This window comes from Besnoitia besnoiti (assembly GCF_002563875.1).
Source record: "Besnoitia besnoiti strain Bb-Ger1 chromosome Unknown contig00007, whole genome shotgun sequence".
Classification (NCBI taxonomy): Eukaryota; Apicomplexa; class Conoidasida; order Eucoccidiorida; family Sarcocystidae; genus Besnoitia; species Besnoitia besnoiti.
In genome coordinates, this window is record NW_021703915.1 from 3,383,195 (window position 1) to 3,906,723 (window position 523,529).

Below are 523,529 nucleotides of genomic sequence, written 5' to 3' on the forward strand. Positions count from 1 at the left end.
ATTCATCCCTGGATCGCGGAGATGTCGCGTGTATCGATCACTCGCAAGTGGCAGCCAAAGCTGTTTCCATTCAGTCCGCCCTAACCTCACAGCATCACTTAGGTCATACCTCATCGACCATCGCAAAGACCTGGCTTACTGTCAGAGGCCATCCTCCCCAGTTTTCAAAGGGGCACCGCCACGTGATCAAAAGAACCAGCAGCCGGGTTGGATTCGATTCTACCCCATTTCAATGCCCCCCACTACACTCCCCAACTCATTGCGGCCCCGCGCAAGATGCAGATCTGTGCACCTCCGAAACTACGGACAGATGCTTGCGGATAAGTCCTGCCATTAGGGTGCGCCTCGCCGAGCACCAGCACGCGGATGCAGGGGTGCACAATTGCAACGGTGACAGCACGACAACCACCGGCGAGATTCGGGGACTCTCTCACCCAACAGACTGTGCCTTCACTCCATCGGTGCTGTCTTTTTTTCCTGATCAAGAGTGCTGCTCGTCTGCCCAGCCAGTCGTGGTCATGCCAGCCTTCACGAGAAGGCACAGCAGCCTGCAGCGTAGTCCACCAAAACATCCACCACTTCATACGGAACAGACCGATGCTGGGTCCAGCTTTTGTAGCAGCGATGAGCCGCCAAATGGGTCGTACGAGCTGAGCACGTCATCAGACGGCAAGGATGAGGCGTCTACCTCTGACGGGCGCTCAACCGCATATTCCTCTGTTCCTCTATATCGACAGGAGTTTGATACTTCCGAAGCCCCAGCCACTAACAAGAACGGTCACAGTTCAGAAGGTGAGCGTCAGTGGAGTGCCGATGCACAGAACGACACTAACGGGGAGCAACAGGTCTGTCATGTAACTGATGCTTGCTCCATGTCCGCGGGATTCTTACCATTGCCCGAGACAATCCTCACGCCAGCCGAGCAAAGTCACGAGCCCGGTGGCTGCGATGTCGGGGGGTCGCTGCCGTGGTCTATGAATACGATCCAAGGAAGGGTGCCCTACGAAAGTGGCCCCTTTGGACCATGGGCGGTTGATGAGGCGAGTGGCGCAGACCCACTTTCCCTCTGTGAAAATAGCTCTCAGGTTTCCGCAGCAGCTCAGACGGTGGAACGCACCAGTTTCCACGCTATGCTAAGCAGTCTCTGCACACATTTGGGTCGGGGGGTCGTAACGATGTTGCTTGAGGCTGCCTCGGCTCGGGTTCAGTATACTGAGTGACACTGAGGGCAAACTGTGCAGTGAGACAGAAGCACTCCTTCTGCATACGTGAATCTTACGCGGCCGTAGACAGAGTTACAGCCTTGCCTTGCTCAGACCAGTGGCATCCATCATTATAGTGGGCCTGGTTGGAAAAAGTTGTAAATGCAGAATCGTTGGAGTTGCTCTTTCCTTTGAGCGGAGGGACTCTACTGCATGTCTAGTGGTGCGAAGTGGTGTCGTCATCACGGAGATAGCTGAACCAGCGGCTGAAGATAAATAACATGACTGAAGGCGGTACCAACTACTGTCAGGACGTCGAAGGTAATCAGTGCGGTGGCAAACTGAAGCGGGAGAATGCTGGACGGACGGATTTTGATATTTGCTGGTTACGGGGCCCGCAGCCTCTTAACTGAGCGCAGGCGAGATGTTATGGAAGCACTGGGACGTCTATTTCGTGTTCTCAACGCCGGAAGCGCTGCCACCTGGGTTGCTCACCGTATCGCCTGCTGAAATAGAACTCTCCGCTCAAAAAGCGGCGGTTATCCATCCGAGAAGCATCCCAAACTATCGATAGAGGAAATCACGGCATCAGACCACATAGGGAACGTTGAGTCGCTCTTGTATAAGTTCCGCGGCAGCAACCTGCTGACTGCGCAGTTGTTCTGCATAGATACACGTGCGCGCTGCCCAAGTCCTCCGGTCGTCTGTAATGATGTTCCAGAGCCTCATAGCGTTCCTGTATACCACCTGCCTCTGCATCCTGGCACAGCTGGGGCTCTCAGTAGTGCCTCATCGCAGAGCATATTTTGGGCTGCAGCGTATCTCACTGAAGGCGTCCCGCGTATCGCTTATTCACGCTGTAGATGCTCGCCTACGAGGGAAGGAGATTCACATCGTGCCTCTTTACAAGGAAACAACAACACGCCACGAGCGGCGCTAAACGATTTCTCCTGCACAACAGATAAGTCGCCACGCCGCCAGTTGACGGGAAACCACGCCACGCACGGTGGAATCTATTGTGAGGCAGAATGCGAGTTTCCGGTTCTGGTGGAGGCACCAATGTAGTACGGCCAATGCCCCTCACGCGCTGGGCTGCACTCGGACGGCTAGTCAACCATCTCGCGTGTTCTAGTCTGTTCTCCATGATGGCAGACGCCTAAAAGGCTGTCGCAGAGCCTCCAGCAGACGCCCGAAATCGCGTTTCGTTTTGCCGGTCTCCGGTACGTATCCCATAGTGTCCGTATCAGAAGGACAGTCGGAGGGGGGCGTCTCCACGTGTGATGCCCTCGGGCAACCAAACAAACTGCAAACAATACTTCGTCGGGGAAAGTAGGTGCGGCGCCGGAGCGCCTGCTCACCACGACGTGACTGCGGGTCATCTACTGTTTGACAAAAGACCTGATCACCTTCCAGCGCGGCCTCTCTCTCCGCTAAAAACGCCTACGTCACATAGACCCCTTAGCATCGCTCGCCAGCCCCCAGCACTTCTACCTTTTCACACTCCCTCCAGAAATACGGATAAAAGTGCCCTCTCGGTGACTCTTTCGAGCTTGAACACATATTTGCGAGGAGTCACCTTAACAAGTATGCTACGTGGAAACAGAACCTGATGCCCCGGAATCGCCTCACGACCGTCTCTTTTTGTTTTCGGAAGGCTGAGCGCCGCCGCCCCCCGTGGCAGAGAGGGCTGCAGAAATCACGTTGTTGATCTGCGGCTGATGACGGTTAGGCACTGACGCCCGTAAAACTCCTTCGTGGACAAAGTAGACAGCGCCCTCAAGCGCTGGGGCCGTTGGAGAGGCGACGGCGCTCACGGAGCTCGGGGGCGCCGCAACCAGCGATTCGGAGGCGCAGGCAGACCGTGGCACGCTCGGCTGGGGCGCCGCGCCAGGCTTCGCCTGTGTCGGTTCGCTAGCCTCGCCAGAGGCAGAGTCCTCCGTCTCTGGAGCCTGACCGGCTGCTCAAAGAAAGACCACCACAGCACCCGCAGGTAACAAATCCCAGGCAGATATGACCATGACTCATCTGCACAGGGCGAAGGGAGGCTCGCACACGCTTCCTAATTAGAGCTCTTTGCAAATATATATTTCTACAGAGGGGCTTGGCGCGACCGCTTCGAGAATGAATCACATGCAACTTTCAAAGTTCAAAAAACACCCTGTAAAAGAAGAGGCCAGCCGTGTTGCAGATCCCCCGCGCATGCTCGCAGTGCTGACAGGCATTTCCCCGCTTGCCAACAAGTATGATGTCTCGTCAGCCACATGCATAACCACACCGCCGCCGGCATACCGGCGCTCGTCGTCTGCTCTGAAGTTACGCTGCGACAGACGCCCGCACCCGCTCCGAATTTACGCTTAGAGCGCAAATTCGAAACGCCCAAAGACTCCCTCAGCCTATGCCGCCCCTGTGACCCCCTCCGTCCCTCGCCTCACCTCTTTCGTCGCTGGCTGTCTCTGGCGCCACACGTCTGCGCGCGGCCGTCCCTTCGAAGCCCGGCAAGTTATACTTGACGACGGCACTCTGAACAACGCGCTTTCCTTCTTTCCTGTCGCGCGGGAGAAAGCGACGCAGATAGGCCATCACGACCTCCGCTCGCTGTCTGGCGGTTGCGGGGGCGTCGCCGGCGGTCGACGGCGGGGCTCCGCTAGACATGGAGGTCAGCGTCATCGGCGGAAGGCAGGCAGCATGCACAGACTTCAGGATCAGCAGCCAGTGCTGCTGTCGGTAGCGATAGAGCAACAGACGCCCCGTCAAGCAGATCGACGGCAGCGAAGGCGCCGAGCGAACGAGGGCAGCAATCAGCTCCTGCAGCAAGACAGGGCACCCAAAGCCCGTCGCGCACAGAAACCCGAGATGGAGGAAAGATAACTTTCCTAAAAGGATGCGATCGCCTCACTGACTCCAGATCGAAGTCTGCCGCGCAGATTCGAGGGAAAATAGCATGAACCACTCGGGCACGTTCAAACGCCCTTCTTGGTGTAGTCTACACGGTATACACGGACCGGCGTCTTGCTGCAGACGCCTGTTTAGGAGGCGGATGACCTCTTTTTGCGTCTCCGCTTCTGTCCTGGGCGGCACGCGAGGAGCCCACCGCACAGACACCACGGCAGCGAAAACAACTTCTCACAGAGAAAGCGCATCACCGAGAACGCCCACGCAGCCTATGTGACGAACGCGCACCTTCGACTGTCTTACCTGCTGAGCGACTGCGGCTATGGTCTGTGCCACATCCTGTCGGATAAACGCTTGAGCCGACAGCCGACTCAGAGCGTCCTGCGAAAAGAACAGATTTCCAATGCATGCACTCTCCCCGCATCCGGAGTTGTATGTGTATAGGTATATGTACGTGCATGTATGCACGTGTGAATATATATATATATTATATACGTACATATAGTGTATATGGGCATATATGAACGTGAAAGTCAGCCTCCATGAGTATCTGAAGGCATGGGTGCCTATTGCTCTGTACCGCACTTAGCATGCAGGTTGCCAGTGCCACACAAACGCCGAGCCCGCAAGCAGAACTGAGTAAGAAGAAAGGCCGGTCGCTAACAGGAAGCGCCCCATCACGAGACTCCTGTCTCTGTACAACGGAGGAGGTGTGCTTACTGCCAAAAGACACCGCCAGGAAGGTAATAGTGGAGACACAAGCGTAGGAGGTGGGGGGGCCTACTCTCAAGGCAAGAAGAAGAAGACAGTCGCCGTAGGCAAGGAGACCCGCCGCGCTTTGCTGCGCCTGCAGCTGAGCCGCGACCGACGCGTGCGCCGAGAACATCGTGTCCGTGGCTCGTGCACACGCTGAGGCAAGAGAGAAGCGTATCAAGGAGGCGTGTGAGCCTGCAAGCGACCCGTCTCACGGGTCAAGAAATGGGAACCCAAAAAGACCCTGCTGGGAGAAGACGAAACAGCAGAGAAAAAAAGCACGTAGACTAAGGGGCGAGGAGTAAAAGGGCAGTGTAAGAGGGCGGAAGACGAGGACTAGCCGCCTCAGTAGAAAGCCTGAAGCGCGAAACGACGGGGGAAGAGAAAGGGGAGGGTCGTGCTCAGAGAGTGGCTCAGCCGCCCAGGAGGACGCGATGCGCCGAGACTCGGAGAGAGCGTGGAGAACGATAAAAATTGAGAGGAACGCAGAGCGCAGCGACGACGACGCGCAGGGGAGGAGTGGAATCCACTGGCGAACTTCTAAGGGAAAGGCGGAGGAAAGAATACTGGCATAACGAAGAGAAAGCCCTGAAGACTCCCATCAGCGGCGCGAAGCGGCACGCAAAGAAGGTCGACTGTGCACTCATCGACACGATTACAATGAAACCTCCTGCAGACGGAACCCCCCGACTGCTGGTGCCACTCAGACCCGAGAGAGGAGAAGAAGTGAAGCAAATAAACATTCAATGAACACCCGCGTAACGTCTCCGGAAAATGCGTCAAATCTCGCGGCGCCGGCCGCAGCTTACATGCACCACAGAAAATACGGGCCTCTACGCGTGGCGAAGGGAGAGGTAAAGGGAAGAAAGAAGAGTGTACTTGGCGACACAGTGAAGTCAGTGAAATAAAAAGCGTGCAGAAAGAAGAGTAAGCTGGAAAGCAAGCAGTCAAAAGGGGCATTAAACTGCACATGCAATCACGTCACGCGTAGCGAGCGGTATGCAAAGGTAAAGGAGACGAGCCGAGCGCACGAGACGAGACGCGAAACCCCTTCGAACGCTCGAGCGAGCGGACGTAAGCGCCCTACGTCGGCGTTTTAACTTCTTCCTGCGTCTTTTTCTGCCTTCTGTATTCGTCTGTTCTACAGTCGAGCTAGAGCTGAACATGGAGGGCATCACGAGAAGAGGGAAGGAGCTGCCGCGTTGCACAGCGCAACGGCGGGGGCAGGTTTCGGTTCTTTTGTGGCGAACTGGCCTTTCCTTTATCCTGCTTGCCTTCACAATTGGCTGTTTTTCCGCCCTATGAGCTTTGGATGGGTGAAGGGCGGGCATTCGTCTATCTGCTGCTGCTGCGCAGCGCGGGCGCTGTAGGCGATCCACAGACGCCTGCGGTCTTCGCTCGTATGCAGAACTCGTTCGCAGCCAAAAGGCCAGCTCGCCCTACACGAAGTCCATCCTTTGCTCTGCGAGGATGTCCGAGATGAACGGCTGTCATTCGTTTCATCTTCGTCGTCATTCTACCCGGTCCCATGGCTTCCTCCAGTCGCTTTTCTTCCAGCACTGGGTGTGAGACGATTCGCTCCTGACGGAGCGAGCGGCTCGTCGCCCCTCCAGACTCAGTCGCCCCAACAGAGAATTTCGTCTGTGCTTCTTTATTTCCTCCTTATGAATTCAAGATGAACGATGGCTTTCTGCAGTCTTCTTTCCACCCCTGTTTGTTCTCTCCTTTCTTGGCAGTCTGCGCTTCTTCTTCTCGCTAGCGCAGCCGCAGCTGTGCGGCTGTATCACGCATCTTCCTCGTCGGCTCACGCAGCGGAGAAGGACGCCCCAGTCGGTGCATCTGCAACTCTGTCGTCTCCACCTCTTTCTCGCCCGCCCTCTTCTCTCCGCTTGTCATCTGCGCCTCGATGCCGTTCGCCGCCACGCGCGTCTTCCCCCTGCGCAGAGCCGGAGTTCGCAGCTCCCGTTTTCTGCTTTTTCTCTCTGTCTCCGAGTTTTCTTCTCCTCGCGCCGCGTTTCTTCCAGGCACACGCTCCAGCGGATCGCGCAGCGGCACACAGAGGGCAACTAGGTGCGCAGCAACTAACACGCGCACCACTGGCTCAGGACTCTGCCAGCGAGCAGGAGACCGTGGGGGAGGCCGCTTCCTTTGAATCTGTGTCTTGTCGGCTGTGTTTCGTGGCGGAGCCCGAGCGAGCCCTAGCTACACACACATCTGAGAACGATGCGGTGCAAGGAGATGGGAGAGAAGCGTCTGTCGCGCAGTTTGGTTTGGTAGTCTCGCCTCCAGTCACGCCCTTTCCGCCGTCTTATTTTCGGTCTTATGCATCTTCTCACTTCCGCGCGTCTCCGGTGACGGCGCCGGCTTCCGCGCAGGCGCCGCATCCCGCGGTGGCGCTCATACGGCAGCAGTTCCTCCTCGTCGTTTGCCATGGTGTCGGCGAGTTCCGGAGTGTCTCGGTGGAGGCGATTGGAGCGGAGCGAGGCAAAACGCACCAGTCGCCGCTGACGAGGCAGACAAGCCAGCCGGCCATACGAGCGCTACTCTGCGCAGTGGGTGCCGGCGGGACCTCTGCAGACCTGCCCGAAACTGCTGCAGCCCAGGAGCGATGTTGCGGGAGTGATTCGGGCGACGACACGCATCTGGAGAGGGAGAAAGAAGAGGATTTGCGGTCGGTGCTGCAGGAAGCAGTGGAAAGTGCCTTGCTACCGTCTCTGCGTGCGTGGACCTTTCGGTTAATGCACGGCGTCAATTCCGCGTGTTCGCCGTCGTGTGCTTCGCCTGGTTCCTCACTACTCCGCGACGTCTCGCCTCGGGCTGAAAAAGGCGCCTTCAGGCTCTCATCGGCGTTCACTCCCCCCGCCTCTTCCCCTCCGCCTTCGCACTCCGTCCCGCCACACGGGGCCAGTTCGCTCTCAGGCGCCCGCCCGTGCTGTCTCGCGCTGCTTTCCTCTTGCGCAGCCGAACTTGGCGCAGAGCGCGGCACGACGGAAAGCCTCGGGAGCCGCGAAACGACCGCAGAAGACAGCTCCATCGGGGCAGACGGCGTTTCCTCACCTGTTCCGTTCGCCTCTCCGCTCTCGTCCGCCCCCCCGTCCCCTTCGGCTTCTGTGGCGTCTGCCGCGGCCGCCTGGCCACGCCATCCACCGTCTCCGCCGGCGTCACTTGTCAAGGTCGCCCGTCCGCCTCTGGCGCACCTAGTTTCTCCGTGCTGTAGTTCGTTTTCTTCTGCGCCCGTCGCGTCTCGCGCACCTATCCTCGCAGGCTCCCAGGGCTCCGCGACGCTGTCGCCTCTCGTGTCTCTTCCAGAGACACGTTTCCGCAGCTCTGCGTCCTCTGCTTCTGAGAGCGCGTCGCACGTTTTTCAGCGTGCGAGAGACGCCTGCGACCGCGCCTCACGCACTCTAGAGCCGCCGCCTGCGCGGGCCTGCGGCGACGCTTTCTCGCCTCGGTGGAGTGGAAGCTCCTCTCTGGCTGCGAGCGGTAGCCGCTTGGGAGATACAGCGAGCTCGGCGTCCGGACGAGCGGGGGGACGAGCCTGCAGCCGGTGCGTGGAGAGGACCGAAACCAAGAAAGCAGACGTGTCGTGGCTGTTCAGGACGTCGGGCTGTCACGTGGGCAATCCTGCGGTGCCTCTCGTTCCAGGCGCGGGCGCAGCGATCCAGCTCGTCCCTCTTACTCTCCACTTCCCACTTCGCCTCACTTCATGTCTTCCCGTCGCGTTTCCAAGTGCGTCTCCGCAGCCTCTGGAGCAACCAACGCACGGGGCAGGTCTTCTGGCAGCTGCCGCGGAGCGCTGTCTGCCTTTCCTGAGTATGGAGCCGAACGACGCAGCCGCAGCCGCGGTCGCCGCGAGCCTCAGGGCCTTGATAGAGAGTGCGCAGCGTCCTGTGACTCTACACAGTTCGATCTCCGTCGACACTTGCACGGCTTCTCCCACGAGTGTGACGCAGAACCTTGCGGGGATCGTAGCCCGAAGCCGTGAGGCCGCCGGCACTGTCACGCCGCCTCTGGCGTGGTCTAGGCTCAAGCGGCAAGGCTGTCAGCAGCAGGACGGCCCCGGAGCCTTTGCGCATGCATTGGGAGAAGGAGTCTGTATGTCTACGTGCTGCCTCAGGGAGAGTATTCCGATCATCGCAGAGAGCTCGAATTGCTTTCTGCCGCGCTCGGTGCGTGTCCTCGACGCAGTGCTTCTTTCTCAGGACGTCTCTGTGGCTCTCGCGTGTCCCGCCTGTTCTTCTGCTGCGGAACGGGTGGGCGCTGGAGCACCAGAAGAGCGAAGGCAATCGTCCAACGCAGAGGCCACGACACCAGACAAGGAAGAAGGAGGCGCTTGCATGGTCACCCGTGACGAAGCAAAAGGTGCGCTGGAAACGGAGGCAGCGGGCGGAGCTGTAGTGCAGCGCACTGTGACCGGCGAAGAGAACAGGCAGGGGCAGGAAGAAGAGAAGATGCTAGAGGAAGAAGCGAGCACCAGCACCGTGTCTGTAGGCGCGAGAGAGGCTTTTCTCGCTGGCTGTTTCTCTGCGCCGAACTGTGCCGAAAGCGGCGTCGGCGCGCGCCCGGGAGATCCAGAAGTGAGGGATGATCTGTGGGAAGGGCGTATTTTTTCGGTCACGTTCGACTACTTCCTTCCTCTCGTTGGGCCCCACTCGAGCGGCGCGTCGTCTGCGAGTCCGTTTTCTTCGCTTTCGCCTCCAAGTGGCTTCACAGCGAAGGCCCGCAACTGCGGGACTCGCTTCTCGCCAACGGCTCGCGCAGTCCACGGAGGACGGGATGACGCAGGCCCCAAGCGCGGCCGGCGAGGCTACAGCGACAACGAAGAGGGCGAAGGCCAAAGGAGAACTGTTGGAAGCAGGTACCCGGCGCTTGACGCACGCAGGCACGAAGGCAAGAGCGAGAGCTGGAGCCATTTGGAGGGAAGCGACGGAGAATCGCAGCGCTCCTGCCTGGCAAATGGCCAGGCAGAGAGGTGCGCTCCGGAGAGGGAACCCAGAGCTGAGAGCGACCCGCAGCTGCACCCAGAGATGCTCGCACGTCTTCGTTACGTCTGCATGAGGCTTCTTTCCTGCGCGGCTGCCCAGCAGCAAAAACGAGAAAGGGCAGAGCGTCGGCCGTTCCCTTCTGCGCCTGGGCGTTCTGCGCCGCCTGTAGATTCGTCTGCGAATGTGTCGCTGCCACGTTCGCCCTCGCCGTCCCCGTGTGCGTCTTCGTCTCCTTCTTCGGAGATCTCTCCGACGCGTCCGTCCCCCTCTTCGTCTGTGTCTTCTTCTCGCGAATTTTTCTCCCTGTGTGACTTACGTGTCCGCCTGACGCGCGTCGGCCATGCTCTTGGTTTTTGTTTCTCGCTGTGTTTCTTGCGCTCGCCTCCCTCTGCCGCCGCTCGTTCCTCGTCTAGCGGAATGGCAGGTCTGAGGCGTCCAGACTCGCGCGTCTTCCCCAGCGGCGACGCAGGCGGCAACGGCAGCCGCTGCGTGCGTCTCCATCCGGGAGCAGAGAATGCGCAGGCGCCGGAAGGGGATGCGGAACGCATCCCGGTGACGCCAGCAGAGCCGCACGCCTTCCTCGGGGGACGGGCGCCTGAGAGGAGGATAAAGCGCATGCTCAGAAAGGTTCGCAGATGCCACCGCCACGAGCTCTCCTCGGCGGCGCTCGCTTTAGTCGCCGACGTTATGCTTTGTGCGGAATTCGAGCGGAACGGTGAGGGGGCAGGAACGGCAAGGAAGCATGACTGCTCAGAGCAACTTTGGGCGGGCGAAGAGTGGTGTTCGTTGCCAAACTGTGGCTCAGACGGAGACTGTTCGTCTCCCGCCTCCTGCTCTTCTCCATATTCGCCGGCGGCGCCAGTCATGACGCGCTCGCTCTTCCCTCCCTGGGGTCTCGTTCTTTCCGAAGTCCAGTGCAGCTTCGCGTCTCCGTCGGTTTCTTCCACTGCGTCTCGTGCTTCTGGAGACTGTGGCTGGGGTGCGCGTCCTCACTCTGACGCAGTGTCTTGTTCGGATGATTATCCCCCGCCTTCATCAACCTCCCCGCTTCCCGCTTTCACTGCCGGGAAAGGGGACTCCGCCTCGATCGCGGTTTCGCGTTCTTCGCTCTCCTCTGATGACATCGTCGCTGCAACTCCATCCTGGCCTCGCTGCCGACGGGCGTCGCTTCAGGTTCAAGATATAGTCAGCTCGATATTCAAGCGCTCTCGAGAGGCGTGCGCGGCCGCGGGCTCTCCATTGTGCGTGGCTACCGACTTATGCAAGCGCCGAAGAAGGCAGTCGTTCGTGAGGGAGCTGCATTGCACTGACAACGGAGAGGGAGAAGCAAATGGCGGAGAGGGAGAAGATAACGCCGGAGCGACACCACGAGCCGAGGTGGAGCGCTCTCCCCGCAGGCTACCTGAACGAACACCGCAGATGCCAGTCACGCGAGACCAGCTGTCAGGGTCGGGTTCGAGTCGTGTCCAGCCTCCCTTGGATGTTTCCTCTGCCGTTGGCGACGTGAGCGCACGGCCGCAGGGGAGCGAAGGGGATCAACTGGTTTCTCTTCTGGATGACGCACCAAACCCGAGACGAACGAGCACGCAGAGACAGCTCCCTGCCAAAGGCTCTGGTAGTCTCCAGGCTCTTGCCGCGCGACAGACCCAACGACTCCCTCCTGGCGCAGCGAGCGAAGAAACCGTTGAGTGGTTAACGGGCGGACAGCAGAAGAGAGAGAGGCAAGCGCAGATAGAGAAGAGCTCGGCGGCAGAAGGCGACACGGACACGCCTTTGGTGGGAGAGAGTGCGCGTACCTCCGGCTCGGCAGGCGCTCAAGAGGGAGATGGTACGACAAGCAGGAGGCGAGGATGTGGTGTACAGCAGCGAGAAGCAGTGGGAGTCGTGGGCTCAGGACAATCTGCGGCACATGCAGCGAGAAATAGGGAGGATATGGAGTGTATTTTTCGCGACCGCGGAGCCGAAGACGAGGACAGCCGCGTCCTTGTGCCGCTGTGTGCCCCTTGCGCAAGGGCAGACGAGCGCATCTCTCTTCCCCCGCACCCCACTGTTGAATGCTTCTCACTCTCGCCTCGAAGCGTACCTCTTTACTTCTTTATCGGAGACAGAGACGACGACGGCGAGGCCTCCGGTGAGGATGGGGAGCCCACACACCATTCGGACGCGCAGAGCGAGACGGAGAGTCAGGCATCGGGAGGAACGACGACCCGCAGCAGGAGGCGAGAGCCGGGCTCTGCGAGGCGAGCGTAGAAAAGAGAGCCTCCCCAGTTGTGCAGGAGGAAAGGCGAAGAGAACCGCGAGACGTGTGCGGCCTGCGCGCTGGTGTTTACTCTGTGCGAGGTTAACTGACGCGCCAGCGAGCCTTTCTCCTAACGTGCCATGTGTATGCATGTGAGTGGACACATAGCAAGGTTCGTAGGATGCGCTGGATTGGAGACCAGAGAGTCAGTCTCTGAGGCAGCCGTTTCTCGCGTGCAGCTTTCTGGCAGCCGACAGCGGCTCAATCGTGCGTAGCCGCGTGCGGGGAGAGATGCAGAGGCGGGCGATTTCTGGCACGCTGTCGTGGGCGCAAGGCAGGTACTAGGAACAGAGTGAGGGCTCCCTCAGCCCCTCCAGACCTGCCTGCTGTCTGTTGCATTTCGCGCCCGACCGCGAGGTCTCCGCGGGTCGCGGTTCCTGCGTCACACAACTAACTTTTCATAGCTGCAATCAGTTGTGTTGCTTCGCCGAAACACCTTTTCGATCGACGCGGATGGGCGGAGGGGTCCCCGGCGCTAGTGCTCTCCTGGAGAAGGTAGCGAGCGATTCGGCTCCGCTCTGAAGCGCGGCCAGAAAGTGTGAATTGATACGCTTCTGTGCAAGCAACAGGCGTTTTCTGTATCGATGCATGCATGCGACGCGTTGCACATGCGCGCCGAAATCGTATCTGGGAACGAAGAAGGCTGCATGCCGCGCTTGGATCGCTCTTTCAGGGCGTTCTCTGCAGCATGGAGTGAGTTCAGTGTCCAGCAGCGCGTGAACTGCCATTTTCATCTTATTAGTTTCGGTTCCGAGCAACGAAGGATTTCCCACTGCATGCGGGACGGTCTGGCGCAGACGCTAGAGGGCAGAAGTCGGCTGACCGTGTAAAACTCTCTAGCTTCAGGGACAGATGGCAGAAGTCGAAGGACTGAAACAAAGGAGTCAGAGCGACTCAGAGAACGCGGTTGCCGAAAGCGACCGGATGCCGCATTGCCTTCCTAAAGCGAGAGATAGAGCAGTTGTAAGAAAGTCAAGATCCGCATTTCAGAGACAGGTGTCAGGTGTTGCCTCAAGTATCCTGCACTCTGGTCGGACCAGTTTCACACCTCATGGTCTCATGGCAAAGCACACGCGAGCTTACGCGGGTCGATCAGCATTCGTCTGGATGACGCTGCCTTGATCGACTAAATCAGATGCTACACCCACAAGCTCCAGACAAACACGTAAATCAGCAGGATGAGGGAGTAGCTTTGACGCTTTGACATATGGAGTCCGAGCACGGATTGTCTTGGTTTCAACTTTCAAGTGCCCTTTTTCGTAGCGCTTGCTGCGTCTATTTCACGCGGCGTGTACAGTGCCAATTTTGAACTTTTCACTAAGGTGGCGCTGAGATCCCACTGGTTGTTGAACTGCGGTTGATCAGCAGCTTCCCCTGGTTTGCCACCTGAGTCGTTGCTGCTGCGTGGTACGATCGACTCCCTACTCCGGAGTGAGTGGATTTCTCTCTTGCAGACATATTCGCACGCGTCTGAAGTGGAGCAACAATGCATCCCCCAAGCAGGTCAGTGTTAGTGTAGCCGGAACAACACCCCGCAACGCTGCTGGTGATCAATCGGGTGCTGATCTTGGTGCGCTTTTCCGTTACAGGCTGTCAGATGTTGGCAGCAGCATCTGGTGTTCAACTGGGGACCCTGCTATCCGCCTCCTGGTGGATCTGAAGTCTACGTTTGTCTAGACATACATAACTAGCAGAGGATGTGTACCGGCTGTAGAGGCCTGGCGCGAACACGTGCTGTGTCTGTCTTGTAGGCGCCGCAGCATAAGTCGGCAAGTGCATCCAGGAGGCGACTGCGTGTCCCTTTTCAGTGAAAAGCACAGCGCTCTCCTTTGCGCAGGAAAACGGTTGCTCATCCTTTCATCCCAACTGCCAACGTCAATTCATAATATTCGCATGGGCACAAGAGACTTGTGCCAGAGCGTGAGAAACGGGTACCGGGGTCACACGAGTGTAACTGTATTTCCTGTGTCAGTTTTACAGACTAGGACTGGCTAGGCAGAAGAAACACCGGCAGCAGTCCCTGAATCGTTCTACAAGATCCGGGCTGATCAGGAGCCGTGCCTCGCTGCAATGCTAACTGGCTAGCGTTTGAGCAGGTTATGGATATCGCGCCTCTTCGGCAATGGCGTATGCACCCCTGCACGGAGCCGATTTTTGGACACTATCGCCAATTTCCTTTAAAGAGATAACCTGAATCATCTATGTACAACATATTATAAGAATGCAAATAACCCCACGCACGCACATAGAGAGGGATCACACAAAAGTATTTGACTGCCAAATTTGTGAGGCGGATGCACGCTGACGCGGTGTTGACGAATAGCCTGATTTAACACATTCGGCGCTGCTTTTCCTGTTTAGTCCCTCCGCGACCGCCTGAATTGACACGATATTCTGCATGCATCCCAGCAGGATGCGGCAAGCGACCACGTTCTACTGTGGCGTTTTCTGTGCTCTTTGTAGTCCGGATGCCCCGGCATACCATCTGCAGCCTCGTTTCTACTCCGCCCTTCCGCTCTGTTCGCTACTTCGCTCTCCTGTGGTGTTGGCATGCGCACGACCTTCCAAGTTTTCTGTCCACCTCTTGGTGTTCGTTTTCCAGCTCGCACATACGTGTCTGCGGCGTCTTCCCACCCCTCGCCTCTCTCCTGACCTTCTCTCCCTCTGCAATCTCTCCGCATACTAGAATTCCATATGGATCCCCAGTGCTCGCTTATCTTGCATTTTCCCCTCCTACTCCTTCTCTGCGTGCGTCCGGCATGTTCAGCCCAGCAACCTCATCCACCCCTGTCTTCTCTCGTTCGATCTGACGACGACGAGAGCCACTGTGTGCGCTGCGACACATCCGTCTTGTCCGCGGCACACGCCGTCAATCTTCACAATCCGCTCGACGCCTTGTCTGCAGAAAGGGCATTTAGGGAGCTGCATGAGCGCCTGGGCGCTCGCCGCGTCTGCTGCGGCTCTCCGGCTGCCCTCTCGTGCGTCTCTGGGCTCGTCGTCCGAAGCCGAGAGAGCATCCTGAGAGGCCTGCGCAGTGCTGACTGCCTCTGGAAGAGGAGACAGAGGCGCAAGAACAGAAGGGAACGGAACCACGTACGGCGCGGAGGACGGATTGCTGAGCCATTCTCGCAGCCAGGCAACGCTGCGGGATCGCGCGCGCTGGTGTTCCTTCTCCACAACTAACCGGGCGCAGGCTTCGCAGCAGCCCCCGTGACCGCAGGGCAACAGAATGGCGTTGGCGGCGAACTCGACGCAGATTTCGCAGGGCGAAAACTCAAACGGCGGAGGCGACGCGGAAGAGGGGGCACAAGAAGGACCCGAGAGGGGCGAGACGGATGAAGACGGAGAGCAGGACGCTCCAGGACAGCCAGCACAAGGCACTCGCGAGGGTGCAGTGTTCTGGAAAGACAAGGGCTCAGGGAAAGCAGAGCTCGCTTTGGATGAGGGAGGCGACGCGACCGAGTGCGAAGGCGAACACGACTCGTATGTGCGCTGTGGGGAAGACGGTGAATAGTCATCCGTAAACGAACAGCAGCGGGAAGCACTTGACGCGTCGGGAGGCTGGAGCGAGAGAGAAGGGGGGAGACGCAACGTTGTCATTTCTCCGGGTGCGCATACAGACGTGCTGCGCGTATCCTGTGAAAGTTCATTCCGCGGCTGTGCATGGCTAGTGGCATCTATGGCGCCGTCTTGGCTGCTCTCCTCTCCGCTCCCTGGCTGCCCCGGGCCGCTTCCACAGCGTTCTCGGTCTCGTCTTTCATCGCTCGTTGCTGTCACACTTTCGGTGTCCTGTCCATTGTTGATAGCGCCCTCTCTGCCCTGCCTCCTTTCCTCAGGCACGTCCTCACGCGCAGTTCCTTCTCGGCTCCTCTCGCTCTCGGAGGAAGTCCGACTCCTCTCCCTATCTGTTCGCCTCATTCCTCCATCCTGATCCCCCAATGTCGCCGTGGCTGCCTCCTCTTCTCCTCCATCTCGCTGCTCCGGCATGCGTTCAGACCTCTCCCGTGCACCTCCGCCTCGCAAGCTGGACGGGTGCTGCCGCTCATCGCAGGAACGTGGTTCGCGTCCGCGGTCTCCGCCGGGGTTCAGTTGCTCTCGCGCCTGGTCTCCACGCAGAAAGGCGGTCGCCGCTCCATCTAGGCCAGCGGTCGTCAGGGCGTTCGCCGAACGTGCGCCACCTGATGTGGAGGTAGACCGGGCACGCGGCGGGTCGCCCTCGGCAGCGCTCCTGCAGCCCGAAGGGGAACTTGAAGAGGACGAAGAACGAACGTGTCCAGCGTGAACCGTGGAAGAAGACGAACGCGGAGGAGCTGGTGCGACCGTGGATGATGTAGATGCTGCAGAGGCTGGCGGCAGTGCCCCGCCTCTGGAGTGCAAAAACGTCCGAAGTTCCGTGGCGCGCTCGTCCTCAGCTGACGAAGGCGACGGCGAAGGGAAACAGCACGACGCTACGGCGACAGAAGCAGTGACCTGGTTGACGATGTGCTCGGCGAGGCTGCAGTAAGCAAAGCAGAAAACAGCAAGAATCAAACTTCACGGGGACTGGCAGGCACCCCCCTCTAGCAAAAAGTGAACCTGAACGAAACCAGCCGATCCGCTGCGACTCGGGGTGTCCCTGCTCCACCCTCGCGTTTCCAGGTTTACACCCCGATACTTTAGAAGTGACCTTGAGAAATACGTGAGGACAGCTCCGGACTGGCACCTTTGGATCGTCTCCTGTGCTATCGAAAGACAAGAGAATGCTGTCACACATATCACCGAGCGTATCGCAGCCAACACGATCCGCTTGTTCGCGAGAACCTTCCTACCTAGGAGACTGGCATGTGCTACAGTAACACAGTCGCTACGAAGAAGAAACCACCTCACCTGAAGTACGTGGAGCTGAGTTGCTTGAGGAGAAGGCGGTCTTGTGGCTCCGCCACAAGTGTGTAGCCCCAGAGAGTCCCTCCGGCGACGGGGCTCGCCCGCGCTCCGACGCCCACAGTAAACAGCGGGTGTCTCAATCCTAACAAAAGCAGAGGCGCAGAGAAACAAACACGCAGCGTGAGGGGCGAGTGCTTCGAGTCAAGAGCAAAAAACATCTGAATGCGAAGAGAAGTGGGTGCGCGAATGATCTAGAAACTGTCAGGAGGAGGAGCGACGTTTTGGAGTCACAGTATGGAGCAAACGGATTTGCAAGCGACACATAGACAACGGCCGAGTTTTGACGCGACGGCGCCAAAGAACCAGTGAAAGACTGCAATTGAAGAAGCCAAACCGATGGTCCCTGCGGACACAGGGGCACCTATTCGCGTGGAGACAGTGGCTACGTAGGACATGCAAGTCCCAACACGTGGCAGGTCTGTTGAGGGTACGTTTTGGGCAAACTAACACGAAAGTATACATGAAACAGACACGAAAACGAGGGAACAACACGAAGCGTCTCACCTGCTCGTCGCACGTCTGCCCCTGGGCCCGGCCGTCCGCCGCCTTGCGCTCTTTCCTCCTGAGGAAGCAAATTCGACGGGTCAAGAAAGAACATGTTCAGCGTCGAACGGCGATAAACCCGATGCGTCGCCTCTGGTGAACGCGAACCCCTGCTACACCGGGTGGAGGATGCGTTACCATGTCCTACACACCGCCAGCCAGCTTAACGTCGTACGCTCTTTGGGGCCCTTGCGGATACAGGGAAATAAAAACGCTTCCCCCCGCTAAGGGGGAGCGCGCGCAAGCAATGAGACACAGGTGTCCTAGACGTCTCGCAGACCCATAGGATGTATAGTTTCTGCAGTGACTGTGTACACATGCAGGGACGCCAGATACCCATTTTTTATACTAGCACGGTGTGCCCAGCTTGCTATCTGGAGGTACACGAATATATATATTCACATACGTCGCATGAAAAAGGGTTAATTAATGCCTCCGACCTCTCCCCGTCCCTCCTTCCGGAGACCACCTAGTAGCGCCAACGGGGCGCTTCACGAATGTAAGCAGCGACGAAGTCCAAATTGCAGACCCAGAGCTCGCGAAGCGACAATGTTGTCGAGGCCCTCTCACCGCTTTAGCAATGCAGTGACGCGCGAAAGCTTCGAAGAACATGCAGAAAACTTGGAGCCAGACGGCCTTCATCCAGGGTTGCGTGGGGCCTGCCAACGAACAGACGCGAAAAGGAACGCATCGACGCATGCTTGTCAAGTTCCTTGTATCTAGTTAGCTCACTGCGTACTTAGGATCAGACCAAAAGAGTTCACTAATGGTACTAGAAAATAAGGGAACAAGTATCTCCCCAACGCCCGTGCCTCGTGTACCTAGCCTGAATTTAGGGCTTGGGGTTCTGGGGGTCACTGTGCTCGCGACGGATTGCGCATGCGTTTGCAGCCCTCCTCGCCTCTCTCAGGGCAGCGCCTGCGACAGTCTAGCGCCACGGGTCAGAAGGAGGGCGCTACAGTAGATGAAATATCCTCAAATCGAAAAACGCATGTATGTGGAACGACCTTCTGGCTAGCTGCTCGGTGTGCTTCAAGGGACCTCTTGGCTACTCCAGAATTCGCGCTCTTCATGTACCTAGGTTTGCTTGCGACGAGAGAGATCTCGGCGGAATGAGCACATAGAGTAGAGCACGCGCGCTTACCGAGAAGGACAACGAGGGCGCCGGATACCGTGTGACCGAAGAGGAGGAAGGCTGCGATGACACATGAAGGCGCAGAGACATGTGAATCACAAAAGGTCGCCACGGTTCACGGGAGCATCCACCCGTGGTCAGTCGGGGGCGAACGTAGGTATGCGTGCGCACCTACGAGACGAAAAAGAACACACCACCAGCATCAGTCAGGTAGACCTACACGTTGACAGGGGCCTGCAAGGAGACCCTACGACCCGAAAGAACCCCACATGAGGCGAGTATCGCGTCCGAGTGTCGAATATGTGTTCAGACAATGAAGCAGGAAACTGCAGATGCAGCAAAGTCTCCTGCGAGGCGCACGCGCCTACGCGTCGTGCAGACGTGAGTGTAGACAGAGGGAAAGCGCGCTCACACTCGGCCTCTATAATTTCGCGGGTGCATGGCTTTCTCTAGCGGGCTTGAGAAGCGATAAAAAACTATCCGTCGTGGTGCTTCGTTCGAGGATCCACAGCGCTTTGATCGCGTACCTGCAGAAGAGCATATTTCGCAGTAGACGTGGTACCTTGACGCCACCACGTGCACGCGTCGCCACCGGAGGCCGTTCCACAGGTTGTGCGTTCGCTGACAGAATCGCTGGACAAGCAGTCTGTACCCCATGAGCAGAAGCGTCGCGTTGGTGAACGCCCTCGGCCGGCGCCTCCTCTCCGGTCTCTGCACCGAGACTGTGGAATCGCCCGTCGCCGCAGCGGATGGCGGGGAAGCGAGGAGGCGCTCAGATGCCAATGAGGCGAAAGGCGACATGGTGCGGGTTACAGTGTCGCCGTCTTCCACGAAGCTCTGTTCGACTGAGGAAGACACAGAGGAAGGAAGCGATGAGGCCAGAAAGTCCGCTCCCACATCCTCTCCCCGCGATCCATCTCTTCCTGATGAATTTCCTCCACCGTCTGCTGAAGACACAGAGACGACGGGGACAGCCGGATGCGAAACGGGGGAACGCGGCAAAGGATGAGGAGTCCGCGCTGCTGCAGAATCTGGGGGCGACCGAGACGAAGAGTCGTTGCGATGCGCGGGAGGTTGAATCAGTGCCGATGGGCGCGATGTCGGCAAAAAGGGCTGCCGATCCAATCTGCGCTGGCTGGCAGACAGAGGAGGCGACGGGGGGGACGAAGGCGGCACTCGGTAGGGGTCCTGACGCCGTCGGCGCGCCTCTGCCTCCACAGCGCTGGCCTGTCGTTTGAAAACCTTTGAAAGTTGCAAAGCGACGAGTACGAGAATTGCCGCCGCCCAGATCGAGTACTGGAAATACGCATCTGAAACCAGAAAGGAAGGCATATACGAATGCACATGGGCGTATGCACCCGCAGTCGCCATGATCTGCGAGCACGAGCCGGCGAGCAAACCCGAGCGAACATCAGCTGCCCGATTGAGTTACCATGAGCCCGAGTGCTGTATCCGGCCTATGCTTTGCAGAAGAAGTGAAATTCGCCAGCAGGCAGACACAACGCGCAAGAAGCGCGTACAGACACACACACCGCCGCGCAGAAAAACTGATCTCTGCAAACGAATCATTGCTGGCGAGTTCACCAGTACTCTCTTCGCTAGGATGCCGTCCAAGACGCACGCGTACATCTATCCGCCGCCGAGGCACAGTGGTATCTCTTCAAATCTCTGCGCTGTTCAGCAGCGCAAATGAACGCGGATGCGAATACATGCGTAAAGTGTTGACGTCTGCAGATGTATCTGCAGTCATCCGTCGCACTATGGTAGAATTGTCACAACGCACCATTTAAAGCAGGAATGTCTCGCACATCATCGAGGGGCGATTTCACTTCACAGAAACGGAAGGCGAGCGAGGAGAATTTAGTGATTCGGCTTACAGAAAATGGGGACTGGGATATCTGTGCCTTGCATATCGCCCTCCATGCAGCCCTGCCTCGCCGACAGACCGTAGGGGAAGATGCAGAAAGCCAACGCCCTGAAACCACAGCAGGACACAGCACGCAAGTGTAGTCCGTGATGCGGGTGTGCGAGTCCGCTGGGTGCGTTTGATCGAAGCCGGCGCCATATGCGTCGAGGCTTCCGTTCAACCCAAAAATAAAAATACACAAAAACGGGTGTGAGTGTAGGTTCAAAAGGGAGCGCACTCGTCTCTGCTGAATGCACACGTGTGCACATAAACCGGTTTTCAGCAGCACCACGTGCATGCGACGGGAGCCGACAAGACGCGCACATGCTTCGGACAGGATATCCGCCTCGGCACTCGGTAAGCACGCGTAGACGGCGCCCTTCTACCTTATCGAAGCGCGTGTCTGCACTAGGCAAGTGGATACGTAAGCGGAGACGCTCTGAGCTGCGCCTGCCCTCGTGCAACCCGATTTGGCAGCTTCGAAATTATAGGAAGGTCTGGTGATAGATCCGCGAATCTCTGCAAACGACGCCGAGAGGCATGCGTGCACGGGGTAGAGGTGTGCTGGATCACGATGGGAGCGTCGCTCTCTACGCTCTGACGTACCACAGCGAGAGGCAGCCGACAACTCGAAGCGGCTTTGAAAATCCCGCGGGCGAAAGCACGGCGCCCGTGTGATCTAGGTCATCTTGAAGGAGGAGGGCTTCACCTAAGGCCCGGACGGCGAGTGAGAACCAGCGGATCATCATGACCACCAGCGACGCATACACCAGCAGCAGCGGGGGAGAGACATCGTACTTCTCTGGATCGATCCAGAAGAACAACGTCGCCCCGTGCCGCGGCGAAGGCGCAAGAGGCAACGGACGAGAGGAAGAGGAGTCACCCGCAAGCAAAGGGTCTGAGCTAGGGGACGTGGCAGCGGCAGGAAAGGCAGCGGGAGCGTCAGACGGGAGCACCGACTGCTGAGGAGTCATGACGCCAAGTCGCAAACGGCGTCTGCTGTCTCGAGTTCCCCGTTGGCCTTCCTCCTCTGGCTTCGCCGCCTTCGCCGCAAGTGGATTGGCTGCCTCATCCAGCGTGTCCTCGACCCCTGCCGACGTTGTTCGTGGATTCTCCCGCGCCACCACCGAGGAGGTCAACACAGATTCCGAGGAGCTCTCGAACGGCGCAACAGCCTCCCCCACGACCGCCACCTCAAACGCCTCCCTGCGGCCCAACCCCAGCGCCGCGGGCGCAGAAGCCCCCGGAGCTGTCGGACCGAACGAAGAGGAGGAAGAGGCTGAAGAAGCAGACGTCGAGGGTAGGACGCCTGGAACGAAATGTGCGCGGCACGCGGCGCACCTGGAGAGTTCTACTGCCAGCGGGAAAAATGCAGACGAGGACTGACCGAGGGCGTAGGAGTTACGCGACGCCGGGGAAGCGACAGGCGGCGGCGCCGGCGGGAGGAGAGGGGAGCCTGTCGCCGCGCGTCTTTTGGCTCGTTGTTCGTCGCCCGCAGAGTCGCCGTTACGGCTCGCTTGCTCGCGCTCTGCGTTTTTCTTCCGGAAAAGGTGCCACATTCTCAACTGCTCATACAGAGATGTTCCACGGGGATCGTGTGCAAACAGGAAAACGGGAGGAGGATGTTCAGCGCCTATCAAAGAAGGGAATCTAGTTTCCCTTGGGCGCGAGTAGTGGCTACTCTTTTCGTTGTGGCGAACTCCTTCAACTCCATCTGCGGAACTGCTCTTCGGCGCGTCGCTAAAGAGCGTTTGATCCTCCTCTCCCGCCTCTTCTGCCTCCTGGCCTCCCTCCTGGGCTCTGCGTCTCGCCTGCTGCACAGCGAAAGTAACTTGAGCGGTTGAGAGCGGAACAATAATGCTTTCTCGCAGATCTTCGCTGTTCAGTTTCTGGTGAACGTATACCCACGTTCGCGAATCCAGAAGGCCGATCAGACTCGGAAGAAGAAGCTGGATCTCCAGGAGCAGGGGAAGGAGGCCGAACACCAGGATTGTCAAGCTCCTGAGCCCCGTAAACTTCGAGGCACCTCCTATTGTCGCGTCCATCGCCTGCTCGTCTAACGACTGCACAGGTGAGCGGCCTCGCTCCGGCTCCTCTCTTCCCTCCCGTCGGCCTGCTGGAAGTCCCGGCGGAGAGGCGGCAGAACTCTGTGATGCAGAGCCTCCAGCAGACCCCAGATGACGGGCTAGGAACGGTCTCGCCGGCAGAACGAGGGAACCGTTCGGCCCTGTCCGGGGGCCATCTGAAGCGTCTGTGGAGTCGGTAGGAGGCTCGTCAGACATGGAGGTTATCTCAGCAGGTGCTCGCTCTGTCCCGCGGGACCGAGAAGCGTGGAAGGATGAAGAACGTTCCATTTCCACAGCCTGTCCCGGCAGCGGAATCCCGGTGTTGCACCTCTCTCGGAGGGTTTCCGCCAACGCAGGAGAGCTCTCTGGCGGCGCCATTCTTCCTTGTAGCGAAGGCGAGGGGTAGCGGCACACGCTTGCTGCCGCGACTGGTACACAAGTGGGAAATGATGGACGCAGCCGACGTTAGTCAAATGAAATCATGACGCGAGACTCAAGCGTCTCGGGTAGCCGGTGAGAGGCCTGTAAAGTGGGGACGGGTTAACTCAAACGAAGGGAGAGCACCTTAGGCACACTTTCCACTCCGGGTCACGGCCGGAAAAGGCATGCGAGAAAGACAAGTCTAGACAGCCACCAGAACCTCTTGGGGGAAAGGGGAAATGAAGGAAGGCTGGCATTCGTACACGGGCAAAGACGCTGTACGCCTCCAGCGACTCAAGTGTACGGGCTCCGCCGCAGCCCTGCACACCTGGCACTGTCCGCGGGCGGGGAACTGGAGGAAACACAGCAGACAGGCAGGTCGATTTGCAAAGCTGGGAGGGCGGAGATGCCCAGCAAAAGCTCATTTTCTGCACCGAGGACGCGGCGTATTTCAGGCACAGCGCGTGGCGGCCCCAGCTGCTCGCGTAAGGGCCTCCTCCCTCTTCTTGCGCGCGGCTCTCAAACCGGCAGGCACAAGCGTCACATGAGGGGTCGAATTCGGGAGTTTTCGGCGATGGCTTCCGAAGTCCACCCACAGGCGAGCTGGGAGCTTATAAAAATGACCCCCTTTTGTCGAAGATGGATGAATCTTCCAGTTCAGGAGTTCATTCAGCACGAGCACACGCATCGACTCAAGGCGCGTGGCGTCGCTCTCAAAGCACACCAGTTGGGCTTCTACTAAAAAAGTCCAGGGAAGTGACTGTATTGAAAACGAATCGCGCTGAAAAAAATCCTCGGACTGTGTAGTCAAGAATCTTGTACGACGCGCTGATCTCATATAACGAAGGAGCAGATTTCTCGTACTATTTACAGGCCGCCATCCAGCAGCTCGCTGGTCCGTGTCCTGCGGCTGGGCGGCATTCCCCGTATGGAGGGAGGAGCAAGAATGGGGGGGGAAAGCTTGCCAACACCGCCGAAAGAACGGCGGTGCTGCGCACAAGGGAAATGAGCCGCTGAATAAACCTCGAATCACGAGCGCGAGAGACCTACGAGCAAAAGGCTAACTGGTGATGATACACCTTCAAAGTGACACCCGGGCGGATTGGTGGCGCCCGCCGCTTGACTGTTGCTCGTCGCAAATCTCTCTGCGGAAACGAACGGAAATCACGGGTCGGACCGACGCATCGCCGGCGCCGGCGGCAAGGTTAAGACATCCCCGATGACGCGGGAGGAAAAAAAAGACGGACGAAGGAAACTCGCTCAGAATTCGAGGGAATGCGGGTAGGTCTCCTCCGCGGGCAACTGTCGAGTCAACCTCCCGTCGCCAAGTGATGGCGCGCCAGCCGCCCGGCTGGCTGGAAAGCACTCACGCCATCGCATGTTACACGTGACGCGGTGTGCGACGTCTCCTGAGCAGACATGACGAAGCATCGGGGCGATGCTCTCTCACCTTCATATTATTTTCAGCGAAAACCCTTCCTGCAACAAGCTTCTTTGGGACTCTGTTGCGAACGCGAACCCCACAGTGAGATGATCGTGACGAGGGTCCTCTGCCGCCAACCGGAAAAAAACAGAGGGAGCGCCACTCGGTATTCACTGGGAAAGGCTAATGAGGTGCTCGGAAGACGGCAGCGGCTCCCGCTTCATCCACATCCAATGCAGCCATAGTTCCACGCTTCGCTTTCAGTCTATAATTTGAACTCCCGATTGTGCCGGTGGATGCCAGCAACGTGTGTATGGCTCGACGGCTATGGGTTCTAGCCGATCTCCTCCTCAGTGCCCGGACTGCTAAAGCTCTGAAAGGCACTCAAGGCAAGAGGATCGCCGCAGGACCGCGGTGCACTAGCGTGGAGGGATAGGCCAGCGCCACAGAATGGGTCCGTTTGCGCATGCAGACACGGTTCGACTACTCAGCGGCAGCAATGTGTGCTTATTGTGGCAGCATGGGGTGGCTGATGCTGTTGTACGTTAGAGGGAACATCTAGGCAATCACAGCCAGCATGACGGTTGCTGACAGGACACGAGCCGTTAGCAGACGGAAAAGTCAACATCTTCACCGTACTATTCAACTTTACACATGTATCAATTGTTCTGGGTTTAGGGCATGTTTCGCGAGGGGAGCAAGCGTAGTTAGTGCTATTCAGATGTCAGAAAACGGGTCCTTCTGTGCTGTCTGAAGCAGCTTGTATACCCTCCTGGCCACGCCCATCCACTGGAACGATGATCAGGTTCCCCATTTGTTCGCTGGAACTTGGTTATCATCCACGTAGAGGACATCGTCACGTAGTGACGCCGACCGTCTGCTAGGAAGCACCTTAAAAGTGTTGCAACCAGCACTTGCGGAGGCGGTCGGAGGCACGGCAGCTTTGTGAATGCACAGGGTCACTCCCTGCATAGCTGATATACGGGTCCCAAGGCTGCCTTTGACATGTACGCCGGTGGCCTGATATGCACGCACAACAGCCTTTGTTGTGTATGCTACTCGCGTTGCGAGGGAGCCGCGACTCGCGTGGACGCGGGGAAAACGCAATAGTTGAGCTTCAGATGCCCCGACGAGACTTCGTGATGTGCAGCCTCTGTGGACATGAACCTAGCGACAACCCCGGAGAAGTGCGAACAGAGCCATTCATGGCCCCTGGAACGGGTTGTGTTGCGGATATAAATATCACTGTTCCTGGCGTAGCTACAAGAGTTTTATTTTGCGGGTTACGACGTGTCGCGAAAATCATTCTGACACCGGTACCGAAGAGACCATGAGGCAGTCGCGCAACGACCACATGCAGCGGAAACGTTTGGCCCCACGGCGCATATAAAGGCATTCTGGTTGACCGGATCCTCACTTCGACGTGTATCTGCCGCCATAGCCGGTCGCCCGAGCATACTCGGCATTGGTGGTCTTATTTCAAACGCGCTGCCGACAAGAATAGGGGGCCAAAGGTGACGCCTTAACGCAGGCTGCCATACGATTCACCAAGAAACAATGTGAAAACGGCCCGTCAAAGAAAACGTGCGCCCCTTCCCCCACGTTGCGCCTCTACCACGTCCTCTCCCACTGTTGATCCTTCACCGAGTTGGCTGTCCAGCACTGCCAGTAGGTAGACCTTTCCACAAGACGCACAGCCGGTCGCGAAACATGCACTGTGGCAAACGATTGATGTAGACGGAACCCTGGGAGAAAGGCATCCTCCAGACGTGTACGCTTGATGGACGCCAGGGCAACCCCGAGTTTTTGACGCATCTGCCTCGACTTACAGTGCGTCCTGTTTCGGCCGCCGTTGCTCGCTCGGGGAAGAGTTGCGCCTGCATCAGCGCCCAAACACGCGCGAGAAAAAGCCTCGTGGCTTGACAGGTGAGGCGTCCCTGGCTGAGTCAGAGTTGATATCTGAGGAGATCCTGAAGAAACCACGCGCGGTCACAAAGCATCCATATAGAATTGAAACTCTGGTCTCCTGCTTCTGAAGGTAGTCGAACCGCATGCAACCCCCGCTGAACGGGAAGCAATCTTTCGGACGTGAAACTCTCCATCTCTCGGCTGGGCACTGCTTTGTGGTCCTCTGTACCTAGCTCTAGCTACCGCGTCCAGCTGCTTCGCACGTAAGCCCTAAACCCTATTCTTCTCTGCAGTTTGCCCCCTGCTTATCCTCCATGGCTCATGATAGCCTTCTGACACACCTCGACGTGCCGTTTGCAGCCTGTCTATCGGGAGTCCCGGAGAACTCAAAGAACGCCTTCATGCGTTCCCGCCGCTGCTGCAAAGCCGCGCCAGAGCTAAGAAAACCGGTGCTGGCTGCTGTGGAGCCGCGGCTCTCGCCTGCCCCCGCGCGCTGTCCAAGTGGCAGTCCCATGGACTCAAGAAGCGCCGCTGAACGAGACGCACAGAAAAGGACGATCTGCGCGAGCTCCCCCGAAATACAACGCGCGAAATCAGTACACGAAATGCAGGCGCGGGGAGCTCAGCCCTCACGAGCTCACGCACAGAGGCTGGCGGTGTTCTTGCAGCGGTGAGTCTTGCGCCTGGGGCGGACGTGGTCGTGGAGTTATACAGAGAGAGCAGGCAGGAACGAACGAACGCACCAAAGCCACAATGGCAGTGCGTTGGCAAGCGAGGAAAGCCGGATAAACGAAATTTTGTCAACGTGCAGGATACAAGGTAGAACCAACGCTAGACCAAAGGAAAACTGCAGATCGCAACAAGCGCATCCAGTAAAAAGGGCTAAAGATCCGTCGTAGAGCACGTCAACTGAAGCCAAGACACCGTTGAACGGGAGAGCTATCGAACAAAGGAGCAGAACATCTCGCAATTGCTGTCTATGCCAGTGCGTACCTAGCCATCAAGAAGAACAATATGGCCATACTATCTACGCCCCCCTTATTCGTCACGCGGCAATGGAACGTCGTGAAAGGGGCGCGCGCCGGGCACTTTACCTGCTGCGGGCGAGAGATCAGAGATTAGCTTGATAACGTGAAGCGTCTCTGCAATGTCTGTCAAAGAAGAATCCGCTCACACACACAGCCAGGAAAGGTGCTTCACGCGAACTCTTGACTACCTAGATGAACCCAGCAGACTGGCAGACTAGCTCGACGGACGTCCTTTGTTTTCCATGTAATGCTTCCCTTGTCCGACATCTGCCCGCGTCTCACCTTCGTCTGACGGTGCGTTCACGCTGCGAGCCTGGCTCCCCAGCGAGGCAACAACTTGCCGCAAACTCTTCCCAAAGGTCTCCTGTGCGTCCAGCCAGAGGTCCTCTGCGTGCGGATCTTGCGCCCAAATTGGGGCGCACAGCCGCGCCTCTGGAGGAGGGGTGCCCGCCGGTCCAGAGGAGCCCGTTTGAGCAGACATAAGTTGCTTCCGAAGCTCGAGCAGACCGAGATACGACAGCAGGAACAAACGGGTCTGCAGGAAAGCACCGTCACACGTTTGGCCGATCATACAACGCGCTAGATACATCTCATGGCCTATTCGTGAGTCAGAATACCGGCGCCGTCAGTTTCCTACTTCGCCTCATGTTGAGGACAGAGATGAGTGTGAACCGCAAGAGTGTCTGCTCGGAGGGCCATCACGCAAGAGCAGAAGCATTTTCAAGTTCGCCACTCCACGCGGCGCCTCCCCTTCCCTCCAAACAAGAGTTTCCACCGTCGACGCCCAGCATGTGTGATGATTTGGCAGCCGGCGCGGTTGGTCTGCCCCTCCGTTTTCTAGCCGGCAACTGCGGAGTCGAGACCCACCACGGATGGCGAAACACGACATTCCATCTGCCGCCCACACCCGGGTGAAGAGTGCAGCGCGGCTCACCTGGCCAGCTTCTGGCACGTGATCGGGCTGCCGCTCAATGATGAGCGACGTCGCCACGGCGTTGTGAAGCTGTGCATGTGCTTTCCACATTCTCAAAGCGTCCTCCGCATGGTCCTGCAGTGGCGCCAGACAGAGATAGCGCAATCGGTGCATTGTCAGCTTTCGGTGGAGCTGACGCCGCTCCCCGGCTGCGTACTGTGTGTGGCGACCCTGCACGCGATGGTGGTTCCTCTGGCCGGCACGGGATCCACGTCGGGCTGCGTTTATTCAGCAGCAGACAAGACACAGGGCCACAACTGAGACAAGGCGCCAGGCGCTTCCGCGCAAGGACGAGTATTCAGCTGCTGTGGGTATTGGCTTGAATCTCACCGCGGTTTCACCCCAAGCATCCTCCTTTTCAGGAGTCGCTCCGAGCTCTGGACGTCGCAGCAGCTGCGTGTGGCTGAACGCCGCCCGAGACGAGGCCGCGAGGAGGAGGTTAAGGGACAACGGTGATAGGCCGCGAAGAGACGAGACGGTGAAGGTCTTTGCTGCGGCTTCAAAGAGGAGAGACATCTCTAACGACGCTAGCCCCTGAGTCGATGGGCAAGGCACAGAAGGGGAGGCGCTCTCTGCTGGCTCCGTATCGGTGGCAAACGAGGCGGCTGAGTGCTGCGCGCAAGGACTATGTCGGTGAACCTGGAGACAGCAAAAACAAAGAGTGAACGTGGGCGGATATCTCTAAAAAACGGGGAAACGACGAAGCGCTCCTTGGTGCGTGTCAAGTAGCGGAGGCCTGCCGAGCCCTGAAGCCGACGGAAATAACAAACCGTGTACTTGGGGCGAAGAAACGGACGAGACCAAGTGAGAACTCGTTTCGGTGTAACGCCTACCGCCTCCACAGCTTGTGTGACTCGAGAGATCAACAGTGCGGCGCGGTCGTGAGGAGCTTTGCTTTCTGTCGCTCGGCCGCTTCCCTCTTCGTTTTTAGGCGGTGCCTGCTCAAGCGCTTGCAGCCTCTCTGCAGCTAGATGCGGCAAACTATCAGAGAAGAAACGGAGAGACGAAGGTTGGTGCACCTGCTTCGCAACCTCCTCCGTTCCGAAGCACGTAGAGAGAAGAATGACGTCTTCAACATCCAGACCCTCCTGCTCTGCTGTCTGGCCCCCCGTACGTAACCCCCTGCCGCTTGCTGCGCTGCTGCTTCGCCGCTGTCTCTCGAGTTCATTAACTATTGCGTCAAAAACGGCAACAGGTGACGGCTCAGACCACACGTCTGACGGCGTGTCCACGGTGCCCTCGTCAGATTCGTGTTCGTCGTATGTCGTCGCGCCCTCGTGAGCGAGGGCACCACCGAGCCTATCCCTTTGAGCTACACTTTCTGCCTTTATCTTCGCGTCCGCCGCCGCCGCGTCTAAGCCAGCGGGTTCCTCACAGTGGCCTGATCCCGGTCTCGCCTGGATGTCTTGCGGCCGTGTGTCAGTCTCGCCATCTCCCGCCAGCCGCGCTGCCAACTGCCCTGCGAGGAAAGAGCCTGCGGAGTTCTCCGGCGGCGAATGATCCGGGGGTCCGCTAAAGGGAGATGCAGCTGGAGCGCCGGAAGAGGCAGCGGGCACCGCCTCCGCAAGTACAGGCAACAGGCCAACCTGTGACAGAATCTTCAGTAGCTGAAGCAATTGCGGCTTCGGCAGCTGCGGCAGGAGCGGGCGAACTAACTCGTCGAGCTTCGTGCGTCCTTTTTTCGACTGGAGTAGCAAGATGGACGCCAATTGAAGCACGCCTCCCTCTCCCAACAGTTCGTCAAGCAGACGCAGACGTGCCCGCTCTTGCCGATCGTCGGCAGACGAGGGCGTCTCAGACTGTCGTGGCTCCCTGTCTACTTCCGATAGGGGGGTGCACGCAGAGACAGGAGAGGACTGGCGAGCTGTGGTCGCCAGAATTGTGAAGGGAGAGTTGGGTGGAGCTCGCGGGTAAGGCACGCACCCCTTGGCCGCCGCAGCGAAAAGATCTTTGTCGGTTTTGGATGTCGTTTCTGAGCGCCAGGACGAGGGATTCGCGACGTGTCTAGTTACGGGAGAGAACAGACACTCGAGGAAGTCCACTGCCGGGAAAACCAAAGCGTCGAGGCTCTCAAGAGTGTGCTTCGCACCGGAATGGAGATTCACCGTAGCTGTTTGGTCACGCGTGCTCTGTTGTAGATACACCACGGCCCGAAGCGAACACTGAAGGGCGCGGACAAGATTCTCAGAAAAGCCCTCGCGCAGCAGCTGCGCGTCTGCTGTAACCGCTTGCCGTGCCGACTTCAGCAGCTGTGTGTGAAGAACCGCAAATGCGTGCACAAGATACTCGTGCATCTCCGAGAGGCTTCGAATTTCTGCTCCATCCTCTGCATGGGGTCCCTGCACGGCCGTTTGCCTCTGCGTCGTCGCCGCATCCGCATTCAAGTCGGCTGAAAGACTACAAGAGGCACGTTTTGACGCCATGACGCAGCGGGCGAGGCTAGCCATGAGAGCCGCGTCACTTTGCAGCCGGGACGTCAAAGGTTCGCCACCGCGGTGGGGGTCCTCCGAGAGACGAAGCTGCAGACGCGCTTGCTCGGCTGCCACGTCCCTAGTTAAGACCGCGACGCTCTGCGCTAGCGCAGCCAGAAGAGAGCGGTCCACAGGGTCGCATGAGTTCACTGCGTGCAAGGTCTCGCAGAGGAAGTCCACCCGGGAAGCAAGATTTTCTGCGTCTGGGGCGGCAGTCTCCTCAGCCCCCTGCGAAAGACAGAACTCCTGTTCCAAGCGCCAACCGAGAGCTCGCTGGAGAGCACCGGCAAGCTGCTTGCCGGTGCCGCCATCCTGCGCAGCTGTCGATGTCGCCGAAATGCCTTGCAGGACCTGAGCAAGCGACATCGAGGACACTTCACTCCCTCCGTCTTTCACGATTGCCAGCAACCCCAAGGTGACCATCTCTCGCAAGCTCGCGGCGCCCTCGATTTCCCGAGCAACACCACGTCGCTCCAGAGCGCAGAGCGTCAGGAAGAGGTTCATCAAACGCGGAAGACCCCAGACAGCGCCTACATGTCGCCCTGCGAGGGTGAGTTCCTCGCCCGCTGAAAGAGCGGGAGGCAAGCCGAGAGAAGAGGCAGGGCCCCGCCCTGCGGCTGACCCATCGTCTGGGGCAGGAGCGAGTTTTTCACAGGCGGCGAAGAGCGGCTGGAGGGCGGCGCAGTCGCGAGAGACCTGGACGAGCGTGTGGACAAACTGGGACAGGAGAGACGGCGGCAGGTGGAGTCGAAGGACAACCAGTGCTGCAATGTCGACGAACCTTTTCGTGCTGCAGAGACGAAGGCCTTCTTCGCTAGCCACAACGAACTCAATCATATTTCGTTTGTTCAGTTCGTCTCTCCATGCGCTGCAGCGCATCCCTGCAGGATCCAACCCTGCATCTGCGCCGCCTTCTTCCGCGTCGATGTGGTGGCGCAGACGGCCGGTCCCTTGCGCCTTCTCGCTCACGGGTGTGAGCGAGTACAGAAGCGCCCGATAGCGTTCCAAAATGCCAGCGTATACCTCCCTCGTCTCCACGGATGCGGCGTCCTCCTCCTGTGTGTTGGCGAGCGTGGACACCTGCTGTGGAGCACGGGAAAAGGCAGCGCAGTTCTCCTGGAGTCCACCACGCCCTCCCGTCAAAGACCCGAGAGGCTCTGCCGAGCCACGCTCCGAGACGCCAGGCCCATGGCTGGAGGAAGAGCCCTGATTGCTTGTGCTACAGAAAAGGCGTGAAAACGTCGTGAGCTCTCCAGCAGCGCAACTGCTGAGCGAAGGGACCGACTGAGGGTGTTGCCTCCGATGCTGCTTCGGGTGCCGCGAGAAAGATAAATATGCAGGAAGGCCGCGACGGGAGACTGGAAGGTGGCAGGCGGAGCCGACCGTGGACGGCGAGGAGGAAAAAAAAGAGAAGCACAGGGGACCGCGAGACGCAGCGGGAAGAGAGAGGAAGGGGGGGGGACTACAAGGCCGTAGCGCACCTGGTAGGATCGTGTGGCCCTCGAGGCGAGGCGCTGTGGAAGAGGGCTGACACGGACAGGGGAGCCGCATGCTTGTCCCCCTCGAGTGTCGGCAGCCAGGAAGGCCGCGAGTAGCCCTCCCTTGCGAGCTGGCTGTGGCAGATACCCGTACAGACGCATGAGGTAACTTACACGCAGGGGCCCCTGGCGGGCAGCCCCCTGCTGCCGGAGCGACCAGACGAAGAGGCCTTGAGGTTCGCATCGAAGCAAGCCTCGTTCATGTGGTCTTGGTCCCGATTCTAGAAGTTCTGCCGAGTTCTGTGGAGAACGAAGACGAACGCAGCTACAGAGCCGCGTAGGGAAGACTGGCGTACCTCGTTCGCACGAATGTTTAGACTTCCGTGTTGTTAAGGCGAGGACACGAGGCCATTTACAGCAGGATTCTAAGTCACGGCAACTCAGAAAGGGGACCGCGAAAAACAAAATTCAAGAAGAAAGCGGTGGATGCGACGCCACTCCGGCTCGCCGCATGCGCAGCCTCGGCGGTGTGCGGCTGTTGGGCGGCGGTGGAGTGGAGTGGCTGGAAGATAGGTCGTGCGCACACAAAGAGCGGCGAAGGGCAGTCAGAACGTCCAAAATCTCAAGTCGTGGTCAATTACTAGCGGCAGTTTTCTGGCTAGTTAGCCTGAGTCGCAGGCTTTGGCGTTTGCGCTTCTGCCACGACTCTCTGTAACGGGAAAAAGCGGGGCGTGCATGCGCGAGCGGAGACAGGAGACAGCATGACGCCTTGCGTGTCTTGCGCCCCCGGGAAGGAGTTCCGGCACAAAATCCCAAAACCGTCCGGCATTTGCTTTGGTCCTGTGTCGGTCCTGCTCCCTCTGAAGAAGCGGAGGCAGAGTACTGAATGTAGGGGCGCTGCCGCACAACCAACGGCCGCGGACACGTATCGTGAACGTGCGGTTCGCGTGAATCCACATGCGACGGGCCGCTTGTTTGCATTCTTCCTCAGAAGCGCTGGTCCTGACTGCTGCACGGAAACAGCCGAGAAGCTGCGGAGTGCGGCATAGTTGTAGAGTAGTGCTGGGGAGCGCGGCACCACGAGTCGCTGAGGCGGTGCACTGTGATGAGCACTGCAACCGCGCAGTTGCGGCGGAGATGTGCATATGTGTGTATATCGGAAAAAACAGTGCAGTCAAGGCGCACTGTGATCCAGCGCCTCCACAGAGCGGACTAGGCACGCCAGGAGAAAGAACTAGTTCTTTCTGTCCAGCTCGAGAATCGTTCCTGCAAGTCTGTGTCGCGACCAAGTCAAAGCCTATTTATTCGATGCTCAGAAGCCACGAGCATACGGGGGCAACGCGTACACCAAGCCGCAAGAAAAGAAAATGTTGTCCCTAGCATAGTATATATCTGAAGTTGAAGAAGCATGGGAACGCCGTCTGCACTACGCCAGAAGTCTTGTGAGAATTATGCGGCCTACCTCAAACACACCGGTTTCGCATCAGCATTCACTACGCCACTTCGCATTCCGCTGAGTGCAAGGAGCAAAGTTATCCGTCACTAGCATATCGCGAGGATAGAAGGCTTTTCTTCTGTTTTTCAACAAACGGTTAGCAAATCCCCTGCTTAGTCGGCGTACGAGGGTGAGTGCGGACACAAAGAAAAAAGCAGTTAACAAGTTACATCCACAAAAAGGACCACGGCGTCGTCAATCGCGCGTCAAAAAGTGTCACCCGCTGAACAGCACAGAGCTGTGCACACCGAGCGATACAAGCCGGGAGGCATCCCTAGTGAAATCCGGTGCGTTTGCATGCCCACATGCCAGAATGCTTTATGGCGTTCTTAACTCGAACGCCGTCTAGCATATGCGACCTCTTCCGGGCTTCTTCTCATGTCCATTGTAGAATATGCCCAAAGGTGCGTCGTCCGCATTTAAACGGCGAAGGCGCGCTACAGGGAACCGGAGATTTGCATCAAATGAGGTCACCCACTGAGACCTCTGAATTTCATACTTCAGAGGCACAGAAACACGCGCAGAGATAGCATCACATCTCCAGAGCACGGGAAGAAGCAGCAAGTTGTAAGAGCAGGAGCTCCCAGCAGCGGCGCGCGAGTGTTGCAAGTCGATAGCCTGCAGTTTGCGTCCTTCGCTGCAGTGAGCTAACGGTCACTCTCGCAGACTAGGCGCACGGAGGCATCCCTGTTCGTTCATCAGATGTCTGAAAAGGAACGCGAGCCGACCAGTCCCCTCAAGTTGCCCGATCCCTGAGATTTCGTTCCACCGCCACGTAGCTTTCCGAGCCACAGAATCCCCAGAAAAGGGTGCTAATCGATTCCGGGGGCCACTGCGTCAGTCAAAGCAGTTTCGCAATCTCGTCAGTGTCCTGGTTTGGCAGCGAGTTGTCGACTGTTCTCTAGTCCTTCCACACCTTTTCTTTCTCAGTCCGCCTCAGCGGGTTCTGCTCGCAACCGTTGGTTGCTGTTCATCTATCACGACTCAGACGCTCCACACCAAGGAAAGCTTATCTTTCTCTGCTCTTTGCTGTCCTCGCCCCCCGCTCCCTTCCTGCCTGGTCGACTGAAGACATGTCCAGCGTGCAGGGCGGCAAGCGATGACGGCATGACATGCAGCGTCGCAGGCAGTCCCGCTGGGGTTGTGGCCCCAGCGTACACCATCAGTGGCTGGCATACGACGCCTCCGGCTGTCACGACAGGTCCCTGGCCTGCAGCAGTAAGAACAGCTCCTTGAGGTAGCACAGTAGGCATCGCAACGCCTTCGGCTGCCGGCACCAGCATTCCTCCGGCAGAGGGGATCATCATCCCTGGTGCGCCTGTTTGCACAGACGTTGTGGGGGGCCCTACCACGTTGACAGTGGCTGTAGCCGTCCGACCAACAGGGTAGCAGTTCGACACGGACTGTCCAGGCACCGCAGTTGAAACACACTGCGGCAGGTGGGGTGGCTGCTGGATCAGCATCGCGCCTAGCGGAGAATAGGCGGCTGTGCCTTCAGGGTTAGCAGTGGCGCTGTAGAGCGTGCCTGACGCGCTGACCGAACTTGCCCCCGCAGCGGGGCCCTGCAGGATATAAACCTGCGAGTCGTTTCCGGCGGGCTGATAATACGACCCCACTGGCGGAGAAACCACTTGTGTGGCGACCCCGCACTGAGGGCACAAGGCGCAAGCTTGCGCAGGGGTCGGGATGCACTGGCCAGGTTGCGAAAGTGCCAGAGTCTGGGAGTGAACCTGAGCAGGGGCTTGTGGAATGTGCGGCTGAAGGATGAGTTGAGGCTGAGAGTTGCTTGATGGTTGTGCAGTCACCTGGGAAGAGTCTCCTGGGACCAATCGCGTCCCTGTCTGCTGCGCTTCGGCCTGCGGCTGAGAGGCGCCTGCGGCTTGAAGGCCTACTTGCTGGGATCCGCACAGCTGGACAGAGATTTGTTGGGGACCCGCTGGCTCCACCGTGACTTGGGACTGCCCAGGAGCCTGTACTAGCATGTGCTGAGGGGGAGGCGGCTGCTGAATAAGCATCTGCGAATGCCCAAGGCCGGCAAAGAAAATAGGTGGAGACGGAGAACACTGCTGCTGAACAGTCATATTGACTCCCGCAGGCGACATCTGCGGGACGACCGCGACGTTTTGCGGCTGGGGAAAGCCATGCAAGCTCCCGCCCACAGAGAAGAAGGGAGCAGCCACGCCACCCGGAACTATCTGCTGCAGCTGCCCTCCATCAGGTGCCGCGACCAAGAAAGATGTAGAAGGACGAGAAAATCCATCGCAGGCAGTAGGCGCGGAAAGCCCCCGGTAATCTAACAAGGATGGGCGACCCTGAGAACTGGATCCGCTGACCTTGCTTTTGTCATCCGACTCCCCGTCGGACTTGCGCTCGCGGTGCCGTCGATGATGACGACTCGGCGGCGGGCAGTGCGCTTCGTCCGAACTCATGTTTTCAAGCAACAAAGTTGACAGCGAAGACCAAGAATTCGGAGACGCCGTTTGCTTCAGCATGCAGCGACAAGCGCCTGAAACGCCACGACGCCGGGGCTATTTGCCCGGGTGACACGATCCTAGAGGACGACGAGTGCCGAAGAAGGAAGGACCTTGATGGTTGGGATGGCTTTACTGTCCATGAAAAAGCGCAGTAAGGGGCACCTGCACTGAAAAACATCTCACTTGCAACCTCCAAGTCGAGCGATAAGACGCGCTCGTGCCTCAGTGTAGGCTTGAAGCGACGACAGGCACGAAGAATACGACACCTGGCACTGCAGTAAGTTAGTCACCACAGATAGTAGCAGTATCCTGCATCAAATGGAAGTGTGGTGGTAGAGGCTCCACGAGTTCTTCGCCTCCTTCTTGGCAGCACTAGCCATGGAGCAGAAGGAACCCGAGCAAGACACATGGCAGACGCGGCGCGCGAGCCAGAGGCAGCCGTGTCTTCATGGAGGCAACACCGCGCTGTATAGTGTTCCGGCAGAGTGCAAAAAGCAAAAACCTCAATCTACGCAAAGTACTTCGAGTACTTCAGATGTAGACAAGTAAATTCTTCTCCCATGTAGCAGCTGGCTACGGCTGCGAGACAAGCGAATTGCTAGTGGGACGGGCAGTGCGCTACAGCTAACCATGCGGTTGCCGTGTGACATGCTTGACCTGGGTTCGCACTGGGCGAGAGCCTTGTCGTGCCGCGTCTCGTTTCTGCTCATTACAGTGTCTTGGATGTTAGCAAAGCGTCTTGTGCTTCTCACGTCAGGGATGCAGTGCAACTGAACAAGGCCTACGCTGACAGGCACTCCACTCGGACAAGCAGGTACAGGTCTCAGCATTTCTCCCGACTCTGTTAAGGCAGATCTGCTTATCGACGTGGTCACATGGAGCGCCCCCCTTTGGTTCCGTCTTGCTCATTCGCGAGAGCCCACACGTTGAAGGGAAGCGGATGGGACGTGCCTTGTCGCGGAGTCTCTGTGGCTGAGACTTTGGTGTGCGGCAGGATTGAGCCTCGAGGATTGGTGTCCTAGTCAAGCGATCTCCGCAATTTCAAAAGGAAAGAGAGCGTGCTACGTCTTCGCCAAATGTTGAGCTGTGGCAGACTCGATCGATGTCCTGGTAGAAAGCAGCATTAGTGAAAGCACCTCCTGTCGCCGTATCTGCAGAAGATCAGCTTTTTGGTGAATTGGAACAAGTTCCAGATTGGTGGTGTCGAGCCTCTACTATACAGTCGTGGCAGGCAATCGCGAAAACGTCTCAGTATGCACTATAGAAATGCACAGAACTGCACAGCCGGCCCTAGTTTATTATGCCGACACGCCACACAACGCGCGCTGCAGAAACTGCAGTGGAGGAGGCCACCATCAGAACGCGTTCACAGTATTGTAATCCTTCCCCCTGTACCATGTACTATGCTCTGTAGTTCTTCAAGGTTCGTCCGACAGATACTGTCCCCAGGTCCTTCTCGTGAGGTTTCAGTGTGTATTCTGGAAGGATAGCATCTGGTAGTACGGTACTCTCAAAACCGGCTTCCGGCAAGTCCCCTATCCCCGTGGACGAAGCCAGGACTCCCTCTTCACCCGCTCTGACGGCGCTGCATTTCTGGACGATGGTGGCATGAAGCGTTTTTGCATTGTTGGTTTAGAGGTGGTTGCTCGTAGTCTTTCCGCCCGCTGAGTGGATCAATCCTGCGGTGGATAGCGTCAGGGTGATGCTCTGGACACCGCGGAGCGTTCTCGGAACCCCTCTCCCAAATGAAAACGCGTCCTCAGGTTCCTTCGAATGTACGCTAACATTTGCCCTAGATGTGAGCTGCGAAGCCCCTATCTTTACAGGTGCAGCTGCTCCAGTGCGCCACACGGCACGGCTGGCACTCACACTTGGCCTGCTCTTCCGGTTGGTTGTTTTCAATGTTATCAAAAAATCAGGTGCATGCAGCAAGCGCGGACTCTGACAGTCGCTTCTTCATGGCCAGCTCACGTTGGATGAAATTTCGAGCATACGGCACCCACAATTTACACCTGTGTACGGGCAAGAGGTATTTCGAAACTGTAAATCCCGGCAAGCCATTGCTATCAAGTGCAGGTTGACAGTTTCACGAAGCCAAGACTGTGGCACGTCTGCCTTTTGTCTGTCAGGCCTCATTATCGACTACTCCACACACGAGAGTGACGTACTGCCAGCGCTCTGCACCCGCTAATCATATCCGAAACCCTGCAGTAATATTTTTTCTTTTTGCAAGTTCGAGATTACCGGAGATATTATGTAGAGGAAAGGCTTGCCAATGTACAACACGGATAGCCGGGGAGTTGTTGCCCCTTTGAGCTTCCCTGTCGATCTTTCCAAATAATCACTCAACATCATGGCCAAGTGTAGTCTTCAGCCATCCAAAATTATGACGTACAGTTATGCATGGACAAGGCAGGACGGAATATACTCAAAACATGAAATGGTCGGTCTTTTCCAGCGTGTCCCAACTACCGGTGTACTGAGGGATCATTACTGAGTCTCACGTCTTGCTTCGCGGAAGAAGTCTGATCTGCAGTGTGAACCATTCAGCTTTCTACTGCTCTGGCACTACGAATTGCTGGTGGGCTGCCGGTTCTGTGATGTAGAGTACTTCCCAGGCCCCTGGCGGAACATCATTGAATTCTCGCATTAAGCAACACCGAACAAGCTTGATAGCACAGTTATTCATATCGTGGGGCTGTAAATTCGCGGCAGATCCAATAGCCAAAGTATGGCTGAGGAGCTACGTCCCTACAACAACTAGTGGGAGTCCGGATTGCCGGTGGACGGCAAAACGCAAGGCAATCTTCGTGAAATTGGTCTCGACGATAGGCGTGCAAACGCACACACTGATTCAATGAGCGCGGCATTTCAAGAATGAAACAGGTTTCTGCAGGGTGAGCGCCTTACGCGGCAGTCCGCAGAGCAGTAATCCGAATCCCGTGGTGATAAGGAGCAGATATCCACATATCCTCGGTGCCTCTCAGTAGCTTACAGCAAGCGTAATGCCGCTGCCATCACATCCGCTATAAGTTCCTCAGATCAGGACAAAGTCGGTGGCTGTGTCCGACGTACGACTGCCCGAATGACGCCATTTCCAAGAGTGCCTGAGCAGACTCCAGGACATGGGATGGAGGATAACGCTTGTTAGGGAGCGCATCTACAGCGGTAAGAGGGTCGGTGGGAGCAACACCCTTCTCTTGCTTTGTCTTAAGGTTGCTTTTCCACGCTGCACACACGAAATCTAATTACAATACAGTTGTATCTGTGCATGCTAGTGCCGATTTCATGCTAGTAGTTAGATGATCCAACTTTTCCGAATATTCTGCCATCGGTGCATACTGAGTCGGTCAGTTTCTTGCTTCTTGCTGCTGCACACTGAGACGACGCAGCACAAATGGGCGGGTCCACCTTTTGAAGGGACGACTTTTTCCGAATTTTCTTCTTAAGAATCATCGTACGTTGGTGCATACAGCATTCTAAGTATCCTCGGGAGGAGCGATCTGCCTCAGGGAGAGAGCATCTCATCAAGTCAGCCGTCAGCGCGTCCGCTGTCTACCCACGTTGCCGTGCATGCAGATACGGTGGAATGGCCTCTGCATTTCTTCTTGACAACTTCCGCATGGCTCGCTTCCGGATACGTCCACGAAGCAAACGTCAACACTTTGTCGACAAGACGAGACCACTATCTATGAACAGCAGCGGAAAGAGGGTCCGTAGCCGTCAGTGCTGTGTGCAAGAGCGCCGTTCGCCTTCCCTGTTTCGATGGAGGTGAGAACGAGGATATCTTCACTTGCCCCTGCGCGCGCAGCTTCAATTTTCTGTCCGCAGAGCTTCCCTCTTCTTTTTTGGGACAACGACTACTGAAAGTCTTTGCATAATCCTCCGAGAGGTTTGTTTTCAGCCGTGCACAGCATTCCGCCTCGTCATCGCATAGGGGCCTGCAGGCTCGGCAGCCGAGACTCCTCTCTTGCTAGAGTCTCGTCCGTCCCCATTTGACCGGATTCCCATTTGCTAGGCAGCCATCCGAATCAAACGCCGACTATGAGATGCGGCCTGCTTCAGGTGTGTGTTCGCCTTCCTCCGCCTCAGCGCTGCCTTCTCCCTCAGCCTCTTCAGTGGCTGTGACTTCGTCGGCGGGACTTTCTCTCTCTCCTCCTCCGCCGTCGTCTCCGGGAGATCTCCCAGGCACCATCAAGAAGCTCCGCTCGGCTTTGAGGCGTCTGAGGTATCCTCCAGCTCTTCAGCATCCCCTCCTTCAGAGGACATCTGGCACATACTCTCCAGGGCTGAGTGACGAATGCTTGAGCCGGGGGGATGTCACGGAATTTCTCGCAATTTTTCACTTCCTTTGCCTCCAATTGAGCGAAGGCGTTTGGCGAGCGTTTCAGGACCGAGGCTACGATCTTCTTTACAAGACTGATCAACGCTTCGTTCAAACTCTCTGGAAGTTCCTGGTAAGCGTTTTCTTCGGAGCGTGCCCTGTACGTACACGGCCAGTCGTTTCCAGAAAGGAGTGAATAATCGGATGTGCCGGAGAGCCCGCATCACCTTCCAGCCATGTGAGAATACTGTAGATTCCGCCGGGCTTAGCTCATAGGAACGCAGCTCTAGCGATCTAGGCCGCTGGCTCAGTGATGCGTAGGGCCGGCCACGGGAGGCCCTCGCTCCTTTGAAGCACCGTGACATCGTCTTTGAGTTTCCGACGCGTCTGCGCCGATGGTAGCACTTTTCCAAGCCCGCAGCAATATCCACGACTGTTGTTTAGCTGTCCCTTCTGTGCATCGTGTGTCTGCAATTGCAGCGGGACGAGTGCAACTACAGGCCAGCGTTGACTGTGTCCCAGTTTTTGTCACCAACGGGATTCGCGGAACGGAAGATCCACCTGTGTCTGGATCTCATCCACATTTGCCGACAAATTCACAACAACCACGCGGCCCAGCATCATCCGCGCCGGCCCCGGAGTAGCCAGAGCCCCCCGCTCTCTGCGGGGGCTTTGGTCAGTAGGGGCGACTCGGAGGATGAGAACAAATGTCCCGGGGCGCGAGGGACCAGAGGCTCGCTCCAAGCGTCAGTTGCAAGCAGCCACTCGGCGCACAGCCTGACGCCAAAGGGACGCAATGACATCCATGAGCCAGTGCTCGCCCCAAGGCCGGGGAAGTCCGCGGACTACTTTCTCCGTTCCCCCTCAAGAGGGCGAACCGGGCCTGTGGCGGCCTCCGGCAAGCACAAGGAAAGCAGGCAATTCAAAGATGCAGACAACGTGAGCATGTCAGCTCCGCTGACGAACGGATGGCAGCCTTCACCATGGAGCGCGAGTGGGCATCCGGGAGGCCCGCGGAGAGACGATAAGGTAGATAGCGCCCCCCAAAACAGCGACACCTCTGCCGTTTCCTCGCGCGTAGGAGGAGCGAACGGTCTGGCGGCGACAAAAGGATGCGCAGAGACATTTCCCGGATGCGTCGGCCTCGCTGGCGAAGCCACTTTTAGAGGGTGGGGCGGCCTGCAAGGGCAAGCGGGCGGCGAAATTGCCATGAGTGCCCAGGTGCTTCATGTTCTGATGGAGGTAAGAGACGTTGAGAAGCTCGGACAACGCCGCTGCACGTCAATTTTCCCAAGTGAAAGATCGTCTACGCTTTCCTACTGACCTGAAGCTCAGGCCCTTCTGCCGGGGATCTGGAGACACCTATCGAGTCTCGCTGTTCGTTCAAAGAGGCATCCACGGAATTTCAAGTTTAGGGCTCGCCATTCTGCTGCGGGTGCGATTGTCGTTCTACACTCATATGCACACATAACTCAACCCTGTGCGGCAGTTGCGGACTGCGCTTCCAGGTGTCTTTCGGCCGGGCTTATCGATGCGCCGGTATCGGAGCTGCGTTGTTTGCGCTACACTTTGTTTTCAGCAAGTCTCTAACTTGAGTAGCAAGGTGGGCGCCTTCAGCGAGCATGTGGCCTCGTCGATCGACGAGTTGCACCTTCAGCTTCAGCTTCTGCAGACGCGCGTGTCCATCGTGGAAAGCCGCCTCGCTTTTTCTATCACGGACTCAGCGCCCAAAGCACCGGCAACAGCGTCTCCGGCGAGTCCCCAGACTTCTGAGGACTTCTTGCATGCGACCGCAAGTTCCAGCCGTTCCAGAACGGCGACTTTCGCCGACGGCGGCAAGCCAACTGCGCCGTCAGGGGCCTCGCCTCCTGTCTCTTCCCCGGTGGCATCCTTCCAGCCGCAGGCTGCTGCAGCGCCTTCATGGCAGCCTGGACGTGGAGGCGTCCCAGTGAACGAGCCTACTGCGCCCGCGCGGCCGCTTGTCGAGGCTCGTGGGCAGGCCTGCGCCTCTGTCTCTCAAGAACAGCCAGCGGCGAGGCCAGAGGCCGCACGAGTGCTTTCTGTACAGATGCCGTCGAGGAGGCTTGCGAGTCCGTGCGACACGAGACTGGAGTGCCTCGCGGACCAGCCAGCAGGGTCGCCTTCTGAAGGGCGCAGGCAGGGGGAGCACGCCTGTGACGAAGGCAGCGCGGACTCACGGCCAGCAGCAGCGTCGCATTGGCAAGCGCAGGAGGATGGCACCAGCCCCCAGACAGAAGCGCGCTTTTTTGCGTCTGAGGAAACTGAGTTCCTCGCGACCACTTCCGCCCCCGAAAAGTGGGGACTAGAGAAGGGGGAGGGGTCCGCCCCAACTCAGGGCCTTCTGGACCCTCTTGACGTCGAGATGCAACAGAATGTCCTTCGGATCACGGAAAAACTCAACAGTCTCCAAGCAGTACTCCGGCGTTCCACCAGGAAAGCCGACTGTGCCCCTGTGTCCTACTCCTCTGCTGCCGTGGGAGCGCCTTCTGTGCGAACGCCTCTGGGAGCGCGGTCGCCTAGTCACGTAGGCGCGTATGGCCCTGTTTCAGGCGATACAGGTAGCTCGTCCGTTTGCTGTGGAAGTGCCATTTTCGCGTCTGACCTCGACTCTTCAGGGCCGATCCTACCGGGGTATGGAGCGGCTGCGCCACGTCGCAGCGCGGATGCATTCAGAATACTTCAGCGGTCATCCCCCCTGACGCCTGCGGCGCAGGACCGCGGCCCCGATTCTGGGTCGCCCGCAGGCGGCGCCGAGGCGTCCTCTCCTGTGGACACTCCATATCACGCAGAGGAGTGGACGTGTAGTTTTTCGAAAACCTCCGGGAGCACAGAAGAGAACCGAGGTATGGTGACCGACGCACCAGGGCTTCCGTCTTTTGCGGCCCAAGCGATGGGGTCGGATCGAGGGACAGGTCAGGGCGTTCGCGTGTCGAAAAAAGCGTCAGCGGCCCCTCGAGGCACAGTGGGAGATAGCTGCAGTCCTGCGTCAGACGGAGGGAAGGCGCGGGGAGCGGAGCGCGCCGAAGGGATGGAACGCATTCTCACGAGTCACTGTTCGGAGCCGGCAGAGAGAGGCCATCAGAGCCAACAGACTCCCTTTTTTGGTCTCAGCTGCAGCAGCGACGGCGCAGGCAGTGAACTGCTCGACTCCTCCACGGCGTCGGCCTCGAAAGCCACGCCCCCCTATCGCTTGCCACAGGATCTGGGGAGCAGCAGTGATTTGCGTGGAGTTTTTTCTCCTGGGAAGTAGCCAGACTCCATGGGCGGCATGCGAGACTTCGTTGCTGCTGCGATGCCCACGACGCCTGGCGGCAACAGGTGACGCACGCGTGCGGGGGTGATCGGGAGTGTGAGCGGGAGGTGGAGTGGGTGATTTGTTTTTTCTGTTTTTGTCAACGATCTGCTTGTTCCTCGTTGGAAGTGGACAGGGTCAATTCGCCTGAAAGAGTAGGGATTGGGAGCTCAAATTTTCTTGTGATGTGCTTCGAGTTTTGCAGGCTTCTTTTTGAAAATGCATTTTCCGGTCGTGCATGGAAACCAACACTGTGGTTGATGATGCGGTTTATCCGCGCCTGTGCGCTTAAAAATGATACGAGACAGAGGCGGCGATGCGTTCGCCTGGTGAAAGTACTCATTTGTTGCTACGCACTCGTATAGAGGCAGGTGCTGTTGTTCCCTAGAGTGGGAAACCAGCTCCCTTGATGACAGATGACCGCCGCTGGAGACACTGAAGCGCGAGTTTCATAGCGAGGCCGACAGAAATTGTAGGCGGAAATATGGATGTTGCGCGTGGGAAGGGGCTGTCGGTCGGGGAACCGGCAGACAGTAGTGATCTCACCATAACCACCGGGGAACTAGTGCGTAACCTGCCCATGGTCCATCGTCTGCACACAACTTCCCAGCAGCTCTGGAGCAAACGCATTTGCTCCAACGCAGCTAAGGAATACTACCAAATGGCACGAAGTCTTCTCAGTATCGAGTTCAGGCCTCTTTTTCCAGGAGACTCGATGCCACAGCAAGTTTGCAGACCGGCCCAGCACTGCCGTCTTGGAATGATTATCATTTCGTGACTTCCTGGGGAGGTCTGGCACATCATGGACCAGCCAAGGTGAGCCCTCTGTTCCCCTATGCAGAAGACTCTACAGAGAAAGGCAGCGACACGCTAGCTGACATGCTAGATCGTGCAGGCCGGGACCCTGGGCAAGCTCGCAAAGACGTCTAGGTCCATGCACACGTAGATGTGTGTAGTGCAACCTCGGAATCAAAAAAAATACGGTACCGGCTGGGATCGAACCAGCGACCTTGTGGTTAACAGCCACACGCTCTAACCGGCTGAGCTACGGAACCTGTCCCGCCGTATCGGTTCTACTCAGCAAGCTTCGTGAGGGAACACACACACAACCTCACAACTGACACCTCCCCTGTACGCAGAAGCCGCGTGCCTCTGGCTCGGGAATCGCCCTCTCAGTCAAAACGGGCTACGTGAAAACGGTGGATAACCTGTTCTCAGCACTGAGCCGACGCCGAGCGCATACTTTGGGGTAAGCCTTCAGCATCGTTGGTCGCGATGGTATAGCGGAGTAGGCGAAACTAGGAGGACGGATGCGTAAAGATAAGTTTCGACTACGTGATCTCAGAGACTAGCCAAGATTTCGGCAGTGTCTGGAAACCGCTCGCACGCGCCCGGCAGTGCCCGATTTCACTTGACGGCATCGCATGCGGTCCCCTTTCTCTCGTTGCTCATCGAGATACTGTTCCGCGCGGGAATCGCCGTTCCACAACCGTTCTGTCGCGTCTTTTTCGATACGTTTTCCTTCATGACGACACCCACTAAGTGTTACACTATTTTGTACCGCGGTCGATCCACTCGATGTTTTTCTGGCCACGTTCGTCTACAGTGGGCTTGTTGTACTGGCGTGGCTCTCTTGCATTGCTCGGCCCTCGAAAGTTGCCTTGACCTCGCCGTCTGTTTGAAGAACAGTACGTAGTCCCGTCTATCTCTTCCATTCATTCCAGTATACTCAATCTGTTGTACTGCTGTGCTTCGCGCGCCTGTGTCCACGTTGCTTTTCGTATGAACCTTCACTCTTTTCGCCTTAACATGGCGGAGCTGGTTCGGGGTACGGCGCGCTGCTTTTTTCCAAGGACGGGACTCGAGAGGCGGTCATAGTAAACATGAGCCCCTGCTGATTTTCTCCGGGTCCACCCTACTGCCCATGGAGAGTTTCCCGCACTCCTTTACTGTATCAGCTCTATTAAACCCGTGGGACTGAGACGCAACCTGAACCGGACGTACGCAGTTCCGCAGCGCCACACGCTCGTTCGTCAAGCCGATGAGACGGTACACATGCTGAGTGTCTCCCCCGCGCCGTGTGAGTTTCGTTAGTTCTGCCGGCGAGCGAAGGTGCGTTGGAAACACCCATCTGTTGATGTAGGCTGTTCCTGAGCAAGTTCCCGAGAGACTCGACCGGCCGAGGGGTGCCTCATAATGGAAGCGTCCCTAGTCTGAGACAAGCAGGGCGCATGCGGCAGTAGGTGAACCTATTGACGTGAATCAAAGCCCGTCTGTCTCTGGACGCCAGCCACAGCTCGTTCAAAGAGAAGTTGAGTCCGAGGACTTCCCCTCGCCTCCCGGCCTGGTTTTGTTGCCGGGGTGGTCGCCTCCCTCGTTTTGGGGGATCCGGGCGGCTTGAGACGTCAAGTGCTCGAAGTCACAGGAGGTCTCTCTCCCTGCGCATGGACCGATGTTGCTTGAGCCCCGCTCTGTGTCTCGACTGCCGGCCCGTATTCTCTGCTTCCCAATGCATCATTCTTCATCAGCCGCTCCCCCGTCTGGGAGTGCTCGCCCGCCTCGAGATGGCGCTGCCTCTGCAACAGGTCGGGCTATCTGCGACCCAGCTTCTTCACGAGGTCATTCGCCCTCGAGTGCCTCTCATCCCTCCGCCGCTTTGGCTGCTGGTGCCGTCCCGCCTTCTGCCTCTTCCCTCGAGGCGTCTTCAGCGTCAAGCGAGATGCCCGCGCAGGCCGCTCTTTCTGGGCAGTCCTCGGGCGCAGAGGCGTCTTCGGCTTCCGAGGCTCGAGCCCTCGATCCCCCCCGCCGACATGGGACTTCCCTCTGCGCGGATCTCGCCCCGAGTTTCATCGTGGCGGGGCCCCTTCCAGGGCTGCCGCGACCAGGCACTGAGACGGTGCTGCCAGACCCCTCGTCCGTCGAGTCGGCTCCGCTGGCGGTCGACGGCGAGTCCTCCAGTGCGTTTTCGGCCTCAGCGCCGGCCTCGCTGACGGTGGGGCGCCCCGGCTTCTCTTCTTCCGGCGCAGGCTCTGGAGGGGGCCCGCCGCACGGCCGCACCGTCGTGACGGTGCCGAGTGTCTGTGGCAGCCGACGACGCTACATGCATGCGCTGCTTCAGCGCAGCGCGGCGTGGATGATGTTCAGCAAAGGCGTCCAGAGCGTCGAGCCCCAGTGCCTGGAGTACGTCTCCTCCTGGCTCGCTCTGCGCATCGGCACCATCGGCCGCCAGGCGAAGATGTACGCCAACATCCGCGGGACGAGCGCCGCCAACTACTTCGACGTCAAACAGGCTCTTTTTGACGTCTGCCCCTCCTCGTATGCGGCTCTGTTCCGCACCACGGGCATCGAGCCGGTCGCAGGCACTCAGCCGAAGGAAGTCCTTCTGGGGGCAGGTGGAAGAGGCCGGCGGGCGCGTGAGGCCCCCCTGGCTGGCTCCGACGCAAGGAACGGGCTGCAAGGCGTCGCCTGTCCTCTCGAGGAGGACGAACCCGTGGTCACTACGGAGGACTCGTGGCTCTATCGTCGTCTGCTGGGGGAGCCGGCAGATTTCATCGCAGGAGAGGACGCAGGAGCTGTTGGCGGGGTCTCCCCCGCGCTCGCCCCGGGCCCGGCGGCCCTCGACGGAGCCCACGACGCGCACGCGGCGGGCAGCCGCCCAGACGAGGCTGCGTTCCGCGGCCTGGACAACGCCGCTGGACAAAGAGGGGGGGCGAATTCATCCCCCTCCGCCGATCTCCTGTCGGCAGGGTCGGCTGCTTCGCCTCCGGACGCTGCGTCTGCCGCCACCGCGGGAGGCGCCGCTGTCACCGCAGGGGGAGGCCCTCACACCAGTGGAGGCGCAGACCTGCCGGGGCCTTCGCCTGCAGTTGGGCCCGAGCCCGGGGCCGGCGGAGGGACTCTCCCTGGCGGCCCTGGGTTCCCTCACCTGGGGCTGCAGGGGGGGGGTGTGGGCGGGGCAGGCGGTCCTGGGGGGAAGTCGGGGACAGGCAGGGGCTTAGCGACCCCTCTGCACGTGCCACCTTGGCTCCCACAGTTCCCCCCAGTGCACCTCTGGGAGTGCACGCCGACGCCATGCCCGCCCGCCACGGACGCCTTCACTTTGGATTTCAAAAGGCAGTGTGCGAAAATGGAGCTTCAGCTTCACTTGCCGCAGCTTCAACTCCCGCAGATGCCTCCTCCGTCGGTGAGGCGCGGCGACGGAGCTCAGTGGCGCGGGCGCAGCGACGGCGAAGGGGACGGTCTTGGAGCCGCGGGGCGGGATGGAGACGAACCCGACGGCACAAGCAGGCCAGGAGGCGGGAAAAGGAGGCGCGCGGAACAGGGCGACGGCGAAGGAGAGAATGGGAGACTCTGGGGAGTATCCAGAGACCCTGCACAGACGGCGTCTGCGCAGCCTGCGAGAGAAGTCGACGGAGTGCGGCGCGGCGACGCAGAGGCAGAGCCCGGCGGCGTCGACCGGACAGACGAAGAAATCAAGAGGAAAGATAAGAGAAAAGAAGACGCAGGAGGGAAAGGGAAGAGGAAGAGAATGAAACAAGAGGATGAAGTCGTTGAGAGGGAGGCAACAGATGATGGAAGCCGGAAAAACCTGTTCCTTAGTTGGTGAGAGCGTTGAAGCCTTTTTAATCTTCTGTGTGGAATGTGGTACCACAGCAGATCATTCCTCTTCCAGCTTTACGCGATGATCATTCCAGCACCTAGTATTTCACGCCTGCATTTACAAGGAAGTAGAACTCCAAAAATATGTTGATAAAACGTATGCAGGATCTACGGATGCGACATGCTCCCACGTGTGTGTGTATCGCAGCATCTTGTTCACATGCTCCTGAGTCAAGGGGTAGGATACGTATCGATCTGTCGTGGTTCGCGGAGGAAATGACGCGCGTCCTCCACTTCAGCGGTCTGTCATGTGTCTTCGTGAGCCCCATTTATTCTCGTTTTTTCAACTTGGAAACTGCAGTCAGTTTTTTCACGTTGGCGACATCGTCGGAACTCTCTTGCAGCGCGGAGGGTCGGAATACGCATCCCTGGCAACGAACTCAGGGACTCGCGACCCAACGTGTTGGAGTCTTTGGTTGGTTTAGAACAAGCACAGAGAAAAAACAGAGTGGCGCAGGGACGGGGGCCGCTAACTTGAGGCTGCGTTGTTTTGTAAATGCGGGCGAATGCTTCTCTTCAAGGCGGAAAAGGTAAGGCCACGTTTGCCGCCTCACGCACTCTGTGTGAACACGGGGCAAAGGTTGTCCAGATGTGTGCGCCTCCAACCAAAAGCATTTGGTCTAGAGGCGTGGAACCCATGCACGCTACTATAGCGGACAAAACAGAGGCCCTAAAGCGAGAGCGTAGTCTCTCTCTCGCGTTGAGCGAACCGTTTAAGACGGCACTCGTCGTCTCAAGCGTGCTAGATAGTTTGGCTGTTCCCCGCACTTTTGGCGAGCTCGTTATCTAGTATCTTTTTTTGATTCGTAAAAATCTTCCGATCGCACACGGGAGGATGCCATGAGATTCACGATCATAATTTCTATGCGCCGAGGCCCCTGATTGGGAACATATATTTCGCGCTCTCCCTTCTTTTGTGGGGGAGACTTAGCCCTTTGCCGCGAATATATCGTCACCTCAATAGTCCCTGCCTGCTGCCTGCGAGTGCATTCTCGAAATCGTCTGGTGCACTATCCCAGTAGAGAGACCTTCACCGTAGATGCGAAAACGAGCCGCGCAACAAACTAGCCCTCAGGGCCAAGTGAGACCCCGCAGCACCTGCCGGGAGTCTTTCAGAGGCACAGTGGAAAGCCCGGTGAGGCAGTAGCTGAAGTAATCTCGGGGTAGGCAAAGATGCGTGTGAGAGTCGAATGTCGTGCGAGCCCCTCGTGCGACAGTGCAAAGTGGCATGCGGGGCAGAGCGTCTTCTTTGAAGAACCGAAGTCTGACTGCGGCGCGAGACCGCTGACTACAGTGCAAGCAGTGAGTGGGAACGTAGTAGAAAGATCCTTTTCCAGAAATACGTAGCCGCCTTCGCTTCAGGACGCGTGACCGCGCACTGCTGGCACCGTTTAGACGAGCGCACACAGTGAACAAAAACTAGATTTTGCCTCAAGCAGCGTGCTGAACGGCGAGAAAGCGCCTAGTCTTGAGAGCAAAGGACACACACAGTGTCAAACAGTTCTACTTTTAGGGGAGAAGATGCTTTCAAAAGCGTTTCTCGTGTATGGTCGAGCAACCACGTACCTCGCAGCCGTGTCCGCACGCGGCCCTCCACCCCCACACAACAATCGAAACGTCTGTACGCCACATGGCGCGCTGGTAGAAGAGACCTCGCACCCACGCACGAAAAATGGAGACGCGAGACTCCGTTGGAAAGGCAGCCCCCCCCAACTCACTCAACGCTTCACGCAAAGACGGGTATCGCAGCTACGACCCGCCTCCCTCTGAACGCAAACGCCTAGAGTCGGCACTGTGTACTACGAACCCCCCTTCTGCTACGGAAGGAGATGGACGCCTTCACGTTCGGATCCGCTGGGCCTTGAAAGGCCTGTTGTTTGATTCCGGTCCCTGCAGATATGCTCAGTCAGAGCGACACTTGCTCGTTAGGCGGCCAGGTACAAGCGCCGTCGTCCAGGCTGCGTTACTCCTGGCACTCGGTCTCTTCCCATGAATGGACCCGCTTGCCGCGTTCCTCTAAATCGTACAATGGTGCAGCTGCAAGTAGGTGGTAGTAAAAAGAATACTTATCACATCGCTCGCATCTCGGACGCGGCCCTTTACCTAGCACGTCGTCCTTGTCCTTCTCGCCCGACTTTCGTTGCAGCGCGTGGCTGTGCTTGAAAAGAAGTAGAATACAGAGTACCCTACAGCCCATGGGAGTTCCACATTCTCCACATGCGCCTCTCAAGACGCTGCCACAATTCTTTCTTTCTGTCTCCCCTCTTTCTCTTGTCTCCGGCCTTTCTCCTTCGCTTCTGGGGCTTCTTCCAGAGGCAACGGCGACGTGAAGAAGAGAGATCCTCTTACGGTCTCCTTGGATCAACGACCGTTCTCTCTTCGCCACCCTCGCCGCCCCTTGCTGTATTCCAGAAGGGGCCACGCTCGTCTTCCGCCTATGCCACCGACTATTCCCTTTTTTCTTCTCTGTCGTGCCTCCTTCGGTTCCCCGGGCAACCGTGGAAACCCTCCCGTGTGCCTCGCTGGTGGGTCTAGGCCTTCGCCGCGGCTCCCTCCTTCGCCGGAAGGAAGAGGTTGTACTTTCGTACGGCTTCCAGTCTGATGAGCATCGTCTCGCCCTCGGGCAGCTCCGCGACGACTCTCCCCGGCGCGCCGCCGAAGACCGTGAACGAGGGAACGACAGTGTCGGGGGCGAGGACGGTTCCAGGCAGAATCTTGCAGAAGTCTTTGAGGATGCAGCGGTTGCCGATCACGCAGTTGGCGCCGATCTGAACGCACGAACCGATCGCGACGGCGCGGACAACTGTGTCCCTCCCCACCGTCACGTAGTCGCCGACCGTCAGTGGCACGTGGAGCGTCTGTCCCTTGGAGCGGTACGAGCTGGGGTGAACCAGGACGTTGTCGTCTAGGTACACGTACCTGCCGAAGCGCAGCGAGACCAAGTCGCCGCGCAGCAGCACGCCCTGAGACACGACTGAACGCCCCGCCAAGGTGATGTTCTGTGAGCCAAAGAGCAACGTCCCACGACCCACGCGGTTACCCGACGCCGTGGTGATGTAATCCGCGCGCGGGTAGTTCACCGGCGGCTCCAGGGCCGGCGTCACGAAGCACGAGAAGGGCGTATACGGCTGCGAAGGCGGCGGGATGACCTCCACATCGGGGGGCAGCCCCGAAAAATCTTCGCTCGGCGAAGACGCGAGGACGAACGGGCGAGGCCTAGGGATCACCAGCTTCTGGGTCATGCGCCGCCCCGGAGCCGCGCCCTCCACAGCCCCCCCATCCCGCGCCGTCTCCGCTTCGTCGGACTCATCCTCGTCCTCTGCGGCTGACAGATGGAAGCGCGGGAAGGCAGCCACAGTGCTCTTGGATCGGTCCGTAAGCAGAGCGCCGCCTGGCAAGCTCTTATGCTGTAGCGCCCCTGTTTGCGGCGGACTCGTCGCCATCACATGCGCCGGAGGAGACATTCGCTCGCTATCCCCGGCCGGAACTCCAACGGTGAGCCCGTCGGAGATCACCTCCAAGGCCACGCCTCCAGTGGAGGCGTAAGACCGAAAGGGGACATGAGACGCAAAGGTGAGGTCTCGAGTCTTCTCGGCCCCCCCGCCGGAATCCTTCGCAGAGTCCATCCTCCGCGGCGACACTGGGATCGTAGCCAAAGGATTACTCAGATCGAGTTTCCCTTCGCGAAAAGCCCCGGGAGATTTCGTTCCGGATGCAGAAGACGGAGGCGACGTCTTTCCAGGTTCAGTGCGGGCCGGAGATTCTGCAGGGTGAGCCTGCCCGTCGCTCGAGGCGTCCTCTGCGCTCTTCCGCGCTTCCTCCCCTCTGACCTCCCCGTTAAAGGCCTCTGCGGCTGGATCGCCGCCTTCTTCCTTCGCAGCCGGAGTCGCTGTGGCGTCTTGTTGGGACTGCGGCTCCTGGGCTGTGTCAGGCTGACTTCCTTTACCCTCCTCCGCAAGCGGACCTGCTGGCTGGCCCTCGGTTGGATTGCTCGCAGCCTCGGGATTTGCTGTCAGTGGGCCTCCAGGCTTCGCGTCCTCTTCCTCAGCAGGAGCCGCAACCTCTCCTACTTCATTTCCCTGCGCAGCTTCTTCTGCTGACCGGCGCTCCTCTTGCCTTTTGTCTCCTTGCGCCTCTGCTGCGTCGAGACCGGTAGGCGTCGCCGCCGCCTCAGCGGGACCGTCGGAAGGCAAAGGATCTGACATGCTGGACGTCTCGACAGCGTGGCGGGCCCGAAGCGAAAACAAATCGTGCACTTACATACAGCGCACTTGCTTCTCTGTGTAACTGCGGATGGGGGGCCGTGCGCGGAGGCACGCCAGAGTCGCCTCAGCAGAAAAAAGGGAACCGAAGGTGCCGATGCGAAAAGAAGAAATAACTAGAACCATCGGGAGAGAAAGGCTAACTAGTATGTAGACGTGAAAATTGGACACAATGCGATTCACGGGTTTAGAGTTTCACAAGCGACAGGGACTCAGCGGAGGCACACTGCATACGGCGCACTAGACGAGGGAGCGCGATAAGTTGGGCAAAACGAGAAACTGAGTTGCGCAAAAGGCACGAGTGAAGCAAACGGATAACAAAGGCAAACAAAGGAAGCAAGACATGGTACGTAAGCCTTCTCCATGGCGTCTCAAAACGTCGCGGAGAGTTACGCCCTAGCTGAAATGCGGTAGGCTACGCCTGAGTCTCCGCGTTGTCGTGACAGCTCACATACAGCGTCTGTCATGCTTGAGAAGTACCCCAGCCGCTTCCAGCCGCATAACTTAAAGAGAGACGGAACTTCACCTCAATTTTGACCGTGGAAAACGGACAGAAGACGTGCATGTGCCGACATGCCGGCTTGTGCTGGGCGGCGCCGTGCAACTGCAGAGGGAGAACTAGCATAGAAGCTAGTTCTCGTCGCCAGGTGCGTCCGACGGCGTCGAAAAGGTTAGGACGACAGAAAACGTAAGGAAAAACATACCCGAATCTGAAGTGGAGAGAGAAAAAAAGAGTTCTCAGTCCGGAAAGAGCCGCCTGTCGAGCTGCATGTACTGCGGCAGCGAGAGGAAATGCAGTGTCGGTACAGCCGCCGGGCGCAGCACTCCACACACCAAAAGGAACGGTTTGTCGAAACAAAAGCTACTTACTTTACGTTGCAGGTGCCGGAAATGCACAGTAATACGCGACAAACGCAAGGTTCTTGCAAGGAGCGCTTGTGGAAACGCCTGGTGCCCGCCTCGCCCTCCGGCCCGCTGGTATGCAAAACCGAGAAAGCGTCCCGGGCAGGACAGCGAAGCCCGCCGCCAGGTCCGTCAAATTCAGGTCGAGCGGATGACTTCCCCGAGGATGAGGGGGTGTGATTCAAGAGAACGCAAGCGGCGGTTCGGTAGTTTTTATCTAAGGAAGGAAGCGAAACATTTGAAGGGTCACACGGTCGTCGCATCATCGCGTGTGTTGGCAGAGAGACCGCATGAACCTTGCGCTGGACTCAACTCCACAGCAAGCACGCCGGCAGCTCGTCATGTGTCTGTTTCCTGGATGATCCCAGTCCATGTCGATGCCTCCTCAGTCTCATGTCGCAAGGTTGTTTGAGAGAGATCTCAAGCTTCTCTCAATGTTTCTTGAATGCGTTGTGCAGGTCCCTTCTCAGTCACTAAGATGCGGTCACGCCCGGCCTGCGATCCGGCTGCAGCCCGCCAATAAGACGAGAGAAAAGCCCGACGAGCAATTGGACTGTGTCGCGCTGCGCGCTGAACCTCGCATGCATGCGCCGTGTTGACTGCGAGTTTTCTCAAAAAAGAACAGAAATGGAGCGATTTGTTGAAGAGATCGGCATCCGTTTTTACACAGAAGGTTTGTGAGGGAGGGGAACGTCGAAAAGGCGTACTTGATCACGCGAGTTCCTCTTCTTTCTTTGAAGGTCCTCGGTAGTTCCCCTCTTGTCTCTCTCGCTGCGAGCTTGACCGATCCGCATCTAGGCTCCTTGTTTTTCTCTCCTTTGTCTCCTGAAGGCCTGTTCGTCCCCATTCCTTGGAAAGAAAGTATTTCCTCTCTTCCGTACGCGCTCTCCTTCCCTCTGTAGGTTGGCTTTCTTGCCTCTGGAGAAGACCGTACTAGCCGAGGCTCGCCCAGGCCCCACACTCGAGCGCAGGATGGCCGTAGCATCGAGGCAGAGAGGGAAGAAGGAGACTACACCGACCAAAGAAGTGTTATCAAACCTGTCTTCCTCACTCTACATGTATTTGCTTCAGGACGAATGTACGCGGCGTATCGCCTTTGTTGAGTTTTCCTCTCCTCCTCGGCGGTTGAGCCTCTCGTGTTACTCCTCCGTACTCGAGGCCGAAGGAAGAGCCAAGTCGGCGGCAGAACAAGCATGAACATGGGGACGTAGCTCCTTGCTTTGACTATAGCGGAAAGGATACGAAAAGGTTGACAATGGGGTGAAGGACGAGATCGGGATTCGAACGACAGTTTGACGTAGTGCTCCGTATCGCCATTGCCTCCTTCCTCTCTCTCTCTCCTCTGTAACGGGGAGCACTTCCGGCCTTTCAGAGAGAGACTAAGGGGCGATGAGGTCAGGCGAGGGGAGGAAGGAGCTCTGTCTCACCCGTGACCAGCTTCTTATCTTCTGAGCGCGTTGCCTCACGGCCTCACGTCTGGTAGTAGTAGTAGTCCTTCTACTTTGCTTCGTTTGTCTATGCCCGGAGCTTCATCTTCGTCCCTTTGCTCCAGAGCTTGTCCGTAACACTCTCCTGTCTCTTCGCCTTGATCCAAGTCTTTTCTTCCATCTTTATCGCCAGTTTTTTTCACTGGCCTTGTTGTATCTTTCGTTTTTCCGGCTCGCGTTTTTGCTTGCTCACTTTGTCCTGGTCTCCGTCAGTATACCTCTTCGTATGCCCTGGGCTTTGTAAAACGCCCCCGACTTTTTTCTTCCGTCTTGGTTGAACCGTTGCCGTTTCTCGGCGCGTCTCTGTCGCCCCGCTTAGGTTGTCTTTTGCTCCTTTTGGGAAGATGGAGACGAGCACTGGCGACCAGCTGCACAAGCGGCACCAGCAGAGGCACGGAAAATCTGAGAAAAAGAAGAAGAACAAGCTAAAAAAGAAAGATGGGACGGCGGAGAAGCAGCACAACCCGCGAGCGTTCACCTTCAGTGGAGGTGTCGTCTCAGTGCAGCGGAAGGTTCAGCGGTCACTGGATAAACTGGCGCTGAAGGAGAGGGAGGAGAAAACAGACAAAACGCCAGATATCCCTCCCCCGTACGTCGTTGTGGTTCAAGGTCCCCCCGGGGTAAGCTCAACCTCCAACACATCCTCACTGCTTCGCCCGCCCTGTCCGCTTCGCTTCCTCACCTTGTTGCTTCCTCTCGGTGTACGTAAAGCGTATCTGCCTCTCTCTCTTGTCTCTCTCTCTGAGAGCCCTGCTTCTCTACCCTTGTTGTTGTCTTTCCCGTTTGTGTCTCCTCCTCGATGCCCCCTGTCTCGTTGCTTTTAATCTCGCTTTTGCATGCTCGCTGCGCCTGAGGCTCCTGCTTGTCGAGACGGCTGTCGTTCCGCGCAGTTGTGTCTCTTTTTCGTTTTTCGCGCGTGGCATCTTCACTTTGTTTCGTCTGCGGGATTTTTGGCGTTCCGCGTGTGTTGTGCAGGTCGGGAAGACGACTCTGATTCGGTCGCTGGTGAAGCACTACACGCGCCACTCCCTGCAAGTGGTCCAAGGCCCCGTCACACTCGTCGCTTCCAAGCAGCGACGTCTCACCTTCGTGGAGTGCAGCGGGACGGACATGCAGCAAATGCTTGATCTGGCCAAGATCGCCGACCTCGTTCTTCTCCTCGTAGACGCCGACTTCGGGTGAGATCTCTCGTAGCGGACTTCACTTGGCCTCGCGCGCTTCGATCTTCAGCGGAACCGACGGCCTGCGAAGGCGTCAGTCAGCCTATTCACGTGTGTGTGTGTGTGTCGCAGCGTGAGCCTCTCGATGTGTAGAGAAGCATTCCAGTATACATCTGTGTGTCTGTTCGCGTTCCGGGGGGTAGATGCTCGGCGTCGCATGCGTGCGCCGAGGTGATGCGAGGCGTTGCTAGTTTTGTCTGTGCTGTGAGGGAGATGGCTGCGGGTATCGGTACGTTCACAAGGTCGGGGGTGAGACGGAAGGTGCGGCGCGGAGGAGACAAACGATTGTGTGCTAGTGATGACCGATTCTCTCCCCTGCTGTCGGGTGGCGTCCCTTCCTGCTGCGTGAACCGCGTCTTCGGCTGTCTTGTATGCGCATACCGCAGCTCCTTCCTGACGTCGGGATGTGTTTCTGTGGCGTCTCTGCGTGTACAGCTTCGAGATGGAGACGTTTGAGTTCATCAACATTCTTCAGGTTCATGGTTTCCCGCGCGTGATTGGGGTGCTCACGCATTTGGATAAGGTGGAAGATCGCCAGAACCAGAAGGCGCTGCGGCGCTGCAAGAAGCAGCTCAAGTCGCGTTTTTGGACCGAGATTTACGAGGGCGCCAAGTTGTTCTACCTCACGGGGCTGCAGTATGGCCGCTACAAAAAGCGGGAGGTCCTCAATCTTTCGAGATACATCGCTGTGCAAAAATACGCGCCGCTCTCCTGGCGCTCGGCGCACCCGTACCTCCTCGCACTCCGCTGCGAACCGAATTCAATACTTTCCGCCTCGAAAAACCACGACGAGGAGGAGGAGCGAGAAGGCAGAGCATCAAGCGCCTCAAGCTCCTGCATCTTCTACGGATACGTCCGCGGCTCTGTCATGCGCCAAGGACAGTGGGTCCACATCCCGGGGGCGGGCGACTTCCAGATCTCTTCCCTCTCCTGCTGCGCCGACCCCTGCCCGCCTCCCCAGGGTGCCCTGCCTTCCTCAGCGCCAGCGTAAGTCGAGCGCTTCGCCCACAGGCGCACACCCTATTCGCCGAGTTTCGCCTTCACGAGAGACTCCCTAGATGCTAACTGCGCAAACGGGCGTCTGGAAACGCCTCTGTACGAGGCGGCGGGGGGGGGAGGGAACTTTGCTCGGCTGATCGCGGCTGCGGGGTGCTAGGCCAAGAATCGTTTTGGGCACTGCGGGCGTCTTCCTTCCTGCGAGTCTCCGTTGAAGCTCTGCCTGGGCGTGCAATGTCGGCTGCTTCAGATGGCAAGCGCCCATGCTCTGTCTGCGGTCTGCATGCAATTGACTCTGTAGACGCCGGGGAGGGCTTCATCCAGGCGCATGTGCAACCTCGCTGCTAGACGTGTATGTTTATATAAGTAACTGTAGATGAGTGCTTGTTCGGGGGGGCCGTCGTCTACCTGTATGGAAGGTGCGGAGTAGATCCGTCATCTGATTGGGCATCCGGAGCGAACGGCGTATTGCGTTTTCTGCAGCAGCGTGCCTTCGCAGGGAGCGGAGTGATGCGGGCAGTAGAGCGGCGCCGCTATCAGTGCAATCGTGCCGCGTTCCCTCCGCGCCCGTGTTTCTCCTCAGGGACGAAGAAGGCGATGAGGGCGACGCCGAGGCCACGGGGCTTGAGGCGGACGCCAAACGGCGGGGGCGGCCGCGGACTCTCAAGGAGCATCAGAGAGCGATCTATGCGCCGGGGTGCGACGTGGGCAACATTCGCGTGGATGCGGACGCGATGTATATACACCTACCAGATACCAAGGTAAGGCAGGGCGGGACTCCAAGGGCGAGAGCGCAGAGGAACGAGAGGGAAGAGCAGTCAAACTGGAGGGGGAAAATGGGGGAGAGGGCGCAGATCCTTGCGAAAGAGGGTCGTCTCTCCTTTCCTTTTCGGATGGAAATGACGTGTTTGTCTCCAGCTGCACGTCCGCCGATGCTGACAGCCAGTGAGGGAGTGCGGCATCGCGGGTCTCATCGGAGGTGCTTCAGCGATGCCGACGAGCGACCTGTAGAGGGGTGATAGGAAGAGAGGCCGCGGAAAAACAGCAGGTGTCGCGCTTCCTGGCGAGCGCTGGGGAGGAGGTACGCTGAGGCGGAGGACGGTAAGATGACAGGAACAGCCCATGCTCGCTTCTTGGCGGCGGTCTGTTTCTGCCTCGCGCAGGTGTCTTTTACGCGGCCGGAGCTTCTGATCAAAGAGCGCGCCGAGAAGAAAGAAAACTCCCGAGGGCAGGCGACCTCTGAGAAGGCGTCCGATGACGATGAGGACGACGAAGAGGACGAGGAGGATGAAGATGAATCGAGGGACGGGGAGGAAGAGGACGAGGACGGGATCGACTTGGGAGCAGGCAAGCGCCCAATTTTTGCGAAGAAAGAGAAGGAAGAGGACATGGGCGAAGCGATTCGCATGGTGCGGAAGCTTCAGGAGGCAAACAAATTCATTGACAAGCAACTGGAGACGCAAGAGCTGCGTCTGCTACCCCACTCGACGCAGACGCTGACGACGCCGGCGCGCAGCGTCCGACAGCTCGAGCCGGCCGCTGAAGAAGAGGGCGACAGTGAAGGCGAAGACGAGGAAGGAGGAGACGAAGTCGAGGAGGTAGTTGCGCAGGACGGCAGAGTGCGACGGAGAGCGCTGCCTCAGTCCAGGGCAAGTGCCACGGGCGCACAAGGGCCTGACGAAGCCGTGTGTGACGATGACGACGACGAGAGCGACAGCGAGAAAGAAGACGACGATGGAGACGAGGATGACGAAGGCGAAGAGTCGGGCGAGGAAGCGGAAGACGTCGATGCGATCGCAGCGGTGCACGCCGCCGCCCGAAAGAGATTCGCGCGGGCGCCCTCTTTGAAAGACATCATCTACCTAGGCCACACAGGCGAGGAAGACTCAGATAGTGAAGAAGCCGCCTCCTCGAGCGCGCTGGGCAACCGCGGAGCGGCGGCAAAACGCAGAGGAGAGCGAGACGCAGGCGGTGACGACGACAACACCATCCCTCTGTTTGAGGACGAAGACGACGAGGAGGATGGCGAAACAGAGGCGAAGGACAAAGGACCGAAGGGCGGGCTTCTTGGTAATCTGCCGCCTGTAGTTCCGTCGGTTCTGAAGCGAGCTGGACTCCACAGGGCTTCAGACAAACAAAAATCTGCTGCAGATGAAGACTCCGCGTACGTACCAGACGTGGTCTTGTACGCCTCCGTCAGCGGGCAGACTGGGGACGATGAAGAAAAAAAAGACTTCTGGCAGCCCGAGCGACTCGAAGATATCAAAGTGAGGAAGCAACGGGAAAATGCAAGCGACCAGCTCGTTGCGGAGGGAGGGAAGTAACGAGACGATACAAGTCGGTGAGATGGCAAGCGAGGGAAGCCACGCAAGCATATCGATGGCCGCATGCGAGAGCGAGCGAGACGCCGTGATACTGTGCGGCGGTTCATGGGTCTCATGTATGCTTTGCACATCAGTGAAAGCTGCAGTGGGCACGCGTGTCCGAGAAGGCGTCGTTCGCGTATCCAATGTCTTTTTCCACGCTGACGGACACTTTCGTTCTATGCTGTTCGGTGTCTTTTTGGTGTTTTAGCCCTTTCAAGCGTGCGGGGAAGATGTTCATCGCAGTGTGTTTCGCCTCCGCTTTTGACCGTACAGGCACGATTTTTCATTACAGGAGGATGGAGCAGCGCTGAGGAGGAAGAGAAGAAGAAAGAAGCGGAAGAAAAGCCGCCAATGACAAAAGAGGAAGAAGCAGAGGCGAAGCGGAAGCGTAAGGAGACTGCAGCGGAAGTACCCGTGCGGTCAGTTTCGTGTGCGAAGATTTCCTATACAGCACACCACTAAACACTGCATATGCACGAGCAGAGAAGTATCGACTCCAATTCCAGTACGTGGCACGAAAACGGAATGCTTCCTGTCAGTTTTTAGTTGGAGAGCTGCCTGCACGCGCCTTTGAGGTGATCCATAGGCGGCAGGAGCGCCGGCTCGTACCCTGTGAAGGCTGAGCGAGCTCGGTTGCTGATGCGGTCGCATGACTTTGGAGTGCTATGAGGGGTTCATCCCCGCTTGAACGTGTGTACGTTTCTAGAAGGCTTATACGCACGCATATCAGCAAGGCCTGGAGGCGTGTGGTCGCCGCTCTCTTCATAAAGTCCCGTTTTCCGTCGCCAACAGGCCGTCAACTCGTGTCTGTTGTGGCATCTGTCTCATCAGATGCTGCCGAGCAGAAGCAGCTTCTGGATGAGTCGCGGCGTCTTCAACTGCGAGACCAAGCGACCGACGCGTTTTCGCCGTTTCCGTCTTCCGCCGAGTCTCAGAGCGGCGCGTGCGCCAGCATCGGCATGTTCGTTCGCGTACGCGTGGAGCGCCTGCCGCAGACTTGGCTTGACGGCCTTGACGTCAATCGCCCGGTTCTCCTGGGCGGGCTGTGCGCGGGGGAGCAGGCTAAGACTTTCATTCAGGTGAGCGAGGAAACAAAATTTCAGCTTTCAGTCCGCACGGCTGCGTGTATAGTCGCCACGCGGGTCGCTATGCAGCGTGAACAGGACAGCAGATCGCAAGGGTGCGTATGAAGTTGCAGACGGCTCTATGCATGCCGCTCTTCGCTTTGGGTCAGCGGGACCAGGGACTGCGACCCTGCGGCACCTCAGTTTCTATTCATGAACTGGCCGCCCGGTGTGTGGGCGCAGCGGTTTTTACTCGCACGGGTTTCAACCTCCGCTGCAAACATACAGGGAAATGACCGGTGGTGGCACGCGTGACCCACAACATGTTCCTGCGTGTGGTGTCCTTCATCTCTCGGACTCTCGCAGGTGCGAGTGAAGAAGCACAGATGGTTCCCCAGGGTTCTGAAAAGCGACGACGTCCTTCTCTTCAGCGCAGGGTGGCGGCGATTCCAGTCGCTTCCGATGTATGCGCTTGAAGATCGCAGCAATGCGCGGTAAGGCAAGAAGATGCATGCCCCCTTCATCTATAATAGCCGCATTTGTCTACCGCATTCCTCTCGCGTGTGAGTTCGCGTGCGCAGGGGAACGGTGAGGAGTCACGCGGAAGCGCCCGCGCCCGGCTCGTCAGGCTGGTGAAGCATCTTAGCGTGGCTGTCGTGCTGCTACGGTGTAGGCGTATAGTCATTTCCAGCGGCGCAGATGCTACCTCCTGTCTGTGTTACTCGCTCGGATTCCCCGACGCCGGCGTGTTTCCGCTCTCGCGGGCTCTCCCCTTTCGGATGGAGCGCATGCGTTGTATAGCTACTGCGTGTCTCGACGGTCGGTGCCTCTCAAGGCGTGGCAGGGCGGTAGTCTTTGCTTCGTTCACGTGTGTGTTGCTGTCGTGCGCTCTCGCTGTGCTGCCTGCAGCATCCGGTACTTGAAGTATACGCCGGAACATCTCCACTGCTTGGCTTACTTCTGGGCTCCTGGGCTGCCTCCGGCGACGCCCGTTTTGGCGATCCGCGACACGCGTGCGACGGCGAACTTCCGCGTCAGTGCCACGGGCTTGGTGCTCCAGACGAGTCCGTCGGTGGAGTTGAGCAAGAAGCTGAAGCTGCTCGGCGAGCCGAAGAAAATCTTCAAGAACACCGCCTTCATCAAAAACATGTTCAACTCCGACTTGGAAGTCAACATGTGCATGGGTAAGTCTGTCTTCGCACCGTTTGGCCGGTTCGCTTCAATATGGAGGCCCCCCCCCCCCCCCATTAAAAAAATCATTTTTTAAAAAATATCATTTTATTGCGTAAAACTTCAATTTTGGTCACTACATGTATAGCAGTAATATAAATATGGTTCAAGAATATTAACCGGGGGACTGACGACAGGCAAACGCCAGCGCGCGAGCGAGCGCGGCGCGTGGTAGGCAACGACTGCGAGAGACTGGAAAAAATTATAAAACAAAGTGGACAAATCGTAGACATGTGTTGATGGGTTCCACGCCATCACGAGGCTGGACAGCCGACTTGTTTGACTTTCTGTTCGGTGCCGGACGTATGCAGGCTCGAAGATTCAGACAGTCTCCGGCATTCGAGGTCAAGTCAAGAAGGCGTTGGGCACGGATGGGACATTCCGCGCAACGTTCGAAGACAAAATTCTAATGTCTGATCTTGTAGTCTGCAAAACTTGGATTAAGGTACGTCCACTGTCTCTGAATTCACAGCTCTTCACAGCTGCAAGAACTTCTTTCGCCGTTCCACGGGTTCAACAACGTAGCAGTGGCAGGGAGGCACGCCGTGGGGTCCTGTTGTAGACGTCGGGTTATTCCGGGAGACATCAAATCGCATTTTCGAATCTAGGTCTACATACAGTGTGTGTGTGAGCTGTGTTTGATAGCCGCTCGCCATATGCTTTGCGCTTCGCACTGAGTGAACTGTGTGCTCAACTCACGAGATAACCTTCTCGCGTGACGTCTTGGTCAGAGAGGCATTCGCAGAGTGTAGCGTTCGGTGGCGGTGACTCGCGAAGCCTCTGGCGCGTGTTTTCATTCGAACTGCGTCATTGGAGAAACTGGAGACGGGGACTGTGTTTTCCTGTGTTAATCCGCAGCTACAACCGCGGCAATTCTGCAATCCAGTGCTGGACGTCGAGGGATGGCAGAGGCTGCGGACGCAGGCGGAAATTCGCCAGGCGTACCAGATGCCGACGCCAACGAAGCCGGGTAGCCACCCAGATGGAAGCTTGGCTGCGCTTCAAGCTGCACGGAGGTCGAAGGAATTCAACCCGATTAGAGTTCCGAAGCAGCTCATGCTCAAGCTGCCCTTCCACGCTCGGACGAAAGTAAGCGCAGGAAACAGACCGTTCGCGCCTCAGCAACGGTTATTTCGGGTTTCCTCTTACACCGTAGGAAAACTGGATGAACAGGGTAGGTGCCGTTAGCGATCCCCCCCCCCCCTCGCCCCCCACCCGTATGACATGTGAAACTCGGCATTTTCCGGCAGCTGAGTGGGTTCTCCACCTGGCATCACTAACTATCTGCTCCTTGCTGTCTGGAGAGGCTGCGGTGACGCCTACATTGTGTCGCTAAGCAGGGAATACTATTCTGCGTGCGTGCGCTATGTGTCGCTTTTGTTCGCAGCTGCAACATCGGACTTCCAAGCTCCACCGACTGAAGGGCAAGGCGCTTGAGGAGGAAATGGATCTGCGAAAGCCTCTTGTGAGCGCATATGACAGGCGTGTGGCGGCGCTCCTACAGCGGCTACAGACAATAAAGAACGCCCGTGTCGAGAAAAGAAAGGAGCACCAAAAAGAGAAGCGTGAAAAGGTGGCAAAAGTTGCGGCAAAGAAGGAGGAGGAACGCGTACGCAAGCAGACTGAAATACGAAAGAGGCGTTATGTGAAACAGGGGAAAATTGAACTCGGCATGAGGAAGAAAATGCGGCTTGGCTCCGGCAAGGGAGGCAACAGAAACGAAGATGACTGATTTGCTGCAGTAGGTCTGCACCGTGACTACAGTTAAACGACACTACCTGTTTTTTTATCTCCAAACATACAATCTAAAAAGTGGACAATCACAGGCCATCGGAGTGGTCACACTGCCAGACAAGCGGAGACAGCTTCGCTGGGGTCTTTTTGCTACGTGAACGCCTCAAACTATATATATCCAGATATACATATACGTATATATGTACATACATATGTATATATACCTGGAGATATATAGTTTGAAGAACAACAAACAAAAGCTGCTGATTTTGCGCGCGTAGCATGCCAGCCGTCTAACAGCTTATCTACACTGAGCAGTTCGCAGACGCGTTGAGCCCTGTTCTGAAGATGAGGAAGGTTGGTAGACACTTTTGCAAAGCCGCAGCAGTAATCCTGCTATGTAGAGTTCGAGACCCACATGGGAAACGTTTGTCCTGCGGACAGGAGTAAGCTACCCTATGCTACACAAATGACGGCGACATTTCGATCCCTCTTACGGCGGCGCCTCGTCGGTGGTGAATAACCACCTGGGAGTAATTACAAAGTGAGACCTTATATACTGAACCCCATAAATGGACTGATCGGGAATTGAACCCGAGACCTTTCGCATGCGAAGCGAACGTGATACCCCTACACCATCAGCCCATGCTCACCTGTGGCAACGCCTATACGTCATAGTCATTGGAATATATTGCTTTTTTGTGTAGTTTACTTGCGCCGTACCATCGCCTTGATACATCGCCAGCCGCTCTGACTATCTGCGAAGTTTCGCACAGAACAGACGTGGCTGGTTGCTGATTGCTGAGTCGTAAATCTGGCGTTGCATTCTCGGGAATAACGCGATCGGCTCTAGCCCAGCAAATTTCTTCCATCAACTCTGGAACACAGAATGCCACTTACACACGTTGAATTGCTGAATGCTCGTATCTAGAGTGGCGCACGGGTGGTGAGGCGTAGCTTAACTTCCAGCAGTGTGTCCTCATGAAGCAGTTGTGCCCACGAGTGCCAATGAAGAAAAGCGTTGGTCTCTTGGCCCGGCCCACTTAAGCCAGAAGATGCGTAAGAGAGCTGGGAAGTCCGGTTCACTCGTGGCCTCGGGCTTTGTCCATTGTTGAAAAAAGCCCCGTCAAAGTAAGCGTTTCACCGCGATGCTGCAGCCACTGTATGATGCGCCGGAAGAACAGTTCTTGGTCTTCAGACCAGCTAGTGGCCACCTAGCGCCGTGTTCGCTTTCTTTTACGCCCCATGGCGCTCTGCAGATCCGCGTGGCACGTACATGTTCCGTTGTTGGCTGCTTCCGGGAGGGCAAAGACATTTGCTGGCAAACTGAATAGTATATGCTAGCGGTGTAAAATAGCACGCCCGTCTGAGGGGGCACCAACGTAATCTCTGGGGAGAAGATCGCTCGTCAGGATAGTGAAACGATGAACTGGCGACGAACGAAGTTGTTGTGCGTGAGGGATTTAGTCACGACGGCGGGCACTGCAGTCAAGCAGATCAGCGCGCGCGTCTCACACACACAGATGAAGGCCTAGTTCCCCTCACATAGTCGTTGTCTGGTCCCCGAGAAAGACCCGGGATACACGCTTCTGCAGCTATTCCAGCTCCAGTTGCGGCCGATGACCAAAATCGGCATGCCCTAGCTGCACTCTGCCTGCAGCGCGGGCATGCTGCCGTATTGGTTAGAACATTTCTTCTTCAGATGAGCCCTCCCCCACCCTCTTATCTTGTCAGCTCGCAGTTCCTTTGTGAGAGCTGCAAAGGAAATGAGTGGAATCGGGAACGGAGTGTGTTCACTGGCTCCCGAATAAAGCTGAAAGCAAGCCACCCGCGTCGAAGGTCGTTTATTAGGGGGTGCCGTCTACTGTGCCGTCCGCCTTGACGAGTGTCTGATAAGGCACCAGGCAGGGGGACTTACGAAATGGAGTTATTGTGTCTTCGTGACGCCAGATGGGAGTGATGTTACGAAGCAAATCAAAGCAGTCGGTTTCCGAGGCATGTGTGCAGCGGTCGCTGTGGCCTGGTCCGGTTGCGGACGCGGCACGGTTTTCACTACACTTCGCACAGGGTTCAGGCCCTCCATGTTTCATTGGTTGCCCGTGAAATTCTCCCTATTGTAGAAAAATCGTGTGAGGAGGGCAGTCGGAAACATCGCTTGAAGGAAGATTGGCAATTGCTCCCCTGCGCGTGGAAGGCCTGAGGTGAGCTGGCGCAAATCCGGGGCCCGAGATAGTCGCCCGCCACACCTATGCGCCATGCGCCCAGCACACACGTGGTGGCGAGTACAGGAGGAAAGAATTAAACTTACCTGGCAGGCGTTCGGGGCGGCTCAGGCATCGCCCTGTCGTAGTTCGGAGCAGGGCACTGCACTCCGCTGCTGTGATGGACTATGGGCTCCCAACGGGAGTGCCAACTGCAGAATTTCTGGTAGCGGCAAAATGCGTTCGCGCGTTTGCCAACAAGTTCGGCTTGTGTCGATGTCGGGAAGCAAACTTGCCGTTATGTCACCTCGGCGTTCTTTGTCAACTCCAAGTCAACCTAGTGTGTGCAATGCACCGCCTTGGCATGTCGTTCCAAGGAAAAGGGAGAGATATACGTCTGCCTTCTGTTACGGCACAGCGGCAATCAGCTCAACGAAAGCTACGAGGCCCAAAGCATTTATTTGGCTCCACGAGTGCGTGTAAAGGAAAAGTTCATGGCAAACTCCACACCGAGGCACGTTCAACCTCGTCACCGCCTAAACGCTAGAGCCACATGAGGTCTCACGCTTGATTTAACATGGAAGGAGGAACTGCGTGTGGGGGAAGTTGCCTTCAGGACTTCCAAACAGCAGCAGGGAGGGCGCTAAAGTTTTCCCTGCGGTCCGTCCGTCATGCAGCAATACAACGCGCGTCGGGCAAGGGTGGTAGGACGGCGATTCGTCCACCCACCCTAAATTGAATGCCATCGCGATTAGTTCCGGAATTCCTTTTTTCTTGGCGTCTTATTTGTTGATCACTGTGAGTTCTGCACTGCCGGAAGCACTTGCTGGCGCCTGAGCGATCAAGAAATTGCGAGATAGCAACTGCTGCGGAGACGACCCGGCTGGTAGAAAGCAAAGAATCGACGTGTTCCGCGAGGATCGCTGTTCGCAGACGGACTCTACGGCCAGCAGCAACAAGCCGTAGGATGTCGATTTCCGAAGCGTGATACAACTGAATGAATGCAGCAGTTTTAAACGGTCCAGCGACGCCGGTACTTAACAGTTCGGCTGACTCTACCTGGAGTGTCAGGCCACTACAAGGACCAGGCGTTAAAATACTATCCACTTATCTGGTAAAAGGCATGCAACATACAGGAAAACGGTAGGAGTATAGGGTAAGGAAGCAAACGTGTAATTTGTTTGTGTCGCTGGCAGCGAACCGCCGTAGACGAACCCCCCACTCTTATCTCCTTAAATTTTTTGCACCTAGTCGTTCAGAATCATCCTCGCCATTGGGACAAGATGCCTGCGCATCCTGCCCCGGTATCATCAAAGCTGCCCTGCGAAAGTCTGAAAAATCGGACCACGTAGGGAGCCTCCCTTCAAGGGATGGCGGGATGTACGACTCATCGTCACGACTTAAGGTGTTGTCTGTCGCTGTGACAGTGAACAAGCGGATTTACTATAGAAGTGATCCTGTTCGAGTACAGTCGACGAAAGAAAGACGCTGTGGGGCCCGCCCACCCGCGAGGCAGCAGGGCTTGCGTATGGAGACAAAACGGAACCAGGAGAAGGGTCTGCCTGCGCAATTTCGCTAGAAATGCTCCAACGCGGTAGTTGCCTTGAGGATGAAAAAGCATCGTTGCAGTATCATTTATTCATTGTCGTCATAGGTACTGCGGCTGAGTAATTCGTTCATTTGTGGATTCTAACATTGAAGATGGTGATGAACCGAAAGATGTTGACGCTGTGGGTGGGGTAGGAGAGGGGCGTAGCGACTGCGCAGTTTGTTTTTCCCTTTTACTGACTGACGGTGACTCCACGGCGCCCAATGCTGGGATCAGCGGCTGTTAAATTCAAATGCCTTTACAGGGAAAAATCAAGAGGGTACACTATTACTGTACTTCTACCACTTTTTTGCTTCCGAGATATCTCATTGTTGACCCCGAAGGGTCGAAAGGGTGCACCGCGCTTCCCGGGTGTGCAAGGGCAAGGCGACGCTCGAGGAGGGTCTAAGCAAGCTTAGGGTCCCAACCTCCCCAAACAAAAATTGATGTGACATTGTTGGGTCCAGTTGGACCCATATCAGTTGTCACACTGATAAGAACAGATACTACACTTGATCATAGCCAAAAGGCCGAGAAGGTATGACCTAGCTTTTGAGGGCACGCGACCCACCCATATCTTAGCTGCGCCGACAGATAAGAGCCGGCCGAGACAAAACGGCCCCGTTGGAGTACTCCCAAGTTCACCCACGGTCAGAAGAAGAGGGCTCTTCTTGTGTTGAAGGGCTTGTAGACAGGGTCGCTTCTGGGAATTTAATCCAGTTGTAACACCGTATGCATGCTCGAAGGGCTGCTGAGGAATGGCGTTTTTCCTTATTCAGCTTCCTTCTTGCTGCGTGTCTCCTCTGGCGGCTGTACCGCCGGTAGTCGTGTACGCCGCTGGCAGCCCAGACGCGAATGTCTCGTAGTATCTGCCTGCCCATAGAAATTTTTATTTGGGCTGGAGGACGCGTGCCTTCGTTGTCTATCTTGCGTTTGACTGTCGAGATGTCCGCAGGAGCCGGGATGCCCTTTGACAGAGGCGCAATTAAGCAGGCTCGAGCTCTGCCGCCCTGACGCCCAGCGACAGCAGGTAGCGCCGGAAGGGATTTTAGCCAGTTTCCTCTCCCAGCAGTTCGCATTTTTGTCAACCCAGAACGCTGAAATGGATGATGCTCATGACTTGGTTGCTATCATCCACTCAACTTTTGAGGGGGGTAACGCTCATTGCTTACCCGCCAGCTCTGTGGCGCTCGATGGCCGCCACGGCTCGGCCCCTCTCTCTTTCTCCTGGCATGTCCAACTCGCCATTTCAACTCTCAGCCTCCTTCCGTTACGTGGCATCAGAGGATAGCGGCCTGAGGGCTCTTTCTGTTTCTGCTTGGTACTCCAAGGCGGCGCGTCGTCCGTTTGCTGGGCACTTCTGGTTCGCCTGTTCTGTACCAACTCTGATGTTTCGGCTTACTGAGACAGGGACAGCTGTCCGTATCTTGGCCGCACATCGCTCTGTGTCACATCTGAACGGAAAAACACGACAGACCTGTTACAACCGCCGGGGTGTATGTGCTCAGGCAGCGGAAGGATGGCAAACACCGTCTGGACTCAATGCCCGCTTCTGCGCCTACCTTGTCGTACACATGCATTGGCCTGCCTTATGCATTCACGTGAGGGCCTGCATTGCTGCCAGTAGGCACCTACGGAAGGATCAGAAGTGCGCTCCTTCAGGCGCGTCCGGTCTTAGCCAGAAAGGGCTGTAGCGGCGAAGACAGAGCTCTTGGTCGGCTGCTGCAGAGTGTGGTTCTGTGGCTACGCGTTGCTGAATTGCCTAGTCCTGGAAGTCGAGCCGAATGCTGAGCTGCCGACAAACCCGCCACGCCGCCCTGACGCGGGCGCGCTACCCGCGCAGGAGGTAAAAGCGACGGCGGGGACCGCTCGGGGTGGTCTGCTGAGCTCGTGCCGCTAGCAGCAGCGACCGCGTAGTTTTCGTGTTTGCAGACACGCGTCCAGCCATGGTGCTGAATCCGGGTCCCCCCCTGCCACAACGAGCAGGGCGTCCGCGTTCCATTTAAGGCTGGAAGCGAGAGACCGGAAGTGTCGGGGAGGAATGAATTCTCGTTTGTTTCTACAGGCGGTAGACACTGCCACGGGATTTCTTCCTCAAGCTGGGGCTGTTGAGAGGCTTCGCAAGAAGCCAGCACAAAAGGAGGAGCTGCTCACACACACAACCAGAAAGCCGACAGCCTTACGCATGACGCCCCAAGCGTGCAGTTACTAGAATACCTCAAGGCTTGGTGCTAACGAAATGAAAGTCTCCTCTGTGTTTGTTCGTGGCCTCTCAGGCGGTTGATTCGACTGAAAGACTGAGACTGTTGTTGTTGTCTGAGTAGACTCGATCTGTGACGAGGCTTTCCTGGCTGCCAACCCTTCTTCACAGCCAGTTATCTTTAGGCAGAACTAGCCATGCACGAATAGACGCATTCATAGATTTTTAAGGTTGACCGGCAGCACGATGATCAGTGAGAGGTCGGAGGACAGCAGTCTTTCCCAAGCTGATAGCGCTCGACATTGCTCAACGTGTGACTGACTTTGGAAGAAGTCTCGTGCTGAAGAGCTGTCGGAGGCCGGCGGGGGGTCGCTGTATCCTCCTTCTTTGGTATGACTGTGATGAGACACGCGTTTGGTAGAAGGCCGCGGACACAACGTCGCTTGCCGGCGTGGAGCATGCGCTTGCCGCGCGCGCGAATCCGGCGTGCCCTGAGTCGCTGTCGTGAGACGCTCGTTTCCCACAGAACACCTCGGGTTCGGGCAGGCCCCTAGTAGACAAACGTCCTTCGGCGCGAGCGCGTCTTCGAATAGCTGAGTGCAGACCGCACAAGGGGCAGGAAAGGAATCCCCCTACGCCGAATGAAGGAAGTAGTGATAAAGCTCCACCGTCTCAGGTAGGGGCCCGTTGAGGGGTAACTACATACACGCCACAAGCAGAGCTGAAAAGCGCCTCATCGGCTTCGCCTCGTGTCCTGTCGAAGCACGTCTTGTCGGGAATGATGCGGGTTAGATGCGAATAGGGGGGGAATTCAGCGCCAGCCACATGACAGTTTTCACTCCTATGCGTTAGGCAGTTGACGGAATCTAATCGCTCGTCACACTTCTCCTTTCTGGGTGTCTAGTAGGAGTTTACCACGTGATGTTGAAATAACGCATTCGTGCGCTGGAACGGCATGTCCACTTTATTTTCGCGACGCTGAAGCACCCCGAAACCACACCAACCTGCTAAGGCACAGTGCCTGTGAAAAGCCTGTTGAGGCATACAGAGCCGCTGCACCCGCAGCTCCCGCTCCAGCCTCCAGCTGTACAGACTTTCATTTCTCACCCCCCACGTACGTTGGTGTCGCGGTTTCTTGTCTCGAGACTCTCCGCTCCTGCGGCACTGACTCCCCATATCGTCCCGGGGACCGCGCGCCTTGTCTCGCTCTGTTCATGTCCCTCCTGCGCTCGCTCGAGAGCGAGTCTGGTGTTCCCTTCGTGCTCGCCGCAGCGCCTCCAACAGCGTCCCACGTTCTCCTGCAGAGAAAGCTTCGCAGGCCACTCCTTCTGCCTGGTGCAAGCCTGTTGGAAAGTCGGTGAGGAGACACATGCCGTCAGCAGCACAGGGCGCGTGCACTCACCGCCGGAGACATGCCCACAGAAGTATAACAAGTCACCCCCCTGAGTTTGTGTTATGTCCCCTCCATCGATAAGAATGCAGTGCGCACCTCCACAAAAATAACGCGCAGGTTCCGCCCGTCCGTTTGCGGCGCTGCTAAGCAGGCCCAGGACGCTCCTTTGCGGCAATGGCCTTTGTCGCGCCTGTGTAAGACTCGAGGGATGCCTTGGTTGTCGGGTGCTTCTCTTCTGTTATCTGCCTCTCCCAATCGTTGGATTCCTCTACTGTGTGGCGTCTTTCACAGGTATCCACGCCTGGCTATGGGCTGCAGACTTGAGTGGCGAACGCGCGTCGTGCGCACTCTCCCAGCACTCACCAGAGGTGGAAAGCGATGGATTTGGAGATGCGCCGCTCCTGTTTGAGGTGGCTGCAGCCTGATGTCCTGCATCTCTTTGAGACTTGACTGAAGAGCCTGGGAGCGTCGTCGCACCGCCTCCAACTCACCCTGGAGCGCCTGAACAGCTCGCTCATGATCGTGCCTCAGGTGGGTAACCTCGGTGTGAATCGCCGACACTGCGTCGTGCGCAGCCTCCACGTTGCTAGACTCCGCCTGTTCACCGCACGCAGAGGCCTCTCCAACTCTCGGCGAGAAGTGAACAGACAAAACGCAATGCGCAGGAAAAGGCGCGTAGTTGAAAGCACACGTGCATGCATGTGTGCTCATCTTTAAGCGACGGGGGTATGGGCTTGTTTCGAGGGGTGACCCCCACCCCCCTTCCTCCCACACCCGACGCAGTAGAAACAGATATGCATTTCCGAATATCCAATCGCGCGAAAGCCACACAACGGTCTCCGCAGGGACAAGACGATCGCATGCCGAGGTTGCAGCGACCTGATGCTGAGGGCTCGTTTCTGCGTGGTAAATGCTGTGGACGTCTCCCGTCTGTCCAGCCTTATAAAAGAGGAAATGAGACTGGCGTAAAGCGTACCCTGGCGCGCTGTTGCCAGTCAACGACAGTCTGCTGAGTTGCGTTCAGCGCCGCCGACAGTTCGAGGAGCTTACGATGACCGGCCTCGAGTTCGAGACTGAACGCTTGTCTCCGCCGGTTTTCCACCTGAAGATATATGTAATTATACATGCATATACATATATGTATATAGGTGTATGAGTATGTAATTTATATGTATATAGACGTATGCATATATATGTATATATATGTATACATGTGTGTGTATATATACATATATATATAGGTGCAATAGGGGAGATGCCGGAGTGGGGAGAGAAAACAAAGATCCACATCACCCGGCAGAGACAGAGACTCGGGAATGAGAGACTTCTTTCGTTGTTCTCTTGTCGGGCTGCCTTTGGACGCCATTAGAGAGCGGGGAACTAAGCTAGAGGTTTATCCGCCTGTGCGACGGCGTGTCTTTTAGATTACGTGGCCTTCGCGCGTCTCCTTTCTTCCCCCTTTCCTCAATACTCGTGAGTCGTGCGCTGCTGGAATGACGGCACTGCGACCGAAGGGATTTTTCTTCTCAAATCGCTCCAGAGGAGTCTCCACGACTTGGGGCCGCCCAACCGACCCTACCGCGGAGTATGGTGTGTGCGAACAGGATTACACACTTGGCTTAGCCAGGAGGCCGCGAGGCAGCCGCAAGGCCTCCGCCAGTCTGAGCGCATTGTCTATCATCCGCCCTTGATATCTCTCTCACTGGCGATTCGTCTTCCCCCATCTCCTGTTTCCTCTCTCTCTCCACCCTCCAGGTGTTTGAACGAACCTCGTTCCTGATCCTCAGCCAGGCGGCAGTCACCAGCCGAGTCTTCGCACGTTGTGCAGCGGCTTCCAGTCTCCAGATGAACTCCCCAGTGTCGTGCCTCGCCTTCGCCGTCTCCTCCCGAGTCCGCGACCGGAGGCGGGAGCGCGTCGGCCTCGCCTTTGCGTTGTTTCTGAGAGCCTGAAAGCCCCGCCAGAGAGAAGACCTTTCCACGAAAACGCTGCGGCGCAGCAGGGCGAGGTCCAGCCGAAGGCGCGCCCGATAGGCCGCGAATCGACGCCACGTGGCGAAGCTCAGCTGCTTGCGGCGCACCCGCAGTCGCCACGTGAAGCTGTCCAGCCAAGCCGTGCGGCAGGGGAGGCGTCTGAAGAGACGAGAAGCGAAGAAACACACGAGTTGGGATGCAGCCCACGCCCGCAAGAACGGCGCTGGAGGAAGCACAGGTAAGACGAAGTCGTCTGCAGCCGCAGAAGGACTACCGGGGCTGCGAGGCCGGCAGGCAGAGCCGAGAAGAAGGAGAGACGCCCCACAAAGGGAGAGCAGAGGAAGGCGCGAAAGAAAGGCAGGCGGGAAGGAGGATCAAAGAGACGCGAAAACGGCGCGACGAGAAGAGAAGAGAGAGAGTGAGAACCAGCCGAGAAGAGGGAACGGTACAGGCCCTCGGAACGTGGACACAGACAGAAATACCAGAATAGAATTTGGAGTGGCGGGGTGTAACGACACGTTCACAATCAGCTCGAGCCCCGCAAAGCAAGAGGCAGAAGGGGAAAACAGATGGAGGAGACGGGGGTCGACTCGCGAAGACGCAACCTAGTAAACAGTCCGGAGGACGGTACATGGCAAGAAAGCACTGCACAGCTACGCACTTCACCCGCCGACACCAGACATCCTCATGCGCATCTGAGACACTCTCCCCACGAAGTTGTCGCGTGAAAGTGCTGTGCCTTCCTCCGTGACAAATCGGCATGTCCCACGCGAGCGGAGCGCGCCGCCAGCCTCACTTGACTTTCAACTTCCAGAGCGCGAGCACATTCCGCATTTGGCAGAGTTGGAGACGTTTCACAGCTCCGACGAATCGCGAGAATCTCGCTGCGGTACGTGGGAGCTGGATGCCCGGCGCGAGTGGCTGTGGCGTTCGAGGACAGAAGTCGACCCTCTCTGCATACTGGTGACATTCCCCACGACAGTCTCCTCGTCTGTTCCGCTCTGCCCGTTGCTCAGCGGCTCTCGCCAGACTGCGCGTGCGACTCTCTTTTGCTTCGTTGGTGCACACTTCGGCCTCCCCCCGTGCGCCCTCTTGTGACGGCCGCCAGTCTTGCTCCTGCGTCGGCTTACGCCTGGAGCGGCTGAGGAGGCAGCTGTGATGAGCAAGCGAACGGAGGGCACCTTGCCGGAGACCTGCGGCACACCTAGAGAGAGACGAACACAGAAATCTCGCGGCTGCCAGCTTGGCTCTTTGCGCACCGGCCAGTGAACGCGACGCGGTCTCCACTCCTCCTCGGGACCTTTTTGCGCTTTCGTCTTCTCCCGCCTGCCGCGGCTGCCTCGCCTGTGAGGCGTTTCGTCCCTCCTGCCCTGTCCCCTCGGCGAAGGCCGCGCTTCTGCCACGCGTTTCTCGCTTGTGTTGTTGATAGTCTTCGTTTCGGGTGTCGTCGCCGCCGCCTGCCCGCGCCGCCTTAACAGAGACCTCTCCACGCGCACCCCTGCTCGCCTCCACGCCGCCAGCTCTCTGGAAGCGCTCCAAGTGCCTCCTGCCCATTTCTTCTTGCAGTTCTTCGCAGAGTTCCTGCATCCCTCGCTCTTCTTCGATGCGCCCTCCCTCTCCTTGCCCCATCTCGCCTCTCCCGGCCTGATGAAGGCCTCCGCCGCCGCTCTGGTTTCCCTCTCTTTTCCTCTCCGCCCAGAGGTGAGACTCCAGGGCGTGCATGCGCCGAAAGGAGAGGAAAAGGAGGCGGCAACGGACCGAACCCAGCAACGCACAGAGAACAAACACAAACAGGAGCGTCTGCTGCGAGCGGGGTCGGACAGCCGAGGGCGAGAAGCGCGAGGAGCAAGAGGCACAAGAGGCGCAGGAGGAAGATGGAAGCGGCGACGGCGACGAAGTAGAGGGCGCCGTGGAGGGCGATGGAGAAGACAAAGACGCGGGAGAAGAACTCGGGTGGACCTGTTCAGGAGCCTGAAGAGCGTGGATCCGAGAAAAACGCGAGCCTCCAGGCCTCGCAGGTGTGGGCGCAGATGTCCACGAGCCGCCAGGAGGTGAAGAGCCGGCTGTCGAGAGATCTGAACGCTCAGCTTAGAAAACACGGTACGAATGAAACAACGTAGTCATCGAGTGAAAAACGAGTTCGAGTATACTAATGCAGTCTTAACCTTGCCCTGATGGAACTCCGACTGTGCCTCGCTCCGAATACAGCGGAGACGCTTAACCAAGCATGCCTAGCACTGCTTTTCCATGCATCGCAATCTTTGCAGTTTGCCGGCCTGCTGATCTCTTCTCGTGTGTAGCCGCCTGTGCGTTTGCGTCTTCTATCCCAGTGCCTGGGTACTCTGCTACCCCTCTTCGTTTTCTTGTATTCAATCCACTTGCGTCTTTCTTCTTGCTGACAGGCTCTCCGAGCGGCTACAAGAGTTGGAGGGGGTCCACCTGTCATCTGGCGCTTCTGCGCGTTTAGCGCCCCTCATTCACTCCTGCTTGGAGCTCTTTTCGCGCGACCGCTGGCCTGTCTATGATTTCGCATGCGCCCGCCGTCGTTACTCTCCTCTCAATCTTTTCCCCTACGCTGCGGCTCGATTTTCATTTCCCTTCTCATCCCTTCTCACCTGCACAGCAGGGAGGAGCTGGATCCACTTCGGTGGCAACGCCGAGCACGCCTTCCTTGGCGCCTGCAGGCCGGAGGCGCCTTTCGCCCTTTTCCGGCTCGGTGAGCACACACCGGAAAACCTCTACGGCCGCGATAAAGACATCCCGAATCACCGCACGCCGCTGCCGCTGGACAGTCCCTTCGGCTAGAGCGCGAAGTTTCTGAAGCCCGCCAGAGGCCGTCCGCCACGCCTGAAGCGAGGCACGCACAAGAAGCGACGAAACCGCTCGCGAAGTGGGGACCCGGGTGCCGCCTTCTTCCAGGCTAACTGAAGAGCGAGTCGGTGCCGCCAAAACGTATGGAGACTATATATGCATATACGTATATATATATATATACACATAAACATACATAATCACACGCACACACAGATATATATGGACACGCACATGAATGCATACTGAAGCACAGCGGGAGGCACAAAGAACGAAGGGAATCCTCTGCGTTTAGTTATAACCAGTGTTGGACATGCGCCGCTGCAAATCTCTGCTTTTCTCAAAAAAGAATTATCCAGATGCATAAGCAGCCATGCTCGCTCGAGAGAGGAACATGAGCCTTTGCTGTGAACTGCGGAGTGACAGTAGTCATTCACCGCCTTCGCTGCCTGGTTTACCCTGAAAACGAGGGCACAACGCTTCAGGTCTCTCTCCTTTGCCCGCAGCTCCGCTATGAAGGCGAACGCTTGTTTCCGCCGTCGTTTCGCCTCCTCCGTCTCCCTCGTTAGCGCCTCCTTCGCCTCTTCTGCCTCTGCTGCCTTCCTTGTCGCCTCTGCGACGCGCTGAGAGGCAAACGCCACAGAGGAGAGGCGAGGCAACACTACACTCTCGAACGTGATGGCTCACGCGAAAGCCATGCACAGTGCGCTAAGCACTGTGCCCGCGAAACGCTGGCAAGGCCCGCGGAGGCCGCTGGTCTGAGTAGGGGCCAATGAGTTAGAGGCACGAGAGCGGCAGAAGCGAGCGACAAGATTCTTGCGCAGAGAGTTTGGTAAAACCGTCCAGTCCGCGTGCGGCTCATTCCTTGGGGTCCGCTTAGCAATCACCACGTCCATCTTTCCACCGAGGTGGCGACTTCCGCATTCACACTCACACCACGCTGTCGGCCCCACAGCAGGAAGCTGCCCGGATCAGGCTGGAGCCAGAGAGCCCGCAGATACATCCCATCTCGAAACCCCGCTGCACGTAGGAAGAGAGTCTCTCTCAACACAACTGAGCAGGACCAAGAAGCCTCTGCGGCTTTCGTCGCTGCGCGCCAGGCTTCTTCCAGTTGAGCGGCCAAAGAACGGTGCACATTTCTTCCAGCAATACCTCAACACACAGCCTGCATCGAAGACCGCGTGGACGCCAAGGCCCCACCTGACCTCATCGCACGGTGCTCGAGCCAATGACTGCAGAGGCCCAACTCTCACACGGTGGGAAGGGGGGAGAAGTACGGGGGGGGGGGGGGGGGGGGGGGGGGAAGCAGGGAGAGGGGGCTCTGCCTTACCAGGAGGCCCGCGTGTCCCTCCTCCTTTCGCTTTCGCTGCGTCGCCTGCAGCAGCGACTCTGCCCTGAAGCAGCGCACTCGCACACGCGGTGCGAATCTCTCTCAAGGCCCGTGAGAGCTATCACGCGGCACCAGCCCCGAGGCACGCCTTTGTCGCCTTTGTCCCTTCCTCTCGCGGCGTGGCCATCGACGGCGCTGTTCCTGAACCTAGCCACACGCCTCAAATCTGCCTCCATCTTCTCTCTCTGTCTCCGCCTCAGCGGTCCGGTTGGGGGAATGACGACAGAGACACGACAGGCGGGCACTCGCGACCGACATCAGCGAGGCCCTCACACTCGACAGGGGAAGGCGGCCTTGCCGCTAAACAGAACTGAGGAGACTACCCGGAACTTCATCCCGGCTGGAGCTTCACAGTGCTGAGGTGGCGGTCGAATCTTCACTGAATCCCAATCGACGTTAACGTCCTAGCTACCATACGCACAGGGCACGCCTGACGAAGCCGAGAATACCGCTGCATCTTTACAGAAAAAGACGCCCCTACGTTTGCAGCGCCTCCGTCAGCTTGGCGACTTCCCGGCGCGCGGCCTCCGTCTCTCTTGCCTGGCCATCTGCGGCAACCTGCGAGACCGAGAAGAAGATCGATAAAAAGCAAGAGCGCAGACAGGGTGACGTGGAGATTCACAAGAGATCGCGGAGGAATGGGAAACCAAGCGTGTGAGAAGGACGCATGGAAAAAGAAGACAAACCCCAGGTGGCGCCCACTCCTCTCCTCTGCCCGCCTTTTCTTCTTCACGATTAGCAATTCTTCTCCGGCTGTGACTATAGAACTCCAATTATGAGTATACCACAGAAACATGGCGTGCTTTTGTACCTTCGTTCCTCCTTCGCGAGCAACGTGCGTTTCCCAGTTCCTGGATTCCCGCAGACGCCATGGGGTGATGTGAATCTAAAACTCCATCTCCTCGTTTCAATGTGCTGGCAACAAATGTCTATCATCAGGCTGCCTGTTGGTTTTCATAAACGTCGAATCGAACGATGAGTTGGGCACAAGGAGGGAGAGAGAGACGAACCATGGAAAACGTATCTTACGTTCGCTTCACGAAGTGCGCTCGCAAGAGCGTCCTCGGCGTGCTTGTGCCTGGCGCAAAAAACAAAGAACGGAAGAAGAAAGGAAACTCAGTATCCGACGAAGAAGCGAGCCAACACACGGAGGAATGGAATGATGCAGAGTGACAAAGCGAAAAGTTTAACAGAGGGGGAGGACGCGAGAATAATGCCAGAGAACCTTGAGCTGCTGCAACAGACAGGAGTGAGAAGCAGAAGGGGTAGTTTTACAGAAAGCAGGATACGGGCGCAGAAGACAGAGAGAGAGGAGTTGACAGCTGCGGTGAGGCACCAGATATATACGAGAGAAAGAGAAGCACCTGTACATCCCCATCAGCGAACAGCAGGCATCCCGAAACTCTAACGCGAGGAAGAAAGCATATACGTAGATACGTGAAACACAAACTCACAACCGAAAGGCGACATCGGGCGTTCGAAACCTGCCTGTGTGCGTGGCGCTCTCTTCTCTAGTGTCCTGCGTCCTCAGTATCCTTAATGTTCAGTTGAGCACCTTTCGAGGTCTTTAGTTAGGCTCTTTTCTCGTTTTCTCCTAACTTCTATCTCCGTTTCCATCTCCTTGACACACAGCATCATTCTCTTCTGCCTCTCCACCAACGTCTCCTGTCGCCTTCCCAGTTCGGCGATGAGCGCCGCTCTGCGCGTTCGCTCTCCTTCCGCCCGCCTCCCTTCGCCCGTCTTTTCCTCGCCTGCCGCGCCGCCGTTTTCTCCTTGCCCTGCGTCTGGCGCTCTTCGAATCACGAAAGTCAGTCGTGCTGGCAGCTCCTCGCCTCCAAAAGCTGCTCGCGAGTGCGAGCTGAAAAAGCCCGCCGTGACGCCTCTCTCCCCGCTCCTCTCCGCCACTGGGGGGGTCGCCTGAGGGAACGCGCAACTCGATCTTCTCCGCCCTCGTGCGCCTTCGTGGTCTCTGTCACAGACGCGTCCTCCGCTCTCGATCGAGGAGCTCCGCGCCTCCGCTTCCGCCGGCATCTGCAGAGAAGCCTCTCGGCTCCGCGGACATACACTCCACGCACTCCGTCCCCCTTCCGCCTCGCGCTGCCGGGCCCGCGTCTGACCAGGAGGGACTCGCGGCGCTCCTTCCTCCCTTCCTCTGACTTCTCTTCGCGTCACGGTCAGAACCGCCCCCCTGCGGGCGACGACGTCGGCACAAAGCGCATCGTTTCGGCTTCTTGTCTCAGCGGAAACGGCCTGCCGGCGGCAGAGCTTTTCTCGCTCCTCTTCCTCTTCCTCTTCCTCATCCCGCACGCCGCGTCCCGTGGGGCCTCCCGGTCTCTCGCCTCTTTCTTGGCGTCCGATGACTCGCCTCGTACCTTGCAGCTTTGCAAGGTCCCCGTGTGGCGCTCGCGGCCTGGCGTTGTCAGCTTCTCGCAGTCTGGGATAGCCCGAAGGAAAGGGGGCACACGAGAGAGAAAGGGACGCGGGTGAAGCCTCCGGGCGACGGAATGAAGCATGCATGCATGTGTGTATTGCAGGGTGTGGTGTCGAGGCCAATCCAAACAAACCGCGCGCAGGGCTCGCGGGTGCTGCGCAGCTTCAACACGAGCGACACTCACAGACATCTGTTTGTGGCAAACGGGGTTTCCTCGAGGGACTCCAAAAGGCCTTTCGGGGTCGCTACGCCGACACGTGCCTCACGCACACTAGGATAAGACACGACGCGCGGACTCCACCACGAAGGTGTCCTCATAGGGACAGACGCGAACAATATACTATCTCACTGCGCGAGCAAACATCCGCCGAAAGAAGCAGACGCGGTGCTGGCTGAGAGCTAAGTAGTTGAAGTTTATAGAGGAGAAGAAAGGCACCCAACACTGAGTGCTAAAGCTAGGGAGAGGAGCCTTTACCTCGCGAACGCCGCACGCTGATACTGTTTCAAAAGGTTGCCAATCAGCAACGCCATGCCGATTAGGTGACCCGTTCTTCGTCTGGTTTGCTTGTCCTCTCGCATTATTTGTTTTTCTTTCCTCATTCCCTTTGCAATCCAGACGCCCTCCTCTCCCCCGCTGCGCCGGTCTCTCGCTGCTTCTCCTCTTCGTCCCCTCTCCGCGCCCTCCTTGCCGTTGCCTCTCACTCCGGCGGCGCCCGCTTTCGCTTCTGCGACTTTCTGTTCTGTGCCTGCCGCCCTTCCTTCTTCTCGTCCGACCCTTTTTCCTTCGGCTGACATCTTTGCTTGCGAGTCACTCTCCACGCAACCTCGGTGTGCGCCTTCCAAGGAGAGCCTTCTTCCGCCTTGATTCGCATGTTTGGCACGTTTCTCTTTCGTCACTCTCTCGTCCGTCTGCAAGGCGAGCGAGCGCTGCCTGCGGCCTGCGTCCATCATCTGCAGCGCTCTCAGCTCAGGCTGCAGTGTGTGAAGAGCCTGGACGCTCCGCTGCCAGTCTTGCGTGATTTGCATCAGACGCAGGTCACTGCAGCTGTCCGCCCCACCTTCTTTGCCGGGGTGGCTGTTCACGTCTAGCTCCGCGTTTTCATCTGTGCTGCAGCTCGAGAATGCAGTTTCTGTCTCTCCGCCCCCGGTCGCCCGCTCCTTCCACACGCCCTCGCCGGCCTTTGGTCCTCGAGAATCCGCTTGAGCCCCTCGGAGCGTCTCTGTCGCCTTCTCCCGACGCGAGCTGAGGCGAGCCCTGAAGCATGCAGGGAGCGAAGACTGATCGGAGTTTAGGCGGCCTTCCACGAGGCCCGAAAGGGCGGCCGCACTCGCCCCAGAAAGACAAACAGGCAAACCGTCCAGGTGGCAGGATGGAAAGCTCTCTCGAGCGCCAACAGAGACACCCTTCGCCGGCTCGCAGCGACGGCAGGAGGCCGCCGACAAAAACCACGCGAGAGAGACGGAGGAAAGGTGGGAAGCAGACGATCTAGAGGGAGAGAATGAGAAAGAGAAACTTGCAGGAGCAGAGGATGAACGCGAGGCAGAGGGCGCAGGCAGTCCAGAAGGGTAAGAGGGAGGAGACGCTGCCGGCGCAAGCGAAGCGTCGGGAAGCAGAGAGAGGCAGGATTCGCGGGAGAGGCGTGGACTGAGTCGTGATTTGACGCGGGAAGGCAGCTCGAGAGACAGGGAGCTGCGCTGCGACATATCGTCGATATCGACTTCTCTCTCGCATCCCAGACTTTCCAGGTAAGTCTCGAGAGCCGATATCGGACTACGCGCAAGCAAACCAGATGCTGACTGAGCTGGGGCTGCCTCTGGGCGTTTCAATCTCCTGAGCATCTTCCGCTCTGGCAGTGTCAGCTGTACGCGGTTCGAGGCCCACTGCGGATTCGCGCTGCCTGCAGGCTGCCTCGCAGCACGCCCGAATTCCACCGCGGACGCGAGGCACCGCCGCCGTGCTGAGATCAGAGGAGCTGCAGTTTGCTCGCGGCACAGTCGCGACTCGGGTGGAGGAACGGCGCAGGACGGTTCCAGAGGCGACTCCCTGGAACGCGTCACGAGCCTCCTTCTCGCTTGCGTCCCATCGACGGAGTTCGCCTCATTTTTCTTAACAGCCGAGCGCCTCGCTGACTCTTCGCCCGACAGAAACGGGACCCAGATCGCGCGGCCAAGGAGCCCTGCGCCTTCGTCCGCGTGCGCGTTCGCAGATGCCTCTCTCGCTGCCCCCTCCGCCCATCCCGCGAGCGATCCTGGAGAACGTCCTGTCTGTCTCGCTCCTCTTTGGCTGAGCCCTCCTTTGCATTTCCCGTGACTCGCGCTCTCGGCAGGAGCCCGGCGTGGAAGAACTCGCCGACGACGCGAAGGAGGCGCGGCATTCGCAGCCCCCCCTGTGTCGACCGCCGCGCTTCGCAGACTGCCCAAGCTCGCTTCGGAAGGGACGAGCGAGAAGGGCTGCCAGGCGGTCGATGCCGAGGAAGCCCCGCAGACGTGCAGTGCTGAAGAGTGAAATGCCAGCGAAGAAGACGCGCCGGAGAGGGCGGACGACCACCCGCCACAAGGCGGGATACACGTCGTCGACGGGGCGCCAGCCGAGAGGGGGACTGAGAAAGGAAGCCGCTTCAGACTCGCAGGAGGGGGAGGAGACGCCAGCCCGGTCAGGTCTTTCTTCTCTCTCCTTTGTCCCTGAGCGTCCTCGCCGTCCGCAGCCGCTGGCGGCTCCACGCCCTGCTGCCTCTCTCCCGGCGACGCGAGGGGACTCTGAACCCTGGAGCGAGGGCGGCTCTCGCTCGCCAGGCCGCGGGCAGAAGCCAAGCAGCAGGAACCGGGGGAGGCGCGCCAGCGCAGCTGTTGCTCGGCGACACACGCGTCCTCGTCGCCTAGCCGCTCGGCGCTCCCCCGGGTCCCTGCCGGCCCTTGAGAAGTCACTAAGGAAGCCGGAGACAAACTCACGAGGGAAGGGGGGGCGGACGCGGACGAAGGGGCCTTTGGTGACGACGCAGGAAGGCAGCTGGACGGCGAACGCAGCGTCAATGAAGATGGCGTTCTTTCCATCGGCAGGTCCGCACCGCGAAGGCGGAGAGCGCTTCCTCTGCTCGTTGCGCGCGCGTCGGAAACGTCTGCGATTCGCGGCGATGAAGAGGCGCTGCGGCGTCTCATGCTGCCTGAAGCACCGGCAGAACCTGAACACGCGCCCGTACTTTCGCTGCCCTCTGCATCCGCGCGACTTGCGTCCAGAAAAGACGCCGATGAAGCGGGGGAGGAAGGAGCATACGGACCTACGGGGTGCGCGGAGACTGCACGGCCCGAAGCAACTGACAGGGAGGAAAACGACGAAGCGGCAAGCAGAACAGGTGCCGTGCGGACAGACGGCCGAGACGCAGAGGAGAGAGAAGTCTCTGATGCGACAAGCCCGCCCTGCGGAGAGGACGACAGGGCGCCCCACGAACGGGAAGGAACACCATGAAAGGCGGACGACGACAAACAGCAAGAAGCACTACTCAGCAGTGCAGACCCCTCAGGAGGCACAGCTGAAGCGAGCGAAGATGGAGACACGGCCGGGCAAGACGGCGCTTGAGGAAGGGACGGCGGAGGCTTTGCCGAACGGTCAGACGACGCTTCTGCGACGAAGGTGACGTGAGAGGCATTACTCTGCTCTTGATCCGCCTGCCCGTTCTCCTGCGCTGTCGATTTCTCTGTCTTTTGACCTTCACTAGGGAGCGAGCAAGAATTATCACCCGCCGTGGGGCTTCCCCAGTTCTCCCTGCTGCTGGCGTTCTGGTGTGATTCTTCGATTTCACTCTGCGTGTGGAACTCTCTCTCCGTATTGACATGTCCATCTTCTGCCTCCGCTTCGCTCCAGGCTACAGTGCTCCCCTGCGTTCCTCTGTCTGCTGTTTCCCCCCTCTCCGTCGTTTCTGTCGCCCGACCGGGGCGTTCGCCGCGGTCCCCGTGTCCTTCGCATCTGCGCGCCGGCATCCTCTCGGCCTCGCCAGGCCCCTGTCCCCAATACTCCATCCGACTTTCTCCCTCGAGAGCCCGGAGTGTCTGCAGGAGTCGAACGAGCCTCGGGGGGAGATGGGTTGCCGGCTGGGCGCTGGCGCCGCGGCCTCCGCACTGCGAGGGATGTGTCGTTTTCCCTCCGCCTCCTCCAGCGGGCACGTGTCTCCTCTGGGCCTCCCAAGGGGCGGAATAGGCGACTCCACGCCCTGAGGGGCGGGTGGAAGGCCCTGAATTGCCCTCGAAGATAATCGGGCGACGCAGTGGCTCGAGGACCCGCTGCGGGCTCTCACAGGGCAGATGGCGGAGCCCAGAGGTAAGGGGCCGCCGATTCATCTTTTCTGTGAGCGACGAGCCAACCAGATTGCTTGACGCTCTGTCTCTCGTTCACCCGCAGTTGATTTTGAGAACTAGAGAAAAACAGCTGTAGTGAAGCCCACTCTAGTACCCTTTTCTCAGTTGCGCACTCACTCGCGCAGAGAACAGACAAACGCGTATATGCTGGCCTTTCTCTCGATAAGTCGGCTTTCGAATCTAGGTATTTATACGCATCTGCGCAGATATGAAGGGCCACACACACAATACTGGGAACGTGGCTTTTTGCTCCGTTCTTGAGGCATTCGGACGAAACCGAAAAAGTGCCTGGCTTCCTCTGATGGAGTACTCAGGCTGTCCGCCTATTAGGCTCGCGTCAAAACTCGCCTCAAGTTCGTCGATTCAAACGCAGGACAGGTGTGTCTTGGGTTGTTCTACTCGCTTCAGGGTCGTTTAGACGCCTTCGCGCCCTCGCCTCTAAGAGACTGCGCCCTCGGCAGGGCACGAACCGCGTTCGCTCGCTGGGACGAAGGCTGACAACCTCTGGGTTTTTCTGCGTAGCTGGGGATGGCATTGCCACAGATAAGAAGACAGGAAAACTGACATCGCTCCATCAAACTAGAGTAGTTCGTGTGACTCATTTGCTTGGGGAGGGCCCTTGGACATGAACATGGGCACGCCCCTTTGAGCACAGTGAGCTTCAGCGAATCGTTCTACGGTTAACGATTCTGCTTTTCGGCGTTCTTCTGCGGCGAGTCGCGAAGCGATCAGGCTGTGCGATCGTTGGATGGAAACCGGAAATTGAATGTGTCGAGAAACTTCGGGAGATCTGGGCCGTTCCACACCGCACCCTAAACGCTAAGCCGACAAAATAGGCGAAGGTGCGACATGCGAAGTGGAACCGCGCACAGCAGCGCAGATATCTGTAAGACTCCAACGCGAATCTCCCGTGCTAGAAAGAAGCACCGAGCGTTATGTCTACTGGAGGTTGTTTCCACGCGCTACGGAGCCATGAACCCGAGGATAAAGAAAATTGAAATCTCGCCACCAGCTACCCGCGAGGTCGGTTCACGTTCTTCATGGAAAACATAGCTGCTAACAAGCGTGCTAGGAGAACGGATTCCGCGACTCTAGCTTCCTCTCGAACCCCCCCAGCGTCGAAATCAAAACCTAAGGCCACGAAAATTCTCAAAAATCGATTCTCCACTCTCCCGTTTTTTTCTGAACAAACATCGTTGCGAGTCCACAGCCCCACAGCCGCAATACCGCATCTCACTCCTCACCAACGGGTACAGGCTCCAGTGACACGAGCTTCTTGCGAAATGCATGAAACTCTGTTTCTCTGACAAAACCAAAGTATGAGGAGGTGGTATATTGAATAAAGTCGCGGAGATACGCAGCTACTACGACGTCGCTATCGATTTTTAAGCGATGACAGGTTCACCAAGGAGCACACTCTGGCAGCAAGACGGGTAACACACGGTCACTTTCTGGTTTTTAAAAGCTCGTGAGTCAGGGAACCTATGGCATCGTCGCTTGCGAATAACAGAGAGAACAAACAACAGGGGGAAACTGGCAACAGGTGCGTGGGACAAGATAAATACTTACATTGTCCGGTGTTCGGTGGGTGTAAACGAGCAGCCGGACCAACTTCGCGCGTTCTTCGTGTGGGCGTCCAACGGCAGTATGCCAAGTGCAACACCGCCCAGCTCAGCAATACCATCTAAGGAGCTATAATGATACATATCCGAAACAGAGAAGGGAGGGGAGCTTCTTCAGTTTATCACTCAAGGCGACCCTTCGAAGGGTGCAGATGGAACGGCCGAACCGACACGGCTGACGGAGATGCTGAATTCGCTGCTCTGCAGGTATATACTTGACAGTGGTTTCTCAACCACGTGACGAAGCGTTGTCTCAACTCCAGACCTTTCACACTCAAATTGGGCAGTAAGACAACAAGACCGCAGTTTGACACCACAGTATCGCTAAGGCTTGCAGAACTTCTTCCCTTACTTAGAGGGACAGTAACACCCGTTCAGAATACATGCACTTACCAGCCCTCAGTTTTTCTCTTCCAAATGTAGTGTTCCTTGTCAGATGCGCTACATGAACGAAATGGCGAACCATCAAGCTTTTAGTCAGAAGGGCGAAGAAGTAGGTAGCTTAAAGATTCGCGCTTTTCCCTGTAACTTGCTGTGCTTCAGAGCCTGCGCTTTTGATGACAAGCTGAGGCCGCGATTCGCACGCACAGATGGGCGCTTAGGATCAGACCGGCAGAGTCCACGATACGCTCGAGGACAGGAGAATTCATGTTCTTCTGAACACCCCTGTAGGGTGGTGGTTCACTGCGAGCACGAGTAACGTGGCCATTTGAATCTTTTAACTCAATCACGTGTCATGGCTAGTGAAGCCTGTGTTGCCTTCCACGGGTGCTTCAGGACAAGCTTGGAGGGGAACCCTCGAATGAAACATTGCGCGCATACAGTAGTGGAATCCAGCGTGTATGATAGAAACTATCAGGATGCGCAGCCGCTCGTACTGAAGAGCCAGCGACACGCTTGCAGTTTTATGGACTGAACCCTTCGTGTGCGGTCGGCGCCACATATACGCGCAACCTTCACTAGAGAGGCTTCCCTTTCGCGAGCCAGTACTCACACATGATGTCTCAATACAACGCCGATATCTGGTGGCGTCCGCTGCTACTGGGAGCCACATAGCGGCTTTCCAGCTTGAGCACGAGGTGGCTTTCCGGTCGCAAATCATTGTAGGACATTTGCGAATCGCTAGGCCTTCGCATGACTCAGCATCAGCATCGCGAGGGATGTGCTCAAACAGTCCGTCGGCTGGTGGGTTTGTCGTGGAGCTGGCAGCGCCCCTCGAGAATCTATTTCTCTTTTTGGCGAAAGCAACATGATCTGAAATCCACCGTCCTAGATTCCACGGAAAATAGGTATCGCGACTCCGCATAGCGCAGAACGTCTTTCTCACGAACAACCTGTTTTTGCGAGCGGGATGCCCCTATTCGACAGGGGACGCATGACCTCAAACAGAACGATGCGGCCTCTACAGAGCAGAAACAAGAGGCTGCACCGCGAAACGGAAGGGAGAGCCAGCTGCACAGACGCACTACAAGCGAATTCCTCGCGTCCCCTTCTCTTTTTCAAGAGACATCTGCGCGCTAAAAGCACACCACTTCTCTGCTTTCGCTTGACAAACGCCTCCACAGCGAGACATTCGCGACCACGAAAAACCGAGATCGAGACTTCCTGAAAAATGATATGTGCCCTGTCTTCGGAGCGCGGAGCCGCCCGCTTCCGCTCTCCGCAGCCTCTTTCGCTGGCAGCTACCACAAAAACTCAGCACACAAGGCAGCCACTAGAGAAAATCGACAAAAATCCGCCGGAAAAGCACACAGCAGATCTTCTTTTGGACACGCAGAGCACTTCAGGCCTCCTTTCCTGCCTTCTCTCAAACTTTATTCACATGCAGCCTTGCCTGCATGACAGCTCGAGTGTTTCCTAAGCCAAACCGGAAACACACAACACGCGCTCGCCGCCACGCTTCCACGCAAGAGACGCGGTGCTCGCCAGTGCGTGTCCTCGAGCTGCTGCTGAATTTTCTCTGCGTCTCCTCCGCCCATCGCGGCCCCACCCGCCTTCTCGCTAGTTTGCCTCGCGTTTCGCGGTTGGAGTCCTCGGATACTGACTTCCGACTGAAGATCCTTTCGGCGATCGACCCGCGTGGCTCCTTCGCGTCTTGTGCCCCTCGAGGTATTCGACTTCCACGACAAGGAGAGAGTGTTCCTGCCCCGCCGCGATGCTTTTCACTTTAACTGAACAAATCGCTCTCCAGACGTCGCCGCGCGCAAGCTGCACTTTCCTGCGTCGAGGCAGTGGATTCACCCCCGCGACCGCGCCGGCCCCCACGCGTCGACTCGCTGCGTGCCTCCCACCAGGCATCGGGGGAATCGCCCACAGCGACCCAAGCGCCGCGTCTCCCCAAAAGCTGCTTCCAGAGACAGGCAGTTTGTGCGCGAGCGCCGCCCGCGCGGCGGCCTGCATCTTCAGCGCCCTTTCGCGCTGCTCCACGCATGAGGCGCTGTCGAGCACCCCGCCGTCCCTCGGGAGGTCGTGGCTCCAGGCTCTGGTATCTCGCTGTTGGATAGACAGTGGAGAGAGGTAGTTGCTGAAACTTGTCACGTTCGTACCGTCGCTGTTCGTAGGGCTCGAATCGCGCACACTCGCCTCCCGCAGCTGAAGCCGGTTGAGGATGTTTTGCAGCGCCGCCTGCGTCGCGGGGTTGTGCGGAGGGAGAGGAGATTTCGAGTCAGCTTCTCCCTGCGCGCCCCCGCCCGCAGATTCGCGCGAGGAGAGCGGAAGCTGGAGCCCAAGAGCTCCCGCGGACTTTACCGTCTCTCCTTTTCGAGAGGACGTGGCAGATGAAGTCGCCCTATCTGAAGAAGAATGCGCGTCTTCGCCTGAGCTCGAAGAACGCGTCGCGCGGCATCCAGGATTCCTTCCGCGAGGCTGGGGACCCACAGTTGACGAACTGCTGTCCGAAGACGTCGCCTCCGCTCTCGAGTTCGCGTCGGCGCGCCCTTCCAGCTCGTCGCGCGTTCGCAGACCCTCTGACCGGCTACCACTCAAGTCGCTCCCTCTCAGCCTTTTCCCGGCGCACTCGCAGCCAGCACTCGTGCTGCCGCCTGTGCCTTCTTCCTGCGATTCCCCAAAATCCATTCCCTTTTTGTCTCGCTCCGTTGTCGCCTGAGCAGCCGGCGTCTCTCGCGCCTCGGTTGCGTCGCCTGTGGGCTCCTCGCCCTCTTCGGAATCTCCTTTCTGTCTCCGTCGATGGTCTCCCTCGACTCTCCGGCTCGCGCGCGGCTCTCCGTCCCCTGGTGTTCCCTCTGCACCCAGTGTCCTCGACGGATGCGAGGTGGGTTTCGCCTCGTGGAAGTCCCGCCCCTCCCTCCCCCGCTCGGCGCTCCCCCTGTCGCGGCTTCCGGCGGTGCCGTCCGCAGCCGCATCTCGCCCTCTTCGGCCGCGGTCGCGGAGCCCACGCCGGCGCCGTGTGTCCCGGGCCCGCGGTAGGCGCGGGGCGGCCCCGCCAGCCGAGGGTGGAGCCGCGGGGCCTCAGGCGGCGCGCGGTCGCCGGCGGCGTGACACAAGGACGGCGTGCGTCTCGCGAGCACGGTCGCTTCGACGAGAGAGAGCAGATTGACTCTGTGGGGTACGATGAAGGTTGGTTGCGGCTCTTCGGGCTCGAGAGGCAGCTGGTGCCCCCGATTCGAGCCCCAGACGTAGAGCTGGAGAGGCAAGTGCGGGTCCGCTGCTCGCGCCAAAGCCGCCAGCGCTTCTTTTCTTCCTGCGCTTTCGGCCAAGGAGACAGCGGAGCCGCAGGACCAGATAGCCGACCGCGGAGACGCATCGGAGGCGTGCGAGGCCGCCGACGAAGAGCCCGCAAAAGGACGAGACGCGTGCAACATGACCGGCTGGGACTGAGGATACGAAAACGAGGAGGCACAAAGGAACGGGATCGAGGGCCTGGAGAAGAACGAACCTCGCTTGGAAGCGGCGCACGACGAAGCGACCGGGCTCGAAGACGAAACGGACTTCGGAGACACCGATACCCACGAAGTCGACGCGTGCGATGAGAGGTTCTCCTCGCCCGCCCCCAGGTTCCGCGGCACGGTAACGGCAGGGCGCAGCAGCGAGGACGCGCGCGAATAGCCGTCCTTGCTGGGCGGCGGTGCGACAGACAAAACAGGAAGAGACAGAGGCGGCGGCAGCGGGCCGCGGGCCGCCAGCTGGACGGAGGAGGACGTGCGGCGGAGACGCCAATCGTCCCTCGAGGGGACACGAGCCTCCTCGGGCTCCTCTGCGCAGCTTCTTTCTCCCATGATAGGGAGAACCGGAAGCGAATACGAAGACCGCCGCGGCCCCTGTCGTCGGAGGACCCGCGCAAGGAACGCGTCGTCGTCACCGTCCTCTTCCTGCGAGGCGCCCTCCCCTTCACTCGCTGCGCCTAGATTGCCTGTCGCGCTGGCCTCCATCACCTCTCTAGCGTGCGCGCCACTCGCTGAGGCGTGGTCACCCGCAAACACCTCTGCCTCGCCCCGCTCTCGGGAGTCTCCGCCAGTTCGGGCTCCTTGGGCTCCAGCGCCCGCTCCTGACGAAGCCTGGCCTCCTTCTTCTTCTTCACTGCCGAAGGATCCCCGGCCCCCAAGAGGCCCGTCGCGTCCGCCGCCATCCGACAACTCCAAGTTCTCCGTTCCTTCGCCCTCGCCCTTCCTCCTTCCTCCGCCTCCCCCTCCTCCCACCCGAGTGACGCGAGGTTCATCCGCCCTGTCGCGTCTCCCAGCGGACGGGACGCCGTCTTCCGCGTGCCCAGCCCCTCCACTCAGGTGCGAGCCTCCGACTGAAGAGGAGGCGATAGAGACACGCGAAGAGCGCGCGGACGGATTCACCAGAGACTCTCTCAAGACAGGGTACCCCTTGGGCGACGACGCCAGCGAAAGGTGCCCTTGAGTGCTCGCGAAAAACGTCTGTCGCCGCGCCAGAAGGTCCCCAACGACCGGCGCCGAAAGCGGAGAGAATGAGACAGACGGCTTTCCACGGTACACATCCAACACCGTCCCAGCCGCCGCAGCGCCTTCTCGCGGGCTCGGCGCAGGAACGGGGTCGTGGATCGGGAAGGAAGTCGAGTACGAGGCCGCCAGAGTGAGGGTGAAATCGCCTCCCAACGCCACCTCGTGGACTTGAATGTAACAGGGGCGCCCCGAGGACAAGACGAACGGCAGCTGCGGACACAAACATCCGACGCATCGAAGAGATATAACGCTACATGTTGTGCAAGTAGATTTACACCATTCGACTTCGCGACTAGACGGGGAGACGACGGATTCGCCACGCCTCGGGACGCGCAAATCTGCCAGCCAAGCGACCCCGAGATTTTGAGGGAAGCACCGGCGCGCAAGTACAAGCCGCCCCCCGGGCAGGCTCCTGCGTGGAGCCGTGCGCGACTTCTTGCTCGCCCTTGGCGCAGGTTTCCGAAGAGCGAACCCGATCTCCTTTTCTAGCACCATTATTCGTGAACTCTTTTGGTCTGATCCTAACTACACAGTGCGCTAACTCACCCCTCCTCTGCTGACTCCACCAGCGGAGCTCCGCGGCCTCTACCGAGACCTGAGGCGGCCTCTCAACGTGCAGAGACTGTCGCTTCTGCGCGCTTACCTCCATCGGGCTGTACTGGTTGCGAAGCACGTTGCAGCCCAGCTCGCCCTCGGTGCCTCGGCCCCAGAGGAAAAGCTGGTCGCCGCCCCGATGCGCCGCGCTGCCGCGCTCCACGCCGTAAGGCTCGCTCACGCCCTTGGGGAACCCCCACAACCGGCGCCTCTCCAGGTCAGACAACAAAAGCTCGTCTGCAGGGCAGAACACAGAAAATACACACATTATACACATGCACGCACGTATATACATATATATGTTTATGTGTCTGGATTTGCGCACTCATCCACAGACCTACAGAGACGCCTCAGGCGAGAGGATGCGCATGCGTAGACAGACACACGCGGGAGTGTGCCGCCGAGACGCTGCCGCTGAGATTCCATGCGACACTCCATCAAGGAGTCAAGGAAACCGACTCACACACATATGTATACATACGCGCACATATATGTCTATATAAATACTCGAAAGTGGAGGACTCCTGTATCAGAGTCGTATATACAGGAAGGAACCCTGGAAAAGAGCACGAACCTACACACAAGAAGCCGTAGCGCATTCAGTTTCGCGCCCTCGCTTTCTCCTCATCCCCCCAGTTGCTTTCTGCGTTGAGTTCTGTGCTCATGTTTGCTACTTGCAGAGTTCTCGCTCGATCCCCTGACGACGAGAAAACCAGAGGTCGTAACTACGCACACGAAACACTAACTGTCTCCTCGTGCGCGTCTCCTCCTCCCCCCCTCAACACATCCGCCTTTTTCCACGTCCCTACCATCAGTTTCGGCGCCGCCCCTCGCCCAGCTGTCGCGTTTGGTTTCAAAGAGCCGCGCGCGGTATCTCTGAGCTGGACTCATGAGCAAGAGGAGGGAGCGTCGGCGCGCGCGCGTCTGGCTGACTCGACTTCTGCTCGCTTCTGCGAAGTTCGGAGACCGATAGCGCGAGAGAGGCGCGGCCCTTGTAGGCACGGCTCTAAAAATCGACACGCCTCGGGCGGTCTGCCTCGCATCACCGCGCGAGGCCTGCGATGAAGCTGCGGCGAGCGGCCAAGGTGGTGGAAGGGGATCCTGCCGCGGCTCTTCTCTGCCGCCTGGTGCTGCGAGCGCATGCGTGAAGGGCGGCCTTCGCGAGAGGGAGGAGAAGAGGAACCCGTCAACCGGGCGCGAGAGCGAGTAGGAGGCCGCGCTGATGCGCGGGCCGTAGAAGTACGGCACAGCCCCCGAGAGAACGGCGTCCGCCCTCGATGCGCGCGGCTTCTGCAGCTGCGGCGGCGAGAAGACCGAATTGTGCGGCTGGGCAGATCGTTTCTTCATCTCCGCCAGCAGGTAGTCGCGAAACGCGGCGTCGCCCTCCTCCTGCAGCTGACGCAGGCAGATTTCTTCGTACGCCGTGTGCGACAGCCGAGGCACGCCCACCGCCGCGCAGTGTGAGTCACCCGAGGCGATGCGCGTTACGTGGACGCTGCACAGCGCGCGCACCGGCTGCGGAGTCGAGACGCAGAGCGGTTCAGCCGTCTGCCGCCGAGAGAAAAACCAGTTGCGCTGACCCAGGACAAAGAGAAAAACAACTTTCGCATGCGGGCACCGGCACGAGGCGGCACGCATCGTGGGTAAACACGCACAAAAGCCAAAGTCGAAATCGCCGTGGCGATCAACAAGCATGACCACGAGCAAAAGGAAGCGGGGGACATGCGTTGTCGTCCGTCCTGCCAGGCCAAAGACCGAAGAAAACGTGCCTTGCCCTCTGCCTGTATATGTCCATATTTATACGCCCTAGTTATCTGTGCACAGACTTCCACGTCGCAGCTGCTTGCCATTGAAGCACTGATGCATAACCGAGAGACTCATGGCGCGTGCGTGCCCGCGCATCTACCCGCGATTTCCCGCCATGAGCAGCCTCACGAACCTCGAGAGAGAAAAAATTGGCAGGCTGGCGACCGCAACCTCCTTACCGTGCTCACGTCTTTAGGTCGTCCCGCCCCCATGACGCCGAAGCGGGCGCGACCCCAAACGAAGACTTGCCCTTCATCCGTCAAGCAGAGACTGTGGTGCTTGCCTAGCGCAATCTAAAACACAGAAACCGCGCACCACACGCCCACGCATTTGCCGACCGTGTGCAGGCGCCTCTCCACTCACACGAAGACATCTACACCCCGCCCAGTACACAGACTCGCACATATATACACATGTATATATATATATGTATATGTACATACGTATGCATACGCGGTGTCCTGGCATGCAAGGCAACGCTCAGAGCATATGCATGTACACATATATATTCATACATTGGTTCATACGTATGGATACGGTGTGTCTGTTGACGGGCGGCCTCCACGCCCGCCCGTCAACAGACACACCCAGAACCCGCGTCACGGAGCTGCAACCACGTATTCGCTGAATCGCATCCACACACGACGCGTCGGACTTGCTACGACCTTTCTGCGTGATCTCTGTAGGGTGGAAACGCATACACTCAGAACGAGTTTTTCAGACGTTCTGGAATGTCTCTCATGTGGAAAACATGCATGCAATCCGTGGCTCATTCGAAACACCACAGAAGGGCCGACCTGCACGACTGTGACGTTTTTCTGTTGGAAGCGCACGCGCGAGGGCAGCATGAGGAATCCTGTGTCCGGCCCCGGGTCCACTCCGCACTGACCGCGCTGCAGACCCACGCACATCAAGAGACGCCTTCCTTCACGTCCTCGTCGCGCGACTTGTGCGGCACAACGACAGGCCCGAGAGCGAGAGGAGAGAGAATCACGCGGTGCAGCGACCGCGACGAAGAGAACGAGACACACAGGGCGAGCAGCGAAAAGACAAGAACGAAAAGCAGGGGAATCCAGGCGGATGGAGCCCACAGGGGAAGACGGGGCGAGGAGAAAACACTCCAGAGGCATCTGCTGCGACCGCGGTGGGCGACGCCGAGGAGCTGAAAACCGACGTGAAGAGAGGCGGCGGAGAAGGAAGTGATGGCAGCGAGGATATCAGACATACGCGCCGCCACAACGCTCCGTGGCCGCAAGTAGACGGAGAAAAGACAAGATTCAGGAGAAAGTTTTCCACGCGTATCATGCACTCCATCCCCTACGCGGCGTAATCGATCCTAGACGCGCTGACATACAGTTTTCTTTTCCAGCTTTGCGAGCGGTTCTCTCTTCCGCAATCTGCTTTCCACGAGAGCTCAACAAAGAGTTCCCCTGCTTCTCACCTGGTTGCTCCCCCACATCCACAGGCGATCTTTCGCATCGATGAACGCTGAATGCCTGCAACGAGCAAAAGAGTCGACGTGCGCGTGAAAAAAGGCACATGCATCTGCCAGAAGCCTGTCGCCCGAGCATCCATCGACGCCCCATGCCCCCCCCCCCCCTGCTACGTCTTTTTTATCATCCTAAGGTCTCCGTCAGCAGAGCCTGCGCACGCCGTGTGAGTGCGTTTTGATGCCTAAGCCTGCGCTTCTTCTGAGTTCTGCCGCCGCCTCTCTTGACGGCATCGCTGCTGCTGCGGACTTACTTGTAGCCCGCCGCAATGCAGGCGATGGGGGCCGCGATTTTCCGGTACTCAGGCCAATCGTACGGGTCTGCGAGAGGCATGCGCCGCGGTCGCCCCGCGAAGAGCGCAGGGCGCCGAGTCTCCTTCACAATCAAGCCGAGCTGCCCCTCCACGTTGCTCCCACAGAGCCACACGGAGCCGTCTTGGCAGAGGAAGATGCTGTGCTCGCCTGTCGATGTGAAACGCAGGCGCACGCACACAAGGAAAGCCATGAAACACAGATCGAGGAGGCAAGGACCCCCAGAAACGTCCGCAGCTCGCCGGAGGAAAAAGCGACACTGCAAAAACCCATACAGACGCACAAGACAGAACGCCTCCTCGAGCCGCCTGCGAGAAAACGGAGATCGAGAATGCGCACCAACTCGACTTCCAAGCGCACACATGCAGCGTCGCGCAGAACACAAAGCCGCAAGTCGTTCCTCTAGCTGGCTCATGGACCCCCCCCGCCCAATCCCTCCAAAACGCACGTTAGAGCTGCTCTCGACTTCCCGCTTCGCACGTCCCTGTTGGACCGCCTAACGAGTGAGTTTGCCTCATTGGCTCCACTCCCCATCTCCCTGACCTTGGAAGTCGCACTGAGCTCTCTCCCCCCCTCTCGCGCGAGGTTGGTGCGCTGCTTACCGCCGAGAGCGACTTCAATGACCCGGTACGGGGTGTGCCCAAACTCCCTCAAGAGGACAGGCCTCCACTCGAAAGCGCTGCCAGTGGCACTCTCGGCCTTCGCTCGCCTCAGGCGCTGTCGCCGCCTGCGGTCTTCTCGCTCTCTGAGCGCGAGCTCTCGCGCCGTCACGGGGCCGCCCTCCCACCGGGGGGACCTGTCCGCCCCAGGAGACCCAGAGGCCGACGACGGCGCAGCTTGCTCACCATCTGTCGCGCGCTCCTTGCGCTTGAAGAACTCAAAGAGGCGATGCATGCCTCCTTGGTGCGACGCCTCCCCCCCGCGGCGGAAGACGAGACGTGCTGGGGAGAGAGCGGCGTCGGCGCAAGCGTCTCCCGCTGCGAGGGCGCCGCCGCCGCCTTTCCAGCGCTCGGGCTCCCTGGGTCTTGGCTCGCAGCTGCTGCCCGTCGCGGGTCTCTCGCCCCCGGGGGGTCGGCCCGCGGCCCCGGGGGAGAGGAGGCGGTGCGCTTCGCAAAGAGACGCTTATACCACGGCGCGTGTCGCGAGGCTGCACCGGGTGCGGGGGTCGAAGGCGGGACAAGATAAGACGAGGAGGAAGAAGAGGCAGAAGATGCCGACGCAGAGGACGAGGACGCAGATGCAGAAGAGGAAGACGCAGAGGGAAAAGAGACAGAAGACGACGAGGCAGAGAAGGAATGAGAAAGAGTATCCTCCTCTTGATCGGTTTCCAAATTCTGCGTCGAAGCAGCGAGCACGGGGGGAGAACACGAGAGGGAACGGCGCGGCCCCTGGCGGGAATTCCGCTGGAATGGAAGCTCGGTCCATCGCTCTCCTTCCTCGCAAACGTCCTTCGCCAGGCGCACCGCCTGCCCTACGGCGCCATGGCTGCCTCCTTCGCACTCGTGCTCGCCTCCGTCCGCATGCGAAGAGACCCGCGGGGGCTCGCGGGCCAGTCGCCCCCGCGCGCCCCCCTCCTCATCCGCGGCAGCCTCTCCATTCAGCGCTCGCCCTCGCTCGCCTCCAGGACGCCTGCGCTCCCCGTCGACAACCGTCGGGCTCTCGCTCCGCCCCCGCGACGGCGAGCGTGAGGACGACCCGGGCGAGGACGCAGGGAGCTTGCCAATTTCGGCGCCGTTCTCCGTCCTTCTGAATTCGCTTTCAAAGTCTCCTGGCCTGAAGCCAGCCGATGTCTTGCCCCCGCCTGTCAGCGCGCGCCTGAGGCCGCGCGCAGACGCCTCGGTGCCTGTCTCCCCTCGACTGCCCAGGGCCCCATCGTCGGCTTCCGCCGCCCGACCAGCCACTTTGTCCGGCGCTGGGCCGCCCCGCGTCGCCCCGCCTTCTCGCGCGCCCGCTGCTGCCGCGCTTCCCCCCTGCTCTGCTTCTTCTTGCTTCTGCTGCGCGAGGGCAGGCTTCCGCGGGAGCCGCTGGGAGGGCGCGAGGTCAAACCTCGCCCGGAGTCTCTCCCCCCTGGGGCCTGCGGCGGCAAGCGCCGGGGTCGCCTCGCTGCCCTCGAGACCCTCGCCGCCGCGGCCGGTGTCCTCTTCCTCGAGCTCGAAGCCGCCGCGGCCCAGCTGCCCAGCCGAGTTCCTCCCCCACAGGACGACGAAACCGCCCTCTGCGAGTGCGGCGGAGTGGTGACTGCCGCAGAAGACACGCGTGACGGCCGGCGCGCGCCCGAGAGAAGGCGAGGACGGCGAGGAGAGACGAAGCGCAGCCCCGAGCGGACGCGGCGGCGCCGAAACGCGCGACGGCGACGCCGAGGCGGGAGGCGACGAGGGAGGCGTGGCGAAGACCTGCTGATGGCGGAGCGAGCCCAACTCAACGACCACCGGCGCGGAGGGCTGGCGGAGAGGAAAACCGAGTTGCCCGTAGCTGTTCCTGCCTGCGTTGGCCGCGAGAACGCCAAGAGAAGCTCGGACCAAACGACGCAGATCCACAACACGCTGGCGCAGCGAGAGGAATCGCAGTGAATCACAGACACCTCCCCTGGGGCTGCGAGGCGAGAACCGGTAAGCACACGAACTGACGACGGCATGCACACAGTTCTGAGTCGTCGATCATTTGTAGAGGCGGTAGCTGCTTATAATGTGACAATAACGATACACGACCTAGCAATGATTTTTCTGTCCCTAATGCCGGCTTTGTCCGGGGCATATGGCAGCTTCGGCGGCGGGGAGCAAAGCACACTGCGTCAAGAAGGACGAGGCAAAAACTCGCAAAACAATTTGACATGAGGGTTTTTTGCACTCACCGAAGGCCAAGACCAAAGTCTTCTTCTTCACCACGAAAAGCTCATCCTGAATGTCCCCTGCGGCCGCTCGGCTAAGGAGCTCGTCGATTCCATCTGCGTCGTCTCCACAGGAAGATGACGGAGGCCACGCCGAAGAAGTGGATTTTCGATGGTCGTCGTCTCCCTCTTCCGTCGAGTTTTCTTCCATCTCTTCATCGCCCGAAAGCTCCTCGCCGTCCCCGCGCTGCCGCTCGTGTCTCTTCTTCCTGCGACTGCGCTTCGCGCCGCCCAGGCCCTGCCCCATCAGCAGCTCGAGGAGATGAAGATCTTCTTCTGAGGGCCCCTCGCCACCCCACAAGTCCCAGATCGTCTCGCCTTCTTCCTCCCCCTCTTCTTCGTTCTCCTCCTCTTCTCTGTATTCGTCCCCTGAAAAAAGCGGCTCAGCAACCTTCTCTCGCTCCTCTCCATTTTCGTCATATGCCTCTCTCTCCACTGCCTGTCCGCGGTGCTCTCCCGCCTCTCCCTCTCGGCGCAATCGCCCCTGCTTTTGCGTCCTACCGTCCTCGTCGTCGCCCTCTTCGGCCTCTTCTTCGCTTCTCTTTTCCCCCCGCGGAGCCACGCTGTGCCAGGCTTCCTCGTCGCTGGAAGAGTCTTCTTCCTCTGTGCTGCTGTCGAGCAACAGACGACCCTGTCTGCCCTCGAGAGCGGCGGGGCATGACGAAGCTCGCCGGAGGCTCCCGTTCAAGACTGCCTCCTCTGCATCGTCTCCTCGCGGCAGCACCCCTGCGAGAAGCGCGCCTTCCTCTGGCGTGTGCGGGAGATGGGGGATATCCACACTTCCATAACACCTGTCTCTCGCCCGCTGGCGCCTCGTCGTGAGTTGCTGTGTGTCATGAGCTCCTCTGCGACGGGGATCGCCTTCACCCCTGTTCGCCCGGTCGTCTCCATCGGCGCCCTCGCTGGCACCCGTGCAGCCTCTGCCCTCTCCTCTCTCCTCTGCTTCATAACGACGCGCGTCAGCCGGAAACCCTTCGCCCTTATCTGCCTCAGGTTCCCCTCCCGTGCGTTCCTCTCGCGCCTCCTCTTTGATTTCTTCTCCTTCGAGCTCTTCAGCAAGCTCCTTCCCTTCTCCCTCCCCTGCCTCCCGCTGCTCTTCCCCCGTTTGATTGTCCCCCCTTCGCTTCGTGTAAGGGTCGCTTTTTTCATTCGCCGCATTCGCACCCTCACGGTTCCTATCGGACTGTCCTCTCCCTTCGCCTTCCGCGAACTCGGGCACATCCTCCTGTGTCTGCCTTTCGCATTCTAAGTCGCGATCCTTGTTTGCCTCGTCGCCGCTGCTCCCTTCTTGCCGCCCTCCCGCGTCTTCTTCATCTCCTCCTCGTGGCGCTGCCGTCGCGTCTTCTTCTCTGGCTTCTTGCAGCGCTTCCTCTCTCGATCGCTCTTCCTCGCTGTTCCCCTCCTTGGCGAGACCCGCCGAGGCCCCGTTCGGGGCAGAAGACCCCGAGGAAGCAGAGGACCGTCTCTCCATCTCCCCGCTATTATCACCGTCGACTTCCTCTTCTCTCCTCCGCCTCTCACGCACATACCGCCCTCGCGGGGCCCCTTCGCGAGGCTCTTTCGACCTTGCTGAGTTGCCTTCCGCGCCTCGTTGGCTCCCTCTCTTCCTCTTTTCCCCAATTGGGAAGCATGAGACGGCCCTCGCTAACACGTGCCTTCGTGTAGTTTGGCAGCGTAGGAAAACAGACAGACGTAGCTGCAAATGGAGCGACTAGAACTGAGGCTGAAGGGAAAGGCCGCGCTTGCCATGAGGCCGCGGAGAAAGAAAGGTTCCTACACGCCTAACATGATCGCGCAGCATCTGCGGATACACAGGACGGGATGGTCTGAGACTCTGCCTTCCTGCAGTGCGCGGCGGAAGAAGACGACAACGTGTTGCTGCAGAGAGGAGGGCTAGAGCGGCGTGGGCGGTCAACTCCCAGGACTCCCAGGAAGGACGGCGAGCAGACAACGAACAGCAAAAATCACTTAACCACCAGGCACGAGACGACAGGAGGTAGGCAAGAAAATGAGGCGCAGAACAGCCGGTTGCCGAGAACGACAAAGGGGACTCAAAGCAACCAAGAGTTACGGAAAAACAAGAATGCCGAGCTCGTGGGAACAACTGAGAGAAGAGAGGAGCCAACTGCGCTGAGCTTCTCCGTCTTGCAGCGGCCGGCCGTTCCTGACCGTTCGTTCCCATTCCTCTGGTCCTGCGTAGAAAGAGACGACCGCCAACAAAAACATACACCATGTCAGCGGTTCATTCCGCTGCTCGTGGCTCGAGGGATGAGCGTGGAAAGGGAACGGCTGAGGATGCACGCCTTTGCTGCCGAAACCTGGGACGACTTAGCGAAATACCAGACGGTAAAGGCAAGGAAACGAAAAGCCGTTCTTGTTCTCGGGGTGTATATACACGTCGAACAGGCAGAGTATGCGCGAGCCACTCGTGCTTCACTGCGTGGAGAGCGGAGCTGTGGTGACTTTGTCGCGCCAGCCGTGGCGCGTTTTCAGGCCAGTGACGTGGGATCACTCTGAACAGGGAGGATGTCCTCTTGACGAGGGACGGGTGAGACAAGCCTGGACTCCACCTTTCACTCAATGGATACCCTTGCGAAGTGCTCGTTGCCTCGCGAACTCTCAGGAGACGGCGCGAGTCGAGAGCATGACCAGCCCCGGAAAACGTTTCTCCTTGGCGTTTAGCAATGCCCCGGTCCGCGAGCCAGTGATGGAAGCAACTGCAGACTGGCAAAGAAGAGAAACAACGACGTCGAGGTTCCTCGGTTTCTTTGTTTCGCCCACGGCAGACAGACACGCTGCAGCAAAGGTTGCGCTATTAGCTCTTCTTTTCTCCCTATGATAAAAAGTGATGAAAGGGGGAGGGGAGACTCAAAGCTGCGCGATGTCAGCAGGTTACTGGAGCGCGGCGCAGCGTGACTCTCCGTTCTATGTCGGCGGATTTCTCCTCGACGTCTCTCTGGAAGCCCTTCTTCTGCCGCGCCCACTTTTCTTCCAGCCTCTCGAGCACGTGGCAACCGATGCGTTTCTCTGCGTTGGCTTTGAAAACTATCTGCGCCGAGCGAGAAGAGGGCTGGCCTCCGGTTGCCAGCATGGTTCCCTGGCGTTTAGACTCAGTCGTCCGCCGCGCGAAGAAGCCGCGACGTGGAGAAGGTACCCAGGCCATGACGGCGAGAAGGCGAGTGGCGGAGTCCGCGGCCAAGTCGCCTTCTCTGCATGCCCGCGATTTTTGACTTTCCACCGCTTTCCTCACGTTTGGTAGCGCGCCAGTTTCTTTTTTTCTCTCCAAACACATCGCGGCGTCGGCGCCGTGCCTCTGCGTGTCTCGACTTGGGTGCTCGTGACATCCGGAGACTTCCACTCAGGCGGGCAAAGTCCCGTTCTGCGGCGGTGGCTTTCTGTTCCTTTTTCCTTTTCTGCAGGCTCTGCCTTTTTTTGCCGCCGTCTCTTGCCTATATACCGTCTACTTTCTCTCCTTCCGCATCTCGCTTGGCCCTCTGCAGCCCTCCCAGCGTCGCCAGCCGGCGACCCTGTCTCGCGGTCGCTGCTTTCCTCGCCTTCTCTCTCTTTTCTGCCTCTCTGTTAGCCAGTTCAGGCGCGCCTGTCTGGCTTTTCCCCGGTCCTGCCTTGTTATGTTTCAGTGATGGGTTGAGCACGCAGTTCGCAGAGCGCCAGAAGATGAAATTCGGCAAGAGTATACAGCGAGAGGCAGGGAAAAACTGCCGCGTCAGATATATCGACTACAAAGGCTTAAAAAAAAACATCAAACGCGCTTCTTCCCATCTCGAGAAACAGTGAGCGTCCTCGATGCAGTGCCGTCCTTCCTCCTGTCGTGTGAATTGACTACTACGAGGGCTCTCTGCCCCGTAGCCGCTCGCTTCTCCGTTTCATCTGGTATTCTTCTGTTCTATCCACTACCCCTCCCTCCCTGTCCTATCTCTGCTCTCCCAATCCAGAAACAAATTGCCCGTGCCTCTTGAGCCTCTTTTTCGATTTCCCGACACGAGATCCCGTATGCGTTGGTCGACTTCCCGCGCCGTTCGCTGGTGGGCGCAGTCTCGCCTCCCGCTGGCTGCGCCCGCGGTCCTTTCTTCCTCCCTCTCGCCCTCCTTTGTACTCCAGACTCTCGCCTGCTTGGTTGTTTGTCACTAGATCGGCGAGTGCTGCATATGCGGTCACTCTGGGCTCCATCTTCTGCTTGTTTTTTGCTTCCTCTCTTCTTCGTCGTCCTCTCTGTCTCCCCTGGTTGCTTGACAGACTTCTTCGGCTGTCTTACTCTCCACGCATCCCGCGGGCGCTGTGAGGCCGCGTGAAGCAGGGACTTTCTGGTGTTTTCCGCGTTGCGTTTGCGGGGGGCTTGAGCCCAGCGGCGGCCGCATGCGTCTCGCATTTTCGTTCTTGTCACGCGTTTCTTTTGTGTATGCAGGGACTACCGTCTGTGCGTCGAGGCTTTGCAGAACTTCCACGTGGGCCTGGAGCGCGAACTGGGGGAGGTGCGGCGTACGTACACCAGCCAGCTGCAGGAGGTCCGGAAGTCGAAGGACGTAGTCTGCTCACTTTTGTCAGATCTGCGCGCCTCGCTTCCGCATCGGCCCCTCGGGGAAGCCGCTTCGCTGCCTCGGGACGCCCTCCGCGGACTTGCGGGAGAGGAGACTTCGGCCGATGGAGGCAGCGCGAGTGGCGATGACGGCGAAGAGCCTTTCCTCCGTCGCCTGCTCTCCCCCGAGCTGGCGAGAAAACTGGAGCAAGTGGAGACGATCGAAGCGGCGATAGAGATCTTCCGCGCGCACTCACCGGCGTTCGCGGCTGGCGCACAAGAGTGGGGATGTGCGCAAACAGCGCCGAAGGAATCGAGAAACGCAGGCGACATCCCAGAGGGGGAACAACCGGCTGGGGCCCCAGAGAGGGTGCGGCGGGTGCGGGGCGACGCCCATCAGTCGGGCGGCGACGCGGCCGCGGCTGCAGAGTCGGATGACGAGGAGGGCGAGCGAGCTGGTGAGCAGAGGGAGAAGGAGAAAACCAAGCGAAAGAAACACGAGCAGAGAGAGGAAGAGCTGCGCTGGAAGCTGCAGGGGAGAAGAAAGCGAGAGGAACAGGGTGGCGGCTCGCGGTCGGCGAAGAGTGAACCGAGAGGGCGCACAGAGACGGACCGAGAGGCGGGGACTCCCCGGAGGCCCGCTGGTCGACCCCTTCTCCGCGCCCAGCACTCTCGAGAGTCTCCTGAGAATGAAGAAGGTGAGGCACGGCCGCAGGTGGGGAGAGAAGAAGACGGCGAGAGCCGTGTGGAGCGAGCAGCGGAAGCTGGAGAAGATGGCGAACATGACTGCGGGCGGAAGTCGAGCGACGGCGACGACACGGAAGAGGAGAGCAACGATGAAAAGGTTTTTCGTCTCTGCATTGCCCTCCAGGAGGGCAGCACGCAGGCCAGACAGCTGCGCAGATTTGTCATCTGGAACTCTGTCGCCGTTGTGAAAATCATCAAGAAAAAGTAGGCCGCAAACGCCTTGGTCTGATCCTCTCTCGCTGTGCTTCCTGGACGCCAAACACTTCCGCCGCCTATCCGCTGTTCACCCCCTCTATTTCCTTGCTTTACCGGATCCTACTCTGCTTTTTTTCCTTCTTCATCGTAGACCGTTGCCGGTTCACTGCCGGGTCTTGGGTGCGACATGATAATTCGCTCCCGCTCCGTTGCCCTTTGACACGGTATCGCTGGTTTCTGTGCGCGCGCGAGTCTCTCCTAGTCTGCGCTTCGTCAGGCGGGGTGACTCAGTCGGGGCTTACCGCTTCGCTGTGCGTCTCGCGCTCTCTCCTCTGACGCACTCCTCTGCCTCCTCGTTGTTTTTGCGTCTCGCCATTGCACATATATATACATATATATCTGTATATATATATATATATATATGTACATATATATACACATATATGTCTGTAGTGCCGGCTTCGCCTTCTGCCTTTTGAGGATTACGTGATTGTTTTGTGGTCACGGTTGCTCTCTTGCTGTCTCACTCATTGCCTTCGGTTTGTTTTTGCTTTCGACGGCCTGATTTTGTCCTTTCCTGCCCGCCTCTTTTCCTTTCTAGAACCAAACTCCTCTGTCGGTGCCCGCCGCCTCGAATGAAGCGGGGGCGGCCCGCCCCTTCGTCGCTCTCGCCGACGTCGACTGAATTGCATCGAGCCTGCACGTCTCCGCAGTCTCCGCCGCGCGCGGACGCGCATCCCTGCATCGGCTGCTGCTTGCATCGCCTTGCACAGCAGAACGTGGCCTTCCAAGCGTCCTCCGCGAGCGCAGAGTCTGCGACAGAGCGCTTGAAGGAGCGTGATGGCGACCGCGAGAAGAAGCAGGTGCGCAGAAGGCAGAAGAAGGCCCCGGATGCGGAGGCTCCCGCCCCAGACGGCACGGACTCGGCGTTGGGTCCCCTAGAGCCCAGAGAGGACCGTCCGTCGGTGTGCGTGGCGAGCGGCGAGGAGGCCGAGGCGGCGGAGACGGACGACGAGGAGAGTGGCAACATGTCTTACAACGCCTCGGGGGGACGGGCGTCGAGCTTGGAGGGGCGGCCGCCGAAGGAGACCCAGGCCTCGTCGCATCCGTCTCTCTCGGCGAAGAGGAGCTCGTTTGCGCCGGGGAGCGAGGCGCGCGCGGCCGGCGGAGAGGACGAGGAGTCGGCGAACCTGACGATCATGGAAGCCTGCTTCTCGTCTGCGTCCTCCGTTCTGCGGCGCGAGTGTTGGTACTCCTCCATGGCGCTGCCTTCGCTGCTCTCCACACTTGACACACTGGTAGACCACGTCCTTCTCGGCCTCGCGGGCCGCGCGCAGAATGAGGATCGCCACATATGCCCCATCTGCCTCGACGTCATCGTCGACCCCGTCATTCTGAGGGCCTGCTGCCACAGGTGAGACGCGTTGGCGACCAGACGTGCAGTCGGCACGAACCAGCCCTCGCGCGCCTCGTAGAGTCCACGCAGCACCGCCTGGGCTTGGCGAAGGGAAAGCAGGCCGCGTCTCGCGTTGCAGCTCAGCCTGTCGCCCTCTGAAGCACACGTTCCTTCTCTCCCTGCCCGTAACCTACAAAACGCCTGCATGCGCGCGATCGATTTTGGTATTCAAAAAAGAGGTGCCGCGACGGGCGGCGCGCAACTGTCGAAATAGAGAAAAGAGAAACCGTGGAACAGGCAATGAAAGAAAGTCGAATGCGCGCGAGAGATCCGGTGTGCGCACGTGTTTGCTGGGGGTCGCTATTTGCCTTTTAGATCTTTTTGTGCAGGCTGCATTCGCAGTTTCGCACTACACAAGCTTATACTTAGACCTGCATGGCTCAATCTCTAGACCTGCATGGCTTAATCTCTGAGGCAAGCGTATGACTACTGGCAGGATCAACCCGTTTAATGTCGTCTTGAGGTGAACCATCTCTTCTCATTCGTTGCGTCGCGCTTTTATCCTTGCCGGCCGCAGTGTCACTTGCCTCTGTTTGCGTCTTTTCCTCGGTGGGTCTTCTTGCAGGTTCTGTTTCACCTGTCTCGCTGCGGCGGCCATCAGCAGTCCTGCGAAGGGTGAGCTGCCCAAGTGCCCTTCGTGCCGCACCTGCATCGTCCCCGTCGACGCCGAGGCGGCTGTGGGGTGCGCACGGGGCGTGGGGCCGCTGGGGACCGGGCCCCAGGGCCCACATCCCGTGGAGCGGGGCCTCCTTCTCCGGCCCCCCGGGCCCGGAGGAGGGGGGTCGCCGGCAGGCCTGCTCGCTGCAGGCGCGAGCCCTTCAGGCGCGGTCCCCCCGGTAGCCGCCGGGGACCCTCCAGGGTCGCCGGGCTCGCGGGCCTCCCCCGCGGGCTCGCGGCCTCCGGGACCCGGGGGAAGCGATGGACTGCGGCCTGAGGAGGGAGGACTTGACGCCCCCCTTGCGCGTGCTTCACGTGGACCAGACGATGGAGCCGCTGGTCCTGGAAGGGCGCGAGAACGTGTGCATCTTCAGGGCTCCGGGACGGGCTCGGATGGAGACAGAGACCCTGGCGAAGGCGGAGGAGACTGCTCTGTCTCTGGGTCGTCGGGGGACCTCGACTCGTGCTTGGCGTCGTCGTCGCCGCCTTCCTCCACGGGCTCGCCCTCTCTCTCGGCGACCGCGCGAGGGACGGTGGGGCCCCAGATGGGCGTGGGCTCCTCGGGCTCGGAACGCCGATGCAGGCCGCGACTGCCGGCGCGGCCGGAGGTGGGGCGAGGCGGAAAGGCTCCCAAAGGCGAGGAGGAGAGTCCTTTACACAGCAGCGTAAAGGCCTCGTGTGCAAAGGCGAGTCTAGTCGCCTTTAGGTCGTCCGCGGCTCGCCCGTCCCTGTCTTCGTCCTCCCTCGAAACAAACGGCGGCGAGCGAGCGAGCGGCTTGCAACGGAGTTCTTCGTCGGGCTCGTCCGGCGGAGGTAGCTGCGAGGTGCAATTATCCTCGCCCATGGAGCATTCTCGCGAGAGAGGGGCGGGTATGGAGGTCGCGGGAGAGGAGGGAGAGAAGGGAGAGGAACGTGAAGACGCGACGGGACTCGAGAACGAACCGGCAAACCAAGGCGGGAGAGAGTGGCCGCAGAGAGTCGGCGCCGCAGGGGCTGGCGAACGCGGCGGACAGGGCCAGCGCCGCCACACATGGGGAGATTTGAGGAAGGACGGAAGTGCGTTTCGAGAGGACGCGTGTGTAGCTTCGCATCCTTTGGGAGGCCCCCCTTGCTCTTATTCGTTTGCCAGACCTTTTTGTTTGTCGCATGCCTCGTCGTCTGCGTGCTTTTCCGCCCCAGGGGCCGAGTCGTCGTCAGTCGCTCCTTCCGGCCTCAGCGCAGGCCTCGAGGCATCTCCAGCCGGGTCACCGGGCGCTGGCGTGAGGGAAGACGGTGGAGGCGGGCGCGGATTCTTCTCCCTTTCTTCGCCAGAGAAGTCCGTGGCTGATGCCGCCTCGGCTTTCAGTTCGTTCTCGTTCTCTGCCACTCCTGCCAGTTCTGCGAACTTCGGGGGCCCAGCTCCTCCCGGTTTCCCCGAGCGTCTTCGCACCCCGCCCGGCCTCTGTCGTCCGCTGCAGGTCGCGGGAGACGAGCGAGGGGAGAATCTCGATGCCGCCGAGACCGGTAATCCGTGCTCCGCGGCTTCGCTGTTACCTTCTCTCTCAACGTGCTCGGAGTCCTCGTTGCTGGCGGCGCCAGCGCTCGCTCCCTCTGCGCTGCCTCGCCCGGCGCCGTCTCATTCTTCGCGGGCCCCGGTCTCGTCCTACGCACCTCAGGACGTGCCATTCTCTGCCTCGTCTCCCCAGTCCTGTTCGTCCGTCTCTGCTTCGCATTCATCGTCTTGCCCGTCATTCACGGCATCGCTGCGAGGGGGCGTGCCTCCTCCCCCACGGCAGAGGGCGCGCCCCGACTGTGCGGCGCAGGAGCCTTCGCCCCCCTCTCCGCTGCCGTCTCTCCGCTTCCCTCAGGCCTCGCTGCCTTCAGCTGCGGTTGACAGTCCGCCGAGAGAGAGGAGCGACGGAGGAGACCTGTTTAGGCCGCCTGCGGCTGCGTCGTCTTCAGGCGTGGCGTCCTGGCTGCTGCGTCACGGGACGCGAGAGGACGCCGGCGAGGGGATGGCAAGTCGAGAGGGGAACAGAGAGGTCAGCGGAGGGCGCCGGCGCGCCGGCGCGCTCGGGGGCTCCGCAGAGGAGCCGGGAGACTGGAAAGGAGGCGGCGAGGGCGACGACGAGCTCGCGGATAACATTCTTCACTTTCGAGACGTGCGCCAGGCCCTCTTGCAGTACCGCGTGAAGGAGGCGCTCCAAGAGCTCCACGAACGAAAGCAGCGCGAAGATCAGTTCCGGCTGCTCACGGAGCTTCTGCTCTCGGCGGACTCCACCTGCCCGCCTTCGTCGTCGCTCGAAGAGGTTCTGTGTCAGAAGGTGTCGCCGGCCGACGGAGCCGCGGCTTTCTCGTCCTTCGCGCCCGAAGCGCCGCAGCCGGCGCCGACCGCCCTCTCGTTTCCTTCCTTTCCTTCCTCCGCCGCGTTCGCTGCTGGGACGCGGGGGGGCAAGACGCCCGGCAGGGCGGCGGCGCAGGGGGGCTGCCGAGAGGCGACGGGAGCTTGCAGCCGCGGAGTTTCCTTTTCGAGGGAAGTCTGCAGGAGGGCGAGCGGGAGGCCCGGGAGAACGGCGGGTTCCGCCGAGGGCGAGTCGAGGAACCGCGAGCGCATTTGGACGAAACTGCGAGGCGAAAACTCGCGCAGGGGGACGGCGAGGCGGACGGCGGTGCCACGAGCTTGGAACTGCAGCAGGAGGAACACGTCTACAATCAGCTTTTGGTTCTGCAGTTGTACCTGCAGCAGCAGCGCTTTCTCACTGAGCAGAGGCAAGCGAGCGGCCTGCCGTCGCCGTCTGTTTCGCAGCCGCGGGAGTTTTTGCCCTCCGCGTCTTCGCTCAACGGCTCGTCGATCGCGTCCTCCTTCGCCGCGCCCTGCCCCCCGGGCTTCGCGGCCCCTGGGCCGCAGCCCCCCAGCGGGGTCTTCGCGCTCATTGAGGAGCTCCGCGCGGCGGTTGCCGCCGCCACGGGCATCGGGAGCGCCCCCTCTCCGCCGTTCGCGTCTTCCGCGTCTGTGCCGGTGCAGTCGGTCGCTGCCTTGCCTCCGCCGCCACGTGCCTTCTCGCCTCACGGAGGCAGTGGCGAGAAGCGCGCATGCGAAGGCCAGCTGCACGAGGAGAAAGGACCCGTTCTGCTGCCTTCTCAGCGACCCTCTCCCTCGTTCAGTTCCGCAGAGAGCAGCGGGGCCGAGCGCAGCGAGGAGCTGCGCTCCTGCGGCGCCTCTGCCCCGTTCTACGGCGGCCAAGAGGCAAGAGGAGGGAGCGGCGGCAAGGGAGAAGGCGCCTGCGAGGGAAGGGCGGCGGGTCAGGCAACGGGCGTCCTTGCCGCCGGTTTCGCTAACCACGACCTCTCCGGCCTGAACCTCGACGACTCCACGCTGGCGCTCGCGCTGCTCCTGCAGGAACTGCAGAGAGAGCGCGACGGAAGGAGCGTGGAGGAGGACGGCGATGTGGGCGAGCAGCCCTCTGAGGGAGGCGTCAGCGGCCGCACAGAGGAAGCGCGGGCGGTAGACAACGGAGCAACCCAGCGCGCCTGCCGCCCGCCCCGCGCAGTGGAGCTCCGAGCCAGCCCTCGCGACGCGTCCGCGCGCGCGCCGCCCTTAGACGCGCGCCCCGGCGTTCAGCACCACGGTGGGCTCGGGCCGTTCCCGGAGGAGCCCAGCGAGCCCCAGCAGACCGCCTTGGACGGAAAAACGCTTCAGCGAGCTGCCTGCGCGCCGGCAGATCGCTCTCCGTGCTCCACGTCGGCGGCCTCTGGGGCGGCGGGCTCGCGGTCGCTCCCCACCGCTGCCGGCTCTTGGAGCGGAGACCCTCGACACAGCGGCGGGAGGGACGAAGGACGGAAAGGCGCTGCCGACACGCATGGGGGGCCGGCGTCCCTGGGCGGAGTCGAGGCAAAGAGAGGCCCCGGCGGCCCGCTGCCAGCTGCGGCGGGCGAGGAGCGCGACGTGCGAACTCCGAAGGAGAAAGGTGACAAGGCGCGGGTCCGTTTGTCGCCTGCAGAACGGAAGTTCAAGCACTGCCCTCCCCCGCCTTCGCGGCCGCCTCCGCCTCCGCCTCTGCCTCCGCCGCCCCCGGCGCCGTCTTCATTTCCGTTCTCCTCCTCGTGTCTCTCGCCTCCTTTCTCGTGTGCCTCGTTCGTTTCGTCGAGTTCGCCGTCTCCCGGCGCGCCGCCGCCTCCTGGGGCGGTCGGCAGCGAAGCAGGCGAGAAGGTGGGCTGCCGGCCGCAGACCGGCGCGAGCCCCGCGGCAAGGCCGGGGCAGGGCTTGGAGGCGCAGAGACAGGTGGGGCCGCCGCAGCAGCGCAGGGAGAAGAGGAGCAGGAAGGGGGGGGAGAAAGCCGCCTGTGCGCGGTCGACGTCGTCGAGTGTCTCGAAGGTCTCGGGGTCTGTTCGCCAGAACAGCGTTGACGCGGGCGCGGAGAAGCTTTGCAGCGGAGACGGGTCAGCTCGGCGCGAGAAGGAGGGAGACGATGGAAGAAACGAACAGCTCGCGCTCGGCTTCCAGCCTCCGCCTCCTGTGCCTCCTCCGCCCCCTCCCCCGGTCCCCCCCCCCCGCCGCCGCGAGAGGGATCTTTTGACATGAAAACCCCCCCTCCTCCGGCATTTTCGAAGCCTGCCTTTGCGCCTGCTGCTTCCTTTCCCGCCACTTCTTCCTCCCTCGCGCCTGCGTTCTCGGCGCCGAGCGCGATATCGCAGCCGCCGCCGCCGCCCCCTCCTCTGCCTCCTCCTCCCTCGCCGCCGCCGCCTCCGCCCTACGCCTCCACACCTGGCTGCCCGTCTCCCACGGCGCCCTCTTCGGCCTCCTCGTCGACTCGCGCGTCCTTTTCTTCGTATTCGCCAGTGACTGAAGAGGAGAGCGGCGGAGGCCATCGCTTCCTCGCCTCCTCCTCAGTCCCCAAACAGGCGCTCATGGCGGGGCTCCTGCCCCCGCCGGCACACGGGCCCTCTCCGCTCGCCGTTCTCTCGACGCTGTCGAAGCAACGCGCCGCCGTCCTCGCGGCGGCGTCAGGTTCTAGTCGGGCAAGACACAACGGCGGAGGAACGCCGCCTTCGTCTTCCGTGGCGGAGGTCTCCGCGTCCTGCCCACCTTCGCCGGCGTTGTTGCTTTGTGCGGGCGACTTCGTGGGGAGAGAGGACTGCGGAGCGAGAGGGGAGCAGTAGCAGAGCGCCTCAGTGCGAGAAGGCCTTCGCTGAGCGCTTCACCGTCTCGGTTGAGGAGACGAGCAAGACGATTTTTATCTGCGTCTTTGCGGTTTAGGTCCGCAGGCTCTTCTCTCAGAGGATGCTCGCCGGCGCCGCTGCGCAAAACACGAGGCAAGAGGCAAGGATGCGCGAGCCGGCGTTTTTTGATTCGTGTTGGAAGCCCTTGAAGTGGATACGGACGGAGGGACACGGGAAGAAGCGAAAGACAGGCAGAAAGACGTGGTGAAGCATCTTTGAATTGAAGAGACATGGTTCCCTCGATGGTCTGCGCTTCATGTGTGTTTCGTGGCATCCGCGGACAACATGGAGATACAGCCCACGAGATATCTTCGGTGAACTCGCCAGAGCAATCCCTTGTTTGTTCTGCGCCTTGGAAGAAGGGAACAGACGAGCGGACAAGCTAGCTCGCTTGTCGGAAAAGGCCTCTTTGTGTCTGGGGTCAGCATGCGCACGTGCACCTCGCACACACGGCCTTCCTTATACACGTGAGCGGGCATGCGCTGACAGAGAGATGTTTGCGGGGCTATCTTAGCAGAAGGGAATCGTTGTTGACGTGGTGTGTGACAGTTAGAAGTCGTCGTTTGTGTGTGATGATGTCGATATCGTATCGTGCACTGTGGCGTGGCGTCTAAGTAAGTGTCGCGGGTTCCGCGAGGCCGGGTGCAGAACTCAGTTTGCCGCACCCAACGTGAAGAGATTCTTTGTCCTCAATGAGTGGAGCGTCGTGGAGAGGACGACGCGAGAGATTCTCACGGCTTCGCCTCTCTGTGCGGGCAGGTTCATCGTGGCTTTTCTTCGTTTTTGAATCTCGTCGCTGGGGTGTCGGGTCTGACTCGCTGCGACCCGGAGGACGGGGGGTGCGGGAGGGGGGGGGGGGCGTTTTAGTTATTTTTTCTCGCGTGAAGTGTCACGAGTCAGCGTGAAGCCGTTTGTTTATTTGTCATAGTTCAGAGCTTGTCAAGGCAAAAGAGGGGGGGGAGGAGGGGGAAGAGAGGGCGAGCAGAGGAGCGCGTTTGTTCTTCCCATTTGCATCTGTTCAGGGTCGTGGATGTATTTATACCTTTCAGCTTCGCTCACCTAGAGATTTGGTTAGCCTTTGCGTCTCTGTTGTTTATACACATAGAGTATACGCATGCGTGTGGATGTGATGCAAGTCGCATCTACGTGGAACGGTGCTTGAGTTTGGATCTCTGGCGTGTCGATGAACTCTTTTTCCGTAGGGTGTGTCTTCTGTTTCATAGAGACTCGCTCGCCTGGGTGAGGATGGCTCCGTCTGCACAAAAAGATTTTGTGGGGTGGCCTCGCGCGTGTCTCTGCTGATGACAGCCCCGTCGTGCAGCCGCTCACGTCTGCATTCTGCTTCCCTTTGCACGAAAAAAGTCTTTACACAACACGCAAGACCAGCCCTGAGCGCGGCGAGGTGCTTCGGCTCAGTCGCAGTCATGCTAGATAGAAAAAGCGAAGACGCGGAAGGTGGAGGCTGAAAGGTCCCCGCGGCGCGGGCGAGGGCTGTTCCCGAAGGCAAAAACAGCCACGAAACCGAGAAAAAAGAAGGGAAGGAAAAGGATGCACGCGGTCGCTTGCCACAAATCATGAGATGCAGCACCGCGTATCCAGTCGATCGCGCCGAGGCTCGGCCGGGATGCTTCAGGCTGGCTGCGCAAGTTCGTAGGCTGGAGGACTGGGTAGGCATAGTCAATTCTGGCGCCTCTCTTCGCACGTGCAGGGCGGAGAAACTTCTTTTTTTTGGCAGAGGTGAAGAAACGTAGGCAGGAACAGGTGCTAGAATCGGACCTGGTGCAAGTGATGTATGGAGTTGACTACTCGATCTCTCCTTATTCCACTTCCTGCTGCGTAACTCATCACATCATCGTCACCGTGTCGTCTGCTTGCATGTAAGAATTCGTAGCCCTTGGGTAGAGCCGCTCCCTTTGAGACCCGCGAGCGGCCGGGGCCTTCTGTTCGTCCGAAAAGAAGGGCTGGTATCAGAATACCACAGAGAATAGGACCCTTATGGGGGACTCTCGTCGGGGATCGAGCAGGTTCAGCACCGTGTGTGATTATGTAGATCCATATATATATATATATATATATCCATAAATATCTATCTATATTTATGGATATATGTGGATCTACGTAGTCATACATGGTACCCAACGTGCTCAATTCCTGACGAGAGTTTCGTTACCATATATGACTATGAAGGTCCATAGGTACGAATATATGTCTATCAACAGTGAGCCTTTCTGGGACCCAGGACGCAGTTTGGGTTTTAGGGTTCACTGTAGGTAACAACTCGGCGAGAGTGGTAGTGCGAGTAGTGCAAGAGCATAGCAATGAAAAAGAAAGTAAAAAATATGCTGAGCACGCTCGCCAAGAAACTAGTTCGGGTGCGTGGCGCTTCCGCACGAGTCCTGCGGCTTTTCTGCGTGAATTTTCTCTGCGATTTTCGAGTCGAGCGATTCGCTCGATAAGGGGAGATCGCCTGCTGTGACGTGCGTCAACGGATTGGACAGCTTCACTGTTCAATTCTCGCCCGTTTTTGTCAGGAAACTCGCAGTTATGCTCCAGCGATAGCTGCAAGGAGGCCGATGATGAGAAATCGACGCTCTACCGCTCTGCCTTGTTTCACTAGGCATGCATGCTGCGACCCCCTTACCCAACTCGCACGGACCGCTTTCACTGCGCAAGAAAGCGATTGTTTTTTATTCTCCTTTCCGTCAAGTCTTTTGTCTGAATTTTCCCGGGTTTCTGCTTGGCGTAGAAAAGAAGGAGACACACCTCTGAAGGGAGAGACGAAAGGTGAGAGTCCTTTCATGGCGTGGCGTATCCTTCACGTGCAGCCGCTCGCTCGGGAGGTGAGGCACGGAGATTTTCAGTCACCTCTCCCCTTCCTTTCATCTCTGGACCGCAGCCTCTCTCTCTCTGAATTTGTCTGTCGTCGCCGGCTGGCCTTGTCCTTTTGTTTATTTCTCCTTTTTTCGTTCTTTCCGAGGGCGTTTGCACGACTGCGGTCACGGTCACTCTCCCTCTTTCTTCGCTTTTGGCTGGGTCGCCGTTCTGCTCGCTTGTCTCTCCTCTTCCCCTAGGTATTCACCGCTTTCCACCATCTCCTCGCCCTCCTCCTCGTCGACTTGTTCGTTCGGCCTCTTTCTTCCGCTTCTTCGGTTCTGTTGTCTCCGTTTTTCCGCAGTCAGGATGTCGTCGCTGGAGGCCGTCCGCGCGGACGGCTACTACTACGGGCCGGACTACGACCCGAGGCAGCACGGCAGCTTGAATCAGTACCGAGGTTCTCACCCCCTGGGGGACCGAGCGAAGAAGCTCGACGTGGGGATCCTGGTGATTCGCTTCGAAATGCCCTTCAAGGTGTGGTGCACAGCCTGCAGCCACGTCATCGACAAAGGCGTGCGCTTCAACGCGGAGAAAAAGTGCGTGGGCACGTATTTCTCGACAAAGATTCTCGAGTTCGCCTTCGCCTGCCCCAGGTGCAAGGAGGAGATCACCATCACCACGGATCCGAAGAACGCCGAGTACAGATGCACCAAGGGCGTCCGCCGAAAGGTCGAGACGTTCAGCTGCGAAGACGCCGAGACGATCGAGCTCCCGGGGATCGACGAACGCGAAAAAATGAACTTAGATCCCATGTTCAGACTCGACGTCAAAAAGGCACACACGCGCACCGATCAGGCGGAGATGGAGACCGTGATTGAGGACTTGATCGACTTCTCAGACTCACGCTCGGCCGACGACTACGCGGCGAACTTGGCTCTGAGGGAGAGACTGCGATTTCGGCGACTCGCAGACGAGAATCAGGCGGCCGCCGAACGCGCGCTGGGCCCCGCGAGAGCCGCGGCGGCATGCGCCGTCGGCGGCGAGGCCGAGGATGCCCTCGCGGCGAAAAGCGTCCGGTTCCGACAGCGGAAAACGCAGATGGACCGACTCGTCAAGAAGACAGCCATGAAAATGACCTCGATATTCGACAGAAAAAACGTCGTCCCCAACAAATTTTCCTCCGCCTCACTCCAGGGAAAAGCCGTAGAGGCCGGCTTCACGCTGGGACCCACCATCACGCGAATCAGCTCCAAAAAAGACGACAAGGTTCACGCACACGGCGCGGGCGCGCGGAAACGCATCCCGGGCACGGAGCTCGGGGGCGTCGTCGTGAAGAAAAATAAAACTTGACCTGCGAGCGTGGCGCCGGAAACGCAAGAGGTTTTCTCTTCACAGAGTCGACATGCGCCGAAGCAGCGCCCGACCGTACTTTTTACTGGCGTATTACGCAGCATATATGTATTTCGAGAGAGACTGGGGGTCGCGAGTGCCCCCTAGGCCCCCTCGTCGAGCCGCGGGAGTGTTTGCTGCGGCACGCCCCTAGCATGCCCCTCTGCGCTTGGAGAAGTGGCTTTTTGAGAGAAGCATACAACGGCGCGAGCTAACTAGATCGGTTTGTTCACGGCTTTGAAGACTACGCTTTTTGATGCCAACTGCGGGGTAGGGTCCGCGGAAAAGCAATGTAGTCGCTTTCGCACTCTGAGGTACACAGGGAATCCACGCGCTGTTACGAGGGGCCGCTGCCCTAGTCTGCGATTTTGCTACTCAAAGAGTATACGCGCTCATGCGTTCGTTTTCTGTTGAGCGCGTCTTCCCGCAAAAACAACCGTATTTGGTGCCTTCGGCATCCAGTTTCAGGTAAGCATACACGCTCGCTTGCATGCATCCGTGGTTCACTCCGAGCGATGTGTCTAACTTGTTAATCGGGTCGGTAGACTTGTGCATTTCGCTGTGAAGCCCGCATATGTTTCGTCTTTATCGTCTGATGGACGATGTACGTCCGTTCTCCCGTCATCGCACCTCCTGCGAGCAACTTCGCGAATTGGCAAAACATAACCGCCGTGTCACTCAAGTCTTTTTGGTTAAATACACCTTCAGATACGATAAATCGGTGGGAAGCAAAACGCGTTGCTGGATCGAGTCTACGGTGACGGCTAACAGCTCGGCCGAAAAATACAGAAGCGCGGCAGAGATTGGGCCCAGTGAACATTCGTGCAGTTATGGTGGCAGGAGGGATGGGAGGAGTCGAAAACTGGGTTTCTGAGTCCACGGCCGTCTGGTCAGCAATTCTATGGAAAACATACGTTATATCCATGAAGACACGATGATAATTGCAGCACTCCATGCTTGCATTTCTGCGCACTTTGGTGCGCACGTGTAGCCGGGAAGTCAGTGTGTAAAATATGTAACCTCGACGTCGATGCGCGCATGAGCATTCTTATTTCCTGTAGAGTTTGTACCTTCTTGACTTCTCATTTTATGCAGAAAGAGTGAACGTCGATCACGCGAATTTTGGGTGTCTGTATAGGTATTCGAAAAGAGGAGGAAACAATCGAGTGCAGTCCGCCACGTTGTCGTTACTTTCCTAAGGATCCGTCGCACCCATAGACTTCAAGACTGTAGAGCCTCGTGCAAGGAGCTCCATCTTGAGCCTCAACAACAAATTTCACTTTGTCAGTAAGGACGCAGTCATTTTTGCCGACACCACATGCGACGCATTGCGTGGCGAGGTGCGACTCCGCTGTCGCCCCTCTAGTGCCTCCTCCAAACTCCCTCTCCGCTTCCGCCTCCTCGACACATATGCGGCGGCGCGCCGTTGATTTCGTTTGCACTCGCGTGTGCGTAGGGATACCACACAGATCGTCGCTTGCCTGTTCATTCGATCTACCGGACTGGGCTGAGCTGAGGCGCGCGCGTTCTCCGCCCCGTTCCTCCTGAGTGTCTCCCATCCAGCCTAGGAGGGCGCGATGCAACTCCGAGTCGCCCTGCCGAGGCTGAAAGACCTGTTTCCGCACTGGAAAGACGTGAACAGAGGCTTCGGGACTTACCACGCACGGAATATCGAACGCCGCCACAGTAGCCCACTCCCAGGGGTTGCTGCTACACCCCATGGAGCCCGTTGAGTCTCCACGGCAGTCTCCTTCGTCGCGTGCGTGCATTTCGTCTCCTTCTCTCCCCTCTCCCTCCCCACCGTCGTCTGTCCCGAGCTCCGCGCCCTCTTCCCCGCTGCGCTTCGCCATCGGTGTTCCTAGAGTCGCTCGACTCGCGCGCGCCGGACGGGGGTTCGCCACTGCGGCGAAGAGCGTGACCCGCTTGGGGACTGTGGGGTCACACAATCCCGCCCACGACGTGTTTGCGTGAGTTTCATGACGGTGTTTCGTCCTGATGCCGATGGCGGTGACGGCAATGCGCTCGCCCAGCTGGATGGCGACTTGCCCCTGCGCCTCCTCGAAGTGGAAAAATCGATCCTTCTCTGCGGCTGTTTTCGCTGGCTCCAGCAGCACACGAGCGTCCTTTTCATAGTCGTACAGTGGGAAGTAATGAGCCCAGTTGACCGCAGAGAGATCCAGGTGAGACCGCGAGAGGGAATCCCCTTCTTCCTCCTCGCCGCCTGTCGGCGATACCCATCGCGCGTCCGAAAGAGCTCCATTCGGACCTCTCCTGCTCTCTCTCCCTCCAGCCCTTTCTGTGATGTACGTTGGCATAAAGAAAGAAGCGAGAGCGCCGAGGTAGCGTGAGAGGTTCGCGACCCACAGAGGCGCAAGCCCCGTCGTCTCTTCAACGAGAATCCGAGCCCCCTTGCTGGCGAGCGCCCAGTTCACCGCTCCCGAGTTATGAAGGGCCTCGAGATTCTGCTCAGGAGGAAGAAACGTAGGCGAGGGCAAAATGCCAGAGAATAGGAAGCACACGAGAGAGAAGGGCACAGACGCCAGCGACCGGAGACTTGAAGAGGGAGGAGGCAAGAGAGAAGACGAGACGGCCGACGAAAGGGAAGGCATCCCGTGGTCCTGAAACAGAAATCAAACACGCAGAGACAAAAGAGGGAATGGTGTGAGGCTCCGCAGTTGCGACGACGTGGCGCAGAAAGTTCAGTTGTTACCGGCGAGCGGTGCGGATCGCGCTACTGGGCACACCGGTGTCTCTGCGGAAGCTGAGTTTGAGTACTATCTTGCACTTCCACTACACAGCTGCTTCAACCTTTTCGCGACAAATGAAACCCATTCGGCAACAGCCATGGCGGACTTCTCAGATTTAACGCACACCAGTCGAAGGCAGCCATCCTGTATGGCAGAATCAACGTAGATGACCCTGAGATAGTTCACCGTAGATGCAGCATCTATCGATACCCTTTCCTGCGTCTACATGACTTGATCTCTCCAGTTCGGAAGAATCAAAACAGCCCGTGCTGCAGCAAAAAGTCGTGGATTATGTCGCTACGGTGTGTAGGATCGACCTTGGGGGGCTTGACGTCTTGAGATCTCTGTCTGTTTTCGCTATGGGGTATGCGGAATGCACTTAACAGTTCGGTACGTTTTTTCAGTACGCCTATAACGGACGACGAGGCTCTATTGCCATCAGCAGCGCGCTTAGCTCTTTTCTCAGCTGTCGAGATTTTCAGCTGAGTGAGCTGCCTGTGTCGCGGTAAAAATGCCTTGAGGTTCAGACCTCGGCGCCCAGAATCTCGGATTGTTCCCATACCGGCATGCGAAGAGCGACGAGAGTCCTCAGGATGAGAAGGAGAAGAAAGAGGACGAGAATCGCACGGAGCCCGCGCTGGAGTCCAGCGAGCTCCGTCCGGAAGGAACCACTTCGTGAAACAGGGAAGATCCCCAAAAGCCTGAGGGGATTCGCCAGTAGGCTCCGCTGTGTTCTAGGCCTTACTAAGCCTTCGGCCGGTGCCTGCGGCGGGTTTTCTTTCGTCAGCGGCTGCTCGTATGTCTCAACCGCCCTCGCGCTACGCGCCCCTCCTACGGCGCCCGCTCTTGTCTCTCCCCCCTCGCCTGCCTCTCGCTTCCTTGTCGCACTGAGTCTCGCCGGCTGTCGCTCCACGAACTTCCGATTCTTCACTTCTGCGGGGATCGCACGCCCGCCCTCGCTTTCTGAGAATCGCGGATCCGCCTCGTCCGCGCAGCGGTTTCTTTGGAAGAAACTGAGGGAAACGCGCTTGAAACCACCCACTACTCTGTCGTAAAGAGTGACGCGAGAAGAGTCACAGCCCTCCTCGGCTCGGCTGGAGCTTCCACTGTGCCCCGTCCCGCGTCTTCTGGAGACGTACGCGCTGCCCTCACTGGCTAGCGGAGGTTCACCGGTTCTCGACTCGTCGGGCGACCCCGCTCCTGACCTTGCGTCTGAATGAACGCCAACTGGATCTCGCGCGCCTCGCAAAGTTTCCTCCACTTGCGCGGAGTCTTCTGTAACCGGCGCGTCCTGCTGCAATGCATACAAACGGCATGTTGGGAGGGCTCGCCTGAGTCGACCAGCGGAACGTGGCTGCGGGGGCGGACGGCCGTCGTGGGTGAAGGCCGTCGGTTCGAAGCCTGGCGCAGCCAGAGGAAAGGACGGAGCATCCCCACGACCCTGACTCCTGTTTCGCGGCGCTCGTCGCGGTGTTCCTGCACGGTAACTGCTTCGTCTGCGTTCGCTGCTCCCCCATGGAGACCGGGGATCTTCTCGAGAGGCGCGTGTAAACGCATCCTCCGCTGGAAGAAGCGAGCCGCTCCCCACCTGAGCAGGCGAGGTAGTTGGCGTTCCACCCCGAAGCGATTCTCCCGGGAAGTTGCTGTCCGCCTGCGCTGCTCTCGCAGCCCTTCTGGGCTCCTTAGGCTCGTCTCCCCTGCCTTGAGACTCCCGTTTGCCACTCCTCTCCTCAGAAACAGAGGCAGCATTTGCCGCTCTTGCGGCTGTGTGGGAAACCAAGAGCCGACCTGTTGACCTCCTCTCTTGCCTCGGCGAAGAGGGCAGGCCGGGCGGGGGCGACGGCAACGACAGATCCCGCTGCGATACTCGGGTTTTCGGTGCGGAGGACCTAGGCGAATAGACCACTTGCCCCCAGCCGAGCGCTGCATTTGAAGACTGTGTAGAAGACGAATAAGTTGGGGAAGAGATGGGAGACGAAAGTGGAGAAGGCTTAGACGCTGTGCCTCGCGGGTTGGGTCGTTTCGCGCGCGGCCTCAGTTGCGTTTGAAAACCTTCGGAGATGAGCCCGAGCCGTTCTGCGTCGCTTATGGGAGCATCGCCGAAAGTCGCACCCGCAAGGGGAGAAGTCGCGGAAGACGGCTGAAAAGGAATGAGCACGGAGACCTGAATTCCACTGGGATCGACGTAGGATGAAGCATTTACGGGAAAGAGACTGTGCGCGGAAGGCGAGAGAGCGGCTGCCCGGTCAGGAGGAGGGGACAAAAGCCGGTGTGAACCGTAGCTGGAGGCTGTATTGCTAAAACTCCCGAGCGTGTGGGAAACACCAGCATTTGCCCCCGACACTGGCGCAAGAACCGGCATGCGCGGAGCAAAGACGCGGGGGGAAGACGGAGAAGGAGGAATCAAAGACTTATGAAGAAGGTACGGCGAAGCGTGCGGGTGTACGTAGGCTGGGGGGTCTGTGGAGTCATTCGATTCTGGGCCGGAGCTTTGCTTGGATTCTCCACGAGGGCGTCTCGCTCGACTCCTTGCCCTGCCCCCGCGCTTCCCGCCTCGTCGGCTGCGCGCCAACGGCGAGGAAGACGTCCCCGAACGCGGCATTGTCCTCGAGTTTGTAAATTCCTTAAGTTTCACAGAGCCAGCGGGGTCGGAGGAACGGTGTACGCAACGGTCGACAAAACATGTATAGCAGGGTATTTGGCATTCGCTTCTGGTCGCCTCTCGAGTCTTCTGCGGACGCAAGAGCTTCGCCAGATATCTGGAGGACCTAGAAGCGCGAGTTTGAAGAGGAGCGTAGCCCAAGAACCTGAAAGAGTTTCGGATCGAAAGCACAAACGGAATCTAGGCAGACTCGAATCGCTGCGAACCCTGCGAGACACCGCTCGCTATTAGGCTAAAGTAAGCTCAGGCTGCTCCTGTATGGTAACGTGCGCCTCTACGAGCTCCAGTCACAAGAGGACAAATGAGATCCTGTGTAGCATCCCCATTCAAGAGAACAGAAGTTGGGGTAATTCGTTTTTGAAGAGGGTTTGCTGGTCTGGGTAAAGGTCCATCGCCCGGGGTCTTCGAACACCAGATGCCTATCCAAATCGCATCGCAGACGGGAGCGATCGGCTACGACCAAGCTCTGTGTTTTTCCACACAAGAAATCACCTTCCGTATGAAGGCGCGAGAGGTATATTGAAATATCCGCACAAGACGTTTTTCCGCGTCTGCTGCCTGAGAGGTATTGAGAGGGCAATTGACGGACCGATTTCCTCATGCCTGTCCCGCCCAATCAACGCACGCCTACTGCGTCTCGCATGTGTTTTCGTCCACAGGCGTTTGTAAGCTGTGTTTGGTAAGTTGACACGCTAGTCAATTCGAAAGCCAACACCTTTGGGGCGTCGGCCCCACACACTGAGGGCTCGTGGCCTCGGCAGAAACTACCATTTTGTCAGGGAAAACTGAGAGTAGCCAATGCTCGCAGAGCCTCCCTTCTCTAACAGCGCAGACAAGAGTCAGAGTCTGCACCATTTGCGGAGACATACTAATAAGACCACCTCACAAGTAATGGAACCTCTCTCGGAAATAGAGCGCACTGATGTATACACGCCAGCGCGCCGTGTTCATTAGAGCTGATTCCACACTAGCGGCTTCAAGAAAGTGGAGATGCAAATGCAGGTTTACAAAGCTATTGGATAGATTCAATGAAACGCAAGGTAACACATACTGTAACGGTTTTGGTTTCTCATCTTTTCTGCATTCATGAGGCGCTCCAGTTGATTCAGAAAGTGAAAGTTTCTCATTAATTCACTTTCCTTCCTTCTTAGCGAGACCGAGAGAACTGAGGCGGAAGCCTCAGTTTCGTTCTTTATGGATCGGATGAGAAACACAGCCGTCGCTCACGCCCCATATCTTGGCATCCACACGCCTGAAGGTCCCTCACAAGTTTTCCGTCACGCGGCAGACGTTATTCACACGACCGATCTTCGACATGTCTGTGTTGCCTTGACGTCATTTTGATACGAACTTCCTCAACCGATCTTGCTTAACGCTTAGCGAACACTTATACACTAAAACGCCATCAAATGTAAACGAGTGCCTCCGTGGTGCCTGCGAAAGGGGGATCTGCATGCACAGCAAGTCCAGAGCACGGACCAATGAGTTTCGAGTGTTCGCTGGTTCCTGCAAAACACCTGAATGTCGACTAATAAAAACATTAGCAGGTAACACAAGATCATACACTTAAGATGCTAACGGAAGGCAGTGCTTCGAGTGTCGAGGAATAAGGTGGTGGCTGCTGCCTGCGGCTGCGCGTGTCGTTGTTGAGTCTGTTTCGTGCTGATGATTCGTTGGCTCGCAAAAACCTTTTTTCGGATAGCACTTGCTGAACCCTGCTATGATGCACACCAATCCGCCGATGACCGGTGCTGTGCGTATTTCGATCTGAGTTCCCTACTGCCTCGAGGACACTTTTTCGCGCCAAGGCAGACGAGCTACTCATTGAACGCCAACACTCTTCTGAAGAATCTAGTTTCATATTGGACACAGAGGCAACGAACTTCCCGTCAAGCACACCCAACACAAAAAAACGCAACGACCTCGTATGCTACGATGGCCGTTAGACCATCTTCCTGATTTCCGTTCAGCGAACATAGGCATGCGTGACTCTGGAAATAGAGACCGGTGAGGTTACTCCGCATCATGTATACCCCAGGGACTTCCCGATTGCGGGCATACAGGCCATGCAAAATCTGCGCTTGCTCTCGTAGGGTACGGAGGCGCCAGACTGCTGTCGCGGTTATACTACAGCAAGCTGCGTTTAGCTGAAGATGTTGTATGTGTGTTGTTCTTGTGTCTTGCTGTAAGTCGAGCGCGCCACGCGACATCCAGCATGACTGTCGTCCGCGGCGCGCCTGTACAGAGTATGCGCAAATCCCTCTTGATAGACGCTCATTCCTTCGGTCAGTCTTCCTTCACTAAGATTCTGTTTTCAGCCGGACACTGAGGGTAGAGTCGACCCACTACGTGCGCGGTCCGAATGTCTTCAGAGACGCCGACGCAGTCGCGTATGCCTGTGCGTACTTACCTGTTTACCCTCTAAAGTGCGCGTTCCCCCACGCTTCATGTTCGCTTCCAGTAGGAGGTTCCTTCACAGCCATGACTAGCGGTTGAGGTGCAAGTCGCCTTCGCAGTGTGTTCAAGCATGCTGATTTACTACACTGCCCCGTATCAGAGGAGCACTGCGAAAATGCTTCGCGGGACCTCCTCTGTGTCCACCTACATTTTTCACTCCTGCCAACGGGCTTCGCCCCAGTTCATCCACGAGTTCGCAACTTAGAGGCATCCAATTCCGCCATTAGGAAGTAACACTTCTCGAAGGCCACACTTGCACCGGCTCTTTTGCTCTCTTGGTATGTGCACGCCTTCTCCAGCGTGCGCAGCCTTAACGGGGCTACTCGAGTGCTGCAACCAGCTGAATCCACTCGTCGAATCGAGCGATCTATGCCAAAGAAACGGCCGTAACGCACGAGAACCTCTCCGACACCGACAGCAAACCGAGACGCCGTGGAAAAGAGAAGACCAGATGAATTTTACTTCTGTTTCATGAATAAAAGGAAATCGCTGCCAATAGCGGTCCGCACGCACAAACCATTTGCGCGTCTAAAGCATTGTTGTGTTGCATTGAATAGTTCGTAGAGATGGGTACCCCGTGCCACGTGCAAGCTAAGCGCTGTAGAAAGCGTCTCCCAGCACACCTCGCAAAAGAATCTTTCGTTCCATCGACACACACATTTATCCCCCTTGAATGCCATGACAAGGCACCTGCCTGCCTACCCCCCCATGCAACGGGTCGCTTGACTCTGCATGTGCCTTTGGTGGTGTTCGCGTCTGGTCTCTCACGAACTTCTTCTTTTTTCTTTCCTGGGCGCATGTTCTGCCCTTTGTCTCTCACCACAGGTCCTCTCTGGGACCTCCCGCATCCTTTACTTATGTCCCTCTCTTGCAGGAGGCAGGAAAGCAAACTCTGTGCCTGTCCTTACACCCGCGCAGGTTCATTTGCATCGATCTCTGCTCCCCCATTGCCAACGCGCGCATCAGTTCCCTTCCCTCCTGTAGAGCGCCTTCGTGCCGTCCTCCACGCAACAATGACGGGAACCCTGGGCGATGCACGCCTCCAAGCCCACATGTACACTGTTTTACGTCTCTCGCCTGTCTCCTTAGTCCGACGAATTCGATGCACCAGCGCATCCTAGGCGTCCTGGGCCTAGCTGCCTTCAAGGTGCGTCCTCTCTTTTCTGCTATCGCTTACGCCGCGAGCGGCCTCATCCCTACCCGGTTTACCGGCGATGTAACCCTTGGGCACTGAGCCCTTCCGCTGCATTCCCGGCCTCCTGATTTCGTTCCGCGACGCATGCGCCATGAGCCAGCAACAGGCGGAGACAAACAGAGAGCTCCCCCACCTCGTTTCTCCTCCTCAGATGGAGGAGGGAAACCAGGAGAGGAACGAGATGCCTGCCTGCTAGGGTGTGGGGACTTGGCGCTTCGAGCGAGCGAGCAGCCCTCGGCTGCGGCCTCGACGGAGAGTGTCGATGACGCCGACGAAGCGTCCTCACGCGGAAGGCGACTCGAAAAACAAAGTGGAGAGGCGTAATCCGTCGTATGCGCGTTTCGTCCCCGTCGACGCGAAGACAAAGATCTTGGACTGCGTTCCCAAGCTGTTCCGGTTTTTTCACTTGAGACGCGTTTCTGATGCTTTTTTCTTTCTCTCGGCTCTCGCGTGCCGGGCCCCGTGTCGCCGCTCTGACGCCCGCTGTGCGGATCGCGCATCTGCAGCTGGTTGTCGCGCTCGTCTGCATCTCGTGTCTCATGCCACGGAGCCTGTGCTCCACAAACTGCTCCCGTCCTCTCTTTACGCGCGCAACGCGCGTCTGGGTTGCCTCTGCGCAAACGGGTATCTGTCTCCGTCATCGGGGCCGAAGCCGGATCTTCCGTCGCACGCAGGAGGCGTACGGTCCGTTCGCCTGATTTCGATTTACCAACGCGCGCGCTCGCCGCGGGCACGTCGCCATCTGCTGCTTTCCTCCTCCTCCCTCTCCTCAGCCTCTCGCCCGTCCTGCCCGGTCTCCCATGCAAGGCGCCACCTTTCTCCATCCTCTCGTTCTCGTCCCCTTCCGGGGGCGGCAGGCCTTCGGCTGGGTAGGACGCACTGACCGCCGCCTCGTCTGCTTCTAGCTCTCTCGCGTCTTCTCCCTTCTGGTTTCTCGGCGAAAACTCGAGGGCATGAAGGACGTCTTCCACGGTGTCAAAAGCCCTTTTTCTCACAACTGCCGACTGCAAACCGTTCGATTCTTCCCTCCTCAGCTTCTCACTCTGCCTGCAGTCTCTCTGTTTTCGACTGAGACATGGTCGCAGCGCATGTTGCTTGCCGCCCGAGAGCGGATTTCTTTCCTCACCAACCCGGTGCTCACCGCTGCCGCCCCGTTTGCGCCGCTGCGCTGACCGCCGCTCTTCCGCCGACTCGCTCTTCGTCACCGGCAGCTCCCTGCCATGCTTCTTCACCCTCTCACAGAGATCCTCCACAGACCCGTGAGGCCTGCCTGGCGCCCTTCTCGGTTTCATCTGCAAGTTGTCTAGCGCGCAGAAAGGCAAACGAAAGGAAGCGGCTCGACACCGCTCTGCGCCTGCCGCGCCCAGCTGTGGCTCACCTGCCACCTTGTCTGGGGGATGGTGAAGTTGAGGCTCTGCGCTGGAACAGAGCTCACGCACACGCGTATCTGAGGAAACAGGCTCGACTCCTTGCGCTCTCTTGGGAGGCCGCCCGCGCCTCTTGGGCGTTGGCTTCTCTCTCCCTGTCTCACTCCCTTTGTCACCGCTGTTTTCGGCTTTCTGTGCATCCGCCGCCTCCAGCCGTACCTCAGCAGCCTGATTTGCCGCGTCGGTCCCTCTCGCGGGTCTCATCGTCCTTCTCCTCTTCGCCTGCGTCTCCCCGAAGTTTGTCTCTTCAGCCGCACGCCCGCCGCTGGGGTGCCTGCCTCCCCACGCTCCCCGCTCGACTTCCTTCTCAACCTTGACGCTCTTTCGTTTCCATGACAGGTCTCCGAATACGAGTCCGGCGCCTCCCACGCCGTTTGCTGCATGCTGCGGGGCGGATCCCTTTCTCAGTCGTCCTGCGACGCAGCGCTCGCGGCAGGTGCCCACGCGAGCTCTGGTACCTTCCCCACTCCCTGCCGGACAACAGACGTCTGTCCCCTCGCCCGGGGCCGCAGGCCCCCGCGCGGCGCACGAGCCCCCTGCAGAGCTCGCCGTCTCTCCCAGCCGCGCAGCTGCAGCCTGCGCAGGAAGGCAGGAGGCGGCCCGCATCGGGCCTCTGAGTTTCTTCTCAAGAGTCAGAAAGCCGATCTGGGCAGGGAGGGCGGGCCTGCCGAAAATCTGCTTGGGGGCACTGAGAGAGAAGGGGGACCCGCGACGCACTCCTGCATGCCGCAGCGTTGAAGAAGCGAAGATGAAAGACGACCGGCCGAGCAGCTTTGTCGAACTATCGTCCGCAGATGAGGCATCCAAGGAGGGACGCTTGAGATAATAAGAAACTGGAGCCGGCGCGGCAGGCAGAGCTTGTTCACACAGCGCCGCAGGGAAGACGAGAGAAGGGCATTCGACACGCGCGGCCAGCGTCGATGCGGAAGAAGATGACGAAAGCGATGGAGACGCAGCCAGGGCGTGGTACGGGTCTGGGAACGAGACCGACGAGGCGCCTGAAGCGACAAGCGGCGAAGGAAGCGAGGAAGACGGGGAGGAAGGCGAGGCGAGAGAAGTCAACGATATCCACGAGGATGACGTGGTACATGTAAGCACAACGGACTCCGCGACTGGGCCTGCTTCCTTGTTTATTCCGCCCGCGAAGCGGCCAACGCTTTCAGAGGGAACTACGTGCGGATTCGCGACCTCATCAGCAAGCTCAGACTCAAAATTACATCGCGGGCTCTCTATCTCTTCTGCCGTCGAGCTGGCTGCCGTCTCCGCCGTGTCCATGCGCGTCATGCTCTCAGCTAGCCCTTCGCGTTCTCCCCTCGCTGCCGCCTCTCGGCTCACTTCGCCGCCTGAGCAGTCCCCGAACCGCTTCCCCGTATCCCTGTCTCGACTACACGACCCTCCTGGGTCCTTCGCAGCCACGGCGCGGACGGCTGGGCTTCCTCCTGGACCCCCACCCTGTAGGTCAGTCGCCTCACTGTCGCAGAATTCCCTCTGAAGCGCCGTTTCGTCGTCCTTGTGTTGGCGACCTGCTGCTCCCTCGCACCTCCGCTCCGCTCCAGAATATGGACCCCCCTGCTGTGTCGCGGTTGCTTGCGCGTCGGCTGTCTGCTGCGCCTTCGTTTCCTCTCCTCCATGGAGCGCCAGCTTCCTACACAGCACAGCCGCGGTCCGGTCGCCAGTGGAGAGCGGGAGACTCCGGGCGAAGGAGCGCTGGAAGACGCTAAACGGAGACGCGCTGCAGACCGACGAGACCACGGCTTGAGCCGTCAGCGCGTAGACGCCCCGCCGGACTCGTTTGATGAACGTGCCGTCTATGCATTCTTGCAGAAATCTCGAGAGATTCGTTCGGAACGCTGGCGAGTCTGTCTGGTGGAGGTGCTCACAAAGGTAGTCGCCGATCTCTTTGATCGTCGCCCCGCAGCCCACGATTTCAGAACCCACGCTTCGGCTCGTCTTGCACACGCCCGCGCACGCAGGCCGCCGCCCGCCCTGCCTCGGGCCTCTCAACGGCGCGTCGCCCTGCGTTGTGGGCGGAGAGTTTTCAGAAGGCGCCGGCACGGCTACTTCTGGAGGCTCGCTGTCGGTTGCCTGCGAACCGCGTACCGACGTGGCGACCTTTCCTTCCCGACCCCCTTCACCCCACTCGCTGGTTTCCGCGGCATCCTCAGCACCGCAGTCGGCGCGCCCGGCCTTCGCCCTCGCCGCTCCCCCGCGCCTGGATTTTCTTCGAGGCGCTTCACCGGCTTCTCCAGTTTCGGCGGTCCGCGCTCGCTTCTTGTCCAGCGCCTCGTCAGCCGTGCTCCGCGCTTCGGAACGAGACAAAGTGTCTCGGCCTGCAGTAGGCAGCGGCGCGGCAGAGACGCCCACTGGGCTCCAAGAGAGGTCGGTGCAGGCGCGGGTCGCAGGCGGCGCGCCGGCCTGCGGGCGACTCCGGCTGCGCAACCGCCGTCCCCGTTTCTGCGGGTCGAACGCGAGCAAGGCTACGCGGGCGAGGTGAAGAAGAAGAAGGCCGCCGGCTACCGCCCCCGGAGCCGAGGACGACGGCGGACCCGCCGACGGGGAGGCGCGGTTGACGCATTCGCCCGATGCACTGGTGCGCACGCGACGACGGAGGGCGACGAGAAAGGCGGCGCGCGACGGCCGCGCGCTCAGCGCACGCTTGACTCCCCGCTTCGTCCTTCGACGCGGAAGCCTCGCTGAAACAACCTCCGGGCTGGCGCTAATGGACGAAGAGGAGTGAGGCTCCTGCTTGGAAGACTCTGACTCGTCCTCGCGCATCTCGCCGGAACACGAGACGCTCGGTGCGCAAGGGGCCCCAGTGGAGCAGCCAGAGGAGACTGAAAACGGAACCCCCCACGGAAGCGGCTCTCCTGAGGAGAGGATCGGCGAATCCGCGGAGCCTCCAGTCAAGAACGAAGAAGAGGACGCGAGAGCAACCGCCTGGCGCGCTTCGTCGGCGGGCGGCAGACACGCGACGGACGACGAAGCGAAGGGGACCGAAGCCGAGGCGGATGAGGAGATCGAGGACGAAAGGACTGACGAATACGGCGGACTACGAGGCGACGAGCAGCGGAACGCAGCTGACGCCGATCGCTCTTTCAGTTCGCAGCTACCGAGAGGTTTGGGCTGGGATACCATAGTGAAGGCATCGTCGTTCGTGGCGGGCGCAGGCGAACACGACGGCGCAAGAAACGTATCCCTGCGGCCGAAGGAATGGGAATGTGAGCAGCGCCCCGAAGAGGCAGCATCTGACTGCCTGCGCGCCATCGCTTCCCGCACACACCACGAGTAAGGAGAAGGAAGAGCTGTACCAGAGCGAGACAGACCGTGGATGGATGGAGCACGGAGACAGGGGGAAATCGCGCGTGGCGCTCGAGACTCTATTGCCGAAACGGCGGCACACGCCTCCCTCCGTCGTCTCCTTTTGACAGGGCTTGTCAAAGACTCCGACTCTTTCGAACTGTGTCGCAGCGACAACCGGACAGGACGTCCACCGGAGACCGTGCGTGACCCGGGAGACAGGCAAGCTGGCGAGGTCGCTGACGGAAGTGGACGCAGGGGAGACAGATGCAAGCTAGAACGAAGCAGAGTGGAGGAATGTCCGCACTTCGCTCCTCGTTTCCCTGGAGGCGCCGACGAGGAGCATCCTGCGGCGAGGTCCAATCTTTCCTTCAGAGGACCGAGTTTCACGCGCGCGGACGCTGCGGGTTTCGGTGAGCAACCAGCAGACCGCGAGGAGGAAGGGGAGCATAACGCCGAAGAAGAAAAAAATGAAAGTGCCCACAGGGACTCTGAATGCGGTAACACGTTTTCAGAGTTCTCCGACTCGAGCGCAAGCTCATTTTCACAGGCGAAGCTGCAACTTCTCACGTTCTGGTCAACTTCACAGTTTTCCTCCTCCGTGACGCCCTTTCGCTCTCCTTCCTGTCCGCGGCCCTCTCGCTGACTTCCTTCGTCTCCTGTCCCCGACGTGGGTAGCATACCGCAGGTCACGGGTAGCAGACTCTGTAAACGGCCTTCTGCCGGGAGCTGCGGCAGGATCGAGAGCGAGGAAAAAGATGCATTAGAAGCCATAGCTATCCTTGGAAACCAAGGATGACGAGTGACGTCCACTCATCTCCGTCGTATGTTGTCTAAGCGGAAGCCCGGAACTGGCGAGAAGGTACGAGGTCCTCCACGTGTGCCTAGTGCGAGGCTCAGCGCAGTAAGAGATCCTTCGTATCCAAAGCGGAGTGCCCTTTCCAAAAATACTGCCCATAATCACCGCGACTGGGTTGCTGCGTCATTTGTCCCTTCCATGCCCACGTGTGCGCTTCCCGCAAGCCCTCCGTCGAACTGTCCACACAAACGGAGCCGAGGCGACTTGGGTAGCGCTCACTGTCGCTGCATGCGTGGCAAACCAGTCTTGAGACTGCTAGACACTCATAAGAGACACGAACTCTACAGGGTCACGCGGAACTCTAAGGCCTTGCCGCGCCGTGTGCTCGCTGCGCCTCGCACAGAAACCGCCCCCCTGCACTAGCGAGCAGCGAGCCTGAGCCAACCAAAGCAACTAAAGTATATGCCACGGAGCTCTCCGTACATGGTCATTCCCCCGGAGGACGGAAGACATGCAGGGAGCAACTCCAGGCTCTCTGAAACTCGTCCGCGCCACTGACCGCGCCGGACTGGCCGGGTCAGTCTAAAGTTGCGAGGACTCGACTTCCTGGCACGGTAAAACTCCCCCAAAGTGACACATGCTAGGCTAGCAAGTGCACATAGAGAGACAATCTCCACGAAAACGTCCTTCAAAAACGCAAAAAACCGCAGGCGAGGACGCGTGAGAATGCCCGAGCGGCTAGAGATACACTCGCGGGACAGGGCGGCCTCCGGCGTTGCCCAGTGTGCGCGGAAATGCACATGCTCGCCGACGTTAGACGACAGAAGGCAAAATGTTTGGAGACACGACGACTGACTGGCTGAACACCAGAGGTGAGAGCGCGGAAAAGCGACGAAAACGCCCGGAAAACCAATGAGCCAACGGGGTGTGCGGTGACCTTGGCACGGCTGCTGCGCATTGTTCGCCACCCGTGTGGGCGATCGCCGGGGAAGAACGCGAGGAACTGAAAAAAAGCGTGGAGAGACTGTGTGGGAGAAATAGGAGCAGGAAAGTCTTTCAACTGAAGAGAGGAACAAGAAACGCTGGTGTGTACACCCGGCACGGAGTTGCCGGAGGGTCACCTCTGTGGCATGAGCAGTCGGCCTATGCGGAAGGAGAGACGGACAAAAAGAGAGGAGACCGGAGCTTTCGGAGTTTTCTCCGGGCGTGACTGGAAAACACCGTGAGAATTCTATTATCCTGGATGTAAGACAAGACCGTGTCAAAACTGCACCTTGTGGGAACTAACTGCCGGCGAGCAGCCTGCAAGGTGACTCTGGCTCCCGGTCCGCGCCGTATCGCAGCCACGTGAATTCCGGGAAACCAGTAAAGGCGAGCCGCGACGCGCGCGCGGAAATCGACGTCGATCCGTTCACAACGCGCAGCACAGGTTGATGTCTCCCTACCGTCTGCCATGCGCGTCGTGGGCTCACGGGCATCAAGCCAACCGGCATATTCGCCATCCGTAGCGTGGTGTCTGTCTCGCGGAGCTTCCATATTCAGCGCTCAGGCGCCACTGCATATATAGGAGCGCAAGAATCGCCTGGGGGAGGGGGGTGTGGAGATTCGCAGCCGACCGCGCGTCACCGCGCAGGAAGAGTTTATAATCGCGCCGCCCGTCTCGTGGACTACCTGAGTATGCACGCCCGGATTTACCTCACCCTTCTAGCTGAATAGGCAGGAACGGGACTGCGCTTTCATCTGACACCGAGAGCGGAGAAGCTCTAACACACTTCAAGAAATCTGCATGCACTTCCAATTGTCGGCGTCCCACAGCGGGTGGACAGTACCTTCTCAAAAATATCATCAGCAATCCTATCATTCTTGCTGTTTCAAGGGGGTCGGAGGAGCTTCCCAATCGCGCAGCACGGCACTCGGCCTTCCACGCGCAACTTGCTGAACGGCATCCATCATTCAGCTCCATGCTACCGCCTGCGAGGAGGGAACCGCTGCGTACCTACGCATCCCACTTTGCAAGAGGAAGTTAATGCGTAGGCACGAAGAAAAAGTTGACGTGTTGGAATGCGATCGCGCCGCACGCTGCCCGCATGTTGTCCGCTGCTTGTGCTGCGTACTGCAAGCAATCACGCTTGATAGCGCAACATGATTGGAAATTCAAGGATCGAAGCAATTGGGAATGCAACCTGAGGTGGCGCGTGCATTTTCGCGACAGACCCGAGTTTGTCACTGTCGTTGCGAAGCTCTCCTACAATGAAAGCCCGATGTTTCCGATGGAGTAACAAGGAATCCACTAGCGCACGCGGCCAGAACGCGAGCCAATTCCACATGTGTGTTCGCAGGTCGCAGGTCAACGAACTGCTCAGCATGTGTTGGCGGTTCCTCAACAGCAACCTGTTTTCCCCCAGGGGCTCTTGCACCTAATCCTAAAGACGTACACCTGCCTGCAGTGATGTCGTGGAAACTTAGAGTCCCTCTTACAAAGAATGATGAAGAGTTACCGATGTAGACGACACTAGTGGCACGTACCAGCTCATGCCTTATAACAACGATAGCCGACTACATGACGCAGCCCGCTAGGTGCTGTCCGTCAGCAAGGAGCGCAGATCAGCCGTTTTCGCTTCCAAAGTGCTTGATACTGAGGTGCGTCGTGAAATGTCTGCTGGGTGCAGGACTTTGTTGCCAGAAGACTCAGCCCATTTCAGTTGAGGAATGACAACTTGTGCGCTCCGTGAGAGCTCATCCTCTCGCACTCCCCCCCACCTATTCACTTCGTTCCATCAGATGCTAACGAATCAAACACTTCCACGTATGATCAAATAGCTACAGACACCGTAGCACCCGGAAAGGTCTTCCGCTGCATAACCCGCGTTCCTGGCCGTATCTCATACCGGATCTGACGCTTTACCGAAATGGGGATGCACGTGCTTGACAACATGCCCAGTGCTCGGTGACATGCGTCAGCCTACCCCGAAAAGTGAGGAATCCAAGGCGACAGAGATGGGCGGGGAATGTCCGTAGCTGCGATGCGCGCGTCCTCGCGGGTACCATAAACTGACCGCCGACGCGTACACAAGCGCCTGTACCTATCGACTAGAACCCTAGTTGCGGCAAACCTCTGCTGTGATGCATTACGTCTTCTAAATGGCCACGTTTATGGCGAGTTAGATGACATTAGAGGAACTGGAGAGCCGCTGGCTTGGGTTGTGTCTTTTTGCAGCAGCACCTGCTTACAAGACAAGCGGCACGATTCTGCGCGAGTGACACAACAACTTAGGCTCAGCTCCTTGCCGTCACGCCGCGGCACCATTGCATGCCGTACTCCTTCCTTTTCACTCAATTGTGTGTCTTGACGCTTTCAAAGAGAGCACTGAAAAATCGACTCAACGGGAATGGGCGATCCACTTCCATTTTTGACGTTCCTCAACGCAGACATACGGAGGGTGCCTCGCCACAGCACGAGCAGACGCAAGTCGACCCTTTGCTCGCGCGCCGGCGCCTTGCATGCAGCTGGCGAGCCATGGAGAATTCGTCGATTGCTTCGCTTTCTCCAAGGACAGCGCACGGCTCTAGTCTGCATGCTTCCTGAATCTGCTGGGTCTCACTCAAATGCGATTTTTGATCTGAATTCTGCGGGGGACGGGAAGCAGCGCAGACCTCCTGCGAGGTGGCTTCCGTTGCACTGCGCGAGGTCACCAGAGCGAATTGAGTCGAATCGATTCGAAGTTTCCGCGCCCCTTTCTGACGACAGCCTGTATGCCTTTCTCTCCGACCTGTCTTCTTCTCGTCTCGCTAGTTCCCTGCCTGATGCTCTTTGGGATTTCCTCCACATGTGTCCAAGACAAAGTCTTGCTGTACCGTCATTGCCCGGACTATTGCTCGGCGGCCGCCGCTGCTTTCCCACCGAGAAGACTCCACATTGTAACGACCCGCATCCGGGGCACTTCGATCCGTTGTTTGTCTATTCTCTGTTGAAAAATGACATGCTCGTTCCGTTTTTGTTCGTAACCCCGCGCGACGGCCTACGCGTGACCTCGTTGTCGACGAGGGCACGGGCACTGCCGATTTCCGCGTCTGAGCCTCAGCCCCTGTTGTTTGACTGACTTCTGTCCTTCTTCTTTCTGCTCGCCTTTTCTTCACTTCGCAGAGTCGACACTTTGTTTTTACTATTGGCCTCTTCGTGAACAGTGCAAGGATCGCCTCCGCGAGCGGGGACTAGATTTGCGGCACTGTGTGGCGGATTTCTTGTGTTCGTATCGCCGTGGAAACTGGAGCGTCATTCCTGACAGAGAAAATCTGTCCCTAGCCCCTCAGCACTTCCGACGCCATGCGCGTACTCCGGCCGAGCGGCTCTGTTGATTTGAATTGCCCATGAACTGCCGCGGTGTCGCACGCTTCTGTCCCTTGGCTGAATCCCGACCTTCGTAAGAGCGCTCTGAGCACGCAGGCTTATCCTCCTCTTCGGCTTGTCAAAGCTGCGCTGTGGCTTAGCTAAACTGGGCAAATAAGATCCGAACCTCCGCTTACGTTATCTGCTCAGGTGGAAGCGCCGTTTCGCCTCCCGCATGGACGGGCTCTTTTTGTTTCGCATTCGGGTTTGCAAGTACCCTGAATGAATGCCTGTGTGTCCGCGGGCGCTATGAGTGGGCACGCCTTCGCGCCTTCGTCTGTCCTTCGTCAATAACTACATGGGCGCGGCCTATAGCCAGGCCCAAACTTGCTGATCTGTTACACCGGTACTCGCGTGCTTCTTCGTCCTGCGCACCCTCTGGGAAGGGTCTCCACGGAGGCGCAGCTTCCACTTTCTCTGCCCGCGACCTTTTGCTCTACACGTCGCCTCGCAGCTCGCCAGGGGTGCCCACTTCCCTGACTGAAGATGGAAATAGCCTCTGCGGCGCTGGAGAGCCGACGCTGATTCGCAGACGCCCAGTCGTAGGTGTCTCTGTGAAGCCTCTGTTTCTTTTTGCCGGCCGTGTCGCTGAAGATGGAGGCTCCCCCTGACACTCACTTTCCCCCGTTCTCGCCTCCGGACGAGACGCTGTGGGCGCCGCCGCACGCGGAGTACCATTACTTTCCGTTGCCCGCTTCGGCGTTCCCTGCGAGGTCGGCAGGAGAGGAACCCTGTTTTTTTGCATCGCCCTTTGTCGAGCCGTCTACGCGCCTTCGTGAATCGACTTCCCTTCTCTCTCACCCGCTTCAGTCTCTACCGGTTGACGACAGAAGCGTTCGCTCACCCTGCGCGTATCCACCCCTCAGTCGTGGCGCCTCGCCTTCCCGGCCTTCCGCTGCTGGGTCGCCGCCTCCGTCTCAACAGACGTCTCCGCTGTCTGCGGGCTCTTCGGCGGCGAACAGCGCTTTCCCTGCTACCTCCGCGTCTCCTTTGTATGGTCAGTCCCATCCATCCGGCGGCGTCCGCACCTGCCGGCTCCCCCACAATGTCACGTGGATTCAGAGACTGCCTGACCCCGCGCCTGCGCCGTTTCCTTTTCCTCAGACTGACCGCGGCGCTGTGAGCCAGTCTCCAGGCTGGCGAGGAGGAGGAAACGAAGACGGGGGCGACGACAGCGGAGACCAGGCTGTGGCTGAGCTTCAGCTCGGGCTCCAAACTGAGGCGTCGAGTCTGCTTTTCGTAGGTCACGGCTCTCCTGAACATTTGGAAAGCGTCGCTCATCGATGCGTAGCCGCATGTCTCTAGGCGAGTGTTGCTACCGGGTCACTGACTATGAGACAGGCGTATGTTTCCGCTTTTTCGGGGGAATATATACTACGAGTTGGACTCCTGGTCTAAGCTCGAAGGCCTTTGATTACCGGATCCACGTGCTCTTGTGTTTTCCATGACAGTCACGTTACGTGCACCAAATATAGCGGTAATCAACGTATATTTGAACTCCTGTCTGGCCATTGACGCTCACTGCCACGCAGAGCTCCGGTACTCAGTTTCCATCCTGAGCAAGCCCAGCGATATCGCATGGCTGTGCCGTTATCCCGCAGTTCTGCACTCAGGACTATCTGTTGACGTATCTGCTGGACACTGTTCTAGCGTCAGCACTCCAGTGACGTAGCCCCGTGGGAATCCTGTCTCCCGGCCTATCCGCCAGTGGCCTAGGCGATCGTAGGGCATCGCACGCTCAAGCGTCATCGGCCGAAGAGAGCGACCGTCGAATGACAGCAGTCTTATTCATTTTTGAGGGAAGACGTGCAGTCTGCTCCTCTGATGCGGCTAGCTGTCTGGAGGCTTTCTCGGTTCACCGGAGACGCGTGACTGGTCGTCTTGCGTGCCGTGTGTCTGCAGCGCCATCACCTGGTGCATTCCATGTGCCGCAACCTCGACAGCTCGGTAAAGTGTGACAGCTCCGTGCCCGCGCCTCCACTCGACCGTGACCCTCTCTACTGCGGACCCGCGCAGTCTCATGCAGCTGCCCCTGGCTGCGGAAGACTTCAGCCTAAGTGGCGCACTGAGTCGCTGTTCGTCCATCCGTCTTTTTCTTCTTTTCCCTCCTCTTCGCCGTGCTCTGCCGCGGCAGCTGGGCACCCACGAATCGGCTACCCTTCACTTGAACCTGAGAATCGGCGTAGCGAGGGAACTCTATCAACGACCGTTCGCAACGGCAGCACCTCGGCTGCGGCCCTGCGTGCGCGGCCTCAGGAAGGCCGTGCTGACCTTTCCTCTGCTGCTGCTGCAGCTCAGACTCTGCCATCAAGTATTCGCCCCTCATGCGTGTCCGCGTCCCCGTTACCCGCGCTCGCTCGGGATGGCCTTCCTAGGCCGTCTGCGGCGCCGCGGGCTCTCCCTCACGGCCCCTACGCAGAGGCTGTAAGGCTGGAGACCCTCCACACGGCTTTGTCGGTCTTGGCGCCCTCGGCTCCGCCAGGCCTCGCGTGTGACCTGCTGGGGCGGGAGGCTGCGAGGCGTGGAACCATGCTGCGAGGACAACGCGAGAGAGAAGCTCTTTCGGCAGCGGCCGGGGCTGCTTCAACAGCCGAGCCTGTCGCGTGCTGTCCTGCGGATAAGAAGGGAAACGGATGCGATGGCGAGGGGGACGAGGGAACTTCTTTCCACACAACGCGCGCGCCGACGACGCCGGAGGGCGGCAAGTATAGGTCCGAGCCGACGAGCCAAAGCAGCGGCGCTTCCGCCGCGGGCTACCGCGAGCGAGACCGAAAAGCCGCAAAAAAGGTAACGAGGCGACGCGAAGGACATGCAGGATCTGCGAGGCAGCAGCGCGAGCTGCGGTGGCTGGACGGAGACAGTGTGCACTGGTTCAACGAAGAGCTGATCCGGAGGCTGGGTGAGTACCGCATGCAGCAGTCTGAGACAGCTGCAAAGACCATCCAGCGAGCTTGGAGACAAACAGCTCAAGCGAGGGAGGCCCGTGAGCACGTGAAGGCGCGCCTCCTCGCAGAACTGCGCAGGCTAGAGAGCGAAGGCAAATCAAGAGAGGATAGCACCGGGAGCAGAGAACAGAGAAAGGGGCGAGAGAGAAAGGAGCGAGAAAGACACAAGGAACGCCGCAGAGAGGAAGCCACCTCGGGATCCGAAAGGGAAGAAATGGTGAAGACAACGTCGAGAGACAACAGGAATCGAAGAGCCGGGACAAGAGCAGGAGATCGCGCAAAAAACCAGGGCCGGCTTAGTTTGCTGGTAAGTCTGAGGGACTCTATGTTTCAGAGCTTACCAGTCAAGCATCGGATGCATCTGGCATTTACGCGACACTGCGGTTTCTACGTGCCTCAGCGCGCATGCGTTTCTCACAAAGACAGTTACAAGTTTGCACGCATACGCGACTATGGAGGAGCCTCTGAGAGCATTCTCTATGATCAGCCTCCGTGTACGCTTGCTGTGGGATGCGGTGTTTCCTGCTTTTTGCCCCGCCGCGTTTCCAGCGCAGCATCGCCTCCGCAGGCTGCTCCCCACAGTCGCTGACGCGTTAGCTGATGGTGATATGCCGGCTGCAACCCGAGTGAGACGCCCTGTGTGCCTTCTTGTCTACGCAGGAGCGAGCCGTTCTGCGCGTTCAGGCGGCCTTCCGCGGGCGTCGAGTTCGGCGTGCGGTGATGCACGTCGTGGTAAGTGAAGGTCGCGGAGTCTGCTGGTGCACTGCGTGTCCATGTAGGCGTGACATCCACCTACGCAGCGACCGCATAATCGATAGATACATGGGCATCCATCTGAGTCTAGTTTCGCGTAGCGCATGCGTAGGGCGGCACGGGTGTTTCGTATCCGTCTGTGGATCGGCTTGCATGCTAGCACCCAGAGGCGAAACAGGTATACCGGCGAATCTCAGGATTTCCCCTCGCAGGCCTGCGCCCAGAGACGCTTCGGCGCACGCGGACACGCATCCGCTCGGTGGCATTCGTGCTTATTTCTCGCGCTGCTTTGGTGAGGATTCGGCGATGCGAGCCGGGGCGTTCTCTCGGGCTTTTGTGCGTGGCTGATGCGTTCGGATCTTTGTCTTTCGCTTCGCTCTCACAGGAAAGTGGGAGGCGACGCAGGGCGGGTCGCGGCAGCTGCGAGGCTGCAGGGCCCTTTCGCTTTTCTTTTTCGAGTCTCGACGACGTAGACGAACTGACCCGCGTCCTGCTTCCCCTCGAGGTACGGGAGAGATTGAAGCCGGGCGAAGCGCGAGTCAGAAACCGCGATTTACTCGTGTAAAAAAGGAGACACGCAGGGCGTGCAGTGCAGACGAATGGTACGGACTCAAGATGGACTACAGCTACGAGCAGACAGTTTTTAAATCGCCGATAAGCAACACAAGTGGGAGGGCACCAAGAAGGCAATTGCGACCCAGGAGAAGCTGAGAGGGAAACTCTACCTCGCCGCGCACCATAAACGAAGTCGGCACCCGAGGCTATCTGGGTGCTTTGCGAAGAGCTCGATATATGTGTATATATGCATAAATGTATTTATGGCCGCATATCGGCAGATGCATGTGCATGGCCTTCTACAAGTCTTCACACAGACTCTGCTGTGCTTTTGCAGTGCGCTGCGCCACACTGGCTGATGTTGGTAAAGGAAACTCGGAAAGGGAACTCCGATGTGTACCTCCTCTAAGCGCCCATAGACACAAATATGTAGGCACCGCATTTTTCATCTACATATCCGCGAGCCATTAGCACTAAGTTTGCATTACGTGTCTGTCCGTTGTCGCCGCCGCGATGTGCGCAGCTGAAAGTGTTGTCGGAATCCTCCCCCGGAAACCTGGCCTCTAAAACAGGCGCCGACACAGAATCGAGGCAGAACCAGACGCCACAGGATGAAGGCAGGCAACAGGATCGCCGTCTGCAGCGCGAGGCAGCCAGAGAGCGAAGAAGAGAACTCCGCGCGCAGGCCATTCTCGCAGCAGAGATCTCCCGACTGAGCACTCGGGCGCTTGAGCTGAGAGTAAGCGTTGCACTGTGGCGTGCGCAGGCGCATCCGTTCCATTGAGAGGGGTGTCGCTGAATCACGAGATAAGAAATGTAAGGATCTCGTCTTTTTTCTTGCTCCAGGGGCGAAACGCAGCACGTGTGCGTGTCCAGTGTCCATATATACTCCGCAGTAATTACAGCGGGCGCGTGCGGCGTATGCATGTATGCACATGCGCATGACTCGTTACGGCGCGGCCTTCGGCCTGCGTGGTGCGTGTTCGAGCCGAAGAAAAAGACTGTTGGAGAGCAGGTAATGCAATTCAAAATACAGCGCCAACCACCTATTCTCATGCCTCAGTGTTGCTGCTCTGCTGCGCATTGGCCTTTTAGAAAGCCTTGGCAAACGAGGATGATTCAGGGCCTCCAGCGAGGGGCGCAACTGGCACGCCTGGGCGGATCGTTGCAAAGAAAGGCAGCAGAGACCCCCTTCCGTGCGGATCGTCCCTGTCGCACCCCTCGAGCTCGCATCCTTCGTCTTCGGCACTGTCTTCGTCACCTCCGCTTTCATCGCATCGTACGTCATCTCCTCCTAGTTTATCGCCATCGCCTCTCTTCTCGCGCCGCGACTCTTTGCCTGAGGCCGCGCGGGCGACGGAGACGAAGGAATGGCGGAAGGGGAGAGAGGATAAGCATGCATCACTTGAAGAGGACGCAAGAAGAAGGAGCGGGAGGCGCGCCATCAAGAGCAAAGACGCGGAAAAGGAAAGGGAGGGCGCACCAGCGGAGCAGAGAGAGAGAGAACGAAGGAGGTCAGAGCGACGCCGAGCGGACCACGAGAGGAGGGAAGGAGACAGAGGTGCAGGGCAGGGACGAGAGCGGAGAGATGCGAGGCAATCGACGACGGGGGAACGGGAGAAACGATTTCAAGATAGAGAGCGAAGCGTGCGCGCGGACGCAGAGAAGAAGCCAGAACTCGACAGCAAAGACTCTTTTCTGTATACCCATGGAGAGAGGGAGACTTCGAGTCAGGGCAGAAAGACGCGGATAGACGAAGGCGCTTGGCGCGCCGCTGAAGGAAGCGACAGCGGCGCGGGGGGGGAGGGCTCCGAATTCGTGGAACCCCCAGAGAAGGGAAGGAAGTCAGAACGGCGCCGCCTCGATAGGTCGGCGACGTGTGGCACCGAGCCCTCTGACGACTCACTGGCTGCGCACTGGCGAAGGCGAATGCGGGAGCTCGAGGCTCGGCGGGGGCGGGACAAGCTCGCGGAACGCAGGAGACCCTCGCGCAGCACCTTGCCACACGAAACCGAGAACGGAGGCCACACGGAGAGACTCGCAAGTAGGGCGCCCGCCAGTAGCCACAGCCATCAGCTACACGCCGACGCGCGCGAGAGAGTCGAGCTGAGCTCTCCTTTGTGGGAAGCAGATGCACAAGAAGGTGCTGCCCGGTGCGCCTCTGCTCCTCGCCCTTCGTCTCTTTGTCGCGCACTGGGCTGGGCGGCTGTGTCCTCCTCGCCAGTCGACATCTGCGGGCGCGGAGGCCTCCGCGCAGGCGCTCTGCAGGGCGATGCTTCGCCGCGGGCGTCCTTGCCCCTCGGGTCTCCACGGGTCGCCGCGGCCGCCGCCTCCTGGTCAGAGGCCTCCGGCAGCACGCAGGTCGGCACGGGGGGGTGGGGGGGAGGCGACCTCGATATTGCGGACTTGGATGAGTCCGGAGGGTACGAGAGCGCGGACGGCGGGCCTGCAGATGCCGTTTCGATCCTCGCAGCTGCAGCAGCGGTGCGACGTCTTGGACCCTTTGCCCACCTCGTTTTCTCTGCGACGCCGGCCGCCGCCGCCGCACCGAGCCGCGCGCCCTCCGCCTCGCTCCGCGATGTCGCGGCGCCGCTTCCAGCGCCGTCGCCGCCGCCGCAGCTCGACGACGCGAAGACTCTGCCGTCTGCCGCAGGCGCGGAGGCCTCTGCGCAGATGCAGGCGGGCGAGGCAGAGGCACAGCGTGAAGCGCAGCGCAGGGAAGCGGAGGACAGGGTGAAGGCGCTTCGGAAGCATCTAGGCGAGGAACTCGCGCAGAGGGAAGAAGATTACCGCCGAAGAAACCTCCAGCGGCTTTCCGCTTCGTCGTCGCGGCTCTCGAGAATGAGCTCGCTCGCTTGCCTCTCGCCAGGCAGACGCGCGTCGATCGGCGCAGACGACTCAGTTCGGCCTCCACGCGGCCTCGAAGCTCCAGTGGCGGCCGAAGAAAAACATCCGCTGCTGCAGGCGGAAGGCGCCGTCGAAACAGCGGCGAACGCTGTCCGCCCCCCTCAGCCGCCGTCTCCGCTTTATGCCTCGCCGCTGGAAGAGGCGACCGCGCGTGGTGACGGCGACGAGGATAGGAGCAGACAGCTAGCGCGAAGAATAGTCGCAGCAGGAAGAGTCAGGATTGTGACGGAGATGTCGCAGGTGACCTTGGTAGAGCGAGAAGAAGCAAGACGAAGACGGGCGCTCGCCGAACGCAGAAGACAAGTTCTGTCGGCCTCTGTTTCACCTCGCAGCGAAAGTGAGCCGTTCCAGATTCGCGTCACCGAGCCCTCTGCTACCCCGACGATGAACGACTTTTCGTCGCCTCCTCTCTCCTCTGTGTCGCCGACTGCGACGAGGAAGCAAACAGAGGCGAATTGGCTCTCAGCGCAGGAGGCAGAGAGAAGGGTAAGGGAAGGCGCAGCCCACACTCCGGGCGCAGGCGCGACGGAGGGAGGAGCGAGTGAAAACGACAGCGAGCCGGCAGTCACCGCGCAGCGGGCTGTCCCTCTGCTGAGACTCGCCTCAGGACCGCAAGGTGCAGGCACGCGGGAGGAGCGAGAAGGAGACGGTTCTGCTCCCATGTCCTCCTCGCTTGCGTCGAGGCCTCCGTTCCTGCCGAGCTCCTTGGAGCTCCGACAAGCAGGGGGCGTCGAGCAGCCGGCGGCCGAAGAGGGCGACACACCCCTCTCCGGCAGAGGGCACCTGCGGCAGCCGATGCATGCGGCGACCATGAAACTCCCCGCCCGCCCTCATTTCGGTCTCCGGCCTCGCGCCAGCAGCCGCCGCAGCTCAACAGAGAGGCTCTCCGCGCTCGCCTCGGATCGCACGGCTCGCTGGGGAAGCGTGGCTGACGAAGAAGACGTGCCCTTTGAGCGACGCGAGAGAGCGACAGACGTGGGAGCTGAGGAAGCAAGCAACGCAGCTACATCCGGGAAGCAGCCGAGCGGGTCTGACACCGAGCGATTCTTCTCACCGGCGCCACGTCCTGAATGCTCCACGCATCCTTCACCGCCCACGATTCGAGGCCTGCCGCCTGCGCCTCGCGGTCTTCCCTGCGCAAGGGTCGCATCGCCCTCCGTGCCTCCGTCTGGTCCGTCTCCCATGTCGCCGTCTGGAAACTGCACTCCGCCGTCGCTGCCGCTGACGGGGGCCTCGGCAGCGCCAGGCCCTCGCCCTCTGGCGAGTCTGATCCTGAGGAGGGAGGCGAACGGGCTCGTCGCAGTCGGCGCTCAGAGCGCACGTGGAAGTCCGCGGGAGGAGGCACAGGACGAGCGAGGAAGAGCGGACGCGACAACGAGGGAAGAAGGCCAGAAGAGTGAAGACGCTGAGGCGGAGGTGCCTCTGGGCTCGTCTCTCAGCAGGCCCGTCGTCCCCCGTCTGGCTCTCCCGCCCTCTCTCCCTGCTGGGCAGCCGCGCGCGAAACGGCTTCCTGCCTTGCCCCTGGCGGGTCGCAGAATCCGGTCGCCGTCTCCCTCGCGTACCTGCGCCTCTCCAGGGGCGTCTCTCGCTTCTCTGCGGCCGCTGTCGCCTCTGGAGGTTAGAGGCCTCCGCGCGAAAACGAGCAGCGCGCCGCCGAGGCCCTCTTCCTCCTCCTCTGTGGAGGCGGAGGAAGACGCGTCGCCGGCGAAGAGCGGGCCTGATGCAGCGGCGGATCTCGAAAGTAGCGAAAGCGGGAAGGCATGCGGGAAAGGAAACGAGAAAGCTCTCCGAGAGAACGGGTCTTCTGAGAGGCGAACTCCGGCTGCCGGCTCGCCAGCCTCACTAGACTCGCCGCCATCTTCGTCTCTTTTGTTCACTGCTCTCCGCGCGCCCGCCGTCACGTCCTCATCATCGCCTCTGTCTGCTGGCGCGTCTCCTTCTTCTGACTCTCCCTCTCCGCCTCGGGCTTCCGCGCTGGCTGCGTCGCTGCTCGCTGCCTCGCTGGAGCAGAAGCGGGACGGAGTTCTGCGCCAGAGAGAGACAGCTAGAAAAGGCGAACGCCCTGCAAGGGCTGTTTCGCCGCTCGCGTCTCCCCGGCCGCTCTCCGCGCTGGCTCTGCGCGGACTGCGCGCGAGGGAATCGAGTCGCGGTTCGCCGCCAGAGACGAAAGCGACTGAAGCGCGAATGGATGCGCAACCAAGGAGAGAAGAAGAACGCGCGAGAGTGGGCGACGAAAGTCTGCGACCCGGAGAAGAGAACGCAGCTGAGGGGACGAAGCAGGCGGCAGGCACAGAGCGGAAGGGAGTGGGAGATAAAGCACCAACCGCCACAGTTGCAGCGGTGCAGAGGGAGTCAAGAGAGCAGCAAACGCTCGACAGAGGTGAAGTGCGAGACGCGGGCGCAGTCAAAGACGAGTTGAAGACCGAAAGCGAGCCGTGGCGAAGGAACGAGGGAAACCCTCACAGGAGGAAGCAAGAGGAGGACGCGCTGAGGGAACTGTTCAAGCGTTACGAACTGAGGCGGAGAGAGGAAGGCGAAAAGGAGCGACGGAGGACAGAGCATTTCGAGGCGGAAACTGCGGAAGAAACCCGCAAACTGGCAGATACACTGAAAGAGGACGGGGAGACAGACGAGGCACACAGTCTGGAAGAGGCTGGCAGAAAAACGACGGACAAAGGATTCCCAGCAGAACCGAGGACGCCAGCAGAAGCGCCGAAGAAGACGAAAGAAGCCATTACCGCGAAAGTTGTAGCAGGCAATGAAACAGTGCAGAAGGAGCAAGAGCGGCAAACGACGGAGAGGTCCAACAGGGGCAAGAAGGAGGACGAGAAGGGAGCGGAAGTGAAACAGAAGACAGACGTGGAGGAGCGGCAGAAACCAGAGGAGGAAGAGAGGCGCGCAAAGGAAGACGAGGCATCCCGAACGAAAGGAGAGGAAGAAAGGAGGCAGAAGGAAGCGGACGAAAGGGAAAAGAAGGAGGAGGAAGAGGGGCGAAAAAAGACGGCGCAGGAAGAGAGACAATACCGCGAAGCGGAGGAGAGGCAAAAGGAGGAGGCGGAGGAGAGACAGAGGCAAGAGGCTGTGGAGAAAAGGAAGAAGGAGGCGGAGGAGAGGCGCAAGAAGGAAGAGGAAGAGAAACGAACGGAGGAGGAAGAGAGTCGAAACCAAGAAACAGAAAAGCGGCGACTTAAGGAGGGGGAAGAGAGACAAAAACGGGAAGCGGAAGAGAAGCGAAGGAAGGAGGCGGAAGAAAGGCGCAGGGAGGAGGAGGAAGAGAGGCGAAACCAGGAAGCAGAAAAACGGCGACTTAAGGAGGAGGAAGAGAGAGTAACGAGGGAGGCCGAAGAAAGGCGCAAGAAGGAGGAGGAAGAGTCACGAAGAAAGGAGCTGGAGGCCGCCCAGAAGGCGGAAGAAGCGCGACGAAAGCAGCAAGCGGAGGAGGAGCGTAAGCGAAGAGAGGAAGAAGAGTTGAAGAAGAAGGCAGAAGATGAGCGGCGTGCCAAAGAAGAGCGGAGACGGCTAATCCAGGAGCACTTGGAGCGCCGCAGAGAACAGGAGAAGCTTCGCAGCATGCAAACTCGGCAGCAACAGATCGATATGATCACGCAACAGCAAGGTAAAAACGCGGATTTGCTGCGTCGCCGCGTGGCAACCGTGCAGATTCAGAGAGCATGGCGGAGGCACCGGAAGCGCCTCTTTCTCAAGCGCAACAGAGAGAAGCGGACGTTGAGCACGGGTGCCCTGAAAGAACAAGAGGAACGACGTGAAGAAGCGGCGAGGAAGGAGAGAGAAAAACGGCATGAAGATCTGCGGCGCCGGGCCTGGCAGGCTGCTGAGACACGTCGGAGGGAGGAGGAAGAATGCGAGCGGAAAGCAGCGCTGGAGCGGCGCATGCGCGAGGAAGAAAGACGAAAGAAAGAGGACGAAGATACGAAGAAACGCGAGGAGGAGGAAAAGGAACGACGAGCAAAGGAACAGCGGCGCCAGGAACTTTGGGAAGAACAAGAGCGTGCGAGGCGAGAAATGGAGGCCAGACGAAGAAGAGAAAGTGATGCGGCAGAGGAAGCATTCGAAATCGAAACGCAGCGCCGTCGGCTGTCGTCGCCCTTTCCTTTGCCTGCGGCTCTGCTGATCGCGTCAGCGGACACCTCGCAGAGACCTTGTCCCCCCGAGTCCGATGGAGACGACCTCTCTTTTGTCTCTCCGCCAGAATCCCTTTTTTCTCAGTCTTCGGATGAGGAGGGCGACGAGATCCTCGCGCTGCGAAGGCTGCAGCAGACGCTGGATGAAGAGGCGAGGAAAGCGGGAGTGAGGACGTTTGCGCCGATCGTGCAGGAGGCCGAGGACGGCCCAATAGCTCGCTCTCTGACCCTCTATGACCGGTCTAAAGGGAAGACTGAAGTTGTCAAACAGAAGACGGCAAAAACCCGCGAAGCGACAGGGCTCGAGAGCGGAGACTCGCGTGCATCCGGCTCTCTGTCGAACTCTGACAGAGAGAGAGGATCGGTCGCCGGACAGAGGATTTTGTTGGTAGATTCGCGTGAGGAGGAGGCGCGCAACAGCGAACAGCAGCCGAGACAAGCACGCGACGCAGCCGCCTCGGGGGCGGGGGACGAAGAGGGACGTAATCGTGAGGGCAAGCGACTCTCCGCCAGCAGAGAAAGTTCATTCGGAGAAGAGTCGCGCCTGACGAAGCAGTCCAGCGACGAATTGCCGCGAATCGTGCTGCACATGTCGAGTTGGCACCCGGATGATTCGTCTGCTCCAAGCCAGTCTAGCGATGAGGAAGAGAGCGACAGCGCGCGGTGGGGCGCGCAGAGCGACGCGGAGGATCGGCGCAGATCTTCATGTGCGAGGAGGAGGCTGGAGGAAGAGGAAGCCCGTCGTCGCGTGCGGAAGATGCTGCGGGAAGCGATCGATGAGAAAATGCGAAGGAGTGCTGAGGCAGACACACCAACGGACAGAGGGAGCGCTTCCAGCCTGCGCCAGCCCCATCAGTTCTCTGAACTTGAGAAGGAAACCGGGGTCAGGCGGACTCCTTCACCTCGTGCGCCCGTCACTTTGACAGAGACGGCAGAAGGCATACCCTGCGCCGACGCGCGCCCGACGCATGCGCGGAAGCCACGCGGTGCCTCTGAAAATCCACCTCGAGTGACTGACTCGCCAGGGCCAGCAGGCTGCGTAAGCAGAGACACGGAGAGGAGCTCCAGCCTCTCTGCGCCGCCGCTGAGTCCGCGAAGGGCAAGCGCAGCCGACATTTTGGGGCGACACGGCTACTTCTTTCGACGGCGGACGTCAGCCGCAGGCGGCAGTCCCGAGAGCGGCGACGCGACGCCGATCCCGGGGAATGGAACGGAAAAGGCAAGCCCCTTCGCCAACCAGCGCGGCGGAACGCTCAGTCAGTCTGGCTCACCGAGATCGCCGTCTCGTTTAGGGGGGAGCGCATCTCCTTCGCCTCCTTCGTCGTCCGTCATCTCGCCCGAGAGCGGCCGTGGCAGCCCAATCTCTTTGGACGACAGCCAGGCCTCAAGCGGAGCCCGACGGAAGGCGGGTGGAAACAAGCGGACTCTGCTTTCGCCACCAGCTCATACTTTCTTTGCAGGCCCCGAAGAAGTCGCAGACCGTCAATCCAGCTCAGCTGCGCGAGAGCTGCGAAGGGCGGAGACGCCGGCAAACTCTTCCTCAGAGGACATCTCTAGGCAGGCCTTCACGCGGGCAGGACAGGATCTATCATTCGGTCGCGACGAGCGGGGAGTGAGGGAAACAGGCACGGGAGCGACCCTCGTCAACGGCAGGGCTGGCGTTGAGGAGGAATTGCGTGTCAGGCGAGGAAAGCCAGGGTCCCAGGAAGGGGGGAATTCGCGCACGAATGCCGATCAGGAGCGCAGTGAAGGTGTTTCCGGTGTGCCGCAGGCTCCTCCATCTCAGGGAGTGGGAGAGGGTCGTGAGGCGTCTACTCCCGCCACACGAAGGCCTGCAGCCAAAAGCCCTGCGGATCTTTCCGACGCGAGAGCTGTCAAGCAGAACGCGCCCGCTACGGTCATGGAGGGGCGTGGCACGCAAGAGAGTCTCGCGATGAAGCACGTGCCGAGCGATCGACCCATAAAGCCTCAAGCAGGGGGGGCCCCCGATGATGCGCGGGCGTCATCTGCCGGGGGGCAGGCAGGCGGGGCAGAGGCAAAGACTGCATTGAGTGAATTCCAAAGGAGAGAAGAGATCGGACGTGCACCGGAACGCGTAAGCCAGCAAACGTGCCCTTCGACTCACGGCTCTCAGAGACCTCACCCAAGCGCGCATGACCACAGGGGACACGATGACGACGGGCGCCGCCTGTGTCGAGAGCCGGGATGCCCCTGCCAGATGAGCGAGATGCTGGCTCAGATTGAGAGGCCAGGTGCAGTCGCTCCTGCCGACAGGCCCCCGCGGTCGCGGTCGTCAGCTGGAATACCCTTAGGCCCGAGCCCCGTACCGGATTTGTCTCCGCGGAGCGAGGAGGGACCTGGGAGGTCGCGCAGTCGACGCTCAGAAGCTCGCGTGCCCGCTATGCTTCTTGGAGATGACTTCATGATTGGCTTGACAGGCGATCGCCGTCGAGCCACGGCCAATAAAACACGGGACGACGATGACGAAGAGGACGAGCACGAGTGAGCCAGAGCTGCTTCTCTGGCGGAGGTATTTTCTGCTCGAGACAAACGAAGAGCCGGTCGCGGAGATGGAAAGTGGACAAAAGCCTAAAGAGTTGTGACAGAAAGAAAACGCCGAAGCAGGCAGCTACCGTCTGGCGAGCGAGTTGACCGTTGCCACAGCAATCGCATGCGACACCGGAAAAGTACCAGCGGAGTCGCGTCGAGGCTAGAGAGATCAGCATCGGATTGCGCCATGAGAAGTGGTTTTGCTTGTAACGGACCTAACTCTACCAGTGTTTTTCTGCAGACAGAACGTAGCTGCGCGGTGTGTGTCTCGGTTATGTTGACGAACCCCGTTCGAGCGCCGCACTCTCTTTAGTTGAGTCTTTCGATTCCTCGAGCGAGATGCAGCTGCCAACACATACCCCGGTTCTGAGCGTTTCATTTGGTAGTCCATTAGGAAACAATCAGGACAACTGCTTGGTTAGAAGCTCTCTCGGTCCGATTGACTGAGGGACGACAGTACAGGATCACCCTTACCAGCCTAACCTACGATCGTATGCTCATGCCCTATGACTTAGAACGGGTGGATGATACGAGATCCGCAGGTTTCTGCAGCCGGCGGACATAGCAGCGAACCCTCTGAAGCAGACGGCTTGCATGCTTCGGAAGGAAAAGTGCAAACGAAGTTCAGCCTCGATGTCTTGCCCTTGTCGTCGTGACTGCCATTTTCGGTTCTTGAAAGCTGTAACAAAAATATAGCTGTATCGATCAACTTCCTAGAGGTGCCGCCCCAACCAACACGCGTTTCGCCCTCTGCTTGGAGCCCGTGAGCTAATAAGTTCCTTCCGAATGTGTCTACCCTGAGTTCTGGGCGTCTTCCGGTTTTGGGATTTCTGAAAAGGCCGTTTTGAGTTTTGAACAGCCGATGCCACAGTCTTGGTGGCATTTCTAGGTTCCGTGTTGAGTGGTCGTTGCGGTGCAGTTCAGAGGGCTACTCACCCCACGGCCGTTCTTCGTCTGTGTCGTCACTCTTCTCCGTCGTTCTTTGTTCCTAACCCTCTCTGGTTGTGCCTACGCCGCAAACGGACTGACGGTCACCGGTCGTACCACTGTGCTACGCGCATCAACACATGCACTACCGACGGTATGCGCTTCGGCACGCAAGTATCCGGTGACAATCATGATAGATCCGCGGCAGACGCACAGGGTACTCACTCAGCCCACGAGGCTTCCTCGGTGCGTTCAAGAGCCAGGATGCAAGCTTGCCCGCGGACAGGCACTCTGCCACAGTGCAGTTGATCCAGGCAGAAAGAACTTGAATTCCCGTTCTCTTGCAAGGTGAGGGAGCTCATCAAAGTAATCGACTCTGCTTTGGCTTACAGGAATCGTTAAGTTCACGTGTGCGGATCGGCAAGCTGCGAATTATCTTGATCAAGCTGAATCGCCAAACGAGCTGAGAGCTCTGTGTTTCTCAGATAGCTAGTCTTGTCAAACATTAGTAGCGGCTCTCTACTGCAGCGGAACTGCCACGAACATTTGGTTTGATGCCTCTACTCACTGATTTCTTCATCTAACTTAACTGCCGGCTCCACCGCAGCCGACTCTTGTTGTACTATCCTTTCGCGTGACCCTGGTGAGAAATATCGGGGGATGGCACATATCGTGGTTTGGTTTCAATTGTTAACTGGGTCGGTGAGTTGCCAATGACAAGCACACGATCTGTGAGCTTTCAGCTTCAACGCGCAGTTGTTTTACGCCGCCCCGTTCTTCGTGGATAGCAGCATATGCAAGCGTCATCAGACGCAGAACTCTAGCAGCCACCCTCATGAGTTTAGGGTTAAACCCCAAACGTTTGTCGTGCTTTTCGAAACTGAAAGTACATCGATAACGTCGAATGGAACTGCATAACGCGTCTCCATACGGGGCGTACCACTAGTTTTCTAATGGCTGCCGCCGCCAGCGATTCCACAACAGAGCGAAGCCTGCGTAGGGTGAATGAGACAGACACACACAGGACCCCGAAGACGGTTCAGAGACGCGTGGGACTACGATCTCCCCCATTGGAGACGTGATCAAATTTGTAGCCTCGAAGCCTACCGGAAGGAGCTTGCTGGAGTTGCTTCATGATAGTCACACTCGAAGGACGTATTAATCGTCGATATACGGCCACTACTAACAAACAGTCAGTGTGGTCGTTTCTAAGGGTTAAGGTGGCTTGCGCCGATTGGGTCACGGACGTATCCGCCGACCCTTGCGTCTCTGTTTGTTGACCCTTCGGTTACGTTTTTTAGTTTCACGTTGAAACAGGTGATGGCTTTCGTTCCCGATTTGTTTTGAATTCCGCGCCGTCCACTTCCTACACACCCTTTCTCTGAGGCCGGCAAGTGTTTGCCTGGCAGCACGCCTCGTGCGCAGTGTGCTCGGTATTTCTTCGCCGAGAAAAGCATCTTCCACGTCTGTGCCTCGCCAGCATGGTATTATCTTTCCTTTTCCGTCGTCGCACAAGTCACAGTGGACATGTCAGACTCTTGCTGTGATTCAAGAAGAACGGATTCGCCATCCAAGCGTGGGTCTTGCATGTGGCTCTTGTTCATTTGAGGCGTGCTAATCGTAGCGCATCCCTTTCTGAGCCGGAAGTGCCGATATACGTTCCAGTCGCATGTACTGAAGAGTGGTCTTCGGGCTCGCAAGATGGAACATATGAAGCGCCTGTGTGTACGTTGGTGCCACGACTATGAGGCTGCATGAGACCGAGCTCGTCGCCCCCCCCCTCTGCGGTGCGAATCAGTAGATCTTTGTGTGATGTCCTCGAGGCGGTGGTGGTCCTGGTCCTCCCATGCAGCTTGGTGTGTCATCTGTCCGTCCCGCGGGAAAGTGCTGTCGGAGTAGGTCCTTCGGGGTTCATGTTCTTTGTTTCGAGGGCCTGCTCCCTGTTAGAGCTCGTGTGCTAGCAGCGACGTGGTTGCCTTGGCCAATATGATTTGGCAGACAAGAAGTTGCGCAGCCGTGGTGCCTTCCCAAGCTCAACCGTAGGCGGCTTGGCTTTCATGTGTTTTTCAAGATTTCTTGTTACCGCGTGTGTAAACAGTGGGTGCAAGTGGGAACACCCACTACTGGTTCCCTCAAAGTGATACTGAACAAGGCAGTCTTTGCTGATATTCACTGGCACTGAATTGCGTTCCTGAAGGAGGAACGTCGGTATTTGCACGATTTGAGAGATCCGTGTACATTGTAGGGAGCGCGTCTACCGCTGCTTTTGCTATCCAGGCCGCTGGAGGGCTTCATCAGTCCCACGTGCATCGCTGGTTTCTTGAGAGTCCCGGCGGGAAGACACAGGAAGTCCGGTTCGCTGCTTTGAGAGAATCAGTTATGCTCCCACAGGAAAAAAACTCACTCTTTTCACTTACATGGGAAACTCTGTGCAGGTTGCCCGCGCGAACGTGGACCATTCTGCATGTATGGGAGGGTTTTCATATTCAGCAGCAAGGAGGCGTTCGTAGACTAGGTTGGAAGGAATCCACAGCTCGGAGGGCTTTGATGCATTCGATTGTCGGATGGTGCTCTGTGTAATGGCAAAGAGGTGAGACGTGGTATGGATATGTGGCGAAGGCCTGACTACTGTTTTCATGGGTGTGCATCAGACTGTGCAGTGTGAGAGAGGAGTTTTTATGATACTGTGGTGGCGCAGAGCATTTGTGTGGGTCCGCGGCTTTAGAGGCAGACTTGCACCTGGAGAAACTGGGTCGCAAACACTGAACAATCCTGCGTCGGGCAGAGCATCGGCGACACCGGCGGAAGGAGGGAAACATAATATACAAGGTCCCCGGAACTACAGGCATGGGGGGATCCATTGAAAGTGATCCGCGGCAGCACGACGAACTGCGCAGGCATCTGATGGCACAGCTGGAGTATCTGCGAAGCGAACAGGGGCGCATAACGCAGCGGAACGTCGAGCTTCTCCAGGGGACGGAGTGCCTGCGAGAACAGTTAAGACACATGCAAAGGCAGCGGGAAATTATGGATCGGCAGCGGCTTCACATGGAGCAGCAGCTCTTGTTTATGGAAGAGCAGCATACGACAATACAGCAGCAGCGGGCTCACCTTGGCGTGCTCCAAGACCGTATATGGCAAAAACAACGCGAGCTGGAGGACCTGGAACGAGGACCTGTTCAGATAGGAGGCGCGACTGCAGATCTTGCGGAGAAATTCGTACCTGTTCCCAACGGGGACTTTCTTGAACAGGCGTTCGCATCCTTTGAAACGTGTGCCTCATTGAGCACCGCGAAGCAAGCATCTCATGAAGAGCTCAGCCGTCGCTTCTGTGGTTTGTACAACCGTCTGTCAGAACTCTCGTTGGAGGACATCAGCAAGCGCGAGTGCGACACATTCGATGAGAGAGGAGATTGCACCGTGGCTGTCGTAGATAAACCAAACCCTAGTTGCCCTGATTCAACGGTAAGTGCAACGACGATGGCGGGTGGAGGCGCGGGAGTAGAGACAGCTTCGCATGTCTAATGCAGCGTGTAGTCGCGTTTTCAGCCACGCACAGGCGGACTGATTGCAAGGTGTGAAAAGAAGCCATGTAGTGTCCACTAGACTAAAACCATTGATTGATTAGAACGCTGGCGTGAGAACCGCCAAGTAGAGTAACGTGACTGGTGGACATGGTGAGGGTTAATCTTTTATCCATAAGCATATATGAGCCTCATTGACCGGGTGCTCGTCTTCGATGCCACGGCACCGTCGCGCTGTTGTTTTGTTTTTAGAGAGCAGAAAAAACGGAAGTCACTGACCGACTTGACGAGCAATGCCTCACGGCTTCATCTTGCAGCTCAGAATCCTCCGAGCTTTCTCAGTCATGCAACACACAAGTGGAGCCGGTGGAGCTGGACTTGGCACGGTCGGCCTGGCCAGAACCGTTGGAAACAGGACTCGGGAGGTCGCCGTCTACAGCAAGTCCCCGGACAAGTAGTATTTTCTGTCCGAGTCCCACTGGAAACAGTGGGGATGCTTTATTGCGTCCCACCAACATTGTTGTGTCTGTTCTAAAAGCGTCTGGAGTCCAGGTATTCGGGGAAGCTGATGATGTTGGAGGCGTGGAGGTGGAAGAAGCGAATGGCGCGACGGTTGGCCTAGAGAACAGGGCAGTTACTGTAAGCTCCACGACATCGATCGCTGTTCCACTGCTGGTTAGATCGGTTTCCCCAGGACAGCCAATCGACGTACAGGGAAGAGGGGACAACGATGCCTTTCACTGCAAAACCATTGGCTTAGTAGCCGACGCTTCTGTGGAGGGATTCCGGACTCCTGGAACACCTGTTCGACAGGATAATCTTCTAGGCCTGGCGGCAGCCCGTTTTATGTTCAGGCCAGATGCGCCAGGTGAGGCCACCCAGGACTGCGAAGTTTCGTCGACTCTTTTCCGATGCTGCGCCTCGGCCGACTCTGTGGTAGGCCTTGCGCAACTGTCTGCAGAAGAGCCAGATTCCGTATTCGCTTTGGAAGTCCTGCGGTCACACAACACAGATAGAGCCTGCACCGGAGTTAGCCCCTGGCCTTCGTGCACCCAAGCGGCAACTCAAGCTGAAGAGCCGTACGCCGGGCGTCTGACATTGTCACGTTGCGATTCTATCCAAAGCGTCCCGCCCATCCACTTGTCGGTCCCTAGCCTGCGCTACCCATGCGTTTCCGACGATCCGTCGTGGACTATCGTGAGAACAGAGACCGCCGGAGATGGAATGAAAGGATGGCATCGCTCTGCAAGCACTCCCGGGGGTCACGACGTGAGTCGGGACCATGCAGGGGACTGCGGCCCCCGTGTGGCACATTCCTTTCAGGATGCCGGATCAATTGCTATAGAATTTGCAAGGCACTCAGGGGTTAGCCTCGCCAGTATCGCGGATATGACAAAGAATGACGCGCATCAGTTCCCGTCGCCCACCGGAGAGACCGATTGTAATCCGTCTGTTTCTATTGCGAGAGAGAAGGAAGAAGGCGACGCAAGGGGACAGAAGAAGAAAAGCCACGGCTGCCGAAGCTCCTGGCGTCCAGAATCGGCAAACCATGGGACGCAGAGTGGAGCAGGTGCAAAACGAAAAGATTCCCTTAAAGCAAACACCGCTTGTGGTTCCCGGGCAATCAATTCCAGGGGAGCAGCAGACGAGTGGAGTGGCAGTGGGGCGGAAGGCCTGACAACAGTCATGCTGAGAAACATTCCGAACAAGTATAACCGCAAACAGGTGATGGATGAAGTCGATATCAAGTTCAAGGGGAAATACAACTTTTTTTACTTGCCAATCGACTTCGTCCACGGTTGTAACGTCGGCTATTGCTTCATCAACTTTGTCGACACTGGAACATGCCAAGCGTTCAAACAAGAATTTGAGGGGAAGCGGCTGAATCTGTTCCGGTCGAAGAAGATATGCACAGTAAGTTTGGCATACTGCCTGATTTTTTTCGGATGAGTAGTGCTACGGCATCAACATGCAGAGCGCAACAGTCGTGTGCACATCATGGAAAGGGTGCTGCCCAGTTTTTTCCGTAAAGCCGCTCACGTGCTGCTGTGGGTGAGACACAGACAAGAACAAAGCTGTCAGAGCAGGAGGCACGCATGCAATACCAGTGAGAGCCTCCAGGTTGTACCTGCGTGCGTGTGTCCTCGAATATTGTACAGGTCACGTATGGTAGAGTGCAGGGCCTTAGGGCGATCCTGGATCACTATTTCAACTCTGCAGTAGTGCAAGCTCAGGATGCGTCTTGGCGACCTGTCGTTCTCAAAGAGGGTGTTGAACAGCCTTGGTCAGCACTGCATACAGCATTTCCGGAAATCTTTGATAGCGACGGGCGTCTGCGTTCGCCTAGCGGTGACACCGCAGCATCAGATTCCCAGGGGAGTTCGGCGTGCAGCCCTGGCAGAGCCATTGGTCGTACGCTTCCCTCTGGGAGACGTAGGGGAAGTAAACTTGGTGTAACAATCGAGGCTCAGCGGAAGGAGATGCGCAACCTGATAAGGGGAGGGCATCACAGTGTTCACAGAAGAGTAGCAAAAGGAGGCAGGTCTCCCGACCGAGCAGCGTGGGGGTACAAACATGCGTGATCACCCTGAGCCTTCCGTGCAGTATTTCGAAACTAATGTGGATGGATGAGACTTCACCCATCAATGTGCAGGTTTCTTTGAGAATGCTCTGCAGCCTTCAGGTCACAGCTCGCCAGACAGGAGGCCGAGAGATATATTTTTGTATGTTCAAGCTTCTCAGCTAGATGAAAGCGAGCCTGCTTATAGTGACGGAATGTTCCGTATTGGAACGAACCTCGGTTGTGTGTGTGACCATGCGCGTATATATACACCCGTGGTGCGGGCAAAGATCGATGCCATTATCATTTTGACTACACGTTCAAGCCCCAACTGCATTCTTATTGTAGGTGTCATATGATCTGTCACACTGCTGTTTTGCACACCGGTGTTATGGGAATAGCTGACCTCTTGAGTTGGTCGGACGCCAAGAATACAGGCGCGTACCCGCGAGTGCTCTGTCAGAAATTTTTATGCTTTTTGGACGCTGTGACAGGATATTTTTCAGAGACAGACGGGCGGGGCGGGTCCCATGGAGACGTTGACCGCAATCTGAGTGCGTTGGCACACCCTCGGTGAGCGGCGCTGCCCGTAAACGGAACTCTGAAAACGCGTTGAAGTAGTGGGAAGGAATTTAGGGGCGGTGTTTATAATACGTCCAAGTCGCGCGTGGGACACCGAATACAAACAGAACCATTGCCTCAAAGTGTCCAGTTGACCCGTGAGGAGAATCCCGCGGGCAAGAAGTCAGCGGTGATGCTTCGCGTGTTGTGCAGCAAGAAGCAAAGTGCACAGTGAGCAGCCGTTATTCCAGGAGTGTTTGCCCCTTGTACCAGTTTCACCACCACGCGTCTTTCCCTTCCGGCCGAGCACAAAGCCGGGACTATTTTGCCTCCTCGCCTTTTCGGATTTTTCAGGGTGATGTGAGACTTCCTGCAAAGATGTAAAGATATGAATTCCGTATAGGGCATTTTGTTTGGAGGTATGCGGTGGAAAGCGTGGGTACCGACCGATGTTCAGGCACCTCCCGTGCAAGTGGAGGTCCTGCAGCTTGTGGCTCATGTATGGGACGCTATTCGTGTTAGCATCCACTTATCATGAGCTTTATTTCCAAGGTGTTACCAGGGCAAATGAACTCGCACGATTCGGCGGTGTTCATGTGATTGGTGAATGGGAATAAGGCTTCACGTTGTACGTAGCAGGAAACAACCCGTCTGGTGGTACACGCAGCCAGCGGGGGGTGTAGTCGTGACAGGAAATCTGCACACGGTATCATTTGCCGCTTTTACATGCCGCTCTACGAAGCGTCGGATAGCACCTCCCAACTTGGGGGGAAACCCGCGCTCTTACATTGTTGCAAGCAAGAACCTGCCTGTTTTTTGCTCGCTGAATGACAGGCGGCTGGACGTTCCGTGCTTCCGTGTAAAGGCTCAAATGAGGTTCAACCGCTTGACAACGCTCCTTCGCAGCAAACGTGCGCGTGCTAGTGGGCATGAGCAGTCTCGGCGGACCCAATCTGGAGCGACTTGGCTGAAAACAGCAGTGAACAAGCTTGCGAGTGAGGATACTGAGTGGTTTGAAGGCGCGGAGCGTTTGCACTAGCAGTCGGTTTCTGCGTTTTTCTGAACGCGTTGTCCAAAAGCACGGAACTCGGGAAGGGTAGCGCCACGCCTCACGTTCAAATAGGTTGCTTTCTAAACCGTAGACAGGCAGCAGCTCACTTTCAGGAGCAAATACGACCATAGTGCAAATCTCGTCACCGCACCCGCTGAGAAGCGCTCACGAAGTCACACAGCCGCGGGCACGCATTGAATAGCAGACACTTGCTGGATTACCCACTGTGTCGCAACACGCACTCCCGAAATATGAACATCGATCCTCGGTGCAGATCTCAGGATGTCACGCCAGACAGGAGTGTTGTATTACACAGCAGTGCCGTCTGATGCACTCCTCGCCGCGCATTACTTCCGCGCAATGAGGGGATGATATCGGAGAGCGTACAGGAGCCTTGCATAACACCATCAAATACACCAACGTTTTGGCACTGCAGCCGTAGCAACTTTCGGTACCAGATACTTTCCTGCGAACAGCGACACCTCCTCGTTTCGCGGGCTTGTGAAGAGCGGACTGCTGGTGTGCCTGTGGCCCTGGAGCTACGTCGCCCTCGGCACACACCGCTAGAAGACTCGTTCGCTAGGGCGATATTTCCTTCCGCCAGCGTAGAAATGCACTGGTTGCTACAGACTCCGCGATTATCTCCGTAGCCATGCATCCGGTTCAACTTCATTGCGTCCCGTTTCATCTTTCAACCTGTATGTGGGTGAGCCCCAGAGACACCGGATGACCAACCCGAACCTTCCGCGACCCTTCGCCTCTAGAAAGTTGAGAAGGCACACAATAACAAATGTGTGTGCCTTCGCGCAGAAATAGCCTGCCTGTCTACTAAAGGCTTTGGATCTTTAAAGGAAAAACGCCGAAACCTGGGTGCGACCCGCGAAAAGGGAGACACCGCAGCACACGCTGCCTGCTAACCCGCCACGATGACTCACGCAGCGAGACAGAGACCACGAGGGCTTAGCAGCACAGGAAATGATCCCCAGAGTCTGTAAAGCGTCGAGACTTCTGGCATAGAACAGCGAAGCACATCGGGATCGCGTTCTACTTCATTTTTAGCACTGCTTTGCTCTAGGGCTGCCTCCGTCGACAAATTCATTGAGCTTGCATGACCGTGTTCTCACGCACGTCGCGGTAGGTCTGCTGTTTTCCCTGGGTCTCCACGTGCTCGGCGACGGCTCACCTCTGGCTCGTGTTTAGTTTTGTCCTTTTTCTTGAGCGTTCTTCCCCTGTCGTTGAACTCTCCTCCCTGAAAGCATAAGCACAGGCACAAGCTTCTTTGGTTCGCCGTAGTTCATTCGACCTCAAGCGCTTCGGACTGAACTTTTTCTTCTCTCGCGGCTTTCCGCTTCTTTCCAAGCGCGCTATCTGACTCAGTTTCCCTTTTTCTCCCTTCTACCGCATGCTCCCCGTGCGGCTTCCTTTCCATTTATTTCGGCTAACTGTTTGGCTTCCGTCTTCCTCACCAGCTTTCGCTTGACGCAGGGCTCCTTTCTGCCGGCCGTGACATACTTCCGCGCCATGAGATCCGCGCTCTCTTCCTTTTTTGCCCCTCCGTTCAACAACCGTTGACTTGTCCATCCGGTACGAGGTGGCGTTTCACCACCAAATCGTCATTCAGTGTGACTGTCGCTTACTTTGTCACAACACTCTGTTTCGCGACTAGCCCGGTCGCCGCAGGTGTGTATCATTTTTCGCTCCTGCTCAAGATGGAGCGACGCCTTCCTTTCACCAGCCACCCGACCTTCGTGTGCGCATGACCGCCACCGCTCTCGCGTCATTTTCACTGGCTTCGTCTGTTCATGCGAGTCTGCTGTTGACCTCTCTTCCTCGTACTGTGTTTGCACAGACGCGTTCCGCGTCGGTCGTTTTCTCCGCCCCTCCACGGCCCTGCCCCCCGCAGTCGCCTCCCCCCGCTTCGCGCGTTCCCCCCGAACTCCCCTCACATGCAGGTCAGGCCTAAACTCTTCACGAACTTGGCCTCTTTTCTGCGAAATGACGCCTCACTGCTCCTCTCCGGTGGGGGGAGGCTCTTCCGTCGAGCGCCGAAGGCGGCGACCGCGGCGGGGTCACAGATCGCGGCCTGACCTGCATCCTCATCTTGGTGGCACGGAGTCTCATGGCGATGGAGTCGGCTCGTCTCCGCTGCGCGGTGCCACTTCTCAGCCTCCAGACGAGGCGAACGTTTTCTTGGTCTCCGACGCGAGGGCAACTCCCGGAGACGAAAATGGGAAACAGAGAGCGGTCGCAGTCGACGTAACAGGCACCGGAGATGCTGAAGATCTCCAGGAAGAGAGGCGACGCGAGACGGTCGCGCATCCACACCATGCATATCCTTCTTCTGAGCTTGCGGCGCTGTCGGCAGCTGTCTGGAGTGCGACCCGTGGAAGCCCGCCCGCTTCTCGCGACGCGCGTGAAGTGACATCGACTCTGGGTGAAACCTCGCTCACGGCAGACGTGTTCTCTTCCTCCGCGTTGTCGTCTCCGCCTCCTTCCGACTCTGCGGTCTTTGTCTCGTCGTCGTCGCTCTCCTCGCCGACGCCTCGAACGCCGCCTTCGCTCCTCCCCTCTTCGCTGCCGCCCGCGGCGCCTCCGTCAGGCGCAGTCAGGGCGCCTCCGCCGGCTCCTGTCTCCTTGCTGCCGGTCTTATCGGCCTCCTCATGCGCTGCAGAACCGCGCGCGGAGCTCGGCGAGGATTCCGCGCTGCCGCCGCAGGTCTGCGTGCGCGTGGAGGCAGACAACCGGCAGGACAACCCCTCGACAGACAGCAGCGATGGGAGCTACATTCTGTTGCATGATGGTGAGCAGAAACGGAGTCTGATGACGGCGGGAGCCTTGGCGGCGAGTCCGCATCTGAGACACCGAAGTGCACATTCTGGACTGCAGGGCTTCGCTGCCGAAGAGCCGTCGACACGCGCCCCTCCGCAGCTCGCCTTCCAGGAGGAGGCCTCTGCAGTTCCGCCGCCGCGTCCTTCCTGCTTCTTCGCCTCCCTCCTCAGCGCCGCGTCTCCCCACCGCAGACATTGGCGGGCGCGACACCGGGATGAGCTCCCCGCGGGCTTTGAGGCCTCTGGGCGCAGCGAAGGAGCCCACGGCGCGCAGGCGGGGGACGTCGAGAGAGGAGGCCGGGGAGGCCGTTTTGACGGTCTGCCTTTCGTCGCCGCAAGCGGAGGGAGGAGACGAAGAAGCAGCTGGCGACGCGAGCTGAGGGCCCTCTGTGCAGTGGTGATGGCGTTTCTCAAGGCCTGCTGGGTGTGTCTGAAGATCCTGTGGGAACGCTCGGCTCGGTGGATCGCGCGAAATGACGCCCTCGTCCGGATTGTCGGCTACACGCTTCTCCTTCTCATCACATCGACCGGCAATATCATCTGCTTCAAGTAAGATCAAATGCAACCCACGTATCTGTGTGGAAGGTGGACGCGCGGGTCAGGAGCCTCTGCCTTGCCCCCTGGCGTCTGTCCTTACGTCTCCTGCTTCTCCTCGCCACCGATGCATGTAACTATTCGTGGGGGAGCATTTGGACACGTATGGGCGCAGCTCACCTGTGCGTGTTTCTGTGCGTTTGTTGCCTTGGCTTCGTCTCTGCGGTTCTGTGTTGCCGTTTGCCTCTGCATTTGCGAGTCGCGTGGTCTCACGCAAGTGTCTATCCGCCGCCTGACGCAGATGCCTCTCTCGTGCGGACTGCATTCAGCGTAGCGCCTGATACGACTTCAGTTCTTCTCAGTTGCCGCTCTCTAGTTCCAGCCGCAAGCCGCCCTCCCCCTCCCCCCCCCTCCCGCGCCCTACCTCTGTGGCCTGTTTCGTCTTCGTGTGTCTCGCTTCGTGTCTCACGACGTGGATGGCGGCCCCCATCTGAGTTCCGTATTTCCGTCCCTCCGCTCTCCCGGTGGGTCGGGTGAGGCACTTCCTCCTGAGCCGCGTCTGCGTGCGTGAGAATTCGGTGGAGCGCTTCACGGTTGTGTCCTGCCGACAGAGGATAGATGGACTGGGCCGTCGGCAGCTCGCAAGGACTGGGTGCCGCTCCGATGCTTGGGAGGGGCGTAGGAGGCTGTGCAAGGTTTCTTGTGTCTGGAATGGTTATCGCATTCTGTGGGCCGCCTGCGCTTTCTGGCCTCAGAAAGATGATTGACAAGATGCCAAACTACAGCCCGTTCATCACGCAGGTCACCACAGTCGTCTTCGTCCCAGTTTTCTTCTCTCTCACCGTGTACACCGACTTCTCGGGAGGCATATCTCAGGTACTCTAGCTCTTCCTTGGGGTGTCGGCGTTCGCGTGTGTGTCTCACCAAACTTTTCTGCGCGACGATGACCGCGGCGCCGCATATCCTCTTTCGGCAGGGCCCGAGGTCAACCGCTGTTCGCACCTCGCGCTCGACGCGTATCCCCCCCCCCTCCTTCCCCCGGGATCGCTCCTTTAGCTGTTGAGTAGGCCATCGTTGAGCCTCGACGCATCTGTGAGCTGTTCCGGAACTCAAGCGTGTGTGTTTCTCCCTATGAATTGTTGAATCTGTTGATACTTACGCTGAGGCCTGCATGTAGTCGAGTGTACAGGCAAACACAAATGCCCGCCGCTCAGGCGTTCCGCGTTGTTTCTCAATCTTTTCTGATGCGTGTCAGGAGATGAAGGATTTCCCGAAGCGGAATTTCGCAATTATGGGATTTCTGGACTCCTTCTCAGGCGTCATGGCAATCATCGGCGCTGTGCATACTACGGGTGAGGCGCAGGCTTGGTTCTTCGTACGCGCTTTTATTTGTCGCGCTCCTTCTCTAAGCCCCAGATGATTTGCAAGGAAGTTTCGCGCTAAGTTCCGGTCTTCCTCCGCTCCGCCTTCCACCTCCGTCGCCCTCTCTCAGCACACCATGCGTAATGTGAGAGCGTAAAAGAGGAAACTTGTAGAGCGAGGCAAGCTTCTGGAAAACGCGCGCCTGTCGCATGCAGATGAGCGAATTGACGTGACAGGACAGCGTTTCATCGGGCAGAAAAAGGAAGCCTGTGCTCCAGCCGACTCATTTGGTTGGGATGATGCACCCCTGTGCAACAGGAAAACTATGGTGTTGGAGCCTCGCCCGCAGCTGTTTTTCTTGGCGTCGTAAGGTAGCGGTACCCGGGGCCTGGAGGAGTCTCTCTGCAGCCGCAGAGGGTGACTGCCCCTGTTCCGGTTTAGTGAAATCTGTTTCGCGACAGCCGCAAAGCCGAGTCCGAGCGCCCACGGTGTGCGCGTCTCTCTCTCTAATCCCGCATTGCTTGTGGTGACGCTGTGACTGTTTGGCAGGGACGACTCAAGTTGTGCTCCAGCAGAGCTGCATCGTTTTCAGCCTCTTTGCCTCAATCTCGATGCTGCGGAAGAGGTACGCGAAGATGCCTTCGTCGCTTCTGCCGTTTGAAGCCTACCGTCCCCCCCCTCCCCTTCCCCTCCATCCTCCCCCTAGGGGAACCTCCGGCGGGGGCGCGTGGAGAGTCGCTTCTCGAGGATTCGCCCCACCTACGTCATAAAACAAGGTTCTTTGCAGTCTTCGTCGGATGCGGTATTTGACGATACTTCCAAGACGAGTTGCAGCTGTGTGTGTCTCTGCGTTCAGGTTCCATCTGGCGCACTACCTGGGCGCCTGCGTGATTATTCTCGGCGTCCTCTTCGTCAAGCTGCCGGAGCTGCTGCATCCCTTGCCCGACGGCGGCAACGACCTCTTCTTCTTCAATCTCCTGTACCTTCTCAGCAACATGGTGAGGCGCGAGCGGCGCTCGCAGCGGGGAGGGAGGGGTTGTGAGTGAGCGTTTTTCACTGTGTGCGGAGAGTTTTGCAGTCTATCCGTGCAGACTGCGGGTGCCACATGCGTTCGTCCGGGTCGTATCGCGCCCGTAGTGGGCTCGTGGAGGTCACGCACGCGGGCATGAGAAACGGGAAGGTCTCAGGAGACTGAGACAGCCCTAAACTGATCTGGTGCTTGGCGGACAAACCCTGTCAAGCGGTGGGCAGCGTCTATGGATTTCAGCGCGGTCGATTTCAGTCAACATGTACACACACAAACAGCGCTAGGCTTCAGCAGGTGCCTTCCGCACCCCTCCATTGTTTTGTGGCTCTTCGCCTTCGGATTTTTTGCGTTCTCTGCGCCGCAGCCGGCAGCCGTGTCGTGCGTGTTCAAGGAGGTTGCGTTTCGGGGCGTAGAAATGGACGTCAATTTTCTTCAGGCCTGGGTGGCGCTTTTTCAATTCGTCATCGGCTTCCTCGTGCTCCCACTGAGTGCCCTGCCGATGCTCGGGCCCCGTAAGCATTTCAAAGAACGAAAAACAAGAAAACATGAGAATACACGCGGAAGCATGGAGAGAGAGACTGTCACGAGTGAGAAGGCAGCCGGCCTACTCATATCTAAATTTTAGAGTGTCTTCTTTCCTGTCTATGCGTGTCTCCGCGGAGGCCTAACTTGCTTGTGTTGACTGCCGTGTGCGCGTTGCGTGAATGCGCTTTGAGACTCAGGATTCTATTTTCTTTCGCTTTGCCAGTGACTTCTTTGCGTTGTTTTTGAGTGCCTGACTGCAGCCAATTGGATCTAGTTTACCTTAATCATTGGTCACCGATCGCGCACATGTGAATATATTCAGCTCTCGTCTTCCTTCGCACATAGAGGGGACAAGTGAATGCTTACTCTTCGCCTTTCTTTACACGAGGCTGCGAGTAGACTGTGGGATGCTTCGCTCGCAGAGCGCGTGCCATTGACTGAACTGCCAGCGAGTCTATGGAATGGACTGCGGTGCCTCTTTGGCTACGACACTATTGTCACGGTGAGAGCCGAGCGTTTGCCCGATTTATTTCGGATTTTTTCGGAGTCGCACATGTCCGCCTTCCTGTCGTCTAGCAGCCGATCACACCCATTCAAATTTGCGCTCCTCCCATAAACGTTTGTATCCAAATAAATTTATATATGTATATATCTGCATTTGCGGATGCGCATACGTGACAGCGACTACGTTGTCAGGCGGTCATTCACTTGGTACGGCTTCTGCTTCTGGATGAGAAGGAGATGCGTACGGAAATCGAGACGAAGAATCCGTGAGAGACTCTGAAGGATGTTTTGTGCGGCGAATGCTGTTCAGAATTGCGGCGCCGGCGGCCAACCTCCCTGCGACAGCTGCGCGGGCGCGGGGGTGAGTGCAGGGATCACGAGAGGAGAACGCATGCGAGAAAAAAGTGGGATAGAGATTCGAGCGAGGCTCTCACAGACGCAACTCTAGATGCACGCGGAGGTGGAGCCAGTCCGAAACATGGAGATGGTGACGCTTCAACAGCATAGAGGCAGTTTGTAGCGCCGCGAGCAGTTGAGGAATACACACGGCGTTGCCGGTCTTCCCACAGGAGTAGGGCGAGCCTGCCGCCCTGTGCCTCAGCTGCAGGTAGATGCCGTCTGTGGTTAATAGGATTAAACCCGCGCGTTGTGCAGAGTTGCCTGTATCTTTCGCAGAGCTTCGTCGGCATGTATCTGGCCTTTAACATTCTCTACAACATGTTCATCACGCTGGTAAGACCGAGGGAAGTCTGTCATTCTCGCACAACGGGGGTCTCGGTATTGCATTATTGTCGGTTTCTTGTTCTGTGCCACACCTCAGCCACAGGCGAATATATATATATATATATTTATGTTTTTATGTACTAATTTCCAACCAACACACATACGTGGAAACCATTACGTAAAAGCATCTCTCTATCTATCTATATATGTATATTTATATATATATATATATATTCAGGGTCGATTTAAGCAGCACTTTCGTTCAGTCTTCTGTGGCATTGTTCTCGATGTCTGTGTCTGGCGCCTGCGTTTTTTGAAACACCTGTTCACGAGATTACACGACAGAGTCATAGTTTTGCGTATCCATGAACTGCGTTGTACGCGTCGACGCGGCACACGGCAGTATCAGATTTGTGCGCGGAGAGGGAGACTCACTTCTCTGCGTGTAGCGTTTTCTCGCTCTGCGCGTGCTTGTTTTTTTTTTCAGGTGGTGAAAAATGGAGGCGCAGCGCTGACGTTCCTGGTGTCCACGCTGCGTCTCCCCGTGACGGCCATCGCCTTCTGCTCACATGCAATCATGGTAAGTGGGCTCCGCGGCTGCATGTTTCTCGAGGTCTGCTTCCTCGTCCTCTCTCCGCTTCCCTGTTTCGCCGAATGGTGTCGCCGGGGGATTTCTGCGTTCGCTTCTCCGCCAAGGCCTGCTGCATCCTGTCTCGAGGTTGTTTCTGCTGGCGTGTCCGCTTGGATGTTCGGAGGTGTTTTCTGTGCTGTTGGCTCCGCGCCATCCTTGGGACTGACTCTCGGGGACGCGCGGAGCCGCACAGTTGCAGCCTCGACCGCGAGGCTGCATGCTGAGCTGTGTGGCGCACCCTGGATGATAGGAGATAACACGAGTCATATCGAACCGAGAACACTGTGCGAAAGGGTTTGTGACTTTGCAGAGCGTAGCTTACCTGCCGTTCTGTTTTCTGCATGCAGGGTGACAGCGCAGTTCCTGCGAAGGCGAGAGATTTCTACGGGCTGGTAAGCAGCCTAACACGCGCGGCGAGCAGCCCAGGTAGCCCCCTTCCGGAGAGCTTGCGATCTTTCCAGTCTCCCACTGCGAGTCGAGGTTGCGGGGTTAGGGTTTGTGATTCGTTGTCTTGCCTTCTCGATCTCTTCGCGCTCCTGTGTGTGTGCTTCAGCTGATCTTGATCCTCGGACTGGCGATCTACCGCGCGGGAAGCGTTATGAAAAAGTAAGCATCCGTTCCGTCCCGTGTCGCTTTATCGTGGCTTCCAAGTCGGGCGTGTCGCCTCAAAGGGAGAGGGGGGTGGGGGGGGGGGGGGGGTGGCTGTGCGTTTGCGTAGGGTTTCTTGAGTGTCCTCGACGCCGCCCTCGGCTTCGCGGACTCTCCCGCGATCCCAGTCGAGTGAAGAGTGAGATGTGTGCAACTCCATTTGAAGCGGAAGGGTTATTCACGGCCGCCGGGGACTGCGGGTGAGGCGAGCTGTGACGCTCTCGGCTTTTTCGAGTTTCTGTCTCTTCAGGCGGGCGCGGCACCGAGCGGCGCTGGCGGCTCGCGGCTTGGCGGTCCCGGGCTTCGACAGCCGACGGGCGTCTGCGCGCGAAGAGCAGGACGTTGGTTCCGTTTTCGTGGAGGCCGTTTTTGCAGCGGGCGAAGTCGATGCATGTGACGGCGAAGAAGACTCGGAGTCAGACGAAGACGGCTCAGAAGTCGAGGTTCATCCTGTCTTCACGTCGGTCATTACTCCCGAGGTAGGCGCGAAGGCGCGAGCGCATCATGAAACGTGGGGGAAAGCGTGGACAGATCAAACGAGAGAAGGAAACGAATACTCTGGAGGACACTCTAAACCACTGGACAAGCTCCGTGCCGTGAAGCCGCTTCCTTTCCTTCTGCATTCTTCTCGCGCCGCCGGCTCGCGGCCCTTGTCGCGCGTCCCTCTATGGTTCTGTTGCCGCTCTTGCAGCGCATAGGCGTTGCGATGTCTGGGTCCTCTACAAAGTAGTGTTCGCATTCGTGGACGCGTGACTGCTTCATTTCTATGTTATTTGTGATCGTATCTGTTCCTTCTCTTCCTGCAGCATCAATGTATCGCGAGGTCTGCCATGTCCCTTATATATGTATATGACCATATATTTGCATATCTGTTGATAGGGACACTCGTAAACCCAAATGCTTTCTATGTGCCTGTGAGAAGGGCCCTCGTTGTTCCCGGGCTTTTTCGACGCTCGTCGCTTTGCCAAACTTTAGAGAGCCGGCTCGGCGCATAGCGATGTGTCTGTTTGAATTTGCTTTTTCCAGCCTCCTCAGGTCCGCGTACACGCGCCGCATCATGCGCATGGCGACAGCGGCTACCACAAGTACGTTGTATTCTATGGAACCCTTTTTTCGAATCGCACAGCGAACAGAAAGAACTGTGGGCGACTATTTGAGCCTGCCGTCGGCTACTCACCCGGCTGTATGCCATTTCAATGCCTCGCAAAACGCTATCTCCGTCTGCGGCGCGGCCGTTTATCGCAGAGATGTTGTGGAGTGTTCGAATTTCTGGTCTTTGTGCGCGGCTTTCGCAGACTCCTCCCTGGAGCACCGCCGCCCGCGGTTTTCACGCCGTGCTCTAGGTAAAGCAAAAGAAGACACTGGAAAGAAGAGACACCAAACACTCGAACACCAGACAAAAGAAACTCAGGAACGGTCAGCGTCGAAGGCGGGGAAAACAATGCACGGACCTGACAGTGGGGCAGACTGTAGCGAACGAGGGCTCTTTGATGGAGGAAGAAAAGTGTGTTGCCAAGCACAGGAACGCGCCGTTTTCTCTGATTCGTCCTTTTGTCGGATTGGCTCCGTTCAGGCCAGCAGCGGCTTTCTCAGGCGACACTTCATGGCGCTGTCAAGACCGCAGAGGAGGTGAGTTCGACTGTAGTTTCCGTTCTTCTTTTCTCTGCTTCGTGCGGGTGTCGTCTGGGTAAACCTTCGGCAGCATATTTTGCCTGCCCCACGTCACAAGTAGGTTCGCAGAGTTTGCCGGCGGTCGCCTGGCCCCCTCTGGCCTTGTCTGGCTGCTTCTAATGCCGCACTGGAGACCTTCGTCGCTCTGTCGTCGTCCTTCGTTGTGCGCAGTAGCCTCGCGCGAGCGGTCAGGTAGCCCAGGCGCCTTTCCGGTGGACGAAGAGACAGGCTTTGCAAACGGCGCTGGCGTCCTGGGTTCGCCGGATGCATCGTCGTCGCTGCTGTACGACGCGCGAAGCAGCAGTGTCGGCTACATGCCTCCGTCATTGCCACCGGTCGCGCATTCACCCGCGCAAAGTAGAGGCTGCTCCAACGGCAAAAAGAGATGAAAGCATTTCATCCGGGGGCGCGACTACGTAAGTCGGAATCGCTGAACATGCGCCTGCCCACGAGATTCGCCACGACTGCATATCCCTTTGCACAGGGGTGTACACACACGCGTTTCCCGCCAAGGGACACACACTCGGTTGTGCTTTCGGGCTAACAGGTCCGAGAGGATGCACGGGGAAGCGGGGGCGCGTCTGTCTGGTTTTCGTGTTTCTTTGAATTTTTGTTTCCGTTAAACGGTGTGTACGTACACGTGCAACCGGGTAACCTGGTTGCTAGTAGAGAAATCCACGCAAATAGGACGCGTGTGCGTCGTTTCGGCTATTAGAAAAAGGTAAAAACTACATGTGAATTATTCGTTTGTGAGCAAGCGCCGCTGGCGCTTCTCCGTGGGATGTGTTCTTCTGTGAACGCGCGTCTGAGTTCGGGGTTTGTCGCAGCGCGCACTCTGGTTCACGGGCACAACTCTTTACGTGGGCAATTGGAGGGTTTCGTCGGCTGGTGCGGGCGGCACTTTTGGACGTTTTCCCCAGCAGGCGCGTTCGCGAAATGCAAACGGCGCGCAGCTGAAACAGAGCTGAGACCCTTTTGCGATGACGCGGATATCTGATGACGCTGCGACCGCATACACAGCCTCTGCTGCAACCGTGAGGGCAATCGAGGGCCATACAATATTTTTGCTGGGTTTTGCGGGAAATTTCATTATGGTCGAAGAGTGGCTGTCAGCCAGTTAGCCGTCTGAGCGTTTTCGTTATGGGCTCGTTATCGCCTGCTTCATAGATGTGGTGTAGTTGTTGCATGCATATTTCCATGAAGCACGTCGGCGTATGCATATCCACATATATAAAGTCCCGATTGAGGTGTTTGCGAGGCTACCTTGTAGCATCGCAACAGCGTCTGTACGTCTGAAGGAGAATCCTTTTCATTTGCGAAAGAAGCTAGCAGCGGAGAGTTCATATTAAGCCTCTGTGTTTCGTTAAGCACTACAAATGGAAACATCGCCTCGCGCAAATGAGTTTAGATGCGAAGGGAGCCGCTGAAAAAGGGTCAGACTCCCTTTCTGTCGTAGTTCTTGCATGTGCATGGTTTGAGCATTTCATTTGCACTTTTGACTCCAAAGGGAAGTGAAGGAATTGGCTACTCAACTCGCAAGTTCGCGCTTCCGTTTCTTGCTCGAAGACCACCATGTGCACGACTCTAATGTCGGTAGAGGTTTCGGCGCGCATTCGTTTCCGAATTACCGACTGCGGGGGAAAAACAAACAGGCGATCTGATTAGTTTAGTTACTCGTCGGCTGTGACTGCCTGCCCTTCTCTTATTTGCATACGGCGCGGCTACTTATGTCGAGGTTTCAGCATCAGAACATGAAGGGTCAGTGGATGCATTCTTCAGCGCAGACCGGTGGTCGGCAGTACTCACTTGAGAAAAGACAGCCGTAGACACTGATAACTCTGCGGGGACGTCTACGCATATAGCCACACATTAGTGTAGGCCGCTGGAACACGCTATCCCGCAGACCGGCATCGGATAGTACGGATCAGCTCACGTCAGGAAGCCGGAAGTTTGGTCAGAAACCATCTTGTATGAAGCCGTATCCGCATGTCCGACAATAGGCAGAAAGAAATTCGATGCTTGAAGACACAGCGAGCGGCGCCAGCTCCTTTCGTTCCAGTTTGCTTCTTTGCCGTGGTGTGTCTCGTTCATGAAGTGTTCAGGTCCTCCTAATCTCCTGTTTTCTTGAGTTTCTCGCTTCATCGCTTGGTCCCCTGTCTACCGTTCACATCCATCCAGAGTATTTGCTGGGCACCCCCAGGTGGCCGCACAGAACGTCAAGGCCCGCGGAGAACTAAACGCTCCCCTGTCGCACACCAGACGTCGGGGGTACAAGCTCAGAAAACAGAGCGGGCGAACGAAAAAACGCCCGCGCTTGCAGACTCCACAGGCTGGGTATTTCAGGAGCACATGTGAGAGGAAACGGTGGAAAGGATTCAAAAGGGGAGGATACCGCATTTCCCCGTTTCGATCATGCGTTCCAAGAACCAACTCCAACCAGAAGTCGTGGGCAGCTTCCCTCAGAGTGCGTCTGTGAGGCGCATGACGCTTCGGCAGCTTCCCAGATAAGATATCAGCCTCTAAGGCAACCAACAAAGATTTCCCTGTTGCCCCCCTGTCTACTGGAGCTGCGCGGCGGCCTCGCAAGCGCTTTCTCGGGAGACAGTGTCGTTTTTGGGGTGGATGGGCCCCTGTGTTTTTCCAGAGGACAGAGGGGTTTTCGGCAGCGTTTTCCCATTCTGTGAACGAGAGCATGTGCGCGTCCTTTCGCGTTCGAATACATTTGAAAGCTTGCCGTTGCACGTAGAACAATTCCGCTTCGCATGTGGGTATCGTAGGCGCTGAAAACAACATGACCTCGTGTACATGTCTCCGAACTTCCTTTCTTCTCGCGGGCGCGTTGCTCCTCGTTCTCTCAACAGCTCACCCTTGTCTCTCTCCCAGGCATGCAACGGCCCAAGGTAACACGTGAAGGATGAAATTTCTATGATGAATCTTGTACAAATCTCTAGCATGTGCAATGGATACCTACTCCCTTGACAGTCGGGGGACACGTCCCAATCGACCACATTTGGGGGTGAAAGCATTTAAGGAAATCTTCCACCCGGTAGATCGCGTTGCTCTGTCGGCTTTACCAAGCAGCACAACGCCGCGCTTTCAGCCGTGCCGTGAAGGTATTTGCAGGTCGCATACTCCATGGCGTCTTACTTTAAGGGCGCCACGCTCCTGTATGCCTACAGATTCGTCTGTAGCCAATGTGAAATCGAATGGTCGAGTTGGATTTATCCTCTCCGAGGCAGCAGACTCGGAATATTCCGAAGAGACGGATGGACGAGTTTCTCTAGGACGAGTTCCTCCACCCCTGCGTGTCGCGCGTATTGCCTCTTTGAGAACGGGGAAGGTTCTCTCCTCTGTGCGAACGCCCTGTTATCTGCTACAAGCTGGATAGGGCTACTTGTGTTTCCTTCCACATGCCACTATTCGTATGTCTGCTTCGTTCTGTGCACCCATGATTGTTTATATGTGTGTGGTTGTACACGTGGACTTGCTTGTCACGTGGCTCCTTGAGCAGCATGCTTCGTTCATGGGCGATTCAACTGGTGCGACGCTGCCGCGGTTTATCGCGGAACTCGACCGGCGCGATGATTCGAGTGGCGGGGATTTCAAGTCACTCAGGCAGGACTCTGCCCGTTTTTCTTTTTGATTTCTGCAGAAACCGTGGTGGATGAGCAAACTACAGGCCCCTTCGTGACCGTCCCGACAACTCTGCGGCCGCGCAAACCTCGAAGTGAGGGGTGAAACATCAGTCTTAAAGAAAGTGGAGGAGGCGGTCAAGTTGAAACCTCAGCAGATCTCACATCTCTTTGGCGTTCCCTCTCTGTCTCTCGCTCTTTCCCCTTGCGATCACACGGTCGAACCCTGCTACGCCTGCATTCGGAAGCGCTCAACCATTCCCGCGTCAACATGCAACTGCTTTTTTCTGCTTACATACGTATCCTGCGCGTATCCAGATACAGGGGCGTCTGCTTGTGTATCAGCTTGTATACTTCTTCGGCAACACACTTGCAGCCTGATGGCCCGTTCGCTGCTGTCTTCGAGCCGCGAGAGGGGCGCACGCTGACAATTCAGCATCACTGCACCCGGGGGTTGGCGCATGGGTTTATTGTAGGCGCCCTCTGACAGCGGTACGCGTGTCCACGAACGAAGCCCTTGTTCCCAACTGCGTGAGGCCTGCAGCGACATCGCTTGCGCGGCTCCCTGAGCCGCTTGCCCCCCTGGAGCGGCGCTAGCACACAGCGCCCACGGGATCTCTGTCGTGTTCTGTCGTCCGTTTGGCTCTTCTTTCCTCCAGGTCCGCGCCCGCCACCGCCGCCAGTTCCAGAAGAGGATCAGGTCGTTTTAAATCCAGCACACTTTGGTCACTTCCTCCACCCTGCAGGCGTGCCTGTGCTTCTGCAAGAAGAGTTTCCAGAGACGCCTCCGGCGCCTCCGCCGTCTTCCTCCCCTTCACCCGCACCGCCTCCGGCTTCGCTGTCCCTCCCGGCTGCGTCGCCTGCGGTGCTGTCGCCTCTCTCCGCCACGCCACCTCTGGATCCTCTGGCGCTGAGAGTTCCGGTCGGCGGAAGCTCCGCAGAGCCCCCTTTACCTCCGCCGCCCACGACCCTCGAGGCGGCGACTCCAGAAGCGGCCGCCGCCGCCGCGGCGCCAAGTCTCGCGCCCGCAGCTGAGCTTGCAGGCCACGCGGGCTTCGCGTCTGAGGCTCATGCGAATGGAAAGAAACATCTGCCGCGCCCGCCAGTATCGGGGCAAGTGCGCTTTGGAGGAGAACCTGCACGTGAAGGCGCGGGCGGCCCAACAGGCGAAGCATCCCAAGATTCGTCTGGGAAGGTGGCAGACAAAAATGATAGCCCAGAGAGGAACGGGGAACAAAGAGCTGAAGCCGAACCGGAACGCAGCGAGGACGACATCTTCATCGACGACCCCTTTTTTGGAGACGAAAAGCTCTTCAACTTCGCCGGAGAGCTCATCGCGATCGGGGAGGAGCCCGTGGCGCCTGTGGCGCAAGAGCGCGACAAAGCGATTGGAGAAAAGGAGCAGGCGAGCGCGTATGAAAACGCCCAGGACAGTCCCCCCGCGGACCGAACGGAAGAGGCAAAGGGGCACAACGACACGTACGGACAGTCTGAGACACATGCAGGCATAGAAACGCACACCACAGCGCGCGGCGAGGAGGCCACGCCCTCGTCGCCTTTCCCGAATTTCGGCTCGATGCTCCACGCGCTAAACGACATCATCGATACTGGCCATGTCCACGTAGCGGGTAGAGCGTCAGCTGCCCGCAGAGACATTAGGCTTAACTTTGAGGCCGGAGTTCAATGATTCAGAGGAAAGGTCAACAGACTGAGACTACACAGCTGGGCTAGGGCCGCACGTGAAGCCCTGCGAGAGGCTAACAAACATAAGAGAGCTGGCGCAGCAAGGAGGACAAGCCACGAACCGAAACTCAGGTATCTGCCCCGGCGCGCCTCTGACGCTGACAAATCGTGAGATGAAAATAACTAAATCTTGCTCTGTCGAGCGTGATATGCTGGAAAGCGAACTAGTGTTTGGGCTAAAGTGCGAATATGCGTCTCTTATATGCCGAGCAAGAATCGGATGTTTTGGAGAGCCCCACAAGAACGTACCCGCATCTGTGTCTGTTCGGCCTAAGAAAATCATGGACTGCGGCTTTGTTACTGGATAAACGCCTGCTGCTTATGTCCTAGGAACGATAAGTCTGCATTTTCATTAACGGAGAAAGCTTCCCTTCCTGGCTTAACAAGGTTTAACTGGGGAGTAGTTATGGTATGCCTGTATTTCTGTCTGTCCCACTTGACTGTGTGCTTCTGCGTATCTATGTGTATATTGACGGCGAAAGTATTTGAATACACATGGGGGTCCTCGGTGGCCTTGGTATATTTCCGTCCCGCGTTTCGTAGACATTTGACTTGTTTGACGTGATGCATCATCTTGAGTATCCCCATGAGCGTCCTTCCCGTCTACCCGCATCTTCTACGAGTTTTTTATTCAAACTGGACACTCTTGTCTTACTCGCTTCGTGCCCGATAAATAGCAGCGATAACTGGTAGATGCAGGGCCGTCCCTACATCCCTGCGGCATCACAACCTCGCAGCCCCAGCTCCACGGCAGTCCATACATGCAACTGGTTAGATGAACAAATATCGCAGATATTGATACTCTTAAGTGTATTCATATGTATATGTACATATATATATGCCATTGTTTGCAATCGTCATTTCGGAAAACTGGTGAAGAAGAGAGTGGCGGGCGCGGGCGCGAGGTAGACGCTCGGATGCACGAGTAGAGAGAAAGGGAGAATCCGTTTAAATCAGTGCCTGTGTGATTCAATACCGTAGTGCCGGAAACATGCCTACTGGCTCTTTTCTAAAAGAGAGTAACGACGTGAGACGCGTGTGAGTAAGATGTGCGTCAAGCAGACTGTAGGCTAGAGAACCGAGGGGCACTTCCGGATTGCGTTTGGTCATGATCCAGACTTCTTTCGCCATCCGAGGCTCCGCAGAACTTCACGCGCGTTAGCAAATTTGACACGAGATCGTGTCCCATGTCAATCAATGAAGAGGGTACTGTTCTTCGGAAAAGGAGGTATTAGCCCGGCTCCCTAAACTTTTTTTCCTTGCGTGGAACGGATCTCGCGCCATGCCAGCTAGAGTGCCGCCGAGACCGTTGCCTTTTTTCAAATTCCCGTGGGTAATACTTGCCTCGACAGTACACCCAGGAAGCTCAGGATCCTCTGGAATCCTTCATCTGTTGGTCTTCTGAGGTCCTCCCGCGTTTTCGCCCCCCCTATAGTGCCCCTCCCCCTGTTTCACCATGTGGAAAGAGATGGGTTTGCAGGAAACTCTGCATGCTCTACAGTTCGCCTTTGCATCCCGTGTGCCCACGCGATATCGAGTTGCGGCGGGAAAAGGATGACCTTTCAAACTCTGGTTTCTCACGAATAGCATCAACGGCGCGCGCGACGCTCATCTTCTTGCAGAAAGGTGCGGCGCTTTCATCTCGGGTGCGGGGGGTTTTTGGCCCTGCTTGGGTCGGTAATGCTGTCGTTTTAGGAGTTCTATGACGGGGTTCGCGCGCTTCTCACGCGAGCACACACACAAGTCCTCAGTGCTTATTTGCTTTTCTTCCCAGTGCTTCACCGTTCCTCACGCTGCGGTGACACCATATCATCCGCCTCGAGCTGGTGTCAAAAACCGATTTTGTCACAACATATTTGCATTCATAACATGACGAAACTTTCGCGCTGTTCGCACAAAGTCGCGTGCATATATATCGCGCTCGGGATTCGTGCGAAAAAGGGAAGGGAAACATGGCAGTGGACGCCGCGAAAAGGATGGCGTGACACAGCGAACACATCGACGGGTGCAATACAGGTCGGGTTCGTTCACAATGCGTCTTCGACTGAGTGTGTAGAGACCCGATGTTCCAGACTCTCTCAATCGGGATTTTCTGGTAGAGCGTCCGTTGTGCCCGCTCCGAGACTTCCTCAGAAGCGGCTAACTGCTTCGGTGTTCCTGTGTGGCTGTGACGGCTGGTGTTGTTAGATCCATTGCTTCTTGGATACGTGCGTTTCTGCTTTTCCGAGTGACTTCGCGCTACGACGCGAGACGAAGCAGAACGCCGAAGAGCAAACGCCGACAGCCGACGGCGCACACTCGCCGAAACACAGCGACGACAGACGCAGCTCTGAGAAGCGCGGCTGCCGCAGCGCCAGCGCTGACAGACAGGAGAGACTCGAGCAAGAGCGAGAAATGCGGCAACAACGGACAGACGGAAATGGCGGGATGGGGCAAGACAAGGGGGAGAACCACACTGGAAATGATGCACACATCGAGATGGACGCAACATGCAAAGATTTCACTCGGTCAACTTCCCATGCGGCAGAGTCAGACCAGTCTGCGCCTCTTCCCGCTCTCCCTCAGAACAGCACGACAAACCGCGAAACATCAACTGGTTGCGCGTGCTCGCCTTGCTACACTGCGGCACCGTTGGCTCCGAGTTGCTCTTTGGATTTCTCTGCGCGCGTTGCATCTTCATCGTCTCTGGCGGTTTCTGTTGGCCATCTCAAGCACGAGAATCACCCGCCAGAGTCAGGGCAGCGTAGAGAATCTTCTGAGAGCCACAGTGGCTCTCCTACGGCTACGGACGGAAACCCGGCCGTGGCATCGCTCTATCCAAAATCGAGCGAGGATATCTCTGATTGGACAGCGATCGCTACGCATCTATTCTTGCTGTTTTTCTTATTTGTAGTTGTCGGGTTGTTCTTTTTCTCCTCTCCTTGGAGTCTGCCTCCGTTTCTCCCATTGCCGTCAATCCATGCCTTGGGGGGTCGCTTTGCGGACTTCTTGCAAGTGGCTGTCTCACTGCCGCAGAGGATTCACAGCTTCTACGTCACCCGCGTCGACCCGACTCCTCTGCGATCGTTCAGCATCGCCTGTTTGGATCCGCGCCAGGTGCCGGCCCCGCTGCGCGTGGACTCACCCCCTTTTCTTGCAGCCGTCCTGTCGCGGCTTTTTCACGTTTATTCCTACTTGCGACAGGCGTTGTCGTGGCCTGGTGCAGTTCCGCTTCCCCTGTGTGAGACGGCGCTTCGCCCGAGCTACGACTTCGTAATTATTGGAAGTGGGACTGCGGGATCTGTCGTCGCGGGAAGACTCGCCTCCGCGCTGGCGGCTGCGTCGACTCCCTCGAGTTCCTACGCGGCCTCGGGTGTTTCGTCGGGTGGGTCGGTGCTTCTGATCGAAGCTGGCAGTCTCCCAGATTTGCGTGTCTTCTCCCCGCATGTGATTCCCCTGATGACGCTAGAGAACCAGCGGTCGGATATTGACTGGAAGTTCGTTACCGAGAAACAAGCGAAAGCATGCAAGGTGAGACCTGTGCGATACGCATACACAAGCAACCTGGACGCTGCGCACGTACAAGCCAAGACGTGGAAACTTTGGCATTCCCTCAAGGCGACGTCTCGTTTTCCGAATTCCGCGTCGGCTCGCAGCGTTAGTCACCGCGTTGCCGCGGTCACACACGACTGGCACATCGACGTAACTGCTTTTTCGTCTCCGCCGCGGGAATCGCGGTTGTCTGTTGCATCTGTGGCTTGCTGTCAGGTAGTGAGAGGCGAGCATGGTCGTGTAGCTGCGGCGTGTTTTGTGTTGCATCCGAAGATACGTGTGCATGCCCCCGACTCTCGAGCCCTCTTGAGTTTGCCTGTGCAGCAGAGCGCGCCTTCTGCAGCGAGAACGGGTTCTTGCAAATGTGGCTTCTGCGCCTTCAGGGCCTCAACAAAAGAGTGTCGTTCTGGCCCCGGGGGAAAATTGGAGGAGGCTCGAGCGTGTTGAATTACATGCTCTACGTGCGCGGACACCGCGACGATTACAACTCCTGGGCGGCGTGCGTTGGCGACCCCACGTGGCGCTACGCAAACGTGCTCCCCTACTTCAAGAGGCTGGAGCGCGTCACCTTTCCTCTCGGAGAAGAAAACAAAAGCTACAGGTAAACGGCTCGCAAGCGTTCTGGGACACCGAGGACTTTGCGAACGACACGTGCATGCACATTATACAAGTATACGCATATACGTACTACACCGGCGCATGTGCATATACACGCCAACGTGGTATGGATGAATGCACCTGATTGATGGACACGCGTGTGCATTTGATACACGCATTAACTGTGCATAGAACGGGGAGCGATGTTGGCAGCCAGCTGAATTGTAGAAACAACGACAAGCGGCGGCTGTCGTCTCTGTCCGTTGCGCTCTTCTGCTCCATTTCTGCTCGGCGTGCCATGTGTTTGTTTGCAGGGGGACGTCAGGCCCGATTCCGATTTCCTATAAAGCGCCTCCGCAGGATCCCGCCGTCGCTGCCTTTCTCGAAGCCTCGGCGTCGCTGGGTTTTCCGCTGAATCGCGACTACAACGGCGGAGATATCGAGGGCTGCTCCCCGTTTCAGATCAACACCGAGTTCGGGCGGCGAGTCACGTCCTTCCAAGGCTACCTCTACACGGGCGAGTTCGAGAAGAAGGAGACGCTGCATGCGCTCTTCAACACGCGGGCGACGAAGATCGTCTTCGATGAAAAAAACAACGTCGTCGGCGTGAACGTGGTGAACGAAAAAGCGTGCACGGAGGAATCGTGGGGGGCCTGCGACGTGAAGACTGTAAGTGACCTTGCAGCTTTTAAAGTCCCTTAATTAAAAACTTTCGAAAGGCATAATGGATTCATATTTTACGTTTCAAACTTTTCAAAGAGCCACAGGAACGGGCAGCAAGCTTGGGGCTAAAGATATGTACTATACATTTTGCATATCCTTTCCAATTTCAGGTGAGCTTTTCTGTAGTTCTTCTGAGCTAGGTGCCTCACATTGGATTCGGACTGTTAAATTCCATCAACAGCTTTGCCACGAAAACAAAACATGTAAGGAATGAAGAGGCTATAGGGGAACCGAGCACTGAGAAAGCATCACAGATCCGACAGAACAAACCGCAACGCTCTTCCGCCGTCAGTGAGACAGCTCCGTGCAGCCGTCGAGTTTTTTTCTGAGGCAGGGAGAATCAGACACGGCCATAACTTTGTGCAGAAGAGAAAGCTGCCGATACACGAAATGCGAATGATGGACGAAAGACCGCAGGCCGGGGACGCATGTAAAGGTTCGCATCTTTGCCAGCCCATAAACACGAGCGTCTTTTTCAGATGCGATAACTCCAGCGTGCGCTGCTTGCGAGAGTCTTCGATCTGAGCGACGCAGTCCGAAATCGACTGTGAGGGAACGCGCCTGCTCCAGCACACTTTGAGAGAGCGACGAAACACACATACAGCATGCGTGAGGATCTCCGAAGGTGCTGTGCTGTGTGTCTCCCGTCGCCTGTGTGAATCCAGATTCGAGTCAACAAAGAAGTGATTCTTGCGGCTGGAGCGATTCAGACGCCGCAGCTGCTCGAGCTCTCAGGTTCGTCTCTTGATGCTTTCTGCATGGCGTCGCGCGGTAGCGAACGTGTTTCGAGTGCCTCGGAGTGTGTCGCCTATGCATATGAGCGTCTCCGCAGACGCGCTTCCTGTTTTGAGCGTCATTACGCGTTCCAGTAAACCCTATCTCTTTGCATTGGACGTGGCGGTTTTCTCTGCATTGAGGCCGCATATATGTTCAATTGTAGATGCGTATTTCCTTCTTTATCTTCGCAAAGGTTGGTTTCGAAGCGAGTCAACAGGCAGCGACTGTAAGCAGCGACAGCAAACAGCATCTGGCAATGTGCGTCTCGATGCATTTCGCTTCCTTGGTGCTCGCCTGGGGAGGTAGGGTCCACTGAATATATATATATATATATATATATCGATACTATAGCTTCTAGGCGTGCCAGACTATCTACGTCTCTCTTCGATTTTGCCTGCCTTCGGATGCATGACAGGCAAAAGTCCCCCTCTGCGCGACACAGGCGACACGGAGACATCTTTGGCTTCACTCGTACATATATATACATATATGCAGATATGAGTGTATATGTATATGTAAGTATATATATATATATATATGTATATATGGGTATGGCTCAGTGTGTAGGGCCTGCGGAGCATCAGCATGCTCCTTGCGACTTGAGATCCGCCTGCGAGAGTGGGAATGTTTTCAGGCATCGGCGGCGCCGCGCGGCTCCGGTCGCTGGGGCTGGACGTTGTCGCGGATCTCCCTGCCGTAGGAGAAAACCTCCAGGACCATTTTTACACGCCGCGCCTGTTCACTCTGAAGAAGCGCGTGCCCCGGGAAGTTCTCACGCGGTTGCATGCGGACGCGCCCTGGGTGACAGACGCCGGCGCGGCGTCGGGCGAAGAAACAACGGCCGCGAGAGAGCCCTCGACAGAAAATCAGCAAAACGCTGAGAGTCACAGAGGCGAAGAAACTGCGACGCCTCCGAAGCCCAACGACTGGCTCGAGGGGGGTGAAGGTGAGGCGAGACGCGCCTCTGAACCAGAAGAGGCCGCGCACTCGCCTTCGCGCTTCTCGGAGCTGCTTTCGAGACTTTTTCGGCTAGCGCCGAGCGACGGCGAGGAGACCGAACCCGCCGAGGAGATACCCCTCGAGAGCGCCAATCGCGCGCGCGGCACCCGCTTGACTGTACTCGCCGAATTCTTCCTCCACGCAAAGGGCATCCTCACAACCTCAGGTTCGTGCGCGTTGTCTGGAGAGACTCATTCGTGCTGCCGCTTCTGTCCCTCCCCCTCTCTTTTCGAAAGGTCTCGCGAAAGACAGCGCAGCACGAGAGTCAAGGATGACTCTGGTGCTACGCTGTGTATGCTGATTGCGTATGACCGACTGCGAGGGGGGGAAGGGGCATTCTGAGATCTGAGGACGAATCGACGCGTGTGCCTGGTATGCGGCTCTTGCAAGAAGCGAGTAAAAAATGCTTTGCCTCGTCCACATGCGGGTTTGCGACACAGGCACCAGACTCAGTGTAATCGTGCGATGCCGCACAACGACGCAAAGCGTCTCCGTTTCTGCCTTCTCCACCTGCATGCGTGTGCGCGCACTAGCTCCACCCTTCAGCGACTAGTAAAAACACATGTAGACAGAAGCATATGTATCCATATATTAATGGAAGTATGCTTTCTGTTTTGTTTTCGGGGCTCTGAGTTCAGGCTGCGACGCGCACTTAGTCACAGGGCAGCTGATGCCGGCGCTCGACAGCGACAGAGAGACCTCGGATGCTTCGGCAGTCGAGGCGTCTTTCCCGTCCTCGTGCCCGGGCAATCTGAGACTTCCCGACATGCAAATTCACTTTTTCAACGGTAAGAAATGCTACAACTCTGCAGGCCGGTTTCGGAGGCGCAAGCCTCAGTCTGTTCACCCCTAGTTGTGGATAGCTGCGGATATAGAACCAATTGGACCTCACGTAGTAAGGTAACAAAGAGTACGCATAACAGAGTATTGTATCGGGAACGTGTCTCCAGTCTCTCTGCCTGCTGAGGCACGTCTGCCTGGCAAAGAGCCTCTCATCTGTGCCGCAGATCCGCCCTTTCCGCTGCGTCGCGAGCGTATTCTCTCCCTCTCTCTCTCCAAGCGGTTTGTTTCCGCGTGCAGCGGTCTCAGCCAGAGGGTGGTCTGTCTGTTTCTTCAGCGCTGCCCGAGAGCGCGGCTTTGACGCAGTTCATGAACCTCCCGTCGGTGCTGGAGCAGATGGTGGGCAGCCCGCTCGGCTGGGGAGCAGAAGAAGAAGATGCGGCGGAAGCCGCACCCACAGGCGGGGACCGCCCGCAGACCGGCACGGTGGAGAGAGGCGACCGGCGCCTCAGCGCACGGCAGCGTGCAGAAAAGACTCACGGAGCGGAGGAAGTCCCGGCACGCGGTGACGCCGGAGACCGACTTCCCCCTGAAGGCGACGAAGAGGAGGAGCGGCAGGAGCGCATGCAAAACGAAGAGACATTCGCGACTCCGGTGCTCCCGAGCGGGTCCTCACACAAACGAAAGAAAAGTTTCAAACACACTCCTCACGGCATCATCATGCTCCCCGTCCTTCTTCACCCGCGCAGCCGCGGATTCGTGCACGTGCGATCAGCAAATCCTTTTCAACCTCCCCTCATCGACCCTGTGTACTTTGGTGCTGAGCGAGACACGAAAGTCCTCATAGAAGGTAGGCTACTCACCTGCATCCATGCGCACACTGCAAAAACATATATACATATATATATACATACATTCATATATATATGTATATGGTAGACCACACCTGGAGTCTTCAGGAAGAGACTGCCGGATGTGCGTGTATGTCCGCTGCGCGCTCCACCGAATTGTCTGATCTAGAATACGGTGCCGTGAGAAAACACATCTTCTCTTGTCACACAGCAGAGCGTATGCGTTATCACTGAGTTCTCGCGGTCTTGCTACATGCGTCTCTCGTACACACGGCGAATGCAGCCGCGGCTGTGGGACGGCCGCCAGCGGCTGAAGTCGACGGTGAGCGTCTTTTCGTCGCGACCGTCTTCCACTTTGTTGATTTGAGTCTACCCGGCGCACTCGCTGTGTTGCAGGACTAAAACTCATCGACCGGCTCGCCGCAGCCCGCCCCCTGCGCGACCTCATCCAGCGAGAGTTGTTACCGACTTGCGACGCGCATGCTGAAGAAGGGAGATCTGGCCTGCGCGCTCCGACAGGAGGGGGACCCCAGCCAGACTGGCGGGCGCCTGCCTCGGCTTCTGCCTCACCCGGCAACTGCCCTTTGCAGCCCCCTGCGCTTCCCTCCTTTTCATCGACTCCATTCGCTTCGTCGTGTTTAGTCGCTCCCCCCCCCTCGTCGTCTCCGGCGCACTCTCCTTCTGGAGTGCCGCGCGCGCCTCGGGAAACAGGCGGAGTCGCGGCGGGCGCGTTTCGCTTTTCTGCCGATCACACAGAGCTCTGCGAGGCACTTTCCGCATATAAGGCGGGCCGCGGAAGCTACGAGGCGGCGATGGAGAAGCTAGTCAGGTACTTCACGCTGACGCTGTATCACCCTGTTGGCACTGCGCGCATGGGCAGGGAAGGACACGCGGGGGGGACTGAGACGCACGAATCTCGAGAGGCGTCGGCGCCGCGCGCAGCGAGCGGCGCTGGCGAGCCCGTTGAAGCGGAAAGCGGTGGAGGCGCGGGCGAGGGGACTCAGAGGGCCGACGAAGTCGCCGCGGGGCGAAGAGACCCCGACCGCCGCGAGACGGACGGGCGAGCGGGAGGCAACCCCGGGAGGCCCCCAGACGCCGCCGCCTGGGCGATTGACGCCGTAGTGGACTCGCGGCTGCGCGTGTGCGGAGGGACGTGTGTGAAGGGTCTGCGCGTCACAGACGCTTCAGTGATGCCGCATCTGCCCTCGGGCAACACGCAGGCTGCGGTGATGATGATCGCCGAGAAGGCGGCAGACTTCCTCCTCGCAGACTGGGGCCTTGCCGACGAAAGCAAACACGATGAAAAAGGAATTGACAACTCAGGCAGTCCGCAGCCGCACCCAACGACCCCCGAAGGCGCCTAAAGCAGTGGAGTGAGCAGCCGACGGCGCGGCGAGATGCGCTCTCGACGCCAGACCAAGCGAAGGCACACGATTCGCCGCACAGGCGGACGGCCTGTGATGCCCAGAAACCTGTCCTCACCTGCAGCGGAATCTGCAACATGCGAAGGACAACCGTAAAGCACCGAACGAATACCCCCATAGGCCGGCTGGGAGAGAAAACGTCTGCGTCCGTCTTTAAGCCGGATCGCTCGCTGCGGCGCCGTCTCTAGAGCCCTCAAGTCTCTGCGGCCTAACGCCATCCAGACTAAACGAATACACGCAAGAAAAGGAAGGCAGCCTTGAGATAACGCATGCGTCGACGACGAGGAGAGAAGAAAGTCGCCTTTGCGGTGTGCGACAGAAGACGTGAGCGCGGCAGGGCGCGACGCCGCGAACGCAGGTAGTCAAGAAAACACGTTTTGCTCTGATGAGAAGCAACACCTCCGAGGAGGGCAACGATTTGACCGCCGGTCTCCTCTAAGACTCCACTCGCCTCGCTTTGCGTGCTTCCTCGCTGATCATTTGGCGGCCGCCAGACGAGGGCGCTACGTGCCACGTCGGCGATTTCTTCGCTGAGGCTGCACAGCAGCCCTGACCATCGATAGAGAGAAGAGTGGGAGCGAAGTCGGCTCTCCGCTTCAGTGTTAACTTGCGGCAACACGCGCGAATGTTGGCTCGCTGTGGGTTACCTCGAGGCTGCGAGGCGTCCTGTGTGGAGCATGAAGCTGCCGAAAGAGAGAGATGCCTCTATGGTTTGTTAAACGCGATAAAAACTACGAAAGCGTGCAATGCACGCTTGTGCCTGGCTCCGAAGGACGCGCGAGTGCATGCCTGGGAACGGCCAGAAGGGGAAACCGAATCACGCGTGGCAAGCAACGCAGCAGACTCGTCTCGAATCGCGAGCGACACCCACAGGCTCCGGGTCGCTTTGACAGGAAAGTGTGTGAGGAAGTCGAGAGTCTTCACACGCAAGCGAGAAACGCAGACAGCTTCACTCGCCCCTAGCAGACTGCCTCTACGCTCCCACATGCCTCACATGCGACGCAGCCTCACTCACACGACGGCGCGCGCCGGCGACTGGAAATGAAGAAAAATTGGAGGCACCGAGTCTGGAAACATGTGCACATACGCGAATCTACACATGCGCTTGCGGTAGTTCGCGAAGCATGAGATGGGAGAGTCAGCAAGCGCCCGTCGCGTCAGTTGCGACGCTGAAGGACAGAAAAGGGATTTGAACAGAAGAGACACGACCTTTTACAAGAACAAAAGTTGCTTCACTTCGGAAGATTGCCAGGGTAAAGAGGGTGATACGTCGGGAGGGCGGTGAGAGCAGGGGGAATGGTCGGCTGCCGAAGCTGAAAAAAAAAGAAAAATTCACAAAAATGGCATGCAGTTGAACGCTCGAGGAACGCACCGCGGAGAGGCATGCGACACAGTCACTCCGCCAGACTCGTTTTCTTCTCGAAATATTTGATGACTGGAGGACGCAGCGGAAGTCACACTCCTCCGCACGCATCTTCGGATCTCGCGTGCGCCTGGCACCGCTTCCCTAGGCCTCCTCAGCGCATGACATCGCAGCGACGTTATCTGCTTATATGACTTGCACTTAAATGAAATGTGGGTGAGCCCTCTCGCCGAGGAGAAAGTGAAACGCGACGCAGGTGGGAGTGCCTCTAGGTCGTTCCGAGTATTCAGTATGGTACAAAACTCGATGGAGGGCAAGGACCAACGGAGGAAGCTGTATGAGAAAGATTGGATTTCAAACTTACTCAAAAACACTTGTCGACGACAGGACACGACACAGAAAGGTCGAAGAGTCTTCCTATGCACGAATCTAGCGCGATCCTCGGGATGCCCATGCGTAATCCGTCCAGTCACTGAGTCGCATCACTAGATTTTTTTTCAGTAAGCGCTTCAATAACAGCAGGTGCTGCGGTTTTGAGCCCCGACTCGGTTGGTATTTTCTCTCACCTTGAAGACGCCCCACTTCACAGCTTCACGTCGCATGCGCAGCTTCTCCGCTCGCCGGCGCCTCTCGTCCTGAGGCAGAAAACACGAACTCCAAGAGCGAGTGAAAGAAACGCACACAGCCCAGGCAAGACGCGCCAACAAGAAGATTGAATTTATTTATGTATAAATTCATGTATGTGTGTATGTGTTTGTTTGACTATCTGTCTATCAGTCTATGCATCTACAATTGCATATATGCATGTGCGAGTGGACATGATAATTCACGCACCATCGAGAGACTGACATGCGCGGCAAGCCTGCGATAGCTTCAATTCCGTCGACGCGTGAAGATCCAAAAACGGCACAAGAGCGACATGAACTGAAACAGTTACGAAAGCCGTCTCAGCAGCATCCGCGGAAACGCGAAGACGCCGCACACAGGACTTCCGGCATGTATTTTACCCTTTTCAGGGAAGCGTGTGGCTGTATGGAGGGTTAAAGGTGCAGTCATTCGCAGAAAGAGGACGAGAGCGAGGCGTCCATCGGGCGAACTTACGAAGGAGTAGATGAGCATGCGCCGATACATCTCTCCGCGAATGAAAAGCGAGCGCTTTCGTCCGTACTGAGGATAGGGGCCTCCCCAGACGTACGGCGGCAAACCAGCCTCGATGCGCAGCCCCATGTAGCGCTTGCGAATCCGAACGATTCTCTGTCTGATCTTCTTCTCGACAGACCGAATACCTGAACGCCACGCGTGACGCCAAACGCAGGGCGAGTGCACACCGGGGCGATGGGAACCGGCGAGACGACGGGAACGCGGGGAGAAGCAAACATGCGAAAGACGAGAGGAGAGTCGCAGACGCGGACTCCGCACCTCCCCCCCGAAGCGACGGCGCTCACCCGAGCAGACAAGAAGGAAACCGAAAGATTCCTCTCGCTCGATGTGTCTATCTGCCTGCTGAATTTCGAAACTGCGTTCTTCACCAGCTCTGTCTTTGCACGTCGTGAAGGAATATGATGTTGAAAAAAAATAAGTCAAACACACAAGTCACGAGTTACATGTATGCGATTCTACCCCTCCACACACACAGACTATGCAGGACGCTCACAACACGCTCACCGAACTAATGCAACTACATATATATATATATACACCTGTAAACTATATCTATCTATCAATACATATATATACAGGAATGCAAGGCTGTAGACACAAGCCTGGGCTCACACAATCTACGCATGCAAGTATATACTCAATCCGAGCCACGAAACGCTGGCGCGCAGCTGTCGCAGAGATACTCAGGCATTCAAACTCCGACGCACACATCCTCGAGATGCAAAGTAGCAGATCTGCATGCAGTATACATGCATGCCCTACCGGGTTTATGTTTGCCGATGCGTCTACTCCATCTTCCGCGGAAGTTGTATTTCCATTTGTAGCGGTAGTCGCGAGTGAGCGGCTTATGCCTCTGAGAAAGGAAGTCTTGTGTCGGCGACGCGCAGCTGCTGACAACCTGAAAAAAAGAATTTGTGCAACAGAAACCGCTAAGATGCCGCACGGAGAGCTAACAACAGCCCCCCCGCACACCGACAAAAGAAAGGGGAAACAATTGCAGGAGGGAGACAGAATGATCGCTGGGTCTAGTCTCCTCTCTGCCGACGTGAGGGCGCACGATGTGAAACCGCTCCTACCTCATGTCCCTCTGCTTTCGCCGCGTTCTAATACATACAGGTGACAATATATATATATATATATATATATATATATAATGGTACCAAGATATGTGTGGATATACACATGGGGAGATACATATTCTCTGCCTGTTCAGATTCGGATCCCAACGGAAAAGTACCCAAGCTCTGCTTCAAATCCAAGACAAGCTGACGCCTGACCATCGCCGAGGATCCTACCTTGAGCGATATTATTCGCGGTGAGTAGAGCGGAATTCGCTGTTCAACGCCCGTGCCCTCGTAGGAGTTTCGCAGCACGAACGACGAGTTGAGCCGCTTCTTCCGCACTTCCACGCAGTACCCTGGAGAAGGACAGAAGACAGACCGACGGCGTGGCGTGAAGGCGAATCAGACTGTGACAGACCCGTTCTCTAAATCTCTGCATGCATCTGGCTAAGAGCGCGGCGCGCGCGACCCCCACAAGAGTTTGCTCCACTCTTCGAGGCCCTTTCTCTTCCCCTCTCGGCAGAAGGTTCGAGTTTACCTTGGAAGGTCGCGAACGTCTGTTGAGAGCGCGAGAGTTCGTACTTCACTTCCATCAGATCACCCACGCCAAAGAGCGGCACCTGCAAAAGAAAAGAAAAGCAACTATATGCGACTCAAAAAGCAACTCAGGAATAATTCCCCTTCTCTCTCCCGCCGCTCCATTCGCATAAGGCACATAAAGACATTTATGCACGCTCGTTGCCAGCCACGAAGTGGATATAAAGGCCTTCGGCAGACCTCCCTCGCGCGGTACCTGTATGAAGTTGTTTGCTCCATGCAGAATGAGTTGAAATATTCATTTATTTATCTTCGTGGAAAATTTGTCAATACTTGATCCCCGAGGGACATGAAACAGACGATCCGGCGAGGCGCAGATCGCATGCATACGCACACGCATAGGCATTCACACGGGAACAACAACAAGCATATATAGCTGCAGAGTATATTGTAGACTACGAACGTAGAGCATATAAACACAACTGTAGGTAACAGCATGGTTGATAAGATTTTGTCCTCTATTAGACGCTGTGGCGACCCCTGAAGGCACAGACTTTTGGCTCACTTGGAAGTTTCGTTGTTTCTCGAGTCGCTCAATTTCCGCTTCCTGCAGATGGCGGAGGGTTTCTCGGCATTTCCTCCCGACGAGAGGCTGCATTTTCGCGGCGGGCGTGTCGGCGAGCGGCGCGCCAGCCCAGCTGCCCTGTTTGGTGAGCGCCGCGGCCTCTTGCTCCTCCTTCTTGAGGTGCCTGTACAACCGAAGGCGCGCCTCCTCCTCCATCAACTTCTCTATGTAGACGCGAGAGTGCGGCAGACACTGCGGCGGACACAGTAGCATATTCTCGCCGGTCGGTTGAGCGAGCGCCTGGAGGAACGCCTCCCGGCGCTCCTGTTCCTCCTTCTCGAGCTGCGGCGGCCACGAGCGCGCAGTCTCTGGGTTCTCGACCGAAAAACGGCGCGAGGGTAAAGACGAAGGCAGCACGCGCTGCCGCAGAAAACGAATCGAGGTCCATAGACAGGGCAGGGGAGGCGGGCAGGGCCACGCGCGGATACCGAGCGCGGGCTGGAGAGAGGCGGAGGCAGAGTGCGAGGAGGGAGACGAAGGACGAGGCGCGGAAGACAACGAACTCTGCAGGGCCCCGATTTCCGAGTCAAAGGTTCCTGCAGACCGCGCTGCAACTCCTCTGCGAAAGCCAGAGACACACGACGCCGCCTCCCGACGCAGCGGCGCATGCCCGACGACAGCGGACAGTGCATGCACTGCGGCCGGGACACGCATCTCGCCGGCTGCAGCTGCTTGCGATAAGTAGGAACAGGCAGCGGAGCAAGACGAGGGAGGGGAGAAGAACGGGGCAGCGTGCACTGCAGCAAACGTAGAAAGCGAACTGGGAGACAAGAAACGCGACCATCAGTCAAAGGCGAAGGCGAGGCGAGACCTCGAGAGGGAGACGCCTGGCTGAGACGAACAGAGAGGCGAGGCAGAGATAGAGGGAGAAGAGAGGCGACACAGCGATAGAGAAGAACGCAGACGGAGACAGAAAACCTGATAGGCGAGACCGGCGGGAAAAGGGTGCGACAGAGCAGCGACAGGACCTGAGGAAAACAAGCGACGCTTCCTTATCCTCGTCACCGTGATGCCGTCATCACGAAACGAGGAGGAAAGCGAATGGCTCATCACAGACGGGGAACGGCTGACACTGTACAGCGATCACCGCAACACTGGCAAGCCTCTCTGCGGGCAGAAATGGGGCGGGCGAACGTGGCTGGAAGCACCAAGACAACAAAAGAGGGAAATGGGCGAGAAGAGAAGCCGATGAGAAGCCAAATAAAAGAGGAAAGGACTGCGGAAAACACTAGAGAAGGGTGAGACTTGATGAGCGACCACCGCAGAAACAGTCGATCGACTCAGACATGAGTACCGTGTGTGACGCTGGAGTGTATGTACACTGTGTTCCACAGCCGCCACGCGGAACCCGCGGGAGAAAAAGAGGAACTTCGAAGTTTGGGGATATGACGGAAACGCCACGGCGAAGGGACGGGGAAACACGAACCAAGGCACGGGACAAAACTGGAATCAGGAGGCTTTACACAGCCGCACAAGCATGCAATTTTTTCTGCCCGAAGGGAGTCTGCGGGGAGAGAGACTTTCTTTCTTGCTTTTTCTGGTCGTCGCCTCGCATCTTCACGAGGCACACATTTACACAATTTCCTCTTGATTCTCTGTTCTTGCTTTCCTCTGGCTCCTCCCTTGCACCGTAGTCTCTTTTGGCGCTCACTGTCGTATCACCGGCGTGAGGCGCCGAGATCGATTTTAACCTACCTCGTAAGCAGGCACCGCTTGCTGCGCCTCGAACGCTGGAGCGTATCTGGTGATAGTTTAGTTGATCTTTCCGTTTCGCGTTCTATGCACGGTGTCGGCTGTCATCCTCTGCCGGCTTAGTCGTGGCTCCGCCTTGTCGCGTTTTCTGTTCCACTGTCTCGTTCAAGTCTCTCGCGGCTCGCTCTTGGGGCGCGTTGTTTTTTCACTAACTGTTTTACTCTTCCACAGGCAGCCGGCGCAGCACACTACCTCCTCTGTGGAAAGGGGACTCACTCGAGCTCTGCCGCCAAGACGAAACGTGGAAAGCGGAGCTTTTCAGACTTCTCCGGCGCAAAGGAAGCCGAGAGAACAAACAGAGGCTGGCTCTGTGTGTCGGTGTTTTTCTCGTTGAGGCGAGCCAGGAAGTTGCATCACTCCGGCTTTTTTCGCCTTGTTTTCTCTTCTTCTTCTGGCAAGATGTCGTTCTCGACTAGGCGCCTCGCTCTCCGGGAGACGTCGCACGCCTTCTTCTCTGTCTCTTCTTTGTCCTCCTCGATGCTACGCCAGCCTTCATCTCTCTCTTCTTGCCTCGCGCCTCAGGCCTCAGCTTCTTCTGTCGCCTGCTCGCCGTGTTTTACGCTTGTTTCTTCTTCTCGCTTCTGTATGCGGTTTGCCTCCACGACGCCTCCGTTCTCTTCTTCGCCCCGCGCGCGCCAAGCCGCCACGGCCGCGGCCGCGGGAAAGGCTGCGGCGGCCGCAGCCAAGCGACGCGAAGAAAAAAAAATCCTCGAACGATGGGCGAAACTCCGGAACGGCATGAAAGTCGGTGGCGCCATACTCGCGTCCCTCGCCGTCGGCGCAGGTAAGACAACACAAGCCTGCAGCTTGTATCTCTATTCTTCATCCAACGACTTCTTCTATGTGTACATATTATTTATTTATTTATTTATTTATTTATTTATTTATATATATATATATATATATGTACCTCTGCACGCACACGTGTATGTATGGACTCATGTATGCATTGATATCTGCGAGATGTAGATTTGTGTGTACAAGTTTCTCTCTTTTATACTGTAAACGCGTGGCTTTTCAGACATGACTGGGTGTATCACCCATGCTTTCTCTTTCTCTTCCACGGAGGAAGATGTCACGCCGCCGTGACAGCCCGCCAGCACCTGTTTCGTCTCCACGGCTTCGGCTGTGGATAAGACACTTTTTCTGCGAGATTTTTCAGGTTGCTGAGGCACAGGACGGGGGTGTCAGATCTCATGTTAGATCGGGTGCCCGAAACGCACGTTTGTGTCGTCTCTCTATCAGCAAGAAGGATGAATCGAGAGAAAACACATAGGACGGTCTTCTTCCCTGCCGCGTGGGATGTGCCATGGAGCAAAGAAGAGAGACGCCTCCTGTCCGCCTTCGACTCTCGCGCATGCGTGAATGTCTTTTTGGAAGGCCTCTCTTGCTGTTCCTTCCTTTTTCAGGCGGCTTGGTCTGGTTTCTCTCCTCCGTGAAGCGCCGGCATCCCCCGCCTCCTGTCGACCCGGTGACGGCGCTTCCGCGGCCGCTCCATGAGAAGCTGTCGCTGTCGCCCGTCCCACGTTCAGCGCGTAGCACCGACCCGTCCGCGCCGTTTCCCAACATCTTTTTGTCTGCGCGCGCGCTGCACGAGATCGTCGAGCGGTATCCGTCCTTTCCTGCTACCAAGTCTCTCCTTTTTGAAGCAGCCTCGCACGTGCTCCCGATCGAGTTCCAGCTCCACATGCGCGACGCGTTCTGCGAGCTGCTCACGCGCCGTCTCTCGGCGCTTGTGAAGAAACGCCCGACGGCCGCTTCTTCTGCTGCTGCTAGGCCGGGCGCAGCAGAGGCTGCGGAGCCGCTCTCCGCCGAGGCGGTGCGGGCGGCGGTACAGGAGGCGTGGAGGCAGCTCGACATCGCGCGGGGGCCAGAGAGTTGGTATGCGGAGAGCGACCGCGGCTTCTTCGCGCGAGTCAACTTTGAATGCGAAATTTCGGCGCTCCTGCAGGGGCTCGCGCGCCTGGAGGAGGACGCGTCGTGCGGCTCGCGGAAGGCCGTCGTGCGGGCGTTCGTCGATAGCGTAAAAGGCAAGCTGTCGGACGTACTCGTGACTAACTGGCAGCGCCAGCGATACTTTGATCCGCTCACGTTCCAGAAGAGCGTCTTCGCCCGGCGCATCTCTTATGAGGCTGCTGGTCGCGACGTCGGCACTCCAAGCGCCCTCTACTCCTACGCCGACAAAGACGTGCCTGTGCAACTCGAGAGGTGAGCGGCCTCACTTTACACGAACGGGAACATATATATATATATATCATATACATATATATATATATATATATATATGCCAGACGAATATATGTTATATTGTATACGTGTATATATATATATATATATATATGTAGCGGATACATCTGTCAGATGCATAGACATCAATATAGATCCTGCACAGCTGTGCACGTCTTGAATGACTGGCACTACCTGAAGGGCGTGTGAACTGGCGCCTTGCTCCTGTGCTTTTCGTCGTTGACGTGGCCTTTGGAAAGCGAAATGCGTGAGACTGCGAGGTGAATCTTCCCCATTCAAGAAGAGTAGATCTTTGCAATTGTCGCGAATTTCGCTCGCCGTTTCCTCCGCAGATGTACCTCCCCTGCGCCTGTGTCCGCGCCGCCGGCCGCGTCCTCGTCGCCGTCCTCCTCCTTTTCTCGGATGTCCGTTGTTGTTGACTTCTTCCTCCGCCCGTTCCGTTCTTCTCCCGCACCCGTTTGCTCCTCCCCTTCCTCTTCTCCTTCCTCATCTTCTTGTCCGTCTTCTGCTCCCTCTCCCTCTACTTCCTCTTCTTCTTCGCTTTCAGAGGAGCCGTTGTTCTTGGGAACTCACGAGATTCAGAAGGCGAAGGAAAACTTGCGAGAGTTCGGCGTGTGCATCCTCCGCGGCGCCTTGACGCGACAGCAGCTGGAGGTGCTCAGGCAGACGCTGCATTCTGACGAGGCGATGGTGAGCTGAGATCTCAGGCCGTAAATTTCACGTCCGCGGAGGACGCCCGTGCGCAGACATCTTTGTCGATCGAGAAACAGGCGAGGCGATGCAATGCCAGCGCCTGGAGACGCTGACGACTGCGGTTCTGTTTGTTGCTCTGTCGCGGTGTCTGGCTGTGGCATTCAGGGGCCGTCGCCTCGGTATGAAAAGTCGCTTTCTCTCTGTATAGTTGGCACAGTTCTCTCTTCTGGTTTGCACGCGAATACCAGCAGGATGTTTTTCGCCTTTCTATTAAACATAATTATAACGCGACGTTCGTCAATTTCGATTTTTTTATCAGGCACTGACTTCGGCGATGGCCATGCAAGAGGATGATCCGAATGTCTGGTGCACGCGCCCGACCACAGGTAATTTGAGTCTGAGATATTTTCGAGATTTCTCAGGCGAAAGACTTCCCATCTGGCACACAGCTTGCCACGCACAGCGGCCTCTTCGCGTGAATCGGCTTTTTCTGTATGTATGTGCATCCATATCTATGTGCCCCTGTGGCTATCTTATCTGTCTTTCTGCCTGTCTATTCCTACCTCTCTGTATATATGTATAGTTGCTGAATCAAATTCACGCTTGTTTGTGGCGGGGCGGTGCATTTTGTCCAACGTTTTGCGTTTGCGCGTTTTCATTTTGCTTCAGGTCGTTTGCACTGTCTGTTGCGAGGGACGCTGCTGGAGACTCCGCTGGCGGAAGTGCAGCGCGTGTGGATGCCGCTGGTCTTCGCGTACATGCCAAGCGAAGGCAGCGGCGTATACACTTCTGAGCCGAATGCGCGGCTCGTTGAGGCCTGGAAGAAGCAGCCGGGAGAGAAACAGAGCTCCGAGCAACAGGCGAGCGGCGGGAAGGCGAGCGCCGCACACGCAGCGGCGAACGCGACCTCCGGTCAAGAAGATCTCGATGACAGCGGAGCAGACCCCGAGAAGGGTCTCCTCGCAGTCAGCCGGCTTGGAAAACGGTCAGCGTCGAAACGAGAAATCAGAAGAGAGATAGGTTCTGGAGCCAGCATAGGTCGTCGCTCTTTGCCTTGTAAAAAAATGAGATGTTTTTATATTTTTTTTTCATATATTTTCTATGTTTATATGTCTTTGTATGTGTAGGTCTGTCTCTGCGGCGATCGAGAGGGGGGAGCAGCAGTCAGCTGATATAAACTGATAATCTTTAATAAACTGAAACAGCGTTTCGCCGGGCTTTGTGGATTTCTCTCATCTGTCAACATGTTCTTTCGCTTGCTTCTGTCCGCAGCATCTACGTTTCCGACATGCAAACGGTCGACGCAGGTGAGTTCTTCCCATTGGATTTCTCCGCCGTTTCAAATGAGTTCTTTAGAACGCACGTGTCCACATAGCGGCTCCCTGTCTCTCAATATCCATATATAGACATATCTATCTCTTTACATCTACGTATATCTATGCATATATATCCGAGTATCTATCGAGATACATATATAAATATGTAAATATATATATGTATGGCTGCATCTCTTAGAATTTAGCAATATCGAATTCCTCGGTTGGCTCTCACGAAAGTCGACGGCGTGCGGTTTTCTTCTTCAGATCCTTTGGCGATCACACAGCCCTGGCACCGCGACACAAGCGCGCCCGGTTTAACGATTCTTGTTCCGTTGCGCGACGTCACCGAGGCGAACGGCCCCACCGAGCTCCTCCCGCGCTCGCATCATCTCTATCCATCGCAGGTAAGGGCCGAAATTTGAAAATTCAACGATCGCCGACTGGGTGTGCTGTCGTCAGGAAAATGCCGGTGTTCGCTCTTGTCATTTCTCTACAGTGTCCCTGTGCATGTGTGTGTGTGTGTCTCGTTGAAGACAGTTTCTCGACGTCGTCGCATAGGACTGCGACAAACAAGCTTACCACTCTGTTTCAAAGCTGTCTTTTTCTGCACACTTCAGGCGCCTCCTTCTTCTCAGTCGCTGTCCATGCACACCACCATACAGCACCGGATATATATATATATATATATATCCATCTCTCCATTTTCTGCCCATTTTTCTGCCTATTTAATGTCTGTACACCTATTTCTTTCTTGTAAATTTCCAGTATATCCTGAATTTATATATGTGCTCGACGGCGGATTCCCCTTCCACATGAAAGTGGTGAGCGACTGTGTGTCCGCGTTTTTTTCCAGCCGCAGGGGATGTCTGAGCGCTTGGCGCACTGGAAGTCCTTTTTCACAAGTTTGTTTTGCGAGACCGGCGGATCTCTGCGCCCGGCTCTGAAGGCTGGCGACGTCCTTATCTACGATTCGCGAACGATTCACAGAGGCTTAGGTGCGTTGAATTCTCTTCTCTCTTCTGCAGATTGCGTGGGCGCCAGTAGAAACGTCGAGTGACGCCTGACTTCTGCTCACGTTTCAACTACCTCTGTTGTCCATATGTGTGTGTCTGGTTCGCACGTGTGCCGCCCTCGATTTTGCTGCAATGGTTTCCCTCGTCTCGTTCGGTTTGCGGGTGCGTTGTTGCTGCGACAACTCCAAGGCCGCCGCGTCAGACGCGTTTCTGCCCCGTCCGTTTCCGTGTGGTTTTCTTGCGCCATCAGCCGCCGTTTTGTCTGACGCCTGTTGCACGTTTTTCTTTTTTTTTCTGTTTATTATCTCTTTTTTCCAGGCAACAGCACCTGGCACTCGCGGCCCGTCCTCGCCTTCCGCTACGACTACGAAGATCATCCGCCACCGGGAGAATACGCAAGTAGGCAGATCCGCGCCGTCCTTCTCAACCTCTAGAAGGCCAGAGACGCCGCCGGAAGACACTCTCCCAAATCGAATGCATCGTATTCTCTCCATATATCCATATATTCATTTATATTGTTGTGATCAATGCTATATAAGAGTATGTGCCAGGAGCTCCATCGCTATCTACGTATATACATATGTACATATGTTTACGGTCTCCAGCAGAGATCGAGAGAGTTTTTCCTTGGTTGACGCGTTTGGGCAGATTGCTGCTGCGAAGCGACAAGGCGATGCGTTAAAAAACGCGAGGCACATCTGCTGCATGGTCACCTCGCCCGACAGAGACATGAAGGCAGCGTACATTCCTGGCGCGCTTAGGCGCCGAGAGCGGCCGGTGAAGCAACGAGCTGGCGCGAGCAGAAATGCGCCGAGTTTTACTCCTGTATCGGAGTGAGGATGCGTAGTGACCCCTAGACTTGCGTTGTGCATGCGTGTTTACAGAGCGCTGGAAGTCGCGGCGCACGTTGCTTTTCGGTCGAGCGTTGGAGCGGGTACTCGACGTCTACAAGGATCTCTGAGGGCGGCAGGACACTCATGCCGCAGGGAGAGGATTCCTCCATCTGTTTAACTTGTCTGCTTCTTCGTCTGTCACGTTTCTTCTCCCGACTCTACTCTGTCTCCTGCGCCGTTCGTTTCCTGGTTCACATCTTCTTTTCGGCTTCTTCACCATCCGCATATTCGTATCCGAATACTAATACCAATATATATATATATATATATATATATATATATATATATATATATATGTATACAAAAACATACATTTATACGGACATATATATTTATAGAAGTGAAAACGATTCGACTGGGTTCTATGCCATTTCACAGTGCGATGACATATGGCTGAAAAAGGCGTCCTGCTTCCGCGTCTGCATGTCCTTTTGGCGTCTGCGATACCATCACCAAGAAAGTCTCTCTGCGGCGGCGGCCGCCGCCTGCAGCATGCTTGGCGTGTTCTCGATAGAGGTTTTCTCGATTTCGTCGTGCGCATTTCTACCTCAAAATCTCTTTTCTGTAGTCTTTCGTATTGCTTCTCACTTGTGCGTCCGCCTTGTCCTGCTCGCCCACGCGAAAGCGTTTGTTTCGGCTGTTTCGTGGCGCATGATTCTTTCTCTCCGGTTTACAGGACGTCGCCAGACGCATCGGCGTCCCGATGTGACGCAGCTTTCTCTGCAACCTTTTTGTCGCTTTTCTGCTTGCCGCATATGTGAATGGCGTCGATGTCTAATACCCCAGTGACGCGCAGCATCAACTGCCGCCCTCTCGGGGTACATGCGGAATCATGCGAACAAAATGCATTCATAAGTAACAATATTTTTGTATAGACACAGTGGTGTCTGATGGAGTACGGGAAGTGCCTCCAGTTGCTTATCCCCCCTTATCTTGCAGTCACTATATATATATATATATATATATATATATATATATATATATATATATATATAAATATGGCACGGGCGTCGGTATATGTATTCTATAAAGCATTACCCGCTTGAGCGACAAAAGGCAAGGAGGGCTGCTGGGCGTCAATTCTCATAAATAAACAACCTAAACCCCGATAAAGGAAACGAAAGAAGTCTAGGGGTCTCATAGAAGACACACGCCAGGCCGCGGAGCGTGTCGATCTCGGTTTCGCAAATAGCTTTGACTATGGAAAATCAGGGAACAGGAAGAACGTCGAGTCGCACAGACCGCGAGCGTACACAAAGGCGAGAGCGGCGGAACAAAGAGGAACCGTGGAAACAATCCAGAAGGATGAAAGTAGGGCTTGCAGGTATTTGGAGAAAACACGGTTTGTTACATTGGTAGCAGACTTCACAATCACGCGAGCGGAAGTTGAAAGAAGATGACAAAGCTCTAGAAGGTAAACGGACTTCAGTTACAAAAACAAAGCGGTGACGAGAGAAGGAGTTTCAGGCGAGAGACCAAACAACACGACTGGGCACAGAGATAACCCCGAATTTAAAGAGAGCATTTTCCAAAATCGAACTGAGCGAATGTCGTTGGTAGAGACTCGAATCCCGAAGCAAAGACATAGCTGTTGAACATTTCAGGAAAGAGTAAGTATATAAAAAACGACTGAGGAGAGTGCTTTCAGCAGACTCCCCACAGGCATTCAAACTCCGCGCACAAACTGCTGCAGCAGACCTGAGAAAAAAAAAGGAGGAAGAGCGCTCCACGATTGCAGTGCCGCAATGTGTAGCCAACAGCCATTGGATGTTCTCCGTGGCAAAGCACTCTGCAGGTGGAACGCGCGGATGTGAAACAAACCCCAAACGACACCCGTCACTTCAACATGAGCAATGGCGATGGGACAGAAGTAGGACTGCCTGGAACTCGATGCGAATTCGGTGTCCAACAGCGACTGCATGCCTAGATATGCGCCGCTCTGCATCCTTGAAGGACGTCATTATGCATGTGATAAAGATGTATAGAGAGCTCGAACCGCTGAAGACTGGAGAGGCAGCTAGAAGACTGGCGCCCCAAGACCGGCGTTTAAACAGAGATCCACATACACGCATATATCTGCGTACAAAGAGAAATATATATATATGTATTTATTAAAACAGGCAGATCAGAGGCAACGCTAGCACATGCAATCAAATGACGCACACTCCTTCGCACGAGCATGCATCTATGTAAGTATTCTGAACCGGAGACACCGAAAGCATCGAAAGCAACTTACTGCAGCAGTCAGACCGAAAGGCGCGATGGAGATTTTGTCATCTACGAAGGAACACTCGTCCGCTGAAAAAAAACAGGACAAAAGGCACGTGTGAGGGAATTTAGGGTCCGTCATTCAGCTCAAGTTCGGTCCTTGACAGAGATTTAGGGTTTAAGTCGACAGAGATCGGTTTGACTCCTGTCGAACTACAAACAAGTATACATATATATATATATATATATATTGCATTCCGGTTTGCGGGGAGACTCGAAAATAGCAAAACGCTCCGGTATCGTCTTCGAGTTGCATTGCTTACTCGGATCAGAGTGCGCGACGGCGCCGATGACGAAGACAACCGGCTGCGTTGCGTCTTTGAACTGCTGGGCGTACTCCCGCAGCGCCACGCTCTTTCCCGACACGGTCAGCGCTGCAAAACGCACCGACGCACAGGCACACATGCGAGAAAAAGACAGACTGTGACGCGGCGGCAGCGGTTGGGTTCAGCAATTCTCAGTTCTCCCAAAGGCTTATGCATCCGGTTCCCAGACAGGCATGCATCTATAAGACAGACTTGCATAGTTGTGCAGCCCTCAAGCGACAACGGGATACGCGACGCGAGATTCGACGAGCAACTTGCGGGTCTGGCAGCCTAGATCCGCAAATCACTCGCGGTGAGAGCCGCGCCACGCTTACCAACTTTGAAGCTGTTTGGCGGGAGGAAGTTTGCGTGCTCATTCCTCACAATCTGAGAGGCAACAGAGGCAAACACTATCGTAGCGTCGAGCCGCCAGCTACGCCTGACGTGATGAGGAGGCGAGGAAAAGCCGTCAACGCAAATCTCAGTGCGCCCGCCACGCGCCGCCTCGCAGTTGCAATGAGAAAAGGAATCACGCGCAGAAACAAACGAAGGCGTGTTATCCCCCAGGACCAACATGCGAATTCGCACGAGTTCCCTGAGACGCGGAGAGACTCACCTGCGCGAGCGAGACGTTTTTCTCCACAGCCTTCAGGCGCCGCGTGTAGAGCAGATTACCTGCAGACAAAAAAGAGAGGAAACGAAACAGGGTCGCCATACCTCCATATGTGTGAAGCCACAGGATAATAAGACACTACTGACGCCAAAGTGCGCAAGGCATCCGGACTCCACGCTCAGAGTAGCGACTAGTCATTCAGCGATTCCCAGACGCGCGGCCTCCGCGCGTCCACCCCCTGGATCGATGCGTCTCTTCAAATCGGATTGGGAGACAACTGTGGCGCTACCAGAGAGAGATATGGACAGATATGGATAGGCACAGAGATACGCAAACACGTGACACACTGACACATCGATATAAGCATTGCATCGCGGGCTTGGGAGTTGGCGGCTCAGCAAGAAAGCGGAGATGGATGGTGAGAGAGACACATGATGATTTAGAGTCACACGAGCAGGCACTGGGAGGGACAGAGCCCTGGAAGACGTCAGCGCATGCAACAAATGCAGATGTGTGAGGAAACATGCGAGACACGAGAAAGTGCACCGCCGAGTCGGGTGTCTCGCCTCACTCATCATTTTCGCGAACTCGCCGTAGGTGGCGGGCACCGCCAAGAGCGGCGAGATCTCAATCAGCTGCCGGTCGGCCGTGCGGACAAACACACCAAGGCGCCCTGCCTGTAGAAAAAAGAGTAAGCAGAGACAAAAGCATCGATTTAGTCTCGTAATACCATCGCTAGACATGCCGTCACGGAATACCACACAGAATAAAGGTTAATGATCGTAAGCGCGACGGTTTGTAGAACTAGCATCTGCGGAATGTCAGAAGAAACTGGGATCGCACGTTTCGAGAAAAAGTGCAAATAACCTTGCCTAGAATAGCCTCCAACCCCATAAGCGGGTGTACATACACCTGGCGAGTGGATGCACGTGCAGACAGAAATACTCCAATCCCGCCAGCAAGCGAACAGATGCATTTCGAAGCAACATGCAGAGCGGCAAACGGACTCACTCGGTTCAGCGGACTCTCCTGGAGTGCTAACAAGCAATGGTGAACGATGTCTGGGCGCACTTCCTGCAGAGACAGACAGACGCCGAGAGGGGGAAGCGCGTCGCGGTTAGCTAGTGGTGATTTCAAAACCCATGTCTCTATCAAACGATATAACAAGGAGGTGCTGACGGCCGAGCGAATCAGTGCGAAGCTTCACGTAGAGCCCGCGATCATCAGTGTCGTGCGTATTTGCCTTTCGACAGAATACCTGACAGTCACACGCTCGGCGGAAGCTCTCACCTCGGATTCGCGGCCGCACTTGCGCAGCAGCTGGCGATGCTCTAGGCTGTTCAGGAGCTGCAGGCCTCTGTCGCGGCCCTGGGCAAGCTCCAGGGACCTGCGAAGAAGAAAATCAATGAATCCAGCCACATGGGTATGGAGTGAAAGCCAATCTGCGCGCGTTGTGGAAGTGAATGCAGGCACACGGACAGACACCCGCAGGGCGAGAGAGGCACAGCAGGTTCAGAGGGGAAAGCAGGAAGGGAATTCGGTGTCTAGAAAACCAGCACGCGCGCACACAGCAAGCCGACTAGACGAGGCCGCGACAACGCTTCCATCACCCAGAAATACAGCAAAGACCTCGTCCCTTCTTCATCTCAGCATGGAAGAAGAGCTTAAGTCCCAACAACGGAGAGTCTTGAAATACTTACGCGCCTTCGAGAACCACGATGACCTTCTGGCCAGTCAGCCTGCGCTCGCGCGTGGCGGCGACAGCCTCCACCGGGCGCATGTAGCCGCGTCCTGCGGCATCCATAGTGCGGGTAGAAAAGAGACTGGCGAGCGGCGTGCAGGGAGAAGATGAGGCCGACACCGAGAGAGGAAGAGCAGAGGAACGGCTCACGGAGACCAACGAAGCAGTGGGAAACTAAGCGATGAAGAAATCGAGATCCGAGAGCGACTTTAGACGAGAGAGTCACAACTATCTCTGCGCGAGGGGTCACCAGGGCGACACAAAGGTAGGAGAAGCGGAGAGGCCTCGAGCACCGTTTGTGTGCCGCGAGCGAACAGCGAATCCGCCTCTGTCGCAGGCCTCTGTGCGCTTGACTTCAGGTCTAACGAGAGCCCCGTTGGAGCCTCTGTGGCGAGGGATATCTGCAAACGAAGGGCTCTGGCAAGCGGTAAACCTGCGCGGTTCTGTCGGGTGGCGCCAGAGGGGGGAGCCCAAAAGAGTCGAGAAAACATACAGGAAAGATGGAGGAGCGTGAGCAAACAAGCCTCGCGAAGAAGACGCGACAGACACGAGTTCAGGCCTAGGAATCATTGGTAAAGTCTCTTCAGAGGCTCTGAGGGAGCGCGATTCGGGCTTTATTCATCACCGCGAAATTCGGCGCACTGCGAATGCGTCGAGTGTATATACACTCGGGCATGCCCTGCGAGAGAGACTCTAAAAGAAACTTGAAAACTGCAGGTGCAATAGTCGCAAAACTGGTCTCGAAAAGCCCGCAAAGTGAATCTGGAACTTCTTTTCAGCTAAAAGCTGAAGATGAGCTCCGAACATCCGAAATTTCTTTAACATTTCGTTCACTTTTTCACGCGCTCTGCCTGCATGTGCCAGCATTTTCGCGCATGCATGCGCGGAAAAAAGATGGCCCGGTATGTCTCTGTCATGTGGGGCCCTCTAATTCTGCAAGATCTTTCTTTTCCTCTCCTCTCGATTTCCTCACATGTGTCGGAGTAGGAGGCTGCAGGTGCCTCTCTGCCCGCCTAGTCTAGAACCGTATACGGCTCACCTTCGTTTCCAGTTCCCGTGCCGTCCTGCCTGCGGCCAAGTCGAGGCTCCCGCGCAAACTCTAGTCGATTCAACTTTTCCTCTCTCTCTCGCCTGGGCTTGTTCATCGTTTTTTTGCCTCTGTTATGCGTTTTTCCGGCAGTTCTTCCTGCGCAGCAAATCCTTAGCTCAACGATTCACGTCCTCCCTCTCACTGCGTTCAGAGTCACCTCCTGAACCCTTCGCCTCCCTGCTGCGCCCTCTTCTTTTTTCCTTCGACGGTGTTCCAGAAAAACGCAAAAGAGCGGTGAGAAGGTGCGAGCTGATCTCTCTGAGAGTCAGACTGCCGCCAGGGAAAGAAGGGGACGACGCCCAGGCGCAGAGAGGCGAAACGGCGACCGCGAAGATGGCTGAGGCTCCCCCCCGGCGGGGGGCGGCTGCGGCCTCGGGGTCAAAGCCTCGCGGGGCGTCTCGCCTCGCTGCCGGCAGAGGCGGCGGCGCGTCTTCCTCGCCGGCCGCTAGAGCAACGCGACAGGGCATCGGGGACGCCCTGGCGATGAGAGGCGGCTTCTGGGGGCGAGGCCACGGCGGCGGACAGACACTGAGCGCAGACCGGTCTCCATCCCCTCGCGCGCGTGGACGCGGGCAGGCTGACGCACCCGCAGGCGCGTCAGCCGCGGCTTCTGAATTCCTCGCGGTGCCTGAGGCCGTTGAGGGCTCTGATGCGGTTTGCGCGGCGCCGGTCGCACCTGCATCGTCGTTTTCTTTTCCGCAGGCCGACGCACTTGCGCGGGAGTGCGTGCCACTCGACTGGCTGTCGGTGTGGGATCGGCTGCCGTGGTACGTGGCGCTGAAGAAAGTCGAGAGCGCGGTCGTCGCGCTGCCTGCGGCGGGCTCGCCGTCGCCTGAGTCCGGGGACGACGCGGCGCGGAAGGCGGCCTTCTTCGCGCATTTCTACCGCCTCGGCGAGCGTCTGCTGCAGCGCCTTTCGCATGACTACGAGACGCTGCTCTCCGGCGACTCTGAGCAACGCTGGTTCCTGCACCTCGCACGGCAAAGCACGCTCGCGGCCTCGCCTGCTGCGCACCCCAAGACCAACAGCAAAGACCGGAAGCGCGCGAAGCGCGGAGGGGAAGAAGACGAGGAGGATGAAGCCGCGGGCGACGGAGGAGGCTTCGAAGGCGCCGAAGGATTTAACGGCAACGCGCCGAAAAAGGGCACGAAGGGCGACACGCTGTCGGCGCTTAGTCTGCTCATTCAGCAGCAGCCGCTGTGCGCATGCACCTGGCTCTACAAGCTGCTGTATATGATCTCCGCGCGGCGAAGGGCCAGCGAGGGAGGGCGCCGCACCTGGGGCGGGCACTGCCAGCAGGCGATCGAGGCCGCCTTCACGCTCTTCGACGGGCCGCTGCTCCTCCCCGCCTACCGCAAACTCCGCACCTGCGCCCAGCAACCTGACTGGCTCCGCGACCGCGTCTACGGCCTCCTCGGGCGCGCGGGCGCCGCGGCGGCCCCCAAGGAGAACGGCGGAGAGGCCCTCCTCCAGCTCGCGATGCTGTGGCGCATTGAGGCCGAATTCAAAACGATCTACGCAACGTTCGTTCAGGTGAGATACATCTAGACCGACTGTCATCATATGATGTGCCCATACTATTCTAGGAACTATAATGTCTTTGTTTATTCGATTTGAGTTATACAGGCAGGGAGACTGGGGGGACATGTCTGTCGACTTCTCAGATATGCGAAGAGGCGGAGCAGTCTCTGTGTGTGGGCCGGGGGGGGGGGGGGGGGGGGGGGGGACTCAGCGGCCACCCGAGTGCCAGAGGACTCCTTCATCCCACCACCGCATTCTTACATGATTAATGACTTCAGTTCAATATGGCGTTGGCGATCTGGAGTTCGGTATCTCCTTCGTGTTCTTGTGCTGCCCCTCTGGAGGCCTAGGCGTTCCTTTTTCTTCTCTGGATGCCGCTTTGCATTGCCGCTTCTGTGTGCGCGTCTGCAGCTTCTTTCTGACAGCACCGCGGACTCGGTAGTCCATTTCGCGCGGCGGTCGCTGCGTCTCGCGTGGAGCCTGCTGATGCGGAAGAAAGAGGAGGAACAGCGGCTGCTCGCACTCATCGTGAACGCTCTAGGAAGTCGCGAAAACCAGGTAAGGCGTGGCGAGCCATGATTTTTGTCTTCGCTCTTTGTCTCCTTCTTGCCTGTTTTATCTTGTATTACAGCCAAACTTCTGCTTGGTTTGATTCTCCATCGAGTGAGCAGCTTGAGCGCAGCATTTTTATGTTTGACGCTTCTCCGTCGGCTCGTTTGCGGCTTTCTCAGGTCGCGTCCTCGGCGTCGCATCTGCTTGCCCAGCTGCTGGTGCGGCATGCGCCGATGAAGCCAGTCGTCGCGGTCTACGTGGGGAGTTTTCTGTTGTCCCAGCTTCGCGAGGCACTGCATCGCGCGCGCTCGGCCGCCAGTCAAACCTGGGAGGAGCTCCGGCTGACGTCCTCCGTCGCCTTCCGCAAGAAGGAGAAACGCCGCCGCCGCCGACTCGCCGAGCGCCGCGGCGCGGGCGTTGCCGATCTTGAAGCCGTCGAGGAGGAAGCCCCTAGCAAGTCGGGAAGGGACATAGAGAAGAACAAACGCGTGGAAACGCTCTACAGACTAATCAGACGACTGGGCGGCGCGAGGAACGAGAAGGCGGATGTGGCTCAGGGGGATGGCGAGGAGAAAGTAAAGAAGGCGCGTGGGTTTTTTCCGCAGCATCACCGCGTCCGCCCGCTTCCTCCCGCGGAGGTCAAGGCGCTGCAGCAGCAGGTGCTCACGTTGTTGATGCCCTCGAAGCTCGTGGACTCTCTGCAGAGCGTCTACCGCGCCGTTCTCTTCTTCTCAGAGCTCCAGTTTCACAAGTGAGAGGCGGGCGCGCGGTGGGGAGAGAAGAGGCTGGAGGGCGCCGGGTCCCGACGTCTGGAAGTGCCCCTCCAGAGATAGACCGAAGGACCCATTTCATCCCGAAGAGACCTTGATCTGCGTGCATCTGTCTATGTATATGTGTATCTGCATGAGCAGATCGATAGACAGATAGATGTGTGTATCGGTGTGTAGCGTTTGCTCTTGCTTGTGTCCTTGCTGCAGAGACACGGACGCGGAGGTCGCTGCTCAGGTGACGCGCATCTACCTGCAGGTCTTCACGCAGTTGCACCGCTTCCCCTCGTCGCTGCGCACGCGCCTCGCGCGGCCGGCGGGCGCGTCGCAGAGTATGCGCGATGGCGATGGTCCGCCGCCTCCTTTTCTGCCGCCTCTGTACCAGCTCGCGTCTCTTAACCGATTAGTGCGAGCGCTGCTGAACGGGCTCCACCGCGCCCTGCCGTACGTGCCCGCGGACTTTGCCTCCTCGGCCTTTTCCTCGGTTCTCGGCGCGCCGGTCGCCGCCCGCCCCGACGCGAAGGAGACGCACGACGGCGAGGACGAGATGCTTGAAACGCTCTACACACTCGTTCACACGCTGCCCTCCATGGCCTCGCGAATCGTCGTCCTGCGGCTGCTCCATCGGATCGTCGTCGGCAGCAAGTGAGTGGACTGCGAGGCGGAAGCCGGGGCGCTTCAGCGCAAACAGCGAGGTGCATGGCCATTCGTGCAGCCGGCGTAACCACGCAGCGCGCCTGGGGAATGGAGGGATGCTGAGGCGTGGAGCCGAGCTCCGCCGAAGGGAAGGAGCTTGCGCAGGTGCGTTTGAGCGAAGGGGAGATCGGACAGACGAGCCGACCTTCTGGGCGCGGGCAGTTTGTGACTCTCACCCTAACTGAGTAGTGCCCGCTTCCTGGGTTGCGTGTTTGTTTCTTTCTCTTGATTGTTTTTGTCTGGTTTTGGTGCCTAAAGAGCTATCGCTGGAAGCCCGAGAGGCAGCTTGCCCGCGCTCTCAGTGCGGCCTGGACCACCTCGCTGGAGATTTTCCGCTCTCTCACCTCGTCGGCTCGTTGTCGCATTCTTCTGCGCACATTGACTTTTGCGCTGTCTCCTGCTTTACATGCTGGAAGCTCTCCCTGGTTGTATTTCCTGCGCCTCATCAGCCTCCCCCTGGACCGCCTGAGCCGCGTGGTGTACGAACACCTGAACGACCCGGAGGCCTTCGCGGCCTCGAATCGCGCTGCGCTGCTTTCGCTGGTCAGCTCGCTCACGCTTTCTGCTTCGTCGGCGGAGGCGCTGCCCGCCGCGCCGCTTTCCGCTTCCGAGGAGCTCCTCTCTGTGCAGCGGCGCGCCGCCTTCTGCAAGCGCCTGCTTCAAGCTGGCCTTGCGCACGCCGATCCCCCGGGCGTCGCGGCGGCGGCCGCCCTCGTGTCCGCGCTTCTAGTTGTTCACGAAAAAGACGCGGCGATGCAAAGCAGAAAGTTCAAGAGAAACGATGAATGCCGCGTCGAACAGATGCTCTCTGAGAAGGAGAGAGATCTCCAGGCGGAGTCTGAGGACAAGGTGAGACGAGGAAAACAAGTCACTGTGCCGACGCGTAGGCGAGCTGCAGCTCGCAGCGGCACACGGCTTCTCTCCGCGCGGCTCGATGCGGTTTGGAGTGGAGAAGGACAGAAAGATAATACGTAGCTGGAACATATATATATATATATATATATATATATATATCCTTATTTATAAACATATATCTATATATAAATATATATGTACCGTAGTAGGTGCCTGTCCGGTGGCGTATCCATATACGTGTTGATATGTATATGGCTAGGTGACAACTCCGCAGTAGAGCGAATCGAGTGCGATTCCAGAAGGGCGGGGAGACTCTGGGGGGGCACAAATGTTGAGCACAGATCGCGCAACCGTTGGTCAACGCGTGTGCTGCATTCATGTTGGTCTGCGAATGCCGCTCTCGCACCTTGTTTGTTGCGCGGTGTCCTGTCCTGCGTTGGTTTCGCTCGTCTCGCGGCATAAAGGCCTCTGGCGTAGAAGGCGAGAGGCAAAAGAAGAAGAGCAAAAACAGCAAAAACCGCGGAGCTGAGTCCGAGACGGAAGGCGAAGAGGCCTCTCGGCCTGCATGCGTATATGATCCCACGAAGCGCGATCCGCGATACAGTCGGGTGAGCAAGCTAACAAAAAAAACGCGAGCTGGAGTCGGAATGAGATGAAAGGGCTATGCTCTGATTATGCGGACGTCGAGCGCTGTGGAAATATCCTCGTGTCTGTCACGTAGAAGAGCGACTGTGAAGCATACCTCAAATCGTGAGGCTGCATACTGAGACGAGCTACACGCATTCTGGGTGGAGGTTAACAGTGCGCCCCGTACGGCCTCTCGCCCGACGCGATACAAGCTCAGTATACGAAGTATGATACCTGCTTGCACATATATATGCATATATATTCGTGCATATATAGATATTTATATATGGTCATATATGTATACACGTATATATATAGGTATATAATAAATATACATGTATGATGCCACAGATTGGCAGAAGGCTGGACCTTTATATATCCCGACTGAGTGTAGGGTTTGAGGCCAGTTATGTAGCAGTGTTCACACGTACAGCCATTTGTTTCGGATAGCGGGTGTGTCCGCTGAGCGACGAGTGTTTATCTGAAGAGCTAGCGTTCTGCGTGATGTGCTTGCAGGCGAGCGAGACCCGGCTGTGGGAACTTGCGGCGGCGAGCGCCTTCTATCACCCTGCGGTATCTTCGGTGGCTGGCTCGACGATCGCGGGCGTCTGCGGCGGCGAAAAGTCCAAGAGCAAGAAGAACGCCTTTCTCGCACGAAAGGACAAGCGCCGATACCACGTGGAGCAGCTTATGGGCTACGACGAAGACAGTGTGGGTCAGCTGGTCACCTCGCTCACACACAGCCGCGTGCTGGATCTCCTCGCATATAAGCCGAGAGCGGAGGTTGGGGCCGAAGCGGAGAAAGGCCGCGAGAAGAAGCGGAAAGACGAAGAAGGAAATAAGACGAAAGGCCCCTTTTACCTGGGAAGAGCCGCGGCCTTCCCACTGGACAGCGCGAGGCACTGGCGGGCGAGGGGCGACAGGGTTCCTCCTCAGGAAAAGTTCATGGCGAGCTACTTCCAGGTACGGTGGGATTCCGTGGGATCCCGCTAGTCTTGATGTCAGTCGGAGTTTTTCTTTGGCATTTCGCGGCAACGTCGTTTTTAAGTTGAGAGATCTCCTTCAAGCCTCGACGGCGGGAGCTATCTAGGGCTCTAGCGGCTCAATACTCTGCGCGTGTGACCTATGCGGAGTGAAACTCGGGTGTGTTCCCCAACAGGAGCCTCGCGTATACTGCAACGCGTCGCAGGAGGGCAATGCTGTTTCAAAATTGATGTTTCAGGGATTAGGGGTGGATGCCGGCGAGGAAGCGTGCAAGGAGGTTGAAGAGCTACAGCGTTTACTTCGGGGCCTGAAGGCGCAGGTCTCCTGCCATGTGTGGAGCTCGGTGAGACTGTTTCTGCTCTTTGTCGTTTGATGTAGGACCCATTTGTGGCGGAGACGGAGGCGCTGCGACGCAGAAAGAGGAAGTTAGGCGAGCGAGACGAAGAAGGCAGCGGAGACGAAGACAAGATGCATGAGAGCGATGAAGAGGAGAAGGACGAACAGATGCTTAGCGACGAGGAGGTACACGCGCAGGGCGAAGCGGCAGTCCGCCTCGCTGACATCCGGGATAGACGCGACCCGCATGCAGTGTTGCGACCCTGCGTTGAGAGCATCTCGCGCGGAAAGGCGAAAACGCAGGAGTCCTGCGACGAAAGACACCGAGAAAGACCTGGTGGTTTCAACGGGTTATATGGTAGATGTGCGTGTGGGGGAAGTATCTTCTGCGAGAGGTGTGTATCTTTAGCGATCGTGTTTTCATGAAATCAAACTCGCCTACAGAGCGGCGAGGTGTGCCTGGGGTGAGGACGGATAATCATGTATATATATATATATATATATTTTCAATTAATTATAGTGAGTTGAACGTTTTCGATCAGAGAAGGCCTCGCGACCAACCTGCGTCTCAACACCCAGGGGCGGTACTCTGCAGGGAGATTTCTTGCGGCATTCCTAGGAGAGGTGTTCCGGGTTTTCTTCTAATTTTGTAACAGATTAATCGCTTTCGTCTGGTGTATGTTTTCCTTAGGTCGATGCCTTCTTGTCCGAGCAGCTCGCCGCGCAGTTCGGCGCCGGCGAGGAGGACGACGAAGACGAAGACGAGGACGACATGGGAGACGATGACGGAGAAGAGGAGCAAGACAGAGAAGGAGAGGAAGAAGAAGATGATGACGCAGATGATGGAGAGGGCGGAGGGGAAGATATGTCTGAAGCGGGTGAGAAGGAGGACGACGAAGACGAAGGCGACATGGGCACGCTGTCCTCAGGCGATGAAGAAATCGACGACGGTATTTTCGGTGGAGACGGAGATGACGATGAGGACGAAGAGCCTGCGCCGCCCGCCAAAGGTATGTGTGGATTCCAGGCTCTGCGTGTTGAGGCCTGCTCTAGGACTGGCAATAAGTGTTTGTGCTTCCATTTCAAACTAGATACACATGTGTCCATCTGCGTGGCATGCATATATGTATGTATATATATATATATATACAAATGTATGTAGGGGAGCGTAGACTGGTCGACGTCGTTTATTTGTTCATGTATCTAGATGCGCCAGGGGAAAAAGAGGTTTTTTGATACGCCGCGGCCTACCTAGAGTTCTGCGGGCACTTAGGTTTAGCAGCGATATTTCAGCGTGCGTGAGTGTCGGTTCACTAGTATGGGCGTCCCAGCCTTCTTGTTCACTTTTGACCATCCCGATGCGGCTCTTGCTGCCGTTCTATCAAGAGAAGGAGAAACTTCGTGTGGCATGGGCCTGCGCAAGCGGAGATTAAGGTTCGGTGGACGCATTTCCACCAGCGCGTCGATGGTGGGTCATCCTTTTCCTTTCCTTTTTTGTCGATGTCCGCCGGTTTTCTTATCCCGGTTTTACGCACTGCCCGCGTCCGTTGTTGTTATCCGAGTGTGGCCTCTCACTGTGGAGCTTTTCCGCTGTGCGGTGCTGTCTCAGGAAAGCAACGCAAGAGCCCCGGAAAGGAGCTCCGCGACGCGCGTCTGAAGCGCCTCCGCGAGCATGTGAAGCGTCACTCGAGTGTCGGCGAGGGCGGCAGCTCCAGTTTCGTCTCAGCGGAAGGTCTCGAGGATCTTCTCAGAGGGTAAACGATTGTGGCAGGCCCAGATCGGTCAGAGCTGAGGTTCATTGTTTCGCTGTCTATTCCGGTCTCTGCTGTGTCGCTAGCCTCACAGCTTATTCCTTTCCTCCCTTTGGTTTATTGTTGCCACTTGTGCTTAGTATTTCTGGTTTTTGTCTTGTCGCGATTTGCAATATTGTATGCGTGCCGGCAGGGCGACGGAAACGGCCCGTGGAACGTTTCCGTGCGATCGGCTTCGTAAATCAGTTGTTTTCTGACCCCACCAGCTTCAAAAGAAAGCGTGACGCTTCTGCCATATATATATATATATATATATATATATATATATATATATATATAACCCTAAACCCTAAATACATATATATAAACCCTAAATATATATATATATATATATATATATATATATATATATATGGCACAAGCGTCATGCTTTATATATATATATATATATATATATATATGTAGATGGAGAAAGACCGTATATATATATATATATGTCGATGTAGATATGAAAACAGCTAAAAACGGATTCAGAAGTCCTTCCGGAGAAGGCGTACAGGGCGTGACGGGCACGCGATCGGCGCCTCGTAAGGCCCTTTCAGCTTTCCAGTGCCGGTGGACGCGCATTTGCGTAGACAAACAAGAGACTACTCACGAGCTTAGATATCGGGTATCCCTCATCGAAAGCCGCGTAGTTTATCACGCCACGAACAGCCACGGTCGGCTGGCTCAGGCGATCCAGACGGTTCTTCTGTTTTCGCGACGTGAGCTTCACATTCCCCTGAAGACAAACCGGGCTCGCCTTAAAAAACGAAACACTCTCAAGAAGCGTCTGCCTCCGCCTTTCCATCAGTACACTTCGACACACCATATCTATATATATAGTTATGTTAGTTACGTTATGCGCGTGAACACATGCGAATGTGTGACGGCATTCGTGTGGTGGTGTGGAGGACGGGCAGCCCTTCGCCTGAGGCGGGGAAGGCATTATTTTTCCTCTTTTGAGACTCCTCAATGAGACAGTATCCATTATCTGCGCTAGCTGCGCACCGCCAGAAAATGCATTGCACAGCCTCCTGCGTCCCGCTGTGTCTCGCATTCATATTGTGACGGGCGTGAGCCCCTGCATTCGCGTCGTCGCGTCCTTTTTTCCTTCTCTCTAATGCGCATTATCGCTCTCTCCCCGATGAAGGGCGCGAAAGCGAATTCGAGACAGCAGGCGCCATAGCAGCTGTACACGCATCCACTCGACTCTCTCCTGGCGCGCTCCTCTCATTTTGATTCGTTATAGAAAAACGCGAAATGTCAAAGAATACTTCGACTACACTGCAGAGCAGCTGCTGGTATCCGGCGCGCCGTCTCACGGAGGCGACGACGAACTGCAAACGCCATTTCGAGCTTGGAGACTTAGCGCTTGCCTGACTCCTCAATTTCTCGGGAGCGCATTCGCTCGTTCTGACTCAAAGGTGACGATATGCGTGGGCGAAACCGGTCTGTCCTCCTCGACGTACTTGACCGAAACGGAATTCACGCAGTGCCTCTCGTTGCTCTCTGTGAACCTGAACAAAAAAAAACACACGCTGCGGAGTTGCCGTGAAAGGGCGGCCTTTCTCCAGTCCGTCGCTCGGTGCCCAAAAGAGGGACGTGCCCAAGAGGCACTATCGCGGAAGGAAACTCAAACCTCGACGCGCCAGACTTGGCAGCACGAGTCGCGTTAAGGCACACCGAAAGGAAAACGATAGGAGCGTCACGGGGGATTGTGCACAGAGAGCGAAGTTCGCGTCCAATCCGTCAGTGCCTCCTGCTCCTCATTTTTGAATGCGTTTTTACATCTATTTCGCTGTCTCACCCCTCTCCTTCAAATACGTGCCCGAGGTGGCTGCCGCAGTTCGCGCAGAGGATCTCTGTGCGCTTCATGCCGAATGTGAAATCGTTTTTTGATATGACAGAGCCTGAAGTCACGCACATCCGTCTCAAAGATTGAGGCAAATTCTCTACCAGCAGAGAGACGAACTTCGAAGCACACAAACGCAAGTCGCAGGGTGAACCTCTCGACGACACAACGACGCGACGCGGCAGAGACCGTGGAAAGAAGAACTAAAAAGAAGACGCGGACGCAGGACTCGAAGCGAGGGTGTGGACTCCACCTAAAGAGCAGGCCTGGGGGCGCGGATGAGAAGCTGGCAAGCGACGAAGCGGAATCGAGAGCAGAAAATGGAGCGCAGTCGAGAGGACAGACGCACCCTTAAAGAAACGATCGAACGCAGGCCAGCCGCAGCCCGAACCAAACTTCGCCTTCGCAGGGTAGAGCGGGTGGCTGCACGCGGCGCATGCAAAGAACCCAGTCTTCGGAAAAAAAACGGTTGTAGTAGCCTGAAGAAACAAACATGCCGTACGCACAGACCGCGGTGTCCGTTTCCTGCGGATTTTACTGTAAATACAGCCAATGAGACACGCCCGAAGCTATAAAATGCACCCGTATACACCTGCCCAGAACTCGTACACATATGTATATGCCTATGTGTATATATATATATATATATATACATATATGTATGTACACGCGTGTAGAAGTAACTCGCTGCGAGGCGTGTGCCTGCCGCCGTGCCGGGGCATTTCGACCCCACAGCCAGCATGGTTATGGGCAAGTGAATGTCGTTTCTGCGAAACGCGCAATGATCTAAGGGTGATCACCCGGCAGTTATAGACCTGCGTAGATGTCTTTGTTTACCGGATCCAAGTTCTCTTGTGCTTTTCATGACCATCATGTCAGTGCATTAGCAGAGCATAGTTACTACCGCCTCGAATCGAAACCCTGTGCCACGGAGGACGACATTTAACAACACCGGGGACTGACAGTGCACAGGCAGAGCGCGCGTCGCTGAAGACGCGTCAGCAGATGCAGTTGGAGGCAAGGAAGAATGGGACCACGCAGGAGTCGCGAAGTGCGCACGGGTTGATGCAGACGTGCCTCTGCACGCATCGATAGGATACATAACTCTGAATGCCAAGGCCTGGATGACTTCGTGACCGCCGCAGACTCGTGGAGGTCAGCGTACCTGTATGGGGCGCCTCAGTTCCTTTCATGCGCAACACGCGAAATTGCTCAGCTGCAGAGGAGCAATGCGCCAAGGAGCAAAACATTGGCTGAAACAAAAACGGAGAATCGCACAAGAGGGAACCGAAACACGTGACAACGATTGACCAGCTGATAGCGAGGTCGGGGACCTGCACGCTCATATCCGTGTGCAGATAATACCTGTGTATATCTGCACACGGATATGAGCGTGCAGGTCCCCGACCTATACATACATACATATATATATGAATAGATATATACATACACATACGTGCATGTACAGTTGAATGTGTGGGGGGCATGGAGAGGTGGGCATGGTCGCTTATGTGTATGTGGGTGTGTGTGGCTGAAATGAAATATGTTTCTGCCTGTGTGTCTCACGGGTGAGGAGGCTCTTCCATTGTTCTTCGGTCTTCGCCCCTGGAAAAGGCACGACGTCCCTCTTCACATCGACCTCGCGCGGGGCTGCCTGCGCTGCATCCGCGGACGCAGAAGGCGGCGAAGCGCCGGACTCAGGAGAAGCCATTCTGGTAGTGAGCGACGCCGTTGAGCGCGATCTGCCGGCGAAGCAGGGGAACGTCTTCGCAGGCTGCGACAGCCTGAAGAAAGCGCGGCACAGAGGAAGAAACCGAGCAACGACGCCGGGAAGCCGGCATACACAGTTGCGCGTGTTGGGAGTGGAATAAAGATCGAAGTGCGGCACGCCGGAACAAGAAGAACTAGAATACTTACGTGTGAGATAGACTGAAACTGCCTCGACGGCTCACACTGCCTCCGCTGCGCGCTGGAGCACACAAACGCAGGCAGGAACTGAGTCTTCGCGCGAAGGAAGGAACGCAGGTTGGCATCGGAGCAGAGAAAAAGAAGCCCAGCGCAGCGGCAGGTGGAGCGGATGAGGAGTACTGCAAGACCGGAAAAGTCAGCAACTGTACGAAAAACCACAGCGTCTGTGCAGCGCGTGCCGGCAGGCTTAAAGCCATCTCGTGTTCGGTAAGCGCAGATTCATTCCACGCATTTAAAAAGGACCGGTAGAAGAAATCAAAAACAAAAAGCAAAGAGACGCGAAACGTGTTAGCACACGATCTGCGCCGCCAGAATGCGCTCTTCACATGCCTCTGCGCTCGCGGCTGGCGAGCGACTCTCCACGGAAGAAAGACACCGAACGCGAGAGAGCTGAGTGATGAATCTTCCCAAGAACGCTAGCTCTGGCGCTTCGCCTTAGGTTCATCCGTGAACATGCGAGGCAAAGTGGTGGAAAGCGGGGCTGTATCATAACATTTTCCTTCTTCGTCGCGGCGTCGCGTGCCCAGCCACCTACGGAATCTCGAGTGTGTTTGCGGCTTTTGCGCAGCAGCACGTCTGTCGATAGGATGACCATCGAAAGAGGTAGCCAAACAATGTTTAGTCCATGGAACTGTCACGGAGCGCGAAGAAGGCGCGTGTGAGCTTGCTGATGCAAAAGCAGGCATTTCGCGGCGGGGTGTGTCTTATGGCGTCAAGTCTCACGAGTGTCGCGATCTCCCTGTGACTTAAAGAGCTGGATAGCGTTTATACCTACGCGCTGCAGTGGAACAGCTTGTGTGTCACGGCCTGAAGTCCATTGTGGAGTGTTGGATTGCGTCAGTTCTTCGCTGCCGCGCCGCCCTGGGAGCTTTTTCGGTTCTTCAGAAGGCCTTCACGCTGTCAGCAGCCGGACAGTGGCATCGGCAACGGCATAACTGTTCCCTCTCTGTTTCTCACGAACAAAGAGGCAGCCTCACGAATCACCTTCGCAAAGAAGACACTGGCGTTCGGTGCCTTGTGACCGCGCGGGAGGGGTTTATTACCACCTTCGGTAGGCTAGCGTGCGGCAGCTCTCAGCTTCGAGGCATTTTCAGAATCTGCACCGCCAGGATCGCCAGCTGATAAGCATTTCCCTCGTCACTTCAGTCTTCGCGTGACTGCTCGCAGGCCCGTCGTCGCAATGATGAGCGGGTACAGACGGAAGGCTTGAAGTTGGACAAGCGCTCGTCGTGGTAAAGGGGCGTTGCCGCAACCATGTTTTCATCGCGAAAACGGAATTTCGCTGGAGGGAGAGCCTCTCCCAACCGCCGGCGTACGCTTCCGCCATTCGGTGACAGTGATTACCAAGTTATTGGAACAGAAGCCCAAGCGCTTTGCCTGGGGGGTTGTTACGTTCCGTACCATGCATTAATATAACAAAGATAACCAGGGTAATCAGGTGTCCTTCTTGGCGTAACGTTGATTCCTAGGGTATGCATAGGGATGAAGGTCGCTGGCCTTCCCAACCGTTAACGGAATAGTGTGCGTAGACGACAGGTTACGGCATCCAACTCAACACCGAAGCCCCTCCTCAGCTTTCTTCAACAAGAAGCAAAAGAGCGGTGCGGGTTCTCACATCTAATCCGTTTTGGAAGCATGTAAGCTGCGGTGCTTCTTCTAGACGAATCCTTACGGTGCGTCGTCGCCTCTCGAGCTGAGTTCCGAAAAGGGCGACTCAAAGGCACATTCAATAATCACGAAAAAAACGAACACACAGTACAGATACCGGACCAGCTCTAGTCACTCTGATTCTGTCCAGAAGATCGTCTACAGGCACATCCGATCGATATTGCCTCCATGCTTTTTGTCAAACGCGGGCATCTGAGAGTGCGTACTGGTCCTGTTAGTTCGTACCCGGTAGCCGACGCGTCACAGTCTCCGCAGAGGATCGACAGGCGCACGTGCCCCTGCAGACTTCTCTCGCGTGCGCGTGAATACACGTATGCTGGAACCGCAGTGTTCGGGGAGTGGAGCGGAGGCGCGGCTCTATCAAAGTGAGTGCTAGGGGAAGCACAAACAGGAAACTGTGGGCTGTGGAGGCGCGGGAAGCCGCTCACGCTACCGTGCTGAAGTCGCTTCTGCCTTCTTTTTCAGCACGGCGGCTGCAGCAAAAATAGCTCTCCCGCACTCGCGAAAGTCGGTCTAGCAGTAGCCGAAACGACCAAAGAGAGCGCCGCGCGCAGATGCGTCGCGGGCCGACCGACGGCACGTAGGCGCACTGTTGCCGAGAGACCAAACAGGAATTACTTCATCAGGTATACGGACAGCTGAGCGTGGTATCGATCCGAGATCGAGGCCACTCACAGTGTCACGGGGGGGAGGCGCGACGGGTGGGGGGGGGGGGGGGGGGGGGGGGGGGTTACGGGGGGCAGGAAAGCTAAACACTCTCTTTTCGGCGACGGAGAGTGAGCAACGTCGGAGCGTTCGCGTTGTTCACCTGGTTAAATAAGGCACTGGCGACAGGGCAAACCCTCCGCGTTCTGTGGTGCCCGTTGTTCGATGCGCCGGACCTTCGCGTCAGCTGCACTACGTATTCCTAGCCTGGCGGTTCGAAAAAGCTGCTCAGCCACTGGCCAATTACAAACCGCTTTTTCACACTATATAAATACAAACAGGGGACATCAAGCCACCGACGTTTGCAGACCTGTCGGGCTCAGACACTCACTCATTCGTGTGTAGGGATGCCAGCGCCAACGCCTGAATACACATCTACAGGCGTGTATACACATATATGGATGTATATAATAATACAGACATAGACACTTGCAGACGCACACTGCCCTCCACGCGAGCCATCAGGCTGTGTAGCGAAAGGGGTACCTTTCTCCGATGCCCGCTCGAGCGGCGCGCGATCGCCGACAAGAGGAGGACACGCAAGTCTCGATATGGAACATGAAATCACACAGACAAGCGCCTTTGCTCTGTAGCCAAGCACCTGTTTCATTCCAGTGGCCCTCTGGCGGCAAAGGGCTGCGGCATGCTAGAAAACCCCCTGACGCCGCACCCCTGACGGCAGGCGATCGGCAGAGCAAGACGCCATGAAAGGAAAACGAAACGCCACACTGCATGCCGCCAAAATACTACTTAGGTACATATATTTGGGTGTGCAAGTAACCCCATCCATGGAGTTCTCCTGCACAGATTTAGACGCGTCCTCTGCGGTCTTCGCAGGAGATCGGTGCGGGTTCGAGTCCTCCGCATGAGACGCACCCCGCAGAGTAAGTGAATCTTGACGCCGCACCGCCGTCAAGAACCCACTGGCAGAAAAGCAACTCGATGGCAACAATTGCAATCGAGAGCAACAAGGTGCAACGCCCCTCCCTGCAGCCGCCAGCTTCGCGGCGGAGGCGAGCCGCCAGAGAACGCAGAACTCACACGGGGCATGCAGATGGAGCACGCATGCGATAGACCCGCTGGCGCACGAAACTACCTCGCGCTCGGCCGCAAAAACATGAGCATGTATACACTGGCGCCAGCGTATATACACACATACGTCTATGCATATATATACATATATATCTATATATATATATATATAGATAGATAGATGTTCATGTTCAATGAATGCATGAGGACTCAACTGTATAGGTGTGTCCAGGCAGAGTCGAACAAGAACGAATAAATCTCTTCTCATGACCCCACACGCACAGCATGGTCACTGCCAGGAAATAAGAGACAGAATAACCGGTGGAGCGATGATGTGACGCACCCCACACCGTTCAAAAACAAGAGAACAGACACTTCGAAATCGTGCGAACACGCATTTCCATATCGCATGCCTCCCGGACATCCTGCACATTCTGCCGCAGACGCGCATCGCCCTCTCCTCCGGGTCACCTCTCAACTACTCGCTTTCCCTGGCCTTCTACACAAACGCCTCAGCACGCAGCAGCTGCCGAAATCCACGCAGGGCGTCGACACTCGATCCTGTTTCGTGCGCGGCGTAGAACGCGCCGCCTGCGAGTGAAAGCGAAGACGACTCGAAGAAAGGCGAGAAAGCGTCGAGCGAGTCGGGCATGGACGCACTAGTGGCGCTTCTGAAGGCACACCACACTCAAACCTGAAAGCACTTTACCTCAATGAACGTTAGGAAACGATCTACACATATACCACGCCCTTCACATTGGTGTTGCAACCCAGGCGAGCGCCCTCGAAAAACGTCGACTGGCGCTGCATGCGCTGCGAAGCTGATGCGGGACAACGGAGGACGCATCGCACTCGCCCCTACCTGAACACCTGCCAGCGGCACGCTCACGAGGGCGACCGCGCCAGAGACTACAGCGCACAGAAGACTGCGTCGCACGTTTACAGAAGGCACAACTGAAAAGAACACCACGACTGCAGACTAGGAGGCGAATAATTCGACTCAAGCTCAACTCAAATGCTTGCGTTACGCACGAAAGCGGAAGAGACAATGCGTCACAGCCTGCCTTCTTTAGTCGTGAAGCTGAAGGGCGTACCTAGATCCACCCCCGGGAGACGCGACGCTGGCGTAGAGCGGCTGAACGAGGAAGTGCGGCGCGCAGGGGACGCCGTTCTCCGTTGAGCACGGGGTGAAGTTGCCACGCCAGCAGCATGCCGAATTCTCCCGTAGAGGCAGACCGGCGCAGTCCTAAAGAGAGAAAAGAGAAATATTGTAAGGCGCCTATCGCAGCTGGGAACCACAGGCACACAATCCCGCCACACCTCCGCACGCACGGCAGGTCCGTACCCCACAAGGAAGGCCGCGAGAGATAAACGTCTACACAGCCTGGCTAAAGTGAGACGTCTTCGCAGGCTCACGAATGAACGACCGCCGTAGGCAGCACGCGAATTCTGAAGAGTGGACGAGTCAGGGAATGGGGACACGACTCTGGCGCGCTACGCGCTCAGCAACGCAGACTCGGAGTCTCACCTTGAGCGTCGCGCAGCACTGCCTTCCGCCGTCGAACGGGAAAGGAAAAAACGTGGAACAGGTCGCCGCCGCAGGTTCGCGAGGCTCTCCCCTATGCTCGCCAGCGCCTTCCGAAGGCCCTTGCGAGTCCCCCGCGGTGTCCCCCCTCGCCTCCGCGACACCCTCGTGAGGGGACGCCCCAGGCTCCATCGGCAGAGGCCTGTCCGGACCTCCAGCAGGCGCCAAAAGGCGCTCGCCGAGCATCAGGAGCTCCGTGGGATCTGACGACGACCAAACGGAAGAAAGCGCATGCAGAAGAAGGGATCTTGTGCGCGGGGAGCGAGGACGCGACGCTCCGCTAGAGCAGGTAGCCAGAGGCGAGCAGCAAACGCATGCCAAAGTCGAGTGCGAAAGCGAAGGAAAAGGATGAGACAGATACGCGCACCTAGTGAAAGTGCGAAAGCAACTATACGCAGTCGGCGTGCACGAATCCGCTGCATGATCCCAGAAACAGGACGCAACGTCAGAGCACAAAAGGGCCTTGCTGGGAGTAGGAGACACACAGACCGAGGCGCAAAAAACCAACACACACACGAGGGAAGGGTGTTTTTAATGAGCCTCAAGCTGTCCAGGGGCAGAACCTCTCGAAACAGGCAGACTTGACTGCACACCCGAAAACACGCTGTTATCCCGTCATTCCACGTGAGATCACGCATATCCACGCACATACACATACCCGTATATCTGTCCATATCTATCTACATGTAACTATCTATACTTCTATATTTGTATATATTTTTTCGTACTCCAGGCACTGACAAGCGGAAATGGGTGCAGCGGCCGACGGCAATGCCACCATGCGTCGCGAGGCATACATGCGTTGCCGCCGCTAAAGGAGGAGATACAGGTCCGCACGGATCCCCGCGCCCACGGAAGTGTCTGAAGCTCCGCACGCGGTGGCTCGTCCATGAGACGCTAAAGCCGACAGCGTTCGCCGCTGCGCGCAGCGAACCCTTGTCCTTTCGCAAAGTCTGCTTACGGGCGCACGGCGGTGCAGCGCACCGAACTTGTGCCTCCTCGCGGCGGCAGCAGTCGTCGTCTTCGTCGCCTTCGTCGTCCCGCGCTGCGGCTTCCGGCGGGGAGACACACCGCGTAGGGCAGCACCGCTCGCCCGTCTCTTCGCCGACCTCTATCACCGGAAACGGCGTCTCGAAAGGGCACGATTGCAGCGGATACGCAAGAAACGAAGCCAACACGGGGGAGAGCGGCGCAGCGACGACTGCCGCTGGCGACGGCGAGAACGACGCATGCAGCGACCCACGCGAAGCGACAGACGGATGCGACAGCTCGCCCTCGTCCTCGCCCGCCGCGCTCTCCTCTGCGGACGGCGCCGGAGTCGCTTCCCACGCGCCAAACTCCTTCAGGGCCTACGAGAGGAGAAACCGAAGCAACGAAGGCGACCATGCAGTGAATGGCCGCGCGCGGCTCCAGTCGACGCGGCCAAAGTGAAAAACGCAGCGCAGACGGCGACTGCGAGGCTCGCCGCCAGATGCGCGACAGAGAGCGCCACGATCCCTGCAGCTCAAGGCGCGAGCCTCTGCGATCTCAAAAACAAGGACGAAGCCCAGAGAGCGTAGACCGCGCTCCGTTCGCACCCGCACAGGGGCAGAAGCCATCGGCCTGGGTAGGATGCTAGCGACCGACCTACCCTTCGTGTGCCTCTCTGTAAGCCGCCCTCCCCTCTCGCTGCCGCGCGTGTCCCTGTTCCCCCGTTTCTAGCTCTTCAGGTGCTGGGCGTCTCCCTTTGCGACTTTCTTCCCTTGGCTCGACGCGGCGTTCTCAGAGCCCTGCCGCGTCTCTTGCGGCCGCTGTCTCTCTCTGTCGCCCGTCCCCTGGCCCTGAGCGCCTCGCCTGCCGGGGACGGCGCGAGGAGGGAGCCTGCGGGGTCGAATGCGGCGTGCCTTCGCGTACCTGCAAGCTCCGCGCCTGCAGGTCTCTGCGCAGGCGGCCGTTGGACGCGTTCGCGAAGGCAAACCAGCGCACATCGAAGTAGTCGAACTCGAGGGCGTCGAACATGCTGAGGGGGTACTTTCCGGCGGAGAACGCGAACTTGCTAAAAAAATCCGACGTGTGCCAACAGTGGATGTGCAGCGCGGGCGCGGTGCGCCAGTCGACGTCCGCGGTCGAGACTGAACCAAAAACCGAGAGCAGCTCGCACCATCAAAGAGAGCAAAGGCAAGAGTCTTCACAAGTCCCTTGAAGGAATGCGAAAAGGAGAAAGAGCAAAGGCAAGAGTCTTCACAAGTCCCTTGGAGGAATGCGAAAAGGAGCTAGAGAAGTCGTGAACGCACGCGCACGCAAACGCGCGCAACGGCCATCTAACTACATATATATACATATACATATACATATACATATACATATACATATACATATACATATATATATATATATATATATTGAATATAGCATGCGTGCACATCGGCATGCGCTGACGCGAATGGCCTCGAGTCTTTGCACGTGTGACTCTGTCTCCCCGGAGTCGTCTCACCCGTCACAGCGTGGGTAAAAGACAATCCAGGAAGCTGCACACGTTTATATATATATATATATGGATACTGCGAGTGCGCTGCGAAGCAGCCACCATATATACATCCCAGCTCCTGGGGTACGTGCGTACGCGACAACAGATATATGCGTGTAACGGTCTACATGAAAATGTGCGTAATGTGAATGTGGGTTTGCATGTGCTTACGAGTGTCGAGGAGGTCGCCGCGAATGAAAAGAGCTTCGCGGTCGATGAGGTGATTCAGCGCCAGAGCCGCAGAGTAGAGCAGCAGGACGCCTCGATACCAGTCCGGCCAAATACCTACCGAGCGACGAAAGACCGGATCTACTTTGAGAAGGAACTCTCCAATCTGCAGAAGCCAGAGACCCTCGCCACAGGTTCGCTCCTCATGCGGTGCTGCATTTCGCACATGTGTTTCCTCCCCTTCTGCGCTCGCTTCTGTGGAGACGTCGTGCCTCAAACTCTGTCTCAGCGTCTGTCTCTGTGTCCGCCGCTAGCTGCATTTGCGCCTCCCCCCCCCCCCCCTCCCCCTCCCCCCGCCGAGGCGCTTCGCCTTTCTTTTCCTCACCTTGACTGTAAGACGCGCAGCCTGAACCATGTCAGCAGGCCTCGCGTACCAGGTGCTCCCGACGTTTGTGAGGCCCTGGTACCGGAGCCCCAGAATCGCGGCGTATCTGGGCAGCATCCGGCGATTCTGCGACACCGTGTAGCCGCCTTCGCCGGTGAAAAACGCGAACTTGACTTCGCCCGTCGCCACCGATGCCGCCTCGTTCGTCGGGTCGACTCGCCGCGTTCGCAGTCCCCCCACATCGGCTCCACGCGCCGCGTTCGCGTCTTCGCTTCCGCTCTCAAACTGCTCCACCCCTCCAGCGTCGGTCCCCGCGGGCGGCGTCGCGACGTACGCAAGCCACGGCGTGTTTTCGCGCCGCAGCAGCGCAGGCGTGAGGAAGGTATCGTTGTCGCTGCGCATCGCGAGGTCGTACTGAAGCAGAATCCACTCGAGCAGCGGGTGCGTGAGCGCACTCACCGAGTGCATGGCGGGGTGAATCGCCCACAACTCACTCCGCTGAGTCGCCTCGATTGTCAGCCGCACCACTATGCAACGGCTGACCGACCCCGCCTCACGCGGACCCAAAGGAGGCGCCGAAAAAGGCGCAGTGTTTGGGGGTCTCGCGTCGCTCGGCGAGCCGCGCCCTTGTCTCCTCGCGTCTCCGCGGGCTTCGGGCGTGGCGGGGCCCCGAGCACGCGGTCCGTCCGCAGACCCCTGGCGGGTCTGCGGGTCCTCGTCTTCCCAGGCGTGCTCGACTTTCGCCCAGGCTGTCTCCCTGCTCTGAGAGTCGTCGTCGCTCTCGAAGAATAAAGGCCGCCGCTTCGTTCTTTCGCGGACCTCGCGCTGGCTCGCGCGTGGCCTCCTCGCGAGCGCGAGCTGGAGGCGCGCGATGAGGTCTCGACGAAAGTTTTCGAGTGAGCCGAAGGAGGCGAGTTCGTCGCAGATCCATGGGACGTTGGCGGCCGTCGTCGTGCTCTCGGTCACAAACAGCAGATCGTTCACCACTGGACTCTCCACGACGCGATGCTCTTTCGTGTGCAGTCTCTCCAGAGGGTTTTTCATCTGTCGCAGCCTGCGTGGGCGCGGCGCGTCTCCCTCCGGGGCAGGCTCGCCTCGGGGCGTGGCTTCGCGCGCCCGCCTGCGCCGCGTCTCGGCCAGTCGCTGCCGGAAGCGAAGCAGCGAAGGCTGCCAGACCTGGTGGCGCCTTCCCGCGACTGCGATGCCGCTGTGAACAAAGTGCGTCTCGGCGAGCGCGGTGAAGCCAGGCAGCTTGCTGGTCGCGACGAGCGGCTCGCGGGCAGGGTCCTCCGGCACGCCAAACACGTAACGCCAGGACTCCACGAACCCGAATGCCTGCTCAACCTGCTCGCGCGCCTCGCCGCCCAAGTCATACGTCTGCGGCACGAAGAGCATGAACGCGCGCGAGGCTGGGAAGTCGACCCCCGGCAGAGGCTCCGCATGCAGTGCCGCCGCCTCCAAGGGCGTGGCTACTGACGCAGGCCCAGGCGGGATCGCCGGCAGGGCGAAAACAGGCGGAGGAGGCCTTGCAGGGGGCGGTGGCCGCGGCGGCGCGGCAGGCGATGCAGGGGAGACTGGCGAGCCGGACGGCAGAGGGGAGGCGAAGGCCTCGGCTTCTTTCGCAGTTTTCGCGGTTTGCTTCAAGACCAACATGATTTCCTCAAGGCGTTCAACGGGCGACACGTCTCTCCCGGGGCGGCCTAGCGCGGCGGGCGCCGAGGCGAGGTCTTCGGAGAGCAGCGTGAGGAATCGGCCGCCTCCGTAGAGAGGCCCTAGAAGCCGCTCGCGGAGCGAGGCCGCCGGCCGGCGGATGGTGGTGGCGAGCCGGTGAGACAGAGAGCCGAGGGAGAGGCCTGCGCCGTAGGGAGCGAGCTCCGTGTACTGCGCAGGCAACGCGTCGTCTCGAAGCATCCACCGACCCTCACTCTCTCTTCCAGGCCGCGCCCCTGAGAGACAGAGGGCGGAGCGGCAACCGCGGCTGCCACCGTGAGCCGCGCCGACCGTCTCGCCTGTGGAGGTGGAGGCAGCCGACTCCGCCCGAGGCGGAGTCGGCTGAAACGAGAAGGAGCGCCACGAAGGCGGGAAGTCGACACACCACAGCAGACACCCGGATACGCACAGCGCCAAGAGAAGCGCGGAGGAGACGGCGACATGACGCGCCGCACAGCCCAAGCAGGAGGGAAAAAATTGCCGACACCGAGCGCATGCGGAGTGGGTCATCGTTAGCAGCTAAATCACAAACGAACTGTCACGGGGGAGCACGCCGAGGAGGGTTTCCGACCCGCCCAACGCGCCGCACGCCGCTCCAACTCAGGGCGTCCTCCCCACGCGAAGGCGGCGGCGCCCGAGCCTAGCGGGGACGAGAAAAACGCGCGGTGCGGAACAAGGGGAGAGAGGGAAGCCAGCCGGCGCGTCGCGGTGGGCGTCTGTGCCCAGAGCAGCGGAGAAACGACGCCGAAGAAACCACAACGCAGGCGGAAATCGCCGTCCTCTTCTGCACGGCAAAACAGGCCAGCATGAAGGGGATGCACGCTCCAGCGCACATGTGGCAAATGGAAGAAACCATGGATACCCCCAGAGGCCTCATGAAGACACGAAAAAACGTCGCCGCGTGGAGCGAAGTTCATCACCAGAGTCGACGTCGCGCAGAAAAAAGGCGACGAACCAACCCAGACACAGTCCTGCAGCGTCAAACCCCCCCTCTCCCCCGTCTAGCTCCAGTGGTGCTGCTTAAAGAGTGGAAGGGCGGGCACTTGATGCAGCAGCGCGAATGAAAGGCAACCAGGTTTTCCCGCACAGCCTCGGAGAGAGCTTCGAAGGCGGCGTTGTTCAACGCGACATGGAAGCAGTTGAAGGCAGGAGCTCAGTTCTCTGACTATGCAAGAAGGTGAGACATTTAAGAGATGGAAAGCACGGAGCAGCCTGTCCTCAGCCCGTGAGAGCCCCCCGGCGCAGCTGCAGCAGCTGCTCGTCACACAATCCATTCAACAAACAACTCCCTGGGGAGAGTTTCCTGCGCGGGACTCCGTCCTCCGGCAGCCCTCAGGGCTGCGCCGTGGCGCAGGTTGCGAGAAGAAGCCTTTTCTTGCTATTCTTCCGCATCGGCGCGCGGCTGCCACCGCGCAACCTCGGCGTGTCTGAGTTTCCTCAAAGCCTCTCGCGAAGCGGGAGGCGAAGCGACGAAAAGCATCAGCGGTCAGCCTGGCCTCGCAACACAGTGGAAAACGCACGGTCAACTCAGGAGGGGGGGAGAAGAGAGATGGAGGCGTACAGAAAGTTTCGAAAAGGAGACACAGCAGACCGGAGACGGCTGCGGCGAAGGAGGCTTTGAGCGCCGACGGCCTGCGGCAGCGCCACTCCGGAGCGGACGAAACGGGGGGCGAAACCCTTATGCTGAACGTGGACGTGGAAAGAGGAACTAGTGCTCCTGCATCTTCGCGAAATCATCGGCGGCAGCTGGTCGGTAACATGCGAAAAAACGCTGGTCGGCGCGTTTCAGCTTCGCAGGACATGCGCTGTCCGGGCATGGGCAAGTCGACTCGCAGGAAAACAAAGCGCGACGGCCCTTTTTTCAGCAAGCGAAACGGCCGGGTCGTCAAACCTCCCGCGGCCGCCGTTTTCCATTTCCAGTGATGGCGATGGCTCGAGCAGAACGCGGCTGGAGCAGATCTCAACGCGCGCAATGCTGGGCGCGCGTCTACGGCAGAGACGGCCGCTGTGCGGCGCTGCCACGAGCTCGCACACGGATTTTAAGGACAGAGTCAGCGCAGGGGGAATCATCCTCTGGAGCGACGAAGCAACTCCGGTACACGCGTGGCAGCCGTGTCAGTGACTGAAAAGAACGTTCATCGTTGCTGGCGGAACAGAAGTTCGAGCACACCCGCAGCGTGCTCGCATTTCGACCGCAGAGCGCGCTTGCCCGATCTGCAATTCTCGAACTTTTGTCCGGTTCGCGTGGATTCGCTCGCCATTCTGCATGAATGCCGGCCCTACCCCACGCTCCCTCTGAGGAGTAAGAGGCAAGTCTACACTGGATGCGTCTGTTTGCCGTGAGGGGGTATCGTCTTCACAAATGGCAGAGGCTCCCAAAGCGGAGCCACGCGCTTTGCCATCCCGTGGAGGAAGACACGAAGACACGCTCTCGCGGAATAAGCAATGAGTTCATCGATTCTACGAGAGACGCACAGACGCCAGCTATGATGATGGCATCCTGGTTGGTTCCACGTGCAAGAAAGGAACCTCTGTCGCGGCAGACGGGCATGGGTTTGCGATACTTCACCGAACAGAAAGTTAGCTGCACCACAATTCTACGCATCAACTCCTTTGAATTCGTCGACTGGCTTTCCTGAGACAGCGTTCAATTTGTCCACCTCTACGCGAGGCTATTGAGCGCGTGTGAATGGACTACTGTCAATTCCGCTGGTATGCTAATACCCGCCCTCATCGGTGAAGCATTGATGTGGTAACCGTACAAGCACTCAGCTAGTACTGAGAGAGCAATGCCCCTTCGTCCTCAAAACTTCGCTTGAAATGCATCAGCCCGGCCGCTCTGCTCATGGAATAATGGTAGTACGCATGGGGGCAGTCCTGACCGTGAAACGTGCGAAAAAAAAAAAAACTGTAGTCGTCAACAAACCCCACCTCCTTTTCCACACTCTTGTTTCATTGATTAGCGTGTTTTGCTTTTCTGCTCCGTGCCGAGATGAACACCAGAAAATAGAGCGCAAACCCTTGGATAATTCAGCTTCCTGAGAATGTGGCAAGAGGGGCGCACGTAGCCTATTTAGGCTCCTGTTCATAGGTTTCGCTTTCTGCGGAAAAATACGGCAGCTGCATGGTGGCAGTCTTCACTGATGCGGTGCTCTCCTACGCTACGTATAAGCAACCAGCTTCTCTGTCTCTCACAGCCACAGTCACATTTTCACTTTATTAACTGCCCGGACCACAGAGTTCCGGAGTAAAACGAGAGGCCTCCGGCGGAACCGAAGGCTCCCGTGAGCCGAGAAGTGCAGGCTTAACGGGAAAAATTAAAAAGTGTGCTGAGCTAGCGCAGAGCGCAAAACATCCAGATCTCTGTCAGCTGTCAAAGCGACCGCCCTTTCGCCCTCCCGCGTTTCATGGCGGCGAAAGCGGTTACTATCACTCCTTTAAAAACCTCGAGATCGCAGAACACAGCAGCTCGCACCACGGTCGCGGAAAACGAGAGCGCCAGACACGCAGAAATCAACCAAAATCGATGAGCCACGCGCGCCGGCACGCCTGCGCGCGCAGTCGACGCTACCCGAAGGCAGCACCGCGAGAGACTTGAACAGATGGACGCGTCGCGGCCTTCTGGTTGAGGGAAGAGGGAACCGCCAAAACGGCAAATTCGCGAAATTCCTGCCTACCGCGGCCCCCCTGCATATAGCGTCGTCGGGTGGTGAAGATCTGCATGCTCGCGGTAGCCACTCTCCACATCGATTGACTGCAGCGAGTCGAGATACGGCGGCCTATCGCCTGAAGAAAATCGATCCAAAAACTGGAGAGCATGCGATGTGTCTTTTTCATCTTGTGCGACACACCCGCAAAAACCGCTCCCGCCTCAAGGTGGGAATATCTCCAGACCAACGAAAGGCCCCAGCTCCATGAAGTATCTGTGTAGAAGTTCGCTTGTGAAGGAAAGGGCACATGAGACCGAGAACGCAGAAGGGAGAGGCAAGCTCCCGCGAAACACCTGCATGCGCAATGAGTCGGTGTCTCGAGGTGTGCGTCTCAGCGGCCAACCGCGTTCGTCGCATCGCAGATGTCTGCCGTTTCAGAGCCCGTTCTGCGCGGAAGAGGATGCAGCTACCAGCGGCAGACATCTCAGAGTCACTGTGAAGCGTCGCGGTGAAGAAGACCTTACCGATGAGAAGGATCTTCCCGCTCGAGGAATCCTCAGACGAAAGGAACCACCCTGCAGGAACACGAGACACACATGGCAGAGTCGCCAGAGGCCATGAGGGACAGACGCAACACAACGAACCCAGCCCCTGCAAATTCACCAATTCGCGAGAAGCGAATCGTAAGCAACAACACCGACAAAATACACGAACTATGCAAGCACGCTTGCTCAGAAACCGAAAAAACACGTCCGTGTAAGTCACGCAAAACGGCGCTGAGCGCGGCTGCAGACTGCAAGCGGGAGTCTGTCTCTGTGCGACTCCTATGGCTCTTCCGCTCGCGTTCCTCGCTGGCAGCCGAGTCTCTGCGAAGGCGATAAAGACACGACGGGAGCGGCACTGACCGGCAGCCTATCACTGACACCGAAGAAACAAAGGAGTCAACGCGAAGAAGAGGAGCGAGAGCGAAGGAGCACAATGATCCGTTCACATCTCTCTGGACGCGCTGAGCGCTTCTTCTTCTGATCAAAGCAAAGAGTCCCTTCGCTGCCCCTCATGGCTTCCGCGAGTTGCGCTTCTCCTAGCAGACACTATAGCTCCTGGAATTTTGAAGATGACTCAAATTGTGAAATACAGACAACGAAGTCCACTATGACTGAATGCAGTACACACTCTCCACCCCCTTTGGCTGGACTGCTTAAGATAGCTAAACGTGAGGGAGTTCAATATGCTACTAGCCCGGCGGAAGCAGTCTCTGCCTCGGCGTCGCCTGAGATTTCCTCCTCACCCGATCGGAAGTCCCTAAGGCGGAGGCTGAACTTGAGTTGCATCGTGTCCGCGTTCATGGAGGTGAGAACGAGATCTTGTTCGCGTTGTCGGTCGAACGAGAAGAGGACGAGGGAGCTGTTTCGCACGTCGTAGTGCAGCCACACACCGCGCCACGCTTCGTGCGCGATCGTGTCTTCTCGCGCGCTCGCGCCGCTATCCAGATTCAGCGAGACTTCATTCCTCACCTCACGACACTCGGTGACGTCGCGGACGTTGTCTTCGAGAGACACCGAGGCAATGCACAAGGAAGCGTCCCGCGCGCCTGGCGAATACGACGTCGCAAATGCATGCGACGACGCGAACGGCGCCGCGCCTCCGCGAATCGACGGCGCGTGCGCATGCTCACGTCTCTCGAGAGACCCCCCGACCGCCGTGTGGGGAGTCTCCGCTCGGCGGTCGTGAGGCGCGGACGAAACAGGACTCGCAGCGCGCCCCCCGTCCGCCTCCCCTAGATGGCGAGGGGACGGAGACGGCGGCAGCGACGGCGAGCGCGGCGACGATGCCTCCCCCTCTTCGCTTTCTGAGGCGGCCCTCTCGCCTCCCTCTGCAGGCCAGCGGGCCGCCGCGCGGCCGCGAGTCGGCAGCGCATCTTGGGCAAAAACCAGCCTCGCCTCTGGGTGTGTCCCCTCCTCACCAACAGGAGTCCTGGCTCCTCCGCGCGGAGGGGAGAAGAATAAGCTGGGCGAGCTGCCGCCGTTCTCTCCCACCGCCGGACCCCGGTCATCGCGGCCTTCGCGCCGCTCAGAGGGCGAGGAAGGCGCGGCCCTGCTGGCCTCCTCCGTGGCAGCCTCTTCGGGGTCTGCCTCGCGCTCGCGACTTCCCGCCGCCCTGTACCTCTCGGCGTCGGGGGCGAGGCGTCTCCGCACGGCGCCGCCGCCCCCAGCTGCGCCCGCCGAGCGCCTGCGCAGCGGGATGGGTTGAGCAAAGAACAGCCGGCTGTTGGCGGTGTCTAGCGCGAGGAGCTGGTACATGGGACTTCCACAGAAATAGGCGACAGTCCCCACGTCCCGCAGCGCCCGCGCATGCGCTTCGTCGCCGCCCCCCTCTGCGGCCTCGCGCTCCTTCTTATCTTTGCGGCCTTTCGCCCGCCCGGGGCCGTGGGCGTCGCGGGTCGTGTCGCCGTCGTCGTCGCCAGTTCTTTCGTGTGCCCGGGTAGACGCGGAGACGCCGACGCCGGAGGCGGTCGGGTCGTCCCCGCGCCCGGCACTGCCTGGGGAGCGAGCCAGAACGCTCTCAGACACGCGGCGGACGTATTTCTGAATGCTACCCATGCTGAGTCCGCTGACGACGTGTACGCAGTACTGTTGGTGAGGGTGGGGAGAAGACGAGGCAGCTGCAGGGCTTCCTTCCGCCTCTTCATCCTCCCCCGCCGACGCGTCGACGCCGACTGCGCCGCCCGCAACCACCGCCGGCGGAGCTCCGCAGGTCCATGAAATGTCAAAAAAGGGCAGCGCGAGGTTGGGGTCTCCTCGCGGGCGCGCATCCGCGTCTCCTGTCTCCGTCGTCGCCCCGGGCGCCGTCCAGGAGGCGTCGCCGGGGCTCTGCGCAGAGGACGGCGAGAGACCCACTGCGGGATCAAAGCAAAACCGCAGAGGAAAGCGCACCAGCGCGATGAAGCAGTGATCCGCGAACATCGCCGCGCTCGTGCTGCTGCACCCGGGAAGACGTACGCGCCTAAACAGACGCGAGTCCATCACCATGCCGACAATCGAGCCGCCGGCGCTCGGATCCGCGTTCAGCGTCTCCCAAACGTCGGAGTCCCCGCCAGTGCCGTCGGGTCCCCCCGCCGACGCGGGTCCGCCCCGGGCCTGGAGCCCAGACGCGCCCCCCGACGGGGGAGAGGCGGTCGAATCTGCAGCGGCGGCGTGGCCCCCGCCGGGAGCCTCCGCCGGCCCTCGCTCGTCATCCTCCGGAACCGACTTGAAGAACGACAGGAGCCAGTTGGTGGCGAGGTCGTGCCGGGTGAGCCACTGGGAGTCGATGTCGTCCCCGGAGAAGTCGGCAGCTGCCGAGGCGCCCCCCGCGGCGGTTGTCGCATTCGCGCGTGCCGCGCTTTTTAGAGAAAAGCGTCGCCCCGGTGACGCAGCAGCCTTTCCCCCTCCTCGTCTCCCTAGCGGCTGCGTCAGAAGCGACACATCGTCCAGCGACTCGACAAACGAGGGGAGAATCTGGAACGCGGGATGCAGGTACACCAGCTGCAGCTGCGAATGCTCCTCTTTCAGAAAACTTCCCTGCTCCCACGGAAACTGCGAAACAAAAGACAACACATGCAGCACCGCATCACGACGCGCTTCAACGCGAGGACAGAAACATCTCACGCTAAAACCTCCAGAACGACAGCGGCGGCCGGCGAGAGAAGAAAGCAAAGGGAGCGGCGCATGGGTCGCAGGCCCACAACGGGGGCACACCCTGCGACAAGCAGAATGGCGAATCACTGCCCGCGCTCGCAGATTCATCCCTGTGCTGGTTCTGTTTGGTGCGTCTCCGGAGAACGCGCACTTGCGTATCTTGCACTCTAGCTCTTCTTCTCCAGCGCCCTTCTCTCGAGTGAGTTTTCTCGCCGCGTCTGCCTCCTCGGCTGCGCACCTCCGCCCCTGACTCGACCTGTGTCGTCTCCGCCCTCTGCGCACCCGTCGCTCACCTTGTACGCAACTCGGTAGTGGTGTTTCGCGCTCTGCTCATATCTTTCTTGCTGCACGCGAATGATGAAGAGCGTGGAGAGAACGAGAAACATCGTCGCGCAGAATCGAACGCACTGCGCGCGCTGCTCAGCGGCGTCAAGCATGCGCTCGTCGAGGGCCGCCGCGCCGCCTGCGCCAGCGTTGGGCCTGCGGTGAAACATTCTGAACCCAGTTGCGGAGGCGGGCGCCCCTGCAGACGAGCTGCAATGGAACCAAGCGCGGAAGGCGGGCGCGCCTCGAGGGCCTCGCGGCGCCGAGCTGGGGAGGCGACAGAGAACGGTGGTCGTTGAGAAAGACGCGAAGGCGCATGCGAGGGAGAAAACGGCGGCGCAAGAGAGAACAACGGGGAAAAAAAGGATGGCATTGGGAGCGGCGCGGAGACTAGTGGGAAGCGGGGAGGACAGGAATGTGCGCATGCCACAAAGGGGCACGACAAAATTACGGAGACGATGCAGAAGAAGGAGCGCGAGAACGAGAAGGGCGAGAGTGAGGAGCGCGGCCGGGATGCTACCTTGAGGCAGGCGCGTAGGCGGAAGAAAAACGAGGAAGACGTGCGGCCGCGGGAAGCACGTTTCGGTGCACCTCTCCACTGCGTGCGCGCTGAAACTCAATCGGTAGGGCCGCAGCCAGCCGCCTCCAGACGCGAAGACACCGAAAACGCCTTAACGCGAGGGGGTGTTTTTCGAAAACTATAAATTGGAAGAAGAGAAGATCAAACACACAGGGGAGGGAGACTAATTCGTTTTGCGGGTGCGATACGCCTCAGCTGGAACAGTTGTAGAAACGTGAGACAGCCTGAGCCCCGACAATGAGGCAAGAGATACGCGCGACGCTGAGACAGCAGAGGGCGACTGCGAGGGAAAGGAACCAAGCGGAGCGACAGAGAGGAGATTAAAAGGCCAGTATGACAGACGTATTTAGCCGAAGGACAGAAGGAGAAAAGCGCAAGAGAACAAGCAGTGGAATCGCATGCTGGTGAGAGGAGACTAGAGACGACAAAGAAAGAGACGACGATGAAGAAGTAACCCCGAACGGCAAGCGGAGGGGGAGGAACGGAGTCCACGGAAGGCCCATGGGCGACCCGCGGTGAGAACAAGAGACAGACGGATGATGCGTCGCAGCGGACGCCTGGGCGCCCTGCCCTCTCCACCACATAGAAGAATCGCTGGACTGTGCTGCAGATGATCTCGCCGCCTCACGCCGGCCTCTCTTCTGATTCGCGCCCAGGCCCGCTAGCATCGTCATCACGGTTCAGCGGGCGACATCAACGCCAGCACCCCCCCCTCGCGCGCCTTCATTGCACGTGGGTAGGATGGTAAGGATTGGAGACCAAAGTTTCGAGCAGGTGGGCACGGTGATAACCTGGAAGACGGGCGACGCAGCGAAGCCGCGCCAGACACATCTGAGCACACGCCGGAGAGAAGGCGGCACGCGAGGACAACGTTACATAAGGAAGGTCGCGTGTACGGAAGCTAGCAGAAAGGAAACTGTAGGCCTCCACACAGCGAAGCCGCGGAAGGCAGATTATTTCCCTCTGCACATCAGAAACACGTGAGAGAAATGACACCGTTGGTGTCAACGTTGTCGCTTTCCTTCTCAAGAAATCGCGGCAACATCGACCCCCCGAGCCCTCAACATGGGCGATACTCCTTCCAAGCGAAGGAGGCACAGCCTTCTCCGGCACCTAAAAAAAGAAAGAGCTTTTCGCTGAGCGAAGTGCGTGTCCTCCTTCGTTCGAGGGCAGGCGAGGACGCAACGTGGCGCTCCCTCATTGCGGGCGACACAAGAGGCCAGCGAACGCAATCTCGCATGCATCAGACACCGGCGGCAAAATCGGGTCACGGTAGTCGACATCTTATGACATATGAAGTCAGCTCCCTTCCATCTTGAGTATTTAAAAACGCACAATTTCGAGGGTTTCACTTATCATGCTTTGTCGTCCGTAGGTTTCCTCAGTAAACGTTCTATAAATCGCGTTGCGTCGGAAAGTGTGCGCAAAGATGCAAGTGTGGATCGGCACTGCGAGCCCTGTCTCCTGCCGGAAGAATCATTCTCCTTTTCCATTCATCGTCTCCATTATTCTCTTGACAGTACCCGTGTCCCGGAGTATTTGCGCGGCGTCTGTCGTGTTGTAAACAGTTCATCTCCGCACTATCTAATGTTGAACTGTCTCCCTCCTCCCCTCGTCTGAAACCCCGATTGCCACCACGTGCTCAGGGCAACCGGAGACTTCAACATCACGTCTTTACGACAGGGCTGCACATACCATCGTATCCTTCTTGCGGGCAGGAATCTGCGGCGTGGGAGATCTCTCTTGGAGGCCGGTTCACGGTTTGTGTCAGATGCAGGTTCGCACGTAGTGTCAAGCGGCGTCATCTCGTCCGGTGAAAGGTATCGCGCTGTTTCCCTCTGTGTCGACTTCTCACTCGCACACTAACGCCTTTCTAGCAACTTCCGCAGCATGGATGCGCACGGAAAGGGTGTACATACACCTGACTCCTGCTCCTCCTTCAGGAGCAGCACTCTGTTTTCACTGTTTTCCGCTTCGCGGGCCCGATGCTATATCTCTCTTGTCCGCCACTCTGTAGTTTCCCCTGCTTTTCCTGTGTCATCGAGCGTTGCTCTCTGCGCGTCCGCACCTCTTGAGCAGGTTTCCAGCGCCGCCGGCAGCAGCGAGCCGGGGTGCCCCCAGGGGAAGCTTCCAGGATGCCCCGTGTCAGGCGCCTCACCTGATTCGGCCGCGAAGCAAGGCTGTCCGTATGGCCACGGGGCCTCAGAGCCTAGTGTGCCTTCGGAAGCGTCTGCCTCTTCTTCGAAGTCATCCTGCCCTGTCCGCCACGGCTCGGCTTTTCCGGCCTCACGCGGCTCCGCAGCGCTGCCCGACGAGTCTCCCGTGAAGTACCAGCCGGCTCGGAAGTCTTTCTTCTCCTTTTTCTCGTCATCGTCCTCGTCTTCCTCGACGTCTTGTCCGTATGGCATGGATGAGACTGACGAGGCAGCGGGTTCGAGCAAAGGCGCGCAAATCGAAGTGCCCGTCGGCCTCAGTGACGCCCGAGAGAGGTCAACGATCCCGTCCGTCACCGGGGAGAACTGGAACTACCCTTCAGAGAAACAGTTTTACCGGGTGCGTGAAATCGTGTAGGCCAGGGCAGACGGCGGGCAGAATACTCGAAGTGAATCAGGCAAATTCGCAGCCGAGTACTGCGCTTCCTGGGAATTCGTGCCGTCGCGATGTGAGCCGAAACTTGCGCAGATAGGCCCTCTGATGCACGCGTCTCCCAGCTTTCGTCGTGCATGCATATCACTGTTACACCACGCAACCTGTCCACATGTCCCTGTGACGTTTATCCAAGGGCGCCTCCGCAAGACAACCCTGCGGCCTTTCCGCCGCTGGTCGAACCCGCGCAGGCGGTGCAGTGTGTCTGCCGCGTACCTTCTGGCAGTTGGTGTCTGTGAGTCGCTCAAGGAAGATTTGACCCTGTTTATGATTTAAGGGATGTAAAGGTAGCTCGGGTATCTACCTCTAGACCGACTGTCATCCTATGTGGTTCCGTCTGTTCGTCTCGGAAATCTCACCGAAATGTGTCGCTCCTCCTGTCCACTGAGGTGAAGATAAATCTGCGGTGTTCGCCAAGCGAACGGGGAACGCATGCATTGGCGTCTTTACGCGTGTTGAACGCCATGTATTCCTTGTCGTGTGTTTGCCTTCGGGCTGTTTCTGCTTGCACAGGTGACTAGACTGAAGGGCCACACCGTAAGCCCGGATGACATGCCGGCTATCGTGGCGATTCACAACGCCGTGAACGAGCAGACTTGGGTGGAAATTCTGCGGTACGAGGCTTTCCATCAGCGAGAATGTGACAAGCCCAAGCTCGCCCGCTTCGTCGGGCAGCCTGACTCCCTGACTCTGAAGGCAAGAATGAAGCATTTCCTCGGATACGAACGGCCCTTTGATCGCCACGACTGGCTCATTGACCGATGTGGAACTCAAGTCAGGTACGCTTGAAAGACATCACAAGTGACGCACCACCTCACGGCTGCCGCCCCAATCCTTCTGATCGCCCCGCCCCCGCTACTGTCCTTCTCACGTTTGGTGACCGCGCACGCTTTTTCAGGTATTTGATTGACTTCTACGACGGGCGCGCGACCCCGGAAGACGAGGCCAGCGGCAAGGTTGCGATTTACATCGACGCCCGACCCGACCTTCTCAGCAAGCATGGACTCCTGGATCGCGCGAAAATGTTCCTTGTCAAGAAAGGACTATGGCAACAGTAGACTGCCGGATGTGTTTCGTGTAATAAGCGAATGAAAACGACTGCAGGCCGGTTCCCAAAGGAGCCGAAGTGTCTGAAACGCCTCGGTGCCCGGGTCCTGAGGAGACTTCGTGCGTGGCCTGCTGTAACTTCTGTCCTGGTTTTTGTTGTAAGGGTCTATTTCTTGATTTGTTTGAGTGTTGTAGAGCGGCATAGAGGTGTTACTAGGGGTGAAGAATGGCCGCTCTGGTTCTCCCACGGTGTTGTCTTTTGGTTTCTCTGATTACGACGGCCGTTTCGAATACGGGGGATATCGAGTGTCAAAAATGTTGTTCTGTCGCTCATGCCGCATTAGCCCTGCGCATACGAGCTTCTTGCAAGCTGTGAGCAAACTGTCGCGGCTCGCGCGTTGGACGGAACTTGTCATGCAGATGTGCAAACGGCGAAGTCTGCACGTTCAGCACAACTGTCTGACAATCTCGATAAACAGACACTGATGGTATAGGAGGCGCGTTCCTCTGTGGTTTGCCAGGGGTCGATACAGTGGGAGGGCCTATGAACTTCACTTTATGCTCGCCTCCAGATGTCGAATGTAAGAGGCAACGTAGTTCAGTTGGCGAGAGACATAGACGCACGGAGGAATGCAAGCGTGAACGCTGTCTTCACCTTTGCGCCTTGAGGTGTGCCGACAACGGGTCTGAGACTGAACTGTTGTCACTGTTCCAAGAACTCTGTTGTAGGCAGTCTGCGTAGCTAACAGATACGCTCTAAAACGACTTCTTCGGGTAGACGACGCATTTGTATCCTGGTGGGGCTTCCTGCGGGTTCAGCTCAGGTCGCGTGCAGACAGCCTCTCCTTACACCCCGCCGGAATGTAAGGACACGAGTTTGTTCTCCAAAACCGTGAAACGACATCACACAAGCCAGGGTTTTACAAACGACTATGCACAGACATATTTTGGGGCGGGTACCAAGAAGAGCCGAAACGGTTTTCGGCCGACGCACATATTGGAAAAGGGCGAACGCAGACGCACATGTCCCCATCTACGAAGAGCTGTCTTCACTGTTGGCACCTTTGGCGGTACACTCAACAATTTCTTCCCTCCTCTTCAAAGACGTCCAGGCATGGAGTACTCTGCAGCTTCCAGTGTGCTCATATACGTCCACGTGGCAGTAGGATGGCACCGTAGAATTAAGAACTTCCCCCCCTCCCCCCACCGCCCCGCCCCCCGGGCTTCTAGGTGCCCGCTCGCTTGCTTCCATCATTTCTTTCGCGCGGGCCCAGGACCCCCGTATCTCGTTCCTCGGCGGAGTGTTTCGTTTTTTGACTGTACTTATGTGACCTAAAACTAAAGCACCGCTGCCTTGTTGACAGCAAGACACAACCTCCGCAGCAACACCCCGCGTACGGCTGCGGCCCGGCAGGGACCCCTCTTTTCGGAAATCAGCGGCCAGTTCACTGGGAGCATGTTGTGCTGACGCTGGAACGTGCAGCAACGCTGCCAGCGAGAGGCACCCCACAGTCCTCGTGGTCTGCTGTATCTTCGGCGCTGGGTAGCTCTTTTGGGGGGTCGCCAGTCTCTTCAGTGCGTGCCTCAGGAGAGGGCTCAGTGGCTGGCCGCGGTTGCGGGCCATACGGAACTGTAGAGATTCTAGGTGAGATGGTTTGGGGGCCGCAATTTAACAAGGCAAGCGCGGCAGAAGCACCAGCCGTGCAAGCAGCGATCTGCGCCGAGTTCCCTCCGGAGGCTTCACTGGCAACGAGTTCCACGTTTTGCATCGATGCGCCAGGTGCCGGTCGACAGCCTTCCAGCGCTTTCTCGAACACTTGACTGAGAAGCTTCTTTGCGTGCTGCTGGAACGTCTGGCGCCACGCAAGATCGTTGAACCGCTGGAGCTGGAGAGGTTTGCCATCGTACATTCGCCCGGAGAACGCTAACGCACAACCGAGTAAACAAGACACCTGGGGCTCCAATAAAGCTCGTGCACCACGAATAGAATACTATAGCGGTCTTCACATGGGAGTTTTCAACCGTTTGAAGAGGATCTTTATGCAGTACATGGGGATGTAGACATGCATGTGGCCGCATCGTGTTTCCCGTCATACACTCACCACTTGCCGTGTAGTGCAGTACGACAGCAATTTCATAATCCTGAATTGCAGTCAGTGATATGCCTGCACCATGTCTCCTCAACAGCAAGTGCTTATCCGCCTATGGCCTTGTTCCTCTGTCGGGTCCGAACTTTGTAAATAGGGAGAAAGCCAATAAAACCCCGAACTTACTCATGATAATATGGTCCGCTTGGATGCACGAAGCATACTCGAGATAAACGTCTCCAACGGTGGCGGACGGAAGATATTCTTCGAGTTTAGGCCGGATTATCAGGGCTGCAAGAGCGTGTCCGTACTTATTGCACTCGGTTAGGATGTCATTCAATACCTCATCGTACTCCTCGTCTCGCTCGATTTTCGATGGGCATGAGATGTGAACGATGCGAGAAGGTTGCTGAATACAAAATGCGAAACCGACGAAGGCGGTAGTCGATAACTGAAAATTTCCTGCTTGGCTGGGCTTAGGTCATGTAACGGAAAAGATTGTTTAACGTCTGCCATGGCGAGCAACCGGCAACACACAGGAGGCTGCGGCTTTCACAACGCGTGGTGCATGAACCGTGAATTACACTCCCGTACGGAACGTGCATGTAGACTCGTTGGCCTGGCTGTGTGGGAAAACGGGTAGGGGTGCAGAGAAATACTGTGTGGAGTCAAAGGGCAAAGGAGGACGAGAGGTTACTGTTCGCCGCTACGATACGCTAGCGTCTGTTGTGCCTCGCGAGCGTGTCGCGCAGGGGAGGGTGGATGGTGCACTCGTGCTCCTTCTCCGTTACAGGTGGGAAACCGCGCTCCCCTGTTGCTGTCACCAAGCAATTGTAGTCAGCTGCTTTGCTCCACTCACTCCACAAAGAAGGTCTGCTTGAATTTGGCTCTGAATCAAGTCAACGGGTAGGCGGTTCGCCCGTTGTGCCTCTGTGTGCTTGGCAACCAAGTCGCTGTCCACAAGATAATTGGTCAGTCGAGACACTCAGAAGAGTGAGTCGCTGTCGAATGCAAGCAAAGTTGGCTACTCCATCTACCTAGCCGCCTCATCTGCAGTGCCATGGCCAGTGGTAGAATAGACCATTCCGAGTCACGTGTTGGGCTCGCCGACGGGGTTACCACCTGCGCGAGCGAGCAACGGCGTGCCCGTGCCGCTGCTCTTCATCGGTTTCCGCGAAGACAACAGCTCTGCTTGAAAATACAGGCGTGGCGTATGGGCACAGCCATCACAGGCGCAGAAAAAGTACGAAGAGACGTCAGTACGGTAGCATCTCTCCCCACAGATATCAACAAGAGGTATGCTACAGCTACACTATAGACCGCCTTCGTCCGCGTCCCTCCTCCCCCCCTTCCACCCCTTCCCGAACTACCGTGTCGCCTCTTACAGCGCAGCTTCCCGTTGACCTTCTGGAAGAGAGGAGATGAGGCTGATGAGACCGATGTCGTTCCCCGTGGCAGCTGCTTGTTGGGCGGCAGCTGCCAGGCTCTCTGCAAGAGCAAGGCCGGAGGCCCTGGAGAGGAAACACAGCAAAGGTTGTCAAAGTTGTTTTTCTGTATCTCGGCCAGAGCTGGCATTGCGTTTTCATTCATCTATAGACGCCGTGAAATCTTGTTCCTAGGGTTGTGAACGTGGCATTGAGGGGGCGTCTAGTTTCACGGTGCCAGGCAGACCTACCAATGCTCTAGCCACCCCGGCCGCCTGGCCATGGTATGAGGCCTTGGGAATGAACGGGAAGGCTTCGGGCGGTAGCTAAAAATGCAGAAAATGTTGCCGTTCTAATGCGTGTCACGAGTCCTTAGTACGGAAGCTTTTTCACGTTCTTCATTGCTTACCCAGCAAGAGCCCCCAGGACGGTGTCTTCCGCGATAGTGTTCTTCCAGTCGGTTGGCCTGTTAATTCTGATGGGGGAGCCATGCCACAGCATGCCATCAAGACGCAAAGCTGCATGGGCTTCCTCCACCGAGGCCATTTCAACGAAGCCGTAGTTGCCTCCGCGGTCTCTGGCAAACCATACGTGTAAAATCGGGCAAGCGACCGTATCACTGCAGGCGTTATTCAACCGCATGACGTGCCACAGGTGCCGCTTGAAGTCGTCCTCCGATGCCTCCTCTAAGTGAAGAGGTAGATTGCCTGCAGGAATATGACACACTCCGGTTTCCTTCGTGGGTTTGTAGCACGGCCCGCGCACGCGACGTGGCATGGTTGCCAGATGTGTTGTCAGACGCGCGCGCCTCTCTTGGTAAGCCCCCGAACGCCTGCGGTTCGAGGACAAACTCCCCGATGAAAGCCACTACCGCAGAAGTGTTTGGCTGGGCAATAGGTGACAAACTACCATCGAAGTGATCGGGTTCATCTCTGGCACAAATCCTGCTCCAGCTAGACGCGTATCCGCACTGCGTGATAACCTTCAAGTCGACTCTCATGACACCTGTTAAGTCGGCTCTCATGGCAGGATGCTTCGTGGTCTCCTGTTCGGCTAAGTCTGCCTTTTCTTGATTCCTTATCTAGCGGTATGCCGCCGTAAAAATCCACTGCGGCCGGAGCTTCTCCCGGGCGCTCCATACTACCGTGCGGGTTTCCAAACGTCATCCTCTTCCAGGTAATGCGGGCGTACCCCAAGAATAGGGACTACCTGCGACGTACCAACATGAAGGCGCCTCGTGCGGCGTGTAGCGTTCATTTGCTGGTCGTAAAACAGTTGACCTTCTCTGTCGGTCTTCCGTACCCACTGGAAACCATCCCAGAAGACTTGCTGGTCGCCTTCGCTTGTCTTGCAGTATTTCTGGATTGTCTCGTACTGCCACAGGCCACATACATGCGCACGCACACAGGAAAGCTCAGGAGTGATTTGTCCAGAGGCCACCAACAGGTCATTCGTCCATTGTTGGGTGCGTGCTCTGTATGAGTCCAATTTCTCCGCTCTGTCGTACCTGTTTTCGCCTTCTGGCCTTTTCCCTACTTCTCGATCTCCTGTATTCCTCTTCAGAGTCGCAACTGGGGGATCGGTTCATCCAGAAGCGGTTGCCGTAGTCCCTGTATCCTCGCCTCCCCCGTTCCCCGAAGAAGGGTCCTCCACGTCTCCCTCTCCACATTCCCCGTCCGCCTCGCCCGCTGCCCCTGCCAGCGCCGCCGGCTCCCCCTCTGCCTCGCCACCACGGGCGCTCCGCGTGAGCGGCACCGCATGTGGGACCGGAGGGAACTGCGCTGCGCCAGTCCTCGCGGCGAGGAGTAGGGTAAGAGCTTCTCAAAGATGCAGAGGAAACAGACCGGGAAGACGATCTGTAGCGAGTCCGTCGCCGCGGTTGCCGGACGCTTCGCGAGCGTCTGTCGCTCTCGCACGGGCTTCGGTCACTCGAAGCGGAACGTGGACGCCTTCTGTATGGCGAAGATCTCTGAGAATCAGCGGAAGACGAACGCGACCGCGAACACCTGTCGTACTCTTCTGGCTCGCTTCGCCACCGCCTGCTCTCGCAAGTTCTCCGAGAGAAGGATCGTGAAGACAATGACCTTAAGGAGGAGTGCGAGACCACCGACCGAGGCGTGCGACGCCGTGATAAGCTCCTGCCTCGCGATAAGTGAGCACCAGCCCTGTAACTTGTCCGGTCCGAAGAATACTCGCTGTCACTTTCCTCGCGAGTAGCCCATTGATTCTTTTCGGGTGTGTCGTGACACGGGATGTCTCCCCGATGTGGCTGCTGTTCATACCACGGCCGCTGCGAGTCACCCGCGTCGGGCCTCATGGCAGCAGGCAAATGCCCTGTTTCGGGTGCATACTTAACAGGGGGCCGGGAAATATATGTCCCGCGAGGGAGGATGCGGACGATGCTACGGCTACGCCGCGAGGGTCGTGTCTTCTGGCGGAACGCCTTTACGCGACTGCCAGGTTTCGGAGAACGGGAATCTGAGGAACCGGGCTCCCGATGAGGAGGCGAGGTCGGCGAGAGGCCGCGGCAGACACCCCGCGGAGTGGGATGCCACTCTTGGTCCTTGTCGCAGTACATTTTACCTTCGAAATTGGTCGCCATCGACACGCTAAAAAAGCGACACAACACTATGTTTTGGGACGGATATATGTTACATAAACGAGGCAAGTTAGCACGAGCGTCCCACTCGGGGCAGGTTGTTCTGCGGGCCTCAGTTTGAGACAAGTAACCTCTATTGTGAGAGAACAAAGCTCAGCGACATATCACGGACGATGACACTGGCAGAACAATCGTCCAACGGGTCGGTTGACAAAATGCCACGAACATGACACTACCGCCAACAAAGCGTTCAAGCGGGGTGCTGGCACCTGCCTATTTTCCAAACACTTCTCGGCGAAATGAAGCAGAGGAGTGACTAACAGGAGGCGATGGTGAGCTAACCCAAACGTGCTACGCAATACTGTAAATCACAAAATGACAAGTACGAATATTACATATCGTTGAGAGGCGCTTTGCATTTCTCGTAATGCGCTGGACGCTGACACAGGTTTTGGCATTTGGGCCGATATTTGACTGGCGGATTTCCTCCCACGAACCTCGCTTGGTCGTCTCCCCCCGTAGACAAGGAACCGAAGTCAGTGACAAACATCAGTTGCAGAGCAGTTGTAGTTCGTGTCAGTTGGCTTGATCGATCCGCAAAATCACCTTAGTGTTCCCGGCCTCGCCGCGTGTGGCGGATTTGTGCAACTGCTTGAGCACCGGAGTCGTACACTCTCTGAAGGAAAAATAACGACTATACACGCCAGTGCCCTCTTTCCTGACCCCTGTCACTGGTAACGATGCTCTTTGGAGGCAGCTGCATACGGCACTCGGGATCTTTTGCACCATCGTCACTGTCACTCTCTAAACGATTGCGAGTTCACTACATCCGCATATGCTTGTAAGATGGGCGCTCGCGCGGCCGGCTCCTGCTCGCGCATTTGCTCGCGGCGCGGTAGTGAAGAGCACTCTGATCGACACCCCACTTCCACAAGCTTGTGGAGAAAAAGATCGCTGTCCTCTCTGGTTCTGCCAGTGGTGGTGGACCTTCCTTCTACTACTTTATTGACGCTTCCGATGTCGCAGGCCCGCCGTCAGCTTTCGTGCATCCAGTTGTAGCCCTGGGGGTTTTCTGCCAGCTCACCTGCCGCTGCTCAGTCGTGGTGGGCAATGGAGCACATGCGCAGTGTAGGCTGTAGCTAAGCAAGCGCTTAGCTACAGCCTACACTGCACTTTTCTCAGGTATGGACGCTGGGCCCTTACAAGGAAGGCGCCACTCCGAGTCATGGGCGTGAGGATGGCCGATTCGCAAAGTCGTGTATTCCATTCTGAGAACGGGACGAACGGGTCATGGGCAAGCGACGAATGTCGCAGTAGGCGGCGTGACGCAGTCAATATAAAGCTGGTGTCCAGCTTCAGTGTGCTACCGCCGACACAAAGAGGGGCTATTTCTTCATGAACAGTAGATGCGTCCAGCTACGTGCGACGAACATTTGACCGGCAGCTCGTGCGAACCTAGCTCCCTACCCAAACTAGAAGACTGCCTGGCGTAAGCATGGCCTGCTGTACAAGGCTCTTGGTCACAGCGGAGCATATTGTGGCGAGAATGACAAGCATACGTTCTCGAAATCATAGAAATAAGCGGTGTTGCACTGCTAGATGATAGCGTTTACAGTGCAACTGACGGTGCTGGTTCCTGAACTCTTCAGTCACTACGCGAAAGTTTGACGGCCCGAGCAGAAGCAGAGCACATGCGCCCCTAGCGGTGGACGGTGTGCAATGGCGATCCAGGAGGCACAGCGTCAGTGACAGACACTCCAGACTGTTGTAGAGATGATCCTCCAGTAGAGGCGTAAGTTTACAGCGATCTCAAGGCCGCATACCAGCGGTAGAGCCGGTGATAAACCCACAAATTACAAGGTTGTCCGTTGATTGCCTGATGGAAAACACGGTCCTGCCCATGCAGATGCTCCTGTTGCCCCCCTGATAGATTCACTGGCACAATACAGGAACCCTAAAAACCAAATGGCGGTGTCACAGATCAGTACGCTCGCAATCTAAATGTTTACCTGGAAACGCAAACCGAGAGACCAGCCCGTCCAAATACACTTTCTCGCTATCCATAGAAGGCGACATAGATTGATCAACCAGGCCGTGCAAGCACATCGTTCTCTATCCGCGAATTAGAACCCGACCCCTTGATCAATGTCAACACAAAAAGCGGAGCACTGTGTCGCCTTCGCGGTTCCGGTTCGATGATATGATACATGTCCATTACGTGTGCTTGCCTTGAAACGAAGTGTCAGGTAGTCTGTCCACGCTTCAGGCCCGGCGCGCGATCGAAATGCACAGGAGTAAGATACGCTGGGTGCACACCAAGAAAGAAACATGATATTTCCTGCGAGTGCCGCCCCTCAAAGCACGAAACTCACTAAGGTGCCTTCTGCCAGAACGCAGTAGCGTCAGGTTCACCCAGTCGAATAAACCTCTCGCCCTTCACATCAGTGTATATAGGATACACTTGTAGAGTCGCAGTGGAATTCTGGTTGGGGGCCCTGTAGATCAACTGGTTCTGGGGTTTTATAACCACCCCGAGCCGGTCCTGCATCGGCCAGTCGTCACAGGGGGCGGGCGCAGGGCCATAGCACGACTTCCCTGAAGAACAATACGCACCACAAGCAGCCCGGATACATACGCAGCACCAATCGTCAACGCCTGCGGGGCGGCGGAGTTAGATCAGACGATTTACCATTCTAGAAGCGAGGATGTGGAGTCGCATCCGACGCACGCTTCTCACGCAGCATAGGAAAATGAGTTGCAGCGGAAAGGAGGAAAAACCACATGGAGCGGGCTCCAGACAGCGGACGGCTGCATTTTCACAGTAGCTGACCCTCCAGCTGCTGCTGCTGCGTCGCAGAATGCGTTTGTGTTTCCTGATCCCTACCGTGGGCATGGCATGCGACCCAGAAGTCTCTCGTCCCGACGACGACTGGCGGCTCGCCTCCGTCGACGGCCTCGACTCTCAGTGGAAGCTTTTTCAACAAAACAGGTTGACAAGCTCTGTTCGTTTGATAGATGTCTGTCCAGTGGTTAAACACGCCTGCATCAAAGAGAATGGAGACAGCGGAGGACTTCCTGTGTTCCCGTTGGCGGGGACTCTTCACTCCTTGCTCTGCGTCGCCGTCTTGCTCCTCCGCCTCATCCTCTTGGGGTGTGGGGGCGAGGCCAAAGTACTGAAGGTACGACACCCTCCGCCTCTGGTTCGCGACGTCGAATTCGCTGTCCTCAACCTCGTCTCCCTCATCCCCTTGAACTGCCGCCTCGGCTTCCTCATCCTCAGGGCCAAACGCGAGACTCGGCCGTCCTTCGGGAGTCTCCAGGTCAAACGCTGCGGATCGTCTAGCGGGCTCGAGGATACGCACCGATTTTTTCGTCTGAAGAGGAGGCGACGCTGCCTGCTCAGCTGATTCCTCCAGCGCCGCCAGAATCAAGTCTTCGCATGCTGCCTCGGCGATCAACTCTTCCTGAGTTGCTTCGGGTAAAGATTCCTTCCGTGCTTGGTCTAAGGCCACATCTCCGCAAGTGCCCGCCTCCACAGGCTCTTCGCCTGCCTGCGCGCCTGCCATCATCGCACAGTACCACGGTCAAGGGGGGGAAGAAAGAAGTCTCAGCGAGTTCGGAGCGGGCCAAAACCCTGCTACTTGGTTCTTGGTCGTCTAAAAAACACTGATAAGAGGCGGGAACCAGTGGAATATTCCCTGAATGAATGACACAAAAGTCAACGCTGGCCTCGCGCGCCGCGCTGCCGCGGGAGTGGGAGCTGACTCACGAGCGACGGCTCTGAGGTAGTCCCTTGGCAGCACACGAAAACGCAGCTCAACTCATTAAAAAAGAGTTGCGCAAAACGGGTTAGTATACAAAACAAAATCGGCTAGCGGCAAACATGAAAACAAAGGGATGCGCCCGCAGAAATGCGCATCAACGCGGAACGCACCGTCTTGTCGAGCTGCGGGCCTCAAGAACCCGCTTGGTCTACCAAGTCGTACGCCGACGGGGAAACTGCGCCACGATAAAGTAACTACAGTAAGTAGCGCAACTGAATTCCGCAACATGCGTCTCTGCAACCTACAAGTTCGCGCTGAGACTACGAGGGGAGATTCGCACACAGTGGAGGGGAAATCCGCCCACGCAGCTGACTCGAAATGGCTTCGGCTATTCAGTGTGAGGCGTCCTACATCAAGGAGAGTCAGTCGAAGCAGGAGAAGCGCAGCATGAAACCCCGACGTCAATGAGTCTGGCAGTGCGTCAGCTGTCAAATTCGGGAAGTAGGAACTCAACGATCGATGAAAAAGGGTGTCTTCGAACCTCAATACACGCACCTAACCACCCACCGCAGAGCAACGACGCGAGCGAGATCATTTCAGTTTTTGCCTGTGTGCGGGTGGCTGCGTCGAGGTATACAGCGGCTGCTACAACCGCAGAAAGGCGATGCTCGGGTCGAGACCTCTTTCCCAACACTCTTTCGCGTTTTCTGTTGGGGTCAAGGCTTGCCAAACGAGTGTATCTTGAAGCAGCGAGGCCGGGTGTGGTTGTCGCCAGAGCTATCCAGGAAGGGAGCAGCCATGACGATTGAAGCACCATCCCGCCCTCGTCTGCGGTGTGCGGAAGACAGAGAACGCTGAGACTTCTCTTCCATAGACTAGATAACACTCAGGAATTCAGTTTATTCACCCCCCAACCCCCCCCCCCCCCGCCCTTCCCCCCGTCGCCATCGTCAGCTTCGGCTTTGTGGTGTTGCAAGACTCCGTCGCAATTTGAATAGGGGTCCGTACACGGCGCCGCGTGTGCTGCATTCCTACGTTCTCTGTGTTGAATTTCTGCGCCAGCGGAAGTGCGCTTAACCTTGCGTGACGTCTCGGATTGTGAAGTGGATTGCTTCCTCGTTTGCTCTCGTTGACTTTTTGAGACGCGTCGTGTGCAGCCGCAGCACGCGATGGCTAGACTAGAAGGCGCCAAGCATGCGACGACGGTTTTCTCGAGCTGAACACGTCGGTGGCGCGAGACTCTCAAAAGTAACTAAAAGTAACTCTCTAGGTGACTCTGCCCTACCTAGTCTGCTGCGCGCAGATCCTGCCGCAGCATCTGCTCTACGCGGCCTTCGAGTCCTGTGTGGCGAATATTTCGCGTCTGCTTCGTGGGACCGGCCGAACGTTGCTGTCGGGGCGCTGGTTGCCCAATGGCCATGCACTCTGAACGCCGCTGTCTGTCCCCCCTGTTCGTTATCTCTGGTTATTCTCTCTATGCTTCTGTAACCGTCATCTAAACTTTCTCGTTTTTTGCGGGTTTTTCGCATCGGCTGTCCAGGCCGCACACACGCAGGGACGCAGAGTGTGGCGCGATCGAGGCCCGGTCAAGTTGCGAAAAGGTGGCGGGGAGGCACCGCCGCTGTGGTTGACTAGAAGAATCAGCAGCAGATTTGTGAACCTGAGAGCAGCGCCTGAGGGGACGCTGCGACCGATTTGCTGTTGGTCGTGGCAGCCCTCTCGGCGGCTCGCGACTCCGCCGGGGCACTGTAGTTGACGAGATCGTCGAGTGTCGTTTTCGTTTGTCTCCTCATTGTGTCCTCCAGCCCCCGACGGCACTTTTTTGTCGTGGATCAATTCGCATTGCGGCTCTGTCCCGCAGGCCGCTGCGTGAGTGACGGCCTCCGCGCTTTGCCCCTCGTGCCACTGAGGTTGCATTTTGGGCACGCTCTCAGAGGCAGGCAGCCTTGCTTTCGCATGTGCCCGTCTGTTACCGCATTTGTCTTGATCCCTCGACTTGTCTCGTCGCGCTCCGCACATTCGCGAGTCGCGTTTGCACGACTGCGGCAGCTGACGTGGACTGCACTCACTTTCGCTCGCGAACGCATCTCCGCTGCAGCCGTGCGAGCGACTCCTCGTGCGCAGGTAGCCGGTTCGAGAAGGGGGGGTTTGTTGGGCAGCGCTGAGTGAACTCCAAAGATGTTTTCGCTCGGGGGCCAGAAGGCGGCGGCGTCTGGAGACGGGAATTCGCCGTCGACGCCGGCAAAACAAGAGTCGGACGCTGCGAGCAAGGCGAAGAAGAACACCAAACTGGAAGTCGATTCGCAGTCGTCGTGGCGGCGCTCTATGCGCGTGACGTTTCAGCTGGCGAAAGTCGTTGTGCGACTGGGAAAAAAGTTCAGCGAGCCGCAGCAGTGCTGGATTGCAGAGTCTGTCTACTCGTACAAACCCGCCGGCGCAGACACCTCGTGGACTCTGATGCGCGAGTACTTCGGGACACTGCCTTTTGACGTCGACCTCCAGCCCCCCTCGGACTTCGGCATCTACAACGACGAGGAAAAGACCATCGAATTCACGGATCTTCACAACCGCACGCGCACAGTGCGGTGCATCTACCCGCTTCGCCAATGGAAATACAAAGTTTTCATCGCCTTCGAGTAAGCCGACCCCCCCCCCCCCCCGCCCCTCCCCCCCGTGCAAGCCGCCTGGCCCGTCAGCTGGGGCCGCTCGCGGACTCGCATGCGACTTCTCGATGTGCTTGTCTCTCCTCCTTCGCATCTTGTAGCTTCGCAGAAGTTTGACCTGACGCCCGACCAAACCGCACGCGGCGTCAGCTCGCCTGTCTATCACTCCAGGCCCGCAGGAGTCCCTCTCTGTTAGTGGATCGGCGCACTTGGTGTCTCACGCCTCGCGAACAGTAGATCGGATGCAGTTGCCTGTGCATGTGTGCATTTTTTGTGCTGAGAGAAATCAAGCAGCTGTGTACCTATGGTGCCTGCGCGCCGCAGGCGTCGTTGCGTGTCTGGGCGACTTGACCGTGATGGCGACGCCGTCGCCGGTCGCCTGGCTTGCCGTTTCGCGTCTCGTTTCGCGGTGCTGTCTTCGCTGCCCCCTTCCCTGTTGCCTCCGCTTCGCAGCTCAGCCTCACTCAGCCTCCATCTGCTTCACGTCTTTCGATACGTTGCGCCGTTCGATACGTTGCATCTTTCGATACGTTGCATCTTTCGATACGTTGCGTTTCGGTGCTGCAGGAAACCGGCTAAACTCCAGTACCAGGCGTAGGGACTAGGGCCAGCGGCGGCGGATAGGCTCCGCGACGGCGACTTCCCGAGGACACGCAGACGCGAGAGAAAAGCTCTGTTTCCATCTCCCGCGCAAGCAGAGTCCTCGGTTCCCCTTCTGGGTCGCCGCACACCTCCAGTGGAAGGGCTAGCGGCCCCGCTCGCCCACGCGCCTGCACGTGCCCGCGCGGCCCTGCCCGCCCACGTGGAGGCACCATGCATTTACTTATCAATACGTGGAGCTCTGCATATTCTACGTGTTCTGACCTCACGTCGGACGCAGAGCGAGGGAGGTCAAAGCGGGGCGGGGCGGACCAAACGCTGGATGCGAGAATCAGCGATGGGGCGGTCTGTGAACGTCACCACTCTCGGCTCTCTGTGCACGTCGGACTCAGCTGCGTGTTTGTGATTCCGCGAGCGACACCCTCTGGCGCGCGGGTGCGTGGTCACTGCTTCTCCCCTTCTCCGCACGAGACATGGGCCTGCTGTCTCCCCCACAGGGAGTTTGCGAGGACGCCGCGTCCTCCGCTGTTGTGTTTTTTTGTTAAGCGCTGGCTTGCTGGCTCTGCAGAGACCTCTGCATTGTGTGCCCCTCTGCAGCGGCTCGAAGTCGTCCGGGAAGGCGATCTGCGTCAACCCCGTGTGTATGCGACTTGTCTCGGTTGGTATACGCGGGTCGCGTCGGCGAGATTTACCTGTTTTCGAGGTATTCAAGGAGCGTCTGTGACGGGAACGCTTGGCTTTCAAAACGTCTATCTGAGCTCATCTCACTATGCTCGCCGAATGAGGGTAGAGTCCGCACTCTCCGGGGTATGCGATCGCCCACGTTTGGTCTACATGCATCGCGGACTGTTTGCAGCTTGAGAGGTGCGCAACTGATGCAACTTGTCTCCGCTTCAAAGCTCACGCCCTACAGATACGGATTCCACGCGGGGAAGCGCCGCTTTGGAATCCTCGGCAGCGGCTCGCCTGTGTCTCACACTCACTCGGGTCGCTGTCGCTTCTCCTCTGGGCACGGATATATCTGGATACGAGTTGCCCTGCCGCAGAGCTCCGTTTTGTTTGTATCCGGCAGCGACACTCGACTAGCCCGAGAGACCTTCTACTTTAAGCTTCCGCTGGGAGCTCGAGAAGGATCGGTTTTTTCAACACGGATCGCCACTGCGTGTGAAATGAAAACTAGAGGTCCCAAGAGCTTGTTTAGGCGTGTTGAATGCCCGCAAAGAGCGAAGCTGCGTGCTAGCGAGCATGTCACAACCTGCGACTCCAGGAAACAGCCTCAACTTGGCACACGCGGCCCCCGATTATCTATCTATATCTGTCCATATTTATCTTCTGATATGTATCTATATCTCCCTATCCGTGTTGCTGTTTGTCGCTCTCGTGCGCTATCTGTGAGGCGCAGAGAGGGTCGAGGAGGGAAAGCGCGCTTCGCTTTCTCTGCTGCGCAGGCTGGCTGACAGAAAGGGGAGCCGCGGCACGAGAGACGCGAAGGAAAGGTTTTTACAACGGCGTCCAGTGTTGTGGGCGGCCCGGCTTCGCAGACGCCCGCAGTTCGGTTACAGAAGAGAAAACAGCAGGAGCAGTTCAGAGGACAGCAGAGACGCAGCAACCACGTGCACGACCACATGCACACAAAGCAGAGACAGGGACAGGGACAGCGGAGGACACGACGAGGAAAAACATGCAACTGCCTCTGTTCGCTCAGTCCATTCTGCACTTCAGCTGGCGCGTTGTGATTTTTGTCGGGGTCCTGAAAAAGAAAGTCACGCACGCGATCAAAAGGATCGCTGGGAAAGGCACAGTCTGCAAGGAGCGCGTAAAGACGACGCCGACGCAGCGAGGACATACTGGACGTAAAACCAGACAAACACGAACACACATTAGAGCTCTCTGTGTGCGTCATCTGTCGGCATAAATACTTAACAGTAAGAATTTAATATCTGTTAAGTGACGAGCGGGGTGTCGAAGACCAGAATACATCCCAGGCACACGGAGAGCAGGTAGCGCACAGAGAAAACAGCTGAGAGGCAGCAGAAGCCTCACGTGGAGGGAGAAAGAAGAAAGAAGACAGAGAAGCCGCACGAAAGGCGCGGAGATGGAAGAGGAGAAGAAAAGCTTACATCACGTGGACGACAGCGCCCCAGCCAGCGACGCAGTCTCGATCGACGGCCGCCAAGAGACTCTGCGACAGAGTCTCCATGAGCTCCTCTTCGTTCTGAAAACACACGCGTGCACACCAAAGTCTCTCCCCGCAGAATGCCTCGAGCGCGCGTCCTTTCCGTCCGTTCGCGAGAAAAAAAAAGCACATTCTCCTGGCAAGCAGCGGCCCTGTTACGGTACAGAGAGAAGAAAGGAGGGCGCCCTCACGCTCCGTTGTTTCGCTCACCATGTCGGGTTTCCAAAGGGCCTCGCAGACGCCGACGAGCTGCTCAGCGGACGTCCCGTTGCAAACGAAGTCCTTCGCGTAGCAGGCCGCGCCGATGTAGTCGAAGGCTGAGAGGAACGGCTCATGCGTCGCAGGATCCAAGCCCGCTACACACAGAGACAGAGACAGCTGCAGATTTATGTCTCTGAGGTGTGTGACAGTGCAGACATATATAGATAGATATATACGCATATAGATATAGATAAATACATATAGATAGACAACTATAAATATGGATTGGTATCGATAGATATATGTGTTTTGATACGTCGCATGCGGGTGACTCGTTATCTGAACGCGACGACATGTCTCTTCGAGACAAGAAGACTCTTCATTCCGTCGGCGCCGAGAAGGAGCCAGGGTGTGGAGGCAGAGGGATGCCGGTTCCGTTTGCCTAACAGCGGAGAAGAATGAAACGAAAACTTTCAATGTGCAACTTCAGCGCCCGTACCAACGACGGGTGAGACAAAGCAGGGCGCGAATCGGCGTCCGTAAAGCATGGAGGCGACAACGTTAGACATAATTGCAGGCGGCATTTCGGGAACTTCCTCGCGAAGCTGGTAAAGATTGGAGCGGAAAACGAGCTCCTTGTGTCTGCAAACAAGCACAGAGACGCGCGAAAAACGCTGAAACAAAACGGCACTGACCACCCCTCCACGGGGTCGGCCCTAAACCCTGTATCTTTCTCTCTGCCTGCTCGCCCTCCTCTCCTCTCCCCCTGTCTTTTTTCCTTCCTTACAGGCGATTTCCTTCATAATCGTCTGTGCTACCCCAATGATCACACATACATAGATATACACGAATACATAAATATAAAAGTTTCGCTGATCATTTAAGGTGCTCTCAATACATTTCGGGAAGAAGCAGCTCACTCCACACTCTCGCAGGATGCGGCGAGCCGACATCGAGACGCCAGACCTCCCCGTCAAATCCCCAGGAAAATCTCCACGTGGAAATCGCGCTCTGCGGGCCTGTGCGCCTGCAGGCCCTGGCTCGGCTGTACATACACTGTCTGGACGTCGGTGGCGAGCCCTGCGAGGCCGACGAAGGTGTGGGTGTTCATTTTGAAGATCTTCTGGAAGTTCGCGCTGACGGTTCCAAACTGGTTCACCCCCAGACGAGTGTCCGAGGCAATCCCCACGCAGCCCTTCCCAGCCATCGCGACTACGGCGCTCCCGTTGTACGCATCCTGAAGCGAGCATACAGCAAACAGTGGAAATGACCACGTAGATACTCACGGATATGGCGAATAGTAGTGCAAGCATAAAATGCCTGGTGTGCCAGCTCCTACAGATAAACACAGAAGGGGACGAAGTGAGCTGAGAAAGTGCAGGAAAGAGTGGAAGGAAAGGCCTGCGAAGCGCAGGGACGGCGAAAGCGGGAGAGAGAGACTGCCACGAAAGGCGCAGAAAGACAAGAGATGCGACGGAAAACTGTGGGCACCAAGCAGCGAAGCAAGAGGAGAGCAGACCCGCTGCACCTGCAGAGCAGAAACGCCGGCAGAGAGAGCGTGGAAGCGCACAAAACAGTGTAGCAAAAAATCGAGACGGCGACCGATAACAAACAAGACAGGCCGCGCTCCCGAGACAGAAGTTGAGGCAACGCACGGGACACTCGCAAGAGAAATCACAGACGAAGGGTAAATCGTGAGAATACACAGCGCGAGGTAAGCTTTTCGAGAGCGGAGGGACAAGCAAGCTGGCAGGAAACATAACGGAGAGCCAAGCAGCTGAAGAGTGAAAAAAAAACTCGAGCCAGACGCCTGGGCAACATCGGTGTTAAAAAGCACTCTGGCGTGCGAGGCGCGGCTGTCCCTTCGCGGAGAGACAAAGGAAACGAACGGCAGAACAGACGGCAACGGGCGGGAGCGACAGAACTACAGCAAAGCGTGAAAACCTGGGAAATTCAGAGAAAGACAAAAAAGGTAGAGCCCCGAGCACACCAGCCTCTCGTCTGAGCAGGCGTCGGGGGGGGGGGGGGGTGGCACGCGTGTCTCCAAAGGAAGTGACTTCAGGCGTCGACGCACGCGAGAAGAGATGAACAGCGAAAAAAGAAGTAAAATTCAAAACCAAAGTGCAACGGAGAGGAGGCCCGGGAGAGGAAAGAGCTAGTGGAAAAGGAGAGAGCCAAGGCATCGGAGCCTTGCGCGGGACGGCAGCAAAGAGCAGAGCCCGCACCGAGAGACGCCGAGGAGGACGGCAACCACGGAATCACAAAACATACAGGTGAAAAAAGGGACGATACGCGCACGTGCACACAAGAGAGCCGAAAGGCTCCGCGGGCGTTGATGAAACTGGAGACAACCGAGCGGGGAGAACGCAAGCGAAAGAGAGCTGCGACGAACAGAGAGAGGAACAGAAGGGAACATGTGCCGTAGGCGCGAGACGAAAAAAAAGCACGGGAAGCATGAAGGCACACGCAGCACGAATAAGGTCGCGGGAAGTGCCGACCTGAGCGTCGGAAGTGAGAGCGACAATGCAGCGCGTTAGCAGTTGGAAGCGAAAGGATGCACAACAGGACGAAGGCAAGCGGAGACAAGCTGTTTTGAAAAGTGTGCAGCATCGAGTGGAGAGAGCACCAGCGGCGATGCAAGTGACGACACTGCCAGGAAGAAAAGGCGGCGAGGCGTGGACGCTCGCATGCTGGGGCGCCGCGCGAATGCAAGGCATGCGGAAAGCTCTTCCCTGCCGAACGACTCAGAGGCGGGACAACACCGCCGTGTGGAAGCACATCTCACGCCCTAGACCCTACACTCGATCTCCCACGCATCATCGCAACACAGAGAGAGAACACGAGACAGACTAGGTCAGGTGCACACGTAGCATCCCTTCAGGAGGCTACGTGGTATCTGCTGCACAAAGCTTGTCTGCGTGGATGACGGAAAACTCGAAAACGTACGCGACAAACAGGGCGCGACAGTCCTGCAGCCGGGAAGTGGAGGCAGACTCCGCAGGATGTCTTACCATTTTGTGTATTGGAGAGGAGAGAGAAGGAAGGAGGAGAGGAGAAGAAGAGAGCGGGGACGGAAAGTCAGGAGAAGTTCCAAGGACGCCGGCCGGGAAAGACGGGGGCGTCGACCAGGGTCACGAATCTTACCTCAGAAGAGAGAAGGGAAGAGAGAAAAAAGGAAGACTAAGTTCAGAAGCGAGAAAAAACGAGGTTGAGCACTGGGAAGGAAATTAGCCGTGTTTTACATTCCGCTCCCGAGGGTTGCGGTCATGGTTTGCCTATGTACGACGGGTCGCTGGCGGTCGGCCTCGCGGCAAGGAGCCTAGAAGAGAGAGGAGAAGGGTGGAAAGTCACGACGCGGAAAACAGACTAGAAAATTTACGACACACACGCAACTGCAGTGGACTGGAGACGACCGTGCACAGACGAAGAAGGTAGCTCGAAGAAAAGGGAAGACAGGACGAAGGGTGGAGGAAGGAGACACGGGTCAGCTCAAAAAAATGGCGAGGCGTATACTTCTCCGTGCTCTCGCGATATTATCTCCTTTCCGTGTATATACACCTGAAGGAATGCGGAGTTCGGTTTCCCAGGACCGCTTTGTTCGTGTTTTGCCGGGAGTCGCTGCAAGTCTGCTCAAGCGTTCTGCTATGTGTACATCTCGTGCATTGCTTTCGGTTTCTGTTGGGCTCGCGTATTGCGCGATGCAAAGAGCGCTCGCTCTCGCTACAAATCGCGTCGTCCTCTCGACCTTGCGCGAGTCGCTCCAAGTGAAAAGCACATGCGTGACCGACCCCCCCTGACCGCAACAAGGGGGGGGGGGGGCAGACAGTGGTTAAACGACGTTCCTGCGGTATTTCTCGGCGATCACCGTAGAGGGCAGCGCACTGCAGGTCCACAGGAGTTTCTCGTTCGCGTGTGGAGCACCAGAGGCCTTCTCTCTGTACCAGTTTCCTTTCACTTGGTGTGCCGCCTACTGTTCGCGTTGTGTCGGCGAGTTTTTCCGCACCCGCTGCCTGACTCCGTCTTCCTTTCAAGGTGCGCGCGAGTGGACGCAGTGTCTATCCTTGCAGCGCCCTCGTGTCGGCGGGCGCCTTCCCTGGAACTCACCGCGCGAGATTCGCCGCACACGTGACCGCGGGCGGGCGGCGAGTCTCTGTTTCCGCCTTCCCTGCGCCCTCATGTTCTCGGTCGTCTGCGTCGTTCGCCCTTCGCGCCGAGTGTAGCTGCATAGTCTTTGGCGTTTTGAGTCTGCTTTTTCCTGGGGGGAGCTTCAGGTGAATATCTGGGTCCTTCGGTTCGCACACGAGTCATTTTTACCGCCTTCGCCTCTGCCCGCGAGTGTCTCGCCGGCGGGCGCCTTGGCCGCGAATTCGGTTGCCACGGGGGCCTGCTTTGCGCGGATTCTCTTGGGGAAAAGAAGCCTTGCAGCCCGAGGGACAAGTTCACTCACGGACGCGCGGTGAGCCGCCAGCTTTTCTTTTTTTCTCTTCGAACCGTGCATTCCCCCCGCCACCCCCCGCCCTTCGCAGGTTGACAATACACCGAAATTCACTTCTTGCTCCCCTCGTTCGCGCACAGGCCAGCCGTGGGAGGCACCGCGAGGCGAAACCGGCAGCGGACGGAGACGGCCACGAGGCGAAAAACTGAGGCACGCAGAGGAAAATTGTTCACCTCTCTTCCGGAAAAGCTTCAGGGCGACAGATTCACTCAAACGCCGTGTTTCTCGAGTCCGATTCGAGCTCTCTGCAGCGCACCAGCGCGCTCACGCAGCGGCGAAGGCTGCCCGAGGCACGAACCGCGGGCACAGGCGCCAGCTGCGCACGTGAGGAGAAGAAGAGGAGACGCAAGCTACGCCGCGGCGGACAGCGAAACTCTCGCTTTCATTTCTCTGCGCCGTCGCTCCCCCCCCCCTCCCATCCACCTACCCCTTCGTCCCCCCTCTTCCTCGGAGTTGGAGGCTGTATTTTTCTTCACCACGCGATCCCCTCTCGCTCTTCCGCTCTGCTGGCTCTCCCTCTCCCATACACGCCCCCTTCTCCACTTCTTCCTTCTTCTTCTCTTCCTCCTCCTTCCATCGAGTGGCTGCAGGCGTTTGCTCGCCGAGGTTCGAAGCGCGAGGCGAGAGCTTCTTCCTGTGCATCTCGAGTCACGCGACTTCCCTCTGCGTCGCGGAGAAAAGGCCTCAGCGTCGAGAAACGCAGCGCGCGCGTGAGTCTCTGTTTCCTGAGCGCGACGGCGAACCAAGATGGAGAGTCAGGTGTCTAGCACGAATCAGGTGGAGGCAGTCGCCGCCGCGGCAAGCAAAGCGCCTCTGCAGCCCGCGGAGCCGAGCCCGGTTGTGGATGAGCGCATGAGCGACTCCGGCTCCAGCGACGCGACGGGAAAGACAAAGGAGGAGGACGACGACGAAGTGAGTGGGAAGAGCCCCGAAGAGCGCATGACCTTCGCGCTGTCCTGCAAAGACTCTGGAAACGACCTCTTCAAAAGTGGAGACAACTCGAACGCGAAGCAGAAGTACCAGGTGAGACGCGCCGCAGCGACGGCAGCAGAGGGGACAGACAGAAGACGCTATGCTCACGGGAGCGCCGCAGAGAAGGCAGCGGGAACTGGAGAAAATGGGGAGATGCGCGGCAAACTTAAGCGCGCCTCTCAGGGCACGTGGCCTGGTCATCCCCACGACACAGAATCGCAGGTGTGGGCTTCGCCTCTCGTGGAGGAAATCGGAATTCGAATTCAAAAGGAACGTCTCTGAATGTCATAACGGTCTTCGTCCTCCAGCGTCTCCGTCCCTCTGCACGTGTGTCACCTTCTAGCCTTCTCAAATTCGCGCGGGTCCCGCGTGTTTTCTTCTGTGTGGCGACCGTCTGTCTCTGCGAAGTCACGTGTTTTTCCACAGCCGTCTCTGCATCTCTCTCCAGAGCAAGAAGTCTCCCTTGCGGCGAGAGAGTGATCACCTGTTTGCCGCATGCTCCATTGGTGCGCGAGGGCGTGTCAACGCGGTGGAAGAAGACGAATCTATCTACCTGTCCCTCTACCCACCCTCCCCTACTTCGTGTGTGTGTCAGGGTGATGCGCGGAGGGCAATGAATCGGCAGGCGCACTCTCGGAAATAGTCTCTTTTGTGAAGTCTCGATCTTTTTGGCTTCGCAGGAGGGTTTGAAGTTTCTGAAGGACTTGGATCTGCCGGATGCGAAGCGCCTCCGCATCGCCCTCAACTCGAACGTCGCGATGTGCTGCCTCAAGAGCGAAGCGTGGTCAGAGGCGATCGCCGCGGCGAACGCCGTCCTGAAGGAGGAACCTGAAAACGTGAAGGTAAGTCCTGTAGCGACATCCTCGTCTCTCTCGCGAAGGCGAACAAGCCCCAGCCCTTCTCTACGCGGACCCCACACAACGAGCAAATAAACACGTCTGTGCAGTCATACGTATTTGTAGACAACATTGTGCACACACAACTGTGTATACAACCATATATACAAATATCTATACAAATATTCGTCAAATTGTTTATAAAATTATGTAGACAAACATGTATGTGTATATGTGTATATGGGTTGTGTGGGAATGCGTGGCTTCAGCTCGTCGCGACTGTCTGCGTGTATATGCATTTCATTGTCTTTTTTGTGGACGCTGCAGGCTCTGTATCGACGCGGCGTCGCTCGCAGCGCTTTCGGGTTCTACGAGGAAGCGAAGGCAGATCTGCTTCAAGTCGCGCGACTGGATCCAAAGAACGCGGACGCGCGGAAGGAGCTTGAGAAGGTGAAGGAGCGCATCTCCAAGCACAATGAAGAGAAGAAGAAAGTGAGCAAGCGGACCCAGGCCTCCCCGCCTCGACAGCAAGGCGAGCGAAACAGGCGAGGCACTGGCGCGACGCTCGCTCTGCGCCGGCGGCGGCCGTGCAGGCGACTGAGGGGTGCAGCGGAAAGGAGGCGTTTGTTTTCTTAAAAGGCATTTTTTGAGGCATGCACAGCGGGAGACGCGCACGGACGCGAGGAGTATCCAGTGTTGGCACAAAACAGGCGCTCTCTTAGTTCACTGCCCAGCCAGCATCTGCTGGGCTTTCAGATACTAAGGAATGTAGAGCAGGAATAAGAAGAATCCTCGAGGGCTTGTGGCGGCAGCTGGGAGAGGAGGCGGCAACAGTGGAGCGCGCCTCGCGACGGACGCGTGGTCTGGCGCTGCTCGCAGGAGTGCATGCAGCTCTGTCACGCTGCGCCCTCGAGTTTTTTTGAAATTTTTTTTCCGCAGGCCTTCAGCGGTTTGTTCGATAGGGCCGCGGGCATGTACGCAGACCGCGAAGAGCAGATGCGCCAGAAGCGCCTCCAGGAGGAAGAAGAGGAGAGGAGGCAGAAGACGATCTGGGAGAAGGAAATGGAAGAGCGGAAAGGTGAGGTATTTGTGCACTCCCCTCGCTTTTTCGGAGAAATCGCGCGAGCAATTCGCAGGGGGAGGTGGAGTTCGGGCGCAGAAGAACGAGGACTGGCATGACGTGAGGCGGCACTGCCGCAGAAGGAAGCGGAGAAAACGCTGGAAACAGCGTGCGATCGTGAAGCGCCGGCCGCCTCGGTGCCGATCAGATGGGGTGTTGAACGAAGGGGCTTCAAGGCTCGGAGGAGTTGCTCACGGTTCCTCTCTCCATTGTGTGGGTGCGCCAGAGAAGGGAGAAGAGGAGATCTCGTTCGACATCTGGAAGGAGGAGAAGAAGAAGGAAGAAGAAAACAAGGAGAAGGCGAAGCGCGAGCGCGGTGAAGCGTCGTCTTCTTCCCCCACAGGTACAAAGGTTTCCCGCGGCGAGGAGTGCAGGCACATCAGGCCCCGCGAGAGGATCTTCTGGGCTAAACTACGCGTGGGGGTGCTACAGGACACGCGCCGTGAACATCTGGATGCGTTCGATTCTTGGACATAGGCGCGTGCATCGGCAGGGCCGTCGTGACTCGCTGCGTGGAGAGAGCTGCGCTTTCTAGCTTCAGTCTCTCGATCCTCGTCCTCCTCTCTGCAGGCGCTCCTTTCGCATGTGCTTCTCCCAAGTACTAGAAGATAACTAGGCACACAAAGACTTATATCTGTATGCTCGCTTCAGCAAGGCAGCCTCTGTCGTCGCGTCTCTCTCTTCGTGCCGCGCATGTGTCGTTGTCGCCTTCTCCCTCTTCGTAGGTCGGTCCCTGTATTCCCTCGAGTTTTTTCCCCATTTGCGTCCAGGTCGGTCTGGCAAATCTTCTGCCAGCGGCGCGACGGAGACGCTGGAGCTGGACGAGGAGGACCAAAAGATCATCGATGAGACGAAAAAAATGGGCTACTGCTACTTCCGCAGAAACCTGACCGAGGAGGAAAAACAGTTGAATGCGCAGCATCGCCCGACGAAAATCGACCCTCCCGCGCCCGCGAGCCCTGGCAACGGATCTGCCGGCGCGAGCTCGCCTCTGGCGGCGGGATCTGCCGACGTAAGTATTTTTCCATTTTTCGCAAGTTTTTATCTATTTTTTCACGGGCTCCTGCGGCTGTGCTGGCGCCTTGAGGGGCTGACGAGCCTCAAGCCGCTTGTGATCCTGCAAGATGTTTGTTGGCTGCTAAGAAGTTCCATCAGTCTTGTTACAGGCTACGAAAGAGAGCTAATAGGAATGCGGTTCAGTTGTTTATACTATTCAAAGAAAAGTGTGTTTCTCGCGGAGAGACCTGCCGCGGCCGCCAGTCCTCCAGCACCAATCCTCTTCGCGGTGCAAGGTGATAGATCCGCCTCGGCTTTCTGTGGGAGCTCTCTCTGTGTCTGAAGTCGCTCGAGAACGCGCAGGGCGAGATGAAGAGCCTGCTTCGGTTTTCATGTACGTAGCCGCGGCGTGACCGCCGCCACGCAGTTCAGTTGCTTTGCTTGCACGAGTGGAAGAAGCGCACAGAGGCGGAGTCCGTTTTTGCTGTGGCGCTCCGCAGGCGGCGAAGCAGAGCGGCGTCTCCTCGTGGAACTCCAAGGGAACGACGTACGAAGAAAAAGGTACGTGTTTCGTCTGTTGAAGGTCTCAGAAGATCTGCACTCTGCGTCGAGAGTCGCGGCTCTTTTGGAGCATGCGCCGCTTTCATTTCGGCATGCTGGCCGCGTCAGCTGTCTTTGTTTCGCAGACATGTCGCAGTGGGCGAAGAAACGCTTCGAAGAGCGCCTGAAGGAGGCGAAGGTCGTCCGCGGCGACGACATCGACTCGCTGCTGAGAAACCCCGAGCAGCTCATGGGTGCCCTCCAGGTAAACGGCCCTCTCGAGGCACAGGCGGCGCCGCAGTGAGCCCTGATCGGTCTTTCCGCTTGAAACCATCCGCTGCTGAAAAACAGCATGCAATTCGTACATACCCTTACATAGATCCATATAGAGGTACTGTTGTATGCCGTCGGGGGAGGGCAGGTCAAGCCGGCACAAAGCGGAATCTTCTTTTAATTGTTTGAGTCTGGGGGCAAACGCGCGTATCGGGATCCACTGAAGAACTCACTGCACATCTTGTATTCGGGGCGACTGCGCGAGCGTGATCCCTTCGCAGGCCTCCTGCTCTGTGGGTTTGACAGCGAAGGGAAAGCCGGGAGAAGGGGGAAGGGGGGGAGAAGGGGGAGGGAGGGTGAAGCCGGCCGCGTCGCTGAAGCTGCGGAGGAATAAAACGTCTTAGGTCATGTGTTTCGCGCGGGGGATAGGCTCTTGAGGTTTCTCTCGCGCTGCTGTGGACTTGGGTTTTCGCAGGCGCCGGGCGCGGGCGGTGATGCAGATCCTCTGGCGTCTCTGCAGAAGCTCATGGGACAGTTCATGCACACCGAGATCAAAGTAAGGGATTCAGAAGCCGCGCAGACGTCTCAGTGCAAAGAAGCGATGTCGATGTCGGGCTTCTCGCTGAGTCCGACGCAGAGAGGAGAGGATCTGATCAGCAGCACCTCTCTCTTCTGCCTCATGCATGCAATACATATATGTATTTATTTACGTTTATTTGTTTATTTGGGTGCGTGTGCGTCAGCGGGTGTTGTCTATGGCTGCAGTAGGCAGAGGGGCGGCTTCTGAGAGTCATTCATTGTCGGCCGTTTCTGTCCTGTTTTTCCAGTGCAAGGATGTGACTGGGCTGACCGGCGACGCGCAGGTTGTAGTGATGCGCGGCACGAAGCGCTTCCTGTTTGAGTTTTCCTGCACGGTTGTCTTCGAAGTCTCTGGCGAGCTGAAGCTTCCGGAAAACGGCGCCCTGCCCCCTCTGCCTGGCGCTCCAGACGACACCCACTTCTGCTACAAGGGTAGGAGCCGCGGGGAAGCAAGACAGAGGCGCGGAGCGATTGCACACAGCAAAGAGAACAGAAACAAATCGTGTCAACACGCAGCAAAAGACAGCACGTGAAGCGCAAAACGAGAGAAAAGTCGCCGCGGAGCAAAGTGGCCCGCGCAGCGTATCTGCAGACGGAGGCACACGGCTCTCCGGGCATTGCAGCCGCACAGAGTCTGGTTTGCTTCACGAGATTCGAACGACAGAAGCAAGAAAAGCGAGAGCCAGCGAGGTGTTTCGTTCCTCTTCGGCACTGACTGGCATACAAATATGCATATATATAAATGTATATATGTGTGTATTTGTATGTATGATATGTAAATAACGTCGAACGTCGCGTTTTCGTTTCGTATTTACATGTGAAAGTGTAGGAAATTTTTCTGTTATGAGGCGTGCGTCTGTCTGTGTGCCTGCACTCAGGCGAGCTGTCGCTTCCGGAAGTGAGCAGCGCGGAGAGCAAGGGCGAGGCGTGGCTCGCGGGCAGCCGCATCAAAATGAAGCACAAAGTCGACCCGCGCAACCAAGCAGGTACCGACTTTGAATTGCATTTCAGTGACTTTCTCGTGACGTAAGGCGGCGCTCTCTGTATACACACGCACGAGGACTGCAGCTGGACATTTACGTGGATTTATCGAGGCGCATGAGAGCTGTGTGTCTCCTTTATTGGGCCGTCGGGGAGTGCGGGGAGGGTGAAAGGGAGTGCGCAGGTTCGTTCGTTGTGTGTGTTGCGGCCTGCGTGTCTGCCTAGAGAAGAATCGTGAAGCCAACAGGAGAGACCGTCTGTTTCCTCGCTGACACAGTTTCGTGCGTGCGGCGACCTTGGCTTGGATCCAGTGTCTGTGCTCGGCCGCGCTGGCGGGCTCGGCTTTTCCCGATTTCTTCGCGGGTTTGCGTATCGGCTGTCTGCAGTCGTGGACGAGTGCATCGACGCGTTTAAGAAGAAGCTCGTCGAACAGATTCATCATTTCCTGGCGGACTTCTCCAAGACTGCGTAAACCACGCAACAGCGTCTTCCTCCTACACTCTCTGAAGTCCCCGATGGCGTTTTCCCTTGCCGCTCCGGCCACCGCGGGCCTGCACATTGGCGGGATGACGCGACGCGCGCGTCCGCTGGCAGTTGATTTCTGCTGCAATCTGATCTCGCGTGTCTCTTTTTGCATCCAGAGATCATCTGTATGTTCTAGTTCTTTCGCGGCCTCGTTATCCTCTTCCGCGGATACTAGGCCGCCGCACGCGTCACACACATGCATACGTATATATATATATATATATAATTATATGTATACGTTTATGTATATCTGTGGGAGCTCGACGCGTGTATCTGAGCTGCATGGCGCAGTCTTTCGTCGCATGCAGCCAGGATTTACACGGTCAGCGCGACTTTGTGGCGGACGTGTGCGGAAGAGGCGTCTACTCTTCTTTCTCGTGTCGTGTCCACGCCTTTTCTATGGGAATTCCAGCGAGCTCTCGATGGAAACCCATTTTTTTCCTGTTCTCTGACTGGATCGATGATGCAACATCAATGTTCGCCTCTTGTGGACTGTGCGATTCAGTTTTCGCGAGGCAAGGCCTCACGCAGGCCTCCATCTTCGCGTCCACACTCAGTCTGCAACAGAGTTGGGTTTCATCTACTATATTGAGCGTTTTCGACACAAAACACTCGCAAATCATAGTTTTCGTTCTCCAAAGTATACTGTAGACGCATACACGCTGGACACTCGTTGGGGCCTGTCGACGCGGCAGCTTGTTTAGGTATCGCCACAACTGCACGGAAAGGCAAGCTTTCACTCCTGCCTGCCCCCCCCCCCCCCCCCCCCCCCCCCCCCCCCCCCCCCCCCCCCCCCCCCGCTTCCCCCTGACTTCGCGTCACTGGAGTCGTTCACAGTGAATAATATCTTGCGCTGCTCTCGCAAGCAGACGCGCCCGTGAAGCGCATCTGGCTTCAAAGTGTCGCTCTTCGGCGGAGGGCACTCACGGGGCGAGGTTCGGAAATTCGAGTTGTTGCCAGCTGTCCTCCACGGAGAAACAGACAAATGTAGGATGAAAAAGGAGAGCGCCGCGTTGGGCGGAGTACCAGCCAGCGAAATCTCCTTAACCCGAAGTTGCCGGGACCTCGGTCCCGTGCATTTACGGCGTGTGTAGGCGACGGAAATAGTCAGTGATCCGCCGAAACCCGTCACTGTGTTTTTTCCGTCCCGAGGTGCTGAAGCTCCTCTCGTGAAGTACGCTGACGCAAGAGGTTTAGGAACAGTGGCATATCAATCGAAGTGGCTTTCTGCAGGCGCGATGTGCGGACGCTAGGGGGGTGACAGGTTTCTGCTGTACTCAACTTCCACAACTCCCTCGCGCAAGAATTCGGCATGCGCAGTCACTCTGCTTTCTCGAGCGATCCGACAATGGGACGTGTTTGTTTAAGCGGTAATCTCAACTCAGGTGCTCGACGCGCGCCGTCCAGCGTCTCAGCAGCCGGCGTCTTACCGCAGCAAATCTCTAGGAAGGACATTCCCAAAACAGGCGAGTCTTTATTCGAGTGAATCCTATGTCGAGCTGACGCAGCAGCACACGCGGCATCGCAATGCGGCAATTCGTCCTCCGCTTCTATGAGACAGACACCTCTGAAACGCCCACGCAACACATCGGTCTCAGTGATGCGCCTTACAAGCGCACCCCGATGCGACGGGTGCTTTAAAAGTTCGACAGGCGCCGGATCGCGGAGTTTCTAGACCTACAACAAACATCCCCAATCACTGCTGTGCACGTGCCGCGACGGCAGACAGGTCGCCGCAAAATGCCTTCGGTGCGCACACGCCCTCGCGGACGTTCAGCCCATGACGCTTCGAAATTCACCACGCCCTTGCATATACATATCTCTGGCTTTCGGCCGCAGCTTTTGGCCCCTGCAGTCCGCTGGTCACACTCGCCACCTGTTTTTGCTCTTGTGACAAATGATGACAAGCGACAGATACCTGTCGAGTCGTGTGGACCTCGTTGAGAGACTTTCTCGCTCAGGACACGCCCAGCCTCGTTGGATCTACGAAGGCCCTCCGTTTTTCCGCACAAAGATCATAATGATCACCGAAGAGTGGCAGCTGCTCGGTAGGAGGTCGCCGCCCGAGAAGGGGATGTGCCTCGTTTGCAAGACGCGAAACCCTTTCGCGTACAGGTTTTCTAGCGAAAAGGGGGGTGTATCCCCCGACACGCCTGTCTCCATCTGCCACGTGTATTCGAGCGAGACGCGGCGATACTCAACGACCTCGACACGCGGACAGGCGTCGAGAAGTTCGCCGAGGAACTCATTCACCGCAGCCTTTGTAGCCGACTCAACTGATTTGTACTCTAGGCGGTTCGAGTCTAGGAGGCGGAGGAACCGCGTCTGGGCTGCGTGCGCTTTCGCTAGACTGATGTGCTGCCTAGCGAGGCAGATTTTGCCCCATTTGCACAGCGCAACCTGAAGCCCTAGCAAGTTCGGGAACGGCCCCGTGAGTCGTGACTGCGGCGTGACATTGTACGGATCGAGTGCAAGCACGAAGGACGGCAGAGCGGAGATGAGGGCATCGAACGGCCGCCCGTCAAACGCCCATAGAGTGTGTTTCACTGTGACGGTGGGGAGGACGAAGGGATGCGTGAGCTTTTTTCTTGGAGGCAACCAGCTCGACGAGGGCTCCGCGGCGGGGCCCGCCTCCGTCTCGCGCTTCTCCCCGCTGGCTATACCGGCGCATGCGGCTCCTTCTGACTCCCGACTGCGTTCGCTGCCGTCCGGCTCGTGCTCGGCGGGATCTGGCGCCCGGGAGGACCGTAAGGCCTCTGCGCAGACAGCGACGACTTCCGCGTGCCACGCGCTGTACCTGAACTGCAGGCGAGGAGGACTCTCGCGAATGGGGTTCCACAAGCCGACGTCCATCCACCCCGGCTCCGATATCCAGCGGCGCAACATCTCAACTACCTCAGGCGAGACGCCGTCCGCATCGACGTGGAAGTTTTGAGACGGCTCAGGCGTCACGCGCGCCATTCCGTCGACCCGTTGCTCGGGCCTGCTCTTCCTGCGAAGGCGCTCCATGCGGCGCCTCAGACCGGAGCTCGACGGATGGAGCGACCTCTCCGGGCGCGGCGGCGGAAGGCCCATGGCGCGCCCAGTGAGCTCGAGAGGCAGTGTCGCGGTGCCTTCGTACATGACGCGCACCCCCGTGCAGAGATGGCGCACTACCGGCAAGATGAAGGCGTCGAAGATCTCCTTCATGCCGTCGTCCTGAACCACCAAACGCACCGTTCTCAGATTCGTGAGAACGCGCGCCGCCGGACGAACTCTCGCGGCTTCCACGCGACCCCTGTGCGGCCGCCCGACGACTTCGGGGAACGCTTCTTCGAGCTCCGTCTCCTCTGCATCCACGTCGTCCGCGAATCTGTCGGGGAGCGCCTGCAGCACTCTCAGCGCCTCGAGAGAATGCCCCGGGAGGCTTCCTTCCTCCTCAGGCAACGCGCCAGACGCGGACTCGACGGCTTTGTCTCGGGGAGCGCAATCCAGAACGCCCTTCAGAACGAACGGAAGGGACCGAAAGGAGCAAAGCGTAACAGTTGCTGTGCGGGCGCGCGGCGTCATCTCCCTGAAAAGGTGGACGAACGTGCGCACTTCGCGGTCTCGAATGAAAGCCACGAGGTCGTAGCCGCGAGTGAGCTCGTTTTCGCACAACTCGTGATACTCGACGTCTTCGCACGCGGGAAAGACGCAGTTGGAAAGCAGATGCCGACGTGGCTGCCGCGTCCTGTCAAACTGCTCTCTTTCGTTCGGATGGAAATACTCTCGGCGCTGGAAGGCGCCAGGCGGAAAGACCAAGTCTCCGTAAAACGTGTCGCCTGGCCCCGCGCGCCGCAGAAAACTGTGGCAGACACGCAGACGTTTGACGGAGGGGAAAGCCTTGCAAATCGTGGGCGTTGCCGGCGGCACCGACCACGCCGCTGTCCGCGACTGGTACGTAAGGGACTGTATCGACTCGGCGACCAGTAAAAGCTTGTTGAAAAGCGGAAGCAGGACGTCGCCAGGGTGGGCACTTTGGTCCCAATACAGAGACAACTCCACAAGAGAAGAAAGCGGCGGCGCGAGCGAAACGAGGAGCCGAAACACATTGAAGTCTCGCCTCCTTTCCGCGGCGACCACGAGGGGGGCAAAGAGATCACCCGTCGAGCCCTCCGGGAGGCGACCTCTTCCGGCCGCGGACTCTGACTGCGTTGAAGATTCACACCATGGCGGCGCAGAACTCGCGGACGTGTGCAGCTGCGTTTCTGGCGCACTCGAGCGCATGCGACCCGAAGACCAGACAGACTGCGGGGAGTACGTCCGTGGCGGGGGCCACTGGGCGGGAAAAACCAAGCCTCGCATTTGGCGGAGCGCTGCCTCGGCTTCCCGGGCACCCAGACATTCTCTGAAGGCCTTGCAGACGAGGCGCAAGTCCAGCAGTTCGTTGATGTAGAAAAACCCGAAAAATGCCGAGTGGAAACCTTCCTCGAGCAGATCGAGAAGCCCCGGCCTCGTCTCAGCAGGCCTCACTCTGGGCCGCGGCGACCGTGCCCCCATGGCGACAGAAACGAGCTGCTGCTGTACGCGAAGACACACATCCGACGTCTGCTAGCGGTGCACCATTCACGCAAACGAACTCAGAGAAGACTGAAAAACACACAGGAAACCCGCCTTGAAACACGCGAACCCCTTGCAGCGGAAGAAGGGAGGGAGACGGGCATCATCCCTAGACAGACATCTCCAGTTTCAGGAAGGATGCGCGCGTTGAAGCTTGTGCGTTGAGATGAACCGAGGACAGCGACCGCGCGGCGTCGGCGTGCCTGCCGGCAGTTGTGAACGTGCCACATAAGAGAGAGGGGGAACAGCGGACACTTCAAGCCGAACAGAAACTGTACAAGAAGGAACAAAATCGAGTCGAGAGTCTCAGGCTGGTGCGCCGCGGCCCGCTCGAGACACACACGCGGGTAGCACACGCTCCGAGCAGCTTTGCCAGCTGTTTGTTTTCTGCAGAGGTTACCCCATAAGATTCTATTGGATGAGCTGCAATGGACGTATGCCACACGAAGGAAGCTTTTGCCTTCATTTGAGCATTTCACTCTGCAGCAGGAACAGACGAAGCAGCTGCATTCAGTCGGACTCGTTCGCAGGCACGCAACACTGTCACCAAAGAACTTTTTATCTCGAGTGCGTCTGAGCAATGCCAAATCTGGGAATCCTGACATATTGCGCACCTGCGCTCCTCGAGTTGCTGCACGTGCTTTTTAGACTATGAGCAGCGGTGTCGGGAGAGGTAGGCGATCAAACTCGAAGCACGAGTCACCTGGTCATGTGACCTTTCGTCGCGGCTAGCGACACGCTGCATGCGGCTGTCTACCGCTCGCCCGCAGTCACCGCCTAGTTACCGCCGGCTGAGCCCTACAGGGCTTTTATCATTTCAGCCCGAAGCAGCAGCGCCTCCGGACTGGGGCTGGGGCATGCAGGTCTTCCACACTCTGAAAAGACTCCGGTCTCCCCCAGCAAGTCGACAAACGATGCAGCTGTGGTACCTTGTCGCTCCTGTACTACGGGTTCCAAGCCCCTCCATGCTGCGCCGTAGAGTGACCCATGTGGCAGGGCAATGAGGTCTTTTCAGCAAGCTCCCAATCACGTATTTACCACGCGCCATACTGACACCAGCGCAACTGGCTGTTCTTCTTGGAGTGTCGGTATTCGCGTGTCCGCGTGTGCGTAAGTAGGCGGACTCGTCAAACTCGAGTAAACGCATTCACTCCCGTTGGCCCCGGAACAGACAACGGAACTGCCACTGCTTCTGTGTAAGCCCGACAAGCGCTGGATTCATTTCTATGATTCGCTCTCCGGCTGCAAAGGAGTGAAAGCAGCCCGCGTATGTCGCACATCCCCCGCATACAGAGTACTTCGATGCCCGCAGGAAATGGAGGCATCACAGCCGTGTTCCGGTGGTGTACGGAGGTTATTTCGTTCACATGAGGGAGTTTCATTTGCAGTTCAACCTAGTGAGGAATGCGCCTCACGGAAGCGCATTCGTCGGCGCAAGACGTGGAATCCGTAGACACGAAAAAGGCAGCGCCTCCACTTACGTGTAAGGATACCCGTCCACGACTGACAACGCTGCTCAAGAGAGACTTGCCTAAAAAAATTTTGGCTGGCTTCTCGGTCTAGCTGGGCTGAAGCTACTCTGAAATATTTCCATGTGCACACTCTGCTGTGGGCTGATACGCGACCTGTGGGCCTGCTGGCGCGCCGCATCTGAACCGAAGGCGGATAGCGAATTCAATTGAAGCGGCGTTAAAATAGACCTGCGCGGATTATCCGTGTCCTCACGTCCGACAAGCGAACTGCAGAAAAGGACAAACTCTGAGACGACACGGTTTTCCCACCGAAGATCCACTCGCGGACCGCTGCCTACAAGCCTACACTGAACGTCCTCACGCCTCCCTCTTGAAACTGAAGAAAATATCCCACACTGATCGCATTTGTCTACACAGTCATCCCTGCAAGGGCGTGATTGGCGGCTAAAAAAGACCCTGCCGCCGCGCCCTACACACAAAGATCACGAATATCGCAAAAATCCCTCTTTCGACAGCTGTCCTGAAAAAATTTTCACAGAAGGCATCCCGAGCGGATCTCCAGCCGTTACGACATTCGCATCCCAGCAACACGGCGCTCGGTGATGAATTGAACCTGCGTTGACAAACTCCTAACTGTTTGTCGCCCCTCAAAACACAGCCTTGACAGCTCCTCGGGAAGGCCCGCGGTCTTAACTCGCCCCAGCCTCCTCCGAGGAACCCGTCAGGAATCCCTAGACATAACCGGTGCGTTCAACACGTGCATTTCTTAGATGGGCACCCGATATCTGCACTCGTGGACTCTCCACAAGACTTGTCCTTTCTAGTTGTCGGAGCCTGATTAGACACCAGCAGTGGGCGCGTATGTGGAGGGCCCCTGGGCGTTCCCCTGCCGTCAGATTCTGCGCCTTCTCCGTTCCTTACACCTTTCGATCCCCCCTACGATGCAGCTGCCTCCGTCGTCACGTCTCCAGGCCGTGCTGCGTCGGGATCGCCTCGCTTGACTTGCTCGCTCGGCACGACCGCGAGTCTCCCCCCAGAGCAGTGGCTGGCCTTCCCCCCGGCGCTGCCTCTGCCCTCCTCTCCGCTCCCTCGGCTACACTGCTCCATGTCTCGCTTCTGTGCGAGACACGATGTTGACCGTGAATCGGCGCCGGCGGCTCGCATCGCCTGCGGCGGCGTTTCTGGCCGGTGTGTCGCGTCGCGGTGCTCTGCTGAGTCCGTTCCCGCAGTGGCTTGCCCGTCGCCGCCGCACGCTGTGCCTTCCTTGACATTCTCCCAGTAGTCGGGCCTCGCGTCGCCGCTTTCCGCTGAGCATACCCCGTCTGAAGCTTTTCTTGCCTCCTCCTCCTCCTCCGCACTGCCTTGTCCTTGATCCTTCGTTCCCCCTGCCAAGTGAGGCTTGGAAAGCTCTGCAGGGTGCTCGACGCCTCGCCTCTCCTCTCTGCCTCCGGCGGGGGGAGACGCCGACGTCGTCGAGGGCGTGTGTCTGGAGGCTTCTGCGCTGCGAAGGGAAATCCGTTTGTCGCCTCCTTCCCCGCCGCCTCTTTCAACTGGCGTGCTGGCGCCGCCCGCACTCGCGGCTCGTGCTGCGAAGCGCCGCGAAGAACGCAAGGCGCATGACCGCGTGACGGCGGACGGGCCTCGCACGCCGGAGGGTGACGAGAAGCGCGCGGCGAGACCGTTCTCGCCGGCATGCGCGGCGGGATCTCCATCTGCTTTCTCCGCAGACTTCGACCAAGTCTCATCGTACCCAGCTGGCTTCTCTGGCGCGTTAGCAGGCCCTGGCGACGACAGGGTCAGGGTGCCACCGCTCGCATGCGTCTCGTCCCTGCTTCGCACGCCGACTCGAGCGGCGCGGGCGTCTCTCGCTTCCTCCCGCGGCAGTGCGCGCTCGACGCCAAACGCGTGCCTGACGAAGACGCGGCGGAGCTTTTTAGGCAGCGGCCCGCTCCCTGCCTGATCCGCGAAAAGGAGAGCAGACGCAAGGTCGCCCGCAGGCGAACCTTCACTGGGCGCCGGCGCGCGCTTGCCCAAGAAGTTGCCCGACCGGCGACTGGAGCCGCCGACAGCCGCCACACGACAGCGCGAGGGGACTTGTGTCCGCGGGGAGGCCGCTCTCGCCGCACTCGCTTGCGGCGGCCGCAGATCCGGAGCTGAAAACGGGAAGTGTAGTTGCTGCCTCTCCAGCAGGCCCGAGGCCCGCGAGATGTCTGTTGGCGAGATTCGCGACGCGAGGGACGGCGAACACGCATCTGCGTCCTGCGGACTGGCGCATGCAACATCGAGGAGAGAGCCAGAGACACCTGCCGCGCCCACACCGCCGTCGACCGCACAGCCTGCGCCTCGCGCAGGAGACGGGGGGAAGACGTCAACTGACAACCGGCGCACCCCCGGCGCCGGCAGATGCAGGCGAACGATCGAATCCGCCGCCGAGCTGGAGCGATACAGGGGACAGAAAAAGCTGCGACGGGACATGGCGAAGGCGTCCAGCGCGTAATGCTCCAGGGACCGGACCAGCGACCGCCCTCGGGAAGACGAGCCTGCTGCAGAATGCGCCGTCTGAAGAAAGAACAGGAAGATCGCACAGAGGGAGGATTCATGCAGACTAGGGCGCGCAACCTCCCCGTCTCGCCCAAGGACTTGATTGTTCCTACAGGCAAGGCGGACCTCTGTTTTGAGAAAGTCCGTCACGCCTGCTTTCCCCCTCCACTCCTGCCCCCCCCCCCCCCCCCCCCCAAGACACCCCCTCAGACACTCGCACCTCCATTTACTTGCTCTGCTGACCTCGACTTGGTCCCTGAGTTCATCTAGGGCGTCAAGAAGATCGTCGATCCTGTTCGCCCAAACCTCGCTGTAGTCCAAGCAAGCGATGTGGTACTTCCTTTTCGCTGGGCTCTTTTTCTCAGTCCGAAATCCGCATCCTGCCCCCCCGCGCTCGCTGTATCCATTGGCTGCGCCTTCTGCGTCGCCGCGCACTTCCCGGAGACTGCCGCCCTCGGACTCAGCCGTAGTTTCCTCTTCTTCGAGCAGCACTCGCGCGAGATCGAGGCGCGCCCGTTTCTTCTTCGGCTCGCCGCTGTCGCTTCTCCACGCGTCCTCTCGCGTGCCGCGGCCTCTTACGGCCTGGTACCAGCGCAGGAGCCCGTCCTCGCCCTCGGCGTCCCCTAAGGCAAACCTGGTGTGGCCTCCTAGGCCCTCTCCAAGGCCTTCGCCGCCCCCCGACAAGAAACTGCTGTCCAGGCTCAGGGGATGCCCGGCTGCGCCGGCAAAGTTCACCTCCTGGCGCCGGATGAACTTGAGCCTGCTGGTCTGCAGGAACGTCCGCAAGATCCCTGGGCGCAGGGACGAGAACTGCAGGTAACGCGAATCCGAGGAAAACAGAGAGACGCTCCTAGCGCCCGCAGGGGTGAGGCCACTCGCCGAGCCGCGCCAGGCGCCCTCCTTCGAACGCCTCCACCGCCCCTCCTGCGCCTCGAAAGCCCACCTCTTCTCGCCCTCGCAGTCTTCTCCCAAAAATGCGTCACCGACGCCTCCGCAGCGATCCAGCGAGCAGACGGACGCGCCGCACGCGGCGTGGCTCCCGGCGTCCTCGTAGCGCCGAAGAAACGCCACGAGGGCGCTGTGAATCTTCTGGAGGCGCACGACCGCGGGCTGCGGCCGCCGCTTCTTTGACTGAAGGCGGACGAAGCGCAGAAGCCTCGAACGAACTTCGTTCCTCTGAAAATGAGAGAGATTCCATCCCCCCCCAGGCGCTTCGTCAGTTCCGTCCTCGTCGCTCCCGTCCATGGCTCTCTCACGGAGCGACTGCTGCGCACACGCCCCCGCGCCGGCCTGCGCACCCTCGCCTTCCCCTTTCCACTCGGCCGCCGGCGCGCAGTCGCCGTCCACGCCTCCGGCCCCTCCCGTCCCCCCTGCTTCTGGCCAAAGCAGGTGTCCGTCGAAAACGGAGGGCAGTTCTGCCGCATCGAGGCGGCGTGCCAGCTCTGCGCAGAGCTCAGAGGCGTCCTGACTCGCTTTTGTCTGTCCGGCTGCGACGCGTGGGGTCGCGCCCTCTGGGCGTCCTTCGTCCGGTTGCAAGCTTCCTGGCGAGCCCTTGAGTGAGGCGTCCCCCGCTGCGGCCGGCTCGGGGGCTTTGCGAGGGTGGCGCTCGCCCTCCAGCGGACTCTGACTGGCGTCGTCTCTGGCTCGCTTCGCCGCAGTTCCCTCGCCTCTTGGAGACTGCGAAGCGCCCTCCGTCTTGTCCTGCGGGAGGCGAGGAGGCGGGGCGGCGCTTCGTGCGCCGTCCTCTGCTGTCTCCGCCTCCACCGTCTCTTCTCCTCTAGGGGGCACCTGTGCCAAGGAGGCAGTGGCGGGACTCTGGCAAGCAGGCGTACGCGCGTCCGCACTGCAGGTTTCTGCGGGTGCCTCGTCGTCTCCTTTCCGGTGCCCTGGGCTAACTGCAGCCGATTCTGCGCTGCACGAGAGCCGCTCTGTGGACATAAGGAACGCGATTTTCGCGAGCCAGCGCCCAAAGATCTCGTTATATGCTGAGAGATCCGCCGGCGGACAGCAGAAGACCCGCGCCGTGTGGTACGCGTACGGCGTCATGAGCCCGTGGTAGGCCGTCGGAACGACTTCGTCCTCAGCCCACGCCGGTGCGTGGCGCTTGAGGGCCTCGAGCATCGCAAAGCACTTGACGCGGGCCGTATGGACCCGGGAGTCCGAACTCCGCGGATGGACGCATGCGAATGACGGCGAAGAAAGAAAATACTCCTGCAAGCAACGCAGACAGCAGTTCGGGGGCACAGCCGACGCAGCCGGCGACGAAGGCGTGGCGAGGACAGGTGTCTGGGGCGGCGAGGCGCGTGGCGACGTCCGCCCAGAAGCCAGCCCACCGGCTCCATTCGTCTCCCCGGAGGTCGACCCCTCAGCGACTACGCCGGCAGGAGATCTACCAGGGGGGAGAGACGCGCACGAAGCCAAGACCGCAGCGTCGACCTGCAATGAGGAAGGAAGCGGATGCTCCAGGGGAGCCGGACGAACCGCGGAATCGTCTGACGGTTGCATCTCCGCGGGAGTCTCTGCAAAAGTCGGCCTTGTAGCAGACACAGAGAATGACAGCGCATCGCTATCAGGCGATGGAAGAGCAACAAGAGGAGAGGACACAGACATCCCGCCACCCGCAGTACCTGAAGCGGCTGTCTGCGGCGCTGAGCAATCGGGAAGAGAGGCTGTGAGCTCCGGCGGGATACATGGACAAGTGGCACCAGCAGATTTCAACCGTTCTTCGCGCTCTGCCTTGCATGACGCGTGCGCGAATGGCTGCGCAGACGGCGTGGAAGAGGCACACGGAGAGGAAACCACGGCTGGCATTTCCTCTCCCCGAACTCCGCTGACTCCGGTGTCGGCCGCCACGCAGGGATCCGCAGCGGACGGAAATGGTGAATGCGTGAACGCAGGGTGCAACTGACGCACTCTTGCAAAGCTGTTGAACGCGTCTTGACGCAGGACACGTGTGTCTGACATCGAATCGGCGGCAACGGACGAGAAGACGGCAGCGGTCGCACCGTCTGCGCGCTCCGCACCGTCGTAGAAACCGAAGGGCGCGCCGGCGTCCCTTTCGGGCGCGTTGGGCTCAAACAGCGGCGCTGCCGTGGCCCCCGCCGGGCCTGTGTCCCACCGCGGGGTGCCCCGACCCTCAACGGCGCCCAACGACGAGGCTGACGCAGCAGAACTCAGCATGTCTCTGGAGCCCCGTCACGAAAAGACACCGCGGGGCTCACTCTCGTGAAGATGGAGTTTCGCAGAGGCAACGTCAGAAGGCCGCAGACACGAGATGTGCACGGTAGAGCAAGCAGAGAAACGTAACGGCGAGGCAGCGAACCGTAGTGCAGCCTAGCAAAAGGGAATTGACATGGCGAGAAAGTCGAAACACGGATCGTGCACAGCAGAACGCAAGATGTGAAGGGTTGCGGGCAAGGTGACCTCCAGAAAAACGCACAGAACGAGGGGGGGCCTCTTGGGAGCCCAGAGTCGCTCGCGCGAAAGAAAAGGGAGTTCTCGCTGGGTGAGACCACGAGAGCCAAAACACATAGTACAGCAAGGCAGCTGAATGAGTCAACAGACAGTCTCTGGCTGTGGGGGAAGAGCCGGTTAGGAGCAACATTGGTCTGCGAGAAGATAGTGACCTAGAATCTTTTCTAGCGTCTCTTCGTCGCGCCTCACGCCTTGAGTCTGTCCGTAAAACCGCACGAAACCTGCAGTCCTTCGAAACTGAGTCACAGCGAAAAAAAACGGCGCCGGGGAAACATATCGGGAGCAGATACGCGAAAGAGAAAGGCCCCCTTACGGCAAGGTAGAAGGCCAACGGCAGATCCAGATACAAGCTGTGGAGACAGGCAGGCGAAACTCCACTCATGGTACATGCGCTAGAACGAGTCTGCGGCGAACGCGCTGGGAGGGAGGGGGGAGGTTTGTCGTGGACAAGCGAGGGGGAAAAGAAGAAAAAGCCCCGACCACCGGAAAGGTAAGATAAAGAGGAAAAGAGAGAACTCCGGTGGAGAGCCGCTTGCAGGAAATGGAGAGACGGCTAAGGCTGAGAAGGGAGAACGAAGACGACCGTGCCCTAGAGGATGTTTTCGTTCTGCTTACAGGAAAAGGGGTCGCCCAGAATTAAACAGGAAAAGACGCCAAAAAAGATGGCAAGGCCCGTTCGGCCCTCACCTGTCTCTGTTTCGCAGAGACAAAGCGCTAGAGACTCTCCCGGCGGGCTTGCGGGTCGAGTTTCGAAAAAATTCTGACTATCCAAGCCAGAGAGGAAGCGAGAGCAAGGTTCGCGAATCTGTTTAGCGCTGCGGAGCGCCCCGCACGGTGACTTTCGAGCGAGAAGAGAAAGGGGAAAAAACCAAAATCGATTCGGCATCGATTACCCTCTTTTCGCCACGCCTGAGCCTTCCTGCTGCCCGAGGACGCCAGGAGACTGCTGGTCCGGGTCACGCTGATCTGAACTGTCGCTCTCCTACGCCAAATCCAACGCGTACGCGGACGGGGGCACTGCGCGACCGCGTCCCCGCTGGTCACGACGTATCCCCAGACAAAAATGTGGAGAAAGTCGGCAGAAGGTCTCTGCATATCCTGGAAATCCAGCTGAATCTTTTAAAACTCGAGTACATGCTTCCCATGCAGCTCTCTGTGAGCGCACAGAGGGGCGAACAGGAGGGGCAGAAGAGATACGCCGGCGCATCATACGCGGAGATCTACCAAACTTGACAACCTGCCCACGTTCGAGTTCTCGCTCGAAGATGAGGTTGTGATCAGCGATGGAAAATCGGGGCCTTTCGAGGCAGCGAAGCGAAAAGTTCTAACCAGCGCTGCACCAGCCACAGACATAGAACCGAAGTTTCAGGTTCGCAGAGAAGCTCTAGATCCGCGAGGCCGCAGGACTCGAACCTTGAAATAAAAACAGGCCGGACTACACGCACGGCGCGCTGAATTGGGAATTTAAATATGTTCCTTGTCTTGCCACGCCTTAGGCCTTTGCGTGTGGCGGCAATCGCGAGGGGCGTTTCTTGGAAAAATCGGCGCGGAGGTCGGCGGACGCATCCGCCTTCTCACAGGACTCGCCTGAAGCCCGTGTGGGCGCATATGGCAAAGGACGTACAGCCACAACAAACCCGACAGAAAAGCTGGAGGGACCTGAATGCCCCAGAAAGCGTGAAGGGGCAGTTGCCTTCTGCAACACAGACAATTCGTTTCGGTGTGAGGCTGTCGCCCTAAAACCCCTCGGCGAAAAACTTGGTGAGGGAGAGGAGGCGAGGCGTATCAGCCCGTCCGTCGACTGGAACCGCTCGCGTGTATGCCGTCTCTCCCGCGAGAGGGGACGGCTTCTCAGTGCCGCCCGTGGAAATGGAAAAAATACGGCAAATGACACCAAGGTTGAAGGATTTCTACGCGCCTGCGATTACAGAGCTCTAGGGCGAATACCAGGTGCAGGCACCCCGAAATGAGAGCTGCGCGTAGGGACCCGGTAAGCCACAACGTCTCTAGGATTTAGTTCACCTCGGGCTCCCGATGGCCCTTCGTCCGCGACAGACTGCGGGTGTGGCTATAAGCCTAGATATGGACAGATACAGCTACTCGCAGACACGTGTTTTTACTTCTCCGTTCGAAAACGCCCTTACACCAGGAGAATTACAGGATCAAGTGTGTTGCAGGGTAGCCGTTGCAGAAGTTTTTGCACGTGCTGGCCTGTTCGCCGCCTGGGAGACAGACGATGGAGCCGCTCACGCGGGAAGGCAGTGCCGCCGGTGCATACGCCGCGGCACAAGGAAGAAGGCGCGCTTGCGCGGTACCTGCTGCCGTCGTTCTTTGGAATGACTCAAAAACCGGAAAACAGTGAGTATCGGCACGGCTGCACAGCGAGTTTCTTACTAGAGCTTGCCGCCTTCTGCGCGCGGTCGACGGGAGAAGACGACGCCCCCGACGACGCGGAAGGGCGGGTGCGATGGCATGGTATGGATGGAATGGCGGAAAACTGCGGCGCCTGCTCACGCGGTGAACCCTGGTTAAAAACGCACACAACTCACGAGTACGAAACTTTGGTTCCTAGGGGCAAGGTTACCAGCCAAAAAACAAGCAGGAAACCTGGAACGAGCAAGAGAGACGCCTATTCTACAAGGAAAGTCCGAAATGTTTCCTCGATCGCCTCGACAATGTTGTCACGAGAGACTGCAGCATGTGTACGTACACCGTGAGGTGTACGTACACTTGCGCGGAGCCATCTCGTTCCGTCCCGCCTGAGCTGGGCGCAGGCGTTTCCTGCGCTCGAGAGCGGACTTTGCCATTGGACTGCACTCAATACCTTCCAGAGTTCCAGGCTTTTCCGGGTTCGCGGCGCGAGAAACGCAGCTGAGGTCGCGGGGTGTCTTCTCGCCGCGAGCGCAGCCCGCCGCGAGAACTGGACGGCGCGCCACCTCGCAGCGGGTCGTCTGCGCCAGTCGACCAGATCGGGGTGTGTCTGTCTCTCTGATCCCGAAAACAGCTTCCAGATTAAAGGCCAGCTTCGCATCCTACAGCCAACTGCTCTTCCTGTATCACGTATCCAAAGCCAGAAAAGTGAGTCGTTTGCCTCCATGTGCCGCGCGGGCGCGCCGTGTGCCTGCGCTCTAGCAAGAGTACTCCGCCTTTGCCGGAGTTCTCCTTTCAGACCAGGCTGTGCGGAGTAGCGTCGCGAGCAGTCATTGAGGCGAGGCCTCAACGCCTATTTTCTCACTTGCAAAGAAAGAAATGAGTCAGCGGGAGTGTGAAGGGGTCATTCCGGGGGCGAGTTTCCTTTAGAGTGAGTGAGAGACAGAGACGGGAGGTCGGGGGCGACAAGGGCTTCGATGCTGAGCCTAGTCAAACTTCGGCAGACACACATGGAGCGGCAGCTTGGCGCGACTGGCCATGTTGGAGTGCGAAGGTCTGAAGAGAAAGGCGAATGTGGCGGGTGCTGCCCGCCTAAAAAAAGTGAACGGCAAGAGAAAAGCTGTGAGGATTCTCACACGTGAACTACCGATAGAGCGCAGCCCGCGAGCACCTGGAGCCAGAGGTAGCATCTTATCGCTCGTTGCATCTCAGTGTCTCCTCTCAGCACACGTTTCAGCGAAAACCCGATTCAGCAAAGAGTGGAGATAACAGAGCTCAGTCCTCCCTATCGTTCCTTATTTTCTCCTCCGTGTCATTCTCTGGTTTGCCTTCCGGACCCGTATTTTTGATTCTTTGAGGCTCTGTGGGTGCGAGGGGCCGACTTTTCTCACTCGTAGTGTATCGGACCCGTTTTTAGTGAAATCCTCTACTGAAAGGACTTTGATTTTCTACTTCTCAAGCGCAGGCGCGGGGCCTACATGTTGACGGAGGTCAACTTATTTCCCTTGCTGACTCTCTGAGTTTTTTTGTCTTCACCGTCTGTTTCTCCAGCCCCTCTCTTCTCTCACTCTCCGTCCTTTCTTTCCTTCGGCGATTCCATCATTGTTCTTCCCTCTCGTGTCCTCTATACTCCTCCTCAAAGGCTTTCGCCTCCTCTCGCTTTGGATTCGTGAAAGGCAGGCGCCAGGCTCCACTCAGGCCCAGCGGAGCTCCGCCTCTGACCTCGCCTCATTCTTCCCTTTTGTTGTGTGCGGCTCTCTTCGATTGTCCTCGCTGCAGCGGCTGTGTCCCTTACACGCAAAGTCCCTGTTCCTCCCTCTCTCGTTTTCTTTCGCGCTCGCTTTCCGGTTTGTTCGCTTTTTGGCTGCTGCGTTCTTCTCCTCATCTCTTCTCGTCCCGCCTAGTCTGCGTGGCCTCTCTCGTTAGCGGAAAGCGAGCGGCGGAACCTCTTCTGTGCGAGTTCTTCGAATTCCTTGTTGAGGCAAGATTTACTCCAGAGTGTGGCGAACAAGCAAGAACGCCCCTCGGATAGAGAAGGGGAAAGAGCCTCTCCTCGCGTCCTCCCTTCCGGTGTCTGCGGGGGCTGCGTCCTTTGTCGGGTTCTCTGAGCTCTTCGTGAAGTTCCTTGTGCTGTCGTGATCCCTCCCGGCCCCCTGTCTCCCGGCGTCTGCCTCGAATCCGATTCTCCTCGCTCGTTTGGCACAGCGGCGCCGCGCTGTGTTGAACGGGAGAGGAGGAGTTTGCTGTGCTGCCGCGGTGGGCGATGGGGTTCGCGTCTGCCCTGTCTGCCGCGAGGATCTGACTTCGTCACGTTGCCAGGGGTCGCATCTCGCGCGTGTGAGCGCCTTGTTCATCCGATAAGCCGCGATGGAAGTCGCCGCCTTCTCTGTGGGGCCTCGCTCGTCGTCGCCTTCCGCTCGCCTCCAGGCGCGCGCAGGGCTGCGGCCGCTCCCCGCGCGCGCGCGGAAGGGACGCAGAAGGAACGCGAGCGAAGAGGTCCGTTCGTGCGTCGCGAACTCGGGAGAAGAGGCCGAGAAGGCGGGAACGCGCGACGAGGAGTCTCTCGAAGACCTCGAAGACGACTACGAAGACGAAGGCGAGGGGGATGAAGACGACAGTGAGCACGAAGAAGATGAGGAGGAAGAAGAGGGGCAGCAGAGCAGGGGCCGAACAAAGGGGAAAAATGGCGCTCGAAGCGCGCGGAGAGTCGCCAGCGGGGGCTCGCGACGGCGCAGAGGCAAGCAGCCGACCAGAGAGGACGACCCGGAGATGAACATCGAAGACGACGATGACTTGTTCGGTGGAGCCTTCACCTCGGAACCCGAGGACTTCAACGACTCCGACTGGCTACAGGAAGAAGAGTGAGACTTTCGCGCAGCTTCCCCCCGGCTCCGCGGCCTCAAGGCTACTGCAAATTCATACCCTCTTCCATATAATGAATATATGTGTATACATGTCGGTATATATATACAGGCATATGTGTCTATATAGATATATATGTCTATATGCATGTCCGCGAGAGACAGACGGTGAATGCCCGTGTATGCGCATGAAAGCAACGTGTGTCGGGATTTCTTGTTTGAACCTTTTCTGCAGCACGGATGATATTCGGTCAGAGAGTTCGATTGCGGAGAGCGAGATGGAGGACTATTTCATGAGAGACGAAGAGGACGGAGACGATGCGCCGGCTGCATCGAGCCAAGGCGCGAGAAGGACGAAGGGGAGAAGAAAGCGAGCCCGCGCGGAGCGTAAGGGAGACAGAAACGGCGTCTTGTATGGTGTATCAGTTTCCGATGGTGGCGTGTTCAGGCGCTGTCAAACGACTGGTCCTTTGCGCCGCCCCCGTTTGTCCGGCGTCGCTTGTTTGCCTCGGGTGTTTTCTCTCCTTGTGCCTTTATTCTGTCGCTTTCTCCGCTGCCAGGGCGGTGCCCCGCGTGCGTTCTTTCAGCGAGTGTCAGATTGCCTTTCTTCTTCGCTCTCTTCTTCCCGGTGTTCCTCCGGGGGTTTTTTGCACGAGACACTTCTGCTCTACGGGGTGTAGCTGTTTGTTTCCCTGCCCTCCTTGCGAGGAAGGCGGCTCGCCTCAAATGCAACTCACGTATGACGAGAGAGACTCGCGCCGCGTCGGGCGATCGTTCGCGACGCGAACTCGCGCACCACGTGGCTCGCCTGGGATGTCCCGTTGCTTGTCAATGTCTCTGGATGGGAGTCCCCAGCGAGGTTGAGGTTTGTCAGCTGCTTTAGTAACGCCAGGCCGCACGCGTCTTTTCTAACGGCGACGGAGGGCTCAACAGACTATCGCTCGGGTTCGACGGCTTCTCCCCTGAACCCAACAAGTGATATGTGCCTTGAAGCGTCTCCTCTGCGGACGCGGCAGCCCGCGCCCTCCCTATGAGATGCACATCCGCTCGAATCCGCATAGCCTCAAAGCGTTGAGGCATCTACGCTGACTTGCTTCACCGCGCGCGGCGACCCCCCCCCCCCCCCGCCTGTGTGTCATGTAGGGCGTGTTATGTGTGACGTTCTGTGTTTCTTCTCAGCCTTCAGCGGGGCGAAGTCGCAGCGCAAGCGACGGCGCAAGCGAACAGCGGCGACGCCGAGCGAGATGCCTGCCGCGGTAAGCGACGCGCGCATTCCTTTCGCCAGAAGGTCCAACCTCCTGCTGCGTAGCTGCTCGTGTCTCTGCTCTCCGCACTGCTTTGGCTCGTCTGCGGCTCGGGCGCCGAGGCGCGCCTTCACCTCCGCTCGCGGGCCTTCTGTGTACCTTCCCTCGAACGCCTGCTTCCCAGCGTGTATCTGTGGAGGGCGCCCCTCGGCTTAAGTGGAGAAAACGACGCGATGCAGTTTGTGGGCGACTGACAAGCCTCTTGCTGGACGTTTAGGGACATTGTCGGGTGCCTATCCTAAGTCCCAGTGTGCCCATGCTCCTGCCGCGCAGGCACCTTTCTTTTTGTGGAGTTTGTTTGCCGTCAAAGCACCTTAATTGTAGTAGGTCTGTCATTCAAGCGCGGTGAGCAGGTAAACAGAAAAGCAGCGGAATGTTTCGAGTTTGCAAGAATGCATATTTATATAAATATAAATATTTGGTCTCGCAGCAGGGGGCTGTGGCTCGTTTGTCTCGCGTGGCCTGCGGGTTCGCTCGAAAGGATATCCCCCTCGTCCCTGTCTGCTGCCTGAAAGGGCGAAGTGCAGCCAGCTAGCTGGTGTGTGGATGCGGGGATGTGCGCGGGTCTGTCGTCATGTGGGCAGCTGAAGAAGCTTATGGGAGAAGCGACGGATTTGTATCTGAACGGAGAATTCGATCGCGCAGTTCAGGTCCTCGAAGACATCGTCAGACAAGCGCCAGGGCTCCACGACCCCTTCCACTTGCTGGTGAGTGTTAAACGCACGCAGAGTCGTCTTTCTTCTCCTTCGCCGTCCTCGCCGTTCCGCTGCTACACGACATAGTTCTCACGCCCACCAGCTGTCTCGGGTCGTGCTCACATGTTCTCCTCACTTCTGCGATATATGCCTTCATATCTATCTATATCCACCTATTTACATATATATATATGTAAATATGAGTATATGTATGCACATGTATCCAGCTCGTTCTCAGACCTTTCGCGCTTGCGAAGTCCCTCTGGCCTTCGCAGCTGGATACCGGCGCGGCGGCGCATGTCGCTCTCTCTGAGGTTGCAGTGCGCGGGGTTGGTGCGTGTGTCTTGCGTCCAGGGTTTGATTTACGAGGAGGCGTACGGCGACAAGCGCCGCGCAGTCGATTTTTACCTTCTGGCGGCGCATTTGGTGGTGCCGGGAGATCCTGAGCTCTGGCGCTACATCGGCTCGATGTCGCTGCAGCTGAACAATCTCCCGCAGGCGATATATTGCTTCCGCAGGTGTCTGCGAAGCGCCAACAACGCGCGGCTCTCCGCCGCATGCAGCGCAGGCTTCCATCCTGGAGTGCACCTGCTCCCTCGCCTCGGGGCGGGCGACACCGACCAGGGCGGCAGCGAGGAGGACGACGACAAGGACGACGCCGGTCCTCGAAAGAAGGAGAGAAAACGACGCAGGAAGGGAGGAAAACACGCATCGATGGAGGAGGAAGTCGCCTTCTCGCTCGCCTCCTGCTACCAACAGACGGTGAGGCCGGGCTCGAAAAAGCCGCCGCTTTCAGAGAGCTCTGAGAGTGCCATTCATCACACACTTCCGTCGCACGTCAGTCCAAGAATCCGCCCATGAGCGATCCTCGCGCGGCGCGGGGCCCAGCGCTCTGCGGTTCAGACGGAAGCGTTGCCGACCGGGGAGACACAGATCGAACTGGCGTGTGTCTGGGGAGCGTTCGTTGCGGGTCCCACTCCGTTCCCACACAGATTGCTATGGATGTGGATGCGGACAGATAGAGAGAGACAGAGGCAGAGGTGTCTGTAGGTGGAGTCTGGGCGTGTGTGGTGTGATGTCACCGCCTGAGAAAGATGCACGCTGTTGTTTTCGTATGCTGGCGGGCAAGCACTGAGTGTGCTTACTGCGCCGGTGACTACGCGAGTGGGTTTGTCGGGGTAGGTTTTCGCCGGTTTTTTTGTTTCATTTGCCGGCCGATGCGAGCAGCGGGTGTGGTGCGTCTTTGTGTGCGCTTCGCTCCTCCGGCTTCAGGGGGATCATTCGCGAGCCGTTTCGCTCTTGTACGCGCTCCTGTCGCTCCGCCCCCGGGACTTCCTCCTTTCTCGCGAGATTGCTCGGAGTCTTCACCACCTTCGCCGCGCGGTGGAGGCACGCGACATCTTGGAGGCAGCTGTCCTTCCCCTTCTGCCCGCTCAACTCCGCGACCAAATCGCGCACCAGGCTGCGGAGCCCCCGCCCGTCGCTGCAGCCTCCTCGGCGAGCTTCGCGACACCAGTGGAGCAGGTGGGATCAACGGCGGCAGACGCGAAGACGCGAGAGCCTCAGCACGCGCGCGAGGAGAGAAGCCAGGGCGACGCGCAGCCCGCGACGAGCGGCGGCGGCGCGGGCGACGGGCTGCAGCGCGCCGAAGGAGTGGCAGACACGGATGAGCTTCTTCCTCTTCACTGGGAAGGCCGGATGACGCTCGATCCGCTTCAACTCGACTGCGTCAATCTGCTCGCGGAAGTGTACAGACACCTCCACGATCACCGCCGGTGCTTTCTTCTCCTCCGCTTCGTCACCCGGGGCTGGCTTGCCTCGCAGTTGCCGGTGGATCTGCTTGTCAAGCGCGCCGCGGCTGAGCTGTTTGTCGGCGCGGTAAGAAGTCAAATGCGTCCGCGAAAACCGAAGGGGGATGCGTCTAATGCGGCACATGGGGAGGAATCACTCGGCAAAGGAGAGGACCTGCGGAGGCTGAAGCCATAGTCCTTTGCAGAACACACGGAAAACCAGAGACGGAAATCGAGGGAAAAGGGGGCGATGGTTTCCAGGGTAGTCGAGGCAGCGAACCCCGGTTCCGGTGAAACAGAATACCATAGGACGCACATACAGAGACCAAGGTCTCTGTATGTGCGTCTTATTTATCTCATCGCCGGCTACTCTAGAGCTGCTCTCCCCCGTGGGGAGCCCGCGTTTCGGCGCGATTCTGCGTTTGTCTTTTCCCGTAGTCTCCATCTGGCTTTGGAGGTTCCGTTTTTTGCCCCTCTTTCCTTACTTCCTGCCGCAGACGTGTCTCACAAACGCCCGGATTCCACACATCCATGTGTCTTGTGTTCGCGTGTTGTCTGCGCAGAAAACGCATTCGGCTGACGTTGCGGAGTCGCTCCTCCGCACGGCTGCGGCTCGTGGGAGCTCCCATGTCGGGGCGAGTCCCTCGGGTGCGCTAGCAGCCGCGTCTTTGTCCTCTCCTTCATCCCCGTCTGACTCCGCCTCTGGCGACCCTGAGAAAGACGCAGCTGGCGACGCGCGGAGCGCCGCATGCGCGGAGAAAACGCCTCAAGACGGGGCGATCAGCGCCGAGTACGTCGATCTCTTCTTGACGCTCGCGGATGCCTGGGAGCACGCGGGCGAGTTGCGGCGGTCCCTCGAGCTTTACAAGGCGGTTCAAAAGCTCCCCGAGGTCGCCACCGACACTTCGGTAAGAGCCAAGGAGGCGCACGTCGCGCAGCGGCCGCTCAGCTCTGCAGCGAACGGGGCGAGCCGGGGGGCGGCGCCCTCGTCGGTCGCCTACGGCGGAATGCGGTCGACTCCGACGCAGGGTCGCGGTAACTGCCTATGCAGCCAGCGAGTGTCGCGCGCACGCGCGGCTCGAGGACCTGTATGCGCGCGTGCGAGTGACGGCTTGCGCAGGTGACTCCAGGGGCGCGCCGGGATTCTGCGGCAGTGTGGCGCATCCTTCCGTTCGTGACTCTGCAGATTTTGTGTGCGGCTGCGAGGTTCGTGTGCAGACACATCTATGCGAATCACCTGCGCAGAGAGAGGCGGAGGAGCACGTCGAGTGAGCCTCCGCGAGCTGGAAGACCGCCCGCGTTCTGTCCCTGTGTGAGTGGGACGTGCTTTGTTCAGGTGGCGCTCCAGACGGCGAACTGTCTCGTTAAACTCGGCGAGCTGAAGGGAGCGGCCGAATTCCTTCAAGGGTAGGCACTGCAGAAAGCAGTCCGCTCGAGCTTGCGATGTGTCTCCGCCTGCACATCTCGTTTTTTCCAGCCGCCCTGCGCGGCAAGTGCCAGGCTGGGTGCTTGGCTGGGGGGGGGGGGGGGGGGGGGGGAGGCGCCAGCCGCCTTTCTCGCATCGGCATCCTGAGGTGTCGTTCTTCGTTCGTTCTTCGTCCTTCCTGGACGCGAGCTTGAGGTCGGCTGGCGCTTTCTCACGTTTTGTCTCTGCTGTCTCCGTGCCGGTCCTGCTCTCTTCTGTCTCGCTTCGTGCCGTGGACGTTCTTTCGCCGACGCCCTCGTCTCGCTCGGTCTCTACCCGCCCTCTGATGCTCCTCCGCCTACCCCCTCTCTCCCCCACCCCCCCCCCCCCCCCCCCCCCCCCCCCGCCCTCTCGCCCACACGGTGTCTCTCTGAATGTCTCTCTCGTGCTGTGGCTTCTCCGCCAGCTGGCTCGCACGGAGCGAGGCTCGAAGGCAGCAGACTGCCGGCGTGCGCGACGCCGAAGTGCGCCTCCTCCTCTGCGACGTGCTGAAGCAGCTCGGGCAGGACTTGGAAGCGGACTACACGCTCCTTACGATCTCGTACAAGCACTTGCGAGAAAAAGACAGACTGCCCAGGTACGCGTTGCGGCGTGGAGAACGGAGAGGCCGCAGATGAATCAGAAGATCTGGAGAGCGGAGCCCTCTCTCATGGCAGGGGGGGTGCGGACACGGCGGTGCGACGCTAGCGAGCCGCAGATTCACACGCGCACAGAAAGGGAAAAGGAGTTCGCCTCTGTTCAGACGCATGAGTAACTCTGCGTTGACCGATAGAGTTATGCTCGCCGGGGTCGGAGAGTATTCGCTCATGCGCGTGCGCGGATGCAGTAACGTCCGCGAAGCTGTATATACGCGTACGCCTATGAGGCAGCAGTTGAATTGGCGCGATGTGTCGAGCCTGGGGATGCGCTGGCTAGCGACCCGTCTGCCTTGTCTCGAGCCGGTTGCCCCGCCGCCTTTCTTGCCTCTTTGAAGCCATTTTCGCTTCGTGATCCCGTTCGTTCTCCCGCAGTCGGGCTTGCGTTGCGACTCTGAAAGCGTGCGTGTTTGTTCGTGTCTGCGCGTTCAGAGCGTGGAGCAACGCGGATCGCGAGCGAGATCTGTTCGACCTGCGAAGTCAACTTGAGGCGCTTCTGTCGCGTCCGTCTACGCCGGGCTGTCTTGTCTCGCTCTCGTTTCCAACCCCAGGCGGTTTGCCGCATGCTCCCTCGTCGGTTTCGTCGGCCGCAAACCCCCTTAGCAGTCTCGCCGCTGCCTCGGCGTCTGCCTCCTTGTCTCCCTCTTCTGTCTCTTCTTCCTGGGCGTCGGTGGCGCATGCGTCCTCCCTTGACCCGCCGTCGTCTAGCGCCGCGCTCCCTGGAACTGTCGCGTCGGCTGCATCGGACGACGCGAACGCACACGCAGTATCTTCGCGGTTTCTGGCGCTCGTTCAGGAGTGCGAGTTGGACGCCTGCCGCGTGCTGCGCCAGGCGTGCCGGAAGCGTGTCGAAATGGCTCAGGACCCCGACGCCGAGCGGTTTTTCTCGCCGTCGCTGCCGCTTGGCCTCGCGCAAGAAAGTTACAGGGCCCTCGCGAGCCCGAAAGCCGCGGATGCAGGCGGCTCCGCAGGCAGCGCGCTGTCGGCGGACGAGGAGAGGCTTGAGGGCGAGGGCGCCAAAGACGAGGCGGGGAACGCCCAGGGGTTCTTCTCGCTGCTCAACATGAACAAGAGAGGCGGGCTAGGCGGCGGCGGTGCCGCCAGCAACGGCAGTCGCGTGAAAGATCCACACAAAGCGCTGCAACACTACAAAATCAAACAGCACCTGGGCCTGCGCTCCATCGAGGATTTCATAGGTTAGGAAGGAATGCCAGATCAAACCGCTGCATGCGAGTGCGACCTTACGAGCTGCGCGCGCCCGGCCGTCCCTATATATGCGTATATATGTCTGTAAATATGTATATCTATGTGTAAGTATATATATCCACGTATATGCACGGGCCAACGCATTCGTGTGTTTGCTGTGCCCGTTCCGCTCCACGTTTTCGGGGGGTTTTGCAGGCCTGCGCGGCTACTTCGACTTCTTATGCAGCGGCATGGAGTTGTTGAGAAGGCAGGGACGGTACGAGGAAGCGGTGTCTCTCCTCGAATCTGTTCTCGGCAACTGGCGACAGAAACGCCCCGACGGCAACGACGCACAGAAACGGCAGATTAAGGAGGCGCTCGAAATCCTCTCTATCTGTGAGACTAACACATTTGTTTCCTGAAAGAAAAATGCAACATGCGGGGTGCTCGGGAACATTCGTGTCCTTCCTCGTTCCGGACCGTCATATAATATATATCTATAGATAGGTAGATGTAGATAAACAAAAAATACAAAGGTAGATCCACACATATGTGTCCTTGCAGAGAATGCGAAGAACCAGGAGTCCCGAGGTGCTCATGTTTAAATAGTGGATGATAGCGACGCGGGGCGGGGGTACCTCGTGCGGACCTCAGCGAGTGTTCATGTAACGGAGGCACACACTAGCATGGCGTTGGCGTACATATATATATATATATATATATATATATGCGTACAGCGGTCACATGTTTTTCTGTTTAGCAGCGGGTGTGTATCTGCTTGTAGATAAGTGGGCAGGAGTTCTGTGTGCAGCTCAAATCGCGTGGAGCCGCGGCTTTCTGTTTTTTCAGCGCTCAGTGTGGAGGGCCGATTGAGCCGGACCGCTCTGGCCTCTCTGCGTCACTTGCTGCAGCGACGCGCAGGGAGCAAGAGGTACCGCAAAACCTGGAAGGCGTTGCTGGAGGTGTATGGGCGATTGCTGTTTACGGGCTCGCTCGCCCAGCAGGCATACAACGCGCTTGCGGCAGCCAAAGAGAAAGATCTTCTTCTCGAAAACAGGTTTGTGCCCGTCTCTCCGGCACTCTCGAGTCAGTCGCGCCTCTGGATTCAACATCATCCAGCTAGTACTTAGTGTTTGTGCCCGTCTCTCCGGCACTCTCGAGTCAGTCGCGCCTCTGGATTCAACACCATCCAGCTAGTACTTGGTGATGACGTATTGTCCAACCAAGGCCACTGCCCAAATAAGAACAAACACTTCAGTCAATAATGTAGAACCTAATGGCATCAGGAAATAGGAAATCGCGTGAATTCGTGAGGAAGCGACTTCCGAGTCACCAATCTGTTTTGGCACAAAGAAGTTGCCATATCCTCCGTACAACAAAAGAGTGTGTCCTGTGTGAAGGCCGGCACTTGCCGTCGGGTGAGGGAGTGCCGCGGATGCGCGCGCGGCATGTGGGCAACGTCGCAGCCGTAGGTGTCTTCTACCGCGTTCCCATCTCCGTTTTCGCAGCCTGTGGGAGTCTGCATGCGTCGCCTCGTCGTCTGTGCGCGTCGCACTTTTTTCACAGGTCGTGGGCGATTCGGCAGTTGCTGCAGAGGCCTCACAACGACGCGCTGACTCTGGTCGTCGGGCATTTCTGCATGCTCTCTTCGCGTTGGCGCTTCGCAGTGGCTGAATACACGCGAGCTCATTGCTTGAGGCCCTGGGATGCGCTCCCCTGTCTCTGCTTGGCCGTGGCGTACCTTTGTCTCTCGACGTCCAACAAGATTCAGGTGCGGAGGCCATCCGAAACACGAAAAGTCACAGGACTTCCGACTTTGGCGTGCCCCCGGAGCGAGGTCCCCCGTGCGACGTATTGCGCGGTCGCTCGACGCATCCTGCGCAGTGTGTTTCGGTCCACTGCGCCGTCGCAGCGACGCTAGCAAGCGACGGTTCACAGCATGCGAGCGAGGTTCGCTGTACCCGGCGCTGCCTTGTTTCTGTCTAATGCCTCTCGGCGTAGTCCATGCTCGTGCACATATCCTCCTGTGGAGGCGCGTCAAGGACACCTTAGAGGTTGGGTAGCTGAGCTGCAACTTGGCGCGCACACCTACGAATGGAGCGTGGGAGTTGTGCGTAAATGCGGTGGTGCCGCTATGGGGCGTGGACCTGGTTTCTGTTTCTCGTTGAAGCATGTCGGACGCCCAGGACTGTTAAACGCTTGCGGCAGTGGCTGACGAGCCTGCTAGGGATGTTGCCGTTCCCAGGGAATCGCCAGGATCGATTGTGATTGCGCTGTCTGCAGAACAAGCACGACAGCGTTCTTCGAGGCTTCGCCATTCTGGGGCGCTACTGTCAGCTGAGGAGAGGCTCCTCCACAGAGGTGGAGGCGTGCAGTGAGGCGAGCACAACCTCAAGCGAGGCTCGTAGAGTCTTCACGGCTGAGACGGTTTTCAATCTGGCCAGGTAGGGAACGCTCAGATTCCTCCTGGGATCCTTGCAGAGAGGCCGTCGACGGCCGCGGAGGCGGGCGGATCGTTGACGAGGCCGAGGGCAGCGAGCAGGCGTTGTCGAGTTGCAATCGGAAAACGAACTGGGCGCCGAAGGCTTGTGTGGGGTGCGGAGGCGCGTGCGAGGTCTGCGACGATCGGGTGAGACGCCTCCTGGAATTTCCTGCGATCTCTGCGCTCAGGGCCTACCATCACGTCAACCTTCTACACCTCGCAGTGCCGCTATACATCAAATGCCTCCACCTGCTCGATACTCAGCCTGAAGAAGGAGAGCGCGGAACGCCCTCAAGAATGTTTTCGATGTTTTCTGGGAAAAGCCCATCGCGCACGCCGCAGAGTGAAAATGAAAGTCCGAGTGGCGGCGCTTCGGGCAGCCGCTCAGGCGACGTCCCGCCCCCCGACGCCGATGCTACGAACGAGTGTCAGGACGCGTGGCGCCTCGATAAGTCGCAAATTCAGAAGGTATGTTGCTGTGTGATGTGTGTGCTGAAGACAGGCTCGTGCCTTGCCGTCTCTTTCTCAGCCGTGCCCAGCACCAGGCTCGTGCCTCCTCATCGTGTAGAAAGCAAAACATTGACTTCCGGTGAACTAGGAGGAGGGGTAGAAAGCGATCACGCCTGCCACTAGAGCATCTCTAGTTCGTGCGGTAGGTTGGGGCGTCGTCGTCACACAAAATCCATCGTGCTTGTTTTGCATCACAAAACAAGCAGGATGGATTTTGTGTATTTTTGTGCTCTGGCGCATGTGTCTCTTGGCCTGATTTCCCAGTGTGCAGCGCTGAATCTCATCGCAATCTGGAGGAATCAACGCGGTCTCGCACAAGCCCGAGCGGTCGCCAGCCGATATCTGGTATGGGATGAGTAGACCGCTGCTGTGGAGCGGGACGGTGAACCGCATTTCCGTCCACTGCTACCAAGTGTCCTCGTCGAGCCAGTCAATCTTGTCGCCTAGCAAGGTTCAACGAATCCACCTTGAGGCAGAGAGACAGTGTAGGGAGGGGGAGAGTTCAGGGCCGCAGAATGGATGTGGCGCAAAAGAGATGTGAGAAGCAAGAAATCGCAGCGCTATCTGCCGACATCGGTGACGGCGTTGTGAGTGCCCCCAACGGACTGAGAAATAGAGCAAGCGGACTCTGGGCTGGCCGTTTGCAGAGCGCTGCCTGCCCTCGCGAACCTGGATGGCGGATGCCTGCCAGTGCCTGTATTGGACGCTGTCTTCCGTTACCGGGGCGCAGCTGCTATTTTCCATGCTTTCTTCTAGTGGAGGCCAAAATCGAATACAGAACGCAGGAGAGGGACGCCGCACGAAAGCGCTTACCGAGTCAGCGCTTTCTCTGCCAGCTAGAAACTCCTATTGGTGGGATGGTACTTGTGCCAGTTCGTCAAAAAGGTGGAGTCGTTTGTGTTTGAATGTCAATCCTAACGTCTCTGAAGCCATACTCCAGAGACTAGCTACCAACTCCGAACTTGGGACGCTAACTTTTTGCTATTGCGGGATTGCCAAACCCACTTCGCCTCGTTGACGCCAGCCGGAGTGTATAACTCCGGATATCGCCGTTTTGAAGTACAACCGGATAAACTCACATCTTTCGTCCGGATGCAAGATCGCACGGGAAACGGTGGAAACTCGTAACCAACCTGTCCCTTCATTCTCTCGTTTGGCAGCCCCCCCTCTCGGTTTGACACTCAAAGACCGTCACACACCGACCCATCCGTTTTGCGAGATAAGCACTGTAACCCACCTAATAGAAGAGCGCCTGCTTAGGGCACTGCACGATATTGCTTAAGAAAACGTTCCACCGACAGGCAGGTGGGGTTGTGCAGATTCCTCCTCTCGCTTTCTGACTACACATTCCCATGCCAATCTAGTGGGATGCCGCTCCCGTGGCACCGTACATTAGAAAACAACCTCATCCACAAAAGCCACATGAGCGTCTTCGCTAGCCAGAAGAGCAGAGAGCGAACAAAATGGTTTCCGGTTGGGATTTCCCAAGGAATGTATCTCGGTGCATACCCTATGCTAGAAGTGAGGCAGCGGAATCGTGTAGGAATCGGGCCGTAGCGTCACAGCTGAAACGTACGACGTCTAGTTCTCGAAGCTTTGATGCAATCGACGAGACAATCTCGCATCGGAAATGAAAGAACATAGCGGTGGTGCATTTGCATATATTGTAGCATGAGCTAGCACGTCGAAGGATCAGAAGGCAACTTGCAGAAACGACGTAGGAAAGGATTGAGCTTAGGGTATACTTTCTTCTGAAGACCTGACCCGGTGAAGACGACAGCGTGAACATGTTTAGTGAGCAGTCCATGTAACGTGAAAAGCCGGAACATGGTTCGGTATTTTCCAGCTGACAAATCGCGAGTAGTCAGACACAACCCGGGTAGCCCGCAGTGCTCGTTGGTAGTACGCGCAAGGCCTCATCACTCCCTGGGCTAACTGCGGCAGTTGTATCCTCCGGCTGATTCTGAGCCTCGTTGCCTGTCTTCTCGAGTTAAGCCTTCTGTACAAAGCGGGCAGACTTGGGTGTGTGCAACAGTTATTGTGACCGTAACCAGTTGCTCAGGCGTATTGATGAGTGTTGTGTCCTAGCACCAGTGTGGGCCTGCGCCTAATGCATTCGCTGACGCCAGAGAGCGGACTGTCTTCAAGCCTCCGAAGCGCTTTGCTAGGGACCGCGTGGCGGCGAACGCGAACGGAACCCAGTTACAGTATGGAGGGAAGCAGTATAGGACTGAAAAAGTCGCCGTTCTTGAAGTTTCGGTCGCAGAAGCGGCGGCCGCTGTATTGGCTGCTTGGCGTCACGGCGGCGTTGATCATTCTCACATGCGGGGTGCCGACCACGTCGCTCTCGCTGGCTGCCAGCAAATCAGATATAAAGGACCTGAAGAATGTCACCAAGCAGTTGAAAAAAGAGACAAAGAAGACTCGAAAAAAGAAGGAGAAGTTCGAGAAGAAACGGTCCAAATTCGAAAGAGCTTCATCTCGACAGAGAGATAAAGCAAGGAAAAAGATGGAGGAAGCCCAGGTGAAATTCCGGGATTGTCAAGAGCGGTTGCGGGGGCTAGTTGAGAAGACGCAAGCAATTATGGGTCGTCTGAGGAGCGGCACTTCTCAGCTCTCCATGAAAGACCAAAGGGAAGCGGAGAAGCAGTTGAGAAAATCCGATGAACAGCTCGGGAGGGCGCGCCACCTTCTGAACTTCTAGCCGTTTGCCTCTCATTTGCTGGCGAAATCAGGAAGAGCTTTAGGCGGTTGTGTTCCGAATGCACGTGCTCGGGAGCACGAACACCTGAGGTCTCACTTTGACGTGATTCGTCGTAGTGTACGTGTGACAGCCCATGAATGACTTTCTCGTTGCTGAATCCTAATACATTCTGATAAGGTATCTGGAGTGTCCACAGGCACCGCTGAACCCGTCGTTCGGGTAAAATCTCGTGCAAAGTTTGTGGACGTATCTGCGGACTGCGTTGTCATCATTCTTGTTTCGCTTCTGTGTGTGTAGACGCTGGGAAGCTTTTGTCTCAAAGGGACGTTGACTTGTGAATTCTCTCGTGCCTCCAACGCAGCTATCACTCCGATAAGCTGTATCGGATGATAATGCCTCCGGTATCGAACATGAGGAAGACTTTGCGGGGGCAGGGACTCAACAGGAGAGTGCTGAAAGGGACGAAGTACTAACGTTGTTAGCTCGTGTGTCATACTTTTCAGCTTGGTAGAGGACACGCCAGAAACACGAACGAGATTGGTTACTCATGCTAGTTATTTATGAGGAAGAGGGCTCGTGCTAGGTACCGCTGCAACTGCGCATTGAGGGAGAAAAAGGAGAACATGAAAATCAAATACTGCAAGAAAATGAAGAACATCTAACGACAACTCCTCGAGTAACGGCAAGTGAACAGGAACCAGCCTGAAGAGGAGACCGACAGTTCGGCTTAGCATATGAAGGGTAGCCGCGAGAGGCCACACCAGCGGAAACGCGAGAACAAACTTTTTTTTGGGCAAACCCAGAAATAGGGAGATGCTCTCCTTGTTCTGCGTTATCTTGTTTCACTTGCTATAAGTTGTTGTGCTGCGGCGTCGATCGGGAATTGAGCGGCGCAACTGGCGAGGGCTTCGCATATGTGTCACTAGTGGAGCTATATTGGTGGCAAGTACCCTGAGGCGTGGATAAATTCTTTGGAGAGAGTTTAAAAGTACGTGAAATAGCTGAACAGGAAGCGAGTGGGCCGCCACCGATCCTAAGAAGTGCCCCCGGTTGCCTGTTCACGTTTACAAGGTGTAGGCTGTGCCTGGCTGTAGGTGTAGGGCTGGTTGATCTTGGAGAGGCCAGCATCAGCTACGTAGAAGGGAATCTCAGCCACGAAGGCAGATTCCTCCTGGGCTGCTGTAGAGCTTTGTCTATCACCCTTCTTTGTAGCTACGGACTGTTCCTGACTGCGAAGTACATTAAGGAGTGCTTGGTCTGCTTGGTCTCTGAGATGCTGGCTCAGACGGGCCTAATCGACGTCGCTTGAAACTTGTGCCGAGGAGGCTATCGTATGTGAAAACACGGGTTGCAAACGTGTATGCGCAGTAAGACGGAGATTGCGGAGTTGGCTTTCCACTACCCATACCTTCGAGCGACAAGAGAGAAGAGAGGTTTGTGGCGGAGATTACTTGTTACGACTCGAAAGATGGTGCACTGCGCCTAGAGGTAACATGAACGCGTACGGCTTGCCGGGCTATCTCGGTTGTGAGCGGCTGAGCCTCTATTATTTTCAGTCTCACTTGGGGTTCCCCTGCTCTCTTCCTGGCTCACTGTCTTCCTGAAAAGCAGGAAAAATCGGAAGTGATGCCACAAGAGAAGGTTCCGTTGTGGCGTAGTTCCAATGAGTACATAAAGCATGCGTGAATATTCCGTGTGGGCCGTGTAACTAGAAGGGACACGTCAGAGGGCGAGGGCCCTGGTGCAGATAGTCGCGGATCACCAAGACTGGCACGTGTAAGACTTCCTGAAAGCTGCATTCTGTTGCAGTCCGCAACTCTTCCGAGAAATTGCACCCTCGCGACGAAGTCGGCGGGGTGAGCCCGCAAACATGCTGTATCTGTGCAAACTTCCGCCTCACGGTCTCCGCGTAGCACAAAGACACTGCCCCAGACACGGCCCGTCATTGCACAACCATCCTCAGCAAACGCAACACGCTCCGTATTTTTCGCAGAACGGGGGGGTTTTCTGTTTAACAGAGCTTTCCACGAAACGAAGACAAGTTGTTCTACCGCAGTTCGTCCGGGTTGTCTGTTTCGTTGAGCGCCGCTGCGAGGTCGCTGCCGCCAAGCGTCATCTGCTCGCCAAGCAAGTGAGGACGAGCGACGCACGGCCTGTCGCGGACGCGACGTTTCGGGCATACCGTCATGGGAGCTTGAACTCTTCGGCGCAGCGCAAGACGTAACACAGTTTTTCGGACGGAATTCCATGGCGTTCACGCGCTTGTTTCGCCGAAACAATTCGATGAGGCGGCTAAAGGGTTTTTGCGTGTGGACGTGCTAAGGCCGCTGAGTCTCAAGCGGATGAGCCGCTGAGTCTGCCGCAGTAGCTTCGTTTGAGCCGTCTTTCAAGTGCTCTTTGGTTGACCTGCTTTGTGTCTCAAAGCGCTCAACCCCGCCACTCTTGACCAAACTTCTCGCGTCGCCCGCTTGCCTGGTTGTTCTACCATCGAACAGGGACGGCTCGACATGGCTGCTACGCGCCGCGAAGGCCCTGTTGCGGAGATCCTGCTGACATGCTACTTTTTGCGCGGGGTGCACGCCGACTGATGTACATATAGGGAGGGAAACTTGATTCTCTGCACCCCCGCTCGTCCTCACTTCTCGTGTAAACTGCAGACTGGCGAGTCTTCTCCACTGCCTTGACTGACCCATTCCGACGGCGGGAACCCTGGCCTTGACGCCACCCTCGCGCCGCCTCGCGCAGGAAATAGTCTTCCGTGGCGCATTTCTTTCTCCGCATTCGGAGTGAGAACTGCCACTTCTCATGAAATCTTTCGGGTCCTGCAGCCGCTCTGTGTGCTGCACCGGAGCTTCGCCCACCGCGCGTGGATCGAGCCGCTGCTCTTCCTGTCATTCCACTGGCGGCATCCGAGAATGGAAACTCATCGAATCCAATCTGCGGCTCCTTTGGAGCCGCAGTGTGCCTTGGGAGCGCCGTCTCCGCAGGCCCGCCGCCCGCGACGCCGGCCGCTGCCCGCGCTGCTCGCTGTCGTGACTGCCCTCGTGATTTGCCTCGTCTGCATTGAAACGCCTGGCGTCGAGGCGGGCTTTTGGAGGGAACTAGATCGTATCGAAGATGATCTGGAGGACAAAACGAAAAGCATGAAGAAGTACTGGAAGAAAGTGAAGAGATACCACAAGAGAAGTGAGCGGAGCACCAAAGCAGCGAGCAAACTTGAGAGATACGCGGACTTATTGACCCAAAAAATGTTACGCGTCAAGGAAGTCATGTTTAATCTTAGGTCCCGACTGGATCGTGCGCGAGAAGAGGCGGATAGGTCGTCGGGTCGCAAGAGGAGAAAGAGAGAGAAAAAAATCAGGGATGCGGAGGAAGAAATCGAGGATACGAAGAAGGAGTGGCGGAGAGCAGAAGAAGTCCTGAGAGACGTCGGACGAGATGCACCAGCTCTTGACGATTCTGCCAGTGATGGCGTACACGGCAGGGATGAATACAGGGACTGACAATGGCAAATGACGTTGCCTTGCGTCCACCCGCGCCGACCGTGTCAATACATTTTTGAATCGTGACTCTACACGAGAGCCGTGCGAGCAGATGAACTCTCTTACCGTTTTCTCACGCGGCACGCAGAGTGGAGCCTGCAGTCATCTGTGCAAGAGACAGGCACCAAGGGCCTCTGGTGTTGCACATAATAGAGTCTGCGCTCCACTCTACTGCTGCTGCAGTAGGGTTCCTCTCGGGTCTGCTGCAGTGCTTCGCCTTCCGGCCTTGCATTTGCCGGCACAATAGTAGAGTTCTTTTTCCACCCAGGAGCCCACACGCGGATGCGCCAACTTGTGTGCAGTACAGTTTTGCGTTGGTGCCGTAATCCGAGCATGTGGAAGCCGACCTCGAGAAATACACGCTTTCTTTTCGCGGCCGTGCGGCAACTCGCACGCGGCTTCCCGCTCGTCGCACAAAATGGCCGGCCGAAACCCTAACCCCTGGCTGTCGCCACACACGGCGGTTCCTGCTGCTCTTCGGCTGCCCTGACACGCAGACTCCTCGCAGCTTATCAGTGTATGGTACGAGTGCGTGGCGCAACTGGCAAACGTCTCACGACATAGGGTGCGAACCACACATTCTTACGGCCTCCACAAATCAGAGCAGATATCACTGTACAGTCCGGCTTCCCTGATAGAACGTTGAAGGAGACAAACGAACCGAAGACCCCCAAGTGCAGGCGGCGAAGTGAAGTGAATTTGCGTGCGCAGGTTCAGGTGCTCTACTATTGTGCAGTGCTCAGGAGCTGCGACGAACGACCGTCAACGCCCTCCGTGGAGTAAGGGAAGCCCGCTTCAGACAGGTCGCGGCCGCCAGTCGGCAGTCTAGTGCGTTCCTGGAACGCCGCGCGGAGCTCTCACTTCTCTCTGCCGCGGCGCCGAGCGTGACATTCTCTACCCGACTACAATTCAGAAAACATATATCCTGCTAATTATATCGGCACACAATCAGTTAGAAGTCTCGGCACCAGTAGGGACTGCAATCCTACTAGTCGTAGCAGCGCAAGGTTCTTGGGTATCTTCTAACTCTAGAACGACTGCCATCACGTGGTGCTCCCACACTAAGGAACGTGGAATAGAACTTCAACCCATAACTGAGATCATAGATTGTCCACTGAAGACTGTATGGGAAGCGTACATACCTAGTGCCTGAGATGCAGCGAGAGCAGGAAAATTGGTATGTATACCTCTGGATGTCCGATAAAAAATAGTATATGTTGATAAAGCGCAGGGCACATCTCCGCTCTCAACTCAAGGCTGTGCACACACACCCTTTCACAGGCGCCGCGTGGCGTGCTTGTTCATATATCCTGTCATGCCAGATTTCAGCATACGCGCATCCGACGGACGTTGCTGAACCGGCAGTAGGGAGCTGTAAGCAACCGAGAAGCTTCTTATTTCCATCCACGCCCTGACACAACTCGCGATCGTGGTAATTTGAGACTGCGACGGAAGTTTGGAGCAGTTCAGGCTCTTAGTTGTACTCCGCAACACACGCACCGTGAACACCTCATTCCCTGTCTGTTCCATCACGCACCGCCACGCCAAAGCACCGCGTCTAGAAGGGCGGTTCGAACTCTCTGCGACACAGGCTGGCGCTAATTGTGCAGTCAGCTGCATCAGTGCAAACGAAAAACTCGCAAACCCACTGGTCTCGTTCCTGAAAAGGGGGTCCCCCTACTCCTCCCCCCCCCGACCACGCAAGCTGCGTCGCTCGTTTTTGCTTCGCAGCTGAGGCCCTACCATTTCGCAGAGATGTGCGCACCTGTGGTATATCTGCTGGCCTGTTTTGCAAAATGCCTGTCAACTTGTCGAATCGTTGTGCGCGGACTCCAAGACACGCAGGCTGCCAGCGTACGCCTTCGCGATTCAGCTGAGGACATGGGATAGCGCAGTCTTTGCAACATGACTTTCCACCCAGACGCTGAAGAGTCTCAACCTCGGCTTCCTCTGCATATTAATCGATCCTGTCCTCAGATGTGCACCCTGTCCTGCCCTCCTCCTCTGTCTGCTTTCCGCCGAACAAGGACAAGCTCGCTCGGCTGGTGAAGCCGACTTTTTCGTGATGTTGCGATCGGCGGGTCGCGCGTGAATGAGGACATCTTTTCCTCTCTCTTCGTCCCAAGCTTTGTCGACCTTTCCTGGAGGATCCGGCGCCTTCTGTGCAGATGCATTCCCAGTTTGCCACGGGTTTTCGGAGTGCGGAGCTGCATGACGGATGCGCCAGCGCCTCTCGGTGTACCCCGGAGTCACTTTCACGTCTCGTCGAGGCACCCTCCACGGGGGGTCGTTCGGTCCTTCACTCCCAGCAACGCTTCCCAGGCACCAGCCGCCATGAATTAAAATCACTGCTGACCATCTTCTCAGTTGTCTCTCTCCTCTTTGTTCAGCTAGGAATGCTCTTCGCCGGTCTTTCGTTTCCGTCCAAAAACTATAACCCTGGCACAATAGGCGCATCTACACCGCCGTTGTCCTATCTGCGTGCGCGAGGCGTCATCGTCTTGCAAGATGCCAAAAAGAATCGCGAAGAGCTTAGCAGCCCCCGTGCTCTAACTTCATTTCCATGCAACTATCCATGCATGCGCGAGGATTGTGTGTCCGTGTGAAGCCGATGTGCCTTGCTAGAGAGCAGGACCGGCTTGTGGGTTCTCGCCATGTCGCAGCTTTTTTGTCCCCCGATATGTCCACTGAAGGGCCGCATCTGCGTGAGAGAATCGTGAACGCGTGACCGGGGACCGCGTCCGCCCGGCCTTGAGACAGGAATGAGTCCTCGTCGGTTTCTTCACTCTTGCTCCTCGCCTTCATCTTCGTTGCTCGCGCTTCTCCAGCCTGTCTAGCTGCCCGCCCCGCACGCCGTTTCGCTCGCCTCTCCCTTCCGCTGCCCCTTGTGTCCCGCGCCGTCGCTTTTCTTGCTCTGCCGCGGCTCGGCTGCGGTCTTTTTTTTTTACTGAGGGCGCAGTCTCCACTTGCACACTCTGCATCTGTTCCCTCCCTCTCTGCTTACATCGCCGCTCGCCTCGCCGCCTTTTCTGTCTGTCGCCCCCGCCTTGCCTTCGTTCCCCCCTCTCGCATTGCTCCGCATTCCGTGTGCACAAGAACAATGGAGACACGGCGGAGTGCGAGCCGCTGCGGCGTTCGTCACGGAGCGTCGCGCGGGCCTTCGCCCGTGAAGGCTGCGGGGCTCTGCCCTAGCATCCTCGTCTCTGAGTGGCTGGCGCACAAGCTCATTCGAAGGTGAGGCGTCTTGCTTCCCCCAGCTTCGCTTGCCTCGCCCGTCGCCTTTTATTTCTCTGCCCTGTTCTCAGCTTTCGGCAGGAGACAGCGACTCCGTCCGCCTTGTCCTTTCTGCGCGCTTTGAGACCCGGATTGACGCCTTCGCATGACGCGTCGCATCCACAGGCACAGACCGTCTTCGATGCATGCGCGCACTGCCTTATTCTTAGACGCCGAAAGTTGCGAAATCCCCCCTCGAGGCTGCGGTGGGATCTGACGCGCGGGGCTAGACAAAACTTGCCTCCGGCTCGTTGACACTCCGCTTGTCTTCGCGGTGCGTGTTCCGCAGGTACCTAGAAGGCTTCTCCGAGCAGACGTGGCCTTCTGTCGTCAAGTGGTAAGTGGAAGAAAAGGAGGGGGAAGACGCTAAGAGCGAACGAGGCAGGCAGGACTGGAGCCGCGACCGAAGAGCCTCGCGAGGCAGCCGAAGCGAGCGATGAGGGGAGGGTGGGAGGGGGACGGGGGTGGGAAGGCCGGGGGCTTAGACGGGGGCGGAGGAAAGGCGACACGAACACGGGGAGACAAGATCAAGAACGTGCGAAAATAGCGCGGGGGACAGCGAGGAAAAGCGGCTCAACAAGGAAGATAAAGGAAGGCAGGGAGATGGAGACTCAAGGCTGGTGCCCAGGGGGCGAAGCCGTGGCTGCGGCGAGAAGGAGAGCGAGTGGATAGAGCAGCGGGCAGCGCAGCTGCTCACTGAACGATGGTGATCCACACTTAGAAGCTCAACAGAAAGAGAGAGGCACTCAGTGTGAGACGAGAGGCCGTATGATTGCCCTGCGCCCCGGACTGCGCCTCTGTGCTTGCGTCGTTGCTGAGGACGCGACGCAACCTCAGTTTCTGCTGTGATTTCCGCCTGCCTTGCATCCGCTCCCTCGCCTCTTCTTCTTTTCTCCCTCCCCAGGACGTTTATCCTCGGCGTCTTGTCGCTTCGGAACTCCGACGTTCCTCTCCACAGTCTCTCGGTTGATGACCTGATTGACATTGTGAATCGTAAGTCGCGCCTCTCGCTGCAGCGTGGGGGTGGTGCCTTGCCTCTCTCGCGCGATCCGTTCGGCGCCCTCCATTTTTCGTTTCTCTTCTCGTCTTCTCAGCAGTTATCTTCTGTTCGTCCACCCGAAGCGGGGGCGCTTCCCTCTATTTCGCGCCTGGTCCTGCACCTCGCCGCTTCGAATGGTAGCTGTGAGGCGTCGTGCCATCAGTCTTCAGGTGTTTCTCGAGCTGTAGTCGTTTTCGGTGTTCCTGCGCGCCTTCAGTTCGGCTTGGCGCCTCCGTGTACCCTGATATGCATGCTCGGCGCTGATTAGGGTGCTTCATCCGCACCCTTCCGGCCTTCTGGTGAATGCGATCGGCAAAGCAACCGGGCGAAGGGTAGGAGACAGCACATTGCTGGAGATGCGGAAGCGCTCTGCGGTTTTCTGTGGTCTTTCGCGCCTTCCATGCGCCTCAAATGCCGCGCTTTCCGCGTCGCTATGCGTTCAGAGAACGGCTACTGCAGCCTCACGCCGGCGCAGCGCCTCGCGCCACTGCAGTGGGCAGGCCCACCCGAGTGCGCCTTCCCAGGCGCGGCGCCCGTTTCCACGGCTTTGCCTCCACAGGGGCGTGGTTCGCCCGGCGAGTACTCCGCAGCTGAGCTCCCCGCGGCGGCCGTCTCGGCGCGGGCGGCCTGTGGACTCTCTACCAAGAGGAAAACAGTGACTTTCTCGCAGATCTCGCCAGCTGCACGCGGAGGCGCCTCTCGAGAGTGGCTTGCAAGAAAACCGAGCAGCGACTGGAGGAATGGAGAGTCTTCTGCCTTCGCGACTCCGCGCGAGGCGTCGCCTACGTGAGCACCCAGGAAGCAGCAGTGCACAGACAGACGCGCTTCACACAGAGGGAGAAATGAAAGAGGACGCGGCCGACTCAAAGAAGGAACACGGAGCGAGGGGTGTAGGGCTGTCCCAGGGGTCATACGTATATCTATACCTATAAATACCTATACATCTATATCTATATTTTTATCCATATATCTATCCAGATATATAAAAGGAGGGTACAAGGCACCTTGATTGTTTATCGCTGCGCGGCCGCGCCTGGATTCTCATCAGCTCTCGCCGGTGCAAGCGGTTATTCTGTCAACCCCCTACGCGGTGGTGGAGGTCAGGACGCGCAGCGTGTGGCGGGTCGCGTCGCCTGTTCTCTCGCATGACGTCGCTCCCGGTTTCCTGTGACTTTCCTTTTCAGCAGGTTTCCGCCAAAGCGCTCGACGCCTGGGGCTCCAGAGGCCTATCCGTCGTGGGGGGCGGACTGGTCCCCGCCGCTGGGCGGCGTGGCGTATTCCGCTGCGGCTTTCGGCGCCTCGCCGCTTTCTCACGCCGCCATTGCGTCCCTCGGCGACCCAGATGAGAAGGAGAACGTCTCGTCTCGCAGCGACCCGCGCGGGGCGGCGTGTGGCTTCGACGGCGAATCGCTCGACCCGCGGGTGTCTTCCTCCCGTGGAGGAGAAGACAGAGGCCTCGCGGACGCCTCGGCGCCGACGCCAGAGTTCGGTCGGTGTGCGCGTGTGGGGAGCGGCTTGAGGCCGCTGGGCGCTTGCCGCCTCCTGTCTCCTCGAGTCTCTCGCGAAGGTGTCTCCGCCGCCTACTCCTCGAAGCTGGGAGGGCGAGGCGCGCTTGCAGAAGGCGCGCGCCTGCCGCCGCGAGGCCTTTGGGTCACGCCGAAGGCCGTCATCTCGCGCGCACCTCGCGCTGCGTGTTCGCTCGGGGTCCCCACGCAGAGAGCCTCGCCTCTTCGGGCCTCGGCTTTGCGGCGCGCGACGCCCGCCGCAGGGGCGCGCGGGTCTGCTGGGAGGCTCGAGGGCGCGGCGGCGCGGGGGAGGTGGCTGGGCACGGCGGCTCTGTTGAAGCAGCGAAATCTGCACGTGTCGCTGCCAGCCGCATCCCCGCGTCCCCCCATTGACGGCTTCCAAGCCTTCCGCCCTGCCCAGGAAGCGAGCTGGGTCTGCACGCTTCGCCCCAGCTCGCACAAGCACCTGCCGCCGCCCGCCGCATCCTCCTCGCGCCCGCCGCTGGCCGCAGAGAGCCTCAGCCGAAGGCGGGAAAGACGCGCGCGAGACGCCGACACAGAGCGGCGCGCCGCGGCGGGCCTGTCGTGGTTGGGTGGCAGTTGCGCGGAAGACGGCCAGGGCGACGACGCGCTCGCTGACGGAGAGAGTGACTCTCCGTGGACGCTCGGCTGGGGCGGATACGACGAAGACGAAGCGGCCTCGCTCGCGGGAGGACCGGAGCGAGGCGAGGAAGCAGAAAACCGGCGAGGAGGAACGACCCGGGCTGCCGCGCCTGTCGGCGGCGCGATCGCTCAGGCGGTTCGGAGGGCGCGCGCTGCGGCAGTCCCGTCTGACACGAGAGCAGCGCTGCGCGACGAGGGAGGCGAGGACGCGTTGCTGGCGAAATCCGCAGTCTTGCCTTGCTCGTATTTCCAAGCGGCGTTCGCCGCGTACTCGGAGACGCCAGGTGTACGTACACCGCATCGCCGCGGAGACGCCGGGCCAAAGAAGGCGGCGTGCAGCTGGGAGATCGACGTTCACGGGAAGGCGAAGCCGCTGCAGCGCGGGGGGTTTCTGTCGGGCTCTGTAAGGCAGAAGACGGATTCCCAGGCGCCGCCCGCCAGCGAGCCGTCCGCAGCTTTCTCTGTGCTGCACCATCCGAGCTTGTTGGAAGCTTCGTCGGCGATCTCCGTCTCTCCCCCTTCGCCGCCCGCGCTGGCTGGCGAGGCTGGAGGTCTCTACGCAGAGGGATCGCTCCTCTGCGAGAGGCGGGCGAGTGTGGGTAGTGAGACGCTTTCGTCGCTATCGCTGGATAGAATCCCCTTCTCGCCCAGCGGCCGCTCGCCTCCGCGCCTCACTGCGGCAGACGTCTCCTTCGCGAACTTGCCTGTGCGTCCGCGGCGAGAAGAAAGCCCCCGCGGCGCAGAGGAGACTGTGGGCGGCGCGGCGGACGGCCAGAGAGGGAGTCTCGCGGCCTGCAAGGCCATTCCAGGCGCGCGGCAGGTGCCGCGCGACTCCGAGCTGCCGTTGAGTGCGAGCTTCGTGAGCAGCGAGAGCTCCTTCAGGAGTGAGCGGATGGCGGCGGAGAAGGGCGACGGCGAAGGCGACGACGCTGCGAGCCCGGCACTGGGAGAGGAAGACACGCTGGCGATCAAAGACCTCCTGGAGATGTACTGGGGCGATACAGAGCGGGCGTGCGCAGAGAGCGGAGCAAAAAGCGAGCAGGAAACTCACGCGCACTTCTTCGAAGACGAGACGCAGGAAGCGACTTGCGTCGGCAGCACCCCAGCCCTCTTCTAGCCTGCCGCAGCCGCCTTCGCTGGCGTTTACTACTTGACTCCTCAGTTTGAGCAGAACCGTACTTGGTGAGACTAAGGCGGGCATCCTCCGTCTTGCGTGGCCTGAGGCGACCGAAAAAGCACGTGGAATGTCGCTCCATTAAGACGTCGAGTTCCCGCTGAGTGCAAAAAATGCCGTCTGTGCGGCGCAACGGCCTGGGAGAAAATCGCTCCAGTCCCTCGAGCGAGATCGACAGGGACGACGGTTTCTGAGAGGGGCGGAGGGCGCGCTGTGTCTCACGACCCAAAGAAAGTGCAAGGCGTCCAACGCCGAGGAATAGCGCGGTGCCGCCACCCGATCTCGCTGCGAGTCAAGCGTGCAATCCGGCGGAACGGAGACGCGGGCGAACGCAGGACCGCATCAAGAAGAGAGACGACGCGAAAGCGCGGAACCCTGGCAGCGAGAGAGAGAGGAAGAGTCTGCCTTCGCTCTCCCGATTCCTCCTTTTTGCGTCTGCGAGGAAACGTCACGCACTCTGGAGCGACGAATTTGGCGCTTGGCTCTTCGCGAAGCAATCAAAAGAGGGTCGGGCCTACTGATCGCTGCGGAAGTCCGCACACAGTGGTTGAGAGTCGCGAAGGATCACATGAATTTTTTCTGCGTGTGACGATGCCGCAGCGGAGAGTGAGACCTGCATGCTGGAGCGAGCGGCCACACGCGGCGAGCGGCGAGCGGCTTCAGTTGGTTTTCATTTTTGAAAGAGTAGCCCTGCACAGACGAACGAAACCTAGGCACTTTTCAGTTGTGTAGAGAATCCACAGTTGGCGCGGCAGCGATGCCGGGGATCAGAGAGCGAATCGGGGGGAGAGTCCAGCGGGTTGCCAGCTTTTTCTCGATTCAGTTTTGAGCAGATTCCCTAGCACGGAATGAGAAGAGGACCGTTGTGCAGCGACGCTAGCGAGAGCCACATAGTCTGCGCGCCTAGTCTTCCTCTCGCGTGTTTTCCGTGGCTTCGTCTGAAAGTTGCTGGAGCCTCGCACCCGTCACTCAGCTCATTTTCGTATTCAGCACGGGTTTCAACGCCGCATCCTTCCGCGACGCGAGAAGAAAAGAGTGTCTTTGGATTTACAGAGTCATACAGAAGAAAAGAGCGTCTTTGGACTGAGAGCGTCTCACACCACAAACGTTGTGTTACGCGTGCCGCCAGCAGTGCGCGCATACAGACGCAGGCAGCATGCTGGAGACTCTCGTCTCCTATCTGTAGAATGCCTGGAGACCCCTGAGTATGCGAGGGAGCGGCGGGGGCATGCACCCGCCGCTCCCAGTCGCTTGTTCAGCTGGCGCCGATGCGACATTACACGTCGCCAATACCCACGACTCGGACTCCGTCCAAGAAAATGAATCAGGAACGGCACACGAGCTAGTCAGCTAGACACTTTTCCTTTACAAGGGGAGGCCGTTTACGTGGCTCTCTGTACGAGGCCCCCTTTGCGAACGGTTTCCTCCTGTATTCCATTTTATAGAGCAGAAACAACAAATAGATAGATACAGAAGTAGATATATGATAAATAGAGAGATAAAGATATAAACAGGAAAGTAGGGGAGTCGGACTCTCATTTTTCTATTTTCCGTGTCTGTAAGTGAAAACACGGCGGCGCAATTAGGCTGGCATGCTGCGGCGACACCCGCACATTCCGAGTCCCCAGACAAGAGTTTGAAGACAAATTAGCTTTAATGGACGCGGCAGCTTTGAGGAAAACCTCGTTGCCGAATAATGACTGAGGCTGAAGCAGCCAGGCCAAGCTGCAACGCTGTTTCGGGAGGAAAAGCAGTATCTGCTGGGTCGCAGCGCACAAGTCGACCCTATTGCTGACTCTAGTCATTCCCCTACTCCCCTATCCTCCTGTCTGTATCTTTATCTATCTATTTATCTATGTAATATATATCTATTTGTGCTTTCTGCTCTATCCAGCTGCCTCTTTCCAATTTTCCGTGTCCCCTCTTTCTCTCGGTATTCCTCTTTCTCTCTCAATCTGTAGCTATCGTGTCGTCTACCTCTGTGTCTCTACATCTCAAACGACTTGGAGGCCTCCGGGCCTGCAGTTATACAGCTCTGGATCGCGCATCGTTTGTTCAGAGACGATAGGTACTTACAATGTGATAATAACGATATAAGGCCTACCTATGGTCCTTACGGTCTCAGCTGTTGCTGTGCACGTCAATGAGCGACGAGAATGCATGTATTCTCAGTGACTTCAAGGCCTGCTAGATGCATGCGCACACTCTTCTGCTTTGATGCGTTCAAACCTTTTCCTCTTCGTCTGTGGAGGCGCATGCGTTTCAGCTGCAGCATCGCAGACATGCGCAGAAAGGGCCTGTTGCACGCGCCGCAGCAAACGCGCACAGTTTAGACAAAAGAGAAGGCACTGCGCCCGCCAACGGGGATAACATGTCGTCAAAGAAGAGCGAGAAAGCCACTCAAAGAAGCGAAAAGGGAGGAAACGAGGGCGAAGAGGGGAAATATACGAACACAGGACAACAGAGATGTGCGCGCGATGGGAGCTGCAATTTAGGCAGTGTCCGTCTCATATCTATTTCATCGAGGCACGACTTGAGAAAGAAACACAAAAGACCGCAACAGTCTGCAAGCATTTCGGTGGCGACTCTGTGAGACTTTGCCCAACCTGCGTCGTCTTTCCGATGCAGGAAACGACAAGGTCGATTTCTCTCGTTGTCACCGCTTCGCTGCATGCCACACTGGAAAACTTTTCCCAATCGAAACTCACCAACACATGCCTCCCGTGACTCCATGGCTCGAAGAAAACATCTTTTCAGCCACACAGACTTGAATTTACTCTGAGATCTAGATGCGTGGCATCTACGTAGTGCAAAGCGGAAGGAGTTGTTTTCATCAACGAAGTCACTGAGTCACGCCAGCGTTGCTGCATGCCCAGCCGCCAGCAGTTTTTCTTCGCTTTTTTTTCCGCAATAAAGAGGCTTTATCTCCACTCTTACGTGACTATGCACATTTGTTTTTTTCCGTTTTATTTGACTGCACGCCCTTTTATGCAGATTTGAAGTGCGGGACTCCTGCATGTGACTCACTTCGATGTTCCATGTAGGGCATGCCTGCCCTGTAACTCTGGCGGCTACCCCGACGATGAGGTTCAGACTACGGAGTTCTTACAACTGCAGCGCCCCTCCTCTTCATCAGACCGATTAGGACAGCTGAGAGCCTTGGAATTCAATGCCCGACTGCCTTAAGAGTATTCCGCAAACGTATTCGTACACGCATACATATTTGCGCGTATATGTATATTTATTCGTATATCTATATGTAGTGTGGCTGTCTGTGAGGGTCTACGAGCTCTCTTCTTCGCCAAGTAGTTTCTCGCTTCTAGGTTCATCAGTTGATTTTGTTTAAGCGGAAAGGGACTTTGATCCTTCGTGTCTCCTGGATAAAAGAAATATCGTTGTCCTTTGCGGGACAGTAAACGTACAGAGATGTCAAGTTCCTTCCGAGCGCGCTGGCCTCCGCCACCAGCCCGAGAGCGCCCATGCAGGCGGGCAGAGGAGTCTCGGCTGACCCGGTTGCTCACGCGAGGGCGCAGCGGCGAAGCGACGGAGCGACGCAGCGAGAGCTTTCGGTGCTGCCTTTCGCACGTCGCGAATCCCTCGTTTTCTTCTCCTTCTTTTGGTTCGCCGCATCTTCCTGTCGCGCCGTCTTCTTTGCAGCCCTCTTCTGCTCCGCGCTTCTGCGGTCTGTTTCCTTCTTTTATCTCTCTCACTGCCGCGTCTCCGCCCTCCGCTGCCGTGTCTTGCACTTCTTCTCGATCTTTTTTCCTTTCTGCGACCAGCGGCGCTTCTGGCTCCCTTCGCCGTCGTCCGCGTTTCGAGCCGCGGCCTCGATTTCCTGCTTCCCGACTCGCGCCGTTGACTTCGCTTGCGCCTAGCTCCTTGGTAGCCGGCTCTGCGAAGGAGGGCGGGCGGCTTGCGCTGCCTTCGCAGCTTCCTCTCTCCTCTTTGCCTTCTCTTTGTCGCGTCTACTCTGCTGTGCGTGCCCCGGTGCCGCCTGCTTGCTGCTCTTCGCCGGTATCCACACTGTTGGGCTCTTCTGCGGCCGCTTGTTTGCCTCCGCGCGGCGCCTCTCTTCCGCGGCGCGCCCCGATATCTGGTTTTTCAGCGGCGGTTCCCCGCAGCTTCTCTCCTTGGAGGGGTCAGCTGCCTGCGCAGCGCCTCGGCGCGAAGGAGCTCGCCGTCCTCGAAGACTTGTTCGTGACGATTCGTGAGAGCACATTCGCAGAGGCGCCTCCCCCGCCCTCTTGCGATGACGAGGCAGGAGCATCGCTGGGTAGCTCTTCTTCTTCTCGCAGCGCAGAGCTCTCAGCGGCCTCGTCGGCCCGGCGGGGCGGCGGCGGCGGCGAGGCGCGGCCTGCGCAGTTTGCGCTGTTTGCCGCGTTGTTCCCCGAGTCGCTGCTGTCTTCGCTGGAGGCCTTCGTGAACGCGTGGAGAGAGAAGGAAGTTTTAACGCAGCTGCTGGCAGACAGCCACGAGGCGCTCTGCGGATGCGACCAGGCCCGCGCCGCTGCCCCCCTCTCGGCACAAGCGAGCGATGCGGCGCCGCAGGTTCCCGAAGAAAAACGCGCTCTGAAACGACGAGACGAGCTCGAAGAAGAGAGCTTGCCGAGGCAGGCAAAAGAAGAGGAAAGAGACGACCTGCCGAGCTTCCTGACTGACGACGCCGACTGGGTTGCGGCGCACCTGGAGGCCTGCCGCAGCGAAGAAGTCTTTCTCGAGGAGTTCTACGTGACGCGGGCGGCCCTTCGGCAGGGCCTCGCGCAGGTTCGCGACGCATGCAGCCCGCAGAAGGAGAAAAAGGACGAGGGAAAGAAAGACAAACAAACATTCCTCCTCGACCCCGAAGAAGACGAAACTGCGCTCCAGGGAGACGCCGTTCTCGAGGTAAGCCAAGGCCTCCGCAGCAGCTACAGAGAGAGATGCACAACGAGTCAAAATGAAAAGAGAGGCCAAACACCAAACACACAGGACTGCCGACGAAACACTGCGCTACCTGCGCGTGTCTCGCTACACGTTGAGGCGTGGATATCATCATATATATATGTATGCATGTGTGTATGTATGCATGCATGCATGTACATATCTATGTACGTGGGCGCATATCTATCTATATCTATCTATATCTATCTATCTGCGTATGTTTCCATGTATGTATGTAACTAAGGATGTAAATGATTGAACACGCCCGCCCAGATGACTTTTCATGATATATAACTGGTAATATTATTTTTGCATGAGTCTATCTGCGTGTATTTGCGCCCTGCGGTGCACAAATTTGTTCCACTCTCGTCTGTCGCGAGATTTCTGCGAGGGGGAGGACCCCAGACACAGAGGCGCAGCGGCTCGGCCGCTCGCTCGCCTCTCGCTGAAGCAGAGCGGATCGCATGTCGAGCTTTCTGCGTGGCGGCGCCGCAGATCCAAGCAGGCGTGGGCGGAGAGGACGCGGCGCTCTTCTCGCGCGATCTCTTCGGCATGTATGAGGCGTTCGCGGCCTCGCGCGGTTGGTGCTTTCGCGTTCTAGATGCGCAGGAAACCGACAGAGGAGGCTACCGCCGCGCCGCTGCGCAAGTCGAAGGCAAGTCCCCGGCCCCTGCCAACCCGACGCTGCCAGCCTGGCCGCCGTAATGACACTCACGCAGTACTCTGTTTATTCATCTGTTTGTTTTTATTTGTATTCAGTCTTATATATTTTTATGTATAGTTGCACGTGGGGGTAGATGTAGAGGCGCCCGCTCTGTCTGGAAATCTATTTGCAAAGTGCATCTGTTTCTCTTCGCAAAGAGGCGCGCGTGTGTGCTGCACCATGCAGCAGAGACCTGTATCTAGGTCTACATGCCTGTCGTAGATGCCCGCGATCTATGTAAATGCCTACCTGCCTGTCCGCGTGGCTTCGCCCGGCGTGCGGGAGGCTGGAGGCCTTTAAGTTGATGCGCTGGAGCTCAGTTTGACTGCGATGTGTTTTCTTTTTTCGGTCTCAGGGCTAGATGCCTTTCGCTTTCTCTCCCTTGAGGCGGGGATTCATCGAGTTCAGCGCGTGCCGCCAACCGAGGCTCGCGGGCGCATGCAGACGTCTGCGACGGCCGTGACTGTGCTGCCTCGCAGCAGCAACCTCGAGGACCGAAGTGAGTCTTCTTTTCGACCTTGCTACGGGCTTTCAAGTCATTAGAAGCTTCGCGCGCGCTGGGCTCTATCAACACATATAGATATCTATTTATATATGTAGGGTCTCGGGCATACATATGTATATATATGTATATGTGTCTGGGTGTGCACATGCTAGTGCTGCCTGGTCAGCTGCACAGAAGACCTGCACACGTTGCGGACTTTGTAAATTCTTCTCGGCTCATTTTTGCGTCGAGCCGTGGCGACGAAAAGAAGAAATATGTCTGCAGATTTGCGTAGCTATGCGTGGCGCGTTGGTGAGATCTTTGCTTTCTCCTCGCCCGCGGTGAGTCTGCAGGCGACATCTCTTCGCGTTCATATCTCTCCGAAGCCTTGCCGTGTACAGCGTCTCCAAGGTGCATGCGCCTCTGTCGTAGTGTGTCGGTTTCAATTTCGTTTTCGCGCAAGCCCGCGAACTCTCGCGTTTGTTCACTTCCTTCCTTGCTCTCGAAAGGTGTCGCCGGCGCGCGAAGATGCGGCACGGCTCGTCTTTATGATCTCTGATTTGCGACTGTTTAAGCCTTTCCCTGCGTTCGCTTTTTTTTCGGGCGCGCGCAACGTCTCTGCGGGTTCACATTCCTTCGGTTTTCTGTCTGCCTCTCCTCCCAGTCGACCTCTCGCCGCCGAATCTGAAGATCGACTTCATGCGGGCGAGCGGACCTGGAGGCCAAAGCGTCAACAAGAGCGAGACCGCTGTGCGAATCACGCACAAGCCAACAGGCACTTCGGTGCATTGTATGCGGACGCAGAGTCAGGTGAGGGGAGGCGCCCAGCAGCTGTCTTCCTTCCCTGTCTCTCCTCTCGCACTGTCGCCTTTGGTGCGGGCGCGGCGGATGCGCAGGGCGAATCTCCGAGGCGGCGATTCTCAAAATCTCCCTGACCGTCGCCGTTGCTCGCGAGCAGCGGAGGAGGCATATACCGAGAGGCGAGTGCGACTTCCGTTGAGGCTTTTGTTTTTCGAAAAGGCACCGCCGAGGGCTCTGAGTGTCGTTTCACCGCGGCTCGTCCGCGATTGCCTATCGTCCGCTTCAGAACTGCAGGTCTCGTGGCTTCTGTTTTCTCATTTTTGCTCAGACCGAAAACAAGAGCTTGGCGCTAGAGCTTCTCCGCGCGCAGCTGCTGCAGCAACTCGTCCGACAGGCGATGGAGGAGCGTGGGAAAGCGCTCGACGCGCAGAAGGGCTCGAAGGACAGAAGCGAGAAGATCCGAACCTACAATTTTCAGCGCGACGTGGTCACTGACCATCGGTGAGCGACGCCGGCCTTTCGCAGAGGTGCAGAGCTGCAGACACGCGCCTGTCCTTTTTGCTTGCAAGAGGAGGCCTGAAAAAGCAAGCTCACTGTCCGATGAAATCCGCGAATTGGGCTCGCTAGGAAGCCCGCCCGCCCCCCTTTCAGGCGAGGCATTTGTCGTCTTGGGGAGAGCGTCCGCCGCGTGGTAGCGAGTGAGAGTCGCGTCTGAGGTTCGCGTTTTTTCTGCTTCTTGCCTTGCGCCTGCAGGTGTCGCATGCATGTACAGGGCGTGAAGAACTTTTTGGACTCGTCAGACGGCCTCCTGCCAATCCTCGAAGTCCTCATGCAGTCTCGCGAAGACGCGCAGATCGCCGACCTGCTGGGGGAGATCAAAGCCACTCTCGACCTCGTTCGGTGAGGATGTGGAAATCCACGAGACGAAACGCCTCAAAAACTCCAACAAGAGCCTAGAAAAGACGCGGCCTACATGGAGGACGAACCATGGAGGGAGAACGAAAATTTAGACGGTGAGAGATACCCAGGTGACCGCGAGAACTCGGCGACGGAAAGCGAGGCATGTGGCGCGACCGTGGACAGAAAAAGATGTCCGATGAAAAAAGCTCCGCGCTGAAGCTTCTAGGCTGTCCAGGGAGTTTGGCGACGAGGCTGGCGAGAGGCGCCCGCGCCAACGAAGCGAGGCGAAGGTTGAGCAGCATATAAAATCACAACGGTCTGCACTCTAGCGGGGTGTCTTCCTCAAAGGCGAGCCCAACTCGCGGATTTCATCGGACAGCGAGCTTGCATTTTTCAGGCCTTTCCTTGCAAAATTTCTAAAAAGGGGAGGTGAAACTTCCATTCCGAGCGACAGTGAGTGACAGTCTGCGACTGTCACTCGTGGTGCCCAGTGGCGAGTGTTTTTTTTGGGGATCGCTTACCGTACAACTCTTGACGCATTTCGCGACAGACGACTCTTCCCATCTCTCTTGCCTGCTTCTCTCCACGCACATCCTTCTGTTTTCGCGTGCAAAACCTTCCACGTTTAAGCAGTATGTTTTCAAGGTAACCGGGACTTGCGAAGCGAGCCGCTAACATCAGTCGGCGAGAAAGAAAAATCGACCTCACTTGTTCGCTGTCGCCTACACATCTATCTGCGCACATACATATCTGTCCACATTTAGATGCTGATATGTATACATATAACAAAATTTTCATATATACTAGATGTAGATTTGCTATAAATTTATATGTTTATATACGTATATATATATATATATATATATATATATGAGTGGGCGGAGGGCCGCTGAGCGGAAGTTCACGATCGCCTGGCTAACGCTGTACGTTTGTTTGTGAGATTGGCTACGGAGATGTGTCTTCACAGCGCCTGTATCTCACATCTGCGAAGACAAAGCAACACTTGGCGTGAGAAGGGAGAGCTGGCGCAGGGCGTCGAGCAAGGGAGAAAAATAGATTTAATCTTTTGGACTTTAGAACCGAGTTTTTACAAAAAAAGAATGGCGTTCCAAGCGTCTGACACGGCAACGGAGAGAAGGCAAAAGAAATCGAGGAAGACGCTTCAGACGACGAACTCGTCGAGTGAAAGAAACGAAAAAACCAAGACCTGAATACCCGCGAGGCGCACGGCCAAAGCTACTCACACCTTCGAGACCGAGGCGCCCGCATAAAACTGCCGAATCACGCGACGGAGGCCGCAACTTGACACATGCGATGAGCTTCGAAGACTCGAAAAACATGCCAAGAAACACTAAATGCACTGCTCGAGATCCTCGCCAGAGAGAATTCGTCCCTTGCATGCCCCAGACGAAGCCTGCGAATTCTTTTTTGAATTTGCTTTCTATGTGGCGATGTGGTTCCCCGTTAGTCATCCTCGGGAAGGCAGCCAGCTCTCCGAAGCTCCGCCTCATCGACAATCACAGGGCCGTCTTCGTCCTCATCGAGAAAGAGGAAGTCCTCTTCTCCGCGTTTTTCCATTTTAATCGCGCTGAGCTCTGCCTCTCCGCCGACCTGAAACGTCTCACGCAGGAGGCCCTCGAGTCCGTGCGCGCAGGCCTGCACGCTGCGCAGAGCTTCGCGCTCGCTTTCTTCTTCTTCCTCCTCTTCGCCGCGCCCCTCAGCACGCAGCCCGCCCTCCGCTTCACTCGCGGACGGCAACGCCGCAGCGGAGGACGCAGACGGGAGGAGGTTGGAGCAGTTGCGCACAAGAGACATGGCCGCAGACACTAGAAAGGAGCGCTGAAGAAGGGAGTCTTGAAGGAGATCGTCTGGGCACTGCTCAAGTTGACAGTAAAAGAGGCGCAAGAAAGCGGCGTAGAAATCTGAAACATCAAAACATAACACGCACGCCTGGCGGTGCCTGAAGCTTTCAGGAAATCGCACAGCAACGCGAAAAACGGCCCTAGAATATATGCAAATCAATCTGCTGTCTTACACGGGACAGAAACCGCAGCTCCATTCGAGCGAAATGTCGTTACACCTACATTTATGCGCATGCCCAGGAAAAATCAGAGAGGTACCTACCCGACACACGCCTGCTCAAAACCGTCCCCCAAGCATCCCGAAGTAAGAATTTACACACTTCACACGTTTAGAAACCCAAAAATGTATCATAAATTACATATATATAAATAGATATATAGTTATAGTTCTATACATATTCATATATATATATATATATATGAATATGTATACCTGGGAGAAAGCGCACAGCGCGTTCGGATTGAGAGAGGAGGATGACAAGCTGCTTCCATTGATCAAAGCCGTCGAATCGGTGACCCAGGAGGAAGGCGAGGTAGGCGAGTTGAATCTCTCCCAGCAGATTGAGCCACGTGCTTCGTTCGATGCGCTTCCATTCTTCTTTTTCTCTCTCTTCTTCTTCTTTCTGCGTCCATTCGCCCCGCGCCTGCTCTTCTTTCGGCGCCTCGCCTGTTTCTTCTCTCACTCGCCCTTGCTCCCGGTGCGCGCCGCTCTCCTCTGCGGAAGTCGCGTGGAGACCCTTCTCGCTGCTCTTGTCTGCGGCGGCCGCGTCTTTCTTTTTTCCGCCAGCCTGCCTCTTCACAGCTCCTTCGCGCTCGGCGAGGAGCTTCTGGAGGTCTTGCAGCAGCATGAGGAGCCCTAAACTCCGGTCGACCGCCTCCCGCGTCAGCGCTTGGGCTCCAAGGGCCTTCGCCGCGACCGCGGTTGCGCCGCGGCGCTTCGCCTCTGTCTCGGCGCGGCGGGCGGCGGCGACCGCGGTCGCACGAAGCGAGGGGACTTCGGAGAAGTAGAACCTCGCGACGGGCGTTCGCGAGAAATCCAGTTCCACTTCTTCCTCCTCCTCCGCTTTTCCGCCTCCTTCCCTCGTGGCCACGTCGGTTGCATCTTCGCGTTTTTCGTCGTTTTCGCCGCTCCAGGTTACGCTTTTCTTCGGGTCCTTTCCGCCCTGTCTCTTGGCTCTGGTCTTTGCGGAGGCCGCGCCGACAAGGAGCGCCTCCTCCTCCTGCGTCAGCTCGAGCGGGAGCGAGGCAAAGAGGCTCTGAACGGGCTCGACGCGCTCGAGGCACGATTGCGAGACGTAGTCTGTGAGCACAGACCACAAGTGCACGTACTGCTGCGGATAGACGCCGAGTTTCTTGTCGAGTTCGAGGCGGCGAACCGCGCGCACGAAGCGCTCTTCTTCATCTGCGTCTTTGAGGCGCTCGAAGCGCGAACGCTTCGGATTCCAGCGGCGCACGCACACCGAGTTGGGCGCGAAGAAAAGGAACTCACTCTGCACCTCGCCCACGCCCTCCTTGCAGCCCCCAATCGCCTCCTCCACGCGCATGGAGCTGTACATACACTCGAACGCCGAGCTGTCGCCCGGCGCGGCGTCCGCAGCGGAGGCGGAGGCGGAGAGGGACGGGGAGGCTTGAAGCGCCTCTCCGGCATACTCGAGCAGCGAGTAGAGCACGTGGCAGCCGGGCTGAATGCACTTCACCCCCGAGAAGTTTGCGCCCACCTTCCAGAGCGCGCAGTCAAAACCCACGTGCACCAAGGCCTCCGGCGCAGAGGGAAGGTTGAGCAGAAGCAGCGAACAGCATCCCAACTGAGCTGCGGCGACGTCCGGGGGCAGAAACGGCGGCAGCGGAGACGCATCCGGCGCGCGGCGCGACATAGAGCCAGAGAATTCCGGCGACGAGTAGGGAAGGGCCGCCATCACGAGCGACCCGCGAGGCTCGCAGAGTTTCGAACAACTGTGTGCAGATATTGCGCGTATAGGTGCAGTTTGACACGCGCACACGAATATGGAAAGAAAGAGAGAAACACCGGGGAGAGACCTTCGAAGGACGTCCCTCAACCGGCGAGCGAGCTATTGACGCATGGCAGAAGCTAACGGACGGTGGCCGCTTGTGGCTGACAGAACGGACCAACGACGCAGCACGGAATTTGTGTCTACACAAACAGAGCGGCGAGAAAGAAGGAAATGGGGGGAGGGAGCTGCGGAGGTGACCCAGTTACGGCTCGCCTTGCAGACGAAGGAAAAAAACTCTCGGGAGACGAGATGAGGCAGTCGTGCTGCCTGGGTGTCCTGCAGTCCTCGCGGGAACGCGCGGACGCAGCGAGGCATCTCAGCGTTCGTCCTTCGCACGAATCAAAAAGAAACAAGCCAGATTCGCCTAGTTCTCTTTAAACATGATACCGATAAGCAGAGACTCATAGCTTCCTCTCATCCTCCGGTCGATTTCTCGATTTTCCCTTCTCTCAGCCGGCCATCAGCTCGACGTCTGGTGGGCGTACACTCAACCCATCAAAGCAACGGATGAAGACAGTGAGGAGCTGCGAAGACCAGACGAGAGAAGCGGAAAGATGAGGCGTCCTTCTCAGTGGGAGGAGAGAGCCACGGACATCCACGGTCGATGTGAATAGTTTTCAAATTCGCGACGAACGCATGCGCGGCGAACTGCATGCGCGTGTCCTCGACCCGGGAGATAGATACTCTGCACAGTCGAAAAATCTTTCTCCTCTCTGCGGCTCCGGATTTTACGAGCGAATCTCTCGAGGAAGAGACACCAGTTGAAGAGAGAGGAGTTAGAGAAAGACGCGGACGTGCATCGAGACTGCCATGGAGAAATGAACGGTTCTCTCTTCGACTGAAGTGTACTTGCAGCGTGCACCGTGCCTGGCGCCCAGGCGCGATTGCCGCAGTGACTTTGTCGATTTTCCCCTAATTCCTCGATTGTTCTCTCCTGTTCCGCTCCCCTTTCTCCCTTCCGTCCCGTAGGTGTTGTGATTTTGCGCTCTCGCGCTGTGCCGCCTCTTCGCTTCGCTTCTCGCTCTCGTCGTCGCCTTCTGTCTGCTGGCCTCATTCGCTATGGCGACGGCCCTGTCTTCGCGCGCTGCCCCTCCGCAGGGGCTGCAGGGCCACCTGCCTCTGCCTGCTCAACTGTCCAGTCTCCGTGCCTTCTCCTCCCTCAGCGCGCCTTCCCGACGTCTGTCTTCGCGATATTTCTGCGCGCTTGCCTCTCTTCAACAGCCTTCAGCCTCTGCCTCCGCGCCTCGCGGCCCCTTCCCCGCCGGCAGAGCTCCTTCCGCGCCTCGCCGACAGACACAGGCTGCGACCAAGTCGGGCTCTCTGTCAGCAGGCTCCCTTGCCGCGGCTGGCTCACGTGCATCTTCCTTTGTCTCGTCTTCGTTTGCCGCTGCGTCGCGCCTCTTCGCAGCTTCGTCTCCGCCTTCGTGCTCTTCTCCCGCGGCCTGCGCGCCTGCGACGCGTATGCCCCCTCTGTCACGCGAGGTCCTGAGGCGTGAGAGCGAGCGTCGGCGTGCTGCAGCGTCTCTGCCGTCGCCTTCGCGGTTTCCAGTGCCCGCGGCCTCATCGCCGCCTCCCTCTGCGCCTCTGTCTCTCTCCGCGTTCTGTTTCGCCTCTCGCGCGTTTTCGCAGTCCGTAGGCGCGCAGGCGAGCGGGGCGGATGAGGACGCGAGGAGAGAGGAGAAGAGTTATGTCTCGAAGAACTTCAAGGCTGCCCTCGTGCGCATGCAGTGGCCTGCGATGCGCCAGGAGATGATTCGCTTCTTCGAGGCTCAGAACGCAATCGCCTTTGAGAAAGTCGCCAAGCCCCATCCCGCCGCGCGCTCCGCAGCGGCGCCTGCATCCGCCTCGGCGTCGCCTTCTGCTGCAGCGGCGGGACGGAGGATGGACGCGAACGCCGAGCGCGAGTTGGAGGCGGAGGCCGCGGAGAAGGCCCGCGCAGAGGAGGATAAGCGCGGCAAGATGAGCTTCGCTGAGATGGTAGTGGGCAGCGCACGCAGCTCGTGCGGAATCCTCGGCAAAGGCCGCTCGTCCGCCGTCACAGTCGAGTGTCGGCGCTGGGAGCGGTTCGTGCGGAAAGAAGACATTCAGCGCGCGGGCTACGTTCCCTGCGTCGTGGAGAAGTACGGCGTGGAGCGCCGCCTCGCGATTGAACGCAGAGCCATCGAGGCCCTTGCATTCGAAGAAGCCCATGGGCATCTCTCTCACTGTACGTTCTATAGGGATGAGGCCGCTGCCCGCGCCCTTAACCTCCTCGCAGTGCGCGATGCATGCATGCATCCGTCTGTCTCTGTCTCTCCGCATGCACGCAGATATTTACATCACGATATATATATATATATATATATATGTGTTTGGGGTAGTCCCTGTATGTATATGTGTATGTATGGATGTATGTATGTACGTGTGTAAGTATGTATGTGTACATATATGCATATGCGTATGTATGTGCGTGTATATTTACGCATATATATATATATATATATATATATATATATATATATATATATATATATATATATGGATATATATGTACGCGTATGCGGCTGTACGCGCATGCCTGGGGCGAGGCACGCGTATAGATGGCCTCACGCCTGCAGTCTGCAACTGAGCAGACAGCGATGTCTGGGGAAAAATGAAAGGATCTGACGGCGGAGACAGGGAGGCTGCGACGCATCGGCGGAGATGAACAGTCACTGCGAGACGTATATCTAGCGAAAATGAGCCGACTTTTTTCTGAGTTAAACGATGGAGGGATGCGGCGTCAGACGGGAACACATGGCTGTCGAAGACCCATTTCTTTGCGAGATTGTCTCGAGTCTCTGTGCTGTTTTTTTCAGTGTTTCAGGCGCGCCTTTTTCGGCTTCGCATCGGGTCCATCATTGAGGAGTGCATCGCGACCTTTGTCCAGGCTGATGCGGGTAGGGTTTTCTTCTTCCCTTTCGCGGGCACCTGGGGGCGTTTCCTTTCCGCCCTGATCAGCCCACTGCGATTGACTTTCTCTTCTCCTTTCGCTCGATGTGCGTCGATGCTCTCTCGCGAGATTGACTCCCCTTCGCAGCACCCGCACGGTTGGCTCGTGACCATCTCCGCTGGAGCGTCTCTCGCGCCCTGCGGCTTGCCCCGTGTTCGTTTCCTTCTCTACGCGCGCGTCCGCGTGTCTCTCTGAAGCTGGGCGCCTCAGTCTTCGCTGTTTTCCCTCCTCTCTCCCGCGCTTCAACTGCTCGCGTGGTTCGGTCTGCCTCGGCCCTCGAGCCTGCATCGTCGTGGCTCCACTGCCATCTCTGTCTCCTTCCGCTGGAATTCCATCACCGCTTTGTCTATTCTTTTGCTTCTTTTGCCAGCCTGCAAGGCGGTCGTCTCGTGCGCGGTTTGCCTCACGGCCGATCTGCTCCTTTTCCTTTTTTTCGTCTGCAGTCGCGCGGCGGCTGTACTTTGTGAAATTCGAGCGCCACGTCCCCGGGAAGATCTCCGAGGTGGATGTGCCCACGACGATGGTCGGCTTGCTCGCTTGCCCCGCCTACCAAAAAGGTGAGAAAGCGACGGGCTGCAGGCCCCCGCCGCGCGACAGAGTGGGCGCCAGACGAACGAGGCTACCTCAGGAGGGAGGCGATCGCGAGGACTCTGGCATATCGCGGGAGAATTCGCGCGCCTGGGGGCATCGAACGCCGATCTCGCGCACACGCGCGTGCATCGGTGCCGCTATATATACATATACCTTGCGTATGTTTATATGTACCTATACATATAATATGCATATATATGGATGCATGTAGATGTGTACGGATATGTATTTGGGCGAGGAGGAAGGAGGGAGCGACACTTCAAACTTTTGTGTGTTCGGCGCGTGCGGTCTGTCTTTTGCGCTCCAGGCTACCACGTGGAACTCGTCATGCCAACGATTCGCTGCCAGTGCGTCGGCGAGGATATTCCGCCCCCGTTCTTCATCGACGTCTCGCGCCTCCACTACGCTCCCCCGTATACAGCAGTCACCCTGCAGGACTTGCAGGTGAGCTCGCCTCGGGTGAAGTCGCCTCAGACATCTGCAGAAAAGAAAGATTTCACGCCTGCGCAGCTCACTGCACATGCCAGGATGCGGGTGACGACGTGTGGGTTCGTGGCATGTATGCCGTTTCCCGCCTTTCCGTGTCGCTCCGACTCCTCGTGCCTTGCTGGGTTTCGCGTCGCTCGAGCGCAGGCCTGCGCGGGGGGCTGTCTGCCTTGGCCCAACGCCTTCCGATTCCTTCTTTGATTTTTGCTCGACTTTCGGACTTTTTTCCCGTTTCTTCAGCACCTCCTTCCTCAAGACGGCAGCGCGCGGTTCCATCCCGCATACACGCCCTCCAAACAGGAAGTGGTGTGGGCGTATGAAGTGGGCACGGTAAGCAACTCTGCGTTTTTCTTCTCTCGGGATGCATAAAACAAAGTCGTTTCGGTCCTCCTCGTGTGTAGACGTGTCTGTCGTGCCGTGGGTGTGCGTGACTTCCTTGACGTCCGCGCCTGTCTCTCTTTTCCATGGAGAGCGGCTGTTAGATAAAGGAAGATGCGTGGAAAAAGCGCCTCTCCCGCGCAGCCTCTGCACGTGAAAACGGCCGAAAAGCGGACCATGGCATGCCCCCGGAACTCGCCAGAGATCGTTAGGTAGCCGGTAGCGCGCGGAGCTTGCGCCTTTAGCAGAAGGGATCGCGTTTGAGGAGGCATGTCTCGCAGGACACAGGATCCTCGCGCGATGGGGAGGGAGTTGCCAGAGGCAGGAAGGAGGATAAAATCGGTGCCGCATGTGCGGCGCAGACAGTCTCTCAGAGCGCAACACTGGATACAAATTACGTCGAAGGAGAAAATCGACTGTGTTCGCGCTCGTGTCCTCGTCTACCTCTAACTCTCTGTAAAACTACGTATGTAGAACAAATATTTATATAAATTCATAAATATGTATCTCTACATATGCGTACATGCACGTATACGAGCATGCCCACTCTGCACGCTGTGTGAACGGCACCGCATGCGCTGCACGTTTTTCCTATTTCCGTTTCCCGTTCCGTTTTGGCTTTCTTCATGAGGCGAGTGTGTCTCGCCCTCTCGGGAGGAGGTCGGCCCTATATGCACATATGAATGCGCGTATTTGTGTACTTCTTTACGTGGGTGTGTCTGTGTCGCTCCACGGCTGCATCTGCAATCATGGAAAGATCCCACTGTCTGCGCGGCTTTTCCTTCGTCAAGCTGTTTGCGCTGTCGCCTCTTCGCGTCGCGCGGATAGTCGCAACTTCCCTCGTTCCGCCCTTTTGTTTATCGCGTGCAGCTCCCCGACGCGCCTCTTCCGACGGAGTACGTGGATCCGAACTTCGTCAACAGAAGAGGCCAGAAGATGGATGTTGCTTTCCGCCCGCACTTCCCCAATTGAAGACGCTGTCATACTGGCAGAGAGCCTCTTTCTTCTCTTTCGTCGATTCTTCTTCGGTTGGCTGCGTCTCTGGACTCGCGCCGGTGTGCAGCCCTCGCCGCTGCGGCACGCGACACAGGGGCATGTCTACCTCTTTTTTCACGTTGCCCTCGTCCGTGCGATCCTTCTCCCTCCTGCATCGCCGCGCAGATGCCTCCAATGCTGAAGGTGGGCACCCGCGCAGGCGTCTCTCTAACGTACGTTCGCTCCTGCGGGCGTGACCCTGTGTTTGCTGGCGAGGCCCGCGCGTGTATCTCGAAAACTAGAGAGTTTTCTCTCAACATTGTCTTTTCTATGCTTCAGTGTGCGCGCCTACCGAGATTTCGGCGTTTGTAGGCGCAGGCTTTTCCGCCTCTAGAGAGCGTACCGTCATACCGAGACGCCGCCCACGCGTTAGCGAACGCCGAGTTGAGACTTCAATAACCTCGACTCTCCTGCGGCCGCCGGGCGAAGACCCTAGACTCTCACGTCTGGGGTCTGATGTGTGGTGTAGACTTCTCGGCCCCAAAGCCTAAAAAAATTCCTGTAGCGTAGTCTCAATCACGTCGCCGCGTCGCACACAGATTCATCAGAGTTTAACAGCGGAGTTGGCGCCTAAACTACGTTGTTCTCCGAATCTCGAGAACTTGAGAGGGGAAGGTCGTCAGGGAACGCCTCCCTGCGGAGCCGCACTCCCGCGGCCTCGCGCCCGAGCCTGGGGAGTTACAAAGATTGATTTCCCTGTTCACGGACAAAGCAGAAAACCGATGCACATCCCCGCCGTCAAAAGTGACACATCGCTGCAGGCGTGCAGTCCTCAGTCTTCTCCTCATCCTCTCTCGATCGTGAGACGGGCTCAAGCGACGCTCGACGCCCTCGTGGCGCGCCTGCGCTGTACGCCGTCGCAGCCTCTAATGACGTCCCCCGCCGCACGTAGAAATATACACACATCAACACAACGAAGCAAGCGGCTGCATTCATGCATGCGGGGAGAGCTAGGAGAGCTCTCCTGCTCCCTTCCGCTCGATCGGGAGATTCAAGAGAAAGGTGTCGCTGCCTGAGACGCCGCTGGTCAACGCCCCTCCCGACCGGAGAGATGCCTCCGGCATCTGGTTCAGTTCGTCCTGCGCGACGCCTTGGGCTTTTTCTTCAGTTTGTCTTCTTCTGGGTGCTGCGGAGGCCTTCATCGTCAAACATTGGATCTGCGTTGTCGAGGACCTGTCTGACTGTCTCCCCGTCTACATCAGCACCGGGAAGCTGACCTGCAGGACGCCAGTAGCGCAGAGAGGCATTCAACGACAGTGCAGTCCTGCGGCAACGGGTCTCGAGCTCAAGACAGCATGGAACCTCCGTAGTATACGCACATGCGTCTACATACATAGATATAGATATATATGTCTGCAAGCACGCGTCGTTCGCCCTCAGTTTTCTACGGACGCCGACGCCTTTTACGTCTCTCAACCTACCCCAGTTGAATTTCCCGCTCCCCTCTTTGTGGGCGCGCTCGCCTAGCGCCCGCGCCTTGCCGCCCGCGTGTTGCTCACGCTTCGCAGCGGCTTCTCCCTCGCGGACGGTTCTCGTCATGCTGCTGAGGAAGCGAAAACGAAAGAGGATTATCGAAAAAGTGGGGGGCGGCGGCATGGGTTTTTGCGGCACACCGGCGGGGTTCGTCTGCCTTGTTGAGTGTAGATCCCCGCGCACTGATCGTTTTGGCGGAGAATGCAACGATGCCGCCTGAAGCGGGAATCCGCGAGGATAGCGACAGAGAAGAGGAGTTCGTGGGCACACACACCTGAATTCGACCCGCAACACATGCGAAACGCAAATAAAAGCTGTTTTTGCACTTTCGCGCAACCCGGTGCGCCGAGAGCCGCTGCTCGTCGGCCTTCTGGTGATGGAGGGGCGCACGAGCACCCGCTTCTCCCTCGGGACGTAGCGAGAACGACACTGGAAGCCTGACTAGCCGGCTAGTGGACTGAACACAGCTGACGGTCTGCGCTCCCAGAAAAGCGAAGAACAACTGGCTCGATGCAGGTCTCATCGATGCAGGGTTCATCGATGCAGGTCTCATCGATGCAGGGCTCATCGATGCAAGGTTCATCGATGCAGGCCGTCGCGAGAGTGGTGTAAACGACGCGACGGGGCGGGGGATTTACTTCAGAGACAGCTGTTAAAACCGCTTCTGCAGTCGCGCGTCGTGTGGGAAGTTCAAAGAGGCGGCATCACACAGCAAGATGCCGTTGGGTCGATTCCCCGGTGTATGGCATCTGAAGGAGACGTGCCTACCAAAACGCCCGGAATCGACGAATCGGTCGACGGGTGAAAACGACACACACAGCAGAGGCTGGAGGAAAGGGGGCTACAATACACACAGTTGAACACAAGCCGAAGGGCCAGACAGCGGAACCTCCCTTGATTTCTGCGCACGAGTTACATATTAGAGGATCTTCACCCCCGAGGAATTTAGTAGGATAACACTGAAACGTGGAGGACTTTCCTCCCTTCACCGGTCCTGTGTCTGCCTCACGGTTCGTCAAACACTGATACAGAGATATCGAACGCGAGCTGACTTTCTCGATGCAGCGGAGGGCAGGGACTGTCTCTTGGGGCGAGACTAAGTACAGTTTCGAAAACGATTCTAGTCGCACTCTGAATGTTCAGTCAAGGCTTCCAGCGTGGCTGGCCAACTGCGCGACCACGGATTCGATCGCAGGGTGCTTCGTCTCAAGCCCTGAAAGCGCCGCGGCGGCGGCCTACGGCGGCGCTGTCTACAAGCTCGATGATAAATGGCTGGTCGACTCTGGGGTTCGTGCCCTCTCGAACTCGTGCAAAACGGCTCAGCAACGTCGCTTCGCCCCCTCCAACCTCGAAAACCTCCCGCAACCGCAGAGGCGGCCACTCTGGCTCTCTTTTTCTCTCCCCTTCGCTTCTTCAGCTGGTGCCCCGTTGGGGAGAGGCAACGCCGAGGCAATCGCATCAGCAGGGCTGCGTCACGAGCTGCAGCGCAGTCGCGTTGGAGGCAGCTTCAGACCAGCGGAGTCGCTATTTTGTCCAGCTCCCAAGGCGACCGCGCGCCCCTGTTCTGCCGCCACGAGCGCCACAGGGCAATGGCGCTTCTCACCGGGCTGCTCATCGTAAGCCGCCTAGAGTGACGATTGAGTCCACGCGCGATAGGTTGTCCAGAGATAGGTCAGGCTCAAAGTCTCTCGAAAAACCGTGGCCGTGCCTCCGTGTGTCCCCTCCTCTCATAGAGAAATAATGGCAAAGATACGGACGTGGGGTCACGGCGTTCCACCTAAATAATACGCTGAAAGGTACCATTAAGGGTCGATGTGAAGCGGAGTTACATACGGGCTCACTAATATGGAGCATCGTCCCCGTCAATGACTCAAATTGCCGCTACCCTCTGCCAAGCAACTCCAGGACTTCTATTCTCCGGATGGTCCAGTAGGCATTTCCTGTGGCTGTAGAAAAAACCTCCGTGGAATTCTAGCGATCCTACCCAGCAACCGCGGCCGCGCGCCAGAGTGCGCCGTTCCCCTTCATCGCTCGGCCTCTTTCGGCCGAGACCTGATCTTGACTCCAACGAGTGAAGAAGTCTCCTTCACGAAAGACCGGTGGACGCTAGATGAGAGGGATTTTTGTTTTCGGCTGAGGGAAGGCACGCTGGTCGGCGGGCGATGCTGAGGCCCTGGAGGCGGCCGCGGGGACCTCCGTCGCGGGGACTTCTGTCGGCCACCGTCAGGCATTCAGCCTCGCAGTCACCCACGCTTTCCCTCGCAGAGAGGCTTGCTCTAAGGCAGTGTGCTAGCGGGTACGCGACTTTCTGTAGGAGGGAATGCCTCGCGGGGTCTCACCAATGCCGTTAGAACTGGGCACTCCGCGCTGCGGGTGACCCTACCTTGCGGTCCTGAAAAGAAGCCATTCCACCGAGATCTATGAAGCATTAACGGAGACACAAAACCACATCAAACGCTTCCCAGCTGATTCCTCGTGGATATCGAACTGAAACGTAAATGAGGTCACCATTCTGGACACAAGCCGCGGACAGAGACAATACCGCACGGCTGGTAGCGCAGGCCAGAGCCAGCGCATGCACCGCTGAGCACACGCTGAAGACAAGCTCCAAAGATTGAGGTTGGTTCTTCAGCCTCTAACAGATTTCGCCCTTGCCAATCCAAATGAATAATTGGTTACTGTTTCGCAGGCGACTTCGCGTTGCCCTTAGGCACACACACAAGCACTGTTCTGTTTTTTTGTTAAGCGGGCAAGGTCCGTGACAGGACATCAGAACCGTGAACCGAGCTGTCGAGTCTCCGCGGTCACTTTTCTCTCATTTTCTGCATGGAGCGACTTGCCCAAAGCAGAGGAATCGGTAGAAGGAAGGCCTCCGACTGTGGAATACAAGCCGGAATTGGTATATATATGCCCGGGAAGATGGGAAAAGTGGGCGTGCGACAGAATGTGTGGTGTATATACACTTCCGATTGTCTTTAGCGAGACCGCCGCCGATGGGCCGTTGCTCGCACGAACCGGCCTAATTTTCCTTAACCACTGAAAAAATGGAATTTATGTCTCTCCATCGCGTTCACGAGATGTGTGTGCGCAGTCCGCGCTCTTCCTGCGTCTCGATTTTGTTTCTTTCCCTTTTTCTGCTCCCTATGGGCCGCGCAAGCGGGTCCTCCTCTGTAGCATGGAAACCTCGCTCTCCGTACTCCTTTGCTTCCTCGTCTCCATCGGTTGTTTACCAGCCGTTTGTCCCATCGTCTTGTGCTTCCCCCTGCGAGGTTTCGCCGACTTCTCTGCTCAGTTTTCCTATTCCGCTCTTTCCTCTGGCATCTTCTGCTTCGTTGGCATCGCTTTCTTTTCTTGCGTCTTCTCGCCCTCTGGCCTTTCTTTCGCCGCCTGCTCCCCGTTCTCTCTTTCAGACGCCTCCAACTCTGCGTAGGCCCTCCCTCATGCCAAACAGAAAACGCATGGAGCGCGAGGCGGTCTCTTCTGCTTGCAACGGACTGTCCGCTGGCGCATGCTTTTCCGGATTCCCCTCCTCTGTTCGCGCTCGCTGGTCGTGCCCTGCTCTCTGCCGACGGATCTCTGCATCTCACGGCTCCTGTCGTCTATCGTCTGCCCTCGCCGCGTCTCCGCATGCTGCGGAAGAGTCGGAGTCCACGCAGCGTCTTCCTGCCTCCGCTGTCTCTTCTCTTGTGCGTCAGTCTGTGCTCGGAGAAGGCGACCGACGACAGGACAACGACGGCGAACTGGCACGGGAGAACTGTCCGCCCTCTCCGGATTGTCCTTCTGTGTGTTCTTCTTCGTCGCACAGGGACCTTACAGCGCCGTCGGGCGGCGATCGCCTCGCGGCCGCGCGGCGGCCTGCCTCAACCGGAATTCAGGTTCTCGCTGCAGACGACGCGACAACTGTCCAGGGCCCTCCGGCGAGAGCAGAGGACGTTCTCCGCTTCGGGCGAGAGTCTCAGGGAGGAGACGCAGCGGTAGCCGCCGAGCCAGGAGACGCGCGACAGGCGGGGTCGGGGGACGAGGCAGCAGCCGCTCGTGGACAGGACAGAAGCCAAGAAGCGCGGCCGGCGACGGATTTGACGGTGGGCGTGGAAACGAAGGCGGAACACAAGGTCGGCGACACCCCTGCGCCAGCGAAGAGAAAGCTCGACGTGCGCATTCGGCGGCGCATCAAAGAAATTGTGAAAATCATGAAGAAGGGCGAGACTGCAAGGGATCGACTGCGGAATGAACTCAAGCGCGACGAGCGCATTCGGCGAGACCCTGGACTTCTCGCTCGCGAGAGAGAAGAGCAGCGCACCCTGCGGCTCGTTGATCCTCTCGTCCGCCCCATCGAACGAAGACGATACACGGTTCAATGGTATGTCCTGCGAGGTTTCGGTCTCTGCGTCTCTCGAAGATGCCGCGGCCCAATGCGCAGCTGCAGAGGGCGCCGCCTTCCTTGAGAGGTCAGCGCCCCTCGAGTTCTGTGACAGAGTCCTTCCAGAGTGGACAGACGTGCTTGGCGGCAAATTGTACGGACGGGGGCATGCAAGCAGAGTCCAGTGCCGCCTTGTGAGGTGTCTACGCATCTTCTGGGGTTCTGGGAGAAGGTCTGCCTTCCTGTAAATCTCCCCGAACTCTTCCGAATCTATCGACCTCTGAGCTCCGCGACAGACGCAGGCCCGTGTGAATCTGCGCTCACAGGTATACACCATATATACGTGTAGATAGACAGATGTAAATACATGCATCTGTAGGGATCTGCAGTGATGAAACGAGAGGGGCGATACGGCTGCAGCAATCAAGTGAGCACTCAGCGACTCGCAGACGACTCTGAGGCCTCTTGCTTGCTCCTGCGGGCGGTGCAGGTGGCCGAATTTCGCTCGAGAGGCGTTGCCGCGGGTGTTGGCTGCTCTGTCGCACGTCGACCTCCTCGTGGAGGTTCGCGACGCGCGGCTCCCTCTCCTCACACAGCTTCCGATCCGCCCGCCGGCAGGGGGCGAGAAGCCTCGCTTGGTCGTCCTCACGCATGCAGACCGAGTAAGCGTGAAGCAGTCGACTCGCGCGCCAACGAATGCTCCAACTGCGGCATTCGAACGTGCGCAGGGTCCCCCTGCATGCAAATATATAAGTATATCTATCTATATATCTGCATATAAATTTGTATATATACCTATATATCTGTACATATGTATATATATGTATACATGTACGTATATGTCTATATATACGTCGATATTTGAGTGGCTGATTCCGGACGGCGAAGGTGCCTGTTTATCGAGTGCATCGCTTCCACTTTCCGCTAAGCTAGTTTAAGGGCTCGGCGTCTTTCTTCCAAGATATCCGTCGCCTGTTTCGGCTGTGTAGCCGCGCGTCGGCCTTCGTGTGCAGCTCATTTTTAGCCGCTGCCGTTTGCGATGCGCTGGCGTCCTCTAGGCCTCAGAAGCGGGCAACGCGCAGTGGGCGAGGTACTTTCGCTTCCTCTACCGCCTCCAAGCGGCTGAGGCGCTGCACATGGCAGACAGACTCGCGGAACGCCACGGGTTCGACTCTCGGGGCGCGCGGGGCGCCGCAGCAGGCGAAGAAGAACAAACAGCAGACCCGGAGGCGGCCCACCAGAGGTGGGGTGGCGCCGCTGAGAACGACGCGAGGGGGGGGCACGCAGCGGGGGACAGCGAGGAGGCGGAAGGGCTTCTGCTGCCTCCAATCCCGCCTGCAACGCCGGTCTTATTTGTCAATGCGCAGCAGGGCGGGGCGTGCATCGTGCGCGTTGAAAAGGCAGCGCGGAAGATCGTGCGGCAGTGGAGAGACTACCAAAGAGACGTGGAGACGTACAGACGCCGGCTCAAAGCCCTCGCGGCGCGGCTCTCTCGAGACCGAGCGCCGCAGAGCACCAGCGAACCCGCCGAGGCGAGCCGAGGAGACGCGGAGGGCACGGCGCGTGACGAACCCGAGAGCGAGTCCCTTCGGCAGCCTTCGCCGCCCCGAAAGCGACTCCCAAGAGAAGGCCGACAAGCCAGAGCGGAGAGCACGGCGAGGCAGGTTTCTCTTCGCTCGTCGCCTTCCTCCCCCTCTCCCTCTCTCGCATCGCCGGGTATGGCCCGAAGGAGCTTGCGCGCGAAGCGGCCTCTGCGTCTGCTGGTCGTAGGCATGCCGAACGTCGGGAAGAGCGCACTCTGCAATCGCCTCCTGGGCACGAAGAAGGCGCGGAGCTACAATTATCCTGGCGTGACCAAAGTCTTGACGGTACGTGTCGACGCGCGCCGGTGGGCCTCGGGCCGTAAGCAGGGGGCGGGGGGGGGGTGCTCTGTGGCCTCTGCGCGATTGTTCTGCGTTCGCCGCGAGTGTCTGTGCCGGGTGCCTGTAGGAGTCGCTGTGCCGACTTGCGTCCACGCGTCTTCCGTGTGAAGGCTTTCTCGTTCTCTTCTTCCACCTGCGTCTGCTCGACCGCGCGTGCATCTTTGCATCTCCCCGTCTTTCGCTGAGCGTGTGGGTATCCACGCGCCCCGTCTCTGCCGGCTAGGCTAGCTTGTCCGATATCGGACTTTCCCAGACATTTGGTAGTGAACTTTTCATCTGTCCTGGTACACATTCCAGCCGGGTTACTGTTGGAGCTATCCTTCTGTTTTTCGCTCAAAGTATGCTGATGGGGTGTGAAAGCCTATGCGTAGACAGTACGCGTGCGAGGAGCCGTGCGTCCTCGGCAGGGTGTTGGCAAGCATGGTCTGCGTGCGTGCTGTTTCGCTGTTTCGAATTATCTCAGTGGTACCGCCGTCGCGGGACGTTCTTCCAGTCGAATCTCCATCGTCTCTTCGACTGCGTGGACACGCCTGGTTTCCTTCCGCCGCCGTCGTCTTCCGTCTCGCGCCCCAGCCGCCGTGGCACCATCATCTCGCCTCCGGCGGGCGGCGCGATGCCTCCTTGCGCGGCTTCGGGAGTCCTTCCCACTGAGAAGAAAAAGAAGCAGGAGAGTGCCCCGTCGGTCCGCATGCAGCATTCGGCGTCGAGAACCGAGTTCTTCCTGAGAGCCCATCCGCTCTGGGCGGATGACGAGGCCGTTCGTCTCCTTGCGGCGTGCAACAAACTCCCGCAGTCGTGCCTCTTTACCATCGAAGAAGCCTCGGTGGCTCTTCTGAATCGACTCTTCGCCGTCTGGGCGAAACGGCCGGCGTACGTTCCGCTCATGCGCTTGAACGAACGCTACGGCGTCCATCCCCTCGCCCGCGGCGTCACGGCCGACGACCTCAGCGGATGCGAATTTCTTCATCGGGTGAGCAAACACTTGGCAAGGAAGTGGACGATGCAGACCGTATGCAGACGCACGAAAGCCGGAGGTCGCCAGACGTGGCGACCGGACGTGCTTCACAGCCCGAGGACCCCTTCAGTCCCGCCGCAGCACACCCCGTCTGCTCAGCCGCGCACTGGACAGCGGTATCTATCTATCTCTATCTATCTATCTCTATCCATCTCTATCTATCTATCCCTATCTATCTATCTCTACACCTCTACATCTATATATCTCTACGTCTCTATATCTTTATATTTCTATATCTCTATATCTCTATATCTTTATTTCTATATCTCCACCTCTTTCTCTGTCTATCTGTCTATGTATCCATCTCTTTATCCATATATGTATACGCATATTAATGCCTAATTTGTTTTGATCATATCCCTCCACAGAGACGGACTGCCGTTTCCTGCGCAGTACGACCTAAATGCCCAGGCATATCAATCCACGAAGCGACGCGCATGTTTTCACGTTACACACGTGTGATACTCACAAGAGCGAGAACGCCGACGAGATTGGCGCGCGGAACCATTCGGCGCACACGCATGCGCGGCGCGAAGGACCGGAAGCTCTTGAGACTTCGCGGGGAAACAACAGCGAGGAGGAAGTCTGTGAGTTGTCTGTCTGTGGATTTCCGTCCCGTGTGGTTTCATTGTGCGTGCAGCTGGCGGCAGCGAAACACGATTTTTGTACGGGCGCCGCGTCCGAGCGTGTCCTCACGGATTTTGTGAAGGGCTACTTGGGTCGAATGACCCTCGAAGTGCCTCCTTCGCGCGAGGAAGTTCTTCGCGCGTTCCATGAGACGCGCGCCGAGCGCCTGCCGCTGTCGTCTGCACGTCGCGCCGAAGAAGCGGAAGAGCAAGAGCGAGATCGTCGACGAGAACTGGCGCGCAAAACCATTCGGCGCACACGCATGCGCGGCGCAAAGGACCGGAAGCTGCCGTCAGACTGGCAGTGTCTGCTCCCTGAAAAGGAGGACGACGGAGGACTTGTGTTTCTGAAGTACGAGGACGAATCCCGCGCGGCTAGCGGAGAGGAATCCGATACCGCGACGAGGAGAGAGGCTGGAGGCGCAGAAGGAGGAGGCGATGGTGAACAGATGGTGGGAGAAACCACAGGGAGGGCGCTGGCGCGGAAACGCCTGTTTTTCTCGTGGCAGGGCGAGGGCAACCTGCAGCAGTTGGAAGGTCAAAGGGATCGAGGTGAAGGCAACGGCGAGCCAGGACGAAGGAGCGAAGAAGACATGCAGGCGGAAGGCGTGGCTCGGGAGGCGCTCAGCAGCAGCGCGCACGCCGATAAGCAGTCAAGAGTAGGACGGGAAGAATATCGGAGGCTCGGCGAGGAAGCGGAAGAAACCCGTAACGCAGGTGGAAGGAAGATAATCCTGAGCACGGCGTCACGTGCGCTGCGACCGGGTACCACACTCGGAAGCGACACTGAGCGCGAAGAGCCCCGAGGCACACGAAAAAGGACAAGAGAAATAGAGAGCAAGAACGACAAAGTAGCATCATCCGCGCGAGTCAAGAAAGCGGTTGTCGTTGAACTCCGCTCACTTCGAGATCTCTCAAATAGGAAGCTCGCCTCGGATTTGCTCGATGAGCGTCTCCGCACGCATGTTGAAGAAAATGTATGGGAAACCGGTGCCTTTGAGGGCTGGTGACAGTATGATGGAGGGGGTTGCCACGCCAGGCCTTTCCCTCGTATGTTTTTTAGAGCATTATCTTTCATCAGGACCGGCGTGATCTTCGCGACCACACAGTTCTGCGCGTGCACGCTGATGACTGGAACTAGAGGGGCAGCTTTTCCACGACAAAATGCAGGACACCCTGTTCCCAACAAAGAAGCTCACTCCGTCAACGGCATCAGGCGTGCTAGGGTGCACATCGTTTGGGAGACCTTCATTCTATGATTTTTTGCTTCACTCTGGGATTCAAGTCACTCACGTGTACCGGTTCAACCCCGAAGCACGGCCATTCGAACTCTACGACTTCCACGCTTGTTAGATGGGTCGAGCAGTGCGATCTTTACGAAAAACTCCTACAAACTGCGGCAGTCTGGAGCGGGTAGGACACGCGTGCCAGCGGCCTTCAGCTCGGAATGACTGCCGTATATCCATGCAGAGACATTCTTGCTCTGACGACGAGGTTTAGAAACCCTGCGCTGTGCTGCTGTGCTTCCCGGCAAGACGAATGTTAACTTGTTTTGGGAGGCTGGTGCATTGTCACGTCGAGTTAGGAGAGGGCGTTGCGACTTGCATATAATTTAGCCGCTCCTAGGCATGAATGGCTGTCACAACTGCTCCGCTCGACTGCACTTTGTGTGCGCCGCGAAAACTCTCTTTCTTCGGAACTACAACAGTTCAGAGCCAGACGGGCTGTAGCTGTACTTCCAACTCCGGCCTGTCTTTCTACCGGAGCCTCATGCGCTTTCCAATGGTAGTTTTTCGCGTGTGCCATTTAGTCAGACTGCAAACTTCTGTCTGAGTCCTCGTCAGGTTGCACAAGCAGTTGTAACATCTACTTGCTTCACAGTGCAAACTGGTTCAGCAGCACTGCTGCGTTGTTTAAGCTTCTACAAACGAGGATCAACGTCCGAAAGGATCTCCTCTGTCTGATAGGCTGTCATCAGTGGAAAGACTTACGAAACATCATGATTCAGTGCAGCAGAACCAGCGCCGTCACGTGTGGTATGTGGAGAACTATCCGAAGAAAAACCCGTTCGCACCACCGTTTTCAATGTGAGGTCCAAAAAAACTTCCGTTTAGAGCGACGGAAATGCTCCTTTTTCTAGAGAATGCAGATTGAGACGCCACACCCTGCTCTGCAAGCGCGGGTGCTGCTAGCGGCCTTTCGTTACTCGCGCCGCTGTCCCTGAACAAATCCCCCTCCCGTTTGTGAGTTAAGTCACAGATATGCTGGATTACTTCACGGTCCAAAGGCGCTGTTGGCCAAGGACCGCGTAGACTAGGTAACGTTTCGTAGATACATTCGCATTAGTACTTTCAATTAGCTCGCTGAAAGGCATCTCTTCAGCCAAGGCTGCCTCTACGCTTTGCATATACGAATGCATTCATTCATTCGTTATCATCTGTCGTGGGCACCGCCCCTCCTCACGAGACGTTGGGAGCAACCAGCCACTTTTGATTCCCAAGAGTTCCCAGGTTCCAGCCCTTCTTCACATGAGCTGCGCGGTGTTTTTCCTTGTAACATTTTTCGTCTAGAATCCGCAGCTAACACTATTAACAGGGGAATATCAGCGATCGATCCTTTCCCAGCAATTTTCTGTTGCTTTACATTCCTGCTAGACAGATTTCATTCGGGCGTACTCTACGGCAGATATTCTCGTCCCGTTTAGTTTTTGGCTCGCCGCTTCCTCGGGTTTTCCGCATGTTTTGCTTTGTGGTTTGTCAATATGCGGCGCAGGAGCGTCCTTCCGTCCGCGATTTATTACTGAATAAAAATGCAGTTTCTTGGCACCATGTTTTTTAATGAAATCATCTAACGGGAACGCAGTGTTGTTGCTATATCCAGCGACAGACGAAACAGCAGTTACTCTGCGGGTATCAGGTTAGGTCAAAGCGGTACAGGGATGAGAGTTATTATGTGCCCCATGTTGTGAACTGCTATCTTCTTGACACCACCTGCGTGATTTTTTCCTCTCGTGTCACCTTCGCAGTTTTTTCTCATGCCTTCACTACCACATCTAACAACCATTAAAACGTGGAGGGAAGTTGTGCGGACGGGAAACCAGAACATAGTCACCTCGCGTGTTGAAGTCCTGGGTCAGTGTATATATATCCCGGCAGAGTTTTCGTCATACCTTGGCGCAAACACTACACGCCCGAGCGACATCAGAACCGAACACTCCACTCTGGCACTATGGATTTCTTCGCTTTTCAAGGCCAGCCTTGGTGAGTTTGGCTGAGATATAGAGCCAGTCGAGGCAACAGTAAACGACGCCGTGTTGAACAGGCAAGACGTGAGCGAATATAGCCATAGTCGACTCAGTTTATAACTACGCACTGAAAAACGTAGTCGCTCGTCAGCCGAGTATGTCGAGCGAAGACGCCGTTCCGCAGTGTGCCAATGCCGCATGGTGGCCATGAGTGGCGGTCTGCTCATAGAATACGCACAGACTAAGCAATCTCTACCGTGGCGTCTGCCACAGTCGCAACGGATCGCCGAGGATACTTTCAAGCCTGCGAGCGGGTGTTACACCGTAGTGTCTCGCAGGCCGTTGTCCTGCCGCGTTCCCTCTAGTTTATTCAACAGTGAGGCCTGCCTCTGTGTTTTTGTTTGACGGCTTACCCACACAGGCGGACGTACACAGTGGACACAGCCGGAAATCACCGTTTTGACGCGTACGACCTTCCGCGAAGTTTTCCCGTGGTGCATTACCGAGCTCCTGCGTCTCCTCCCTTCCCAGTAGTCCCCGTATTCGGACCTTGGGCCCCATATCCTCCCTTTTTGGCTTCACAGCGCCATCCAGATGCCCGGCCGCCGACGGCAGCTTTGCCTGATGATATCTTACTGGCTCTCTTTCTGGGAAAGAGCCGCCGGGCGGTGCATCCGTCTACCCGCGTGTATAGGACCTTGATCCACGGGAGTCCGCCTGATGACCTCTACATCTACGCCAAGCGGTCCCGGCAGTCTCACAGTGACCGTGAGCTACAGTACGCCGTTTCGTTCTTCGAGAGACCGACTACTGGCTTGGGTCCGAGGGGGGACAGACAGAGACTGTTGCATATTTTGGGCCGGTGGCAGCGGGCTGTACGCGGGGTCATTATTCTTGTGGCCCTTGTGCTGCTGGGCGTCATCAAGAACCGGGCGCTTAGGCGTCGGATTACAAACATTCTCCGGAAGCTCGGACGATTTCTTCTTCGATTCCTTCCCCGCTGGCCGCGGCAGTCGCCTACGCGTTTGATCGCGCTTCCCGCGGCGCGTGGCGATGACGACGAGGACGAAGGAAGCGGACAGGACGGCGGCCAACGAGGCCTGCCTCGTGTTGAGGATGTTTCCTCGTCCCACTCGGAGGGAACGACAGATTTCGAGGGAAGTGAGACGCCGTCGCGGAAGCAACACCGCACCGAGCACCAGCCAGGTGTACATACACACGAGGTAGACGCTGCCAGACATGGGACGCGGAAGGAGCAAAGCACTGAGGTGGGGCCGGCAATTGTGGTTTGGTCGGCGGACGAAGGTGATGCATTCCATTCCGCGTCACAGCGAAACCCGAAGCCGTTGTCAGCTGAGCCTGAACGCCAAACTGAACCCCCGCGGTGCATGACAGCTCCAGGTTCGCTTTACGCCGCCGCTTCGGCGGGACAGCAGCACGACGGAGCGGGGAATGAGGAAAGTGAGACCGTGGGCGCTCGTGGGAGGGACAGAAGTAATGGACGCGTACGGTCACACCCTCGCTCGCTTTTCGAGAGGTTCGCTGACTGCTTTTCTTCGACAGCTGGACAAGCCACGGGGCAAGAGGCTACCAACAGAGGATGCTTAGGGTGGGAGAGACGGGCCGGCCCGGGAGGAGGAAGCAAGGGAAGTATAGGAGGGAAGCAGAAATCCCTTTCGACTTCTGCGTCGTTGCACGAGGCGCTGTGCGAGTTGTCCGCGATGATGCAAGTTTCTTCGTCCTCGTCCGAGTCTCCAGAGTTCGGAAATTCCAGCCTGCCTCACTGTTTTGAGTTTCCGTCCCTCGCCTCAGGTGTGCCTTCTCCGACGGCTCTCGACACGCCGACGTTCGCCTGTGAGGCAAATTCGGGAATGGACGACGAAGAACGAGTCTCACGGCTGAGGCACTCGCGTGCTCTGTGTACATCTGACTCTCTCCCTTCGTTTCCTTCTTACTACCGCAACCGAGATGATACGCCCCACTGGTTCAAGAGACGCAGAAGCCTGGAGAGGTTTCCTCGCGCCCTTACCAGACGAACGCCTGGCTTCGGAAGCGACGGGCGGGAAGACAGAGGAGGTGCTCTGCGATGGGTTGTCCCTCCATCTGGCAAAGAGAAAGACGTCGGTAGGACAGGCTCGCGTCTTCCTGCCTCTGAACGCGCTCCACAAGATGCACCTGAAGGACAAACGCGCGCTTTCTTTGCGTCGAAACCCGGCCAGCCTCATCCAGGGGATGCACCCGCAGGCGCCGCCTCTGCGTCCACGTCGTTTTCTCCCCGTTCACAGTCTGCGGCCTCCAAGCTGTCGACATGCGCGTGTGAATCTTCGCTATCCTCTGCGTCGTCCTCCACTCCCGCCGTCTCGACTACCAAGTCTTCTTCGTCACCGGGCGGTGTCCCACGTCCCAGCCCCACAATGGTGTCTGTCTCGTTTCTCCCTGCACATCTGCGCGAGCACCAGCACCGCCTCCACTCGCTTCTTTCATCGCGTGTGCCACGCAGCTTCATTAGTGTCTTACGGCGGCTTTGGACGCTCCTGCGTCGAGTTCTTCTTTTCGAGGAGGGCGACGCGGAGGCGGATGCGAGCGCGCCGCAGGGACAAGCGGGAAGAGAGCAGGGCGACACCGAGGATGCCAGGCAGGACGGAGAGATTTTGAACTCTCAGGGGAGTCTGAAGGCACTGTCGTCGCTCGAAATGGAGGCAAAGGTAAAGGAGATTCCGCTGATTCAGCAGTTCCTTCGCCTGCTGCGTCTGGCATTTCCCAAAGAGAAGATTTGGTCTTCCGAGGGCCTCTACCTTCTCACGCTTCTGGCGACACTCATCAGCCGCACATTTCTCTCCATCTGGATCGCTTCGGTCAACGGAAAAGTCGTCGAGGGAATCGTTCGCCAGGACGGAAAGAAATTCATGCGAGGCCTTAGTCTCCTCGTGGCCTACGCAGTGCCCGCGGCTCTAGTCAACGCGACGATCCAGTACTCGGAGAAGGTTTTAGGCGTCCTCCTCAGGAGAAACTTGACAAACGCTTTCGTGACCAAGTACTTAAAGGGCCTCACGTTCTACAGAATGGTAAGGGAACACGCAGGCAGAAAGGAAATGTGTTTTCCGCAAGGACCGGGGCAGGGTTCTGGGAAGGGGCACAGGCCGCGGAGACCAAAAGGAAACGAAAGACAAGAGCCAGCTGTTCACACAAGAAGCGACACAGAGGTAGATTTGACCGATTGAAAAGCGATCCACAGGTGTGCCGGCCTCAGCTGCGGGAAAGCTGCCTTAAACCCCCGTCTCTTCCCTAGCTTTCTGTCCGCTTCAGCTGTTTCATTCCAACTGTCCTTTCTGTGTGCTATGTTTACCGTCGTGCCGTCGCGTCCTTCCAGGTCGCTCTCGACGCCCGCGTGAGCCACCCAGACGAAATTCTGTCTACAACGACTGCGAGCTTCAGCATGCTGGTCGCTTCGCTGTTTTCGTCGTTCCTGAAGCCGACAGTGGACATCATCTTCCTCACGAGATCGATTCTGCGCCACCTAGGAGTCAAGGCCCCGCTTTGCCTGGGCTTCTGGTACCTTTTGACCGCTGGAGTCCTGCACTGGATGTCGCCGCCGATTGGAAAGAAAACTGCTCGACTGCATGAGCTAGAGGCGAAGTACAGAGGTGAGGCAGAGTGCGACTCTTTCGTTCGCACCTTCCTTCTGGCTGCTGGTCAGCTCGTCTCGGTTTCTCACGCGAGCGAATTGCCGCTTGTCCGCCAAGTTCGCTTCACTTGACTCCGCCGCCCTCTTAATTTTGTGCACATCTGGCCCTGCTTCCTGCGTGCGAAGGGATGACACTGGAACACCGTTTGGACTTGCAGTGAAACGTATTCTGCAAGGCAGGCGAGAGCGGCACGAGGGGAGGGCTTCATGGGTTCTAGCCTGCAGAGAGTGGCTGACATGTGGACTCATGAGTTAATTAGTTTGGTGGTACGCCGCAGGTTGTCCACGACACGGGCATCTTGTTTTCTCGAGGCCTTTGCGTGCCCTCGTCTCCCGCGTCCTGTGTGATCTTGCGTGCCTTGGAATCTCTTTCTCCACGTGTTGGCATTCTCTCGAATCCGCTCGCCGCTTCGTAATTCCTTGCGGCGAGAAGACTGTGAGGATATACTCCGGTGCGGTTCGCTCTGCTCATGTGTGCCTCTCGTGGAGCCGCGCGTCGCAGTTTTCGGGCGCTTGGATACTGTTTTTTGATGTTGCGTTTCGATTCGTGTGGCCTCCACTGTGCAGCGCTTCACTCGGACTTGCTTCAGCACAGCGAGGAGATCGCGTTCTACGGCGGAGGAAAGCCCGCGTCGTTGCGGCTGCAGTGCGCCTTTGACTCGGTTTGCCTGTATCGCCAGCACATGTTTTTCATTTTCCACTTGACGATGGGAACGTTAGACATGCTTTTCGCGAAGCACATGTCGGTAGTCATGGGCTACTTGGTTGTCGCGCTCCCCGCGTTCAAAGATGAAATCCGCGCTTTGTTCGCTCTCTCTGGGCGCCAGCGACATGCGCTGCTGGACATGACCGACTACTCCAAACTCTTCAAAGACCAGGAACGCGCGAAGCAAATGCGGCAGACGCAGTTCGATGAGGAAATCAGGAAGCGCGGACTCCTCGCCAGACTCCCCGATACGCGAAACGGAAAAGAAGACATCGCTCACGTAAGCCATCATGCAAGAGCATGAGCCTCAGGCCGTTGCCGAGGGTGCGGAGTTTGGCCTGTCGATCTCTTCCTCCTCATCTGCCTCTCGTGACCGACCCACCTGCATCACATCTTCGGACTCCTTGCTCCGCGTCGCGCTGCTGTCCTGCGTTTGACAAACGTTTCACTCTCATTCCCTTCTCTTCTCTCTCTGTCTCTCTTGACGCAACAATGAAGTGTGCGTATACAGTTTCCTAAGCGGTAGTTTTTTTTTGTACCTCTCACAGTAGCCCGCAGCTGCTGGTCAGACTTATATCGCAGGCGCTGCATGCGCAGGGAAGGCTTAGCACACCATGTCGAGCGATTGGAGGTTACTCTTCGCGATTTAATCGTGAAAATCGTAGGCTCGCGGTCTTCGTGCGCCACAGTCTCTCTTCTCGGTTGCGCGATGGTCCCTGCGCGCCGTCGAGTCCGCTGCTGGCGTTCCCCTTTGCTTGACTCTGTGCGTCTATTAGCCGTCCAACACGTGGCGCACATCTGGCTCTTATCTTTCGTGTCTATTTTCTGTATTCTCTTCTTTCCCCCGTTTGCTGCGTCTTGACTCGCAGGCGTATGTGCGAAACAGCACGCTCCTGATCAACGTGGCGAAGGCCGTCGGGCGCATGGTGCTGGCCTACAAGGAAGTTCAGCAGCTGGGGGGCTACACAGAGCGCCTCTACGAATTCCTCCAAGTCGTCCAGGACTTGCAAAGCGGCGTCTACTGCCCGAGAGTGGCTCTGCCGGGTAAGCGAGAAACGATGGACGCATTTCAGCGTATGTATCGACCGATGCGCATGCAGAGAGTGTGCGTGGAACTTGCAGATGACTCTGTCAGTCCGCTGGCCGCGAGTCTGACTGTTAACGTCACATCCGCAGATGCGGAGTGGAGGTGGCGGCGCGGGCGTGGAGACTCGCATGCTTAGAAAGGCAGGGGATTTGTAGAGTTATCTGTGTTTACGAGTATAGCTGGAAGGGCGTAATCGAGAGAGGAGCTGCGAACTTTGTCGAGGAATTTTCAGAGATCGCAGAATGAAAGCCCGCGAGACACCAGGACAGGACCCATGCGTTTGCGCTAATCCGTTTCGGTTTCCACTTTGCGGCCTGCTGTCGTCCGGATTTAGCATGCCCATAATTTTATGCTGGATACTACACACTCACTCACCAGCACTCATGTCCCCGGGTTGCATTAGGAGGCAAATTCGCTGGACGGGCGGGCGTGCCGCGGCATCCTCTCTATATGGGCTCCTGTTTCGCTGCGTGTTTCCCTGCTTGAACTCCACAAACAGGCGAGACAGCTGTCGCGGAGACGCCACACATCCTCGCCTCCACGGGTCGCCTCACGATTGAGAAGAACGCAAAAACTGTCGAATTCCACGACGTAGCTGTGGTGACCCCCGGCGGCCACGTGCTCCTTCAAAACGTCTCGTTCGTCATCCGCATGGGGAAGAACGTCTTTCTTCTGGGTCCCAATGGATGCGGAAAAACGTCGCTCTTCAGAATTTTAGGTGCGTCTCAGTCTGCTCACCAAAGAGAGACAATTGCCTCCCATCTTCTGGGCACGCATTCGCGTTCATATATATATATATATATATATGTTTTCAATGGCTGTGCCTGCATCTGGCTCGACAGAGGAACCTGGAATGATATCTATATCTATCTATCCACCTACCTATCTATCTGTCTATCTTTGTATCTATATCTGTCTATCTCTATTTATCCACCTATCTATTTATGTAGTGTGCGTGTGTAGATTCATGAACTCGCGGACATGTATGTGTGTGCGAGACAGGCGATCTGTCACGCGGTCATCGACCTCACTGCCTGTCGCGTTAGCATGCGGTCGCGTTGACACGTTGAAGTAATTTCTGCTTCTCATGCTGCACCTTTTCTCTCTTGAGTTCGTGCGCGGTTTCCAGTGGTGTGTTCTGTGTAGCTGTCACAAGCGCGGGTGCATGATCTCCAGAGTGTCTGGCGGTTTTTGTGTCTGCGTCTCAGGAGGTCTGTGGCCTTTAGTGGAGGGCGAGGTGCGCAAGCCTGAAGCCTCGAAGCTCTTCTACATTCCGCAGCGGCCATATATGCCCGAAGGCACGCTTCGTGACCAGGTCGGACAGTCAGAGCGAATTTCTTTGTTCGGATCTACCGTGACACATCGATACATCTGACTCTTGGTGATCAACAAGAGCTGTGCGCGCTTGGGGGTTCAAAAACCTCGTGCCCGCTTCTTCTGGGCGTGTCTCCGGTGCCTGTGGAGGCCGGATGGCGTGCGGGATGCGGTTCAAGAGAAGCGGCTTTCCAAAGTCGAAACTTCAGATGCGAATCTCCCCCGCTCACAAGGATCTGCCAGAAAGAGACTGCTCCATCTGCGTTGCAGCTGTGTTCGAAGAAAACCGACAAGTTCCTTCTTCTCGCGAATGCCAGTTCTCTGCAACATAGGACCCTTATCCCCCTCGTCTCACGCACGCATCTTCGGATTTCACCGTGTACCTATACACATGCAGAGCGGACTTGAGTGAGCTTTTTTCTGTTGTGCGCGCCTGTCTCCCTCTGGGTCTCAGGTGATTTACCCTATGGCATACGAGGACTATCAGAAGCTCGGCGGGGCATGCAACGACAGCCACTTGGAGTTCCTTCTGCGCGCAGTGGGGCTCGGACGCCTTCTAGACAGATTCCCCGAAAAATGGGACACGTGGAGAGACTGGCACGAGGTGCTGAGTGGCGGCGAGAAGCAGAGAATGGCCTTTGCGAGGCTCTTCTTCCACCGGTGCGTCATGCGGCGACGCACACGTAGCCCCACCAGAGAGATACGCCTTGCTCAAGTCTTGCACTAGCGCTGCAACTAAGAGAGAACCTCGCTGTCTCAGTTTCGTGCTCTTTACCGACGTGGAGAGGCGGGGTGTCCGGCTAAAGTCCCCCTTGTCCTCGTCCCGACGCGTGGCATGGGCGCGCGGGAGGGAGAGACAGAGTTCGCCTTCAGTTTCTTCTCCTTCATAGTCTACACCCACCAACATACAATGCGCAACAAGACGGTGGCGGCGCGAGGGACGCGGGCGTGGCCTTTCGCTTATATCAGCTTTTTCTGGCGTGTTGTGTTTTGTTTCAGGCCGGTCTTTGCGATTCTGGACGAAGCGACGAGCGCGGTGTCGGTGGACATGGAGGGTGCGCTGTATCGGCTCTGCCGGAAGTGGCGCATCACTCTCATCACGATTTCCCACAACCTCTCGCTGCTCAAATACCACGATTTTCTGTTGCGCATCTTCGCGGCGCGCACCGACGGCGACAAGTCGCAGGGCCAGAGGTGGGCATTCGAGCCGACGGAAGGCCTCAGGCGCCTCGACAGCTACTCGTTTCTTCTCAACTTAGCCGAGGAGGGCGCGGAGAAGGCCGACAAGACGCAGACCGCTGCGCGCCACGAGGACGCTGAAGAAGAGGACCCCGACAATCGCGGCGAGGTGGAAGAAGGGCGCGCGCGAGGGCGAGAGCGCGAAAAAACCCACGCAGACCGAAAAATGCGGAGTGGCGGAGACGCTGGGGGGCGGCGGCGGCGGCGAAGGCGGCGAGACGTCCACTACTCGAGGCACGAGTCTCACGCAGATGCGGGCGAGAAGGACGATGCGCATCTCAAGAACCGAAGGGAGAGAGAAGACAGATACGCGAAGAAGGAGAAAGAGAGAAGCCGAAAAGAAAACGCCGCGAATTACCACGCCGGAAAAGGACGAAGGATGAGTCATGGTGACCATTCACTGAAGAACGCCTCCTCTTCTCCACACAAGCATCACCACATTTTGCAACCGCAGGCGAGTCTGCTGCTTGGGTCCTCGTCGTCCTGTTTCGAGCCCTCTGCGCGGCAGCTTTCTTCATCGCCTCTCGCGCCCCTCTCCGGCGCCCACCATCACGTGCGACACGTTGAAGAAGCGCCGTCGCGTTCGCCGCTGTCGCCCTCCTCTTCGTTTTCCTCGTCGTCCGTGTCGTCCTTCTCGTCTCTCTCGCGGCACTCACCCCGGTCCCTGAGTGAGGCGGAGAGCCCGACGCACGCGCCGGCGGTTGAGGGCTTCACGCCGGCCCCGGTCCGAGGCGACGGAGACAAAGGAGACTCCGCAGGCCACGTGTGGGGACGCAGGCGCAGCACACGAGTCGAGTCTCTCACCACGAAGAGCGACGGCATCTCGATGCGTCTCGCAGACAGCGGCGAGGAGGAGGGAGCCATCATTGTCATCCAGGACCCCGTGTCTGAAGTCGAGGAAGACATGCTTGGCGGCGTCCACTCTCGCGATGCGCTGCTCACGCCCGGATGCGTCGCTGGCCTCTGCGTTTTTGCCGAAACTAGCTCCTCTAGGCCTGCGGACGACGGGAGCAAACTCCGTGAGGCAGCGCAGCATATCGGCGCCGAGAGCGAGGGCAGTGCGGAGTTCCGCGCGCTGCGTGCAACCGGGGGGGAGAGACGGGCGCGCAGGCGAACGGGCTTCTCGCAGGCCAGAAAGGGCTCGCCTCGCACAGGAGGCATGCCTCCTTTAAGTCCCTCGATGGCGACGACAACAGGTCCGACCCTCGCATCTCGAATTCCTCCGCTTACTCGGCGTCGTCCTCCCTTTTCTCGTCTCCCCTTTCCCCACCCTCGCCGCGGCTGTCGGACTCCTCTCCGGAGGGAGCGCCGCCCCATGCGGCCTCGCTCACCTCCACCCTCGTGCTGGTTTCGTCGCCCGTGCTGACCTCGACGCCGACAAGACCCGAGGCTGGGCACCTGCAGCTGGGGCAAGAGGCCCGCAGTGGTCCCCACGAGGTCGCACAGCTGGACGCTTCCTCGTCGCAGGCCCCAGATCTCTGCGGGTCGTCGGCGAAGCCCGTTTTTGCCCCTTTTGCGCGCGCCGCTTCGCCCTGCGTCGCGCCACCCTCGCAGGTGTCTGTCTCGCTGGCTCCCGCGCGCTTTCCAGACGCGGCCTCCGCCGGCTCGCTGCTCTTCGACGCCGCGCTCGGCGCGCCAAAGCGAAGGCACAGCGGGCCTGCGGCCGCGCGCGCGACGCTGTCCGCGGCTCGGATTGGGGCCGCCGCGGCGGAGGCGACGGTGCTCAGTTTGAAGACTGCGCGGGAGAAGAAGCAGCTAGAGAAGGAGTCGCGACAGAGACAGGCGACTGAGGCAGGCCCCGCGACGCTCCGTTGAAGACGCCATGCAAATGAGAAGACAGAGCCGCATGGGCAGACGCACGAGAGGAAGACTCGCACTGCCCTCGGCGAGACACACACCGAGAGGCAACCGAGAGCGGCCGCTGCGGGGCGGCGAGGAAGCCGTTGGAGGCGTGACTTACAGGGGCGATCACGCAGGACAGGAACTGGGGAATATGTGTGGCGCCATCTAGTTTGTCCACTCTTCAGCTGTGAGTGGGTGTCGGCAACGCGCGCGAGTCCGCGTCCCGGTCGAGTTTCGTGTTCATTCTTGAGGTGTCAGATCTATATCTGTGACGTTTTATCCGTTTGGAGGCTTCGCATGCCGCACTCTGAGTGTAGGGCGAGGCCCTGCCAGTAAGCAATTGCGCCGCTTCCCCAGGAGAACGAACCCTTTTGAGAAAGACTGCCGCCTCCCGTGACCAGCAGAGACTCTTTATAGTCTCGCCTGTGCGGACAAGCGGGCGTTCGCGTTCTCTGTGGTTTCCTGAGGCTCGAAAGCTGCAACATCTTCACCTCGCCTCTCGCCGCAGAAAATGAGCCAGGGGAGGAGCTAAAGGGTCTCAGGTACTCCACAAAGCTACCCGCAGCCTCTAGCCGTAGATGCGCCATCACTTCATGGTGGCTTCATTAGCTGCTTTTTTAGGACGTGCTGTTTCGCAGACACACTCTGCTTGCCTTTGAGCAACATTCTCGCATATTAGCCGACAGCCTCGAGCCGAGAGAGCGCTCACACGCGTGCAGGGTAAGGTCTCGTGGTGTGCAGGCGCTTCTTTGAGTTTTACAATCTCGCCGACCGTCTTCGCGAGAGGATCGAAATATTAGTCGCAGAAGGGCGAATCTCTACGCCTAACAAAGCAAGTCTGCGTCCCTGACATGGCGCTTTAAAACACCAGGGGGCGAAGGGACCAAGACTCCTCCTGTCACAAATCTCGAGAGGCACACGCCACGATACGCATGGACCCCTATCTTCTGGCACTACATTTAGATAAGTAATATACACAAATACGAGAAATAGGGCGTCTCAAGCATCCTCAAAATAATGACACTGCATTCACGCTTAAGCTGACGAGCGACTGGTGTCTCTACATTCTCTTCCTGCGGTACTTCCCCGCCTCCACGAGCTCCAAGCCGGACTTCGGCTCCTCTTCCGCTTCACGCACACTCTCCGAGGATGGCGAGCCGGTGGCTGTCGCCCTTCAGTGTCCGTTTCGTGCAGTTCGTATTCAGGGCAGGGTTTTTTTAGACTGCCTTTACCTGCTGTTTCCTGCGAAGTTCCGCTGCGCTGCGCTACCGCCACGCCCGAGGCTCCTGCATTCGTCCTCGCGCCGGCGCTCCATCTCGCTTCGCGTCCGTCGTGCTGAAACCGCCACTTTCCCGGCTATGTGTAGACGCGCCTTGCCTGTCTACGCCTTGCCAGGCGTCACTTCACCTGCCTCAGCCACCAGTTTTCCTATCACGCAGTGCATAGCAAGTGGATGCGCGGCCTGCGCATCCACTTGCGTCCGCTCCGCGTCGCGCGCGTCCTCCGCGGCTCGGCGCCTGTCGCCTCCAGCGCGGAGATTCACCGGCGTGCCTTTGAGGACGACGGCTGCTGACGCCCGCGACCTCTCGGCGCGGCTCCGCTCGCCGCCCGCGGGCCTCCGGCGCCTGCCGCGAGCGTCTCCAGCGCCGCCGCCGCCGCAGGGCGCGTCGGGGCGGCGGCCAGCCTCGGGGCGGGCGCGGTCGAGGCGCTCGAAGAAGCGCCTGCGAATCGACTTCGCGAGCAGCACGAGCGGAATCGGCAGCACCGTGCCGAGCGTGACCAGCCAGCCGAGCAGCAGGCCCCACTCAGGCCAACCCTCGGCGTATCGCCAGCCCCTGCAGGAGGGCCCCCGGAACTCCCAGGCGCACACGCAGCGCCCCGCGCGGGCGTCGCAGACGCCGTGGCCTCTCTCGGCGTTGCAGTTCTCTGGGCACCATTTCTCCTCCTGCGAGGCGAGCGGCTGACTGCAGTCCAGCCCGCCCCAGCCCGGGAGGCAGAAACACATGCTGAAGTCCACGCAGTCCGTTGCAGCCGTCGAGGGCGCCGCGGCCGCGCGTGCGGCGAACGAAGGCGAATCTGGCTCGGCCCGCGACGCGCCGGCACCCGCCGAGAGAGCCGAGGGGCCTGCCGCGGGCGGAGGCGCCGGCCGCTGGGCCCCGCCGACAGAGAGAGCCTCGAGAGACGCCGCTGACGGTGGGGACAGCGACGGAGACGAGGCCATGAGGCGAGGGGCGAAGGGGAGAGGATCGGGCACCACCGACGACGAGAAGCCTCTTTTCTGGAGAAAAGGAGACCCCGAAGACGAGGCGTCCTCAGGCGAAGAGGCGAGCCGCCGTTCCTCGCTCGGTCGCCGCTGCGCGGAGGTGAAGGAACCTTCCTCCTCCACAGCGGCCTTCCGGCCTCGCTCCGCGTCTTCCTCTAGTCTCCGGGCCTCTTGACCGACCGCGTTTTCCTCAGCAGCTGCACGAACTTCCGCCGCCTCCGCTGCACCAGAAGAGGATGGAGCCGAAGACGCCGAAGGCGGAGACAGACCAGGAGATTCCGCGGCCGGAGGAGACGCTGCAGGCGCAGGCAACGAGGGCGAGTAGGGTAAAGAAGCCTCGGGCGACGCAGAAGCCTCAGGCGACGCAGAAGCGTCGGGAGAGGAAGGAGATGGAGGCGCCGCCGGAGCGCCAGCTGGCTCCGTCGAGGCATCTCCAGCGGGCGGAACCGACCGGGTTTCCTTTGGCGATCCCACAGCTTCATCCTTGCTTCCTTCTGCCGTCCCCGTTTCGCTCTGCGTCTCGATGGCCTGCACTGTCTCTTCGGACGGCTGGTCGCTCTCGACGACGGCGAAGATACGTATTTTTCCGGGCTCTTCGCCCTTTCCCAGTTCCCGGGCCAGCTCTTCCCTTTCGCGCGCAAAGTCCCGCGGTGTCAGCGTGTCTGTTTCGTCTCCACAGAGCACACACTTTCCATGTCCAGTGCAGGCCACGGGGCTGCCCAGGCAGCCCAGCCCGCGCCCGCCGAGCTGCTTGCTGCCCAGCCCCGACGCGGGCGCACCGGGCGAGGCGAACCAGCGCAGGCCGCAGAGCGTGAGCAGCACGAGCAGGAGTGGCAGAAGAAGTGTCAGGTAGCGCCTCAGATGCGGCGAGGAGAAGAGAAACATAGAAAAGACGTCGAGCTTCTGTCGGCGCCGCTTCCGAGTGGAGACGGCCTCGGCTGGGTCCGAGATGCGCACCGAATACGAGGGCGACGCCGCGACCCGCGCCTGCTGCGAGACCGCAGGGGGAGGGGCTTGCTCCCCAGGCGCGAGCGAGCCGGCGGACGCCAAGGGCGCAGGCCCCCCCCCTACGGCAGTTGGAGAGGCCATCGGCGAGCCCATGGACGCTGAGAACGACGAGGATCGGCGCCGCGAAAAGAGGCCGCTGCCGCATGCCCGTGAGAGCGCGGGCAGCCCCAGCGGAGAGTTTCGCCTCGAGTCCGCGGCGCTGCGTTTCTTCGGCTCCACACTGGCGGCCTCCAGGCAGCCTCGCCGCGACGGAACAACGGGTAGCGGCTGAGGCGAAGACGGCCGCGAGAGCGACAGCGACCTGCGCGACGTCGCGAACCGCCCTGAGGAGAGCCGAGGGAGCGAAGGAAGCGAAGAGGCAGAAGGCGAAGACGACGACGGCGACGATGGAGGCGACGAGGGCGCGAGAGAGGAGGCGGGACGGGACATGGCTGCCGCTGCGGCGCCGCTCCTTGAGGCGCACGAGGCCGCTCGCAACTGGTGAGGAGAGACAAGCGAGGAGGAACGCGAAGAGGGCGATTCTAGCGCAGGGGCGACTTGCACGGTGAGTTTGCCCAGGTCGTAGTGGAGCACTACCGCCAGCACTTCGCATAGCGCGACGAGAGAGAGAGAGACGGTGCCCGCGAAGGTGTCAAGCAAGTCGACCCAGTAGATCCCGACGGGCGACACGAAGACCAGCCCCATGAGGAAGAGAACAACGCAGAGCACGAAGGCGAGAAGCGACTGCGGCCAGGAGCGGAAAAGCGACGCCTCGATGAACGCCGTCATGATGATCTCCAGCATGGCGAACTGACTGTTCACCGTCAAGCAAATGAAGAGAAAGAAAAAACACACAGAGAAAAACGGCGCCAGCGGCAGGGACCCGAGCGCGTACGGATACGCGATGAACGCCAAGCCGCTCCCGACTCGGGCTACCTGAAGAAAGAAGAAAGCGCACGAACCACTGCACAACATCAGGCGAAACACGAGGAGGTGGAGAGAACCGAGACACAGAGAAACACACAGAAAACACCCAAGACAAAGACGTCAAAAGAGGACTCAGAGAGCCGGCGTGAAACCAGGAACGGACAAACAACGAAGAAGCAGCAGCAACCGGGAGAAGACGCGCGGCGGCCACGAAAGACGCAGTTTGGCGACAACCGCAGAGAGCCGCGGAGCAAACACAGAATGCATATCCTCCACACAAACATGAATCTACCTATTTATTTATATGTGTCTATATATATACTCATATATATATATATTTATATGCTTCATGAATATCCATATGCATGCACAGCATTTCGTTTTAATAAGGAAAGGACGGGTTCCATATTTACCTGGTGTAAGATATATATAGTGGTTAGAAGTGTTTTAGATGCCATAGTACTAGTACATAGAAACTCAAGTAGATCTAAATGTGGTACAAAAGAGAAAACGTCTCTGCAAGATAACCTACTCTAATATTCGTATCAATTAGAGATTATTTATATATATATTTTAAAATTTAAAAATAGAACGCAGGCACACACACATGTAAATTTACGCATTCACATGCCTGAGGCTTTTTTACCGGCGACCTTTACGTGGGAGGCGGCTCTTCACCCAGCGCGCGAGACGGCTCCTGTAGAACTCCACCCCTCGCGGAATTGCACGCAGATATTCGAGGCTTCTGCTCACTCCGTTCTCTCTTTAAAAATTTCCTTCCTTTCTGTGTCATCGTGTCATACTACCTACCTCATCCACAGGCTGACCGGAGACGAGCGCCATGTTGCCGATGACGGCGAAGACGCCGAGGCCCGCGAGGAAAGCTGTGACGCCGCTGATGCCTGTGATGACAACTGCGTCTTTGACAAAGTTGTTTTCGACAGGGTTGAAGCTCGCGAAACTGACCAGCGACCCCCAGGCGATGCCTAAGCTGAAGAAAACTTGCGAGCCAGCCACCGCCCAGGTCCGCGGCTCGAGCAGCAGCCGCCACTGCGGAGTGAAGTAAAGCGACAGACCAGCGCCTGCGGAAAGAAAGAAACGAATTCTAGAGAACCCGACATCCGAAAAAAAGAGACCCTCATACCCATTCTGCCCTCAACACATTTGTACATCTAAACAAATACGTATGCATATATATCTATGTACACAAGAGTCTATGAGCGATGGTCCAGGGAGACCCACGAACGCGGAGAAAGCACGTCGCCTCAGATATATATATATATATATATATATATATATATATATATATATATATATATATATATATATATATGCATTCATCATTTCTTTAGCTAATTCAGCGGTGGTGCACAGATAGTGCCTTCGACGCTTACTCGCTCCAGAGAGGGAGAGGCCACGGCCAACCATGAGAAGCAAGACGACGTAGGGAACGACAGCTGTGAAGAGGATGGCCTTTCCACGCGGGCGCAGACTCCGCCAAACAGAGAGGAAGGAGAGGAGCCACGCGAGCACGAGGCACAGCAGCAGGCGGACGTTGAGCGAGACGTCCACGCCCTCGGGAGAGCCTCCACTCATGCTGCGATAGAAAAGAGAAGATGCCGAGACCAGAACCTAAGACGAGACGAGAACTCGACGCGGAATCGAGCAAAAAACCAAAGGCAAGCCCGCAGAGTGCATGCTTATGAAATTGCCGCCCACGCTGGAAACGTGCGGACGCGAAGAGGGGACGCAAAATGAGACAGGGGAGCACTCGAGCCTCCGATGGTAAGCTCGGTGACAAGTTCAACACTGACAGACACCTCGCCACCGAACGCGGCGCCTGCGAGCCGATGCTGATTCAGAGAGACGACGACGCCCCGACACGCGCGCATCGCGTGCGCAGTGTTGAGGGCACACTGGCGGCTGCTGGCAGGCGTCTGCTGCGCAGCGTCTCACCTTTCCGCCTTTTGAAGGCAGTCAACGAGGAAGTAGCGTTTGACCTTATCAACCGCGTTGATGGCGCCGGAGGTGTCTCCGGGCTGCTCAGTCCACGGCAGGGTGGAGCCAAAGGAGGAAAAGAAGTAGAACAGAGCCCAGGAGAGAATGACGTTGTAGTAAATCGCGCAGATGAACGCTAGGCAGACGGAGCTGAGGCCGATGCCCGCGAAGAACGACCAAATCTCCTTCCAGGCGCGGAGGAAGCCTTCTTGGACCTTCTGACCCACGGCGGACTCGAGGAGGAACATCGGGAAGCCGAGGAGCAGCAGCGAGACGAAGTAGGCGATGAGGAAGGCGCCGCCGCCGTTCACGTAGCAGAGCGAAGGAAAGCGCCAGATGTTCCCCAGTCCAACGGCGTAGCAAATGCTGGTGAGGAAGTACTCCTGCTTGCTGACCCACCTCCCGCGCCCCGAGAACGTCCCAAACAGAAAAAACTGGGAAAAACAGCCCTCCGGATCCTCTGCACCCTCGACTCCCGCGCGCTGCTGAGTGAACACGTCAACGATCTCGCGGCGAGAGGCGCGCGCTCCTTCGCCGCCGTGGCCTCCGCAGATCGCGCTGCCAACGGGGTACGGGGTAGGCAGGAGCGCCGCACGCGTGGGTGACTCTGGGTGCGGGGCGTCCGCGCCTTGCGCGAGAGAGAACTCGAAGCCGCTCGCGTGCGAGGGCGACGAGACGGAGGAGGTCCGCCTGTAGCCAGGCCTCGTGAACGCTTCGTCCGCATGCAGCGCCTCGAGGCGGTCAAGCTCGACGTCGAAGTCGGGCTGCGACGCGTACCGCCGCGGCTGCACGCGGCGCGGCGGCGACTCGACCACGGCGCTCGCAAAGCCCTGAGCGTCGCCGCCGAGCGTCAAGCTCATCATCGTATTGCGATCCATCACCGGGGTCACAGACGCCTTGGCGATGCGCAGGAACCGCGCAGAACGCGACTCGCCTGGGGGCCTCTCAGCTTCCCGCGTCCTCGCCTCTCGCTCAGCGCGCAGCGTTCGCGCGCCACCGCCCGCGACGAAAGCCGACGCACGCTCCCCGCGGTCGCCGTCGCCATGCGAGACCGCGCGCGCCTCCCCGCCGCTGCGAAACGCGGCGACTCCCTCTTCGTCTCCGCTGGCGCCCCTCTCGCGTGCGCGTGGGCACCTGTCGAATCCTCCCACGAACTTGGGGTTCGCCGCGCCTCTACTCGCAGGCCGAGCTCCGAGGCCGCCGCTGTCCTCTGCGGGCGCCGCTTCCCCAGCGCCTTGCGGCTCGCCGCCGACGTCTGCCGCCGCGGCGCCAAGCGCAGGTTTCGCAGAAAACAGTGGCGCGAAAGAGTCTCCAACCCGCTCAGAGGAAGCCCCGCCGAAGTCTGCCAGCATGAAAGATCGTCTTCGGCGAATCCTAGATGACGGCGGAGGCTCAGAAGTCGAGGCGAGTGCAGGCTCGCGTGGCGGGCACGCCTCTCCAGGCGGCAGAGGAAGCCCAGCCGCTTGCAAGGCACCTGAATCGGCCTCCGCGTGAGAACTCATTTTATCCGGCGGAGAGCGGAAGACACGTCTGGGGCGTTGCTCTCCACAGCCCTACGCGCGGGATGGAGACGCGCTCGCTGGTGGCTGCGTCACTCTCGCTCCGCGACGCTTTCCTAGAGAGAGAGAGGGGGCAGGAGGACGTCCGTTGCGTTCTTCAAGCGTGGAAACTTCTAAAAAAAAGACTCTGTTTGCACGTCCACACGTTCCACCAGCAACTGCGGGGGACGAAGTTCACCACCAGCCTTCCGCCTGTTCTCTATTCCGTGCTAAGAGGTGCAGTCAAGGGATGGGAGGCCGTCTCACCTTTACCGTCTGCCTGTTCGCCTCTGCGACCACCGTCGCTATGAAAAAAGACTTTTGTGTCGCTGGCATCGGCGCGACGGCCGCCGTCAACAAGCCCTTTCGGATTCCACAGACTCCTCTGGATATCGTCCGCCGCCGCCGGGAAAACGGTCTAGGGAGCGCACACAGTCCCTCAAAACAGCTCCTTCCCGCCCCTGTCTCGCGCGAACTACGCACGGTCCCGCCCAAAAATATGCATTGCTTCGTTTCCTTGCTCTACCCTAAACTCTAACCCGAGAAATACGATGCTTCGCTTGACGCGTCGGGCTGGAGAGCCCCAGGCACGTAGAAGAAGCTACGAAGCAAAAAAACGGGAGGGAGCGGCACAGGTAGAACCGCGGCTCACACCAGTCTCTGTTGGAGCGCCTGCGCTAGGCACAGAGGTCGATCTCTCTCCCCCGTTTTCTTCTCGCCTGCAGACCGAAATGCGCCTACGGAGGAAGAAAACAAGCTCCCGGGCTCCCGCAGCTCGCGTGGAGCTTCACATGTACGCAGCGTAAGAAGGGAGGCGCAGAGAAATGAGGCAGCGAGGAAGGTGAGCGCTAACGGAGAACGGGAACACGGCGACAAACGAGGGAGAGAGGGACCGATGGCGCCACAAGAAACGCAGGGGAAGTTAGAAGAGTGGACCTGTGCAGACGCAGGGCAGGAACGGCGGTGAAAGACAAAAAGAAGAGGGAGATCGAGGAACGAAAGGGTATTTTTGCGAAGCGCGGAGGCGAGCAGTCGAGACCAAACAGAAGACGCTCCTCGCCAGGCTTGCCGGCATTCCGCGAGCCGCTCCTGCGCGCCGCCTGCGGCTCATGAAAGAAAGGCCTGAACCAGCAGCCTGTCGCAGCTCCCACGCCATGTGACGCAAACTGCAGGAGGGAGGCTGAAAATGAGCGGGAAAAATGAAAAAAGCTGGTGCAAAGGCGTGGCAAGGAAGACAGGATCTCCGCCGGCCGAGAGGCGAGGGCGTGGCGACAACAGAGTCGTTTCGTCTCGCTGTAAAAGGCAAGGAACGACGTTCCTTTGAGGCTTTCCGTCACCAGACTGAAGGCAGAAGAGTTCAAGATAATAAAAGAGCAAAGAGGCAAAAAGGAAACGAGGCCTTGGCGGAAAGGCGCCTTCGCTGTGCCGTTGGGCTCGCGTTGAGTCGGCGCTCGCGGGAGATAGGCGGGAAAGAGACTCTGAAGAGAGACGGCGTCAAATTCGAATTCATTTTCCCACTCCTTTCCGTGTTGACGACAAATTCCCGATAGAGCAGGGATGAGAATGGGAATAATACGCGGTAACAAAGAAACCCTTCTTCAGAGACAAACACGCGCAAAAGGCAAGGCATGAGTCAGCGCGTGCCTCGCGCCGTTGCAGGCTGCGACTGCGTGGTCGATGCGCTCAGCCGGCGAATCGCTTTTGTCGCCGTTCGCGCGTCCTTTCCTCTCGGATTCCGCCGATTTTTTCGTGATACTGGCCCTCAGCCCGCTCTTCCAGCTGGATCATCCCCCTTTTCTGCGATACACTCCAGGCGCGCTAAAATCGGGAACCAGAGGAGTCTCGGTCCAGCACGGAGCGGACAGCCTCTGTAGTCTGACTCCGCGCCACGAGCCCAGGAGTTCCATCAAAAAAACCCAACTAGGTGACGCGTAGAGGATCTTGGTCCGTGTGTAGCATTTAGTGCAAGCACCGGAATTGCAAACAGTGAGACGTGTACGCTAAAACGCCGCCCAACCGTGGCGCCGGCAGGGCGCCGCCGCAGAGGCGCGATAGCCTGGCGCCGCTCCATCTTGCCGCATTTCGATTCAGTGAGCCGGCACATCTTTTCCGGATGTTTCCATAGAGCTCGCGCAAAGTGCAACACATAGGGGAGACACTTAGGCGCGCATAGTCAGGGATGCATATCGCCGAGGACGCGCGTGGTGCCCCGAAGCGGCAGCGGACGACGAGTCACCAGTTGACGACGCAGAGTGCTTTGCCAAAGCGCGAGCTTCGCAAACGAGCGAGAACTAGCAGACAAGGCACCGACTGTGGACGAGTTTTGTGCGTGCAGAACTAACTTCCACGCGTCAGTCCCCCATCTGAGCGAGAATATGCTCGGATCTACGTGTCCGCCCTGCGTTCGCCACATCAGCTGAGCTTTCGAGCCCCACGATGTGCGGCGTGCCTTGCTCTCGTCGTGCCTCTCAGATGCACTCGTGAGAGGTGCTACAGCAATCTGGAGGTAGATATCAAGCGGTCATGATTCGGAACGAGCTCTAAGTGACGGCGGGAGGAACTGACAGACCGGGATGGGATCCTCTTCTCGGCCGCGTGCCCGAGAGCCACGGTGTAGTTGCAGCTGCACTCAGGATATTTTGTATTATTCACGAAGGCGAGGACGATATCATCGGTGTCCTAGCCAACGCCAGACCGTTGCTGCTCCATTCCGTCATATTGACTTAGAGAACGAGCTAACTAAAACTCTGCGTGATTCCTCTTTCGCCTGGGTCACCTGTTGCATCGGAGTCGTTATTCAGTTGTATGTACAGTGACGTAGTGGCTAGTTGCTTGGCACAGTCGAGTTCTTACCGTCGGCTATTTGTCAAATTTCCATCTTTAGCGGGTTTTTTTGAGCAACGAGCCACCAGTTTGTGAACCTGAAGAGAGCCTGTCTACTCTGTCCTGCGATAAGGAGACGAAACTGCGACTTTTCCCCGACTTCCCTGCGCAGAGCTTCCAGATGCACAGCGGTGGGGCCCGCGTGTGCAAGACACAGGCCGCAGCGCTTGGCTCTTCCCGCGGCACCTAGCGCCGTGGATTTTTTCCATTTCTTTGCTCATTCAGGATCTAAAAGCGAAAATGCACGGAGGATGCCTTCAAAAAATCACCTGACACCCTTCGATCCAGTAGCCTTGCCGAAACTCGGGGTGTCGTCGCCCCCCATCAGCTCTGTCCGCACACAGGGCCCTTTCGGGAGCATGATGACTACCTCAGAAAAATTACGGAAAATAAAGACATTATGCGTCAAATACATGCAAGTACTAATTGTGAGCTCCCGCGTATGCGATATCGACTGTTCCACTTTCGAGGTTAGGTCCGTGCCTTGCAAGATTCTCGCTACGTGACAGGTCAATCTGGTAGCGTTCAACGTGCAGGCTCAAGCTTGCTCAAAGTTCCGCGTTTTTCTCCTCTTCGACACAGAGACCAAATGCAGCAAGCATAGGCGAAAACAGCTTCGTAGATCTGTGGAACGCTGTAGAGAGCATGGTGTGCCCGCGTAGAGTCCTCAGGATATACGCTACAGGAGGAATGATCAGATGCGTCCTCGAGTCCTCAATCAGGCACTCCAGAGCAAGCGCGAGATCCCGGAGGCTGGAATAGGGAAACAGAGGGCCTCCTTGTCTTTCTGAGTTCACGCCTGGCTCCGCGTGTCTTTCTCGCGAGGGGAAGCCGACATATCGTCGCCTTCATCCTGAGAAGAGATTGAGGGAGCCGGCGGAAAAAGAGATGCGGAAAGCCGCGTGGGAGAGGACAGAAACGCCCAAGGAAGAGTAAAAGCCTCTCTACAGTAGTGACCAGAGAAAAAAGAGTGTGCTCATGATGCGGAGGGACAAGGGCAGACTCTCCTTTGCTCTCCACTCTTCCTAGCGCAGAATGGAGGCCTTCAGGCCCTCGCCATCGCCCGCTTCGGCTGCTTCGTCTCCCTCTCCTGCGTCGTTCTCCCCTTCCTGCTTGCATCCAGGGTCATCTTCGTCTGTCACGTCACTCCCCTCCTCTCTGGCTCCGTTTAGTTCTTCCCTGTCTTCTTTCAAAGCTCGCCAAAAGTTTCCGGGTCTCTTCTCACCTTTTGCATTCCTCCACTCCCCCCACAATCAGCTGAAAAAACGCCGTACGATCAGTGGATTCGACGGCGCGGCCGCCGCCGAAGATGCATCGGCAAGCGGAGCCCTTGCGGACAAGCGGTTTCAGTCTGAGCATCCTTTCCCTGTTGAGAAGCAAAGCCAAACATTCCCTGCGCACAGAGGACTCGCTGAAGCGAACGCTTGCGAAGTCGACCGCAGCTGCCTCTTCGCGCAGCTACATTCGCAGGGCGAGGAGGTATTCGTGACAGAACAGCAGGATTGCGTGACTCCATGCGCAGAGGACGGCCGAGAGGCGGCGGTGAAAAGCCAAAGCCTGAACGAGGCCAATCCTCGTCGCAGAGACACAAAACCCACTCTGGAAGACACAGGTTCGAGGGGCAAGGGCGACCTCCCAGGCGAGGAAGGAAGCGATGAAGCACTTTTCTTGCCCTGCACTCTCAGCCCGATTTCGCCCCTTTATAGACAGCATCTGGAGGACAGCAAAGCGGAAGAAGTTGCTTGCGAGGAAACACACGTACCGCACAGTGGCGACGGCATCGTGGAGAAGGCCACAGCGAGAGAAAAGTTCACCCCAGACGTCATTCTTCTCGAAGGTAGGACAGATTCGTTTATAGTTTCTAGTCCCAGCATCCCCTTTTCTCTTTCTTTTCGCGACAGGATTCGCCAAGCTCTTCAATCGCGCTTGTCACTAACACGCGCCCGTCGGTCTGCCGCGAAGGGGCTTACTTAGTTGCTCTGATGTCTCCGATCTCTCGAGGTATCCCGCCTCGCTTGTCTCACTGTGCTGCTCCTCGTCATTCTCGCAGCAGTCCTCTCGTGTGCAGAGGACGCAGGCGTTTCCTCTTCGACATTAAGACTCGTCTCCGTTGTGCTTCGTCTCTCCTCCTCTTCTCCCTCCAGGAGGCCTCTGCTGTGCACAACCTACACGATCTCGCCTGCTTAGACACAGCTTCACGGCTGCGAGCTCCCAGGAGTCTCTCGTCCCCTCACTGCATTTCTGTCTCGCTGTCTCGCGGGCTTTTCTTCGCGTATTTCTGTCTTCCTGCGGCAGGTTTTCTTTTTTTCATTTTCGCGGCTTTTCTGGCTGACTGGAGTGTGTGTGTGCCGCAGACCTCTCTGCCTCGTGTGAGCCGACGGCGGAGGACGTGCGTCTCTGCGCGCAGCAGCTCGGGTTCGCGTTTCCTGACGACTTGCCGCTGCTTCCGCTCGCCCGCGAGTGCCTCAAAACGCCGCTGCCGCCCTCGTGGGTCGCGTGCCGCTCGCAGCGCGACGGCGCGATCTTCTTCCACGACCAAACCAGCGGTGAAAGCACCTGGGAGAACCCAGTCACCGCGGTCTTTCGACAAAAACTCCAAACCGCGAGAGGCGAGCGCACGCGCACCCCGTGCAGACTCACAGGAACAATGCAGGCACCAGAAGGAAGCGACGAAGAGGCGGAGGAAGGAGCAGGACATCGACGAGAAGCAGACGCGGAGGAAGGGGTGCCCAGGCCTGCGGGAGCGGCAGGTAAAGCAGACCCCGAGCGCCGCAAGGGCATGCCCGTCGCCTCAGCCACGGATTCCTCAAAGCCAGCTGAGCGAGACGCTTGTAGCGCCGCGCGACGAGGGAGAGAAGTCGCAAGCGAATCGGGAGGCGGCGGACTGAGACCGCCGCGCGAGGAAGCGAAAGCAGGCGCCGCTGCAGGAGCCGTGGAAGGGTTTCGCGGAGACTTCGGAGGGAAAGAGACAGGCAGAGCGCGCGATGTGCAAAGCCGCGGAGATATCTCTTTCAAAGACGCGCGAGGCAGCGACGATGAAGAAGGACAGTTTCCAGAGTTGCTGTTGCCGCTCGACGCGGCGCGCGAAGAAGGCGAGTTGGCAGCCCCTGTGAAGTCCGCGCAGCACTCGGGGAGCAGTGCCGCGGAGGCAAAAGCAACGAAAACGCAAAAACACACAGGTGACCAGAAGGCAGCGTCAAAGAGCGCCAAGAAACAGGGTCACAAAGGAGTAGCTTTTCTTCTCTTCGAAGAAGACGCCAGCGAAGTCGAAGAGGGCGAGGCCGCCCCGGCGCCCTCTGTCGCTCTTGCTCTCTCCGATCGCGACGGAACGCCTCTCGTTGCGTCTCTCGCCCGGTCGGCCTGCGCCGCTTCCTTCCAAGCGCTGGAAGGTCTCTCCTCGCCGCTCACTGTGGCCTCGCTGCCGCCCGAGGGGGAGAAGGAGAACGGCATCCGGGAAAAGGCGTCTCTTGCCCCGGAGCTCTCACCGCCCCTAAACTCTGTCGCGGCTCCGGGGGGCTCAGCGGACCCACCGCGGAAGGGAGGAAGCCGCCAGGGGGAACGCCAAGACATGGACGAAGCGCTTGAAGCGGCACCCGAAAGAGGTCGCGTCGGCACACTCCTCCCCTCGCTGAAGCGGCACGACGGAGGCGACAGTGCGACAGAAGAAAGGAACTCCGAGCGCACAAAGGACACGCGAGCAGATACTCTTGACGTGGTTCTCAGCACTCCCCTCGCAGCGACAGATCTGCGGTGCTGGCGCGCGCGGAGGCATCGGAGGATGCAGGCGCTGGGCGCGGCCTCTGCAAGCCAAGGGGACTTCAACGCTCGCCCTCGAGAGCCGCAGCATGCCTCTTCCGGTTCCCTCGTTCGCTCTCCGCTGGCGGTCTCTCGCGTGATTTTGTCGCAGCTTTCCTCGCCGTCACGCACGGCCTCTCGTTCCGCTTCTCAGTCTTCCTCTTCCTCGTCGCTGCCGGGCTCATCTCCACGCTTCGCGTCTCCGCGGTTAGGGTCGCCTCGCCCCGCAGCCTCGCCGACCAACGCCTCCTTCTTCTCCCCTCAAACTCTCGCAAGCCCCGAAAGGTCCCTTTCACCCAGCGAGCGATACCCTGAGGAAGCGGCCTGCCCCCGGTCTCTCGCGGCACCCGCGGCCAGCTGTCTTGCGCCGCCAACGTCTTCTGCCTCCTCTTTCTCTTCTCTCTGTTTAGCCGTTTCGAAGTCTTCATCTGACTGGCAATCATCCTCCTCGCCTCCGCGCGTGCGTGCGTCTGTCGCAGACGCAGGCGCGGGAGGAGACGAAGTCGAGGAAGAAGAGGGAGAAAAAGAAACCGGAGGACGCGATTTGGAGGCCTCTGGAGCCAGGAAGCCGTTTGAGCGGCTGTCGTCGCGTCCACGCTCGCCGCAGAGTGAGGAGTTGAACGAAGGCCAGCTGCCGGCTTTGGCTCTCAAAGGAAGCTTCTGCAGATCCATTTCGCTAGACGGAGAGCCAAAGCGAAGTCAAAGGATGCAACTTCGTCAGAGAGAGAACCCGCAGGGAGGGGCAAACCGAGACACTTCCGTCTCTCCTCGCCGCCTCCCCCCCCTCCGCAGCACTGCGCCTCCAGCTCGGACGCCCCAGCAGCCTCCCATGCCTGCCTCCTCTTCGTCCCCTTCCCCCCTCTGCGACCCGTCTTCAGCTTCTTCCGCTTCTTCTTCTTTTTCTGCATCTTCCTCCGCTTCATCTTCTTTTTCTGCGCCTTCCTCCGCTTCACCTTCTTTCTCTGCGTCGTCTGTGTCTGTATCTTTTCAGTCTCCTTCCGCCCGCGCGATGTCGTTTTCCTCCGCGTGTGAGGCGGAGGGCAACTGGGAGATTCTGCGCGGCGCGCTCGGCTCGCCGCCTGTGCCGCTGCTGACTGTCGCCTCGCGCGTGACCTCGCGGGCGACGTCGGTCGCGAGCTCGCAGCGCGAGACGCCAACGCACCGGGGTCTGTCTTCGCTTCCGCTCTCGCCCGCTTTCTCGCATTGTGGGCTTTCCGCTCCCCGCGCAGACCCCGCCGTGGCTGCCGCAGGCGCGTCAGACGCGTCGCGCGGCTCCTCGCGCGGTCTTTCTGCTGAGGCTGGCGCGGCCGCCGCCAAGTCTCCAGCGTCGTTCGCTCAAGGCGAATACGTGCTCTGCGCACGCGCAGAAATCGGCCGGGAGCCGCCGACAGTCCGGCGCTTCTCCCCCTCTGAGGCGGACTCGCGCGGAGATGGCGAAACACCCGCTTGGAGGGGGATGGAGGGTGAGGCGACGCGAGAGCGCGACGCAGGGGACGGTTCAGAGGCTTCCATCGGAGGCAGCGATGGCGCCGCCTCCCAGCTGCTGGAGCCCAAAGCTAGCCGCCCGATACCCGGGGAGGCGAGCGACGCTGAGGGACAGCGGACGACTCTTGCTGCGGTTTCTGTCCCGCTGCAGAGACACAAAGATGACGAAGCCACACCTGACGATGTCGAAGGTGAGCCGCCGGAAGCCGACCTCGAGGCGGAAAGGCCAGAGGCGAGAGCGGCTGCTGGAGGCGGCCAAGACGCCCCACAGGGGCCTGCGGTGTGTCGATTCGCGCCCGAGGCTGCATCGGATGTCGAAGCCGTCGAGTGCTCTCGCGAGCGCAGGGAGAGAAGTGCGGACGAAAGAGAAACAAGTCCAGACGCAGCCATGGGAGAAGAGGCCGCGAATCGTGAGGCACAGGCAGGCGCAAGGGCGACGCACGAGAAAAACCGAGCAGCGAAAAGGTCAGTGGAGCAGTTCATGTGTGGCGTAGACAGCTGCAGTTCAGACACACGAAAAGCTGAAGAGGGTGGCGAAGGGGAATCCTCCCCTATAAGCGGACTGGCCTCACAGGCCAGTCCGACGCATGCGTCGTCGCGCCTCATTGAATGGGACTGCGACGCTGGCGAAGCCGAGGAGGACGCAGGCGGCGGCGCCGCGGGCGCGGCTGCGCCCGGAGGGAGGCCGGAGTGCGAAGCGCAGCTGACGATGGAGGCAGCGCCACAAGAGAAACAAGAAGAAGGAACAGAAGAAGAAAAAGGCGACGAAGGGGACGTGGAGAGAGAAGAAAAGCAACAGACCGGCGCAAATGGCAACGTGGAGGGAAGGAACCAGGGTCAGGGCGACGCGACGAGGCACGTCGATGAGGAAGCGCGAAATCGCGAGGGCGCGCTGCCGCGGAAAGAAGAGGCAGAGAGCTCTACAGAAGAGTACGATGCAGGGAGGGCGGGTGAAGAAGCGCTTTCACAAGGTCTAGACAATGAAGAAGCAAATGAATGCGAACGCGTCTCTCAAGGCAGTGAAGCCAGCCTACAAGCGACGCGACGCCCTTCGATCCGAAGGGACGAGGGCGCAGAGGAGGAAGAAAAGGTGTCAGAAGAGGGACTCAATGGCAGCGAAACGGTCGTATCGCGTTGTAGCATTGAGCTGTCGTGCATCCTACGCGATTCTCACCAGCCCTCATGTGGCACTGCGAGATCCTCTCCCCAGTCTTCACATTCCCCCGAGACGCGCTCGCCTTGGGCGCCAGCAGACGCACGCGAAGGCCCCCGCATAGAAAATCAGCGACACGCCAAGAGCCGCGGCGCCGAGGTCGAGAGGGTCGGAGACAGCCGAGAAGAAGAAGAAGGCGTCTGCGGCGTGCTCGCGCTTGAAGCAGACCGGAATGCTGAGGCGTCCCTCTCACTCGGACCGGAAGCCTCTGCTGGAACTCCTTCGCCTCCAGCGGGAAATCGAGCAAACCAAACGCGCGGCGGAACCTCGCCAGCAGATTGGCTCTTTGCCAGGCGGAAGGCCTCCACGGCTTGCGGGCTGCGCCGCTTCTTCTCTTCGTCGACGTCTGCGTCTCTCCGTTCACTGCGTGCAAGTCGCGAGTGCCTCAACGAAGAGAAGGATCGCTGCCCTTTTGCGCGGCCTCTGGCGTCTCGCTCGCGCTCTGCCTTGTCCGTAGGAGAGGCAGAGGTAGAGAAAGAAGAAGGAGTGGCTGCTCAGGCTGCAGCGGGAAGCGAGGCCAACTCACCTCCCGAAGGCCGCAGCCAGTTTCCGACGTCCCCTGTGGCGAGACGCCAAGAAAAAAAAGGCGCTTCACCTGCCTCGGCTGCTGACGCAGGCCACAGAAACGACAAAGGATACCACGAGCATCCAGATCGTTTGGCGCAGAGGGAGCGAAAACCTAAGCGCGCGGCCTTTTCGGCTGTGCGAATCGCGGAAGCTGACCTCCCTTTGAAGAGCGAGAAAGACACGGAGGAAATCGCAGAGTACGCGCAGCCATCAGCCAAACACGTTGCGCTTCGTCTGTCCTCCGAGGGTCGTGGCGGCGCGCCTCCGCAGGTGCTCGCGGCCGTCCTCGCGAAGGAGAGAGAGATTGAGACGCAGAGGAGCAAAGCACAGGAGCGGACGCGAGAAGAGGAAGTGCGCGGCGTGAAGCGCGAACTGGCGGAAGCCGTGCGCCGCAACCGCGAACAGAAGGAAGGGCATGCGCGCCAGCTCGCGCGCCTCATCGCGGAGAATGAGAAACTGACTCAAGAGGCGCGCGAAGCGAAGGCAGAGGCAGCGGCCCTTCGTCGTCGCCAGGCGGCTGCGGCGCCGGCGGAGGAATCCGCACAGAGGACGCCGCCTGAAGCCTCTGAAGCTCCGACGACTGAGAAGCAAGAGTGCTGCTTGGTGCTTGAGGGAAGAGAACAAACGAAAACGCTGAACGCCCCTCCGCCGACGGGGACCGAAAGAGTAAAAGAGCCGCGGCGTCTCATCCCATTCGCGGAAGGGACAGGAGAAAACGAGGCGGAAGAAGACCGAGCCACAGACGAGTTGAAACTAGAAAGCATTTTCAGAAGAGAGGCAAGGACCCCCCGGAGCTGCCAAGCGGGCGCGACGAGGCGCACCGGACGAGGCGAAGAAGGGCTTCCGCCTCCTCTGCGAGAAGAAGCGACTGCCAACGCGAGCCCACTGCGTCACATTTCTCTCTTCGGGGCGGCGCAGCGGGAGAACAACCCTCGCGAGGAGGAGATTCACGCAGAAGAAGAGGTTTCAAAGAGAAAAAGAGCCGCGGAGAAGCCTGCGGGGCTGAAGCGACGCAGAGCAGAAAGCCGCGAGGGCGAACGCGACGCAGGGGGGGAAACAGGGGGAGAGAGAGCGTGGGCGGCCTCTTCGCCACGCACACGCGACGACGGAGGGGTGGACGCAGGCGCCGAAGAGGACGGCGGGAGTTCACAGCCGCCTCCTCCCGCTGAAGCCGAAAGGGGCCTCCGAGCCGAGTGGAAGGCGCTGCTGAAGCAGCGGCGTTTCCTCATGTCTTGGCAGAGCGAGCTGGCTCGCCACGAAGCCAAGCTGCAGGACGTTCAGCGGAGTCTGCAGGAGCGCGACGCAGCTCTGCAGGATCAGAGTCTTGCCTTCCATGTCGGCATGAGCGCGAAAACGCAGCAACAGGAGGCGCGCGAGGCTCAGCTCGCCGCAGCGGAAGGCGCTCTCCAAGCGCAACGCGAGGAAGTTCAGCAGCACGGAGACGAGCTCAGGCAGCGCGAGACACGTCTGGCTGCCGCCGAGCGAGCGTGGGAAGATCGCGAGCGACAGGCGAGCGCGCAGCAGCAGCGAGAGAAGGACGAAGATGAGCGGCGGCGGGCGACGCAGAGACGCGAGGACGAAGAGCGACGCCGGGTGCAAGCGCGAGAGAGCGAGGACAAGCAGAGGCAGTTAGAGGCGCGCGAAGAGACTTTGAAGACGCAGGAGCGGCAGATAACGTCGCGCGAGCAGCAACTGACGGAGCGCGAAGGCGTTCTTGCAGATGCAGAGGAGAGACAAAGAGCGGAGGCGCGCAGCGTCGCGCGCGTGCGAGAGGAGCTGGTGGCGGAGCGGGCGCGCATCGAGGCGCTGCGGCGCGACCTCGAAGCGAGGGAAAAAGACTTGCAGGAAGAAGGCGAAGACCTCAAGGAGGAACTCGCCGAGCAGACGGCGCGGCTGAGGGAGAAGGAGGAGGAACTGAGACTCGCGAGGGAACGCCACGAGCGAGAGAAAGCGCGGGAAGCTGAGAGACTCGAGGCCGACTGGCAACGCGAGCACGAAGAGCACGAGGCCCACGAGAAGGAGAAAGCAGTCTGGGCTAAAAAGCAAGCTGAACAGGAAGAGCGCATCCGCGAAAGGGAATCGCGGTGTGCGCTGACGGAAGAGAAGGCTGCCGCTCTAAAGCGCGCGCTCCAGAGAGTAAGCCGTCAGACGCAGAAGGCGCACGACGAGTCCGAGAAGCTCAAGGCGCATGGCGCTCCGCGGAGACTGCGCACTTTGGTAAAGAAAAGCACACGGGGCTCCCGACAGTCTCTGACGCCTCATCAGCCCGCGTCTGACTCCGCCGCTGAGATCTCGACGCCAACAATGTCTCCTCTCTCACACGCGGAGTTGGGAACGCATGTCAAGGCGCGCTGACGTTTAGGGTCTAGGGTGCGGCCGTCCGACGCGCCCACGTTTCCTCTCGCTCTCGTCATCTCTGGAGGGTGTCGCAGGCGGAGGAGGCGGCCATTTCGCTCTGCGTGTCTGTGAGTTTTCTTCTTCTCTCTCGTTTCTCGACTCCCGCCCTCTCAGGTGCTGAAGGTGCAGCGGGCGGCGGCCGTCCGCGCGGCGTCGCCTGTCGAGCCCTGGGCGGGCAATGCGGAAGGCATCGACACTTCGTGGGACCCCTCTGCCGCGTCCCTCGTTTTCTCTCTCTTGCCTGCCTCGTCGCCGCTTCTGCGAAGGCCGCCTCAGCTTCCGGAGTCTCCCGGCGGTGGCGCGGCTCACCGCCAAAACGAAGAGGAAGAAGAAGAGCAAGAGGCGCTGAGCGGACTCACCTGCGCGCTGGAGGCGTTCGCCGATCTCGCGCTGCCGCGCGCGAGTGCCTGCGCGTCAGCGCGGTGTCGGAGTCTCGAGTTCTGTTCGCTTGAGAAGCGAAAACACGAAACCTCTCCGCCCGCTGCCGCTGCGTCACCCCTCTCCGCGCCTGCGTCTGCGAAGGCGCAGGAGCCGCAGACGGGGGCAGGAGGCGAGGGCAATCAAGCACAGACGGCCACGCGCGGGTCGTCGCTGCCGGTCTTCTCCTTCCTGGAGGATCCCCCGCGAGGTCTCGATGCGTCTGCGCTCGAGGAGCTCCGCCACCTGGAGGCCGAGGTTGTCGCGTTGCTGCTGCCCTTCCTTGAGGCGAAGCGGAAGGCTCTCAGCGCCCAGCGACACGCGCTGCGAGAGAGCCTCCACCGGCACAGCCTGCGAGTGAAGAAAACGAAGGACAGCAAGCTGGAACCGGCTGAGACGAGTGACCGCGCAACATCCGAGGAGGCGGGGAAGAACGAACCACGCAGACGCCCAGACGCTCGCGCAGAAAGACACGCCGACGACGAGGCGGCGGACGTGAGCGCGAGTCTCGAAGAAGAAAGAGAGTTCCTTGACATTCAGCTGAAAGTTTGGAACGCTTCAGCGAGGTGAGACGTCTCGACGCGAATGATGCCCGCAAACTCGGTAGTCTCTGCGCAGGCGTGAGTAGGTAGCCAAGCAGACGCATCTGCGTGGATAGAAACTCTTTGAAGGATACACGAGTTGCGAGGCAGAAGGGCATCGCCGGCCGACTTCTTCACGGCGCTAGGACCTTTTCTCCCTGAACGAGCCTCGCGTTCGTCTGACTCGTCGCTTACAGGACAACGAATCTAAGCTCAGAAAGTCCGATGTGCCTTGTGTCGGAAGAAGGCATGGAGTTGTAGATCCTTTTGCGACATCTTATGCGTGCGTCAGTGTATACGGAAGTCGTTAATGCCCATGGGATGCAGCAGAGATGCATTTGCGCGTTCTAGTTTGAAAACTCTAAGTTCACGCACACAACCGACCTTCACAAGCATGCATGAGAACGTATGCCGTCAAAAGTGAATGTGCTTCTCTTTTTCTTCCTGCGTGGCGAGCGTCCTTCCTGCTGGGTTTTCTTGGTGCGACGGAGCAGAGGCCTACACCAAACTTAGCTCCTTGAGGCGAATCTGTGTCGCGTCTTCTGTCCTCTTCGCTGCAGGGCGGTGCGTTTTCTCCTGCCGCAGGTCTCTCGCCGCGTCGCCTACCTCCAAGAGCGGCAGCATCAAGCCTCGGCTCTCCCGGCCTGCGCCAAGTCGTTCTCGTTCCTTTCGTGGCTGTATTTCGCTCGATCATCATCATCACCGGAGGTGCTTATGCCTGCCTCGTGTTCTGCGCCCGCCTCGTCATCTGCTACCCACGCCTGCGCCGGGGGCGGCCCTGAGTCTCTTCTTCAGCCTTTCGCGCGGGCGAGTCGGCCCCCTGCGGGGAGTGAAGATGGCGTCGCTGGCGGCGAGCGAGGCGCTCTTTCCTGGAGGCGAAAAGAGACCGATTCTGAAGCTGCCGGGGCAGGTGGTAGACACGCCCAGCCGTCGAGCCCGAGGCCGCCTTCTCCGCGTTCAGCGCTCTTCGCTTCTGTTTGTCCTCCGCCTGTCTCTTCTGTCTCCGGCCTGCCCTGCGTCCATCCCTCCTACTGGCGCTACTTGCACCAGGCGGACGCAGGCGGGGAGTCTCTCGCTGCTCGCCAGGCGGATTCCGCGGCGGCTGCGCGGGCGCGGTTGGCCGGGCCCTCGCCTGGCGAGAGCCCAGACGACGCCTCTCGTAAGCGAGAGCGCGCGTCGCCGCCGCTGCCGTGGAGCCTGCCCTGGGGCGGCTTTCCGTTTGCAGATCCTCGCTTCCTCCTCGCGGGCGCGTGGCCTGCGCTGCCGCTGCCCTGCCTCCAGGCCTCCGAGGCGGTGGAGCGCTGGGGCGGCCCCAGCTGCGACCGCGAGGGGCGCTGGACCCTCTCTGGCGACAGCCGCGGCGGAGCTGGAGACTGCCAGTGCTCCAGAGGAGACTGCGAGCGGCGAGGAGACGGAGAGAGAGAAAGAGAAGAGGACAAACCGCGCGGACGGCGAGTGCCAGCGAGCCACGACAGGAAGCTGCCGGGCGATGTGGGAGCCGCTGCCGCTGACCAGCGGCGCACCGAGAAGCGAGAAGTCAGCGAGGACACACAGAAGCTGCGTGTCAAGGTCCTCAAGCGGTCACAGGATGCGGACGATTCGCACAGGCGGCAGAGTCTTCCTCACGGCGCTGCCTCTGCAGCGCGGCGGCGCGAGGGAGCTTCGACAGCACCCGACATCCGCCCCAGATGGAGTGCCTTCGGGGGACATTCCGACGCGGAGTTTCTCGCCGCAAGGAGACATCTCGGTTCAGCGAATGCGGTGCTGACGCGAGCGGAAGCGGGGAGCGCGGGAGACTATTGCGACGGAGAAAACGAGACAGAAAAGAAGCCCCGGAGCAACTCTGGCCTCCTTTGGAGACGGACGCGAAGTCCCTCGAACGCCTGCGAGCCCCCCAGGAACTCTGCGGCCCCCCGTTCCTCCTCAGCAAGCGACTTCGGAAGGTGCGCGGCCAGAGCTTCTCCGCGGCTATCTCTGAAAGGGACAGCTGCGGCGGAAGGGCTTCCTCTAGCACATTTTGGATCTCCGCCAGAGGGGCTCCGGCAGTCGCTGCCTCCCAGCGGAGGGGCTCGACTCCTGCGGCCTCCAACCTCCCCTTCGCGCCATTACGCCGAGCGTGTTTCGCTTTTCCGCTCTGCGCCAAGAGCCGAGGGGGGAACAGAGTCGCAGGAAGGCGTATGCTTCGCGCGGCTTGTTCAGGAACGAGAGGAAGAAATCCAGGCGAAAAGGCGGCAAGCGGCGCTCGACAGAGAAAAAGAGGCACGCGACCCCAGCGGAGGCCGACCCGCAGATGCAGAGACAACGCTGACGCAAAACGAGCGCGCTTGGAGCTTCAATCCACATATCTTCTCGGAAGGCCTGCAGCGAAGAAAGTATCCACCCTTGCCGCCTACAGCCAAAGACGTGTGAGGCACCTCGTGTACGAGAGAGAGAGAGAGTAGAAAGCTGCACATACAATCACGCGAAAGAAAGACACCCGCCCCGAGCGCCGAGCTGATGAAGAGAGAGCTCGTGCGAGTGCATCAGCGGCGGCGCGGCCTTGTTGGTGTGCAGGCGAGACCTCCACAGAAAGCAGAAGAGAAGCAAGGTTCCGTCTCTGCAGAATATGAAGCCTCCATCGCCCGAGGAGGCGCTACCGGCGTCACGTGACTTTCTGATGAGAGTATCGACGGTGTCTACAACCTGTTTTGATCCTGCGGAGCTGCTGACTTTAAATTCGAAGACAGCGGACAGCCCAGGCCTGTTTCTTCCACAACAGGAGAACCGCGTGGAAACTCGACGCGGCTGCACCGTGGCGGAGCCTACTCATTTCCAATTGCATGCAGCCGGCCTCAGAACAGACTAGCGCCGCGGCAGCTCATCTTTTGTCTTCTACTCGTCACCGCTGCCCCGCGGCTCGTGTGTGCATTAGGCCCCTTCTGAGGCGCAAAAGAGGAAGTTATCGCGGAGATTTGCTGCGGTCCTTGTGTGTAAAAACTCCAGTCGCCTTTTAAAGAATCCTGAGAGCTCTACGAGCCGTAAGGATACCACCGCGGCGCACGCCGGCTTCGCTAACTCGTAGACTTATCAACTTGGATATTGAAGCGTTTGCGATGAAACCTCAGTGAACCGGATCCCGAGACGCCTCCGCCCGCGAAACGAGAAAGACCGCGCGCGGTTTTATTAGCTTCGAAGAGGACACATGTTTTGGGCTATCTTCAGTACTCTAGAGACTACAGTGTCCTTGCTTAATCGACTGCAGTGGCCTCTCAGATGCGGCAGCCGCCACGCGCGTTTTCTCCGTCGGAGCTCTACAGTACGGTTCAGTTTGAAAGCTTGCAGCATCGTGTATCAAGAGAGGGAAGAAGGACGAACTCGCGCGCGTCCGCGCAGGGATGCGCTCCGCGCCTGCCGCGCAGGAGGCTGAGGCAGACGGAAAAGGCCTTCCGCCAGACACTCGAACCCCGCGACAGCGAAGAGGTCACACGTATTGAGCGCAGTCTCACTGTCAGCGAAACTCCGTCAAACGCTCTCACCCGCTGAACTGGCAGCGCGCACACACGCGAGGTGAAAGAAAACAGGAAAGGGCGTCGCGCCCCGCGGCCGACGGACGCGTCTCCGGCAGATCAACGAAACGCCGGCGAAAGTCCTTGGTCTCTGGCCTGCGCGGCCTCTGCGTGGCTTTTGAGGAAATCACCGCTCGAAGAGGAAGCGCCACCCAGCGCGGCGAACGCAGCTGCGTCAGGAATCTCACGACGCGGGTGCGGGTGTCGACGCGCTGCAGGCGGCCTCCTGGCGAGGGCGACGGAGAAGAAACTCAGTGTAGGGGTCGGTTCTGCGACGCAGCAAACAGGCAGACGCCAGCGAACAAACACGCAGTTGCAGACGCACGCAGCAGGCAAGAAGGTCGATACCCTGAAACAAAACAAAGACAAGACGCGACGCGGGCGTAACAACTGAGAAGCACCTCGCCTGCCTACCGCGACAACACTGCGAGCGGAAGTGTGTTGTTTGAAAAAACCAATGCCCAAACTCTGCGTGGTCGCGCCACGTGAACTCACGTCCTCCGTATTCCGCGCGCGCTGAGCTCTCCCACCCTTCACACAGGCGTCCATTTACAGATACATGTGTATAGGTCTGCATGTAGAGACGTATACATATAAATATATGCAATGCAATGGCGCCTTAAAAAGGCCTGGAAGAAGAACGGCGCGTTGGGTGGCAAGGGAAAGCTCCGACTAGCGAAACAGGCCTCTCCATACCGGGAGCGAGAGGCGTAGAAACAAATGCACCTCGGAACAGACATGAGTGAAAATGGTTTTCGAAAGACGTAGAGGACGCAAGAATCGGCTAGAAATTGAAAAAGTAGATTCTCACTTTCCCGCAAGGATGACCTTGGCGTAGTGCACCCAGCCTCTGCTCATGTTGATGTCGAGATCGAGGACGAGTTGCTGTACCGACAGCATGCCGTCGGGCGAATGGTGCGCCAAATTTCGAATCCTTTCGCGGAACTAAAAACAAGCAGCGCACACATTCGGGAACAAAAGCGATTATCTAAAAAAACAGCTATGCATAGATGTATATATCTGCTATATATATACGTATGGAGAACAGCAGCATGAATCTCATGCGCGATCTTAAGCGGCTGTCGCGCACTCTGAGGACGCAAGGCATGCAAATTTTCGAGGTGAGAAAAATCAGCGCGCCAGGTGCGAGTCGCATAATCGTCTCTGGCGTGCAGCACACGATAACCACAAAAAATACACCTCACACACAGTCAAATATTTACTTCGAAAGAGAGCAGGCGTACAGGGCGCGAGCATCGAAAAAACGGATGAAATCAGCTGCCTCTATCCCTGGTATTCTACGAAAATTGACGGCCCCAGACTCGCATTTCTGAATAAGGATGAGTAGTGTGGGCGCCACAGCGAACGCGACGCCGGATGCACTCTAGTTGAGTCGAGGGGCTCGGTGATAGCTACATAGTCAGCTAGCGAAACACGTACAGGTAGATAAATAGGCAGATAGAGATACAGATAGATATAGAGACAGAGGTCGAGATAGATAGGCGGATAAATAGACATATATAGGTATAGACGGATAAGTACACAGATATAGACAGAAATAAACAAATCAACTAATGGTACTAGATAGATACACAGAGGAACTCTGGTAGAGCGACGGAGATGAGGACAGTGGCCTGAGCAGAAGTTGGTCAACTTACTGCCTGCGCTCGCGCTTGATTGCGCACTTTCTCTTCTGGGGTCGAGGACGCGGTCTCGCCCCAGTAAATCACCCTGAGAGAAAAAGTGGAGACAGAGTTGCGTCGCCTCGATCAAGGCGTTGACTTGGAGAGGAGGCGAGGAAGACTGCGGCGGTGCTTCATTCATACGCAGAACTTCCTCTCCCGACAGTGCTCAATGCAATCGCGTGTGCACCTCTAAGGACTAGGTTGGTCGCGGCGAGATCCAAGTCATTCTCTGGACGTGGCTCTCTCTTCTCTGCAGTTCGCCAGCCAGTGTTGTTGTCCAGTGCATTCTAGGCGAACGACTCTAGTTCGCTGCCGCAGAGTGTGGCAAAAACAGAGAAACCGACCCGGTATCGGACAGAAACTGGCGTTCCGCCGTGTTTCTCCGTGTGTGTCGAGTCCTTGCCTGTAGTCGAAGCCGTCGTCGCCAGGGACTCGCGGCCCGTAGATGAGGGAGACGCCGTGGCGGTTGGGGTGAGGCAGCTCGAGGGCGGTGCTTCGCAGCGTGTGCATCAGTTCGCGCTGCTTGACGCTCTCCAAGAGGCGGTTTCCTTCCTCGCGGAGGAAGTCAGCCAGCGAGAGCTTCGCCTCCGCTCCAGCGAGCGCCCTGAGACGCCGCCGCCGCGCGCGCAGAAGCGACGGCAGGGGCGAAGTGGCGGGGGAAGAGGCGGACGACGAGGAAGACGAGACCGACGCGGGAGAGAGCGGCAGGTCCTCGCCAGGCCAGGCGCCCGCGACCACGCACGAGGAGAGCGCAGAGGAGAAGGGGACGCGCGCCCGGCGCTGCTCAGGCGAGGCCGCAGAAACAGGCAAACACGCCGAACTCGACGGGCGCGAAGAGGCAGAGGTGGAGCGCGGCTCCGCGCGGTCTGCCTCGCCGCGCGCGAAACAGTCTTCTCCGCCTTCAGGCGAGGCGGGCGCGAGGCTTGGGGCCGATGGCGCGCTTCGCGGCGCGCCGGAGCTCGACAGGCCCTCCTCTTGCGGCGAGGCTGCGCCTCCGTGCGCAGTCGCCTCCTCCTCTTCGTGCCGTCCTCCCTCCGCAGACTCGCGCGCACTTGCCGCTTCTGCCCGGCTGCCTCCGCCGCCGCCTTCCGAGGCTACTGGGAGTCTCGCTTCCCCCTTCTTACGGCCTGAAGTGCCCAGCACCCGGCGCCTCTTTGCACACGAGTCGCGGTCGCGCGTCGCGTCCTCCGCCGCCGCCGCCCCCTCGGGATGCGCCTCTGCGTCGGCGGCGCTCCCCCGCTCTCTCTTGCCCTCTCGTGCGCCGTCTGGCTCCGCGCCCGCGGAGGGGGAGGCCTCGCGGGGGGCAGACGCGTCTGCGGCTGCGCGCAGCGCCTCCTCGGCAGCGGCGCGCGCGTGTTCCCTCGACGCAGGGAAGACGAGGAAGGCAGAGTCGACGAAGTTGAGGAACATCTCTGGGCGCAAAGGCACGGCCGCACAGGCGGCGGCGCCCGACGGCGAGCCGTCCGCCGAGCGCGCACTGCCGTGGCTGCGCACCGAGAAGGGTGAGTACGCCGACCGCAGAGGCGAAAACACGTTGGAGCTGCTGCGACTGAACCGAAGGAGCGAACGCTGCGCCGACGACGGAGAGGACGGGTGAACAGAAGGGAGCGCAGGAATCGGTGCAGCCCCGCCCGCGGAAGGCGCGAGTGCTGGCGCACACGAAGAAGAAGCGGCTGAAGAAGAAGAGACGACAGACGAGGAGCGAGCGTATCCAGAGATAGGAGAAGACGCGTCTCGCGAGCAAGAAGACGACGCATTTGGAGCCCGCGACGCCGACGGAGGAGGACGAGATGACGGCGGCGCGTCGGGAGAACTGGCGGTCTTTGGAGGGTTGCTGAGAGGTTCTTGAGACTGCACGCGCACGTTCTCGATCTCCCTGTCGCCTTCCGCATCCAGAGACTCTTCAGCCCCCGCTCGCGCCTCCTCACGCAGGCTGAGGGAAGAGGGAAACAAGGAACTTTTTGGCATTTGTGCCGCCGCAGCCTCCGCATGGTCCGCGTCTTCCGTCACCCTCGCCGCGCGGCTGGAGCCGCCCTGTTTCTTCTGCTTAGGTGTATATACACCGCCGCCCGCCGAGCCAAGGAAGCAGAGGCGACCACCGGGCGCCCCCACAAGCGGCGTGTGCTTCTTCTCGTTTTCGGTCTTTACGAGTTTCCTGGTGGACGCGTGCGCGAGAGGGAACGTGGTTTCGCTGCGGCCACCGCCACCCTTCGCGGGGAGTTGGTCTTTCTGGCGCTCGCGGCGATTCAGATTCCCCATATCCGCCAGCAGCTTCGCCGCGCGAGTCGCCTGGCCTCTGCGCCCTCCAGAGAGGGTCGCCAGCTGTCCCTCGGCGCCCGAGTGGGCAGCCGCCGCCGAGGAAGGCGTGTTGCCGCGCTTCTTCGCCTCGGGGCCTCTGGTCGCCGGCGTGCCGGACTCGGCCTCTTTGGCGGCTGGGGCCTTCGTGGGGGGGCAGGCGCTCCGCGTCCTGCCGTCTCGAGTCGTTGCCGAGCGAAGCGCATGTCGCTTGGCAGCCTGCACCACGCCTCTATCCGGGGCTGGGTGGCTGGCTTGCGCCTCGGCGGCCTCCACGGCGGCGGCGCCGCTGCGGGCGGGCACCTGCATGCTTGCGAGGAGGAAACGACACGAGGACGCAGACTGCGTCGGAGAGGCAAGCGGAGGAAGCGGTGGAAGCGAAAGAAAGCACAGGGGAGAAACGAGGAAAAACGGGGCCCCCGTGAAGGCGCCACGAGATGCCACTGAGCCACAGCCAGCCAGCGTTTCAGGGGTCAGGTGTCGAGCAGACGACCGGGGAGAGAAGGTTTGAGAGAGAAGAGGGCAGCGACGCGGCGTTTGAGCGGCGACGCAGACAGCAAAAACCCAGAAACAATTCGCGTAACGGGGTCGATGTCCTCGCTCCGTGACTCAGCAGCGGCCTCGAAGGCAGCGACGGGGATGAAAGGAGGGTGTCTCCCGGGGGACGCGAAGAGACTACAGCAGGAACAGAACTGAAGGAGGAAAACCAAAGGGGGAGAAAAAAGGGAAGGCTGATGGGTTTGCGGAGGCCTGGTCTGGCAAGGCCTCCGCAGTCCTGCGCGGCAGCAACCTATCTCCCCGTAGGGCGGAGGAGCGGCTAAGCGACAGGTTGCAAACAAGAAAACAAACCGCTGCCGGAGTCGCCGGCGACGGTTTGAGGCCAGTGCATGAGCCCGACAGCGGGGGGGCTAGACACCCCGACGGGCTAGCTACTCTTTTGTTGGGCTTCGAAAAGAGGGGGAAGCCAAGGGATCGTTCACAAGAGACAAGGAGAGACGCAAACTTTTGCGTGATTTGCCTCGGCTACGACTGGCACGCTGAGTGCTCGGTTGTCTACAGGATACCCGCTGCCAAGTCGCGCGATTCACTCCTAGACGGCGCATGGAAACGAATGTTCACGAAGACAGGCGGGAACGTGGCGGACGGCAGTGCACAGAGAGCCGGTCTCGGGGTGGAGAGCAAAGCGCTCCTGAAGGACCTGCTCCGAGGGCCGCAGACAAGCTGGAGGACGGGGGCCTGCGAATCGCAAGAGCAACGGGCGACAGGACCGTCCACCGAGGCTGTCATCTTCTGTCGACAGAGGAAGGCGACTGAAAGCGACTAACGCTGTTCTTTTGGTGGAACACAGCGAGGATCCGCGGTCGCTCGCGCCCTTGGGGAACCTTGAAGAAGATCGGTCCTCCGCGGTACAGTCTGAGCCGCCGAGACAGCGGACGAAAAACAGGACTTCAGACAAGGAAGACGCCTGCTGCGGCAAGCAAGAAGGGGGACTGGAAAGGAACGAAGTGAAGCAGATTGGAAAAACGGACGCGAAAGACGTTAAAAGAAGCGAGCGGGCGTCCTCTCGAAAGGGTTGGGCCTGCCGCCCGTCCCGCGGTTCTACTTGTCGGCAAGACACTGGCAAAGACGCAAACGTGATCGTGTGCGCGTGGCGAGCGACACCCGTCGCGCACGCAGGACCAACGACGCAAAACACCTCAAAGATGGACGCGTACCAGAGCTTACCTTATGGACTGAGGAGCAAATGGCCCCCCATTTTGCCAGAAAAGACATTCATCGCGGGGGAGAAGCGCAAATCATGAAAGCGCGAGGAGGGGAAACACCGCTGCTTCTGACTCCCTCCCGCCACACGCGCTGCATGCACGCTAGCTCGTCCACGCGGAGCGGAACGGCGAACGCCGCAAACCAGTCACAAGAATGTTCCGATACTTGCGGCGAAAATACATGCGTAAGGCAGTCTGTCTTTGATTTGTACCCTCTGAGAGCTTCAGCTTGCGTTAGGAGCTTCAACGGCCTCAAACTGTGAGAGCCGCTGCCCTACGCATCGAACGGCGACACCGAAAAACACTTTGAAAACGGGGTCGCATACTCACTGCATGTTTGGTCTGGGCGAACGTTCCAGCCGCCAAAGTTGAGCGCCTTTATAAACTTTCCAATAACGCGAGTTGGTGTTGGAGGCAGCTGTCGTCGTTAATATCAAGGCGAAGGATCGAGTAGCCGTCTGTCAAGTGTTTCCAATGCCACCCGGCCCCGCGCGGATGAAACGAGCATAGCTGTGAACACGCAGCTTTTTTTGGTTCCTTGTTTGAAGTTCACATTTCCACGGCAGTCTTAGAACTCTTTTGGTATTCGCGGCAATGCGGTTCGAGTCAGGCCTCTGGTTATGGATGGCGTTCATGGTTTAGGTCGAACTTCGCCTGGCGGCTATCGCGTGTTTCGTTCTTTAGCGGCCCTGGAGAGTTGAGAGGAGTAGAGCATGTCAGTCTCAGATGAAAAGGCTGCAGCAGTCGTTTTTCCACAGTTCGCGTGCCCGTTAAGCCAGTTGCCTTCCTTTGCGGCAGGGGAGTCAACATTTAGATCTGCCCGTAATGAAAATGGCGTCGCCCGTAGTGTCTGTGTCACACGTCGCACACCCCGCTAGCCGTATCTGGCTCAGGCAGTGCTGCTGTCGGGGGAATGAGTACGGAGTGTTGCTGTAGGGGGAATGAGTACGGAAAACAACTTGACCGTGGTTTACTCGACATTCCTGGCGGCGAACTGCAGAATTCCAGAAAAAGCGAGGTGGCTAGCCCGCCCGTTGCTCTTTTCCTGAACAAGCCGACGCCTGCGGCCGCATGTCATTGATTTGCCTCACACCAGGCTCCCACACACCATCTGAGTTCAGTTTTTAATGGCGCAAACTTTGCTGAGCTTGATGGGGCTGTAGTGAGGTTACACGAACGACTGTAAGAGGATTTCCGATATGAACTCTATGCACCACCACTTCATGAACTTTGCTGCAGCAGCCTCGGAGTTGTACGAATCCTTTTCTATTCGGCTTCTGGAGAACACCGAAAAACTTAATTAATCTTTGCCGAAATCAGCTACCCTGAATCTACAGGTTTATTTTGTAAACGTACTTTTTGTTTACGACTGCGTCACACCATCAACCCTAATACAGCTAAAAGCGCTGAACTTCAGTATCCTACACGATAAAGATTATTCCAAGTCGAAGTAGCTCATACACTGCTGATGTCACGGATGAGCTTCCTATGATCTTCGCGAGGCTGGTTGAATGCGTCCGTGCGCCTGACTGGAGAATCGCCTAGCTTGGAGCACAGATACGGTGCGGCAGCTTCGGAAGTCTATGGCAATTACAACGCGAAAGACTGACTGAGCGGATTCGCGAGCGGAGCTCGGCTGAGAGCCTGTGAATTGCGATTTGTAGCGTTTGAAGTCTCGGAGTCGGAACGGCTCCAAAAACAGACTGGGGCGAGCAGCTCGACACGTAGTCATGCAAGGAGTGAGGGTGTCCTGCACTCATAAAGAACATGGCTGTATCTCGTAATCGGAGTCATCTTTAGTGTTCTAAGAACTATAATGTCTTTGTCTATTCACTGCACCGGATACCGCCAGCGCACAGGCGCGGCCTCCGGCTTGGACTTCCCACGCGTCAGCCTCAAAGAAATAAGACGCCGGCGGCCCAAAATGCCGCTCGACAGGGTGAACATTGGGAAAAATCGGCGCACGGATGCAATGTCATTGCCGCGTCCTCGCTGGAGGCTTCTTCAGCGAACACTTCTATCGAGTCCGCCATTAAGAAGGGCGAGGAAATGCAGCGATTCTTCGCAGCGCCTGTCGCCGAGCCGGACTGTGGGCAACCTCAGAGGCCCCTTAAAGAAGAATAAGCTCTTCGTCATTCCAGCCCTCCTCTAGCGCCACCTCCTCTTCGTCTCCCGCGTCTGCTCGGGGGCCGCTCTCCGCCCCAGCGTCACGACGACCGGCGCCTGGTAGCAGAAAAAGCTCTGCGCTTCCCTCCTGCAGAGGCTCGCGCGGCGGAGGCTGTTGCGACTCGTCCGCGCCAAGCCTAGAGCTCGAGCAGCCGAGATCCTCTGGCTCGCCGCTGCGACTCGACAAGCCGCTGTGCTGCCACGAGGACAGAACTTCCTCAGCTTCCTCGTCTTCCTGCCCCAAGGCCACCTTGCAAGAGAAGAGTGCAGCGGCGGCCGAAGGTGGCGCATGCGGAGGCCTCGACGCGAGCGCCTCTGGGCGCGTGGCGTCGACTCGCTGCGGCTCGCTTGAGGAGGCGGAAAACGCGGCGGGGTGGCCCTCGGGGAACTGGCAGAAAGGCGGCGGAGGAGAGGAAGCTGCAGACGACGAGGGGGATGGGGAAGACGAGGAAGGAAGGTCAACCAGCAATGCAGCGCGAGGAGTCATCCCTCGCGACGAGCCAGGCAAGGGACGCATCATCGCGCCGCTTGCAAACTCGGCACTCGCTGTAGCGACGCTCAACTGCAAATGGAGTGAGTCGCTGCTGCCTTCCGCTTCCCCTGCACCGCCCTCCGCGTCATCGTCGTCCCACGCGATATCCTGCGCAGCGTGACACACATTACACGACCGAGCGCGAGGACTTCAGCCGCAGTCGCACCAGACACAACTGCATACAGGGGACAAGAAATGCATGAATAAGGCATACACGGGCTGAGGACGACCAGCACGTGGGAAAAACAACACACATGTATATGGATCCCACTCGGCTGCCTCTGCGCCCATGTACTGGCATGCCCGCTCTCGCAGAAATAGCTGTGCCTGAAAATAAATAAATATATAAAAAAATATACACACAGGGCAAGCCCAGCAATTTCTCGCTTTGTCTTCTTTCCGCGCTTCGTCACAGGGGTCCACCTCTCCGCCCTCTTACCTCTTCGTCGAGCTCCGTGAGCCGCACCTTCGACTCTTCGCTCCTGTCGCCGCCAGCCGCTGCAGCCCCCGCCATCCAGCGCGCGTCAGACGGTGGGCCACCGGACGGCGCCTCAAAGCCTGAACTTCCCTCTCGGGGATCTCGCTTCTCTACTTCGCACGCGAGAAAAGAAGACGCCGGAGAGGACTCCGCGGTCGCTCTGAGGAGAGCGCGTACGCGAAACAAGAATCGCCGCCAGAAGAGCGCATCGCTGACTGCGTCGGGAACTGCAGACAGAGAAGACAAGTGGTGAACGGAGGAAGCTATCGCCGGAAAGCAAAGGACTCGCTCTCGCAGCGCCGCCTCACAAAAGAATCGAAACCTCAGAGAAGTATCTGTTGTCTCTGAAGGGTTCTCGCTGCCAACGAAATACGTCGCGGGTTTCGCCTGCATGTACGCGCTTTCACGGTATCCCTGCGCCGCGACGACACCATAGTCTTGTTATCGTTTTTGTTGTCGGCGATGACGAAAACTAGACGGCATTCACACACCCAGACGCCTTGCACGCTCCATGCGGAACCCAACGAGCGCTGACTGATCTTTTTAAAATCCCCCGCGGCCGCAAAAGGCGCCAAACAAACTCGGGAGCCCTCTGCAAGCGTCTGCAGGTAATCTTCGAACGCTTCTCTTTACACTCACCGAGCTGCCGCCGCATCTCCATCACGGCCGGGTCATGGAAGAAGTCGAGGAGGTCATCGTACGCCTCGACGCTGAAGTTTTCGAACTCGCGCGCCAGCGCATCCGCGTCGTCTCGGTTGGCTGACGACGGCGAAAGCGCGTGCTCAAGGAGAGAAAAATCCTCTGGAACGTCGCTGCTGAGCTCCAAGCGGGCGCGTGTCTCCCCCGCTGGCGCCAGCGACTCGCACACATCTTCGAGAAACGTGGCGCGGGAGCGAACGAGGGCGGCGTACTGCCGCTGGAGCTCCCGCGAGCCTCTGCAGAGCAGACAGCAACAGCACGAGGCGAGGCCGCATGCGTCGACGGAAGGATGTCGGAAAACCAAGAAAGCCGGGACGTTAGAAGAACCAACAGAGACAGTTTAGTGTTTACGATTCTCGGGCGAGAGAGAGAGAAGACCCCGAAAGCGTCTCGCATCGGGGGAGGTCCTGGCGACGATGAGGGTAGTGATGAGCAGGACGCACATGTTGTGCGGATCTCTCTAAGAACGCTACATACACAGCTTGGCATCCGATCGAGATTTTTTCGCGCCCTACCGTGCAATGCTGGAAGGCAATCGCTCCCGTACGTTCTGAGTTGTCGCCTGTCGCGCGTCGCTCCTTCTCCCTCCTGCTTCCTGGATCCAAGTTGCGAGGCTTCCTCCAGCAGCGCCTCGCAGCGCACGCCTCTCTGTGGGCCTCTGCGGCAGCCGCCCCGGCTCGCTGTCTCTCGGGTCTGAGAGCGCCGCGCTCCCGCTCCAGCCGGTGCTCTTGACGGCGTCGCTCGCCGAAGATACCAGAGAAGAGGCAGAGGAAAAGAGCGAAGAGAAGCCTGAGGAGACCGATTTCATGGCTGCGGCCGCAGTTCGGGCGGCTGCGAGGGTTCCGTCGTCGCGGGCGAGCCGACTCCACACGTCTGAGTCGTCCGCGAAGGGGCGAGACCGCAGCGGTTGCATCGGCGAGCTCGCGGCGGTCAGCGCCGAGGGCGACAAGCGAGACGCAGCGGAGGACGCGGAGTACATGACGGGGAGCGTCTGCGCGTGTCGAAGCGGAGACGGCGCCTGCACGTCTTCAACAGCCGACGTGGAGGAGGTGAGCGACGAGGGGAACAGGAAGGCCAGCTGCGAGACACTCTGCGAAGAGGCCGCCGCGGCGCCTGCAGACGAAGCGGGCGCCGCGAGGCGAACCTCTCCAGGGGGCGTCGACGCCGGCGGTGGCGACGGCGGCGTAGACGGCACGCGAGAGGAGAACGACGAAGCCGACCCTGGCGACGCAGACGACGCCGGCGGCGACGCGCCGTGTGCAAACACCGTCTGGTGTTTCTCGATCCAACGCTGCGAATCCCGCGCTAGCGTCCCGTAGAGCTCCTTCAGGTCTTCCGAGACATCCTGAGCGCAGTCGCCCTACACACTCACCGCTTTCGGGTATCCGGTCATACTGCGACGATGAGACTTAGGGTTTCATGCTTCCTGATCTACACGCAAATCCTGAATTCTACGAGTCTATGCATTCTGGTGACAGTGCACTTAATCTACACCTACTCTGATTCTTCTGAACGCGTGTGCGCCACGCGCAGCTGCCGCCTAGCAGAGGAACTTCGCGGGATAATACACGGGGACACACAGGTGCGACGCGGGAGTAGGCATCCAGCCACAGTCAGTTGCGCGGATGTAAACGACTGCCTGGAATCAAAAGGCTGCTTGAAACTTCGAAGACCCCTTCTCCCGCCTATGCAAAATACGCGTGACGCAGATCTACTAATTTATACATGTGCAGTCGGTCTATACGCATAGACACGTGTATACATATATATAGCAAGGCTTTTGTCGCGATCGCATGAGAAATCTCCACAGGAGACTATCAGCAGCTCGCGCGTGGAGCCGCTCTTCTTTGCGGCTCGTGGATACCCCCCCCCCGCCTACCACTTCCGCCTTGAGTTCTTCGACGAGGCCTCCAGCGGCCTCGGTCAGCCAGTGACTCCAGGAGGTCGCGGCTCGCGCCGCAGCCGAGACGCTGGTTGTGGCGGCTCGCGCCGCGACCGCGGTCGGAGCGTTGGCGCTGGGCTCCACCGCCTCCGGCGGAGTCTCCGCCTGTGTCTCCTCGCGCCAGAAACCCCTCATGCCTGTCCACTGGGAGACCCGGTTCAGAAGGCCTGCGGGCTCCGCGGACAAAGGGGAGCTGTCAGCCGCCTGCAACACAGCATGTGCAGCTGGCGACTCGCTCCGAGCTCCTAAAGCGGACGCACGAACGGGCGAGACGGGAGCGGCCGCGGAAGCTGCCGAAGGAGACGGCGCGGCGCAGGTTTGCAGCGCTGCTGAGGAGGCGCAGGGTGGAGCCGCCGAGGCACGTGGCGCCGCCGGCGACTGCGAAGAGAGCGGAGAGGGCGAAGAGGCGGACGCAGAAAAACGCAGCTTGGTCGCATCTGCTTCAGGCGTCTGGGGCACAGGATCGGGTCCTCCCCCACCCCCGGGCGAGCGGTCGACGCGGAGAGCCGCGGCGTTCAGAGACTCGCGGGCAGCCACCGTCGCCTCGACGGCGAGCAGAGCCGCTGAGCTCATCGCCGCCGCGGCAAGCTGCATGGCGCCCTCGCCGCCGACATGCGGGAGAGAAGGAGACTGCGAAAGAGAAGCGGGAAAATGAGGCGAAGGAGACGCCGCGAGAGCTGTAGGGGAGGCAGATGCGGCTCCCCCTGGGCGAGATGCCGGAGGAAAAAGCGTCTCACGCCGTGGAGACCGAAGTTGTTGGGAATCCACAGCACTCTGCTCCTCCCTGTTTGCCGCGGCCAGGCTCACTGCCGGCTCTTCGCGCAGAGGAGCGGCTGCCGCCATCCGATGAAAAAAAGAAGGCAGAGGCGACGAGGTGGAGACCGGCGAGCGCCTGAATCTACATTCGAACAGTTCGAGGAACCCTGCACGTAGCGACTCCGCAGTTTAAGTAGCCTGCTATCCTCGTGAGGATATGATGGATGGTAATTGTCTCCCCACGGACGGAAAAGGAAGGCCTCGCGTCTCGCGGGTCTTGGCAGCACCGATGCAGCAGGAGCGAGATGGTGCGCTGCCGCGTAGCTGCGCGAGTCTTGCAGGCACCCCAACTCTGCAGACGCCAAGTTTTTCTCGAGGGAAGGCCGCGCCGCTAGTGAACGGGGCCTTCTCTCCTGAGGTCACTCGCGGCCGCCATCCAACAAACACCTGTGGAGGACTCCATTCTCAGCCACGCAGGACACAGCAAAAGTGCCTCGTCGTTGCCCCGAGTGCCTTTGTTCCGTCTGAGGCGCGCGTAGAAGGAAATCGCTTTTTGGGAATTCGCTTTGAGCTCCGCGAAGTTTCAGAAGCGCTCCCCAGTCTCGTGAGCCACGCTGGCGACTCAGTCGTCCACCGCGCGTGGTGGGGGGCGGAGACGACGCAATTTCTCCGTTGTGTCGCGCAAAAGAAGGCTCTAGCGCTGCTTCCTGGTCTGAGAGGGAAGATGAGGCAACACAACCTTTCGCGCGACGAAAGGAGGAACGGCGACACCGCCAGACACGAACGAGGTTAGCGAGACGACGCAGAGTTTCCTCGGCCGAGCGGAAAGGTCGCAAAAATGCCGACTCAAGGAAAAGCAAGCAAATAGCGCGGTAAAAGGCCAAGAGATAGAGACACACGCGAACATATCCAGCCCGACAAACAATCTGTTTCCCGCGACAAAGACACCGCGAGCTACTAGGCGCTGGACACGCGCGGGAGACGAGACTCTCGGGCAGCTACCTCCCACGTGCGAAGGAGCCTGCCAATCTCACCGTGGCTTTCGCTCTTGACGAAGTCACTCAGGGCGACAGAGAGGGATTTGTGCAGGCACGAGAGGGAAGTTGAAACAAGACTCAAGTCCCCTCGAAACGCGAAAAGAAGGCGGAGGGAATGTGCGAACATGGTCACGCCGTGACTCCGCATCCCCCCTCTCGAGAGTCGCACGGCCTGCCTCTGGCGAGCTTTTTACAGCGGCGAGGCAGACGTCCCTCGGAGCGCCATCGAAGGCGGTCGCCGCGCCACACTCAGACGAAATCGCCTTCAACACACTCATAATTAACGTGCACAGGGTCTCGAGCCCCTGTCATTCGCTGTGAAGGCATCGTCTATCCTGCGAGATCAGCGCCGCGCAGGCTCCGCAGGTCCGCTGCTCTCTGTATGGCGTGACTCGCGAGTCGCGCCAGGCTAGCAGGCCCGAGCGAAGCCTGTCATGTGTTTGAGCCGCTCGCAGGCGCGCTGCCGTTAGCGCCCAGCTCAAGAAAAACGAGGATTCAAACCCCTCAGAGGGCATGGGGTTGTGTGTGTATCTGCAATCCAGTGGGCACCCCGCCCCAGAGTGCTCTGCGCCTCTACAGAGCTCCTCTCTTGCCTGTATTTTCTGCAGCTCTCCAGAGGCTAACAGCCGTGAAGGTGGAAGAATGAAGGCGCTGAAGTGCCTGGATGCTCGCCTCAGTTTTTTTTCTAAAGGGTTTTTCAGAGCTGAAGCAAGTGGAAAAAGCGACTCAGCCGGAGCCGGAGCTGGGCGCTGCCGCCGCGCGGGCGGCTCTTCTACGCAGGCGGCGTCTTGACTCGATCGGTGAAAATTTTTTTTCGTTTTATCGGTTACGGTCGTCCACAGCAGCATCATGTGGCGGGAAGAGGTGAAAGGCCGGGGTTTGTGTTCCGCTCCCCGCGATTCGCGTTCTCCGCATATAAGCCTCTGAGCGAGCTACACACTCGAGAAGTAGACATAGCGTACCACGCACGCTGAGCAACGCAGGAACGCGCATGTGCGGAAAGACGGTCTGGCAACGGAAACTTTTCGATGAAGGAGGGAGAGCAAGGTACGAACGCATCGAGGATGGGAGGACTCCGGAGCCCGCACCGTGCGAAAATTGAGGCTGGAGGACGTCGCCAGAGGTTCTTGTCGGCACTACACACCGTCCGTGCAAAAAAAAACAGGAGCGCCCGCGGCGCTGACATGAAACGAGATAGACTGGAGCCTTGCTCTAGTTGTATACACTCCAGCAGGCGCGAGCTCTTGGGCTTCTTTCGTCTTTGCCCGGCAAAAGGGAGTCTTTTGGGGTCCCATTCCGAAGTCGCCTGAACATAATTCACCTATCTCGCCTGGACCGTGGATTCTCGGCTGCGACGCTCGCTGCTCGCGTAATCCACTTCCCTCTCGTTTCCCGCCTTCGTGGTGGTTGGCGTCTCGACGCATCGCGGTCACCGCCTCCGCCTCCCTCTTTTCTCAACCACGTTTCCGGCTGCGTTCTCCCCGTGTCAGGGCCAAAAGAGAAGAGCCGACAGACCGTCTTTTCTCTAGCGTTCTCCTCACTTTGTTTGTTTGTTCAGGTGTACGTACACCTGCGTTGTTTGCGTGTCGTCCGCGAAAGTGCCTGTCGCCGTTTCCACTTGTTCGCTTTCTCACCGCCAACATGGTTCTCTGTGCATCTTTGTCGGCGGCGACCACCTCCGTGGCCGCTCGCTCAGCCGCATCCACGCCCCTGCGCCAGTCTTCGAGGACTGGCTCCTCTGCGCGCTTCTTTTCCTTCTTCGCGCCGTCCCGCGCGTCACTCCCTTCTGCAATCTCCGCTCTGCAGCAGCTTTCGCGGCCGGCTCCCGCGGCCGCCCTCGCGTCGCAGCTCCAGCAGAAGCGCAGCGTCGGCGGCAGCGCCATTGACTTCACGGTTGCGTGCCGCACCACCGCCGAGACCAGAAAGGACTTCGGTGCGACCACTCCCATGAACCTCTTCACTGCTGTCAACTCGGCTCTGCACACTGTGCTTGAAACCGACCCGACGTACGTCAGCGTCTCAGGACTGTGGGGGAAGGGAGACCACGCAGTACGCGTGCGCGCCAGCGTGCTTTCTCGCTGCGGTTTCTGCGCCAACACGCCCGACCTGTGCAGCCGCGGGGGAGGGCGAGTAGTGAGGTTCTGCACATGGGACCTGCTGGAGTCGCATGGCTTTTGTCTGCTTCGCGCCAGTCGTGTCGCGTCTGCGTATGCAGATTGGCCTTCGGCGCTTCGGCGTAGGCGGGCGCGCGCGCCACCCCCCACGGTTCGATTCACAAGTCGCTCTGCGTGCGCGTGGAGCTCCTTGAGAATGCCTGTAGCTTGCGCCGCCGTCGTGAGCCGTTCTCCGCGGTGTGAAAGGCCGAGAAGCCGCAAAGCAGAACTAAATTGCGGGCAGTGCTCATGGCCATTCCTAAACACATCCTCACGTGGCGTGCGCGGGATCTCTTGTCGCCTCGCGCGCGCGCCTTGCATCTACTCCACGTCTTCGATGCCGTTGATAGAGACCCTCGCGCTGCTTGCGTGCCTTCTTTCGCAGAGCCTGCGTTTTCGGCGAGGATGTGGCCTTTGGAGGAGTCTTCCGCTGCTCTGTCGACCTCCGCGAGAAGTTCGGCGGCCACCGCGTCTTCAACACTCCTCTCTCTGAACAGGTCCGTGGAGAGAAGTTTCGAGGCTTCGGGGTTCGAGCGTGGGGTCGCTTCTCGAGCGCAGTCAGAAGGACGACCCTCCCCCCGCCGTCCCCCGCCGCTCAGCCCTGCGGGTGGCAACTGGCACTGGACGGCAGAAACCACGCGCGGCAGAGAAGAGAGGGTCGTCGTGCAAGGCAACCCCCAAGCAAGAGGCGGACCTTAGCGACGCGGGCGCCCAGCGAGCGGGGCGGCGCTCGAGGGCTCCCCGATGCCGTGCCCGGTATGGGTCAAGATAGTCCCTGCCCAGAGGAGCGGCAGCAGAGCCAAGCAGGAAGCTGTGCAGCGTGAGATTGCAGCGGTGATGGTGCTGTGCGATCGGTGTTTTCTTCGATCTGGCTCTCCAGGGTATCGCCGGCTTCGGCATTGGCATGGCCGCAGTCGGCTACACAGCCATCGGCGAAATCCAGTTCGGCGACTACATCCTTCCCGCTTTCGACCAGGTGAGACTTGTGTTGAATTCGTTCGTCTTCGCAGTCGACCTCGCGTCGTTTGCTTGGATTCCGTTGCCTCTATTGCTGGTGGTGTCGTGCAAGGGTAGAGCCGATATGGCAGTTGTATATACAATCTAGTCCGCCATGTAAGACGTAACTCGCTGATGGAATACCACTCCCACCTTCCTTCGTCTTTCCCTCTCCGCGCGTGGCTTCCGTTGCCTCGCGCTGCGCGTCGCCTCGCTGTTCCTGGAACAACAAGCGACTTCTTCATTTAAGAAAGGAACTGACTGAACTTGCATCTTCGCACGCAGCACCCATCAAACATCTTGCTGGGTCTCTATATTGAATAAGACGTCTTGAGTGTTATGTATATTATATGAAAAAAAACCGTAAATGTTCGTAAAACACTGTCTTATATGAAAACTTCCGCTTCTCTCCTCCATCCGCGCCGCCGTCACCGCCTCTCGGCCTCCATCCCTTTTTTCCTCCCCTCCCCTCCCCCTCCTCTCCCCCGCCCCTCTCCCTCCCCTCAGGGTCTTTTGCGGGTTTCGTGAGGATGGAGTTCCGTTTTTTTCCATCTGCCCGTCTCTCTCTTGTCCGCAGATCGCCAACGAGGCCGCCAAGTTCCGCTACCGCAGCGGCGGCAACTGGAACTGCGGCAAGCTTACGATTCGCAGCACTTGGGGCGCTGTAGGCCACGGAGGGCTGTACCACTCGCAGGCTCCAGAGGCGTACTTCGCCCACGCCTCCGGTCTCAAGGTGAGGTGGAGTCGCAGTTGCACGCCTTGAAACGGGATTCCGAGGTCTCTACAAACTGCGTTTATGTGGGGAGCAGATACGACGGGGGGACTCGCTCCTCGCCACGCGCGCGCTGGCCTCCGGCGGAGAAAGGAGCCTTGTCCTCGCGCTGTTCCTGTCTCTCTGCATGTCTCTGCTTCAGTCTCTGTGTTTGCTGTCTGCGGAGAGCGTCGCTGGCGGCTCCACCCTCCGTAGTTCTCTTTAAGCAGTGTCAGTTTCGTCGCACTTCGTTTGTTTCTCCCGCCGGGCAGACTGGTCGCTGCGGTGCTGGGTTTCTGTTTTAGATCGTCGTGCCTCGAGGCCCGTACCAGACTAAAGGTCTGCTTCTCTCCTCGATTCGCGACCCAAACCCCGTTGTCTTCTTCGAGCCCAAAATCCTCTACCGCGCCGCCGTCGACGAAGTCCCCGTCGGCGACTACGAGCTGCCGCTGAGTCACGCAGAGATCGTGACGGAAGGATCTCACGTAAGCAGAACAGCGACGCCTGGTCAGTTGTGCAGACATGGGGCTGTCTCGCTGCGATTCTCCTTGCGTGCGTCGCCTGCCGCGCACAGCCCGGCTGTGTTTCTATCGAGCTCGTCGTCTCCGTGGAGGCCCGCATTCTCCCCTTCCAACGATGTACACATATACTTGTATGCGTGCAAGCAAACGTACGTATATTTTCCTGTATGTACATACATATATATTCGTGTATGCTCACGTATATATATGTATGTGTATGGTTGCAGATGAGCATGTGTTTGTGTCTGCGAGAGGTCGAGAGGTGCGGTGCGCGGTCACTGGAGAAGAGGAGTCTGTTTCGTTTGTTTCGTTCAGATCACCGCCGTGTCTTGGGGGACACAGGTTCACCGCCTGTTGAAGGCGGCGCAGGAGGTGGAGAAGGAGGGCATCTCCGTCGAGGTCATCGACCTGCAGACTATCCTGCCGTGGGACATCGACACCATCATGAAGTCTGTGAAGAAGACAAGCCGATGCCTCATCACCCACGAGGCTCCAATGACCATGGGCTTTGGCGCCGAAATCGCCGCGTCCATTCAGGAGAAATGCTTCTTCAGCCTCGAGGCCCCCATCAAGCGCGTCACCGGATACGACACGCCCTTCCCCCTCGCCTTCGAGCCTGTGAGAATCGATGAGATATCCGCCAAAGACAGACGAGCTGGCTCCTCCCTGCAGCAGCAGGTTGTGAAGCAGCTGCTGCGTCTCGGCTTCTGCGTGCCTCGTTTGCATGCTTTGGTTTCCTAAGTTTCGTTTGCAGCGCTGTGGAGAGGCGCAGACAGAGCTTTCGGGCTTTCTTTCGGTGGCGACGTGCAACTTCACCATCTGTTTCGTGTGTGGATGCGTGTGCGCTGCAGTTCTATTTGCCGGATGAACACAAGCTGGTCGAGGCGCTCCGCGAGTTGAAGAAGGCGTAAGTTCGCGGTCAACTCCGCAGCGCCAAAGGCGCGGAAGAAGATTCGGAGGTAGTCGTTGCGTTTCCGCCCAGCGGAGGGTAGCACCAGGGGAGAAACGCGCTGCAGAGAATCTGAACGGCGACCTGCGAGGAACTGGAGAAAGCGAAGGCCGCGAGGATCGAGACGCACGCGGCGCTCGAGCCAGGGCCGCGCCGGAGACAGAAGATAGCGCTGCCAAGTGCGTTAACGAGGCGTAGGTCTGCGTGCTTGTCTCGTATTCGGGAGCTTGCGTTTTTGATCACGCGCTAAGTCGCGGCCTGGCTGCGTGGCGCCCGTCTCTTCTCTCTCTCTTGTTTCTCTGTCGTGGACACGCGCGCCGCCTCTCTCCAGCAGAGGTTTAGGGTTTTTCGAAGGAGTGAAAAACCCCAACTTTGTGTAGAGCTGTCGGATTTTCTGTCGTGCTAAAACCAGCCGCGTGGCGCGCGCCTCGCGGCCGTGCTGAGCACACAGAGGACATCGCACCTTACGTGTGAGACGCAGGGGATAGGGCGTTTCCACGTGTTCGAGAGAAAGCCAAGCCTATGTCAGGCATCGAGCGGTCACGCGCTAACGTCCACGCTGAAACGTGTATGACTAATCAGCGCCCCGTTTTCGAAACAGGCATTTCTCAGTCTGCTGTGCCGGTGCAGCTCCAAGAAACGATGCCGCCTGTTGAAGGGGTACTTTTTGATACGTATAGCTGCTGGGTTGTGCAGCTGCGCTGCCTTTCTCGTTGAAGCGTGAAGACGAGTGGCTCTAGCTCTGCAGGCGTTTTCTTCGAAGAGACACAGGATGAGCTGCTTGCTGCCTCTTTCTTCACTCAGCTAGTTATTGAAAAACACTCAGAGCCCAAAGTTGGAGTGACCTGTGGCCGCCGCACTCTCAGGATAAAGCAGAAAAGCATTTTCCTTGCAGAGCTCATGCCAAAGGCAGGTAGAGTCAGTGGGCGCCGCGCCTGTGCGGACTCTCTTGATTCTGTCGGCTATACAGGCGGTATTTGCGCGCGAAACATCCTTCTTTCCGCGCAAAAACCGAAAACCGACTTCCTATTCAAGTCTATCCAGAGAACGTAGGGGGCACTTTGACGAGGGAGGGGCTTCAGACGCACGCAGACGTGATCTCTTGGTTAAAGAACGGCGCCTGTGCGGATGCAGTTTGCATCCATCACAGGAGTCGCTGAGTTGCCTGACAGGGGAGCGACTTTCCCTCTTTATATTTTTCCCAAAGGACCGCCCAACACAGCAGCGCTAGTGCGTTTCAGCGAATTCGTTCGCTTAAGCAGGAACTCTGGAATTTAGGGTTTTCTTTCCCGCGTCTCAACTCTAAACGTGAAAACAGCGCCGCTGTGATAAGCGCCTCTGGCGCGCGCTCTAGAGCATGGGGTACTGGAATCCACAAGGACACTATTACAGCATCTACTTTTTTGAAATCCTCGTCGTCTGGGCTTCTTTATTCTTGCCGGTCGAAGCTGTATACATGTCTGCACTTGGCAGAATATGTAAGCATGTGTGTCGAGAATTTGTGGCTTCCATGGGAGCTCGCGAACATGCGCAAATGGAAAAGAAGGTGTCTTCTGGAGCAAACTCCAAGCTTCCACGAGACATATTTGAGTTTCCGCATACCTTTAGAGCCCTGTATTTATTTTGTAGAATTTTTTTTGTTCTCTGTATCTCTTTCTTCGCTGCCGCCTCATGCCATGCACTTCAAATAGCTGCCGCATGCGTTTCCGTCTTTAAGCCGACGGGGCTTTTTTTCAGCGCACACTGACGAAAAGCAGAATTCGTCTCCTCTATCTCTGTAAGAGATGCACGAACACGGCGTTTCGTCTCTTCGAAGCTTGTCGTGTGTATCTTCGGTTGGTCGCTTCTTACTCTGCCTCGATCGTGCATCTTGTCTGCTTCATCTCGTGAGGCAGACAGTTCACTGATCGCGCATTTTGCGTGGATTTCTGCCGCGGTTTCCATTGATTCCCACAGACACCTCGGTTTCCTGTACATGCGTATCTCTTCCGCGCTTCTTTCTTCGATTCTCCGTCTCTGCAACTCTTCCTTTCCACCCTTATCTTCGCTCCTCCGCTGAGGTAGAACTCTGTATGTTTACTTTGAGTGTCTGCTGCATGTTTCGAGGTCGCTCCGGCGCTCGTTTTTACTCGCGTTTACGAAGGTCCCGTTTCCTTCCTGTCTTTTCTCTCTTCTTCTCCTCTCTGCGTCATCGTTTCTGATGCTTTCTTTCGCCTTCGCGTGGCGCCTGTAGTCGTCTGGCGACGTTCTGTGGTTTCCCCGGTCTCTTCTGTTTCTGTTTTCAACAAGGTTGGTCGTCCAGGCGCCGCGCAAATTCTTCGCAGTGAGTCTCCTCCCTCTTGTCTCTGTTTCCCTCGCGTGCTTTTCTCTTCTTCTCCTCAGCTCGTGTGACCCTTTTTCTGTCAGTCAGTCGCGTGCGGACTCTCGCTCTACCCCCTCGGTGCTCTATCGTATCGCTCCTTTGGCGGCGTTTTCTCGGCTCGGTTTACCTCCTCGTCTTCGGCGCTGCCCTTCCCTCTCGCCACCTCTCCTTCCTCTCCCCGCGTGTTCTTCTTCTCTGGCGCCTGGCGTGCTTCCGCCGACGCAGCGACATCTTCCGGGTGATACATCGTGGCGGCGAAGAGACGCGACGCGCAGAGAGAGGGAGGCCGCGCAGGGTAGAGTGTGGAGTGTGAAGCCGGTGGCTGAAGGGGCTACCGAGAGAGAAAGGCGCCCGCGCGAAGGCTCCAGCTGCATCTCGGCGGCGGGCGCGCGCAGCGAGCCGCGAGGAGAGCGTCCTTCTTCCTCATGTGTGCCTTCAGGCCTCCGCCGCCTCCTCCGCCGGAGGGCGACGGCGGAAGAGGCGGAAGGTTTTCCGCGCCGCAGATTCTCCGCGCGGGGGAGACGCGTGCGCAGCCTGGCGCCAACGCGCAGCCACGTCCCCCGGTCGCCGTCGTCCCCAGGGCGGCACCCGCGGCAAGCAGCAAGCCTCAGAGCCACGCCGCGGCGCTGCCGCCCTCGAAGAAGCAAGCAGCCTCTGCGCAGGCCGCTGCGAGGAGGGAGGAGAAGCCAACCGGGAGAGAGGCAGGCTCAGAGAGGTGCTCAGGCGCGGCGCTTGGCGGCAAAGCGGCGTGTGCAGTCGCGTCCCGCGCGGCGCAGAAGCGATGGAGCGCGCCGCCGCTTTACCACCCCGACGCGCCCGCCTTCTTCCGCGCGCGGTGCGAACACCTGACGAGTGCCCTTGCGGCTGCGCGGGAGACCGTCGCCGCCCTCGAGAAGGCGCAGGCGGGCGCCGCGAAGGCGTCCAGCGCCGCGGAGGGCGACAAGACAGAGAAGAAAAAGAAGAGCCTCGTGGAGAGGCAGCTCCGCGTCGCGCGAAAGAAGGAGGAAGCCGCGCGAAGGGGCTACGCGGTGGCGAGGAAGACGCTGGAGGATATGGAGTGCGTCGATGGGCAGCAGGGAGATGAAGCAGAGAAACGGCGAGAGCGGGGAGGCAAGGCCTACGACGCGGCGTTTGTGGAGAAGCTGTATAGCGACCTCGTCGCCGCGAACTTCCCAGTTCAGCCTCTCATCTCGCTGGAGTTCTCGCTCTTCTTCGAAAACTACCTGTGGCCTCACTTCCCCGTGAACGACGCAAGCGAGGGAAGTGACGAGGAGGTCTCCAAGGCGCACGTCATGTGCATGGTCCTGATGCTTCTGGAAAAGCACAGAAAAAATCTGCCGATTTGGGAGACGTTCCTAAACCACCCGCTGCTGAAAGGCCGCGAGCACCAGGGCAAGTCGGCGAAACGCGCAGAGGCGCCCACCGCCGAGGAAGACGAAGGCAAGCGTGACGTGGAAATGAAAGACGCCGAGGCAGACGCGCCGACGGCAGACGCGTCAGCAGAGAGCGCGGCGAGCGACGAGAAAGACGAAGCCGCGAAACGGGAGGCGAACGCGCGAGAAGAGAAGGAGGCTCACGACAGCGTGGCGGAGTCGAGCTTCGAGAACATGGTTTTTCTTCCTGAGGAGTTTTTCCGCGCAAAGTTCTCCACATTCTTCTACCGCCTCCTCGATCTGTTTGTTCGCTCCGCACCCGAGCCTGCGGCCTCGCAACCTCACGTGGCGCAGCCGGGTAAGGAGGCGAGCGCCGCGTCTTCTGCGCCGACGGCGTCGGTTCTGACAGTCGCGGAGAAGAGCTACGTCGTTCGGTTCCTGATTCTCTGCTTCCAGGGCCTCGAGGAAGCGATGCTGCGCCGCGTGTGTCTCTCTGTCTGCGGCGCCGCCGCGTGGACGCACGCCGCGCCAAAGTTCCGCAGCATGCTGCTGGAGCGCAGCGGCGCCGCCGCCCTTCTCTGGAAGAAGTCACAGAAGAAACTCGAACTCGCCGACGAGGAACGAGAGAAGGCCCTCCTCTCGGCGCTCGATGGAAAGGCGGAGGAGGGAGACAAGGATGGGGAGCAGCAGGACGCAGTCCAGCGAAAGAGAGAGGAGAAAAAAAGAGAAATCGCGAGAGCTCGCCTCGATCGAGACTTCTTTTCTCTCTTTCTGCAGCAATTCTTCTGGCTCGTTGGTACGCGCAGGGGCAGCGTCGCAGCGGAGACACACACCGCACCACTCCACTCACGATGCGTAAAGCAGGTGCATGGATTTCTGTTGACGAAAAAAGTGTGTGGATGGTCACATATATATTTGTATGTGCATATCCGCACATATGGGCGAGCACACATGTCGCAGGCTTAGGGTTTAGGGGTTCGTACGAGTTCCCTGTCTCTCCTCAAGTGGCACAGGCACCCTGGCCAGTCTTCATATATATATATATATATATATTTCTATATGTATATATGTGAATATATACATATCTGTATATGTATGAATATCTAGAGAGAAATATTTATAGCGCTTCCACGGGCGCGGAGTTCACACAGAGCGTGTGCGTGTGCGTGTCTCTCTGTGTGGGCGTGGGTTTTTTCGTTCCAGACGACGTCCCTCTGCAGAGTCCGGCGGAGGCGGGGCCGTCAATGGAGGTCATTTTCCTCGCGGAGCGCATGCTCGAGTTGTTGATTGACTTGGAGAGTCAGCTCCCGACGCGGCGCGCGATTCTGCCGCTGCTGAACGACCTGCAAGTTGTCGTCCGCGCGCGCATGGCTGCGCTCGCCAGGGCCCCCGAGGCCGGCGTCTACAAGCAAATGGTTGAGCTTCTGGACTTTTACAGCCGCTTCGAAATCGACGAGGACTCAGGTGCGTCTCCGCGTCTTCAGCGCCTCACAGCACTCCTTCGAATCTATCCATTCATGTATCGACATCGATGTATATATATATATATATATATTTATTTTTGCGTAGGTGGAAGAATTCAGCGATGTCTCTGCCAGCAGGAGTGCGCGTGCGGTCGCCTAGTGCCTGCGGCGGAGTGCAGGCCGCGCCTCGCACGCAGTCTGCACTGTCGTTGTCATGTATGTATATATATATATTGTGTATATATTCATGTATAAGGATATGTATATATACATATAGATGTAGATTTTTTATCTATGCATTCATATGTATCACCATATATATTACATATAGATATATGCCTGCGCCTGTATATTTGCGCGGGAGCTGTCTGTGAGGGTTGCTATCGTTCGTTTTCTCCGCGCGCGCCTGTGCCGGGGCTCTCTTTCTCGAGTCTGTCCTTGTGACGCCTTGAACTGTCAACCTGCGCGTTCACGTGCCTTCTGCTTTTCTCAGGGCTGCCCAAAACGGCGGCGCAGTACGGCGAAGAGCACTACCGGCGCGTCTCGAATTTCCAAAGGTTTTGTTTTTCGCTGTCGAAGGACATTCCTTCGCTGCGGACTGCCGCGCTCTCCGCCGTCTCCGCGTTAGACTCGCCTGCAGATCTGCGCGCGCTGCTGGACAAACAAGAACTCCTCACGCTGCTGCAGATGGCGGCGAATCTCGGCCTAGTCGACCCCAACATGCTTCCAGGTGAGAGACCTGCCTCGCTTTCCTCTTATTTCTGTTCTTCTCTGTTCTTCTCTCCTCCTTTCTCTTTCTCTCTCTCTCCCTTTGTCTTTCCCCTCTCTCTTTCTCTTACTCTCCCTCTCTCTCATCATCTCTCTCTCTCTTTCCTCACGCTCCCGTTCTCTTCCTCTCCCTCCCTCTCATCATCTCTCTCTCTCTTTCCTCACGCTCCCGTTCTCTTCCTCTCTTCCTCTTCCTCTCCCTCTCGCTCATCCTCTCTCTCTCTTCCTCACTCTCCCGTTCTCTTTCTCTCTTTGTCTTCCTCTCTTCCTTCTCTTTCCCTTTCTTTCTCTTGCTGTCACGGTTCAAACGGGCTGCGTTCGCGTCGCCGACACCTCCTGTGTGGCGGCGTCGGTGTCTCTGCGCGTGCTGCAGGCGCCCCGCGTCCAGTGGTCGCCTTTCCGCGCACGCTTTCCTCCTTTTTTGCGCGGCTGCCGCCGCCCAGCCGGCGGACGAAGAAATGGGTTCGCGAGTTCCTGACCGAGACGCTGTGCTACTTTCTGAAGCGGCGCCCAGACCAACTGGAGCAGCTAAACGCGCTCTCGCTCTACCCGTCTGAGGAGGAAATGTGGAACGAGGCGATTCTCCCTGCGGAGCACTACACGGGCGAGACGGCGCTCGCGCTGCCGAAGCTCAATCTCCAGTTTTTAACCATCCACGACTACCTCCTGCGAAACTTCAACCTCTTCCGGTAGGAATTGGGGTTTTCGAGACTCTCTCTGCCGGCGGAGACAGAAGGAGCCGCTTGTGGGGCCTTCGCTTCGGGCCTCTGGAGAGCATTCGTCTTTTTGAATTGGGATCTTCTCGTCACGCTCTGACTTTTTCGGTTTCTGAACCCTTCAATCGCGACGCGTGCGCGCCGATTTCCCTTCCAATCTGCGCTTTGCTGCGGGTTGCGGAGTCCGGTTTCTTTTGAGTGCGTCGCCCGTTCTCTTGTTCGTGCCTGCATCGACATCAACGGCCTGTCTCTCTCTCTCTCGCAGCTTGGAGTCGATCTACGAGATCCGCGAAGACATTCAGGACGCGATTTTTCGCATGAAACCCCGCCGCAGAGCCTCGCCGTCGGCCGTCACCGGCGCCTACGGGGACGCCGACGCCGCAGTCGCTGGCGGACGAACGGTCTTCGAGGGAACCGCCCGCATGGCTGTCGAGGTCGAACGATTCTCCGTCATTGCCGTAGAAAAGCCTCGGGTAGGGGATTCACTGTAATTAAATAAAACTGTTACTTTTTTTTCGTCGTGTGGGGTGCGGAGTAGTAACCTGTCGATACGCGGGCAGATCGCGGTTCGTCTGAGGGTCGCGGAGCGTCAGCCGGCGGCCTCCAGCCAGCGCGAGACGCGCCGCACAGCCGCGCACGTTTTTTCCAATTTTTTTTCTCGTTTCGCAGGTGGGAGAGACGGTGCCGTCGGAGGTGCGCGCGGAGATCAGCATCGACTTGGCTGGTTTGAAGCCTCAAGTCGCGCGCGAGTGGGACTCGCTGCGGCAGTTCGACGTGCTGTTCCTCGTTGCGATTGTAGCGCCGCAAGCCGCGTACACGGGTCGCCTGCAGGATCTCGAGCAAGTCCACGAATTCCCGCAGAAATTCGGCGTCGTCGCGCTCCGCGGCTGCGAAATCGTTGACGTCCTCGACGAGGACGGCAAGGTGATCAGCGAGTACAACCCGCTGGAACGTGAGCGAAAGAGGGCGGGGAAAACGGCCAGTGCAGGCCCCAGACACCGAGACACAAGGGGGAACCGCGCGCGTGTGGGGCCTTCAGTGTGGGAGTTCTGTTTTTTTTTTGTTTATTTTTCCAGCGCGGCTGCCGATGGGAACGGCGCGCACGCTGCGGGTGCAACTGGACGCGAATCAGTATCGGCAGGACGTGCTGCGCATGGAGGAGGAGGGCTTCGAGGACTTTTATAGCTGCTTCAACTTGTTGGTGCGGCGGAATCCGAAGCACAACACGTTCAAGGCGGTGCTCGCGACGATTCGATCGCTGATGAATCGGCCGGAGGATGTGGTGATTCCCTCGTGGCTCCACGACCTGTTCCTCGGCTACGGCGACCCGGGGAGCGCCCAGTTCTTCCGTCTGCCCTCGCGGCTACGCCGCCTCGACATGCGCGACACGTTCCTCGATCGCGCGCACCTGCTAGAGTCCTTCCCCTACGCCAAGTCCCTCGTCGCGGAGGGCGACGTCGACAAGCCTCCCGTCGTCCTCGAGATCGAAGACGCCGAAGAAAGCGGCGCGGGCGGCGGCGAGCAGAACGAAGACGAGGAGGAGGCGCGAGCCGGCGCGTGGCCAAAGATGAACATCCGCGCCAGCACCTACGCCCTCCGCTCCGTCGGTCCGTACCCCGAGTGTGAACGCAACACAAATAAAATCCGGTGCGCCCACGGCTGCCGCGCGGAGAGGAACGGGAATGCATCCAGAGGAAACGCCCAGAGACAGAGAGAGAGCAGAAAGTGAACGGAGGAACGCACAACATGTCTTCGCCGTGCCACAGTGTGCAGGGATGCACGAAAAGAACCCGTCAAGAAATTTTATCTAGCACGTATATAGTTATATTTGTGTATGCAGTTTGTCCTCGGTGTATTCGTATTCATCCGCATATGCCGTCGGGGAACATACGGAGCTCGCGCGCGATGGCCTCCGGCGAGAGGCGATGAGGCAAGGCGGCGAGACCCGGAGAGAGGAGGAAGGAGCTTTTCCTCCGAAACTGACGCGCTGTGCTCTGCGGCCGCCATCTGCGTGGTTCGCCGCTGCTTGGTCGGGGCTCTCCAATCGCCGAATTTTCTCTGTTTTTTTTTTTTCAGTTTCACGCCGGAGCAAGTGCGGTGCCTGGTGTCGGGGCTGCAGCCTGGGCTGACGATGGTCGTTGGGCCCCCTGGGAGCGGGAAGACAGACACGGCGGCGCATCTGGCGTTTTTGCTGTACCACAACTTCCCTTCTGAGAAAGTCGTGTTGGTGTCGCACAGCAACGCGGCGCTGAACGACTTGTTTCGCAAAATTCGAAACCTGGACGTCGATGAGACTCACCTGCTGCGACTGGGTCGCGGCGAGCGCGATCTGTCCGCGGACGCGCGTCAGGAGAAAGTGCAAGTCGGCAAGCTGGGCGATCTCGACGACGAGGAGGAAGACTTCTCCTTCTCGAAGCAGGGCCGCGTCAACAAAGTCCTCGAGCGCCGCAAGCTGCTTCTTGAGAAAGTCGAGAAGCTCGGTAAGAGCCTCGAAGCGCAGGACGCGCCCTGCCTCTCCGTGGGGGACGTCGGCTTCTCCTGCGAGACTGCCCTCCAGTTCCAGCGCTACCACGTCCTGTTTCGCATCGAGCGGTTCCGCGAGCTGAGCGGCAGACTCAAGGCTCTCTTCGAAGACCGCGCAGCCGACGCGGAGGCGGAAGACGCCTTTTGGGCGAGAGTCGCGAAGGTCTTTGCAGACTTGGAACAGGAGCGCGGGAAGCCGCTGACGCTCAAGGTCAAGAAGGACGTCCGAGGGGCGGGAGAAGAAGGAGAGGCAGCTGCGGAGACGCAGGCCGATGCGAAAGAATATGAGAGAGAAAACGGCGAAGGCCACGCCGAAGAAGAGGAGGAGGAGGTTGATGAGAAAGGATGCATCGACGTCGACCCTGTGGTACGCGTAGGGAGGGGGAGGAGCCCAGAAGGCCGCAGGAGGGACGTGCGATTCGCGCGGCTACTTCACACGAACAGAAGAAGGTAGACAGTCGGGAGAAGGCATGCTTCATTTTTGTCGGGAAAGGGAAAAGCTCGAGGGTGAAGCCGCGCGCGCCGCCGCGAACGAGAGGCGCGGAGGACGCGCGACGATCGTCGCAGTCTTCCGCCTTGCCCAGCATCCAGAGGGAACGTCCTCATCTTTTGTGTATCTCACGCCTGCACGACCTTGAGGAAGAATAAGAAAAAACAGTTGCAACTGGGTGATCTTCGGCGAACGCCGGCTGGACCGTCCGCCGAGAGAAGGCGGGAAGAATCGTTGCCTGTCTCCGCGTGCATGATGCGTTTTACTCGGCATTCTGCAGGGGATGGTGAACCCTCAACCCGTTGCGTCAAGGGTGCGATTTTTCCGCCTCCATCTTGTCTGTGTTTCTGCCTTTTTCTTTTACTCCAGCGAGCTATGCGCGAGTTTGGCTGCACGTACCTCGAGGCGCTCTTCCCCTTCCCTCTCTTTTTCGCGGACGCGCCGCAGCCCCTGTTCGTGAAGGATCTGAAGAAGGACGAGGAGACCGTCGAGAGCTGCTTCCGCTATTTAGACAAAATTTTCCAAGAGATCGAAGACTGCCGCGCCTTCGAGCTGCTTCGCACTTCTGGCGACCGCGCGAATTACCTCATCACGTGAGTTGCATGGCCTGCACAGAAACTAACCTTGACTCCCTAAGCGATCTGTCGCGTCTCGGTGGCGTCTCTCTCCTTTCGCGAGGAGACTCCACGCCGCGCATCGCCTGCATGAGTACACACAGCTTTTTCCTGCCTCTGCGCGCTCGCGCTTGTCCCGTTTCTATTTTGTCCCGGTTTTTTCTGTTTTCCCTGGCTGCGCAGGAAGCATGCCCGAATGATCGCCATGACCTGCACGCACGCCGCGATGACGCGGGAGAACCTCGTGGGACTGAGGTTTCAGTACGACTCGCTGATCATCGAAGAGTCTGCGCAGATCCTCGAGGTCGAGACGTTCATTCCCATGCTCCTCCAGCAGCTCGAGCGCGGCGTCAGCCGCCTGAAGCGCGTCGTGCTCATTGGGGATCATCATCAGCTGCCCCCCATTGTGAAGCATCTGGTACGAACAAGACGCCTGCTGCCTTGACTCCTTCTCTCGGGCTTCTCTCCCCGTGCTTGGAACCTTTTTTCTGTTTTTTCCTCGCCGGACTTGCCCTGCCGCCCCTTCTGGCCTCTCCCCCTCCCCCTCTCCCCGCTTGACGCCGGCGTCTCTGTTCCTGTGTTGTGCTTGTTTCGTTCTCAGGCCTTCCAAAAGTACTCGCACCTCGATCAGTCGCTGTATTCGCGGTTCATTCGCCTGCGGTCGCCGGCGATTGAGTTGGACATGCAGGGGCGCGCGCGGCCTTCGCTCGCGGCGCTCTACGCGTGGAATTACCGGCGGCTGGGGAACCTGCCGCTGGTTGAGACGCATCCGAGCTACGCGGCAAGCAATCCGGGGCTGGCTTTCGACTTTCAGTTTATCAACGTGGAGGACTACGCGGGGAAGGGCGAGACGACTCCGCTGCCGCACTTCTACCAAAATCTCGGCGAGGCGGAGTACGTAGTCGCGCTCTACATGTACATGCGCTTGACGGGCTATCCCGCGGATAAAATCACGATTTTGACAACCTACAACGGGCAACTCGCGCTCATCTCCGACGTCTTGCACCAGCGATGCGCGTGGAACCCCGCCATCGGGCTGCCGAAAGCCGTCGCCACCGTCGACAAGTACCAGGGCATGCAGAACGACTGTAAGCGCGCTCTCGATGCAGCAACGGGTGCTCACATACTTTTCATTGACGGAGGTGTAGAATCATGTGGGTGGGCGCTGCGGCCGCGGTAGACGTGACGGCGGCAGACGCCCATAACGAAGAATATATATATATATATATTTATATTGATATGTTTCTGTATGTTTTTATAGATACTTATCAAGCTTCTGTGCGTTTGACTCGAGCTGGCGACTCGTCGTTTGCTGTCAGGAGCGTTACGCGTTTCGTTTGGAATCGAGGCGGCGGCGTGGCTGCTTGCCTTGAGGGAAGAATCTGCGTTCAATTTGTGTCTTGTTTCTTAGATATTCTTCTCTCTCTCGTCCGCACGGAACGACCGGGTCACATCCGCGACGTCCGCCGTCTGATTGTCGCGGTTTCGCGTGCGCGCCTCGGTAAGAGAGAACAAACGAACCGCGCAAGTCCTGCGAAGATACTTTGTAGAGAAAAAGCGAATACCACCGTGGCTTTCCCTTTTGATGCCTGCATGCCCGCGAGATGTGCAGACTCGCCGCGCCGCGTCAGCGCATACATATACATATATATATATATATATATATATATATATATATATATATATACTTATTTTTTTGTATGTATATAAGCATGTGAATCGATAAGTTGATGCATGCAGCGCTCGCAAAAAGATGTAGACGTAGCTGCGCAGATCAACGTCGCCAGCCGGAACGTCGGGGGTGACGCGGGCTGGAGGGACAGCGGCGCGTCGACAGCCGTCTTGCAGAATAAAAATTCACGTGATATTCCTGTATCTCTTTTTCAGGTTTGTACGTCTTCGGGCGGTGGTCGCTCTTCGGAAACTGCGTGGACACGCGCCCGGTGATGCGACACTTCGCGAAGCGGCCGCTGCAGCTTGCGCTTCAACTCGAAGAAGAGAACTTTGAAACAGATCGCAGGGTGAGACCTGCGGCTGGGGAAACGCCGGTCTGCGCGCAGAGCCGCTCGCGCGAAAAAGGGGGCACCTCCCACGCGCATGCACATATACGTTTGCTCATGTATAAGTGCGCCTGTTGTGTTATGGGTACGTGTATCTCTGGTGCGTTTCCTTCGCCTTGGGGGGTTGCCGCCTGCGGCTTTCGTGTCCAAGTCGCTGCATGCATGTTTACCCACTTGCCTCGCCTTCGCCGGCTCGCGAGCGGCAAGTCAGCCGCTCTTTGAGCAGAATCGCGGCTGACGAGAGGCGCGACGTGGGAGCAGACGCGGAGGCGGCGAGCAGGTTGTTACGTCGGCTTGTGTGTGTGAGGTGAGCTTTTCGGGTTATGGGCATCGATAAACGAATGCCTTTCGGAGTCGATTCGCCAGGCTTCGCGCGCGGAATCCGACGGACACGCCCTGCGTCGCGTACCGGTCTCTGCGTGTGTCTCTCGCAGGTTCGCCGCGATCCGTATCCAGGCAGGCAGGAGCCGCTGCCCGCGGGGAGCTCGTTGGTTGCGGACGTGACGCAGTTCTTCACAGTCGTCCAAAACCGCGCCGTGGCACGCGTCGAGGCGCTGAAGAAGCAGCTGAACATTCCTGTCTCCCCTGCCCCCGCCCCGCCGGCTCACCCCACCTCCTCCCCAGCGCCTCCGCCTCCTCCGCATGCAGCGGCCGCAGGTCCGGCGCCCGCCTCTCTCTGGCTGCGGCCTGCGGGCCTTCAGGGACAGTTCGGTCTCGCGGCGGCTCCAGTTGTCGTCTCCCAGCGCATTTCCCTTGCAGACCAGCGCCCGGGGGCGTCGGCAGCCGCGCAGGCCGCACCCGTCCCTCCGCCTCCGCCGAGCTTCCCCCCGCCACCGGGCTGTCCCCCGCCGCCTGTCGTCCGCGGACGGCAGGCGCGTCGCAAGCGGGCGCCGAAGAAGGCCGCCGGCGCGCCGCCACTTCAAGAGGGGGGGACCGAGCAGGGCTCTGATCGTGAAGAGAGCAAGGAGGCGGAGGACGACGAGGAGCTGCACGCGGAGAAGGAGGAGGACGTGGAAGAGCTAGACGGGGCGCCCGCGGAGAAGCTCGCGGAGGCACCCGGGGAGACGCCCAGGGAGGCACCCGAGAAGACGCGAAAGCGCCCGAGGGAGGCGGCAGAAGAGGAGGAGGCGGAAGAAGCCACGGGAGAGAAGAAGGCGGCCGCCGGCGTGTCGCGGCGCAAAACTGAGAGCGAGACGCCAGCGGAAGAGAAGGAAGGAGACGGCGAGCAGGAGGAAGCAGAGGACGAGGGGGGAGAGAAGGAGTCTGCGCCGAAAAAGAAGGGCGGAAAGGCGAAAGCGAAGGCAAAGCAGGCTGGGAAGAAGCAGGAGACCGAAGACGCCAACACGGCGGAGAAGGGCGACGGCGCGGTCGACGCGCCCCGAGGCAGGACACGCGGAGCCAATGGGAAGCCCGCGCCAGCGGGCTCTGAAAAATCTGCGCCCGCAACCAGAAAAACCCGTGGCGCGGCTCAAGCAGCCGAAGACCACGCCGCGGAGAAGCCAAAAGAGAAAGCCAAACCGAAGCGCGGCGCTCGAGGTCAGAAAAAGTGAACTCGTGCGTCTCTAGGTGGCCGTGTTGTCTGTCTCAGCCGACACCATCCGTGGCAGAATGAGTCCATATATATATATATATATATATATATATATATATATATATATATATATATATATATATATATATATATATATATATATATATATATATCTTCGTATACATGTATCAATACATATATATTTATGTATCTGTGTATATTTATAGATATATATAGGATGTGGGTGTGTGTGCGGCTTCCTGGGTGCGAGGAGCGCCTCAGAAGCGGGCTTTGGCGAGGCGGGCCGCTTCCAGTTGCTTGTCCCTTGAGGGTGGTCTCAATTCGGGGTTTTGTTTGAAACGAATTGAATTCCTCAACTGTGCTGACGAACTGCCGGCGACATTCGGCACCCAACTCTGTTTATTTCGTGTAGAAGAAAGAAAGGCGTGCATACACGCGTATTTCTAGTTCTTCAGAGAGACAGCCGAGAGCGGAACCGTCCCCCCAGCCTCTCGAGAGTCGTCTGCCCCCCTCAGGCTCTTCAGATGCCGAGTCTTTCCGGCAGACGTTTCGAGAAGATTTTTTTCCTACAAAACAGAAGAGGATCCTGCCTCAACTGCAACTATGCCAGCTGTTCGTGCATACAAATATACACATATACATCTTTGTGCATACACATACATGTATACAGCATGTGTATGAAAGTGTGTGACCCGAGTGAGGCGTAGCGGGAGGCTGTTTGGCTAGGTCTGCAACTGCGTAGAAGCGCCGGAGACCTTTTTTCGAGAGACGGAGCCACGGAGCGCGGAAACGCCGATGCTTTGAACAGCGACGTCGAAAGCGACTCGCGTGTCACGCGAAACCGCGCCAAGCGCGCAGCTTGCACCAAGAAACGGCCTCCAGTTTGCGCAGGCGAGCTGCGGCGACCGCGAGATGATCCACGACGCAAAAAAAAGAATGCCTCATTGCATCTCATATGCATAGATGGAAAGGGCGAGAGGGAGACAGACGCATGCAAAGGTTTATGAAAGATAGAAAAAGAGCAGACGCAAGTAGAAATTTATGTGCGCCAGCACGGAAGCGGACGCATCGCCGACAGTGGGAATACAGGAACGTTTAGAGGCGGGTTCGCGACCAACCCACGCAGCTGCATTGACAGATGACTCACGTCCCAGCCTTCTTGTCTTCGAGTGCGGTAGGCGGAGACGCCACGCCGACGGCCTCAAAGCCTGAGAAAATCTGCATGACCGGGAGACGCGCTTGCGTCCACGGAAGATACCACAAACCGCTTCCGTGGATTCTCTCTCCGACCGCGGGCGCAGCGAACTCAGATATCCCCTCCACTCACGCGAAATCACGTCGAGCCGCGACTGAGAAAGACGAAAAACGCGACACGGCACGAACTGGAGCGCCTCTCCTTCGATACTAGACTCCCCCCCGTCGGAACAATATATTCTCACACACACCACTGCACATGTGCATGAAGACATGCGCGCGTGCACGTGTATACGTATTTGTGCGAATATATATATTTATATATACATAAATACACATATATATGTGGATGGGGTACGAATGTCGCGCAGGCGCGACAAGCGCATGCGTCGTGTGCGCTTGCGCCAGCGAGCGACGCGCAGGGAAGGCGGGCTGCGCGCGGAAGGCGTTTAGGTTTCTTTGAGGCTTTAAGGTTTATATAAACCCTAAACCCTTATATGCTTGAGCCGTCTGGGCTAGGGCAAGGCACCGTGTAGCAGAACGAAGCTACGCGGGAGGGAACGTCTTTCCAGGTGTTTAGGCCAAGCAGATTCTCCAACCAGCACGTGTTTCTCACGTTCGTTCCAACTGCAAAGCCGCAAAAAAGCAGTCGAAAAACTAATTCAGAGAGCAGACCTGCGACGAGAGTGAGCCTTGAATCGACTGCATGTGCCGCGAGCGAAAAAACAGTATAACCTTGTCTGAATATATAGACGTATACAAGCACACAAAAGTGCGGAAGGCTATCTCTGCATCGATAGAAAAGAGTAGCCGTGCGCAGAGTCCAGCCGCGATTCTCACGCGAAACAGAGACTCAGACAGTCTCAAGGGATAAAGCACATATGCCTGTCTAAAGCACATATACATACATCTGTATACGCTTATTTATATATACATATATTAACATACAGATGTACAATACTGAGAACGGAGACGCAGTGCATTAGACATACATGTCCCCAATCATGTGTACATAGATATGTATATGTGTGTATGCAAATTTCGGTGTAGAGTTGAAGAAAGTCACGTACAATGGTGTGCTCAAACAGCCGGCTTCCTGCAGGCGGGGCGAAGCGCCTAGAAATCGCGTGCCTCCCCACCTTTGCATGCAATCGCGCCGGGCACCTCCGCACTGATGACACTTGGCAAATACATAAGTGAATACATGCACACATACATACAGACATACATACACACATAACATAACATCCATAACACAAATACGTAGATACATCCGCACATAGATACATATACGCATGTATAGTTCTTGAATGTAGATTTTGTGTGTTTGCACCGCAGATGAGGTCGAGGGATCCTGACAACTCACAGGAGCCTGCGACGTAGGCGAGTTTTTGTTTGATTGAGCAGGCGGGTCCCGCGTAAAGGTACTCAGTCGTCTGGAGCGCCGCGCAGTCGCAGACGATTTGAAGAAGTTTGCCTGCAAATCCGCGAAAACGAAGTTCAGAAGCCAACATTTCCCAAGGCACCAGGCTCTGCCGCTCGAGCACACAAATCATCTCCTCGTTCGCAGCAGGCAAAGGCTTGCACTTATATCAAGATATAGAAGCACGCCAATGCATATTCATACAGGAAAAAGAGACTTTCTAGGAACACTAGAAGCGAGTGAAACTTGGGGCCTGTGCCGTCTCTGAATCCAGAACTTGAGATCTGTCTTTCGTTGCATATCAACACGCAGGTCTTCACGCAGACGAAGCGATGCATATGAACACAGACCGAGAGACATTCAGATCTGAGTTGAATGGATTACATGCATGCCTGACAAGGCCCGAAGGAGCGACGGAGCCGTACCGGCGGTTCATTGTCCACGAGAGATATAAATTCTTTACACCGACTTTCACACTGCGAAGAGGGACGTGTCGCGCCTAGCTCCGTTCGTCGAGGCGCAGCGAGAGAGAGCGACATCCTACGGAGACACCGCGGAGTGTAGAATAGACTTTGATTGAACAAGGCAGGCCGACTGCATGTCCCACAAAGTAAAAACGCATGCATGCAGAAAGATCCGAATCGAATTCGCGGAGCTTACCGCTACTCAGCTGAACTGTGCACTCAGCGCCGTTCTGGCAGTAGTTCAGTACCGGCGCATCCGCAGGAAAATAGTCTTGACACAAGCCCCCAGCCGTGGGCTGCGCCGCCGCCGCTGATTCTGCAAGAGGGCAAACAGAGACGGCCTAAACAGGAGAGCCTCAATGAACACGCGAATACGTCCACACAGCAGACGCCGCACCTACGCACATAGGTATGCAAATACACATGCCGATACTTGCAGGCAGGCATGTATACATACGCATAAATATATGTATGTATATGTATGTATATATGGACACGGGGATGGAATCGCGTTTACCGGGGTAGAGAGGAGAAAAGCCGAGAGCGGAGAGGCTGTCGACGCCGCGGCTACGGCCTCCCGGCACCACAAGAACGGCGCAACGCGCAACAAACAAAAGCCTCTCTCCCTCCATCTACGCGGCAACCCATAACCTGCGCGGAGCCCGAAAGGGGTCGACGGAGGTCTTCGCACGTGCCTACATGCCTAGAACACGGCCCGACGCGGAATACTCTCGACGTCGTAGGATGCTGAAATCTACCCGGCTCACGGATCGATGCAGCGCAGAGCAGAAGGATGAGGGGAGCGACGCAGGCCGTGCTTCTGTCGCAGAGCAATCTCCTGCTGCTTCCTGCCTTCTGCGCATGTCGGTAGAATTCGTCGGCTTTCTCAGGCAAGCGGCTTCTGGAGGCGAGTCGAGCAAGGCGCACGAGGCACCCCGCGCGACGCGCAGGAAGCGAAGAAGGCGGACACCACTGGAGAGAGGAAGGAGAGGCTCGCAGACGCTTGACGGGACAGTGTCTCTCGCGAGCGAAAGCTCTAACCGCCGCGTCGCAACCTCGCATGCGACGCATTGTTGAGTGCGCCGAGGAAAGCGAGCGAGAAGCGACTAAAGAAGCGACTCCGCGATGCCTGTGGCCTCAAAAACGACCCAAGACCCCCACAGCGGTGCTAGGCACGCACGCAGCGACCCGCGCGAAGACACATGAGGAGAAAAAAGAGCGAGAAATGGAGAAGTGGAGCGAAAGAAAGAAGAGACGAGGGAGAACCGGAGCCCAGGAAGGTGAAGAAGGCGGAAATACGCGAAGACCACGGGAAGGAAGCAGAGAGGGCGAGCAGGCAAGTCGCCGCTGCACAGCACGCAGTCAAGAAAGGAGCAAGGAAAAGAGGCGAGAGCGATCAGGGGGAGGGAACTTGGAAAGGGACGAGAAAGGGCGCCAAAGTCCAGAAAGTTAATTCAGAGACACCAGGGGGAGGAACCGAGACGCTGGAGGGAAGAGCAAAGCAGAACTCGCTCTGAAAATGAGAGAAAGCGACGGGCAACAAGAACCTCCACCCACTGGTCTGAGAAACAAGGAAGACGAGAATTTGCTGGAACGAGAATCTGCTGGAAAATCCGCGCAGACACTTTCCCGTCGATGCCGTGTGACTAGCCAAAAAAGATTTCTGTGGCATGCAAGTAATGGAGACAAGGCAGCGAGTCGCCGGAAAAACACCAGACTGCATGCGCCCGCCACACGTACCCCAGTCAACAGTCTGTGGTTTCCCTGGAGTCGCGTTCGATCCTAGACGAGGAGAGACGTGGTTTCAGCGACCTCCATGGCGATGACAGGGCAGCCGAAGCGAACAAGAGAGCCCTGCGAGAGGAAAGCGGGCCCAGAAGAACAGTCTCGCGCGGCAGCCGCCCGAAATCGACTCAAGCGAGTTCGTCTGACACCTATTGGCTACACTGCATGCGCTTCTCGTTCTTTGCTGGGACGTTCGTGATACTCTCGCGAGCCACAGCGATCTCTATGGCTTCCTTATGGCGCTTCGCGCCGTTCTCCTCTTTGAGAGCTTTACTGGAGGCTGAGGCCAGTCCGTGAGTTCGTGTGTGTGGCGACTGAGGCTGTCGTATCTGCAGAAGAGTTTTTCGCCTCCTCACAGGTAGCGTGCCAGTCTGCTCAGACACGTTCGCGGATTGTCGCACTGTCGGCGTGAACCCGCGGCGAGGCGCAGGCCTCGGTATAAAAACGCCACTCGAAATTAGTCTTCTTCAAGTTGTCTTGCATGCCTCCGCCAATCTGTCCTTCACGTCTGCACGCGTCTCCAGCCCACGTGGGCGTACAGAAGCCCCGAAGCTAGGTCGCATGCAGTTCTCCACAGCACCGCCAGTTCTCTTTGAATGAGCAGTGAAGTATCCTTTCTCCCTCGCAACTCGGGTGGGCGAATCGACACGTTTCTGAACACTCCGCGCAGCGCGAGCTAACCTCATAGCCCAAGTCGCCCGCCGTAGCTCAGTTTCTTACATGTATGCACATATACATATATATGCATATATATACGCAGGTAGAGCTCATGTTAATATGTACTTATTTAACGAAGTTCTACAGGATTATTCATCAGCTTTTTCTGGGGAGTCTGGTGCTAAGAACTATTCTACATATCTGGGAACCAGTGGCTGAACAAACCTTTTTATTGATTGACTGTACGCCGTTGCGAAGATCCTGCGGCAGTGGCGCAGGGTTTGAGTCGTGCGTCGGCGTCCGCATGCGAGCCCTGCCGCGTCTCAAAATCGCATCTCTCGGATGAAGCCTTCGAGAGACGCACGCCTCGTCCTCGCATCAGCACAAGACGTATCGAAAGCAGGCCGTGCCGTGGCGGCTCGCGAAAACTTCTCATCAGTGTTGGGCGGTCGGCGCTTTCCTCTCTGGGGTGCCGCATCAACTCAAATAGTGCAGCCTCTGAAGCTGCCTTCTCGCTGACTACGCCTTGCCGTCTTGCAGAAAAAGGGCGCGCGAGTCAATGTGAAGCTACGTCTCATTCTAGCCTGAGCTGCAGCGCACTTTCAGCCCACGAAACCATTCAGAGAGACGCATCTGTAGGCGCAAGAGAGCACGAATCGATCTTGTTGGAACGGTTTTCTTCGCTGTCGCACCGCAGCAGTGGGTTAAATCGGTGTTCGCGGCACGCAGGGCATACCCGAAGACAGGGCTGGCTCGAAGCCTTCAGCGCAAAGACCGGCAGAAGTCGCGCACACAGACTTTCGGAGAACGCGATAAAACGTGAGCGACAAAGCCGCAAAAGATGCATCGTTTTTTCTTTTACTCCTGTCTAGAGGAAAAGGCAGCTCGCCACGCACATGCGCTGAAGTCTCCGTCGGTTTGTCGCTGCGAGAAGACTCTCTCCCAAACCCGACTGTGTGCTCAGAAGGTACGAGGCAGCCGACCGCCTCGCCGGTTGCTCAACTCATTTCTCGAGTTACAACTCGCGTTGCATGTGTCGGGGAGCAAAGTTGGCGCACCCCAGCGGCTGAAAGAAAAGATTCGACATGCGCTGCGGAAAGGACTTAGGGCCTGTGTGCCAGGCGGTGTACTGTGTCTCCTGGCTTGGCGTCGGCGGTGATGCCTTACCACAGCCAGCAACTGCAGAGCTAGGTACTCTATTCTCTGCAGGATTGTCGACAGTCCAGTAAGGCGCCTCAACAGCGATTCCAGAGTGAGGACGTTTGACTCAGAGAGGCAACAGCGCACGCGACGAGGAGAGAAGGAGAGAAAAGAGCGCAGGCGGAAACAGACACAGAGATTGATTCACAGGAAGCAGAAGGAAGACCGAAATAGAGCGAGCGAGGAAACGGCTAGCAGAAGAACAGAACCGCGCGCCGCTCGCGCGACTTCGCGAACAGCTCGACCAGACACCGCGCATCTTCGCGACACCAAAAAAAGTTTCTAAAGAGGGCTAAACGCGAGCAGACAAGACGCAGTGCAAGAGGATATGACATTCCCCGACACGCGACGTGCTTAAGCACTCTTTTTTCGCAATCTGCAGTCGCGTGAGGCTCCGCGCACCGTCTGTCGGTAGCGACCTCGTCTAGTCCGGCATTCTGGGCGGCGCGCTCGGGCGTAACCGCCACTCCTTGCGGGCCTTCACGAGTTGGAGGCGATATCCATCATGTGGATCGGAGCCAAAACGTTCGCCTTGTTCGTCTCCACGATGCAGCCGTCCATCACCATCTCGTCCAGAATGAAGTGAGCCTTTTCGAGGTGAAACATGATGTCCAGCTCGCAGACGTTCTCGAAGAACTTGTCGAGGGTCTCCACGAGGCAGTGCACGAACTCCAGCACCGCGAGCTCGTTGACCTCCTCGTCCTTCACGCCGACAATGAAGTACAGACTCGCGTACCTGGAAGCACGCACACGTTCCGTTTCAAGCCCTTGAATTCACACGCAACCTTGACTACCGCGCGCGAACCGTGAATCGAGCAGCAAAGGCATATGCGCATCCCTACGCAGGGCCCGTTAAAACCCTCGCATGCACATATATATGCAGATATACGCAACTGAGAAATCGAGCACGGCCTCTCAGCCACGAGTGGTACCCTGTCACCTATACGCAGAGCGACGGCGCGACGGAGCCTCAGAAATCGAAGCAGGAAGGGGAGTGAGCCTCGACAATGCGGCGCCTGCTTAGGCGGAGGTGTCTCGATGCAGGAAGGCATGCAGCGGACTCTCTGCGGTCGAGTGGCGCATACGCTTCAGCATATGCATATCTGTATATCTATATATAGCGATCAATGGGCACGCAAACGCCATTGTAGAAGGGGAGCGCAAACATCATAAATGCGATGCAAATAAAGCCGCCCATGCGTACAGGTACGAGAAGAGAGTCACACGACAGCAAACCACGCCTCAGAGGTGCTTCGGCAGAGAGATCTTTTTGAGCGTGTGCGGACCTTCGGTAGATGACGCTGTATTGCCGATACTGGACGAAGGAACACTGCAGCTCCGTGCGGCTGAGGCACTTCCGAATGAGCTCGCTCTCCAGCGTCACTCTCTCGGGAATCGGCATGAAGTCGTAGTACTGCGACAGGCGCGTCTGGCCCTGCTTGTTGACCATCAGAATGAACTTTATCATCTTGGTTGGCGCGTGACAAAAGACAGAAAGGCGAGAAAATTCGAAACACGAAGAGTCCGAGTCGAAGGACTGCGTCGAGTGAGGCGGAAACGGAGAGGGTTCGCAGAAGAGAGCGGCCTCGCCACAGATGGAAAGAAGACAAGGCAAAGAGAGCAGGAAAAACGAAAGGCGAAAGGGGGAGCAATTCTCTGCGAAGAAGACGTGTCCTAAATCCTAAAAAGCGAGGGAAAGAAAGGAGAAATTGAGGAACCAAGGAAAGCGCAGGAGATGCCACTAGCTTCCTTGCTTTCGAGACGAAACGGTTACGTCGACAAACAAATAGTATCCGGCAGAAAAAGAAAGGCGAACTGTGTCTTTGAACAAAACAATAGAGAGAGGAGGCAGCGAGACGCATGCAAATGGCAAACAACCGCAGAGACGGCGAAAACGGCAATCAGGAAACAGCGACAAGGCTAAGGAGCTGCGGAGCGTAGCGATTTGGCTGGCTGGACACGAAAAGAGAGGAGTATCAGAAGTACACGAACGAAAAGATCTGGAATCAGAAAGAACGAGGTCGAGGTGACGGCAGAAGGCGAGAAACCCAAAAGAACGAAATCCTGCGTCACACGGTGTACATATACCTGATAGTCCGTCCACGATCCTCCACGCTCGACAGTAGACACGAGGGCATACGCAGTCTGTTTGTGAGAAAGATGGAAAAGACATGAAATGCCGCAGGGTTCGTCTCTTTCAGAGCCGAGACTGCGAAAACAGGAAAAACAGCGAAAAGAAGCAAAGGAACGAACCAGTCCGTGGGTAAAGACACAAGACGGCGGCTCGGTTGTACGCAAAAGCCCCCCTTCTGTCACGCCTCTCTCAGCGGGCAGAAAGTCTTCTCTTCGAATTTTACGATCTACTCTGTACGCGTCACACTTCAGAGAGTGTGGATATCTGGAAAGGAGCATTTCCTGAATTGCCTTCTTTTCTCAGCAAGCGAAAGAAGGCACACGGAGCAAAGACATCCACGCAGAACGACTCTCTTCCCATCAAACGAAGGATATATGCCGACGAATAAAGATGAGGAACTGAAGACATTTGAATCCGGAAAGCCGCAACTAGCCTTCCTTTGGTTTCCTCTCGTTTGCAGCGGGTTTCCGCTGTCTGCGGCACGCTCAGTGCCCTCCAGAGCGGTCGCATGAGGCCAAAAACCTAGATGCAACATTGTGCATGCGTAGACTCGGTTCTACCGTTTTCGCCCATGAAGCTGTCGCCTCCGGCATTCCACTCCTTTTCCCCTTTCCCAAGAAGGAAAGAGGCGCTGAGTCGCCTTCCGTGTGAAAGTTGGCAAAGCTCGGAGATTTTTGCGATCCTCGCGCCTCTGCTGCTGCTTGGATCGAAGAGCCTGTGTCTTGTCGCGGGCGTCGAGCAAGCTTGCAAACACGAGGTTGCATGCGACTCAAAAAGCGAACCTCGGTACGGAGAGCGACAGTCCGTTTTCTCTTCATGTTTGAAGCGTTATGGTCAGGAAAGAGTGCACGCTAGCTCTCAGTCAAGCGCTTTCCGTCCTGCAACTTACTGTTGTTCGAGCTCGACTTGCGACGAAATTCGGCTGCTGTGCAGGTACTTCTTGGCGGTATATGCGACCTTTGCTTTCCCAAGTTCACCTGGGGTGTTCTGTGTTCATCCGTGGAGAGTTCTCGAAGGCCAGACACTGCGGGCAGCAAAAAGACTACTTGGAGCCACGCTCGTATCCCTCGCCGAACGGAATGAGGGCTTGAGAGTCTCGCATTCATTCCGCGGCTCTATCTCTATTGCCCTCCACATGTCCATGCAGACTTAATACGCAGCAAGGCATAGTGGCAGTCGTTTACCGACTCGCTTTTTTGTCTTCTTTCGCGCTGCAAAATAACTGCGGTGTCCACCGTGAACGTGTGGCTGCATGCATATTCACACATATCCGTATATGCGCGTGCAACTAGATACGTAGCTAGATATGTAGATACGGATAATTTGAAGTAGATAGAAAGCTAACTGAATATATATGGTAGATGTAGATACGTTGATAGACACAAGGCTACGTGGTTATCTGCATGCATAGATAGACACACAGATAGATGGAGGCAGACTGATGTATTTTCAGGTTGTGATATGTTCTGTCTGCAGCATTGGTTTAGCATTTAGAGAGCGTCGTCTGCGTGCCTTTGCGTCCGGCTTTTTCTGGTTCCGCAAGATGTTGTTGAAGAGTCCTCTCGGGTTCGTTTCCCTCGCGAGGGCCTTCCTCGTGGATCGCCCTTCCGTGCGTTTCGCTTCGCGCGCGTGGCTTTCTTCCTGCCTCTCTGCGCCAGTCTGCGCCCGCGGCGTCGCGCCTCTCCGCCGAACTTGCGATGAAGGGTGGCTGGCGCTGCGGCGATGCAGCGAGAGCTGTCGACGGCTGGAACAGACCCCCGCGCTGGCGCTCTCCAGCGCGCTTCTTACCCTCGAAAAGGAACTCCTTCGGACCTCCTCGCGATCGCCGAAAAGGCTGTTGTCAACTCAAACCACCCCCGGTAACGCCAGAAGAGGCATCTCTCCGGGTCGTTTGAGTGTGATTTTGGCTCGTCGAGGAGAGGGGGGGGCCAACTGAGGCTGCTCTGTGACGGGAAAGAAGTTGTGCAAAAAGTCGCGAGCCGCCGCGCGCGCTGGGATTTGCCTCTCTGGCTCCTGGCGGCGCGTGGCTGCTGTATGCCCGTTCCTCTGTTTCATCGCCTCGGTACCCTTCATCCTTGCTTTATGCTGTCTGGGAGTCGTCTCGCCGTCCTTCTCCCCCCTGTCCACTAACTTCTCCTTGCTCTGCTCGCACACGGCCTCCATCTTTCCCGTTTAGTGGTTTCGTTTCTCTCGTTTTGGGGCGTGCGCTCGCCTCACAGGCTCGCAGCCTGCTTCTCTAACTCCCTGCATGCCGGCGCCTGTCTGCGTTGGTGTCTACATCTCTTTGTGTCCCTGTGTCGCGGCGGTGCCCTCCGCGGTTTCAGCGCGCATCGCGCATTCTGTCTCGTGGAGGAGCTGCAGGCCTTGCGACGCGCACTCGTGCAGGGTACCAGACGAATAACGGAGAGAGACAGTCGTGCGTGTGTCTCTTGTCGCGGCAGAAGCAGCTCCGAGTGCCTCCGCGTCGCACGGCAGCTCGCGCGGCGGGGTCTCGAAGCCCGAAGGCGCCGCGGGAGAGCCTGGAGCTTCTGAGATCCCGGAGGTCGATCGCGCCTTCGTCCGACGCTTGAGTGAGGCAGCCCCGGCACAGCGCCTCGACGGAAAGGCCTACTTCCTTCTCGACGTGAGGGAGCCTTCTGAGCTTCAGGTAAGCGGGCGGCAAGCCTCGCGGACACTGAGTGAGAAATCGGCGCCTCTGGAGCTCAAAAGGCGCCTGCGCTCAAGCCGCCAGCGTATCCATATGTGGTCACCTACACATATGTTTATGTACAGACTGGGGAGGGGGGGCGGCGGAAGACGCAGCGTGAAGCCTGCGCATGCGTCGCTTGGAGGACTACGGAGGGCGCTCCAGGTGTGGCGCGTGTAGGTTTGTAGGTTCAGTCCGTTGCGCCCATGTGCGCAGGGGATGCAGTGGACTCTGCGCGACGGCGCCGCGCAAGTCGTGCTGTGAGTTCGGGGAAGTCTGTTTCTGTACAGCTAGGGCGAGGCTTCTCGCTCAACCTGTGGCGAGGGCGTGTGGGCGCGGAGTGCTGAGGGCGCAGGTCGCGGCTGTCTGCCGCGAAGACGAACGTGAGGCGGTGTCGCCCTGTTGTTCGTGTCGAGTCCGCTGTCTTTTCTTTCCGGTTGTCAGCGCGCTCCCTGCATGTTTACTGCGCGCGTGCAGGAATTGGGATTCATTCCGGGAGCGACGAACGTGCCTCTCAACCGCCTCGAGGAGGCCTTCCTGATGGAGCCGCAGGCGTTTGAAAAAGAGTCAGTGAAGCGCGCCGGAGGGGCGAAGGCGCCTTCCCCGCGCCCGGGCGTAGTCCTGCAGAAGATTCAATTCTCTGTGCGACACGCGCAGCGTCGGTAGCGTTGCTCACCCCTGGAAGCTACGCTTCTCGTGATTTCTGAGTCGTCGGCCGCGCATGTATCGATCTACAGGACAGGCAAATGGATCTCCGCGCACGCACGACGCCCTCCGCGTGCAGCCAGAAACGCTTGGCAAACGAACTCCTGCCCATGTTCGCTACTTCGTAATTCCATATATATATATATAATTACACATATGTGTATACGTGTATGCAAGTGACTGGCAGCGTTAAGTGGAGTTTTCTGTTTGTACCCATAGATGTGGGCACGAGGTTTTCCGCCGGAGTTGAACTTATTGGGCACATATACGCGCCTGCGCGAGTGCGCCGAGCGACTCGACAGACGTCCGCTCTCCACGAGTTCCGCTAGTCCCTCCGCCGCATGCCTGTCTTTTTTCAGGTTTCACTCCGTGAAGCCCGACCCCGATGTAGCGCTGGTCGTCTACTGTCAAAGAGGTGTGTGGTATCTCGGGCGCAGGCGCGTGAAGTCTGAAGCGTTTTTTTAAGGCAGATGATTTTGTCGAGCGGCCTGCACGGTGAAACTGCACGGGGGGCTGGGGAGAGTTTTGACGCGTTCGAGGTGCTCGACGCACTCAGCCGGTCTTCGGTCGCGCGCGCACGCGAGATCCGCTGCGGCCAGCCCGCGAAAAACACATATATGCGTGAACTTCATCTTCCTATCAGCTTGAGGAAATTTGTGAAACACAGGCACATAGGCGGATCTCACACGACATGCGGGTGCCAAATGAGAATTTTCGCGATCTGTAGCTGGCCCTGTATACATGCTCATGCATGTAGTTCATGTATATATCCGTTTGTCAAGCAACGATAGCTACTTGTAACGTTATCATAACGATGCATGACTTAGGTATGGTTTTTTGGTTGTCACTTGTGCGAACTCAGGTGATTGACGGCAACGTCTTACGAAATTCGTCTGTCGCGCGTTTCATAAGATGTGTATTTTCCTGTGTACTGTGCGTCCCTACGTAGGCATGCGGTCTACGAAGGGCTGCGGCATTCTCGCGCGCCTTGGTCTGCGCAGTTTGAATTATCGCGGCTCCTACGCGGACTGGAGCGCTGCGTGCGTCGCAGAGAAGAAGAAATAAAAAGGAAGGAGCTGTTTGACACGCTCGGTATGGCGTATTGGCAGAGGAGACGAGTGAAGGACAGCCGCGAGGCAAAGACCTCCGCAGAAAGGGCACATGCGGTTTGAACTCTAGGCATCGTGTAAATCGTCGATGAGTAAATTGCGTGTGTTAAGACAGGGTCCAAGTGCAGCCACGGAGAACCAGCATTTCGTCTGGCTGTTGCCAAAAAAGGTGGCTGCATGATTAAATACATACACATAGCGATTGAGTGCTGGCGTGAAAGTCCGTTCACGTACGCGCGTGTGTATGTGTGCCATCTTCGAGTTCACGTAAGCGGAAGACGTGAGCGTTTTCATCCCAAAAGCGGACTTTAGGTCTTCTGAGCAAGACTCGCAAGCTTCAGTGGGTTTTGCGAGGCACGAGGCAAAAGAGCTGAGTCGATATCGCTTGATTTCCTCCCCGTCTCAATATGCAGATCTACCAACGTGGTCGCGCGGGTAGGTTTTAAAAGCTGTATGCATCTTGATGACGTAGAAACAGGGCAAAGCGGAACAAACACGGTTGCTTGGCTTCCGCTGCATACTCTCGGCGATAACTCTTCGATTCAAAAATACGTGCAGCTTTCCACGCGATGATTTGCAGAAGGCTGCTCAACGAAGCGCCGCAGAAACCCTGCTGCTTCCCGGAGATACTGAGAGATCAGTTGTCGGCTGCATATGGGGATTCCCTGTGACGTAGAGACGCCTCACATATCCGCGTTTTTCTGGAATGAACGCTTTATTTCGTGCTGAGGGATGCCCTTACCACAAAGCACATAGAGTCGCGCAATACCCTACGCTCCCCGCGATTCAGTGTGTCTTGCATGGAGTGAAGAAGGCATGATATTTCCCAGAGCTGATTACATCGGTTGTGTTTGCTTGAAAGCTACAGACACTGCTAGAGGTGTGTGAGCCTAAACAAGTAACTGCTTCGGTACGTATGGTCACCAGTTTGCTCAGCTACGGCTGCAGCCTGACTCGCCTCGCCCTGATCGATGTGGGTGCTGCGCAGCTAACTGGTTGCGTCGATGCAACGAGCGATTCCAAGTCTCTGCGCAGGCTTCCGCCTATGCCGCAACATTCAGGCACCTGCCGCGGCCTTCTGTTTGCTGTGGAGGCGCGTCCAACCAAGCGCGCGCGACGCAAGCTCGGTGCCGGTTATGCGGCAGTTTAGCCTGGTTTTTGGTGTACGTTCAGCCAGCGTAGATTTCGGCTGAGAAATCTAAGGGGAAGTCGGAGAGAGGTCCCTCTGAGGCGTTTCTCATATATGAGAACTAAGTGCTACACGTGAACAAAGAGATGGCACTGAAGGAAGATTGAAGAGGGTGCCTGTGTTCGTTCCAGTTCCTGGATCCGCGTGAGACGGCCGCCTGTTCGGAAGGCGGCTAAACGCCGCCATAAGGCTGAAGTCTGCAGAAGGCAACAAGCATTCCTCCTTCTTTGAAGAGAGGCGCAGCGCGCTGAACGCGGTTGGTTTGCATCTTCAGTAGGATGTGGTGGCGCTTTCGCGACCACGTGACTTTAGATAGCTGGAAGCGAAAAATGTGCAGTCTCCTCACACAGGAGGTTTTCAGCGAATGGTATTCCGGTCGCACATGGAGTCTCCACGTCGCCACGGGATGCCTGCTGTAGTGTCGTCGGAACATCATCCATTCACCAACAACAGGGAGGGCTTCTCTTCCTTCATGAGGGCTGTCTGGACTCATTGCTCAACTAGGACGAGTTGGGCGCCCGGTGGGAGCAGCGGCTGCAGACGATTCACAGGTTCACCCGTGTCTGACTCAGTGGAGGTAAAGCGTGTAGAGAAGCTGTGCAAGATGTGCATTTCGTTTCGTCGGGCTGCGCAGACAGACTTCGACTCTCCCCCCGTCTGGATGATCGGGGTGTGTGTGTGCGCGCGTGGACAGACGTGCTTCCAAAGCCGCGCGTTTCCCTACGCTCCGCCGCAGTCCTTCGCGTCCTCCACGCGAGATTCCGTCTTTTACTTCCCCTTCTGAATGGAGAAGGCCTCCCAGAGTTAGCCCTTTGGTGCAGCACGTCGCTCGATCTCTGTGCGGGCTCGCACGGAGGTCTTTTCCTTGCAATCTTGACTCGCAATCGTCATCCGTTGCGTCGCCATGTGGCTTGGCGGTGCGCCGCCAGCCGGCCTAGCCACGACCAGAGTTGGCGCCCCAAGCTTTTAACGGGTGCCAACTGCTTATGAAACGCCACATTTCCCTCTCTGCTTACAGATTGACTCACCCTTGCGTCACTGGAGAGATGCCTGCGCACCTATCCGAACTGCACAGCGTCCAGCGACCCCAAATCTGCAATTCGCTGGTGCGCGCTAGGCGTAACTAACCCTGACTAGCTCTTTGCTGTGCTGCTGAGTCGGCTCTGCGTTAAGCGCGCTACAGCCGTTCCGGTTTCCCCTCGTGTTGAAGTGCCGATTCGATCCGCTCTTGTGAGAGGCATTATGTGTTCGCGACAGAAAATTCCTCCGAAAAACCGGTCGATGTCGTCTGTGGGAGCCCCCTGCTGTCGCCCGCGCGTCTGACGGCGCCCGGTGTCTGGAGTTGTGGCGCGCGCGGGGGTGGACTCGAACGCATTTTCCTTACTTGAACTCTTTTGACTCCTTTTCTAAGACAGTACATGCTTACTAATTGTAATGATCCCCCTCGTCTCATCCCTGGTGCGATCTCTTCTTCGCCTGAGTCATTTGCCGCAGCTTGCAAAGCTGCAACGCCGCGCCGGTGATCAAGGCTAGCCTCCTCTCGGCGTCACGCGAACCGACACAAACCCGTCCCCTCTGTGTATAAATGGATGGTTTTGTAGATTACCTGTGTACCATGTACGCGTTACGTAAACACATCATCGTTCGTCTCGAGCAAGTTCAACTTCCGGGCTGCAGCTCTGCTGCGTCGCAACTCGGCTTGCAGAGTCACCGGCCGAGGCGGGTCGACGAAGACCAGCCCCGTGCCAGGCGAGGAGCCGCATAAACAAGGGACTTCACGGAGAAAGGATCCTAGCGACAGATTCACAAGGAAAGCGTAAACGGCGCATAGCACACGCTTCTCAACGATTTCGCGCGGCAGCTTGAGTCCATGGGGACTGGCGAACCTAGTCCCTGCAGGATCCCAGCCTGTGGTGAAATTGTCGGCGCCGAGGAAGGACGACGCACAACGCGAGTTTGAAGGTGGAAGAGACGCGGCCTCACGTCCGAAGAAGGGATGTTGTTGACGAGACTCGGATTCCTCTCTGAGTCGCCCAGTTTTTCCTGCCCTCCACGCATACCACCGGCTCTCCCCGCAACGTGGCGGGTCGCTCGCTCCTGCCAGCATCCAGCGTCGGGTGGATTTCAGAGACTCAGAGTGTCTGGTGCATCAGGTCTCAGGCCTCCTTTGCTTCAGTAGACGCATGTGTCGCGCGCGGCCTGCGGACCTACAAAGAGACGCACGCGGCAAGAGGCAGGCGCCGCGTACCAGCCCGCGGCGGCGCCGAGAGACAGTCTCGTCAGTTCGCTGCAGCAGAGGGACGCAGAGGCTGCATCGTCGGGAGAAAACGTCATCTGACGCGCCGCCGGCCTGCCGCTTTTCCTTATTTAGACCAGGGACGGGGAAAATCGCAACACGTTTGGCAGGCTAGGGGAGAGTTCAACTTTCTGTCACAGTCTCTCTCTCAGTCGAGTTCTACGCGCTGACGTCCTCGTATTTCAAGTAAGTTGAGTCGCCTGCTCTCCGTGGGTGGTGATGAGCAACCTTCTCCTCTCGTCTCATCTGTGTACAGCCTCATTCCGTGCCGACCCATTACGCTGACACTCTCGAGCGACGTCGTCTTCGCCGCGGAAAAGCCTCACGCCCTCCGCAGCGGCTCGACTGACGCCTTGGGAAATAAGGTCTCGCGCAACGTCTGCCGAATGGGCTCGCGAATCCGGTCCTTTCCGCGAAGCTTCCGCGTCTGTTGAGGTGTATTTGCATCACGGCATCCGAATCACGCAGCCTTGCGCGCCTTCCGTGATTTTTTCGCCGCCGGCACTAAGCGGAACGTCCCAGCTGACGCGATCCAGGTCGGCACCGAGCGTCTCTGCTCGGGGTGAGGCTGTCACATTTTCGAGCAGCGGCTCACTGTCTCTTCGCCTCGCGCTACTGTTGAATCTCGTATCGCGGCGCGCCTCACCGTTGAGCGCCGATTTTGTTCCGGACGTCATATCTTCGTCACAGTGCGCGTCTCCATGCGTGCAGCGGCCGGTTTACTAGACGCCCGCTCAGTTTTGGTTTGACTGGATCCTTTTTCGTGAAGTTGGCTGACAAAGGAACTCAATGAGGAGGTGGCCTCGCGCTGGAGTTCCGCGTCGGCTGCACTTCTCTCGTGCTTTTTCCGGCAAGAGACCTTGACGGCTTCACGGTGGATGACGCCGCAGTCGTCTTCCGCGTTCGTCCCGTTGCCGCGCACGGTCCCCGGCCCTTGTTCGAGTGTTTGGTGTGCACGAAAACTCGGCGCAACGGAGGGATACTCACGGGTGCGGCACACAGCCCTTTCCGCTGGGGCCGGGTCGGCGGCAGTGAGGCATCGTCGCACTCAACTCCGACGGCGGCGCTCAAAGCTCTGCGCCAGACGTCGCAGGAAAGGGACGTTTGGCCGGCGGCTGTCGCACGGCAGGTGGTTTCTTCCCCAGGCACAGCGGTGCAGCTCGTTTGGCGCAGAGACTAGTGCTGGGTGTGTTGACGCCTCGGGTGCTGTGCCGATCTTCTCGCGAGGCGGGCTTGCTCATGTGGCCTGCACCCTCTTCAGCCGCTACATCCAGGGGACACAACAGTGCTGTCGCCGCCCAGCCGTGGCTACGTGCACGTTGACATTCTGTCACAGGTATCTTTCTGGGGGCGTTTATTACCGTGCCTCGCCTTCCGTGCCTGGGTGGTGCGACTCCGCATTTTTCAAGCTCAGTCAAGAATTTTTCGACGTGGTCGGCGCCTTTCCGCTCGAGTCGCATGTCATCTCTGCAGAAGTCGCTGCTGTCTGGCTCGCGGAGGCCTGAAGGCACACACGCAGAGGGCAACCCACGAGGCTTTCCAGGGAATCGCGAAGGTGCCTGTCGCCCTCGCTCGTGACTCGTACGCTCCCACACGAAGCCCAAATCGGAGCCGTGAGCACGTTTCGGCGATTTTCTGCGTCGCGTCTCTGGCATCCTTCTGTGTAGGAAGGGTTAGCTGCCCTCCGCCGCCGTCTCCCGGGGCACTGAGCTACAGCACGGGCGTCTGGGAAGGCGTTGGAACGCAAGTGGTTTGCGAGGTTGGTCAACTGGCTTGGCGCACCCTGCGTCGACTTCGCGGGCGTGCGAGTTTGCTTCATCCGCCAGACACTGTGGGCGCCTCCCTCGCTCCGCTTCTCACAGGTAGTCCGCGCAGGTTGCCTTGCGCGGCTGCGTCGCGAGGACTGCAGCTTTGGATCGAAGGGAAGATGGCCAGCGCAAACATTTTTCACGGCTCTTCGCGGGCGGGCCTGCCTCGAGATGCGGTTCAAATCATTCCAGGTCGATTCTGCTTCCTCTGCATGACGGGGACTCCTCGAGACACGCAAACTATACACTTCTTCAGCACAGACGACAGGTTCCAGTACGAGCCGTTCTTCGCGGATTTTGGGCCCCTCAACCTCAGCTGCATCTACAAATACGCGAAACTCTTAGAATCCAAGGTACGTCGGTTCTGCTGCTTTGGGTGCGGAGAGAACGCCGCGCAGCGCGAGTGCGTGCGGCTAGGGCGGGGCAAAGGGCACCGGCAGCGTGGGCGTCTAGCGCCTCGTTTCTCTTGGCGTCTCGCATAGCGTGCGTCGCCTACGTCGGTGTGTGCGTCCAGCTCGAAGAGACAAAGGGATGCCAGAAGATCCTTATTCACTGTACATCTACCGAGGTGGACAGGCGAGCGAATGCAGCCCTTCTGATCGGCGCTGCACAGATGCTGCTCTTCGGCGTGACTGCTCAAGAAGCGTACAGACCCTTCTTCAGCTGCCCCAAATTCGAGCCCTTCCGGGACGCAACCTGTGGACCTTGCAGCTTCAAGTTGACAGTTCTCGACTGTCTCAAGGGGCTGGAGTACGCAATGAAGGTGAGGCCCATGATGCGCGGCAGCACCCATCCCGATTCACCTGGCTGAGATGTTCCCCTTTACCATGCTTGGAGATGTACCATCTGCATTGCTCTTTTTCCGCAGTTGGCGCGCGCTCTTGCCCTGGATCGTTTTGGGGGGCGAAGGCGGCTTTCAGCTTCGCCGGCAGGTGCGCAGAAGTTGCGTTTGCTTTCTATTCTGTTGCTGTCTTCGGTGCAGCTAGGCTGGTTCGACTACAAGACATTCAACGTCGACGAGTACGACTACTACGAGAAACTGGAAAACGGCGATATGAACTGGATCATCCCAAATCGCCTTCTCGCGTTCTCATGTCCGTCGAGCGCCACCGGGGACAATGACGGGTACACGACGTGCACCCCCGAAGACTACGTGGCGGTTTTCAACCGCTTGGGAATCAAAACAGTCATACGGCTCAACAAGCGCCAGTATGACGCCAGAAAGTTCACTGACAGAAACATCGAGCATGTCGACCTCTTCTTTTTAGACGGGACATGCCCCAGCAGGTGAGTTTTCCCAGATTCTTGCTGCGCTGCAACGCTGCGCAGTTGATCTGCTTGAGGGGAAACCGTGTGAATAGTGTCCGGTTTGGGTGCTTGACGCCACGCAGACGGCGAGAAGGGCATGTGTGCTTCAAAGAAAAGTGTATTGAGCGGGGATCCTAGCGTCGAAAATACGTCGCTGAGAGTCGGCCGCAAGCGTGTGCATTTGCAGGACCCGGGCTTCGGCATTATGCAGGCATGGCTTGGGCGAGGAAGGGGGCGGGGAAGCAAGACAATTCGGCCATGTCTGCTTCCGTCTTGCAGGATTTTTGATGGCAGTGGCTCGGTTCATTCTGAATGTCTTCGCTTGTGCGGCGAGTGTGTGCAGAGAAATCATTCAGAAGTTCCTTCATGTCGTGGAGAACAGGGACCACCCCATCGCGGTGCACTGCAAGGCTGGACTGGGGCGGACAGGGACCCTGATAGGGTGCTACGCAATTAAAAACTTCAGGTACTATCAGAAGTCCACGACGCGGAGAGCCAGCTGGATGCGGTCATGTCTCGAGATTCACACTAGCTGGCTGCATGCATAAAGGCACCGGCTGCCCAGCGGCGGCAGCGCACAAGCGTATGTCACGAGAGCTGGGGCTGTCCGCGATGCAGTATGCGCGTCGCGAGGCCCGAGGCCGGCGCCCCTAGACGCGCTACAGGAGAGTTCTTATGGCTGGTGGATCACGCCGTTTTGAATCGTTTGTGGTGCGCGTCAGGTTCCCTGCTGTCGAGTGGATCGGCTGGAATCGGATGTGCCGCCCAGGAAGCGTTCTCGGACCTCAGCAGCAGTTCTTGACAGAAATTCAGGTGAGCGCTTCAAGTGGAGAGATTCGTGGGGTCGGGCAGATTGCGTGTGCTGGTGTGTCACCGAGAAGGGCTGGCCGCGATTCTAGCGAAGGAACAGCAGGTTTTGTTCGGGTCTGGGTGTGCGATGTCGCTCTTCAGCATGAGCTGTTTCAGATGAGCGTCGCAGAGAACTTGAGGAATCCACGTCGAACCCAGCTTTCGAAATCGCCTGCTGGGTCGTCAACAGCCTCGTCAACGCATCTGAAAGATGATCTTGCTGACTGTTTGGCGGTAAGTCGGACGCGCTCCGAGGTTGAACGCGGCTGCCGCGTGCTTCCGCGGCCGGTGAAGCCCCTCCGCGAGGCGCCTTTTCAGGGTACGCGGGCGAGGCATGTTCTCTATCGCGCGTCCGGCTTCTCCGCTGCTGTCTTGCATGATTTGCCTTCGTATTAACTGTGTATGGTGTGTGTGTCGCGCGTGCAGAAGCTGTCTCTGGACGACCGCCGCGTGGCGGAGTATGGAGATGCTGGACAGGGCGAGCGCCTGCTAAATGCCAAGCGGTACGCGTCCGTTTGATTTGATGCTTCGCAGAGAGCTCGACGCTCGAGTCACCGCAGTAAAAGTATCTATCCTCTCTGTAATGATGATTTGCGATCCAGAACTGCGATCGCCCGCCGATCGTCCCTGGCGGTATTCACAGTGCTTTTATCTTGCCCTCCCAATTAATGCTAGGCCTCCGGCTGTCAGTGCATCATTCAACTCGTCGCGGGCAGGATGAGTGGTGGTGTTCACGCACAGCTGTGATGTCTAGTACGTTGACGTCTGGAAATCGCTTCATTTGGTGGGGAAGTAACGGTTTCCGTCTGTGTTCGCTCGCTCGTTGTGTTGTCTTCAGGCAGCAGCAGGCAGGCGTGTCGAGCGGCACGCCGCCAACGGCTGCGCCGCCCGTCAACGGCATAGACAGAGGGCCGCAGAGGAAGATTCTTCCTCTGCCTCTTCTTCTGTCGCGTCCTTTGTCCAGCACGACAGTGCCGTTCACAGAGCTGCGGAAAGGCCCCAGCATGGGGACGACGGTGAATCTGGCGCCGAGCAAATGCGCCTCGACTGTCACCACGGCAGGCGGAGCTGGCCATGACGGCGTCCCTTCGTCGATTGCTGCCGCTGCTGGAAGAGCGCCGAGGTGTTCAGCTCGAAGCGACCGCTGACGCTTTTGCAGCACTCCTAGGTGAGCGATCAAACACGGCTTTATCCGAGGCGTCGCTCGCTGAAGACGTTCCGCCACGGAGACGGAGTGGATCTCGACAGCTGGATGACACCGTTGCCTTCCGTGTTCGGGTGTCCGTCTGTGCATTGCAGGAATTCAGCGCCCAGCTCGCAGATACGTCACGTGTCGTTGCGCCTGTGTGCTGCCATCTGAGCAAGAACAAAATATGAGTGAACTTTGTTGACGCTCTCTCGTGCGCAAGCCGACCCGCCGCGGGTGTCACGGCGACCAGTCGTCTGTCGGTCGGTCGCGTGCCTTCCCGGTGAACTTTGGTCTTCACCGACATGTTAATCAGCCTGATCTTGCCGCAAGCGGCAAAGCGAGCTCCGCGCGAAGAGAGAATGTCCGGGTCTGCACAGGCTAAGCATATATAGGCGGGGGCACAGGGGGGGGGATAGCCAACAATTTCGTCTGGCGTCGTTCGCCGCTTTGTTTGCAAAGACAAAGCGCATGGCCTTTTGTGGCGACGTGGGCAGCGTGTTGTTCCTTTTGTTTTCCTTTCTTTTTTTCAAGTGCCAGTGCTTTGTGCTGCACGTCTTTTCAAGCATTCAGGTCACCTCCGAGTCAGCTGAGGTGTCTTAAGTTTCCGGTTTTCGGGCAGCAGCCGTCGAGCAGGCTCCCATTTTGTTTCATCACATGGGTGTGCCGGAGTCCACGATTATTTCTATCTTAACGGGTAGTGACGGCTGTGGCACACCTTCCGGGAGCTCACTGCGTTCCCAGCCTCAGGTGCGGATGCTTCGGAAAAGTGATTACAGTCTCTGCCTTCCGCAGAGTACTTTTGGTTTTTCGTCCACGCACTACAATGCAACGCACAACGAAATGCGGATGCATGGTTGACGTGTGCAGAGAAGCAAAGGAAAGCTTCACGCGGGCAGGGCGTTCTGACGAAACGAACTTCGTGTAGCAAACTACAGAGTCGAGAGCGTGAGAGCAAGTTCAGCTGGTCAGAGCAGTCGTGTTGTTCGCGTAAGGGTCGCTGCTGCTAATGACTATGATACGTTATTGTGACTCAGCATTCGTGGTTTTCCGTTCCCGCAATAACCTCGTGTGTTTTGATATTCGACGGACTTACTTTTTGCGCCGCGGAAAGGGATTGTCTGCGGCTCGACCGGGGGGCTCAGTCCTCTCGCCGTAGTGTGGTTCGCCATCACTCGCGTGGCTCGCCCTGCTTTTGTCGCCTTTCAGTTCTGGTGTGCCGAATTTTTTGCGAAGTGGCTGTGGGAAATGCTTTGAGGCGATGTCGCAAGGTTAGAAAGATCACTCAAAGACGATTAGGTGGCCTGCGTGTCCGTGGTGGCGGCTGTGTTGCACTTGGGTCAAGCCCAGGTCGTTCTCGCGCTAAAGCAACACAGCTGTCACGGCTTGTGCGGGGCATTTTTTCTGTCAGTTCCCCGTATCAGGCGAAAGGCGACGCAGTTTTTCCCCGTAACTACATGTCGCGCTGCCTCAGGCGATCGCTGTTTACCGCGCCAGTGGTCTCTTCGGGGAATACGTTATTCAGTGGGTCCGGTTCTCCGTGTAAACACATTTGGAGAATGCAGGCAGAAGGGTGGGTGGGACAGAGACTCTTTTCAGCGTTGTTCCCACTGTTTCGCCGGCGCGAGTTACATCTTCACAGAATTTTTGGCATTTGCGCGTGAAAAAAGGGAAACCGCTGACTCGGCGCAGCGCGGTCAGTATTGAGGGCGTGATCTATGGAAGTTAGCCTGGTTTCGCCCGAAAATCGTATTCATCAGTCGAAAGTAGTGTGGACTTAGAACGTCGTGATGGGAGCCTATATAAGACCGTCATGCCATCAGACGAGTCTGCCGCCGAGCTGCGCCTCCCGTTTATTTGCTGAGCGGCGTCTTCTTCGTCTGTAAGCAGCAGTGCGCCACAGGCCATGAGCCGGATTTTTTCCGGAAAGTCCGGAAAACAACAGTAAGGGACTGGTTGTCCCAAACAGAATTTTTCTTGACTACTTGCGCTCGTGCGGGCCTGGCGATGGCCCTCTGGGTAGCATGAAGGATCCGGTCAGGGGGGAAACTAGCCGCATTGTCAGTTCCTGCGTGTGGAGAAGGAACCGGCTGGAAATTTCAACTGAGATATGTACCAGCCGTGTTTCTGCATGACGCTCGCGTTTACGGATGCCGCATTTGTACGTGGGGAGATGCCCGTGAAGGTAACGAACGTCACTGAAAGACTACATGCGTGTAAACCTTGCCCGACTACCATCAGAGTCTGCCTCTGCTTGTCAAAGGACATGCGGTCCACTGTGCGGACGGCAGGGAACCGATGCACAAGCTAGCAGATTCACCGCACGACAAAGGAAGCGAACGACTCTGGCGCGGTGTAATATTCTGTGCAACTCGGTGCCTGCCCACGATCTGTGAAGGCATACACCCTCACCCGATAAGGCAGTGTTTATTGTTGGGTTTGCTCAGCTTCATGAGCACGGATGAAAGGTGATGCACGGCCGTCCCTTCGAAAGCGATTCCACTGCAGTTTGCGAACCCTTAAGGTACTGTCAAGCGAGGTGGAAGCACCCGCGTTGCTTTTACTTTTTTCCGCGACGAGAAGACCAAATTGTACCGGTATTATGTGGTAAAATCCGACTGGCGGCCACGCCGTCTGGACGGTTTCCTTTGATGGTTACCACAGTTTTTTCGGAACTTCGAGGGAGAGTCGATTTTCCGGGAGTCCTATTAAGGTCGTGTTCCATGGAGGTGTGTCCGCGAAGCTGCGCGAGACAGCCACAATTGCATTCCCGGGTCGAGCTTTGTTTCCGACTCGAGGGCTCAATTAGTAGTCAGCGCTGTTCTAGGAGTCATGTAGCCAGCATCGTAGAGGAAGATACCCTTACGGAAAGGGGAGAAGACACAGTCGTTATCATCACGGAATTCTGCTGCAAGGTCTGGTGTTGGTTTCGGTATCGTGTCCCCACAAGGGAGGGCGTTCCTGCATTGCGGAGCACTTTGCTTGAGTTTCTGTGATGGATTCGATAGATAGCAGCATGGATGACACAGTGGGCTGTGCTTCTCAAACACAACAGGGCCCGCAGTTGATGAGAGGTCAGCGTAGGCAACCTGAGTCAGTATTCACTCATGTGCCACGTATGTTGGGTCTGTCAAAGGATGATTCCTTGGTGAGGTCGTAGCAAGACTGCACGGAAAAGACGGATTGTCCTTTATGACCTCTTCCATCCAAATCAGATGTGACACGGTGTTACACAGAAAGTGACGTGAAACGAAGGCGTTCCCAAAAGAGTTCTGCCGTTTTTTTGGGTGTAGCTCATGCCAGCAGAGGCGTCCGTAGAGCGTTTTGTTGACGTCAACAGTCTTGCGGCAACGAGAAATCTAGGAGTTGTCTGCCCGCTATTCTGCATGAATCACACTTGTGAATACTAGCGGTGTTACGTAAAATGTGTCAGGTCGCACCGGCGGCAAGGCATGAGCTCACCTGCGAATCGTCAGTAAGTCTGCTCTTGTGAGTACGGTAGACGTGTACTGACTATGACTTACTGCCTCGATACTGTGTGATGACGCATCGCGAACCTGGCGGGGTGGCACACGGGGGCAGGCAATGCACGACTTCGTGACGCTGGATGGATTGAGTTGAATCAGCCGCATGGAGTGTAAGTAGACTGCAGGCCACTGTGTCTGTAGTCATGCCTCCTAATGCTACAGGGGAAATGCACAAGCTTGAGCATAACCCACTAGACGCAGTAGTGGGCCGGGTAACGGGCAACACGGCGTTACTGCACGACCTATCTTCGCGGAGGCTGGCTGGCAAACGACGCTGTACTGTGGCTCTTAGCGTGGGGCGGTCAGTGTCATTTCTTAGTAGTTGCTCGGGACGCACCCGAAAGAAGCCCGATTTCCGGCAGGATGGAGGCGCCGTCAACCGTCGCGGAACCCTCGTCCACTAGCAGTGCTGCAGCAACGCGGTGGGCGCAGACGACGAAACGACATGCGCGTACGAAACGCGTGCTGGTCTGCCGAGTACTTGCGCAGCTTACGATGCATCTAACGTGCTCTGTTTTGGGATTGGCAGTGTCTTAGTTTCAGTATTCTGCTTCCGTCCCACGCGCCTCTAGGACGCGCGGCAAATCCAGCATGAGCAACGGAGTAGTGTGGTACATACAGCACGACAAAACAGGAGTTCATACCTTTTTGGAAGTATAGCTTTGCATCTGTGAGTTGACTGTGTGGTCCTGCCGTCCCGTACGCCCTCCATTCGTGTTCGGAATTTCCCGAAGGAGCGTCACTCAAGAACGTGCCGGTCGATTTGAGACGTTTCCAACCTGGGTGTCCGGAGATTGTGTTTGAGGAGCGCCTTCGTTAGCTTTCCACTCACAGCAGAATGAGTGGCCGACAGACTGTCACAACTGGACGCGAAAATGGTGCCAACAATCGCTAACACTGGGACTATTCCGGTTGGACCGCCGGCCTTGTACCCGGAAGTTTGCTATTTACTGTTGACTTTCGGACCATGTGCCAAGCAAGCGTTTCGGTTCCGTTCACTCTGTCGGAGCTGGGCAACGATGTTGCCTCGCGATATGTCCCTGCCATTTCAGAGGTGCTTCCTTGGAAACATAAGAAGGACACTTGGTGCGGTAAAACGGATTTCCTGTCAGATTGGCGCGCAGACTGCCGACAACCACTCGTCGGCACTCTCTCTACCGTTTCCTCCATTCCAAGGCTAGACGCGCCGGGTTCTTCCCTCTTGCAGAGCCTGCCTGCTACCTCCGCGCAGCTGCCGGCTCTTCACCGTTGCCGTGGTGCTTCCTGCTCTTGGTTCCGCCCGAACAGTGGGCGGATCAGCGACGAAGTGGCGGGAGCACTGAACGACCACTAGATCTGCAGAGTTTTCCTTGCGCTAAACCTGTTTTACACTGTGTACAACGTACGTGGAAGACACGCAACTGGTGATATCTGCACGTGGGTTATATTGCTTGTTTTTGTGTTCCGCCGAAGAGACGCGTCGTGCGCTCGCACCGTCTGTGAAACGGACACTGCCAGAGCACGAAGGGCTGACGGAAACATAGCAAAACTTGTGATAATTAAGCGCATCAGTGTGCTTTTTTTGTTGTAATTTAGAGTACGATTAACGTGTTTAGCGCGAGCATTACACTTCTTTAAAAAAACGACTGCCTCGTGTTTCACGGAGCGAATCCACTGGGCTGCGCGATCCACATGGGACGTGAGTTGCCCCGGTAGGCGCCACCCGACCGTTTTAAGTTTTCGTTGTCGTCGTTGATCTGGCCGGATTTCTTTCTCGAACTGAGACGGATGTTCAGTTTTCTTTTCGCCGAATCGAAGATAGAACATCTATTCTGCGTACCGTGTCCAACGCGGCGCCGCGGGTGGGACGACCTCCAGGAACAGCTGCGCACTCCTTCAGAAAACTTAGGTTTCCTCTTGGGGGGTAACTGACTTCATTCGCTCTGAAGATTGTTGGTCGTGACCTTCTAGAGAGACGGGAGGGGCTCTCTCTTGAAGGTACGCCCTACCACCCTCGCCCGTTTCGAATTTGGAAAGGACGCATATTCGTTCAAGGGGAAGGGGGTTACTGCGGCGCTTTCTTTTTCTTTGCACAGAGCGGAGGCATTGGACGACGACCGGTATGTCTGTCCGGCGATACCCGTCTTTCTACGCCTCTTCTGTAGACCAGTCTCTTCTCTAGTCAGCCCTCGCGTGGGAGGGGGTTGAGTCACCTGGGTTCCCTTCTTCTGTGTGCTGCGAGCGTGGCCCCGCTTCCCACTCGTGCCCTGAAGTTTGACAATGGAAGAACGGATTTTAACTCAAAGCAGCGCTCAGGGCCTCGCGTGTGGGTTTTCCACCGAGCGCAAAATGGCCGCGCACTCGACGGTTTTGTCGGTGCCCCAGTATGGTGCCTGTGTCTCTTTGTCATTTCTCTTCCCCCGTGCTGCTTGCTTTTTATAAATGAGGGCCGGAAAAGAGCTTTGCTCTGCCCTTTTCTTGTGGAGATCCGTGTGTGTTTCTCTCCCATGTTGTTCCCTTGACGGATCGCTCTCGGAATTTCTGCTGCACATGCGCGGGACTCGGCCTTCCTCTTCGGGCAGAATGTCTGAAAACCTCAATATGAGCCAAGTCGACATCCAGCAGTAGTAGACGGAGAAACGCTCCTTCCTCCTCGCTTTTTCTGCAAAACGCTTTTGTGGGAATTCCAAGTTCCGAGACATCCGGCTGATTGCCACAGTCTACAGATGCGCCTGCAGTTCTGCGACTGGCGCTTCCCACGTCATCGGCGCGTGTGAAGTTCTGAAGACTTGCTTCGGAACGAACGCCCTCGCGGCGCGAGTGCCTTTTTTGTGGGAACAGTATTCTATTCGCACGTAGGAAGAGCTTTCCGGCTCTCCGTGCCTTCTGCAGTTTCGTGTTCGATGGATACCTTTGCGCGTCCGTGATTTTTTCTAGAAACGGAGGACCAACTGCACATCATTAGATCTGTTGCTCTTTCTTGCCCTCTAGTCGTTCCGACGCTGGGAGCACACGCGAGTGTCTGGGTGTGTTGCGCCTGCATTTTCGTTAGGGTGGGAGTTGCTCTGAAGGTGCGTGTTTTCCGATATTTTTGTGAGTCTCCCGTTCGAGCACGTGCTCAGTGCGCTGCCTATTACGAGCCTTCCTGATCCCGCGCTTGCAGTTCGCTGTGTGTACGTAGATTTGCTCATCGCTTGGATTTCTGCATCAGCCGCCTTCGTGCTCGTGTGTGTCGTGTGTGTTTTGTGTTCGTATCCTCCCCCCTTCCGTTGCATCTATCTCGCCCATCTCTCGAAAAAGTTTTTCCTCGTGGAGTTTCCGTGTTCCTTTCTGTCCGCATAGTGTCTGTCGCGAGTTTCGCCCGCCACGACGTGTGAGTAACTCGACGCCACCGGCGTCACCATCGGTGCCGTGTTTGCTGTGTTTCTATCTCGGTCCTTCCGTTTCAACATCTTCCTCTCTTCTTTCCACATGTCGAGCACCATGCATGCTTCACAAAAACCATTATTGCTCTGTTCCCTTGCCTATCGGGAAAAGCCCGTCATTTGATTTCGTCGCGCTCTAGGTAATGCATACGACGACGAGCCTGCCGCAAGGGGTCTTCTCCGCCTCAGCAGCGCTCTCTTGTATATTCTGTATACGCCTGCATCCATACAGCTAGTTGTATAGCGATCTCCTGCATCCCTTGCAGCTGGTCTCGTGTTTGCGACGATAGCTCGGGAAGTTGAACCGACGTGGGTGTGTGGGCGGCCGCAGTGTATCCACATAGCGGCGCAAGACTTCTTTCTTTCTTCTGAGGCTTGGAAGGCGACACGCGTTCGAGGCTTTGTTTTGAGAGCTTCCAGGAGGGTCTAGCGGACTCGGTGTATTTGATTTCACAAGCGCTGCGCTGCGCGGGGCCTCCGGGTGTCAAGCCTTCCTCTGCTTTCTCGTTTTCTCGTAGAGTGGACCAGACGAAGAAGGCTGCATTGTTTCACGCGTGCGTTTTCACATTCTTTCCCCGTCTTCACGTTCGTTCCTTGCCTCTCTTTGCGTTGTTTTGTTCCTTGTTCGGTTCTCAAGAGTCGCAAGCCGTACGTCCCGTTGGCGACTCGTTTTGTTGCTTCCTCGCTCTCGCTCAGCGTGCCTCGAGAGGGTTGCTGGCGCGGCGTGTCCGTGAGGTTGTCGCCTGCCTCTTCGTCCTTCTCCCTCCCTTTTTTGTATTTGTGTAGATCTCCGTGCGCCTTCCTCGAGCCCGTTGTGCGCGGTTCGCGCCGTCGCCTGTTTGTCAAGTTCTCGCTCTTTTGGGCCGGGTCCCGGTCTCGACCTCGCCCGCCTCGTTGCCGAAGCTCCGGCGCTGTTTTTGCGGGATTTTTCGCTGTTTCGCCAAGATGCCGTCTTACTTGTGCGCGGGAGCGATGCTCTGCGGCGACGCGCTGCACTCTACGCAGCATCACCGCGTGTGCGCCTCGCCCCGGAACTGCGCCAAATTGACAAGTCACTTGGCGCATCCCGGCTTCAACACGCTGTCCGCAGGCCGCGGGGGTGCGGCACACAACCCGGGCTCGTACTCGAACTCGATGGCGCAGCTCGCTTGTTCACAGTCTCGCAAGACGCAGACCTGTGAGTGACGCTCTTTGATCCGCGAGGCGCGAGGGAAGAAATAACGACTCGGGAGACGTCGAGAGGCGCCACACAGCAGAACGTCTGTCTGCATGAGAGGGGGGTTGGGGTAGAAGGGGCGGATCAAGACGCCAGTCGCTTCTCGGCAGACGGAGGGTGTGAGGGAGGATTAGACGTGACAGACAGCGAACAGGGAGCATCGATGTGATGCGTTTTTGAGGTTAGGCGGGGCGTGCTGCGTGCGCACTTCCTTTGCAACAGACTGCATAGAAGGCGCCAGAAGGGATCTGTCCGCGCCGCCTCGAGGGAATCCTGTGGAAAAGGATGCTTCTTTGTGGTGTTGCGACTCTCGTGCATCTGCAGGGGGGCAAGGACAGCACGGGAGCACCAGCAGACGCGGCAGCTTCGCGAGCATTCCACCGCCCTCGTTGAGCCACCAAAAGGCCCTTCAGCTGGAGAAGCAGGAGAAGGCGACGCACCCGCGCGAGACGACTTCGTCGCATCACCACCTCAACGGCAAGCTGCATGATTTGGTGGACGCAATCCGGCACCCGCGCTCGCACAGCACGCAGGTAATTCACTCTTCGCCGCCCCCTGCTCTTCGCAGATACATATATATACATATAGATAGATATACATACACGGGTAGATATATGTATACGTCTACGCGTGTATCTATATATATCTCGCTATATATACGTGTGTGCTAGGCTATATAGGCGAGACGTGCATGTCAGAGGCGAGCGTTCCCTCAGGCGCAACATCGTGTGGGAGTTATCTTTTTCAGTGCGTGAGGATCTCCACTTCGAGTCTGCACATCGGCGAGTGTCCCGAGGTCCCAGAGCACACAGCCACGTTCGCGCTGAAGCGAACCGGGATGCTCAAGTGGCAAGAAGCTGCGGGTGAAGAAGAAGAGGACGAGAAGGAGAAGGAGCTCAGCCTGCGGTCAGAGTCGCCCAGAGAGAGGAAGACTCATGGCGTCGGGAAAAACCACAGCGCTCCCAACCTCCTTCGCAAAACCGCGCCTCACTCTCCCGAGCTAACTACTCGTGTAAGTGTGTCCCCAGTCCGTGTCCCCGATCCAACCCCACCACCCCTGTTTGTCAGCCCCGACTCTTGGAGCCCAGTCTTGTCTACAGCGTCGTAGATCCGCGCGCGGTCATGCTCCGTCTCGTCACAGGAAGGCGAGTTGAGTTGCGCGCGTTGAACCGGTGCACACCGTGCGACTGCGCAGCTTTATGAGTTTTGTGGTTTCGCTTTTCAGCCGACGCCCGGCAGTGTGGCGATGCTGAAGGAGCTCGAGGTCGAGGGCTCAGTTCACGCGGAGAGCGTCGCCTCCACTGCGCCCAGCCTCGCGTCGACAAGCTCCTACCTCTCAGGTTTGGCTGCACTCTCGGGGATCGATTCGGATGCCTCTGCGCCGTCGCCGAGGAAGGCGGTAAGTGCACCGCCGAAACAAGGAAGCAGCGCGGCGCACAAGCTTCCTTCTGCCTGTCGTGGAGGTAACGGCCAACTCAGTATACCATTGTGACTCGGGCTTGCTGGCGGACTGCAGCGTTGTAGGCTGTGCCTGCCAACAGGCCTATCCCGCTGTAGAATCTTCTGACGTGTTTATTCTCTTATGTATGCTCAGTGCATGGCTAGGCCGTTCAGACAGCTACAGGGGCGCCTACGTGCATCGAGATCTCTTCACGTGCATGCCGCATGAGTGTACGTACATCTGGTTAGTAAACATGCGTGTGACGTGTGCATGTGGATGGGGGCTTCAGGAGAGAGTGTGTTCAGGGGAGGAGCTACGTCGCGTGGACACGAACTCGCCCACAACTCTTTCGGCGTCTTCGCTGATTCCGAGTTTTGGCGTGAAGAAGGGCTTATCGTGGAACAAGCTGAAGGAGCGACTGCGCAAAGGCAGTAAGGGGTCCGCCTGAGGTCTTGGACCTTTGCGACGCGGAAGAAGACGGCGAGGCGAGAGCGGTCAAAATCTAGACGCAACGCCCCGCTGAACAGAGCAGCCAGCGCGTCGATATGTGCATGTGTGTGAGGAGGAGGCGCGTGTGTAGATGGGAGTAGGGGGGATAGCGACGGGGGTGACGAGAGGAGAGAAGGGAAGCTTTACAGTTCGCGTTCGGCGATGCTGCCGTAGAGATGTGTAGGGTGTGCGGTCTCCGCGCGTCTATTTGCGATGCGAAATTTGAGAACAAAAACACGCAGAGGGTTGTTGGGCCGGAAGAGGGAGAGGCGGGTACCCTTCCTGCACTCTCCTGTCGAGATGGCGGCGAAGTCGTGGAAGAAGAATATGCTGCATCTTGAGACGACGTATGCATGTGCGAGGCGCGTCCGCGTTTTTTTTTTAAATGGAGAGAGGCCACGCGAAGGAGAGTGTATGCCCTAGCTTATGTTTGAGTTCGAGGACTTGGTGGCAACCACACTATTTTTCTGCTGATGTGTAGGCGTCTTTGAACCAGTCTCCCCGGGTTTTTCACTCGGCAACTGGCATGCGTGGTGACGAGACCTGGCGCCGAGAGCAGCGCGGGGAGGTCTCCCTTCCGCGGTCTGTGAAGAGCCATACGTATTTTTGCCTGCGAACAAACATCCTCCGAGCGCGCCGACGCGTGGATGTGGCGGATGGATCAACAGATACAAGCTTGTGTAAGAAGGAGGAAGACGACGGGTGTGTGGAGAGGCCGCTTTTGGCAGGTGTGCCTCGATGCGCGCGCGTACCTTTTTTGTGAGAAGAGCGAAGAGATTTGTTGTCGTATCCCTTGTTAATAAGTTCACCTAGATTAGGTGCGTTTATTTGCATGTCTGTAAGAGCCCCGCGCTCAACCTCGCAGTCCTGTGGATACGTGCGTGAGAAGACTGGGTGACGCGGCGCACAAAAGACAATGGATACGCGGTAATTGCCTCTCGCAGAGCGCGAGAGAGAACGTGCGACTCGCGCCTGCGAAAGAGATTCTGGCGCGAGCGCATTCCAGAATTGAGAAGGAGCCTGCACATTTAGCCCTGAGACAGACCCAGACATCGTAGTTTTTACAATATTGAAGATGACACCCGTTATGGAAAGGCACATCCGACCAAGTCCTCTTTGCTTACAGTACACCGAAGCCGCCCCTGGACTGCTTAAGACAGCAGAAAGCGTGGGATTTCAGTATCAGTGTCATCATGTTTGCCTCGAACTTGTAGGAGACACCCTGCCTAGGCAGATATCTTCAGCTCAGTCGCGCGCCGAGAGATTCTCAACGTGGCGGGAGCCGAGTTCTAAGGCAAAAAGAACTAGACTCGACACTGAAAATGTCAAGGAGTTCTTTCTCCCGCCGGCCTTTCGGCGCCTTCGGTAAGGAGCGACACTGCAGAGAGAAGGCCGTATCCGCCTGAACCATCAAAGGGCAAGCCGGTTACTCTGCACTGAATTAGACGTCAGACCTACCGCCCCTCGGATTTGAGAGAATGCGGCAGAGTTATCGCTGCCGCTCGCGCTTGCTGTTAGCCGTCTGTCGTCACGTTGCGTGCGATTCTCCTCTCACGGTTACGGCGCGACAACCTTCTTTCGAGTTTAGGGAAGAGCGCAAGCGTTTCCTGCGTCAGCCCTCGCAGCGCAGAAACCGGGGGCAAGTCGCTGCGCGAGCGACACCCTCTGCTGTCTCTGCGCGCTATAGGAGTCGGCAGCGAGAGACCGGCCTATAGGTGTCTCGCTTTTCTGAGATTCGAGTTTTGAAACCCGAATGCTTATACGACGACACTTTAACCCTAAACTGACTCGGCGCGTCTCAGTCTCAGATTCTATCGAAATTTAAAGTTCAAAGAGCTTCCCCTGCGATGCAGCGTGCGGGCGCAACGCGAGAGACAACGAGCCCGCGGAACCCCTGTCCATATACCTGCGCCTAAAATACGGATATTCCGCGATTACGGAGACAGAAACGTCTTCTATTTTCGCCAGACACCCCAGAAACCTACACACATAAATATACACATACATATATCCATGTATATGTACGTGGCGTAAATTGAGGTAGTACGTCACTCGCGTTCTCCGCAGGCATCCCTGCATCTCATGTCGGCATAGGCCCCCTGCACACAGTCCCCAGTTCTGCAGTGAAGCATTCGGTGAACTAGCAACGACATCTGGCGCTGCCTTGCTCTCCCCTCCTCCCCCCCCTCCCCCCCCCCTCCCGACCCCCGCGGCAGAGCATATAAAGGCGCCTCGAGTCCTGCACATATGTCCATATATATATACATAAGTATATATATGAATATATGTATATATGCTAGAATGAGTTACAAGAGAGAAGGGTCGACGATGGCCTTGAGGGTCTTGGGTCGGATCGAGAAAACGCCGAGCTCCATTGTGCTCCAGGGCAGGAAGGGCGCCACGGCGACGAAGAGGCGTCCTTCGCCGATGCGCACGGAGGCGGGGAAGAAGCTCGAGGGCTGTGCAGGAGCCACGAAGACAAGGATGAACCTCGGGTCGCTCGGCGGAAAGGGGACTTCAATCTCCACGTGGAGCGCCGAGAACGGCCTGCGCTTCAGCTGCCACACAGCCGCAGGAAAGAAGCCGTCGCCACCTGGCGCCGATGCAGCGTGGAGGAGGCCCTCGCGGTTCGCCTTCAGCGTGAGACGCAGGGGGGGACGGGGGAGGGCAGCGGGCGTTCGTCCGCGGCCGCTGGCGGCGAGCGCCTCCAACGCCTGCAGGAGCCGCGCGCCCTCCTCCTCCTCCTCCCTCGTCCGCCTTCTTCGCGTCTTCTCCGCGGCGGTGCCCCAGGAGAAAAGACCAGAAAACCAGGACTGAGACGCGCGCCCGTCGCCCTCGCTGTCGCCTCCCTGCGAGGCCAGCAGCTTTGCCGCCAGCTGCGGCACAGCTTCGTTGAGAGTCGCCTCGAGCTCCCACTCGCCCACGAGGCTGTCCTCTGTGACGGGAGAGTCAGACGACGCGATGAAGCTCGGCGCGAGGAAACGCGGAGAGCCGCGCGCGTTCCACTCTCGCTTGCGCCTCAACGAGGAGACGCCAGCCGCGTCGTCCTCTCTCCCCGCGTCCTCCTCTCTCCCCGCGGCGCCGTTTGCGGCGGTGCGGGCGAGCGCAGAGGCCGAGGCAGGCCCTGTCGCGCGGTCGGCGCTGCGACCGGCACAGGACGGAGAGGGAGAGGAAGAGGGAGAAAGAGAAGCGGAAAACAGAGAGCCGCGCAGGGGCGAGTGCATCGCCAGGGGGGTTTTGACGGAGAGAGACGGGAACAGACGCGGCGAGAACGCGACGGTTCGATACCCGCGTGGAGAGCTGCCTGCAAGAGCTTCTGCTGAATGCAGGCTCGAGGAGACACTCTCCAAAAGGCTGAGCCGCGCCAGCAGGAGGAAAACCCGCGAAAAAAACCCGCAGCCGCGGAAGGAAAAGCCGAGAAAAGGGGAAGACGAAGCAAGGCGAGGACGCGCCTGCATCGTGGCTAAAGAGGAAAAGGAAAAAGACTTGTCCACATCACTGAAAAGTAAATACACGCGGCTGCACAGAAGGAGATAGGCAGCTTAAACGCGAGGACGAGTAGCCGATTTCAGTCTCCTCAAAGGGGCACACTGAGGAAAGGTATCAGGTGAGCGCGTAGGTACGAAGACATACGCCATCAGTGCAAAGACAAGCCCGTGTGCGTGCCACGGGATACTAAGCTTGTACCGACCCGTACATCTAAATCTATACATATACATGTATATATATAAACATATATATACATATATATATATATATATTTTGCAGGAAGATTTATATAAGTATTAGTAATGTGGAGGTAGATACGGACGCAGGATCTGTTGTCCTCAGCTGGTATTTGAAGACCAGCGACCTCATGAATCCAGATTGCGACAGAGAAGAGAGAGAAAGACCAATTGAACAAGCGACATGCGTGTATTGCTCGACTTCGAGAGGTGCTAGTTATGGGAAATCGTCGACCCGCTGGGAAGCCACTCTTTGAAGTTTTCTCACTGAAGAGCTCAGGAAAGGGATAAAAGAGGAACCGTTCGCGTCTCCGTCTTCTACAACCATTCACAGCGCCAACAGACACGAAGGCACCCGCACCGAGGCACAGAGACATACATGCACTGCAGACAGCACTCACGGCTCCCGCGGGGCGAACGCTGTCCCCTACTCTCGCATACCGCCTTCTCCGCATTCAAAAACATAACGGAGATCGAGGATGAGGAAAGAAAAACGCAGCAACGAGATGGAGAGAAGATTCGCTCGAGACAACCTCCGTGTGCGTGTACGGCTTTTCGCGAGGCTTCTTTTCGCCCAAATTTCTGCCGGTCGCATGCATGTGCAGCGAGGGCGTCGCGCTAGGCGCCGTCCCACTCACTCGCTCATTGTCTCTTTTTCTTTCTCTCGCTGGTATTTGCCTCTCTCTCTGCATCGCTTGCCATTCCGGTTCGCAGCTCTCCGCCTTCAGTCTTTGTCGATGCGTTTTCAACTCTCCTCTCTCTCTTTCTGTAGGGAAACCCTTGGGAAAGTCTTTTGACTCTTGCGGGGCTGCATGCGCCCGTTCACCGGTCTCTCCAAGTTGCTGTCGTCGCTAAGAGCCCTTTTTCCTTTCTGAATCCGTTTTCACGAGGCGTGCGAGCTGCAATCTTCGTTTTGTTCTTGTGCGGCGGAAATTCGAGCTCTTTCAGGCGGGTAGCTTCTCCCTAGACGCAGAGGAGCGCTTGCCACTAGCTCGCATGCGCCAGCACCGTCTTCTCTCCTTTTGAGCGCCTTTTCCGTCCCTTCGAGAAGCCGCTTCGCTCATGAGGCTCGCGTTGCACCGCGGCGTCCAGAGTTTTTGCTTAAAGACGCAAACTTCGGGCATCCGCTGGGGAGTTGGGCCTTTGCAAGCCTGCCACGTGTCGTGCGCCTCCCTCCAACTCTTGTCTCTATAAACACCCCACGAATTCGCTCCACAGTCCCCTTCGCGGGCGGATTGTGCGGCGGCGCATTCGTCTTACTCGCTTTGGCGACTCCGCCGCACTTCCCGTTTCGCCCGTGTTCCAGCGATCTCCGTCTCGGCGCGCCGCCTTAGAGACTCCAGTCTCTTCAAGGGCTCTCTCATCGTCTCCCTGCCGACTCGCCTTCGTCGACATAAACCGCCGGCCTCACTCTTCATCTTTCTGCACATCTCTTGTTCCTTTCTACCGCAAGTCTACGTATGCGTGTGCCTGGGTCTTCCCTTTCAGCCGCTTTCTGGGATAGACTGACTTCATTTCTCGCTGTTTGACTGACCCTCTTTTCTCTCCCTTTTCCGCGCTAGACGTCGCCACGAGGGAGGATGGCGAACGCGCACCCGCGGCTTGGCGCCCGCGGCGTCAAGGGGGAGACGATGTGCAAGACCGAGCGTTTTGAGAGAGACGACGATCGGCGTACGGAGGAGGCGAAGCGCGTGGCTCCCAGCGACTCAGAAGACGACTGGGAAGACGAAGAGATCCTGGACGTCCCTCCGCGTGCGCATGCGGCGGACTTGCGCAAGCGGAAAGAAGACGTGCGCCGCCCGGCGGGACGCGTCCCCGCGAAGCAGGAAGAGCGCCGAGGGTTTCCGCAGGACGACGTAGAGATGGCGGAAGAGGCTGGCTTGTCGCGCCATGCGTCGTCTGAGCCCTCGTCGCCGGAGGCCTCTCCGCCGCAGGCGTGCGCAGACTTTGCCTGGCTTTCCGGATTCCAGCGAAGCCGCGATAACGCATTTCGCTGCAAAGCCGCGACGTTCGCGTGGGATGACGCCCCCGACAGCGACCCAGATGCGGCCGCGGCGATTCCTGCTTTCGATCTTCCGCCGCAGCTGAAAGTCTTGAGACTCTCTATCGACGGCGCCGTTCCCGGCGAGGCCACCAGTGAGCCCTTTGTGCCATATCGCGCATGTGCAGCAGAGAGCTTCAGCTGCGCTGCTCGCCGCAGCTTGCCGCACGCTCCCCGCCTGCAGTCTCTCGCTGCGAGGGACGCGATCCATGAGGCGACGGCGAGGCGGAGGGCAGACGAGAGAGCCAAAGCCGGCGCCGTCGATTCCATCTGGAGCGGCGTTGTCTCTTGAGTGCAGGACAGCGCACCTGTCTTTCTCTCAATTTGCTTTCTGACCGTGGTGCCTTCCAGCCAAGTCAGCGAGCGCGTGGGCGGGGGTCGCGCGGGTTCGCGGCGTGCTGCGCGTCGTTTTCGAGGTGAACCCGCGTCATGTTCCCCTCGTGTTTTGGAGAACTCAAAATTCGCGTGAGGGCGACTTCTGCGTCTGCTGTCTGTACCGTGCGTGCTTTTCTCAGCGCTTCTGCAGGCGTACCTGGACGCCCTGCATCGCGTAGACGAGGCTCCTTCGGCGCGGACTTCGGCGTCGCCCGGCGAAGTCTCCTTTCCGCTGCCCGCCGCCGCGGCTTTGGCGTCGCAGAGTGCGAAGAAGAAGCTCTCTCTGGAGACGCAGGAATGCACAGTCTCCTACCAGCCGCCGCTGGGGGACGAGGTCCACATCGGCAGCTCGCCGCAGCATACGCAAATTCTCTCTTCGCATCGCTTTCTGGGCACGCTTCACTTCTCCCCTGCGCCCAAGAGCGCCGCACAAGACGGCGCGGAGCGGCACACGCCGCTGGAGAGCTCCGCCTGCGACGCCGCTCGCGCGCAGGGCGCCGCGCCATCTGTCAACGCCGAATTCGGCACAGAGGTCAGCTCCGGAGAGCGAGGGAAGACGGGAGCGCAGCGACGTGCGAGCGAGGCTGCCCCCCGGCGGAGACCGCGCAGGATGGACGCCTGCGCGGCTGTGGCTGTCTGCCTCGCGGAGCAGCCCATCTCTACATTCGCATGAGTAGATCGACACGTGGGGACGCGAACGAGTGTGCCTCGGCGGGGGGTGCGTAGTCCGTGGCGGAGTGCGCCGCCGCATGCATGCATGCGTGGCTATGGAGCTGCGTTTTTGTCGTCGAGCGAAGGCGCGCGGCTCACTCCTCGCGGCGCGCGGGTGTTGTTTTCGTTGTTTTCAGCGAGGCATCCCTCAGTGGCAAAAGGAGGCTTCCTTCGTGACCTGGCATCGCGTCAAGCCCTACGGCACGGCGGAGAGCCCGTGTACCGGGTCTCCGGGGTCGCAGGCGGGTTCACCTGCCCCGCGGTCCAAGCCGCACGCCTCGTCCGCGAAGAGCGAGCCAGAAGAAATGGAGGACGAGGAGGAAGTGAGCAGACACGAAGAAAAACGGAAGAAGAAGGAGGAACGCAAGGCAAAGAAGCACAGCTAAGCGCCCGCGAGAACGCGGAACAGACCGAAACGCACACAGGGACGCTTCTGGAGGGTAGCTTGCGCGCAAGCCGATGCACGCATATATATATATATATATTCATGTATATATGCGTATGCTTTTATGGGCATGTGTGTGAATTGTGCTCGAGGTGGCGTGGCCTTGCGGGGGAGTAAAGGCACTGGCCTGTGTGGACGCGACTTGCGATTCTGGCTCACTGTATGCATGCGCATATAAATATGTATATTCGAACTAATTTATACATACATATATATATTTATTTGTAAGTATCTGTCCGCGGGGGACGGTTTTTGTTGTGTACTCAAGCATTGCTACACTCCGGCGGTCCTCTGGCGCTGTTCTTCTTCCTTTCGGTAGTCTTTTTTCGAAGAAAGACCTGTGTTTGTGAGCATGACTTGCATGCCATTGGAAGGTCCTCGGTGACGGGTTATGGGCAGCGGCCTGATGGTCGCGCACACGGAAGGGAGGACAAACGTGAGCTCGCAGAAAGCCAAAATTGACTCTGACAAAGAAAGCGCCGCTGCCGTGTGCGAAGCTCCTGATGGCGCCCGCCAGCAGGCGACAAAGGAACGTCCTAAACTAGAGAGATTCCGCCTCAGACGCGAACGAACAGTAGAAGCAGTTTAGGTTTTCAGTGGGACGGAGGGAGAGCAGTTCCGGTCATGAACCTGCAAAGCGAGGCAACCGACTCAGAGGAAAGGCGGGTTTCTCCGCCAGGAGACCGCGTTCGATGCGCATTTTCCGCCACTCCAGGAAGTCATTTCGCTTGAGGCAGCGGAATTGCAGAGCTCCAGCGTCTGTTTGCCTCAGTGAGCTCACCCGTGGACCTTGTGTAAAGAGCACAAGAAATCATCTTTCAAAACATGGCTGCCCCCCAGGCTGCGCGCGCACTCAGCGCTGTGCTGAGTACGGACTACAGCTCACGGACGCCAAGTAAACGCGACGTGAAAACTGATACACATGCTTTAAAAACTAGGATTCTGCGTGGCTGGAAGGGCCTGCATGCGGATGACTGTCCCCCTTAGATATGTACGTGTGTCAAGCTCAGAGGGTCTTCTCTCGCCTGAATACTTCTGTCTGCATCTGGACTGTCGATTCGCATTTCCGACAGTGACAGCCGGCTCTAGGAGAACGGGGATTTCTCTCGCGACTTTAGTTTAACTTTGCACGGCAGTACCGCGGGATCCCACACAGAGAGACCTTCCTTTCTCTCTGCTGACAAGGAGGCCGAGGGAGCAGAGGCGTCGACGAAGGCGTAGAAGCGTCAAAGAAGCGGGAAAGAGAAAGTCACGAACCCGCGCATCCTCCCTATTGGTGAAGCGGCCGAGCGGAGGAAGGCGCTGGACGGGAATGTGAGTTAAATAGGCGTTCTGTTTCTTGCCTCAGTCCGCATGCGTTTCCCGCATGTGGTTTGGAGTGTCACCACAGCGCGCGTTTCTCATGCAGACAATGAAGACTCGTTCCGCCGGCTGAGGAGAGGCCTTTCTGAATTTGTGAAGAGGCACCGGTGTTGGCGAGCACCTTATTAGGAAGGGCTTTGTTTGGAGACTGACTGGTGTTCTCTTAGATTCTGCCAAGCCGGCAGCCCCGCCAAACTGGCTGATACGCGCAGCTTCGCTGCTGCATGCAAGACCTACTTTTCCTGCAGAGTTTTGCCTTGTCTAAATTCTTCATTTTCTCATTGTCCCTGCCTTCTTTCTTTTCTCACTACAATTGTCTGTGCTCTCGACGCCTCTTTGTGATTTCTCTTTCAGGTATATCCAGCAGAAGGGGCCCCGCTTGCCTTCTTTTCGTTGTAGCTGCGCAGCGCTGTGGGCATTTCACTCTATAGCGCGGGTTTCTCGAGTATTTCTTCGGTCTCCGCCCTTGCGCGTCTCTCAAAAACACAGTCTTTGGCACTGACCTACCTCTTTCCAGCAGCTTTCGGGTGCCCTTCCAGTTTCAGCTGTTTCCTCGTGTCCTTTCACCTGTTTGCGGCGCGTCACCTCGCGCCTTTGCGACTCGCGCTTCTGCGACCTGCTGCGGTGTACGTACAGCCGATGGCGGCCATCCGGCGCGCAGCAGGGCGAGGCCCTGGCGGCGGGAAGGGAGCGAAGGGGAAGAAAGGGAAGTCTTTCCGCGCTGGAGGCGGGCCGAAAAAGCACGGGAAGTCGGCCGCGGGTTCCGCGGCGGGCGAGAAGAAGCTGGGCGTCAAAAAGCGAGGCAAGAAGCCGGGTTCTGCCTTCTCCGCAGACAGGAAGAAGGGTAAGGGGAAGCCTGGCCCCACGGCAAAGAAGGGACCCGAAGGCGGAAGAGGCAAAACGAAAGAGAACGTGCACCGGAAGGCGAATGGCGACGAGCTGCGAGCGTGGGACGAAAAGCAGAACGCAGGCGGCAAGCAGTGCGACAGAAGAAAGATGCACGCGGAGGGGAAGCCGTTTGCCAGCAAGGGGAAAGTTGGTACTCTGGCGGAGGGCGGCAAGACACTGGGGGAGACGCGGAAGGAGAGGGGCGACAAGAACGCGCCGTTGAAGAAGAAGAAGAAGTCGTTCGAAGAGCAACTCCAGGAGTTCTTGGACGAGCAAGAAGGTCGGACGAAGAAGAGAACCAGAGAGACAGAGCAAGGCGATGCATCCGTCCCTGAAGAGGAACGCCCAGCGCCGTCGGCACCCGACAGTAAAGCAGCGGAAGGCCACGAAGGGTCTGCGGGCGAAGGCAGCACCCAGCTGGGGTCGCTCTCCGTCAGCAAGAAGCGGAAACTGATGAATGAAATGAAGTTGAGTCATCGAAACGAAGACGCCGGATACATCAAACAGTGCTTCCGGTTGTATGGACAGCTGCTAGCCGCGCGACCCGAGCAACAGAATGCAGATACGCCCGAGGTGGCGCAGCGTGTCAAGGCTCTCTTCGATTTCGTTCTGCCTCGAGTCAAGGCTGTAAGTGTTGTGTGCCACACTGACCTTCTAGTCGTTCCTCCTGCTGCTCCTATTTCGCGCTGAGCCGCACTCCTTTCTTTCTCCGTTGCCTCCGCTGCTACGTGGCGTGCTTCTCCTCGGAACCTTTTTCGCTTCTTTCATTAAATATTTTCCTGCTTTCTGTCCATTCGTCTGTTGACGTCCCACATTTTAGCCCTTGGCCTCTTCATTCTGTCTCGGGTTGCTGATTTGCCTTGACCTGCACCTTCTCTCGAGGACAGTAGCGCACGCAGCTCATGGCGCCAGGCCGTCAACTGGGGCCTTGTCGTCGCGTTTTCTCTCCTCGCTCATGCGGAAGCCGAGACGCAACACGATGTACGAGGCAATTCAGGGCCGCCAGACTCACTTGATGCGTCAGATATGCCCCCTTTCAACAAGGCGTCTCTCTGTTCGGCGATTTTTGACACACAGAACTCTTGAAGCTCGGGGATGCGTTGATGGAGCGTACCTTTCCTCTTGCTCTACTCTCGCCGCGTCTGACTCACGCGCTTTTTGTTTCATTTTCTCCGCAGGGAGACCGCCATCTCTGCACGTCTCGCGCGCTGCAGGCGCTTCTCAAACTCGGCAGCAAAACCCAGCGCCAGCAGCTGTGGGCGATTCTCAAAGGTAAAGCGCAAGCGCGTCTCTCTGCGTCGCGCACCCGAGATGTGTCTTTCGGACTCATATATATATATATATATGTATATATATACGTGTCCATTTCTGCCGCGCAGCACTGAAGGACAGATATGCGCGCGGTGTGTGAATTCACATATATATATGTATATATCTGTATGCATAGTAGTCAGGCTCCCCTAGCTGAGAGCGCTTTTCTTCCGTGGCATGACGTTTTGGCCTTGTTGCGGGCGCTTGTTTGTGTCAGCCAGCGTCTGTCGTTCTCGTCTTCTCGTGCGTTACGAGCCTAGCCCCTCCAGGGCATTCACATTCACGTAGATGCATGCCGCGATCATAAATATATGTGTCTTTATCGTCGTATTTATGGACGCATGTACAGATGCGTCTGCGTTTCTCCTCGCCTCTGCCTTTTGCCCCGTTCAGAGAATTTCGCGGAGCTCTGCATGGGGCGAACCAGTTGCCAAGTGGCGATGAAGTTGTATCTGTACGGCGAGAAGGAGACGCAAGAGGAGATTTCTCGCCTTATCTCTGGGAACAAAGACATCTTCTTCTCCAAGGTCAGGATGGCAGAAGGCGCCGCGGAGCCGCACATTTGCAAACAGCGGAAAGGCGCAGGTCACGTGGTGTTTTTGACGCCTTCGTGTGAGACAGAGTCCACGCGAGATCACGTGTCACGATGCCTTGCAGCAGCGTCAATGGTACCCGTCCTCGCCTCCCCCCTCTTCGGCTTTTTGCGGTCGCGAAGGAAAAACTCTTTCGTTTCTCTTCCGGCAGTGCGCACTCAGCGCTTCGAGACCGCTTTGTCTGCGGGTGTCCGCATGTATGTCATTTTCTGTTCAAACTCGTGTAGGCCCAGGTAGCTGCCGTGCGGAGTATGCCGACGCACCCGACAGCCGGCATCAGCATGTACGCACAATGGAAAATGCGAGGGAGGCTGTTTTTGCTTTGTCTCCTCTGCAGTGCGGAGCTCGCGTGTGGGAATACGTGTACACCGCGACCAAGTCGGCGAAAGGGTGAGGCGCCATTCAGCGAGAAAAGTTTCGAAAGTGTTTGGACCATTCACGAATGGCTTTGAGCCTGTACGGAGCGCCGCGCTTCTTCAGTCGAACCTGTATCTTCTGTAGAACTGATGTTCTCCGCTGCGTGGCGGCGCGGCGCGCGGCCTCGCCCAGCGTCTTCGCGCGTGCTTTTAAAGAAGTATATCTTTTTAACAACATTACTTTTACATTAGATAACTCAAATAAAACTTACACACATCTAGGCATGCGCGTATGGATGTGTTTAGGCGAGTTCTGCCTCAGCAGATGTCGAGCTTCCTTTCTGTGCGAGCGCGATTTACAGAGAGAGAGATACATCGATGCGGCAGCATTTGTTGGCGCCCGTGATGCGTGTCCTTGAGAGCCGCGTCTCTATGCACACACGAGAGGAGCCGGGGCTCTCCAAGCCTCGTCCGCGTGAATCCCGTCTACGCTGAATCTCCAAACTGCGTGAGGGTGCTTACCGCGTTGCGCGTTGAACCGGTGTGTGTGCCTCACTCAGCCAGCAACATCTGCTCAACGCCGTGATGCTGCCGCCGCTCGCGATCGTGAGACACCCCGACTTTCAGGCGGCCCCAAACTTCCCGTCCCTTTTCGAGAAATTCAACGCGGAGACGCGCAAGCTGACGCTGGGTAGGGAACTCGCAGAGCGCGGTGAAAGGGTTCAAACACGTGCGACTCAGCAGCGTCTCTCGGAGATGCGTGCGCTCGCTGCTGGTCTCTCCGCTGATCCAAAGCCTTCCACTGGACGCTTCGCCGTCTCCCCCTGTAGGGGGGAGGGGGGGGAGTCGCGGTCTCGGCCGGTCTCCCTCGCGTTGGCGTGCTGCGTTGGCTGCTTGCGGGCCGCACTCGCATGCAGTTTGCCTGTGGCTCCGCCGCGGAGCGCGTGCGTGCGTGGGAGGAAGACTCTCCGGTTCTGCATCACTTCGACGCAGCGCCTCCTCCTGCGGTCATTAGCGAGTGCTGCACCCTGTCGCGCGTGTCTTCCTCAGAGCACATCTCTTCGGTGCTGCAGAAGTGCGTGGATAAGGAGCTCCTCGACAAGGCGCCAGTTCATCGCATCCTCAAGTTCTTCACGCAGTGAGTGGCCGCATACAGGGGAAAGACAAGAGTCAGCTCTTGAGGCAGCTTTGTCGCAGCTCCCTCTTTGGCCTTCCCAGCCAGTTAAGAAGGCTGCAGTTCGCTTCGCAGACTGGTGATTCTTCGCGGGCACTCGAGCCTCTCAACTCGCGCTCCGAGGCACCTGCGCAGTCCGCGAGGACTCTGTCTGGCGACAGCCGGCGGAGTGCCTTCGCCTCAGACGCCTTCACCAGTCGCCCAACGTCAGGGCGTCGCGCTGAGATCCTCTCCTCTTGCAGTTCCGCAAAAACTGCCTCAAGCGGAGAGATGCGAAAAAGACTCGCCTCGTCGCCGCTGCATCTTTCGCGGGAGGCCGCCCTGCGGACTGTGGCAGCGTTGCGCGAAGCTTCAACAGTTGAACCGCTGGCGGTGTTTTGAAGCTGAGTGCTTTCCTTGCCTCCTGCGCTTCGCCTCGTTCGGAGGGCGTGGTGCTGCACTGGATGGCAGCGCTTGAGCAGTGTCAGTGAGGGGCTTGAGGCTCGCAGTGAAGGAATCAGCAGCTCTTACAGCAAGGACTCGAGGGCACATCGCCCTAGCTCGCTGCTTTTCCAGATTCTTCGTCAGATCCGAGGAAAACGGGGCTTAATGTGTGTGGTGCGGTCGGCAGACTGGCAGACGAAGCCCAGCTGACAGCGACGCTCCAGATGACGCTGGAGGGCTTTCTGCGTCTCGCGTCCACCAAGGACGGCGTGGAAGTGAGTCTGGGCGAGCGACTCCTCCGTTCTAGTGTTTAGGGTATAGAGTCAAACCCCCGTTTGCCTGGGCTGTGAGGAGGTCTCCGAGCGCAGGTTCAAAAACATCGGGTTCTGTAGGCTTCCCGTGGCGCGCACTGCGTTGGAGCATGTCTCTTGTGTTAGGCGAGCGGGAACTGTTTTTTTTGTTCTTTTCGTTTCTCTGCGTCTCATTGCCCGAGTCTCCCTTTGCGCGGTGTACGTGGTCAGGCGATGGTGCGTCTCCTCGGCTACGCAACGGCGAAGCAGCGAAAAATCATCGTGAAGGAGATGAAGAAAGTGGTGGTGTCCATGACGACGAACGCAGTGGACTACCTCCTCGTCCTCCGCATTTTCTGCACCGTCGACGATACAAAACTCGTTCGCGACTCGCTTATCAAGGTGAGACCCGAGTCGCTGAGCTCGGAACCTGTATCGCACCAAAGTCCTCTCAACACGGCGGCCGTTCTCTGCACGTCATCAGGGCCCAAAGTTGCCTACAGTGCGCAACACACAGCGGAGCCTGCCTCGCTCTCTCTCTCTCTATATATATATATGCATGCATACATATGGATGTCGGCGTATGCGCACGCGTTTGTGTATTTACTAGTGAAAGTGCGGCCGTTAGGGTGCGCTGGAGTGTGCGAGGCTGTGAAAAGTCGGTTTGTGGCCTCCGCCGCGTCGCTTCCGGTGGGCGCCACCCGACGGCGGGTGCCTCTGGGCTTTCGCAGCCGCCGATGGAGCCGCCTTCGCGCGCGCCTCCCACGCGGCCACTGCTGCAGATGTAAGCTAACGACCTCGACATCCGCCGCACAGACCGCGAACGGCGACTTGCTCGTGCGCGCATGCCGTCGCCTCCGCGAGGCACGCTTCTCGTTTCCTGCAAGACACCGTCGAGCCCGTGGCGCCTTGAGTGAGGAGAGAGCCGTGGGATGGTTTGATAGGCGGTAGGCTGAGCTGACCGCGCTGTTCGTGCGATCGGCTGTTAACCCAGCAGAGTGCTGGTGGTCCCGTTTGTGTGCTTCAGGAGATGACGAAGGACATTGGCGGCATCGCCTTCGACGCTCAAGGCTACCTCGTCCTTCTCCAGCTTCTCGATACCTCTTCTGACGGCTCCAAGTACCTCCCTCCGCACGGCCGGCAAATGCTGCAGCTCCCCAGTCCAACCAGGTGCGTGGCTGCTCCACCTCGTACGCCACAAGCTTCAGACACGGGCTACACACGTTTATTTATCTTTTTGTATATGCGTGTATATGTATGTATGTTGCTGATACATATCGACCCCAATGTGTGCTTACCTCGAGTAGTGCTTCGGAGCTACACTGCTTCGTGCCGGCGGCAGACGGGAAAGAGCTATGCGTCGAAAGCACGTGAATACCGGCTTCTCTACACGCGTATATACATATATATGATTTTGTATATATTTATGTGTATCCTCGTAGCGGGAGCGTGTGTCGCGTCTCAAGAACCTAGCTTCGCGGCGCCGCTGCTTTCGAGGGACGTTGCTGTCTCTCGCACCACGCTTGCAGCTCTATAGAAGCTGCGCGTGCGAGCACCTGCGACACCTGGTGCGGCCGCCAGGCAGCTGCAGTGACTGACTCGCCCACGGGAATCGTCTCCCTCCGCAGACTGGTCCGCGAGGTGCGGTGCTGCACGGATGTGTGTGTCGCCGTGCGCTTCGCTGTTTTCTCCGCCCAGCCTCAAGCCGCTGGACGCCCGCCTTCGCGAACTGCGCGACCCGATCGTCGAAGCCCTCACGCGCGAGGTGGTTGAGAGCGCCGAGAAGCCTGACACGCCGACTGCGTCTCCGGATAAATGCCGAAAGCCGGCCGCGGGGAAGCGCGGAGCTCCGGAGGATTTGGCGAGTGCGCAGGCTGAGGCGGATGGAGCAGACGCAGGAGACAGTGCCGCTGAAAAGACATCGAGTTCCTTCCAGGACTGGCTAGAGAATCCGCACGCCTCGCGCGTCTTCCTCGAGTTGCTGAAGATCACGAAATGTAAGGCCGCGCGAGCGCGCTCGAGTGGAGCAGCGGGGCTGCCGTGGCCTCCACGGACAGGTCGCTGCAGATGCAGCCGTTTGTGCCGCATGACATGAAAAAACACCAGAAAATCTCTCGTAAGACTCTCCGTAACTTTATGAATGCTCCTTCTGCCATGCGGTGACTGTGTTTTTCACGGGGAATTAGAACAGAAGAGAAAAGGAGACGTCCAGGGTACGAACGCACGCCAGGCGCCCGTACCTCGTGCTTGCATGCTGGCGACCAGCTTTGCAGAGCGGAGGCGGCATCGATTATCGCTGCAGCTGTGCGTTCGGCGTCGCGATGCAGCGGAACCGCATTCCTCGTTCGTCGTAACACGCTCACTTGTCCAGGGGAAATCAGGCTCGCGCGCGGGCGCATGGTTAGATCCATGCGTAACTTTTGCTACATCTCAATGGAGAGGCCTCCGCATGTCTGCACACACAGAGTGGTCTCACGTTTTATGCGTGAAGGGGTCAGCGCAGGGGGGCGAGGAGGGAGCGGCCGCGGCCGCGTGCAGCAGGCGCGCGAAACCCTTGCGTCGTGCTTTGTCCGCGCGTTCTCTGTCTCAGGTCCGAAGATCCTGCAGGCTCTTCTCGGCGCTCTCGGCAAGGACGAAGCGCAGTTGCGCGGCTTAGTCGATCATCCGTAAGCGTTTCGCACGAAGGTTGCTTTCAGACTGCCAGATGTTAAGTCGACGCCAGAGAAGCTGCGAGGGCCAGACAGAGGCGAGGCGCAATCAATTCGTTGGCGCATGTGTCCCGTGCGTCCTCAGGCGCACGCAGCGGCTGCTGTGCAACCTCGTCAAGCACGCAGACGAGACGTGGAAAATGGCGGAAGACGGCGAAGACGCGAATTCGTCCTTCGTTGAGGCGCTGTGGCGCGTGTTAGAGCCTCACGTGGCCATGGTACTGGCTTCTCGCGGCGTTTTCGTGGCGACAGACGTTCTCCAGGCAGCACGTCGGTTGAACGACCAGAAGCTCGCGGAGCAGGTGAGAGCGGACGCGATGGGGGGGGGGAGGGGGGGGGTCGCCAGGCCCCCATCCCGCCGACGACGGTGTGAGCATGTCAGTGCGCGGCGGACACAGCGAACACGAACTCAGGTGGTGCTAGCGGACTTCGTCTGCTGCATGCTTGTGGAATGTGTAGCGTTGTGGCAACTGTATTTGCATGACATGCAAGCCGACCTACCACGTGCGGGTGGCGACAGAAGGCGTCCCTCTCCAGGTTGCGCGGCCTACTATTTTACTGCGAAACGTGCCGTTTGTTTTTGCTGCCATATGCTCATGCGGTTTCAGATGGTCAGAGTACTTGGAGGAGATGCCCTGAAGCAGGCGCGTCAAAACGCTCAGACCCAGGGTAAGTTTTCAGCCTACAGTTATGGTGCGTCCTCTCGCGCACCGACCTGAGTCTAGTCTACTACCTCTGTATTCATCTTCTCGCTGGAAACCGCGCAGTGCCACGCTGCGTACTCTCGCAGTCACTTTGCCCGAAAGAGGCCTTTCGCACCACAGGCGTGGCTCGCTCTTCATGATCACCTCATGAGACTGTGCTTCCATCTAGCATGTTCTGAATGCTGCCAAGCCAACGAGTGTGCTGGAAACTGCGAGGTGGACCCCGTCTGAAGAGAGGCCGGAAAGAGCGATCCACTGGAGTGCGCGTTTGCAAGTGCGCCTGCGCCGCAGCTGCGGATTTCAAAGCGTTGCGCGATGTGTTTCGCCTGTCGCAGGTCTATCGACTGCGGGACTAGATGTCCTTTCCTCCAAGCTCACGGAATGTTGACCGACGCGCGTAGAAGCTTTTCAGCTATTAGCGTCCCTTGTCTCCTGTTATGCTTCTGAAACTTGCCTTGTTCAACGTTATCACCAGCAAACATTCTGTGACTCGACCGGGGCAGTGGCATCTCGGCGTAGACAGTGACAGTCGCTAGCTTTTTCGTTTGTACTGCTGAGGAAACACAAGATGCAAATGCAGCCCGGTGCCTCGATCAGCTGATCGGTTTATCGCAGCTTAGTAGTTTAAACGCTCATTGGATGGGTGGTATGCGATCAAAGACAACGGCAATTCAGTTGGTTGCTTGAGCACAACAAACGCACGAGTACAAACACTGCCACCGAAGTTGTCGGAAGCACAGCCCGCGCAAACGACATTGTAGAATCTGGTTCACGAGGAAGAGCCAAGATTCGAAATATTGTTCAGCTCGCACTTCAGAGATCCCTTGAATTGACAGGCTCGCTCCTCATGACACTGCACTACGAGTAGGCTCTCTATCACTCATGATGCGGGAGAGGTATCGCTTTCTCTCATTTCGTTCAACGATGGTATCGAGAGGGTGTGGTGCCCCTGGTGTCTGGGAATTCAGCTCTTCCGGCACGCTACCTTCTGTAAGCGTAGCTAAGGCAGTTAAGTGTGCCCCCCCTCCCGGCGCCTGTGATAGACTTCGTTGAGAAAACGCTTCTTGGGGTGGAGCAGTTGCCCATGCTGCCGGATTGTTGCCTGCATTGCCGAACGAAGGTGCTCCATATGCTTCTGCGAAGTACTGGGGAGGAAGAGGGGGGCCGCCGCTGGTGGCTTCCCATGCGCCTGCCTGCGGTGCATACCCCTGAGGCGCTAGCGAGTTTATCGCAGCAGCGACAGGATCACCCGCGCCGGAGTATAGGCTGCTGAGCCAGTCCAGCGGAGCTGCTGGCATGGGGGCGCCTTGTATAAGGGGCGGCGCAATGGAGAGTGGCATCTGCTGCGGGGCTGGGAGGACCATCGAAGCAGTATATGGACCGGGAACCCGGCTCAGAGGGGCGGCATAAGGAATCTCTGAGAACAGGCACAGATAAACGCGCACATTGTTTTTTTGGCCTTCGAATTTGACCTCTCCAAAATCTGGAAGGTCTGCTGTGCACACGTTTTCCTCACCGTGCAAGTGCCCACCACACAGACAGTCACCGGAGGGAGGCCACATGCCTGCTGAATGGCTGAAACGTCCAGGGATTCTATTCGCGAGCGCATCACTAGCGAGGCGTATCAAGAGGTAGTACGAGAAGACTTGCCAGTCGGAGAGTAGCCTCTGTCTAATCTGCCGTACCTGTACCGAGTAGAGAGTTCGATGCAGCGGCAAGTCCGTTGTGAACACGCCAGAAAGTTCCCTGAATCAAAGGGGCTACGACGGGTCGCAGCACCACCGGAGCTGATGGCATGCCGCCGGCAGCAGGCCTCATATTCACGCTACCATATGGCTGTCCCCCGTTGTAAGGTGTTGCCTGCACTCGACGTAAAGCTGATCCCGAGAGTAGGCCTGCGGACACACCATTGGCGTAGCGCATAGTCGCTGCGTTCAGGCCATCATTGCCGAGCAAAATGTGGACATAGTTCACTATGCATATGTGATGATACATCAGTTGCCCCCCGAGGTGATCGGCTCGCTGCGTAGCAGTACTCATGATTTTAGTATGCGTGGCGCTGGCCTAGCATAATGAGGCTGGCGTCGAGGCGTACCCGCTGCGCACGCTGGCGGAAGAGTTGTAACCAGATAGGCACTGAAGATGGCGCCTAGAACGGAGAAGGGTGCAGAAGTGACAGGCGTCATTGAAGTGGAACGGACAAGCGTAGCTTGGCTTTCTTTCGCACGATACAATATCGTGTTTGGGAGGGTCCTGGCGGTGTTGGCACACTGTTCCGCAGCCGTGCTTGCTCTGCAAGAACAGAACATGAGACCTGAGTTACGCCGTGTCAGCCGGCTAATTTCGCAGTGTCACAAGGCCGGTGACGCTGCAGCAGACGCCGGAACAGCTAGAGGGAGTGTCTAACCGCGCCAAGCACTGGCTGTCGCTTTCAATCTCTACTGCTGCCGTATTTCACATCGAGTGATCCGTAGCGAGCCCCAGCGCTCCCGGTATTATTGACTCACTATTGGCCGGTTAGCACGCAAGACTGTCTCCTGCAGGCGATTCGGTGGACAAGGCCTGGAGAATTGAAAATCATCCAGGAGGAATGCGGCATAGGGCGTCGAAGTACATTCATCAGGAACGAAGTGTGTTTTTTTGTGGAGACAATGGTAGCACGGCTGACAGCATGCCGGCAATGCTCGAGAGTGGACGAGCGCGGGTGGACCAGAAAAAACAGTACAGAGACATGACAGAGACAGGAAACATCACGGCTCAACTGAGATAACACCAATATATGTCTAGAACGTGATCCATATTGTGCTTATGGAGTAAATTTTTGCCTCCAGCTGTTTGCTGCCACTTCTCGTAAGTGAGGCAGTAAAGCCTACTCAACAACCACCAGGCGGCAGCGGCCTGGCACGAGGGACACAGCAGTTGTTTGCGGGCTCTTTCCACCTGAATTTCACGCAGACAACGCACACATCCTTCGCCGACGGCCCTGTCTTTCAGATACCAGCCCCTGCCTTGCGGCGTGCCTGGTTCTACGTTACCGCACGCCAAATTTTCATGCGCGGCCTTGTCGACATTGAGATCATTCTCCGTGAGGCATGCATCCGTGCGCTTGTTTGTGAAGTCGAGTCCCCGGTGATTACCGCTTCTGTTTGCTGTGGCTTTCCCGTGATTTCGTTCTGCCATGCGCGACCACCATATGAGAAAGTGGAATGTGTGTTTCTCCTTGCCATGGTGGGACCCGTGTGATGTCTAGTCGCGGTATATGGAGTCTACCGACTCCTGCGAGGCCAGATCAGTGCTCATTAGTGCCTCTTACGCTTCGATTTTCTAAAAGTGGAGCCCAACAGAGTAATAGAACCAAATGACACATCCTCTGAAAATGCTTAGTGAGCTATGACGGAAACTCTCGTGCGCGTCCCGGCGTCCATAGCAGAAGGCGCGGACGGGTGGCTACGCGACTCTACCATGCTGTGCCGGCCCATTTGTGGGTAGGAAAACTTAGTTTTTTCTACAGTATTGGAATGGGCGTTCCCCAGAAGAGAATATGCTTCCGCATGGCAGTGCCAACTTCAGTCAATCATGCGTTGCTTAGAGCTACTTATAGTTGAGTGTCTTGCTGAACACCACCTAGAAGCGGCGTGCTCGTCGGTCTGCATGTGTTGCGTATCGTTGGCGGTTTCTCGTCGTAGCAATAGTCACTCCAGATGCGCTGTGCATGGACACTGCACGCAGGCGACGGGTTCAGAAAAAAAGTGGCGGGGGCAGACAGCACAGCTGAGGATGGGAATTTTACATACAACACGATTCCACTCCCGAACCGTTTGAAAATCACCGGTGTGTTGCCCGACTATTGATTGCATTGCACAGTGCACGTGCGCTGGCGCCGTAACCGCTTAGGCATGAGAACGGGGCAATGAGAAGAATTAAAAATGCGGCTGCAGGCTCGCTACCTTTCCTCCTTCTATTCATACTCTAATTGCCAGTCCTCCCCTCAGCTTTGGCGTTATTTGATGGTTGCAGAAAGTGAATGACCAACACACCTGTACAGTGAGGTCACCACCTCCGACGCTCCCGTTAGTGGAGCACACCAACTGCTTCGTCTGCACATGCGAGCTGCGTTGTCTGCGGCGAACGTTGTAGTTTTCCGTTTCGGTGCCCATATGAGTCATTCCTCACACTGTGAAATTGTACGCTTCCAAGTTGCAGACTCTCCACAGGACACATTGCTGCAATACGTGCGCTGCCGCGGGACATGCCCGTTAACTTGAGCATCCCCCCCAACCCGATAGTGCGCACTCTAGGTCCTGCTTTTTTTCGCCTGGTTTCCTGCCACACATCGGAGAACGCATGTCTCCTCTGAAAATAAAGAAGCTCACTTCAATGCATCCTCCACGGGTGACAAACTGCCCAGCAGTTTTCATGCCTGCCCAGTTTCCTACCGCCATTGCTTGGCATCGCTCCGCACGGCGAGCACCTCAGCGACCGAAGAGCGGCCTGCGTCCTACGGTTTCATCATCCTGTCCCGTAGTGCGGACGTGTGAGGCGAAAAAATGGGTCGGTCACGTTGCACGTCGCTTGCGTCGCGGGGGCACATGATGACATCCAACTGTTGGGGGGGTCCATCGATCGGCAAACCATGCCCGATTGTCGACCGGAGTCGCAGTTACAGCCATGCTCATCTGTCGAGACTGCGGTCATCCCACGAGCAGGTGAGATACACACCTACGCAGCTCTGCTGTGACAGTCTTCTGACTCACAGTGTTGGATTTGACTCATGTTGCGAGTCGGCCGTCGTGATGTCCCCCGCCTAGCCGCGCGATCGGCGACGGAGGTAACTTCTAGGTCACAGTCATGTTTGCTTGCCCTCTACTCCTTCCGCAGCCTCTGCGAGCGGCCGCAAGTATTGATATCACAGGGTATTCTTCCACTGAAAAAGCCTGTCTTTATCATATGCGATACCCGCTGCAGCCACAGTGGGATACTGCAGTGAAAACCACGGGCGCTCCAGCTCCTCTATTCGCTTTGCACCTTGTGTGGGCTCCCTAGATTTGCGGTAAACTGCGACGCTGAGCACAGCTAGGTATGAGCACACGCAATGGCGCGGAAACAATCCGTGGATAGGCGGTAAAGATGAGCTCTGCGCGTGGACGTGGGTGTCACGTCTTGGGATACAGACTATGCCTTGTCTTCTCTAAGCAGAAAGCCGGTAGCAGCTTGCAGAGAGAGGAGTCAGGCATTTGCCGGCCGGGCCTGGCAGTGAACCAAAGCCTCGACGAATCTATGGGCCGGACCGATGAGGACACGATAACAAGTCTCATTGTCGCTGTGCAAGTTCTGGCAGGACGTGTGAATCAGGTGACGAAGCCGCAGAGGAGCACGGCGGCCGTATAGTTCAGCACGAGAGAGAATGCAACACGTCAGGCACATTCACAGTGATAGAGCGACGCGTGGCAGCAGCGCCCCCATTTGACTTCCGTGACAGACGGAGTGCCACTGCTTAGGCACACCGTGAAGACATCCGTGTCATCATCGTTGCTCCGACTAGTCGAGAATTCACTCTTGCCCTGTAGGGTAGACCTTACAAAAAGCAGGTGGTTCACACGTCCTCGGAAGTGCCTACAGCTCCTAAGATACCGAATACGGAGTATCGAGTCAGAAGGTGCACCGTCTCCTTCCACAGCAGGCTGAGCGTGGGAGAAATTGAAAAAACCCTTAAACAGTAACACGGAAAGAGCCTCTACTAAAAGGGCTGCCGTGCACGTGTTATCTTACCGCGGGAACTACCTGACACGGCCACGCCATATTCTGTGGACAAGATCGCGTCACTCCTCGAAGACGTGGTTCCAGTGTGTTGTTTGTTCGTTTCCCTTTTTGGCGGCATGAGCCGGTGTGGTGCGTTGATCCAGTCCCAAATCTTGCATAGGGAGAGGGCAATAAAACTGATACGAGGTCGACGTACCGCTTGTGTGCCCAGTTGCTGTTTATGTAGATAGAGGAATCCACCGATAAGAACGTGCGCTACGATGATATGAGCGGCCGATTGTGCGACGCAGAGCAACGCCTTCTCGTAAGCTGCTGCACGTTCAAAGGCTTTCCCACAAGTTGGTTCCACTGGCGCATCACGTTCAGTCGTTAAGACATTCAGATGGTTTTTTCCCTGTAGCGGGCACATGTCCCGAACGTGCACTAGTGAGACAGTGGCATGCAGCGCAGTAGGCAGAAGACTCACGCTCATCGTTCGACATTTGCAGAGGGTTGCCGACACTGATGTGAAGCAGTGTGCCGTTCGAGAAAATCTTCCCTCCCCTCTCTGCGTCTTTCCATACGGATTTGGTGTGCGCGTAGACCTCAGTGAGCGTACATCTACGGTGGTGTTGTAGTACATGGATACGCCGCATCTTCCGTAGAGCGATTTCTTTCCTCTTCTCGTGACCCATGCGTGGCTGGAAGAGCCACTCGATAGAAGACAAGCCGCTGTTAGTTCCTGAGCAGTAAGCAACGTTCCAGGTGGCTTTGTGCACAGATCCTTGAACGAGCGGGGTGTGACACACTCTCCGTCACCCGCCGCGTCGTTCGTCTAGAGGATTCGATGGCGGATTTGACCGAAAAACTGAAGGGTGAGTCTGCACTCAGTGCAGGCTGCTGAACGGGTCGCTTCTGCGCGCCTGTTTTATCGCTCTTCAGCGTCCACCCGAGTACGGGACAAAACTAATCGCTGGGTCAAATGACGGAAAATCACGTGCAAAGCTTAGACTGATTTCGCTCGCTGCTATGGCGTTACCTCCAAAACACATCTTTGAAGAGCGTGGTGGCGCTTCGCTGTGGCTCACTTTGATTCAGCTGAGAGACGTGCCGGCCGTTGTGGCCTGGAGGTAGCACACCTAGGGCACCATCGCAGAGATACATTGTACATGAATGTATATGCATGCATATACACACTTGTATGGCTATCTTTCACTCATACCGAACGGAGCAAATATAAGGGTCGCGTCGCTTACAGCGGTCCGCTAGAACTATCAGTCTACAAACCACCCGTCGTTGCTGGACAACACAAATGCTAGAGATACTCAACAGACTCCGTCTGCGATCTCACGCATAAATCGCTGATGTGCTTGGGCCATTGTCCTTGCGCCTTCGTATTATTGTGAGCCGCGCGTGAGCATCCTCTACTGAAACTTCTCATCTCCCCCTTGAAAGGCTCAGGCAAGGGATCTTGCAGGCTGGAGCAGTCTGGCCGACGGCAGCACTTTCGTGAAGGAGTGCGTAGGACTGGAAAAGTAACCCGTCTGCCTATGAGCCCGTCTCGATTTGGCAGCGTCTCTGCCATGCGGTGTACTGTGGCAACGTGGCTCACACTCCGCTCTCTAATGTCGATCTCCTGATAGCTTCGGCAGGAGTCCGGGAGCTCTCGCTGTGGCGGGCCGACATAGTAAGTCAAAATGTGGCTCAAAGATCGCTTCCCAGTATGCCAATCATCTGCGTGGACGTCGCACAGGGACTCAATTCGCTCTTTGTTCTGTAGTTAGTACCTTGTGAAATCGCTAGAGCAGAGCAGCAGATTGGTCTTTTCCCGTCATGGTAGACAGGCATTTCTCAACAGTACATGAGTATATATTTTTCTGCCTGAATATGTACCATATACGCGCGCTTGTGATCACATATGTGCTAAGTCGCGACCTTGAGGCCGCCCGTTGGCAGCATCTGCTTGGAATGCTGAGCTTTCAGTTGAAGCAGTTCGAGGCGCTGCGCGCGTCTGTGTTGCCGCACCCGGCACCGAGCCCCACGAAGCGGAGCGACCCTCGCCCACCTGCGCGACAACCTTGCCGGCTACTCCTTCCAAGAGTATCGCCTCGACTGCGAAGTATAGCTTCTCTCAGGAGGCTGCGGTTGAAGAGAGACCCTTTTACCTTTTGCAGACAAACACAAACTTCAGACCTCCCTGCACGTGCGAGACAGAGGGGCTCCTCCCTATGCAAACGTACGAATGTCTGGAGCATCAGGCGAAAGTCATGTCAAAAGAAGACCGACCCACATGCGAAGTTCACAGCCGAAAAGGAAACAGACCCATCAGCAATGAAGGCTGGTACACCAGCGGGGGCGAAGAAGCAGATATGTCTGTTTCCCTCGAGCATTCACTTAATGGCAAGTAAATAAGGACGTTTCGCAGCCAACTGATGTACTTCAATCGTGCCAAGGCCTGTCTCACCTGATACCTTGTGGATGCATTGGTTGCACGCAGAAACTGCCTGGCACGAGCAACGGGTGAAAACAACTTTGTGTAGCCTCCGCGAAGAAGTAGAGGAACATCAGAGGGAGATTTTGCAGATTCGCGAACAAATCACACGACAGCAGGCTCAGCTCGACACCGTCCAGCGGGGGCAACAAATACACCAGGAGATGCTAGGCTACCAAGAGGAAGAGCGTCAGCGTCTCGCGCGGAGGGATGTAGAGGCGAGGGCACTTCCAAACAATGCAAACTCTTCAGTTGCTCACCAAGTCAGGCGAGACTGCCTCGCCAGACTGCTGATGCGAGAAGAGTTGTACGAACTTAAACACCAAGTGGCAGCAATGAAGCACGTTTTGGAGCGCCGACAGCAAGATCCAAGACGGCAGGGACTTTCTTCGATGCTTATGCACACGCGAAAAGAACTTCCGGAGAAGGGCGTGCGAAGCTACTCAATGCCGCCACTGATCACGCACAGTGAAACGGAAGGAAGCAGTTTCGCTCTCAAGTGTGGGAGTAAGAAAATACCTCCTTGCCAGCGCACAACCACAGCGACACTCGTTGTTTCAGCCCCGTGCACATCGGTCGTGTCATGTACGGCATGCACGCGGTACTGCTAGGAAACACTGCACTCCAACAAGGTGAGATGAAGAGACTCGAAGCGACGACGTCACCTGGCCAGATTCGTGTACGGACTGGCATGATACGCTTCGACGACGAGAACGTGCCACGTGCCCCCACAGTCCCACAGTTTCATGACTTGAATTCCACCATAGAGCAACCAGGTTCCTGCCGCTGACGCGAGTGACAAGATCCGGCCCCACGTCTGGAACGCATCTCTTCGCCGATGTCTTACAGGTCATCGCCCTCGTTCTACAGCCTCAGCATGTCATGCCTGGGGAACGCTGTCTCGACAGGCGGTGATCCAGGAAAGGAAAGAGAGGCCCCGCGAAGAGTGCCCACGCGTGGCAAACCGACTACGACACGAAGTCTCCACAGGTCGGCGCACCCGATCAGCGTCAGCGGCCTTCAGAGGCTCTTCTTCACATGCGGAGAATTCAAAAGACTCCGACGTTCACAAGAGACTTTTCAAACAGACCCCAAGTTGTGGCAGCCGGCGTACATGTTCCGCTAAAAGCTTGGTTCAGCAAGGAACGGCGGAAAAAGCCTCGCACGCCCCGCGGTGTTCCAGCTGCCTGAGGTCAGAAGGGCTTCAATGGGCGTGCGGAGCCGATGTCCGCGCCAAGCGAGCGCTTACCGGCAACGGCGCATGGAGAGCTGGCAGCACGAGATGGGGCAGCAGTAGTGGTGCAGAAACAGGGACTCATCCACGCATGCCACGGCCCGACTTCTCAACCGCGCCCTCAGGTGACTGCTCGAGATTCCGTAGTGGCACACCCGGCTCCAGAAGAAGATCCGGAAGCGCTGCTGTGGGACAAAATCCTGAGAGCGAACCAGGGGAACCAGGCTTGCCGTTCTCTGTTCCAGAAAAGAATGCGGGCCTGCTCGTTCTAACTGGACAAGTTGCTCGGCTCGAAGAGATCTGTACGGCGCATGAACAAGCAATACATGTACGTGTGAGAGTGGGGATGTTTCGGCTGCCCCTTCGTGGACTTGCGGGAGGACACAGAGAGACGATACAGCGACTGTTGCTCCGTCGCTGTATTCGAGAGTGTGGAGACCCGGGACGGGCTTCTTCAATATCCCTGCTATCTGCAGCTGCGTCACGTTTCACTTAGTGAGAATACACTAGGGTCGACGCCCTTGTGTGCGGCAGGCCAACACTTCAGTAGCATGACGGGAGACCAGTTGTACCAGAGAAAACGTGGCATTTGGAAAGTGGCAGACGACGTGCGTCGATAGCTGATGTAAACGCCTTTTGCACCTGCTCCAGGTGGCCTTGAATGAAGCGCAAATTTCGCGTGGCTTTGCCGTCCAGCGAGTTAACAAAACTATGGCGAGCAATCCCACCTGTTTTAACCAGGCAGAGGCTGACGCAAAAGGCTCCTAAACCCCCAAATATGCTTCGTTCTTGCCTTGCGACGTTTGTAGAAAGTGGCTGGAGAGTCTCAACTGCTCTGCAGTCGTATGGTGGATGGTAAGCTCGGGAGTCGCATGGCTTCGAAAGCGATTATCACGTGGTTGAGGTGGGCTCACCATTATCTCCAGGGAGGCGGCCCAGTCCCATGCCACGAATACGAGCAGGCGTGATGTGGCCCAGGCGGGAGACTTGATTATTATGCGATATCTGGACAACTGACGTACACCATTAAGGGTCAATTCTTGAGCACTCGGTGCGACTCGTCTCGACGCTCCGGTGGCAATCGACGCGTCTATGTGTGCACACTAGAACGCCTCTTTGCTCCTTCTTTGTGGAACTACGACAAATTATTTGAATACACCTCTTCTACTGGGCTACTCAATGAATCTAGCCCTTTCGCGTCCCGCTGGGTGTTTTTCAGAAGTCTAAATACACATCAGTTTTGCCAGGAGTGGACACTGGTGTGACAGCATACGTTTGCCTCTACTGCGAGCAGAGACATCTCGGAGTAGTTTGAGAAGCTGCCTGCGTCCCAAACGTACAACAAACTCGAATATTTTTAGCGAGAAAGCGAGTAGAAAATTTGTTCGCGAGACTCTGTCCCGTAGTGGTTGTTTATACATAGTCACATGCAGTTTGTGTGTGTGCCCCAACAAGGCAACCATGGCTTCTGCCATGCTGCATACGGCGCTGCCGGGTAACAACCGCTCATGCTCGCGGATAAATGTCGATGAGTTAATAGGTGGGGTCTTTTTTCCCTGTGTTTTCCCAGACGCACTGGCGGCAGTTCAGGCTACGCAAGCTCAGATATTCGACTTGCGCCAGCAGGTGGTTTCTGCGACCGGCGCGTGCCGGGCTATGGACGATCGTCTGCAAACGATTGGTAGGGATACACATGCTTTCATTGGAGTATCCGGCATCGACCGCACAAACAAATTTGTCTCTACGCAGCTCTGAGGCGCTATACTGGAGCGAATTTCTCAAGGTGGAGCTACCGTGCGAGAGCCAAGCCCCCGCGCGTTCTCGTACACTACCGTCTCTTGGAGCAGACGACGTCTGCTTTGTTCCAATTATACAGTAAAGCTAAGGCGTGTGGTCGCACACTCCAAACGCTTTGTTTTTTGCCCTCTGTCCTCAATTCTACAGGTGCTCAGAAGCATCTCGTGCCGCGTACTTCAGCTTGCTCACACGATTCTGTGTTATAGCCCGCAGCCCCAAAAATTACGGGGTTGGGGTTGCAGATCCTGACAGCCTCATCAAGAACTCTGTTTACTGGCTTGTGATACCTTGCACAGAACGACGTTATACCGAATTGTCCGACATGGGATATTCGACTCGCAAGTGGACACTGAGCCATGGCAGCATGCCCCCTTCCGTCGCTAGAAGCGGCTCATCCTGCTTATCGACGAATGCGTGCACTCCCCCCCGCCTTGACATCCGCGGTGTACGTTCTCCGATGTTGAATCAGCCGCCGGAAGCCTTGAATACTATACCTTTCTGTCTGGGGCATCGCACAGCCATCTACGTTGCTCGACCGCCTGCTCCAGTGGCAACCGGATCCTGGCACCCGCCGTCATTTCCACCTTGCGAGGAATGCTGGGGTGCCAGAGCCGCGTCTTGTGCATCCGTCGCCGGGCAGGGCCGAGCGCCTTGTAAAGCGTCGCTCGTCAAGGAGTCCTGTTTTCCGGTCCTGCCACAGACGACGTCTGCTGGCCACTGGCCTCAACGGGGCTGCGCTTGCTTTAGCATGCAGGACCCGTCTATCCACCGAAGAGGGTCACGTTTCCGAGCCAAGGAAGCGGAGTTTTCATCGGTGGGCGATCCACGCTGTCGCACCGACACTGCGTTTCCTGAATCATATGGGGGGCCCGTAATGTGGTGTACCGCCCCCTTCGGACACACTCATGAAGGATTCCGCCCCCACAATTATCAGGAGTTTGAAACATCGCCGCGAATCAAAGACGCCAGCGCATCCAGTCGAGTCTCAGACCGTGGCTGCGCGGAGACCCATAAAACCAGGACGCGGGTCACCCCTGACTCTGGCACTTCTCACCATGTGCCCGGCCCAAAGTGCAGGTCACTCTCTCAGCGAATTAGAAGCGGAGGTAGGCCTGCGGCAGCGAGTCACCAGCCGAAGGCACCGCAACTTACTTTGGACCTTGACCTGCTGCCTACCACCGTGGGGAACGGGAATAAAGCGACAGACCCGAAGTCCGCCGCGACGGCAAGCGGCGGAACAGCTCAAGCAGTGATCTCTTCGCTAGCATCAACAAGAGCGAAGCTAAAAGCCTACGGGCATCTGAAACTGGTATGCACCTAGCCGACAGATGTCGTCGTGATCTGCGATTGCTGCCACAGCTGCGATAGTCCGCCTCTGTTTCCAGACCCTGCTGCGCTGTGTCTGTGTACCATTTCAACCGCGCAAGTCGTTCTAGTTGCAATAAGGTGAGAAAGTGCTACTGGGCCTTGGCCTTTGAGCTGTTGGGGGCGTGCAACCGCCGGGAGATCCTAATCTGTAACTGTCTCCGGGGCGGGGGGCGGGGGGAGGGGGGGGAGGGGTGGGAGGGCGCAGATTCTATCTTCGACAAGCAATGGAGCGGTTGGGTGGTAAATGCGCGTACCCTTCTGCGGACTGTGCCTCGTAGGTTTTTCTGTGTTCCGTTAACTGGCACCCCTGAATGCTGGCGAACACGCTCACAAAAAATGCGTGGGGGAGCCCACGCGCCAGGACAGCACATATCGCTAGTGTCTTGTCGGTCACTGCTCGCCTACCTGCCTGGTCGCTAGCACGTTCCTATGCAGCAACGCACGCGAGCGATGCACAAGCAGCGCCGGAGTTCTTGCGGCGCGAATTATATACCCTTTGCAGACGTTTTCCTGCAAAATCACTTTTGTAGCGCACAGTGACAGGGGCTGGCCTCGTCGTCAATCTGCCGGGAGCACTGTGGTTTCGCAGCGGATTCCACAGTGCAACGACTTGCGGTGCTCGCGTTTCGCCCTGCATAGTGCCTGGCAGGGGGCTCGGCTTCGCTGCGGTGGGTGACCTGAAGTGGTGTCTGCTTCCCACTGCAACGTTGAGTGTTTAACGTGCGTGCACTTTGTAGGTGCACCTTTTCAACTTGTGATTTCTGACTCAGGGATAGACGTAGGGCGTTGCACGACCAGTCTTCGGTCTTTCAATGAACGTTCCCCAACGCATATGCCCGCTTGCAAATCCTGCGCTGGTGCTCCTACGGGCACGGGCACACTTATCCCGCCACCCCCCCCCCCCCCCGCCACGAATCTTGACGCGGAAAGCCGAGCAAAAGCTTGCACAGAAAGGCTTTCCCCCCTCGAGCTTTGAGTGTGGAAGGGGAACGAGGCAGCAGTGGCCTACGCCGTTCCTGTCGGGGGAGCCACGTCGGAGTCGGCACTGTCCTCTGGATTCTTTGTGTTGGAGTTGTTTCTTTTTTCAAGCCGGGTGACTCCGCGGACTCGCTTCCGTACGTGGCGCAGAAGTGGACGATGTCGGCGGCAGAATAGAGCCCTACATGCGGAATGATCTTTTTGCTCCGAAGCATTGTGCCTTGGTTTCTCTACTTAAGTCGACTTGTACCATTTCGTTCGGTCGCAAGACGAGCCGGTCTCGCTCGGCCTCGCCGAGTCGCAGCCATTTTTAGTTCGGTGGTGTGCCTCCGTGGTCTTGAGGGTTAGCCGTGCTGTACCGTACGGATGAAGCTCCCTCGCATCACGGCAATTTGTCACCAACTCCTGCAGTAAAGTGTAGCTTTCTTGCGAGACCGTACACTGCACCCAAGCCCCGCGTGTGTCGCTACAGACTTTTTCCAACCTTGCTTTGTATGTAGCGATTCTACACATCTGTTGTGCTTTTTGTGGTCAGCTGTTCTGTGCCTCGAGTTGAGTTATGATTTTTCCACCACAGTCGACGGCCCCACCTCCGGATGCTCAGGATCATTGAGTTTGGTTCGGTTTTGCCTTGGCTCCGGAGAGCGACGCCGTGCCCTATACGGGCGATTTGTGTTGTCCCTCTCTCGGCGCTGGCGTCATCTGCGTTTGTCACGGCTCTCTGACATCACGGTGGAGTTGTTTTCTTGGCTCTGTACATTGCAATGGTGAGAAAATCTATGATGTGCTCAGCCGGCGGGCGCTTGAGTGACTGAGGATCTTGCGGTCGCTTTCTATCAGCAAGGCGCACGCCTTCGTGACCTTTGCGCAGGCGTCCACCGGTGCTTCTTCCAGCGTCCTGACCACGATTTCTACGCCAGAAATCACAAAATCGAAGTAGCGTTGCTGCAGCCTTGCGCTGTTCTGCCGCAAGAGACCAGTGCAGTTCGTTTGTGAGTTGCAGTGGTCACTGCATTGCAGCTAATCATGACGATTGCTCCAGCGCGGCATCGCACCAGCAGCGCTTGCTCTTTCCGTCATCCTTCACACGACGAGTGTTTGTAGCCGGACTGGAAATGGGCTCTCGGATTTATTCATGTGTGCCCTGCTTTTGTTCGCTTCAGGGTTGTAGACATCTTGTGATTTGTGTTGCTCGCTTGTTGAGCTTGAACTTGTGAGGATCAAACTGTGCAACGTCGCCCGTTGTCCAACTACCGCGATAATCCACTTTTTATTGACATCTGACGTTGATTTAACCCGCGCTTGGAAAGGTCGTCGTTGTAATGTCGCTGACTCCAATTGAAGCAGCGTGAGACTGCTCCACGGAGTTGTCCAGCGAGCGTCTCGCGGCAGACTTTCGCAGCCACCTCCTCGCACGCCGGGGCAATAGGCCGTAGGCATCTTGCGCCTCGAGGAAGAACAGCCAGGCAGGCAGGCGCCTCGTGTGACGATTCGAAAGGAGCCGCGGAGTCTGAAGGGGACGCTGGTTACCACCCCTACGAAAGCGCTCTAGAGCCCAGGCCGTAAACATCCATCTCCGTGCAGAAGGGCCTGAGAATGGAGATGGGACAAGGAGAAGAGAAGAGCCCAGGAGTGCATGCCTGGTCTACAGCTGATTCGGCGACGGTCGTGACGGAGAGTCTGGCGCTGAGTTCGGTCATCCCTCGTCCACAGAGTCCGGCGTCGCCGACACGATCCCCTGCAGCGCGCTCCAGAGGCGACGAAGAAGGCCACGGAGAAGCCTTCGATCCTCGAGACACGAGCGAAAGTATCCCCAGCGAGGCTGGCACGAGGAGGGGAATCCGTGCTAGCGAGACGAGGGCTCTGAAGGAACACCTACGCGGCGGGGCTGAGCGCCTGGGCTCGCCAGGTTGGTCTGTTGACGGCCTCGAGACGGAGGTTCCTGTCTTGGAGAGCCCAGGATACGCCGATCGGGGTGAATCGCTAATCGCCTTAAGTCAGCTTCTTCACCGGCGAGGAAAAGAGAGCGCGAAGAGAATTAGTGTTGCTGGGAGACGCTTACCCCGCACGGAAATGCCTTGGAGCCGAGACCGAAACAGAGAGAAAAAACTATGCAACAAAGACGAAAGCCGCGCCGGAAGCAGCGAGAGCCAGAGACCCGCCGAGACCGAACACCACGCCATGACTGTCTCCGAGCTGAGAGGTTTAGCCCTCTCAGTCGAGGAGCTGGAAGCAGCTGTTCAAGCCGTCGCCACGGGCACGTCCTCCAGGGCTTCAGGCCTTGTGTTTCATTTCTCTCCAGCAGAAAGTGAAAGCGACCAACAGCCACAGCAGGGCAAAGTTTACCTAAAAGGCAACCAGAAAACAGGGGAAGTCAATGGAGACGCAGCTGAACTCGTGGCAGAAGACAGAACCACGCGACGTAGCTGGACGCAACAGGCTACCCGTCTCGCGCCCGAGGCGGATAGTCCGATGGATCCCGACGCCTGGATGCCGTTCGAGTCTCCGAGGCTCGCGGCGGCGCCACCAGGCCCAGAGGCTTCAGGAGCCGCGTCGGGAGAGCGTTCGGCTGTCGCACGTCCCTCGTTTTCCGTGTGTGCCGTTTCGCTCCCCCGTTTGTCGAGACAGCCTTCAGTTCAGGCGGAGGCGCAGCCTACGGTCTCACCAGGCGTGCCGCCGTCCTCTGTTCCTTCGCGCTCTCAGTCACCGCCCAAGGAGCGCGCCGACTCGCGGCGTGACTCCCCCCGGAGGTGCGCCTGGCCTCGGTCTTGGTCGCCCCAGCCTGCAGTGCTGTCCATTTCCTCTTCCCCATCTCCGTCCGCGGAAGGCGGCGCCGGTGAATGTGCCTCGACAAGCCAAAGGGCTCGCCCCGGCTCTGGCTACGTCTGGTCCAAGGGGTTTAGCTTGCCGCTGGGGAAACTGGGGCGGCAAAAGCTTCTTCGTCTGGTGCGGCGAAAGTATCGGCTGGACCGCGCGTTCTGGGGCCCTCGTTTGCGGGAGCACGGCTTCGAAGTGACGCGTTTTCCTCGCCTGGGAGTCGAGCAGCTCTGGGCTGTCGCCCACCTGGTAGGCGTCTTCGACAACGCGTGCCAGATTGCTCAGGAACACGCTTCCCGATGTGCGGGCGAGGCGACGAAATCCAGTTCTAGCTCTCAGCCGCTTCCCATTTCCTCGTCGTTCTCCTCGTCGTCTCTGAGTTCGACTCAAAGCGGCTCCACGTGCCCGCCCAGTCTAGACGCACGCGCCGGCGGAGGTCGGACGAGACGGCGTGGGGACGAACCTGCCGCTTCCCCCTTGAGAGAGGGGGTGAGGGAACGCCTCGCTGCGGCGCCAGAAGAGAGCCCAGACAACCGTGAGAGCAGGCCTGCCCTCCGACCCCAGAGGGAATGCCTCCATGCAGCTGCCGGTGCTCACGCGTTCCTGGATAGAGAAGCGGAGCCGGAGGACACAACTCTCACGGCTCGCATCTCGCCAGAGGTCAGGCTGATAGACAGGTTCGAGGCCTGCAGTGAAGAACGACTTTCGAATGGAAGTCCACAACTGGGATCCATCCAGGCGCGCGCGAAAGAAGGCAAGCACTGTCGAGAGAGTCTCGGGCGCGCCTCAGACCTTACATGCGGAACTGCTTGGCGCTGCGCGCGCGAAGAAGCGATGAGAGACAGCGTCTCCTTAGACGGGAGATGGGGACCAGCAGATGAGCTTGTGAGAATACACTCTGAGCGGGGCCGCGCCGCTGATCTCCTTGACAAAGAGAAAGAATTGGAACAAACTTATCGGTCTGCTTGCACACTGTGGCGGAAAGTCCAAGAGTGCGTCACCCTCGTGCCTGAAACGGAGACAGAAGACGCGCCGGCAGCGTGCAACGATCGCGCGCTTTCTCACCTGAGCGCAAGCAGTTCTTGTCATTCGCCGATTCCATCGGCTCCGGCGAACGCTGGTAACATCTTTGAAGCTGTAAGGCCCCGCGCCTCTGGTGCTCGCGAAGGCGACCGTAATTGCATTCTTCACAGGGAGCGGCAGCGACCGAGCGGAAAACAAGTGGAGATACTTTGGGACGACGGCTTGCCATCGTCGCACTCAGCCGAGTCGCCCTTTGTCTGGCCTTCTTTCCCCGCTGCCCTACGTCCATCATCAGGCACCGAGGAGGCGCCGCCGTCATTCGTCTACCATTGGGGATCCCCAGAGTTTCAGATTGCGGTTGCCCCGAAACGGCCTGCGGGCGCCTCGTCGCCCCCTCCAGGCCTTTCCTATTTGTCCACGAGTTTGCTGCGTCAGTTTGTGCGCGCCAAGGGTCCCCGCCATCCTTTTCCTTCTTCGCATCAACGAGGAGATGTCGAAGGGGATCTCGACACTGCATCGCCCTGCCCCTGGCGGCCTCTTGCACTCGACAGGGACGCAGCAACGCCTCAGGTGCACCGCGGCACGCAGAGATGTGTGAGGGATTGGGCGCGTCATCGCTCGCCAGACGAAGCGGTTGAAGAGTTCTGTCGTCTCTTGGCGGAAACACAAAACGAGAAACAGCGCGTAAGCTCACGCATGCCTGCCCATCTCTCTCTCCTGCGGCCGCCTGTGAGCGACAACGAAATCTCAGCAAGCAACCTCCGAGTGCCACACCCGCCGTGCGCCTCGGCGCCACAGAACTGGTCTGAATGCGAACTCGCAGCTCAGTGGACAAGCGACACTGCCGCGTGCTCACCGCGCCAAACGCAGAGTCGGTTCGCGCCCAGTCTGTCTTTTTTCCCGACTACTCCAGCTTCTTCGTTCTGCCCGCGAGACGCGCCAGAGTGGACTCGCCCGGTCGAGCGCGCGCGCCTCCGAACAAACCAGCCGCACACGCCAGAAGACTGCGGAGCTGGAGAAGCGCACGAAGTCCGCAGAAGCTTGAAGCGCCTCGCCCTTCCTGAGATCCGCCTCCATCGGAGAAGGAGAGCGGACATCCCCGGAAACCACGCGCCTGTACTGTCCAGTCACAGTCCGTTTGATGCGCATAAAGGCTTCGACAGCGACAGCCAGGCGGGGCACAGCGGGTTCGCCGTCGGTGCTAGCAAGAGACGGAGACTCGACCCCGAAACTGTCGCATTCACAGGTCGGTCGCACCAGAGGAGACTGGAGATTCTCGAGAGCCAAACGCGCTCTCTGCAACGGGAAGTCGCCAGCCTCAAAATGCACCTGGCGATGGCGAGATAACTCGGTGGTCGCGAGAGGTGAATGTGCCCCGTCCTCCTCTGTGCGCGGGAGGGTTTAGGGTTTAGGGTTGACGCCGCGTGTGTACCCTATGTGTTGGAGCGGGAGAGTGACTGCGGCACGGACAGAGAGAGGGTCGCGGGAAAGCAGACACGCTGCCTGCAGCGTGAGACACGTGAGGAAGGTGAAGCGTCGGCAAACCATCCGAAGAATTGGGGTCCTCGACTCCGAAGAAGAAGCGAAGCGAAGTGACCAGCGCTCTGAAAAGTTGTGCGCACTCTGGGTGCCGCCAGCGGAATACCAGGGGGCGAAAGTAATTCAGCGTAGCAACCCCTCCATATGATGAGGCTGATCCCCTTCAAAGCCAGAAGTTGGTGCACGCGTGTGATACTACAGGACTTCGTCCCGGTGTTGAGTCTCTCGCGTCTGAAGGGCGCAGTTTGGCACATGACCCGTAAATCTCTTTGTCTGCGGCGACGATGTGGGAATCTCTTGAAAGCCAATGGCTGACCCACCAGTTTCAGGGTGGGACTTCTCGAACTCTAGTCTGTCTCTGCGTGTGACATTCCGTTTTACCGAAGGCGCGAAGGCCACTATTTCGTGAGTCTGTCCCATGAACGGATGGATCACAGAGCGACAGACCGCTCAAATGGAGCCAGGCACGCCTTTCCTTCGCATCACCGGCTCTGCACAGCTCTCGACAGCGCATAGCTGCCACTCTTCCAGTGGGTGCTTCCTGGAAAATTTGCTTGCCGAGAGCTGGTTTCTTCGCGGAGGCCCGTATTTCTGTGTCGAGACGCTCCCGAGGTAAAGCGCGCACCATGCGCCCTACGGGGTCTCGCAAGGCTCGTTCCCTTTCGCCGGCAAGCGTGGCGACGGGCACATTTGTTTGCTCTAGCAACTACATACCCTGCACCTGCGCTATCGCGGCCTTCTCAGGGCTCCGGGGCGTACATCGGGGCGGGCTCCCCCTAATATTGCTTCCAGGTTGAGCGACGGGAATGTGAACGACTCTGAAAAGACACACCCTCGAACAAGGAGTTTCTCAGTTCTTAAAAACGAGACGTCCGCAGCGTCATGGGACAGATGCGAATAAAAAAAAGTGGCCATACACAACACGATATGCAGCGGATGCACTACACACGTGATGCACTTCGTGCTGCAGTGTCAGTGACATGTATATCCTGGGAGCAAGGCCTAAGCCTCAAGATTCTTACGGCATACCGATCACATCGTCCGGAAGAACTCTGACTCCAAAGCTCGTCGAAGCGCACTCTCAACCGCCGTGACTTTCGTAACCCGCACACCATATGGAGTGCTAGGCGAAAAAGTGCGCGAAATTGAATTGAGGCAGCAAGGAGTGCAGACAGACGTAATCATGCAGACTGGCAAAACGCCGTCTCTGAAAAAAAAAAAAAACTGGAACACCGCGTGGGTGCCAGACAGCCGCTTACCACGCCGCGCGGACAAAATACGCGAATCTTCCCACTCTCAGGCGTGCAACGACATTCATAAAAGCATGACTCAAGAAAGAACCGGAAAGCGCAAAATGTTGACTTCAATAGCGTCTGCACCACGTCCAGCCCACGCCGAGGTGAATGGCTCGAATCCGGTGATACTGAAATGACTTCACCATTACCCAGCGCCCAGCGAGGCTCACGCGCGAAGAGCGCTGCATAAGAAGTACACAGATCCGTTCTTTAAAGGGTAATGACGCCCTCTATATATGCGTTCTCCCAAAGGGCAAACAAGTATGCCTGCTCGCTCAGGCAGAACGTGGCGGCACACCCCGGATCAAGCGTGAGGACTGCATCTGAACAATAGAGTGCCCCTGCAGAGGGATTCACTGCACTCCCGAGGAGCCTCTCCGCGAAGCCGAGAACGGCTTCGGATTCTAGAGTGCGTTGTGCCGTCACCACGCTGAGTCCCATTTCCCGTGTGCGGGAAAGTAGTCTGGCGCGTTCTGGCGACATTCGTTCCAGGATGGTGTCCCTCCAGTCGAGGACCTCTCCCTTTTCATTAGCACTCTCAAAATCTCCATCGGGCAACGCACGACCAAGATGACCTGGTCAACGACAGACTAAGAGAGAGGCGTTGATCGGCGACACAGGAGTTCAGACGGGCGTACATGCGGCCCTCCCGCACCCATAGGGTTCTGCATCTCTTGAGCAAAGTAGGTGCGGAATCTCGGCAGCAGACAATAACACAACACGACTCGCAGAAGTTCTGGCCTGCTGGCACGCCAGCACATGCGAAAGCATGCAGTCGTCCTCTGACCTGAAGGCAACTATTGCCCGAAACAGGCTTCCGACCGGTACCGTCTGATGTTGGTCCCCCCCTGCCCACCCCTCAACTGAGCTCGGGGGACTCTGCTTGACTGGGGGTACTTGCGGGCAACTTGGCAGACCCACAGGAAAGAGAACCTCGTCCGCTTACGGCAGCCATGTCTCTGGTGGCGCTGTCTTCTCCGCTTTGCTCGTGCAAGACGATCGAGTTTCCCTCAGCCGTCCCAACAGTGAGTCCAAGAGGGGAAAAACAGAGGTGTGAAGCGAGTCCTCTGCTTCCGCTTCTCTTTCCTCCCAGAACGAGCCACGGATGAAGGCAGACCTAAAGTTGAAAAACTCATGTGGCGACCCGCTTGCTGCTCATACGCTCTTATTTTCTGCCCATGCACTTCCGCTCGCGCGGAGCTCCGACTGCTGATCCTCGCATCCTTTCTTCTGCCCTCCTGCTACTCGCCCGCCGCTCGCTTGGCTCCCATGCGACCCCTATTATCACCTCACAACCGGAGAATGTTACACAGTGAGTGTAGAGGTAGGCACGCAGCGTGTCCCGCGTTGGGCTGCTCATACAGGCCCCGGGGACTCTGAATGCAGAACACGGGCCAGAAACGCCCCCGCTGTCCTTTCCTCAACCTTCCGCTCCCCCCCCCTTCGGCCCCCGTCCCCCCCCCCCAATCCCAGCCTTGACGATATTTTGTTCGCCTCGGTCACCACAGCTGCCGTCTGAAACCGTTCCTTTTCGCCAACAGCCTGCGTGCCCAGTCTCAGCGCGTATCCGCGGTCCCCTTCCGCGCGACTGACTCTACCTTCTCTTCACGAGCTTCGCTCCGTGGTTCTTGCAGCTACTTCTTACCGACGCCCTTCCGGCAGCGCTTCGGGGCTCTGAGCTCCATCTAAACCCGCAAAATGCAGAAGCGTCTCCGACGGCCGGAAGTGCAGCTCCCTCCCAGGTACGTAGCCACCTGCCCAGTTTTGCTCGCGAGCTCCTCGCGGGGACCGGCTTCTCTGGCGCGGTTCAGCCTTCGCCTCGTGTCGTCGAGGGCGCTCTTTTCTGTCAAGCACAACGAAAGTTTCCATAGAAAGGACAGACGGTGCACATGTTCAGGCGGTGATGAGAAGACACAGCATGCACGCGCGATCGGAAATTCCTTCACCATGGTAGCCAACGTGACGCACGCCTTCGCTGTGAAATGGCGGCGCGGGTTTGAGTGCCGGAAGGGTGAGAAATCCACCATGGCCGCATCCGATGAATGGCTCGCCCGCCGACCGACACAAGGCACCACCGCAGCCGTCCCAGATATCTCCAGCCGTCATGCCGCGCTTTATTCTTCTGGATACACACACGCGAGTGCCGTTCGCCCGTATCCTCGGCCGGAAAGCGACAGACCACCAACGTCGAACTCACTCGGCACGCCAAACAGGAGGCTTCAACGCGAATACGGAGAAAACGGGGTGATCTTGGCTGCTATCGGCCGCGTGCAGACTGGCGCAGATGTAAATTCGCATGCCGTAAATTGTTCGAACGCAGACCCCCCAAAACCCAAGTCATGTTGCAAGGACGAGAAATGAAAACTGGATCACGCATCGAAACTCAAACCCATGTCTCCTGGAACCTGTCAAGCACATCTGGGAGAACCGAACGGGCTTTGAGATATGTGCTGCGTTGAGCATGCACGCTGCCTTCTCAGACAATGCCCGAAAAGGACAAAAGAAAACGTACCTCTTTGTGCAGAACAGCCAAACTAAAATCAGTGCTGCAACGGCAGCTACCACACCGAGACAGATGCCGACGATCATCATGATCGACATGCCCTCTGAGAAGAAAACAGCCACACAGCGCGTCTCAACACAAAAATTGGCAACACCGCATATCGCGATGCTGTTGATGTCAATTGGTAAGGTGCGGCCGCTGAAGTGAGGAAGGTGTGGAGCAGACCGGAGGACTGGAACCAGAGTATGCAAAAGGCGTAGTGTCCGCTCGAAGGGGCGGCACGCGGGAAAAAGAACGGAACGTGAAAACGGTTGCTACGTCCGTCTTTGGCGTGACTCCATGCAAAACAGACTCGGCAAAACTTCCGTGACCCGCAGATATCCGCAGAGCCCCACACCCAGTCAACTTTGAAGGTGGTTTCTCCGCGGGCTTACGCTCATTGCTCATCTTTGACTGCACGCGACAGAGCTCTTCGAAGCCTTCAGACGGATGCGCCGGTAAGTTCGTAATAAGGTCGGAGAAAGCTGACGCGGCTTCTGAGTCGCTCGGCGAGTTCTGGCCAGGCGACTTGGAAACAAAGAGGGTCATGGGGACTTTGACTTGGTCCAGCACGTCTCCTTCCTGGCTGAAGACGTCGAACGTTAACTTCGCCCTGCAGAACGAGCGACAGTGACACGCCGCCCGTCTCTGTTTGCAGCGTTCCAATGCAGCAACGCAGCGAAGGCGGCTGCAATTACGCGCGGGGCTCCCATCTTCACAATGCAGGCCCCACGAGCAGCGCTTCACGATTCGGCAAGACAAAACGCACATAAAGGCGGGCGCCATGTATATCACTTTCTAAAAAGCACTTCTTTACGAATTCGTCGCTATTACGTCACAAGAGTCCCCTCTGCCGCCACCGTTCGAGTGATACCGCGCCCACATAACTCCATACCAGTGAACCGGCAGCGAGTCTATCGCCCAGGAAACACCACACTTCCTCTGAAACCCGCGAGACGGCAAGCAATACCACATCCCTCCCCTCCCCCCCCGCCAGAGAGCTCTGCTGCTGAAGACGAGCCTACGCAGCTTACGTAAAGGTTCCAGGGCGATAGCCCATCAGAAGGAGATCGATGACGTGAGTCTGGCCAGGATCCAGCTCGAAGATCATATCTTCGCAGTGCGCCTGTGCGAACATCCCTCCCATTCTCGCCATCTGAGCAGAACCAGACGCAACACAGGCACATCATCCACGGAGAATTCCCTGGGATCTGCGCTACGCCGCCACCAGCGCGCGACTGAACTGCGGCTGGGCCTGCGCCGGGCCGGTCGAAGGCAGGGCTCTCCGCATCAGCGTCCGTGGTGGAAATTCAAAAAACCACACCAACACGAGATCTCCTCCAGAACACGCTGTGGCGCCGGTTCGCCGCCACGAGGCGACTCCGCTCGCCCTCGTCGTCGCCTTGCTTTGACGATTTTCCGTTCCACAGTCTCCACCTCGTATCCGCCGCTTGCGTGCGGCAGTCCCGCTTCCCTGAAGCGAGGTTACTCTCCGCCCACCCGAGCCCTTCGCTGGCGCTGTCGCCTGAATACGCTGCGTACCCATTCCGATGTCACAAGCCTCTGGACAGGGTTGGAGCGCTTGAGCGTTGACAGGCAGCACGGCTGTCGCTCCCACCTCAGTGCCTAGTACGCCCCACTACAACGCCGTCTAGGCGGAGCGGGCAATTACGACGTTATACCATATGTGTACGGTGTATATATATGTCCGTGTGGCCCCGGGAGTGCATCGTATCTCCTGCAAACGCTCGGCACGTGTCTGTGGCTGCCACACTTACCAACACGGCGTCACGGGCGTGCGGAATGCTGCTCCAACGCGTGACAGCCGCGAGTTGTGGGACGTGCGTGGCCGTGAGGCGGATGATATCCTTCACTTCGGACGCGGGCGCGTCATACCCGTTTTTGTGGAACGCGCCAAACACGAGAGCCGCAGTAGCTGAGGAGGACAACAGTACGGAGAAGCCGCCGTCAGAGCAGAGGAGCGCAAGGTAGACGCACGACCGCAGCACGGCGACACGATAACGCCTGACGACAAGCAAACTCTTCGTCGCGCACGGCCAACGCTGTCTCGCTGCGATGGTCAGCCAGGCACCGGGGACACTGGGGGAGGCGGGGCAGGGGGGATACACCGATCGCGGAGCCGCCGAGTGAGCCCTCGGAGTCAGGTGTGGGACGCACCTGAGACGTGTGGAGCAGCCATCGAAGTGCCCGACATATGCTCATACGAGTTTCCTGGCGTGGTTGAGTAAATTTTGACACCAGGCGCCCCCAGGTCAACAGAGTGCTGCCCGTAGTTGCTGAAGTTCGCCAAGTTGCCGTCCATATCGACTGCCGCCACACTGCGGAAAGGACATCGCAGAGTGAGCATCGCGTGAAGGACGAAACGAATCCATGGCTCACGCGGAAGCGCGTTTAAAGTCAAACTCGCCTCCACTCACGACCCGTCGCTACGCAAAGATGAAGTCAAGACGGCACACCCATGAACAAGCATAACTCCGGATAAGAATAGCCTCGACAAAGCGACAGAAGAGCGTGTGCAATAAACTGAAGCCAGACGCATAGGTTCAGGGCGGATGGTGCACATCTACGTCGAGAACGAGGAGCACAGACGGTATCCCCGACATGTACATCTGCATGCATATATATATATATATATATATGGCGCGTACGCGAACGGAAACACGGGCACGCCGCAGACCCCCGTCAATAGATAGATAGATATAGATAGATATAGATATAGATACAGATATAGATACAGATATAGATATATAGATAGATATATATACATATAGATAGATATAGTTAGATAGATAGGTATACATAGATAGATATAGATAGATAGATACAGATAGATAGATACAGTTAGATAGATATAGATAGATAGATACATACAGATAGATAGATATAGATAGATAGATATAGATATATATATGAAAGCCCCCATAGAAAGAATGTGACACTGGAGCGGAGGCCCATGATGCATCACTACGGCTGGCCTAATTATTATTGGCTCGTCACAGATCGCCGTGAGCCTGTGGCGCGTCTCAGTTGGTTACCTGATGGTGTTTTCTTGGTCCCAGTTGCAAGGGTACGAAGGCACCATATCGTTGTTCGTTAATTCATTGCCCGCAGCGTTGACAAGCAGAATGCCCTTGCCGTTGCGAGCGACTGCGCTGAGCTGCACGACACGTCTCAAGACGGAAGTCGCCTGGCCGCCTCCCCAGCTATTGTTGATAACATGGACGCCATGTTCGATTGCGTAGCTCAGCGCCCGAATACTGTTCGCCATCGACCCCTGAAACGGCGGGCGGACACCGGACAACAAAGACACATCACTGCGCCAAAACACAAAAAGCCCCCGCGTCCCTGGATGTCGTGCGGAGACGACACGCTGAAAAAGGGAAATAGTGGCATAGTGCTGCTCACTATGGTACACCAACGCGATGTGGAGTCCATGGGAGATACTAGATAGCGGTCTATCACAGGACAACTCGGAACGCAACGACAGGGGAGACCTGCGCTGAGACGCGGGAAAAAATGCACATTGACGGGACAGGAACGGCACAAAGTGGATGCGCGAGGCACAAACGCTCACGAAGAAGTTGGGACGCACGGGCGGGCCCCTGAGCTCCGACGCAGAAACTTATGCGTGCACGCATACGAGAGAAGAGTTGACTCCTTGCGCAAGCGCCTGCAAATGCACACGAACCCTTTCTCGATCTTTTGTGCTCGTCCACTCACGCATCCTCCTTAAGCGACAAACTGGTAAATTCCGACAAAAGTTTATTTGAATATGCGTGTATCTGTGTGAGTCTTCCGTACTGAGACCAAAAGAGAGGGAAGGGGCTGCCAGCGACCACCCCCCATTTGCAGCAAAACGTACTCGGCCGTCCGAGTCCATGAATCGAAGAGCCATGATCTTGGTGTTCGGCGCCGCACCGACGATGCCTTCTCCATCCGCGCACGCTCCAACGATTCCTGGTAAAGGGAAAAGCACAGCCACATTCCACGAACTGAAACATTTGCACATTACACGCCAAAACAGCGCCAAAACAAGCACCACACCTCTCTCCGGCTCGGCGAGGGAACACGGCGGAATGTGTAAGGCGAGTCACTTCGAGGGTTCAGCGTAAACAGGCGTCATTAAACCATGCAACTTCACGTCGACAGCGAGAAATCCCGAAATAGACGCGTGCATGAGTCTGTGTCCTCGAAACACTAGATGAGGTACGATATCGGGCCCCGCTAATTTGTTGCCAGTGTGTTAAAAAAACGCCGGGATGATGGTCAGACGCGACAGGAAGACGCGCCAAGAAAGATTCGACGGGTGGCGCAGCCCACATCACACTGAGAGCCACGCATACCAAGCCCCCATACGCAGCCAATAGTGCGCAAGCACGCAGAGATGAGACTGACAGCCACGCTCAAGGATAGGCCGCAGCATCGAGAAGCGAGTAGAGATTCACGAAAGAGCGGCAGATGTGCACGCGCTAATGACAATCACATACCCGCAACATGTGTGCCGTGCCCGTTTCTATCCTCTGGCTCAGGCTTGTTGTCTTGGAAGTCATAGCCACGATGATCGTCAACTAAACCGTTGCCTGTGAAAGCACGCAGAAACACGTCATCGCGCGTGTGATGTGCAAATGAACCGTCCAGGCAACCTCGTCGCCGTTCTAGAACCGATGAGGAGTTAAGAAGACACCACGAGCGCTCGGTAAAAAGCTAAGCATGCAATGCGTGGTCTTCCCTTTGTTTTGAAGCTTGAATGACTTGGCTCCTCACCGAGCAAATCTATAATGTATATGTATGTATTCCACCAGAAAGGGATATATACATGGGGGCACATACACGTCTAGGTACATCTCCAGGGATGCACAACGCAGAATAGCAGAATAGCAGCACGACGCAGAGTGAATGAGGCAACGAGCACGGATGAAGAGTAAGCACAGACCACTTGCCCTTCCTTCTCGTGCGTACCATCGTCATCTCGTCCGTCTTGCTCTTCTAACGGATTTTGCCAAAAGTTGCAATCCAGATCCGAGTGCTGACTGACCCCTGAATCGATGACGGCTACCTGCAAATACGCACAAGGGACGTCCCGCCGACGCACCGTGCAGTCTTGAAAGCGCGGATACAACGTGTACGCCTGAAAGCTTTCTGCCTGACTCACCCGTCTGAAGCGCTACTTTTGCGGCGGCTCTCCTGCTCGCTGCTCAGAGGTCGCAGTGGCTTCCCCCGGATATTTGCCTGTCGCCTGCCTATTTTCCCATGCACGCGGTCGACTAGGCCTGCAAACGGGTAGCCGCTTTTACTCTCCTTCGGGCTATCAGAGCGCCTCGTGGCGTGCGAGAGTTTGGTTATCAACACACTTGCGGGGAACTCTCGCCATCCGGCCTTGCTCGCGCGCCCCGTGGGCGTCTCAGACGAGCTTGGGCCCCAGCAGCCGCAGGCAGACACGAGGCGGCGACCCTCGCGGTTCCGGAAACCTAGTTTTCTTGTGTTTCTGCACTCCGCTTGCGCAGCTCAGCGCGTGTGCGAGTCACCTACCACCGTCTCGGCGCCTGATTCGCCATGCATCCACGCACTTGTCGCGTTAACCATGTACATGCCGTAGAGTTTCGACGTCAGCGCAGGGTCAGTGGGCATGGTCCCCTCAAATGGTGTTTCCCTCTTGCTGACTTGGTCTGCAAGAGAAAACAAAAAAGCGAGTCCACCGTTTACTTGGAGGCACGCAGGGTACCGTACGGACTGTAAACGCCTTTAGGACACGCGTTCTGAATCGTGTTGTGCGCTGCAGCGCCAGCGAACCCAAATATCTGGCTAGTCTTGACCGCCGACACGCTCTACACAGGGCAGGGCATGCGCCACAGTCACTGCTACATGAGGTAACTACCAACATTCACACAGCACTCGCCTGCAGAAAATCTGCAGTGCTAACGCGTTCACAACTATGTAGGCTCCGACACGTCTATCCGCAATTTCTCTCTGAATCCGTGCTCGATTTCGGTACCCATCCATGCAGGAATGTATCCATATGCTGTCTCTACATGCCCACCAAGGGCATGAATCCGCAACAACAGCCTCGTCCCTCGGGTCTGACTCATTCTGCAAAGCATCCTTACTCATTGATAAGCCATGGACCTCATTCGCCTTCGCCATTCGGCGCGACGAGTTGTTTGCTCCTAGCGTCTGCATTTTCTCTATCAGCTTGTCGCGAGGCCGCGCGTCTGCGTCGGGAACTATGCTCCGCAATTTGACCTGAAAAGAAGTCCAGCAGCAATTGGCAGATTAAAGTAACATGCAAGTGACTTCTCTCACCGCGACACTGGAAAGAAGCGCATATTTGCGGATGCAGTGCTCGTGCCACACGTTAGCCTGCAGTTGTACAGAGGCATATGCGTGTACGATCGCTTGCGCTTCCAACTTGTCATCCGGAGTGCGTAAGATAGGATCATCGCCGCGCAAAGAGGACACGATTTATCCGATCCTCTCTCCGCCTCGCGGGCGGGGGACCGCGTCTAAACCTAGTGAGCCTCCCCCGCACTCAGCCTGCGCGTCCCGGTACTTCCGTGATTCACGCCAACTATCCCTGCGTCCCCAGAAGTGAGGCAACAAGCTCAGTAAAGATCCATCCTCACCATCTCGGAGAAGGACCACTGTTCGATATTGTTGCCGAAGGTATCCTGGATCGTCTCGAGTAACTCTTGAAGTTTCGCTCTGGTCACACCTTCTAGAAAAAAGAAGCGATCCCCACCAAACACGCGCAACAGATAAGACGTGTGCAAACTGGCCCTGAGTCACGAAGAGCCGAGCCATACAACTCACGGAGCTGACTCGAGGCCGAGCGTCCAACAGGGCATTTCTTCTTTCCAACTCTAACTGCAACGGAACACCGAGCCACTTTTCAACGATGCGTATGACTGCCTACTTGTCGGTCTCCCTGGATAAACAGACACTCCCACCATCATAGACACACACAGACGGTCACTTCTCGCTGTTCGCCCCCCCGCCTACCTGCTGGCAGGGCCACGACAATGTGGCATGTGCTAACGAGCATCTGGACCGCGGTCGACGGAGTGCCGAAAAGTTGCGTCATACTGGCACGAATTTTTCCCACGAGATCTGTTCCCTCTTCCGTTTGCAGGACGCTGTGGACATCTGTGACGCGGTGTTTTGTCCTTCTCCTTGATCTCCCCTTCCGCTTCCTTCTCCGTCGCCTTTTCCCGCCGTTTTTGTTTTGAGCACCCTTCGAAGGGGACGAACCGGAATCTCCGGTAGCGTCAACTCCTGTACTGTCGCTGTGACTACTCTGTCCCGCAGCGGCAGACGGGGGGACAGAAGCGGACGCGGAGGAAGCGTCAGGCGTTGCTGAGACCTCGGGAGAAGGCGGCGCAGACGGGTCTACAGCCCCGTCGCTGGACTGGAGCGCGGAAGCAGGAGCAGGAGCATCTGGCACGGAATCAGGTGAAGAGGAATGCGCCTCGTCCACTCTCTCCTTGCAGACGTCGATGACCAGCTCGCCTGGAAAACGAGGAAGAAAAAAGCACTCCACGCCACCAATGAAAATCGCCACATACTTCAAGCCACGGCGCTGTGGCGCGTGCAGCTGCGCGGCCTCCGCGAAAACCGGCGAAGACGCCTCACACGAGGAAATCAGGCCGTACGCGCGCTTAACTGCGTGGGCAGATGCGCACACCGACGACCTGCACGCCGAAACTACGTCTTGTTACCGTCTATGCATGTATGGCTAGCAAAACACACGCGAGTCCGCCTGCAGCACAGACCGGCGCTCGACCTGCCCTCCACTCCTTCGATACGCTTAGAGTGTGCGCAGCGCGTTCCGCCGTGCCGTACGCTTCACTGGAACTTTAGGCTCATGTCCCTCACGCGGTCAAACACTCATCCGGCAGTGTGATTGCAGGCAAGTCGTGTTCACGGGAAATTCTTCCTGTTTCACACGCTCGGCGGGTGCCGCCGTCCCTGGACGACGTAAATCACACAATACAAACTGCGGGAATGCCTGCATGGATGTGAGTCCCGCCGCACACACGCAGGACGCATGTGCGCCGACTGGGAGAGCGGATACAGCCGCATGCGCAAGTCGAGTTCTGACCAGGTTGTCCAGGGTTTTTTCTCTTGAACCGTTTATAGTGTTTGAGCATATTTCGGATGGACGTCAGTTCGGGGGGGCTCCTGCTCCCCGCCGGCTCTTCCTGTCGTTCACTCCTGCCGACGCTGGCGGTGCCGAAGAGGACCTCGGCAAGCGAGCTGACGGAATCCTTCGCCGTGGCAAAGCTTCGAGGAAGCCACCAGTCCGAGAGGGACTTGCCGGGAGTCGCGAAACGCGCGGGGGGGTTAAATACGCGGCGGCGGGCGGGCGTGAAAGTCGCGCTGGTTGTGCGCACAAAGACCTTGATTGTGCGGCCGGACGTGTTCTTCAGCGCGACCTTGCGAAGCACCTGCTTGGGAGGAAATGCCTGATCGTCGTAAGCAAGATGGACTCCGTTTCCCTCCACTGTTTGGGAGGCCACGTATCGCGCGTTGACGGTGATGGCTGTTCCAACGAACACGCCGGGTCCAGACCAGTACCCATCGTTCGACGCCTTCCTCGCCTGGAGGCGTGGAGAGACTTCGGCGGCGGCGCCAGACGCGGACTTTGGGGAAGCAGTAGCGGGCAGCTCCGTAGACGACGGAGATTCAGGCCGCGAGAGGGGTGCGGGCGACAACACATGGCAGGGATAGGGAGACCAAGGCGGACACGGGGCAGAGGCAGGAAGGCTTTCCTCGCTCCGACCTTGTCTCTCATCTGCTGGCTCAGATGCACCCCCGGACACTGGGGGAGACACCTCTTCGCCTCTTACCACTTCAGAAGGATCAGAACCCGTATACGGGAGCCCCGCGTCGTCGCCTGCTACGGGCTTCGTCCTTCCGCGCCTGCGCCGTCTTCGTCCATCGACTTCGTCTGCCTCTCGCACGCCGCCGTCCCCGTCTGACGCACCAGCGTCTCCATCGTCAGCCTCCGCACCCGATCGATGAGTGGGCTTGGAAGCTCCGTCCTCTCCGTCGCCGACACCGTCTAAGTAGTCGCCTCCGTCAGGATCGTTCTCGTCTTCATGTTCGTCGTAGTCACCCTCCGGAGATGAGGGTGGTGGCAGTTGATCGACAAGCGCCCACGGGTTCCTCACTTGGTCGACGTGCTTTGCCTCTCCACCCTCTGCGAGGCGTTCTGCTCCGCTCGGTTGTGCTCTACGCCCCGCGAAAGGTGCGGATTCCTCTTCGATCGCTCTTTCGGGTTCTAGCGCTGTTTGCGCTCCTTCGCCGCGTCTGTGTCTCTCTCCTTCCGTTACTTTTCCCTCTGATACGCCGCCACCCGCCGCGGGCGCCTCCCCTGTTCGATCCTGTGTCGTAGGCCCTCCTCCCTCATCCCCTTGCGTCTTCGATTCTGCCGGTTCTGTCGCGCTGCCCTCCTCAGCTACACCCTCCACCTGGTGGTGCGCCCGCCAGCTGAGTTCATCTCTTTCGTTCCCCTCGATGTGCGGATTGATGACGTCAAAAACACCGTCCTCGACGAAACTGAGAGGGCTACACGTCCCACCATCGCAGCCCTTTTCAACAGCATCACGGGAACCGCGCTGCGGCTCTACTCCCGCCTTCGCGCGGTCTGCGAGCTGCGGCTGACGACCCACGAGGAAGCCGTTGTCGATCGCGGCGTCTCCTGGAGAGTCAGGCCTCCCCTCGTGGCTTCCATCAGACGAGGCCTCGAGGCGACGGGCGAACCCAGAACCCGTTGTGCGCAGCGTCGCCCTGCACAAGAAGGCGAATGACAGGAAGGCGAGCGGCACCAGAGGACAGGACAAGGCGCGAGTCACGGTCCCACGTTGGCGGCACATCTTTGCTCGGAGTAGCAGAAAGGATCGTGAAGATGTACCGTTAGTGTCATGCAAACGGTCGAAGGGAAGGCGACCACAACAGGAAGACAACGATGGAAAATATTGCTGCCGTCTCCGGAGCGCTCACGCTAATGGAAAGGCAAACAAGACACCCGAGGCCGAAACCGTCCGGCGGCCTCCTGCGATGCGAGCGCCATCCCCTGCAGACTTATTCATAAACAGCCGAGGGAAGCACGCGATGGAGCCAGCAGATACAAACCCGAGACTTCACACGGGCCTGCGGCACTTCGGCGCCCCCTAGCGGTACAGGCAAGCGGCAAAACGACTATTTGCATTCCCTCGGAGTGGCTACTCACCACTAGAGGACGCATATAAACGCAACGGGCCCAAATGTTCTGCCTCTCTAGTGGGCGGAAAGGCTCCGACAGGGCGTTGTGCGTCGATAGATAGGGTAGACGCCAGGCGCGCCGTTTGCGCCAGCTCATCGATAGAGGGTATGATTCCCCACGGCGGTTATTTCGTACGACAGAGACGAATTGAACCTTCTTTGATGACGCGATATGGCGCACAAAAGTAAGAAAAAAATGGGAGCTCAATGTCCGTTGTCGACAGGTAGAAGAGCTGGTGGGCGCGCGGTTGCCGATATGGAGAAGAGACACATGCCCCTACCGGCTTCTCCAACTCGTAGTCACAAATTGAACATACGCTAGAAGTTGGCGCCGCATAAAACTCTATACCAGAAGGATAAGCTGCTACGAGAAGCTAATAGATCCGGACTCGATGAGTTGTCGTCCGAAAAAAAAAAAAAAACGAAGCCGGTGACAAAATTGACCGCTACGCTGCTCAGTCGTCGCGAACAACCCAACCATCAGCTAGTGCTGTGCTGCAAACTTGAATGGGACACTGGTTATCTCTAGAGAGAGAAGCTTCTCGCTCCAGAGGTATCGAACTCCTGACAAACGAAGCAAGATCTGAGTCAGTTGCTTGCTCTAATTGGGGAGTGAGCGAAAACGGTTTTTCGGAAGTGGCTAAAATGACTCCTGGAACCGCAGCCAGCCCCACCGGTTGAGATGATCGCGGCTGCTGCGCCGTAGAAACAGCGCATGTAGCGAGCCCAGTCAGAGAAGAAAGAATGGCACACCTTGCTTTTTCTGGCGCTTACAGATATGTCACTGCAGGACAGCAGCACGGTAGATCCTACCGGGGAATCTTTCCTCCGAAAGCTTCCCAAATCGAGGGAAAATACCCGTGAACCGCTGCGTGTACTGTGCGCAACTGTGGAACCTCGCAGACGCTTGACAGACCCCGCCCCTCCGCTGCCCTCGTGTTCTACGGAGGACGCCGACCGACGGAAGGGAATACAGGGGACGGGAACGTCCGTGAGGCGGCAAATGCCATTGCTGGCAGCCGGCCTACGTGGCTATGGACTTGCTGAACATGGTAGATTTACGAGAACTTCAGAGGGTAGCGAGAGAGTATTGGCAACGACGCAGGCCCAACGGGCGCGTGGTGGGCACGGTCTGTTGAGACAGAACGGCGGAAAACTGTCAGATCCCTTGCCTGTCTCACATCGTTTCCTCTGTACAAAACATCCTCTTCCGTAACGCAGAAGGATGGAGGGCGCGGCGGGGAGGCGAGCGGGGGGGCGGGGGGGCGGGGGCGGAGACCCGGTTACAAAATCAGATTTCTAGGGATGTACGCTCCATTAGTTCGCTACCTCTAAGAGTCGCCGCTGTTACTTGTTTCAGCTCGCATCCACTGCAGGCAGCACCACTTCTTCTGCTCCGTATAAGGCTTCACTCTACCGCATCACATGTGGGCAGTTTTCTTCTTACAGGTGTTCTCACAAGGGTAAAAAGGAAACGCGCCACTACAACAAAGATGACTTAACCGTCCACGTTGTCGCAAGCTGAGACTGTTTTGCATCGTCGTGTGCTCTTTGTTCGTACATCCGCCGGGACGAGCAGAGGTGCTTCACCGGCTGCCGGATCCCTGCTTATTGGTTGGCTGCGAGCGCATCCATTCCAGGAAGGCTGAACGTGAAAGGAGCATTGTGAGCGTTGTCGCAGTACGCACCTGTGTTGTGAATGTGCCCCTCATCTGTCGGCTTTTCAAAGGAGAGCTCACACAAAGGGGGAGGAAGGCAGGGACACAATGCAGGACACACGTTGACTGTTGAGGCCGACTCAGCATACGAACGCAATTGAGGGAGGGTATACCGTAGGCTGTCTGCAGGTGCTGTGAAGGGAATTTTGCGTTGTACTGTCTTCCCATCGCGGAGCTACATTTCTAGGAGTGTTGAGCACATCAGAGGTTCTGCGCGGTAGTTCAGTCATGCCAGCCACATGTACTGTTTCTACGCTGCCTGGCGCCTGCCTACAGCGCTTGAAAGAGACAGACCAGCTTTCCGCCGCGAGACTCAACAGCGTCTGGATCGCGAGGCGAGCTGCCATCAGCGTGGATGACCCCATGACAGCGCTCCAAAAGCATGATCTCGAGCAGGAAAAAAAGATTAACAAGATGTTCAACGCTGGAATGCGACAAGAGAAAAGTCTTGATGTCATCACCCGAGGTTCCCCAACACACCTTGTGCGGACGCACTGCATGACCTAGATCAGACCGTGCATCACGTACACTGCAGCAATCCACAGCGTCTTCAGCCGCATGCTGTTCTCGATTTCAAGCCCCAGACGTTTTGCCCAGCATATGTGCAGAGGACCAGCAGCATGATGCGGAAAGAAGAAGAGAAACTGGAAGAGGGGGAGTCAGAGCGCCGCATAAACAACTGCGCAGGCTCGCGGCGGAATCACGACGACACGAAGCCAAAGCAGACAGGCCTGCGCGGCTGCAGCACTCGCCCGGAGCTTCATTATCCACATTGTGGGCGGAGAAGCACCGTGGCGAGACTCGAGACCGACTGACGCCTGATGGCGAGCTTGAAAGTGGCATAGAAGATGCGGAAGCGTCAGCGGATCCTGAGCCGGTAAGAATTTGAGAAAGCGTCGCGAGGATCTCTGACCGGACAGACGCCTCAATAGGAGACGGAGATACATCCAGAAGACCATTCCAGTCCTTCCGCCGCGACGACGAAGGTAGGGACGATGGCGAAAAAGTCCGTGAGACGAGACGGTGGCATGTGCGAACGGCTGGGAGCGAGAAATACCGGAAAGGAGAGGAGGCGGGGGAACGAGAGTCTGCGGGGGGCGACGAAGTGGCGGCAGGTGTGACACGAAGAAGCGGACTGTGCCACAGCAGTCCGATGTGGCACCAAGAGAGCAAGGCAAGGCTGCGGAACGAAATGCACAGGTGACACGAGAGGCAAACGTTTTGAATCGTACGAGGATACTAGGAGAGCACGGCCGAGACGAAAAAAACGAGTGCGCCTTCATCCTCCGTGCACTGAGGGCAGAGATCCACGTCGGCGTCGGCGTCTAAATATTATAGCTCATTCGTCGGTCCTTGTATAGCTACACAACAAACTGTGGCGGCGCTCCGGAAGCATGCATTAGCCTGGAACGCATGAAAACGATGTGTAAATTCGAAACCAAAGAGGCTCACCGAAGGTCAGCGAGCTCCCGTTGGCGGAGGAGACTCAGAACGCGGTAAATGCTTGAGAGCACTGAGTGTACCAGCGAGCTGGCTGCTTGCTCGACAACGTAGAGCGGGACGTCGGTCTTTATCAGTTCAGTCAGCACCTTGCGAGCGCACGCTGGCGGAAAAGGGCACGTTCCTCTTTGCTCCCGGAGGGCGTTCGTTGGTGAAGAGGAGAAAGACGCGACAGATGAAAGCGGAGAGAGGGAAGAAGACGACGACAGAGGCGAGGTGGGCGGAGAGACAGAAGACGAAGGCGCTAAACTGTGGAAGTCACTAAAGGTGAAACGAGTAGAAACTACGCTGACGAGAAGAGCACCCACCTCTGCAGGAAGGAATGTTCCTTCCGGTCGCCGACTTCGTTCGTCGGCAGAGAAGGACAGAACAAACGAGGGACGAGGATATGAAGACAAAGGGCTCCAAGAGTTAGATGAAAGCTGAGACTGATCGGAAGGTGGAAGGGCAGCCGAAGGCGAGGCAAGGAGTACGGGAGACAACGCGGAAGAAGAGTCGGCCTCCAGAGCCTTGTCCGGAGTTTCAATAGACTCGGCGCGTTCTTCGATTCCAACAGAAAGGTCGTTATTCCTCTCTCTGTCGGGACATTTCTGGCTTGATTTCCTCGCTGGGGTACCATATTTATTGTTGCCTTCCCTTTTCGCCATGTCACGTTGTCTGGGCTTCCCGCAAGCCTCGTTGTCTTCCGTATTCGCGGCCGGCAAGCGGTCCTTAATGGCATTCAGAAGCGCGAAAAATGCACCGCTTCGCATACCACCGCTTGTATTGCTGAGGTACGAATCGGCGTCCAGAGCTCGCCCTACATTTGTCTGCTCGACTGTGTTTTTTTCGTCAGTCTGATTCGCCGACGGCGTCTGTATTGTCTGCACACGCAAGATCTCATTCTCGAGCCCTGCTTCGCCAGTGCGGCTGCACTTCCGGCCGTGTGGCGCTTGTTGTGCCTCCAGCGTCTTCGCATCGCCACGCCGCGTCTGTCTGTCTGCGCCCTCAGGCGCGGCGGCTGGCATTTGTGTCTCCAGACTTTCACACCCAGAGGCTACGGAACGCATCTCGCACAGCCGAGTCGCCCCACGGAGCCCAGTGTCCCCAAGAGAAACGGCAGGAGTTGCAAGTGAAGAAGCCTCGAAGACAAGATGGAAGAGTGCGGAAGTCGACCAGTTGGGGTCTTCCGCCCAAGCGCGTAGAAGCGAGCAGAGAAGCAACGGCTTCGTGTCCAGGCGCAGTTGCCAGCGGCCTCGCAGGAAGGGGAGGAAACAGTGAGGGGGCCAGCGGTGGCAAGCGACCTCGGGCGCAGACTGCAGAGGCAATCGAGGAGCCACACGAGGCGAGGTGAAGGAGGAAGCAAGCGGGGATGTGCCAGCAGATGCAACCCCAGCAGGGCAGGGGCGCGCCGGAGAACACCCACCTGTCGCGGGTGAAGACGCGGAGCCGCCGCCCATACCCCCTTTTTCCTGTCTCATGCTGTGACATTTCCGTCGGTGAGGTCGCCCCTGCTTGCTCAACATATCACCTGCCTGCGCGAGTTTCTGACAGACAGCCGCGACCCACCGGGCCTTTCCCAGTTCTCCGTCGGCTGGCAGTTCCGGCTGCTTTGCCTCCGCTTTCCCCTCGAAAGAGGCTTCTGCTTCAGCTCCAAGGCAAGCGATGTGCCGCATGTCGTCTGGCGAGCAGTCGGGGAAGCTGCGTGTGGACGAGGGGAAGGAAACTGAGCCTGGCAAAGGGGATGAGGGAGCGGCAGACGGCAGTGGAGGGGCGAAAAAGCTGGAGATCGGAAGGGCGGACGGAGCGGAAGGGGAGAGGGAAGACGTCAGCGACGATGACGAGACAGACGAAGAAACAGTTGACACGCGCGAATGTGCGAAAGACGAAGGTGAACCCACCGGACCCGGAGCCCGAGGATGGAAGGTAGCATACGCCGCGAGGTGTGACGCAGGACATAATTTCTGGTTAGCTGAATTCAAGGAAAGCTGAATCAGCCTGACGGCTACGTCCAAAGTCGCCACTGCATCGAGACAGTCCGCGATAGCTTCGCCATCCGCAGGATCTGCAGATGCGACCAGTAGGAAGCGCATTAGTGCCTCCGCCTGGAGAGCAGTGCGTCTGCCTTCCGCCTTGTGAGTTTCGCTCAGCTCGATCGTGCCAACTCGGGAAAAAAGAAACCCGTGCCGCTCCTCGGAGGACAGAGCTAATGAGGCAGCAATGCCAGCCGCTACGCTCTCAGCAAGCGCACAACCAGCAGCTCGAGGCGTAGAGAAAGGACGAGAACGGCTCGCAGAAAAGCCCGTTGGTGCTTCAGAGCCTAGCGGAGACCCGCTCGCAGGACTATCGGCAGGCGAAGGGCTAGACAGAGGCGAGAGTGACGGAGAGAAAAAAACGGGCCGCTGAAGAGAGGCGGAAGAAGCAGGCGAGTGGAAAACGGACGCCGATGAGGAGGACACTGTAGGAGACGACGACACTGAAGATCTAAGACAGGCAGAGCCACGCCGCGCGGCGTCCACGTGGTAATTCGTTCCGCATTCCTGCAAAAGCGTTGCATGGACTTGAAACAGACACTGCGTCGCGAAGGCGAGGAAGAACTTTGCAGCTACTGGGAAAGAAAGCGCGTCTTCTGCAAGTTGCCATGGGTTCCCGAACAGAATCGAAGGCTGCTTCGCAGCATTCTGCGAGGCCGCTGAGGGGGCGGACACCACTAGGCCCTCTGCGGCTGAGTTCACAGCATCCTGCCTCCCTTCGCATTCAGCTCCTGCAAGGGAGCTCCACAGTCCAGAAGAAGAACGGCTGTCCTTCGTGGGACTTCCTGTGCTGCGAGAGGCTTCTGCATTGTGACCGTCTGACTCGCTCTGTGCGGGGCTGCGCGGCCTGTCTGTAGTTTCTCCTTCTCGTCGTCCCCCCTGTTCACATCGCTGAGTGCGCCCCGACTTCGGAGCTGACGTCAAGCGTCTCGGCTGCCAGATTCGCGGAGGGGCGTCCGCAGCATCTCGGAAAAGAGACGTGAGACAATGAGAAAGCAGTGTGGGTGCGAGAGCGTAGTGGCGGTTGGAAAACGCAGACAGAATCAGAGCGAGGTGCTTCACGGCGTCAATCGGCACGTGTGGAGCCTCCGGGTCGAACGGAAGCAGAGGCGAACATGCAGTCGCGGAAACCCCCGGAGAGAGCCGCGACGCCAAGAGAGACAACAGGCCGTCTAAAGTGACCGGGGCGTGCTCTGCGACTTCCACAAGACAAGCCACGGAAGCCCCAGCCCCTGGCGGCGGCAAGCGCGGAGGGCTCGACGGAGCCGGCGGAGGTGCGCTCAAAGACGAAGGCTTGTCGCGGGTTTTACAGAGCGAGCGAGATCCAGCGGAGGCAGTCGGAGCAGGTAGGGATACAGCACGAGACAACGAAACTGTTGTAATTGGTCCTCCAGGAGAAAATGCAACCCTGTAGACTGGTTGGTTCCGAAGGCCGCGAGCCACCACCAGCGGAGGCTCTGTCGTGCGTCTTGGGAGCTTCTGCTGCACGAGACGAGGAAGCTGGGAGAGAAAGGAGACCGCTTGAGACACATCGAGGAGCGAGAAGTGAGGCAGCAGAGTAGGAAGGGGATGCAGAAGACGGAGAGCGGCCTCACTGCTGAGGCAATGCGAGGCGGAAAACGACAGCGAGAAGAGAATGAAGGAGTAGTTTGCTGGTGAGAACGAAGTGAACGTACTTCGGGGAGGCCACAGCGGACTCTGCGCGTCACTGGGGCTGTGAGGCTCAACAGGGCATACAGGGGGCGCTGACGGTGAAGAGGGAGCCGCAGAACGGCGCTGCGTCTCCCGCTCGCTTCCAGCGTCCTTCCCGATGAGCCTGAGGGCCTGGTCTACGAGGAAGTGCGACGCTAAAGGCGACAAGAAGGCCGTCGGCGGGGAGTGGAAGAAGCCTCGCAAGTGCTGAATGCTGGTCGCTAGCACATCACTGTCGTTGCTGCCACACTCGCCTTCGATGGCAATCGAGTTCCCCCCTCTTGCTCCCTTGCGGCCGGAGCTGGTCTCGGGTTTAGCTGTATTCGAGTCAGGCGCAGCAGGTAACCCGTACGCCGGGAGAGAGGAGTTCGACGAAAAGTGGGGGGGGCAGGAAGACGGCAGAGAGCACGGCGAGGCAGGCGAGCGTGAGGTAGATGAAGAAGAGGACGCATGAGAGGAAGCAGTCCAAGACGATGACGATTGGCAACGCCGAAGAGCAGAGAGGTCCGCGCGCGAGTCCTTGCCGGCATCTGCGTTCGAGCTGCGTTTAGTCCATCCTGCTCTTTTCTCATTTGCGGCCTCTACACTTCCTCGAAGAAGCTTCGCTCGTTTTAGCAGATAAGACGATGAGTGTGAGCCAACTGCGTTGGGGGAGGGTGGAGACTGTTGGCTCAGTTGAGTGCGACAGAGAGCATGCGCGACGACGGCGAGTGCGTCGGGCGAGCAGATAAGAGTTTCCCTGCCGGGATATCTGAAGGAATCGGCACTCCCCAGCGAGGGGTCGTGGAAAGATGCAGCGGAAGAGGGCTGAGGCAAAGAGGCAGGCTGAGTCGCGCGGTAGGATGCAAGGAGCCTGTCCAGGCCTTGGCGAGTTCGACAGAGTTTCCGAAGGACAGTGAAAGACGGCGAGTCGCCAACATGCGCCAACTCTCTAGGTCCCTGTCCACTGAAGTCAAATTTTTTCGCCTTTGTGGCAACGGCAGCCAGGTGGCTCCGAGAAGCCGCCATTTACAGCCACGATGAGGCATCGGTGGCAGAGATGAGGCAGCAGAGGGCGAGAGTGTTGGGCGGGTGGGGGTGCTCGGAGAACGACGGGAAGAGAGAAGAAGAGGAACACGAGTGAAAAAAAAGGAGAGCGGAATGCGGGCAAAAAGGTGATACGGGAGGCAAGAGGAACCAAAGACCGTCAGCAGAGTGCTACGAATGCTTGGAGAGACCAGAACGTTGCAAGCCGCAACGGGGCGGAGAGACAATCGACGAGGCACATGCAGCTACCTGGTCTTGTCCTACACTTACAAGCGAAAATAGTCAAGACACGAATTTCCAGTCAGCCCTTATTCTCCGTCTCCATGGTTGCCTTTTCTGGTCCGGCTGCTGTTTCGGTTCACCCTCCACCTGTCCTCGTTCTCTGCTGTTCGCGGACGTAAATTCCCTCTCCACTCCGCGGAGCGGATGCCCGCCCGGCCTCTGCCGCCACACGCGTTTATCTACTCAGACAACGGCGTGTTTCTTTTCAAGTATCTTAAGGCCGAAAACACCCCGTTGATAGTCGTCAACTCACGCGTGCGCAAGCAAAACTTCCGCGGTTCTAGCACCCACTGCGTCCAAAAGCTAGTCATTAGATGCATACATACACTCTCTACGTATACAGTGTATGTATATATATATATATATATTTACTGGCACGGACGAGCACCAGGGGAGTTACTCCTGCATATCCCTTTGATGCTAGCGAGTTGCGGTGGGCGCAGTTAGAAGTGGCGAAGAGGTCGATGGTCACGACCGCATGAATGGAGGCACATACGCGCGGATGACCTGGTTGCTAGGTGTCTCCACCCTATACCAGCGCATACGCGGCAGCTACAGAGCCGAAAAAGCTTTTGACGCAGCCTTAAGCCACAAGAAAGGAAAACATCCGTGTCATCTGCAAGTGGTTTTCTGTAAGTCGCGCACAAATCATGGGGGACGTGTCGTCGATATCTATTCGGTCTTTTCTCCTCTTCTGCTACTGTTCCGCCTCACCTGTACGCCTTGCCACCCTCGAAACACAGCATTGCGCCCTTCTTTTCCACAAAAGGGTAGGGTTTACTCTTCCTGGGTTTCCCATTGTCTGTGGCCTTCCGAAACGGAAGCCACATTGCCAGCAAGTATGCTTGTGTACGTCTCCGTCACTAAACACGGATCAGTCTCCTACAGTCGGCGTATCTTCCCATTTGCCGGTCCTAGTTAGTTTCTGTCCATGTCCGCCTGACATCTTTGTAAGCCCATCCGTTGTCTGCCCCGGCTCACCCCTCATTTCTGAGAAGCCGCTTCGGCCTCTGCCTATCCATCAACCCCGTTGCAGGATAAGACTCGCTTCTCTGAGGATGTCACGTCCCTGGCAGCGCGTGCAAACGGAGGAGCGATTGAGCAGCGGTCGAGTGCGCTATGCCGTAGACCCGATGTATTCTTAGCCGGATGCCACGAAGGTTTGATAGATGGCACTGCTGCAGGATGGCGAGCCACTCATTCAGAAGAATACGCACCTTCGCAGAGAACGCGATTTACGGCCGCAGCACTGACACACGACCGCGAGAGACTGGCCGTGCTAACTGTGTCAACGACGTCTCGCGAGAATCGTAACAAGGCAGAGTTTCCCTCTTGTTCGTATGGAGTCACAAAGGATGACACAGATATACATCGTCGTACAATTGTCCTTGACTAGACGCTCGAACCGCTGCGAAGGCTGAGCAGGCTGAGCAGGCAGGGGGTAAGATTCGCAAGCTCCCTCTCCAGCTCACTAACAATACGGGCTCAACTGCGTTGCGGAGCCCCGCCCCTCTCCAAACGTGTGAGTGTCTCACTTTTCCCTTTTCCATCGCCTGGAAGAAGCGACACTGGAAGATAAATCAACAATCGCAAAACGGAAGATCAAACAGGCGCGAAGCTTTCACAGCGAGTACACGGAAACCGAAAACTGGTAAGGGTCCCCCCGTGGTCGAGGACATGGGTCGCTCACGGAGAACTGAGTAGCGGTACTTGCTGCCAGCGGCAGCCGTGCCCAAATGTCATGCGCTCACTATCGGGACGTCGTGGAGGCGAGCACGTCATGCGCTCCCAGTGGGACCGCGGAGCTGCTACGTCAGCGCTCATCTGAGGACATGTAGAGCTACACGCAAAACGTTCTCGGTGAGAAATAAACTCCACTGAAGAACTGACCACCGACACAGGCTTTTGACCACTTACCAGGGAACAGACCCGGTTTCGCGCGTATCACTGGAATACGTATGGGTTGTTCAAACTTGCGTTAGGCGAGAACCGACCGTTTCTCGCCTCTGTCCGCGCCATCTGCTCTCAACTGTGGCAACAATCGCCGTGTTTACTGTCTCACGTAGAATGCCTCAGAAAAGGCACGGGGGGTGGAGACGAGGGAGGAGGCCAGGGGCGATCAAGCCGGACGCCGGCTGGCGCGCCCTTCTTCTCCGGGGTGTTGGGTGCCCTGCGCTCCCACGCAGTTACCTCTGTCGCGCTGGGGATTCCTCTCTCGAGTATACTCCGCCACTTTCGTTTGCTTCAGACATCGCCGCTCGTACTTCCATGCTTGCATGTCTGAGGACTTTGAGACTAGCGTTGCCCTCGCACGTTGCGGGCCCAAGAAGAGTTGAAGGATAGTGAGCATTCATTGTGTTGTTCCTTACGAGAATGTTGACGGAGGCACTGGTCAGAGGCCGGAAGAGCGTGTCGCAGCATCCGTCGCATGCCCGACCTCCCTCGAAAAAGGAAGCGCCGAACCCCAGGAGGGACGAAAATCGACTTCTCTCGTGCGTTGGCAGCAATGGCTCCGCGTTACTGTTTCCTTGCGCGGCCTGGAGCCGAAGATCCTCAGCGACTTTCTGCTTTTCTGCTTCGTACTTGCCATACGACAGCGCCGTCACCCCAGACACGACAAGCACAAGGCCTAGCGCGAACAACGGGGCGTCTCGGGGGACCTCCTCGAACAAAATTACGCCTCCGATAGCGCCGGACGCAATCAGCACCGAGTTTATTGTGGGCACTACGTAGATTGCCTGAACGAGAGACCAAAGACATGGCATACCGCTGGGACAATACATTATGCGGTTTTCATCCGGGCAAAATTCGCGCAAAAAGGCTATCCGACGGGCGACGTGCCACCCACGTGAGGTCTGGGCTCCGGGCTTACGAATCCCGTAACAGAGAGCGATCACAGCGGACGATGAATTCGAAAGCACATGCCAGAAGCAGACTGCACGGTTCAACACATACAGAGAGGAGCACGAACCCGGAAGCCACGTATAGCGTCACACTGGCTAGACACTCTCTCGTCTGTTCACATTGTGTCTGCAAGCCTTATGCGCTCGGCGCCTCGTTCCGTTGTCGGTTGTCCTTACTTCGAATCTTCGAAGGGATGTGCTGAGGAAGACGATTTGCATGACGGAGACCACAGCCACAATCACGACAAGACTTCCCGCTGTCCAGTCGTATCTGAGGGTTCCTCCTAAGGCCTCTTTCGCTTCGTCGACTCCACCCGGAGACGCGGTAGCGTTGCCGAGCAGCAGAACAGCCTTGGCAAACAGATTGGAAAGACCGCCGCAGGCGCCAGAGGTCGCGGCCACTGCGAAACGCTCGATGACACGGGCGCGCCGAATGTCTACGCAAAATTCCTCCGCTCCTTCGAGAGAGACACTGAGACTGTTTCCATGAGATGCGTGTTGTCCAGGAGGGGAGAGGGAGCGTCCCTCGTCCTCGCCTGCGCTGCGCGAGCAGCTGTCGGCGGTACAGGACGCTGGTGGAAGCCCGAGCAAAGTTGGAGCAAGGGTAATCGTGGAGCCAAAACAAATTAAGACAAAAAGAACCAGACAGAAGCACGCCGAACTTGCACAGCCAAGGTTCCCCACAAAGCTCTCGATCGAATCGATGGTCCGGTCTTTCCCTGAGCATGCAACTATTAAGGTGATGCCTACAGTGATTGCTGTGACACCGGCGTAGTCATACCAGACCGTCTGCTCATGGTTTAGCGTCTTGGCAAGAATTGTATTCCAAAAAATATGCACCCCCGCAAACGAGGTGACAATGGTTGCGGGGGTGAAAACCAGGGCAATCAAGGTGCACAAAGTGTTGACGACGACCGTAAGGAACATGCCTACGGTCCAGAGGGGGCTACGCCACATGTGGTAGAGCTGGACATCATCTTTGAGCACCAGAAAAGACTTGCGAATCATATTGTCGCCGAGGGACCCACAGAATGAGCCTACTAAGCAGGCGAGAATGCCAAGAATCCACCCATACTGATCCATCAGCGTCTGAGGCTTGCGCACAGCCATCTGTCCTGTGCTGGCTGAAAGTGGAGGCCGGGAGAAGGGCCAGGGCCAAGGAGCAGCGGAAGAGGAAGGCGGAGATGACGGAGAAAGAGAACTGTCTCCGCTATCTGCTGTATCAGGGTATGGAAGGCGCCAAAATCCAGACGCTGTTGTAGCCTCTGCATCTTTAGTATCGTCCTGAGCGTCTCTAGGCGCTGGTGACGACGCCCCGGCGTTGCTAGACGGGAGACCGCGAGTTGCGAGGGACGCGGGTTCTTCTGCCGGCGGCGCTGGTTGCCGGCTTCCCGAGGCGGAAGGCGACAGCCGAGCCGGCGTGTCGACGGTAGGAGTTTCAGATCGAGGTGTCGGCGAAAACGGCTGAAGGAAGAAGGGAAGTTTAGGTTCCTCATCAGTTGCGGACGTGTCCTCTGTTGTAGAATCGGTTGGAGGGGAAGCTGACGTTGCTGGTGGAGACAGAGGAGGAATCGTTGTTGATCTCGCAAGTGAGAAAGGTGGAGAGGAAGAGAACTTGGAGAACGGCGACGTTTCACTTGCGCTTGCAGAGGGTGCGGGTGGTATGGCGGACGGCAACAGCAAGTCTCTCCAGGATGAAGGGAACCCAGGGATGGCCATACCGTCATTGTTTTCTGCTGCAGATGTGGCAGAGACCGGTGAGGGCGCGCCAATCAATACCTCACCACACAGGTGCAAAAGGAGTACAGTAGATAGATTATCTCTTGCAAGGCGCAGCCCCATTTTGACAGACACTAAGAGCCTAGCAAGTCTTTCTGAGTAAGGAAAGAGAAGGATAGAGCGGTAGGAGCCGTCTTGCTCGGTTGTGAATCTTCGTGGACCGCAGGAAGAAGGGGACAAGTGTGCGCGGCACTTTTAAACGCATACGCGGTCGTGGGACGCAAGTACCAGGTCGGCGCCTGCGAGCGTATTCCCATCTAACCAAGTTCACGTCTTGTGCAGAGGCAGGTGATCCTCTACCGCTCACTTCTGTACGGTTGGCATGTCGGCAACTCCTCTTCCTCCTTTGCAAGGAATTTCGAGATGACAGGCTTAGAGACACAGGCTTGGCAACGCGAGGTCGCCACGGCCCCCTGTCCTGTCCGGCTGGTCAGGGAAGTTCCTGGACGAGAAACGCTCATGAAAACAGTAAAATCGCTCGGTAGCAGCAAGCGCGTAACGCCGATACTTCGGTGCAAATGTGCACACGGGAGGAGAAAATTCGCTGGTGCACATTCAGACCACAGGCTGGTTCGCGCGTCACAGCCCAGCCGACGTTTCTGGCTGTCTTGTCTTCCAAAGCGGGAGCGTCTACAGTCGCGGCGGGTCTCGCATCTCCAGCCACTGCTACAGTAAGAATTCTGCCAACATTAAAGAGAAACCCTGTAAACGCGCGGATGTGTGGGGGTCTATCCCAGGCGACGCATGAAAAAGGCATAACGGAAGACAGCGCTGCGGAGAACGATTTGAACGCACACGAAGACACCGCGCGAGCGGTGTGTCTTGGTTCCGATGGGGCCGGAACACGTGTTCACTCGAGCCAGGCACTCCTGCACGTAAGGTGCTCAGCAGACGCTGGCATCATTCAGAACGGAAAGAACTACGGTGAAGATGTGGATTGCCAGGAAGCAAACTTCTGTCCCATTGGTTCTTCAGCCCCTCCCCGAGGGTCGTGTGCAGTACTGTCATGAAGCTAGTCGCGTGACCCTTGTCTTCCTCATGACCCTCTGCCTGCCGGCAGTCAGCTGCATTCAAGGGGAGGCGCCCATAACACGGTGCCGGATTACAACGAAATTCAGGATTCTCGTGAGGCATTTTGCGTCTACCATATTGCCTCTCGAAAACCTTCGCCATCCTCCGGTGACAGGAAGTACCCTCCATACTCGTCTCTTTCCTTGGGTCTCCAGGCCGGCTCAGAACCACGCGACGGATGTGTGTGCATTGACGCTTTGTAGGCAAAAAACACAAAGTTTTGCCTCACCCGTTCAACACACTACAGAATGACAACTACAGTCAAGCTAACTTTTGCCTGTTCTGAATCAGCAACGCAAATAAAGGGCGTCTAACCCCCTGCGACGACGCAGTCAGTGTGCGTGCACGGGTGGCGGGTACGCTGCAGAATTACGTGGTTTGTATGTCAAAACTGCCTGCGTCCTCAGTGCTCTAAGCGACGGCGTCCTGTTTATTCGAATTAGATGGACGCGTACGATCAAGGATTTTGATGGCGCTGTCGTCGGGAGCAACGCTCAAAGTTGACCTGGGGGACTATATGCGAGCAACGAGCCAGCTAGGCTGGGATGGAGCATGATTTCCTTATTGCGGGGGAGGCAGAAAAGGGGGAGGCGCGCGAGCGCGATCCTGCCAAAATCCCAGAGGTCTCCGCTCACTGGGTTGAACGTGTATAGACTCACCGCACTCCATCTGCTGCAGACACCGTCAGATCGTGTTGACGGTCACAGCCAGAAAGGCGGCGGGGCCACAGCTATCGCTCTCGATTTCCACTGTTGGTTTGCGGTTTGCCGCCAGCCGGTGGCATAACTCATCAATATATACGGGTTTTTGTGCACGCCAAATGTGTGCGAGTGGGCGGCAAAAAGTCCCATTTTTCGTCACAAATCACGCAGAGAACAACAGAGGAACATTAATGTGGAATGCGTGGTTTGGCTTCTGCTTCTCCACAGCGGCGCCGGAGCTGTTGCAAGCTCAGTGATGCACACAGACTATTTGAAAAACGTATCGCTGATGCGTCTTATATATATGTCAGGTACAGGCTCGCGAGAACGAGAAGACATTGATTCCATGCCATTGACCAGCAGAGCGCGATTGCCGTCACGTTATGCTTAAGGTGCGCCCTGATGTTTACAAAGCTCCGCACAGGTGTGCACCACCTCAACATTCTGAGTGTCAAAGAAGGTGGCGTGCTTGAATTGTGATAACTCCCGTGAATAAGCATCAGCACCCCGACATGGAATCCCTGGATGACGCTCTAACAGGAAAGGAACGTGATTAACGTGGACAGGGGCAGCTCGCCTAGGATACCGGCGTAATGAACTCAGCGCTTTACTCAGCTGTTTGAGAATCGGCCTGGTTGCGGCTGCTTGGCAGCTCTGCACGGAGCTCGGAAGAAGCGTGTATCAGCCATCAGCGGTGCTGACTGGGCACCCCGAGTCCTCGGAGGAGACAGTGGATCTGAGGCGACGCGGTGTGACTACCGGGCAAGAAAAGTACCGCAATCATCGTCGAAGGCTGAGGCCTGTCACGCTGCAGGCGTCACATACGCTTCTGATGGCTTCCCGCGCGAGGAAATGCCCATGTCTCTTCACTCCTCCAGGCCCACAAAAGCCCGCAACTAAACGGGTTCATGCCTTGCTCGGTGTCCGTCCATTCTTGAGCAGTCTGCTCTCGAGTGGGCTGTTATGTTCGCCCGACGCATCAGAATCGATGTCGTCGACGTCGTCATCATTGACCCGCTGGGTAGTTTATTCATCCTCCAAATACAAGCAGTCGGGCCTTCAGCATCACAGGGTACTGCCGGCTGTGTCGCCGTGCGTCTCAGATAGGACTCTGAAGTACTATAATCCATAGGCTCTCCCATAGAGTTCAGCGGAGTTCGCCCCTCTTGTCGCGTTTCGTCGATGTATTGTTGCAGCAGGCGCTGCTGAGTCGCGAACGTCCTCACCATGATGCCGCCGGAGATGCCATGACAGGCTGCTCGTTTGCTGTCAGTCACTTCTCCCACAATGCTCGCCATCGCCTTTTCTAAGACCTGATTATGATGTTGCACTGCACGCCTTCAACAATGCATCTCACTTGTTACGTCCCCGCTTTTCTCCCCTTCCCTGCTTTTCTGCGTCAGAACCTCCCCCTTTCTCGCAAGCATCAGCAAAGGCCCGTCCAACGCCGGTCTCAGCTCGTCTCGCCTTGTGTGAAAACGCGACATAGTAGTCAACCTCAGTGCCTCATCAGGATTCGTCGTGATCGAAATGTCGGCAACCCTGCGTGCGGGAACTCGGCCTGGGGACATTACGCGGGCACATCGGTCAAGTCTCTACCTTGAGCAGACACCGGTAGGTTGCCTTACATTCGGCGCTTTTACAAGATCCTCCAAGGGACCGCTGACGTCAGGAATGAAGACGCACACATCACAGGCCTCGCTAAAGGAGACAGAGGCGGGCACGCCTCAGCCATCTGTTTCGGAGTCTTCAAGGGGGGCGCCCTCGGGCTCCGGAGACTCAACGGGTGCGGGCGACGGGGTCGTCGTTTCTTCCGGCTCTTCAAGCGGGGCGGCCTCGGGCTCCGGAGTGTCAGCGGGTGCGGGCGACGGGGTCGTCGTTTCTTCCGGCTCTTCAAGCGGGGCGGCCTCGGGCTCCGGAGTCTCAGCGGGTGCGGGCGACGGGGTCGTCGTTTCTTCCGGCTCTTCAAACGGGGCGCCCTCGGGCTCCGGAGTCTCAACGGGTGCGGGCGACGGGGCCGTGGTTTCTTCCGGCTCTTCAAACGGGGCGCCCTCGGGCTCCGGAGACTCAACGGGTGCGGGCGACGGGGCCGTGGTTTCTTCCGGCTCTTCAAGCGGGGCGCCCTCGGGCTCCGGAGTCTCAGCGGGTGCGGGCGACGGGGTCGTCGTTTCTTCCGGCTCTTCAAGCGGGGCGGCCTCGGGCTCCGGAGTCTCAGCGGGTGCGGGCGACGGCGTCGTCGTTTCTTCCGGCTCTTCAAACGGGGCGCCCTCGGGCTCCGGAGTCTCAACGGGTGCGGGCGACGGGGCCGTGGTTTCTTCCGGCTCTTCAAACGGGGCGCCCTCGGGCTCCGGAGTCTCAGCGGGTGCGGGCGACGGGGTCGTCGTTTCTTCCGGCTCTTCAAGCGGGGCGGCCTCGGGCTCCGGAGTCTCAGCGGGTGCGGGCGACGGCGTCGTCGTTTCTTCCGGCTCTTCAAACGGGGCGCCCTCGGGCTCCGGAGTCTCAGCGGGTGCGGGCGACGGGGTCGTCGTTTCTTCCGGCTCTTCAAGCGGGGCGCCCTCGGGCTCCGGAGTCTCAGCGGGTGCGGGCGACGGGGTCGTCGTTTCTTCCGGCTCTTCAAGCGGGGCGCCCTCGGGCTCCGGAGTCTCAGCGGGTGCGGGCGACGGGGTCGTCGTTTCTTCCGGCTCTTCAAGCGGGGCGGCCTCGGGCTCCGGAGTCTCAGCGGGTGCGGGCGACGGGGTCGTCGTTTCTTCCGGCTCTTCAAGCGGGGCGGCCTCGGGCTTCGGAGTCTCAGCGGGTGCGGGCGACGGCGTCGTCGTTTCTTCCGGCTCTTCAAGCGGGGCGGCCTCGGGCTCCGGAGTCTCAGCGGGTGCGGGCGACGGCGTCGTCGTTTCTTCCGGCTCTTCAAACGGGGCGCCCTCGGGCTCCGGAGTCTCAACGGGTGCGGGCGACGGGGCCGTGGTTTCTTCCGGCTCTTCAAACGGGGCGCCCTCGGGCTCCGGAGTCTCAGCGGGTGCGGGCGACGGGGTCGTCGTTTCTTCCGGCTCTTCAAGCGGGGCGCCCTCGGGCTCCGGAGACTCAACGGGTGCGGGCGACGGGGCCGTGGTTTCTTCCGGCTCTTCAAACGGGGCGCCCTCGGGCTCCGGAGTCTCAGCGGGTGCGGGCGACGGGGGCGCGGTTTCTTCCGGCTCTTCAAGCGGGGCCCCCTCGGGCTCCGGAGATTCAGCGGGTGCGGCCGACGGGGGCGCGGTTTCTTCCGGCGCTTGAACCTGGGGGCAGCAGCACCGGTGACTTGACGCAGAACTCGCCTCACATATGGAGCGGACGCAATATATCGGCTGCCCCTACATGGCAAAAAAACCCGAAAATCCGCAAGGAAATGTCATAAAAAGAAATCCGGGGTCACCCAGCGACCGCTTACTCCATAACCCAGAACGAGTTCCCCGTGGCACCGGCCCCCCTGTGAAGCGAAGTCCATGTAGTAAACCGCAGGAGCATTCGCTCCGCATCCGGCGGCCTCCGGCACAACCAAATAGGCCAGGTCAGGTGTAACTGCAGAACACTAGCCTAGCGCAACCGTCGGGCCCGCAACGCTTCCCAGAGGAATCTATGGAGTCTGACTTCGGGAGCCACCGCTGAAATGAAATTGCCTAGCGTCATAGGGATATCGGTTCCAGAAGCGGTGGTGAAAGGAAGGCCTGCAGCGGTTCACCGTCCCAGCAGATTCCCCACTAACCAGCTGAATTGCATGTTGCAGTGGACGAGAGAACATTGCAGTTAAAGGGTACGACAACTCGCGAAGTTAGTCTGGCACAACTTCACCGCGGCTCCCGTCCGCCTGTAAAGCACCGGTACTAGGGCATGCATTTGCATGATCTTACATATATGCCCTGCACCCGTGTCCAAAATGCCCTGCGTTAGTGATAAGTGACTAGTGCATAGCGCGGCTGCATGTGACCTCCCCAGCGTCAGTTGCATGTGCCACACGAGTACGCTCGCGCTGGCGTGTCAGGGTCGGAGACATGGAAGCCGCTCTGAAGCAGATGCGTCGGACAGCATGTCAAGAACAAAAGTGAGAAAAGCAAGGAAGTCTTGGCAATCTAAGAAAGCCTTAATATTAGAATATATCCCGACGGCAGACGACCGAGGGTCGGCACGCCCCTGATGCCGCCCAAGAATGGCTATGCGGGCTATGTAGTTTGTGTCTTACACCCTGCGCCGGGGACCAACGGACACGAGGGTATTCATCTACCGCCGACCACGTAGGGCACCGTCATGGAGCCTGTCTGCAGAGCCATTTCCTGCCGATGGTCCTCGAAAGATGCGTAGATTCACTGCAGAGAGCTGCAGCTGCGCCCGGACTGCTTCCCCGTCCATCTGGGTGTGTGCTGCCAGGGAGGCTCTGCAGCTAATTCACGTGAAGCGACCGATATCTTTCTACTTCCCGTATTCCCCTAGCTGCGATACCGGTCACGGGCAACGCGGGTCCCTCTGTGGAAATGCATGCATAGGCTGCGACGCGTTGCAATCGCGGGTAGAACAGTGGTGCCTGAGTCAAATACCACCCTAGGTCCTTTCTTGCGTCAACGCCACAGGACGACGGCACGTCGACCTACCGGCACTTCCCCCTGCGGAGAACAAAACAGGGCACTGAAACTTGGACACAACGACACTGGTACGTACTACGTGAACTCCTTTCCTGCAATGCATAGTAGAGTGCATCAGACCTCCGCATCCGGCCGCGTACGTTATGACCAGCCATGCACTGGTATCAACTGATTTCTAGCAATCCCAAGCACGCGGCCGGGGTGACGGCAGGGCATTCATATGCGCTGTTCTTTTTGTCTGCGGGGAACACCTCTTCTACATTTGCCTTTACGTGTATGCGCCCACCGGCAGGTAGAGAGTCTTCGCCAAACGTTATTGCGTCAGGGACTCCGCTCCATCACCTCACAGCAACCTGTTCCCCCGAAGCAGCCACACTCATCCCGCCTGACAACACAGACACACGCCTGCCACTCGCTATGAACTGCCCACGCGCCACGCTCGTTCGTCGGTCTACGACGGTCGCGTGCAGAAAGCTCTGCGTATTCGGAACGCGTCATCTGCGGCATATGGTTTTTCTATAGGAGCTTCCACTTTCAGAATTCAGAAACAGCGCCAGACTGCCTCGGCACATCCCGAAGATGTGCAGTAGGACATCCCATACCAGGACTCAGACAGCGCCTCGTGGCATCCGTGAGGCCTGCACAGACTTGATATTCTGCTACGCGGCGTATCGAAGATGCACTCTGTACGTAAATAGGTAGGCATCCGCAGCAAAAACGCCATACGAAACGACGAATACGCGAGCGATCCTGGCTTATGAAAAAGAACTTACGGGTGTCTGATCAAGTGACACGCCAAACGACAGCACCTCCTCAAACGGTTTCCGGGAAGGCTGGATTCGTCTTTGTGGAGACACCATGCGGCATGGTATGGGCATACTTGCGGCGCATGTAGCAGAACCAACGGTTAAACTTCCTGATTTCGAAGCACTCGAGCATTCGTAGCCCGTACGTGTACAGATCGAACAGTTGCGTGTGTCAAGGTGGAATGCACGTGTACGCCTCCGCTCGTTTGGTTACGCGCGAATATATGCCGGAACAGGACGTGCATACGCTCGTTCAACGCGTAGAAACCCAGCGCAGCACACTGAAGCGGCGGCCTCAACCCATCGACCTAGCGGTGGGCGTGACGTCCGGATCCGTCTTTGTCAATGCTGCGTGGGTTCCACAAGTCATACTGTGAAAGTGGAAGAAATTTTGTTTACTTGCACAGTACAAAAAGAGGAGGACAGAGGCTTCAAGCAGGACTTTACCCTTTGTTGCCGTACAGGCAGACGCCTGCTGCAGACGTGTGGCAGGCACGTCCACAGAAATTCGGCATAGCTACTCTTGCCTGATTTATTTAACATCGCCACACACGACCAACCAGCGACCCTTGCGAGCTCGCCTCTGCGTACCCGATCAAATGGGGGAACCATGACGGCGGCGCTTACTTCCAGGGGCTCAGCAGTCTGCACAACGAATCACAGAGAAGCGGTAAAGACTGATAGAAGACCTCGACGCAACGGCTATGCGGCTATTGAATCGTTGGCACACCGCCAAATCGAAAGAAGGAGAAAGAGAATGCAGAACTTAGATTCGCGACTTGTGAGGCAGGGCAGGGTTCTTGGGAGACTCAGGGCTACGACGGCTACGAAAGGCAAGAGGGTCGAGCGTGTCGTCGGCAAACGCGTAAGGACAAGGGAGACACGCCTCCACGTCCACTGTGTCCTGGACAGAGGATGCAGCAATGCAGATTTGCCGGGCGTATGACGCGGCTTCTTCGTGTACATGTCAGAGAAAGTAGGGTAGAAAAGGAGAGACCAGCCGCCGCAGTCGGCTCGGGGCAGTGAGAACCGAGGTTAAAAAGACACGGCAACCGCATACGCGCGCATTCGGATGCATGCTGAAGGACACACGTCTGCTGGCAGACAGCAAAAGTGTACACGGCAACGTATGTCAAGTAGCACTCCATGAAGCTTCTCAAGGGAGGCCACTTGGTGGCGTCACGGAAGACGTTTGAAAATTTGGCAATTGCCTGCACGAACAGCGGCCACGCCAGTCCGGGAAAAGAGCGACGAGCAACGAGGAGTTATTACGACGGGGGCAACTCCAGTCGCGACTAAAAAAGCCATCCTACCGTAGGGACATGCTTTTAGTATCACACAGATCCGTCGTTTCCACGCGTATCTGACTAGCAATCTCATCCGGAAAATTCAAAGCATGTTATGACCCGGGCGGGGGAACCCCTCACTGTGCGCCCGTTCCTGCTTCAATTTTTTTTCCTGAGAATTCGCTGTTGCAGTTGCCCCTATCAAGCGGCTCAACCCCATTTCCCAAGGCCCATGATTCTCCGTCGTCATCTTCTCGCCAAACGGTTGGCGATCGGGCACAAGCGAGCACGCTGCGTATCGCGGTCAACTTATGAGCAAACATCAAAGCCTGAGACCCTGCGACGCGTCTTCCACCATGATGGCTGGTAGCGTAGCCAGAGGCCATCACCTTCAGCGGAATCATACGTGTAGGCGTGTCCAACAAGCCCAACAATAACAGGGATGCTGCTAGAGGCGTTCCAGTATAACACTCCTAAGCACAAGCTACCACCTGGATTCGCCAGAACCTGGTATTCTTGCCACCGGCGCTCAATCAAACTTCAACGTGCATGTGACGCCCTCAGCGATAATTTCATACTTATGCGCGTGACCGCTGTCCCAGCGATCACGCTGTGTCAATCATTGCAGCCACTTATCACGGGCTCCCTCCGGATGCCGACAGCATCCGCCACCTCTGGTGTAAAAGAGGCCCCCGTAGTCGCCCAATGATGCCGCGAATCCACAACATGCCGCCGCTGGCGTACCACGTTTTCTTGCTGGGGTACAACAGAAAACAAAGTAGAGAGGGCACATGATGTTGTCATTCCAGATTCGGTCATACAGCAGGACCGTCTCACCCCGTGTTCAATGAACCCCGTCTGAGGCGGCGAACAAAAAAGAAAACTGTTATAAGTTTGTGCCAGCGGGTACCCCAAGGCTGAGCAGCAACAACCGAGCTGCGCGTATAAAGCATCGGAGTCCAATGCCCTGATACACTAAGAAAATCGCTCTCATTCAACTCCTTCAAATTTAGATCCCAGTTGGCATAACCTAACATGTCCATGGCCACACGATTCTCACGTATCCTTCTTCTCGCAGGCACTGAATGCATCGTGGCGCCTTCAAAGAGCAGGAGCCCCAGCCCTCAGAGAACAGGCAACAATCGAGAGAGGCAGTCGACGGCCTCTTGCTTCAGGAAGAGGCCGACACTGCCCAGATCTTAGTGTATAGAAAATAAACGTAGCAACTGCCCCCAGCCACCAAGGCAAGAAGGGAAGAAAAGCGTCAGCTGCATCGGCGCAGCTGCAAGCCTTGTTGGGTATACCAGCGAAGACGCTGAGAGCACGTGAGGTCGAAAAAGGAGTTGCTGCCCTGACCGAGTTGTTTCATGCTCCCTTGCAAGGCCCTAGGCCAGGAAGTCACCGTGCAGTTCCTCGGTCCCATGAGCCGTAGAACAAAGGAAACCATTTCCATTAGATGGCGGTTCAAAAATCGTGTGAGCCCTCCGTCACCGAAAGAGCAGTCAGGCTCGTACTTGAAGGGAGTCAGAGGGCACACAAAGACAGACTGTGTATCTGGCAACTGTAGATATTGCCCACGGTCATTTACAAGGAAACATCCCAGTGGTATGCAACAAGGGAAGGGTCGAAAGCCAGCGACCGAGGCTCCTTCATTCTTGGACGTACCGTCTCCGATGCGCTGAAAGCGTGAGGCACCAAAAAGAACATACCCTGGGCATGAGGTGGTTATACCGCGATATTTCCACGCAGCACATAAAGATCAATCGAACGCGCTATTTCCGCCAATTTCATGCACGCCTACCTGTTGAAAATGTACTAAATCATTCAGTGAAAATCACTGTCCTGGTGGCGGGAAGTCCTCGCATGCACACGAGATTAATATGCAACTACAGTCGCCCAAATATGTTGCCAGGCTGTAATGTGAGTGTCTACAGTCAGAGATCGCGCCATGCAAGTGCGTGTACGTTCGCTGTTTAGTCTCGCGTGCAGCGCAACCTTCACAGGCGTTGGTATCTCCACACAGTCTACTGAGTGGAGGCCGTCCTGTGTATGCAGTTCTCACCCGTCAGCAGCAGCAGCCGTAGCACCTAAATCGACAGCAGGGTCAGCATCCGCAGGTTCAGCGTCAGCAGGGTCAGCATTCGCAGGTTCAGCGTCAGAAGGCATAGGAGGGGAAGTAGGGGATTCGGTTTCCTCCGCGTCCTCGTTAGGTGTGCCGGCGGAATCTGCACGGGCAGAAACGGCTCGGGACACAGACGCAAAACTAGTTTTGCCAGGGCCTGCGTGGAGGGCGCAGTGTCATGAGGCCGCCGGGAATGGAAAGGCGGGATCACGCCGCCTTGTGTCACGCGTAAACGACTTTTTGAACTCTACTTCTGCTCTTGCGTCTGAGCTCCGCGTACAGTGGTAGGAGCAGTCTCAACCGTCTGAAGGTGCTGGTCAGAGCTTACTTGAAGGACTACAGCAGCACGTGAATGTCAATTAGGCCACGCGCGTGCGGCGCAGTTTCTCTCGCCACTTTTACAAAGGCGGCACGACGGTGTGGCGACGGGGGGTGCACTGCAGCCCCGATGTGTGGTATAGTCTTTCTATCTCTAGGCAGAGAGCGTGGTGACTGCACAACCTGCATCTCGCGTCGGAGCCGAGGGGGTTGTTCAGCGGTCAGAAACGACTTGCTTGGCAGACAGGTCTACCGCGATACGAGCCGTATCTTTACATCTTGCGCTACGAATCAATCTCTGGCATTGAGTAAATGAGTGCCGCGGAGTGTCGACAAACTTACGGTCCGATGCTGCAGCTGGGGCGGGTCCCGCAGCGTCCGCATTCTGACGGTCAGTTGCCTGTGCATTCCTGTGAGGCCCTGCCTCCTCCGCTGGTTTCTTTAGCTGACGAACTCCCGCCAGCGCCCCAATTCCAAGGGTCATAAGGGCGAGGGATATAGCCAACGGGCTAATGACTGGACGTCGCACAGAGGCCTTCCGTGTGCGCGACCTGCACAAAAAAGAAACAAAAAGCACACGAAAGTCGCCCCCAGACGAGGGAGACTGGGTACGCAACGAGGCAGCGCGTAGGCTTACACGACAGACGGCGCCCCCCGCATGGCGATGCATGCGACGACGGTCCGCGTCACACTATTATTATCGTCTGCGCAGCTACCCCTACTGAAGCGCACGGGGCAACGCGCAAAAGAATATTGGCGAGGACTTGACAACAAAGCAGCGGGAATCATATCTGGAAGGATTCCCGTAGTACGAACTTTCGGGTTCAAAGGCGCATGAGTCTGGGTTCGCATCTTCTCCTCCTCGTACCTTGGTGAATACCGAGCGAGGGAATTGCGACCCTCTTCCAATGACGGCTCGTCGATTTCGCCAGGGTGCTTCGGAGCTTGGCGGTCCTGGCTGCTTGACTCGTTATACTCGGCGGCGTCCGCACGGACTACCCAACCAGAGGCAAGGCCGTTGCGATGCGAAGCAGACCGCGCAGCAGGCGAGGTGTTCAGGGGCGCTGGCTCAGTCGTATACCAGAAGACCAGAGCGACGGCCACAACCAGTTGCAACCGCTTGCGAAGAAAGGAGGAAAAAGCGAGCCGGGGCCCCGGCGACGCAGGACATTCCATGGTGGCGACAATAGCGTACGGAGGCGGGAATCCGCAACGCCAGAAATGGAGCTTGTCCGGCCGGTGCAGCTATAGCCGAGACTTTGTCAGCAGGGCTCGCGCAAAAACCCCAACTTCAAACAGAGGCGGCCCCAAGCTTTATATGTCCCCACTTGTAGTCGTTACGCGTTGCAAGGACGAGTGTTGGGTCTGTGTCCGGTCGCCGATCTCGTTTACGCGAAAACTCAGCGGCGCTTTTTGCTGTGCGATGCTGCGGAGTCAACAGTATGCAGCGGAGTTGAGATATCTATTTCTCCACCAGGATGTGAAGTTACTAGACCAGGTGGAAACGGGGAGACCGTCAGCCTGGACTAGGGAAAGCCGATTCTCCCGGATTCAGAAGCAATCACACAAGCTCGGGCGCACAAACTAGCGCGGCGGCTGCGGCACAGATGAGGCAAACCTGTTGTCTCTAATAAATCTGTTGGAACTGGAAGCCCCTGAACTACCAGAAGCAACCGGAGAATGAAGCGGATAAAGGCGAATGATCGAGACACTATGCAGCAACCGTCTAGCAAAGGTGCAGCGGCATGCGAGGGTCCCACCCGGTCGGCGCTGGGGCCGGGGAACGCCGCCCCCGCCCCCGCGCCGCCTCCCCACCCCCGCCCCCCCAGCAGCGCCGTGCTGACGGCGCGTCGCTCTTTCATCAGTTCCACGCTTGCTGAAAAAGGTGAGCTTTGTCCGTGCCGCGGCTCCCTCACAAAGCACAGTTCCCCTAGAGGGAATGTGACGGCAAGTTCTGCGCCTACGACAACGAATGCACGCCGCCGTTCCACATCGCCGTTCCACGTCGCCGTTGCGCGACTCTGCAGTTGTCACTACTCTACCGCTACAGGGGAGGGAAGTTGAGTCTGCGCGAAAGGTTGGTGCTTTGAAACCAGTACAAGCAGAGAAAGGTAGAAGCACGGCATTGTATTACTGAATCTAGCCTTTGTTCTTCTTCGCACACGCTGGTCCTGGGTGGGAAACAGGCAGGAGGCGCGCCATTCGATGCCAGAAACACGGAGCCTCACTTGCTGGGCAGCGACATCATGACTGTCGGCGGCGAATCACGCGAGGCTGATACTCGTAGGACTTGAAGAAAGAAGCTAGGATCGCAGAAGAAAAGTGATAGAGACAGCACAGTTGCAGGAATGTGAAGTTAGCGTGGGGGAAGACACCACAAATGTCATTCTGCAACACTTGCATCGGCGGCAGATTGCAGTAGTGGCAACAGAGTACGAGTGCAAAGTACGCAAATGATACAGAGCCATTTGAACGAGAAGGTTGTGTGGTACCTTTTTCAGCAAGGCCGTGTGTTGTCCATTATTCTGTACCTAGCCTCGCCATGGCAGGTGATTAGTCCATATGTTTGTTGAGCAAGTAGTACTGAAGGCTGCACGCCGCGCCAGCATTTATTCGGTCAGCTTCCTTTTGCAAATTCTTGGTTCCTTAGTCACGCGTTTCCTTCTCACCGGGCTTCCTCTATCGGTCCGTAGTGTTCACCTCGGCGCTATTAAGCTTCTTCGCTTCACTGGGAGTCGTTGACCACCTCCCCCCCCCCACCCTGCTGCCCATCATGATCCTGATGTGGAGCCGTTTCGAAACGCCTTCCCTTACTGACAGCAAATAATCTTGGCCTATTCTGGCAACGGCGCACATATGTGGAGCATCCTCTCCGACCAGGGGTCTGGAGACGTATGTGGCATAGCTTTCTTGCTTCTAGCCCGTCCTGAAAAACGCGCAACGCCTTGTTGGCCCGTGGCAGAGCAAGGAGCGTATCATCCTTGAAGCCAGCACCAGAAATCTGTTCTGCGTGTTATCTGGTAAAGTCTGACGCGAAGGCGGCTCCTGTTGCGGGATGAAGGCATGAAACGTGAGGAAGCTTGTAAACCCATGCTTGTGAAGTAGGTTTGGCGCCGGGCTCCCCCCGTTGTATTAGTCGGACTCGGCGTGTGAAGTGGCTCTGGACGAAGGGGCATCTATTGTGTTCCGGGTATCAAGACAAAAATTGTTGTGGGAAGCCGGTTTTGTGGCGGGCAAACCCAGAGCCTACTAACGCGCCAACGTAACAGTCGGCTCCATAGAAATAAGAAACGGATGGCGAACGAATATGACGGATGAGCTAAATAGTGGGAAGAGGACTTCGGCAGAAGTCGATTACGCACCACTCACTGTAATAACGAAACCCTCGGAAGGTCTCTGCGTAAGGTGTTCATCAAAGCTCACGGACTACCGCCTTCTTCTTGTATGATACTCGCAACATTCACTTCGCCGCGAATTCACCTCTTGCAGCAGCGGAGAATAGACTGTGTGAACGGCGGCGTAACATCTCTTTCAGTATCTGACTAAATGGCACCTGGGAACGTGTTTTGAAGCATGTGTTTCGTGTGGCCGTGCAGGTACTATTACTTCATCGTATTCAGGTGTACACCTCTTTTATGCCGCTCGAGGAAACGCCTCACGGCGTTGAAGGATCCAATGCACCGTCTACGTTGCGAACGTCGAATCTGCGTCCTTTAGGCAACCCTACGTACAAAGGCATCATTGAGACCTCGGCGTAAGCCCCGGTTGGGTGCTCGCTTTTCGAGTTTACTGTAACCAACAGAAAAAGGAATCGGAGTCTGACGGTGGTCTCAGGGTGGCCGTCGTCACTGTATCATGAATGTGTATCGTGATCCGGAACCGAGGGATAAACACGTCTCAGCAACTGACGTGGCATTCATAGCACACGGGCCTCGCCGTTCTATCGCTGCTGACCACGAGCCGTCAGGTGCTTTTCTCGACACCTTCAACAGCACACGAATCTGGATGAGTACTTTGTATGCCCGGAAACGCACCGGTTGAGGGCCACCAATGACGCAGGGCTCGCCAGCTGCGAGACTCTGAGGAAACCCAGTATGTAGCACAAGGCATACCACAGTTGGGTAGACACTTCGTGGGGGTCGGCTTCATCTATATCGCCATCTTGGCGAGCCCACAGAATAACGGGACGAACGCCTGACCAGCCTTTTTTAAGCACTCCCGCCACTGCCTGTGATCCACCGAGAGAGCAACAGCAGACACAACAACCCAAGCACGCGTAGGCGAAGGGCCAGCCTGCACGGATTATGACCGCCACTTAGTCGTGGAACCCCCCATGCTTGTGTGCCTGCGCGGCAACTGGGTCCATGGAACTGAACTTGAAGACTATTTCGCTGCAGTTTGCCGATTCAGTACGCGCGTGGACACGATGCCCAATCACAGTCATCCCCAGCCAGCATCAGGAGACCCCGTCCCTAGCAGAGCTTCGATCGAAGCATCACAACGAAAGAGTGCCTTCCGTACCTTTGCCACTTTTTTGCTCTGGGCGTCCTTCAGCATTCACTCGTGCGCAGACTCAGCGGCCTCAGGCTCTGCAGAGGAGTCATCGGGTTTGTCCTGATGCTCTGAAGGGGTGATATCCGGTACAGCCTGACGACTTGTGACAGGCCCGCCTTTGGTGCTCGTAGGCGCTTCGACCTCAGATTCTTCAGCAGGACGTGCGACTGCGGCCATATGAGCACGGTAGTTTTCTAAATACCCGGGCTGGCTGCCGGGCAGAGGGCGTCTGTTGCGAGGGATGCGATTGAGCACGTGCATGACGAGCAACAGCTGCGGCATCATATGGCAGGGGCGAACACCGGGACGGCCAGAGGCGCGGAGTGAGGCGGCAAGTGACAAAAGAAATGATTTTCTCGACGCCTTCCAATCCTTAAGCTGACCAGAGATGTGGCCATGAAGATAAATCACAACGGCCTACAGGGCCGGCGACTTCACAGCACGCTGCGGCGTCGGACAGCGGTTTGGAACTTCCGTTCCCTTCTGCAAGGCGTACCCTATTTCAACATCTCGTCTCACGCACAGCTTGTCTGAGTCTCCATTTCGTAAACCTTCTATTGTCGATGCACCCAACAGGCAAAGAACTGTATCACAAATGGAAGAATGGAGGCTCTCCCCAAGTCTCAGACCGAACGGCAAAACCCGAAGTCTGGAGAAGCAGCGCCCTAGCTCCTCGAAGATAACGCAGAGTCAACTCTCTATCTCTGATCGCTTTAGCTGCCCTCCTCTAAATGCGTTTTTCGGTTCGGTGAATCTTAATTTTGCGCGGCAACGATCGCGGAAGCACGTGTCCTCCGGTGCGAAAAAAAATTGCAGAGAAAGCAAGTAAGACAGGCATTGGGGTAAACACTTGTTTCCGTCATGCAAAGCCTGCGCCACTTACCGAAGCAATCTGCGTGTAGAACACACAATCAAGAGCAAGTCTTCATCAACTGAACATATCAACCACGGAGTCTAAAACCTACACACGAGCTTCGACACCTACGGCAGAGACGCTGCAGTTGAGGGGTGAACTTTGTCACGTCAGGGTGGAGCTATCGCCCGTTGCCCGTGATGTAAGGATGCTGCTGGGTCGTTGTCGTCTTCAACAAGTGTGGCGCACGCTCAAGATTTTCTCAATCACGTGAAGTATGCTCTTGATGTTGTCTGAGGTAACTTGTGGCAAAGTAGGCACGCCCAACGCACCAGCACTGCTCCCCTGCAATATGCAAGTTGAAAGCGCAGGAGAAGCCACTAGGGGCATGGACTCTTGTGCCCGATCCCGTAATGCAGAGGTGGGGCTGCCATAGCCAGTACTCATGATGACACCCTATGGCGTGGAGGGCGACCGCCTACGTTCTACAAAGCGTAAGATTACAGCGGTGGTGTAAGACACGCAAATAGGTAAAGCGCATATATGCGAAGACACTGTGTACGCGTATATGCCACGCAACGCGTTGGTACTTATATTATCCGTATTGTGGGCCTCCCCGCACGAGTCACCTCACGCACGCGCAAGAACTTGAGGCAGAATTCATGTATTCGATATATCCGCACGAGGACGCCGGCGGCAGAGTTCGCTCTCAACGATACGGCCCAAGGCCTACCGCCGTGTAAGTCGATGCCACTGCAGTACGTACCCATAATCTACAACGAACACTTGGATAGGAATGGGGCTCATGCGCATTTCTCATGAACCCAGCTGCACCAGCGGCTTGACTACCGCACATGATTGTTGTGAAGCCTTACTGCCTGAAGCAAATCCGCACAGTCCACAACAAACCTTATGTACTTCTTTCATCATTCGGAGTCTGGAATTCTGATCAAAGAACACACTGCATACCGCAGCAGACAGAAAATTATGCGTGCACAAAAAGCGAAACCGGCGTGCGCGCTCGTTGAGCAGCCGGCGACCAAACAGTCCTTCAGGTGGCGGTATGTGACGATGGCGCCCTTCTTGGAAGAAGAAGCAACACCGGCGCTAATAGAGCCACTCTCCGCTGGTCGGTGAGATGATGGGATAAATCAGAGTGCGCTTAATCGTCGGAAAAGCGACACCACGTTCTTCATCATTCCACGTTTGCTACGTATGACACGATCAAAGAAAATAGGCACACGCGCGAAATTCTTAGCGGCATAGTGTATGGCACCTCATGGGCCCTTGCCGCTGGACTTGATTGAACAGAAAATGTAGACACAGGCAGACATCGTTGTGCCGGCGCCCACCGGGTGACACGAGCTTCTATTGCAGCGATACTCCTCTCGAACAAGGGTCACGACGGCAAGCCTTAGATGTCCACACGAAGCTGATCACTCTATCTCCGCTCCTCCCCCCCTCCTTCGCCCCCTCGAATGCGCCACATCGCACCTCTTGCTACAGAACCTCGTGTGCAGCTGCCCTGCGTACATTGCTCCCGTTTTCCCGCTATTCTGAAATGCCTCACAACCTGCTTGACATACTGATAGCCAAGTGTACAAAAAGCCGAGGCCGGATGAGAACCAATGCACATACGAGAGGTTAATCCTATGCCGCAGCAGCAGCATTGACGCGCCGAAGTCTCACTAGTATCATCAAGCGGTACCGGCCTAATGCGGCCGGGATCCACACAGTATTACGCGTTGCAAGACTCACTCGCCAATCACCGCTGCAGTAAATTCTAACTGGACAACAAAGGACTCTTCAAGTCAGTCGTGTCACGATGAAGCCTAGTGCTGTCTATAGGGCACGAACCTTTGGTAGACGACCCTATCCTGACATCATCCACCGAATACACGTGACAGTCTATCCAAAAGAAGCATTCCCTTCTGCCTTCCAAGTGCTCACACTACGCACACACACGTCTTAGCTGAGGCGCTGTACCACCCCCTGGATTCGTCGGACGGCGGGCGGTACCCTTAAAATCTAAACTGAAGCACAAGCCGCACGCCGCCGCGCCACAAGGGTTTCACAGATGCGCTGGTGGAAAGCACATGAACAAAAATAGCGATTGACACACACTTACGTGCGAGACTCCTTCGCCTTCAGCAGCCGCGACCCCCTGAGAAGACATAAGCGAAAACGCGCGACTATCGAAATGCATGGAGAAAGCCAGACAGCCAGTCCGCGATTCATTCTATGCTCTACCTTGAGACCGAGGCGCGCTGTTGAAATGACATTGTAAGTTGAATGGCCTGATTGGGGAACTGGAACCACGATGACCCCGATAAAACATATAAAAACATGAATGTGGGCGTAAAACGTGGCAGTCATTCGGCTCCATATGGCATATTTCCAGCTGCCACGTACGAGACACCAAACGCATATTCAAACGTCCTTTAATATTGAGAACAGGTGGCAATACGCTTTCATACAGAGGTATATCGCTGCAGAATACCACACAAGTCCTTGGCGTGCTGATGCCGAACAGGCAGCCGATGCTGGAACGGTTTTCGTCGTCGAGGCTGACTGCTTCTAATTGCCCACAACCGACACGGTGTATCCAGGCCTTCGATAGTCCGATCCATCAGACCACGCCAAAAGAGACGGTTTGTGTCTCTGGTATGGGGTTGTGCTCCGCTGAGATACACATGCTTACCGCTGCTTTCGCAAGTTGTTCTTCAAAAGCGGCAGCCGTCGTGACCAGCTGCAGCAAACAGGAAGCAGGACAGAAAAGGCACACCCTTTGTCTGCAAGCAAAATACTGCGTTAGAAGAGGTCATAGAACAGAAATTGGTATTGAACAACGGCAGACGGAGGCACGTGAAGAACAATACCAAACCGAAAAGGGAGTGAACACGGCTCAAGAAAACGAAGTATGACTAAAATCAAGGATCAAACCCAGCGAGCAGTCGCTACCACGGGACAAGAGCCACTTAACGGACCCCGGGGACCAGTACGGCGATGCAAAGAAAAGAATGGCTGCAATCACGCTCACACAGACGTGGCACGAAGAAGCGAGTACACTTACAGCGTCAAACATGAAAACGAAGATATGTTCTTCGCAAACTGTGACGCACTTTGGCAAGCTCGACACGGCAACACAGTAACTGGCTACAAAGATTGCACAAATCTCGCACTAATGTGTACCGGCAACGCGTTGACAAATGGCAAGCTCGTTGCTGGAAGGTAAGTGGAGACATCCACCTGATATGCAAACGTATTCTGCGGGGAAGGCAATCGTCACCGGTGCGTAAGCCACTGCCTCGTGATAGCTTGCCGAGGCCACGACCACGCGCATGACCTACTTCCTCTGTCGCCTCCGGAATGAAGTCACCATTCAGTATAACGATATGCTCAAAACCCGCACGTCCCACAATTTTGGGATGTAGAGAGCCAGCCAGCGACAAGAAGCAACTGCAGTGGGACGTGATTGCCAACTATCAAGCCGCCGACAAGACCATTAGCTCTCTTCAAAAAGCCCCGGAGCGCCCGCCAACGCGAGTGCACATTCTTAGCCCGTTCCCGAACGCCGCCGCGTCAGCTCCTCTTCTGCAATTACGAGTACTTTTTCCACTTCAAGCTGCCGCAGGCACAAGAACAAATCTCAAGTCTACCAGAAAGTAACAGCGAAACTGGTCCCAACCAGAATGCGAATAGGAACACCACACCCAGAATGCAGTGTAGAAAATTGGTACACCTCTCGTGGTAGAGGTTCACTCAGTGTCTGCATGTATGCGGTTCTGCGCCCCCGCCTCATTCTGGCTGAAGTTCCGCGCCAGTAAAGAGATACAGTGGCTGGGCCTAAAAAACAAAAGTTTTGCTTTCGCTGTGGGTCTGATGAGTCACTCTTTCCTCCCATTCTTTTCGAGTTTCTTCGGCATCGTACGTGTTTGTTGCGCGCACGTTCAAGTGCTGGACTTACTTCCTCAAACATCTGTGATAGAATCCATCATTCATTGTGGAGGCAGGCTCCAGACTCGGACGTCGTGATATACCAAAGACAGCCCACCTTCAAGCCGCGGCACAGAGCCTAAGGGACTGCACGAGCAAAGAAAGGGAACGGAGAAGCTCGCGGAGCAAAATGCGCTTCAAAAGAGCCTGCAAGTTGCGGCAGCCTGTTCCAGATTGGGCACGGCTTGTTGTCTCGAGGTTTTAAGCGCACAGTTACCTGTGAGATGTGGGATCGCCAGTGAGCCATAGGAAACGTGTATACAGAACCTCATGGTCCTCAGTCTGCCTCTTGCAAAAAAAAGTTTGACAGAGACACCATTCTCCCGATATCACCACGACAACAGGCACTTGGCCCGCTAGCCTCGTGGGGCGTTTGAGGTACGTGTGTCTCCCAGCCTTATTTTTTGCGCCGCGATCGCTAGTCCCGTCTCTGGTGCGTACGCCTGCGCGGCCTACCTTTTCACTTCCAACCCCTTTGTGCGACGCGATTTGTACGGCAGTGAAAAGGGCGACTCCGACAACGGCCGCCGCGATCAACTTACGGATTAGGTTGGGTAAACACAGAACAGACAGGTATTTTCAGACAGCGGAAAACCATCCCAGCGCTTCTCGCGGCCAAACGAGCGTAGGAGACACCTAGAAGGTACGCGCTTTTACATGTCCAGAAAGGGCGTGCAGCACTGTATGTCACTCAAAGAGGCACTAATGATATAAGGCGTCTCTATATCGAGAGAAGCCGGGAGGCGATGTCACACTGATGAGTTATCTAGCGTACACACACACCCATGCAATGGCAGGACTTGTTCACAGCAGCAACGCCAATATATCGGGATGCCGATATATTGGCGCACAAGCAAGAGTCGGAACTGTCCACACAAGACTTGTTCCTGTGTCGCCCGAGTATACGGTGGGTGGTGTTTCTAGGATCCAGCACAAGACAAACGGCAGTTGCCCTTTCGGGCGTCCGCTATGCAGATGATACGGTGCCAAGCTTTGACACAACTGGCTCGTTCGAGCCTCGCAAACAGACCATGACGGGCGACTGTCACAAAGTGAGCGATGACCCGCTGAGCAACCTCTCAAGTCCTTCCGTACCATCTGCTTCTTTGTCTGAGGATAGAGAGAAGACACATAGAAACGCGTAGACATATGCGACGGGCCGCCCCTCCTTTCCACGCTCCGAGCCTTTTGTTTCCATACACCCCTTTCCTGAAAGCGACGAGGCAAAACGTCCTCATCCCCCCCTCTCCACCTCAGCAAGCCTGTGCATAAGAAGCGTGTTGAGGACGCAGACTTGGGATGCATGCCGATTTCAACGAGCACTTGTACAGATGCGCGCTGCGCGGCCTCCCACAAGCTCACCTTACGTAGCAATGTGCTCAGCGGCTACCCTCGTTTTCCGTCTGCAAATCTGTTGCGCTGCGACCGCCTAGCGCATCACGCATGGACACTCGCTGCCGGTATGACTCGGCGTGTCCTGCCTCACCGGAAGAGCCGGAGGTGATCACGGGCAAGACTTACTAACTAGTCCGCCGGATAAATACAGCCTTTCAATTTGTTTCCCACGGCGACAGCCCAACTGCAACGCGGTGTCCTTGCTCTACCTGCCTAATGGAACCCGCCGCGGCGCTGCGGACGACCTCGATCGGTGCCATCCCCCACGTAGCCAGTGGCTGCGATACTCGGTCACAGAGTTACGACAATGCCTCGGCTGAATCCGATCGCTGGAATGAGTTGAAACCCGTTGATACCGGAGCGCAGCAACGTCGTTCGTTAGCTGCAAACCGCGAACGCTTTGTGCAAACACACTCTGCGAACGACGGCCGCTCTGCAATCACCCCGAATCGACCGGATTGGTAAAAACAAAGTGCCGAATGCGTGACCAGACGGCAAAATCGCGTGCCAGCCACTGCACCACGTACTTGCTTTCGCTCCATGCTGCAAAGTAACGAGCACAAGAACCATTGGGTGCATGCAATCGAGATCCTCGCAAAGCGGTATCGACGTAACGCAAGCTTGCGTTACGCTGGAATGCAAGTCTCAGAACACAGGAATGTTACTCGTGCTGCACACCCAACAGTCGAAAACAGTCCGCCCGCACAGACATAATATGGAGTTGCGTCCGTCCAGCTCACTAAATTTATATGTGGAAAGATCCCCAGTTATCAAACAGCTGCATAAATCAGGTAGCAACTCTACGCTGCTTGTGTCTGCGTTGCACTGTGCACCCTCATTTGAGCGAGTGCTGTATTCTCACTAGCCTGCCGATACACCTTGCACCTTCCCTGCCCTGTGCTCTGCGGGTTTCCCCGCAACACGGAAGAACAGTAACCGGCTGCACGCATTTCGCCTATCTTACACGGCCGCGGGCTTCGAATCTTGAACCTTTTCAAGTTCGACTTCACTCGATTCAGATTCCATCTCCTCCCCCTTATCACCACGCGCTGTCTCCTCAAGGTCCGTCTCCTCTAAATGTGCCTCCTTAGCGTCCTCCTGCCCACGGCCTGTCTCCTCACGAAGTGTCGCCTCAACAACTGCCTCGAGGTCTGTCTTCTCAGCGTCTGCCTCTTCAGGGAATGTCTTCTCAACCTCTGCCTCTTCAGGGAATCTCTTTTCAGGCTCTGCCTCTTCAGGGAATCTCTTTTCAGGCTCTGCCTCTTCAGGGAATCTCTTTTCAGGCTCTGCCTCTTCAGGCAATGTCTTCTCAGTCTCTGCCTCTTCAGGGAATTTCTTTTCAGCCTCTGCCTCTTCAGGAAGTGTCTCCTCGGCTTCCGCAGGTGGCGCGGGTGCGAGTTCCTTAGCTGCCGGTTTTTCTGCGGGGGCGGCTGAAAGGAATCAATGAGTTGCAACATAACCAGAATATCAGAATTGAAACCTAGCATAGGGACAACAACGCAAAGCTGCATTCCCGTGGCACTGTACACACAGGCACTGGCACACGATGTTTTCTTTAGGGATCCCTCAGGATCCCAGCTTCGGGGGAGATAACAATGGCATAGCGTCCACTGCTGGTAGCAACCGAGCAGAAAGGGTCGCTGATCGCAGATCCGTGCCCTATACGCATATCCAACAGGGGATGATCCTAGCCTGAAATGTCCCAGGGCTGGACGTCAATCGCCGCTGGCGATCGGAGTGTGGCGGCTCTTGTCGCGCTGACCCGTGCTGCACTGCCCTCTGCTCCGAAACTCTCTCGTCGTTTCAGCGGGCTATGCATATCCCGCCAACAGTGCCTCGACGACTTCAAGACGGACGTCAGGAGGACCAAAGACCCCACACCTGCCGGAAATATGTCGCCCCCTGCAGTCCACCTGTTTCAATCTCCATAAAGAAGAAAGCACGTATGCAGTTGTCCGCGCGCAGCGTACTGTTTCACCGGGCCCCACGGGCTGCATATCTCTCTTCTCCATACTTGGGACTGCAGCTATTTCTGCCCTTCTCATAAAGTAGAGTGCCCCAGGTCCAACGGCCGCAAGGGTGATGGCGACCGCCAAGGCGCGGGTTCTCATGCGCCGTCGCGCACCCCCCGAGCGGGGAACTGGCCGCGTTTTAGTCCTATAGGGCACGAAGATAGCACATGAGACCATCTGTCACCAAACATTGTTCTCTGAGCACGTGGAGGTGCACAGCGAAGCCGTACTGGGGCGGTCGCAGTCGGAGTACCCCCGCCGAAGAAGGCATCTACTTGACCCTGTCCGCCACATCCGTTTAGTAGACTCCATGAAACTGTCTCCATGGAATGGAGAAGTGATCTCACTTCAAAGGCACGTAGAAAAAAAAGCGAGTTTGACCAATTCCTCAGGTATTCGTGGTTCTGCATGACGTCAAATCTTCTTCCTCTTACGTCGTTTGCATACCATGACCTATTACCTGCTCTCGCGCTGAAGAACTTCTTCTTGCTTCATATTACTCTGGTCGCCTTCGTTCTTGCTATCGGACGCTCTATCATTCAAAGACTCCGCTGCAGTCTCAGTCTGGCCAAAGCCTTCGACTGAGGCTGCTGCGAAAACTGCGCCGCTGACAGCATTGCCATCATGCGCTGCCGGTGCCTGGAGGAGTAGAAAGAGGACGACAGATACGGCAATTGCAAAAAGGTAGTGCGGTCTCGCTCCAAAAGAAGACGGACGGGGGCTACAAGGGCCCTCGGATGAAACTAGAACGGCCATGTTGGCAACGGGGTCTGGACACGCGGAGACAGGGTGCCCGCAGACAGGCAAATGAGACAGTTTGAGGAAACTTTGTCACCGCGATACAGCTCCTCGAGTTTGGAAGTTCTGCGGGAAGACGCCGTATGCCTCCCAAACTGGGTCTGTACAGTAGCGTTCTCTTCCGGCAGGCCAGTACGTGATATTAAACCGTGGTCGGGTCCCCTGGACTACCCCGAAATCGTCCGAATTGGCTGCGGCGCGGTCACCGTTATCTACTGGCCACGAAGGACTGCGAGGAAAAGGAACTCAGGACGTGTGAGGAGGCGAGCAGTAATTTGAGGCTCCCTGGATTGCGGATCAGCAAAACGAACCGCCTTTAGAGCGTAACCTCAGCGAGCATCGAAAGCAACATCGCCTCGCTTACGCGGCGACGACGGGGGGTACCTTAAACTGTCGAGATCGCAAGAGAGAAGGTCTGAATCCAAGTACCCAGAGTTACATAGCCCTTCTAACGGAAATGCAAATACGAATTTATTTTTACTGCTGCCGCAGAGAACAAGAAAAGGGAAAAGTACCCGTGATGTCCTCCCCACGACCCGTGGGTTCCCAGGCACTCGAAACCCGCGCCTTTTTAGACGATTGTCTAAAAAGGCGTGGGTTATCTTCTTTTTTAAGCCCTTTCGCGCTGCCGCCCTAACGCCTTCGCATCGGCGCAGCGGCGGGTTAGTTGTTTTGCCATGATCCGTTGTTCCTTGTGTGGCGTGCTTGGTGGGCTTTAGAGTTCCATGTTTGACGAAAGAGGCCCAACAATGCTTCGGATCGGGGGGAAACCGCGCCGTTTCCCCCCCCCCCCCTAAGGTATGACTTTACAATGCGTCTGTGAAAGGTTATAACGCAACAATTACGGCAGCCAACACTTGTCTCGCTGTGAGTCCAATGGCACTGCTCCTGGAGGTCCATGTCGCACCAGGCTGCAGAGGCCAGGTGTAGCGAGGGTCAGAGCCACACCCTACGCTCTCAAATAGAAGTTGGAGCAGTGGCAGGATGGTGCACCCTCCGCACGCAAACAGCAGAGGGCAGGGGAAGGAGAAATGGTGTCATTGCTTCGAAATGATTGCGGGTTTCCAGCGACGGGCACCACTCTGATTCACAAAAGAACTGTCTCACAATGAGGCTGCGGCGAGGCTGGTCTAAGCCAGCAGTTGATGTGCAAAGGGGTCGTCGTGCTGCCGAAAAGTACTTCCTTGTCCTTGTACGGTTTCCTCGGTAACCTCCGCGCACGTACAGGGGAGAGACACGATTTTCTTAAGCCTCCGTTATTGTGGATATGCTCTTGACCACCGGTGCAAGGCTGGTGCGAGGTCTGACCTGTGTTTTGTACGTACCGCAGATGTGTGTTTTTGTCCTCGAAGAGCTGGAGTGTTTAGGTTTGCCACGGTTTGGACCCCCCTCATATTTGTTGAACTTGGCGTGCCCTTTGCTGCACCTGCCGCCAAATATATTCCTGGGTACGGACGGTTGTGTTCCGTCGCCCAGAAGAGCTACGTTGCGCAGCCTCGAAACAAAAGTTCATCCTTGAGGTCACGTACCAGCGACAGAAACTAGGCCTTCGCTCCCCGACTTCAGATCGGGGGTGAACCGTCGCACTAACAGTTGCCAGCTGTGCTTTCAAGCACCCCTTTTTTGGTTCAACGCACAGCCGACAGTGACCTACGTCCGTGCATGCATTGAGTTCAGATGTACGTGGTATGAAACACGTGTCTTCAAGCGCGCAGCTAGAATCTGCCACTTCAACTCTCCTAAACAGCCTGGTCACAAGACCCGGTTTAGCCGGGACTGCCGCCGTCCGCTGTGACTAAAAATGAGCACTTCCATCACGCGCCGCTCTTCCGGCAGTGAATCCTGAGCAGCCACTAGTGATGCCGAATATGAGATACACTGAGCAGGTAATGCGAAGCAGCTTCTCAAGCATCCTTCCCTCTCTTTGCGCTGCCAGCTCACCATCAGCAATATGTGGGATGCTGCGCAGTGAGTGTCCTTGACCAGCTTTGCAGAGTTTCTTCACGTGGTGCGGTGCCTCGACGCGCCGAGGCTGCGCCAACTTGCGTGTCTGCGTCATGGCTAGCAGGCCCCGCCTCCTCAGCGGAAAGAGACACACCTGCCGAGTACCGTAGTCACCTGGACAACGGCAGCAAACGCCCTACCTCCTCAGCCAGCTGGGCAGCCTCGGGACTCCGCAGTGCTTGCATGGGAAGCACGCGCCTGTCGGACGATTCAAAGAGTCCGCGAATCGAGCTTACAATACAAGGGGGTGGTGACGCGTCGCACGAGGGGCCCCGCCGCTGTGCTCATCATGGGCTAAGATGAAATCTGTCTTGACACACCATAGATGAGCTAAAACTGCTCCCCAATTCCTAGCTTCGTCTGCGAGGCATGAAGGCCAGTCACCTCCGAAAGGGCTACTTTCCCCCACCTTCTTCAGGAAGCCAAAATCTGCGAGAAATGCACGCCCATCCCTCATCAGCATGACATTCCTCAAATCGCCGTGCACCACTCCTTGGCCTTGGAGATTTGCCGCCACCCTTAGTAACTGATGCGTTAGTTGGGGGCGGGCGTGCGATACGATATCGCTCTGCATGAACAGGGGACTATATGTAGCATCGATTACTTTCTCCAAGTCTGTATAAGCTTTGGGCATCAAGAGATAGCATTCGCCACCTCCTCGTCTGAACCAGGAACGGCAAAATCGAAGGCCTTTCTGTCAGGAAACCTCATCACATCAGTAGCGACCAAGAATCGAAGACGGTTATGAGCCTCACTGGGATCGTGGACTGTGACGAACATCTCGGTACAGCGACCCTTCCTCAACACATGCTTTTGTGATATCTCAGAAGGCTTGCTGCGAGCCCTAGGGACATTTGCGGCGAATTCCTCTTCTGTCTCCACGTCGAACGCTGTACACACAATGCCGTAGTCACCATTCCCGAACACTGCCCCCCTTCAGAGTCGCCGCCTCTGTCCTGTCACCACCGACACAACTTCCAGAACCACGCCTTGTGGCCAGAGTGTATCTGAGAGAACTTGGTCCAGTTTCCTGTAGGCGCGCAAGGGCGCTCATTTCTGTGTATGTACTCTGATTTCAGTCTCAGAAACCTCGCGACAATGGCGTCGCTTGGTTTTGTGCCATGGAACTCTGACGCGTTGGGTTCGAATCCATGTCCCACGCCGACTGGACCCTCTTCTGTGTCGTAGAGTCGCTTCTGAAGCAGCCATCGTCTGAAAAGGGCTGCCAGCTGTGACGCGGACGAGCTTAGCCGGCGCCGAAAAATTATGCGAAACCTGGCTCAGTCATGACGCACCCTGTCCATGTAGGACGCACGCCGTTTCTGTTCGTATGAATCCGTCTGCGCACCTCTGGGATTCCTCGTTATGAGGTACAGACAACCAAGTTCTTTACGACTGCCCTAAACGCAGTCGCCTCCGAAGCCTCGAAACAAGCCACGCGGGCGCGCTTGCTTCACCAGGAATGCCTCCGTCCCCCTCGAGATGCGTGAGCCGAATAAACGCGCTTCATGCGTGAGTCTTATCCTCTGCTGCTCTGGCCGAAGCAGCCGTCGCACACTTCCTGTCGGAGGCCACCCATGACCCAGGCAGCTGACCTCAGCGCAAGCTTTTACTCTTGTCAACCTGTAAGCTGGTCACCCGGACCAGCCCAATGACAGTCGCCAAGGCGACTAGCCCCACGAGACATGACGTCTGTCTGATTCGACGGACAACCAATATCAGTGCGCCGCTGCACGAGCTGGTATCACATCGGAGGAGGTGTCGAGACAAACGAAGAGTCCCCAGAAAGAGATGGGGGCGTGACTCGTTTCCGACTCGCTCACCTCGCACCGCGCGTCGGTGCGCCGCAAACCATACTCGGCAAGAAGTGCTGGCGTGCGCTGAGCACCAGAGGCAGGCAGCGAGGTGTCTTGTTTTATCGGCTGCCAGTAGCTCGCAGCCTTCCCGCGCCCATCGTTGATTTGTGGGGTTTCCGACCCTCCTCCCTATCCTCTCTGTCTACTTGCGAGCACCGACAGAGTAGCAAACAGTCACACTGTGGTGCAAAAAGAAAAACTAACTTCGGCTGCGTACCAATGTTTCTGCTCAGGCAGACGATGGCATCCGGAATGCATCCTGCCGTCCCCACGCGGCAAAGGAGCTTTGTCGGGAACTCGATCCAGAGGACGTGGCTGGGCAACGAACTCGGCCGTCGTGTCTATCGTAGGGGGAGGGGCGTGGTGCAGGTTAAGTTGGAGGTCTGACCTGCTTCACCATTTTTATACTAGACTGCACCACCTTTCATTTTGGTTGCCGAGCTGGGTTTTGGCCGAATCCGTTCCCTCCCGTCTCACAGAATCACCCCATCTCTCTGTAGATGAACACGTGTGCAGTCGCTCACAAGAGGCGCAAGCCCCCCGACAGCGTAGCAGCGCAAGACAGACGTCTTGTTCACTTTTCGTGACTCGATGCTGCTGGAACCCGCTAACATGTGCAGTTGTGCGCAGACGTCAGCCTCTCTGTCTCCCTCTCTCTGCCCCTCTGGCTCATCTCAGAAAATTGTCGAGCGAAGACCACTAGAAGAGACAGACCGCGTCAAGAAATCTGCCCAGAGGCAGAGGAGCGCACGTCCTTGCCCATGCGCCTGGGCGAACGATTCGGTGAGCAGGAGCAAAAAATACT

At 57.6% G+C, this 523,529-nt stretch overlaps 66 protein-coding genes and 2 non-coding genes across 68 annotated transcripts; 33 read left to right on the top strand and 35 right to left on the bottom strand.

Annotated features, from left to right (window-relative positions):
* Positions 1-2,827: 2,827 nt before the first annotated feature.
* Positions 2,828-4,980, bottom strand: BESB_074720 (uncharacterized protein; the record flags this gene model as incomplete). Its single annotated transcript, XM_029365845.1, has 4 exons — positions 2,828-3,144; positions 3,635-4,007; positions 4,398-4,475; positions 4,879-4,980. The coding sequence occupies 4 exons, from the start codon at positions 4,978-4,980 to the stop codon at positions 2,828-2,830; spliced, it is 870 nt and encodes a 289-aa protein (XP_029218329.1).
* A 1,179-nt stretch (positions 4,981-6,159) lies between these two features.
* On the top strand, positions 6,160-12,082 carry BESB_074730 (uncharacterized protein; the record flags this gene model as incomplete). Its single annotated transcript, XM_029365846.1, has 2 exons — positions 6,160-6,213; positions 6,584-12,082. The coding sequence occupies 2 exons, from the start codon at positions 6,160-6,162 to the stop codon at positions 12,080-12,082; spliced, it is 5,553 nt and encodes a 1,850-aa protein (XP_029218330.1).
* A 2,812-nt stretch (positions 12,083-14,894) lies between these two features.
* BESB_074740 (uncharacterized protein) lies at positions 14,895-22,920 on the bottom strand (the record flags this gene model as incomplete). The annotated part of the gene is made up of 8 exons (XM_029365847.1): positions 14,895-16,626; positions 16,998-17,136; positions 17,559-17,616; positions 18,168-18,256; positions 18,742-18,792; positions 19,260-20,042; positions 20,610-20,707; positions 21,245-22,920. 8 exons carry the CDS (start codon positions 22,918-22,920, stop codon positions 14,895-14,897), a joined length of 4,626 nt encoding a protein of 1,541 aa, XP_029218331.1.
* Positions 22,921-26,429: 3,509 nt separating this feature from the next.
* On the bottom strand, positions 26,430-32,668 carry BESB_074750 (uncharacterized protein; the record flags this gene model as incomplete). The annotated part of the gene is made up of 8 exons (XM_029365848.1): positions 26,430-26,517; positions 26,797-26,986; positions 27,550-27,606; positions 27,766-28,018; positions 28,418-28,531; positions 28,787-29,095; positions 29,290-32,119; positions 32,580-32,668. 8 exons carry the CDS (start codon positions 32,666-32,668, stop codon positions 26,430-26,432), a joined length of 3,930 nt encoding a protein of 1,309 aa, XP_029218332.1.
* A 2,209-nt stretch (positions 32,669-34,877) lies between these two features.
* Positions 34,878-36,329, bottom strand: BESB_074760 (uncharacterized protein; the record flags this gene model as incomplete). Its single annotated transcript, XM_029365849.1, has 1 exon — positions 34,878-36,329. One exon carries the CDS (start codon positions 36,327-36,329, stop codon positions 34,878-34,880), a length of 1,452 nt encoding a protein of 483 aa, XP_029218333.1.
* Positions 36,330-40,423: 4,094 nt separating this feature from the next.
* BESB_074770 (uncharacterized protein) lies at positions 40,424-43,969 on the top strand (the record flags this gene model as incomplete). The annotated part of the gene is made up of 3 exons (XM_029365850.1): positions 40,424-40,831; positions 41,179-41,940; positions 42,278-43,969. The coding sequence occupies 3 exons, from the start codon at positions 40,424-40,426 to the stop codon at positions 43,967-43,969; spliced, it is 2,862 nt and encodes a 953-aa protein (XP_029218334.1).
* Positions 43,970-44,992: 1,023 nt separating this feature from the next.
* On the bottom strand, positions 44,993-45,066 carry BESB_075650. The gene has a single exon. It is a non-coding gene; the product is annotated as a tRNA-Asn (tRNA).
* Positions 45,067-46,520: 1,454 nt separating this feature from the next.
* Positions 46,521-48,617, top strand: BESB_074780 (transcription initiation factor TFIID complex subunit TAF8; the record flags this gene model as incomplete). The annotated part of the gene is made up of 1 exon (XM_029365851.1): positions 46,521-48,617. The coding sequence occupies one exon, from the start codon at positions 46,521-46,523 to the stop codon at positions 48,615-48,617; it is 2,097 nt and encodes a 698-aa protein (XP_029218335.1).
* A 2,584-nt stretch (positions 48,618-51,201) lies between these two features.
* Positions 51,202-52,875, bottom strand: BESB_074790 (putative dynactin p25; the record flags this gene model as incomplete). Its single annotated transcript, XM_029365852.1, has 1 exon — positions 51,202-52,875. One exon carries the CDS (start codon positions 52,873-52,875, stop codon positions 51,202-51,204), a length of 1,674 nt encoding a protein of 557 aa, XP_029218336.1.
* A 2,791-nt stretch (positions 52,876-55,666) lies between these two features.
* On the top strand, positions 55,667-63,930 carry BESB_074800 (AARP2CN (NUC121) domain-containing protein; the record flags this gene model as incomplete). The annotated part of the gene is made up of 12 exons (XM_029365853.1): positions 55,667-55,942; positions 56,298-56,500; positions 56,978-57,529; positions 58,122-58,299; positions 58,702-59,805; positions 60,178-60,292; positions 60,736-60,983; positions 61,335-61,462; positions 61,878-62,152; positions 62,510-62,643; positions 63,057-63,287; positions 63,586-63,930. The coding sequence occupies 12 exons, from the start codon at positions 55,667-55,669 to the stop codon at positions 63,928-63,930; spliced, it is 3,789 nt and encodes a 1,262-aa protein (XP_029218337.1).
* A 575-nt stretch (positions 63,931-64,505) lies between these two features.
* Positions 64,506-64,577, bottom strand: BESB_075620. The gene has a single exon. It is a non-coding gene; the product is annotated as a tRNA-Ala (tRNA).
* Positions 64,578-72,991: 8,414 nt separating this feature from the next.
* On the bottom strand, positions 72,992-84,249 carry BESB_074810 (uncharacterized protein; the record flags this gene model as incomplete). Its single annotated transcript, XM_029365854.1, has 10 exons — positions 72,992-73,444; positions 74,082-74,206; positions 74,545-75,360; positions 75,901-76,132; positions 76,555-76,719; positions 77,427-77,490; positions 77,968-78,044; positions 78,516-78,564; positions 79,042-79,920; positions 80,393-84,249. 10 exons carry the CDS (start codon positions 84,247-84,249, stop codon positions 72,992-72,994), a joined length of 6,717 nt encoding a protein of 2,238 aa, XP_029218338.1.
* A 3,641-nt stretch (positions 84,250-87,890) lies between these two features.
* Positions 87,891-99,373, bottom strand: BESB_074820 (regulator of chromosome condensation (RCC1) repeat-containing protein; the record flags this gene model as incomplete). The annotated part of the gene is made up of 11 exons (XM_029365855.1): positions 87,891-88,705; positions 88,906-91,024; positions 91,458-91,645; positions 92,218-92,332; positions 92,429-92,983; positions 93,394-93,507; positions 94,012-94,107; positions 94,656-94,710; positions 94,958-95,165; positions 95,803-97,497; positions 97,867-99,373. 11 exons carry the CDS (start codon positions 99,371-99,373, stop codon positions 87,891-87,893), a joined length of 7,467 nt encoding a protein of 2,488 aa, XP_029218339.1.
* Positions 99,374-101,577: 2,204 nt separating this feature from the next.
* BESB_074830 (uncharacterized protein) lies at positions 101,578-110,630 on the top strand (the record flags this gene model as incomplete). The annotated part of the gene is made up of 6 exons (XM_029365856.1): positions 101,578-101,693; positions 102,326-103,387; positions 103,980-104,792; positions 105,400-108,007; positions 108,118-110,010; positions 110,082-110,630. 6 exons carry the CDS (start codon positions 101,578-101,580, stop codon positions 110,628-110,630), a joined length of 7,041 nt encoding a protein of 2,346 aa, XP_029218340.1.
* A 3,240-nt stretch (positions 110,631-113,870) lies between these two features.
* On the top strand, positions 113,871-114,854 carry BESB_074840 (nuclear protein-like family protein; the record flags this gene model as incomplete). Its single annotated transcript, XM_029365857.1, has 1 exon — positions 113,871-114,854. The coding sequence occupies one exon, from the start codon at positions 113,871-113,873 to the stop codon at positions 114,852-114,854; it is 984 nt and encodes a 327-aa protein (XP_029218341.1).
* A 1,226-nt stretch (positions 114,855-116,080) lies between these two features.
* On the bottom strand, positions 116,081-120,242 carry BESB_074850 (uncharacterized protein; the record flags this gene model as incomplete). The annotated part of the gene is made up of 2 exons (XM_029365858.1): positions 116,081-117,511; positions 118,386-120,242. The coding sequence occupies 2 exons, from the start codon at positions 120,240-120,242 to the stop codon at positions 116,081-116,083; spliced, it is 3,288 nt and encodes a 1,095-aa protein (XP_029218342.1).
* Positions 120,243-124,146: 3,904 nt separating this feature from the next.
* On the bottom strand, positions 124,147-128,516 carry BESB_074860 (uncharacterized protein; the record flags this gene model as incomplete). The annotated part of the gene is made up of 2 exons (XM_029365859.1): positions 124,147-124,235; positions 124,664-128,516. The coding sequence occupies 2 exons, from the start codon at positions 128,514-128,516 to the stop codon at positions 124,147-124,149; spliced, it is 3,942 nt and encodes a 1,313-aa protein (XP_029218343.1).
* Positions 128,517-134,458: 5,942 nt separating this feature from the next.
* BESB_074870 (uncharacterized protein) lies at positions 134,459-147,672 on the top strand (the record flags this gene model as incomplete). Its single annotated transcript, XM_029365860.1, has 6 exons — positions 134,459-135,103; positions 135,767-137,116; positions 137,470-137,541; positions 137,948-138,067; positions 138,641-138,856; positions 139,213-147,672. 6 exons carry the CDS (start codon positions 134,459-134,461, stop codon positions 147,670-147,672), a joined length of 10,863 nt encoding a protein of 3,620 aa, XP_029218344.1.
* Positions 147,673-151,490: 3,818 nt separating this feature from the next.
* Positions 151,491-154,749, top strand: BESB_074880 (RNA recognition motif 2 protein; the record flags this gene model as incomplete). The annotated part of the gene is made up of 4 exons (XM_029365861.1): positions 151,491-152,108; positions 152,720-152,806; positions 153,491-154,081; positions 154,327-154,749. The coding sequence occupies 4 exons, from the start codon at positions 151,491-151,493 to the stop codon at positions 154,747-154,749; spliced, it is 1,719 nt and encodes a 572-aa protein (XP_029218345.1).
* Positions 154,750-158,334: 3,585 nt separating this feature from the next.
* On the top strand, positions 158,335-167,181 carry BESB_074890 (uncharacterized protein; the record flags this gene model as incomplete). The annotated part of the gene is made up of 17 exons (XM_029365862.1): positions 158,335-159,716; positions 160,457-160,577; positions 160,957-161,053; positions 161,613-161,688; positions 161,920-162,061; positions 162,455-162,602; positions 163,038-163,117; positions 163,430-163,480; positions 163,795-163,851; positions 164,330-164,422; positions 164,821-164,865; positions 165,027-165,079; positions 165,372-165,600; positions 166,148-166,206; positions 166,417-166,464; positions 166,695-166,750; positions 166,964-167,181. 17 exons carry the CDS (start codon positions 158,335-158,337, stop codon positions 167,179-167,181), a joined length of 2,955 nt encoding a protein of 984 aa, XP_029218346.1.
* Positions 167,182-170,240: 3,059 nt separating this feature from the next.
* On the top strand, positions 170,241-172,111 carry BESB_074900 (uncharacterized protein; the record flags this gene model as incomplete). The annotated part of the gene is made up of 3 exons (XM_029365863.1): positions 170,241-170,331; positions 170,445-170,519; positions 171,084-172,111. The coding sequence occupies 3 exons, from the start codon at positions 170,241-170,243 to the stop codon at positions 172,109-172,111; spliced, it is 1,194 nt and encodes a 397-aa protein (XP_029218347.1).
* A 2,450-nt stretch (positions 172,112-174,561) lies between these two features.
* Positions 174,562-181,789, top strand: BESB_074910 (uncharacterized protein; the record flags this gene model as incomplete). The annotated part of the gene is made up of 8 exons (XM_029365864.1): positions 174,562-175,677; positions 176,082-176,299; positions 176,610-176,964; positions 177,684-177,753; positions 178,430-178,960; positions 179,433-179,582; positions 179,912-180,424; positions 180,822-181,789. The coding sequence occupies 8 exons, from the start codon at positions 174,562-174,564 to the stop codon at positions 181,787-181,789; spliced, it is 3,921 nt and encodes a 1,306-aa protein (XP_029218348.1).
* A 1,292-nt stretch (positions 181,790-183,081) lies between these two features.
* On the bottom strand, positions 183,082-187,250 carry BESB_074920 (ribosomal protein L19 protein; the record flags this gene model as incomplete). The annotated part of the gene is made up of 7 exons (XM_029365865.1): positions 183,082-183,162; positions 183,779-183,847; positions 184,314-184,498; positions 185,136-185,271; positions 185,669-185,790; positions 185,973-186,054; positions 186,537-187,250. The coding sequence occupies 7 exons, from the start codon at positions 187,248-187,250 to the stop codon at positions 183,082-183,084; spliced, it is 1,389 nt and encodes a 462-aa protein (XP_029218349.1).
* Positions 187,251-188,747: 1,497 nt separating this feature from the next.
* BESB_074930 (Phytanoyl-CoA dioxygenase (PhyH) superfamily protein) lies at positions 188,748-194,581 on the top strand (the record flags this gene model as incomplete). Its single annotated transcript, XM_029365866.1, has 10 exons — positions 188,748-189,132; positions 189,758-190,556; positions 190,928-191,285; positions 191,608-191,674; positions 191,958-192,273; positions 192,561-192,595; positions 192,872-193,011; positions 193,461-193,602; positions 193,939-194,019; positions 194,505-194,581. 10 exons carry the CDS (start codon positions 188,748-188,750, stop codon positions 194,579-194,581), a joined length of 2,400 nt encoding a protein of 799 aa, XP_029218350.1.
* Positions 194,582-196,157: 1,576 nt separating this feature from the next.
* Positions 196,158-199,503, bottom strand: BESB_074940 (putative ribosome biogenesis protein nep1; the record flags this gene model as incomplete). The annotated part of the gene is made up of 9 exons (XM_029365867.1): positions 196,158-196,211; positions 196,750-196,811; positions 197,045-197,155; positions 197,422-197,473; positions 197,703-197,761; positions 198,271-198,376; positions 198,711-198,773; positions 198,990-199,086; positions 199,400-199,503. The coding sequence occupies 9 exons, from the start codon at positions 199,501-199,503 to the stop codon at positions 196,158-196,160; spliced, it is 708 nt and encodes a 235-aa protein (XP_029218351.1).
* A 1,360-nt stretch (positions 199,504-200,863) lies between these two features.
* BESB_074950 (CBF/Mak21 family protein) lies at positions 200,864-208,626 on the top strand (the record flags this gene model as incomplete). Its single annotated transcript, XM_029365868.1, has 10 exons — positions 200,864-202,063; positions 202,463-202,609; positions 202,783-203,354; positions 203,581-204,015; positions 204,516-204,915; positions 205,386-205,529; positions 206,065-206,511; positions 206,911-207,054; positions 207,560-207,878; positions 208,478-208,626. 10 exons carry the CDS (start codon positions 200,864-200,866, stop codon positions 208,624-208,626), a joined length of 3,957 nt encoding a protein of 1,318 aa, XP_029218352.1.
* A 2,238-nt stretch (positions 208,627-210,864) lies between these two features.
* BESB_074960 (putative peptide methionine sulfoxide reductase msrB) lies at positions 210,865-212,678 on the bottom strand (the record flags this gene model as incomplete). The annotated part of the gene is made up of 4 exons (XM_029365869.1): positions 210,865-210,992; positions 211,679-211,729; positions 212,080-212,297; positions 212,431-212,678. 4 exons carry the CDS (start codon positions 212,676-212,678, stop codon positions 210,865-210,867), a joined length of 645 nt encoding a protein of 214 aa, XP_029218353.1.
* Positions 212,679-216,385: 3,707 nt separating this feature from the next.
* On the bottom strand, positions 216,386-222,750 carry BESB_074970 (uncharacterized protein; the record flags this gene model as incomplete). The annotated part of the gene is made up of 7 exons (XM_029365870.1): positions 216,386-216,557; positions 216,981-217,132; positions 217,415-217,674; positions 218,433-218,820; positions 219,365-219,582; positions 220,149-220,311; positions 220,531-222,750. 7 exons carry the CDS (start codon positions 222,748-222,750, stop codon positions 216,386-216,388), a joined length of 3,573 nt encoding a protein of 1,190 aa, XP_029218354.1.
* A 3,163-nt stretch (positions 222,751-225,913) lies between these two features.
* On the bottom strand, positions 225,914-230,061 carry BESB_074980 (uncharacterized protein; the record flags this gene model as incomplete). Its single annotated transcript, XM_029365871.1, has 4 exons — positions 225,914-226,026; positions 226,415-226,465; positions 227,179-229,465; positions 229,861-230,061. 4 exons carry the CDS (start codon positions 230,059-230,061, stop codon positions 225,914-225,916), a joined length of 2,652 nt encoding a protein of 883 aa, XP_029218355.1.
* A 2,181-nt stretch (positions 230,062-232,242) lies between these two features.
* Positions 232,243-234,175, top strand: BESB_074990 (putative cytochrome c1 heme lyase; the record flags this gene model as incomplete). Its single annotated transcript, XM_029365872.1, has 4 exons — positions 232,243-232,248; positions 232,551-233,024; positions 233,631-233,896; positions 234,016-234,175. 4 exons carry the CDS (start codon positions 232,243-232,245, stop codon positions 234,173-234,175), a joined length of 906 nt encoding a protein of 301 aa, XP_029218356.1.
* A 1,434-nt stretch (positions 234,176-235,609) lies between these two features.
* BESB_075000 (putative splicing factor) lies at positions 235,610-240,277 on the bottom strand (the record flags this gene model as incomplete). The annotated part of the gene is made up of 8 exons (XM_029365873.1): positions 235,610-236,088; positions 236,438-236,660; positions 237,111-237,204; positions 237,637-237,762; positions 238,085-238,382; positions 238,896-239,049; positions 239,691-239,813; positions 240,125-240,277. 8 exons carry the CDS (start codon positions 240,275-240,277, stop codon positions 235,610-235,612), a joined length of 1,650 nt encoding a protein of 549 aa, XP_029218357.1.
* Positions 240,278-242,645: 2,368 nt separating this feature from the next.
* On the bottom strand, positions 242,646-243,843 carry BESB_075010 (uncharacterized protein; the record flags this gene model as incomplete). Its single annotated transcript, XM_029365874.1, has 2 exons — positions 242,646-242,869; positions 243,159-243,843. 2 exons carry the CDS (start codon positions 243,841-243,843, stop codon positions 242,646-242,648), a joined length of 909 nt encoding a protein of 302 aa, XP_029218358.1.
* A 2,373-nt stretch (positions 243,844-246,216) lies between these two features.
* On the top strand, positions 246,217-247,299 carry BESB_075020 (uncharacterized protein; the record flags this gene model as incomplete). The annotated part of the gene is made up of 2 exons (XM_029365875.1): positions 246,217-246,674; positions 247,269-247,299. 2 exons carry the CDS (start codon positions 246,217-246,219, stop codon positions 247,297-247,299), a joined length of 489 nt encoding a protein of 162 aa, XP_029218359.1.
* Positions 247,300-249,002: 1,703 nt separating this feature from the next.
* BESB_075030 (proteasome beta subunit) lies at positions 249,003-252,692 on the bottom strand (the record flags this gene model as incomplete). The annotated part of the gene is made up of 6 exons (XM_029365876.1): positions 249,003-249,051; positions 249,422-249,516; positions 249,688-249,833; positions 250,178-250,320; positions 250,734-250,915; positions 252,690-252,692. 6 exons carry the CDS (start codon positions 252,690-252,692, stop codon positions 249,003-249,005), a joined length of 618 nt encoding a protein of 205 aa, XP_029218360.1.
* Positions 252,693-254,920: 2,228 nt separating this feature from the next.
* BESB_075040 (tetratricopeptide repeat-containing protein) lies at positions 254,921-260,942 on the top strand (the record flags this gene model as incomplete). Its single annotated transcript, XM_029365877.1, has 12 exons — positions 254,921-255,196; positions 255,826-255,987; positions 256,309-256,473; positions 256,921-257,059; positions 257,328-257,444; positions 257,872-258,113; positions 258,598-258,658; positions 258,784-258,902; positions 259,386-259,466; positions 259,738-259,921; positions 260,368-260,475; positions 260,857-260,942. The coding sequence occupies 12 exons, from the start codon at positions 254,921-254,923 to the stop codon at positions 260,940-260,942; spliced, it is 1,740 nt and encodes a 579-aa protein (XP_029218361.1).
* Positions 260,943-262,978: 2,036 nt separating this feature from the next.
* On the bottom strand, positions 262,979-265,516 carry BESB_075050 (uncharacterized protein; the record flags this gene model as incomplete). Its single annotated transcript, XM_029365878.1, has 1 exon — positions 262,979-265,516. The coding sequence occupies one exon, from the start codon at positions 265,514-265,516 to the stop codon at positions 262,979-262,981; it is 2,538 nt and encodes an 845-aa protein (XP_029218362.1).
* Positions 265,517-267,984: 2,468 nt separating this feature from the next.
* On the bottom strand, positions 267,985-272,769 carry BESB_075060 (uncharacterized protein; the record flags this gene model as incomplete). The annotated part of the gene is made up of 2 exons (XM_029365879.1): positions 267,985-269,607; positions 269,833-272,769. The coding sequence occupies 2 exons, from the start codon at positions 272,767-272,769 to the stop codon at positions 267,985-267,987; spliced, it is 4,560 nt and encodes a 1,519-aa protein (XP_029218363.1).
* A 5,031-nt stretch (positions 272,770-277,800) lies between these two features.
* Positions 277,801-288,720, top strand: BESB_075070 (general transcription factor IIIC polypeptide 3 GTF3C3; the record flags this gene model as incomplete). The annotated part of the gene is made up of 16 exons (XM_029365880.1): positions 277,801-278,294; positions 278,530-278,681; positions 279,474-279,550; positions 280,183-280,305; positions 280,648-281,055; positions 281,566-282,171; positions 282,647-282,991; positions 283,420-283,490; positions 283,955-284,125; positions 284,616-285,379; positions 285,585-285,764; positions 286,218-286,425; positions 286,935-287,139; positions 287,652-287,812; positions 288,039-288,318; positions 288,625-288,720. The coding sequence occupies 16 exons, from the start codon at positions 277,801-277,803 to the stop codon at positions 288,718-288,720; spliced, it is 4,341 nt and encodes a 1,446-aa protein (XP_029218364.1).
* Positions 288,721-290,569: 1,849 nt separating this feature from the next.
* Positions 290,570-291,064, top strand: BESB_075080 (bradyzoite rhoptry protein BRP1; the record flags this gene model as incomplete). The annotated part of the gene is made up of 1 exon (XM_029365881.1): positions 290,570-291,064. One exon carries the CDS (start codon positions 290,570-290,572, stop codon positions 291,062-291,064), a length of 495 nt encoding a protein of 164 aa, XP_029218365.1.
* A 2,915-nt stretch (positions 291,065-293,979) lies between these two features.
* BESB_075090 (uncharacterized protein) lies at positions 293,980-294,567 on the top strand (the record flags this gene model as incomplete). Its single annotated transcript, XM_029365882.1, has 1 exon — positions 293,980-294,567. One exon carries the CDS (start codon positions 293,980-293,982, stop codon positions 294,565-294,567), a length of 588 nt encoding a protein of 195 aa, XP_029218366.1.
* A 3,139-nt stretch (positions 294,568-297,706) lies between these two features.
* On the top strand, positions 297,707-302,203 carry BESB_075100 (uncharacterized protein; the record flags this gene model as incomplete). Its single annotated transcript, XM_029365883.1, has 5 exons — positions 297,707-297,840; positions 298,169-298,216; positions 298,784-298,872; positions 299,362-299,704; positions 300,106-302,203. 5 exons carry the CDS (start codon positions 297,707-297,709, stop codon positions 302,201-302,203), a joined length of 2,712 nt encoding a protein of 903 aa, XP_029218367.1.
* A 3,483-nt stretch (positions 302,204-305,686) lies between these two features.
* On the top strand, positions 305,687-310,072 carry BESB_075110 (peptidyl-tRNA hydrolase domain-containing protein; the record flags this gene model as incomplete). Its single annotated transcript, XM_029365884.1, has 6 exons — positions 305,687-307,144; positions 307,676-307,760; positions 308,239-308,382; positions 309,032-309,177; positions 309,497-309,669; positions 309,922-310,072. The coding sequence occupies 6 exons, from the start codon at positions 305,687-305,689 to the stop codon at positions 310,070-310,072; spliced, it is 2,157 nt and encodes a 718-aa protein (XP_029218368.1).
* Positions 310,073-311,532: 1,460 nt separating this feature from the next.
* On the bottom strand, positions 311,533-313,846 carry BESB_075120 (AAR2 protein; the record flags this gene model as incomplete). Its single annotated transcript, XM_029365885.1, has 2 exons — positions 311,533-311,990; positions 312,364-313,846. 2 exons carry the CDS (start codon positions 313,844-313,846, stop codon positions 311,533-311,535), a joined length of 1,941 nt encoding a protein of 646 aa, XP_029218369.1.
* Positions 313,847-315,001: 1,155 nt separating this feature from the next.
* On the top strand, positions 315,002-319,340 carry BESB_075130 (ribosomal l25 family protein; the record flags this gene model as incomplete). The annotated part of the gene is made up of 6 exons (XM_029365886.1): positions 315,002-316,148; positions 316,780-316,860; positions 317,357-317,470; positions 317,812-317,948; positions 318,231-318,320; positions 319,239-319,340. 6 exons carry the CDS (start codon positions 315,002-315,004, stop codon positions 319,338-319,340), a joined length of 1,671 nt encoding a protein of 556 aa, XP_029218370.1.
* A 1,167-nt stretch (positions 319,341-320,507) lies between these two features.
* On the bottom strand, positions 320,508-320,942 carry BESB_075140 (uncharacterized protein; the record flags this gene model as incomplete). Its single annotated transcript, XM_029365887.1, has 2 exons — positions 320,508-320,620; positions 320,825-320,942. The coding sequence occupies 2 exons, from the start codon at positions 320,940-320,942 to the stop codon at positions 320,508-320,510; spliced, it is 231 nt and encodes a 76-aa protein (XP_029218371.1).
* A 3,077-nt stretch (positions 320,943-324,019) lies between these two features.
* Positions 324,020-329,809, top strand: BESB_075150 (uncharacterized protein; the record flags this gene model as incomplete). The annotated part of the gene is made up of 6 exons (XM_029365888.1): positions 324,020-325,236; positions 325,727-325,898; positions 326,295-326,827; positions 326,879-327,104; positions 327,622-328,128; positions 328,814-329,809. The coding sequence occupies 6 exons, from the start codon at positions 324,020-324,022 to the stop codon at positions 329,807-329,809; spliced, it is 3,651 nt and encodes a 1,216-aa protein (XP_029218372.1).
* A 2,218-nt stretch (positions 329,810-332,027) lies between these two features.
* BESB_075160 (ABC transporter, ATP-binding domain-containing protein) lies at positions 332,028-341,889 on the top strand (the record flags this gene model as incomplete). The annotated part of the gene is made up of 10 exons (XM_029365889.1): positions 332,028-332,059; positions 332,465-335,108; positions 335,414-335,687; positions 336,296-336,714; positions 337,304-337,478; positions 338,021-338,239; positions 338,730-338,836; positions 339,290-339,495; positions 339,835-341,093; positions 341,204-341,889. 10 exons carry the CDS (start codon positions 332,028-332,030, stop codon positions 341,887-341,889), a joined length of 6,021 nt encoding a protein of 2,006 aa, XP_029218373.1.
* A 1,408-nt stretch (positions 341,890-343,297) lies between these two features.
* On the bottom strand, positions 343,298-349,593 carry BESB_075170 (uncharacterized protein; the record flags this gene model as incomplete). Its single annotated transcript, XM_029365890.1, has 4 exons — positions 343,298-346,102; positions 346,904-347,175; positions 347,488-347,690; positions 348,050-349,593. The coding sequence occupies 4 exons, from the start codon at positions 349,591-349,593 to the stop codon at positions 343,298-343,300; spliced, it is 4,824 nt and encodes a 1,607-aa protein (XP_029218374.1).
* Positions 349,594-353,547: 3,954 nt separating this feature from the next.
* BESB_075180 (uncharacterized protein) lies at positions 353,548-365,376 on the top strand (the record flags this gene model as incomplete). The annotated part of the gene is made up of 4 exons (XM_029365891.1): positions 353,548-354,349; positions 354,867-361,789; positions 362,084-362,952; positions 363,528-365,376. The coding sequence occupies 4 exons, from the start codon at positions 353,548-353,550 to the stop codon at positions 365,374-365,376; spliced, it is 10,443 nt and encodes a 3,480-aa protein (XP_029218375.1).
* Positions 365,377-366,572: 1,196 nt separating this feature from the next.
* On the bottom strand, positions 366,573-370,801 carry BESB_075190 (uncharacterized protein; the record flags this gene model as incomplete). The annotated part of the gene is made up of 4 exons (XM_029365892.1): positions 366,573-366,861; positions 367,324-367,457; positions 367,603-367,676; positions 368,542-370,801. 4 exons carry the CDS (start codon positions 370,799-370,801, stop codon positions 366,573-366,575), a joined length of 2,757 nt encoding a protein of 918 aa, XP_029218376.1.
* Positions 370,802-374,365: 3,564 nt separating this feature from the next.
* BESB_075200 (uncharacterized protein) lies at positions 374,366-378,915 on the bottom strand (the record flags this gene model as incomplete). Its single annotated transcript, XM_029365893.1, has 5 exons — positions 374,366-375,061; positions 375,393-375,658; positions 376,071-376,366; positions 376,646-377,475; positions 378,010-378,915. 5 exons carry the CDS (start codon positions 378,913-378,915, stop codon positions 374,366-374,368), a joined length of 2,994 nt encoding a protein of 997 aa, XP_029218377.1.
* Positions 378,916-381,506: 2,591 nt separating this feature from the next.
* BESB_075210 (putative pyruvate dehydrogenase E1 component, beta subunit) lies at positions 381,507-385,197 on the top strand (the record flags this gene model as incomplete). Its single annotated transcript, XM_029365894.1, has 7 exons — positions 381,507-381,871; positions 382,404-382,515; positions 382,899-382,994; positions 383,592-383,747; positions 384,071-384,250; positions 384,602-384,904; positions 385,138-385,197. 7 exons carry the CDS (start codon positions 381,507-381,509, stop codon positions 385,195-385,197), a joined length of 1,272 nt encoding a protein of 423 aa, XP_029218378.1.
* A 2,825-nt stretch (positions 385,198-388,022) lies between these two features.
* On the top strand, positions 388,023-399,154 carry BESB_075220 (uncharacterized protein; the record flags this gene model as incomplete). Its single annotated transcript, XM_029365895.1, has 14 exons — positions 388,023-389,766; positions 390,174-390,434; positions 390,927-391,163; positions 391,575-391,890; positions 392,183-392,390; positions 392,587-392,869; positions 392,994-393,564; positions 393,994-394,807; positions 395,300-395,523; positions 395,728-395,962; positions 396,146-396,632; positions 396,956-397,045; positions 397,432-397,565; positions 398,039-399,154. The coding sequence occupies 14 exons, from the start codon at positions 388,023-388,025 to the stop codon at positions 399,152-399,154; spliced, it is 6,720 nt and encodes a 2,239-aa protein (XP_029218379.1).
* A 1,689-nt stretch (positions 399,155-400,843) lies between these two features.
* On the bottom strand, positions 400,844-402,869 carry BESB_075230 (uncharacterized protein; the record flags this gene model as incomplete). Its single annotated transcript, XM_029365896.1, has 4 exons — positions 400,844-400,977; positions 401,717-401,827; positions 402,434-402,553; positions 402,755-402,869. 4 exons carry the CDS (start codon positions 402,867-402,869, stop codon positions 400,844-400,846), a joined length of 480 nt encoding a protein of 159 aa, XP_029218380.1.
* Positions 402,870-406,359: 3,490 nt separating this feature from the next.
* On the bottom strand, positions 406,360-407,347 carry BESB_075240 (clathrin adaptor complex small chain family protein; the record flags this gene model as incomplete). The annotated part of the gene is made up of 2 exons (XM_029365897.1): positions 406,360-406,615; positions 407,166-407,347. 2 exons carry the CDS (start codon positions 407,345-407,347, stop codon positions 406,360-406,362), a joined length of 438 nt encoding a protein of 145 aa, XP_029218381.1.
* A 2,209-nt stretch (positions 407,348-409,556) lies between these two features.
* BESB_075250 (rhodanese family domain-containing protein) lies at positions 409,557-412,469 on the top strand (the record flags this gene model as incomplete). The annotated part of the gene is made up of 5 exons (XM_029365898.1): positions 409,557-409,872; positions 410,455-410,660; positions 411,177-411,265; positions 411,764-411,819; positions 412,354-412,469. The coding sequence occupies 5 exons, from the start codon at positions 409,557-409,559 to the stop codon at positions 412,467-412,469; spliced, it is 783 nt and encodes a 260-aa protein (XP_029218382.1).
* A 5,456-nt stretch (positions 412,470-417,925) lies between these two features.
* On the top strand, positions 417,926-421,111 carry BESB_075260 (serine/threonine specific protein phosphatase; the record flags this gene model as incomplete). The annotated part of the gene is made up of 8 exons (XM_029365899.1): positions 417,926-418,159; positions 418,321-418,569; positions 418,789-419,093; positions 419,458-419,580; positions 419,837-419,927; positions 420,066-420,197; positions 420,390-420,466; positions 420,802-421,111. The coding sequence occupies 8 exons, from the start codon at positions 417,926-417,928 to the stop codon at positions 421,109-421,111; spliced, it is 1,521 nt and encodes a 506-aa protein (XP_029218383.1).
* A 7,914-nt stretch (positions 421,112-429,025) lies between these two features.
* On the top strand, positions 429,026-431,185 carry BESB_075270 (uncharacterized protein; the record flags this gene model as incomplete). The annotated part of the gene is made up of 5 exons (XM_029365900.1): positions 429,026-429,257; positions 429,621-429,829; positions 430,045-430,308; positions 430,522-430,759; positions 431,043-431,185. The coding sequence occupies 5 exons, from the start codon at positions 429,026-429,028 to the stop codon at positions 431,183-431,185; spliced, it is 1,086 nt and encodes a 361-aa protein (XP_029218384.1).
* Positions 431,186-433,532: 2,347 nt separating this feature from the next.
* BESB_075280 (uncharacterized protein) lies at positions 433,533-434,684 on the bottom strand (the record flags this gene model as incomplete). Its single annotated transcript, XM_029365901.1, has 1 exon — positions 433,533-434,684. The coding sequence occupies one exon, from the start codon at positions 434,682-434,684 to the stop codon at positions 433,533-433,535; it is 1,152 nt and encodes a 383-aa protein (XP_029218385.1).
* A 1,847-nt stretch (positions 434,685-436,531) lies between these two features.
* Positions 436,532-438,464, top strand: BESB_075290 (uncharacterized protein; the record flags this gene model as incomplete). The annotated part of the gene is made up of 4 exons (XM_029365902.1): positions 436,532-437,087; positions 437,508-437,611; positions 437,639-437,899; positions 438,216-438,464. 4 exons carry the CDS (start codon positions 436,532-436,534, stop codon positions 438,462-438,464), a joined length of 1,170 nt encoding a protein of 389 aa, XP_029218386.1.
* A 2,060-nt stretch (positions 438,465-440,524) lies between these two features.
* BESB_075300 (uncharacterized protein) lies at positions 440,525-448,720 on the top strand (the record flags this gene model as incomplete). Its single annotated transcript, XM_029365903.1, has 14 exons — positions 440,525-441,400; positions 441,952-442,045; positions 442,478-442,611; positions 443,015-443,067; positions 443,594-443,724; positions 444,084-444,171; positions 444,818-444,905; positions 445,152-445,322; positions 445,948-446,090; positions 446,619-446,917; positions 447,511-447,586; positions 447,714-447,930; positions 448,237-448,297; positions 448,668-448,720. 14 exons carry the CDS (start codon positions 440,525-440,527, stop codon positions 448,718-448,720), a joined length of 2,484 nt encoding a protein of 827 aa, XP_029218387.1.
* A 14,815-nt stretch (positions 448,721-463,535) lies between these two features.
* BESB_075310 (uncharacterized protein) lies at positions 463,536-467,126 on the top strand (the record flags this gene model as incomplete). The annotated part of the gene is made up of 1 exon (XM_029365904.1): positions 463,536-467,126. The coding sequence occupies one exon, from the start codon at positions 463,536-463,538 to the stop codon at positions 467,124-467,126; it is 3,591 nt and encodes a 1,196-aa protein (XP_029218388.1).
* A 2,728-nt stretch (positions 467,127-469,854) lies between these two features.
* On the bottom strand, positions 469,855-481,048 carry BESB_075320 (subtilisin SUB2; the record flags this gene model as incomplete). The annotated part of the gene is made up of 16 exons (XM_029365905.1): positions 469,855-469,891; positions 470,259-470,456; positions 471,126-471,219; positions 471,551-471,768; positions 472,190-472,311; positions 472,934-473,091; positions 473,334-473,494; positions 474,212-474,450; positions 475,039-475,133; positions 475,664-475,756; positions 476,136-476,228; positions 476,702-476,842; positions 477,281-477,416; positions 477,797-477,888; positions 478,173-478,679; positions 479,272-481,048. The coding sequence occupies 16 exons, from the start codon at positions 481,046-481,048 to the stop codon at positions 469,855-469,857; spliced, it is 4,161 nt and encodes a 1,386-aa protein (XP_029218389.1).
* A 2,376-nt stretch (positions 481,049-483,424) lies between these two features.
* BESB_075330 (uncharacterized protein) lies at positions 483,425-489,366 on the bottom strand (the record flags this gene model as incomplete). The annotated part of the gene is made up of 2 exons (XM_029365906.1): positions 483,425-483,578; positions 484,607-489,366. The coding sequence occupies 2 exons, from the start codon at positions 489,364-489,366 to the stop codon at positions 483,425-483,427; spliced, it is 4,914 nt and encodes a 1,637-aa protein (XP_029218390.1).
* A 2,486-nt stretch (positions 489,367-491,852) lies between these two features.
* Positions 491,853-494,411, bottom strand: BESB_075340 (uncharacterized protein; the record flags this gene model as incomplete). Its single annotated transcript, XM_029365907.1, has 2 exons — positions 491,853-492,404; positions 492,747-494,411. 2 exons carry the CDS (start codon positions 494,409-494,411, stop codon positions 491,853-491,855), a joined length of 2,217 nt encoding a protein of 738 aa, XP_029218391.1.
* A 3,436-nt stretch (positions 494,412-497,847) lies between these two features.
* On the bottom strand, positions 497,848-499,595 carry BESB_075350 (IgA-specific serine endopeptidase; the record flags this gene model as incomplete). Its single annotated transcript, XM_029365908.1, has 2 exons — positions 497,848-499,461; positions 499,539-499,595. 2 exons carry the CDS (start codon positions 499,593-499,595, stop codon positions 497,848-497,850), a joined length of 1,671 nt encoding a protein of 556 aa, XP_029218392.1.
* Positions 499,596-504,400: 4,805 nt separating this feature from the next.
* Positions 504,401-506,432, bottom strand: BESB_075360 (uncharacterized protein; the record flags this gene model as incomplete). Its single annotated transcript, XM_029365909.1, has 4 exons — positions 504,401-504,494; positions 504,879-505,041; positions 505,599-505,807; positions 506,125-506,432. The coding sequence occupies 4 exons, from the start codon at positions 506,430-506,432 to the stop codon at positions 504,401-504,403; spliced, it is 774 nt and encodes a 257-aa protein (XP_029218393.1).
* A 10,582-nt stretch (positions 506,433-517,014) lies between these two features.
* Positions 517,015-518,822, bottom strand: BESB_075370 (CW-type Zinc Finger protein; the record flags this gene model as incomplete). Its single annotated transcript, XM_029365910.1, has 3 exons — positions 517,015-517,484; positions 518,069-518,211; positions 518,527-518,822. The coding sequence occupies 3 exons, from the start codon at positions 518,820-518,822 to the stop codon at positions 517,015-517,017; spliced, it is 909 nt and encodes a 302-aa protein (XP_029218394.1).
* Positions 518,823-523,529: the final 4,707 nt, after the last annotated feature.